The 494,318-nt window shown below is 40.6% G+C and overlaps 4 protein-coding genes, 2 long non-coding RNA genes and 1 other non-coding gene across 19 annotated transcripts; 2 read left to right on the top strand and 5 right to left on the bottom strand.

Moving 5' to 3' along the window:
- Positions 1–3,348: 3,348 nt before the first annotated feature.
- G6PC2 (glucose-6-phosphatase catalytic subunit 2) lies at positions 3,349–10,365 on the bottom strand. Of its 2 annotated transcripts, XM_036320686.1 has the most exons (5): positions 10,148–10,365; positions 9,444–9,553; positions 7,483–7,594; positions 5,208–5,323; positions 3,349–4,188 (listed from the first exon to the last, which is right to left on the bottom strand). In XM_036320686.1, exons 1-5 carry the CDS (start codon positions 10,363–10,365, stop codon positions 3,677–3,679), a joined length of 1,068 nt encoding a protein of 355 aa, XP_036176579.1. In that variant the 3' UTR covers positions 3,349–3,676. The 2 variants fall into 2 exon arrangements, with proteins under 2 accessions (XP_036176579.1, XP_036176580.1); XM_036320687.1 differs by lacking the exon at positions 5,208–5,323 and having other exon boundaries at positions 4,164–4,188.
- Positions 10,366–24,454: 14,089 nt separating this feature from the next.
- On the top strand, positions 24,455–33,217 carry SPC25 (SPC25 component of NDC80 kinetochore complex). Of its 5 annotated transcripts, none has more exons than XM_036320532.1 (7): positions 24,455–24,569; positions 25,373–25,525; positions 25,618–25,683; positions 26,288–26,434; positions 27,668–27,772; positions 28,750–28,848; positions 33,040–33,217. In XM_036320532.1, exons 2-7 carry the CDS (start codon positions 25,387–25,389, stop codon positions 33,045–33,047), a joined length of 564 nt encoding a protein of 187 aa, XP_036176425.1. In that variant the 5' UTR covers positions 24,455–24,569; positions 25,373–25,386; the 3' UTR covers positions 33,048–33,217. The 5 variants fall into 5 exon arrangements, with proteins under 5 accessions (XP_036176425.1, XP_036176422.1, XP_036176424.1 ...); XM_036320529.1 differs by lacking the exon at positions 33,040–33,217 and adding an exon at positions 31,797–31,997; XM_036320531.1 differs by lacking the exon at positions 33,040–33,217 and adding an exon at positions 30,569–30,648.
- Positions 33,218–36,788: 3,571 nt separating this feature from the next.
- NOSTRIN (nitric oxide synthase trafficking) lies at positions 36,789–89,876 on the bottom strand. Of its 5 annotated transcripts, none has more exons than XM_036320527.1 (17): positions 89,774–89,807; positions 82,150–82,235; positions 74,207–74,287; positions 70,942–71,025; positions 67,505–67,567; positions 67,240–67,321; positions 65,030–65,092; positions 62,372–62,470; positions 55,300–55,425; positions 51,058–51,156; positions 50,835–50,960; positions 46,845–46,953; positions 45,707–45,792; positions 42,779–42,904; positions 41,672–41,786; positions 39,888–39,977; positions 36,789–36,996 (listed from the first exon to the last, which is right to left on the bottom strand). In XM_036320527.1, exons 5-17 carry the CDS (start codon positions 67,528–67,530, stop codon positions 36,830–36,832), a joined length of 1,314 nt encoding a protein of 437 aa, XP_036176420.1. In that variant the 5' UTR covers positions 67,531–67,567; positions 70,942–71,025; positions 74,207–74,287; positions 82,150–82,235; positions 89,774–89,807; the 3' UTR covers positions 36,789–36,829. The 5 variants fall into 5 exon arrangements, with proteins under 5 accessions (XP_036176420.1, XP_036176418.1, XP_036176417.1 ...); XM_036320526.1 differs by lacking the exon at positions 74,207–74,287 and adding an exon at positions 38,763–38,823 and having other exon boundaries at positions 36,909–36,996; positions 89,774–89,876; XM_036320525.1 differs by lacking the exon at positions 74,207–74,287 and having other exon boundaries at positions 41,672–41,783; positions 89,774–89,876.
- A 21,764-nt stretch (positions 89,877–111,640) lies between these two features.
- Positions 111,641–373,796, bottom strand: CERS6 (ceramide synthase 6). Of its 3 annotated transcripts, XM_036319307.1 has the most exons (11): positions 373,448–373,795; positions 303,162–303,267; positions 292,418–292,548; positions 235,911–235,968; positions 187,580–187,630; positions 181,930–182,022; positions 162,779–162,907; positions 158,513–158,619; positions 120,591–120,747; positions 120,007–120,030; positions 111,641–117,224 (listed from the first exon to the last, which is right to left on the bottom strand). In XM_036319307.1, exons 1-11 carry the CDS (start codon positions 373,615–373,617, stop codon positions 117,069–117,071), a joined length of 1,182 nt encoding a protein of 393 aa, XP_036175200.1. In that variant the 5' UTR covers positions 373,618–373,795; the 3' UTR covers positions 111,641–117,068. The 3 variants fall into 3 exon arrangements, with proteins under 3 accessions (XP_036175200.1, XP_036175202.1, XP_036175201.1); XM_036319309.1 differs by lacking the exon at positions 181,930–182,022 and having other exon boundaries at positions 373,448–373,796; XM_036319308.1 differs by lacking the exon at positions 120,007–120,030 and having other exon boundaries at positions 373,448–373,794.
- On the bottom strand, positions 335,528–335,666 carry LOC118662388. Its single transcript, XR_004969745.1, has one exon. It is a non-coding gene; the product is annotated as a U4 spliceosomal RNA (small nuclear RNA).
- LOC118661340 lies at positions 350,315–351,959 on the bottom strand. Its single transcript, XR_004969294.1, has 2 exons — positions 351,765–351,959; positions 350,315–351,041 (listed from the first exon to the last, which is right to left on the bottom strand). It is a non-coding gene; the product is annotated as an uncharacterized LOC118661340 (long non-coding RNA).
- On the top strand, positions 372,769–437,957 carry LOC118661339. Of its 2 annotated transcripts, none has more exons than XR_004969292.1 (4): positions 372,769–373,307; positions 377,367–377,428; positions 411,070–411,174; positions 437,776–437,957. It is a non-coding gene; the product is annotated as an uncharacterized LOC118661339 (long non-coding RNA). The 2 variants fall into 2 exon arrangements; XR_004969293.1 differs by lacking the exon at positions 437,776–437,957 and adding an exon at positions 427,888–430,070.
- The last annotated feature ends 56,361 nt before the right edge of the window (positions 437,958–494,318 follow it).

The raw sequence follows: 494,318 nt of genomic DNA on the forward strand, positions 1-494,318 counted from the left end.
TACAACTTTGAGTTTCAAGGGCATCTTATAATAAATTTTTAATTGCCCATCTGTTATACTGAAATAGTTCCAAAGAAGGTACCAATTTAACCTTCTGAGACAGATGTCCTATTCCTATGTTGTCAACGGAAAGGGATCCAACACTCTTCTTGATAGCTAGTTTCAGCAAAAATAAACTCCTTTGCATTTCTTTGCAAATACATGTTTGATTGGACAGTTTCTCAACTCACTTGTCTAGATTTTCTTCTATCCTGAAAGCTCATTTTTCTCCTGAATATGTAGGTGTGCGGACATTTTGAATACATGGATATAGTAACAGCATGTCAAATGAACCCAAATCCCCTTACTTTAGGCAAATGAATTGGAAGAAGAGTCTTTTCCATTCCTATTAAAAGCAGATCTTTTCTCCAAAGCTGTGAAAAGCTATTCCTCTTGCTGCCTATGTAGTTTGAACTGCAAAAGCCATTTGTCACCATATGGATCCCTCCAGGAGATGTCAACTAGAGTAAAGAGGGAAACCTCACCACATGGAGACGCCAGAGCTTTATGGAGAGTAAGGTAGAGTACTTGGGGATTGATTCTAGAAAATGAGCCAAAACCTTGGCATATTTCCCTTCTGAGGATCATAGATCATCCAGCCCACAGCGCTCACTGTGGGTGGCTGAAGACAACTGAGAAGGGATTTATAATGGAGTCACATGTGACAGCAGAATCCTTTGACTCTTCATGCCCAGCTTCCTCAGACCTTGGTAAGAGCAGGCTGAAACCATATTGGGATGGAAGATTCTCCAATATTAACATTACTAATCTCAATGGAAACTGTCAGAAAGAGCTCTTACACAGGAATGAGATCTCTGACAAATGCAGAAGAATGTGAGGAGGCAAATGCATCATAAAGTGTGAAAGGTTTGAAGTAACTTTGTATGGTCACTCCAACTGGGAGGCTTGAATCAATGAACAAAGATCACACGTTAAGAATCATTCTTCCCTCTTTTACCTCAAATGTCTTCTCAACATGAGAAAAATTTCATTCTTAAGATAATGTTACTTCAGTACATTATAGGAAATATAGTTAATAATATTGCAATAACTATGTATGATGCAGGTGGGTACTAGAAATATTGGGTGAATACTTTGTAAAGTCTGACTACCATGCTGTATACCCAAAACTAATAATCCTATATAATAAAAGGCCAGCCACCATAAATGGAACAACCAGAACAACCAAAGACCAGAACCGCCATGGCCCCTCGCAGGGCTGGCCCTGCCCCCCAGCAAAGAAAGAGGGAGGCCCAGGCCACCCGCCAGCGATTGCCCCACAGAGGGAGGCCCAGGCCATCCAAGCCATCACATCCCACATCGGTCACCTGCAGAGGGAGGCCACTGGTGGCAGGGGAGGGGGAGACAGCGCTGCACAGAAGGCAAGCAGTGGCAGCAGCAGGGGTGGGGCCAGCTGCCTGCAGCCAGGGGAAGGAAAGCCCCGATAGACCCTGATCACAGGCCAGGCCTAGGGACCCTACCTGAGGGGTCCCAGATGGTGAGAGGATGCAGGCTGGGCTGAGGGACCTCCCCAAGTGCACAAATTTTTGTGCACCAGGCCTCTAGTGTATAATAATAAAAGCATAATATGCTAATTAGACCAGACAGTCGAACGACCTTCCAGATGTCATTCCAGACATCCTTCTGGATGAAACTGCCGCAGCGAGGGCCAAGGCAGAGGTGGTTATAGGCAATCAGGCAGGCAGGCAGGCAAGCAGTTAGGGGTGATTAGGCAGGCAGGCAGAGTGGTTAGGGGTGATCAGGCAGACAGGCAAGCAGTTAGGGGTGATTAGGCAGACAGCCAAGTGGTTAGGGGCAATGAGGCAGGCAGGCAGAGGTGGTTAGGGGCGATGAGGCAGGCAAGTGAGTCATTAGGGGCTATCAGGCAGTCAGATGAGTGGTTAGGGGCGATCAGGAGGACAGGCAGAGGCGGTTAGGGGCAATCAGGCAGGCAGACAGGTGAGCAGTTAGGAGCCAGCGGTCCCAGATTGCAAGAGGGTGCAGGCCAGGCTGAGGGGACCCCCCCCCTCCCACCTTGCAAGAATTTCATGCACCGGGCCTCTAGTACAAATAATATTGACTGTAAGCTATAATTGACAAAATAAAAAATAAATTAAAAATATTTGATTATATCTTAGCTTTTTGCTTAGAAATCATCCAATTACTGAAATCAAGTTCAGTTACCTTTTAAAAAGAAAGCTATAAGTGTGTTTTTTAAAAGCAACAAGCCGAAACCGGTTTGGCTCAGTGGATAGAGCGTCGGCCTGCGGACTGAAAGGTCCCAGGTTTGATTCCGGTCAAGGGCATGTACCTTGGTTGTGGGCACATCCTTAGTAGGAGATGTGCAGGAGGCAGCTGATCGATGTTTCTCTCTCATCGATGTTTCTAACTCTCTATCTCTCTCCCTTCCTCTCTGTAAAAAATCAATAAAATATATTTTAAAAAAAGCAACAACATATACTTATAAATACATATAATATATATACAACATACATTTATAAATACACCTAGAAATGGACCAATAATTACTTTGCGTTTTAGAGATTTTGTTATTCTCAACTAATATCTTGTAAATAGCACTGATTCAACTGTCATGTTTTCATAAATATTTATAGGTTATTTAATATGTCATCATCTAAAATAAATCATGTATTGATATCCTTGAAATGAGTTAGATGAAACACTATGGTAGATCACAGGTCACTAAGATATGTAGCAAAATCTGACTCAAAATGTACTTGATTGAAATAACAGAGGTATCAACTTAAAGTCCAGAATTACTAGGTCCAATAAGAAAAAACCTTACTGAGAAATTCTTAGTATGACATAATATTCCCTCAATAACAATTTTGTAAAGTAAACCCGTAGATTTTAATCATAGTTCAGTATATATAGAGGTTAACACAGCTAACGGATACTATAAGCATTTAATAGTTTTCCTGGTTGGAGCATGACCTTGAGGAAGGCACTTGATTTCCCCAGTCTTGAAAAATTGACCCTTAAAGAGAAAGTATAAGGATGTCATAGTAAAGAGATAAGCCTTTTGGAGGTAAATAATGTTCTAAGCAGAGAATCTTCAATAGCATTTATTGACATATTAGAAATCACTTTTGTAAAACAGAGACCAGGAGTTCTTCAGAAGTTCAAGTCCACAGTAACGGGGCCTGTTTCCTTTCACCTGCATACATATCCATATCCAGAACCATCGCTGACCCCTCACGACCCTGTATGCATGGTTTAAGTCAAACAAGATGTGGCATTTTAATGTTATTTTTTGAAAAACAGCTGATTTACATAGTAATTATCAGAGAATCGACATGAAATCTTACAAATTATTACCTCTTGAAAACGAACAAACAAAACGTAGTGTAATGGGAATATTTGCCTGAAGACTTGGGTTCTAATTCCCGTCCTTACAGCAGTGTGACAACAGTGAGTTATGTTAACTAAATGAGACTTCAATACCTTATCTGAAAACTGAGGGGGTTAGAGTTGACTGCCACTAAGATGCCCACAAGAGCCAGAGCATCTGAAGGTGATAAAGCGACCTGATACTGGGGCTCCTGTTGGGATGCTGAAGACTGAGAAGTGAATAGCGCCTGCCTCCTGGGACCACAGAGCACTAACTCTGCACACTCTAGTCAATCTTCTTTTCACTTGGTTTCATTAGCACATGAACACAGTAGGGAATCAGAGCAACCACAGTCAGTGGGATGGACGCACTTTTACAGAAAGACAGCACATAAAATAAATGCTCTGTGTGAGTGGGGATCTTGATGAAATGGTAAAGCTGTAGTGTGGTCAACGAGGCCACGACACAGAGCAGCCGGAAGCTCAGCTTGTAGCCGTTTTCCCCTCGGCAGCTCCTGAGGAACATCTCTGAGTTGATTGCAAAGCCCAAGCCAAAGAGGACCCCAAGGTTTCTCACGAGTCCGGCAAAAGGCGTGGTGTCAATGTGGATCCAGTCGGGGTTGGCACACCACTTCTTGGCTATGGGCACAGACCACAGCAGGTCAATGTCAAGCAGTCTGAGAAGCAGGTAAAAGCCAAGTGAAAACAGGAAGAGGAAAAGGTTGGTCTTCAGGTATGTGCTCAGGCTGGCCGTTTGGATGCCTGGAGTGTGTTCAAAGGCCTCTGCCACAAGCATGCCTGGGGATTAGAAAGAGACACTGAAGGCGACTATGTGCCCTTGAGCTCCTGAGGAATCATTCCTCCCCGCTTTGAAGAATTTAGCTGCTGCCCAGCTGGTGTGACTCAGTGGTTGGGCATCAACCTTTGAACTAGGAGGTCACAGTTCAATTCCCGGTCAGGGCACGTGCCCAGATTGAGGGCTCCATCCCGGGTGTGGGGCATGCAGGAGGCAGATGATCAATGACTCCCTCTCATTATTGATGTTTCTATCTCTCACACCCTCTCCCTTCCTCTCTGAAATCAATAAAAATATGTTAACAAAAAAAGAATTTAGCTGTAGTTTTCAATGTAAAGGGCTTTAGACACCTAGGTTCTATCCATTTTCCAAAGCCTTTCTTAAAGCAGTAACACACTTGCCCCATGGTCTTTTCGCCATCCATAGTGGGACAGGGGGATCTCTCAGGAATCCACGGCACTGAGTGACAACCCACTTTATAGGCAGAACACTGCTCTAGGTGCTTGCAATTAATATTTCAATTGCCATAGCCAATTAACTTAGCCTTTGAAAAGCATGTGGGGCTAAATGGCAGAAATTCAATCGTGGTGAATGCCGCTTCGAGAATACAAAGCAGTGGCTAAACGAAGTTTATAGCTATGTAATCATCATTTCAGCTGTTTTCAGAGAGAGAGTGGCATGGTGTGCAGGTTGGAAGCCCATTATTAAGTTCCCCAAACCAAGACACAAGCAGGCTGTCTGAAGTGGTGGTCTGGAAGGTGGACTTAACTCTAGTCACATTTCAGAGAAGCCCATCTCACTAAGAGGTTAACGTTTATACTGTTAGGTGAGACTCTGCCATTGCACAAGGAGGATTCTGAGGTGTGTTGAATCACTTAAGCTCCAGGGTAGCATTAAGCATCAGTTTCTTAACAGAATTACCTAGAATGGGGAGCTGATCACCAGGAAGAATCTGAGAACATAAAACAAATGACACTAAAGCTTTCAAATGACACAACCAGAGGTAAGGGATCATATTTACCACCAATTACTCCGAGGATAACTTGATGAGGAAAATGCGTTGCTATGAATACTCTGGAGATGCAGACACTGATTTGAATCAACCAAAAAATACTCCAAAAAAATGACCAGGTCAGTCTACGATGGAAGAATAGATACAAGAGTAAGAAGCAAAGAAATTCGATCGCTCATAAAATTAGGGGCTGTGTGACACCAGATGACCTTTCTCAGAAGAACCATCTGACATAACATCATGATTCTAGAGTCTTGTTTTTCCCAAAATGTTGTTTCCATGTGTTTCATAGGATTTGAAACGCTTTCACAGAGGTTTTTGCATTTATCAATGCATTTATAGTGCTATATTCTGAGATTTTAATAAATGTTATAAAAGGAAGCCAATTTGACATCCTAATAATTATTTTAATGGACTGGGATAATTAAAGTTAGGAGAATTGCTAATATCAGAATGATCAAGAATGAATTATAGATATATGTCTACTTATCATATGAGCTTCCTCTTTACTCTCTCTCAACCTTTCTTTGCTTGAAGAAAACTCACTGGAAAGACGTCTGCCACTCTGATGAAAAGCACATCAACATTTTATCAAGGGCAAGTTTTCAGTGGGTTTAATTTCAGACTCTCAAAGAAGTCCTGATTCCTTGGTTTTTGAGATACAGAAAATAAGAAACAAGGGAATTGACCTATAGGCTATATAGTCTGTGTTAGGAACAACAAGGTAGGCCCTGGCTGGGTAGTTCAGTTGGTTAGAGTGTCATCCCAATACTCCAAGATTGTGGTTCAATCCCTAGTCAGGGCACATACAAGAATCATAATGAATGCATACATAACTGAAACAACAAATCGGTGTTTCTCTCTCTCTCCCTCTCTCTCAAAAATCAATAAATATAAATAAAATGAAAAGAAACAAGGTACAAAAACTTATAAAATATTAAAATACAAGCAATGTTCATTATTTTAATAAAAAAAGAATTAGCAATATTGAATTCTAAGAATTTTGGGGCTTCTCAATGATTTGTTACTGATAATCAGACCAAATTTTGGTTATTGAAAGACTATGAATAGAGGGAAATGAGTCTTCCAAAGAGGAAGTAAGCAGGAGGTATCCATATGAAAGAAGAATAAATAAGGATTTGGTAATATTAAGGTAAGGAGTAGGCACTAAATAAATTTTGATGGATGAAGGAGTGTTGCAGTTATAAAAATTGAAAAAGAGTTATGGGAGTTAAAAAAAAACACAACACAAGCAAATATTTTCCAGGTTTGGAAACTGGAGGAAGAAATAAGCTGTAAGAAGGTGAGCCTTTTTTTAGATTCCTACTTTGAGAAATAGTCTATGGTTAGGAAATGCTAATTTCTTTAAATTAAACAACTCTCTACTGTTGTTTTGGCTAATGGATACATTAAGGCATGCAGGTCACAGTCTCATTAGAATAAACTTTAAATATGCTCAAATTACTTTAGCTATTTCTTTCTTATATTATCCAATACTACTCTAAAAAGTGGATGGTTCTTGGAAATTTTTTATTTTAAAAGAACTTTTATATATGGTATATGTTATCATATTTTAAAAACCAGTTAACAAACAAATTTTATCTCTGATAGCCTAAAAATTTATGATTAAAGTGGTGCTCCAAATTGTTATAATGATAAATTATTTCAGAAAAGAAGAGAAGAAAACAGCTCAATTCCTACAAAAATTTTGAGTAATCTTACATTAAAGTTCTAGGCCTTTTTAAACATTACAAATCTACTAACATGAAATCTACTAACATTCAAATTTAAGTTTGCCTCTAGAATGTTTTTAGTCACAAAGGTTGCAAAGTCTTTAAAGCTAGAATTTGTTATTGCTGTCAAAGAAAGAAGTATAATTATACTAAATTAATTGATGCATTCAAGGGGAATGATGATTCTCAAAATTTCTAGTTAATCTTAAAGCAAGAGAATGTACATGCAAAATTATTTCTTACATAATTTTAGATGATTTACTTATGAGCTACCAGAGTGATTATTATATTAGAGAAACCCAAAGCATATTTAGCAAATCATTAATCAATGAAATATTTCCAACCCTATTATGTGGCAAAGCTGTGAACTAATTAGGACATTATCTTAAAGCACAATATTAATTTTTCTATTCATTTGCTATTTTGGGTTATGATAAAATAGAAAAAGCACATTTCAACCACTAAAAGTATACTAAAATGAATTTTTAAGAAGACATTCCATATTCAAAACTGTTATATTCCCATGCTACAGAAACTGGAGCAAAGCTGACCTGTGCAGAGTGGTAGATGACTTATCCATCCAACTGACAGTGTTGCTCAGTGCAGCTGTTACCATGACGTACCAGACACACGATGAGCCCATTGCATGACCAGATGGACTTCCTGCAAAAGCAAAGTTGTTGGTCCATTTGAAAGGGAGTTAACAGAGTATCAGTGCCAGAAATGGATGGTAGAAGGGCATATTAGCCATGAACATTACAAATAACTCAGAAAGAATCCACAGGGCACAGGCTCTATGTAATATTTAAACATAGGTAGAAATAAAGAAAATTGAGCCAAATTGAGCCTCAAAATACTACTTCAAACATTTTTTCCAGATTTTTCAAGTTCATCAAATTCCAGAAATTAAAATGTTCAAGGCTAATTAAGAACTCAAGGTGCTGTACCAAAATCTGCCATATCTCTAGTCATTGTTCATATCTAATTGTTTTTCATTGATGATAAAAATAAAGTACCTGTATTGGATCTTAAATCAGTTTATGTTCCTTGGGTTGGAAAGTCAAGCATCTAAAGGATATCATTGCTATGTCTGATTTAGCAATTGACTGCTGTGCACTAGCAGCTATTTCTATGTCTATCCTGTGGCCAGCAGCTCCATGGAAGTCTTTGTTATGAAATGGAAGAGAAGCTGTAAAGAGAGCATCAATATTGGCAGAAGAAGCCTGAAGACTTTCTACTCCTATAATGTCTTTCCCATGAATCTTGATATTTTTTAAAACTCACTTTACTTTGATATTCTCCCTGAGTCTTAACCAGTGGAGATTCATTCAAGTTAAACACCAGTCTCTTCTTCAAAAAACACTGAATTAAACAAAGACCAATCTATTTCTTGTAGATCTATTTATTTCAAATCTATTTCTTATGCAGGAATTTTCAGAGCCTTTATATCCTTAGAGTTGTAGATCTCTAAGGAGTGACCACAGGATGCAATATATCTTTCTTTTTTCTCTCCACCCCCTCACCCCAGAAAATATCCCACATGCTGGGAAGTGCTGGGATAAAACAAAGTAGCATTTCAATTGTCTCAAAGGTTATCTATCCATCCATCTATCCATCCATCCATCCATCCCACACTGGTTTCACAAAGATAAAATACACACCATCCCCATTATGATTGAACACAGTCTACTGAGGGAGCCAGATATATAAAGAATTAATTATAGTAATATAACAGAACTTACACATTCACTATATTCAGGGTTGGTTTCAATGGATGTCAATATTAATTTTCTGATATATGCCAAACTATAGTGAGGTATAATATAACACAGTCTTATAAGTTAAACCAGTAACATGTAATTTCTTTTTATATATTTCAAAAAACCTTTTTATAGTCCTAAACTCAACTTCTCTGGTAAAGATTTTACACACATACAGAGTCTTATTTATAATAAAAAAAAGAAGTGGCCCAGAAAGTCTACTTACATACTAAATATACAAGAAAAAAAGAAATTTTAAAGAAATCATTCTAAGATCAGAGATATCTTAACTGGCAATAGTAATACTGGGAAGTCCTTACCTTTCTTACAGAAAACTTATCTATTCTTTCCTCATTCATGGGATTTTCAGTATACCTATACTAACTTTGAAAGTTACTCAGTAGTAGATAAATCAATATTTCTAGAATTTTAATATAGTTCTTTGGTAATTTGTTCTAGCTTTTTTGTTTGTTTTAGTATTATTCCATTCTTCCAAAAAATAAATTCCAAATATAAAATTATTTAAGGAGTATTCTCCAAACTTACCATTTTACAAATAACACAATGAAATTTGATTGTTCATAAAACTTCCTTTCTCATTAGCAATTTTTATGCTTATGAACTTTTAGCATCCTCCCTCATGATATTTTCTTTAATTCCCTATATGATATCATACACTTATTAGATGATCATCATACATAATGACTCTGTTGGAATATCTTTAGTAACTTGAGGTTGCTATAATTGCTTACCTGGACCTGTTTCACAGGTAGTGGGAAACTGTTCAAGGCATGGACTTGAGCGATTTGGGTAAATCTGAGTTTCTTGGATCCACCAGTAAGGCCGATGACCAAATAATATCCTGTATTTGAAGAAATATAAATATGAATATATTTAAATACACAACAAGTACTTAATTGGAAACATCCTATTTTCTCCTACAAAAATATTCAGTCAGAGGGTTGATGAGGAAAGCTCATGATTAAGAATCTTTGAAAGAACTTGGGTTCTGGTCTATCTACCATTATAGAGGAAGACACAGTCATATGCAGTTAGTTTTCAATATAAACAGGGACATTTTTTCCTTTCGGTGGAAGTCCTGCAGGTGCTTGGGGTACTTAGATTGGGAATATCAAAGGGGTCCCTGGAATCACCAGTCTGTTCAGTATGGGTGCTGCTCATTTAACTAACTTCTTGGCTAATCACAGCATATGTGTTACAGGGCTTTGGCATTTACTTATAAATCAGTATACATTCATATATAAATGTACATTTGTATGTACGTATACATTTCTATGGCTTTTGTAAGTTCTAGTTATGAATCTGTGTTTCAAGTTAACTGGTATTTTGAGAGTTTTCCAAGTAAAACTACACACATCTAAAATGTGACCATTAAGCCAAAGCTACAAAGTTAAGAATACACTTTAGGAAAAATGAAACAAAACAGAAGCCTTACCATTTAAAAATGAGATTGAACCAATCCCCAATGACTGCTACCCATATCATCTTAGTTCCAACTGTCTGATTAAGTTGAAACCAAAGTGGAAAATAAATAGAAAAGATATTCCGGGGATCTCCAACATTGGACATAAAATTTAGAAAATTGTAGTAAGCTCGGTAGTCCTTCTGCAAATGCTGAATAATGAGTACTCCATTCCTATGAAGGAAATCCATCTTGAAAGAGAGGCGATTCTAAACAGCAATTGGAGCTGCAGTGCTCTGAGTCCCACCATTTTTATACAGTACCCCAGTGGCGTGTCTAGCCATTACTGCAACATGTGACTGACCATCTGTGGAAAGGGCACGTCGGTCCTTGTCTGCTGAAAAGCTCATCCGTTTATAAGTTTAATTGGAGCCAAAGAGGTGAAGTACATGCTGATCTGTGACAAGTCAAGGGGAAATTTGGGTAGAGATACAATGAATTTCTTATGCAACCTCCCTTTTGTGTGAACAGTTGGATTGTGTTTGCTTGAAATTTTTTGCACAGTTCATTTCCTTCAAGGGCAGAGACATTAGCAATTTCTATGCTTGGCTAGAAGACTATGCAGATAATTACTGCATGTCAAATAGCCCTTAAAGCCATGCATTTTAATTTAAAATAGAATGTGGCTCTTTGACTATTTTATTGGGTCTTAGAGGAAAACAAATGAGTAAATATCTGGGCATGAAACATTTATGTGATATGACAGATTATTTTCTTATTGCAGACTTAAATGAAAATTTTTTTATTTTTCTTTATTAGCAAAGAGAGTGCTATGATATATAAATCCAACAGTGAAGGAAATACATGGAATGTATGAAATCTAGAAGGAAATGTGTTGCTTTTTAATTACAAGGCAAGAAAGCAGAGATGGAGCCCACTTTACTGAAAGAACTGTGTTAGGGTTGAGTCATTATTGACTAGAGAATACAATTGAGAACACTGGGGAGTGCTCGTGTGAGAGAAAGACAGAAATAGACTCAAAAGGCTTTGGACCAATCAGGAGAATGATTTGTTGAAAGCAGAATGTTCAGTACAGCTGCAGGGGACACACCAAAACAAACATGAAGATGGGGAATAAACAGAAGGACAGCTCAAAGAGAACTATGGGTCCCAGTCAGAAATGAGATGGTGCGTGTAGAGAGCTAAATACATCTGTGAAGGTGCCCGTGAAAGCCGTGAAGCCCCACCAGGAGGCAGAGGGAGGAGGCAGTAACCATACTGACCATTCAGGTTGTTGTCTTTGCTAATCACAGCCTCTTTCTCTAGGAACTCTTCACGTGCTATAAATATCACTTTGGACTTCTCCTGGAGTCGTGCCCCATCATTTTACACCCATTGTTAGAGGGATCCAGTGTCTCTCAGTACCTTCCCAGGCTCTGCTGCCTCTCCCAGAAGAAATGCTTTGACTACCATTAACCTCTTTTTTAAAGTTTATCTTTATTGCTGAAAAGTACTACAGATGTTCCCTTTTATTCCCCATTGACCCCTTCTAGCCTCGCCTGTCCTCTGCCACCGGCCTTCACCACACTGTTGTCTGTGTGCATGGGTTATGCATATATGCATATAGGTTCTTTGGTAAATCTCTCCCCACCCACCCACCCACTCTCCTTCCCTCTGAGATTCATCAGTCTATTCCATGCTTCTATGTCTCTGGATCTATTTTGTTCATTATTTTATTTTGTTCATTGGATTCCACATATGAATGAGATCATATCATTAAACTCTTCAGAGTGATTTTTTTAAAATGCCATACCTTTGTCTTACCCTAGACAAACTACATTTCTAGTGATGGGACTCAGTCACTGGTATTTTAAAAACACATTCCAAGTGATTCCAATGTGCAGTCAGGGTTAAGAATCAACATGATGAAGAAATTCATACTCTACCTGTTTTCCTTTCAGCTTAAGCCCCTCCCACTGCCAAAGGTCAACCTGAAAGAAGCTTCCATGACATTTAATATGTAAATTATTGGATATAACAGGATCTTCCTATTAAATTTTATTTTTTGGCATTAAATGATTTATCTTGTCAGAGAATCTACCTCAAGAATAAAAGAGGAACCTAAATATAATGAGAAATTAACCAGCTGGCGATAGTTTGTATAGAAATTTGGTAATGTGGGGCCAGAAGAGGAGACGCAGTGGTGACCACTGGAATGCACTCCTCTTAAAACATGGCATGGTGATGGCCACCTTCTCCCCTGAGTTTTCTGCAATGCTGACCTGGAAAAAGCTTAAGATACAGCCTGGTTTCTGTGGATGAAAAGTCTGGTTTGACAGTCACAAAGTGAGGTTGCAAATAGCACCATGTCATTTTTCAGAAAGTGACTTTATATGGCTGCCAGGAGATGAAGATTAATCTCCATCCACGATGAGAGCCTCACCAGTCTCCTTTATCATTCTTAGCATTTCAGCAGGAGGATAACCAGGAAGCAGTCAGCCAGCACTGGCTTTCCCCACATTTTGCTCCTCCCCAGGCAGCCCATGAGTTACACCCACTCTCGGTTCTCCCACTAGTGTGCTAATCTGATTTGAATGACGTATGTGTTGGGGTAAAATTAATTGTGCTGAAAACTTAGTTGTGCATTAGAATGTCTTGCACTCATGCTTTTCCAATTATTTAAAATACTCTACCTTAATATCCTTTAAAAATACTCTATCATATTATTTTATTTTAACTCCATAGTGGTTCAGTAATCTTCCTTTTAGTGATAAGGAAATGGACAAGTAATCTTCCCCAGGTCATTTCTTTAGTGCAGCCACCCCTGTTTGGAGACTAAATTTTATTTCCAGAGCAATGCTTCTTCCTAGTCTAGGCTGTATCCAGGTTACCTAAGGCCAACATTGGTGAGATTTAAACCAGCTGCAAAATGAATAATAGTTGATGCTATAATCCACTTGTTTCAAATGCTTTCAACAATCTAGACCTCCAATTCAACTCTATCATCATTTCAACTATAAGGCTTTTCTGTGTAGTCTTGTGAATCAGGTAATACATAGGCACATCTGGCCAGATCACTAGAACTTTGTAGCTATAATCACCACTTTGAACTTTGTTGGATGACTTATCCCATTGGACAGCAGGGACACAATTGTAATGGGAGTTCAGTGGTTACTGTTACCTTCCCAGTCTCTGACATCTTCCCTGGGGGAAATACCAAGTGGCACTAAGCTGGGCACCTCAAAGCTTGAGTGTGACTCTAATTCCCATCCTCTTCTGTTGACCCTGGGACCTAACAGACATTTTCTTCTCTGGAAACAGTCAACTATGGAAATAAAGGAAGGCCCCCCAAATGAGAACAAACAGAGGCTATTTATTTTGAGCTTGCTATAGTAAGATTTGGCCACTGTCATTTCCATTTGACAGACTCAGAAGCAGGCAGAGGAATAGGAAGGCTCCATAGTAAACACAAGGAAGGTCTCAGGTCTGCTTTGGTTATAGGTTATGGGCACAGGCAAGTAGGAGCTGATTAATTAGAAACAGAGCATCTTATGTGATTGGCTAGGATGCATATTTGGCTCTCTCTGGTTGGTCCTTAGTTGGAAGCAGGGACAAAAATATAGTGAAACTGGTAGTCTTGACCAAGTCCTGGCCATTCTGGATAGATTGCTTCAGATGCTGTGAATCAAAGTTCCAGTGTCATACTTGGTCTGACTCGTCCATTTGTATATTCAATCTCTCACAAGACAAATTGAGTAACCATATGTCAGAAGTAGTTTGTGTGACATCCCATTAAGAAACAAGGGGATCCCTTGTCTATCCCATGATTCTATAATTCTTATTATAATTCTTATTATAATTCTCAATTCCATTGAGTTAAAATGAGGGCATATAGTTGGCTTACCAAAGAAGAATCAATTTATTCAGGCATATCACTACTCTATCTGAGGTTTTAACCTTGACTAATCAGAGTCTATACTACTGCCTTTTGATTTGCCTATTCAGGTTCTATAATTTCCACAATCTCTTTGATGAGCCATAAGAAAGGACATTACTTCCCTTTATTCTTTTTCTATGAAGTATTTGAGCTACATATTTCATAAAATTCATTTTCTTCAGAAATGTCTTGTCCTCACATCAGGGTGTGAAGGATCTCAAATACCTTTTGTCTTACAATTAAAAATTCAACTTCATGCTCATTCAATACTTCAGAGTCTGTGGACTGTGATGAAGTTGGCTGCACATGAGCTTTTCATCTTAGATAGTTAATTTAGAAAGATTGTCTCCCAAGGACTGTTAGGTTCTGTAGGCTAACTATAATTGACCAAAGCAATAGCACCCTGATTTCTTTTGCCTTTTAACAGGATCTGCCATCTATTCATTCCCCATAGCTCATCATTTCTAGTCTTTTCACATCTTAGCTTATGTGCACTTCCTCAGAGATGCCTTCTCTGATCAGCATCCTCGCCAATCCTCTAACAGTGTTTTCTCTGAAACACATATTTTAGGGGGTTGTGTTAGTCTGCTAGGGTTGACATACAAAGTACCTTACTGGGTGGTTTAAACAATAGAAATATATTTTCTCACAATGCTGGAGGCTACATGTTTCAGAGCAAGGTGTCAGCAGAGTTGGTTTCTTCTGAGACCTCTCTGCTAGGCTCATAAATGACCGTCTTTTCTCTGTGTCTTCACGTGGTCCTCCTTTTGGATGGATGTGTCCTAGTCTCTTATAATGACACCCGTCTTATTAGGTTAAGGTCCACCCTAATGACTTCACTTTAACTTAGTTACCTCTTTAAAGGCCCTATCTCCAGTCATATTCTGAGATACTGAGGGTTAGGACTTCAAGATGTGATTTTTGAGGATGAAATTCAACTCTAACAAGAATTTAATTATAATTTGTAATTGTACTTTTTCTTTTTAATCTATGTGTTTAAGCTCTCTTTCCTGCACCACAGTACAAGCTCCATAAAATTAGGAATGATGTTTGCTTTGTGTCCCAGCTCCAGCACAATCCTTGGCACAGGTCCATGCAGGGGCTGGTTTCCTATGAAGCTAGTGAAATTTGAACAGGCCCCTGGCATGGCAGGCTATTGCTGGGATGTGCTGGGAGTTGTAGAGCATATTAATAATTTGATATTCCTTTTATTAACAATAAAGGAGCTTTATATTTCATAAAACCTGGGCCAAAGTAGGTATTCAATAAATGAACTAGTGGGAGAACCAAGATGGCAGCATAGGTTAACGCCGGAGTTTGCTGCCTTGAACAACTACTTCAAAAGTGAAACTGAAAAACAGAACGGACATCACCCAGAACCACAGGAACGCTGGCTGAGTGGAAGTCCTACAACTAGGAGGAAAGAGAAACGCATACGGACACTCAGAGGAGGCGCAGTGCTGAAGTCCAATTCTGAGGTGCGGAGGGCGCGGAGCGGGCTGGCGGCGGAGGGCGTGGTTGGCGTTTTCAATCGGGAGGGAGTCGCAGACTCTGAGCTCCAGATCCGGGCGAGCCTTTAGGGACCCAGACTCAAACGGGAGAAGCGGGACTGTCTGGCTTCGGTCAGAGCGAGTGCAGCTTTCTCTCCGAGCTTTGCAGCGGGTGCTGGGACTCAGAGAGGCAGAGCCCCTGGGGACAGGACTGAGAGCCGCCATAACTGCTCTCTCCGGCCCACCCTGTTGATCCTTTGCGACCCTCCCCACCCAAGCCCTGCACAGAGGCATTTGCCGGATAGCCTCAGGCAAAGGCTAGATTAGCACCTCCCTAGAGGACAGAAATTCTCTCACTGCAGACACAGCTGATTCTCATAGCCACTTGGCCTGGAGGTCAAACCCTCCCTGGTATTAGCTACAACAATCAAGGTTTAACTATAAGACTGCGCACAAAGACCACTAGGGGGTGCACCAAGGAAGCATAACAAAATGCGGAGACAAAGAAACAGGACAAAATTGTCAATGGAAGATATAGAGTTCAGAACCACACTTTTTTTTTTTTTTTTTAATTAAATCTTTATTGTTCAGATTATTACATTTGTTCCTCTTTTTTCCCCCCCATAACTCCCCTCCTCCCAGTTCCCGCCCCACCCTCCGCCCTCACTCCCCACCCACTGTCCTCATCCATAGGTGCACGAGTTTTGTCCAGTCTCTTCCCACATCTCCCACACCCCTTTCCCCCCCAAGAATAGTCAGTCCATTCCCTTTCTATGTCCCTGATTCTATTATAATCAACAGTTCATTCTGTTCATCAGATTATTTATTCACTTGATTCTTAGATTCACTTGTTGATAGATGCATATTTGTTGTTCATAATTTGTATCTTTACCTTTTTCTTCCTCTTCCTCTTCTTAAAGGATACCTTTCAGCATTTCATATAATCCTGGTTTGGTGGTGATGAACTCCTTTAGCTTTTCCTTATCTGTGAAGCTCTTTAACTGACCTTCAGTTCTGAATGATAGCTTTGCTGGATAAAGTAATCTTGGTTGTAGGTTCTTGGCATTCATCACTTTGAATATTTCTTGCCACTCCCTTCTGGCCTGCAAAGTTTCTGTTGAGAAATCAGCTGACAGTCGTATGGGTATTCCCTTGTAGGTAACTGAGTTTCTTTCTCTTGCTGTTTTTAAGATTCTCTCTTTGTCTTTTGCTCTTGGCATTTTAATTATGATGTGTCTTGGTGTGGTCCTCTTTGGATTCCTTTTGTTTGGGGTTCTCCGCGCTTCTTGGACCTGTAAGTCCATTTCTTTCACCAGGTGGGGGAAGTTTTCTGTCATTATTTCTTCAAATAGGTTTTCAATATCTTGCTCTCTCTCATCTTCTGGCACCCCTATAATTCTGATGTTGGTACGCTTGAAGCTGTCCCAGAGGCTCCTTACACTATCCTCGCATTTTTGGATTCTTTTTTCATTTTGCTTTTCCGGTTGGGTGTTTTTTGCTTCCTCGCATTTCAAATCATTGACTTGATTCTTGCGCTCCTCTGGTCTGCTGTCGGGAGTCTGTATAATATTCGTTATTTCAGTCCGTGTATGCTTAATTTCTAGTTGGTTCCCCAATATAACATCGAGGGTCTCATTAGTTTTCTTGTAGAGCTCATTAAGTTTATCGGCGGCTTCTAAACAGTTCTTGAGAGACCTTAAAAGTGTGGTTCTGAACTCTATATCTTCCATTGACAATTTTGTCCTGTTTCTTTGTCTCCGCATTTTGTTATGCTTCCTTGGTGCACCCCCTAGTGGTCTTTGTTCGTAGTCTTATAGTTAAACCTTGATTGTTGTAGCTAATACCAGGGAGGGTTTGACCTCCAAGCCAAGTGGCTATGAGAATCAGCTGTGTCAGCAGTGAGAGAACTTCTGTCCTCTAGGGAGGTGCTAATCTAGCCTTTGCCTGAGGCTATCCGGCAAATGCCTCTGTGCAGGGCTTGGGCAGGGCGAGTCGCACAGGATCAACAGGGTGGGCCAGAGAGAGCAGTTATGGCGGCTCTCAGTCCTGTCCCCAGGGGCTCTGCCTCTCTGAGTCCCAGCACCCGCTGCAAAGCTCAGAGAGAAAGCTGCACTCGCTCTGACCGAAGCCAGACAGTCCCGCTTCTCCCGTTTGAGTCTGGGTCCCTAGAGACTCGCCTGTATCTGGAGCTCAGAGTCTGCGACTCCCTCCCGATTGAAAACGCCAACCACGCCCTCCGCTGCCAGCCCGCTCCGCGCACTCCGCACCTCAGAATTTGACTTCAGCACTGCGCCTCCTCTGAGTGTCCCTATGCGTTTCTCTTTCCTCCTAGTTGTAGGACTTCCACTCAGCCAGCGTTCCTGTGGTTCTGGGTGATGTCCGTTCCGTCTTTTAGTTTCACTTTTGAAGTAGTTGTTCAGAGCAGCAAACTCCGGCGTTAACCTATGCCGCCATCTTGATTCTCCAGAACCACACTTTTAAGGTCTCTCAAGAACTGTTTAGAAGCCGCCGATAAACTTAATGAGATCTACAAGAAAACTAATGAGACCCTCGATGTTATATTGGGGAACCAACTAGAAATTAAGCATACACGGACTGAAATAACAAATATTATACAGACTCCCGACAGCAGACCAGAGGAGCGCAAGAATCAAGTCAATGATTTGAAATGCGAGGAAGCAAAAAACACCCAACCGGAAAAGCAAAATGAAAAAAGAATCCAAAAATGCGAGGATAGTGTAAGGAGCCTCTGGGACAGCTTCAAGCGTACCAACATCAGAATTATAGGGGTGCCAGAGGATGAGAGAGAGCAAGATATTGAAAACCTATTTGAAGAAATAATGACAGAAAACTTCCCCCACCTGGTGAAAGAAATGGACTTACAGGTCCAAGAAGCACGGAGAACCCCAAACAAAAGGAATCCAAAGAGGACCACACCAAGACACATCATAATTAAAATGCCAAGAGCAAAAGACAAAGAGAGAATCTTAAAAACAGCAAGAGAAAGAAACTCAGTTACCTACAAGGGAATACCCATACGACTGTCAGCTGATTTCTCAACAGAAACTTTGCAGGCCAGAAGGGAATGGCAAGAAATATTCAAAGTGATGAATACCAAGAACCTACAACCAAGATTACTTTATCCAGCAAAGCTATCATTCAGAATTGAAGGTCAGATAAAGAGCTTCACAGATAAGGAAAAGCTAAAGGAGTTCATCACCACCAAACCAGTATTATATGAAATGCTGAAAGGTATCCTTTAAGAAGAGGAAGAAGAAAAAAAAGGTAAAGATACAAATTATGAACAACAAATATGCATCTATCAACAAGTGAATCTAAGAATCAAGTGAATAAATAATCTGGTGATCATAATAGAATCAGGGACATAGAAAGGGAATGGACTGACTATTCTTGGGGGGAAAGGGGTGTGGGAGATGCGGGAAGAGACTGGACAAAAATCGTGCACCTATGGAAGAGGACAGTGGGTGGGGAGTGAGGGCGGAGGGTGGGGCGGGAGCTGGGAGGAGGGGAGTTATGGGGGGGAAAAAAAGAGGAACAAATGTAATAATCTGAACAATAAAGATTTAATTTAAAAAAAAAAAAAGTGATGAATACCAAGAACCTACAACCAAGATTACTTTATCCAGCAAAGCTATCATTCAGAATTGAAGATCAGATAAAGAGCTTCACAGATAAGGAAAAGCTAAAGGAGTTCATCACCACCAAACCAGGATTATATGAAATGCTGAAAGGTATCCTTTAAGAAGAGGAAGAAGAAGAAAAAGGTAAAGATACAAATTATGAACAACAAATATGCATCTATCAACAAGTGAATCTAAGAATCAAGTGAATAAATAATCTGATGAACAGAATGAACTGTTGATTATAATAGAATCAGGGACATAGAAAGGGAATGGACTGACCATTCTTGGGGGGGAAAGGGGTGTGGGAGATGCGGGAAGAGACTGGGCAAAAATCGTACACCTATGGATGAGGACAGTGGGTGGGGAGTGAGGGCAGAGGGTGGGGCGGGAACTGGGAGGAGGGGAGTTATGGGGGGGGGGAAGAGGAACAAATGTAATAATCTGAACAATAAAGATTTAATTAAAAAAAAATAAATGAACTAGTGATCAAAACTTGATGTGAGTGCTGTGTTATACAGAGTCTTTGTTTTTAAAAAACATGCTTGTTATTTAGTTAATCTAAACTCAGATGTGTTTTCCCACAGAGATAATGTTACGAAGTGGTCAAAAAGATTATTATTTTTTTTAAGTTCCCAACTTAATCATTTTTTCTTTATTTTATTTATTTTTCCCATCATTACTTATTCCCCCTTTACCCTCTTTCACCTCCACCTACCCCTTCCTCCCCAACCGCAATCACCACACTGTTGTTCATGACCATGAGTTCTTTCTCTTTTTTTTCTTTTTTGCTCAATCCCTTCACCCCCCAGAGCTGTCTGCCTGTTCTCTATCATAATTAAAATGGCAAGCAAAATAGAGGAAAAAGACTTTTTTAAGGTGAAGACAATTATATACAATATTTATATAAGAAATATATATATCCTATATAATAGAAGGATAATATGCAAATTGACCCTAACAGCAGAATGACTGGGAACAACCAGTCACTATGAAGTGCACTGACCACCATGGGGCAGACGCTCAATGCAGGAGCTGCCCTCTTGTGGTCATTGCGCTTCTGCTCAGCCAGAAGCTGGCTCATAGCTGGCCAGCGCAGCAGTGTTGGCGGGAGCCTCTCCCGCCTTTGCGGCATCACTAAGGATGTCTGACTAATGGCTTAGGCCCGCTCCCATGGTCGGACATCCCCCGAGGGCCCCCAGGCTACCAGAGGGATGTCTGACTGCCAGCTTAGGCCCGACCCCTCAGGGAGCGGGCCTAAGCTGGCAGGTTGACATCCCCCAAGGGGTCCCAGACTGTGAGAGGGTCAGGCCGGGCTGAGGGACCCCCCATACCCGAGTGCACGAATTTTTGTGCACCGGGCCTCATATATATATATACATATATATACGCTTATGTTTAAGGAGAATAGGAGAATACACATAAGCTAATTTTTTAAGGTTATTTATAAAGAAAAGAAGGGAATAGAGTAGAGGGCATGGGAAAAAGTAGGCTTCTTTAAATATACCTGTTTTCTTGATTTGACTTTGAAATCATGTAAATATTTTACAAAATTATGTATTAAATTTAAAAAGCAATTTATGCAAAATTTAAAAAGTGAGACAAATGATAAATCTAAAAATAATGCTTACTTGACCCACCATACTTGTGAACTATTCGCTTCCAGCTCTTCAGCACTTGTATGTGTTTTATGATTTTGTTCCTGTGGGAAATCTCTTTCTAAGTATTTCCTTATTCCTCCTGAGTTTGCAGTCTGTTACCAGAGTTGCTTGGGGTGGAAATGTTTACTCTATGAAGGCCATGGCAGGAGGAAGATGCAGGAGGTCGGTTCCTTTTGGTACTAACATAATCTTTCAGAAGAGTTTTTTCCTCTAATAACAGAATCTGTCTAACAAGCTGGATCATTCCAAAGTCAAGGTTGTTAGAATTCAAAGTCTCTCCCAAATCACTTCACCAAATGATGGAGCAAAGCCATGTCTAAGCTGCAAAGGTCAAGATTCAAATATGGGTGGATCTACCTCTATCCCCCTTTGAGGTTGGCTTTCTCAATGTGTGGTCTATGGACCACCTACATGCAGAACCCCAGGTCCACTCCAGATCACAGAGTCAGAGTCTGTGGGAAAATGGTCCAGAAATGTGCATTTTTAGTAAGCTTCCTACGTGGTTCTCATGCATATCAAATTTTAAAAGCTCCATTTTAATTCATCTCTCCCTTGATACAAGGTGTCATACTCCTGTGCACCCTGTTGACCCTTCCTTATACTACTTTATCGCTTTCTACCGTAAGGCATTTTTTCCATCAGTTACTTTTTTGGGCTCTGTGCTATCCACTCTTTCCCATGGCTGCTTGGTGTGTTCTTGTATTCCCCCTTTTAGAATCTCTTTTCCATTCTCTTATTTAATCTAAGATCCATAATAAACACAAAAAAACAGTATCTATAATTAACATTAGTTATTCTTATTTTGCCAAATAGCTTGTAAAAGTGAAGTTGATCTTCAACGGTGAGATCCCTGATCAGAATGGAAGTAGGGCAAAGTGATAAAATTTCAGTCTTATACACCATTCTTCTGTTAATTCTCCTTTTCTCTCTGACATCTCTGTTTCTTCCTCCCACTCTCCCTTTTCTCTCTTCTTCCTCTTTCCCTCTCTCCCGGCTCCTTCTCTCCATCCTAGCCTCCCTCTTTCTCACACGAAATACTTAATCTAAATATTTGAATTGCTCAAAAACTTCAACCTTCTCCTATAGCCCGAGAGCAAAGACAATTCCAAAAGAGCAGAACCAAATTGAATTGTTCATGGTTGTGTCTCAGAATCAAGCCAGATGCCCTCCACATAATGAGAGTCTTCAGAAAATTGCACAGCCAGCCACCATTTCCTTCAGGGTCAATACCTTTTCTTCCTGCTGTTGTAGAAGTCTGTATTTGATTCCTCCATGTTCTGTTCAATGACTAGAACTCTGCTGTGCCAGTAAAAGCACTTTTAAGTAAAAATCTTTAAAAGTATGTGCTTTGGGGTCTTGTATTAGCCAAATCTCTTCCAATCATTAGGCCAGGAGTCCATAACCTGAATCTGACTAATTTAGAAGTCATCGAACTTCCTAACTTCCATATGCAGAATGTTAGTACATGTGCAGATTTCTTGGAAGAAAGGCAGAGCTTTCACAAGATTCTCAGTGAAATCCTGATCTGAACAAGTTAAGTGTAGCATAAGGCATCCACTGTTCACAGTTCCTACATTCAGGATCCCTTCATTTCCTCAGTTTCTTTAGAATTATCTTCAGTGGTCTAATCCCCCCAGTATAATTTGCTTTTCTTGATAACTTAATTATACACATACACATACACAGACACACACACACACACACACACACACACACACACACACACACACACTGAGTGGCCAGATTATTATGTCCACCCCATCAGTACTTCGTTGGGCCACATTTGCCTTCAATACTGTGGCGATTCTTCTTGGCATTGACTCCACAAGATGTTGAAAGGTGATGCGAGGAATCTGACACCATGCCTGATGAATAGCACTGTCCAGTTCTGTGAGATTTCATGGTTTGTGGAACCAGCTGCCTGATGGCTTTTAACTTCGTCCCGCAAATGCTCAATTGGATTGAGATCTGGTGATTGTGGGGGCCACCTAAGCAAGGTAAAGTCTCCCTCATGTTCTTGAAACCACTCCTGCACAATACGAGGACCGGGGCATGGCGTGTTGTCTTGTTGGAAGATAATGCATGGCACATTATCTCCATTAGGATACGCCATCAACATGATAGGATGAAGTTGATCAGCAACGATACTTAGGTATGTTGTGCTATTCAGACGTTGTTCCACACAAATTAAAGGGCCCAAATCTTGCGAGGAAAACATGCCCCAAACCATAACACTGCCCCCAGCAGCTTGAAGGGTTGTACTTATGCATGTAGGGTGCATGCTTTCATGCTGTTTCCGCCAAATCCTCACTCTGCCATCTGCATGATGCAACTGGAAATGTGATTCATCGGACCACGTGACTTTTTTCCAATGCTCAACTGTCCAAACCTTGTGTCCTGTGCAAATTGGAGACGTTTTATCTTGGTAACTGCAGACAGCAAAGGTATTCGAATAGGCCTTTGGCTTCCATATCCCATACGATGCAGTGTACGGCTAATTTGCCTACAAACGTCAGGTGGTCATAATAATCTGGCCACTCAGTGTGTGGGGATCTAGCTCACAAGCCAGGCAGCTGCCTTGACTGGGAATCGAACTTCAACTTACTGATTCATAGGTCAATACTCAACCACTGAGCCACAGTGACTGGGCAATGACTTCCTTCTTTTCAATGACTTTAAAAAAAAAATTTTAATACTATAGCCAGTCCCCAAACTCTGTATGGTTGCAACAAATTTTCTATTTCTTTCCTAACTTAGACTTTGTTCTATTTAAAGTCTTATTTATATATGTTTTAATATGACAACCTATTGCATAGGAAGTAATAGGGGATAAATCATAGAAACAAGAAACCATTTTGAGTACTTATGTTATAGGGACCTATTCTAAGGCATTTGCATTTATTATCTCTTTTAGCTTCATATTGGGTATGTGCAGAAGATATTATTATTATTGTTGTTGTTATTATTACTACCTTCACTTTACAGATGAGGAAATAATAGAGGGTGGAATCATAGAGGGCGGGTACCAAGAAAAAGATTTGTGTCATTGTCTATTGTGGCAGAAACTACCTGTTCTGGGTACTGCCTTTTAAAGTTTCAGATTTAATTCACATAGTCAAATACAGAGAATCAGAAGATTCTGGAAGTGTTAATATTAGAAGCCAATTAACAGTAATATTCCAGCCACTTCCCAGGGAAGAGTTATTTAAAGATGAGACCAATTAAAATAGTATTTTTATTCGTTTAATTATTTTTAATTAACTTTATTTAAGCTATGGATAGTGCCAAAGAAGTGGGTATACACTTGGTAACAGAATACAATTAAAGTTCAATATTTATATTTGTTGCAGAAACCTTTATTTGAAAATGATGAACGGCCGGTCCTAGGGAGAGTCCCCCAGGAACTATTAACGCTTTCCTAAGCCAAGCTGAGAATGAGGCGACGGCTCAAAAAAGAACTACAAATCCCAGAATGCCCTTTCCCCATCTTTTCCGCGAGACTCGGAGGGGAGTGGCTACATTAACCAATCCCTTCATTGAAAAACCTATGCTACCAGCCAATCAGAAGGCGAGCAGGCGCTGGAAGTCGGGAGGCGGAGGGCGCGGTAGGTTTGAAATTGGGAAGTTGGCGCGGCAGAGGGAGGTGGGTCTGCAGCCTGGCGGTTAGCTGGGGTCGGTCCACGTCCTGTGCCGGGAGGGCGGCGGGGCCCAGGCCTCCCGGAGAAGGTGAGAGAGGTGCATTTGGGGCGGATGTGTGTTGGGGGAGGGGGTGCGGGGCCAGTGTCTGAACGCACGTCCTGTTGTTTGTGAATCTGGGCCCCGCGGGCGGGCAGCGGCGATGCTGAGCGAGACGCCTGTGGGTCCCTGGGGAGGTTTTAGGTCTTTGGGGCGGTGTTAGCGTTCCAGAGAACTGGTGGCACCGGGGTCTGGCAGGACAGGCTTTCCCAGTGGAGGACGCCGAGGCCGGAGAGTGTAGGTGGCTTGCTCAGGGCCTGGACTACACCCATTGACCCCCCCCCACCCCCCACCCCACCACCACCACCAACCCCGCCTCCAGTCTTCCGTTTGCTGCCGCCTGACCTGACCTGGGTGGGAGCAAGCGGGGGCGGGGAGGGTGGGGGGGGAGGTAGGTGCGTGGGGTCTTATCCTGCCAGAGGCGCCGGCCCCGGGACTTGGCGATTCAGGCTGGAAGTGAAAGTGTCCGAGTTGGGAGGTTCCTTAAGTGTCACCGATTTACTTGTGAGGAAATGTAGTGGGCGTCATTTTCCCAGGGTCATGGAGCGTGTGAGTGTCCCGTGCAGCTACATGCCGGCGACTTTCTAGGAGGTACAGGTGCCCTGCATCCTGCTGCACTTGAGCCCTTGTTAACCCCAGGCGACTGAGCTGCTCTGGGATATCTAGAGTTAAACGTTAAGTTGCTAACCTTTTCTAGCAAAGGTCAAACTGCCAAAATATCATTGACTGGAATATGTGCCTGATGTGATTCAAGGAACTTAAAAAATACAGTGTGTGTTCTACTTGTTTTGTAGCGTTGTCTAACAAAATGGTAGAGGATGAGCTGGCACTGTTGGATAAAAACATAAATGAGTTTTGGAATAAATTCAAAAGCAGTGTCAACGACACCTCCTGTCAGATGGTGGGACTAAGAGATACCTACAAGGACATCAGTAAAGCATTCACAGGTACCTAATGTTAGTTTGTGACATTATGTTGTTCTTTGCTTTTTAGTGTTATTTCAGCTAGATTGAAACATCAATTCCAATTTCTCTTTCAGAAAAGCTGTCTGTGAAATTGAAGGAAGAAGAGCGAATGGTTCAGATGTACCTAGAATATCAAAATCGTATGTGACAATCTGTAGATCTCAGAGTTATTTTTTATATTAAACATCTTTATGAAATCCCCGATACAAGTAAAACAATGTATGCTGTATGAATGTGTGTGTATGTATGTATATCAAAATAATAAACATTTGTATTCATATCCAGCTTAATAAATAGAACATCCCATGTTATACCTTCCTCTTTTCCCACCTTCCAGAATTAACCTATCAATATTTTGTTTCGTGTTGTGGTTTTGAATGTTATATAAAAGGTATTATTTTGTCCCCTTTTTTGATGGTCTTTGGTGGTGAGTTTTATTTCTGTATTTATTTGAAGGGGGAGAGCTGCAAGGGTCATGATCATCTGATTTTTCAATTCTTGGTTTTATTTGGTATTTTTTTAAAAAGCATTTTTATCTTTTTATTTCTATTTTCAAAGACAAATAGGAAAGAATAGATTAGGATTCTTTTCTTTTTGTTCTTTTAAAGATTTTTTTTATCATTAGGAAATATTAATTAAAACATACTGTATTAATCTTATGGAAGTCAATACTTTGGTCTATCTTAGGTACGTATTGGAAAACAAAGCATGTATATTCCAGCTAATACTGTGTGCTTTTTGCAGAGATCTGCAGGCAGAATAAGCTTATTCAAGAAAAAAAAGATAACTTGTTAAAGTTGATTGGTGAAGTAAATGGCAAAAAGCAGGATTTGGAAGTACTGACTACAAATATCCAGGATCTTAAGGAAGAATATGCTAGGAAGAAGGAAAGTAAGTTTTCAGTTGTAAACATGTTTAAACATCAATCTAAATTTCAAAGTGGTGATGGTTCACAACTCTATTTTGCCTTCTCTGCAGTTTATTGCCCAAAATAGATATTATGCCTGAGGCATAGCAAGGACTCAATCTCTGTAAGGCAGCGGTTCTCAACCTGTGGGTCGCGACCTCTTTTGGGGTCGAACGACCCTTTCACAGGGGTCGCCTAAGACCATCGGAAAACACATATATAATTACATATTATTTTTGTGGTTAATCACTATGCTTTAATTATGTTCAATTTGTAACAATGAAATTGGGGGTCACTACAACATGAGGAACTGTATTAAAGGGTCGCGGCATTAGGAAGGTTGAGAACCACTGATGTAAGGGGTCTCTGAAAGTAGCTGAGTGGGTTTTATTTTCTGTTTTACTTAAAGGTCCTTTGGATTTCTTATATAGCCAGAGTAAGAGTGAAGTTAATCAGTGAGTTTAATTAAGTGTAGTAGGAGATAGTTTCACAAAACAAGATTTGCTTGGGAGAAGCCATAGTATAATTTAGGTAACAAATTTATGGATCATGCATTCTCTGACAGAAACTATTAAGCAACCTCTTTATGCTGGAAAATTACTTTGTTTAAAAAACTTTTATATTCAAATGAGTGTTTCCTTTGGAGTCTTGTTTGCCCACAAAGTAATCAAATCTCAAATCTCTTGAAAATAGCGAAGTTTGTTTTGTTAATGCTTTTTCTTACAGAATTTGTTTGCTAGCCTACATTATTTTTCTTATCTGCTATTTATTACTTAGGACATAATGTGCTAACTTTAAGAATAATTCTAAACTAGCATGAAATAAAGCTGACTTCTTGTGAGAAATAATTATGTTTAAAAGAATAGAAATGTTTTTCCAATGAAGCAATTTCTTGGCTTACCAGAAAAAACAAAACAGTATAAAGGAAGTCTGTTTCTCTGCCAGCCATGCAAACCTTGGCCTGTTTATTCAATCTACTAAGTGATAAAATAGAATAAAACATTCCTCTCACTTGTGTATTTTCTCACAGTTTTTCCTTTCATCTTGAATGAACAGAAGCCCCTTTTGCTAATTGGTAGAGATAGAAACTGAATAAATTTAAGCAGATTCATTTGTCTGGCATCATTTTTATAGTTGTTTCCAAGCTTCTTTAATTAATTAAATGCGCACTGAGTATTATTTAAAATATTTGATAGTGTGTCTGTTTTCTTAATCAGCTATTTCCACTGCTAAGAAAACGAGTGAAGAGAGGTTGCAAAGGTTACAGAAGTCTGTAGACATATTTAAAGATCGACTTGGGCTAGAAATTCGAAAAATTTATGGTAAGTATATTAATGTCAATAAAACAGGAAATTAGGTGTGTCATTTTTTAAGTAGAGAATTAAAAACATTTTTTTTCAAAGCAAAAATATTTCATGTTTTCAAGTAAAATAATGACTATATTATTAACTTTTTACAAAGTAGGGGAAAAACTACAAAATTTTTATCACCATAACCTAAGTACTAATGCCTTGGTTATTTATTATCCAATATTTTAATAAATGTATTTCGGGCATGGTTTGACAACCATGCAAATAATTTTTGTTCTTTGCTCATACTGGTATTATATGATTAGCATTTCTCCAGTTGTTATATTGGTAAATTTTAAAATGGCATAATAATTCATTCCATTAACATATCATTAGCATGTGTATTGCCTCTAACTTTTGGGTTCTGCCTTTTTTTTAGTTTTAGAAGTACTACGGGGAATGTAGACTACTCCATTTCTTTTGTATAACTTCTGTGGAATTCCCAGAGAGGAGTTACTGGTTAAAGCATGTAAATATTCCAGTGGCCTTTACATGTATATATGCCAATTTACAGCACTGCTTATTGTGCTGGGAGACCCCAAGATTACCATCATGTTTGGTGATTTGCCAGAAAGATTTACTGGACTCGGCATATAGTCATAATTTTGATGAAGCACAATGTCTTTTTTTCTTTTGTTATTTGTGATTTTGGTCATATGTAAACTACAATACTTTTAAAAACTAATTTGCAGCATACATTTGGAGATATTGGTTAAGTGAATATAAAGGGTGGGACAAAAGTAGCTTTTGGAAAATAATACAATAATTAATACATAATAATACAAGAATAAACTCTATTTTGTATACTCACAACTACAAACCTATTTTTGCCTCACCCTATATATACTTAGTGTTTAGTGACTGATCAGAGACTAAGATAAGAAAGCACATCTTCATCAAAAGCTTTGGCACTAAAATATTCTCACATTAAATAACTTAATCTCTTTCAGGTGATAAATTGCAGTTTATATTCACTAATATTGACCCTAAGCATCCTGATAGCCCATATATGTTTTGCCTGCACCTAAACGAAGCAAGGGACTATGAAGGTATGCCCTCTTCTCTATAACTGGTATTTAAGTTTGCCACCCCAAAATGTTACTTGAATCAGAATATAAAGTAATAGGATGAAATAATATTCCCACAACTATTGTTTTCTTTTTCAGTCTTGCTTTTTGGGATATCTACACTAATAAAAGAGAAAAATGGTAATTGGTGTACGACGCTACCCTTTTCATTGGCTAATCAGGGCTATATGCAAATTAACTGCCAACTAAGATTGGCAGTTAACTGCCAACAAGATGGCGGTTAATTTGCATATGTAGGCACAATGCAGGGAGGCAAAAGGGAAAGCAGGAAGAAGCCCCCTGCCACTGACAGTGATCGGAAACCCAGGGGGGAGCTAAGAGCTGGGGCCGCCTTTGCCCTGCCCCCCAGCCATGATCGGAGAATCAGGCACCTTTGCCGCCCTGGCCAGTGATAGCAGGAAGTAGGGGTGGAGCCAGCGATGGGAGCTGGGCACGGTCGAAGCTGGCAGTCCCGGGAGCTAGGGGTCCTTTGCCTGGGCCTAAAGCGAAGCCCACGATCGCGGGGCCGCTGCAGCTGCGGGTCCCCGCTGCCCGAGCCGGACGCCTCAGCCAGAGGCGTTAGGCCTGGGCAGAGGCGGAGCCTGCAACCGCAGGGAGCTGGGGGTCCCCTGCCCAGGCCTGACACCTCTGCCGGAGGCCTCAGGCCTGGTCAAGGGGCCGATCCGGTGATTGGTGATTGGTGGGTGATGAGGGTCAACTCCTCTGGCCGAGGCATCAGGCCTGGGTGGGGGGCGGAGCCGGGGATTGGGGGGATATGATGGTCCCCTTGCCCAGGCCTGAAGCCTGGGTCAGAGGCATCAGGCGGGGGGTGGAGCAAGCGATCAGAGGGAGATGGGGGTCCCCTGCCCAGGCATGATTCCTGGGCCAGAGGCCTCAGGCCTGGGCGGGGGCCAGAGCCAGTGATCGGGGGGAGATGGGGGTCCCCTGTCCAAGCCTGACGCCTCTGGCAGAGGCGTCAGGCCTGGGCAAGGGGCCGATCCTGCGATTGGAGGGTGATGGGGGTCAACGCCTGAGGGCTCCCAGTATGTGAGAGGGGGCAGGCTGGGCTGAGGGACACTTCCCCTCCCCCACACACACACCCAGTGCACGAATTTCGTCTTATAAAAGCTGTGACTATAATAGACTTTTGATAGCACAGTGCCACAGTGGCAGAAAAGTCTAAAAGATAAAAGATCACTATATTATGAAATATGAGTTATCCTTTTAGAGAATTCAAAGCAAAGCTATAAAGGATATGACTCCTTAAATGTGAATACTATTATAATTTATCCAAATAGGTGATTTTAAAACCAAATGTAAAATCATTAGACTCTGGTAATTTTTGTCCCCCCCGAAATCAATTTTACAAAATTATTCCATCCTGAAAAATTCTACACATTGGTAATTTAGCTGAGTTACTGATTCTCTAGCAGGCCAGGTGGCTTTTGATTTATGGGGAATATATATGATTGGTAACAGTGTGAACAAGAAGAGAATGGAAGTATATTTATCTCTTTTTTATTCTTCTAATTCCCCTTTGAAAGTGATTCATTTATTGGAACTCAGGAAGTGGTTCTCAGCTTTTGGTGCCTGTGTTCACACTAAAGCATTGATAGGAGACACACACTCAGGTGAACTCTTTAGTTGGCTCTCCAATGTGCCCTTGAACCCAGTTCCTGTTCTAATGATATTTCCATTTTAGGACTCGAATTCATGTACAAATATTTGGCTTTTTTCTCTCTAGGTAAATATCTCCTAATCCAATGAGTGCTGAATTTTAAGAAGCAATCCCAGGAAACCTCTTACCTAGCTTTTAAATTTTCTCCAAATTGGATTCCTCTATTGCAGTGGTTCTCAACCCTCTGGCCCTTTAAAAACAGTTCCTCGTGTTGTGACCCAACCATAAAATTATTTTCGTTGCTACTTCGTAACTGTAATGTTGGTACTGTTACGAATCATAATGTAAATATCTGATATGTAGGATGGTCTTAGGCGACCCCTGTGAAAGGGTCGGTCGACCGCCCAAGGGGTCGCAACCCACAGGTTGAGAACCGCTGCTCTATTGCTTCATAGTGGCATAGTATTTGATAGTGTGTTAAAATAGATTCTGCAGTTTAATTTTGAACCAGCTGGTTTTTCTCTATTCTTTCTCTGCTTGGGCCTTGTTTCCTAAACAATTTCTACCAAAGAGCAGGATTGATGTGATCGAATTTCTTCCCCTTGAACAAAGTACAAGGTTGATGGTAGAGAATGCTGGATCGTCCCTTTTCTTTGACCTCTCTGGAGACTTGCTTGCTCCCATATGTACCATCTGGTTCAACGGCATATGAGATCCGTACTGTTATTTGTGATTTGAATATCATTTGTTTAGTAAGCCCTATAAATGCCACTTTTGGAATAGTGACATTTTCTAATGACCTCCCTCATTTGTGAGACTTCATACCCCTCCTCCCTATAATTGTAAGTAATTAAGGGTTGGAACTTTTTTGATTCAGTGGTAAGATACTAGAAGTCAGGCCAAATTTCTGTAGAGAAAACTGACAATAATTTAAACACATACACACACACAACCTTTTAAAAATAGTTTAATTAAAATGTATAGGAAAGATGATGAGAAATGGCATTCTGTTCATTATCACTAAGCTCTTCAATCCCTTGCCTACCATCTGTTTAAATTTAAATCAAGATTGTAGTACAGAGATTTGAATATTTAGTGATTAAGCAGAGGAAAGGTTCAAAAGATAGTTAAGATATGAAAATTAGGTGTATCTATCATCCTATGCTCAAATCAGTTCAATAAAATGGGAATAAAATTATGAATTTTAAAATTATGAAAATTAAAATTATGAATCAGATGAAAGCATCTAAATTGGAAAACTTCTCCTCCATAAAAAAATCTCATTCAAATTGTCTTTTTCTTCTTCTTCTAGTGTCAGATAGTGCTCCTCATCTTGAATGCCTAGCAGAATTTCAAGAGAACCTAAGGAAGACCAAAAATTTTTCAGCCTTTCTTGCCAATGTTCGGAAAGCTTTCAGTACTATGGTTTATAGTTAATGTATAAATAATACATAAAATAAAAGCTGTTTCTTTTTCTCCCCTATTTTGTATCTCTTAAAAAGAATTCTCATTATCAATAGTTTGCCTGTAATCCTTTTGGATTTTGTTTTTAACATTTCTGTGTTCTGTGTTTCTTTAAAGTATTTAATTAAAATCTTAGGAAACAAAATTTATAAAGTCAAATGTGTTCTTTTTAAAATGAAAGAATATATACATATACAGTTGACTCTTAAACAACATGGGTTTGAATTGCTCATGTCAACTTATATGTGGGTTTTTTTTTTCAATAAATATATAGTCATCCATCCATACCCCTGGGTTTCACATCTGCAGATTCAACGAAGCATGGCTAAACAGTATTTTCAATCTGTAGTTAGGAATCTGCACATACTGAAGGTTGACTTAAATTATCCATGGATTTTCAACTGCATGGGGATTGGAGCCCTTATCACTGCAGTTGTTCAAGGATCAATAATATATTTACATACATATTTTTAGATAGTTTTATTAATATATATTATATATCATACACATATGTAATAAGTATATATTTTTTGTATTATTAAAATATGTATGACATATATACCTCTGAAGGTATTGTGGTTGCTTTCCCTCCTTAAAAGATTAGACTCGGGGAGTATTGGTTGTGTTACTGGTAAGTCAGAAATGGAGAACAGTTTAAATTCTGGGTAAACACAGATGCTTTCTTCTTCCTTTCTCCTAAATTGCAGATAGCATGTTTCTTCACCTGACCAGCTGGGAAGCTGGGTCAGAGGTGAAAGACCCAGATGGGTAATGTGGAGCCTTACTGAGCAGGACTAGTTTGCCATGTATGAACACAATGGTCAGAGAGTGAAGAGGGGCTGAGAAGAAGGGAGAGATCGGGAAGATGGGAGGAAAAGGTCAGGGTAGGAGTGCAAAAGAATGGACTGAGAGGGCCAGTGGGGAACTGCTTGTTTCTCATTCCCTATTATCAAGATAGGCCCATCCCATACTTTCCTTTGCCAACATGATTACCTAGTAAGTGGCTGAGGAAGAGGAGGAAGATTTTTTTCTTTTTTTTTGTTTTGAGAGAGAGAGAATGTAATATAGGCCAAAATATTCCTTCTTCCCAGGGCAATGAAGAACCTAAAAGGAAAAGTTACCCTTAGCTATTGCGCTCTCTACAATGGGGAAAGACTTCTCCAGTGAGGTCCCCAGCACCACTCATCTTAAAAAACGTATTGGATCAGAAGGAGGGCATGTTCCTCTTTTACAGCCAGCTTCTTGAGTATGGTTTTTCTCTACTTTCTCCAACAGTGCTCCTTCCAGGTATGTCTGCTATAGTTTAGTCAATATTCTCAAGATTCGTGCAAGTAAGCCAGTGGTTCTCAAAGAGCAAACTTGCATCAGAATCACCTGGGGTCTCTGACTGAGTGTGAAGTGGGGGCTAATACTTTGCATTTCCAACATAGTACAGGCTTATACGGGCACTGCTGGTCCAGGTGAAAATTGGGCTCAGCCCTGACCAGTGTGACTCAGTTGTTTGGTGCACATTGTCCTGTGCACCAAGGGGTTGCCGGTTCAATTCCTGGTCAGAGCACATGCCTAGGTTTCAATCCCCAGTGCGGGGTGTGCAGGAGGCAGCTTATTGATGTTGTGTTCTCACATTGATGTTTCTCTGTTCCTCCCTGTTCTCTTTTTCTCTCTACCTCAAAATCAATTATATATATAATTTGGCTCTACTTGACAACCACTGGAGTAAGCACTTACCCCCAGTGTCCAGAAAACTCAATTTACAAGCCAGTTGAAACAGATCAGTAACACATTTGCCACCTCATATAACTGGCCACCTGGCCCCCATCCCTGCTATGCACTCCCTGGTGGGACTCCTTTGTTGTCCCCAGATCTCTATCATAAGACCTGAGCCTTTGGACCAAGGTCTTTCTTGACAGTTCAATTTGCTCCTCAGTTGGCTTCTCCTATCACATAGTTCCTTTGAGAAAGAGTTTTTCTCTCTAATTCTGTGAGTCTATTTACTCCCACCTCAGCTCAAAGCTCCTTTTCTCAACATTCCCGGGACTCCTGATCAGGTTCGTATCCACTTGGTTTGGCAGATTTCCCTGGCTGCAGGCACCTATATCACTTAGCTTTCCTGAGCTGAGCTCCCATCTGAATAAGCATGACCTGGGTTCTCTAGCTCGCTGATTTCTCACTCCTGTTCCTTGTTGCTGCTCAGCGAGAGGAAGGTGGGGGGACCCAGACCCTGACACCCCAACCCCTTTCAGGATCACAACATACAGGAAACTCTGACACTCCATCCAAATAGTTCTATCCCTGTAGCTGCATTCTCTACAAAAGGTTCCTGCTCTTCTCTGCTTGCCCCTACACCTTGGTTCAACCTTCTCATGCCATATGTCCCCAGGTCACTTTCCCAAGATTATACATTCTGTTCTTGCTATGTAAGTGACTATAGAGCATATTATTTTGATTCTAATGTGCTTCTCTTGCTCCAAATCAGGCTGATTACCCCCACAAAGCCATTTTGGGAAAGGAGGGCTTTTCTCTTGGAGGGGGGAAGAAAGCTAGACTATGCTCAAATAATTATCAGTTAAAGCCTTATAATACAATAAAATTTACTTTAGCCCAAATTGCATATTATATTACTTTCTGATGAATTAGAATGGATTATAATATTCATTATAAGTATTAGTATGGATAATTGAAAATGAAAAAAGTGAAATTAATAATCTTCTGGTTGATAGTGTGATGGATATGTTAGCCTTTACTAGAAAGGAGATAAATTAGAATAATGCTTTCGGTGAAAATCTGGCTCAGACCTCTCAACTCCCTATATTTCCAGTTGTCAATGTCGCTAAAAACTTCCTGACATATGAAACTGCTTAGAGGAGTATAATTATGAAAGCCTAATTAAGAGTTTAAAAATATTAAAAAAAATTTATTCTACATAGAAACCTTGGACACATAATTAATCTTCACAATATATACTTAATTTTTACCAGAATCGAAGGGTCCCATCCCCATCTGTCCAATCAGAAAATTCTTGCCTTCCAAAAAGATCTTAAAGATAAAAATTGTTATGCCCAACTATATTTGTATTTCATCTAGTTTAAGACTATAGCATTTCTTTGAAGTTTAATAACTACATATCACAGCTGCAAAAAGAATATGTGGTAACATTTCAAAACAGGAAAACCATTTATGTTTCTATAAAGTAAAACGGATTTATGAAGAGGAATCTCTTTCTTTGAAAAGTACTTTCAAAGAGTTTCAGGGTCCAACCACCATTATCATCACTTTCTCTATACAAACGATTTGGTGTAAGCTGCAGTCAATTGCTACATAATTTTTTATCCATCAAGGCTAATGGAAAGAAGTAAGATGAAAAGGAAATATAAGTTAAAAATCTCCGTTCATGGTCTAGTGGCCTATTATTCAGCCCACTTTCTACATGCAGAAAGCTATCATTAATACACCATTAAGGATGACATTAAAACTTCTGATCCGTTCTTCTAGGCTTTAAGTTCTGCCTCACATGACAAATTTTACTTGAGCTCCTTCAGGTCTGATATCTGTATCTATAAATATCTCTATGTATTAGTTATATCCTATAGGAGTGTAATATGCACAGTATAAAAATATACGTACCTTGCTTTGAAAAATTCCTTCTTGAAAATATAAAATCTGAATTTTAAAAAAAAGGTAGCGGGCAGGGGAGACATGGAATGGATTTTACTTACTCCTTCAAGGCAGACTGTATTTTGCACAAATGGAGACATACCCAGATGTTTCTATCAACACCATGACTTTCCATTGAATGGAGTGTGTGATCTCCAGGCTGACTTAGGCCATTTTCTGAAAGATGCTACTGTACCACTTCTCTCCATTCTAAATTGTTACCCTCGAGAAAAGTTGGGGTCTACCTCTCTTATTCCCAACCTTTTCCCATTATATAGTATTTAAGAAAGCAACATAAATCTTCTTTTCTCCAAATATTCCATTTGATAGTGAATGTTGATTTCTCAAACTTTCCATCCAAACTGGAGACTCATTAGCATTTAAAGTACCTTTCATTAGGAAGTTGCATAGGGTATTCCTTTCATAATGACCCCGCTGGGAAGTATAGAATTCCTGCTTTCTAAACTGGTATATGAAGTTTCCAAACAGACAAGGAGGCACAAGGTGTCAGGCAGTCTCCTTCCTAACCCTTTCCCATCCGCCTTGCTCTTGTCCTCAGATCCCATCCACCTCTGGCTCACGCTTGATCTCACTCTCAGAGCAGCTCTGGTTGTGGGAAGAAGGTATATAAGAAGCTGCTACCTCGGAACGCCCTTGGCTCAGGATGGAACTCCACCAAGGAGACCTCGTATCTACCGCCCCCACTTGTGATCCCTCAGACTCTTGACCTCAGTTTCTGACCCCTTATTCTAGTCTCCTAACTTGGGTCTATTTCTCTTGTGTCTTGTCTGCCCATCTTTTGCTGAGCTCTTCTTCTTGGGCTTATTCTGTTTTTCTCATCTCCCAGGCCCTGTTTGACCCCTTGTAGGCCTACTGTGGCCTGTTGCCACTCAAATCCAGACGAAACAGACATCTGAGTCCTAGGACCTGTTGTGCTCTCAGAAAACGATGTGACTTCATGTAAGCAGCTCAACCCGCCTTGGAGTCTGTCTGTCCGTGACACCAGGGGTTGCATTGGGTCATCTCCAGCGTCTCTAAGATTTCGAAAACTAGGAGCCATGGGCCTCTTCCCTGCCTCCCTTCACCCTCCCACCTTCTGACTTTGTTTCAAAAAATAACCAAGAGTACAAAGCACTGTGACCTGCAGGTAGGACTCCATCACCCAGTTAGAATGATACACTTGGGAAGATCACAGCATTTATCTTTATTTGCATTACAGTGTATAGTTTACAGTGTGTGTGAGGCAGTGTGCTGAGAATCTTGTTTCATGCCTGTGTACCCAGCATCTGAAGGGAGCTCCTGCACGTAAGCAGCGGGAAAGTGGCCTTTTTTCCCATTTAAAGATCCAAACCACCATCCTTCTTCTTGTTTCCTGTGAATAGTCACAATGTCACCTGTGAAAATGCACATTTAGTTAGACAAATGGGTCTTTGCAATTTGAGCACATACCTGAGCCCGATGGGTGAGACAGTTTTCGGGAGAGCCTGCTTTCAAGGAGATACCTGATAGCATTGGTTTCTGCAGGTGATTCAGATGAAGCAAACTTTATTAACCACCTCTGGATGAAGCAGGCATAACGCAGAGCATATTAAAAAGAGTAAGATAATGGACAGCTAATTTATGGCGTAATATATTTTGATTAAAAACAGAATGACGCCCTAGCCGGTATGGATCAGTGGATAGAGTGTGGGCCTGCGGACTGAAGGGTCCCAAGTTTGATTCCGGTCAAGGATACATGCCTGGGTTGCAAGCTTGATCCCCAGTAGGGGGCGTGCAGAAGGCAACCGATCAATGATTCTCTCTCATCATTGATGTTTCTATCTCTCCCTCTCCCTTCCTCTCTGAAAGCAATTACATATATATATATATATACAAAACAAAACAAAACAGAATCACGTTGGAACATGCATCTTCATGTTGGCTGGCTCACTTTGAATACAGCTGATGGGTGGTCACCAAACCCTTTCTTGGTGTCTGTGCTTTAAGGGTTTCTCATGTTGGTGTCTACAATTGTTTGGTATGTTGACTACTATGTCTTTGCTACCAGACTTTTCTTTAGATTAAGGCAGCCTCTCTCCATGAAATGTGACAGCTTCACAGTCCAATGTTTCACTTAATAGCTTTGCACAAAAATATAACTCCTCATTCCAAACTTAGGTAGCTTTAATAAAATATCAATTTGAAGACAACACTTTTTTAAAGCTATGATTCAAATAAATAGAATTCCTCAGAAACACATGGTTCTTCTCGAATTCTCTATTTTTAAAAATGCTATGCTGATATTAGTAACCCTGAAGTTTAACCTGATGCCCAAATCCTCTGGCTCTCCTTGCCTTTTGAGAGAGTCCCTTCTCTACAGCTGCCTCCTGCCCACTTCCTTCAGGATCCCAAAGCTACTTTAGCATGAGCATCATTTTATGGCAGCGGTTCTCAACCTGTGGGTCGCGACCCCTTTGGGGGTCGAATGACCTTTTCATAGGGGTCACCTAAGACCATCGGAAAACACATATATAATTACATATTGTTTTGTGATTAATCACTATGCTTTGTGTTCAATTTGTAACAATGAAAATACATCCTGCATATCAGATATTTACATTACTATTCATAACAGTAGCAAAATTACAGTTATGAAGTAGCAACGAAAATAATTTTATGGTTGGGGGCCACCACAACATCAGGAACTGTATCAAAGGGTCGCAGCATTAGAAAGGTTGAGAACCACTGTTCTAAGGTAATATGTTTAGTCTTTCTTTCATTCTGTTCCCCAGTCATTTTCTTCTTAAAACAAAGGAGACTGGTAACCCCTCTTCTGTCTCTCCTCAGTCATAAGTCACTATTCATTCTTATAGAAAATCATTTTCAGCCTAAGTTCTCAGGTCAGCAGATTGACAAAATCTATTAACAGAAATTTAAAGGGATAATTTAAAATCTTACTGCCACTTTCCCTGAGCTCCTCATTGTATTTTTAGATCTCACTTAGGATATGACATATAAGGATAGGCTTTGCAATCAAGGAAGAACTAAAGACAAGAAAGATGATCCATTTATTGTGTAACTACATAACTCAAACTCAGTACCCTGGGTTCTAGATGGCATCTGGGAAATGGTTTTTATGAATATGGAAAGTGGGAATAGAGCATTTCATTTACATACTTACTGCCATAGGTACCCTCAGGATGACATGGTGAATAATGAAGCGACTTCTATAACACTTAAAACTTTTAAATAAAGGCAACATTGACTTAAGAAGAATGGAAGAGAAGGTCTACTTTCTATTTCCTTTTTTGGGGGGTTTGTGTCTTTACTTATTTCAGCGGTAGAAGGAAGAGTAATTGCCTGGAGAAATCTGATTGGCAAAACGAAAAGGAAGCTCCCACTGATCACTAGCAAATGTGTGGCCTCCCTGTTGTTTGGCTGCAAATATCCATCCTGATTTTCCCAGGGTTCTGGGTGCCACGTCCTGCTCACGGATAAAAGCTTTTTCCTATGACACACTGACCTTTTCCTCACCAACTGTTTCTTTTCCAGGCCCCTGCTTTAGCTTTCACATCCCAATGTGGTCACTAACTGGACACGCCAAGAAAGCTGAGGCTGGCGACGTTTCCTTCTTTAACAATGTTGTGGTCGATATAAGCCATTAGGTAATATCTTTCCATGTGAAACAAAAATCTGTGACACAAAGAAGGGGCCTGCTTCCTGAGATTGGTCATAGAACACTTTCCTGAGAGATAAGTGGGAGAAATATGAAGCTGGGGGTCCTTTGCCGTGGGTTCTAGAACTTGCTCTGACACTCAGCCATGAGAGGAAGTCACTTCACATTCCTTCATGGTTAGCTTTTAGAAAAGGTGAGACCACCTCTCTAATGACTTTCCATGCCTGCCGTTCTACCCCCATGTGGCACTGTGAGTAAGCATGACTGAGTCTCTACATTCAAACCCTGCACTTCCACTGCCTGTGACTTTAGCCAAGTACTTACCCTTTCTATGCCTCCGTCTCTTCAACAATAAAATGGGAATAAATAACAATAACCACTTCAAGGGGTTTTATGAATATTAAGTTGGACAGGGGGCTTGCAATAATGTCTGGCACACAGTAAATACTGAACAGATGTTAGCTATTTCTTTTATGTGATTTATCTTTATCTTCTAGGAAAGGTGATTGTAAACCTGAACTGAGTTGACATGGTGGTAACCTCTATGGCTACTGTACTAAGTCAGAAGTTTTATTCAAATTAAGGATTTCAGCAGGGGAAGGCAATTAAACATTTGAGAATGATTCTTACCTACTTCCAAATCCAATTCATCATCTTGCCTGGCTTGAAAAGAATATAAGGCTTTGCAAAGAATGTTGCCGTGCTGGGCCACACCGGAGGCTGAAAGTTGGATCAAGTTATAATTACCAATGCTGTGTCAGTAAGCAAGAGGAAGAGGATAGGGAGCTCTGGTTATTTAGCAGTGTGGTGCAGAGCTTAAATAGATCGAAGTCTTCTCAAAAGAAAAGTTTATAATTTTATAAACTATTTATTCCTTGATTCAGTAACTGTTTATGCTATACCTACTATGTATATCAAGCATGTCAAACTTGCAGCCTGTGATGCGGCCCACAATGAATATTTTTGTGGCTCAGCCAATATAACAGTATGTAAGAAATGTTTTAATAAAAATTTCGTAACTTAATTTTTACAATATCCTGTTGTACATAATTATCAATAATGAACTACAACGTTCGCTAATCATTGATTAATCGTGTTGCACTCATTTCCCTTATGCCCCTTACGCACAGGCGCACCATTTCTCTCCACTAATACTAGCAGCAAATATTTTAGCAGCCGATTGCCGCATCATTAGTCTTGGGCTGACTTGTTTGGTGTGTGCAACAGGAAATATTTCGCTTTCGGAGAACAAGAAAAAAATAGGTTTATTTCCGTTATGCTTATTAATTTGTGCAGTTTTTCAGTGTCTGGTAAGTTAATGTTCAAGAAAATATATTAATTTTTATTAAAATGTTCTATTATTTTATATTAATGATTACTCATTTATTTCAGCCCTTTGTATTCAGCATGTCTCTATCGAAATAAACCTATGTTTCTATGAAAATTGAAGCTTTTGTTTTTTTTGTGGCCCACATGAACTTAAACCTTGTTTATTGGGCCCGTGTTAGCCTTTGAATTTGACATGCTTGCTGTACATGGATTGTATATGTTATATAATCAACAATTACATCATAATATAGAAAATAAGTCTGGAGAAAAGAATTATTTTAATTATAATCATAAAGATAATTTAAAATTATTTGCTTTCCACATGAACTTAACAGCAGTTGGCTGATATGTGTGGTATGCATGTTTTGCTGTATGCATGTATTGGAAGACATACACAAGTTTTGTCATTCAGGTATAGATAGGGGACACTTTGACTATATGCTTCTTATCATCATCCCTGTTTTTCAAACAATGCCACAGTGAGTCTCTAATATACATGTGGACCATAATGTCCTGGGTTTTATTGAAACTCTTTTTTTTTCCTTTTGACCAATTTCTAATCAAGAAACTAGAGAGTCAAGGTTATGGTGAGTATAGTTGAACTATGAAGGACAATAATGTGCACGCGTGTGTGTATATGCATTGAAAGGTAAACGCCAAAAGGCAGAAGGGTGTGGATGGACAAGTGACTCAAGTCAGGTAGCTGAATAAATGGGGGAAGCAGGCCCTGGGATCATGCTTCTCACATGGAGGTTTGGAGGAGGCTCTGGAGACGGTTCCCCGAGCTCCTCCCAATGGCTTAGGGGTGATCGTGTGCACTGTAAATTGCAGGCTGTCTGAATCACATGCAACCAGTCACCTCATAAAATTCTTTTCCCAACCCTACATTCTTCTTGGTTCCTTCACACTTTTTGGATTACATTTGCACAGAAAGCTACACATTCTAACAAATTAATCAGTCTTAATTTAAATGTAGATTTCTTTGAGCTGATATATATCATTGTGGCTATAAAAAAAATAAGTAAATATAGCAATGTGCTTTACTGATAGGATTTGGCCCAAAATTATTCCGGGCATGGGATTACCTGCACATGAAGAACTTGGATTGCTCTGCCCACCAGAAGATGCCCTTCTTACAACAGTCTGTAATCTCTTCATCAGAAAAGGCCGAGATATTCTTACATAACTATGGGTCTGCTGCTGTTCAAATAAATATTTTTGAAAACAGTTATTTTTAATAACTCAAGTATTCATGAAATATAATTCTTCTATAGCTGTTTTCCTTAGGAATTTGTTTTGTAATTTTTTTGGAGGAGGGTATAAATAAAGCATTAACTACATTCCTAAACTCTTACATAGAGCTTTCTTGTATCTAAAGCCTTAATATTTTCAGAATTAGACAATTAGCATATTGCAATTCTGACCTGTACATAGGCAAAATAATAAAATTCAACCTTAATTGGCTTTAATGCAAATGAATTACATGGCTCTGTCTAAATGATTGAGACCTTTTTCTTTTCCTTCCTTCCTTCCTTCCTTCCTTCCTTCCTTCCTTCCTTCCTTCCTTCCTTCCTTCCTTCCTTCCTTCCTTTTTTGACTGAGACCATTTTCCAGCTCAGAGTCTCTTAGAAAGAAATTCGTCCCTTTATAACAAGATGGTTATAGCACCCCTTCTGATAGACAATGGAAAACAGCTATAAGCAGTAGTTAATCCATGCATATTCACTATTCACCACCAATTCCTAAAGAGGGTAACACTGGGAAAATACATGTATGTGATTTTTAAAAATTGTGCTCATGCATTTTCTACATTATGTGGTATAATAAATGGATGAGACTAATGCATATCATAAACCTTATGATTCAGGTCTGTATGAATATGAAATTTCAATTTAATAAAAAGTTTACTATAAAAGCACAGGGGATAAAATTAAGGTATGAGTAGGAAGAAGAAAGAATCCAAAGGGTTTTTAACTCCCTGTGTTTAGTATACGAAGAATGTATTCAGCTGTGTTTAGCTCTTGTTACTCCTCTCAAAGGAATGAAACTAAATTTATTTTAAAATTCTGCAGTTGAGATTTAGGACATGTGGCATACATAATTCATTACAGCTTTTTTGCTCTGATGCTACTTATACCACTTCACCCAGTAAGCCTAGTTAAGAAATTATAACCAATCTCTTAAATTTTTACCTTTTCTTTCCGCTTGAAGATGGAGTTACTACAAGGATGGCTGGGCTGAGGTCTTTGTTCAAGTTCTGCTAACACTGATGACAGTTTATAGGCGTTTGCTTGCATCAGGTCTAGTTTCAAAATGGTCTGTGGATACATCATTTGGCCTTGTGAGTAAGTTTCTAGAAAATGAGGCACAACTGCATGGGTAAAAGTATATCAGGATAACTTTCAAAATGACAAAGAAATCTAAAAAATTACACATTCAACTCATATGCAGATATACACAGAAAATGCTGAGCAAAACAATGGACCCTTTTCCTAGAGCAGTGGTCGGCAAACTGCGGCTCACCAGCCACATGCAGCTCTTTGGCCTCTTGAGTGTGGCTCTTCCACAAAATACCACGTGTGGGCGCACATGTACAGTGCGATTGAAACTTCGTGGCCCATGCGCAGAGCAGCAGTTTGCTGACCACTGTTCTAGAGGAAAGCCTTAGTTGTTGAGTGTGTCTTATTCTGGACTCGTGTGAACAGAGTAAACCAGAAACCTTGATAGATTATTACTCAGTATTTTGTAGCAATGAATAGGCTTTACCCAATTTTCTGCTGAGGAATGAGAGAGGGAATAATAAGTGTTGACTGAGAAGGTAGGCTTTTGGGAGGCCTTGAGGAAAGGCAATTGAGGCATCGGCGCTCTACACTGCGAATAGGATTGAACTCATATCAGTAGAACCAAACCAAAATGATGGGAGGCAGGGCTTATTTATTATTTCAGTTGATGTTCATTGTTTTTCTTGAAGAGGGAGGCCTTATATTACACAGAAAGTTCACAGTAACACTTCTCAAAACTGGAAACAATATTTTAATTATAAAAATAAGGACTGAAGCTTAAGAGACACTCTTAGGCTCTTCCTGTTCTCTACTTGACTTTGAACTGTAAACTTTATAATGACTTCTTTGTCAGGCTGTGTCCAATCAGGGTAAATAAAAAAACAACAACAACAGAATCCAAGTATTAGAAGGGGCCTGCTTATCCAATCTCCTCCCCACCAGCACCTCTGCCTTCCCCATGTGTCCAGCATGGGGATCCCTAACCCTAGGATCCCTGCCAGACACCTCCAATTGATGAGAAAGGCCTCTAATGCTTGAAACAATCCACTGCATTGAAAACCCTTTGAGGTAGATACCAATATCCCCATTTTACAGATGCAAAAACTAAAGTTACCCCCCATACCTTCTACCATTAGGACTACTCTGCATCTGAGAGCATCACAGAGCAAATCTCCTTCCCACATCCAAAGTCAACACGAACAACAGTTTTTCAGAGAACATGCCTTACCAACATTTTTGCTTCAAATATGGCACTTCCAGGACAAAAAACAACAACAGTGAATTAGGAAGAATTTAAATGAAACCGAGTGTCCTCGTGCAAAAAAACTCCCCTAGGTAACGCAAAATCTACCAATATCACGAGTTTCCCTCCAGCAGATGCAGAGGTGTGCAATGACATAACAGGGGTATTTGGTACCCACTATTCGAAGGCTTGCATTTGTTCCTTCACTAGATCACAAACACTGTGAATCTAGGGGTCAGATTCCCTCCCTCCTCGCATCCTCCACTGTGTGAATCAGCCCAGTGAATACCTACCACAGTTTCTGATCCTAATACATGTTCTATGCTGGTAACAAGAATGACAAACATCTGTGCAGGAACAACCAAACAAATAAACTTATAATTAACGCCATCATAAAGTGCTCTCACTTGACTTTATTTTGGTAAATGTTATTTGCATTGAATTAGTTAACTAAATATGTTGTGTTATCACAGAAAATGTCCCAGTCTTTTATAATGTCATAAAAATCATAGCCATGTGTCATTGCGAATATGTTAGACCTCTGTTTGCAAATGAGTAGAATTCAGGCTTTTCTCTTCACAAGAAGTGTTAGGTTTGTTTCTGCAACAGCACCCAACTGAAGGAAACCTGTGCTAAGAAACAGATAAATTGTGCCTGTATACATCTATTTTCAGCAAAGAACTACTGAAATTGCCTGTTTGGACAGAATTTTTAGGTACCTACTCATAATTGAATTAGGCTATATTCGAGGTCAGGGAAGCATGTCCAGTTTCCCGTATCCTTCAAAACATTATTGCAACAGAGTTTTATCTCTTCCTGAATTTTTCTCAGAAAAGATAACCTACCAACATTCTCTCACTCTAATCACAGCAGAAAACCCATATCCTGCACACATGGGTACTAGCATCTGCTTGTTTTTATTCCTCTGTTAAAGTCACAGGTCTTTGCTAATTGCCTTTTTAATGTGAATTCCTCCGAAGTTGCCACCTTGTCCATCAATTCCTACATATTTCTTTCCTCCTGTTATTCTCAGAAGACCCGGATGTTAGTTGAGGAATGAATGAAAAACAGCATTTTAATCAATAATTAGTTTTTCAGCTTGCCTCTGCACATTGTGCTAGCATTTTCTAAATAACATTTAATCCTCACAAAAACCCTTTGAGGTAGGTTCCAATATCCCCATTTTACAGATGCAAAAACTAAAGTTATCCCAGATCCCTGTAAACAGCAGAGCTAGATAGATGCAACACGGGCCTTTCTGAATGTAGAACCTGTGTTTTTGGTCACGTTTCTTAACTGGGTTACAAGTACGCATGGTTTCCAGACCCTGAAGGAATCATTCTATTTTAGAGAACTCTATTTTAGGCACCTTTTTCCCCCCCTAGGAAGAAACTGAAGCAAATGTTTCTAAATAGTCGGATTTTTCCAGATCCCTCAAACTCCTTGCCAAGGACCTGACCCTACACGCCTCAGACTAGATTGTTCTGTCATGAGAAAGGAGAGGCAAACAGCGGCCAGATGGGCTGGCAAACGAGCGTTCTAAAAATAACTCTTTCATCCTTAAATCTAGGAAACTGTGCTCTGCCAATATTTACCTCCTCCATTAGGGCTGCTGTGCTTTTCTGGCTCTCTGGGTCTGAGAAGGAGTTGTTGGAGTAAGCTTTCAGCATTCGCCGGAGTCCTGAAAAGGAAATCATGTTCTCGGTCACAATCCTCCTGCTCTGGGGGGACACAGCTGAGCCCAGAAGGATTTCCGAAATGGCTGGAGCTGTTTCTGTAGGTAGTTGTTACTGAATGGGTGACCTTTACCTTCATTTAATGAAATGTGAGAAACGCTGGTTGGTGCTTAAAGAGTCTTAACTGATATTTTTCCAAGTTGAGCTCATGAATCCTCCTTGTTGACCCATTCCTGGTGGGTTCCTGACATTTACCACAGGGTTAACCTTTCCCTTGCTATGATATTTACATGTGGAAACACTTTTGCTTTCTTGGATTTCCTGTCAAGTGCTCCATTGCAATCAGTTGTTCTGGTTCACGTAAAATAAGCTGTACATGTCACGGTCACAAGTGGGGAGTCGCTTTTATTACCTGCATCCTTTTAGAGAGGTTTCCCATTCTAACAGGCCTCCCCTCTAAGAACAGGATTTAATCTGAATGATCTTTACACCATTTAGAGCGTTAGTTTAAAAGGAAACAGACAAGAAGACCCAAAGCCCTGTGCACAGTTTACTATGTTTTAAACCAAATGAATTGTCCCTCATTCCAGCAATGCCAGAAACATGGTAAAATGCTGCATTTCTGCCCAGCTGGCATGGCTCAGTGGTCGAGTGTTGACCTATGAACCAGGGGCTCACAGTGCAATTCCTGGTCAGGGCACAAACCTGGGTTGTGGGTTTGATCTCCAGTGCGGGGCGTGCAGGAGGCAACCGATTGAGGATTCTCTCTCACTCTCTCCCTCTCTGAAATCAACAAAAAAATATTTTTAAAAAATGCTGTCTTTCTGGAAAAGGTGGTATAGAACTTATATAGCTCTCACAGATAGACCAAAGTATTGTTTTTGGTTTTTTATTCTCTCCTTCCTTTTTTAAAAAATTTTCTTTATTCATACAAATTAGGTTTGACATGTGATTCTTTAAAGGAGATAATCCCTGTGTCAATCAGCAAAAGCAGTATTCCCCAAATCTCAATGAAAATACTTTCCCTTATCAGGCTGCTCACAGACATATTACACACCTTCCCGGTCGCTTGAGGCTTTTTCAATATCTCTTTGCAGTCTCAACAGTTTTGATTTTATTGAAGACTTTTGTCTCTCTTTATTCATTGCATTGTTAGGATCTTCTTCCTTGAGGGGAAGAAAAAGGATATTTAACAACTTAATAAAGAAAAAAAAAGTTTTCTCTCCAAGTTGCACTGAGACTGTCACTGACTATTTAATTTTAACTGAAAGAAAAAAGTAAAAAAAAAAAAAAAAAAGCCAGTAACTGAGATCTGCTTAATAAGAAATCATCTCCTTGTTCACAACTTGTAAGTACCTAGCTGAGCACTTTCTTTAGAACAAGTTATTCTTGAAGGATGAGCCTTACTGCAGCTATTTCATAGTTACTTGATAAGTAAATGTATTTGTTGTATACTCATTGCTCTCTATCTTTATTCAAGTTAGAGTCTTTTAACCGTCCCCATGCAGTATCACATAGATGCCTCGAGCTAGGATTGCTTAACAAGCTGAGCAAATGTTTGTGTTCTGTGTTGCTGGTACTGGGGATGCCTGAACAGAAACACAAATGCTCCTCCCAGAGTGGGTTTATAATTAGGCCTTGAAATGTAACATAAGAGACCTCGTAATTCAAGGCCACGCTCATTGATGAATGGAGCAGACAGGAATGTGTGGCCCACCAAGGCCAGGGCCCGGGCACAAAAGCTTTGAGGAGGCTATAAGACTAAACCAGGATTTTTCTGCCAAGGGGAAGGAGGACAAAGGGTGCCCCAGGCAGAAGAATTGGCTCAAGCAAAGGACAGAGGGAGGACTGTGAGAACTGTATCAGGAACAGTAAATAGACCAGTTGCTTAAGCAAACACCGTGAAAGAAAAAGTTGTCTGGGTAGGTTAGGCCAGATTTTGGGGCAGAAAGAAGTAGGGGTTTTATCACATAGGCTAGGAGAAGCCATTAACAAAATCTGAACTTCCACATACATATTTCAAGGGTTGAATATAAATGGGGGCTGTTAGGGTCAGATGGAAAGGTGGCTGTACACATAGCAGAGGGAGAGAAACCTGTGGAGAAAGAGAGGAAACTAATGGCTAAAGATGGAAGTGAAGGAGTCAGGGAGTCAGGACTTATCTGATAGGGAAAGTGACAAACTGGGATCCCAAATGTTGGCGGAAGGTTAGCTCTAGATAGATTTTCATGAAGAAAGGGGAGCTGAGGATTTACAGCAACATGAATAGCCTTTAAAAAATGTAATGTACAGGTAAAAATATTTTATTTACATATTGTGTATTACATAATTATAAAAAGTTTCTTTAGAGCCCAAGGTGACGTCACACCCCCAGGAGATCTGACTAAACCACAAGGATGCCTAACTCCAAACCTGCCCTTCCTTGCTGGAGGAGCACACATTATAATCTGGCTGCCAGACCAGTCCAAGACTTCACTTGGTCTGCTTGGGACACCTATTGCTCAAAAATGTATCTCTAAGGATAGATCACTACTGGCTCAGCTTGAGGATGGAGTTTACTACTATCCTTTAGCTTTCTGAAATTCCTCCTCTCTTCCAAATATGTGTTAGAGAGAAGATTAATATTGGAAGAGGCATATAAAACTATGGATACCATCTTTGAACATGGCCTTTACAGTGACCTTATAAATATTTTCACACTGGTCATCAGCCCTCCAATATTTGTACTTGGATTGTTCTCCTGCCTTACCTCTTGCCCACATAAATTTCATGGCACTACATAAAAGTCCCTCTACACTTACTGCCATGACTATAAAGTCAGACTTTGGAGGCATTTTGCCTTAAGGCTATTAAGAAAATCTTATTTTTCCATTTGAAGATACAGTCCATTCTCTTAAACAACAGACGTGTAGTCTTTAGTTCTGGTGCACTGAAATTTCATAGAAACCAAAAATTCCATGAGCACATCAATTAAAGATAATCTATCGTGGCTGCCTCCTTATATTTCAGCTAGAGGTCTGGTGCATGAAATTCATGCATGGGTAGGGTCCCTAGCCCTGACCAGTGATCAGGGCCAATCAGGTCCTTCCAGCTGCCAGCCAGGGCCTTCTTTCCCCAGCTGCTGGCTGGGGCCTTCCTTCATTCTGCGCCACCCCCTGGTGGTCAGTGCATGTCATAGCAAGCGATCAAACTCCAGGTCTCCCAGTGGAACTCCTGAGGGGACACTTTGCATATTAGCCTTTTATATATATAGATAGGAGCCTAGTCAAACTTTCAAGGAGAATGACCCTTATTTTATTGATAGGTTAGTCTATAGCAGTAGTTCTCAACCTTCTGGCCCTTTAAATACAGTTCCTCATGTTGTGACCCAACCATAAAATTATTTTCATTGCTACTTCATAACTGTAATGTTGCTACTGTTATGAATCGTAATGTAAATATCTGATATGCAGGATGGTCTTAGGCGACCCCTGTGAAAGAGTAGTTCGATCACCAAAGGGGTCGCGACCCACAGGTTGAGAACCGCTGGTCTATAGGGACATTTTTATTAGCCTTTTAATAAAGTAATAGATATACTCTATTGTATATTTTCTCAGCCCAGGGATCACCTACACTATTTGGAAGAAGAGAAAAAAAAAGAAAGCACTTTCCTATTATAATCCAATCTCCCTTTCTGCTCCGATCTCTACCTCTGCTTCTGCTTTGAAAAGACATTGCTATTGTTAATTTGCTTTGCCTTTGCCAAGGTAGGAAAAAAAAAAAAAAGGATTCATTTTAGAAATAGCTGTCACATGATGCTATTTGGAAGGTAGGGAAAGGAAAGGTTGGTCGGCTTCCCAGGTGCTGGGCTCACTGCTGTGCCCAGATCTAATTGCCTTTCTTTCTTCCCTCATCTCTTGTTCCCTGAGTGTGGATCCTGGGGTGTTGACTTTGGCTACTCTTTTAATCCTATAGGAGGACATGGCCAGTGGGTTGGTCCTATCTATGTGCAGAGAAATATAAGTTTCCCAATATGGCCCTTGAAGTCTGAATGAAATCTAGCAGAGGCCCAGGGAAGAGTTGTCAGGGATTCAGAAGACAAAGAATTTACTCCAAGATAGCTAAGAAACAAGATGCCTGGGCTCTGACCAGGGACACTGATCTGTTTTTAGCAAAGATGACATAGTAGAGTCATCCAAATACCCTCAAAATTAGCCTCTGTGATTTGGTCCAAGCATTTCAAAGAAAAGGACCATGAAGAATGTTAGCGCTTCCCACCTCCTAGGATGCATGCCTTTGTGTAATCCCCGCAGCTTGAGCTTGGGCTGCACTTACTGGCTTGCTTCTAACAGATAAAATATGATGAGATATCACTTCGGAGATTAGCTAATAAAAAACTATGCTTCTATCTTGAGTTTTCTGGCTTTGTCTCTCTTGGATCAAAATTCTGGGGGAAGCAGGCTGACATGTGTGCTGCCCTAAGGAGAGAACCACCTGGCAAGGAAATATTATCTCCTGCCAACAGTCAGCCAGAGGCCTGCTCCAGCCATGAGTAAGCTTAGAAGCGGTTCATTTCCCAGTGGAGCTTTGTGATGCCTGCAGTTCTGGCTGACACTTTGATTGCAGTCTTCTGAGGGACTCAGAGGCACCCAGCTAAGCCATACCTGGATTCCTGACCCACAGAAACTGTGAGATAATAAGTGCTTGCTGTAAGCCATTAAGTTTGGGAGTGATTTGTTATATAGCAATAACAACCAAGAAGAGACAGTGATTATTTACAGGTCATGAAACATGTGTGCCTGGCATTATTCTCATAGAAGACCAAGTATGAAGATTCAGTAGAAAACCCTTGACTTTCTTCCCTTCCAGACATGTTTCCTTTGTCTATTTATAAACCACACTGTTTTTAATTTATCTGAACCGTGGGGAAAAAAAATCAATATTTTCCATTAAAAACACACAAGATATTTCCTTTACAATTGTTCTCAAATTTTTTTTTTTTTTAAGGAATCCCTCAGTACCTGAATAAGGTTCCCCATTAATGGAACTTCCTTCCATCCATACTTACAAAGTAATCGGTTAATAGGAACTCAGATTTATTTTCTGTAGATGAAATGGCAGTTTCTTCCATGAGAGCCTGGATATCCTTTTCAACATCGATCTTGCTGATGGCCCCGTGAATGTGCATGTGGCACTGCAAAGCCAAGGGAAGCAGAAGAAGGTTGCTGAAGACATGCTTCCTGCTAGTTCTTACCATGCATCCCAGAAATGGAGACATCTTTACTACTCACTGTGGTCAGGGTTTGGCCAAAAACAGAAATATGTTGGGTGTACTGATTCAAGTTATTACATAAAAGTTTAATTCTTTCCTTTTCCAGCTCCAGGATGTTCTGAAAAGAATGGAAAATGAGGTGAGATCAGCCAGTTGGCATGGAAAACTGAAATCACCCATCTGAGCAAATTGTCCTGTTTGTGCCTCTTGATTATGTCATATCCAAACTGTGGTGGAGAGATTTTCAGGGCAGGAATGTGATTTGGCATCTCTCCTATTTATCTTCCATTAGAATTTATTTAAATTGCATGCTTTCCCCAGGATTTTTCAGCCCAAAGGCATAGAGGTGGATGCAGTGGGTTATCTGACATTCACAAAGAAAGGGTAGAAAAGAATCATTTGAAAAGCATTTTTGCCCTAACTGGTTTGGCTCAATGGATAGAGCGTTGGCCTGTGGACTCAAGGGTTCCAGGTTTGATTCTAGTCAAGGGCATGTACCTTGCTTGAGGGCACATACCCAGTAGGGAGTGTGCAAGAAGCAGCTGATCGATGTTTCTAACTCTCTATCCCTCTCCCTTCCTCTCTGTAAAAAAATCAATAAAATATATTTAAAAAAAAATAAAATATATATATCTTTTAAAAAAAAGAAAAGTATTTTTGAGTCCCAGAGAAAGAGAATGAAGCCCAGTAAAACCCATGTCTATATCTCCAAAATGTAGTCAGAAACGAGATATTTCTAGAATTGTTTACACTCATAGAAGGCATTCTGCTAATCTCTGCAGGGGCAAAGATGAGGCACAAATTCTCTGCTTCAGGAAACTATTTGACGAGCAGAACCCCAAAGTCTGATCAATTCATAATTCTGGCCTAAAATTAAACCTGGGGGTCAGAGACCACTGTTTAAAGGTGGGAACATACCCTCCCCGTTTTGAGTGAAATGACAAGAATTCCACTCTGGGAGTTTCATACCTTTTAGCTGGAAGGGTAAATAAGAAAGCGAGGGAGGTCACCTTACCTTGTTAGCCCTTAACACTTTGAAAAGTTAGCTATTGGATTCTTGCCACTCACTGCTAGCTGAGTTGCTGACTGATTGTTTTAAGGGAGTTCAAAGAAGTTCAGCAGCTAGGCATTGTGGGAGAAATCTGGGTCAGGTGGAGTATACAGGGGATTTCCCAGCCTGTGGGGGCAGCTTGGTATGTACCTAGAGGACTTCGGCTGGTGTCTAAGCTAACATGCTCCTCATCCTGTTTTTGTAAGGACAAGACCTGGGCATTCCTCCTTCATGCAGCGGATTGGTTTCTCCTGTAACTGCCACCCAGCAATAGTCTTTTATGAAGAAGGTTTTGGGCAAATTGGTGGGTAACATTACCATAGGAAGCAAGAAGGATGGACTACATCTCAAGATCTCTGATGGGGGGGAGGGGGGGGGCACGGATCACAAAGCTTATTGGCTTCTCCCATCCTGCCTCTGTGGCACACCTGCAGGGCCCACTGTCCTGATCCAGCATGCCGTTTCTTTATACTCCTGAGCAGACTGCATTCGCATTCTGTTATTTCATGTATAGTATATAGTATTTTAAAAAATTGTTAAATTTACTTGTTTTCTAATTATGAAAAATTTACATGACATAAAATTTACCATTGTAACCATTTTTAAATGTGTAGTGCAGTGTCATTAAGTACATTCACATTGTTGGACAATGATCACCCTCATCTATCTCCAGAACATTTTTCATCTTGCATCGCTGAAACTGTGTATTCATTAAACCATAACTCCCGATTCTCCCATCTTCAGCCCCTCTGGCAACCACCATTCTAGTTTCTGTCTTCTATGAATTTTACTACTCTAGTTAGCTCATATAATAGGAATCATACAGTATTTGTCCCTTTTTGTCTGGCTTATTTCATTTAGCAAAAAGTCTTATCCTGTGGCAAAAAGTCAAATCAAACAGGTGACCTCTTGGTGCATGAATTGACACTCAACCAACCCAGCCACAGTGGCCAGGCTAATTCACACTCTTTATTCATTTTTTTCAGTTCCTACTGCTGTCCTGGCCTTCCTTCCTGCTAAAGGCTGAATAATATTCCTTTGCGCTCAGGCAATAACTATGAATATCTTTGTCAATCGCATGCAAATTTTTATCCTGTGCCAAGTGTCCTGACATTTGAATCAGAAAGTCTGGAGCTCTGCTCCCCGTGGCCACCTACCTTCTTTGTGGAGTTAGAACCTGTACAATTTTTGTAAGTCAATGGGCACCAAATATTTGTCTTTGCTTCTGGTGTTGGTCCCCGGAGTCTTTCTCCAAAATTGCAGGCACCAGCCATTTGAATGTGGCCAGGTGCTCTTGCTCTCTCAGATACAGGATTAAAGACCGTGAAGAGCAGCCTACCGAACATATTGTTTCTTCAAAGGGCAGAAACCATATGCCTCCTAACAAATACACAACACAAATTCTGCTCAGTGGTTTGGACCTCAAGTGGGACAACTTCAAAAGCAAGAGACTTTACAGGACAGAAAAGGACATAGAAAGCAGCTGTTCTAGTTTAGCGCCATGATGAGCAAAGGACAGGAAAGAAAAGAAAAGCCAGGATTAGGAACACATTGCATCACCAGTGGGCAGATGTTTCTTTACTTTGGCTGTTTCTTTACTGAACCACTAGCATCAGTTTGAGACTAGAATAACCAGTGTCTCTTGATGGAGATGGTAATGTTTAACAGATTTTAATTACATCTCAGGGAAATCATTAAAATGATCTATGTTCGCTCATGAAAAGAGGCTGAGATTAATTCCACTGTGCAAAGGGAAAGTCCATATCTCACGTAATGAATTATTGCTTTCCATTATATTGCGTGTGTGGTTTTTTTTAAAATAAAATAGGCAGTAGAAAAGCAAGATACTCAAGAAGGACTTAAAATGGTCCTCTAGTGCGATGTAGCACTTAGGGAGAAAGTGCTGTCAGAGTTACCAAGAAACAGCAGATTTAGAACCTGTCTGAGGCCAAGACATCATAGTAATTCACACTCTTTTAAAAAAAAAATGTTCTTATTGAATTTAGAGAGAGAGGGGGAGAGGGAAAGATAGAAACATTCATCGGCTGCCTCCTCCTCACCCCGTACTGGGGATTGAGCCCAAAAGACAGACATGTGCCTGACAGGGAATCGAAAAGCTGACCTCTTTGGCCAGGATTCCAGTCCTAAGTTCTCAATGGACACAGTAATGCTCAGCTGATTTTGAAAAGTGCTGCCAAAGGAAAATGTAAATTCAGGATTGACACTCAATGTAAATGCATGGATTGACACTCAACCAATCCAGCCACAATGGCCAGGCTAATTCACACTCTATTCAGTTCCTACTGCTGTCCTGGCCTTCTAGTTTACATTACCTGAGGAGCTTGCCTTCAACAAACTGATGAAAGAAATATGCTCTTTATAGAGCAGGAACTCTCAAACTTTAGTATCCTAGCAATCACCTAGACCCTGTCCTAAAGCTATTCAGAAGTTCTGTGACCCACCTGGTCTAGGGAGGTGCTCAGGAATCTGAATCATAACAAGCACCCTAGGTATTTAGTTCTAAATTATCATATCATCACTTTAAAATGTTTACTAAATGTACTGTAACTGAAAAATACATTTTTTAAAAAAGAAAAAAATAATAAAGTAAATAAAATTTTTGCCAAATGGGTAAGCATCATTTCATATGTTAACTAGTAATTTGATTTTCCCTTCTATGATTTGCATGTTCATACCTTTTGAATTTTATTGGATGACTGAATTCTTCCTTTGTATATCTTCTTTGCTGCTAAATTGCACACATCCCCATAAAGTATTGAAATGGTACTTTATTCATTGCTATAGATATCCAGTGTCCAACACAATGTCTGACATGCAAAGAAATTCTCAAGTGTATACTGTATGAATCAGCTTCCAGGCCTAAAACTCATTTCTGAATACCTAATCATTTAGCCTGAATTTACATTTTCCTTTGGCAGCACTTTTCGAAATCGGCTGAGCATTACTGTGTCCATTGAGAACTTAGGACTGGAATCCTGGCCAATGATACTCAATAAATATTCACTGGTTATTTTACCCATGGAGGAATTACAACAATGAGAAGTAATGTCATTTGTGTAAAGTCACAATAGGACTGATGGCCACAACTAAGGGCAGAGATCATCAGGTTATATAACTACAGATCCGATCTCCATTTTCAAGGCCACACAAAGCTCCATGGAAGAAGAAAAAAGTGAATGCATAACTTACTTGGTAGCAGTTTTCTAGCGTGTTTTCCCATTTCAGTCTGGTAGAACAGCCGGCCATGTTTTTTTGGTAATAATTTTCATCTTCTTTTGTCAATTTCTCAGTCGATTTTTTCAATTTATTGAGGAGCTAAAGTAAAACATCAGAGTCACATATTCGAGAACACATTTATGAAAGCCCATTGTAATTCCATATAATGTCATTTATACCAATGATATGTTTCTCACCTCCCAGCTAAATTCATAAAGAGTAGCTATAGACAACAAAATCAAAGATCTTTCAGAAAAAAATGGATGTCAGAGCTGAAAGGAAACCAAAAGACCTTTCAGTGCAATTCTTTCAATTTTTCATATGACGGAATCGAGGTCCTTAAATATGATGTGATGTGCCCACATTCATCAAATCAGGAACCTCCAACTCAAGACTGTAATCTACTAACAATTTCTGTGGTCTTATTTGGTAAAACCTGTCATCCCTGGCATTTCTTACCAGGACAGGTAGGGAAATGTGCGGTCATATAACTTAGAACTAGGATGAGGCCTGGCTATCATCCAGTAAGGTCCAATAACCTTACTTTACTTTCACTCTATAAACTCTGCAGTATAGCTTCAAAATCAAATTTCAGGATTAGAGTCCTGCAGGTGAATTACTTAACCTTCATGAGCCAGTTTTCTTATCTGTGTGATAGGGATAGTGATACTCCTGTTTCACTGGGTTGCTTTGAAGATTCAAGCAGGTGATGTGGGTAAGGCAGGTGGCACACTGCCTGAGACCTGGGTTAGCACTCATAGTGAGCATTACTATTGCTAGTGAAGGGTCTGAGCGAGACACATGTCAATGTTCATGGCAAGTTGCGGACAGCTTGACAGATGCCTTCCTTGCATCCTACTCCCCAGTGATCTGCTCCTTCCCAAAGAGCCCCCTCTTGCCAGTCACCGAAATTGACCATTCTGGTTGTGAAATCTTCTGGAAAATCAAACTAATACAAAACTCTCTGGACCAGAGTGGCTGAAATCGATTCTCAAAATGCTCAGACAAGTAATTTAAAGTCTCTGAGAAAGGAAAAAGTTGTACTACATGAATGATTCTCAAACTTTAATATGCCTAGGAATCACGTAAGGTGCTTGTAAAACTTCAGATTTTTGGGGTCCCACAGTAGTCATACTGGCTCAGTACTTCTGTAGTGGGATCAGGAAATCTGAATTTTCACTACCTCCTCAGTTAATTTTGATGCAAATGGTCCTTAAACCAGAGTTTAAGGAGCACTCAGGACCCCTCTGACTTATACAGTTAGGAGTTTCAAGGACAGAGACAAAGGCTTTTAAGAATGACCCTCTTTATGTTTAAGGACACTTTGACTAATGTTTCAGTAATAAAGAACATTCATCCAATATTCTGAATATTAACACCACTCACTTTATTATTCCAATTGATATACTAGCCATTCAACTGTCCCTGGGCTCTGATGTATGACTTACACAGGACACACTGGGTTTTGTATATCAAGTGTAATGGATCACATTTACCTATAGAAACATGAACTTGTGAATTTTAATCTGATAACAATTTAGTGAAAGGGCTGAAAGTGCGCCATGACTATACTTTGTTAAATTATGTTCTTAGATTCTTACCGAGGATACTCAGACCTCCAGCAATGAGAACAAAGTTACTTTTGAAATGACCCCTCACATTCATCAGCCTACACTATATAGCTATTGACTAGAAGTTTCTGCTTAGCAAATTTATAGCAAATAACCCCAAATCAATAGAAAAGAAGAATGTCAACTCTTACATTCTTATTTCAGGAACTTTACAAACAAATTTTATTTACGGAACTTTTCAGAAAACTTCACTAAAATTTATCAAAGATTGCATACTTTTTTTCTTCTTTTCTTTCTCCTGGAACAAATATTTCATACACTCAACAAACATTTACTGGGTGCCACAGTGTGTCAGGTACTAGGCTCTGGAAGTAGAAAATGGAACTAGACAGGCTCCTTCTTTAGCCAAGACACACATTACTACCCTGTGGGATAGAGCCTAGGATGATATAAGTATTTACTTATATAAGCTAAACTAGCCTTGGAATTACAATGACATATAAGCTGAGACTTGGCACATAGTGGGCGCTCACAGAAATAATCCTTGTGTGAAAAAATGTAAAATTAAGTAGGAATTGGTGAGCATGGCATGATACCAAAACAAAAATTTGTGTGTGTGTGTGAGAGAGGTTAAAGCACAGTTTGAGAGGGAGAATAACAAAAGATGATGCTGAGAACCAGGCAAAGGTCAGGGAAGCTCTTAAGGACCACATAAAGGAGTTGGTATTTTATTCTGAGGTCACTGGAAAGACTTTGAAGGCTTTTAAAAGGAGAATAATATGCTCAGATTTGAGTTTCAGAAAAGTCAGTTTGACTTGTATATGGGAAATAGATAGAAAAAGGCAACACTGAAAGTCAAGAGACCAACTTGTCAGTTACATAACCTAAGAAATGATCATGACAGCCTGGGACAGAGAAGTGGCAGTGGGGACAAATACAAGTAGATAAATTTAAAAAGTATTTGGTTAAGGAGTTAGAATTGGGAGGATATGGAGAATGATGATATTCCAAGATCTAGAAAACACAAGAATAAATATTTTTATCAGAGGGAAGTGATGGTTCCAATTTTGGATGTTGGATTTGATATACCAGAATGCAGTTTAGAGACTGGTTTGGGCTGAAGATATAAATGTGGGTATTGTCAGCATAGATATGCCAGTTGAAACCATGAGAGTATATTTAATGAATACCAGTTACTTCTTGAGTACCTGATATTGAGAATATTGGGTTGGACACCAAAGATACCATGCAGAATAAGGCAGAATGAGGCCCCAGAGAGAAACCATGAGGAGCAGCAGTACATAAAAGCCAGGCAGAAGAAGGGAAGTCGGTAAAGAAGGTTAAGAAAATATTGCCAGATAAGAAAACCAAAAGAGTGAGAGGTTGCTGAAGTTAAAAGAAGAGACTGTTTCTGGATTGGGGAAGTCATCAATGCTTAATGCTTCCAAGTTAGCATAAGGTAAGAACTGGGAATACCCATTGGCTTTAGCAACAAGGATGACATTGTTTTCGGCAAAAGCACTTTCAGTAAAATGGTGAGGAAAGCTGACTGGGTGGTTTGAGGAAGTGAAGGCACAGCACAGACAACTCTTTCAATAAATCCTACTGTAAAAAGGAGAGATAATATCTGGAGAGGAATAGGGTCATGGAAAGGTGTCTCCCTGACTCTCCCAAGATGGGGGGAGTTGAGAAGGCTGATGGGAAGGAATTGTTGGAGAGGGGCATCTCCAAGATACAAGGGAGAAGGGAATAATCAAGAGACGTGTCTCAGAGAGGGGATGGGATGGGATGGGAAACAGAGCATGTGGAGAATCGGCCTGTCTCATTGCACACGTGACTTCAGCAGGCAGGTGGCTGTGCTGATTTCTATTTACTCCATGAGGTAGGAGGCAAGATAGTCTGCTGAGAGTGGGTGGTGAGGAAGGAGGTGCAAGGAGAATAGAGATTTAGATCAGCTTCTGGTGAGAACAAGGACTGCTGAGCAGGGGAACAGGAAGAATTGCTGAGCGGCATGGAGCAGCTCAGCTCAGGCTGGCAATCACAGGCACTTTGGCGTGAGATGAGAAAATGAATGCTGCCTTAGCTGTTCAGCTTCAGGACTAAAAAAATAAGCCAACAGATAAAGTGATGAAGACGGTGGGGGTCTGTGAGGTAATGACAACCAAAGTTTAGGGTCACAGGACTAGCTGAAGGAGGGCAAGAGAGGACTGTAGTTTTCAGTCTCACAAGGAAGCTTCTAATGAGGGAAGGAAGAGGAAATTCACCACTTAGCTGCCCGTGTTTTTATTGTTTTACTAGAGGCCCAGTGCACGAATTCATGCACCAGTGGGGTCCCTCGGCCTGGCCTGTGGGGTCGGGCGAAACTGGCTCTCTGCCATCCCCCAAGGGGTCCCAGATTGAGAGAGGGTGCAGGCCAGGCTGAGGGACCCCACCTGTGCATGATTGGGGCCAGGGAGGGACAGAGGAGGTTGGCCAGTCAGGGAGGAAATGCAGGAGAGCTCCAGGTTGTGTCCGGCCCATCTCGCTCAGTCCCAATTGGCCAGACCCCAGCAGTAAGCTAATGAACCAGTTGGAACATCTGCCCCCTGGTGCTCAGTGCACATCATAGTGACTGGTCGACTGGATGACTGTCTGCCCCCTGGTGGCCAGTCACAGCAAATGGTTGAGTGGCCTTAGCATATCATTAGCATATTATGCTTTGATTGATTGAACAGATGACTGGACACTTAGCATATTAGTCTTTTATTATATAGGACCAGAGGCCCAATGCACAAAATTCGTGCAAGGGCCTTGGACCTGGTCCCCGCCCACTGAGGGGGGCCTCTGCCACCTCTGTCTAGGCCCCTGCCCACTGGGGCTTTGTCCGGAAGGAAGGACATCCAGAAGGATGTCTGGTCTAATTAACATATTACACTTTTATTATGGAAATAAGCCAACAGATAAAGTGATGAAGACGGTGGGGGTCTGTGAGGTAATGACAACCAAAGTTTAGGGTCACAGGACTAGCTGAAGGAGGGCAAGAGAGGACTGTAGTTTTCAGTCTCACAAGGAAGCTTCTAATGAGGGAAGGAAGAGGAAATTCACCACTTAGCTGCCCGTGTTTTTATTGTTTTACTAGAGGCCCAGTGCACGAATTGTCTGTGTCATGTGGATTTATAGACTTACTATCTAGCTTTAATTAGGGTAATATACACTTTTATTATTATAGATTGCTTGACATCAATAAAGAACAGCTTCTAATCATAACTGGTTTGGCTCAGTGGATAGAGCGTCGGCCTGTGGACTCAAGGGTCCCGGGTTCGATTCTGATCAAGGGCATGTACCTGGGTTGCAGGCACATCCCCAGTAGGGGGTGTGCAGGAGGCGGCTGATTGGTGTTTCTCTCTCATCGATGTTTCTGACTCTCTATCCCTCTCCCTTTCTCTCTGTAAAAAATCAATAAAATATATAAAGAAAGAAAGAAAGAAGAAAGAAGAAAGAAAGAAAGAAAGAAAGAAAGAAAGAAAGAAAGAAAGAAAGAAAGAAAGAAAGAACAGCTTCTAGCCTGGCTGCAGTGGCTCAGTGATTGAGCATTGACCTATGAACCAGTGGGTCACGGTTCGATTCCTGGTCAGGGCACATGCCCAGGTTGCAGGCTTGATTCCCCAGTGGGGAGCATGCAGGAGGCAGCCAATCAATGATTCTCTCTCATCATTGATGTTTCTATCTCTCTTGCCCTCTCCCTCTCTCTCTGGAATCAATACAAATATATTTTTTTAAAAAGAAAAAGAAAAAAAAAGCCAGCTTCTACTGTAGGTTTCAAATGCCCACATTTGATCCTGGTGCCTAGCACTGAAACATACTGTGGTTTCCCCTCCTTGGAAGCTGTCTCATTTTTCAATACTTATGATTATTTCAAACTGTGAAGATTGATGTGTGAAGAAAGAACCTTGTAATATCTTGCTAATAATGAATTTAAGTTATTCAACTAATAGTTTTAATCTATTTTGGGCTTGTGTTCATTTTTGCCTAAAGCTTACTCTTATCTAAAATCTGAATTGACATTGATGTAACACATGGGCAGCTGTGGATTCTGAAGTGTCCTAGAGGCTGAGGGGGAATTTTACAACGTGAAAAGATGTCAACATCCTGGGACATGTGGTCATTGACAGGTGTCTGTGTCATGTGGATTTATAGACTTACTATCTAGCTTTAATTAGGGTAATATACACAAAATTCACAAATCTCTTAAAAATATTTCTGCCAAGAAGCTGCAGTTTGGTGCTAATATGAACAATAGCAGCATAATGAAGCCACAGGAACCGATGCTCTCTCCTGCTCCTGGTAATGAGTGCGTCCTCACCCACACGAAAAGGCGGAAACTGGGATGGGCTACTGAGATCTGACAAGAAGGTGGCCAAAACATTTAAAACAATCAAGAGGACTATCAGAAACATGAATTTATATTTACTATGGTTAAATCTGAACCTTTCCCCTAGTGTGTAATTTATGCCGGAGCTGTCACTTAATGATTATGTAAATATAGGATTAGTTAATCATTTAAAATATTATTTCATCTTTACCTCATCCTTCAAACATTTCTACTTTTTTTTTTATAATGTTCATAACATATTAGTATCCTATCTAATAAAGAGGGAATATGCTAATTTGACCCTCACACCATTGCAAAGATGGCAGCACCCAAAACCAATAAGGAGGGAATATGCTAATTGACTGCCACACCCTCAAAGATGGCAGCGCCCACAGCTACAAGATGGTGGCAACCAGTCCCTTCAGCCCCACCAGCGTGCCTGCCTCTGGAGTCCCCTAGTCACCTCAGGCCCCCAGCACTGAGGGCCAGCCCAAGGCGCAGGCAAACCTTGGTTGGCGGCTGCCCAGATGATGCCTGAGGCACAGGCAAGCCTTGGATGGTGGCTGCCCAGCTGCCCAGGGCCGCCTGAGGTGCAGGTAACCAGGGCCAGCTGAGGCTTGTGCTGCCAGTAGTGGCAGCAGCAGAGGTGTGATGGGGGCATCACCTTCCCCTGATCGCTGGGTCACCTCCCTCCCGTGAGGGCTCCCGGACTCTGAGAGGGAGCAGGTTGGGCTGAGGGACATGAATTTTCATGCACCAGGCCTCTAGTAATTTATAAAGTACTATTATTACAGATGACACAGATAAAGTACACTATACAATAAATATGAATATGTATATATATTTTTTACTTATTTGGAGTATGAGCTGAGAGATATTTAATAATAGCGTTCCCTATTGAAAAATGTGGACACCGCTGGTCTAATTTGTCATCTGTCAATACCTTTTACAAATATATGTGGACCAGGAATGATTTAGGATCCCTTCTAATACTCTGCCACACTAGGCTCTGCAGAGACCCCGCACAGAGGGGGAATTAGCCCGTGCTCTTGTATTCATAGCTAAGGGCCAGAAGCCCATCTGTCACCAAACCTCATGCATCCAGTAGGCCACGACACCTTACCTTCTGCTTCTCCTTGTCAGTCATGGTTTGCTTGGAGCTCTCTATAAGATGAAAAAGTGCTTCATGCTTCTTGGTACTCTCCATTAATTTCTTTTTGGCCTAGAGAAGGGAAAAAAAAAAAAAAAACATATAGAAAAGTAGGAAAAAAAGGAGCAAAAACGGGTATCAAGAGAAAAAATATTCTGTTCTGAAACAAGACAATGTTTATGTGCTAGCTTGAATGATTGTGTATATTTTAGTTCTTTATTTCTGCCCTCACCTCAAAATCTGCCTAAAATATTGCAATGGCTAATGTTTTACCCTGAGAACCACTGTATATATTTTCATTACAGTGGGTATACTCAAGAGGGTTAAACATTTTGCTAGATCACCAAAGGCCTGCAAGCCTCCAAAATGTTATTCTAGCTAACATGAAGGAAGGGAGGGCTCTACCACAAAGAAAGAGTAACACGACAAACATGGAAGACTGCCTGCGTCATTCTTTTAAATCAGCCTGGGCCACAATTGAGGTTGCTTTAAGATGCTTTCTTAAAACTTAAAGCATAGGGGGAATCATGCCACCTGATGACCAGGCTTGAGAGCTGGGCATTTGCCTGGCATCTTGTGACATGACCTGCATTTGTGGGAAGAGGGTCGGGGTGGGGAGCACTGGGAAGAAAGAAACATTCAAAGCCCCCCTATCCTGTTGATGCCTCAACCTCACAGTAGGTCATGATCCAGGTGACCGTTTTCTATTCCAACAGTTCCAATTTGGCAGGAGGTGATGCTCCAGAGATGAACTAAACAGAATTCAGTTTGAATTGGATTCAGACTGTTTTAGAAACCGGGTTGACTGAAAGACTGTGTAGTTTTCTCCACCTCAAGATTGCAAGAACCGTAAAACCAGATAATGAAGGGAAAGGCTCAGGTCTCTCCTTCCTTAGGGATCAGAGGCAAAGGCCTCTGAAAGTCTCTAAATCTATGAAGTCTCCACAAAAGGGAATTCAAGGAGCAAAAAACTCCTAGACCTTCTTCCTCTGCCTTCAGTCGGTCACATGTCCACAGATAAATGACAGTGTGAGGCAAGAGCTCTGGCCCTTTAAGGCTTTTCATCTGTGTCCCCAGAACAGACTGCACTTCATTACTGACACGCTGAATCCCTTGAATTGTAACTGGGGAGACAATTACTACAGCTCAAGAATTTTAATGTTCTCTAATTTCTCTGTCACTCTTCATAAAAAAATAAAATCTATTCTTATTTGGAAAAATTATTTGGTGAAAACTTGGAAAAACAAAAGATGCTTTCTGTTCTTGAAAGCTATTGCAGCTGCAGAGCATGGTTTCTCCCTTCTGGTCCATTTATATTGAATTTCCCACGAAAGCTGAATAATTAGAGAATGGATTTTTAAAAACAAATTCTGTTTAAGAAAGCTTATAAAATCAAGAGCAAAACTAAAAACAAATGACTGGATGCTGTTTATGAGACTGTGAAATATGCATTGTGGATGTGATCCTCATGAGCCTACTTTTAGCAGTACTTCTGTTGTGGGTATAGAAACTCATTTATCTCAAACATTTCTTAGGAATGTCTTTGATCTCCTGGAGCCTTTGATTTCAGCAGAAGCTTCAGGGGCAACACGGAGGGCTGACATGGGGCTGCCTGTTTCTGAGGGCGTCTCTGGTTATTTACATACATGGGTGGCTGTGTACCTGGGACTGTTCTCTTTGGGATCTGACACCTTGGAAATAAAAAAGGAGAATTTCAACTTTTGGAGCACGAGACCTTTCAAAGAGGGTCCTTGGGTTTTCTTGACAGATTCCCTCTCTAGTCCTTTCTACTCAAAATGAATTCCCCTTCAACTGGATTATTCCAGAATAATCTTCTGCACATACATATGGGTTCCATCTGTTATTATCTCTGCTTAAGAGCCTATAATGATATATTCTACATTCTCACATCAGAGCATAATTCCTTTCCTTAGAATTCATTCACTATTTCCTGCACATGTTGCCTATCAATGAATTTTAAAATTGCTTGGATGCAAGAACCACCTCTTAGTGCAGTGTGGTGCACAAGAAGTGGACCACAGACTTGTGGAATCAATACTTATATGCATTTCCCTTTATGTGTCACCACCCAGGCCTTGGCACTCTCACTAGTGAGACAAACGCCCTTCTACAGGATAAAACCAAAACTCAGATAGTATTTGCCACTTGCCCTAAGTTGCTAATTATGCAGAGAGGAGGTCAGTATAGTGAATGGTTAAGAGTTGTGACCCTGGAGCCCAATAACTTGTAACACTTTTTGGCTCAAGCATTAACCAGCCCTGTGACCTTGGGCAAATTATTTAGCTCTCTGTATCTCAGTTTCCTTGGCCATCTTTAAAATGGGACAATGCAAGGTCACATACCACAATGGGTTGCTGTGATAATATAGTATATAGCTCTTGGCACACAATAAATGCTATGTAAGTGTTGGCTATAAATTACCATTTTTAGAGCCCTGCTCTTCCATTGGTTGAGTTGAAAGATATATAATAACTCAGGCAAGGAAGCATTTTTCTCTTCAATTAGTGCTTAGAAATACTAACACTAAAACACATTAGCACATTTGTGCAAAAGCAAAATAACTTCAATCCTAAAAACTGAGTTCACACAGAAGATATTTGTGTTACTTGCCTTAATTTGTTGATTCCAGTTGCTAATGAAAAGATTTGCTGTCTTTTCAACTTCGTTATCAAGCTATGGGAGAGAAAAAAGGAAAATTTTTTTGCTGTCTTCTTGTTGAGTCATGGCGCTGGCTTATTAGTTGTAGTGCAATCACTATCACAATTCATAGAAATGCTGAAATCCTACAGTGGACATATTTCCTGAGAAAAGTAGCCATCTTTCCCCCTATCAAGAAGCTCTCGACAGAATTTAGCCTGAATGCATTTGGTAAAATAATTATTTCTAACACATAACCACATGAAAACAACGTAAATGTGCACAGTCTGTGTGGAGGAGGGTCTTGCATCGTTTGGTGTCACATCCAGTCCCATCATTTCCTCTTCAGCATCATTCCATGTGGCTCAACCTTTACCACCATGAGAACTGGCATCAGTCCTAACAGTGCTAATTTTACTAAGTGTCCCACTGCTTCTGAAGTGAATATTGGTTTAATTTCAAAGAGACTGAATTCTTAATCATAATTAACTCTCCCTGCCCCCCCCCCCCCCCCACTTTAAACAGCCAATGAGACAATAATAGTAGTGATGAAACTGGATCTAGGCAACCTGCCTGGAGGTGGAACTTAAGTTAGGGCAGAACCTTTGTTCCTGGACCACTGACCTTTTCCCAGACCCACAGATCAGACATCATTCAACCAGTTGGAGATCCAGCAATACTACACTTTGATTTTTCCCAGTTGATTAAATTTGGAATATATGCTTTATTGTAACAAATACAATGAAAATAACTTTATGCTTTATGTATGTGGCTGAAGTGCGGAATGAGTTCACTTTTTAAAAAAAATTCTAATCTTTTATCTTTTGTGTGAGAGTGGGAGGGATGGTGGGGTTGCTGGAGGGAGGGGCAAAGCTGAAAAGATTTCAAACTAAAACAGCAGCTTGAAGGATCATGACATTAATTACCTAAGGTCCTATGATAATGTTCATAGTACTGGGACTAATTTATGGTAAGTACTAAGGAAATGCTAGTAATGATCGTACTATAATGTGGTGTAAAATATTTATTGATAAATGAAATATAGATTTGTGTTTGGATTTTATTAAGTTGGTTTGCAACGGTAGATGATTATATTGCTTTCTAATAATTACTGCAAATTTCCCCCATCACCCTAGCCCTCAGTAGAACATCCATTCTGATAAAAACACAGGTATGGCCACACCAACATCAGTTCCATTTCCTGACTGAGTTTAATGAGTTTGAATAAATTTTTTAAAATCATTTTTCTGCCATCAAGGCTTTTACAAATCCCCTCATCCTACTGACCTACTTCCCTTCACAAGGGTCACCTGTCATTGCTTCAGAACTTCTGGCCTGCACCTGGTCTTGAAATAGTGCCCATGACCCACCCCTATCAGAGCTAAGCAACTTTTATGAAACACCCCTATGTTGCCTGAAAATATATTTGAAAGTGTTTAACAACTGTATGACACATCAGTAGAAGGTAAATGAGCTCAAATGAAACTGTAGCAGAAAAGCTACACAAATAGTGTAGAGAATACGCTATGCATGAGGACCATATGCCTCTGAAAGAATTGCTTAGTTATTTTTCTTCAATTGCAGGCTGTTTGAGGATTTATAACTATCATTGCCTTTACCTAATTCCAAGCTGATAAGCAGAGAACAGCATTTCTTTTTTTAAAATGTGTTTATAATTTTTTATTTATAAAAGGATTATCTATTCATTGAAAAACAGTGGAAATACAAAAAAGTAGAAAAAATGAAATAAGAATAACCTCTAATCCTACTGTCTAGAGATAATTTATATTAACAGTAGGGGGGGAGGGTATTTTTATTTGCATATATACACATATTTTACAAAATTGAGGTAATTTTGACATATTTTTAATCCTGCTTTTTAATTTTATACTATGTAGAAAAAAAAGTCCCCAAGTCATTAAATTCTTCTATAATAACACCTTTAATGGTTACATAGTATTCCATTGCTTGAATTTATCATAATTTAATTTTGGATGAAGAAGTTTCCAGCTTTTCACCATTAGAAAAGTGTTTTAACAAACATCTTCCTACATAACGTTTTGGGGTTTCTTTTTATTTTTATGACAGATTTCTGAAACCTAGTATCATTTTTAGATCACCTTTTATTTCCTGAGCCAAAGACAGACATCTTGCTTAAACGGGGGAGAAAGGTTTTGACTCACTGATTTTCTCTTCTTCTCATGTACACTCAGGACTTGATAAGTTGGTTTTACTGCTTCCAACTCAATTGCTTTGCCAAGTTTTCTGGAAATGGAACATGAGAGACACAAGTATAGTATTAGGATTTAGATCTACTTTCCAAATTATTTTCTGGGGAAATAAAATGGTGTGTTATGGCCAGATTGAAGTGGAGTATGGTTGCACACCGACATTAAATATTTACCACTCCCTTTGGGGTTGGAGCAAGGCTGGGGTGGGAGCACTCACTGATGCAGGTCTGCTGCAGACTTCATGCCCTCCGAGACCCAGGCCCAGGCACTGGCGACACAGCTGGAGGCAAAGACAAGGGGGCATCATTTTCCCAGAAAGTCAGATTCATTGCCTGCAGTAATTGCACTCATATCCCTAATCTTATCTCAGTTTCTCCATGGTGTTAAATGCTGCCAACAAGTTTGTTTGCACTGGACTCATTGCAGAAACTGCTAGTTTTCAGGCATCTGTCATCGTGATTTTCATTTCCTATTTCATGTCTGTGGAAAATTGGGGAAATAAAGTAGCGAAGGCTGAGAAGGCACGTAGAGCAGGAAGGGGACAGCGTGCTAGGGGCAGAAGGCCCTTACAATCTTCAGGCTCCTCATTTCACTGATAATAAACTGAGGCTCAGAGAAGTTACGTGACAGAGGACTTGAGAGCCCTGATCATGGCCTGTGTGCTGCTCTTGCCATTGGGGTTTCCATCCTGTTAGGACAACTACTCAGATATTTTATGGTCTTGTGAGCAATGTCTCAATTTAACAAAAGGACGGCACTGCCCGTCCTTAGCAGCACAGAGGGAGGATTAGGACGGGTGATACTATTTTCTCCTACGGAAGAGGCCTAGCTCACAGCAGACTTCAAAAGTCAGGATAATAAGCACAGTTGCATCAGTAACCTCAGGTACAGAGGCCTGTGTGGACTTTGATGGGGGGGGTCGGGGGGGGGGGAGTGGGGGAGAGACAGATGGATGCCCTTACTGAAATCGTGATGGTGCAGAGGTTTTGCCTCAAATGACTTAGGTTTAACCCTATAGTTATTTAATGGGAGAACTAGGTCAAAGGATGCCAGACTTTCTGCTTATCCAAGCCAGGCACAACAAAGGACTTACTGTATGCTTCCAATTAGAGAAAATTCCAGAAAAGACATATATATATGGCAGGAAACAGATCAGTGTCAGTGGTTGTTTGGGACTGGGTGGGGGAGGACTGCACACATGCATGAGGGATCTTTTGTGTGATGAAAATGTCTCCATGTTGATTTTGGTAGTAGCTGCATAGTATATACTAGTACATACATCAAAATCGACCAAAGCATCTGCTTAAAATAAGTGCTAATTATTGCAGGTAAATTAAACCTCAATTGAGTTGATTTTTTTAAAAAAGGAAGCCAGCTCTGGCCAGGTGGCTCAGTAGGTTGGAACATTGTTCTGTACACAAAAAGGTTACAGGTTCAACTCCTGGTCAGGGCACATACCTAGGTTTGATCCCCAGTCAGGGTGCATATGGGAGGCAACAGATCCATGTTTCTCTCTCATATCAATCTTCCTTTCTTTCCCTCTCTCTACACCTCCCTCTCTGTCTCCCTAATTAATAAAAAACATATCCTTGGCTTGGCCGGTGTGGCTCGGTGGTTGAACATCGACCTATGAACCAGGCGGTCACGGTTTGATTCCTGGTCAGGACACATGCCCAGGTTGTGGGCTCAATCCCCAGTAGGGGGCGTGAAGGAGGCAGCTGATCAGTGATTCTCTCTCATTAATGTTCCTACCTCTCTCCCTCTCTGAAATCAATAAAGATATATTTTAAGCCCTAACCAGTTTGGCTCAGTGGATAGAGCGTCCGCCTGTGGACTCAAGGGTCCCGGGTTCGATTCTGGTCAAGGGCATGTACCTTGGTTGTAGGCACATCCCCAGTGGGGAGTGTGCAGGAGGCAGCTGATTGATGTTTCTCTCCCATCAATGTTTCTAACTCTCTATCCCTCTCCCTTACTCTCTGTAAAAAATCAATAAAAACATATTTTACAAAATATGTATATATATTTTAAAAAACAAACAAACAAAAACATATCCTTGGGTGAAGATTTTTAAAAAAAAGGAACCAAAGCACACTTTTGGGAAGAGAGCCTGACATTTGCTCCTCAGAGGAGCTGGGCAACAGAGCAGGAAGCTGCGGGCTGGCCTCAGGGGAGTCTGTGTCTGAACTCACACACTCCCTTTTGTTTTCAGTGGGAACTTGGAGGGATGGATCACTTGATTTCTCTGATGTTCACTTAATTGGATTTTTAAAACATAAATAATTTGAGTCATTTATACAAGCACCTAATAGATTTGGGTATAGATAAAAGCTTAATTAAAGTTTATTATTAAATATTATTGTGCTAATCCTGATTAACCAAACGTTCTGGACATGCCAACTCTCTGGGAGTACCATGCTGGATGCTAGGGCTGCAACACAGTAAGGCACACCCACTATACCCCTACACTTCTCATTCTTTAGGAAGTAATTAAAATCAACATCATAATGAATACTTCTGGAACTTTGGCTCTGTCTCAGCTAGTAAGCATACTTCTTGTATTATCTCATTTAATCTTCACAGCAATTTATTTCCACTTTAAATAGACACTGAGAGGTAAGATAAATTTTCCTAATTCACCTACCTGGTAAGTGGTAGAGCTAGAATTTAAACCCGGGCAGTCTAAATAAAGTCTAGCTCTACTCCACCACTGTGCTATACTGACTCCTTGGTAAATCTACTAAAATACTATCCTAAAAGTCAAGCTAGAAGTTGGAGCAATTTTAAAGCCAATATTTGCTGTTACAGATGATGCCTGAGGAAGAATAAGAATATAAGCTCTTAAAGCCTTCCTTTTTTTTTTCTTTTCCTCTCATTCTCCATCAAAAGAAGCTTTTGCATTGGCATTGCCAGTTCAGGCTGACATCTGCAAGCATTAGTCAAGAATCTTTGTAGCAAATTATCACTAGTGGACCATTTTTAGAATACAAATATATTTCTCTTTCCCCCCCAAAGAAGGAATTGATTTCATTCTGAAATGTATTGAGGAAGATGTGAACCAACATATTTTCAGCAATAATATTCTAATGATACATTTTCTCATGTAATATGCACACCCTCCCACATACACACATGCATACACACAATGGAGAATATATTATTACTTCCTCTACTCGTGGAGGAAATTGAGGCACAGAGAAGCCAGGTTATTTGTTGAAGGTCAGAGAGTTGAAATAAATCAGGATTCATACTTTTTGACTCCAAGACATTCCAAATTAACAACACTGTTTTCTAAGTTAGCCATCATCAGCGAGACCTTTTACACATGTGGGCTTAAGACTCATAAAAACATGGGATGAATCCAGCTCTGGAACTCCTTATCTGTGCGTCTGGGGAAAGTGTCTTAAACTCTTCAAGACTCAAGACTTAGTGTGTAGTAGGGACAATAATAAGACTTCTCAAGGGTTTTGAAGGTTAAGTGAGAGTATTTATAAACTCACTTAACACACTGTATAGCGCACAGTAAGTGTTCAAGAACTGGAAGCCATGCTTGACATCATGTACCTGCCAAATTTATAACAGAAAACTGGAACTGAACAAATGTCACTGTTCATTATTTTTAAGAATTATTTTACTTTACCTCTTTCATATACTTACTTTTTCTTTGTGTTCTGTAATGCTTTGTTCAGCTTAATTGCCTGTTTCTGAAGTCCTTTGGCATAGTTAAACTCCAAGTTTGCCCTGTTAGCAAAGGGACAGAATGTGCCAAAAATCAAGCAACCCCTGCCTTCACCCCCTTACCCCCCAACACACACACAAAGGAGAGTGCCCAGACTGACAATGCAATGCCCACATAAAGAAGAGATGATTTGTTTACTATAAAGTTCCTCTTATCCTTAGACATAATCCTTAAGGCTATCCAAGAGGATCCTATAAAGGAAGAGAGTTTATTTATTTGACCTTCTTGTACACTAGTGTTATGGATGGAATTGTATCTCTCCCCAACCCTTGAAGATGTTGAAATCCTAAGCCCTAGAGCCTAAGAATGTGGCCTTATTTGGAAATAGGGTCTTTGCAGACCATCAAATTAAGTCGAGGTCATCAGGGTGGGTTCAAACCCAATATGACTGTGTCCTTACAGAAAGGGGTATGGAGACAGAAACACACACCCAGGGAAAACACATTATGAAAAGATGAAGGGTGATGTATCCACAAGCCAAGGAATGCTGAAGATTGTCAGTAAACTGCCCGAAGACAGGAGAGAGGCACTGAATAGATTCTCTCTGACAGACCTCACATGGAATCAACCTGGACAATATCATAATCTCAGACTTCAGAATTTCTGTTGTTTAAGCTACCCAGTTTGTGGTACCTTTTAATAGCAGTACTAGCAAGCTACTACAAGTAGTAGAGAACAGAAGACTTCCCTACTTATCCTGGGATATAAGTACTATTAGATTAGTTCTAGAATATAATGAGCTGGCAATAAAATGATAAATTATGATGGACTTAACCACACAGTAGCTTTCTAAATGGGAAGGTGCTAAGGTGGCTGACACCACATTTAGAAAACAAATTTCCATTACTTTCTATGCAGGACAAGACTCAGTGGGGAATCTGGGCATGTCCTTTAAAAGACAACTCCTTAGTTCTTTTGGATAGATTGAATCACTCTCACTTGAACTGATTTTACCATTTTTACTTGTAGGCCCATCTACAGACAAAATGAAGACATATTCTTGCTCATCTTACTTTTCACTGAAGATAATAAAAGTGGAGAAAATTAAATTTAATGTATATTGTTTTCCTTTTTAACATGGACCAAAGAGGTTTTTTGTTGCATATTTTTCAGTTTTGTTTACTTACACTTTTATCATAAGATAAAAGTTACTGGAATTATTTATGACTTCATTTCATGTGTGGTACAATCCCAGAACTCTCTAGTAACTAACTTCATACCTGAATCCCCTCCCCACCAGCTCCCCCCTCCCCCCACGCCACACACACACAAATTAGACTCAGTGCGATAAACTGAACAGGGAAAGAAAGCTCTTTTTTATAAAATGGAATGTAGATATAATGGGCTGTTGATCTATTGCTAAATTTCTATTTATTTTCCCCTGTTAGTACAGCTGTGCTCTCCGTTATACGTTAACACTTTTTGAAGGAACAAAGACCATCTCATTTGATGAACTTGGATGATCTTTAATCCCAAGAGACTTCTACCATTCAGTGGAGTGGCTTTAGGCAATATAAAGGGGAGTAATTAGTCCTATATCAGGGGTTTTATGATAATTAAATATAGTAATGACCCAAGCTGAGGGGGGACTCAAAGACTGGAATAATTACTATTGACTTGCATGATCTGACCCCTGGTTCCCTCTCTGGTTTCCTCTCTTACAAGGTGTCCCCTTGTTTACTGACTGCTGGTGGCCAGATGCCACCCTCCCTCAGGGCCCTTGCACTTGCTGTAGTCTCTGCTGGGTCTTCCTTCTGTTACATAATCATTACAGACTTTTCCTTCATGTCAACACCAACAGGACTTGCTCAAATCTCACCATCTCAGAGGCTACCCTATTCAAAGAGCATCCTTGTTACTCACCCCTTACAGCTTTATTCATGTCTTAGAACGTATCACTATCCTAAGTCACATGTTTTTCTTTTTCAGTGTACTTCTATGAACACCCCTAGAATGTAAGCTTCATGAGGGTCTAGATTTGTTTTGTGTATTGCTATATATCTAGGAATAGAACAATGTTTGGCGCATATAGGTGCTTGGTATGTGTGTAAAAATGAATGAATGAATGAATGAATGAATGAATGAATGAATGAATGAACTTTCCATCAGGTCTTTTTTTAAAATTCTAATTGCCCTGACCAGCAATCAACCCGCAACCCAGGTATGTGTCCTAACCAGGAATCGAGCCGGAGACCCTTCGGTGCATGGATGACACTCAGCTAACTGAACCACACTGGCCAGGGTTCCATCGGTCTTGTTAGAATTGTTAACTGGTTTCTGCTACAAGTCTGCTCTCACTTCACCATTTATGAACACAAAATTGCAGAACTACTTAGATGTATTCCTACAAGCTTGAGCTGTGCTCAGCCCTGATATCAGGGTACACAGCTTTCTAGCACCTGGAATAGCTGGACACAGTAACCCTTTCCTAGCCCAGTGCTAATCAGAGGGCTTTTAGGACGTTCCTTCCCAGCCTTCTTTCTTGGAAGCAGCACATAAACTATTAAATATGATGAAGCATTCGCAGTGCTCATCTCACAGCTGGGCACTAAACAAGTCCCTAATAGATATTAACTTTTTTTAAAAAATCTTTTTTTTAATATATTTTATTGATTTTTTACAGGGAGAAAGGGAGAGGGATAGAGAGTTAGAAACATCAATGAGAGAGAAACATCGATCAGCTGCCTCTTGCACATTCCCCACTGGGTATGTGCCCACAACCAAGGTGCATGCCCTTCACCGGAATCGAACCCGGGACCCTTGAGTCCGCAGGCCGACGCTCTATCCACTGAGCCAAACCGGCTAGGGCTATTAACTTTTCTAATATTGCTATTATGTACCCCAAAGGATCTCTAAACATTTAGAACACCCCAGATACACAGAGGGGGAGGGAGGTGTGGGAGATATAACCCACAGTTTGCCCACCTATCAGCTCCAGAACAATTTGAAATGCCTTCTAACTGGAAAGGCTAATGCTGTCAGGCACAGCCTCTTCCTATGAATTCAGTTTCACTTTTAGAATGTTCTTGCAGGCTGCACAACGTGTCCTAGAAGCTAAGCAGAAATAAAAAGAACAATGCCCAGAAGGAAGTGCTGCTTTCCTTTAAATCGCTAACTTAATCAGATCCTCCTGGGAGAAAACGGTGGGCTTGGGTGGCAAGCAAGGAAGAGGGCCCTGCTCACCCGGAAGCTCCTGCTCTTCTGTTTTGGGGCTGACCACCTTCACTCCTGAGCTCCAGCGTTTCGGCTGGTTTTCACTTGAGCCTGGTAGGAGAGATTCAGTTACCACCCAGCACGGCTTGCTTTGGCTTTCTCTTTACATACAAGTGTCGTCTGCATCAGGGCATATTCGTATATATTTTTTACAGGTTGGTATATAGCTTAAAAATTCCAGACCGTGCTCTCCTGACAAGTGCGTTGCCTGTGTTCTGCCTATACATACAGTAGTGACCTCCAACATGTATTTGGCACTTCCAACATGCCAGGCAGCAAGTGTTTCCTCATTCAATCCGTGATAACTCCCACTGGGTAGGCACTCTTCCTCTACCCATTGCATGGAGAGGAATAGCAAGGCACAGGCAGTTTAGTCAGCAACTTGCCAGAGGTCACCCATGAAGAAGGGACAGAGCTGGCATTCGAACCCGGGCAATCTGGCTCGAGAACCTGCCTACTTAGATACTCCAGTGCCCTCTGGAACTGTGGGGAAGGGGCTGGAGATGGAGACAAAGGTAAGGACTTTTAAAAGATTGATCCGCCTCTCACTTTGCCTTGAATTGCAGTGTTTCTGAATCACCATAGCTCCCGGTGGCTTAGCAGCCTTGGTGCAGACATACTGACTTTCCCTGGCTTCTTCCAACAGCATTGGTGCTGATGTAAGGTGTGCTCCCAAATGGGGAGGAGGAGGTGTTAAGGGTCTGGAAAATGGAAAGGGAGGGATCTGTGCTATCAACTGTCACCAGCATCGCCCTCTGTGGCGGGACTGAGTTGGACATCGCTTCTCTGAACATCACTATTGTATCCTTTGCCCACCTTGGATATAATAAAGGGTTTTAGAATTAGCATTCCAATCGACCAAGCAAAGCAAGCTGTAATAAGCTCCTCTTGCATTTTAAAGCCTAATGACCATCACACAATCCTCAGCAGATTACTCCGAAGGAGTAATCAGAAGGAAATGAAACGAACCAGGGCCTGGAAGATGGGTGCAGGTGCATGGGGAGTGGGGCACTGTGACTGGGCTCCCTTTCTGGCGAGTTTGCCTACAGATGAAAGGTTCCCAGGCCTCTGGCCTTGAATGGTCTTAATCTTAACAGAGGCGAATGGCTAAATTTCTCCCTGAAGAAAATGGTTCTAAGAAGTTATTGTTCCAACTGGGAAGCATGGAAAGAGCTGTCACATTTATAAGTCGGAATGTTTGTAAATTGAACAAATGCTGCCACGTGGCTTGTCTGTGCTCATGGTCTAATAAAACAGTATATCTATATGCCCTTTCAGAGTTACTGCTAAACAGAAATAAACTGTTTTCCCAAGGAAGAGGTGGCACTGCCCAGCCTCCTCCTCCGTGGACCCCTACCACACACACTCACAACTGCTCAGTCCTTTATCCTGGTTTCCAGCCTAAAAGTCATCACATGCAAAGGGAGTCAAGAGAGACAGAGTTGATCCCACTTCTAGGACTATATCCCAAGAAACCAGAAACACCAATCAGAATGGATATGTGCACCCATATGTTCATAGCAGCACAATTCACCATAGCTAAGATCTGGAAACAGCCTAAGTGCCCATCAGTAGATGAATGGATTAGAAAACTGTGGTACATCTTCACGATGGAATACTATGCTGCTGTAAAAAAGAAGGAACTCTTACCATTTGCAATGGCATGGATGGAACTGGAGAGCATTATGCTAAGTGAAATAAGCCAGTCAATGAAGGAAAAATACCACATGATCTCACTCATTCAGGCATAATAAAGACCATTATAAACTTATGAACAATAATACATACAGAGGCAGAGCTGCCTCAAACTGATTGTCAAACTGCAGCAGGAAGGCCAGGGAGGGTTGGGGAGCAGGAGGGAGGAGGGTAAGAGATCAACTGAAGGACTTGTATGCATGCATATAAGCATAACCAATGGACATAAGACACTGGGGGGTAGGGGAGGCCAGGGATTGTCAAGGGCGGGGGAAAAAGGGGACACATATGTAATACCCTTTGTAATACTTTAAACAATAAAACAATAAAAAAAATAATAGAGACAGAGTTAATCTCAGATTGAGTCCTAGAATTTTCATTCCCTTATTAAAATAATCAGAAACATGCTTGCAAAAACTTTGTGCTTAATGTCTTAGCCCTAAAGCTACCTAATAGGAGTTGAGAGTCCTAACTGCAAGCAGTTGTCTTGGTGCATGTGAAATTAATGATGTATATGTCTTTTGATGGACAACTCAATTGCAGAATATTCCAGAGAATTTTAAAGGTCCTGGACCAGAGAAATGGCATGCACTGGCTTTTAATCCATCTATGTTCTGATTTCCTCTCGGCATGTGGAGGCAGGTTAATAAATTCTCATTAGTAATAATAAAGACCAACCAATTAAGTCAAAGACCAACATTTGTCTTAGAATTTAAAATAAATTATATTTTGAAAGAAAAGAGAGATGGAAAATACAGGGTATCAGATTCAATATTTTAGGTAGAGCACAAATTAAACTGTATAAGTGACCATGTAATCAATGTTAGAGTGTCTTGCTCTAATAAAATTAAGATTTTAAAAAATGGTAAAAAATCACAAACTGTAGCTGGTCCCTGTGTCTAAAAGAAATTAATTAATAAATATATGCACCACTATGTTCATTGCAACATCATTTACAATAGTCAGGTTATGGAAGCAACCCAAGCGCCCATCAATAGATGAATGGGTAAAAATGTTGTGGAATGTGGAACATACATACAGTGGAATATTACTCGGCCGTAATAAAGAATAAAATCTTACCATTTGTTAAAGCATGAATGGACCTAGAAGGTATTATGCTAAGTGAAATAAGTCAGACAGAGAAAGACAAATACCGTATCATTTCACTTAAATGTGGAATCTAAAGAACAAAATAAACAGAAACAGATTCATACATACAGAAAACAAACTGACGGTTGCCAGAGGGGAGGAGGTTAGAGGCTGGGTGGGAAAGGTGAAGGGATTAAAAACTACAGATTGGTAGTTACAAAATAGTCATGTGATATAAAGTGCAGCCTTGGGAATATAGTCAATAATACTGTAATATCGATGTACAGTGCCAGGTAGGTACTTGAAATTTAGGGGGGGTCACTTTGAAAGTATATGATTGTCTAACCACTATGCTGTTCACCTGAACCTAATGTAAAAATGGTATTGAATGTCAATTGTAATTGAAAAATAAAATTTAAAAAATAAATAAAATAGAACTAAGGCTCTCTTAAGCTTGAAAATAGCAGGTGACAGAGCCCTCCCTTCATCATGAATTAAGAAGGAATTTTAGTAATCTGAAAATCTTTGTTTGAAATGTCACCCCCATCGCTGGCCTCCTAATTTCTACTCGCAGCAGCTTGTGGTTGGGGGCTTGGTATGCTGACATTTTCCACCCAAGCTTTATCAGTTTGTCTTTGCAAAGATAATCACAAGCTCATCTTACAAACAGGCAATATTTCAAAGCTAGTTATTAGCAATTTGAAAGACATTTTTACATGGAAGCTCTGTTATTTGAGCAGAGGGTTCTCTGGCTAGCCCACACACCCACTTCATCATTACCGATTGCCTCGATTCTGGTTCCTGAGGACAGTATAAAAAAGGTGAGTGGGACCAACAGGACACCCTTCTGGAGGGTCCAGTCTGAGAGTCTCACTGAGTCCCTGCCCACTTGTAGATCAAGGAATGGGCAGCTGTGGCAGTTCTAGATCTTCAGAACCTCCTGGTCTGCTAATTCCTGAATTGAGTGAGTTTATAAAAGGATTTGAGGGAAGTGCTATTGTGGGAAAGTCAGGTAAAATGGACAAAAAGGGTAGTTTACAAAGCTTTTTAGCTAAAAAACAAAATCTCATACAGAAACCACCATATTGTAGAAGTGGGAGCAGGAGGAGGGAGCTGAGCCCTACCAATTTAACTATCTCACTCCCTGACTTGTCCCCTGAGGGCTCCCCACAGACTGGTGTACAACCGGGCTGAATTTCATACTGAAGGTGACGGGAGTCTTTGAAGAGTTTTAAATGGCGTCATGGCCACAGAGCGTAAGATAAATTAGAGAGAGATAGACCCTAGCCTGCTCCCTAGTTGAGGCAACTTTGCTTGGATTAGAAAAAGAAGATCCTGTGAAGGATACAACTGAGCCAGGGTGCAAGACTTGAGGGTTGGGAGTGATTTCAATTCCTGCCTTTGCTTGGCCCCTCAGCCAGGTGCCTTTGTGCAGACAGAAGAACAGGTTAAGAGCTTTTTGCCAGAACAATGGCAGAAGCAATGAAATGAAAAGAAAGCTATAAGGTACTAGAGAGCAATATGATGACTCAATCATAAGCTGAGATAGAAGAAGGAATCATGGGTGGCTCCAAGGATCGTGGGCTTGATTGGGTGGCAGTGGTTACCATGGTAAAAAAAAAAATCCACGAGCACCAGCTTTGGGGAAAAGCTAATAGACTCTGTTTTGGAAAGGCTTCCTTTGTGGCTCCATGGGACACCCACATGGAAATGTCCAATAGACTGTTGGGTATACGGTTTGAAGTACAGATAAGACATACTGTCTAGTAATATACATGAGAGAGTCATCAATTTGCAAAAAGGAGCTGAAGTTGTGGGAGCTAAGATCCCCCAGGCTATGAGTAGAGTAGAAAAAGGAAAGATTTACCAAAGACTTTATTTAAATCTTTTATTCTTTTGTTGACAACATCTGCAATGAATCATGGATGAAACAATGGCCAATTATACTTTCTTCTTTGTCCTTTCCTTTCCTTTCCTTTCCTTTCCTTTCCTTTCCTTTCCTTTCCTTTCCTTTCCTTTCCTTTCCTTTCCTTTCTTTCCTTTTTTTTCTTTTCTTTCTTGTTTAATGTCCAGACCAGTGTTACTTGCCATTTGAAAACCTGATCCTAAACTTGCTTGCAGAGGAACAATTGATTTTCCCATCAAAACCTGTTTGAACATTAGCTGTGGAGGTGCAGGGAACCAAATACTCATAAGTAGTTTCTGGGAATGTGTCTTTGTCTTTTAAAATCTGATCTGTGATTGTGTTAAAGTGAAACCTAATGACTTTGGTGTGAGGCATCATAGGAGCTTCTGTGTGTCTCTGGATAAATCTGAGCTGCTACTATAAAAAAGGAAACTGAAGCAACTAATTGGATAAAAGAAGCTAAGCATGACCATGAATTGCAGAATTTCCAGGAAAAATGGTGTTTCAATAACAACTGCACTTTTCTAGCAGCACCAATTAGAACAAGTGCAAGAAGGCAACTGAGCTTGGAAATGAAAGTCTCTGAACTCGAAACTTGATTGTGATGCTGTCTTTTGTAGCCCCTGGCCAACACAGAGCTGCTCCATAGGGCCACATTCCAACAAGAGTAAAGACCTTGTTCTAATAATGTGGTTGTAATATAATAAAATAAACTCGTAACCATCTTTCATTTATTTATTCATTGAAGCTACAAATATTGATAGGATGTATTTCATGTAGCAGGTACCCTTCATTCAGCTGGCCGCTGGATGTGCCTTTATGATTTTCTACATCATAACCCTCAACAATTTCAAAAGAGACAGGTAAGAAAGCGCATTCTGACTCCATGTACAGCAGATACATCTGTGGCAGGTAGAGATGCAGAGCAACCTGGACAAGGCAGTTTTGGAGCAGTGAGTCCCCAAATTTATTCAGTTCATTGTTGAGTCTGTTTGCCAGGCATAATTTATCACCTGCCTTCTGTCTTCATAGCTCTCCTCCAGACACTAATTTTAAAGATGGGGACACCAACCAGGTTCAGATGACTGCAACCCAGATCATGTGCATGGCTAATAATGTGTACAGATTTTTCCTGATCTGTGGAGGGAGATGCTTTCTAACCCAGGCAAGGGGTTGAATTTGTAATAGTTAACTGGTCTTATTTTAAATAATTTCCTCTGAGACTGATAGCAATACTTTTAAGAAATTCTCTCCCAGATTGGTCCTTCTATTCCTCTCACAGAATCAAAGCAACTTGAGTATTAAGACAGAAGTAACTTCTTATATTAAAACTAGAGGTCCGGTGCACAAAATTCGTGCAGGGGGACGTGGAAAGGGGGGGAGTCCCTCAGTTCGGCCTGCACCCTCTCGCAATCTGGGACCCCTCGGGGGATGTCCGGCAGTCGCACATCCCTCTTGCAATCCAGGATCACTGGCTCCTAACCACTCGCCTGCCTGCCTGATCACCCCTAACTACCTCAACCTGCCTGCCTGATCACCCCTAATCACTCTGCCTGTCTAATCGCCCCTATCCACTCACCTGCCTGTGTAATCACCCCTAACCACTCGCCTGCCTGCCTGATCACCCCTAACTGCTCACCTGCCTGCCTGACCACCCCTAACCACCTCTGCCTCTGCCCCAACCCCTGTGGCTTTGTCCAGAAGGACGTCCATAATGACATCCAGAAGGATGTTTGGCTGTCTGGTCTAATTAGCATGTTACACTTCTATTATTATAGATTTTTTCTTTTCAACTTTGTTTGATAAACCTGGTTATTATCTTTATAGTAGACTTTTGGACCTCTCCAGTATCTTCCCTTGGTCCCAATAAGGCTAATGTTCTTCTTTGTTCTTGACCCATCAGTGAAGGATGCAGTTGGGCCCTTGTGTCTTTGTTCTCGTGACACACATGGAATCTTTTAAATCCAAAATGGGTTACCTTATAAAGAATAAACAATCTAGCCTGAAGATCTCTTTAGAGTTGTTTATTACAGAACTGTCTAGAGCAGTGATGGCGAACCTTTGAGCTCGGTGTGTCAGCATTTTGAAAAACCCTAACTTAACTCTGGTGCTGTGTCACATATAGAAATTTTTTGATATTTGCAACCATAGTAAAACAAAGACTTATATTTTTGATATTTATTTTATATATTTAAATGCCATTTAACAAAGAAAAATCAACCAAAAAAACGAGTTTGTGTCACCTCTGGCACGCGTGTCATAGGTTTGCCATCACTGCTCTAGATGTAGGAAAATGGTCTATGTCTTTATGGCCCAATTCATCCTTGGGATCTCTAATTTTAAGCAGAAATGTTTGTAACTTCTTGACTGAGTTAATTGTGCTTAGTTCAGCACAGTGAACAGCTTTAAACATGATCACATCTAGTATTAAAAGAAGATGATACTGCCCTGGCCAGTGTGGCTCAATGGGAGAGCATTGGTCCAAGCACTGAAGAGTCTCAGGTTTGATTCCTGGTCAAGGGCACATACCTGGGTTGTAGTACCTAGGTTGCAGGTTTGATCCCCAGCCCCAGTAAGGGTGTGTGGGAGGCAACCAATCAATGTGTCTCTCTCACATTGATGTTTCTCTCTCCCTCCCTCCCTTTCACTCTCTCTAAAAATCAATGGAAAAAATATCCTCAGGTGAGGATTAACAAAACAACAACAGCAACAAAAAGATGAGACTGAAAATGGTGACTTTTCTTTCATCCATTTGGATGGATGATTAGAATTAAATTCAGACATTTACTGAAAAAGTCAAAAGGCCAGGCTGTAACAGCTCAGCATACAAAGGTGAGTAGGACACAGCCCCCCACTCCCTCACCCTCCTCATAGGGGAGACATATGTCAATTAATAATTGCCACTGATGTGAAAACAACAATGGTGTATACATCAGGAAAAATGGTGGGCCCCGCAGGTGGTGATAAACTCAGTCTTAGGCATCAGAAGAGACTTGACTGGATCTTCCCAAGCAGAAGTACCTCCTGCTGTTTCCTGATTTTTTTTTGGTACCCAAGTGATAAATGTGCAATAGAGAAGAATCACTTTTGAAGCCAATCTCTCAAGTACCAAAATATAACACTGTGTTCCGGGAAGTGGGACAGCTTGTAATCACTCCTCCAGTTCCATCACTCCCAGCCACTAAAGAGGAAGAGCTGCTTATTGCAAATGCACATTTCGTACCTTTGCTGAAGAATGGATGTGACCTGCTTGCAGAAATTCTCTCCATTTTGAGAAAACTCCTTGAGGCTCTTGTACACTTGATTATACTGAAAAAGAAAAGATGCACAGAAAGGTTATGGACACTTCCAAAGACAGAACTCCTTTAAACTCTGAGTGCCGCTGTGACAATGACTGTCAGTGCAGGTGGCCGTGCAGCTGTGGGGTGCACACCTTTTGGATGAGTTCTTAAAATAAAGACTAAGTGTCTTCTGCCTGGATATAAAAGATCCTGGAGAACTTTTCAAAAAATAAAGCTATCTGCTTGTCTATCTGCTTCTCCCCTAGACCAAAGGCAAATAGTTCAGCAGTAGGGTGCCCTTGGAGTCTGGCTTCCTACTGCCCTGTTGTTCCCAGGAAGGTTAACGGTACCTTCTGAAACATGTTGAGTAGTCAATCATTTTGTGTCTCACAAATTCCAAAATAATATTTCTAGATCTCCTGACAAACCGTGAGCCATGAAAGTGAGTGTTTCTTGGCTGAGATATAAAAATGCAAATGAATAACTTGTTAATAAAAATGTTTCCTAATCCCCTCTACATCTCATTCAACTGCAGTAATAAGAATGTTAGAATAATGAGTTGAACATTTCAATTGAACCAAACCTTTATACAATTATTTATATCTCAATTTAGCCTTCAGACTCAAGAATTCTAATTGAAAGTTTTTGTCATTGGGTTTAGAGCTCTACAATGTCATTCTGAAAATAGTATTTGTAAAGGTTGACCTTGATGACAATAGATTTTAAGTGCCCAAATGGAGAGGGTAAGTGTCCGCCGATTCTGCTGCTTTCCTCACACAGAGTAGGTGAATTAGGAACAGAACAGTTTCCAAACACACTTTCTCACAGTTTCCATCTGGCAGATGCATTTTTAGTGAATTGCATTTTTCAAAATGAGATTTTACACAAGAGGATGCAAATTTTGTGTAGATCAAGCATCCTGCGGTGACTTGGCTCATACAGAGAGCCCAGCCTCTTCGGCACTCAAGGTCTCCAGCAGGCAGCTGGGCACTGTGTCGAGAAGGGCAAAGGGAAGCAAACTCACATTTACTGAGCACCTACTATATATATACATCATGCATGTTCACATACGTGAATACTCAGGGCGGGGCAATCTTTTTGGCAGCACAATAGCACCTGGCATATGGTGCAAACAGAGGACATAGGGCCACAGAGGAGGAAGAGACCTAAAATCTAGCACAGAAAGCCATGGCAGGACGTGGACACGCAGTAGTAGCAAACCAACTATCTGGGACACAAGGACAGTGGTCAGGGAGCACAGCCCTTGATTGCTAACTCCTAAAGCAAGGTTTGCACAATCTCGTGCCTGCAGGCACTGGTCAGGCACCTGGGTGAGCGAGGAGCAGGGTGGGGACCGTGAGCTTGCAGAGGCAGCTGCCACATTGCTCCGGCCCAGGATGGCCAGATCATCCAGTTGGTCCAAAAAAGCTGAAATAAGGATTGGAATCTGAAATGCGATTTTTTAAAATTGTAGCAAACACTTCACAGATTTTAAAACTCTGCAGAGTAAGCAAAGCATACCTGTGCTGAGGTCCAGGTGTAGGCTTTCTCACACACAAATGGTTCTCCTCTGAGAGTCAACAGAGTAAAATCACATTTGGCAACCAAGCTTCCTCATTGTTATTTTCCTAAAAATAATCTGACGTCGAAGAATGATATGCTCCCAAAAGGCTTCCTTCCTTCCCTTACATGTACAATGGGAAAATTTTATTGAGCATTTTAAAATTTTTCAGTTTTTTTTGTTTGTTTGTTTACTCCTCTATAAACTAAACATTTTCACTAAATTCCCCTAAGCCTTTCATTTTCTTCCCATAACACCAGAAAACATACCTAGGTCTCATGAGAAGAAAATAGATACATGTTTAACAGGGCACCTACCCCTAGAATAAGGTCATTTCTCAACCTCTGTCGCCCTTAGGTGTAGCCATGTGCCTGAACACTTCTTGAGGCAGGGGCAAAAGTTTTGCATGGGGTTTCAGTGAAGGTTCCTACCTTTCTTTGCTGACAACTGGACTTAGAAATGATGGCTGATGCCATAAGGTGGTCTTGAGGATTGATGCCATGTGCTAAGATCATACAGCAGAAAGAGAAAAAGAGCCTGCGTCCCTGATGGCCCTGGAAGCCACCACACGAGCCCTGAACTCTCTTCTTTGGAACTTTTTTTTATGTGGGAGAGAACAATGTTAGGGTTTTTTTTCAAACTCATTTTAAGTTTTTTAAATATGCAGTTGAACATATTTCTAACTCATATGCTGTCTTTTAACTTTTTATTTTAAATTATGATGCATTTTTATGTTCATAAAGTAAGGATACAGACAATAATAACGATACACATTTTGTACTCACTACCTAAGTTATAGAGATATTAGCAGTTTGCTTCTGCTCTCTCTTTAGACAACTATTTTTTTCCTTTTCACAATTTATTTGGCTAAACTTGGGCATTTATTCTTCCATACTGAAAGGAGTTTTTAGGGGTAAAATAGGCAGGTCTAGGGAGTTCTAGAAATAAAGGGGGCCCATGGGGGAGGGCTGCAAAGCTGGGGGCTGGGAGCTGCCAAAGGCATACATTCACAAAGAACCAAAGGTGCCACAGCCTAAAGGGAGAGGAAGACACTCATTCACAGGAGATAAGGGGAAAGCCACAGGGAGTAGCAAAAGAATAGGGAGAAGGAGAAAAACAGATTTTCACAGGGAATAGAGAATTCTACCACAGGAGGGGGAGAAAGAGAGGGGACCCACATGGGGTTTGAGCTCTGAAGCTGCTATAGTGACCAATCAGAGGGGCTATCAGGACACAAGGAATTGCATGCAGCCTTTATAAACCTTAGGAGAGAGGGACTTAGTGGAACCCCCTCCCCATGTGGGAGTCTGTGTTTGTTTCCCAATAAATTTCCAACTTTTCCTATACCACCTTTTGTCCATGACTTCATTCTTCTAATCCACCTGACAAAGACCCAGGAAAGAAACCACCTTTGCATCCTGCCCAAAGGTAAAGCACACATTTCAGTTTGATTTCCGTGTTTCAACATGAACATATCTAATTACAATTTTTTTTTAAAAAAATCCCTGTTGGGATCTTAATTGCAATTGCATATATATATATATATATATATATATATATATATATATATAATCTCATTTGGGGGAAATTGACTTTTTGATGGCAGACTTAAACATCCAAGGATATAGTAAAGTCTTTTCATTTGTTCAAATCTTACTTTATGTCCAATAAAATTTTATGATTTTTATAGGTCCTGTAACTTTCTTACCTGGTTTATTTAGAAATATTGCACAATATTAAGCTCTGTATTTTTTATGTGATATCCTATTTGTTCTGTCTCCAGCAATGCAGAAACAAAGATCCAAAAACACCAGGGGGGCACATGCAGGGGAGAAGGGTAGGGATGCAGAGTGAGGCTTTTTGCTCTCCAACACTTGCAAAGGCTAAGGCTGGGGCTGGGGCTGGGAGAAATCAAAGCAAAGAGATGGAGTGGATCATTTGGGAGCATTCACAGTGGAAGCAAGGACTAAACCCTCCCATCAGGAGAACTAAAGAGGAAGGAAGGAAGGGACTCTGAGATGAGCTGTCGCTATCACCTGAGGAGTGTATATTTTCCACGGTCCTGGGGTGAGAATAGGGGACCTCAGACACCATGCGTGAGGAAACCATGCTCCTAACCAAAGCTGTGAACAGAGCCAGTTGAGAATATTTCTATGTGCTGGGCTGCAGGGGCTGCTGCATGTCCCAAATGTATCAAGTCATCAAAACTCTCCAAGACACATTTGTAAAATACCATCTCCAGATGTCTAGTTCTAGGAGGCCAGACAGTCCTGAAAGTTTATAAATCAGTGATTTAACACTCCATGGCCTTTGGAGGAGAGGGGGAGCCTGTGACAAAGAGGAGATTCCTGTCTTTCCCAAAGATACTCAAACTCAACTTTTTAAAGGCAAAGGCTGCTCAAATAAAAGTGCATCTTATGGCTTGAATCAACTCTGAAGCTGATAGTTTTAGATTTTGAAATATGATTTCCTGTTATTTAATAGACTAGTACTTTCTAAATTTTTCACATCATGGCACACCTAGAAAATGATATTTGTACCAGACAGTGTACTAAAGGGACAAAGCTGTTCCGGGTAGAGACAACTAGTCCATGAGCTGCCTCTACCCGCTAAGACCCCAAACCCAGCCACACCCTGCCAATTCAAGGGCTGAGACACCTGTAACCCATTTCCCAATCTCAGTGTTCCCAGGCATACACAAGTCTGGAAGCTCTTCAATAGGTCACGTTTTTAATTTAGTGAATGAATAAGAGCAGAATGTTCTGCTTGTAGTAGCAATGGAGAGAGAATCTGTACTGGACACTCCTTGATAAGCTCTGATAAAGGCAGCATTAATAAAGGAGTTGCTAAAAAATATTTCCATTATTTTAGCATAACCCCTTATTTACAAACAACCATCTACTCAGAGTTGAAGACAAAAGCTGTGAAAAGCAGAACCCAGAGACCATCTTGCCCAGTGTGTGTATGTGTTTGTGTGTGTGTGTGTGTGTGTGATCAGAAAATATAGGAAAATCCCTTGACCTTGGCTCTAGCTCTCCCTCTCCTACCCCACCTCCCTCCCCACCCCACTCTCATCTACTGGCTCATGTGGGGCATGACCTAAAATAAGAGATTAAAACAATTTTTTGTATCATGAGCCCCTTTGGCATTCTGGTAAAGCCCATTTTACTCTGAATAATATTTTCAAATGTATAAAATCTATACTAATAAAAGCCTATGTAGTCATCATGCCCTCACACCGTGATGCCCTCACACCGTGATGTCCTCACGCCCTAACAATCCATCACCAGGAGGCTGTGTACGCAGTGGGCACACACAGGTGGGCAGGGACTTGACATTGTGTGCGCAGCATGGAGGCTGGTCCCGCAGCTCTGCGCCGCGAAGCCAGGGTGGGGAAGCGGGGGCAGGGGCAGGGGGGGCGGGGGGGGGGGTGCATCCTGTGGCTCCATGCAGCGTGGAAGTGGGTCCAGGTGGCTCCAAGTGGTGACGCTGGGGTCAGGACACCCAGCTCCAGCCTACCTCTTTGGGGCAATCCATGGAGGAGCTCCAGATGGGTGGGTGGGGCCTACCTCTTTGGGGAGATAGATTGCAGGGCTCCAGCACTGTGAGAGGGCACAGGTCAGGCTGGGGGACCACCACCCCCCTTCCCCCCCCTCCCCCCCCCACCCCGTGCATGAATTTTGTGCACCAGGCCTCTAGTAAAATAATAGGATTACAAAGAAAAGTAATTACACACACACACACACACACACACACACACATTTGAAAACATTTTAAAATTATGTGTGCTTTATAATTAAGAATTAACCAAACTTCTAAACCACATTGAGTGTGATCAATATTTCTAGATATCTGCTGAGAACTTTAATATTATATAAAATACATGTGATTTTTCTTGGTCACAAAGTCACAGACAGTTCAGTAATACTGGGTTACTGCTTATATTAAAAATTAGAGGAAATTCTTAATTTCAGTTATAAACTAGTGCAAATAAAAAGATCATGTTTTTCTCATTGAAGCTCATGCAGCGCACAGCTTCCACACATGGATCCGCCGGGGTAGGCAGGGTTAAGAACTGTAGCTAAGCTAAGGCTTTATGAATGAACTGTGTTCTGTACAACCCTAGGCATGCATGGAATGAGACATTTTGCAGGTAGTTACTAGTAAACCTTTGGGTTCTTTTATAAAAACTACCCAACTGTTTCATAAAGGATCTGTTTGCTTTATTTAATAAAACACATTAATATTAATAAAACTCATTCCCATGTTTCATTTTGTTCCCAAACTGCAGCCTCATCTTGATACAATATTGTTCCCCAAGCACAAGCTAGGACTGCACCAGGAAATCAAGTTGAACACTTGATGAAGATGAATCAAATAAATAAAGATTCCATGATCTCAGAGGATTTAGAAACACTGGCTGACAGGATATCCACTTCCTCTGACTCCCAGGTTACTTTTGGTGGCACTGGGCCCATAGAGATAATCTTCAAGGTTGTGGACAAGGTTCGGCATAAGGGGAAGAACTCTTCAGCATGTCAGGGAGGAAACATTAAACTGACACCAGATGTGGTGACGGGCTGTCTTGGGGCTGCTCGAAAGAAGATATTCCTCCCAGTTCCTGAGCTAAAGGCAGCCTTGGGAAAGGATGCTAGGCTCTCCATTCTTTTTTAACTCAGCGGGCCTCAGTTTCCCTCTATCTCACTCTTCCCTAGGTCTTAACTTCTGTCTTTGGTGACAGATTTTGCCTTGACTTATACAGTTGCTGTCCCACTCAACCACCCCTTTGCAAAAACATGATCACAGTGTCAATGGTGGGAAAGGAGTTAGCATTTTAGAGGGAAGCAAATGCGTGGAACAAAAAATAAACAGCAAATAAATAAACCATAAAAGACTTGTAAAAAGTTACCTGTGCAAAAGATTGGAGGAGATTAAAGGGGGAGATTTCCTTTCTTCAAACTTATATACAGCTATATTGCTGGATTTTTTTTTTTAATTAAACATTACTCTTGCATTTAAAAAGTAAAAGCAGACAGAGGCTGCGGCTACGTTGTCATTATTAATATTACTAGCCTTTATGACTGCACCTCATTTAGCTCATCTGATTCGTGAGCTCATTTTGTGGAGTAGCAGTTACAGGCCTATCAGCTCTAAGCCTGTGCTTTCCGCATCCACTGGACTCTTTCCATGGCTCTGTTTCAGTCCCCATTTCTGCTTTTCCACAATTCTTTTTTTTTTTTTTTTAAGATAAAATACTTGAAAGATCCCTTGTTTGTGTTGTTACCAATTTTTGCTTCTTGGCACCATTTATTTGGAAACACCCTGACATTCCTTGATTACTTTATTTCCAAAGTAAATATATCCTCCTCCTCTTTAGCTGCTCCTCACTTACTAAATTACATCTCTGCTGTTGCTGCGAATGCCCTCATAAATCTTTAAATTTTTGACCCATCTTCTAGTTTTGGTAGCCCTCCCAGGACTGAAAGAAACATATTGATAAACCTGTCTGAGAACCACCACGGGCTGGACAAAATGGGGAGCCTGTCCTCCCGCCTGTGGGACTTGGCAATTCTTGACTATCTCAGTGATATGGGAAAATACACAGAAACCTTCCACTCTAAATTCCTTCGCAGAAGCCAAAATTGGCTGCAGACATTCTGCGTCTTTGTGTATCCACTCAACGAATAATGTAAGCACTTGTGTATGTCTTCAGAATGTTTTCTACACAGCCACCACCTGCGTGCAAATATGATGCTATGCCCCCTCAAAGTTTTCCTAAGAATATGAGAATAGAAAATGACAATGACCTGCCCATTTGCTAGAAAGGGCAATTACTGGTAAATTGAACTAAAGAAAAACCACAGATTTTTGACTCACGGCCAGTATCTAAACATGTTTGGTTCCTGAGCATCTCAAACTTTTAAAGTTAAAATACATTCATGTATAAATCCACCCCTCAGCGCCTTCTTACACACAAAGACACAAACGAACCCCAAGCGACTCACCGAACAGTTTGTGAGCGGGTCCCTCATGCTGAAATGTGTTTGGCTTCTTTCCTTTTAAACTACGCTCCAGCGTTCAGCTTTCCACACTCAGGACACACTGCCCTCTGAAGGTTGGGTGTGTCCTAGACTTCCTGCATTCAAAGGGCCCAGAGTCCTGTCAAACGCCCGGAGGAGGAAGTCCCACCCTGGACTTTCCTCCATTTATTTACTGAAATAGCTAAGAACTGCTCAAGGTCAAGAGGGCTGGTGTGAGATAGTGGGAAACACTTCTGTAAATACTTGGAGAGCAGAATACTGAGTCCTTGAGAGAAAGCCCAGAAGCTATAAAGTATCCCCATAATCCGGCCGCTCCCTGGGCTGATGCATGTCAGACAGCTTTCTATATTAATCATGTTTTTTATTTTCTGCGTTGTCTGATGCTTGAACATGTTATGGCCTTTTGAACCTGGGAGAGCCTGCTCCTCCATGGGTCAGCCAATACCTAGAGAGAGGAAGCAACTTGCCCTTGAGCACATCTTTGATATGTAAAGCAACCAATCCAGGGCCCAGACCCTCTTCCTCCCTTCCTTATCTGAAGCTCACAAACTAAATCAATATCTCCCTTGCTCTAATCACCCCAGCTCAGGGTACCAAACAATTAGGACCAGACCTATATAACTGTGACTACTACAGTGGAAAAGGTCTAGAAAAGGCTGTCAGGGAGCAGGACATACATTAACCACCCCTGAGGGTTTAACTCAACCCAGCTCTCACTCCTAGCCCAACAGGACCAAGAGGCTGACTAAACTATCAAATTAAGAAAAAATTCTTATGCTTACCCTCATATGTTTGTAATCATTCAAAAGGATAAACAGAACTAGAAATCAGCCATCAGCAACTTATATTTTTATTGCTTTCTCTGCACCGGTGGTTCCATCTAATGGCCTGTTGCCTTGCTGTAATTGGGGGATCCCCCATCCAAAAGGAGCACCATCAGCAGAGCCCAGTGGAGCACTTCAGACCTGTCCAGGTGGGCCCACTTCATTCATCTGCTTTGGGTGTGCAGGCTCCATTCTAAGTCCCTGCAACCAGAGTAGAGATGTTAGCGGTGGTACGGCACCAGAATATCACCAGCAATGGACCTCAGTACAGCAACCTTGGTACTTGAGTCCTGGCTAAGAAAGAATTCAGAGCCAAGATTGGTCTCTGGCTCCCTTGTTCCTCCTCTAGGGGATCTACCACATGACTAGTGACATGCTAGGGAGGAAAGGTCAGGGAAGAGTCCGAATCACATGACCAGCGATATGAAAGGTCAGGGGGTACAAACTGCATGGCCAACAATGTGCTAGGGGAGAAAAGGTTGCCCTGCAATTGTCCGTTGCCCTGGTAACCTTTGTACCTGGCCCACTGTCCTTGCTCTGCTCATACCATGCCTGTTTAACTGCCTACTACAGAGAGGAAGCACCCTTAATTAGGGACCACCATGCACACACTTAATAATGTTCTCCCCTTAGCTTTTCCAAAGGAAATTTATCACTAGAAGTGACAACACTAAGTAGCAGCTATGAAAGGGCTAGAATTGGATAAGACTACCAGGAATGCTGAAAGCTGTGTGGAGACATTATAAACTGAGGTTAAGAACATGTCACTCAGATTCCCCTGCCCTCAGACAAACTGGGCTGGAGCCTTGGTTCTAGGGCCTGGGGCATCTCAGTGTCTTCCCCCTGATTCTTGCTGCATTTGGACTCAGTTCAAAATGGAGACATTGGCCTCCCTTGCCAGTCTCCACAACAAATGTCATCATCCTGAAAGGAGTTTTTAGGGGTAAAATAGGCAGGTTCAGGGAGTTTTAGGAATCAGGGGGCTCATGGGGGAGAACTGCAAAGCTGGGGGCTGGGAGCTGCCAAAAGGCATACACTCACAAAGAACTAAAGGCACCACTTAAAGGGAGAGGAAGACACCCTTCACAGAAGAAGGGGAAAGCCACAGGGAGTAGAAAAACAAAAGGGAGAAAAGGAAAACAGATTTTCACAGAGAATAGAGAATTCTACCACAGGAGGGAGAAATAGAGAGGGACCCCACTCGGAGTCTGAGCTCTGAAGCTGCTATAGTGACCAATCAGGGGCGAGATCAGGATACAAAGAACCACAACCTTTATAAACCTTAAGAAAGAGGGAGTTAGTGGGTCTCTCCCCCTCCCCACGTGGGAGTCTGTGCTTGTTTCCCAATAAATTTCCACCTTTTCCTATACCACCTTTTGGTCCATAGCTTCATTCTTCGAATCCACCTGGACCAGGACCCAGGAAGGAAGCCACCTTTGCATCCTGCCCAGAGGAAAATCATGTGTTTCAGTTTAATTTCCCTGTTTCAATACCACGCCTACCGTGGTGTTTGAGGCCCTCATGCAGATTGGTAGCACACTTACTCCTCAGCTGTCTCTCCCAGCAGGCTGACTAGCTTTCCCACAGGCCTCATGGCCATCTGCCCCGTGGAAATATCTCCCTCTTAATACAGTATCCCTCTCCTAGACTGTTGAAAGGGCAGCAGGGTGTCCTGGCTCAATCTAGACTGAGAATTAAAGTTTGGCTATTTATTAGTAGAGGAGTGGATAAAAAAGATGTGGTATATTTACACTATGAAATACCATGCAGCAGTAAAAAAGAAGGATCTCTTACCTTTTGAGATAACATAGAGGGACCTGGAGAGTATTATGCTAAGTGAAATAAGCCAGTCAGGCCCTAGCCGGTTTGGTTCAGTGGATATAGCATCTACCTGGGGACTTAAGGGTCCGGGGTTCAATTCTGGTCAAGGGCACATACCTGGGTTTCAGGCTCAGTCCCAAGTAGGGTGTGTGCAGGAGGCAGCCAATCAATGAGTTTCTCTCATCATTGATGTTTCTATCTCTCCCTCTCCCTTCCTCTCGGAAATCAATAAAAATATATTTTAAAAAAATAAGCGAGTCAGAGAAAGATAAGTATCACATAATCTCACTCATATGTGGAATCTAATGAACAAAATAAACCGATGAACAAAATAGATCCAGAGATATAGAAGCATGGAACAGACCGATGAATCTCAGAGGGAAGTGGGGATGGGGGTTGGGGGGGCGGTGTGGAAAGAGATTAACTGAAGAACTGATATGCATATATACATAATCCATGAACACAGACAATAGTATGATGAAGGCCTGGGGGATGGAGGGCGGGAGCTGGGTGGAGAGGATCAGTGGGGGGAATAGGGGAACATCTATAATAGACTCAACAATAAAGATAAATTTAAAAATAATAATAAAGTTTGGCTATTTGTTGAGTTTCTTAGAAGCATGTTTGAATGTGCAAAAAAAATTTCATTTTGGGGGTTGTATCACTTATTTCTTGTCACAATAATGCTATATATTAAACAGAAAACCCAGTGACTTCCAATAAATAAATGACATCAGCTTTATTTAATTCACAATTCAGGTTTAGCCGTCTGGTTCTTCTGTTCTTCCCTATCTCACTCCTGTGAGAAAGCAGGTCATCTATACAGCTCTGCTGATTTGGGCTGAGTTTGGCAGGGAGGGCAGTTCTTCTGGACTGGTTATGGGCTGAAGCATTTTTTTTTCATCAGCCAGCAGTCTAACCCAGGCTGTTTTGGGGGCATGGCAGAGGAGCCAAGAGAGTGAGTGGAACTCAGACTAAGAACAGACATACTCTCACTTCAGCCAGACCAAAGCCAGTCAAGTCACAGGCCCGCCCAGATTCACTGGGGTGGGGAGATTCCATTAATGGGAGGAGCTGAATGTCTCATTACAAAGGGCATAGAAAAGGGCAGAGAATTAGAATTAGTTTTACATCCAGTTTATTACAATGGTCAGTCAATACTTATTCTTGAGTGACTAGAGCAGTGGTTCTCAACCTTCCTAATGCTGCAACCCTTTAACACAGTTCCTCATGTTGTGGTGACCCCCCAACCATAAAATTATTTTCATTGCTACTTCATAACTGAAATTTTGCTACTGTTATGAATCGTAATGTAAATATCTGATATGCATGCCCTAACCGGTTTGGCTCAGTGGATAGAGCGTCGGCCTGCGGACTCAAGGGTCCCAGGTTTGACTCTAGTCAAGGGCACGTACCTTGGTTGTGGGCACATTCCCAGTAGGGAGTGTGCAGGAGGCATCTGAGCAATGTTTCTCTCTCATCAATGTTTCTAACTATCTATCCCTCTCCCTTCCTCTGTAAAAAATCAATAAAATATATTTTAAAAAAGATATCTGATATGCAGGATGTATTTTCATTGTTACAAATTGAACATAACTAAAGCATAATGATTAATCACAAAAACAATATGTAATTATATATGTGTTTTTCGATGGTCTTAGGCGACCCCTGTGAAAGGGTTGTTCGACCCCCAAAGGGGTCGCGACCCACAGGTTGAGAACCGCTGGACTAGAGAGCTATGGGCGAAAGGACACTGGAGGGGTTGGCTGATACCTGTCATCCTCTCTCTTTTCCCAGCTCAGCCTCAGGGCACACACTTGGAACTCTATCGAGATTGAGGTTAGGGAGAAAAATAAGAGGAGTTAAATTCACAGAGAGTCTAGAGATTTGGAGACAGGGTCGTTCTCCCCTCTGACCCCACATCCCATCCTACATGTGCTCTGCCAAACACAGCGAAGCACACCACCCCTTCCCCCCCCACCCCTCCCGGGGTAGAGACCAGGGGAGGTGGAAGCAACAGAGCAGGTCCCCCCCCCCCCCCGCCCCCGCCCCCCAAGGGTCTCCAGCACCAAGGCTGTGGCTGGCAAGGGCATCTTGGCAAGGAGGCTAGAGCAAGTCAACCTAAGTTAATTTGTCCTTGTCCATGTGAGAACCCTCTGAACCCCTCTGAACCCCTCTGACTCCCAGAAATGGTCCAGGGAGCCTGGGAGAAGGAAGCCGAGTCCCTGTATGAGCAAGGAGGAAAAGAACCTTGTAGTTTTGGACTTAATATTAACAATCACCTTATTTGTATCTACAGGTGGATGAGAACGATATCTAGGGAAGTGTCTCCAAGAAGGTATACTAGACCTGTTTTCTCAGGAATTTGGTGCCCAAGGCATCCTTTTGAGTCTCTGTCCTCAGTTTTTTCCTGGCCATATGTTTCTGGCCTGCACTTGTTTTCTGGCTTTTTTCCAGCCCAGGCCTCCAGCTTGAGTTACTGTTTGACCTCTCAGATCCCAATCTTCCTGCTTCCTTTCCCAGTTACGCTCAGCATTGGCCTTCCTGGCGTGGCCTCTCTGCAGAAAGAAAACCTGCAATGGACTCGGTGGGGTCTGGCCTGGAAGCCACTCCACTGCACCCCACCCGTCCTATTTTGGGCAGCCTCCAAGGGAGTCAACAACATGAGTACATATCTGTTAAGTGCTTCTAAGGGAGTGTTGAGTATCGGTATGTTAGTAATGAAGCAGGAATTTGGAGGGAACATAGGCAGGCTTAGGGATTTTTTTTGAATTGGGGTCCATGGAAAAGCACGGGGCTACAGGCTGGGAGAAGGTACATTTCCATAACACAAGCAAGCCAGGTGCAGTTATATCTCCTTAAGACAAAGGAGCAGCAACAGTTGCATTTACATAAGACAAGGGAATTGGAAGTAGCCAAGAAAGGTCTATATTTACAAAATAAAGAGAAGGAAGCCCTTCATTCAGATGGAAAAGATGAAAGCCCAGAGGGAATAGGGGAACAAAGGGGAAGGAGGGGGTCCCATGTGAGGTTCAACCTTTGAGCCCAGGAGTTACTATAGTAACCAACTCGAAGGGGAATATTGACCAATCAGAGGGGATATCAGGCACCAGGATCTGCAGCCTTTATAAGCCATAGGGAAAGGAACCCTGTGGGACCCTTTTCCCCCTCCCTACCTGGGAGTCCATTCTGTGGGACTCTTCCCTTTCCCCACGTGGGAGTCTGTACTTATTCTTCAATAAATCTCCACCTTTGCTATACCACTTTCTGTCTGTGGATTCATTCTTTGATTCTGGCGGACAAAGAAACCGGGTTCCAGTCCAAAAATTCAGAATCAGTAAGAAACAGGAGCCTAAATGTAATAGAGTCTAAGAGCAATTCAAAACTTGGCTTGGAAATTTCTTTAGTAGCCAAAGAATGCAAAGAATTGGAAACAGCACATGCATTAAATTAACGCTACTTATTAAATAGCTATGTATTAAATAGGAATCTGTTTAAATACCTTATGATAATATAGGCTCACCTATAGAGGACTTCTATCTGCTGGGTGCTATTCTAAGTGCGTTACAAATATTAGCTTATCTACACTAATAAAAGACAAACATGCAAATTGACCATACCTTCGCTATGCCTTAAGCCACGCCCACCAGCCAATCAGAGTGACTATATGCAAATTAACCCAACCAAGATGGCGGCCGGCAGCCACGAAGCTGGAGCAAGCAGGAGGCTTGGTTGCCCCAATGATGGAGGAAGCCAAGCTTCCCGCTTGCCGTGGTCAGCTCTGAGCTCCACTCAAAGCAACAAAGTTTCAATTATAGAAGGTAAATAAGTCCCAGAATAATAAAAAAAAAAGAAAGAAAAAAAGGAGAGGCTGGGAGCTTCCGTCGCCGGGGGGCTTGGCCAGCCTGAAAATGGCCCTCAGCCCCTCACCCAGACTGGCCAGGCACCCCAGTGGGGACCCCCCACCCTAAAGGGGGTGTGGCCAGCCTGAAAACAGCCATCAGCCCCTCACCCAGGCTGGCCAAACCTCCATGGGGTGAGGGTCCCCACTTGGGGGGCTAGACAAGTCTGCAAACAGCCATCAGCCCCTCACCCAGGCTGGCCAGGCACCCCAGCGGGACCCCCACCCTGATCTGAGACACCCTTCAGGGCAAACCAGCCGGCCCCCACCCATGTACCAGGCTTCTATCCTATATAATAAAAGGGTAATATGCAAACTGACCCTAACAGCAGAAAGGCTGGGAATGACACACACTGACCACCAAGGGGAAGACGTTCAATGCAGGAGCTGCCCCCTGGTGGTCAGTGCGCTCCCACAGGGGGAGCTCTGCTCAGCCACAAGCCAGGCTGACGGCTGCCAGTACAGCGGTGGTGGTGGGAGCCTCTCCCGCCTCCTCAGCAGGGCTAAGGATGTCCAACTGCAGCTTAGGCCTGCTCCCCACTGGCAAGTGGGCAACCCCTGAGGGCTCCCGGGCTGCCAGAGGGATGTCTGACTGCCAGCTTTGGCCCAATCCCCCAGGGAGCGGGCCTAAGCCAGCAGGTGGACATCCTCCGAGGGGTCTCAGACTGTAAGAGGGCATAGTCCCGTCTGAGGGACGACCCCCCCCCCCGCAAGTGCACAAATTTTTGTGCACTGGGCCTCTAGTTTAATCATAATAGCAATCATTTGAGGTACATATATATTATTTTGATCCTTATAATACACACTAGAGGCCTGGTGCACAAAAATTTTTGTGCACTGGTGGGGGAGGGGGGTTGGGGGGTTGTCCCTCAGCCCCACTTGTGCCCTCTCATAGTCTGGGACCCCTCGGGAGATAACCACCTGCAGGCTTAGGCCCACTCCCCAGGTAGCAGATAGCAGGCCTGATCCCTTGGTGCCTGCCCTGCCTCCCCAGGTCACGCACACGGCAGGGCCGATCCGGGGGTTGGGGTGCTGCCCTGAGTCGGGTCGCACACGGGACTCCCTGGGCGGGTCACACACGGGACACCTGGGCGGGCCGGCAGATCGCTGCTGCCCCTCCTGGACACCCCAGGTCGGGTCGCACATGGACGCCCGCTGCCCTGGGTCGCAGATAACAGGCCCGGATGGCTGCAGGGCAGGCAGGATGGTGCTGTCCCAACCCACCAACCCCCAGGTCACAAATAGCAGGCCCAAATGGCAGCGGGGCAGGCTGAATGGCGCTGTCCTGCCCTGCCTGCAGTATGCAAATCAGCTGCCATCTCTGTTGGCAGTTAATTTGCATATTGTGCTGATTAGCCAATGGGAAGCGTAGCGAAGGTATGGTCAATGACCATGATTGTCTGTTATTAGATAGGGTAGTGAAACTGAAGCATGAGATGGCAAGTGACTTAACCAAAGTCACATGGTTGGTACTGGCATGGCTGGTATTCATCTGACTCCAGTCTTCCAGCCAGCCAACCCAAACAATGAGGCACAAAACATCCAAGAAATGAGGACAGAATATAAAACTTTTAACTCTATTTACTGACTTAAAAGCAAGTTGCAAAGGAATATGATTCTGGTTGGGTTCACATATAAGAAAAACAGATATACTAGACAGACAATAGCTTATCTCTGAAGGTTGGGAGTATAGAGGACTCAGTTTCTAGGTCCTACACATTTCTGTGTAATTTTAATATTTGAAAAAAAAATTTATTGATTTAGAAAGCAAATAAGACAAACATTTAAAAAAGAATAACAGTTATGCTAACTTTAATTTTTAAAAAGGAAGAACTGATAAGTAAAATGCTGACAGCAGGCCTTATTCATATCTCCAGGACTTTGTATAATGCTGTGCCTTCTACCTGGAAGTCCTTCTGCCTTTATGTTGGCCTAGCTAACTTTTTTTTTTATCTCTAATGTCCAGTTTTTGTCATTTTCCCCAGACTCAGTAAGCACACTCTTGCCTTTGTCCTGCTATCTATTATGCACCCCTCTTTTGATTTATTTATCCCATTATGTTGAAATTACTTATTAAATGGTGTGCCTCCACACTACTCACAAAGTACCTGGAGCAAAGTAAGTGTTCAATAAATAATTGTTTTCATTAGATTGAATTCAATACTAATGAGAAATGACCCCATTAGCTAGTTCTCCATTGACAAGACAGGGAGCATTGTTTGTGGGTAGGCCTGTATCCTCCGTTCTCAGGAAGCAGAGTTCAAAACACTGAGAGGAAAGATAAGTGTGACCTACTGGGCAGGAACTCTAAAATGGGAAGTGGCTCAAATGCACTTGGGAGTCTCTGACTCTGATTAAAAATGGCCTTGACAAGCAGGAAGCTGAGAAGGAATCACAAGAATCCCATGAGACCACTTGGAAAACTTTCTTGGAGATTTGTTGGTTAAAAAGATATAAACAGAGGAGGCAAAAAGAGTCTTGGGACCAAGGATAAAATCAGAGAGTGACCTCATGCTAAGAACAAATTTCGGAAAGGCAGAGTCTAAAATGAGCCAGGTTCTGCAAAGTTTACCGAAAGCATCTAAGAGAATTTTCACAATATCCAAAGCACCAAGAATGTAAAGGGACAGCACCTGGGCTTGGGGCAGCTGGCCAGTGCTCAGATGACAGGGTGAGAGGGGTGGCTCTGCCAGGCTGCTGGGTCCCAGGGGTGAGAGGGTCAGGCAGAGCAGCTGGGAGCCAGTGCACCACACCTTCCAAGCACTTTTTTTCCAGGACAAACTTCGACGTGGAGGACACATCTTTCATATCTTCCCAAGGCCATCCCACTTCTGAGTCCTGGAAGAAATCTAGTCCTTGGCCTGTTTGATCTGACAGAGGACCAGTCCGGTCTCTGCTGCCATTTCAAGCACGTGAGAGCTGCAGGGAGTATGTACACGACATGACATCACCCCCACCAATCACCCTCAGGGGAAATGTAGAAGCAATCTCACTCCAGCCAAATTGCTTTTTATTTTTAGTCTCTGCAGTAATTAGTTTCCTTCATTTCCATCTCTCTTCAAAGCTGGAAGATACATTTCTAAAACTTCCCCTTAATGCACATGTACATTTTAAAATGTACCTTTGTCCAAAGCCTCAGGACAGAAAAAAAAAAATCTATCTAATTTAGAACCACTAATGGGTGTTTTAAACTGTAGTAGGAGCAGTGGGCGCACACACAGATAGTGTTATTCTTAACAGCCAGCCTAATTTGCAGCATCTAAAGTAACTTTTATGCTCTTCGCACGAATTATATTGTAGTTTTTTTAAATTGCACAAAATGAGCTTTTTACCACTTTCTGCTTCATAAAAATTACCTGATTTTTAAATCAAAGTCCAAATGGCTTTAATTAGCTTACTTTATATATACAAACCAGCCCTGTATTCAGTGGATTAGGGTTGAATTTTCATTGTGCATGTTCAAGTTTCATATACATTAATATAAAATCTCCAGGTGTTAATGGAGAATAAAAATGAAATCAAATAGATTAATTTGCATAAAACAAATTAGTATAAATTTACTTTTCCCTAATAAGCCCTAGGAAATGAAGACTAATGGACAACTAATTAACAATCAAATCATCCTACAAAAGTGATCTATGGCTTTACTTCCAAGAAAAGCATAAGAACAAGGATATTTTATAAATACAGATTCGTCTAAATTACATTATATCTTCATTTGCTCATCTATGTTAATATTCATGTGCCATTACTTAACATTTTCTAAGCTCATCTAAGACAAGTTTTAGGGATTTTAATTAAAATGCACACTGGGATGTGTAGTATAGAATCACTTTAGTCACCAGGCATTTTTGCATATGTAAATAAAGGGCCACCACAGGATTTATTTGCCTTTTCCACCTTGGTTTCACATCCATGTTATAAATCATCGGTTTATAGTTATTTACTATAAATCACTGCCAGGCTATGGAGATGGGATCTTAGAGAGAAAACAAAAGCACTCCAACTGGTTATTTATCCTAGTTTCTTCTGTGGCAGGAGCTGAGGGCCTGGGGGATGGGCATGGGGAGGAGCGGGAGCTTTCTCTTCACTCTATTTCCTATAGCATTTTTGCAATTTTATACGATATGCTTGTATCACTTATTCAAAAGTATAAACTAATGTATTTTTTAAAGCCACTGCATACCCCGGGGGCTGAAGGCACACAGTGTATAAAGCCTGTTTACTAGGAACTTAGTTTAGTCAACCAGCCCTCTGTGTACTTATTAAAAAAATTTCCGTCATGTCTGTTTACTCAAATTTTAACCCCTTACTCAGCTTTCCCCACAACTCTTTGTAAAGGTTTTTCTGGAAAAATCACTGTTTTATTTTGTTGTGCCTCTCTGTAACATTTTACACAATTGGTAATTCATCGACGTTTATGCATTCATTCTCTCACTATTCAATGAGGTCGTAGAGGCCATCATCTTTGATCTAGGCATTGTGAGGGATACAAAGATGAACCAGCTCCCTTCTTTCAAAGAGCTCAGTGTGATGAAGGAGGTTACATTACACTGTGATAGGTTATATAAAAGAGGCCTTTACAGAAATGTGAGGGGAGTTCCAAAGAGGCAGCCAGCTCAGCCTGCTTGGGGAAGGGGGGAATGGCAGAAAACGTTGGCAAGAGATGGTCACGCTTGCTGAGGCTTGAAGGGCATGTATTAATTTTCCGGCATAAGAAAGTGCGTGTTGGTATATTCAGAGGATTATAAATCTCTCAAGAGTGCCTTGAGCGTAAAGTTTGTCTGGGACCTTATAGTTAATGAGGCTGGAGAGACAGACAGAGGCCAGACACAGGAAGCCTTGGGTGCCATGTTTTTACTTTTACCCAAATGTAACTGGAGCCACATAGGGGTCTTTTTTCATGTAGGATTTTGAACACATTTGCAGTATTTACATGTGCATTTTAGACTGATCACTCAGAGTGGTATGAAGACTCTAAAGAGGGCTGAGATAAGAATCAGGAAGGGTGGGAGCCTGTTGCTAGGAACTGGGAGACAAATGGTGAGGCCTTTTGGGAGGGGTAGAGTTTTAAGATGGAACCAATAAGATTTGGTGATGGATTGGATTGGGAGTAAACAATGAAGGAAGTAAGAGGATCTAGAATGAAGCCCAGGTTTCTGGTACCCTCTTGTGATTCCCTTCTCTGTGGCCTCCATGGGTAACACTATAGGGCAAGAATTAATAGTCTAGGCTTCAAAGTGTAAAAATGTGTGTTCAAAAATTGGCTACATTATACATTAGTGTACCAATTTTGGGGGAAATTTCTTAATCCCTTTAAGGTTCAGTTTCCTAACGTGAAATGAAAGAAATAACAACACATACCTCATAACAGAGTATATGTAGTAAATATTCAGTAAAAACTAGCTGCTATTATTTCTGTTATCATTATCATTTAAATTATTTTTGCATAATAAATTAAAGCACTATTAAAGATAATTATATATTATACATATAAAATACTAAATGTCCAACTACTGTAGTTCAAAAACTTATAAAACCTAATATAATTATTCTACTCATCAAACAATTTAGAATTTGCAAGTTTCAGCTAACGCATTTTCTCCTTTCATAAATTTCCCTTTAATAGGCTGAGGTGTTTTGTATTACTTTATTGCTCTTAGAACTCAAAAATGGCATTCTCATTTACAAAATAGACCTTGTTGCATCTCTGGCAGGAATGTTATAGAAGTGATGCTACTTTCTTATTGTATCCAATCAAATGACTCATGATTTTATTTGTCCCATGACTGATGGTGTTTTCTTGATGAAGATGGTGTCTGTCAAGTTTCTTTGTTGTAAAATGACTACTTTTGCCTTTGCAGTTAATAAATGTTTTATTATCTTGAAGCTATGCTAGCACCTTGTTCCTCATCAAACTTTCAGTTTATTCATTTATTAATATGTATGAACTCACTGTTTTCCCATTTTATCTAGGGCTTTATAATTTGTTACATAATGTAATTTTGGTGCACAAAATATCTTACATTTGACCTGAGAGAGTCACTTCAACTTTGCTCTGTGTCCTTACACCATTTTCCCATCAATTTTGAGCCCTTTCTTGCTTTCTGTCCAACAAGATGTTCCATCCCAGCCTGTGCTTTCCTGCCTCAGCCCTGAATCAGCCACTTTCTCAAAGAGCCCTGGCTCATTTCAGTGGAAAATGGATTTAGAAACCAGGATCTGGGGCACTAGATGTTCTCATTAGGGAGTCATTGGTTGTAGGCCCTGAGATGCATAAAAACACTCACATATGCAGATAGACACTCACATCTATATTTTGATATCTATCTATATATTGAAAATCATAGTTTACATGGATACCTATAAGTTTAACTAAATATTTCTAAATTCATTCAGTTTTCTCTTCCTCCATATTTGTAACTCCCTTTTCTAACAGTGAGAAATTGGCTTTCAAATTTACATATTTAATCCATCCCCCTACATGTAAGCAGTTTTCCCTGCAGCCACTCTGATTTTCCATGCTCCAGCCTCCCTCGCCAGGCTGCTCCTCTGCAGAGATGCCCTCATCACCCAGCTCGGGCTCCATACCTCATGCTGGCCCCCTGGCATGGACATGCTCTTCGCCCCATCCTGATTCTCCATGCTGTGTTGTCCTCTGCAGATGCCTCCACAACCCCACTTGGCCTCCATTACCCCACTTTGGGCAACAAGGACTCCCTCACTTGGCACTGACATACGCCCTGCTCTGTCCCATTTAAAGGCTTTGGGATTGAAGAATTCAGCAAGAGAAAAGAAGGAAAGGAAGAGAGAAAGAGGCAGAAGGGAAGGTCATCATTATCACTAACATCATTATATTTCTTCCTATCTTTATCAGTGTGTTCTTTGCTGGTGTATCTTCATCCTTGTATCCCTCTAATGTGGGAATTTCCCAAGGTTTGCTTTAGTAGGAAACAGAGAAATGACTCAGAGCTCAGATTAAGTTATCTGCATAACTGCTTTCTGGCTCTGAGACCATAGCAAGGTTCTTATTCTCTTTGTGCACCTGTCTCCTTATCTGAAAAAGAAAGAAAGAAATGACAATGGTACCTAGTTTTAGTCCCATCTTTACAATTTTTGGTAGACATTTCTACATGAATGGACTCTCATTAGCTCAGTTTCAAAATGTAAAAATCAGCTCATTTTCCTCTTTCATATTCCTCAAAACTTATTCATCTTCTGGAAGCTCCTATTTCTCCTATTTATGTAAATAAAAACATTCATTCTGCAAGCATTTATTGAGTGCCTACTATGCAGCCAATGTGGTAGCTAACAATCCTCCTCTTATATAATAAAACCCGAGTATGCAAATCAACCAAATGGCAGAACAACCAGTCACTATGACATGCACTGACTACCAGGGGGCCAGACACTCAATGCAGGAGCTGCCCCCTAGTGGTCAGTATACTCCTACAGGGGGAGCGCCACTCAGCCAGAAACTGGGTTCATGGCTGGTGAGCACAGTGGCAATGGCGGGAGCCTCTCCCACCTCTGCTGCAGGTGGGCAGTAAGGAGCGAGGGGTCCTGGACTGCAAGAGCCCCAGACTGCGAGAGGGATGTCTGCCTAAGCTGGCAGGCGGACATCCCCCAAGTGGTCCCAGACTGTGAGAGGGTGCAGGCTGGGCTGAGGGGAACACCCTCCCCCCCCCCCCCAGTGCACAAATGTCGTGCACTGGGCCTCTAGTCCAGTTATAAAAAGGCAAGGACTTTGCCCTGAAGATGCTTGCAATCAAGTAGAGGAGGAGTGTGTTAAGTACTCTGATGGAGTGAACTGGATGTACCTTTTTTTCTCTAAGAAGAACACTACATTCTAAGAGACTGAAGCTTTCCAGGAGGAGGTGATTCTTATGTTAGTCTTGAAGGTCAAACAAGAATTAGCTAGATGGAGAAGAGGGAAGGCCTTGGGGGCAGAGTGAGCAGCGTGGATAGGTACTGGAGACATAGCACGGCCTGGTCCATTCTGAGACCGTAGACTTGAGAGCAGGATTGAGAAAGGCCACGGAGAGAGATGAGCATGGAGTGGGAGGTGATAGGGGTCAGGCCACCAGCAGCCAGGGACGCTGCTAAGGGGCTTACTCCCTGAGTCACACTAGGCCAGTGGTTCTGAACCTTCTGGCCCTTTAAATACAGTTCCTCATGTTGTGACCCAACCATAAAATTATTTTTGTTGCTACGTCATAACTGTAATGTTGCTACTGTTATGAATCGTCATGTAAATATCTGACATGCAGGATGGTCTTAGGCGACCCCTGTGAAAGGGTTGTTGGACAGCCAAAGGGGTCGCGACCCACAGGTTGAGAACCGCTGCACTATGCTCTTTCTCTGAAATGCCCTTTCTCTTCCCACTTGACTTGTCCAAATCCTAACCATTCTTCTTGACTTTCTCCTTGAAATCTTTTCTCACCTGATCCTCAAGTAATCTCTCTCTTTTCTGAACTTTTCTAGCAATCACTATCCTAACAATATATATGATGATAATAATAATGTCTTGTATTTGTGGAGTAATTACTGTTTTCAGAAACCTTTTACCTTTATCACTAAGTTTGATCTGCATAACAGAACAATCATATTTTCTTTTAGAGCTACCTTGACCCATTAAAATAACCACCGCTGTGCCCTGCCTCTCTAACTAGACTGAAAACCCATTTAATTCAGCAGCTTTGCCTTTCACTTATTTCTGTCTCTTACAGTGCCTAACATAATATCTCATAGAGAATTGGTGCTCAGTACATATCTTGACTTAATTTTGATGTACATTTTATTGAATTAATTATCATTGTGATTCTCAGTTTTTAGCTAGCATAGTATCAACTGTTTTATACATTCTTAGAAATGACTTGTAAGTGATATAACTAAGAAATGAAATTATATAAATGTTAGTATGGGCTCTTTTCTATGAACCATTTAGTTCCCTCAACTGAGAGAAGAAAACAGATACTAATTACTCTTAAAAACTCTAAAGATCCTTTTGAACTCATTTTTGGTGATATGGCTCCAAATGGCTTGGCATCCTATACATTACTAGCTTACTGAAGAATCCTTACTAGTTTCCTGGGTCAGCGAAACTAACAGGAGCAAAGAGCTTAATCCTGGTGAATGTAATTAATTGCTGTGACTCAAAAACTAGGGCTGGTAATTGCCATTTCCTTTCCTTTAACTTCCTCACTCCGTAGCATACCATCCCTTACCCACTCATAAGAAAATTTTCCTCTGAGATTTTCAGCCTATTCTTAAAACCCAAACCTCTCAATTACTAGTTCCACTACCCATATATCTTCCATCATTCTAGTCTGCAATATATTTAATTATTGAATTGATTCTTTTTAAACCTGTGTCCTTGCAAGCTCCCAGCGGGTTAGGTGGGGAATGATGTAGTGAACTTGGAAAACAGACTCAATCAGTGATGTATTAGATTTATTGAGGGTCTTCCCTATGAAGGGCAACTGATATGGCTTATAGCACTAAGCAATCTGATGTTGAAAAGAGGAAAAATAGGATAAAAACTACAGGAGTGAAAATATAAGATCTGGAGGAAAAGTTAAAGGAGGTAGATAAGGAAAGAAAACCATTGGAGAATTCAAATGCAGTGGAAATATGGGTAGACTAAATCTTCAAGTGCAAACATTGGAAGAAGCATAATATACCAGGAAGATATGTATAAGTTTTGAAATCACTCAGGTCTAGGGTCAAATTTCAACTCTATTGCTTGCTGGCTGGGTAAATTACTTCTTTGAGCCATAGTTTCTGTATCAATAGGTTATGGGTGACTGTGGTGTTCTGTTATATGTTTAGCAACTGGCTCTTTCAACAAACAAACAAAACCTTGATTTGCAGTTTTTGTCAATTTCCAAAAGTAAATACTCCCACCATGTCAGATTTCAAGCTACCTAGTGTAATGTCACTGAACAGAGTTGGGAAGAAATGCACAGTAGTCACCATTATATAGTATTCTCATCCCCGCAAATACAATAGGTATAAATACCTCAAAAGTACAGATAATGAAATGTGGGAAAATAATTAGGAAGAGATGTTTTTGAGTATTACATTTTTAAATATAATTTTAAATCGTAAGTATATAATGTTTAGTAATGGCCATTTAATAACATCTTGCAATATTTCAGGAAACTTAAGAATCAGCTCAATCAAGCTTTGTTCAGGCATGTGTTCTAGTGCTGTTGTCTGTGAGTTCAATGTTAATTCATTTACAATATATGTTAAATAAAGTGTCTTTAAACAAAAGCATATATAAACAAGGTTATGTATTGATTAGTAAATGAAAAAGTGTCCAAAGGCTCATGGGAACTTAACCCTGTATTTTTTCTTGGAGTGATGGTTCATGGTAACTTTACAGAACAACACTGCTGTCAATAAAGAGAGTAGAGTTGCATCACTCTTTTAGGGGATGGCTTGATTGAGACAATTCAGCACTTAGCACAGTGACTCGTACCTAGTAGTAAAGCCCTAAGGGTCCTTCTTTTCATTTCACCTTCCTCGTGCTGGGTAGTGCTATGCTAAACCAGGCAGGCTCACTCAGATGCAACCCGAAGTTATGCAACCTACAAAGCAAGTATTATTGTTGTTGGATGCTTGCCTCCTCCAGAGAGGTGCTTTGGAAATTGCAATCATCCATCAATTCACAGTCCTTGAGATAGATGCCTATGCGCTACACAGAAAGAGGTGCTAACAGTAACAATAAAATGAACTGTATTCAGCCAGGAAGTTTGCCTTTCTCGCTAAGGTTCTCCTCTGACTGATAATTGCCAATTTGTCATATTTTTTCAAGTTACTTTCCTTGAAGGAACTTAGAGGCTTGTCTTGCCCCTGGTCTCAGCATCATCACAGCAAAACCTGCTACTTCTCATTCTCTATTCTGACTTACATTGTTGTCTGTGGGTTGAATCCTCAGTAATACTTAGTCCTTTATTTCTTCCAATAGCCATGTACCCATCATCCTGCCTTGTCATGTGATAGCCTACCACCCCTGTGGTCACCGATGACCCACTCCAAGTTGGTTATTTTTTTCAGTCATAGCTAGGATGGACATTAGTTAGCCCATATTCTTTATCTTCTTTCTAAAGATGACAACCAATCAAATGATGCTATCCCCTGCTTAAATCCCTGACAGTTTTCCATTACTCATGCTCTAAAACTCACTGGTGGGATACAGGCCCTCTATGACCTGCCCCTCCCTACCTTTCGAATGTCATCACCTGCACTCTCCCATTGTTTACTTTCCTTCACCCACATTGGCCTCTGGCTGCTTCTTGAACTTCCAAGCAAGGAGCCTTAGTGTTTCACGTTCCCAGTGATCTGCAACCACCCAAGATCCTCCCCGAGCTGCTCTTGTCAGTTCTTAGTCCAAATCACCTGTCTGGGACGTGTCTGTGACCGTCCAGTCTGAAGCGTCCTAGCAGTTACCCTGCAACCACCTTGTTTCTTCATTAATTTTATCCTTTGTCACCATGTGAAATTACCTTGAATTGAGGGCTGAATTGTGTCCCCCAAATTCATGTTGAAGTCCTAACCTCTCGTTTCCCAGGAGGTGACTGTTATTTGAAGATAAGGCTCTTAAACAGATGATTAAGGGGGAGGTGGTAAAGTGTAAAAGGGGTCAAATATATGGTAACAGAATGAGATGCGACTTTGGGTGGTGAGCTAGCAATGCAATATACAGATGATGTATCATAGAAATGTACTTGAAACCTATATAATTTTACTAACCAATGTCATCCCAATAAATAAAACAATTTTAAAACAGGTGATTAAGGTACCTTTCCCATTTCTGAATTCTATGTGCAGACCCCTAAAAGACCCAGAAATAAATTGTACATATAAATTAGTGTTTATTGCAGAAAATGGAGAATTTTTGCTTTTTGCCAAATTATGATACCCTTGAAACTTTGTCTTGTCCCTTTTTTGGGAAACATTAATGTAATGAAAATTTTATCAGTGTTTAAAAATAAAAAGACATGATTAGGGTAAAATGAGGCCCTGAGGGTGGGCCCTAACCCAATAAGACTGCTGTCCTTAACAAAAGAGATTAGGACACAGACAGATATGCAGAGAAAAGATCATGTGAAGACATTTGAGAAGGCAAGTCAAGGAGACAGGACTCAAGAAACCAACCTGCCAACCGCTTAACCTTGGACTTGTGGTCTCTAGACCTGGAGTAAATACATTTCTGTTGTTTAAGTCACCCAGTCTGTGGTATGTTGTTATGGTGGCCCTAGAAAACTATTTCTCCTTGTTTCTTTGTTTTGTTCTTTCCTTCACTCAAGTGTAAGTTCCATGAAAGCAGGAACCATATGTCTTATTCACCCTTCTATCCTCAGTGCCTATAACAATCCTCAGCACCTAGTAGGCTCTTTATATTTTTAACTGATTGAATGGTACAGTCAGGGACCCAAACCTTTGTTGCTTAAGTTATTTTTGACTATGTAAATATTTTCATTGTTCATTAAGTTGAAAAAGAAAACTTCTTGCCTAAGAAACTGCTTCAAAACTTAGTCACAAGTGCTGGAGCTTAGACCTTCTTGCCCCATTTTTTACAATTCTGTTCATTAAGTCTCCAGATCATCAAGGCTTCTCCTCTCAGTTCCTCTTGGTTTATTTGTAGACACTTCTCTAGTCCCAGTCCTTCATCTTCCTCCCCTGATGCCCTTCATGCCCAGGTCTGGGAAGCTAGTAGGATAGGTGGTTTCCCTTACTGAGCCTGCCATGACACCCCTCAGCACCAGAGAGAAACTGGCACCCACGACAGGGAAATGCTGACCTCACAAAGAGTTAGAGATGAAGTGCATCCTCATGCTATCTTGCTTCTTAGCAGAAGGAACACTAATGGCTAAAAACAACTTCTACCAGCAACAAACATTTATTGCGATGCTCTGGTGAAGCTCCTGGAATACCATCCATCTTCTGCTGCTTATTCTGTTTGCTCCAGGCAGCTCTCTCTGCTCTGCACGTGGGCCTGACCCCTGACGCCTGGCAGCTTTCTCAGTTCAGCCAATGGTAGGCATGAGAAAGCAGAAAGAGATGTCAGGGTATTCCCCCCACCCAGGTGTATAGCGCCCACAGGGTGTCCTCTCCTCCATGCTGCCTTCTCTCCTAGCCTCTGGTTAGAGCAGCCGTGGGCAACCTACGGCCCGCGGGCCGGATCCGGCCCGTTTGAAATGAATAAAACTAAAAAAGAAAAAGACCGTACCCTTTTATGTAATGATGTTTACTTTGAATTTATATTAGTTCACACAAACACTCCATCCATGCTTTTGTTCCGGCCCTCCGGTCCAGTTTAAGAACCCATTGTTGCCCTCGAGTCAAAAAGTTTGCCCACCCCTGGGTTAGAGCCATGGGTGGCAATGGCTTCCCATGTTTGCTGGACTCTGGGTGCCTTACTTTCCTGTGTTTGATCTTATAACCCTACCCAGGCTTCATAAAGTAGTCCTTTTATTGAAGTTTTTTCAACTCAACCATCCGACAGTGCTTTCTGTTTCCTGCCCGGACTCTGACTGATAGAGGTTTTATATAATTTCTTGACTTCAATGTTTAGGAATGATACAACTTTTGTGTCCTTGTGCTACAGCAGCTTTGGGGATAATCAAAGGTGTGGTGCTCAGGCCGCAATCACTGTGGTGGTTTTGAGGGACCACATGTGTCCCAGTAGATCTGGTCCCTTCCCCCTACCCAGCATGGTTGTTCTGCCAGCTCTCACTATTGTTGCACTGTTGCCACTGCTCCTGGCGAAGCAAGTGCAGGGTTCGTGGGAGCAGAATTAAGGCAGAAATAACATGGGCCGACATTGGAGGTGGCCCAGCAGCAAGGAAGGGGGCCTAGAGAGAAGCGGAGCTGCACTGTGGCTGTCTGGGAAGATGCTTGTGGAGTTAGACTGTGCTGTGCTTACAGAAGCAGAAGAGTCCATGGCTTCCCAGAGTGGTGCATTTACTTAGTGTCTATCTTTTTATGCCTCAGAGAAATTTTGGCAGTTTATTAGAACAACTCATGCTTGGAATCAGATTGTTGCTGGGGTGGTTAAATATTTATAAGGCTTTCCATGGGGAGTCTGCTTTATTTTTCATAACACTGGTGGTGGTGGTGGTATGTCTGGTGGAATGTCAGTGCTATTTTCATGGCTTTTGAGATACTAGATGACATAAGATAGAGAAGGAGGAGGCAGCTGGGGAAGACAAAGTGACAGAGGAAAGATGAGGAGGGAGAGAAGGCCTAACAAAGTGGGGCAGGGGCCCAGAGAAGACATGTCAGCCAAGCTTGTATGGCGTGTGCTGGACATACACCAAGCGGGGCAATTGTGTGTGTTATCCTTTGAGTTGGTAGTCCTAAGTGCCTCTTTATAGTTTTGAAAATCAGCCGAGTCTGATATATCTGAACAGATTATCTCTAAAAATCATATTTTTCCAGAATGAAGTACTACATAATATTTAACATTGAGTTCTTATAGCTTAATTTTCAAAGAGATACTATATGTTATATATATATATATATATATATATATATATATATATATATATATGTAAATGTCATGATTTTGTTAAATGAACATTTGTTAAGTGGAGCACAGCGTGAACTGAAGTTCAACAACAGATCACAAAAGAAATTGCAATATAGAAGTTTATTATTCACTGGTCCTGGGGGAAGTACATGGCATGCCTCAAGAGGCCACATGGGAAGGAAAAGGCAGGTGCAGACAGAGTGAGACAGGACCAGGGGTCACAGACCTTTACTAGGGTCCGTGAGTGGAGTGCTTTGGGGTTCCTGGGCTAAGCCAGATTAGTCAATTCAAACTAGAGAGCAGGGTTTTGGTAAGCCCCGCAGGGGTCTCATCTAGGGTGCGTAGGCATACAGGTGCTGGGAGGCAGGGGAGACTGTTGATCACCAAGGGCTGTTGGAGAGGTCAATCAGGAACTTACATTTGCTTGTCACCCTAAGGGCTGCTATCCAGGGCATGCATGGGCATGAGGGTGTCAATTTCAGGTCCCTGCAGGCCACTTGGCCAAACAAAATAGATGCTAAGGTAGCCATACTGGGGAGTAGCTCAGCTAACCTCTCGACAACATAACATATATGTAACATATAACACTCTCGCTCAGTCATCATAGTGATTATTGTAATTTGAGGAGCCTGCGAGAAACCAGTAGGGTGATGTAAGCCCGGAAATAAGTCTTGCCCAGGAAGGTGAGGCATGCCACCAACTCAAGCTGGTGGTGCGTACAGAAAAGGGCACTTACACTGCACTCTTAATGCTTATCTTTATTATGAAAGTGTTTCCAAAGTAAAATGATCCTCATAATAACAATTGTGTCCAGAGAACAACAATGAATAATTATATTTCCATATAAAAATCAGCACAACAACAGTACATAAAGTAATTCTAATTGGCTAACAGTACACCATTTCACTTCTGACAGATGCTCAAGCACTGAATTGTCTTACAAAAAAAGTAAGGTTTTGTCACCCACCCTATTTCTCACTGCAAGTCAAAAAAAAAATCAAATCCAAAAACTAACCACCTCCCCCTTGCATGACAACAAATGGCTATTGAGGTCACTGATAATGTGGGCAAACAAAGAGCTGATGGGAGTCAAGAGCTAGCAGCATTATAAAACTTTTGGGAATCAAACTTGGACGGTGTGTTCCATGTTTAAATTAATGAAGCTTTAAGTTAAAGTTCCAGAATCATCACATTACTGTTGCTATTGTAGAGCTAATTTCTCTTTGGCAACTAATCTTGAAAAACTCCTCATTTTTAAAGGGCAGTTTTACAATGACAGTTTAAAACATTACTGTAGACTCCCCAAAATTATCTCTAGAAAATCTATTCTCCCCCCCGCACCCCCCACACTTAACATAGAAATCATACCAACAGCTGTTGCTGTTGGTATCCAGGCCATGCAGAATGCACCAACATAGAAAGCCAACCTTTCATGGACCTGTGTTCAGGGAAACAGGCTTATGTGGACACAACACTTTTTAAGAAAAATGGCATCAGGCAGAAAAGGAAGTGGGGTACAACTGATCCAAAGGCTATGGGAAATTGACAGCAGAAAAGTGACAATATTTTGGCGTCCTTTTATCAAGAGTCCCAGGAGGCTGAAAGGAATGTGAGTGAATGAGATAAACACAGATGTTAGGCTAATAGGTCCCCCCATCATTTCCTGCGCAATCTTGAGAATGCCTGCTTTTGTGGAGACACAATACAATATGCCATCTGGCTGCAGAGATTTTTTATTTCTTTGATCTGATGAGGTCTTAGTTTGTGGCCATTCAGTAATGTGTTCTTTTCAAAGGCTTCAGGTTGAACTCAAGTTCAAAATACCTGGAAAAACTCTTTTGGGAGTTTGTAGATCTTAACAACAGTTACTTATGATGTTTTATGTTCTTTAATATAATTTTCTTCATGAAAGCCAGCACCAGGAATGCGCCCTCTGAGTATATATTAGAAAAGTTCCAAAGGCAAGTGGACAGGCCTCCTCAGCATTTACTGGGCGCCCCCTAGGGGAGAGAAGGGGACCCTGCACACAAAGGCAAACCAGAGGACTCTCTTCTGGATTATGACTGAAGAACTAAAATGTGGCCACAGTGTGAACCGATGCTAATTGCTATTAGGTAATTTGAGAATGGCATAATTTCATTTTACCAAGAGAAACTTAAATTGACTCTGGGGCCAACAATATCTTCATTAAAAACATATCCTGCTGCATTTTGCATGACTTTAAGATCTCTTTATGATTATTGACAGTATTCTTCCATGGATAGAATGCTAGACAGCAAATGCAGTAACTAGAGCTAACTGCATTTTCTTCCTACACAAGTTACTTAGAGACTGAAAGTGCCGTGTCATCACTTTATCATTAGGCTGACTTTGATCTGATTTTTTCTTATTTGAATGTTAGAAACATTTCAGGGCCATTATTATTTATCAACAAAGCAGGAATCAGCCAGAAACAAAGAAAAAAAAAAGTAAGCTAATTGGAATCTTAAGAACTCAAATAGCACATGAAATGTAAACATATAACCTTTTTTTTTCCTTAACGGATTTCTTGAACCTCTCTGGACATAATGACATCATCACACATACTGATAAACAGAACCTTTTAACACCTTTGGATTTATTCTGTATACTTTTTATACTTCAAATTAAGAAAAATACTCAAATATTCAGGCAACTTTGGTATTAACATTTCCAAGAAAGGAATAAAAATAACTATCAACAAAAAGTCATGAATAGATTGGGAACAATCAAGACAGGTATCCATAACGTTCTTTTATGAAGAGCTCTTGCAAAGACTCAGGTATGTTGAAATAAAAATCTCATTTTTTACTTCTGTCTAAGGTGAAAGTATTTAATTTGCTCAAATTCAAGCTCTAATATATGGAAAGTTTGGCAATAGAACTGGACATTTAGAGGTTCAATCACCATTTGGCTAAAGATGATCTAATCTTATTTCACTAGTCATTTCTCTTACCCAACTGCTTGCTTTCTTTGGAGAATCAACCTTTCTTCCCAGTTTACCTTTGTCAGGTGTGTTTCATTATCTCATGGTACCTCAGAACACCATTATCTAGCAGCCTAGCAGGAGTTAGATTTTACTGTAATAAAATCCTGGGAAGAAGCAGCAATCATACACAGTCTTTTCTAACATAGTTTAATAACCCAAAATACTGATAGCTATACCCTTATTCTCAACACTCACAGGGCTCACTTTAGGAATGAGAACTGTACTTGGCATATCTGCTGACTGTAGGCCCTCTACGATCTAGAATCTGCAATATTTAGCTCTGAGGCCGAGAGACTGAAAAGATTCGATGACTCTCAGCTGTGTGTGTCGCATGAACAGGAAGAGGCAGGAAGTTTCTATTGTACATAGTGAATGGTTTTTATGAAAAGAATATGGATAAGGATGAATAAGTGATATTTTGGTTTTATCACATTTTTGAAGAAACATACATATACATACATAGATCACACATTGATATCATTTACTGACCCAAGGCCAAAATTCTACTCAATTTTCTACTTTTTCCCCCACTAAGAGATCTAGAAGAGCTATATAACATTAGAGAATAAAGTATATTTTTTTCTAGAGTCCTTCCTACATACCCTTAGTATCCTGGGAAAGTTTGAATGTGACCAGGAGGAAGGAGATATCAACATTGGCTAAGCTAATTAATGGAAACAACACTCTCACTAACCTACAGTTGAATTTACAAAATACACTTCCAGAACTATGGCCTGGCACAGGTAGAGGATATTTTTCTCTCTCAGCCTTATCAGGCCACCATGGGAGAACAGTAGAGAGAGATATATTGTTCTTCACCTCAAGAGGCCTACAAACAGCATTTTGATTAGTCAAAAAGAACTCTTTGCCCTAAAATGTAAAATGAAATGAAAATCTGTAGATCTATTAAGGACTTGGTTAAATTGATGCCATCAGTCAGAGAGGCTCTAAGTATTCCCAGTCCTCCTCCTAAGTGGCTTTTGGGAAAAACAAAAGATTGTTTAGGTTTGTCTTTGTTAAGGACAGACTCAACTTACTTCATTGTATGCAACTCTTCCTTAATAATGTATAAGCTGTCTTTTGAAATTGTTCTTTTGTGCTAAAGAGTGTCAGATAATCCCAATTTGAACACACTGTGGTTCTCTGGTTTATTTCACCCACGGAGAGGACTTGCTCTGCACACTAAAGCAAGCTACAATCCACTCTTCTCTGCCATATTTTAGTTTTTAAGAACATAGATTTTCACCTTCTCAAAAATTTTCAGCCCTAACATGCTTGCTGTTACTTTTTATTTATCTGCATCTTAGCAGCTGTTCAGAAGTACTTTTTGACATTTTATATTGGTCTTATAAAATCAAACCATCCCCAAATTACACTCCTAAGCATCTCCTTGTTTTGTGAACAATAAGGTTTTACATGAAGATCAGTTGCATGGTGTTTCGATAAACAGGCATATTTCCAAGCCTCTGCAGTTATTACTATGGAGCAAACAAGAAACATACTAGTTTGTAACAAGGTGGGGAAAGATTTAATATTACAGTGTGGTTTTTGTTTGTAAGCATTCTTTTAACTATAGATTATAAATTATGAGCACAAAGCTTTATTTGTCATATTTTCAAAAAATGGAACTGAATGTGAATGGCTCTGAGCAGCGCATGCACTTGCTAGTATTTTGCTGTTGTCCGCACTATGCCTGACTCACATATTTATGTCACTGCACTGTGCTTTTCAACTCTCGTTCTACATGATGGTCTTTTTTATTTATAAAACAGGTATTTATGATACCTTTTTATTCCCTTACTAAAAGTTGGAAGGAAGGAGATAAAATCTTTGGTTTGTGTGTATGGTTTTCTTATCTATACATAAATAACACTGCCATGTAGGAGACTACGGAAATTTATTTTTCAGCAGTCTTTCTCATTGCCAATATCATCATTGCCCAGTCGAATTTTTGTTTTTCTGGCAATACTTTCATTTGAGTAAAAATGCCTATAACGTGAACAAATCTTTAAAGAAGCAAATGAAAGTGCAATGCTCCTCAAGTAACAGGCAAGTCGTTCTGAGTTATGTTGGGAGGAAAGACGAAGGCTAAAGAGTCTTTCTCTCATTGGCTTTATTTTGCTCAGAAAAAAATAAAACTTCGAATTCAAATACTAGATACGGCACTTTCTTTGAAAGCAGATGCAATAAAGTGCTTTGCACCAGAGGTGACCCTTGCCAACTCTTGAAACTCTCTTTTTTCTGCTCCAAAATATGCTCAATTTCTCTTTTTCATGACATGACACAGGGGCAATGGTAGAATCTGGTTATGATCAGCTGCTCTCTCTATGCTATTCTCAGATCATGAGACTAATTCCAGAGACTGAGAGTGATTTCTCTGTGACTGTGACCTTCGGCCATGTCTTCCTCCAGAGCCAGGGCTCTGACCTCATAACAGAATAAAAAGATCTCTGTAACCTACAAGGTGAATCCCCAACTAGCTACCACACTCACCGAAGAAATCTTGGCTGTGCACACAAGAGATGAAGTCTATTCCAAAGCCATCTAATACAAAACAATTTTTAAAAAGCCCTCCAATGACGATGCTCTTTCATTTAAACTGCTAAATGACCAGGAAGAGTGACAATTACAAACCCTGTCCTGTTTACACTAAATGCTGGGGGAATGGTCGCTGAGACCAGGCACTGACACAAAGAAAGCAAACCTATGTGGAGGGCCGGCGAGTCTTGCACTGGGATTTGCTTGCCCTAAGACAAGTTAAGCAGGTGCTCCTAGCAAACGGGGCTGCAGCAGTAGAAAGGGGTCGAAGCAGATGGAGCATCTTCCTCATTGTCATGAGCCCAGGGAGTAAAAGGAAAGAGGAAACCTCCTTTAGTCCACAGATTTATAAACAAATACAAAAAATAAATAATATTCTAACACAATACAAATGCAAATACTGTTCCCTTGTGTCAATTACAAATACAGCATGCCTACATATAGAGAATGGTAATTCTTCTTCATTCACAGACGGGACAAATGGCAGTGCACTAGTCAAAATGCTTGGATAATCCTAATTTTTGTTTCTGGTGCTGAGATATTATGAAAGGAACTGCATTTGCAACTTATTAAATACTTCCAGGAACAAATAGTTCACTCTGTTCTGGACTTGTAGTTTTGAGTAATTAATCATCCACGGAGCAAGGGCCGGTCAGGAGATACCCATTGGTACCGCTGGTTCCATTGGTGGTCGTTGCTGTGTGGGGTTTCTTCCTTGGAGTTTCTTCTGAGCCCTCCTCATCTGAGCTAGATTCAATATCACTTCGATCATCCTTGGACACCTGTGGAATACAAGAAGGTGAGTGGGACCAGCTCCTCAGGAATCATTCAAGTATGGCATGCTCAGAAGCACATGCAGTCATTATACCCGAAGGACAACAGATCCAAATGTTAAAATATCAAAGGGGATAAAAACTTTGCCATAGTAATAAGCTCCCCTTACTGGAGATACACAATTTGAGTGACAAAGCCAGTTATCAAGGAATGTAGGTGGATTTCCCTATCACAGCGGGCTCTTTAAGGTACCTTTCTATTTTGAGAATGTACTAGACCAGTGATGGCGAATCTTTTGAGCTCAGCGTGTCAGCATTTTGAAAAACCCTAACTTAACTCTGGTGCCGTGTCACATATAGAAATTTTTTGATATTTGCAACCATAGTAAAACAAAAACTTATATTTTTGATATTCATTTTACATATTTAAATGCCATTTAACAAAGAAAAATCAACCAAAAAAATGAGTTCGCATGTCACCTCTGACACCCGTGTCATAGGTTCGCCATCACTGTACTAGACCTCGAGTCCCACTTTCACTGGCAAAGTGGCCTACTCCACCACTGGAATGGCAGTGTGGAAATTTGGTACAAATGAGTCAATTTCTACTTTGAATCCCATCACCCTTGGGAATCATTTAAAGTCAGCTCTCAATTAACTACACTAATGGAGCTATTTGCTAATTCAGATAATCAAATCATCATTCTTCTTTGGCTTTGCAATGCATTGTTTCATTATTTAATTTCTTTTCTGTCTGCTAGAATTAACAGAAATTTTGTGTTATATACTACATAATACATAATGGCAGTAGGAGGCATTTTGAGAACCTGGTGGGTGAGGTTTAGTTTTAAATATTTCCCAAAGAAAACTGACTGAGTGAATCAGTATGAATTGGTTCCCATTATTTCAGGGCTTTTCAATCCTCCATTCAGTCTCATTAGGTAATGAGGATGGTCATATAAAATATCAGATTTAAATCTATACATTACCGTAAAGAATGGAAAAAAAAATCAGACTGTCTAGCAAGGACTTAATTTAGGGAGAAATTAAGGAAATACTCTACTCCTTTTAATATTAAAATAGTTTGAACCTCCTACTCCGTAAGTCTAAATTATGGTAAGCATTTTACACCAAAGGCCTTTCTAAGTGGGGTGGCCATAGGGACCTGGTGGCCTGGCTTCATAGAAACTTCCCTAGTCTAGTCACCTGTAATTCTCTAGGAGCTGGACTGGGGAGGTTGGCTAGGTCTCCTGGGAAGTATATCAGAATTAACTGGGGGACTTTTCACGTCACGTCCTTTGTGCCACCATAACTCCCCAACTCGAGAACCCTGGATACACAATTGGGTGACAAAGTGAGTTAACAAGGAGTGTAGATGGGTTTCTGTGTCACAGTGGCCTCTTTAAGGTACCTTTCTCTTTTGAGAATGTACTAGACCACGAGTGCCCCTCCAAGTGGAGAGCCATTGGTACTGAGAGAACATCACCTCCGTTAGTGGGAGGGGATCAGAATGACTGAGTAAATAGCGTAAAAATGGACCGTATTCTAATGCCCCTTGAGATGAGGTTAAAAACTCACAAGGACCATCTCCAAGAAGATTAAGATACTGAAACATCAAAAACAACTAGATTATAAGGATACTTTAACTTAAAGAAACACGGGTCACAAAGACAGCACTATAGTAGGGCTCCACTACATTTAGAAATCCATTAGCCATAAATTAAGCTGCTAATCGGAAAGAAAACTCTAGTTTCAGAGAGTGACTAATCTACATTTGCATGATTAGTAAGATTATTTTTAATTGCATTTGGGGGAACAATCTATAGTTATGTTGCCATCAAAGAAAGGAACAATTTAGAATGTCTCAAAAGAAACCACAAATAAATGAGTCATTAACCTATAGCCATGACTCTTACTATCCTAGGTGAGCAGTAATGGCAATTAAAATATTATGAAGCCTGAGCTCTGGAATAAAATTGATGATTGTCTCTTCATAAAGGTGAAGGAATAAGCTGGAGAGAAGACAAAACGTCTGGTGGAAAGAGTAATGCAGTGAGGACATAAGTAATCTAGTCCACAGCATCCTTATATCTTCAGTTAATGTTATCCTACTGACAGTATTGTGTATGTGGAATTAATTCGTATCCAAATGAGAACAGAGCATTTTAAAAAAAACACAAATACATACTTACTTCAAAGACTAAGAGGTCACAGAGGGGGAGAAAAAAAACACCACTTTCACTTCTAAACAATGTATTGATCAAAATATTTTGGATTTCTATAATAAGAGCTGACACTGAGACCTGGCTTCATAGCACAAGACCAGGTGTCCTGAGCCCCTCTATGGAAGGGTCAGCTCTGTTTTCCTCACTGAGGACAAGATGGTTAGTTAAGTGCTCTGTGACCCAGGGCAGAGCAGGCAAAGGAGCTAATAATACTCACTACTCCAGGCTGGACCGTGTTTCCTCTCCCCAACATAGCTCTCTTTCTCCTACTTCACTTTTGGTCTATTTCTGCTTTTTAACCAACATGTTAATCACTGGTGAAAAAAATTCCTCTCCTTCTCTGTGGGATCATGCAAAGTTTAGCAGGATGCAAGCTCATACACAAGGGCATTAACCAAGCTGTTCCTAGTGTCCCTTTGCAGCTGGTGGGAGCCATACTCAGTTAGAGCCTCCAGCCAGTGCCAACAGCTTAGACAGAACAATATGCATGGAAACAAAAGCATCTGAGTGCCCCTCCAACAGGCCTGCTAATGTGGCACCCAGGACAAGGACAGAGAGAAACTTACATGTAAAGGGTTCCACTTCCCAGCCTTCCAGGGTGGCAGAAGGAAGAGAACAAACAACGAACATAAGAAAATGTCATAGAGAACATTCTAGAAAAGTCACTGCTCTACATAGAGGGGTTGGGGCTCAAGAAGCTTCATTCAAATCAGCCTCGTGAGTCCATTTTTTAACCAAAGAGATTCAACTAAGTTTTATTGGAAAAGGCATAAATGGGCATACTGCATCAAGCAACCTTTCTCAGAAAAGTAAAGAAGTTATTCAATTTCTGTTCAGCATAAGTACAACCAGAAAAGGACCAGGGAGACAGAGAGAGGGAGAGAAAAATACAACAAATAATATTATCATTAAATTTAAAATTATAAATGCAGAACACTGAGAATCATCTTCAGTACAGCAATGCTACAACTCAAAAAATGAACTAAACTGAAGACAATAAAAATTTGGTTTGTGTTTCTAGGAGGTTATGCTAAATTTTGGAAAAAAGAAATCAGTTTTGATGACATTTGAAATAAATGTTCTCATTGATTCAGAGCAACCAAGAAATGTAATTATCCGGAACATATTAGAAATGGTGAATTTTACTTACCTTGCCTCTTGAAATAGCTTTGCAAGCTATTTTTACGATCAAGTAAGACCAGAAGCAGTTCAAGCCTTGTATTAGCAACAGCAGTAGGTTAAAAACCCACCAGGAAGGATAAGGTCCAACAATCTCCCAACTTTCAAATAGCGTGGAATTTAACACCCTAAGGAAAAGGAGAAAGGTATCATTAAACACAACTTTCACTTTGCCTTCAAAGAAATTCTAATACCTGCACAAAAGCAGAAAGTCAACAATATCCACTAACCACTCCCTGTCTGCAAAGCTGACCAGGTATTTCAAAGAGTCATCACCTGAACTATTCCCCTGGTGGCAAACATTCATTTTGATTCTAGTATGAATGGTGTGCTTATGCTCCCTCTTTTACTTTTGTCATAATTTCTTCCATTAATTTCCATTAAGTTTTTAGTTGTAATTCTACCTTTGCTTGCTAAAAGGCTTTTGGAGTTGCTATTGGTCTTCAAATAAGTGAAGAATACTACTCAATGGCATTACACTGCAATAAACAAGAGTAAATTAATTCCAAAAACACTAGCTACGTTTAAAATGCATGCCTAGTACAGTGAGAGCTAGAATATACTTAAGATCTAAATCCTGTCCTCAAGTGGTTTATAGTCTAGTAGGGAACCCCCTGGAGGGTTCTTAATTTTGCAAGCTTTCCCCTGGAAAAGAACAGACAATTGAAATATATCATTTTGAAGTGATGCCTTGAGATGAGTATTGGAAGGATTTTCAAAGATTATTGGAATATAATGAATGTACTTAGTTTTAAAAGCATGTACTCAAAAATGGGGCAGCCACCTACGCAGGTGGATGAGAGCTGGTTTCAGGGTTTGGCTCTCATCCCTGCTGTGTCTGCTCCTAAGACTTTGGAAGTTGACTCCTGCCTTCTGGACTCAGAGAAGAACATAACCACCGAATTTTGGAATCCCTCTAACTTCCTCGCTTTCCTCCTTCGTTAACTGTAGCGCTGGTTTGGCAATCTAAAAGTGTTGATACGACTCATCTAAGTGCATTTCCCTACCTGCCATTGAGTGCTTTGCTGGGACCTTACAGGAGAGGTTAGGTGGACCACACTCAGTGGCTAAGGGGGAGGGATGAAAAACTTGAATATAAGACACAAACAACTCATACAAGAACTGAAGGTAGATATACAGAGAATTTCCATAAAAGAAAGAGTATAATGAGTGCTTTAAGAGAGGTTAAGAAAAGTACATTATGGATCCACAAAAGAAAAACCCCCTCTTATTGCAGTTGGGATAAGATGTAAAGAAAAAAGAAGAATGAATAATAGGCATAAATAGGTTCCCTGCCTCCAGTTTCAGCAACCCGCCTGTATAGGCCAGAATGAGAAGAACAGAGTGTATCTCTAAATAACCCTGCCACACCAGTTGTCTCTCAAGAACAATAAACATAGATATTAAAATCCTAAAATAACAATATGGAATTGACTTTGACAATTCATTGAAAGTTTATTACTTCATTCTATAGTAGTATTCATTCTTGTGGAGGGGGACAAACATTAGGAAATCTACTAATATAATGCATCATATATCCATAGACCAAATTAGTAGAGACATAATCATTTCAATAGCAGTGAAAGACATATGGTAATGTTCAATTCTACATTGTTGATATTTAAAACTTAGGACTCAAAGGACTTATTTAATACGACTTTTAAGCAACTCAAATCAGCAGTTGTCATCATATTTAAGAAACATCAAATTTTTTTTTGCCTTTATAATCAGGAACAAACCACAAATAGCCAACATCACCATTATTATGTAACATTATTCTGGAAGTTCTGGCCAGTGAGTATGGTAGAAAGTCAAAAACTTCATTTCAAATATGTAGACGTTAAATCTTTGTAACTATTTTAAAAACAGCAAACAATCAAAATTTCCAATACCAGGAAGCGGTAAAAAATTAGTTTTCATTCTTAATATAGAAATTATGAAATCATGTTAAGAGTTTCTAATTATAGAGACAAATACATATCATCTCAACTCTATGAAATACACATGCACATATACACACAAAAGAGGGAATAATACTTCCCTGAAAGGAATTAACCAAAACCATTATAGACTTTCTTTGATTAATTAGAGATTATGTATATTTTCCTCTTTACATTCTTCTATTTTCCAAATCCATGTCAAATAATTAGAAAAAAATACAAGTTATTTGTAAAAAGTAATGTCAGGATAATGCCTATATTCTTGCCTTGTTTATTGTAACAGTAATTGTACTTCAGAACTACCTCTGCTTTTTTTTTTTTAAATTAAATCTTTACTGCTCAGATTATTACAGTTGTTCCTCCGCCCCCCCCCCACAGCTCCCCTCCACCCAGTTCCCACCCCCCCTCTGCCCTTACCCCCCCATCACTGTCCTCATCCATAGGTGTACAATTTTTGTCCAGTCTCTTCCTGTACCCTCCACACCCCTTTCCCCCCGGGAATAGTCAGTCCACTCCCTTTCTATGCCCCTGATTCTATTATAATCACCAGTTTATTCTGTTCATCAGATTATTCACTTGATTTTTAGATTCATTTGTTGATAGATGTGTATTTGCTGTTCATAATTTGTATCTTTACCTTTTTCTTCTTCTTCCTCTTCTTAAAGGAAACCTTTCAGCATTTCATTTAATACTGGTTTGGTGGTGATGAACTCCTTTAGCTTTTTCTTATCTGTGAAGCTCTTTATCTGACCTTCAATTCTGAATGATAGCTTTGCTGGATAAAGTAACCTTGGTTGTAGGTTCTTGCTATTCATCACTTTGAATATCTCTTGCCACTCCCTCTGGCCTGCACAGTTTCTGTTGAGAAATCAGGGGACAGTCATATGGGTACTCCCTTGTAGGCTTGACTGTTTTTCTCTTGCTGCTTTTAAGATTCTCTCTTTGTCTTTTGCTCTTGGCATTTTAATTATGATGTGTCTTGGTGTAGTCCTCTTTGGATTCCTTTTGGTTGGGGTTCTCTGGGCTTCCTGGACTTGTAAGTCTATTTCTTTCACCGGTAGGGGAAGTTTTCCGACATTTTTTCTTCAAATAGGTTTTCAATATCTTGCTCTCTCTCTTCTTCTGGCACCCCTATAATTCGGATGTCAGTATGCTTGAAGCTGTCCCAGAGGCTCCTTAAACTATCTTCGTATTTTTGGATTCTTTTTTCTTTTTGTATTTCCGGTTGGTTGTTTTTTGCTTCTTCATATTTCAAATCTTTGACTTGATTCTTGCGATCCTCTAGTCTGCTGTTGGAACTCTGTATAATATCCTTTATTTCAGTCAGTGTATGCTTAATTTCTAGTTGGTCCTTTTTCATAACCTTGAGGGTCTCACTAGATTTCTTGAGGGTCTCACTAAATTTATCGGCGGTTTCTAGAAAATTCTTGAAAAACCTTAGAAGTGTGGTTTTTGAACTCTATATCCAGTAGTTTGCTTTCCTCCATTTCTGTCATTTGTGACCTGTTTCTTTGTCTCTGCATTTTTTTATGCTTCCCTGTGTTGACAGAGTGGCTTTCTGTGCTAGGTGTCCTATAGGGCCCAGTTGCTCAGCCTCCCCAATTACCTGAGGTGGACACTCTTCGTGCACCTCTTTGTGGGCTTTGTGCACAGTCTTTTTGTAGTTAAGCCTTGATTGTTGTAGGTATCACTGGGACGAATTGACCTCCAGGCCAATTGTCTGGGAGAATCAGCTGTGTCTGAGGTGGGAGAACTTCTGTGCTGGAGACACCCTTCTGGGGCAAGACTTGCTTCAGTGGGGCTTTGGTGCTCACTGAGTCTGCCCCCTGAGTGTGTCCCTTATGGATCTGAGAAGTTGTAATCTGGATGGTCCCACTCTGACCACTGGATACACTGGCTCTTGGATCTCTAAGGAGGTGCTAATTTAGCTTCTGCCTGAGGCTACCCAGCAGAAGCTAGGAAGAGATCTGCAGAATTCTCTTCCTTGTTTGAGGTTTGGAGGTGCCCAGATGAGGCCCAGCTGTGAAGCAATGCAAGCTGCTATTGGGCCTTGGGCCTTCTTTTGGAAGTTCCGGGTCTCTCTGACCCCGCTGCAGTTTGTTAGGTAATTTTCAGATTGCAAAGGGCCAAGCCTTTCATATGCAAAAGCCTCTGCGCACAGCTTGGGTGGGGCGGGGTCTCAGGGAATCAACAGGGTGGAGCAAACAGCTATGGCTGCTCCTCAGTCCCACCTTAAGAGTAGGACTCAGTGTCCCAGTAATCGTTGCAAGCACCTCTGGAAAGCCACCCTCGAGTTCCGACCAATGCCAGACAGTCCAGTTTCTCCCCGAGTGAGTCTGGGTCCCCAGAGACTCGCCCGGAACTGGAGTTCAGAGCAGTGGGGAGCTTGAGACTCCCCCCTGATTGAACAAGACAACCGTGTCCTCAGTTGCCAGTCCTTTCCACGTGCGCCTCCATACCTCTGCACTTTACTTCCGCACCTCCTCTGAGTTTCAGTGTGCTTTTCTCTTTCCTTCTAGTTGTAGAATTTCCACTCAGCCAGCCTTCCTGTGGTTCTGGATGATGTCTGTTTTGTCTTTTAGTTGTATTTTTGAAGTGGTTGTACGAGGCAGCAATTTCCAGTGTTTACCTATGCTGCCATCTTGGTTTCTCTCCCTACCTCTGCTTCTTGACATACTATTCATTTGGACATCAGAGAGAAATTAGTTTAATTTGAACAGAAAGAGGTCCTGGTGAAACAGCAACAATGTCTGCGTTATGCTATTCATTATGGATCACCCTTGCTGGATTACAGCTTGAGCACCTTCCTCACCATAATGATCTGCTTGGCTTAATTAGAACAGGGTGTCATGCAGTCACTGGTGTCACAAAACCACATTAATTTCTGCAATGCTGCATCAGTATGCAGGGGCTTTGCCATGACAATCTGTGGTGCCTCTGAGATGCAGCTCCAAAGTAATGGGATTTCTTTGAAAATTGAGTTGGCTGCCTGCAGAGACACTTGGGAAAATTTAATCAGTGCACTGATGGATATATCTCTTAGTGAGAAGCTTGGGGAGAAAAACAATGTATTAGGAATTGAGACTTGGAAAGAGAGATCATTATGTCACCTGGACTCTGAAATGAACCCAGGAAAGAGGGACTTTTTTAAAGCCACAGAATATTATGGATATAGCTGTACCTTTTTTTTTTTTTTTTTTGGCTAAATATTAAAATGGTGATTATAGAATTTGGTCCTTTCTCAGAGGTTAGGGTTAGGAGTACGTACCTTAATGATGCCATTGCAAAACAGAGTTCTGAATAGCAGTTATTCTGAGGGGGGATTTTGGGGAGGAGCCATGAGAGAGGCCATGGGATGCTGGAAACATCCTAGAGCTTGATCCACGTGGTGATTACATGGAGTATACAGATAAAACATTTAAAAAGGTAAAATGTAGCAGGCTGTACACGGAAGATTTGTTCACTACACCGTATATATGAATTAAGCCTCAATAAAATAAAATGCAAACAAGTGTTCTGTGGGTCAAACACTGCCAGTTTGCAATTTCTGGTTTGCATAATTACTCTATCAGTATCCTTCCCCCAAATACTCTGTGATCAACATGTGGCTCCTAAGAAAACAGACCTCACCAAATAATAGCCTATAGCATCAAACCTCCTATAGCTGCTCAAAGACCGTGGCGGAGACCTTAGAGGTATAGACACCAGAAAGGACCATTTTCCTTTTCCTGAACGTTGGGCTCACTTAACCACTAGATGGCACATCATGCATGTACAAGGAGTGTTCCACTAGGTCTGTTCTGCCTCTGCCACTGTGGGTCCCAGCACAGAAATCACTTTTACACCCTCCCTTCTAAGAACCCTAACAATGGAATGAAAGGCTCTAGTCTACACTTCTTTCTTCCCGCAGGATTCTAGAAAGAAATAGATGCCTGCAGGGCAAAGCTGAGCTCCCTGCAATTCATTGGTGACCTGCAGATGCCCTGGTTACCACCCCCAAGGGCTGAGCCTTGATGGGTTATTTTAATGGAGGTTTAATGAATCATAAGAATTTAATCTGATTATACCCTATAGTTATTTTCTCTCATGCTTACATTTTATGGATGCTTCCTCTTAAATTTGATGATCACAGAATTATTATACAGGCTATAAAGGCAGGGGGAGGGAGGAATGCATACATCCATGCAGAAAAGTTACAATCTTTTTTTAAGCAAAAAAACCCCACAGTCTCATTTTAAGATGACATTTAAGGCCTGACTCATTCACATTCTAAGCATCCATGTGACATCTGCTTTCCCCTTAAGCTTCAGGGTTCAGTGAGTCTCATACTATCATACAGCACAGTGCAAAAAGCTCTTCAATGGCGTCTGATTCCGAAAGCTACAACCAGTGCTTAATTTCTTCATCCTTATCATGACTGTCCACTCAAAGTTCAACCTGATTATCTTTACTATGTAAAGTTAGATGAACAGTCTCACTTTCAATGGATGTTTATAAGACCACGGCCCACAGCAAACACAAACTTTGCCTGTGCCCCTTCTCCCCTCTACCGCCATCGAAGACCTCACTCTGAGCCTTGGGTTGTGTATTTCTGGAATAATCTATATAAAAACCACAGCAGTAATGAGATTCATATCAAGTATCCAAAGAGAGTCAAGAGTTAGGGTCAGATGTCACCCTGAGGAGCACCGTGTAACACCAGGGAGGGTCCCTTAAAAAGAAAAATTTGCTTTGTGGTCAAACTAGGATGTTCTTTACCTCAGAGCTTTTGAGTGGTCTTTGCTTTTCAAACATTTGTTCTAAGGAAGTTATAAAAAGATTTAGCCACAAGGATATTCATGTGAATATTATTTATAATAGCAAATCATTGTAAACATCCTAAATAGTGTCCAAAAATAGGGCATTGATAAATAAAAGCCTTTTTCATAAGATAGTTAATGCTGTAGTCCCTATAATTATGTTGTAGATAACTATTTAATAAAATGAGAAAATGCTTACAGTATAATGTTAAATGAGAAAAGCAAAGCTATAAAACAATATGTACAGTCCGGCTGGTGTGTCTCAGTGGTTGAGCGTTGACCTATGAACCAGGAGGTCACAGTTCCATTCCTGATCAGGGCACATGACCAGATTGCAGGCTGGATCCCCAGGAGGGGGCGTGCGCGAGGCAGCAGATCAATGATCTCTCTCATCACTGATGTTTCTATCTCTCTTCCCCTCTCCCTTCCTCTCTGAAATCAATACAAATATTTAAAAAAACAACAAAACCAAACTAATATGTACAGAATGATATCATTTTGGTAAAGAAAAAGGTGTAATTTTAAGCATAAGAAATGTTAGAAACAAAGACAAACTATGAACAGAGGTAATCGCAGAACTATGGGGTTGGGATATCTTTTTTCTTCTTCGTTTTCCTTTGTTCTATAAAATTTCTATGATATTTATCTGTAATATGTATAGGATCACATAAATACATATTAGTTTATGTTAGAATTTGAGAAGACCACATGAGAATGATAATACATGGGCAAGAACTAAGAAAAGCCAAGAAAGGTCTTCACTGGGTCAAAGAGGACAGCCGGTTTTCGCTGAGGCAGATGGATTTCCCAAAAGCCACCTCCCCTGCGTCTCAGAGCCACAGAAGGGCAGCGTGACTTGGCCAGATGTGGTTCTCCTCAAAGTCCCAGCTTCCTGCTCTAATGTGGAGGCAGCAACTGGCTACACTTGTCTGGTCACAGCAGCTGCTGCCCTCTGCCCCCTGAGGGGAGTGGGAGAAGGTGTGGCTCCCTGGGCATTTTGAGGAGGGAGTGCTCAGGGAAATGAGGGGCCCACCAGTGGTAGTGACATCCTTGCCCGACTCACACTGCTCACTCCAAAAACAGATGCTCTGATTCCATGTGAACACAGGAAGCCACTCTTTCTGGGTGTGGGGATTCGGAGAGGACAGAGGGGGCCACTTAAACACTCATCAGAAGCACACTTGACCACTCTTGTCCCTGGAATGCCAGTTTGTTGGCATGTTTGGAACTGCTTTTGTCTGAGTTCCCAATATTTTGTGCTTAATAACTGGCCTAAGAACTGTGAAACTGGCCCGGCTTCTGCACTCTCCTTCTGTTATTTTCTTATTTTCTGATCTTGTGAAAGAAATGTATTTTGCAGGATACAAGACAGCTTGTGCAAACTATGATACAATCCCTACAATCTTGCCTTGAGGGGCAGGGGAAATAAACAAGAGAATGGAGAGAGGGAAGGAGATGGGAGGAAATGAAGGGAAGAATGGAAGGATGGGAAGAGGGCAGAGGGAGAGGAGAGGAGGGGGAAAGAGATGGGGGACCCTCTTCCCTAAGGCACTGGGCATGTGTGTCTCTTAAATCAAGGCCAGGCCCTGCACAAACTCAGTGGGGCATTTAATACCACCCATTTCTGGGACTAAATGTTACACTAATGAAAAGAAAGCCCCAAGACATACCCTAGCTGGTTTTGCTCAGTGGATAGAGCATTGGCCTGGGGACTGAAAGGTCCTGGGTTCGATTCCGGTCAAGGGCACATGCCTGGGCTACAGGCTTGGTCCCCAGTGGGGGGCATGCAGGAGGCAGCCTATCAGTGATTCTCTTTCATCATTGATGTTTCTCTCTCTCTCTCCCTCTCCCTCTCCTTTCTTCTCTGAAATCAATAAAAATGTGTTTGGTTTTTTTTTTTTTAAAAAAAGCCCCGAGACGAATAGCTGTGCTTAGGAACCTAGGAGAGGGAAGCCCCTGTGCCAAGCTCAGGGCCAGAACCTTGAAGGTTTTCTCCAGCTCCAGCTGCCAGGTTGGGAAACTGCCTGGTGGGATCCATTTGCTGGCAGACTCAGGGCAGGTGCATATTCAAACAATTCTCTGAGGAAGAAAGACATATGAACACCTTGCCGTGAGAGAGGGCAGGCAGTAATGCGGCACCGCCGGCTCGGGGAAGGCATGTGGATTCAGGAGCTGGGGGACAATGACTTCTTTTGCAGAAATCCCCATTGCAAACCCATCAAAGTACTGGCTCACGCTAAGGATGGCAGTTTTATTTGGTAAAACTCATCTTCGAATAGTCACAGACAGTCTACAGCAGGGGTGGGCAAACTTTTAGACTCGAGGGCCACAATGGGTTCTTAAACTGGACCGGAGGGCCAGAACAAAAGCATGGATGGAGAGTTTGTGTGAACTAATATAAATTCAAAGTAAACATCATTACATAAAAGGGTACGGTCTTTTTTTTTTTTTTTTTTTTTTTTTTTTAGTTTTATTCATTTCAAACGGGCCGGATCCAGCCTGCGGGCCGTAGTTTGCCCACGGATGGTCTACAGAGTGCCCTGGGGGTTTCATCTAAAAAGCAAAAAAAGTCCAGCTGGCATGGCTCAGTGGTTGAGTGTTGACCAATGAACCAGGAGGTCATGGCTCAATTCCCAGTCAGGGTACATGCCCGGGTTGTGGACTCCATCCCCAGTGGGAGTGTGCAGGAGGCAGCCGATCAATGATTCTTATCATTGAGGTTTCTGTCTCTCTTTCTCCCTTCCTCTCTTTGAAATCAATGAAAATATATTAAAAAAAAAAAATAAAAAGAAAAAGCAAAAAAATAATTTAACTAACAGGACAAGATGTTCTTTCAGCTTCTGCTAGTTGTAGTGTGTTCAGCTGTGCTTATCCATTTGACCTCAATTACTTCTCTCCAATAGTCCCTGATCATGAATAGGATGTTTACAGTCAACCAGCTGAATATAAGACTTCTCCTCGCACTGACAGAAACAGCAGTAGCCAAGGCCATACCTTACATCACAGAGGAAATTTCGTACACACCATTCAAGACCTGAGTGTACAGGTCTAGGGTCTTATCAGGAGGTTTAAGTGGTGTTCAGGGAGCATCAGATGCAGCTTCACGCAAACAGCATAGATGCCGGGGAAAACACTTCCTCAAGGGAAAACGGATAAAGGATATGAGTAGACATTTCCCAGAAGAAATATAAATGGCTCATGGAAACATGGATAAAATGTCCCACTGTGCTTATAACCCACCAAATACCAAATTAAAACATGAGACATGTGTGCTCAAGTTTTTGGGGCTGAAGTGTCATGACATCCACAGCCTCCTTTGAGGTGACTTGGCAAATGTGTGTAGGAGACAAGCAATGGACATTGCAGGTGCTGGCCACTGGTGAATGCAGGGGCGGAGGTTGTGAGTGTTCAGTGCATTTTTTCAAATTTTCTATGGGTCTGAACATGTTCAAATTAACCAATTAAAAGAGAACATTTAAACTATCAAATCATCAATTGTACATTCAAAAGATGATAAAATGCTGTTGTAAAAAATAGTGAGCTGGGCCAGTGTGGTTCAGTAGTTGAACCAAGAGGTCACTGGATAGATTCCTGGTCAGGACACGTGCCTGGGCTGCCGGCTCGTTCCCCAGTAGGGGTCGTGCAGGAGGCAGCCGACTGATGTTTCTCTCTCATCAATGTTTCTATCTCTCTATCACTCTCTTTTCCTCTCTCTCTAAAATCAGTAACAACATATTTATAAAATAAAGTGAAAGCAACACATATGTGGCTGGTCAGAGTGTAAATTAGTGAGTTCTTTTTAGGAAATTTGGCCAAACATGTAAAGAATATTTAAAAGTGATTCTCTGTCCTCATAAATTTACTTTTGAAGTTATCTACCTTTGTCTTTAAAGAAATGAACTGTAAAAAAATTTAAGTTCAAGAATGTTCATGCTCTACTGTTTTTAATCGCAAATACTTCCAAATGGTTCAAAAGACCTGTCGGTATGGTAGACTGCTGTTCATACATTAAAATCATGTCTTACAGCTCAATTTAACAAAAAGGGAAGAAAATCAGATTAAAAACTGTACCCAATATGAGCTCTAATTTTCAAATGTACAAACATTTTATCCACACACAGATAAAATGTAATGAAAAGAAAATATTCCACAATGTTAACACTGGTTACTCCTGATTCCAGGGATCAAAGTACTTACATGCATATATGCATAACCCATGGGTACAGACAGTAGTGCAGTGAAAGTCTGGGGAGGGGGCGGGAGTGAGGGGGATGGGGGGGTCATTGGGGAAAAAAGTGGGACATACTTTCAACAAGAAAGATAAATTTTTTTAAAATGACATTTCCTGTACTAGTTTCCAAATGCACTATTCTTGTAATTTGAAAAAATACTTAAAATATTTTTCGAGGGTGATTTAATAAGAAAAACTTTTACCCTTTCAAGTTAGTTCAAAACACCTATTTGTGTTCCCCTTTAGGGGGAAGAAGTGAAGCCGAGGGTCAGGGCCAGGGCTGAACACCGTCAGGAAGGCCGTGGTGGACACATGCAGTAGAACTCAGATCTGAGCCGCAGCTATTGGGTTTTAGGGTTTGCATTCCTATGCGCAAGTATCCTTAGCGTGGCACTTGAATGGTAGTAAAGAAACAGGTCTAAGAGGAAAAACTCAGGGGGCCAAAAGGGCCTCTCAGATTATTCTGCCCAAATCTCCCTTAGACTGAGGTCACACATGGACCATGATGGCAGAGATGGGCCTCCATTTGTGGTCTGGTCCGGGGGCTCCCGCTGTTAGGATGAAGAGTCTGGGGTGAAGCATATACTAGTAGCAGATGCTCCACAAACACCTTTTGGGGGGTGGGGTGGGTAAATATTTTTGGTTAACTTATAAACATGCCTGTGATTTTTGGAAATTATTAAAAATCAGCTTTTAATGGAAATGGTGTTTTTCACTGTAAAATGAATTTCCCTTAGTGTGTACAATTCAGAGACCTCATTTCTCCACTTCCCACCTTGTGCATGTGCTTCAATGAGCCTGTTCTGTAGGACGGACAGTTCCCAGCCTGGCTGCTCATTGGAATTCCCTAAAGAGACTATAATTTAAACAGATTGGGGTACAGCCTAGGTGGTGAAATCTTTAAAAGGTCCTGGATAATTTCAATGTGCAGACAAGTTTGGGATCTGCTTCTGTAGGCTTTTTTTCTTCTTTTGTTCTGTATTTCCTTCCTTCCTTTCTTTTTTAAAAATGACAGATAATTCTGAGCAACTTTTTTTTTTTTTTTTTAAAAATTGATTTCAGAGAGGAAGGGAGAGGGAGAGAAAGATAGAAACAGTAATGATGAGAGAGAATCATTGATCGGCTGCCTCCTGCACACCCCACACTGGGGATCAAGCCTACAACCCAGGCATGTGCCCTGACTGGGAATCGAACCATGACCTTCTGGTTCATAGGGGGATGCTCAACCACTGAGTCACACTGTCTTGGCTCTGAGTAACTTTTTGATCCATTCTTGCTCTCAGTAGACATGATGGTTAGAGTCTTTTATGCTGGTGTGTGCCTGCATGATATTTACGAGGCTACACATGGAATGTTTTAAATTCTGTCGCCCTCCCCTTCTCCCACTTTTTTCTTGAGCATCAGAATTCCTAATTTTTGAGGTTTCAAACTGCCCCAACTCAAGAGATACTTGAGGACCCTACTCTTCCCAGCTCTTTTTCACCCTCCTTTGAGCCACTCAAAGCTTATGTTTAACCTCCCAGAATTCTGCAGAAATCATCCTTTGAAGAGGGAGTCTGAAACATGAGTTTGTAAACACATTCAGACAATAGCAAAGCCCAAGGCAGAGGAGGGAGAGTGTCTGCAGCACCAGAGTTAGAAGCCCGAAGCCTTAAAGGAAAATGGTGCCCTTATCCTTGCCCAGATGTAATTCATATCAAAAATGATTCCTAACCAGGTAACAATGTGAACATATCCTTCCTTTGTGGCATGGAGAATCAAGTCAATTTTCGTTAAAATATAAACATATATCTATAATAATAAAAGCATAATATGCTAATTAGGCTGGAAAGGCACGGTGGAGGGGACCGAGCCCCTTGCATGAATTTTGTGCATCAGGCCTCTAGTATTTTTAAAATGTTATGGCCCACTTCGCTTCTGTCCTGAGCACAGACTTAGTTGCCATCCATTAGGTCCAGCATGGAGCATCAGCGAGTGTTTTCAATTCATCACCCTCCCTATGATGACTTGGGCCACTTAACATCCACGTTTGCTGAAGAGACAGCCGGGTTTGTTGTAGAATTCTACCTGAGAAAAATACTCCCCTTCAGATTCGATCAATACCATCAAGTTTCCTAAGATACATCACTGGGCTTATTATGTCATATTCAGGGAGGTCGTATTCAGGGAGATTGGCATGTTGACCTTTGCAAAGCAACTCTTACAAGGCCCTAGCTAGTAATGCACCATCCCTTCACCTTACATGGAGGCACTCCCTCAGGAAGGCAAATGCAAACACGGACACCAAGCTGCCATCTTCATTAGTCTGCTTCTCAAACTGGGGTGGGGGCGGTTAGATTGGTCTTAAGTATTTTGAAGCCCTGGGCAAATTATCCCTTCCTCACCTAAGATACTGACTCCAGTGAGAAATCAGTCCCCCTGGAAAGGCAACCAAAGTCCCGAATGAGCAACTATCCCAAGGAGACGGGTGCTGAGGGGAGCAGGGAGCCACCCTACTGCTATGTAGTAGAGTTGTTGAAAGGTTTCAGGGATAATCATAACCGTTAGAGTCACTCTCCTTCTTTAAGGAAAATGGTGCCCTTATCCTTGCCCAGTGAAATTAGAATGAAATTAGAATGAAATCACCCACTGAAATTAGAATGAAATCCCAAACACCTCTCAAGGCCCACAGAAGTCCCTAATTTTGGATCTCTCCAACCTTAATTCCTACCTTCTCCCTCTTGCTCATCACACTTCTTTCTTTTACTTTTTTAAATTTATTTTTATTGATTTCAGAGAGGAAGGGAGTGGGAGAGATAGAAATATCAATGAGAGAGAATCATTGATTGCCTGCCTCCTGCATGCCCTCTACTGGGAATCGAGCCCACAACCTGGGCATGTGCCCTTGACCGGGAATCAAACTGTGACCTCCTGGTTCATAGGTGAATGCTCAACCACCGAGCCACAATCGCTGGGCTCAAGCTTCTTTCTGTTCCAGGAATAGGCCAACACTGTTCCCACCTCAGGGTGATGGCACCAGCAGTTTCCTATGCCTGTCCTCTTCCTATGACTTGTCCTTTAACGTGTGTCTATTTCATTGTAGATACTTTTCCAGGATCTTATTGCCTCCCACTGTAAAGCATAAGCTCTGAGAGTAAATGACTGCATTTGACCTGCTTTGGATCTGTACAGGCACTATGAACTCCATAGTATACTGGGTGCTGATAAGATAACAGGGGCTACTGATCAACCCCCATTCCAAGAAAACTGGTGGTAGACATGGCTCTCACTTCAGTAGCCAGAATATCCCTCCTGGACACACTGATTTACAAGTACAGACAGAGAGGGCTGCGCCTCACACTCGCCTTGCAGTTATGTATACTCATAGGCATAATTTGTCAGTGTACTGTGCCACAATAATTGCTTTTGGCCTGCTTACTGCCAGGACTTCAGTTTCAGCAAAAGCATTAGACACGCAACAGAAAAAAGAATGAGAACATTAGCCCCTGCAAATAAAGTTATTAGAATGGGAGGCATCAAGGGGATGAAACCTCACATGCAGGCTAACACAAAGTGACTTTGGGAGCCTTTTCAAGTGAACTCCATCTCAGGCAGAACTGAAGTAAATTGCAATACCAACAAAATGCTAACACTATGCATTTTTATCATTATCCACCAGGAGTTGTTTTTCCTCTGCAAAGTAAGACAAATGGCAGTCGAGTCAAAGCTCAGATTTTTCTCTCTAAAGCTCTGATTGAAGTCGGGCCCTTGTTAACTGTGGAGCTGCCGAGAATGCGCTCATCCTTTGAAATAGGTATATGTTGAAATTGGTGTTTTCATATACCAATGGTACAACTCTGGGACTTCTATATTATTGGCATGCCCTTGGCACCAAGGAGCAAAGGCTTACAATACTATTATTGCTGCTTCTGAATGCAGCACGGGCACATTTATGGACTTAGAATGTGTGTAAGGACACATCTTTAAAGTGTGCCCACCTGAGCTAAGGGCCGTGGTCCTAAAATAACCATTTCCTTTATTTCTATGTGAACTTTTTTCTTAAATTTGGTTTTCCAGCTAAGTTTGTCTTATTTTGTTTTGTTTTAAATACTCCTACATACATACATAATACATATATGTGCATATATAAAATAAATATGTATATATAATTATATATAGCTATCTATCTATCTATCTATCTATCTATCTATCTATCTATCTATCTATAATTGCCTGCCTGGCACCTCCAAACCCACATCCCCCCAAAAGCTATTCTTATTGCAAATAACACCACTACCACCACTACAGCCATTCCCATTATTAAGCATTATAACTTCAGACATGTACTATTGTTTCCATCCCCAAATTTTGCAGAAGAGGTTACAGTGAGCAGGTAATTCACCCAGATTCATACAGGTAGAATGATAGAGCCAGGATTTGAACACATACAAGGTTATCCAGAACCCATTCCCTTAACTACCATCTCCTTCCTTAGTTAATGGCCTTAGGCCCCATTGAGTTACTTAAATTAAAATTGTGGTGTCAGCCTTTATACCTCCATCAACTTTACCCATCCCCTTTCTAACCAATCTCCTAAATACTTCTGGAATACATTGACTTCTGTCTACCACGGCTACTACATCTGTACTCTAAACTACTTATGCAGTTACTGTATTAGGTTTCTAATTAGTCTCCTAGTTAGATCTTGTTTCAAGGTATCATAAACAAAAAGACCATGAGAGCAATGAAATCATGTAGCAGTATCTGGTCAGGAAGTGATCGTCCAAATAGTTCACAAGAAGTGTATTTTTAAAAATCAGACTGTCACTGTGAACAATTTCAAAACACTTTCTCAAGTCCAGGGGAGATCCTTGAGCCCCCAGTGGCCACACTAACCCAAACTCATTCTTAAGATGACAGATTCCAAGTCATTCCTCGGGGAATTATTCTCTGACCCTCAGAATAGATTGGATTCTCACAGCAGTCAATACATCTTCATAATACTCACCACTGTAACTGGGAGAGTGATGTCTGCCTCCCTAATTGAAAGGGCAGGGACTGAAATGTTTGCCTTTTCATTAACGGTCTCATTACCTCCTAGAATGTTTGGCAAATTGTAAGTTTCAATTATTTGTAGGATAAATGGAATTTTTCCATAATTACAATGGCTTTAACATTTTCTGGTTCTGAAAGTAATATGTATCATGTAGAAATTTCAGACTATGTAGAAAAAGTTAAAGTAAATTCCTTTCAATTTTTTCTTCAAATTGTTCTTGATCCATATTTATTTTCACCTGTAGAGAACCAACTTTGTGTGAAGTGCTATTTAAACAACAATGTGTATGTAACTGAAAATCCATGGGATTTTTCCTACATCAGACACCAAATATGCTTAAATTCTGGAAAACGACACAACACTGATATTTCCCTCACTCTTTTCTGCCATATTGCACTTTTCTAATCAGATCCTAATTTTTTTGAAATATGTTTTTTACTGACTTTAAAGGAAGAAGGGAGAGGCAGAGAAACATTGATTGGCTGCCTCCTGCACGTCCCTTCCCCCACCCTTCCCCCTTACTGCAACTCAGGCCCTGACCAGGAATCTAACAGATGAGCTTGGTGCATGGGACAATGCTCAACCAACTGAGCCACACCAGCTGGGCTCAGATCCTAATTTGACCCAGAGAGTTTAAGGCATATCTCTCTAAATGTTGGCTCTTTCAAACTCATCTTCTCTCTTACATTCCTTCCCATCCTCTACATACCCTGCTAGACAATAGAACAGTTGCATTACATAGTGTAACACTGAGGATTCAACTATTTGTGCTTAGCAAAAATTAAATTAAAAAGGATAAAATAATGAGAACAAAAGAAAAATAAGTTAAATAATGTGGAAGAATCCAACAGCCATTTTCTTAACTCAAGTTAGGGGACATGCATCTTTTCTACCCTTGGACAATTCTCAGCTTTTACTTTACTTGCCTTTCATAGTGAGACCATTTTATTGCACATGGTCAATTTAGAGATATATATATACTCAATTTTTACATATGATCTAACCTTGCAACCAATCTTCTGAGTAAATTCCATTTCATATTGTGTTTTTCCCTCTTTGCTTTTGCGCATGGTGTTACTTTGGCATAGCTTGCCCTTCCTCCTATTTATTATGTATTAATTCTTCAAGGCCCAGCTCAAATATCACTTCCTCAGTGAAACTATCTTTTTGTTCCTGATCACAATCAATCAAAACTTCTATTGCGCCCCTACTATAAAACTGTACTTCTATTGGCTACTTCTGGTTGCCTTCTGTGGGTAGACTAGTTATCCAATGTCAGACAGAGGTGGATTGCAAGCTTCTTGGAGTAGAGGAATCATATGCATTTTTGTATCCTTGCTGATCAGCCCTGAGCCCGAGTAAGCCTTTGATAATTTATACTTGGTTTAAAAACAGAACCTCATGAAATTTTCTTTCATCCATAGCATATTAAAACATCTGTGATACAAATACTAAGTTATAATATTGTTCTATGCTTACTTCAAAGTCTCTCCCTCACTTGATTATTCGCTTAATATATTCAAGTTCTTATCTAAGGAACAATAGTGAATCTTAAGCTAGAGTTTAAAATGTTTTGAAGTTCTAAACTTCCATAGTCTTAGCAGAGCACACCTATCACAATGTTAAAATCTCAATTATATAAAAAAGGATAATTTAGATGCATCACCAGCAACAAAAGTATCTATTTTCTGTTTGGTTCCTGATAAACTGCCGCTGTTTATTGTTTAATAATCACCACCATCTGTCACATAAATTTTTCATACCATCTGTCACTACTGCATGGTAGAGCAAAATTGACTCATACCTCTTCCTGTTGGTCAGATATATTGAGCTCTGTGCAAATAACTGTTAGCAGAAAGCAATGTTTTGACTTCCATACCCAATTCTGTCACAGAAAGAATCCTATCTTAAGTCGAACAATTTGTAAAAAGTCTCTCATTCTGTATATATAAAATAGAACTAAATTTCATAATTTGTTTTTAACTTCTATTATTGAAGAATTTAGATATGTACAGGAAGGGAAAGAAAATAGTATAATGACCCCACTCACCGCCTTAATACACAGTCACCAGCAGCTTCAACAGTGATCAACTCATGGTCAATGCATTTTCATCTATATTTCCCTCCTCTGCCTACCTTGAATTATTTTGAAACTGATCCCTGAGACCATATTATTTAACCTATAAATACTTCAAAGTATTTTTAAAAAAATCCTAACCACAATGCCATTATCACACCCATTGAGACCATTTTAATCCTGCTGCTGAAATGAATCTTACTGAATATTTCCCTGTAAATAGATCAAAAGCCCTTTATAAATGGTACACAGGCTGTCAATTTTACAAGGCTACTTCTAGGACAAAGAAAAACAGCCTTTTCCCTGAATGCTGCTTAATACTGAATTCAATTTTTGGAACAGGGATTCATATGATATTCCTTTACACATATAAAAGGTAAAGAACAAAGTCACTGGCATCCACACTATCATATCAAGCTTGGTAGCCACTCCTCTTTTTCAGCTTTGCCTAAGGTAAAACCCAGATAATTTCATGCTGAATCTCAGCTGTACACCTTAACAATTGGTTTCAGACACTGCAACAGTTCATTTTATAATCTCACACCCCCCCCCCTAATAAATTTCCTATGAATATTGGCTTTAAAGAATCTTAAAGAGGCATTTCTACACTGGGGGATAGGGGAGGCTAGGGGACTGTCTAGGGCGGGGAGATAAAATGGACACATATGTAATACCCTTTGTAATACTTTAAGAAAAAAAAAAGAATCTTAAAGAGGCATTTCTTAAAAAAACCCACAAAAAACTAAATGCCATATTTTTCAAAAGGTCACTGCAGAATATTTTTCTTTATACAATAGAGAAAAAGGACATTTATGAGATGAAGTGTCATTATGTTAGCCCAATATTGAATTTTCTACTGTTGGTACTCAGTCTCTCCTGGGAGCCTCTTAATTGAACCGGTTTTCATTGTGTTTTTCCTCCGACCCTCTTATGGATTACAGACACATTCATAGTGAATACAGCTCTAATGGAAGATGCTGGCATCCCATTACTCAGTCTGGTCTCTGTCACAATTGCTCTTGCCTCTTAGGAGGCTGGCATGCTATCAGGTCAAGAAGAGGTCAATGTACAGACACAGGAAGCATTGCTCTTCACAGGGAACAGAAAAACAGGGGTAGAAAGAGATGGTACAGCCAACTACCAACTAATAACCTTCACATAAATTCTAAACTAATTTCTAGATCTTCATTCCCTAAATAATTTTGAGAACCACTGGTTTAGAACTATGGTTCTCAACTGGGGCCAATTTTACCCTCAGGATACATTTGGCAATATCTGAAGACATTTTTGGTTTTTATAACTAGTGTGTGTATGCGTTACTGGCAGCCAAGGATGCTGCTAAACATCCCATAATAAACAGGACAGTTCCACCACAAAGAATTGTTAACAGAACTAAATGTTAATAGTACTAAAGTGTAAAAGCTCTACTTCAGAGTTATGTTTATGAATAACACAAATACCCCTGATTGAACTAACACCCACAAGTGAATGTCTTGAAATGGTTCTGATGAAGGTTTTAATATCTACATCCAGATTTATTTTCAGAAAGCAATAGGAAAAAAAAATAAAGGATCCCATAGAATTTTAACATATATCCACCTCTCCAGTTTTAAAAAATTCCTAAGGTGCTCCATGTGTCTTTCCTTCAGAGCAAACACCTCCATGCTTACAAAGAATGTTTTCTCATCTCTGCTTGTGTTGCCACCTATGTGGGTTAGAGTAGGAGACAGGTCTGTGACCCTGGTCTGTATTCCAAATAGTCCCGTGGCACCATGTTGAGCATATTGTAGGGGTCAACACACTTACTGTGTTGTATGGTATACTATCAGTGGTAGGCTCTCAGTGGAAAACAAATTCATTTAACCTTCCTATATCTCCTTTCCTTTCCTTCTGAGCTATGACAGCCTAGAAAACTTATTTCTAAGTGCTACTGTTCTCACTGCCATTCTGTATTCTGCACTCAGAAACCATTTTGGTCCAAGGATTATACTCGTAGAGGCCTGAATGAAGCAGTCTGATTAGAAGTGTTTTCACAGTTCATCTAAATGGAAGAAACATATTAGGGATGTCATCCCCCATCCCTGATACACCTCAGGACAAATCATTCTTGCACAAACTTTTAGGAAGCAGAAATGACTTGTGGGTACAATAATTTATAGGCCAAATCTATCATAACCTCAATTGAATTAGTTATTGACTTTATATACATTTTGGAAGGTGGTAGAGAGGGAATAGGGGAGAAGTTTGCTATAAGCATTAGCTGACATTTAGTTGTATTAACACTGATAACTGTGAATGAGCCAGACACAGAGCTAAATAGTCCTATATTGACAAAATAATCAAAGTGCTGTACTGTTCAATTGAGGAGGGGTGAGATATTAAGATGACTCTTGTCTACCTAAAGAAGACATTTTCAGTAGAGAACTGATGGCTTTGAACACAACGGAAAGTGTTTATATGCTTTGATTTGTGGTCACTGATTTTTTTAACTCATAGGCCCAATTTTTAGTTTTTTAAAGATTGTTCTACTTTATGCTTAAGGAGATGAATTCTCCGCATCATTTGCCAGGACACTGATTATATATAAGTGGGAGAATTTTTTTTTATCAACAATAAATGTCTTGCACTGTGAAAATAGCAGCTTGACTCCCACATTCATTTAGCAACAGGAGGCATGAAATGGATTGGCCCTTTTGAATTATTCCTGAAATGTGTTGCAGATGCATATAGATACATCACTAAATATAAACCTAATTGCTTCTTTCTTTTGTTTTTGTCTCACTGCTAAGCAACTTTTAAAAGCAAACTATTTATACAGGATGAGTTCTTTATCATCACCATTCTTCAGAATAAAATTAAGTTGAAAGCAAAGCAATGTATGTTCCCAAAAATACAATCGTGTGAACCCTGTTAGCTACTGAAATTTGTAACTCATAGACTGCCAAATGCTGCCATTTTGAAGAGTATGAGTCTTAGTTTCTGAAGAATTTGTTCATTAGATGGTTCAGTATTAGCTTCCTATTTATAGTGGCATGAGTTATACCAAGGAGGTGTGCTGCTCAGGCCTCCCTTCAAGAAAGAACTCACCATTCAGCTATGAGGATTCAGTTAGCTGGTAGGCTCCAGAGGCAGTGCCTTCAGAATGTTGCCACAGTGTTTGAGATGAGGCTGGGTAGCTCTCAGCCATGACTGAACACGCCAGAATAATAGGGGCTGCCTATTTCTGCCCAACCCAGGACTCCTCTAACGAGCAATCACTCACTGCTCTGGAGCTCTCTGTTAGGCTGGCCAAGTTGGTCAGCTATCTCACTATCCAAAGCTCCGCCTGCCCCTCTCCAGCTTCTTTCCCTTCCCCTTTGAACAGTGAAACCACCTAATAAAGCTCTGACACTTCTAACTCCATTTCTAACAGCATGTGCTTCTCAGGGCACCTGAGTGATACACATCATTTAGATGTGGCTACCAAACTGGGAAGAGCAACATATTCTATGCTACACTTTGAGCCAATGGCCTTTGAGCTGCAAACACTTCCTTCCTGGGAACTCTGACCATCAATACTAACAACTCAGTTCATATATTGTGTTATGATTGTCCAAATTAGTATAGCTTCTCTGAGTGAGCAGTACCAACATCCTCTTGGTGTCTCTTGGGTCCCAAACCGGTAACCATCGCCATCTCCTGGGACCCTTAGGGTTAATAAAGTACACAGCTAGTGAGAATTTCAGAAGAGAATTAAGCTTTATTCTCTGTCAGACAATGTAGAAATTGATTAGAAAAACTGTTCATCTGAATAGCGGGATGGGCTGCCTTGAAAGATATTAATTGCTACTTCACCATGAGATTTTTGGGATTAAGCTGATCAAAGGAAAAGCACTAATATGAAAGTGAATCAATGAAACTCACTAATTTAAACCAATCGATTATTTCCCAATCATATTTTTCAGCTGTTCTGCTTCCCTGAACAGGCAAAGCGTGCATCTTTTGCATCTGGTAGAAGTATTTCCCACTCCAAGAATTCTCTGCCTGCTGAGGAAAGAACAGAATCTATTACACCCCTTCCAGTAGGAGGAGAATGAAAGGACCCTTGTTTCCTTCTGTGATAAAAAATGTGAAAAAACAAGGTAAACACAGAAAGAAAACTAAAAACCATGAAGAAAATATAAAACTTCTAAATACCGGATTCCTACCCTTGCTGATTTGGCTCAATGGCTAGAGTGTCAGCCTGTGGACTGAAGGGCCCGGAGCTTGATTCCAGTCAAAGGCACAAACCTTGGTTGCAGGCTCCTCCCATGTAATCCAATTTAGGTTATAATTCAAATTATGTTCTAATTCTTATAACAAACTTAAATGAATCAAGTGTTGATTGAGAGAGTTATATAACTGCCCTCAAAATTGAGTGGTATAGTACATGGCTTTTTAAAAGAAGATGCAAGAATATTTGAGGGCTTCCACATTTTCCCAAGGGTCCCTCACAAGTCTTTGAAATTCATAGATTTTTTTTGAAGTACTTATATGTCACCATCCTTGTTGATAGTCCATTCCTCAATTGTTAAGTGATCTGTCAACTCCTCCGTTGGCAATGGCCTTGGTATGTTGTAAGCACAGTTCCAGCATCACTTTCATCGACCTCATAAAATCTTGTATATCGTGCATCATTTACAATTTCACTTTGTAACTGACTTGTGTTGCTTTGACATTCTTTCATCTCACTAGACTGGTGAGAAAGGCACCAATGGCATCAGAAAAATATTTGAGAGGGTATTAATCTTTAAGTGGTTTGTTCATTAACATGTGATGTCTTGGAATGATGAACTTTTCTTCATTCTATAACCCCCTAATTGCTGGAAGCCAATTAATGAAATCCCAGGTAGCCAGAACCTTTGGTACTTAACTTCAATTGGTCCTTGAAGCTGCTATACAGTGGGGCCTTGACTTACGAGTTTAATTCATTCCGAGACCGAGCTCATTAAGGAGCTCGTCAACTCAAATTACTCTGTCAACTCAATGCAAAAAATCGGCCGAGAGACAGCTGGTATCTCAAAAAACTTGTTAGTTGGGACACTCGTAAGTCAAGGCCCCACTGTATATTCTTTAAGACCTAATACATTAAATTAGAAAATTTTTCCCTTAAGGAAATGAAGCCTAGAGATACTGAACCATCCCAAAGTCAGTGGCAGAGCCAAGGGTAAGGCCACAGTGAGCCTAGTTCATGGCTTTATTCTTCAGACTACATTGCCTTACTGAGTCCCTATACAGAATGAATTACAGCAGAGAACACTAGTAAAGAAAACAGAAGATATATTTCTATTCTTGACCATGATGAAAACTCACTGTGGCCCTGGGCCAGGCATCTAACTTTTCTGAGTTTCAGTTTTCTTTGAGGTTTCATACAATAGAAAATAGTTATGGTTATTGGTTTGGGGCCCCAAGGATAGCAGGAGAATTTTGCTACTACCCATTCAGAGAGCAGGTATTTCAATGTGGGCAGTCACAACACAATACATAAACTGAATCACTGCTATTAAATGGTCAAGGTCCATAGGAAGTAACTACAGTTCAATAACCATTGGCTCAAGGTGAGGTCCTATCATATCTCTCTGTTCTCACCCAAATCCAATGCAATTCCCACATCTTGCCAGGTATGACCGTGGTTTTCTTGTGAAGAAGACTATTGACCAGCGATGGCGAACCTTTTGAGCTCGGCGTGTCAGCATTTTGAGAAACCCTAACTTAACTCTGGTGCCGTGTCACATACAGAGATTTTCTGATATTTGCAACCATAGTAAAACAAAGACTTATATTTTTGATATTTATTTTATATATTTAAATGCCATTTAACAAAGAAAAATCAACCAAAAAAATGAGTTCGTGTGTCACCTCTGACACGCGTGTCATAGGTTCTCCATCACTGCTATAGACTATCAGATAGATCTAACTTTCTATCATGTGCATACCCCTTCCATTCCAGTCTTTCCTTCTATTTCTTTCCTTGCCTCATGCTTCAGAAGGACAAGTTTCCTACTTTCAGACCGTTCTCTTTCCACCTGGCTGTTAATCCTCTGGGATCCTGCTTGCTCAGTTTTTTCCTGTTTTTGTTGTTGTTGATTTTCATCATCATCAGTATCATCAATCTCTTCCTTTACACAGACCCAAGGAATCATGGGTGCCTGAGAAGTCATCTAACTGGACCAACACTGGATACTTGTCTTTCTCCTTCACATCTCTGAAAAGCAGGACTCACTTCTCTAATTCACTAACCTACAAGTATTCATCCTCCTCTGTTTCTAGGAAAAGCACAGATGTCCAGTATCCTGTAAAAATCTTCAATCAATACTGTAATCAATCTAATGATCATCTCATTTCTTTCTTTCTATGCACTACAACCTTTTTAAACAAGTCCTCTCTGTCCACTATCTCTTCTTGCCCACCATTCACTTGTCCCCACCCTCCATCCCCCACTCAGAAATCCCTTGCAGGGATACTCTACAAAAATTTCTTATTGGAAGGTCACCTACCATTTGTAATTGTAAAATCACAGAATCAAACCATTTTAGAGCTGGGAGATATCTTTGATATTTATTTCCATTCTCTCATTTTACAGATGAAGAAGGGCACATGCACAATTTCACATGACCAGTGGTCTCATTTGTCCTGATCTCCCTTGCAGCATTAGATATTGTAGATTTTTTTCCTTTTTTCTGAACATCGGTTAAAATATATAAACTGTCAGTGATTTCCCCCACTCATAGGTTCAAATAGGAGGCCCAAGAAACTTTCCTGAGGACAAGCTACGTTAGTCACGAGATAAGGTGACTATCATATGTGTTTGTTTCCATTCAGATTCTTGGGTGAGATCCCCATCACCCCAACCTACCCCTTCCCCATCACCATGTTTCCATTTACTTTCAAGCTCTTTTCATAATCATCAAAGGCCTTTGTTATTGCCGCAAGTCCATATAAATGTACTTAGTCTTCCTCATGTGCTGGAGCTCAGCTGTTTATACCTTAGAAAAAAATGACTTTATATATTGCTATTCAACTATTAGATAGTCACTTGGTTAAATGACAACTCAAGTAACTAACATACCTTACTGTCAAATATTTCTTCTCCTTCTCCAAAGGGACAGTGTATCATTTTACTGCCAAGAATTTTTTAGATGTAGAGACAGGAGTAGCAAATTGTCACTGCACACCGGGACAGGGCAGGGTGTTCATTTAAAGAAGAAAAACTAACCTCTTTTCCCTCTTTCCTTAGGAGATAACAGTTTGGATCTGTTTGGAAATCTACTGGCTATTTTTCAAGATGCTCAAGACACTGTCTCCGGGAAGCAAGTCCTGAGCATGGAGAGAAATTATGGTATGCACATTTGAGACCCGTTTGTAGTGTGAAGACTCTCCAGGTACAAAAAGTGTCAGCAAAATACAGTTTTAATAAAACTGTTAGGTTTTCATGTATGCAAGGGAATTGCCTTATCTGAAATCTCAAAGCCATTAAGGTCAGTTTATGTGGGAAATATGTCATTCAATTTTATTCCTTTTATTCCCTTTGCAGAAGGCAGCAATCAATAGTCTCAGCTGTTTAATTACTAAAAAGAAAGCCCATAAACTCATGGGAGCAGCTGGTGTGGTATTTATTTGATGTCAGTAAGAGTAAGCAAAGGTTTCACTAATGATGTATATAAATAAAATAAATATCAATAATATATATTTACTTAAGGTATAGATATTTATATCTATAAATATAATTATACATGATAAATAATATATATTTATGTAAAATAGTTATTGCCCTAGCTGGCTTGGCTCAGTGGATAGAGCGTCGGCCTGCGGATTGAAGGGTCCCAGGTTCGATTCCGGCCAAGGGCACATGCCCAGTGGGGGTGTGCAGGAGGCAGCCGATCAATGATTCTCTCTCATCACTGATGTTTCTCTCTCTCTCTCCTTCTCCCTTCCTCTCTGAAACCAATAAAGAAATATATTAAAAATGAAAAAATAAAATATATAGTTATTTAGATATAGATCAATAAGATATATGTTTATAATGGTAAATATATATAATATGCATATAAAATATCTATCCATTTATCATCTAGCTATCTCATATCTATACTAATAATAGAGGAATATGCAAATTGTCCAGGATGCCATCACAGTAACAGTAACGACCAAACAGCAGGCTGCTTGGGGCAACCAGGCCGGCAGAGGGGCAGTTGGGGATGACCAGGCCGGCAGGGGGGCAGTTAGGGGCAAACAGGCCAGCAGGGGAGGGTAGTTGGGTGCGACCAGGCTGGCAGGGGAGGGCAGTTGGGGGCTATCAGGCTGGCAGGGGAGCAGTTAGGCATCAATCAGGCTGGCAGGGGAGCGGTTAGGGGGGTGATCAGGCTGGCAGGCAGAAGCAGTTAGGGGCACTCAGGCAGGCAGGCAGGTGAGCGGTTAGGAGCCAGCAGTCCTAGATTGTTTGACTGCTGGTTTAGACCCGGGGGCACAGGCAGTCAAACCGGCAGTTGAACATCCCCCAAGGGTTCCCAGATTGGAGAGGCTGAGGGCTAAGGGACACCCCTCCACCCGTGCACAAATTTCTTGCACTGGGCCTCTAGTATATACAATAAAACACCACTTTATTTCATCTCTTTTAAGAAAAACAGGCCAGAAGATAAAAATAAGCAATGATCTTAGTTGTGTATGCAGTTATTTTCAGAATAAGGCAAGCTTTCATCACCTTCCTCATACCTTTGAAGAATGGGTAGAAATCAAGCTCAAAAAAAGAAAAAAGAAAGAATAATCACAAGTCAGTATGTCCGGTGTGAGCTACCCAACGTCCAGACCCCTGCACTGGGCCTGAAAGAAAGCTTGTTCCAAACACCAGCTTTAAAGGATAGCATGGGGTGGGCAAGTTATGGTAGGGGAATTAGTTACAATATGTGACTTAAAAGAAGAGGAAATTTAAATAAGCATGACTCTGGCATTCAGAATATTTCTCCCAGGTGTAGGGAGAAAGAAAATCAAAAGGATGATATTCTGTTACATTGAAATAAGTAAACAAACCACCTGCCTGGGGAGAATGCCTTTATGAAAGTGAATTCTGAATTAAAACCTACAGTAAGTCATAGAGATCTGTAAGGTAAATCAGCAAACTCACAGCGAGTCATAGTATCAGAATTGAAAGGGAGAATGAGACATGGTCCCAGACCTATAGCAACTCACTCTTGAGTACAGAAGGGTGAATAGGAACTGAATAATCATCAAACAATAGCACCAGAGCAGCACTTCAGGTAAATGCCCTGTGACTGCTACTGTGAGTAGGGGACTCGAACATCTAATTAAATTTTTGAATGGTATGAGGGGGATACAATTTGAAATAAATGCAATTATATGGCTAGGAAAAGGGGGGCAAGCACATGAATAATTCACTACTGAGAATTCACTACATCAAGCTGTCTCTTCAGTACTTCATCACAGCAGCTTTAACCTATTTTGTGAAGCACCTGACTTATTTCTGGAAGATATTGTAGCCTTAATGTGTAGGAAAGGGCTTTGACCCTTTTAAATAAAGTACTGACTTTGCAAATTATGCTCCTAACATAATGTAGTATTCTGGGAAAGGGAGGTAATTTAAGAGACTTCTACACAAAGAAAAATGTCTTCAGTGTTTCACATAAGCTCCTGAATTGACTGAGCAGAATGTGTTCATGTGGTGCTTTAATTAATCAACCTAAAATAGTCATTGCTTTATCAAGGTCTATGCCCTTCAGTAGAAGGCAAGAGAAGACATTCTTAGATATGTCCATGGGATAAGAACAAAAACAACTGTTGGACTATAATCTTGATTAATGGAAGTATCCTGATTAACATAATGATAATTAGAAAATTTTCCTTATTTTGTTTTGTTCATTTATTTTTTTTTTTATTTTTTTTTTAAAATATATTTTATTGATTTTTTTACAGAGAGGAAGGGAGAGAGACAGAGAGTTAGAAACATCGATGAGAGAGAAACATCGATCAGCCGCCTCCTGCACATCACCCACTGGGGATATGCCCGCAACCCAGGCACATGCCCCCGACCGGAATCGAACCCGGGACCCTTCAGTCCGCAGGCCGACGCTCTATCCACTGAGCCAAACCGGTTTCGGCTTGTTCATTTATTATTAATCAAAATCATAAAAAGTTACTGAAGGGGGGGGCAATGGAGGAAAAAGGAGACATATGGTCAAAGTTTAGACAAATTAAAAAAAGTTACTGAAATATATTCTACTATTATTTGATGGTTCATAATCTTGTACTATTTCAAGTTAACATTCTTCCCACCAACTGTGATTGCAGAGCAAAGCAGGTGAGAAAACAGGAGACTGTTTGGACGTTGGGCACCTAACCTGGCCCTGGTTGGAACAAAGGCAACCCAAGGCACTCCCCAGAGGCACTTTTGGGAAATAATCCAAAATATTTCCTTATCTGATTAGCATACCCATTGGGCAATAAAATTATCATTAATAGACTATTCCATTTCACTAAACACATTTTACTATATTTACATGTCAATTCAAAAGACAATCTAAAAATGTTATGGAACTAAAATAGTACTTCTTTACCTCTCAGAATTGAAAAACATTTGGAATTGTTTCAGGCTGGCCATTTCTATATGCCACTTAAAAAAATGGAATGTATTCAGAACCTTTTCTTCAAACAAGTTTTTATAAAAAATTTTTATTGATCTCAAAGAGGAAGGGAGAGGGAGAGAGAGTTAGGAACCTCAATGATGAGAAAGAATCATTGATTCGCTGCTTCCTGGACATTCCCCAAAGGGGATGGAGCCTGCAACCCCCTGCTCTGACTGGGAATTGAACCGTGACCTCCTGTTTCGTAGGTCAATGCTCAATCACTGAGCCATGCTGGTCAGGCCAAATAAGTTTTGGTAAATATTTCAATGAATGCTTCATACTACATTTCCTTATAATCACTAAATATATAACTGAAAGATCACAACACCATGTATTAGCAACCAACAAATCAAATTGTGTATTTTCTGACAGCACTATTTAAAGCACAACTTGGGATTGTCTGGGATACAAAGTAGTCTAAGACACAGTGCCTATGAAAATTTGGCATGGGGTTATATGCTGTCCATTAAAAAAGGGAGTTAAGACAGCTAAATTGGGTTGGTGCAAGTTGCTCTGAGAGATGCAGAGTTTGCTACGGATTGGACGTTGGGCACCTAACCTGGCCCTGATGTAAGCCCAGTGAGAAGTCCCTGATGGTGGTTGGGAACAACTGTCCAGGCCCTCAGACATTCTTGCTGTTGGGATGGGGTTCTCTTGCTCACTTTCTTGGGTTATCCCATGGATGGAGGAAAGATGCTCTGTATTTCCTTTTCTTGTTACTTCTTATCTTGGGCAGGTGCTCCCTTCCTATGCTGTCCTGGAACTTCTTGACAATTTCCTCCCTTTATGCCGTACTAATCAGGAGCCACCTGCCACATGTACTCGTCACTCCTTTGACCAGACTCCTAGTCACAATTTGCATTTTCAGCATATCCATTTGTTCTATGATTTTTAAAATACATACTAGTGGCCCGTTGCACGAAGATTCGCGCAACAGGCCTTCCTTCTCCTGGCTGCCGGCACTGATTTTCCTCTGGCACCTGGGACCCAGGCCTTTGGTCCAGCCGCAGCAGCAAGGCTTGTCTTCTCCGCTCCAGCTGCTCCCAGCCCCTCCTCCCTCCCCCCCACAGCTCCTCCAGCAGAGCCCAGGGTGGACTGGAAGCCTGGGTTGCCCCCGGCGACCCAGGCCCCCAGCTACTCCTTGAGCAGAGCCCAGGGCGGGCTGGAAGCTTGGCTTCCTTCGTCGCTGGGAGCAACTCAAGCCTCCTGCTCGCTCTAGCTCCCTGGCCGCAGCCATCTTAAGTTGTCTTCAGTCTTTGCTCTGCACCTCCATATGCAAATTAACCACCATCTTTGTTGGGTTAATTTTCATAGTCGCTCTGATTGGCTGGTGGGTGTAGCGGAGTGGCGGAGTGATAGTTAATTTTCATGTTTCTCTTTTATTAGTGTAGATATTTACTTCCTGTATTTCCAAATCGTTGACATTTAGCATTTTAAATTAAGTATTTCTGTGTTGTTATCTGAGGAGAAAGGCAGCATTTATGAAACAATTGCACAATTCTATTTCTATAAATTCTACCTGAGCAAAATGATTCAGTAGCTGGAATGCTCCTGCTTTTGAAAGCTACTGAGTCACGTCATCATTGGCCTATTCTATGGCATAAGGAAGGACACACGTGGGCTGCAATCTCAGCCGTGACTGTGCCAAAGTGCATGGGAGATTCTAAAATTTCATTCATTCATGTAACAAATATTTTTTGATGAAGTGCTGGATATTCCTGGGCTCATAACCTAATCAATATCTACATCCCTAACATCCACACTGTGCCTGACACATAGTAGACTCACAGTGAAGTGACTTAAGAGATCTATAAAGAATAAGCGGCTCAAAAAAAAAATGCGGCTCCTTGCCTCTGAGTAATTTGCAGACTGTTTGCTCCCTTGTCCTAAAGATATAAAAGGTTAAATAATAATACATGATAAGCTCTATCCCCATAAGGAACAGGGTGACTCCCAGGGTTGCTGGTGATGCTGAGGTTCTATCGCCTTGCCTATACTGCCATCCCAGAAATGGCATGGATGAAGCTCTGAGAATGAAAGGACACAGCCAGGTGCACACTGGGGTTCTGCAGGAAGGGTTTCTGGGATGGCTCGGGTTCTGATCCAGACTGGGAAGGCAGAAGGTGGGCCCAGGCTGAGCTCAGGACTGTTGAAAGGAGGCTTTGTATGGAGAGGCAAGTTCACACTCAGGGAGATGGGGATGAATGCTGGTATACAACTGTGCTTTATAAAGCATAAGCAAATGGAAGAGAGCTGACATGGGTTCTTCATCTGTTAGAGTATTTCCCATAAAGCATCACTTTCAAATAAGTGAGGCTCTTCATCAAATAAACAGTTTTCAAACCTCTGACCCTGGCATTAGACTTTATTACAATACTCAGATGTTTTTAAAACAGATCACTCCATGGATGACTCATCAAACTCATTTTTAATGGCCTAGCTCAGGAGTTGACAAACTTCTATAAAGACCCAGCTGGTGCCCTGAATGGGGGGCTCGGCTGATTGGAGCATCATCCCATACACCTAAAGGTTTTGGTTCTATCCCTACTAATCTTACCAGATGTTCAGAAAAGCATATAATAGCCACACTACTGTGACAAAATATATTTTGAAAAATAATCAGAGAAGAAGATGATATTCCCATATGCATCGATATGAATTTCAAATCTTATTATGGAGAATGGTAAAAAGCGATCAAGAACCCTCTATAATTTTTTTCATTTAATTGCAGAAACCTTGCAAATAAGCAAGTAATTCCCCTATTTTGCAGAACAGAGATCAACAGAAACATTCTAGGAAGTCTCATGCTTCTGTCTGAATGGCTGCATACCATTTAAGGTACATATCTGACTAACTTTCCTCTAGCTCAGGGGCTGGCACTGGTGGGACATGAATGGGGATATGAAAGTCATCATGGGGCCATGAGAAGAGGTTCTGACAACTGTGGTATGCCCACTCTTGGCTGCTAATAGCTTGTGAGTCTGTGACTTATAGCAAAGAACTAGCCTACCTGCATTTTATAAAACGCTATGAGAGTCTATGAGAGTACTGGTTATTTGTGGTGGCTCAGGATAGGTATGGTCACTTAGGAATTGAGGGAATAATGCAGCCTTGTGTATGCTCACTGAGGGCTAAGAACAGAAGTAACTAAAACAAAATTGTTTTGAGTCTCTTAATTGGAGAGATAATTTTATTTCAAAATACCTATGGTTATGGTTCATTAATCTAGAGTAATTGGAGGTTATAAAATATAATAAAAATTTTTGAATATATTACCACAATGGAGATTTCCATCTTTAACAACTTATTTTTAAGTGCTTAATATTTATAAGGTATTTATAGTTATAGATTATTGCTACAAACAATATTTCATTTGATCCTTAACATTTCCTGGTTGATAGGTGGAGCATTTGCTATTATTATTATTTTTCTGATTAGGACATGGATGCAGAAAAGTTATATACCTGGTCTTTAGACACACAGTGAAGGGGAGAACTATGGCTCAAAGCAAGCAGTCTTTCTATTGACTACACAATGCTCCTTTTCAAGATTTTTGTGGATTTGCCTTTTTTGTTACCAGATTCTAATGTATGGCCAAGAGAAAACAATGCTTACATCTTCATCTGGGGCAGAATAATAAGGACAATCATTTAAAAATGACCCTTTATGTAACAACTACTAAAAAATATATTTCATAGGTAACTTTGTGGCCTACCTCTTTCGTGTGTGTGTGTGGTGTGTGTGTGTGTGTGTGTGTGTGGCCTACCTCTTAATGAAAATAATATTATATTGTAGGAAGAACAACTGGAACTTAGTAAGTACTTTCTGAATTGAACCAATGGCAGGAGACCAGAGTCCAGAGAAACTAGGTAAATCATTGACTAAATGAATCAGTCTTCTCTGTTTAATAAGGGAGAAAATACACCTATTCACTTCACAATGACTTAAGGAGCTCAACTAAGAAAACAGATGTCAGACCACTTAGAATAAAAAGTACCTAATTCACTCAACAGGTATTATTGAGTGGCCATTGTGAGCAAGGCATTGTGACAGATGCTATAATGAGATTGAGTATAATCTACTCTATGCCAATAGAAACCAGTTTCATAAAATATGGAAAATTGTTAGGAACTTTAGGGCTTACACACAGAGGGAGTTGATGAAAGACATGCAGATCAATGAAAATGGTAACAGTTTACAATGATGGATAAGCTTACTGTCAAAAAGGACCAAATCACTGACTGTCCAACTACAATGTAAAGGCTAAAATGCCTTTGAATAGATGCAGTAAGTGAAACACATACCCAATTTTGAAGATTCATTATGTAATAAAAGAATACAAGTATCTCCATTTTAATATGGATTACATGTTAAAATGATATTACGTTGGATATACTGAGTTAAATGAAACACTTAAATGGATGTCACATTTTTATTTTTTAATGTGGCCGCTAGAAAATTTAAAATTACTATGAAATCTGAATTATATTCCTATTGGACAGTACCGTTCTAGAAGAATGTACTGTAACCAAAAGAGAGTCTGGGCAGTGCACGGTTCTGAAAAGGCCACTCACATGTATGTCTTTGTGAGGCAATAACACAAATGAACCAAAGATGCAACAGAGAATGAAACAAGTATCATTAAACCCATGAATTAACAAGGATTCTGATGGCTCACGTGGGAACACAAACACAGTCAGGAGGAATATGGAAGGTATTGCTGCTGATTCCAAAGTGAATGGACTGAAAATGGAAAGAAGTAGAAAGCACAGGGAATAATTTAGCTTCTTCTTCCAAAAGAAGCACAAATATCTGAAGGAGAAATTAGTCTATGAAATGCTTGTTAGAACTTAAGTCCAATCGACCTCCAGCACTTTCCCTCCGGTAGCCAGTGACTATTTCACACATACGTACTCTATCTATTATGCGTTATTAACTGGCAGAACTCCTTAGTATACCTTAACCAAACTACTGAATATTGCAATCCATTTATATTATTTATCTCCAGTAAATGGCCACAAAAAACGAATAATCTCTAGGTCCCCCAAATTATAAACTAGAATACTGAGGGGACCTGGAGGGATTCAGCTCCAAGTGCTCCAAGGGAAGCCCTATTGTCTGATTGAACTTTCAGCACCCAACCCAGTACTGGCTACACCATAAGTGCCCAATAAATTCACTAAGTGCATTAAAAAATGGTAGTAAATGGGAAGGTTCACAGTCCACACCTACACAACCTGGAAAATGCAAAGACTGGAAGTTTTAGACTGGCAAGCGCAGTGTTGCAGATGAATAATCAAACACATGAGGGTGAGTATCTATATATATAAAAAGCCAGCGACTGGAATGCCGGAACGCCCAGAATGACTGGTCGCTAAGATGCCCACTGCGGCTGGCCAACCAGCCTGGCTGGCCCTGCCCCTAATAATCCCCCACCCTGATCGGCCTGCAGCCCCTCCCTCTGGCCAGCCCTGCCCCCAATTGGCCTCCCCCATCCCAATTGGGGGGCAGGGCCGGCCTGCCAACTGCCTGTGGCCCCTCCCCTCATCTGGCCCGACCCTGATCGGCGCTCTTTGGGGCAGGCCGGCTGGAGCCCACCCACCCATACACCGGGCCTCTAGTTTCAAAATAAAGAGCCAGGAGCCAACAATGGTCCCCTAAAATTAAGTCATGCCAGATGGGCCCCCTATTCTTTTTCACCCTTCCTCTACATGTGCAGAGGATGTCTTAAACACAGAGCAAATCTTGACTTTTATAAGACCTTACTTTTGTAAGTCTTTTATAAAATATAGAGAGGGGAAGGGCAAGGGAGAGATAGAGAGAGAGAAAGATTGATGTGAAAATATAACATCAATCTGCTACCTCCTGCATGCCACCTACGGGGACTGAGCCGGCAACCTTTTGTTGTACAGGATGACGCCCAACCAACTGAGCCATACTGGCCAGGGCCATAAGTCTTTTATTATACCTTAGAAATGTGGAGAAATAACAGGCATAATGACAGCAGTTTTAAGATGTTAATAAGTAGAAAAATCATAAAGAAAGACTGGTGGTTGAGAAATTGAGGCCAGCCTAAAGAAATTCTTCAGGAGTGTATCAGGAGTTCATCTGAGGCAACTTTTTTCTTCAGTGAGTTGGGGGAAGCATGAAAGGCATACATGCAAGTAGCATAAAGGTGGAAGGAATAAATATAGCACTGGATATAGTTCAGAAGACCCTCATATTAGGGGTTCTAGGAATAGAGTATTGGAAAACAGCATGATGAAATCTAACAGGAAGAAATTAGTTTGTACAATTAAGTATACAAATAAATCATAATTAGAAATAAAAATACATAAAAATTAAATAAATTTAGGACAAGGAAGACCTAGTAAATTTAGGATGAGGCAGCTCTGATGTTTATCAGGTCATCGCTGGTACACCGTGAAAGCTGCTTATTAAAGCTGATGCAATGGCAAGCTGCACGGGAAGAAATGCAGTTATAAATAAAGCCTGGTTTATTATATTTTGAACCAGCCAGTTCACATTTGGAACATTATAATAAGAGGAATTCTGAGAAGCAAACCAAAGAGAATGACAAGCAGGGATAATAGAAGGAATTAAATATGCTTTCTAGTGAAGAGAAAGCTTACAGATGACATACTAGAAATCTTCACATTCTTAAAGAGTTTCCAGCTAGAAGTGGTAGGGTATACTTAGTCTGTTTTCTGAAAGGCACGTTTTTAAGGAGGGCAGGAGCCACAGATCTCTCTGAGAATCTGATAAAGCCATACCACTCCCCCAGGAAAAAAATCACACACACACACACACACACACACACACACACACACACACACACACGGTTTTCATACAATTTCAGGGAGTTCTAACCAAGAGTAAGAACCTCTAGCTTAGAAGTTATAAGGACCCAAGTTTCTGTTTCACATAAAAACTATTTCTCCCTTGGCCTCTAAAACAATACTTTTGATCAGGAAAATTGATAGAAAGATTCCTAACCTGGGAAGAGGGAGTGAGAGAAGAACATGGAGCCAGTAAACCATAGAGTCCATCCCAATTGTAAGATTCCCTAATCTGAAAGGAACTTTTGAATAATTTCACAATATTAACGAAAATATTTAAAACACTATATATTGTCATTCACGTTACAATCTTAAATACTAAAAGTACCCATTACACTTTAGTACAGTAATTGAAACAGGGTCAAAACAAAGGTCATTTAAGCACTAACATATTTACCAGAGTATCTGAAAAGAAGTTTATTCCCAGATGACAGCAGGTATATACATTATTTCTTATATCACAAACAATGAAATATTTCTCTTCTCAAGGTGCCTTTTGAAAATCTTGGCTGCAATAAGGGGGATGGTAGCAAATGCCCTATAGCATCTGCAATATAAGCTCTTATTCTGTGTTTGGTTACAAGGATTTTTCTAAGGAACTAGTTTATGTCATTATAACAGGACATTACCCAGGAGGCATCTTATTAGTAGTATTACTTCATTTCTATATTCTGGGGTCTATGCTCTAGGTAACTCATTACTGTCTAAACCTGAAGAGCTTTTTCGCACATTAACTCCTGGAAAGGAGAAGAGGTACATCGCAATTTTAATTCTACCCTTAAAGGAAAATAAATAAATCGAAGTGCTTGAGAGAGAAGCTTATTTTTTTAAAACTCAGGTTTCTCAGAAATACAAAGTAGGAAAAGCTTTCTAACATTCTTTGAGAAATAATTCCTGGATTTTGCTCGAATTTCTTCTACTAAAACTCTTACCACTAGTTCTGCTAGTAATCTTGAAAGATCCCTGATCCAGAAATAATTACCGACACATTATATTCAAAATTACTTGAATGTTTCCTTCTTACAACCATATAAAACTATAAATGCCTATTGGACTACACACTGCTGCTTGGAAATGATTTTCCTAACAAGCATGACCAAAAGGGCCACCAGCCTCAAGGAAAAACTGTGTGTGTGTGTGTGTGTGTGTGTGTGTGTGTGTGTGATGAATTTGTGTATGGAACCCCAGTGATAGATGTTACTCACTGAAAAGCCCCATTTATTTTTCTATTGAGGCTGAAAAGCAAGGTATCATTGCATGCCTTCATTTCTCAGCTTTCTCCCATTTCCATTGCTTTAATTTTCCATTCAAATCAATTTCTAAAAATGGAGAAAAAAAAATCTGCCACCAATGGTAGACTTTAAGTGATGTGGAAGTCTCATTGTTTTTCTAGTTTGAGTTAACAGCCTTCCAAAAAATGATTAATGATGGTAAATCTATTTTCTATAGGAAAGATTGTCAAATTCCATCAATTTCGGTCATATTGTTTTCTTAGCTCTTAACAAAACAAAACAAATCTAGCCATAGCGAGTTCTAGGGATTCGCTTTAGGTTACTCCTTCCATCTGCTTTTGCTATACACACAGCTGATGAGAGAATTATACAGGACAGTGGTTCTCAAACTTCAATGTGGAGCAGAATCAGCAGGAAGGCTTGTGAAGACACAGGTTGCCGGGCCCCACCCTCAGAGTCTGTGATTCAGTTGGTCGCAGGTTGGGGCCCAATAAGTTGCAATTCTAACAAGTTCCCCGGTGATGCTGTTGCTGTCAGTCCAGGGACACCCTTTGTGAATCCCTGATAAAGGAGAAGCCTTGATGGATAGCTGGTTGCCACACCACATTCCCTTTATTAAGTCCAACTTTCATGTTTAGGGTTTTTGAATCATATTCTAAACTGGACCCCAACATGATAGCTTCCAGTGGCTTCAGAACCTACGTAGCCACATCTTTTTCTCACTATCCTGTGGGAAATGTTAGTAGAGAGTGCAACCCTCTTCGGGAAGAAGAAACCAAGCTGTTTCTGGAGTTCCTCTCTCACTTTCCCCCCAAATAGTATTATTCATGTCCTTCTAATTTAAGTTTTTTTCAATTACAGTGGACATACAACATTATATTACTTTCATATGTACAACATCGTGATTAGACATTTATGTAACTTACGGAGTGATCCCCCCAATAAGTCTAATACCCAGATGACACCATACATAGTTATTATAATGTTACTCCTTACTAAGTATTTGGTGTAAATTCCCAAGGAAAATGATGCATAAAGCCTATCTGGAACGGTAGCTCTATTAGAAAGAAGACTGGCACACTCACCAGAGAGGAAATATACCCAGTCGCGTGGTGATGAAAACCATGGCGAACATAACAAACAGGATATCACACATTTTCTGAAATTTGGCATAATTTGCCATTTTAGCAGCCTATGGAAAGAAGAAATATGACATTAATTTAGTCAAATTGATAATAAAAAGCTTCTTTCAATATGCATGAGTCTCCTATAAGGTATAACTTATCAGATGCATGAAACTGCCTGCTGCTTTGCAACGTCATGCATCATGCATCAGTATTTATAAATTACCCATAAGTCAAGTGAAATGCAGCATTAGCTCTAAGTAGAACTACTGACTGTCACAGATTGAATCAAATATTCAGCAACCTGAAAAATTCAATTATATGGTTGATTTCAGAAAAATAGGAAAATAAGAAAATTCTTGCATTATAGATGATATTAGCAAGCCAAACACACCAGAACAAGAATTTTGCATAACAGGTCAAAATACAAAGTGTAATATAATTCTTTAAACCTTCAATGAGTCCCAAACACTGAGACAAAATTTATACAGTATATATGAAGCCTTCCTGTATATTTTCTCCTTTCTCATTAGAATTATAGGTTTTCTTTAAATAGGCATAAAGAGTATTCTGGGGAGATAGTTTCTTGGCTTATTCTAAAAAAATTTAGAAATGGAGAATGCGTCAAGATCATGTTTTTTCAATGAATCCATTTAGGTATAATTTTCAATGTTACATTAATGAGTCATCTTCTGGATGGAAGTCACTCATGTTGCACGTGTCTGTAAGAAGTACTCTAATATTTATGATAGTGATTTAAGTGATCACTTTTTATATTATAAATTAGTCTAGGGAAGAAATCATATCCCTTTCTCTACCATCTACTATTTACAGATGATTCTAAGTAAAAAACAGATGACACTGAAAATATAATTTTGCTTGATCACCTCTTTTTACATTTTCACCAAGAATTCATAAGCATGTTCCCCTACAGGGTTACAAATTGAAGTCTTCTGAATTATTTCCCACTTTTTGGAAAGTTAAATTAAATTAGCTGAGTCAAACTTGAAAAGATTGTTGACAGAAGCTATAATTTAATAGCTTTAAGTAAAACACAAAGCTATGAGAGAATTATATTCCTAAAGGTTAATGCCAATTAGCTGAGTGGAAGCTTTTAATTTCATGAATACTTTGGGTATGAGACCACAAATTATATTGAGAAAAGGCATCTTCTATCTCCTCTGGGTAGTTGTTCTTTTATATTCATACTAGAGGCCTGGTGCACAAAAATTTGTGCACTCGGGGGGGAGGGGGGGGTCCCTCAGCCCAGCCTGTGCCCTCTCACAGTCTGGGACCCCTCGGGAGATAACGACCTGCTGCCTTAGGCCTGCTCCCGGGTGGCAGAGGGCAGGCCCAATCCCTACGTGCAGCCCCTGGTTGGGCTCAGAGCAGGGCCGATTTGGGAGTTGGGGCACCGCCCCGTCATGCACAGAGCAGGGCCGATTGGGGAGTTGGGGCGCCGCCCCCTGTCATGCACAGAGCAGGGAGATTGGGAGGTTGTGATGCCACCCTCAGTCACACTCAGGGTAGGGCCAATTGGGGGGTTGGGGCACCGTCCCCTGTCACACTCAAGGCAGGGTCGATGGGGAGGTTGAGGCGCCACCCCATCACGCATAGAGCAGGGCCAATCAGGGGTTGGAGCGCTGCCCCCGTCACACACAGAGCAGGGCCCATCAGGGGGTTGGGGCACCGCCCTCTATCACCCACAGAGCAGGGCCGATCAGGGGGTTGGGGTGCCGCCACTCTCACACTCAGGGCAGGGCCGATGGGGAGGTTATGGCTCTACCCCATCACACACAGAGCAGGGCCCGGGGGGGGGGGGGTTGGGGAGCTCCCCCCTATCAGGCACAGAGCAGGGCTGCTCAGGGGGTTGGGGCCCCGCCCCCTGTCACACACAGAGCTGCAGGGTGATCAGGGGGTTTGGGCGCTGACCCCTGTCACACTGATCCCGGTGCCGGGAGGCATATTACCCTTTTACTATATAGGGTAGAGGCCTGGTGCATGGGTGGGGCCGGCTGGTTTGCCCTGAAGGGTGTCCTGGATCAGGGTGGGGGGTCCCCACTGGGGTGCCTGGCCAGTCTGGGTGAGGGGCTGAGGGCTGTTTTCAGGCTGGGAGTGACTGAAGTTCCCAACCGCTCCTTTTTTTCTTTTTTTTTCTTTTTTATTCTGGGCCAGCTTTACCTTGAGGCTTGGCTCCAGCTCTTAGGCCTCCATGGCTGAAAGTAGGTTTCTGGCCTTTGCTTACAATGTTGTGAATCTGCTGGCTGACGTCTGGCGGTATTTGTTACAATGTTTCTTAAACTGCCCGCTCAGAGGCCTGCAGCCACAGGCGGGGAACGCTGGTTTCCTCCAACGATCCTCCGTCCCTGAGGCAAGCAAGCCTTATGTTAGTTTCAAGCTGCCTGGCTGACAGCCGCCATCTTGGCTGACAGTTAATTTGCATATCTCGCTGATTAGCCAATGAAAAGGGTAGCGGTCGTACGCCAATTACCATGTTTCTCTTTTATTAGTGTAGATACCAGTATTCAATAAAAAAGCATTAAGTATCAATTTTTTGGACAAGTCTAGGCCATAGGTCCCACCTCAAAGAGTTGGCAGTCAACATATCTCATTATTTGGATATACTTGAACATTATTTTATAATATAAAAGCGGATCCAGGTGATGAAGAACATTGCTTTTACCCACATGGCTGGGATTTCTGGATTATTTTTCTTTTCTAGATTGAAGTGGTACAAGATGACTCAACCAACATTTTCTGAACCGGGGCTCTGCCAAGCATCATGCCAGCCATTTTCATAGAGATTAAAGTAGGCAGATTGTACAGGATTGATTTCAAAACTGTGCAGTGCTGCATAAATTTCTACTCTCAAGCATACTTAGGATTTAACCAAATAGTAACTGATTTTCAAGGGATTGTCTTTATACTAATTATATTTCTCTTTTAAGAAATATGTGGTATAGAGCCCAGCTAGAAGTGCTTAAAAATCTTACTGCCAAACTATCCTGTGACATATCCTAACCCATTAGGACCATTTTTCTATTTCATAAACTTATAGGGACCAAGTTTTTAATAAAATGCTATATATACTTCAAACCTTGATTGACTGCCTTTATAAATTCAATTTTATGGTGTGGGAAATTTCTGCTTATAATGCAATAACAAATCATTATTTGAGGGCACCTTTATTCTACATTCACAGTGATAGTAAATGCTTTAAAGGAGAACTTTGGGCCAAGAGGAATAAAAAATCAAAATACAGATTCCAAGACCAACTTCTACATGGAATTTGTACTCTGGTAGGTTATTTTTGACAAGTTACATAAATTTATTACTATAGAAAAAACTTGTATTTAATTATATAACATTACTGAGTATGTAATTAAGAGTAAATACTACATAAAAATTTTGCTGGAGATTTCTTATTTTGACATATGCTAGAAACATTTTTTTCTTTTGTTGCTACTTTAATAATTCTAAGTGATAATGGTTTAGAAAGTTAATCAAAGTGCAACCAATATATCTTCAGATACTTTTTATACTTATATGCACAAAAAACAATTTTTTTACATATTCTTTGCAATTTGTACACACTTTTTGCTGTAAAAAACAACTTCCATTAATAACCAAACTGAATTATATACACTTTCTGGATAAATTAGTGTGAAACTTATAACACAAGAAATAAAATTTATTCAAGTAATAATTTTTTTCCTTTTTAAAAAAATATATTTTTATTGATTTCAGAGAGGAAGGGAGAGGGAGAGAGAGACAGAAATATCAATGATGAGAGAGAATCATTGATTGGCTGCCTCCTGCACACCCCCTACTGGGGATCAGCTCACAACCCTGGCATGTGCCCTTGAGCAGAATCAACCCTAGAACCCTTCAGTCCTCAGGCTGACATTCTCCACTGAGCCAAACCAGCTAGGGCACAAGAAATAATTTTCTTAATGTAAAACATTCATTTCTTAAGTGTGGAATAGTGAAGGTGTTCATTATTTCATTAATAAAGAATGTCAACATGATAAAGATTTTTAATACAAAAATTTATAAGCTAATTTAAAGTCTCACATTTACCAATTTCACCTACAAAGCAATACCCCACAGATTCAACGCAGTCATATACTTTTGTCCCTAGCACCATCTAGCACAACACAGAAGTGATGATTTTAGGACTTCCTGAATTGTAGATTTTGTAATCTCAAAGATGAAATAAACTTTTACCTCCAGAAGAGCATCTGCTGAGTCATGAAGACAGAGAACCAGGGTCCCTATTCGGGCCATGTTGTTGACATATGAAAAGGTAATCAAGAAAATAGACACCAGGTGATGCAGGAACATAATGCCGAAGTCCTTGGGGAAGGAAAAACAAAACAAAGCCATGTTAGGATTTTAGGAAAATCTTTTGGGTAGCAGTGCAGGTCCAAATGGACCACTTCTCTGACTATTTCTGCATCCTTCTTCTGGGATATGCTCAGTGGGATATTAAAACGAGAATGATAACATATTGGCTTCTCTGATGGATCCTACACAAACAAACTCTGAATTTTTACCAGCATCTGTCTATAGTTATTAAAAATTTAACAAAAATAATGGAATAGTGGCCATCCTTATTTTGGTAAACTTCAAAGGAGCTACTTCTTGGCCCATGTGAAAAGATCATCTTTCTCGGATACTGATATAGCTCCTGACCGTCTGGACATGGTTTCTTGTGATAGGAAATTTCTGTTGCTTAGAAATACAGTCTCTCTAAGAAGGTAAAGGTAGAATAAATGGTGATGGAGGAAGACTTAACTTGGGCTGGACACAATACAATATACAGATGTTGTATTATAGAATTGTACACCTGAAACGTATATAATTTTATTAACCAATGTCATCCCAATAAATTCAATAAAAATTAAAAAATAGTCTCTTTTTCATTGGTATTTTTATTCTTACTTAATCTATATTTCTCCCAGAGTAAGCTTGAACTTCTCAGGGACTTAAGTGCCAGGATTGGCTCTAATGGTGATCTACTCGAAGCCTTGGAGAAAGAGGATTACTCCCCTCTAGACCATTCATGTAGAGACACATACAAAATTAGCCAAAATGGAAAGCATATTATGAAACATCCTCTATTCAGTAACTGTTGATGTCATACACTTTGGAGTTTGAAAGGCCCAATTTCTATGATTTTTAAATGGTTTTAAAACATTCAAACAACGGTCTTTGTTTAGATCACGAAAGTAAAATGATAATCCACAAGAAATAAAATATCGCTCCTACTAGGTTCTTCAACCATTTATTTCATTGTATAGTTCCCATATCAAAAAACATTTCCAATTATTTGATTTTAATTTAAATACCGTGAACCTACAAAGCTATGGGTATTTTTAATGTTTAAATTCCTATGATACAGAACTCTTAAAATGTCTCTTTATATTTATAATGTCAAACTTTAAATGAAACCGATAAATAAAATTAAATGTGTATGTTTTAGAAACTCCACAATGTTTAAATGGCTCTGTATATACTTTGGTGAACATGTCCAGAGGTTGCTTTTTTGCCAAACATTTATTGATAACCATACATTCTGACTTATTACTGGTAGAGTAAGCCCTCACTTACGGACATTTATAGGTTCTGTGACTTTAAGTGAAACAACATATAACAAAACCAATTTTACCACGGGCTAATTGATATACCGACAACATCTTACTGTTATAATGAAATGAATGAACCAAATGGTGTTATTTGAAGACTTTCCTAAATCAGGTCAGATAATTTTTTAAATGAAGCGCAACTATTTCTCTTGTTTTCAGCTAGCTTAGCCATATTGCACTGACGGTGAATACCACTGTTGGAAGAATCATCTGTCTTGCATCAGTTAATTCTATCTGCCTGCAGTAGAACTGCAGAACTGAGTCTTGCAAACTTCTGCCACCTACTGACCTATCACTATGCTCCTTCCTCCAGAACCACATTCACATGTAGTCCCCAGCTCATTGGCACAGAGAAATGATGACCATGCTCTGAGTTTAATGAGTGATCATGTGTCAACTTAACTTACCAGTCTTACCTACATCTGATTTTCTCTGTTTGGGTACTATCTAGGATTTTCCTAAATCATTAAACTTGGACAATACCCAAATGTCTTAGGCATACAATAAAAATTGCTCTCATAGTGTTTCCCACGTGTTCTCTCCAGACTGTTATCCAAAATGTATTAGGTTCCATGACCTACCAGACAATAGCTATTTCAAAAACAACGAATCAGTTAAAGTGGAGCTACCCTATCAACTGATAATTTAAACTGTTTCCTAAGCATAATTAAATGAAAACATACAGAGCTTAATTCAACAGTGCAGTGAGCTTATATTTGCCCATGCTTATTACACAGATTTTAAGTCTAACCAGCTGGGTACCTAACTGGAATAATACTTTCCAAATTTCCCATTGTTCAGCCCTGAATGACTGCTCTTGACTCACTAAAAGATGAATTTTTTCTATTTAATTTTAAAATGAATAAATATAAGTCGATTAAAATTTATATTTTAATCAATCCACTTATGGATGATTAGGATCATATTATAATTAAGTTTCCTGATTTATATCTAATATAAATGTCAATAAACAACACAAAGCCCTTGGCAATATATCAAGGACCCTCTCAAAACAAAAGCCTTGCTTTTCAAAGTTTGTTTTGTGAGGATGATTTCTGCATATAATTTCCCTGGTTCCAAAAGTCATTTATTACTGAGAGACTCAGAGTTATGCCCATAGCAGAAGACCAATTCTCATTATACAGTCATAGCTGTATGAATATGAATAAAGCATGAATAATGAATTTTGTCTTGCATTTCTGTTTCAAAAAAGCATTATATACAATGAAATATCTTTAATAAAAGCATTGGAATATGGAATCATTATTTTATGTGTTACACACATCTCACCCTGACACATTTTTTATGTAGACACAGTCTGGTCCAAATACCAGTCTTTAAACACAATTTGGACTTTATCAATGCAGGGTAGGGAACTCCCATCCTCATGTCTGTTATGGCTAAAAACGACTGGTGTATATGTAGACACACATATGGCTGCAGGAACCTTAGCATTTTAAGTTGATAATGTTTCACTGCATTTTTAGTAGCGAGATTGGGAATTTTTGTCGGCCTCAGACTGAAGACTGATTCCGAAAGCCTTTATTCAAAACAGACTGGCCCGGCGACCTATTTCTGTGGCTTCCTCAACCTCCTGCCATTCTGCCATACTGTTTTTTTGTTTTGTTTTGTTTTGTTTTTTAAAAAAATGTATTTTATTGACTTTTTTTACAGAGCGGAAGGGAGAGGGATAGAAAATTAGAAACATAGATGAGAGAGAAACATCGATCAGCTGCCCCCTGGACACTCCCTACTGGGGATGTGCCCGCAACCAAGGTACATGCCCTTGACCGAACTCGAACCTGGGAGCCTTGAGTCCGCAGGCTGATGCTCTATCCACTGAGCCAAACCGGTTAGGGCCATACTGTTTTTTGACATACTCAGAGCAATCATCAAGGGCTCCTTCTTTGTTTCCTGCCTAATATTTACTCGGATCTTAGCCTTCATTCCAGTGTTTTATATGTTAATTATCAGAGACAGATAAAAAAAATTAGGTGTGGTCTTGACTCAAACTCCATTAGAATAAATCTGAAATGAAAAAATTCAAGAAAGAGCCATCCATATTAATAGCAGAAGCTGGTAAGATAATACAGTGGGTTTTTTTTTCCCTTACTACACTTCCTAATGCTATTTAGGAAACCTAGGACAGAATCCCTCAGCCTGTTCTGTGTAGCTTTCACCTCAGAAACGCCTGGATGCAGGTAAAATTCCAGCTATTTGGGTTCTATTCCCAACTATCAGAATGAAAATCAGATTCCTTAACTCAGTTCTCTGGGGGGAGCGGGGGCGGGGCGGTTATGCACAATAAAATATTAGCCAGAGGGACCACCCTCTCATTAAGACATGCTCGTCTAGAAGAATGTGTCTGACGTTCAACATGATGAAGCCTCCTTTGCAATGATCAGGCTGCAAGAGAGTCTTTGAATTAATACTGTGTCTTCAGGAGGCACCAGAAATTCATCTTCATGTACATGTTTTTATATACACAAATGAACTCATTTCTCAACAAAACAGATAACACCACAAGAAACTTGTTCTTTAAGTTCTCATTTGCTTGATAAAGTACTAATAATTTTATGTAGTTTGTTTTGGGAATAATCTTTGCAACAAAGAAAAACATTGGGGAACCTTCTCAACAGGGAATAAGAAGATGAAGATTTGAAGTAATGGCTGATTTAGATGTGCATGGATGGCAAAGAATATGAAATACCTCTAAACTGCAAGGCTAAGGGAAGACTCGTTTCTCTCAGATACAAATGTCATGCATTAGCTTTTCTGAATTTAATTTAACAAAATTAATAAATGTAATTAATAAACTTTAACTCTAACTCATATAAATGGAGATCAGATCATTAGTACCAGGTTATTCATTGAACATATTTTCAAACTCTCTAAGAAATAGAAATTCGGCAGCATAACTTAAAGCTGATTTCATTTTATGAAAACTGCAGCAATAATAGAAATCACTCATTTCTATTTGTTTTTTCAAGAATAGTTTTCTTATTTAAGCCTTCAAAGTACATAGAAATGTATATGACTTTTAACAGAGTAACAAATAATATTCCTATCTCTTCACTTGGGATTGTGCAACTGGGGGTAAAACTCCCAGAACTTTGTGGAGGGGCGTGGCTGTGCAGGAAGTGGACTTCTGGAGGACAACTTGGCACCGTGAGCGGGGAGAGTGGCTGCTCAGGCTCCGGAACAAATATAGAGATGGAGATGGGAAGGATTTCAGATGAAGCTTACATATGCCAAGAATAATCACAGTTAAATACTTTTCCCACTAAGGGAATATGAGAGTACAGCAGATTCTTGACCTTGGGCTATGCATAACTAAAGATACATATGTATATATAACCTCTTAAAAAGAAAAGAAACAAGAGACTAAAAATCTATCTGGTCTTGAGACAATGTCAGAAATGAAAGTATACTCAGAGTGATTTATAAAAATCAATTGATTCTGATTTGTCCCATAGAAAGCAATTTGAGGAAAATTACACCTTTTTCTTACCAATGCCTGTCGTGAAAAGTTCTCATAACGTATATAAAGGTAAACCTTTGGGTATCCGCAATCTCCCACAATTTATTCAGTTATTATATTTTTAAGTGGCCTTGAATTTTGGCTCACTATAAAGAGAATTGGCTAAAGGTGCCATTTAAAGAAAGCTACTTCCAATAACAAGGCTCCTCAAAAACTGTAACTAAAATTCACTTTTATTAACATGCATAGCCTATGCATACTAGGGTAAATATTTAAGGGGAAATTGTAAAGGAATGAAAAAGTGTGATTTATTTGGGAAACCTTTTTTCAAATATAAGGTGGAGAAGCCTTGGCAGATATGATTCAATTAGCTCTTCTCTAAAATTCTGTCCATGCTTAGAACTTCACCCACATTAAATCTAGAGTCAAATTTATTTTCACATATTTTCCTAATAGACTGCATTTTTCCTCTTTTGGACTAAATATATAGGGAATTAGGTCCGCGAGGGAGGTAACTGTCACATACAAACATTCTAAAAACAGTAAGTGCCAAGAAATTACTTGGCGAAGGACTTTACATTTACTGTTGTTACTATCAAAATGTTTTTAAGAATATGTACTGATATGATGTAAATATCTCCACTAGCTTCTCAAATCTGACATCCTCACTGTTCAACAAATATGCATGTCCAGGTTACTTTACTTTAGAGCATCAAAAGGCGCACTATGGCCCCAGGCCAAATCTGGCCCTCCATTTGTTTTTGTCAAGAAAGATTTATTGAAACATTGCCACATCCACTTGTTTAGTTATTGCTTATGGCAGCATTCTTGTTACAGTGGCAGAGTTGAGTAGTTTCAATAGAAACTATAGCGCCCACAAGTTTAAAATAGTTACTATATGGTCCCTTATAGAAAGTTGGATGACCCTGAGCTTACAGCCACATTAAAGGGCATACTGTGGGAAACTTGGTCATGTTATCTGAGATGTGCCAACTGCATAGTCTCATGGCTAGCTTCATCACATTTTCTCCATATAAAGAATATGTAAGAAGAAACTAAGATGGCAGCATAGGGAAACACCAAAATTGCTGCCTCCTACAACAACTTCAAAACACAATAAAAAGACAAAACGGACATCATCCAGAACTTGCAGGAAGGCTGGCGGAGTGTAAATTCTACAACTAGAAGGAAAGAGAAAAGCACATTGAGGGTCAGGAGCTGCGGAAGTAAAGTGCAGAGATACGGAGGCTCGAGAGTGCGCGGAAAGGGGCCGGTACCTGAGGACGCGGCTGTCTTTTTGAATCGGGAGGGAGTCACAGGCTCCCGACTGCTCTGAACTCCGGTTCCGGGAAGTCTCTGGGGACCCAGGACTCATACGGGGAGAAACTGGACTGTCGGGCAGCGGGCAGAACTCGGAACTCAGGGCGGCTTTCCCTCAGAGGTGCTTGCAGCAATTAAATTATCAGGACACTGAGATGCGCGTGGCCCCTTAGGGCAGGGCTGAGAATCTGCCATAGTTCCTTGCTCCGCCCTTTGATTCCCTGAGACCCTGCCCCACCCAGGCTGCGGCAGAGGCTTTTGCATATGAATGCCCTGGCCCTTTGTAACCTGAAAATTACCTAACAAACTGCAGCTGGGCCACAGACCCAGCACTTCCAAGAGAAGGCCCAAGGCCCCAAAGCAGCTTGCATTGCTTCACAGCTGGGCCTCATCAGGGCACCTCCAAACTCCAAAAAAGTAAGGGGAATCTGCAGTTCTCTTCATAGCTCCTGCTGGGTAACCTCCAAAGGCCAGTGTACCCAGTGGTAAGAAGGGGACCATCCGGATTACAACTCCTCAGATCCATAAGGGACACACCCATGGGGCAGACTCAGTGAGCACCAAAGCCCCACTGAAGCAAGTCTTGCCCCAGAAGGGTGTCTTCAGCACAGAAGTTCTCCCATTGCAGACACAGCTGATTCTCACTGCCAATTGGCCTGGAGGTCAATTCCTCCCAGTGATACCTACAACAATCAAGGCTTAACTACAAAAAGACTGTGCACAAAGCCCACAAAGGGGTGCACGAAGAGTGTCCACCTCAGGTAATTGGGGAGGCTGAGCAACTGGGCCCTATAGGACACCTAGCACAGAAAGCCACTCTATCAATACAGGGAAGCATAAAAAAATGCGGAGACAAAGAAACAGGTCACAAATGACAGAAATGGAGGAAAGCAAACGACTGGATATAGAGTTCAAAACCACGTTTATAAGGTTTTTCAAGAATTTTATGGAAACCGCCGATAAATTTAGTGAGACCCTCAAGAATTCTAGTGAGACCCTCGAGGATATGAAAAAGGACCAACTAGAAATTAAGCATACACTGACTGAAATAAAGAATAATATACAGAGATCCAACAGCAGACAAGAGGATCCCAAGAATCAAGTCAAAGATTTGAAATACAAAGAAACAAAAAATACCCAACCGAAAAAGAAAAAAGAAAAAAGATTCCAAAAATATGAAGATAGTGTAAGGAACCTCTGGGACAACTTCAAGCGTACCAATATCAGAATTATAGGGATACCAGAAGAAGAGAGAGGGCAAGATATTGAAAACCTATTTGAAGAAATAATGACAGAAAACTTCCCCTACCTGGTGAAAGAAATAGACTTACAAGTCCAGGAAGTGCAGAGAACCCCAAACAAAAGGAATCCAAAGAGGACCACACCAAGACACATCATAATTAAAATGCCAAGAGCAAAAGATAAAGAGAGAATCTTAAAAGCAGCAAGAGAAAGAAACTCAGTTACCTACAAGGGAGTACCCATACGACTGTCAGCTGATTTCTCAACAGAAACCATGCAGGCCAGAAGAGAGTGGCAAGAAATATTCAAAGTGATGAATAGCAAGAACCTACAACCAAGATTACTTTATCCAGCAAAGCTATCATTCAGAATAGAAGGTCAGATAAAGAGTTTCACAGATAAGAAAAAGCTAAAGGAGTTCATTACCACCAAACCAGCATTATATGAAATGCTGAAAGGTATTCTTTAAGAAGAGAAAGAAGAAAAAGGAACTCTTACCATTTGCCACAGCATGGATGGAACTGGAGAGCGGATAAATACCACATGATCTCACTCATTTGTGGAATATAACGAACAACATAAACTGATGAACAAGGACTGATCCAGAGACGGAGAGGCATTGATTGGACTGTCGGGCCTTGGAGGGAAGGTAGGGGAGGGTGGGGGTAAGGGGGAAAGATCAACCAAAGGACTTATATGCAAGCATATAGGCCTAACCAATGGACACGGACAACGGGGGGGGGGGGGTGAGGGCATGAGCGGGGGGGGGGGGTAGGGGGTAACATGGGGATAAGGACACATATGTAATATCTTAATCAATAAAAAAAAATATTAAAAAAAAAAAGAATATGTAAGAGAGGCCCTGGCCAGTGTGGCTCAGCTGGTTGAACATCATCCCATGCATCAAAAAGGTCACCAGTTTGATTCCCACTCAGGGCACATGCTCAGGTTGCAGGTTCAATCCCCAGTAGGGGAAGTGCAGGAGGCAGCCGATCAATGTTTCTCTTTTACATAGATGTTTCCCTCTCTCCCTCTCCATGCCCCTCTCTAAAATCAATATAAACACATTTTAAAAAATAATATGTAAGAGATTTAATTTTCACAGCTATTTTGAAGTAACCCATAAAATGTGACTCTCAATTTCGGACACACTATTAAAAACAGAGTTTTGGCAGGTATCTCCATCACACTTCTCATGATAAATCGTAACTACAACTTCAAGATAATTTGAAAATCCTGATCAGCTTTTATAACAAGAGCTGTCTGGATGCAACAGCGCTTTCCTGCTGCCAGATGTGCCATTATTTTATAGCTTCTGGGAACTTGGATAAATGGAGTGAAGAACTGCTGTATAAGCAGTGTTTACCCAATCTTTCTCCTGTGTAACATTTATGGTACCATTTCAAAATCAAGAATTCATAATCTCTTTTCTACTATGAATTATTTAGTTAATATTAATCTTTAATTGATTTTATTACTGTGGCAGGGGATGTAATAAAATTTTATTTGTACAACAGAAAACAGTATGATAGTGCCAGCAATTCCCTTCCAGTGTGCCTGGCCAGAGCACAGAACTTAATTTGTAACTCCCTGGAGTCCTTCGTCCTTCATGCTTTCCTCTCCCTGTCAAAAGCACCCTTTCCAAATGCATTCTGCTTTCAATGTAGATGTTTTTCTTAATTATACATGCATGTCTTCGTTCTCATTGATCTTTGGATCTTCAGAAGTTCTCCATCACTACAAATCCTGCCAATTATAAGCGCAGAAGTTGGAGGTCTTTATATACACTTTATGGGCTCTGTTTAAATTACTCTTGGCCCAGCCATACTAATTTGTACAGCTTTTAATGCTAAAAGGATCACTTCTGAGACATTTTAAACACACTCAATAAAACAGTCTTCAGTGATGCACAAGTTAAGACCTTATTCCCTCCCTTCTTCCCCCTTTTTCTCCCCACCCTCTTCCCCCCTCCAATATCCCTGAGGACAAAGGCAACTCTTGCTGTCAAGTAAATCCATTCAGGTTGAAAACATCCAGAATGATCAGTAGGGGGCAGAGCGTGCTCAACTAAAATCAGAAATATCCCCAAAACTCAAAAGCCGTAATTCTCTTATTTACTTTAAATATGAGGCGCAAAATAACAATGGGCAATCAAGGACTCAGTTTTGTGCTTGAGATTGTAGATGGAAAAATTTTTCTTCTGGTCAACCAGGTAGGGATGATGCTGTAAGTTGTCAGGAGAAACTCAATTGTCATCATCAGCTTTATCTTTTCTAACTCCTTTTCCTTTAGCCGTCTGAGCTCTCCACCCACCTTTACAAACATACATGACACCTATAGAATTCACTCCTCAAGTTACTTCTTGTCTCCAAGCAGGCCTCTGGCCATGCAGTTTTTCTGTTTTTGTTTTTTCAAATTTTTTGTTTGTTTGTTTTGTTTTTCTGGCTGGAAGGCTTGTGCTTTCTCGTCTTTTCTCCACTTTGACGACCTGGTAAACTTCTATCTACCCTCCGATTTGCTTGCTCATTCTCAAGCTCCAAAGGTTCTGTTGAACACTGTGATTTATTCGGAACAACAGCCCCATAAAGCAAGTACTACTAGAACTCCATTTTATACAGAAACTGAGGCACAGAGATGCTATATGATTTTTCCAAAGTCACATAATAGAGACAGGCTAGAGCCAGATCTGAATGCAGTTCTGCGTGATCCCTGAGTGCAGGTTCCTAACCCAGCAGGCTGCTTTTCAGAAGCAAACACAGAGGGAAGACTGGGGAGGAGGCCATGGAGAGAGGATACTTCTGAAAACACATGTAAGTGAGAGACTAAGAACGAGGTCCACTTCTAGAAGAAAGGAAGAGAAGGGGGGTCCAGAGCAAAGGTGCAGAATCAGCCATGAGTATGAAAGGTGCTTCTTGTTTGGAAGCCGAAGGGGAGGACATGTGATGGACCTGTTTATATTTATGGGGATAGAAATGGAGGGAATGCACCAAGTCAGGGAGACAGCACTATAATAAGCCAAAGTGGGTGTTTTCCCAAGACCCCTAGGATGACTTGTGGGAAACTTCCCACAGGAAGCTGAGTGGAACCTAACCTACCAATAGCTCCTGAGAGAGGGTGGGACTCCTTAGATCTGCACTTGAGGACCCAGAGCCCAGAAGAAGTCCTGGGGTCTTTACACCTCAGGTCCCTGCCAATCACCCTCCCACACCCGGACAGCACTATGTGGATTCTAAAGGTGCTTAAGAGCCTCTCCCCTGGCAAGGAGCCTGGGAGTGTAATTGCCAGAGTAAGTTAAGATAGCCTTTGAATAAAATTTCCCCACAAAACCTATTTCTTTTCTAGACAATACTGTTTTATTGTCCTACCCACCTGCACACAGCACTGGGTTGAAATGCTTTGATCACAGGTGGTAACTTACTAAAATGAGCTGCCTCTTCTTCCCTTCTGACATCCTGAAGACACTGTAGTATGAAACAAACACACACACACACACACACACACACACACACACACACACACACACACACACCCAGAGGCCTGAGTCAGGAATACCTGCCATGGGAGAAAGCCAAGCTTTGAGTGCAGAATATCACCACTCCAATCACAAGTGGATACACAGATGAGCAACTCTGCAGCTCTGTGAAAGAGAGGTTAAGTGGCCTGCCTGTGTCTGTAAGTAGGAGCACTGAGGTTACACAGAGAGAATTCACATCTTCCTCCTTCCCTCTCAGGATGATCAGGTGTCATCTGGTGGGATTTCAGCTCCTCAAGGAAAGAAAGGCCATGCTGATACAATCTGAGGCACTCCCCAGCGTCATATTCTCAGGAAAGATTTAAAAATAAGATAGATGAGCAGTTCTCAAATGTTTTCATCTCAGGACTCTTCTATACTCTTAAAAATTATTGAGGATACCAAAGAGTTTGTTTATGTAGGTGATACCTATCAATATTTAACACATTAGACATTAAAACTGAGAAATTTTAAAAAGGTGTCAGAACACACTTAACTTATTTTTAAAGTCCATTATTTGTTAATTAACATAAATATTTTCTCTCAAATAACTACATTTTTCCAAAATTTAAAAGTAAATGGTAAGAGTGCACTGTTTACATGATTGCAAATCCCTTTGCTGTCTGGCTTAAGACAAGAAAGTTGAATTCTCATAACTGATGTCACTTTGATTGAAGTATATAAAGAAAATCCAGTACCATACAGTTCCAAAATGAAGTATCTTGCTAGGCTTTTCAGACAGTTATGGATAGTCTTCTTTGATTCTGTACCAAAACTTGAGAAGCAGGATATTCTTCAAGGTTAATTGCAATGGAATTTAAAACCAGATCAATAAACTTTTCATATTCTGTTACATAAAATCCTTTGCTCTGTCTTGACCTTTGACTAGATCTTAAACTCATGCATGGTTTTGTAGCATCATGCATTAGTCACTTGGAAAATATTGGCTCACTGAGCCAATGAAATATTTTGTTATTCAGTATTTTGCAAATCACATGAATTAATGTCCTTACCAATCTCACGGAAAAAGTTTTAAAGCACTGAGATGCTATCAAGCTCTTGCTGGTGAACACAAGCTTTCCGAAAATCATATTTTGCTTGAAAGCTTGGTTTTATTAGTGACAACAAATAATGGTAATTGTTCTTTTGATACAACTTGACAGGCTCATTCTGCATTTTCAAGAAAATATCTACCAAAAACACAAGTGGTAATAACCATACTTTGCCAGTCATTTGTTCAAGAAAAAGCAAGATTCCATGGGGGAAAAAGCGGTGAGTTCAGCTCACAATGCAAGGTGCTAACTGTACGTGGTTTTCTTGAGACACTATTTTATGTTGTTACGCAGCAGCAGTTCTTTATGCATATTTCCCATTTCTTCACACAAAATATTTTTAAATGTATACGCAAGAATGCAGGTTTAATAAAATTAACACTTTTTTACTGCTTCATTAAGGGCATTCTCGAGTGAAAATGACTTTTGTTCTTTCTGAAAGCATGTGGCAGTGAAGAATGACTTTTGATACAGTTTGGTGCCATTACCAGCAATTTTGCCCACTGTTACTTTTGCATTATCTGTGCAAATTTCAATGCAGTGAGAAAGGCAAATGACATCTTAGTATTATTCTGAAGACAGTTTTGACCTTGCAGGTCCCCTGAAAAGTCTTAGGGATCTTTAAGTGTCTGCAGACCACACTTTGAGAACTGCTATTTAGAAAAATTATTTAAATTTTTAAATAATTTAAAATGATTTAATAGGAAATGATTTAACTAGCCACATTATCAATAATAACTGCACTGGTCAGGATAAGCCAGATGATGTGACAATTATGACAAAGCCCTTGAAATCTCGGTTTAAAACAAAGGCTTATTTCTTACTCACTGCATGTTACCTTTTGGCTAAGGGTGGAGGTTCACGCTGTTCACCACAGTCACTCAGGGACCAGACTGAGGCAGCAGTCTCCATCTCAAATGTTACCAATCACTATACTTCGGGGGAGAAGAGAGTTTAGAGGGTCTGACACCAGCAATTAAATACTCTGGTACAAGAGTGACTCTCAGTTCTGTTCACAGCCTACCAGTCACAACCACAAGAGAGGACATGGCTCACCATGCCCATGTCAGGGTTAGTAAAGCTGGAAAAAGCCTGTTTAGAATAGAAGGTCTGAGGCATAGTTATGCATAGAAAGAAGGTTTTATACCAACAGTTACTGTTTTGTTTTAAATCCATGAAAAGGAATTAGCAAGGAAAGTCAGAAAATCTTAGAGCAGATCAGTATGTTTTTCTCCTTATGTAATTCCTCCGAAATGTGGCAATGCTAAATAAGTCATGGCAAACATCAGGCTTTGCATAGATACAATAAGACTGATTCCTAATAGTGGTTTTATTAACGGAAAACTTTGACTGGAGTATCATGTTTTAAAGAGCCCTGTCTGAACTCTAAAGACTTGAAGCCACTAAGAATGCCACGAAGAAAGCCTGGTATCCTGCTTGGGAGCCCTGAAGATGGCTGGCGCTGGAGCGTCAGGCCCATGCCCTACCATCACTGGCGGTTGGTAAGAGTAGAAGGGGAGCAGTAAAGATGCCTCTGCATCCCTGCAGAACCCCTACACACTCTGGGCCACAACAAGTAGGAGGGCTACTGAGATGGGCCTTAAAGCCTGGAGCGTGGGCTCAGGTGGAGTTGCTATAGGTGAGGGATTCACCTAACTCAGCAGATACTGCAGGCAGGCCTGATGGCAGCTGGATGGCTTGGCTTCCTGGCCCTACGGGGCACATTAAGGTTCAACCATGAAATTCCAGCAAAGGTAGTCAGTTACCATTCTTGTTGTGTTTATGCAAACATCAGGAATCTTGATTTGGCTTTTTGATAGTCATGGAGGAATTTTAAGAAGAAAAATCCTGTTTCAATAGAAGTTGTTCTTTCCCTTCCACCGGGCCATTTGTTAAGCTTATAGGGATAGTTCAGTTGATAGTTCTGTGTGCCCAGTATGGGCCTCTAGCAAAGGTGGAATAGAAATGCAGTCCGTCTCATGATTGAGCCGGAAGTTCCAAGACAAGGGGGGAATGAAAGGGCGAGGACTACGCCCTCCACCTTGCCCCAGGATAAGGGCTACGCCCTCCACCTTGCCCCAGGGTAAGGGCTATGCCCTCCATCTTAACTTGGCCATGTGCTCAGCAAGCTTCTTCCCGGAAGATAGTCAAGGGAAGTGCACGCCATCACTATGACCACATCCTGTGTAATGAGACACCGACTCGTGCCTGGCCAATCGGCAGGGCCCACAGTCTTTTCTCCTCCCCTTACCCCAACCCCCTATAAAAGCTCTCTCCACACAGAGTTTTCTCTCTCTCGGCCACTGGAGCTTACCGTTGCATCGGTGAGTGTGGCAGGGGAGCCAAACCTAGGTTTGAAATGAATGACTCTTTGCTTTTGCATCGGAAAAAAAAAAAAAAAAAAAAAAAAAGAGAGGACATGGCTGAAAAGTACTATCCTACATGTGCCTGAGGGTAGAGAGCTGGCACTATCTGATGAACCACATTAAAACCACAGCAATAGCTAACATTTGCTGAGCATTAATTATGTGCCAGGCATTGTTCTAACAGCAGGTAATACTTTATCCTGACAACACTCTGTTGAGGTAAGTTATATGAACTCCATTCTTTGGATCAGAAAACCTTTGGATCAGGCACAAAGAGGTAAAGTAACTTTCTCAAGGTCACACCAAGTTAGGAGTGGTGCCGGGCAGGTGGATGAACTCCAGAGTCCATGCCTTTAACCTCAAGGCCATACTGCCCATAGTTTCCCTCCCCCCTACCCCCTGCCCGCTCCAGAAAAAAATAAGAAAAGTAAGAATTTCCCCATATGGTTAATATAGAGGATTGTCCTTTATTACAAGGTGTCCTCTCTCCTTGAAAATGTTCAAACGTCCTTTCCTCCAAGAATTCATGGTTCTAAATGGAGGAAGTACTAGGGAAAAGGGTGGCTACCGTAAGTTCGTTCCTCTTCCTAATTAGTTTTGTTAATTTTAATGGACCAAAAGTACAAAAACTTGTGACTACTATGTTTTGGAGGTGTCTTTGTTTTTGGTTTTAGCACTTTGTTTTGATTCAACCAAATTCTGGTCGTTATGTGCCAAACAAAGGTACTATTCTAAGCTCTATTTGTCAAGCATTGTACTAGATGGCTTCATGGACATTATGCCATTTAATTCTATGCTATACAGCTTGCTTTATAAAAAGACTAAAGCATGCATTGTCTTCTATACCCTGAATCCAAATGAAGCAGGAAAGATCTGGAGCATGACAGGCCCCTCACAGGGGAGTAAAGCACTCATAGGAATGGACACCAGTTAGTCTCTGAAAATATAAGTCCATCAATGAGCTTCTTGCTCAATTTAATCACCATACATCTGTCAGGAATTTTTTTTACAAAATATAGTCTTTCTCTTAGGCTAAAGACCAGAAGAGCAACAGCTGATTTTACTAGCTGGGCTTTGGAACTTGGCCATGGATGATTTCCTGAGAAGGATTCCGAACATGAGCCTGGCTCATTGGCCCAGGGCCCAGACCTGAGTCCAACAGCTACTTAGTTGAAAGGGACATAGGGCTTAGACACAAGCAAGCTGTTCTGAGCTCCAGCAGCACAGTCATATTTATTGGTGTCCCTTAGAAAATTTAGATGTGGAGAAATACTCATTGTGAACAGGTGCTAAAAACAGAATTTCAACAAAAATGAAGCCTTGAGAAATAAATATTTTGAACAATGTTGAATGCCAAGAGTATGTAAGATACTGGAACAATTTCTGTTTACAAAAGAAGAAAGGAAGAAGAAACAGGGAAGGAGAAAAGAATGAAGGGAAGCAAGAAGAAAAAGAGAAGGAAAAAATCCTCAAAAAGGTTTACACATCTTGGTAGCTTATAATAGAATATTAGAATTACATGTCATTTGAATTATTAGTCCAAATGACTACATCTTGGCTAGTCCCTTCCCTCTGGGAAGATTAATAGTATAACTTATCACTGACCAATTAAGAACCAACCCTAGAAATGATCAAGAGAGAGGCAATGGGCTCTGTCACCAAAGGGATGAAAGGTTCTCCTCTCCTTTTTAGATCCAGATTCTACTTTGAAACAGAGCAATTTAAAAATAAAAAAGAGCAATATTAAGACACTTCTAGAAGGGAAGAGTTTGTGAGTTTGTAAATATAAAAGCCATTTTAGAAAGACTCATGAACCCATTAAGTCACAAAATGATTTCTAAATCTCATTTAGGGTACTGATTCTAACAGTCTGAGGTATGCATTTGGATCCAGTGTTTATAAACCGTGGTCCCTATTTGAGAAATGGCTGTTCAAGCTCACTGTCATTTAATTGGGAAGCTAAGTAACATGGGTGTAACCTTTCTATTAACAACCCTACAAATGGCCTTCAGAAGTTGATTTCTATGCTCTGTTGTCAATGGGTGCCTTTAAATATTTCTATTCCCTAATTAGGAAGCAGGCTCTTTTTTAGAGAACTTGGTAAATAGTTAAAAATCTGGAAGATGGGGAGTATATTTCGCAGCCTGAACATTCTATAAATCCTTGCTGCTGGTTGGAAGGGCAGAGCCTCCAAGGGGTAAGGTAATGAGGAAGGAATCACCAAGAACCTGCAGTGACAGCAAGATGCAAAGGAAAAAAGCAAGGGCTACAACTCACTAATGAGAGATGTCAACAGAGGAAAAGCCTTCCTTATTAAAACCTGTGCTGAGTAATAGTCTGGTAGTGGCCATATTCCCATTTTGCACATGAAATAAGAATTAGCCAGCTCTTGGCTCACTGAAAAGACGTGGTAAATGTGTGATGAGAAAGCTCAAGCAAGTGGAGACATATCTCACTAGGACTCAGCTCCTGGGAGCCAAGGACAGTCAGTCTTGCAATCTCTTTGATTTTAGATGGTACCCCTCATTCTCACTGAGCGAAAGAGGAGCCAATACAATGACAAAGAGCTCCAAATTACTACCTTTAATGTCAGGAGCATGGCAAGGCAAGACAATGCAAGAACTGTGTACCCGTCTAATCTAAGAGGGAATCACAGTACTTTGCTTGGTCAACTTGGGCTGTAATTCATCCCCAAACTGCACAACCTTGAAAAATGTACATACACTTACTGTGCACACATTTTCTTAACTACAAAATAGGAAGAATATTTAAACCTCCTTTGTTATACTCATGTTTTGTGTGACTCCCTGGAAAAAATGTTCCTCGAAAGAAAAGAAAATGCATATTATTTGGTCTTAAAAAGGAAGGAAATTCTGATGTGTGCTACAACATGGATGAACCTAAGGACATTAGGCTAAGTGAAATAGGCCCATCACAAAAGGACAAATATGGTCTAATTCCACTTTTTTGAGGTACCTAGAGCAGTCAAATTCATAGCAAAAGAAAGTAAAATGGTGGCTGCCAGGAGCCTGGGGGGAGGGAAGAATGGGAAATTGTTGTTTAATGGATATAGAGTTTCGGTTTTGCAAGCTGAAAAGAATGTTGAAAACTGGTTGCACAACAATGTGAATGTGTGTAACAGTAATGAACTGTACACATAAAATAGTTAAGATGGTAAATTTTATATTTTGTATTTTTACCACAACGAAAGATTTAAAAACTAAATAAGTAAAATATACAATGAGCCTGGCACATAGGAGATAATCAGACTACAAGTTCCGACAACATGAATTAAGAAGGCTCCACACGTAAGACCAGGATATCTAATTGGGATACTGTCCCTAGAGGGTCTTTAAACATTCCCAGAAACTGGCCCAGCAAGTTCGGTGCAAGGAGTAAGGGAACCACAAGTTATGGGTGTCAATGAGTTACCCGCTATACCTAAGCCTTAGCCCTTATAGCAGTGGTTCTCAACCTTGGCTGCACATTAGAATCACCTGGGAATCTTTTTAAAATCCTGATTTCTGGGCCTCATCCTCCGGAAATTCTGTTTCTTTGTTATGGGGTGAGGCCACGACATTAGTAACAAAGAAACAGAATTTTCGGAGGATGAGGCCCAGAAATCAGGATTTTAAAAAGATTCCCAGGTGATTCTAATGTGCAGCCAAGGTTGAGAACCAGACAACCTAAAATATATATTCCAATGCACACAACAAAAGAATAGCCCTGGCTAACTGCTGTGAGATTCCACGGCACAGGCACAGGGGAGGGAGGTGACAGAAACTGGAGGACAACATATGTCACTGAGGCCTCGTTCCCAGTTGGGCATTAATCAGATCTTTCTTTCAGGACACAGCCAAGGTGTGCCTTACAGGGACCACCCACTTCTGAGAATCAGAGGGCATACACCACATTAAGGCTGCTCAGCCACACAAAACACAAAGACCGCCTTTTGCCAGCTAAGTAAGCCACTGCTGCGGGTCAGTGAAAGGAGTATACTCTGGGGCAGTGGACGCCAACCGGTGGTCTGCGGACCATTGTGGTCCGTGAGGTCCGAAAGGTTGGTGACCGCTGCTCTGGAGCACACAAGTATGTGGAGCACGGGCACTGAGATGCAGGCCAGCAAACACAGCTTCGAAGGAACGATTCAAATATGAAAGTCCGGAGAACGTGGCATCATGAAAAATAAGCAGTGAAAAATCAAAAGTGCCACCTGTGTCCAGAGGCTGGTGCGATGAGAACTAGAATGAGCGGGTTTAACACTCAGGAGGTCAAGAGTGCCCTCCATGGACGCCGGCGGGCGGGGTGAAACCCAGATCACAGTTCATTTAGGAATGTGGTCTTTTCATGACATCTTTTCATGCCAGTTAGCCCTTAAATTGGAGAAAATTTCATTCTGTAGAGCTGGAACACGGAGATGTTACTCTCTCCCAGGAGCAACAAATAACATTTTTCTTTTTTATTTAATTTGGAGAAAAGAGAGACTTGTAAATCAGACTGAGAGAAATTACTGCTATCGGGACTCGTTGCTATATATTTTCATAGAGAAAAGAACGCTAGGGAAGAGTTAAGAGACAAGGGGAACAAAATCCAAAACAGCACAAACAAAAATAGAGAACTTTATGTATCCAAGCAGAAAGCAGGACTAACCTAGCGCTGCTGGGAAAACAGCGGGGAGTGCCTGTGGCTCTACACCCACCTGCCAGGGCCCATTAAAGACACCTGTCTGCAGGCACTTTACAACAGAACCCCACTTACCTTTCTTTTGATATCAGTGAACTGGGAAAACATTAAAGACCAATAAAATGACAGCTCCAGGATATAATAGTAGTGAAGGTCAGTTGTGAGTGGCTGAGGATCAAAGAAAAAAAAAAAAAAGAAGATTAATAGTTAATAGGAAACCCCATTTGTGTCCCAAACATCTCAAGCTCAGTGCTGAAAAGTGACATGGTCTTATGCCCCCACAAATTCTAGCCCCCTTCTCTTTGTGGATAAAGGGGGCTTTGAAGGATGCTTCTAATCCCTCTACTCCACAGCCTGATGGCATTAGTTTTATCTCCAACCAAAAAAGGGTCCGTCAGATGAACATTTGGTACCTGTTTCACTATTTACTTTAACAATAGCATGTATGGTTCTTTGACATGAGTGAGTATCTGCAAGATTCCTCAGACAACCTAAAATATATATTCCAATGCACACAACAAAAGAATAGCCCTGGCTAACTGCTGTGAGATTCCACGGCACAGGCACAGGGGAGGGAGGTGACAGAAACTGGAGGACAACATATGTCACTGAGGCCTCGTTCCCAGTTGGGCATTAATCAGATCTTTCTTTCAGGACACAGCAAATGTCAACAAAAGACAATTCAAAAACATTTCTTAAAAGATCAGAGGGACCAGGAAGCTGCCAAGAGATACTGGGCTAGGCACCCAGCCAGGAAATCCGAGGTCAAGTCCCACCTCCGCAGCTTCGTAGGCATAAAACTTGGGCCTTAGCTAATTTACTGTAAAATGAGGTGGCACCTGTTCTATCTGCCTCACAGGTCCAGGAAGGGGGAGAAGATCAGAGAGGCAGCAGAACGCAAGAATATTTATTCTGCACATAAATCCATAAAAACAAAACAAAACAGTGTTTTTTTAAAACAGAAAAAAACATTTTCAACAACCTGTTTTTGTTTATTGAATTGTAATGAAATGTCTTCCTTTACCGGAATGAATCAAAAACTTTGAAGCTCATCACACAAACATATCTACACACACAGTAATAGTATAGGTGGTAAATACAATGGAAACTTAAATGCTCTGTAAACCAACAGCAGCATAACAAATGACTTTTACGAGAAGCTGGTACTCACTTAACCACCAACTCTACTGACTTTACGCATAGGCATCAAGGAAAACAGTTGTCCTACTCACTGACCTTTGGCAACAGAGCACCAGAGAGGACAGGATACTCTCCCCACCAGCAATCCTAAGCTCTGAGCATCAGTGTGTTTATCAAGTTCAGCACCACCCTGGAGAGAATATATTTCCTAATGAAGTGGCCTTTTAAAATTGAAGGTATTTATGCCCGGCCAGTGTGGTTCAGTGGTTGAGCGTCGACCTAGGAACCAGGAGGTCATGGTTCGATTACTGGTCAGGGCACATGCCGGGGTTGCGGGCTCGATTCCCAGTGTGGGTTGTGCAGGAGGCAGCCAATCAATGTTTCTTCTCATCATTGATGCTTCTATCCCTCTCCCTTCCTCTCAGAAATAAAAAAAATATATATTTTTTAAAAACTGAAGTTATTCACAATGAGAGATGGGTACTTAGGTCAGACATACGGCAACAATAAAGTCTAAAAAATAGAGTGCTGGCTTTAAGACCCTTGGAGCCAAGATTAAATGTCAATTTTAATGAGAGTCACTTTCTTATTGCATCTCCACCTGGGAAAATGCCCCAGTGGGCTATAAGGACAAGTGAGAGCACTCTAGGAATTGCAGAGTTCATAAGAGAGCATCATATTAGAATAACTACTATAGTTGTGGAGTCCTTTGCAGTTGACAGAGCTTACCCATGCGATAATTTCCTTGACACTCTTAAAAGCCCTATAAAATTAATACTATCATTTTCTAAATTGTATAGTTACAGGAGATTGCTGCCAGTTAATTCAGGTGGGAGGCTGACCCAGGTCTCACAGTGAGGGAGGGCTTGTGATCGCCACTGGGGCTTCCATTCCCCACTTGTGCTCTTTATGATAGCTGTACAAGGGCCAACTGAGGGCAACGTTGCATTATTTTAAACTTAAAATACACACATGTATATAAAAACCATTATGTATGTAATAAATAATATACATACTCATGCATAAGGAGCAGTGAATCCTTGATAAAATTGAAACAGACCACTCCTCACCTAGAAATCTGTACAATTATTTATTTAACTAGAGGCCCGGTGCACAGATCTGTGCACTGGAGGGGTCCCTTGGCCTGGCCTGCGGGGATCGGGCCGAAACCAGCTCTCTGACATCCCCCAAAGGGCCCCAGATTACAAGAGGGCCCTGGCCGGGCCAAGGGACCCCACCGATGCATGATCAGGGCCGGAGAGAGACCATGGGAGGGCTCCAGGGCATGTCTGGACTGTCTTGCCCAGTCCTGATCTGCTGGACCCCAGCAGCAAGCTAACCTACATGTCAGAGCATCTTCCCCCTGGTGGTCAATGTACGTCATAGCAACTAGTCCAACAGTCGAACTAATAGTTGGACACTTAGCATATTAGGCTTTTATTATATAGGATATATGTGCTAAAGACAATAAATCTGTTTCACGAGCATGGCTCATTTTTAAAGGTGCTCTTAAGCAGGACCAGTATGGTTTAGGGGTTGAGCATTGACCTATGAACCAGGAGGTCATGGTTCAATTCCTGGTCAGGGCACATGCACAGGTTTCGGGTTCAATTTCTAGTGTTGGTGTGCAGGAGGCAGCTGATCAATGATTATTCTCATCATTGATTTTCTATCTCTGTCTCCCTCTCCTTTCCTCTTTGAAATCAATAAAAATATATACATTAAAAAAAGTGTTCTTAAGGCATGAGACTACCTCTGAACTACAACCTGCCGGGGTCCTGCCCCAGCAGGTCCAGGGGTCCCCAAAGGTGTGGACGGAGTCGGCGAAGAAGGAATGACATGGAGACAGTGTTCAGTTGATCAGCAGCCTAGCCAGGATCTCCAGCCAAGTTCTGGTCTGGATCTCCAGCGAAGTTCTGGTTAGGATCTCCAGCCAGGTTCTGTGTCCATGTTCTCTTGCTAGGTTCTCCAGCCAGGTTCTGTAGCCATGTTCTGTCTCTAGGTTCTTCAGCCAAGTTCTCTCGCTAGGTTCTGTCTCTAGGTTCTGTGGCCAGTTTTTGTCCAGGATCTTTTGCCATGTTCTCTCCAGCGAAGTTCTTCTGTCTCTAGGTTCTGTGTAGGTTCTGTGTCTAGGTTCTGTGTCCTGTTGTCTTGTTACATCTGTATTTATACCAGTTGATTCCAATCCTATCAATCTCTATTCCAAAGGTTAGGGCGTTTCTTATCTCCATTCCAGGGAGTAAAGATTATGTAGCTTAAGCATGATTGTTCATAGTTAAAGTGATTAATTACCAACCTGGCACTTAGTTAAGGGATTTTATTCCCTCCCTAACTTCAGGGGAAAATCCCTACCTGGGGAAACAACCTTTCTCAGAGACCTTGGTTAAAACACATAGTGCCAAGAAGGTGAGCAAACATATTAAGAACAGTATGCCATATATGCCAGGTCCCTTGAAACAGCAAGGATGGACTGGCTCCCGGCAACAACCTATATATTTATGAAAATATGCTTATCCACAAAGCACTATAATTACATGCGTAATAATTATATGCTGTTTAATGTTTTTTCCCCACAAACATAAAAAGAAAGCCATTCATTTTTTTATTAGTATAAGAAAAGTATCAAGAATGAACACTGGCCCTAGCTAGTTTGGCTCAGTGGGTAGAGTGTTGGCCTGTGGACTTAAGGGTCCCAGGTTCGATTCCAGTCAAGGGCACATGCCCGGGTTGCGGGCTCGATCTCCAGTGGGGGGTGTGCAGCAGGCAGCCAATCAATGATTCTCTCTCATCATTGATGTTTCTATCTCTCTCTCCCTCTCTCCCTTCCTCTCTGAAATCAATAAAAAGTATTGATTTTTTAAAAAGAATGACCACTGTTTTCATGAGAGATCATTAATGGGTCCTAGATTTTGGGAGTTAATTGCCGAATTATTCACTGATAAGCAATGATGTCTTAATAGTAGAAGACAATCTTAATCTGAATCCCCACATATGGTATCTTTCCTTCTATACTAAAGAAGCTTTTCATTTTATATAAACATAACTGTACATACCAGAGAGACCCTCACATTATCAGGTGGAATCTATAGTTCTATCTGTGAAACAGTCTGCAGCTACATTTTGAGCCACTGCTCTAGCAAGTCATTTTCTCAGAAATAAGCAATTGCTCAGCTCCAGCCATTAATGTGAAAGTTATTTCAGATCACATTATAGTTATGAAGAAGAGTGGGTATTACATTTCATCTGGCATTTGTCTCAATGCTGTTCGCGGGACGGAATTTACCTCATAAATGCAGTGCATTAGAGCAGCTGCCACACCAGCAGCCGAGTTAAGGTTCCTGGAAGGCTTTGATGTGTTTTTATAAATAGAATTCTAGATATAAAGGGATTTTTCCACTCAGTGTACCATTACAGGACACAAAGAGAGCTGTAAATGACAATATTCCAAGTATTTAAGATAGTAAAACAGCAGTTGGGCCTGGGAATTACAATTGTGTTCAACAGCGACTGGGTTTCAATGTTGCTTTAGTCTCTATGAAATGGTCCTGGAATACTCAGCTCTCTCGAACCATGTTATGCTTATTTACATTATTTTCTAATCTGAATAAACTACATGAAAGAGATGGAAATGCACTTCAACATGTCCCTACCCTTGAATTTGCCCAAGGAGTATCCAACACCAGTTCCCACCCCGTTTAGACACTGTGGGTGATAGAGAAGACACAGGGCACACCTCCTCCCCATTAACCTATGTTCACCAAAAAGACAGCCCTAACAAATCCCAAACTCAAATATCCAAGTTGCTTCTCATAATGTATGTCTCCTTATTGTATCACCAAAATATCTGGTTGCATTTGTTTCATATCCCAATTGATCTAGAAACTTTTCAGTAAGAAATTTCTAGAAAAGTCCCAACTTTGATATTCAAATAGTAACTGATCTAGGGACTAGCAGACACGCTAATATTTCTGAATTCATGGACAAAGGCAAAGGTACATCAGTGGGCAGGAATCTGAAATACTCCCTTTCTGGGATACGATTCTAATCTCATCTCATTTTCCATTATCTTTTTTTCTTTCGTGTGTGTGTGTGTGTGTGTAATGGTACACGCCCATTTTTTCTGTGCTCAAGGAAATGGTGCTTGATTCACATACTTAGAGGCTACTCCCTAAGTCACACCGTGAACTGGAGTCAGCAGGCCTGCTACAGCTCCACACGAGCTTTCCCGCCTCGGTACTGAGACAGGCCTGGGCTGTTGTCAGCCTTTCCTCAGTAATTAAAAGCAGATCAACTGTTAGAAACAGGAATCATGCACCTGCTGACCTGACTGTATCTCGCTCTCCAGCAAATGCACCTTTCCACACCTACTCCTTCTGCTAACGCAATTAAGCTCTGATTCTGAGCTTCACTCAGAACACAAACTACTTCCCTCACTAGGCTACATGCAGCCTCAAGCCACAGGTGTGGGGGCAGGGGACCAAAAAGCCAGGCAGCTGCCCAACCTAACGGACCTGCCTTAATCAGAAAACTCACCGAAGGAAGATACTGTATGTGTATAAAAACCCAGACAGCAATGGCTCCTTACCTGATAGGGGTAGTTGTACCAGCAGTGCCTTGTATTCCACAGCCAGGGTGCCTAAAAAATGACAAAGAAACATATTTTACATATTTTGGAAAAGAAGCAGGATGAGATACTTATGACAGGTTCTTCCGCCAATCTGCAATATTTGGGTATTTCAATAATCTACCTCTGTGAGAACTGAAGGACTTAAGAATAAGATATTAAAGCAATTAGTATCCCATCACATATTCTCTCTGGGTAATCTATACTTAACTGGTAGTATTTCAGGCTACTTCTGGGATAGAGTCCTAGCTGGTGTCTTAATATTTTGCTGGTCACAAAGAGACATTCCTGCTATGTAATGAGCCTCAGGGCCCTTCAGAGGTCTCACCTAAACCAGATGCAAATCATCGACCTCATTGTTATCAATGAACAATGTACCCTAAAATTCCTTCAATTCAATGTTTACAAAGCAACATTATTAATCAATTGTTCCATGCCTTAAACAAGGTTCAGTAACAGGCAGGCATACTTCTTGTTTCAGTAGGACACCTCAGACTAATTCCAGGCCTAAGGGAATTAGCTCTCAGGGCACACTCCACCCCCTGACTCATGGTCAAAGTCTTTTAAAGACAAAACAATCATTCTTGACTTGACAGCATTACTTGGTTTACAGCAAGCATGTCAAACTCTCGGGGGCATGCAGCCCACAACTTTGCGACCCAGCCAACATAACGGTATGTAAGAAACGTTTTAATAAAAATTTCGTAACTTAATTTTTACAATAATTATGTTATACATAATTATGAATAATGAACTACAATGTTCGCTAGTGGCTGATTACTATAATCATGCTGTATTCATTTCCCTTATGCACCTCATGCACAGGCGCACCATTTCTCTCCACTAATACTAGCAGCGCATATTTTAGCAGCCGATTGCCGCATCATTAGTCTTGTACTGACTGGTTTGGTGTGTGCAACAGGAAATATTTCACTTTTGGAGAACAAGAAAAATAGGTTTATTTGCATTACACTTATTAATTTGTGCAGTTATTCAGTGTTTGGTAAGTTTATGTTCAAAAAAATATTAATTTTTATTAAAATGTTCTATTATTTTATGTTAATGATTACTCATTTATTTCAGCCCTTTGTATTCAGCATGTCTCTATTGAAATAAACCTATGTTTCTATGAAAATTGACGCTTTTGCTTTTTTGTGGCCCACATTAACTTAAACCTTGTTTATTTGGCCCGTTTTAGCCTTTGAGTTTGACATGCTTGGTTTACAATATTGTATAATCAGGACATCTAATTGTACACACAGACTCAACACATTTGTAATGAACAGGGAGGAGTTAGTGAAGATTTAAACAGACTGCTGAATAATCCAATAATACCAACACAAACTTTCTCATATTTTTGTAGTAAGTTTGTAATTCTTTTGCACCTCTGATCTATAGCTATAGCACTTTGTGGTTCACATTCATATACATTTTGATATACATCTACATACATTTGTCCATTATTAAGGAACATAGTCACTAATCCAATCCATATGTGTTTATGCATCTCAAAATGTCACTGAAAGATTAGTGTCAGATGTATTTGTACTGACCTAACTTCCTTATTTTGTCCCAGATCCTGTAAGATCAGGGTTGCTGCCCTCTGTAGTGTGATAATGTAGCTGTCTCCCTGAAAGCAACACATATCCTTTCACCCTGTACCAGTGAGGATGAGGATGTGAATGAGAAAGGGGCTAATAAATCTGACAATTTCAGTGACTGAAATTAACCTCACAAAGTGATCTAATCCTAAATTCCCAACTGGGGAGGTCCAGATGGGCAGTCACACCCTAGGCCTATAAAAGGTTTACCTTTGCCTTAAGCAGCACTGCCCATTGTTCTTGGGCATCTAGGTTAACACTCCTTTGAAATGCCAGAGTAATCCTCTTTCTCAGACCCTTCAGAGGTGTAACCACCCTCAAGAGAGCACATAATCTTGTTAACTCTCCTGTAATCCAGTCATACAGATTTCCTCTCCTCACATATGAGGGCTGCAGTGAGAAGGTGGCATGTCAGGAGGAGAGCTTCCACCAGAAACTAAACTCTGCAGGATCTCCATCTGGAATTTCTAACTTCCAGAACCATCAGAAGTAAAGTTCTGTTCTTTCAGCCACCCAGTCTGTGGTATTTTGTTATGGCATTCTGAGCTGGCTCATCTGGCATCATGAGACAAGGCTTAATAAATGGTGCTTAATAGCTATTAAACTACACATCAACTAATTTCAATATAAGAAGACTTATAAAGCATCTGAGCAAGACTAAGACCATAACACAGTAGATTCAAAATGACTTCTAACATTCTCCACCAAAACCACAATGTATAATGGGATTTTTCATTATCTCATGCACATCTGCTCCCAAACACATCACTTGAGACACAACCTGGCAACAAGCATATTGATCAGTAATGGTGTCCTGTGGAAGTCTTCTGTGGCTCTTCTTACCCTGAGCAAACCCATCCCCACCACCAGGATGGAGGTCAGACACGCTGCTGGTGGTCACCCTGCCACCTTCCTTCGCATTTTGACCATATGCATAAGAGTTGAGTGCTATTTACTCCATGATTTTTTAAAGAAGAAAACTAAAGAAGCTTTTTTAAGTGTCAGTAAATCTGCTCCTTTATCTAGTTTCTTCTTTTTATCAGCAGTTCTGTAGAGGTTTCATAGTGAACAAAAAATAGATCAGATCTGAACATTTTACTTTACCATCTAGAGTTAGATAGGTTTGGGCTTACTTTTTTAAAGTTTCATTTGACATACTTCTGAAAAGTAACAGTTTTAAAAATCTGGCTTTCAGTTTCTATGCCATCTATCATAAAGAAGGATTGTCACCAAATTCAAGGCAGTGTTGTCCAAGCATAGGATGTGAGACACTAAGAGTGAACCCTAATATAAACTATGAACTTTGGGTGATAATGATGTATCAATGCAGGTACATCAACTTTTTCCTTTGGATTACATCAAGGATTTATTGTAAGAAATAAACATGAGAAAAATGCTTCCAGTCGGCAATGGGTTTATATTAGAAAGGTTAGCACTAAGCTACCCTACGTCAAATGGGTAAGTTCCATATAATATTTTTCCTTTTAAATGTAGTCCAAGGGGAAAAAAGTACTTCCCTTCTGTGAGTACTTATTATGCTTCCTCTTATCAAGTGAGAATTATGTTACCCTACTATCTTTTTACCTTGGTTTTGGAAGCTGAAATCTAATTCTATAGCTCAGTCATAGCAACTGTGATTGTTTTTAAAATCTTTGCTTATTTTTGCTTTTATGTGTAACTTTTATGTTAATATCTATATTAATAATGTTATTACATAAACATTGCAAATTCCTTTTAGAAACATTCAACTGTACATTTAAGTGAATTAATATAAATTAAATCCATTCAAAATATTTAATGCACATTGTAAAAGAACTCAGAATGCAAAGAAATATTTCATGCGTTGTGAGTTTAAAAATTGATAAATTGAAAAGAATGAAGCCTGAAGATGCTGCTGGTCAGTGGTGAACTGGCTAGAGTGCTCCCAGGATGCAAGAGTATCCTTTCCTCCTTTTCTGAGTCAGTAGAAATGTGACTATAAATCTACAATGCAGACCAGTGACTCCTTCCTGGAGGCCCCTGGCATCTCCCTGAGCTTTGAAAGCTCACCTGATGTGAAAATATAATTTGGACATGACCCTGAGGCATTATATAAAGATAGCAGCCTTTCCAATTGATCGGGCTTTTAAAAAGATGCTGGTCCTCTAGACCTGGTCAAGCATGTGCCTTCAGCATATTCAGCAATCAATTTAGAAAGTAATTTGCTGAGCTGCCAAGCATACATAAATAGGAGTTCCTTGGAGATGAGCCCTGAGGGCACAGGGTCTCTGTGGGTTTAATCATAGAAACAAAGAGAAGAGAAATGTGAGTCGCATTTCCATGCCTTCTAAGTCCTGCCAGCCAGTGATTCCCAATTTTTTCTGCCTCTGCTTAGCTGAGAGATTACACACACACACACACACACACACACACACACGCCCTCTAACTAACTGTGACTGTGATTATCAAGAGTCTGAGTAACAGGAAGCTTAAAAAACCCAACTCTCCCACTGATTCAGATGTGGACTCTCCTCCACATCCAGGGAGAATCACTGCAAAGCAGAATGGACTGATCAATCAATTTCATGTTTAGAACAGAAATTAGGGAGAAAGGAAACAGATGAAGGAAAGAGATGAGAAAAAAATGAGGTGAAAGGCCTAGAAGGAGGGGAAAGTGGTGAGAATGTCAACACAGGGAGAAAGAGAGAGAGAGAGAGAGCGAGAGAGAGAGAGAGCGCAAGAAATTTGGGAATGAAGCCAATGAGAGAGTCTATTAAGAAGCACAGAATTAGTCAAAAGATTATTTAAAGAAATTATAATATATTACAAAAGTTACTATTTCTAATATGCAAAGAGCCCACAAAAATTTATTAAAATATCAAAACACCCAATGAGAAAAATGGGGGAGAAGAATAATAAACAGGAAACACAATAGAGAAAAATATATGTGACCAAAAACATATGCAAAAATATCACAGATTTTTTTTTTACCCATGTCTGGAAAATATTTAAAGAATTTAGCACACAGAAGTCAGCAGTGTATAGAATCTACAAATTTAAATAACACTCTACAAATTTAATAACCTTTCTAGGAAGTAGTTTGGTCTTTAAATTCTGCATATCCTTTGACCCAACACTGATTGTAAAAAAACTAATTAGACCTATATATAAAGGCATTTGTGCATGGATTTACACTATTACTTTTTCTAGTAATACAAATTCAAACCTAGCTTCAATAATGGGAGGTTAGCATGTGCTTACATGGGATTCTATGAGAGCAGATCCTGAGATGAGGGTATGGATTCAGGTTGTTTATTTGAGAGGTGATCCCAGGAAACAGAACAGAGAAATGGAGAAAGTAAGGTAGATGAGGGAGATAATCCATTATGGTTTTCAGGACCAAGCTGATTACTGTTACAGGCATCTCAGTTCCACTTATAACTTTCCCAACACAGGACTGGGAATTGGGGTGGGGAGGCTGGGCATTTATCCTATAACCCTCCCCCATCCCCCACTGATTGAGGTTCAGTATTAATGAATGGCTCCATATTTCTAGGTTGTACCTTCCTGTGTTTAGGTGACCTTTGTGGCTTTGGGAAAAGCAGGAACAGAGATATAGCACAGCTTATATCTGAGGTGGAATACTGTCAGAGGTGCATGGAACTGTCCACCATATCAGATGGGCTAAAGAGATGCAACAGGCATATTCACATTTTAGGTTACAATTAGATTCCATGCAGAATAAACAGTGTACATTATTTAAAGTGGGCATATATTTAGACACACGCACCAAGTGTGTGCATGAAGAATGCCTGGCAATATTTACCAAAAGTTACTTAGTGATTATGTATAAGTAATGATTATCTCGGGTGATTTTTACTTTTTTTTCCTTAAATGTTTGTATGTCATTATTAGATTACACAAGTAATTATAACTATATTTTTTTTCTGCAATGAACAGGTCTTATTAAAATCATAAAAAGCCAAAGTTTATGTACTTTTAATAGAACTCATTTAAAAAACACACACATTTCCTTTCTGTTCACAAACAAGACTAATAGCATTAATAATATATTGCTACACTCAAATTATTCAAGAATTCTAATTAACTTTAAACTAAAAGCTAGTATATGAAATAGCTGCCTTCAGAGTATTTACATGTTGACAGTGACATTTGAAGTATAAACAAATCATTAACAATTTAATTCTAAATTCTCAATTAAGAGAAAGTGGTGTGAGACAATAAGATGAGCAGATAATCTAGAATAAACCTTGTATTCATTATGCGGTGAGCAACCATTTTGCCGCCCATCCACTTACTCTTATTTTGAAGGTCCCCTCTTCCTTACCACTTTTAAATCAACTAGGCCCTAATATCTTTGTGCTAATATTATTGCATCCTCCTCACCCACTCACTCTTTTGAGTATTTATTGAGTGGCTACCATGAATTAGGAATCCTGCTAAGCATGAAGATGCAGTAAGACAAGTTCTCCATTTTCGGAGAATTTGCTATCTCCTGGGTAATCCAAACAATTATATGATATAGCAAGGTATCGACAGGATGCAGAGAGGTCGTACACAAAAAGACACCCAGCCCAGTTGTGGAGGGTGAGGTGGGAGGGGAAGGCTTCGCCAGGAGGTGTCATCGTAGCTGAAGTCAGAAGGACACGCAAGCAGAAGGTGGGGAGGAACTGCCAGATAGAAGAACAAGGCTTCCCTATCTTTCAGAAGTCGTGTCTTATTTCCAGCACATCACTTTTCCTATTCATCATTTCCTTGCATTACTCTCTAGGATTAAAAAAAAGAGAGCCTCTTCCTCTTTCCCATCTGAGAAGGTAAAATGCTTCTGCCTCACTGTCCTTGCTCCTGGAGGACGGCTTGGTCCCTGGTGACCATGCAAGATTAAGTCCCCTCTTCCCAGGAAACATCCCCTGCTCTCTCTAGGCCAAGCGCCTTGCTGTGCGTGTCCACTGATTCCCACCTGTGTGCCTTAACTCATGGGTCTCCTTGTCTACGTGCCACCTGTCATCTCCACCCCTCTGCCTCGACACCTCCTGATCAATCTTCCAGGCACTAGTCTGTTGGCCTCCTGCTTCCTGAAATTGCTTTGTGCAGCCTTTTGTAGGTCTTCCTCTCCAATGAACTCCAGCTTCTTTGAAAAGAGTGCATGTAGTCCATAAATTAGTTCTCAATGTTCAAGATTAGTTCTCAATGTTCAAAAAGTGCCTATTATGTGTCACAGTGGTTTTACATTTTTTGGTATTAATTATTTTAACCAAATATCAATGTTTAAGGAGAGTTCTAAGCACACAAAAGGAAACAGAATACAGGCTATGGCTTGTGAATAAGAGCAATATGGATCAGCGGAAAGAGGCAAGTGATGAAGAAGTAAACATGTGGTAATTGGGCTCCGTCTTGCTGTCAGGCAAGCTAGACAGTTCTTGTCAGTTCTTGTCACCTGTCAGTTCTTGCTTTGCTGTGTGACGTGCTCACTGTAAACTTCACAAATGCTATAAGGAGAACAGACCATGGTGGCAGAGAATTCAAGCTTCTCTCAACCATGTAGTAGCTGTGTAAGTCATTAGTCCCTGCACAATATTTTCAAATCAAATAGCTGCTTTTCATGAATAGGACACAGTTTTGTCAAGCAGAAAGAAAGAGAGCCAAACTGGGACTGGAGCCAGATGAGAGAGAAGAAAGGGAGAATTCCATCAAAGGTCCCCAAACTTGCAGAGCTGGATACATAGAGAGGGTCTTCGTTTTTAATCCTATGAAAACAGGAGCTACTCCAAGGAGCTGGGCTGCGTACTGTTGCTCCAGTGAACAGCCAACCAAAAGGTCTATCGGAAGAGTTTTCTGTGTTCTTCACAAGGACTCATGTGGCTGCTGGAGCCACGCAGCCTCCCAGAAGGCACGAGCCCCACCAGGAATGGAGGGCTGGTAATAAAAGGGCCATTGCCACGTATGGAATGGTCTTCTCATTCCTATCGTTAACGTTTACTCAGGACAGAAAGAAGTGATACGAAAATAGAGAAAACATGAAAAAACAAAACAAAGAACTTAGAATAAAATGTGAGTAAACATTTGGCTTTTTTTTTTTTTAATCAGAAAGGCTTGTTATTCTGAATCGAGTATTTGTAGACATTTTCTTAAAAATGAACAAGTGAGATTGTTACTTCAAGAAAATATTTGTTGCTGATGATACAATTCAAGCTTTCAAGCAAATAGTATTCTAGAAAATACATACATGCTTAACAGTCTCCCATAATGTTTTCTGTGAAAACATTAAAAAATATGTTTTTGATATTTATAATGACATGTGTCAACATTTGAAAGACCTGTGTAACTCAGTGAACAAATAATTCCCAAATGACCAATTCCTGACATTAAATAATCATGCCTGGGCAAAGGGGAATGATAGATCAATGCATGCGAATATAACCAAGAACAAAAAGTTCACTAACATTAAAGAAATTGCTTCTTGTCAAGTTTTGGTGTAGTATTAACGAAGAATACCTATAGGATTCTAAAAAACACTAATAGAATATTTCTGCCATTTCCAACTCCATGTCTTTGTGACTTTCTTCATATACTTCAACCCCCACTCCTCCTTTCCCCCTCAAAACACCCCACATCACAATAGATTGGATGTAGAAGCAGGAATGAGAATCTAGCTCTCCTCCACTAAAACCAGATGTTAGAAAGGATTGCCAAAAAAACATTGCAAAAATCTCTACCTTTTGTTTTATTAAATATGTTTTTCTTAAAATGTTATTTATGTTACCATGTAATGATTTATTCTTGCTATTTGTAAATAAATAAATAAATGTTTTTAAAATTTATCAGTTTTAATTTCTAATACAATTATTACTGATAGACATGACTAATAAAAACAAAAGGTCTTTAAAATTCTATATAACTGTTACAAGTATAAAGGGTTCCTGAAACCAATGAGTTTGAGAACCACTCCACCGAGGATAGCAAATCCACAAAGTGAAATGAACCAAGTCTCCAAAGACCACGTGGAGCAGAGCTGCCCTACTGGCCTAGGCTACTCATATTTGGGCTATTCCATGAAGCAGAAATAAACTTTCTTTAAGCCACTGTGCTTCTGGGTCTCTGTGCTACATAACTCCAGGTTAGTGCTCATCCTGACCAATTCAAGGCTCCTATGGCAACAGATACACACAATGGGAAGAGCCTACGTTCTCAGGAAACGAGTTCCTTTAAATCTATTTACTGAATAAACAATATTCAGCACGTGCAAGGACACATCAACTATAGCTGCTACTCAATTTGATACATTCCCTCCTCTACCTTTTCCAGACTTTACCACACACCAAAATTAGTCCCAAGAATCCAAAACCATAGAATTGCATCAGGTCGAAGGTGGGAAGACTCTTTTTGCCAAGGTGGTGACACCCAATGTTTAATCAGATCATCCCCAATGATGGGAAGAGAATAAGGGTTGCCCTTTGAGACCATATAGCCTAAGAGACCTTCAGGATTTTTATAAGTTATCATTTCTTTAAATGAACTGACCTCAAACAAGGTTCTATCTACTTAAAAATCATTTTTTCTGAGAACACTTTAAAGGAATTACATAAGAAAATGGTGAAAAGCCATAGCTCACTCTCGTTTAAAAATCTTGGGAACTTTAGGTTTGATTTTTCTTATGTATGAAGCTTGACTTGCTTTTTAATATTATCTTGCCACCATATCTGTGTGTTATATCCAAAAACCTACAACAATATTATATGAATCATGAGTCCAAATATATTATGAATAAACAGTTTCATGTTTTCCAAGCTCCTAAATCTTTTATCTAGATGTGGCCATATAGGGCCATGGAAGATGCATTATTTCTATGAGTGAATATGTTCGAAGAAAAAAATTGTATTGTGCTATTTTTTATCTGAGAAAGTTGCAGGAAAATATAAAAATCAGAGACTTGTAAAGCAGCCGAATACCTGCAATGTTCAACTATATAAATAGAGAACACCACTTTTATGAAAGGCAGGAGAATCTAGAAGTAGAGAAACCAAAGTTCCGTAAATTCCCAATTCCTACAATTACTGAAAGAACACAAGATGGAGAAGAAGGAATCAGAATGGACACAAGAGCCTGCTGTCAGGCCTCAGTCTGCCACTAACCAGTGGGGTGACAGTGGGCAAGTCAGTTCATCCATCTGGTTGCTCATGTGTGAAATTAGGAGTTGGACTGAATAATTCCTATGATCACTTCAAGTCCTTCATTTCACCAACCTCTTTGCCTCCTTTTTTTTCTCCTTAAAGACAAGATCCTAGTTAAACCATGCTCTGATCAATTTGCAGATTCTGACACCCACAAATGGAAATCCAACAGCAGAGAGAGACCCCCTTTTTCCTCTTTTTGAAAGGATTTTAGCTTTCCACTGCAATTTAGATTTTTTGAATCACTGACATAATTAAGTCACTCTTATTCAATCCAATTACAGCATTATTAGTAATCAGTACAATAAAAAGCTAATTTTGCCCAATTTTATGATGTTTGAGTAAAAGTCACAAAGTGAGTAATTGCTTTCCAATGGGTCTTCTATCTGTGAGGTTCAAGTTTTATATTGTGCTTAGTATTAAATATTAAAATTTTCTAAATTAAACACTGATGAAAATTTGATGATATTTTACTTTAGGAAAATAATTACCCCTTTTCCATTACAGCCACTTTCATATATTAAAATTCAGAAGGGAACTCACAATTCAGTTTACCATTACTCAATACTAATAGCACAAATGATGAAACTGTACCCTTTAAGTGAGTGGTATATCTTTATATATTATTTATCTTCTAATTAGGATAGAGAAATTATCCTTTGAGTTATTTACAAAGAAGGAACTGATCTTTATGCAGTTAAGTTTTGATCAGCAGTTTCTGATTTTAATGAAGCCTGCCTTCATGCCTTCCCAGCTTCTGATCTCCCAAAAATGTGTAATCATTTTTTGGGGGAGGGGCTATAAGATGTAATTAGGTTAGATGAATGCAACCGAATTACATCAAAGGGCTGCACCAGCAATACAGAAGTAGTTTGCTGCATATAAGATAAAGCCTTCCTCTCCATGAAGAAAGAGCTCTTAAAATCAATGAGACAGAAAGATGGGGTGATTAATGAAATTGGCATGATATTGAAAACATAATCTAAAATTATCTATTTACCAGAAAGCAAAAACAAGACAGCCAAGTACAGCCAACCTTTCTATGCAAGTAGAACCAGGTTCCCTTTTTCTCCTGTTGTATTTTTTAAATGCTTCTTTGCTTTGTTTATCTCAACACCTAATGAATGTCTGAGTTCACTGATGTCCACACTATTAACCCATCAATGTTTATTCTCTTGTAGTTTGCTCTCATGGGCTTATGCTTATTACTTGCCAAATACCTAACTCTTCAGGTACATACACTGTCAATTACAGAACTTGCTGTGCAAACAAGTGAAAAACAAGGTTATTTATTGGCAGTGTTGAAAAGGCCATGACATTGAACCAACCTGAAGCCATCAGTCTCCAGACTAAGTTATACAAATGACTTCATAACTTCAGTTTACTCAGAAGATATGCACAAGGTAATCTTTAAATGAAAAGAGCCACAGAAAATGACATTTTACTTGCTCCAATACAAACAATGTTAGCATTTGAGCTGTTATCATTGGGAAGTATTATCTAGAAAATTCACATGGAGTTAAGGTGTAATTATCCTTTAAGCTAAATGACAGTCATATTTTTGTTCTTCAATTCGAGTTTCTAAGATACTTTAATTGAAGAGGCTTTGCCATTATAAATATATTTTAAACTCTATAGGGATGGCTCAGTTTGGAGTGCTTCAAAATGATCAGTCACCAATTCTATAAATACATGTTTTACAAAATAAACTAAGTAAGAATCCATCAATTTACCTTCTGATGCTAGAACATACATATGGATAGAATTGCCCCGTTTTCATATACCATTAGTTTTAAATTGAAATAACATACATTCTTACCTAACAGTATTGTAACAGAACTGTATTATAATGTAGTTACTGTTCCACTGAACAAAATTTAACCCAGGATTAAATTTATAACATCAAACTATTTTAAAATGGGACTGACTGTGATTATGTCCCTGGGAAAACTAAGAGGATATCCAAAGAGAAGAAAATTTACATTTAGTTCAAACAGGAAGTAATCAAAAACTGTCAAAATGTAGGGAAAACTGGCATTTGTAGTAAGCTCCAATAGTAACAAGACAGAACTAGAAGGTCAGCTGAACCAAGGATTTCCTTAGTTTAAAATTATACTTACTTAAATGGTACCACTTAAACAAGTGGCACAAAAATAAACTGAATGCTGGAACAATTAAGTTCCTAATATACACTTATGAAACATGCAATAAAATTCATTTATCCAGCACCTGCTGTGTGGCAAGCCATGTTCTAGGGATTGAGGAGTGAACAAAACAAACAGAAAATCACTGTGCCCACAGACTTATTTTCTAGTGGAGGAGACTGCCAATAAACAAGAAAAAGAAGCAAAAATAAACAGTATGTTACATGAGATGAAGGTTAAGGAGAGAAAATCCAGTAGGAAAAGGAATATGAAATGTCAGAAGCTGTAATGGGGAGACGACATTAATAAAGGTTGCCATGGAAGATGTCAGTCAAGTGATGATTTTTGAGCAAAAACCTGAAGGAAATCACCTGTCACTAGAAGTTTTACTTGTCTGACTTGACTACATTAGTTTCTACCTTTATTTATATGTAAACTAGAGGCCCGATGCATGAGATTCGTGCAAGAGTAGGCCTTCCTTTCCCTGGCTGCTGGCACTGGCTTCCCTCTGGCACCCGGGACCCGAGCTTCCCTCCGACCCTGGCTTCATCCGGAAGGATGGAAGGATGTCCGGAAGGAAGTCCGGTCTAAATAGCATATTACGCTTTTATTATTATAGATAAAGTAAACCAGCTACACAGAAGAGAAGACAGGAATAAGGGTAGAAGAGATAGACATTGTGATTTTAATTGGCAATAGCTTCACCTCTGCTTTCAAGAGGTAAAACACCTGTGTTTTGAACACCTGTGCATTCAAAATACCAGTTTATGTGTCATTTGTGAGTAATAAGTTGCATCCTTAGGTGTGGTCCATGCTAATTCCACTTATGACTTTCTTGGAAAGAGAACTGAGATGAGGGGTATTAAGACCTAGGAGAGGAGAGCTGGCAAGTGGAGAATGAAAAGGGAAAAACCAGTGTAGATAAATTTGCTGGTTTTAATGCATGGACCTGCTTCCACATTTAAACTGACATGCTGTCAAGTGAAAAAAATCGTGTGACTTTTTGTTTCAACTCTCTGCTCTAAAAAACCGCCATGATGATCACTGCACCAGGTTTTATGAAACTGAAGCTAAATAGAGGCAAGAATTTTAAAAGTATTAACATCATAGAAATGGAAGTCATTGAGTTTATTCCCTAGATTACCCTAATCACAACATCTATAATAATAAAAGGGTAATATGCTAATTAGACCGGACAGCTGAACGACCTTCTGGACATCCTTCCAGACAACCTTCTGGAGGAAGCCGGGGCTCTGAGGGCTGAGTGCCTTGCACGAATTTCGTGCATCGGGCCTCTAGTCTATATAATAAAAGCCTAAGCGATCATTATGGCAGAACGACTAATCTCTCTGATGCACACTGACCACCAGGGGACAGATGCTCAATGCAGGAGCTGCCCCCTGGTGGTCAGTGTTCTTCCACAAGGGGAGCGCTGCTCAGCCAGAAGCTGGCGAGTGGCAGGAGCCTCTCCCGCCTCTGTGGCAGCACTAAGGAGCAGCAAGCAGGCGGGTGATAAGGAGCGAGGGGTCCTGGACTGCGAGAGGGATGTCCGACTGCCAGCAGGTGGACATCCCCCAAGGGGTCCCAGACTGCGAGAGGACGCAGGCTGGGCTGAGGGGACCCCAGGGACCCCCCCCCTGTGCCCTATTTTGTGCACCGGGCCTCTAGTATTGTAATAACAGAAGACAACAAAATGAGCAACACAGAAATAAATTCATTGGAGACATCATACTCATTGTATAATCAGGACTCTGAAGCTGTGTTTTGTTTTGTTTTTTTTATCACAATATACTTCAAAATCAAATATATTGATGGATTCTTTTTTTTTTATTAATTAAATCTTTATTGTTCAGATTATTACATTTGTTCCTCTTTTTTCCCCCCATAACTCCCCTCCACCCAGTTCCCACCCCACCCTCCTCCCTCACTCCCCACCCACTGTCCTCATCCATAGGTGCACGATTTTTGTCCAGTCTCTTCCTGCATCCTCCTCACCCCTTTCCCCCCCAAGAATAGTCAGTACACTCCCTTTCTATGCCCCTGATTCTATTATAATCACCAGTTCATTCTGTTCATCAGATTATTCACTTGACTTTCAGATTCACTTGTTGATAGATGCGTATTTGTTGTTCATAATTTGTATCTTTACCTCCTCCTCCTCCTCCTTCTCCTTCTCCTTCTCCTCCTCCTCCTCCTCCTCCTCCTCCTTCTCCTTCTCCTTCTTCTTCAAGGATACCTTTCAGCATTATGATGTGTCTTGGTGTGGTCCTCTTTGGATTCCTTTTGTTTGGGGTTCTCTGTGCTTCCTGGACTTGGAAGTCTATTTCTTTCACCAGGTAGGGGAGGTTTTCTGTCATTATTTCTTCAAATAGGTTTTCAATATCTTGCTCTCTCTCTTCTTCTGGCACCCCTATAATTCAGATGTTGGTACGCTTGAAGCTGTCCCACAGGCTCCTTACACTATCTTCGTATTTTTGGATTCTTTTTTCATTTTGCTTTTCCGGTTGGGTGTTTTTTGCTTCTTCGTATTTCAAATTGTTGACTTGATTCTTGTGATCCTCTAGTCTGCTGTTGGGAGTCTGTATAATATTCTTTATTTCAGTCAGTGTATGCTTAATTTCTAGTTGGTCCTTTATCACAACCTTGAGGGTCTCATTAGATTTCTTGTAGGCCTCATTAAGTTTATCGGCAGTTTGTAGAAAATTCTTGAAAACTCTTAGAAGTGTGGTTTTGAACTCTATATCCAGTAGTTTGCTTTCCTCCATTTCTGTCATTTGTGTCCTTTTTCTTTGTCTCTGCATTTTTTATGCTTCCCTGTGTTGATAAAGTGGTTTAAGTGTCCTCTAGGGCCCAGTGGTTCAGCCTCCCCAATTACCTGAGGAGGACACTCTTGGTGCACCCTCTTGTGGTCTTTGTGCACAGTCTTGTTGTAGTTAAGCCTTGATTGCTGTAGGTATCACTGGGAGGAATTGACCTCCAGGCCAATTGGCTGTGAGAATCAGCTGTGTCTGCAGTAGGAGAACTTCTGTGCTGGAGACACCCCTCCGGGGCAAGTCTTGCTTCAATGGGGCTTTGGTGCTCCTGAAGCTGTGTTTTTACTTTGAAGACACCTGATGATGAATACTTAATTCTTCAATATGCTTGACCAGGATAAAAAATATGCTACAGAAAGTATTTTAATAAAAAGTACTTTCCAGCCACATAGCAACAGTATCTGAGACTTGAGAGAGACACCAATAGTACCAGTAATAATAGGCTTTTCTGCCCTTTCCGAAGAGAGTTTTATATATCCTGAACAGAGTTACTTGTCCTCCTCCCCCAGTTGCCAGTACCAACATTGTTGCCCCTTTCTTCCTTAGTGATAGAACCCCAGCTTTAAGTGGAGTACATTTTCTCCTGAAATAACAGAGAAGACATTGTTCAGCCTTCTTACAGCGAGGTGGGGCTCTGTGTCTCACTTCTGGCTTATGAAGTAAAAATGCTGTGGGGTGTCCATAAAGGCTACATAATGAGAGATGACTCAGCTGCTGAGCAGCTATCTTTCTGTCCACTATTCCTTCTTTGGGGGCATTGTTTCATTGATGTGATGGCTGGAGCTCCAGCAGCCATTTTGTTCCAGCAAATAATCTTGAAGATGGAAGCTATGCATGGTGATGGAAGCTGTAAAAGACAGAATGTCCCTGTATCCTTAATGACACAATGGAGCCATCAAATCAGATTCCAACTGCCTCCTTCCAGACTTATTTTATATGAGAAATAAACTTTATTCTTACTTAAGCCATTTATTATTATTATTATTATTATTATTATTATTATTATTGCTATATGCTCCAAACCTAGTCCTAATTAATATAATAGAGCGGAACATCAAAGGACATATGAAGTCAGGGAGAGATTTCAAATGTATATAGTAACAATCTTATGAATTTCTAATACACTGACTTTGCTTCTAATATCCTTAAAAAGCATGTTGCATATGCACAACTCCAAGCTTATTACAAAGATTTAATAAAATTTCAGCTTCATGTGCTAAAGCAATAATGCATAATAATTTGCCTTATCTCTTGAAGTAAAAAATAATTAGTGCAATTTAATGGCATTAACTCAGATAAAATATTAGAACTGAAAATGGAGATAAACTAGAGTCCCATGTCATAGAAAGAATCATTGGCATATGCTGTCTTGTTGATCATGGGGTGGGGGATAAAGAGGAAGTGATCTTCCCGAGATCTCTGGCTTGGTTAGTAACTGTAGATGGTGATGTTCATCAATAAGGTGGGGGGACTCCGAGGAGGAGTAGAGGGGGAGGGAAGATAATGAGTTTGGCTTTAACCCTGAATAACGTTTGAGATGCCTATGGAATACAAATGCAAAGTCCTGGAGAAAGTTAGAAAACAGTTTGGGAATCCAGACTCACTTGTTCTTCTGCATTAAAAACACACACCAAAACACTCAATGACTCCACACTGATTACCCAATACAGTCCGGGCTCCTTATGATTTCAAGGCAATTTTCAAACCTGATTTCAACCTAACTTTGGAACTGCCTTCTAACATCTCTGTGTCTTTGCCCACAAGGCCCAACCAAACACAACATAAACCTCATGCTCAAGTCACACATAACTGTTTACAGTTCCCCCCAAACAAGCTCATAGAAGCCCATGCATATTTTTTCATAACACGTATCCACTGCAAATATAACAATGCCTCCCACACTAGACAGAACTATTTGAGGGCTCTCTCTCTTATCTTGGCTCTAGCGCATCAAAGCAGATAAGTCCTCCAATACTTATGTAATTAACAGAGGCTCGCACACCAAGCTGCTGTGTTTTTGCTTCTTCTGTTTTCCTTATCTGGAGCCCAGGGAGAAATCAATGATGACTCGGAGTTGTCAGGGCTGGGTGAATAATAGCGTGGTGACTTTTATCTGCAGAAACAGGGTCAGAAAAGGATAGAAAAAGATTGCCAAATAGCTGGCACAAGTAGGATAATTTTAGACAAAGAAAAGAGGGAACAAATACACTCTCAAGTCTCTGATGCTTTTATTTCATGCAGCAAAATCCATCAGGAATGTTTAATCGATAGCTCACGTTTGGTAAAGAAAGGCAGGAGAAAAGCCTTGGATACTCAAGAGGCAGGGCTGGGCTGGATAAAGACGAGCACAATAGGAATCATCTCCAAACCACTGAACACAGCGGCCGCCTCACAAAACAGCCCGTCAGCAGAACAGAGATGGGCTGCACCACCTGTTCACCCTCAGCTGTGCCTCAGACCTGGACAAAGTGCAGTTAGATAAAGTCTGGGGGTTATCTGCTTGCAGGACAGCCTGGATGGTACATTTGTTAAACATCCTAATCCAGAAATATATTGCTTACCTTCTCCGATTTGTAATAAAAGGAAATAATGTCATGCCGTGGCATAGAAAACAGAGGTGCCGCACCCTGTTCTATGTGAACATTTTTGCCAGCTTTCTGTAACACATATTCTTATTTTTGCTGAAAATTAACAAAAAGAATTGAATGTGTGTAAGATGCCTTTCAATTAATGTGATATGGTATAATATTATGAAGTACTAACAGCATAAGAACTGAGTTGAGCCCTTGTGGAATAATTTATTCATATTTTATGTATGTGTTTCAGATCTCTTATATATAGCATCTTCTCTTTTCCACAGAAGAGTCTGAAGGAGGAAACGTACAGCATCACTCATTCCTCCTTCAAACTGCTTCTCAGTATTGGTTCTTAATGCAAGCTCATTATAAAGACACAAAATGAATATTATATGACCCTGCAATCACTCTCCTTGGTATTTACTCAAATAAATTAAAAACTTAAGTTCTCACAAGAACCAGTACACAAATGTCTAGAACAGCTTTATTTATAATTGTCAATATAGGGAAGAAACCAAGATTGCAATAGGTGAATGGATAAATAAACTGTGGTACATCCATATAATGGGAATACTGCACAGTGATTTTTTTAAAGTGAGCTATCAAGCCACAAAAAGATATAGGAGGAACCTCAAATTCATGTTGCTAAGTGAAAGAAACCATTTTGAGAAGACTACATACTGTATGTTTCCAACTATATGGCATTCTGGCAAAAACAAAACTATGGAGACAGTAAAAAAATCAGTAGTTGCCAGGAGTTAAGGGGTGAGAGATGAATACGAAGATCACAGAGGCCTTTTGGGGTAGTAAAAATAATATCTGTACAATATTATAATGGATCCATGTCACTATACATTTGTCAAACCCATAGAATATACAACACCAAGAATGAACGATAATGTAAACTATGGATCAACAAAAGTACCACACTAATGCAAAATGTTAGGAACAGGGAAGTTTGAGGGAAGGGGAGAAACGAGGGCATAAGGGGACTCTGTACTTTCTGCTCAATTTTCTCCAAACCTAAAACAGTGCTCAAAAAATAGAGTCTATTAATTTTTTTTTTTAAAAAGAGAACATTACCTTAAAACCTTCAAGTCATTTAATAACTAATTCAGAACAGCACTTTGTCAACAGTTAGAAGAAACAAGCAGCTTGAAAAATAATCTAGCATGACACATAATTCAGAATATAACAAGTGACACAATCTCTCTATTTCATTTTAGTGAGACTGTTGAGCAGCCACTGTATTGCTAGGATCACTGCTGTAGATACACAGCATACAGCAGGGCACACACAGAGATACCTGCCTCCCAGAGCTTATACTCTTCTCTGCAGAGACAGACAATAGACGAGAGCTCTCACACAGGTGTCACTCAAGGCACACTGCTGATCCCAACAGGAGGACATGTACCTTGCATTTCAAACAGAAAGTGATACTCCACCACCTCAGCAGGACGAAAAAGATTCCTTCCCACCCAGTAACAGCTCAGCCAATGGGAGACTGCCATAGCTCAGCCAATGAAAAGCCATTATACTTCCAACTTTCAGTCGCCTCCAATGGGCTCTTCCTTTACAAAAGCCCGTCACAAGCCCATAAAAGAGCATTCCCCTCTTTTTTTCCCTTGGGGCTTGCACATGGTTCACCATTAGACAGCATGTCCTGAATTCTTCTTTTTTGTTGTTAATCCTCACCTGGGGATATTTTTCCATTGATTTTTAGAGAGAGTGGGAGGGAGAGGGAGAGACAAAGAAAGAGAAACATCAGTGTGAGAGAGACACATGGATTGGTTGACACTGCATGCACCCGGACTGGGTCCCGGGATCAAGCCTGCAAGTGAGGTACCTGATCTTGACTGGAATCAAACCAGGGACCCTTTAGTCTGCAAGCCGACGCTCTATCCACTGAGCCAAACTGGCTAGGGCCTGAATTGTTATTCTTTGTTGTTCCCAAATAAACCCATTTTGCTGCAGAAATATCTGGCTGTCTATCCGCTTATGGTCAATAGTGTCAACATGTTTGGCAGGAGACTCTAAAGACTTTATAACATATTCCCTGCCCTGTGGGAGCCTGGGCTGGAGGACCCCAGCTCACAGAGTTTGGCCTTCTTTCCAGGGTTTCTGCTAGTGCAGCTGCTCCCTTCAGACACTTCAGGCCTTGTCGTCAGCCTTTCACCAGTGCTGCTCCTCCTTACAGCACACCCCCTCCTCTCCCACCGGTGCATTTGTTATTTAATGGTACTAGCCAAATGAAATAATTGTGTGAAATCCAGCCATCATCCAATCTATACTAATAAAAGGGTAATATGCTAATTAGACCAGATAGACCAGACGTCCTTCTGGACAAAGCTACGGTGGTGGGGGCTGAGGCAGAGGCAGTTAGGGGCGATCAGGCAGGCAGGCAGGCAGGTGAGCAGTTAGGAGCCAGCGGTCCCGGATTGCGAGAGGGATGTCTGAGGGGTCCCGGATTGGAGAGGGTGCAGGCCGGGCTGAGGGCCTCCCTTCCTGTGCATGAATTTCATGCACTGGGCCTCTAGTATAATATAAAAGGTAACAAAGTATATGAAATGTATTTGCTCCAAAATGATTTTCTAAAGCTAAGAAAAATAATATTCTAATTAGCAAAAATAAGAATAAAAGCCAGGTTTACAGGAACATGAGGAATTGAGTGCAGTAATTTTTAAAAATAGAGAGTATAGAATGGTACAGCAGGGCTCAAGGGTATCAGCTGAAAATAATTATTACTTGGAACTCAGTTATTGTAATAATCTGTCCTGATGCTTTGCCAGCTGTTATTACAAAACAGAATATGTAGTCTTAGTTAAAAGAAATAATGCTATACCTGAAAGCCAATCAATTTACATAATTTTTTTGGTAAAAGTAGTCTAAAAAACTATCCTTTGATCCTTAGCAATCTAATACAAAAAAAAAAATAGTCAGAAAAAAGGAGCCCAAATGCACACATGGCCCAGTGGGAAGCAAGCCTGCAGCATTAATACTTCTGTATCTTGTTACTTGGTGTACTTGGCTCTCCACAGGGATTCTGGTTTTCAAAGGTGCTGGTGATTCTTAGCTAAATACCCTGATAACTTTACCCTTAGCTAAATACCCTGAAAACACCAAAAAAGACAAAATCTAATTCTAAATCTGAGGAGTGAAAATGTCAGGATTAAATTTGCTCTATGGAAACAATAGCCCTCTGAACTCCTAATGAATAACTGGAGGAAATATAAGCAAGAGATAAGAAATGTAAAGTGCCTTCCCAAGCCTTCAATGAGGAAAAAGGCTTTGTCTGAGATGAAAAATGTGGACCACTGTGCTCCTTTCCCCTCATTGCCTCTAACTTGTAAATTACAGCCTGTCTGCAAATGGTACATTTGGTACTTGGGCAATTACTTATAATTAATTGACATCGTAATTCTCCAGATGATACTCTAGTAGGTAATCGTTCACGTTTAATTGAAATGATTTCTTTATCCTCATTTCATTTAAATATATAGTTAAGAACATCAATGAGTTAAGAACATCAAGTCTAAATAAGAATTTTTCTAGTGTATTCATTGTTATGACACAACTATACTTGGATTTAATTTGGTTTCTCCCTTTTCCCTTCTTTTCTTGAGTCACACCTGCATCCTACCAGGACACAGGTACCCAAGAACTGCTGATGCTAAGAAGCAACCCAGATAGTCCTGGCTGCAGATGACCCTCAGCCCCCAACTCCCACTCGAGATAGGAGCCTTTACAGATTTATTGTCTGCACTTACAATGCAACCTTCTTTGTTCTGTTACATGAAAATCAGGAGACGTTTCTAATGATCATGCCTCTATGTTTAAATGCCAAATTTCAAGGGATCCAAAGCATATACCTTAGGAGAGGTGGTCAATTTTGCAATTGCTCTATATTTTCACTCCATAGTGCAACAAACTTACCTATTTTAAAAAGAGAAAGAGATAAATTTTTCTTTCAAAAGGATTCAGAATCAAGCTAAAGCAGAAAGAAAATAATAGAAAAAGACAATTGGACAGTGACAGACAGTAAAATCTTTAGAGAAAATGGATAGCCAAAGATTAATGACAGCATTGCCATTGTTTTTTTCTCACAGAGAAGATATGCTATTTAAAGACATCCAATTCCCAGGCATATCTGAAAAGTCAGAGGCAATACAGTGGGCAAAATATATTATGGATAATTTTTTTCTTACCATATGTTTGTTTTATATTTCTTTCTTTTTTTTTTTGGTTGATCCTCACCCAAGGATATGTTTTTCATTGATTTTTAGAGAGGGGGAGGAAGGGAGAAAGGAAAGGAGAGAGGGAGGAGGAGAGGGGGAGAGAAAGAGAGAGAGAGAGAGAGAGAGAGAGAGAGAGAGAGAGAGAGAGAGAGAGAGAGATATGAATGGGTCACATCGAATGGCTGTCTCCCACATTCACCCTGACCCAGACCAGGGATTGAACCTGCAACCCAGGTACATGCCCTTGACCAGGAATTAAACCTGCGTGCGACCTTTCCGTGTACTGACTGATGCTCTAACCTCTGAGCACACAGGCCAGGGCTGTTTTATATTTCGTACTGAGGTTGGAACACAGTCTAAAAGCATTTAGACAAATGTTTTTAGATTGTGTTTCAATCCCACACCTCAGGAAAACAAGCTCCATGTGATAAGGCATTACTAGTTATAGGAGAAAGCATTACCAGGGAACTCATAAAAAGAAATTCTTAGAACATTGGGGAAAACACTTATGATAACTGCCCAGGCATGGTGTGGTAATATAGAGTTAGAAGGTTCTCTCAAATCTCCTTTATTTGGGGGAAACGAGGAGAAGGGTTAAGCTAGTTCTAGATTCTCTTTCTGAAGATGCCATAAAAGCAGAAACTATGACTTGATTGTAGCATCCTCAGACCCAAACCAGTGGCCCGCACATGGAGGCTGCTCAGTGGATGTGGTGAATGTTTTGCTGAGTGAATTTCCCAGCCAGCCATGTAAACATGTGCAGATTTTTCATTTATATTTCACAGACATGTAAGGACTTGTGCCCTTGCTGTTTTATTAGTAACGGAAAGCATATGTTCACCCAAGCAGACCACTTTCCCATCTTAATATTCTCCTCTATTAAATAGGGAAAAGCCTGTTTTCTTGACTTTGTGTCATAATGTAATATTCAGGTTCCTTTGTGGCTCTTTTATAGAACGTCCTCTACAAAGAGAATGGCATTCACTTCTTCATCTAGATGTTCTCTCGTTTGGGTGACTGCCTTAATTGTATATTAAATGCTCACTCTGTGCTGGTCATTGTGCCATTCATCAGCGACATTATAATCACCAAGCCACACTCTAGGCTTGCAAAGAGTTCACAGTTCATGTGATTAAAAAAAATAAAATAAAATGGTAAGATAGTATTACAGTTAAGATAAGGGACCGTGAGAAGTGTTAATATTGCATACTTGGAGAGATGGGAAATGGTGAGTAGGGGGTTAGTATTAACCTCTCTTGTTTACACATCTTATGATCATTTCTCTAGTTAGAATGAAAATCTCAAAAAAATGTGAGCAAGGTAACCTAGCATAATTTTATTATTTTAAATAATGCAGATACATGCTGTTTATGCATAAAATATCGTCCACATATTCAAGAAGCAATTTAAAACCCAGGGTGGGAATTGATGTGAGGGAGAGGGAAGGAGATTTTTCATTTTTATGGTCTTCTATACCATTTGAACTTTTTTTTATGTGCATGTATAATATGAATGTAAAAAATGACTTTGTCAACATGAAAGGAAATAAAAGGCAAAGCAAAGGTAGTGACAAATTGGTACCAGGTTGACAAAACCATAATGACAAAGCAAAGGTGGGCTGCAAATCTGACTGCTAGCGTTCTAGTGATCAGCTCAAAGGGGGAAGTTGACAACAGCCAGGAAATAAAAGCAGACTAATTTGCTCAGGGAGCTTACCAACTCTCTTTATGAAGAACTGAGAGAAATTTCTCCTAGGCGTCCTCACAAAGAAGACATTGTGCCACACAGAATTTTCTCATATTATCCTCATAACATGCACAATGACAGGCTTCATGTGCCTGCTTCTCACAATGACTCCCAGCAGAAGCTGAGGGCAACACACCAAACGTAACACACAAAAGCATTTCTGAAGAGGGCCAGTTCCCTCCAAAGGCGCAGGACTCCCTCCCATCTTAACAGCATGGCTCCACCATAAAGTTTGTTGTTACTGTAAGAACTTGGTCGAATTACTTGACTTTTCCGTGCCACAGTTTCCTTACCTGCTCCATAGGCGTTTGTGAGAAATAAGTGAATACGTGCACACATTTTAGCACAGCGCCAGGCAAAAAGGCAAACACACAATCCATGCAGCTATTTACACATTCACTTTTACATTTCCTCTCACCTAAGCTTTCACCAGGGCACTGAGCATGGCCAAACTGGGGACTGCGGTCCTTGCCAGTAGTGCAGACTCCAATGCCCCAGCAAAGAGTTCCCTCTTCTGAAGAAAGACAGGATCCTAGCACGGAGCAGGGGCCAGAGAGGATCACCTTCCACCCGACATAAGGGAGTAATCGGAAACAATGCCAGGTTGTTTCTTAGAAAATATGATGAGTATATTCCATCACACCAAGATGAAGGTAATAATAGAGGTCTCAGTTCTCCTACACGGAGCAGCTCAAATCTACTTCCCTGAAATCCATTCTAGGACCCTAAAAGAGATATCTTGTGGCACAGCTATTTATATTTTGTTTATATAAGTATTCATATTAAAAGTAAACTATGGATCAAGCTATGTTATTTTATTCTTAAAATACGATTCTTAAGTACACCTAATTATCATCTAATTTCACAGATAATGAAACTGAGGCACAGAGAAGTTAATAACCTGTAACATGTCACACATCTAGTAAATGATAGAACCAAGACTCCAACCCAGGGAGACAGGCTCGTAACTGCGGCATAGTTTTATAGCCCTTATTACACCCATCAGCTCGAAGTTACCAATCAGCCACTGCAAAATGATAAAGGCTTACTGTAGAAAAGCTTTGCTTTCTTGCAAGACTTAGGCTCTAAATAGTAACATTAATGACAGGTAAAGGAAAGCTTGTTCCATATCTTTGGGTTGCAGGGCTGGTAGTGATGGGCGTCAGGGGAGGGCTTATATTCAGTTACTAATTGCATCATGTCAAGATGCAGAGGCATCAGCAAATGGCCCCTAGAAATGTCTAATTGCCCTAAAAGGAGACCACGTCTACCAGCTCTGCCTCTTACTAGTATGACATGCTACGCAGGTCTATGTAAGAGCACACAACATGGTCTGTGTTTCTGTTCGTGCAGCCTGGCCCACAGCGGATCCCTGTACTCACCCTCCCACACTGTTCCTGCTGGATTTCTTTAAGAGGGATTTAAAAATCTAACAGGGGTCTGTCTGGGAGCACACAGGGTCAAAGTCCAGTGGCACTTTGTGTAGCTTGGTCTGAGTAATCCGCATTTGTAATTTGCCAGGCAAGCAGGTGCTGTAACATCTGGATGTAATAAACAATATGCAAAAAGGCAAAAATATATATATATATATAATTTGAAGGGAATAGCAATGATTTACAATGACCTTACAAATACATAACAAGCCAGATGAGCTGATCTGCCCTATCAGACTTCAAGTAAATTTCCAGGGGGCAGAGATGGTATTATTATTTTTTTTATCTCTATATACCTAATACCAGCAGTGTTTGGCACAGAGCAAGTCTTCAATAGCTGTTTATTAAGCCGAGGGGATTGCAGGCAACCTGATTTTTCTCTAGACTGAGGAGTAGATAGGGAAATCATATCCTCAACCCCATACTCCCTACGTTTTGACTTGAAAATAAACATTTTTACTTCCTAAACAAAGATGAAGTTGGCTACAAAATATTTTTAAAGATTATAAAGGCACTGTTATTTTAAAACATAATCTATACCAAAGGCAAGTTCCACACACATTATTTGGTTAGTTCTTCAACATAACTATTATTTGTTTAAAATTCTCCCTGAGGTAAAAAAAAAAAAAAAAAAAAAAAAAAAAAAGATAGGACAAAAACCAATGGGGAGTGCTTTTAATTGTGATAATTTATGTTATGGGTTCTTACAGCATACGAGAAACTCCCAGCTATGGCAGCATGGATTTCTTCCCTCTAAACTTGCACACCCCATCTGACAGATGGTCCTCCCAAAGACATCATCCACTGATGAGGCACTGCCTGAGAAGTACCTCACACAGCTACTTTTGAAAGAATGGTAGCCAACAATATACACGGTATCTCCCACATGCTTACTGACCGAGTTGGAAACCCCACTCATTGTGAAGGATACATTCCTTAAAGATAACACCATCTACTAAGAATCTACTAGAGTCTACTTACTTAAAAAAAAAGAAAAGCCAATTGTCCTAGGAAGAATAATACAAACTATTATCAGCCACCAACATATAAGGGTCACAGCCTTCCTTATATACAGCCAAAAACAAGGCCCTTAAAAAGTTATAATAGAAGATTTAGGGAAGAATAGGTGCCTAGTTGCAGAGATTACATATCTAAGGTTTTCTTAATAGATTTTTAAGTGATCAAAAATTCTGCCCTACTATTTTGTAAACTATCAAAATCCCAACAGACTGATATCAAAATTATACCTCCCAGAATAGAATTCCATTTGCTCTTAAAAAAAAAAAAAAAAAAAGAAAAGAAAAAAGAAAGAAAAGAAAAGAAAGCATAATCCTTTGCCCTGGCCAGGTTAGTTAGTCAGAGTGTCATCCCATACACCAAAAGGCTGCAGGTTCGATTCCTGGTCAGGGCAGATACCTAGGTTGTGGGTTTGATCCCTGGTCAGGGCACATATGAGTGGCAACCAATCTATGTTTCTCTTTCATATCATTGTTTCTCGCTCTCTCTCTCTCCCATTCTTCTCTCTTTAAAATTAATAATAACATATCCTTGGGTGAGGATTAAAAAAAAGAAACATAATTTTTTTTGTCAATTCACGTGTCCCTAATTTTGGTTAGAAAATAAAAAATGTTTTCCTGTTCCCAGGAAGCTAGGTATGAGGCTAATACCAATGAGAAAAAAATGAGGGTGAAAATAAGGGCGGTCAAATGACTCTGAAAGCAAATTGTTTATTTTCCTCTCATCAGCCCTGCTAACCATTCATGAAAACACTCAGAAGGCAATGCCCTTCTCCTCCAATTGTTCTTCCCCTTGTCCTCTATTTCACAATTACCAATTTGCTCTTTTTTGAATCACAATTACCACTCTGCTCTTTTTGAACATGTCAAACAAACCATAGCCTCTTGGAACTTTAATATTAGTTACTGAAGTGATGGAATGAGAAGGCACTTACTTAACAAAATTTCCATCTCCTCTAAGCATAAACAACGGTTTCTGATACAGCTTGTCCAGCATGGTTAGGCTCAGAATAGCTTCTCTAGGGAAATTAGCAACCTGTCCATGCCTCTGCCAATGTCCTGACATTGCCATTTGGAAAGTACATTCAATTACCATAAAGGACCAAGTGTAAACTGGGAAGTAGTGAAAATGGTATAATGAGAATAATTTCAAATTCTCCTTCAATATGTTAATGTATGAAATATAAAAGAGTACACTGATTTTTTCTAAAAGTTCACAATACTATGATAAACCATACAAGCATTTACAAGTAAGCACTGTCACCTGCCCTGCAACAGGTAAAATGGGAACAGGCGAAATAGCCATCATCTAGCTAGAAGGAACTCTTGGAATTTTGCCTCTTCAGTCTTACTTTCTGAACTTTGACTTTACGCACTTTTGATTTTTCTTTTGATTCTACATTTAATCAATTTTGAAAACATTTTTTTTTTGGTCCAGGTTGAGACAGGTTCTTCTTTTTTTTTATGTATGTATAATCATAGGTCCAGGTTTTTCACCTGCTGCAAAGGAAGGAGAAATCCAACACCAGAAGAAACAAGATGTATCATAAAAACCCATCTATGTAGGCATACCATCCAGAATCCTAACCCCATTCCAAACCCAGACACCTGAGAATGTTGGCAACTCCTGAATGTGCATTTATCACTTTAAAACTTTCACATATTTCTCATTTTGCACACAAGTCAATTCAGGATGCATGCCATCCCCAGGTTTGAATCAATGACTGCCCCTAAAAAGACATACTCTCTCTTCCTAACCTTCTGAGATCTCTTTGCAAAGGAAGATCTATCAACCTTAAGAAGATTAAAACTCAGTAAGAAGTCCACAAGCAAAGATGGTACTTTCCCCTTGGAGGCCAAAATGCACACTGTCTGTATTATTAAGCGTGTTTGCATGGCTGCGGTCTACAGCATATAACATCCAACTTTGGATAAACAGGCTTAGCTTCAAACCTTGGTTGTGCCCGGACTGTGTGAAGAAGAGGCTGTGATGGCATCAACCTCCTTGGCCTTCAGATCTTTCATTTACCACAGAATTCTTGAGATTATCAGTAAGAATGCGATGTTGGTACTCTGCAGAAGTTAATGTGTTCTATAAAAGCATGAGCTATGCACTGGGATCATCACTAATCTTCAAGAAACAGGACTTGAAATGTCCCGACACAAAATATACTTTTACATAAAATGCCAGCACTGATGGTCAGAGTGTGCTTGCTTAGAGCTGGTTTTGCATTGGTGTGGCCACCATGATTCAGCCACATGCTTCTATATGTCTTGCCTTTGAGTTACTGCATACATTTAAAAAACCGTATAGCCAGCTCACAGACCTTCATGACAGACAGGCACCTAGAACCTTGATTTTAGTAACACCTATGCCCATGACTACAAACAAAATCCAATCAAATCATTTTACATAATACTTTATGTGAGATTACTAAATCAACTTGTATTTTCTTTCTTTAGGCTCTGATGTCTTTTGGTTCCTGAGAGGCATGAAGAATCTGAGTTTAGAGTTTAAGTGCTTAGTAACTGAAAACCAAAGGTTTTCAAATTTAAAACTCATGAGAAAGAGATATTGAGAGAGGCCCATTACAGAATGGCTGATAATGGGAATCATCTCATCCCAGTATTTTTTCTTTCCAACATTAGCATGACAGCATTAGGGGCCATCTGACATCCATTTGCAAGCAGACAATTTTCTAACTATTTATTAAAGAGAGCTAGTTTCCATGTCCCAGGGCATATTGCTAAGACTGGGATTTGAAAGTTGCAATTGGCTTATGGTTTTTTTGGCGGAATTTTACTGTGGTTAGCTTTGCTGGCATCAAATATCATGTCTCTGCTGTAGCAGTCCACAGAAGAGTTGTCCTAGATTAGTGATAAAAATGAGGGGGGACCAAAATAACAGTGATAAAGATTTAAAAACAGTCACGAACTTGGTAAACCTAAGGACTTAAGAGATCATTGAAAACAATAACTCATAATGAGCTAATGTAATTAAACTAGTGTAGTATACCACAAAAGGTCTTCAGGACACATACTTTTAAGATAAGGTCTTAAAATATTCTCCTTCAAAGAAGAACTATAATTCTTCTTTGTATGACAGGAAAAATTCCACTTGCACATGAGTGTGCTTGTTTTTTTGAACAGTTCCATGGTGCAATCAAGATAGCCATTATTGGGGTCGGACTTATCTAGTAGAAAAATGTATCCCGTCAACAGAAGTGGAGCAACCATTGGAACAGTAGCTGTGGTGAGCCCACTGGGTGTATCCTGGGGTCCAAATCTCTTCCCTCCAGGGTCTTATTGGAAAAGCAGTCATTTACAAACAGAGCATTTAGTATATTCCATTATGCTTCCAAGGGACTTGCAAACCTTTAAATGATTTTCTTTAATTCTAGTGACAACATTGTTAAGAACATTCTTTCACAGTTGCCTTACTTCCAATAACCTGATTATGCTATTGTCCAGTTAACTTCAGAGAAGACAGACTTCATGTCCATATTATGCACTATATGTATCCAAATGTATAACATATACAAAGGTCATACGTTGTTGGACAAAGATGTCTATGGGTACGGTTATTATCAACTGGAAAAAGACAACAGTCACCTGGCCACGGAATTAAAGCACATGTTCTAGTTATCTTTCCAACATGACTTTTCATTTACTCTTAGAAGGAATAAAACTGAAAGAATGTGAAAGAGTGTGTGTCTGTGTTTTTGTGAGACAGAGCAGGCGGGAGAGCATGGTTCCTCTAAGACAGACACAAGAGGCTCCCTGGGTGCTCAGCGTGGGGAGAGTGAGAGAAGTCAGTTTCCCAGGATGTTTTTGTTGCTGCTTATGTAAAAATATTAGTTTTCTCTTACTTTGTTTTTGTAGTTTTATTAATCTGAAAATTTTTGCTCTTTGATACCAGTTCAACTCTGGATTTTTGCCTCCATTCAGGTGGATGATCAAAACATTGCCTCTAAAAATGGAAACCAGCTAATGACAGGAGCAAGTTTATGAATAACCCTAATGAATTTATTTTCAAAAGCCGATGGTTAATTTACTTACTAATTTATTGCTTGACCATAGAGGTTCGGTCATGTAGCCATTATCTGAGATCAGGGCCTTTATTTTTCAAAGGAAACTCAAGCACATTTAGTAAACTGCATAACTCATTAATGGTTTCTAAATCCTGAGTCCTTATCCCTGATAAACAGGTTGAGGTTAAAATAAAAGGAAAAAAAAATAATAAATTGTTAATTGTTATTTTTAACCATTCTTATATTAGTTATATTTCAAGTTTAAATAGACCCGAACATTTACAGATAGGTAAAAATACACACATAAACCCTGGTCAGATAGCACAGTTGGTTAGAGTGTCATCCCGATATGCCCAGGTTGCGGGTTTGATCCTCAGTCAGGCACATACAAGAATTAACCAATGAATGCATAAATAAATGGGTCTTTCTTTCTTTCTTTCTTTCTCTTTCTTTCTTTCTTTCTTTCTTTCTTTCTTTCTTTCTTTCTTTTCTTCCTTTCTTCCTTTCTTTCTGTCTCTCTGTCTCTCTCTCTTTCTCTCCCTTCTTCTCACTCTCTCTCTCTAAAAAAAGAATAACTGTAATACTTTTAACAAAAAAGATAAATAAAATTTTTTTAACTCAATCAATAAAAAAAAGATACATATTTGGAAACAGAACCAGATTAAAGTCACTTCAAAAACACTAAGTAAATTATTTTCTTCTTTCTTCTTCCCTTTAATTCACAGAACTAATTTATTATTGTTCCAAAGGCTAGGGAGGAGATAGCCAACATGAGTAGAATGACCACTCTGGAGGAGACACATATTGTTTGGACCTAACATCTTGTCCTTAAGAGGAGGAAGAGAAAGTGCTCTCTTCATAAGACATGAAAACCCAGGTAAAAATAGAGCCGAGACTGCTATCCATAGTGCACCACTGTAACAAGCATCGCTGTAAAATACCACAAGTCAAACTCCTCTTTAGTCATCTCAGTATTGCTATATATAAGGTAGTTAGCAAGTCTAATTCTCATCATTTATGAAAAATTACAACACAGATTAAACACTTGCCTTCCAAGAAGACTTCTTCATTCCATTACAAAGGGAAAATTTCTCTCCCCAGTGTCCCCACTCCCCTTTCTCTTATCACCCAATCCCCTTTCTCTTACCACTCAATCTCCTCATACTACTTACTCTTCATTCCAGTCTGCCCACCCAGCCCCTCTGCCTAATCCATAGTATTTCCATAATCTCGAGAGCAGAAGGAAACTTTGTACCCTATGTTGTTCAAGAAGAATGATAGTTGAGATATGTGGCAATGTGTAACTGTTGATGCTTTTGCAAAGATGACTATTTGGTAGCAGGATAAACAAAAACTGCATATTCAAAACTGAACAGAAATCCTATGGAAGAGATTTTCATGATAACTGAAGGACCATACTAATGCACCATGTAGCTGCCATCAGCATAGAACTACTAAGTACAATTCTGCAAGCCCTCATGCAAAAATCACTGGAAATCAGATGAAATAGATAAAAGTAACCAGATCCTGCCTCTGGGATGTAATAAATAGATAATGGGGGAGAAGTTACTTTAAATTGCCCCAAGATCTCTCTATGAATTAAACTGATGGTGAGTTAAGTGCTTCAGGAGTCAGGCTATTTCATTTAAGGAGGCACTGATATTTATTGGTAGGGCCAGAGAAACGCAAAGGAATTGACAACTGGTGGGCCATTCTCAGTGTTCAGAGCAGGAGAGAAGGCTGTAGGGATAAACTAACCTGCTGTCAATGATTTGATGGTACAGACGGACATGACAATAGAGTAGAGGGCACCTTTCCCTCTGGCTCTTTACTGGGCCTGCTGGACACTTCTTGGCATTGGGACCCCTGTCCCCTCCCTCCTCTCATGAGATACCAACTCCAATGTCTGCAGGATGGAAAATGGAAATTCGGGATGCATCTTACCCTACCCAAGTGGACAAATGTTTCTTTGGCTCTTACCATCTATTTTCCTAACATCAGAATTACACCTGGAGCAAGTAAGCAACTACAAACAAAATATTAGTATGTGGGGCAGCAGCTCCATTTTTACAAATTTAAAGAACGTTTACTTTCCTATTGCTTTTTCCCCTTCTCTAATTTGAATGGTCTCATTTCTTATTACACCTTATTAAACATGACTTAGCCATCAGTGTAACCTCATCTACCTCGTGGACAAATAGCAGATCTGGTTCTACAACTCTTCATGATTTATTTTTACGAACTGACCTAGAGGTGCTTAAAGTAAGGATGGGGAAGCACAGGGGTAACCCTGTGGTAAGTACAGCCATCAAACTCTACAGGGTCTACTATGGGGCCACGGGTATTGTGGTGTAGGAGAGGCAGAGACTTAGGATAGACATCCCAGAGGGAGGAGAGGAAGGGGAAGAGGAAGGGAACGGAAAGGGAGTTGAAGCTGGAACAAAGACTTACGCAACATGTAGGAGTTAGCCAGGTCAGGAAGGGGTGAGGTCACATATGTCCACCCCTGGCAGAGTTGTCATCCGAGGAGGAAAGTAGATCTTTCCCATTACAAATGTTCTACTTTTTAACACAGGAAGTTAAAAAACTTTTCTCCATTGAAAAATATAAAAATAGGATTTCTGAAAACCCAATGCATATCTAATTTATAACTAAAAATATTCTTGCATTTTATCACTTCTCTTCCAATCTTTCTTGCCATAAGAGATCCACATGAAGACATAACGTAGCATCAATGAATAGGTTTGCCTTTTGGGATCTGATGGATCATTGAGATGGAGTATTTTTACTAAGAGAGGTCATTTATGGTAACAGTGACAAATGTGGGCACAGAATCACACAACCTGGGTCTGAATGCCAGCTCTGCCACTCAGAGTTACTTAACCTCTATGAGACTGTTTCCTTTCTCTTAAGTAGGGTAATAGCACAGACCTCACAGGGAGAAGATCGATTAAATACCACAATGCACAGAGCAGCACAGGGCAGGAGGGTGAGGGGGCAGGAGGCTGAGGAAGCATGCGGCTGCCCTGGCTGCATGCCCTTCTCTCTCATTCCCTAAAAGTCAGCTGCCTCCTCACCTCTAAATACCACAGAACTAAAATATATTTTAAAATTATTTGTATTATGCACTAAGCATAACATTTTTTAAAAAAGCAGTTTTGTCTCCCCCCAAAAAAGTATTCACTATCTTCATTGAAACATGGATATCTTTTGATTTTTTTTCCCTTCCCTTCTGCTAAGTTAGTGACTCTAAATAAATGTTTTAAAAAGTGCTTTCTACCTCTGTGGGAAAAGATCATTACAGAAAGAGCCACACTGCCGTAGGCAGGCAGGTAAAAGAAGTCATTTTTTCTGGAAAATAAACAGAAGACATCTTTTTTAAAGTTTCACTTTTTCTTTTCCCCCTTTTTAGAAGTCACTTTTAAACACACTAAGAACATTCTGCCTGCCTCCTCTTTTCTTTTTTAAAATTCAACACTAACTCTTCGGTATTGGGTAAGCTTTCATAACAGGCAGGAAATGCTTTTATCGGTCTGCACTGACCTCCTGTCACCTTTCTTGGGCGTAGCCGACAGGAAAATCCACACTGACACGCCAGAGCCAGTTCTCACCACAAGTGGGCCAATCCGGCACAATGGTCTCTCTGCCTCCGGTTTTGGCTTCTAATTCATTCCTCACATTGCAAACAGCTGGCCTTTCTCCAGCTCCAGTTCAATCACCTGTCATCTCTTAATTCTCTCTTCCCTAAGTTTCCTGTTTAGAAGTTAAATGTTTGATCTGGCAATCACGGCCCATGCCCATCTGCCCCATTGCCTCTCACCAACATCATGCTTGCTGTCTCCCCTCTTCTATCCCTAAACACACAGCTCCCCTCAAGTTCTGACCTATTGTGTCTGTTCTTTCCAGACACTGTTCTTCCCTTTACCTCCTTTGTCACTACCATCAGCTGAAGCCTCCTGCATCTTTCAACCTCAATACCACATGTTAGTTCAGTCTTTTCAGAGCACCTTGTCAAGAATTCTCCCTCCTCCTTCTCTAATCTTAGGTTTGTGTGTACCACCATTACAGGACTTTTACCATGTGCTATCTGATGTCATATGTACTTGTGAGCAAGTTGTATCTTCCATTAGTGTGTAAGCTCTTTAAGGATGAGGGATATGTGATACTTTCATAGAAAACTCCAGATTTCATGCTATCCCAGTTCTTAATTAAAATCAAAATATTGCTATAGAAACTAATTATTTTCCCATGATTTTTAAGATAATAGAATAACATGAACATTTATTGCAGAAGCAGATGCGTTACCACTTGCAAATCATCTCCAGCTTCATATGAGAGGCGATGCAAAATGACTCAACTTTAAATGTGCCAAGTGGCACTTCTCTCTGGATATACTAGTGAATGTCTCCTGAGAGATCAGGAAAGATGAGTAGAAGATTTTCACAGTATTGTAGGCTAAATAATTAGCTCCGAAGATATTCAAGGCCTGATCCCTAACATTTGTGAATGTTACCTTATGTGGCAAAAGCAACTGGCAGATGTGATTAAGATAAGGGTGTTGAGATGGGGAAATGATTCTGCTTTATCCGGATGGGTCCTAACTATAATCACAGGTGTCCTTATAAGATGAATAGAGAGGGAGACTTGACTGCAGAAAAGGAGAAGGCATTCTGATGACAGAAGCAGAGATTAGACTGATGAACTCTGAAGATGAAAGAAGGGGCCACGAGCCAAGGAATACAGGCAGCCCCTGGGAATTGAAAAGCCCCAGAGCCTCCTGAAGGAACTAGCTCTACCTGTATCTTGACTTTAACCCAGTCACACTGATTTTTTGACTTCTGACCTTCACAATTGTCAGAGAATAAATCTGTGTTGTTTTAAGCCACTAAGTGTGTAGTAACTTGTTACAGGAGCCACAGAAAACTAATGCACACGGTTAGTGAGTATTTAGCATTTCTGGGCACCACACTATAACACAGTAGTTCTCAAAGTGAGGTCTCTGGATCAGCACTGCCATCATCACTACCTTCGTACTTGTTGGCAATGCAAATTCTAAGGCCTCATCCAGACCTACTGAATCAGAAGCTCTGGAGGAAAGCCCAGCCATCTCTGATTTAACAAGCCCTCAGGCACATTTGAGTTTGAGAACTAGTCCTGGAACATTTTCTTTTTGACCTTGGTAATCAACAGGATTTCATGCATTTTAAAAGGATAAAATATTTGCCCTAACTGGTTTGGCTCAGTGGATAGAGCCTCGGCCTGCGGACTGAAGGGTCCCAGGTTCGATTCCGGTCACGGGCATGTACCTTGGTTGCGGGCACATCCCCAGTAGGTGGTGTCCAGGAGGCAACTGATTGATGCTTCTTTCTCATCAATGTTTCTAACTCTCTATCCCTCTCCCTTCCTCTCTGTAAAAATCAATAAAATATATATTTTTAAAAAAGGATAAAATATCCTAATAGAGTATCACTTCTTTGAAACAAAGGCTATGAGAAAACAGCAAGGACTTTCCATATATACTCTAGCACACAAAAAATTTTTTAAGTCTTAAAATAACAAAAACAGAAGCTATTACCAATGGAAAAATCTATGTTATCTATGCTTAAAGGTTTGAACCTGCAACAGTCAAGTATGAGTACATTCAATGGCATTAACTACTACATAAAATACTTTTTCAGAGCATGCAAAATAGAGTTAAAGTGAAAAGAGCTATAAATTAGTACTTTTTCTCACAATGCCAATTTCTCTATTATTTAGAGGGAGTCCATTCTGTACTTCTATCAGTTTCTTGGCCTAGAATTGCCAAATTGAGCACATGAGAATAAAAACTCCAATGTTATAGTAATTGCAATAAGAACATTCAAATGTATGTCAGGAGGAACTTATAAAAAGCAGAGAATAGCCCTGGCCAGTGTTGCTCAGTTAGTTGGGCATCATCCCATGCACCAAACAGTTGCCGGTTCGATTTCCAGTCAGGGCACATGCCCAGGTTGTGGCTTGATCCCTGGTAGGGGGCCTGCAGAAGGCAGTGGACCAATGTTTCGCTCTCACATCAATGTTTCTCTCTCTCTCTCTCTCTCTCTCTCTCTCTCTCTCTCTCTCTCTCTCTCCACCCCTCTCCCTCTACCTCCCCCTCTCTCTAAATATCAATTAATAATTTTTTTAAGAAGGTAAGAGAATAGCATTTCCAATACGATACTTAAAAATGGCCATTAGGTACAACTTTTAAATAATATTACCATACAATACCTAATTTTTAAAAAAGCCAGTTTTCATAGCATGAACATCTATTTATTGAATGAATGAATGTCACTTCCTGATAAGGGATTATCATAATAATCAACCAGTATCAAAAACTAAACTATACTTTTAATTTCTACACTCTCATCTAGAGGGTTACATAAGTCACCTAAGTATCTATAGGACTGTATTTTTCTTTATATTAATCAGAATTTTATTATGTGGTAATCAGTTACTTGGTCATCAGAATTTTGCCTGCCTTTGTTGACCACACTCCATGCTTATCAACACTTCTTGCACTACTTAGAAGTCAATTAGAGGAGTCCATTCTCTGAGGTTAAAGGCCTGGTTAACAAGAAAAGTCAAGTGGGAAATCATTTTCCTGTCTAGGATCTTGTAAATTAGGTCAAGAGGACCCAAATCAAATTGTAGCCACAGTATTCTAACTTTGTTTTTACATGGCTCTTTTTTCATAATTCACATGAAGTCAAGATAATTGGCAAAGTACCACTTTATTAATTTCTTTACAGCTTCAACTGCTAGTTAAAGAAAAACAACTGAAGTGAGGATGAGAGGAGCCATGATTAAGAACAAGGTGAAAGAACTATTTCTTGATTCATGCTTCATATACCCATGATGTGTGTGTGTGCGTGTGTGGGCATGGATGCACACACACAGAGCATTGCAGTCTAGTTATTACTCACCCCTTTGTATTGAATAGCTGGAGCCAACTAATTTTTCTGCTTTTGATGAACACCATGTTCCTATTAAGAAACTCTGTTTTATGATATTTCCCTTTATATTTAACCCCCTAATGAAGGATCTGCTATGAAAAGGAACACACTATAATGTAAAGAAGAGGGGATAATACCTGACCTTTCAATTTGGGGACCTGAGAATCAGTTTGATGCTCTGATGACACTGCTAACACTGCAGTAATGGAATCCCTTACATATCCTGAAGCACCCTTCAGTCACCTCCTAGCAGTGAGACCCTAAGTATCAGTCACCGCAGCTTTACTAACCATACTGCATGCATGGGTAACGCACACACACATATGCTCCTTTAAACATAAGACAAAAAATATTGGAAACATCCAATCAACTACTCATTACTAATATTCTAAGAGTAGTTATGGTTGGATAGGCTAATCATATAAGAGGATGTACTAATCATATAATTGTATGTACTAATCACATAAAATGTACTAATCATTTAAGTTGGGTCAGAATTCAAACTATCGATTAGCTCAGGGAAAGCATTACATTTTTAATTTTTTTTTTTTAATTTTATTGATTTCAGAGAGGAAGGGAGAAAACGAGAGAGAGACAGAAACATCAATGATGAGAGAGAATCATTGATTGGCTCCCTCCTGCATGCTCTACACTGGGGATCGATCAAGCTGGCAACTCAGGCATATGCCCTGACCGGGAATCAAACCATGACCTCCTGGTTCATAGGTCTACGCTCAACTACTGAGCCAAGCTGGCTGGGCAAGAACCTTGTACTTTTACCACTTATAACAAAGTCTCATCTCATAAGTATTTATAGAGAAACTTTAAGTCCTCAGCCATATTATAATACCCTTAAAGGCAGAACCATGCCTTCCCTCTACTCTCTGCCACTATGTTTTGGCATAGTATATGTTTAATACATGTTAACTAAATTGAACTAAATTCCTATGTTACTGATTCCCAAGGAAGGGAAGAACAACGTTGGCTCAGAGATTCAGACTTCCTTGCTAACAGTTTTATCCCTGATACTTAGTATGGTCCCTGTCATAGGGCAGGTGCTCCAGATACCAAATGAAAGAATGAACAAATGAACAGAGTTCAATATCTCCCATCAGTAATAGACAGAAGCTCTTAGAAGAGATATGAATGGAATGCCCTTTAAATAATAGCTTTTGCTCCTCAAATGTCTTGTGCCCACATTTCCACTCAATAACATGCAGTGACTGCTTATATGGCAGCTACAGATTTGTCAGAAACCATTATCAGGTTTTATTATTTTTAACTGAAATATAACCTGCATACCATAAAGTGCACAAATCTAAGTGCACAGGATTATGATGCATGTCTACATTTGTAAATACCTACATTGCATGTCTACATATGAATACACTGTCACTAGCATCCAGATCAAGACCTAGAGTTCCAGCACTCTAGAAGGCTTTCTCCTGCCTACTCCCTCACCTTAGAGAACTACCTCTAGCACTATAAATTAATTTTGCCTGAAAAAATTATTTTATCCTTTTTGTTGTTCACTACCTTATGGAAGCCTGAATTCCTTGAGAACAAAAGAGCCATCTTCTCTCAGCGTTGGAACAGTCATTCCAAGGTGACTGTTATTACCAGGCTTTGCACACAAAAATTCTAAACAATGACAGCAATGGCCTCTAGCAGCAGGCCTATTCTCGTGTGCATTAATAAAGGAGACGGGGGCAAAACCAAAAAAGACAAAACCATTTGTCCCACCTTCCACCTGAGTATAGCTGACCCAGTATCCAAAAGCTCTCTGAACTAGTTTCTTGAAGCTACACGTGGAGCCATAATCAGCGCATGAGCTGGTTAGGTGGCAATGCCCACTGCTACACTCCACACCAAATAGGAGTCCTTTGTCCTCCCGTCCCACTCCAAAGACACACAGACAAGACTGGACCTTTCCTGAAGGGACACAACACCAATTTCAAAAGGAAAAGTAGAACATCTCACTAATTTTCTAAGAAAGCTGTTGTTTTTTAAGCAAAGATCATCTGGTTGGTTTCATTATTGTTGATAAGGAAAATGTTTGATGATGATGACCATTGTTTGTGAAAGTCATTAACTCACAGACTTTATTAAAACAAAACTTAATAAGAATAGTGCTTTCCTTGTTGAATTCAGAAAAGGAATTTTCTTCAGGTGTCAGATGATGATTCAGCTAATGCAGAGTGAATGTGCAGGTACATATTTTGATATATGGATCAATTATTTCATATCAAATTACCTGAACTCTTCTGAGAGTGACTAGATTCTATTCCCCATGGAAATGGGAGAAGAATACGAATGCAATTCAGTTCTCAGGCGCTGGCCTGAGCCAAAGGAAGCCTGTAGCACTAGCTTTGTTACAGCATATAAATGAGGAGCATGTTTTCATTGTCAAGTTCAGCTCTAAACTTTTGAGACATATACGTTTATGCCTTTAGGGGGCTGTCTAATAATGAATGTCATATTTAAATCAGTGTTATTTTAGTAGCCTATGAAATATACTTTTTTTTATTTCTAGAGTTTCTACAAAACTGATATTTTATTAAGTGAGTTGAAAAGATAAGACTCATGGTTTGACTAAGCATCAGATCCACAAACCCTTGTATAAATAATTACACAGAGCAAGTATCACTCAGTAAGGCAGCAGTTGTCACCTATACTCGGGAGTTGACACAAGTACCTTTCCTCCCACAAAAATCCATTTCAGCTTCATGAACTCCTGTAAATCCTAAAATCCTTCTACTTCACCATCTGGAGAAAGCCATTGGTGTGAATGTCATTCTTTCAAGCATGAACACAAAGCGAAGACAACCTGGGTAAAGGCTTCTCAGTGCTCTTTAGAGAACATTTTACACAACCAAAATTAAACTATTACATTTCATTAAATGAAACACTATAAGGTATAACCTCAGTTGATGGAAAGTTTTACCATCTGAACAAGTTTTCATTTATCCTAGACAATGAATAGTTTCACATAAAACACATTCCCTGAAATGTAGATAATACTGAGGTGTCCAAATCAGCTTCTTACTGTGCAGAGTATATTAATGGTTTGCTAGTCACACTGTAGGAAGTAAATATGTATATAGAAGAAGAAGAAAATTGTGTTGCATAATTACATTGGGTTGCATAAAAAGGGACATTTATACCCAGTCTGAAAATTAGCAGATAGTTTCTGATGAGATGCAAAAATACTGAGAATGCAGCAAGCCACAGATTCTTGGCTTGGTCAATGTGACTTCATTTGAAAGCAGATAAATAAGCAAGTTTGGTGTTTAATTTAGGCCTTTTGAATATCATCACTAAGTTTAACTCTGTAGTCTTAAAATAGATATAGTTATAAGATAGAGCCTTTGCTTTTTCTTGTTACCTAGTCAACCCTGATCAGTCCAGTAGATCTACTGAGTCAGTAATAAAGCCTCGATACAAGTAGGCCATTTGCTCAAAATATATGGATTGAAATCTCAGCCTCCCACTGACTAGTTCTATGACTTTGGGCAAATTACTGATCCTTTGTTCACCTTGGTTTCTTCATTAATAAGGAGTTACACTAAGCAGCCCATGAGAAATGAATACCAAGTGATCAACATAATGCCTGGCCTATAGTGAGTGCTCAATACCAGATAGCTATCACCATTATAATTATTATCAGTGTTTCAAAATTTCATCCCAGCTATGTCTTAAGCCAATCGTGTTTCCAAGTCATTATCTCAATCCCAAAGAGGTGGGACTCACTGAAGAAAAGTTTTTTAAATGCTATATGGAATAAAGAATTCCAAGTTATTATCTAACATAGGCCATATAAACTTGCTATGGAAATAGGGCTTGAATCTTACCAGAATCCCCACAGAGACTCAAAAAAGCTCCTTAGAAAGCATATGCTGTTCCAGGGCATTCTGAGCAATACTACGATCAGTAAAGGGAACCCCTGAGAGGAAATTCAGAGATTAGGGCAGTGAAAACCAGACTAACATGAACAGTAGGACTTAACTGACAAAACTTCTGTATCTCTTAGCCATTTACATGGAATTTTTTAAAATATATTTTTATTGATTTCAGAGAGGAAGGGAGAGGGAGAGAGAGATAGAAACATCAATGATGAGAGAGAATCATTGATTGGCTGCCTCCTGCACACCCCCACTGGGGATCGCAAGCCCACAACTCTGTCATGTGCCCTTGACTGGAATCGAACCTGGGACTCTTCAGTCTGCTGGCTGATGCTTTATCTACTAAGCCAAACCAGCTAGGGCCATTTACATGGAATTGAACTTAAATTTTTTTTTCTTCTTTTTAGAAGTTGCAACTGAAGCTCTTTCATAACCCAAGTATACTTAAATTTATGCATAGTCATTTCCATTCTAATTCCTACATCTTAGGGCTAATTACTTAATAGAAGAGAAAGTAGTAAAGACATTTTGAGCAAACAATTATCCACAGTTCTGCCTCTAAAAGGAATCTTTCAATATTTACCTACTACCTTCCATTTATCCAAATATCTGATTATCGCAGCAACATATACAAGAGTTTGTTGCTTATTTTCATGTAAAGTTATACTAAACATTTTATTAAGACTACAAATAATATAGTTACTTTATAGTTATTATTTTAAATGGCTGCATGCTATTCTGTCATTTTGATAGTAATAATTTAAATAATTCTACCAATATACATTAAGTGTTTTTGTTATAATCTGCATGCATATGTATATATATGTATGTATATATATATATACATATATATGTATATATACATACACACACACATATATATCTCCTATCTAATAAAGAGGGAATATGCTAATTGACCCTCACGCTGTCACAAAAGATGGCGGCGCCAACAGCCAATAAGGGGGGAATATGCTAATTGACTGCCCTGCCCTCAAAGATGGCGGCGCCCACAGCCACAAGATGGAGGCGCCCAGTCCCCTAAGCCCCGCCGGGGTGGCCTTGCCACGTGCCTGTCTCTGAAGTCCCTCAGTCTCCTAGCCACCCAGCCACTCAGGGCCGGCCCGAGGCACAGGCAAGCCTCAGATGGCAGCTGCCAAGCCACCCAGGGCTGCCAGAGGCTCAGGTAACCAGGGCCAGCAGAGGCTTGTGCTGCCAGCAGTGGCAGCAGCAGAGGTGGGATGGGGCATCGCCTTCCCCTGATTGCCAGGTCACCTCCCACCCCTAAGGGCTCCCGGACTGTGAGAGGGGGCAGGCCGGGCTGCAGGATCCCCCTCCCCCTCCAGTTCGGCTGGGGGCTGAGGGCGGGTCCAGCTGCCCCATGCGCCTGCTGCCCCCCCAGCTGGGCTGAAAGGACTGTGGGACTCCGGCGGCAGGAGCAAGGAGCGGCTGGACCTACCTGAGGGCAAGTCAGGCCACACTGCGGGCCTGCCACCCGCAGTGGGGCTGGAAGGACTGGGGGACTCCGGTGGAGCTGAGGGGACTAGGCGCCGCCATCTTGTGACTATGGGCACTGCCATCTTTGTGATGTGTGATAGTCAATTTGCATATTCCATCTTTATTAGATAGGATATGCCCATATATATACACTAGGGGCCCACTGCATGAAATTTGTGCACTCAGCCTGGTCTGTGCCCTCTTGCAGTCTGGGACCCCTTGGCGGACATCTCTCTTGCAGTCCGGGGCTCTTGCAGTCTGGGATCCCTCGATCCTTACTGCCCGCCTGCAGCTGGGCAGCTCCTATGCAATCAGTGCACATCATAGCAACTGGTCATTCCGCTGTCTGGTCAATTTGCATATTATGCTTTTATATATAGATAGATAGACATATTTAAGTTGTAATAAATAACTTTACAAATGTATTTTTCTCAGTTCGGTACAATTCTTTTCTTAGAATAAATTCATAGGAGTTGAACTGCTGAGTCACAGTATATGAACATACTTATGGTTATTATTCTAAAAAACCATGTTGCTTTCTGAATAGGTTGTGTCAGTTTACCATAATGATTAGCTATTCTTACTGAATTATGGAGTATGAATTTAGAAAATGTTATGTTAGTCCAGCATTGCTGATTTTGGAGATGCAGCAATGAAATCCCAGAGAGATTAAATGACTTGCTTAAGGGCATAAAACAGATTAACAGCTTGGTCTTCTGAGGCCGTCTTAAGGGCCCTCCATGGATCCTTTCTGTCCTGCTCCCTGTTCTTGTTCACTCCCCCTCCCTCAGCAATGCATCCTCATCCCACAGTGGCAGTTCATTCTACTGCAGTGTGTGGTTTTCCTCATTTCCAGAACCAGCCTCACTGTCTCACTGTGGTCCCTCACAGACTCCACCTGGTCAGCGTTCTCTCCTCAGAGGTCTTGTCTGGCTCCTTCAAGCTTCTAGGTTCTGACAACCCAACCTTCTCCCTACACGCCCTAGTCCTCAGAGTGGGAGCTTCTTTCTGACATTACATACTGCAGTAATATTTCAGTGTAGTACTAATCAAAGTGTCACGTACACACAATGCTAGTCCTTGAAACGTTAGCTACTGCTTCACCAGAATGTGAATTAACCTCCACTAAGCACACTGTGTCGTTCAGCTGACTTTTCTTCATAGGTAGACTTTCTTAAAAAAAGAAGCAGTGAGCTGATTTACATTCAGGTCAAGCTCCTTATCACAGACTGTTAGTGAACCTTCAGCAGATCAATTACTTAGACTGACACAGTCATGGTGGTTCCCCTATGGTTAATGATTCTGTATATTATAGTCACTCCTAAAAGAACTCCTGTGGTTTCTGTCTCCTGATGGAACACTGACTGATACAGAGGTTAGGTACATTTTGAGTAAATTCTATATTTTAATTACATACATGCATGTATACAAAATGGATTGTGATATAAAATGCACCATGTAGTCAAAAAAGTTGGAAATGCATTAGCCTAACATGTAGATTATAAGAAAAAACATTTACCTAAATCCCAGTTGTACATATTTCTGCAATGCTTTCCTGTGACACAATATTTAAGAAAATATATGTGTGTGTGTATATATATATGTATATATATATATACATATATACACACACACACACACACACACACACACACACACTCAAAGAAAACTATTTAACGAACTCCATCCAGCACAAACTTCCATTTACCAATGAGAAGGAAGGTAATAGTAAATGAGAGGTGGCTTTCTCTATTTTTAAAAGCTTGATCTGTGGTTTCTTTTAGGACCTAGGAAAATGTGTTCATTTGTATGAACACACTGTGTGGTAGGATTTCAGACCACTTGAAGCAATCATGGTTCTTTCTTTATAAAAGTACTTGTCTCTGCCAATCATATCAATAGGCAAATAATCACTTGTGTCCAGCAATTACGGGAACAGACTATTGAGCAAAGCTGATCTTCAATTATTTAAATATTTCCTACTAATGTTGCAATAACTTCACTTAACAGTTCACTAACATGTCTGTAAGATCAATGCCTTCTAGAATCTACTTTCTTGACCAAAGTTAGTGCTATCAACACAGGGAGCTCTAAGCTAAGAAACTAAGAAAGCAAAGACAACATATAACATGTGCACACCTGAGCAATATCACATCACTATAAATGAAGCTCATTCCTTTATGTGTCAGCATGAAACTACAAAAACATTTTGTTGACTTCATATAAATAAACATACATCCTCTAGAAGGTATCTGAAAATGTGGGGCAATTAACCCTAAGACAGCTTGTATGGTTACCCAACTCATGTGGGAAGTCAGCCTGTGTATTGCTCCAAAGGCACAGTTACACATCAACTAGAAGAACTATGAAGATGAAGTCCACCCATAAGTCAAATGAAACAATAAAAGTACGATAGATGAACAGTTCTCTATGCGTCTAGGCATCCTATATATGAAAACAGAATTTCTATTATATAGGGTCTTATTTCATGACATATCCTTCGGCTTTGCTCAGAATAGCTGGAATATTTTTTTTTAAATAAAGCATACATGGCAACCATGGATGTGCTCTTAGATCTTGGACGGCCCAGCTGCTATGCTATAAAATCCACAGCTACATTTGCATGAAGACCATGCCGGACAGGAATACTAAAGGCAAGCCCATTTTTGGAAGGCACAAGTCTCTTTTGATGGTCAGCTGTGGTTCCAGGGCTCCCCAATGGCCTTATTGAACTTTCCTCAGAAAGGCACAGCAGACCTACAGCTTCACTCAACCTTCTTCCTTTCCTTCCCTGTCTTTTGCACTCAGGGTCAGTCTCATATTGTAGTCAGAAAGCTCTTCTGATTAACCTCCCCCACTCCACATTTTGTCTCACCACATTCCCCCTAATCAAATTCTTACACATTTAATCTCTTCTTCATGTCTCCTTCTCAGAGGCCCAAGACTAAGACAGTACAAATGTTTACTTACATAACCCTACTTTATATGTATTAAAAAATTCTTAACTGCCTTATTCCTAAAAGCAAAAAAAAAATATTTTAAAACTAAGGGCACTTAAGTCAATTATATTTACATGTTGAAATTCTACTAAAAACCCAGAGAAATGTGTATATTCTTCCTATAGGATTAAGCCAATTCAAGTTGGAAAAGTTAACATCATTTGATAAAACTTTAGTGTTTATCCTGAATATATTTCAACATGAAAGAGAAAACTAAAGCTATTCTTACACTAGAGATTGATACCTCATACCCCATCTATAAAATAAGGTGTTTAGATCATATGTATAACTTTTATTTATTTTTTATTTTTTTTAAATTCTTTTTTTTAAAATATATTTTATTGATTTTTTACAGAGAGGAAGGGAGAGAGATAGAGAGTTAGAAACATCGATGAGAGAGAAACATCGATCAGCTGCCTCCTGCACATCTCCTACTGGGGATATGCCCGCAACCCAGGTACATGCCCTTGACCGGAATCAAACCTGGGACCTTTCAGTCCGCAGGCTGATGCTCTATCCACTGAGCTAAACCGGTTTCGGCCATATGTATAACTTTTATATTTACAGTCCTATGGTTTTCCAATTTTTATTTATTAATTTATTTGTTTGCTTTTACTTTTTAGGATTCTCTGTCCATTACTGTGGGATCATGGTGCTTTGCATTTGAGAAATATATTTTTAACTGAATCATAGAATTTCAGGGTAAAAAGGGTTCTTAAAGTTATTTAATCCACACTAGAAAATGATATGTATCAGGCTCATTTGACCTAAAGGCAGAAGAAAATTGCCTAAAGGCAGTGCAAGCTGCCCAGTCAGGTTTCTGACAGCCCATGTAATAATCCATATTTTTGATGCCAGAAGTAAGAAGCAGCTGTGGTCTCTCACCTCTTAATAATTGGTCCACTACCATGGTATTTTATTATTAAACATTTAGGGTATTGTGAAAATTTTCATTACCTTCTTTAGATTCTTTCTGCTGCTGCCTGCACAATAATTTTTCCCCTCTTAGGTTAGATGGACAAATATATTGTCCACTCCAAGAAAGTGAATAGAAATATATTTTCAATATCCATTAAAGTATTTAAAGTTCTATAATAGAAACAACGGACTACATTAGGTCAATTTTGCTAACTTAACCAAAGAAGAAAATCATTTGGAAATCATGCTGAGGTTAGGGCAGACTGGTGAAGGGGAAAAAATACTGGAATAAGAGAGAGCAGTATGTTTCATTTCAGTTTCATTTTAATAAATGAACTGTGTGACCTTTGGGAGGCCACCCATCCTCTCAGGTTTCTGCTTCACCAGCTGTGAAATAAGAGGGTTGGACAAGATGGCTTATGAAGTCCTCCACTGCCAGTTCAGTCACGTGGATTCTACGTGCACTTCTCCATGACTAAAGTAAACAATACAGTTCATCCACAACTGACTGCATCTTAAATAGTATTAAAGGGAGAAACCCAAAATACAAGTCATTCAACATGAAGAACAACATCTAGTTCCTTTTCTCATTTTTAAGCATTTTAGGGGCCATTTGAAAGGGAACTGTATAGTTAAGGAAAAACAATTTTCAAAACAATGTTCTATTGACAGGCCCTCCTCTTCCAGCCTTCTACAGAGCCACTGAGGACTTGGCGATTAAAAGTATTCTTGTCCCATTTAGTTCATTTAGGAACAGAGTGAAGTGTCAAAGTGTTTCCTGTCCTGATGACAAATGGTAGGCTGGCTATATGAGGGCTAGAATAGACCATGTCCTGCAGATCTGGGGGAAAGGGCAGAAGAAGGGCTCTTGGCTCTCAGTATTTTCCCTTGGTCTCCATCAAAGCCCTTCACCAACAGAACCCAACATGAATTCCAAACCTTGACCTCAGCTAGCAAGGCGGCGTTCTCATGAAGCCCAGCTCTGCCGTGTCAGCTAAAATTTCATGCAAAGCTACTTCCTCTCCAAAGGTAATAAACTTGGAAGCATAAAAGCTCTTCAGCCATTCTTTCCATTTTTTCACTAAATAAATAAGTTTGGGAACCAGAACAGTAGGGTTCCAAAATAAGCAGTTTCCACCATATTTATTTATCCAAGTTGAGAATTTCTTCATCCTCAGACAGCCTGCAAAATGAAGCTCATCCTTTTAAATCTATTCAAATGGCCTCTGGGGCATGTGATCTTATTAAGTGAAAAAATAAGTGTAGTTGCTAAAGGAAAAGACAACAAGTAAAAAGAATATTTCCTTTAGGAAAACATGATATTGAAAAACAGCCACTCTTTAGAATAGAATTTGCCATGGGCAGACAATATCTTACAACTTAGACTTTTAAAATAAAAATGTATTTGCAATTTCCACATCAATATTTACATGAAAATTTACTAGTAAGGCATACCACTTGGCACAATGCCCTATTTTGGAAAAAATATTTGAATTAAATAAAGATAACATTGATATAAATTTAAAAGTTAATAATATAAAATATTTTTTAAATAATTCCCCATTTTCTGCAAAAAATAATCACTATTGTTTATATGTGCATAACTATGAGAAGATAAGTCTTCACAAGTCTTGACTTTAATAAGCAGCCTAATTGTTCATAGTGACATTAAGTATCGAAATAACCAAGAAGACTATGGCAGCCTCAGGAACTTGCTTTCAAAGATGCAGGAATTGCGAAGCTTCAGGGGAAACACAATCTATGAAAGGAACTGAATTTTCCACCAGCAGTCGATGTTACCCTGTTAATAACTATAAAGATACTAAAATATAATTTCTTTTGGTGAAGACTACAATGATAACATACATTACAACTGATTTTTTTTTCCAAGTTGTGTGATGTGTGATGCAGAAACTAACTTCTTTAAAGCCACAGATGAATTTTATAAGGCTCTTAAGCCCACAAGTAATAAATAACCAACTAGAGTGTTAGAGGACTTAGCAATACCTTTTCACCAGAAAAACAAATTATTTACAAAAGTATGTTAGGAATCTGCCTAAAAATTACTTACTATAAAGAATAAACTGCAAATATTTTTGTAAGTCAAAGGAAAATGTACAAGCAATTCTTAGGAACCCTGTTATGACTGTTTAAAATATTGTAACTGTCATACAGAAAAAAATGAGATCTAGGCTTACAGTCACATAAGAATTATATAAAGTAACTTGGCAGATCGTACCTTTTTCAGGAACCGGACTCCATAGGTAAATACGTAAAGGTAAAATGAAAATCTCCACCTGTAGAAGGTTAAAAAAATTCTATGACATTCAGTTTTTATATTTCACAGCATATTCTGATATACATGAGTGAAAAAGTCCATTAAATTTGCTACCCCCCCATCTCCACCCCTGCCCCAAACTGAGATTAAACTTAATGAGCAATTTCAATGCTAGCTGAACACATACACTCATGTGCATAGCTTACTGCAAATGTTTTAAATATTAGTAATTATATTCACAACTTAAATTTCCTTTCACTTAGTTAATGTATTTGCCCATTTGCACATGTCTTTTTTCTCCCATGTGAATGTCCTCTTGTTAATCATCTATGAAGGGATATATTTCAGCAATATGAAGCTACGTAAGATATTTTTGAATTCTGATTCAGCTATTACTTGCCTTAACTGAAGTTCATATGAGACTACACTCTTACGCTACTACTCAATTCCCAATTTTATTTCGTATGTTTTCCGAGTGTGAATAGCTGGCTAGATTTCATTAAATAGCATTCCTTAGGCTATGTTATTAATGGTGTTAAAGGTACTTCGAGCTATAACTTGTAAATTAACTCAAAGGAGAAAGTGACTAGTCAACTTCAATTTGTCAGGAGGCAAATTGCTTTTTGTGTTTGCAAGCTGTGTAAAAATGCCTAATAAGGTGAAAAGGAAAAGGTTATTTTAGAAGATAATTCATGTTATAGACAAAATTTCCTGGAAGAAATGACAGCTGCTTTAAAGTAAGAGACAGGGTAAGACCCAACAGTAGACACAAGTGTCCCTCAGAGTTTTGTTCCTGGGTAAGTGACTCTCCAAACATTCTGAAATTAAAGTCAGAACTTACATTTAGAGAAGAGCTTAGAGCTTCGGGGTTGAAAATCTTCAAATAATTCATAAAACACGAATGCAGTAAGAAACAGTAAAAATGGATGGAAGCAGTAATTATCCAACAAAAACTTCCAAACAATGTAGAGAAGCAATGATTCTAAAACCTCATTTACAGCAGAATCAAAATCAAAGACTTAGTTTTGGCTTTATTTGAGGTGTTTTTTTTTTTTTTTTAAATTTAAGTAGAGTTAGTACACAATCTTATATTGGTTATATTAGTTCCAGGTGTACAATTGATAGGTGAATGGATAAAGATGATGTGATATTTTATAAAATGTACATTGACATATATACAACGGAATATTGGGCAACAGCACTGAATTCTTGCCATTTGCAGCAACATGAATGGACCTAGAGGGTATTATGCTAAGTGAAATAAGTCAGGCAGAAAAGGACTTAATTTTAACCCCATCTCTCTCCAGTGTTAGACTTTTGGTGGTTGTGGGGGGAGTGTGTGTTTCTTTCTGTTTGAGTGTACAAATTCTAGATCAGAAGCCAAGGCCAGGGATGGCTTCAAGGGCATGTAACGTGTACAAGCCACATAGGGTCCCAAGCTTGGTTTAATACTTTGTTGTTACTATCTTGAAAGTCTTAGTCACTGTTGAACAAGGGGTCCCATTTTATTTTGCATTGGGCCCTGCAAATTATGTAGCTGGTTCTGGGTAAGACACACAGAGTCTCCAAACTTTGCACACATCTATTAGTATCCCTTGGCTTCAGTTCTATCTCTATAATGGGAGAGAAGGTTTATATTATACTGCTTTTGATGTTATACTGGTGGCCCAAGGATTTGAGAGCAGAAGTAATCCCCACTTCCCTCTAGTCACTCTCCATCCCTGTTATATTAATCCAACCTATTTCATGAATTTGTAGGTCACTTTTCTGGCCCTTGAAGGCAACTGAATTTGCAACTCCTTGATAAAGTAATTTATAACAGCTGCTTCAGCTCTAAGACTTATTAATAGGCAGTGACAAGGCAGTTTTTATGTAAAATTAAAATTTTATGGAAATCATTGGAATTCCTACAATAACTTATGTATCTACATTTTTATTTCATTGCAAAAAATGACCCATTTTTCGTAAGACATAGTTTCTATTACAGAAACACAGATGCCTTCACCATTTGAATAACAACTTGTGATGAATATTTACAAGGAAGAGTTTATTTGCATAAAATGTCTGCAGAAAGCAAAAATTTCTAGCATTTTGCCACATGCAGAAAGTACTTTTTAAAAATTGTGTAGTTTCATACAAGTTAAAGTTTTAAATGGTGTCTAGCTACCCAGCCCCTGAAAGCCTCTCCCAACCTCCCACAAAAGTATCTAACCACAAAAAGGAGGGAATAACCTTCAACCGATTCCAAAAATCAGAGAAAAGAATTTACAGCAGAAAAAAGAATAAATTAGATTTTTAAAATGTAATAAAAGGCAACAAAAAACAAACTATGAATCTTGAAGGGAGGAGGAAAATCTTTCCTTTCGCCACTTTCTGCATCTTGTACAGAAATACAAAAATATGTATCATTCAGAAACCTAGTCAGCTCTCTGTCCTGAATGATGCTTTGTCAGAAAGCAGGAGACTCCCGCATCCCATCAAGTAGTGACTGCTACTTTCAAACAATGAGTGTGAAGAAAGTGAAGCACTTAGTATTCTGCAGAAAAGCAGATTTATGGACAAGATGATATGGTGGCATTGCATTCTGGGTATTAGATTCTTATATAACCCATACACAGAGTAACAGAGAACAAGGCATTGGAGATAGTTGCTTTAGATAAAACTCTTCTAGTCCATCGAGAATGTAGCAGAATCTATAACCTGCTACAGATCTAAAAAAGGGACTATGACCGGTGAAGAGAGGACAGAGAGTGAGGCCAAGAGCAACCCAGCACTCTTTCTGTGAGCAGGTCTAGGTGGATATTTCCAGATGCAGGAATAATGAAAATAACAGGTCAATATCAGCATAGGTCTACTAAGAAGTATTGTATAAGTAAGTATGGAAAGAAAAGAGCACACTAAAGATTCAAAGGAAGAACTGTCTCCTAAAAGTGACTTCTTAGACGAATCAAAGGTAAATTTAAAAAAGTATTTGGCATTGTTAATAGGATACAAGAAGATATGTCCCTGAAAAATGAAATTGGAAAACCATAAATCAATAAGGACTATTGGGTAAGATAAAACGAGATTACAGGTGAAATAAAGAAACTGAAAATGAAGTGACAGAATTTATACCCACTTGGGTGGGGGGAAGTAGATACATACTATTTAAAATTAAATCATTGATGTAGAAGATAAACACCCACATCAGGACAGAGAAAAGAACCAATAGGTGAAAGAACACCAATAGATGAAGGATCAGAAAAACCTGTCTAATTACAGTTGTTTCTGAGAAATCACAAGTGAAGAACTAAAACAGAAGTAATAATCAGAGACACAATTTTTAAAGACTAAACTGAAAAAAAGACTAAATTGTATTCCAAACAATATACAATTCAAAGCCACATTCTGACAAAAATTTTGAGTCCTATAATTAAAATTAAATAAAAATCCTTTAGTATTCAGGCATGAAAACAAAACAAGTCAACACACAAATCAAATTAAAATAAGTCATCATGAACAGAACAAATGTCCAGTTGCTCTTAAATTTCTCCTGTGTATTACTAAATTACAGAAAAAAAGAGAATTCTCACTCAAAGAAAGCTATTGCCGACCAAACTGTCTTTCACTTGTAAAGGAAAATGAAATATAGTCTTCCATATTTAAAGGCTCTGAAAATTCATTACCCATTAACCTTTCCTTAAAAAATTACTTAGGCCAATTCCAAGGCACTAAGATACAAATAAAAATTAAGAATTCCAAAAGTATAATTTTAGGATAAAAGGACTATGGACTACGGTTAGCAACATAAATAATTGCCCTATATTTCATTGTCAAATTAAATGCTATTGTTCTTAAGGGATAATTTAATATAAAATATGTAACAATAACAATGAAGAAATGAATCCTCAAATATTAATGAAAACAGGGAATGAAGAAAGGAACCATTAAATTTACTATTTTACAGGGACATTTTGAAAGACACTGTTGTTATGATAACAAGAAATATAGTTAAAGAATGTTCCTTTATCCATGGATTATGCATATATGCATACAAATTCTTTGGTTGCTCTCTTTCCATCCACCCACCCACCCACCTCCACCTTCTCTCTCAGATTCGACAGTTTGTTCTATGCTTCTATGTTCTGGATCTATTTTGTTCATCAGTTTATTAGATTCCACACAGGAGTGAGATCATGTGACATGTGTCTTTCTCTGACTGGCTTATTTCGCTTAGCATAATACTCTCCAGGTCCCTTCATGCTGTCTCAAAGGGTAAGTGATCATAGACCATAGGGTGGTGAAGGCCTGGGGTGGGGGGGCAGGGACGGGCTAGAAGGGGTTGAAAGGGGTAAAAAGGGGACATATGTAATACTTTCAATAATAAAGCTTTTTAAAAAAAGAATGTTCCTTTAAAAATGTAAAGATGACTCCTTGGTAAAGATGCAAATTGAATGCATGCATTTACCTCTGTGCCCCTATGAGTGCAGCACTAAGCAGGCAGAAGAGGGATTTTGTTAAGAAAGCATCCTATATAATAAAAGGGTAATATACAAATTGACCAAATGGCAGAACGACTGGTCGCTATGATGCACCCTGACCACCAGGGGGACAGACACTCAACGCAGGAGCTCCCCTCAGCCCACTGGCCCCAATAACCCCCATGGGGAATGGGGAGCCAGAGGTGGGTGGCAGCAGATGTGGGCAGCGCCATGTCAAGGCCCCCACCCTGCCAGTCACCCCACACACAGAGGGCAACTGGCGGGGGGGGATGGGGCCAGTGAGTGGGCGGGAACAGCCAACCTCGGTCCCTCCCTGCAGCTGGCAGGCTCTGATCGCCCAATGGTGAACAGGGGACTGGGGGTGGGTGGCAGCGGGGGGAGGGGCCGGCTGCCAGCAGCTGGGAAAGATGGTCTTGATCGCATGCCAGGCCTAGGGATCGTAACCATGCACAAATTTCGTGCACCGGGCCTCTAGTAAACTCATAAGGACACAGAAGACAGGAATGGGAACGACAACATTCTGGAGCCTGGGAAGCAGAAGATCCTTGTCAGCCTGGTTAGCAGAAGGAGCAGCTGGATCCTGAGCTGCTGGTGGAGGTTTATCGGTGTATTTTGTTCATTAGATCCCACATGAGTGAGAGAGCACCATGCAATCCCAGAAAGACTCCAGACGAGGAACAGACTCTGCAAGGGAGGATCCTCCACTGCAGCGATCTCCAACCTTTTTCATCTCATGGCACGCATAAACTAATTACTAAAAGTCTGTGGCACACACAAAAATGTATTTCTTGCCAATCTGACTGAAAAAATAGATATAATTTTGATTTATTCACACTGCACAGCTATTGTTATGTTGGCTGTGGTCATTTTTTAATTTGACAATCTAAGGGAAAAGGTCAGTGCCCCTAACTAAGCAGTCAGGTACTATATGATTTTAAAATTCCTGTGGCACAACAGCATGTGACCTACAGCACACCAGCTGAAAATCGCCGCTCCATTGGAAACAGAGGCCAAGGGGTTAATGCGCCTACGGCCACACTGTTGCTAGGTGGCAAAACCAGGACACAGCGTAGCATAGCACTGAATCTAATGCCTACTCTCAGATTCCACGGAAGTAAGGTGCACTTTTTGGCCTAGAGAAGTCAGTGTGTTCCACTGTATTTGTTTGGACATGGAAACCTTTCTATCCATCCAACCTGGGAAATTAAACGAAAGGTAGTAAAAACTCCCACTCACAGAATTTGGTTTATTGTCCTTATACAACAGGGCTGATACAGCTCTTTGTTTAAATCAAGACCAATAAAATGTGCCATAAAAAAAGCAGGACATCAGAGAGCTGAGGTCTTGTGTCTTGCTGCCAGATGTCACCCAAATTGTACAGGGACCCCCGATCTCTAAAGAAAGTGGCAGCAAGGGGAAAACATCCAGAGTGACCCCTGAACTCAACTCAGAAAACATTCTAGAGAGAGCAGGGCGAGCACAGGGGCCATTTTACTGACATTTCTGGAGTGTCTTCTGTGCTATTCTAAGCCCTACAAATAGGAAATCATTTAGTGAAACTGTTCCACACAACAAGGTCGGTACTATTGTCATTATCGCTCTTTTTGTTGTTGTTGTTCAGATGAGAGAGCAAATACAGAGCAGTTTACCAATTTGATAAATGTCACCTAGGTAGCAAGAGCGAGCAAGAGCAGGACTGGAAACTAGGCAGTTTGGTTCCAGTATCCTGGCTCTTCACCATGAGGCTATGTTGCCTCTTCCTCATTTGATACACCTGAAAATTAAAGACAATGCGCGCAGCTAAAATGGTGTTTCTAATAGAGGAAACATTTATGGGCACCACCTACTAATAGTCTCTGTCCTGTTGCATGGAAACAAGCTGCTTGCATGGAAAGAGGAAGGAGTGCACTAGTTCTTTCTTTCAATACCAGGGAAGTTGAAACAATATTGCGCTTGTCAACTAAAGTCAACAGTACTTACCCAGGGCCCTTCTCGGTCTTAACCACTCATCCTCTGTACCTCCTAAAACACTAATCCTCCCTCGGGATTTATGTCAAATGCTAGTTATTCCCTGAAGTCACCTTGTCTAAATGTTGCCACATGAAAATCATTGCAATTCTCTGATGATGTCTGTGTTCCTTACCTCTTTATCTCATATTTTAAAACTCTCATCTTTGATTACAGGCACAGACCTCTGACTTGGGTTGCAAACAGTTTTTGTGTGTGTAAGAAATAACTCCTAAATTGACATCTGAATTTTTACCGAAGGTATGAGCGCTCCCTTCATTTATTTAACTTTAATTTTAAGCAAAATAGTACATAAAATAATTTTACCAACTATTCCGTACAAACCATGCATAAGAAATGAAAAATTCTTTTAGAAACTCTGACATATAATCTAAATTCCCAGGATAGCTTTTAAATGTCCATTAGATTAGGAGTCCAGTGAAATACCCTAACTAGGGGAAAACGTGTTACTCATCCATGCACGGAATATACAGACTTGAATATCAGTCTCAAAGTAAACGTTTCCTAAACTATTTCTACCTCCATCAATAATTATCTCTGTGATTCCAAACAGTTTTCCTCATTTGCTGAAGGCTCAGGTGTTTCTCTGGTTGAGAAGCAACAGACATCAAAGCAAAGTTGCTGAGGTTGGAGCTAAGTCAAACCTGCTATGTCACATATGCATATAGATACATGTAGCATAAAAATAAAAAATGAAATATAACCCCCAAATTCAGGATAGAGATTACCTCTGGAAGATAGAGGAGACCGAGAAGGGGTATTCAGGAAGTTTCAACTGGTTTGGTAATATTTTAGTCAATTTAAAACAGGATAAGATAGAGCTGAGTAGGTCTTTGTTACATTAGTCCCTGCATTTAAAATTGTATTATAAAAGATAGTGTGAATAAAAAGTATGCCCACTAAAAACATATTAAGTGGCCATGTCTTTTCCTTCTCTCACATCTAGAAACCATGAATGACTTGTTCTTTATGCCATAGACCTAAAGGATCCCTTTCTAAGTATCATAATTAATTTTATTCTTTTCCTATCATTACATTCACACATCTAAAGGCTAAATTGCCTTTGGAAGTGTTTCAGATATCATATGCATTTTATACTTAGTTCTAATCTATTGTGCTCAGCTTCTTCAATTTAACTACTTCAAATTAACTACTTTAATTTGGATACGGGGTCTTTTTATGCTTTGTCCGTGTATTGATTCCTTCTTTAATTCTTTATTGGGATCCATCCTATTCCCTCCTTGTCAACCACCCAGCCAGGAAGAATTTAGCATCACCGGTATCTGTTCCTTCTCGTCAGTCTATCCAACACCAGCCCTAGTCTCCCGACAGTCTGCTCAAAATACATCTGCTCAAAAGCAAGGTCCAAAATTATACTTCTGTTAGGTCATTCTGCCTGTAAACTACCTCATTGCTTTTGGAAGTCCCCTGAATATAGACTAAACTTACGGTTGTGAGCTTAAAATCTATTTACACTCAAGTTGTGGAAATAAGAAAAAAAATAAGGGGGTCCTTTTTTCATTTAGGTAAGGGGAAAAGAAAAATAAAACCAAAATTTCTTCTATGTTGCCAAAAATAAATGTAGTGAATATGACTCTGGAGCCTGCATCTGCAGATGTCCCAATTCTTAAGTGTGTGGTTGAAGCAAAAGCAGCCAAATATTTATTATCATTTAGGTCAAAAGAATGTTATGTGTCCCCTCAACATCAAGTGCTTTCCTAGTCTCTATGTAATTTGTTTATTCTTATCTGAAAGCAGACTGAAGACAAAGAGTTATTTGTTCAGCATGAGGCTGTGATTGCATGGGAATCAAGAAACAAGGAACTCACGGTACGTACGTTTTCAAAATACATGTACTTTTGAGTTTAAGACAGAAATTAATCTTTCCCTTTCTGTTGTACTATTTGGTGTCAGTTTTCTGCCAGGGTTCCATTCTGTATCTCATAACTGGACATGAGATTGAGTAGCAGACCTTGTACAGAGATATGGATACAGACCTTCACTTTTCCCTAAATCCTGCCTATCTACAATAAAAACATAATATGCTAAATAGACTGGACAGCCAAACAACCTTCTGGACATCATTATGGACGTCCTTCCAGATGAAGCCATGGCGGCAGGGGCTGAGGCAGGGGCGGTTAGGGGTGATCAGGCAGGCAGGCGAGTGGTTAGGGTCAACAGGCAGGCAGGATGGTGAGCCAGAAGTCCCGGATTGCAAGAGGGATGTCTGACAACCAGCAATCAGACATCCCCTGAGGTGTCCCAGATTGCAAGAGGGTGTGGGCCAGGAATTTTGTGCACCGGGCCTCTAGTGACTAATATAAAATTTCTTGAGTTTTCTCATCTGAAAATGGGGACCAAGCATACCAGTCTCACAATGCAAACATTTAAAATCATGTCTCGCCTCCTGGGCTATTTTTTTCTAATCTTTTTTCCCAGCCACACCCACCCATCTCTCATCACACCCCAGCTCCTTCAGCCGGTTCGACACCATACTCTCCTCCTGGACTTTTCAGTTGTCTGTGTAGATGTAGATGTAAAAGTTTAGGTATGTGTATGTATGTATATATGTATGTACACACATATGTATACATATGTATATAAGTTAAATCCATAAATGTAAAGCATCTTCCAGTTGGAAACAAATATGGGTACATAGGTTTCTGATCTAATAGCTACTATTTGGGAAGATGATGTTCTTACTCCTTCCTCTTACAAAGAAAGAGACATAATCAGACTGACACTTGTCATCATTGAGGTTTCTCCCCAAAAAGTCAGACAACCCATACTTTTTCATAAGAGAATAACCATCTCATAAAATTGAATTCAGTTACAACACACACAATGCAATGCTTGACTGGTTGAAGGCATGTTGAGTTAATGCTGATTGACAGAGCAATGCGTTTCCTACATACCAGCTATATTCATATTGCAGTACCTACTGCTCATATTCTAAATAGCAAGGAGTACCCAATGAGACTGAGCTGCACGCTTAACTTTTAAATTTTTCATTATTTTTAAATTTTTTAATAAGAGTTTATTTGAGCCAAAATGATGACATATGCCAGGGAACAAGATCTCAACAGCACCTGAGCTGCCCACTTTATTTATTTATTTATTAAATATATTTTTATTGATTTCAGAGAGGAAGGGAGAGGGGGAGAGAGAGAGAGAGAGAGAGAGAGAGAGAGAGAGAGAGAGAGAGAGAAACATCAATGATGAGAAGGTCTTTGATCGGCTGCCTCCTGCAAGCCCCACACTGGGGACTGAGCCCGCAACCCAGGCATGTGCCCTGACTGTGAATCAAACCCTGACACCCTGGTTCATAGGTCGATACTCAACCACTGAGTCACACCAGCTGTGCTGAGATGCCCACTTTAAAGTAGCATCATGATGTCTCATACCAGCCACTATTACATACTAACTGCAAAGCTATACAGGAAGTCCTCACTTAACATTGTTGATAGGTTCTGCAACTTTAAGCAAAATGATGTATAATGAAACCAATTTACCATAGGCTAATTGATATAAATAAGAGCTAAGTTTCATAAATAAGAGCATGTCATCATTATAACAAAACAACGTTGAATGAAATGATGTTATTTGAGGACCTGCTGTACTTAGAAAACAACAAGCAGCAGGAAACAATGGGATAAGCACCGACTGCCAATTGGAAGCATTGTGATCATTGTCTGATGCTCTCAGGGTGATCTTGGGCGAGATCAAGTCTCTCTTCTGAGGAATCAATCAGACCTCGAAGGTCTCTTTAAACTCTTACACTTCCAGTCTAAGCCACACTTTCATCCTGTAATATTTGACAAGCTGGCCATTCTTTTTGCTTGAATCCCAGCTACTTTGCTCTTTCCCTCTTTTGTCTCTCCTGCCTCTTGCACAGACACCCTTGCTCTTCTCTGATGTCAGTGATGCCCAGGGATCCACCCTCAGCCCCCTCACTCCCCGTGCTCCCTCTAGGTGAACTCACCCACTCACTGCATGCTGTGTCTAACCTGCTTTCATAACCTTGGATACCCAAACGCAGGCGCTCTTCACCAACACAGGCACCTTGGACTGAAAATCCAAAGCCAAACATTTGTTACCTTTCTTCCAGAAACCCACTCTTCTTCTGCCTTCCACGTCCGTCAAAGACATTATTATCCACTCAGTTTCCTACCCTTGAGTCCTCCTCCTCCTTCAAACCCCTACCTCTAATCAGTCATCAAATCTCAGGTCCTACCTTGGGAATAGTCCTTTCATGTATTCCCTTTGCTCCATCCCATCAGCCTCTGCTCTAATCCAGCACATATAGTTTTTATCTTTCTCAAAGGGTGGGCTGGGCTTTGCTGAGCTCCATGGACAGACACTTAAGCCAGGATAACAACTGATTAACTTAGTCATAAGAAAGAGCACAGCAACTCAGTCCAGAATATTTTCTTTGGCATGAATGAGAGTTTCTATTCCTATAGGCAAATCTATACAGAAAGCCAGAGTATAATCAAGCGACTCATTGCAAAACAGAAACAGAAGAAGTGGTGATCTTGAGATGGGCCTAAGGCACTTTCATCAAAGAACAAGTCTTACCATTCTATAAGACAGCACTCCTTTCCCCCAGTACTCTAATACACTCAGCCACACTGTCTCTCAGAGGTCCTCTATGATGGGGAACCTGTAACACCTCTGTGCTCCCATCCTTTCCTTAACTGGGAAAAGCTAATCAAATGTTGCCCCAACCAAGCCTAGAACCACTGCTTTAAGGTGACTTGACAAATCTCATTCTTGATCCAACATATGTTGATTATATCTATATATCTATATCTATATCTATATCTATATCTATATCTATATCTATATCTATATCTATATCTATATCTATATCTATATTTTATTGATTTTTTACAGAGAGGAAGGAAGAGGGATAGAGAGTTAGAAACATGGATGAGAGAGAAACATGATCAGCTGCCTCCTACACACTCCCCACTGGGGATGTGCCCCCAACCAAAGTACATGCCCTTGACTGGAATTGAACCTGGGACCCTTGAGTCCGCAGGCCGGTGCTCTATCCACTGAGCCAAACTGGCTACGGCTGATTATATCTTTTCGTTTTAACCTTAAGTCTAAGTTTGGAAATAACGAATACCTAGTTGTCTCCATGTACTGCCTACAAATATTATCACCCAGGTGTCAGGGCTGCCTTCCATCTCCTGAATAAACCATTCATGTTTATGCCTCAGGACCTTTGCTCATACTTTTCTTTCCTCTTTAAGACTTTTTTCCTCTTTATCCAACTCAACTTATCACGATCTTTCTGAAGTCTCTGGTCTCCACCTCCAAAGGCAGAAATGTTTGTCCCCATTAATATACTGTTCTAATATGGAGATAATCTATATTATAGTTATCTTTTATGTGGCCAACATCCAGTTGGATTTTTGGCACTGTATGATAAATCTGCATCTTGGATCTACCCAGGACTAACACAGGGAGGCTGTGTTCACAGGGCCTGGGTGGGAACACTGTATCTACAGTTTCACTCCATCTGGGTGATTTGGGGCACTCCCTGTGCCTCTATCACCTCATCTATAAAATGAAGATAATAACACCTACTTCAAAGGGTTGGAGTGAAGATTAAGTGAAATGAAACTTATAACGTGTACACAATAGCATTTCAACCCATGACAGGTGTTCAATAACTCAACTATCACTATTATTTTTTAAATCCTCACCTGAGGGTATGTTTTTATTGATTTACAGAGAGAGAAGAAGGGAGAGAGAAAGATGGATGTGAGAGAGAAACATCAATGTAAGACAGAAACATCCATCAGATGCCTCCTGTATGCCCCTGGACCTGGAATCGGACCCACAACCTTTAGATCTACCCGGATTAACATAGGAAGGCTGTGTATAGGTGACACTCCAACCAACTGAGCCACCTGGCCAGGGCTATCATTACTACTTTTATCTAGCAGATATATGTCAGGCACTCAATACATGGTTTATGAACTAGGTTTTATAATTAACTGTATGGGCAGTGCCCATGGATGGAGAGACTATTAAACTACAGCATGACTTTAGGACAGATATTTCACGTTAGATTTGAAGAAGATGCAAGTGTGGAGAAGGCCTTCATCCTACTGAAGCGGTTAAGCAGTAGGTCATGTAAATGAGAGACTCTTTGTTGCTACTTATTAAATTGATGTGTCAGGCTTTGGCTGACTTGTGATTTTTCCCTTGTTTGAAGTTATTTAATATTTAATGTTACAAAGCCATTTGAAATTGCTACTACACTATATCTGCACATTGTACAAGGGGCTCTGAAAATGTCAAGAGTGAAATTTAGTAGAGCTGAGAAGTGAAAAGTACAGCCATGAATTTCCATGGCAATGTGTTTATAAATTAGGGATGCTACGTGAAGAAATTGACCACTAAGAACATACAGGTGAACAAAATGAGTTATGTTTATTCATGGGTTCTTAAACTCCTTTGCATTCAGGTATTGGATAGCCACAAAATTAAGTATCTAATCTTCAAGGTCATCATCTAAAACCTTTAAACCCAAAGACTCTAAACCACGAGCTGAAAACTTAAGTCCTGTGGGGAACAGGCAGGAGGGGCAGCCCAGGAGGCGGCCAGGCTTAGCTCTGAGTGCTGGATGGATGGCCACCGGCACTCAGCCTCCGGCTGGCACTGTGACAGGCGGTGCTGGGGGCTGCAGCCATTTCAATAACCCACTGAAATAAGGGCCAGTCAAATGTCAGGGAAGAATGCAAACTCAAGTGCTGCCAGGTTTTCCCCATTTTTCAAAGAAAGCTGGCAATTTGATATTTTACATGAAATCTGATTTTTAATAAATGTTGGCAATTAATTCAATTAAAAGTAAACCATCGTACGGGCCAAGCAAAATACTTCTTGCAGGCTGGGTTCAACTGGGAGCCACTAGTTCACAATCTTTGATTTGAGCTTTTTACTTTTGTATGTGGCAGAGATGGGTGGGAGGTTTTATTCCTAATCGTACTCTCTATGCTGCATAAACAAGCCAGGATGGAATTCTCTGCTTTCCCCAGGCATGGAATTTGCATGGGTAAAATTTCACCCTTATTTTCTAATGACCTAATGAACTCTTGCTCAGTTCTTGGAAACTGTCCACCCAACAAAAACGGATGGAAATCAAATCAAAGAAATTCTATTTGTAATTATGCGAGCAAACAGATGGCCATTCACTAAGGAAGATATATTGAGAATTTATTAAATGCCGAGACATATTACTAGATGCTGGGGATATAAATATGAGTAAGTCATGGTCCTTTCCTTAAGGAGCTGATCTATGAAGCTGTTTCTTGATGGGCTACAGCTGCGAACCTAAGGAAGCCTCATCGGTTCTAAGAAGTCATTCATATTCTCTTGTCCACACTCCCAGATTGTGACAATATCCGAACGGTGACCTCTTTGTCAAGGCCATCATGCCCGACTGTCACCAGGGAAAAGTGCCTGGAAAGCTCAGTCTCCTGACACCAGGTCTGGAGTTCTTGTTAAGGAGGAGATGGTGTCACACCCTGCCCCTTCCCTGGGTGAGCTGCAGTGAGGGAGTGGTGGGGTGGAGATGCAGGGGAGGATCAGGTGGATCACAAACCTAAGAGACATTTCCATTGGGTCCAGTAGTTTCCCCCATGTCCAAATCCTCTGAAGACTTTTGCAGTAAAATAGGGAAGAAGAAATGGACAGGGCATCAGTGGCTACAACACAAGGAAAAGGGACTATCATTAAGGGTCTGGAAATCGCTTCACTGTTAGTGGAATAGTGAAAGAAGAGCTCATGGGGATGGAAGCTGGGGGTGGCAGGGCCCATCCTGATACTTTTCTGAACCAGAAAATAACTTGGGGATAAAGAGTTCTTGACATAATCACTTATCAGAATGTTTGAATATGTCAAGAATATAAGAATAATTATATTCCTGCCCCAGCCAGGTGGCTCAGTTGGTTGGAGTATCGTCCTATACACTAAAGGTCACAGGTTCAATTCCCAGTCTCTCTCTCTCTCTCTCTCTCTCTCTCTCTCTCTCTCTCTCTCTCTTTTTTTCCTACTTCCCTCCCTCCCTCCCCCTCTCTCCCTAAAATCAATAAACATATCCTTGGGTGAGGATTAAAAAAAGAATAACTATATTCTTATATTTCCCTTTCCTTTACAAATAAAAATATTAGTAAAGGTATATCAATGTTCACACTTTGAGAAACAATATGAAATATTTATTACAAAGAATTTATCACATTGTCAAAGTCTTGATTATAGGCTTTTTAAGTTTGAAAATGTGTAAAGAAAGGAGGAAGGGCATGTGAAATGGGTGGTGGGAATGTGTGGAGGCAAAAAGTAAGAAATTCAGAATTAGAGGCACTGTAGCAAATCATTCACTCAAAGCATCTCATAAATGATGGCATCCTATCTAATAATAGACAAACATGGTAATTGACCATATCTTTGCTACACCTCCCATTGGCTAATCAGCATGATATGCAAATTAACCGCCAACAAAGATGGCGGCTAATTTGCATACTGCAGGCAGGGCAGAACAGTGCCATCCCACCTGCCTCACTGCCACCTGGGCCTGCTATTTGTGACCCGGGGCGGTGGGGCGGGACAGCACCATCCGGCCTGCCCTGCTGCCATCTGGGCCTGTTATCTGCGACCCAGGGCGGCGGGCATCCGTGTGCGACCCAACCCAGGGTGGACGGGTGGTGCAGCAGTGATCGGCCAGCCCGCCCGGGCATCCCATGTGCGACCAAACCCAGGGCAGCCGGGAGGGGCAGCAGCGATCGGCCGGCTGCCTGGATCCCGTGTACGACCTGCCTGGGACGTCCCATGTGCTACCCGCCCAGGGCGTCCCATGTGCAACCCGACCCGGGGTGGTGCCCCAACCCCCGGATCAGCCCCGCCGTGTGCGTGACCCAGGGAGGCGGGGCAGGCACCGAGGGATTGGGCCTGCCATCTGCCACCTGGGGAGTGGGCCTAAGCCAGCAGGTGGTTATCTCCCGAGGGGTCCCAGACTGTGAGAGGGCACAAGTGGGGTTGAGGGATATCCCCCTACCCCCCCCCTCCCCTGCCAGTGCACAAATTTTTGTGCACCGGGCCTCTAGAATGATAATAAGAAAACAATTCAAATTATAAAAATAGCATGTATTTACAATTTTCCTGGAATATCAATACTATGTAATACAGGAGTTGGGAAGCAAACTCAAGTTCTCATCCAGGATGTCTGACACTAAAGCTGTGCCTATCACTTAACAGTAACAACAAGAATAATAATTGCTAATGCTTACTGAGTCATTACCAACACATACACTTCTAAACACTTCACATGCTCTAATTCATGAATCCTCACAAGTAGATACTGTTATTACTACCATCTTAGAGATGTGGAAGGAACTATGGAAAGATCAAGGAGCTTGCTGAGCTCACAGATCTTGGAAGTGACAGAGTCCATGCTCTTAACCAACAGCAATACTCCCCATCCACTGGCTAATAGTGCTACCTAACTGCTTCCAGGGACTTTTATAGCTAGTTCTTATGTTCAATTTTCTCCTCTATATCCCCCCCCTTTTATTTTTACATCATAAAGGCTAGTCTTGAGAGGAAAACAGAAGTGTTAAAGGGATGAATGCTGAAGGAAGCAAAGAGAAATAAAAAAGGTGCAGTCCTATTCCTTGACCTGAAAGACTGAAACGTTTAGACTATCCTCAGGATGAAACCAACCATCCAAGATAACTTCTTCTACTTGAAGTCATCTTTGATAGCCCTACCTTAAATAGGAACTGTGAAGTCAACAAACACAGGCATTGGGTAAACATTAGGGCTGGCTAGAGCTCTAGCACTAGTGCTCTGTGTAAGCATATAAAATATTAAAACCTCCTAAAGGGGTGACACTATCACCAACCCAACCACTGATTTATTATTGTAGCAGCTTCCCAAGGTCCTACAAAACTCAGCTAGGGTAAAAAAATTAAATTGAAGAAAACTATTGGAAACTAATTCCATCTCAAGAATTCATAATTCATGTTTCAAGATTCATTCCTTCAAAAGACACCATTAAGAAAAGACACAAAGCGGATGTGAGGGCGATCTGGCTGCGACATCTGTCACCCCATTGATCGCCAGGGTTGATTCGGCTGATCTGGATGGCTAGGCGGGTGTCCCCCTCCTCCTTCACTGATCCATGTGCGTCCCTCCCGAAGCTGCGCGCTCGGTCGAAGAGGACGATCTCACCACCGCCCCCCCCCCCCCCCCCAGGAGAGGACTGGACTTTGATTAAGGGTATACGAGTAGCTGCGCTCCCCTGCGAGAACCTCTAAACAAGCTCTTAAGAAAAGACACAAAGCCACAGACTGGAAGAAAATGTTTGTAACTCATCTATCTGACAAAGAATTTGCACCCATAATATATAAAGAATTCCTAAGTCTCAATAATAGAAGACAAATCCATTAAAAATGGTCAAAAGCTCTGAACAGATATTTCACTAAAAATACATGAATGGCCAATCATCATATGAAAGATAATCTCATTATTCATAAGAGAAATAAAAATTAAAAACCACAATGAAATACCACTTTGTTCCTACTAGAATGGCTATAATAAAAAAGATAATACCAAGTGCTTTCCAAAATGTACAGAAATGAACCCTCATACATTGCTGGTGGAAATACAAAATGGTATAGCCACTTTGAAAAACAGTTTGATAGTTTCTTAGAAATTTAAACATAAATTTACCACATGGTCCAGCCATTCCTCTTTCAGTATGTATGCAACAGAAATGAAAACATAGTATTATAGGAAGTTGTTTTTCCTTAATGCTAACCTGTTAAGGTCTGAGAAGCTGGGGCTGGAAGTCACATATTGTCCAAGTCCCAAAAGGTGACAACCAAGGTCAAATCCCAAACTCTATTTCTCATTGCACATACAGATAACCAAAACCCTGAACTTCATTAGATCAGATTTTTCCTGTCCTTGATGTTAACTCATGAGATTAATGAATTCAAATTAATTCATATCCAATAACCACAATGCACGCATAGATAGTAATTACTTATTCTTCTCTGCTCCCTAGGAGAAAACAACATATCTGAATTCTTAAATTAAACTCTGAATAACAGCACTGCATAATTCTGGGTGGCCAAAAATGTCATCTGACTACATATTCCTCTGTAAAAAGTCTATTCACGTAGGCAGGTTGATCTCGGTGATTTTTATTTATTTATTAAAGCTATAAAGACTTGGATTTAAAGCTATTGCTTCTAGCAATGGATCAATATTATTTTAGCACTTATGCATTTTGTGAAGATACCAAAATTATAGGGCATAAAGTACCATAGCAGGCAGAAAATCCAAGTATCTTTTTCTTAGTTGCACTCAGAGACAAATTTATTAAATACCTCTACGGTCTTTACTTTTTGCTAAACTGATTTTTTTATATGTGAATTGATCTGAAATAGGTTGTGAAAATTGATTTCCTTATATTTTTTAAATCACATTTTTAAAAAAGAACCAACCAATGCTCACATAATGCAATACCCTTGGTATTTGTGACCACCATGTTCTTTAGTTTTACCATTACTATCAAAATATGTACATAGCATACTGACTTCGTCCCAGAACCCTGTCTAAATCAACTTGATTGGCTTGGCATTTCATTTATAGTATTTATGACTTTGTGGTTTAAAAGGGCAATAAATTTTATTTACTTGATCTGTGCTGCCTTTTCTAGAAGCCATTTAAAATATTCTACTTCTGCATTTTCAAGCTCAAACTTGCATGCAAACATAAGGCCTGTGAATTAAATTTTTTTTTAAAGGTACCATATTACGACTCAGAAATTAGTGTCTGCCTGAGAAGTTTCAATTTCCTCCCCTATAAAATGGGAGGGCTGGAGTATATGAACACTAGTACAGGAGACTGTTTAATGAGAATTCACCATTGGTCTTTGTCTTCTAAAAGCAGAGATCAACAAGCAACCAGCAAATGGACATGCAACACTGATAATAAATACACATTAACTTTAATTTAAAGCATGAGTTAACATCAAGGAAAAAGAGATGAGATGTACTGAGACTCACAGTGGTACTGGGGCTGGCTCAATACTGCTTCCCAGATCAGGCCGTGACCTTATGTGGGAGACTGTGCCAACATTTTTTGTGGAATTCTAGATGGTAAAGAAAGCCACCTGTTATGTCAGCTGACAGTGGATATTTTTATACACCTTTGTTAAGGAGTGTACAGCTAGCCAATCTGCCTGGCTGAATCATAGGGCGTAGGCTGGAGTGTAATAAGTACTGGGTGGCAGGGAGTGTGCAGAAACTGATAGAGAAGCCTCGGATTCCATGGTAATAATTCCACATTCGCTTTGGAGAGAAGAAGAAATCAATCCACGAGGTCTGTTGGGGTGGGATGTTTCTAGACACGTTGAAGGTGTTTTGTAGTATATTGGTAAACAGATGGGGTGGTGGTTAACTTTGCCTCATGCCATGGAAAAGTAAGAACTAGTCTTGGATACTGTTTATATGTGAGCATTACAAAGGCATCAGATTAATTTAATTCAACCCCAAGATTAATGAACACAGGGCACTGTATTAGGTAACAAAGGAAATGGCAAGATGCCTACAAGGAGTGTAAGTCTAGAACCTCCAGTCAAGAAGTGAGATGGAAGAAATATACAAATAAGCACAACTCAGAAAGACAGAGAGTATTTCTATCTCAGTACCATCAAGGTGCCTTTATGTTTCAAAGAAGGGGTGAGATGCCCAGTGGCTGAGCAGTAGAAACCCTTGGAAGCTGAGGGGACACATGAACAGGAGCAGCAATGCAGACTTGGAGGGTTTCCTGCTCAAAGAGAAGCACGGTCATTTCCTAATTGCAGGGTGAGAAGCTGGATACGTTTACCAGGACTCAGCAGACACCACTGTCATTTCTAAAGTTCATGCTGAGAAGGGAAAGCAGAAAGGGGAAGGGAAGCAAGGACGCATTAAAGCCTTTTACATGCACGTTACAATCAACCCAATGAGATAAGTAAGCATCACTAACTCACAAGACAAGGAGGTCTCAGAAAGCCTCATATGAGGGGAAGCCAGGTTTTTACACAAGTGACTCTGACTCCAAAGCCCATTCTGGTTCCAAATTCCCACATATATGTTGCCAGTATTTGAAAATTCTACTACTAGAGATAAAACTAAAACAAAACCCCTTGGATAAGGAATAATTGGCTATAAAGATGCAAATATCCCTGTGTTCAAACCACATATCAAATAAAGCATCATCAAGTATTAAAACTCTTGCTAAACTAATTCATAAGAAATGTGAAAGTATATCTTTAAAGGATAATAGAGGATTGGCTGGAGGAAACAGGCAAGAGCCAGACAGAGATTTCTGTGTCTCCCGCAGGCTGAATCCTTGGTAGCAAGAAGGTTCTGGAAAAAAGGAGAGTGGTCAAAACACAAAGACTCACCTCTTTGTCAAATTGAGTTTGATGTAGTAGAAGCAATGTACAGTAGTCAATGTAGGTAGTGTTTTGTTCACATAGCTTAAATATCTCTAAGTTCAAAACACAGCAAGCTTTCCTCCTTCTTTCCTTCTTTTAAAAATTTTTGAACGAAAAGAAATTTTCACCCTAATTCCCAAGAAAATCAAAATTCACCTAATGGTCACACATACATTCATTACCTTTGGAAAGTGCCGTGTTCACAATCACCTCTTCTATTTTCTTCCTGCCATTCTGAAGTCAGTCCTGGTTTCCCAAATATACTCTATACTTTCCCGCTTCCATGTCTTTGCTCTATTTTCTCTAATGGAAACTTCTATTTATCACCATGCTTCCTCCAGCGACCACCCCAAACTGTGAGGTTCATCCTGATATTCCAAACCTGACGCGCACACGCCCTCTGAACCCTCAAAGGGCTCCTTTCCATTTCTCCTTTGGCATTTATTTATCCACCTTTGCCCTGTAGTTATTTTTGTTTTTCTTATGCTTCATACCACTGTGTTAACTCCCTTAAAGGGAAAGAGCTTAACTCTATGTCACCAGCTCCACTTCGTGCTCATACTGATAATGCAATAAATATTTATGACATTTAATTCAATTCATCCAAGACTGTCAACCAGGTTGCACCTGTGAAGTTCGAGACAATGTTTTAATAAAGTGGGTACTTTATGGTCTAAAAGTTTTCATATGGACCTCAAACTATATAAAAATTTTCAAATACATATAAAACTACATGTCAAGATCTCGAAGAAATATTACACAGAACTCAAGTAAACGTCAGCAAATGATCTCTTTCCCAATATTATTTCTAGAGAAAAATGTTTTTTAACCTAAAAAATGTGGGGTGGGGGTAATTGCCAAACTACTGTACTTAAATTCAGAAGTCTTTCAGAATGAGTTAATAAACTCCGGCAGTTCACAGTTGGATTTACTCTGACAACGTTCATTTTAAAATACACTGATGTCTCCTTTGTTCTTAAGTGTACCTGCATTCTTATTACTGGCAAGAGTAAACAGGCAGAGAGGAAAATATAGAAAGGATGAGAATTTACTGCCCTTCTTCAGAAAGTAATGACCTGTGGGGAGCATTTCTATGATAATCACCTTTAAAGCACATTCCTAACTATGTTTCACGTGTCCCTAGAGGAGTAAGTGAGAAAATAGGATTTCAGGGGGTAGAAAAAAACACACACATAGTGCAATGGTATCTGTTTTTTTCCTATACCCAGAGAAGTGGCCTGTTTCCTGTTTCCCATCTTCTACATGGTGACCTGGTCAATTTACATAACCTCTCAGAGCCTCACTTTCCTTAAATGTTAAAAAGAAAACAGAGGACAGGGAAGAGGAGGGAAGCCCTCTAACTCCTTAATCTGTACCTCAGGTTGTTGTGACAATGGAATTAAATAACACTCACACAAGTTCCTTGAAAATTACAGAGCTATTCAAGTGTCAAGTTAACTGTTATCACAACCTGCCCACTTGCTCTCTCAGCATCTTCTGACACATGTTTCTCTTGCTAGAAGCCAAAACAGGTCTCAAGAGAGGAGAATTAATTGTGGTCATTTCCAGTAAGACTCTTGTCCTATCTAAGCCTCCTCTTCTCAATTTATCAGATTACCCTAAGAAAATGCTAAGATTTTCCGTTCATTTTCCTGTCATATCGCCATAATACTTGCTACCACTTTAAGTGGAAATTAAGATAGAAAAGGTCAAGAGCTAGATCTGCATTGGAGAAGTGGAGACTAATGAACATCTTGTAAGAGGTAATTAGTTTTTCTTTCTGTACTGGTTGGGGGATGGAGTCCTATTTTTCCATTAATTCTGTAGTTTTATATCCCATAATGGCATTTTATTCTTGGATTACAACTTACTAACTATTAAGGTTATACAAGCGCCATATGATAATCATTAGTCTACTTAAATTCCCTATTCTTCCATAAATCATACATCATTGCAACTACTTTTTTTCACCTTTAAAAAACGTACATGAATAGATAACAAAAAATAATCAATTTTGCTAGATGTGCAAAAAAGAGGAAAATCCTTTGTTAAGTAATATGCCACATACACTAAGAACTTCTTTTCTCTCCCTTCAAAAGAGAGAATTGCCATATATTCTCTTATATATTACAGCCTCTTAGTCATAGAATACTCTCTCAAGTAGTTTATTTTAAACAAAGAAGTATTCTTTGTATGAAGACAATCAAATCTTCAACAATCTAATGACAGTTCGGGATGCTTACAAAGGTCAGCTGGTGAAATCAGCTATTTTAAGGAAGCAATATAGGGTTGTGGCCTCATAATTATTATTCACTATAAACAAGCCTTTTAAAAATCTCTTTTAAAAACAGTTCAGAAAATGGATACATTTTGGAGATCTTTAACATACACCTATAGATAGAGAGCCCCAAATAAGTCTGAATTGTGTGCGAGGGCCTGAAATAAAATTTAGAAATAACTTCATAATGTGGATACCGAAAACATAAAAGTCCATGCAATTTAGATGGAAGAGATTTATATGCAATTTAGTGAAGAGATTATACTGTAGACACCACACTAGATGGTTTCAAAGTAACTCCAGTGAAGTTAAAGACAAGATGTCAAAGATGCAGGCTTTGAATAAATTGGTTCATGAGAGTGAGTAGGAAAAACATTATTTCTAAATAAACATACCAGTTATTAATATACCGTATATGCGATATTATTCCACATCCAAAAGTTTATATATTCCACTGGTCCCAAAACCAGTTTTTATTATTGGGAACTGGACCTGCCTTCTACCTTAGCCCATCTATGGTATCTGACAAATGAAAAAGTAAAATAAAAGCTAATTTTCCAGTAGTGTGAAAATGAGTCAGTGGTTAGTTAGACTACTGAATTCAATGCTCAGTTACTAGAGTTCAAGAAGTCGCAAAGAAAGGGGAAGAGAGCGTTTTATTTCAAAGGGACCAGGCAGACTGTCACTTTTGCTGTGAGGAAAAAGTTCTCACATTCAGACTTTCTAATTGAGCAAACAAACACTAAATAACCAAAAAAAGTTGTAGTAGCTCTAAAACATTTGCTATTAACTACAAGTTTTGTGTACTAACAGGGACAAAACCCCGAAGCAACAGTTGAGTGGATCAAGGCCAGATAAAAAGGCATTGGGCTGCACTGTGAATTTTTCCTTTCCCCTCCCATTTTCCACCCTCATTGTGATCCGTGGAAGCCATCCATCTGCATTTCCTTAAAGCATTCTGGAGGGAGGCTGGAAATGAGGTAAAAACTGGCCGAAGAACCCAAATTCCCCCCCCCCCCCACACACACATTATCTAGTCTGCAGCCTATTGAGGTATAATTTTGCATGACCCTGTGATCAGCAATTAAGCAAATGCCCTCAATTAAATCCAAATCCAAAGCCACTCATTTTACAACAAACTGAGTTTCTTTCCTTTGTGACTCATGAATGGAATCCAAGTCTATTAGCCAGCTGTGTGAAAACTTAGCAAATACTGAATTTTGGGGAAGCTCTCATAATAAATTTTTTTTAAATTTTTATTGATCTGAGAGGAAGGAAAGGGGGAGAGAGAGAAAGGGGGGGGGGAAGAGAGAGACATCAGTTTGTTATTCCACTTATTGATACATTCATAGGTTGTTTCTTGTATGTGCCCCAACCAGGTATCAAACCTGCAACCTTGATGTATCGGACAACACTCTAACTAACTGAGCTATCCAGCCAGCACTTCAGAATAATAATTTTAAAAGTTTTGCTATTTTAGGCACCTTTCCATTGTATCTGGAAGAAAATATGAGGCCCCTTAAATCTACTTAAGTTGAATAAGAAAGTCTGCCAAAAAGAAAAAACAATAAATTCTCTTTAATCTCCTCCAGGAATTTTAAATAACTATGCAAACAGCAGCACACTGTTTTGTCAATTGTAAGGCAACGGCCACGACTCAAACATTAGGAGATGTTATTTCATGTTTGTATAATGAAAAGGTGAAGATGACATCAATTCAAACCATTAAAATTCATATGCTGCAGTATATCTGGTAATTATGTTAAATGAGAGATATCCTTCATAAGTACCATCAGCCTCATATTAAATGTAAGTTAACATTTTAATGCTATGTCACTCAAATCAGTCAAAGTCGGTATTATAAATAATCCAATGCCTGGAGATACAGGAGTTAAGAAAAAGAGTAAAGAGAGAAATAAATTAATGCAATTACAGCATTTATACGTTTGTCTCTGGCTCATTGATCTGTAAGTGCCCAAAGTGCCTCAACATTTAATTTAACCTTGGTCCAAGAACACTCACGCAGAAGGCACATGAAAGGAAAATGCAGGCTAAAATCTCAGGCTAAACAATAATTCCTCTCTTCAGACTGAAAATGTTCCCCGGAACATCTCACCACCTGACTGTCAGGAGTTGGGAGTGAAATTATTCAGAAGCGCTGCATGTAAAAACATCTGCTCCTGATCCTCTTGTATTATGCTTCCCCTGCTGAGAGCCATAGAAACTGGACCCAGCAAACTTTCCTAAAGGCAACCATGAAATGACTTGGCTGTGCAGGCACTCATGCATGGGCGGCCTGGCCTCTCCGCATCCTGATTCCTGGCATCCGCCAGTCCTCACAACATCCCCTGGAGGGGCCGGGCCAACATTGAGAGTTTTCTGTCCTGTCCCAGAATCCTCATGTGAGAATGTTAACCTACCAGGATTCTCCACTGAAAGTCAGGGTCTCCCTCTGGTAACCAGAAAGTGTCAACCAGACAGCCCACAATTTATAGGATAGTCTATTTAAATTCCTCAACTTAAGATAGAGATGCCAACAATGTCAAATGAAGCCATACCCTTCTGAAAGAAAGATAGTCTTCATTGTTCTTTTTTCACGATGACCATGACCTCTTTCAGTTTCCCAGGGGAAAGAAATTTCACAGCAAAAAAGCTCTTGGTGATCTGGACAAATGCACAGGGTCACATATTTAGCTGATCTGTTGGACTCCCTGGAGCTGGAACCTCTCCCAGTCTGGGTTCCAGTCATCTGCTCAGTCTGGAGTTCAATCCCAGGGACTGTACTTGTTTAACACATTTCAGCCAGCCAAGGTCTTTCATCTGGCTAGGTCTTCTTTCAACTCATGTCTGTGTGAGTCAGCTTTTAACTCTAGGACCTAACATAAAATGATATACATTTTAACCCAGAAATTTCATTTTTGGGGGCTTATTCTGCAAAAACAAAATTAAACAAAAACCAAACTAAAAATATGAAATATACACATAAGAATGTTCCTTGAAGCCCAATGGTTATACCATTAAAGAAATGATTAACAAATTAAGTATCTGCCAAATGCAGCCAGTAGTCAGGATAGGTACATCTATATGTTCTGACCTGGAAAGATATCTTTAATAAATAAAGTTAGCAGAAGAAGTACCAGAACAAAGTGCAAAGCATGAACCTATTTATTTATTTATTCTTTTTAATCCACACCAGAGAATATATTTATTGATTTGAGACAGAGAAAGAGAAAAACACATCAATGTGAGGGTGAAACATAGATTGGTTGCCACCCTTACATGCCCAGGCCAGGGATTGAACCAAAACCCTAGATACGTGCCCTGACCAGGAATCAAACTCGCAACCTTTTGATGTATAGGATGATGCTCCAAACAACTGAGCAACCCTTTTAAAAATTATATTCATATATGTACATATATATATCCTATCTAATAAAAGAGAAACATGGTAATTAGCGTATGACCGCTACCCTTCCCATTGGCTAATCAGGGCGATATGCAAAGTAACTACCAGCCAAGATGGAGGCCGGCAGCCAGGCAGCTGATGCGAACAGGGAGGCTTGCTTGCTTCAGTGACGGAGGAAGCCAAACTTCCCCGCCTGCCTTGCCAGCCTCTCAGCTGCACTCTAAGCAACACTGTAACAAATATAGAAGCTAAACAAAACCCTGCGCTTCAGCCAGCAGGACCGCAACATTGTTTCAAATACAGAAGGTAAACAAAGGCCAGAAACCTGCTTTCAGCAGCGGAGGTCTCATAGCTGGAGCCGAGCCTCAGAGCTAAAGCTGACCCAGAATTTAAAAAAAAGGAAAAAAGGACAGGTTGGGAGCTTCAGTCACCCGCCAGCCTGAAAACGGCCCTCAGCCCCTCACCCAGGCTGGCCAGGCACCCCAGTGGGGACCCCCACCCTGAAGGTGGTGTGATCAGATGCAAACAGCCATCATCCCCTCACCCAGGCTGGCAAGGCACCCAAGCGGGACCCCCACTCTGATCCAGGACACCCTTCAGGGCAAACCAGCCAGCCCCCACTCATGCACCAGGCTTCTATCCTATATAGTAAAAGGGTAATATGCCTCCCAGCACCGGGATCAGCAGAGCAGCGAGGCCTCCCAGCACCGGGATCAGCGTGACGGGGCAGCGCCCAAAACCCCCTGATCGCCCTGCGGCTCTGTGTGTGAAAGGGGGCGGGGCCACAACCTCCCTATCCGCCCTGCTCTGTTTGTGACAGGGGGGAGCTCCCCAGCCCCGATGGGCCCTGCTCTGTGCATGACAGGGGGGAGCTCCTCAACCCCCTGATCGGCCCTGCTCTGTGTGTGACAGGGTATGGAGCCCCAACCCCCCTGATGGGCCCTGCTCTGTGCATGACAGGGGGGAGCTCCTCAACCCCCTGATCGGCCCTGCTCTGTGTGTGACAGGGTACGGAGCCCCAACCCCCCTGATGGGCCCTGCTCTGTGCGTGATAGGCGGCAGCGCCCCAACCCCATGATCGGCCCTGCTGTGTGACAGGGGTTGGCGCCACAACCTCCCTATCGACCCTGCCTTGAGTGTGACAGGGGGCGGTGCCCCAACCCCTCAATCGGCCCTACCCTGAGCATGACTAGGGGTGTCATCAGAACCTCCCGATCCACCCTGCTCTGTGCATGACAGGGGGCGGCGCCCCAACTCCCCAATCGGCCCTGCTCTGAGCCCGACCAGGGGCTGCACCTAGGGATTGGGCCTGCCCTCTGCCACCCGGAAGCAGGCCTAAGCCAGCAGGTCGTTATCTCCTGAGGGTTCCCAGACTGCGAGAGGGCACAGGCCGGGCTGAGAGACCCCCTCTCCCCCATCCCCCCCCGAGTGCACAAATTTTTGTGCACCGGGCCTCTAGTATACACACACACACACACACACACACACACACACACACACACACATATCCTATATAATAAAAGCCCAATATGCTAAGTGTCTGGAAGTCTGTTCAACCAATCAAAGCATAATATGCTAATGATATGCTAAGGCCACTCAACCACTTGCTATGACGTGCAGTGACCACCAGGGGGCAGACAGTCAACAGGTCAACCAATCACTATGACATGCACTGACCACCAGAGGGCAGACGCTCTGACCAGTATGTTAGCTTGCTGCTGGGGTCTGGCCGATCAGGACTGAGCAAGACAGACCAGACATGCCCTGGAGCCCTCCCATGGTCCCTCCCTGGCTGGCCAACCTCTTGCGTCCCTCCCCGGTCCCAATCGTGCACTGGTGGGGTACCCTGGCCTGGCCTGCACCCTCTCGCAATCCAGGATTCCTTAGGGGATGTCAGAGAGTTGGTTTTGGCCTGATCCCTCAGGCATAAAAGGCTAATATCCAAATAGACTGAATGGCGGAACGACCAGTAGCTATGACGCACACTGACCACTGGGGGCAGACGCTCAACGCAGGAGCAGTAGCTATGCTACTTAGAAGCCGGGCTCATGGCTGGCGAGTGCAGCGGCAGTGGTGGGAGCCTCTCTCACCTCCATGGCAGTGCTAAGGATGTCTGACTGATGGCTTAGGCCCGCTCCCCGGGGGAGCAGGAGGAGGTGGAGAAGCCGGGAGGAGCAGGCCTAAGCCACCAGTTGGACATCTCCTAAGGGTTCCAGGACTGCAAGAGGGCACAGGCTGGACTGAGGGACACCCCCCCAAGTGCACAAATTTTGTGTACTGGGCCTCTAGTCTATATAATAAAAACCTAGTGGTTGTAACGCCATAATGATCTGGTCACCAGGAGGCTGCGTGTGAGGCGAGGCGTGCACAGGTGGGCAGGGCTGCACGATCTTGGCGCTGGGCTTCTAGTATATATATAAAAGCCTAAGCGACCTTTATGACTGAACAACCAGAATGACCAGAACGACCGGTCGCTATGATGCACACTGACCACCAGGGGACAGACGCTCAATGCAGGAGCTGCCCCCTAGTGGTCAGTGTGCTCCCATAGCCAACCTCCCATGGTCCCTCCCCCTGGCCAGTCCCTCTCCCTGGCTAAGGCTCTGGGTACCGGAGAATCTGGATCCGGGAAGCTGTAGGAGGAGAGTGACCCTGATGCTAATCGAGACAGAGTAGCAGCTCAGAGGGGGCAGAAGTGGCAAGGCAGGAGCCTAACTGCAAAGACTTAAAGTAAGCACCACCGCCATCTTACCTCTGCCACCGCACTGCACCACTCGCCCTTCTGCCCCTGTCAGCCACTTCTAGCTCGGCCCCACGCCTTTCCAGGCTCCCAACCGCTCATTGGCTAGCGCTCCTACGGCAGTGTGCCACAATTGGCCGAAGTCAGCTACCTATCATGCTTGGGGGCTGAGCCCTGAGAAAATGTGCGGCTGAGGTAGGAGAGACAACCTGTCTGTCAGCAACTCTACCTCAGGGAGAGGGAGGCAGCCCAGCGCGGGCAGCGAAGTAGAGCTGTATTTCCACCTCAGAGCGTACTGTAGCTGGTGTTCGGGCCGTTTGGGGACACTCTATCTGCGGTCTTTATTGCTGCTACCTCAGCACATCTACACAACTAGACCGGGGCCTGCCAGCCAACGTCCCGTGGTCCCTCCCCCATCTCCTGTGCACGAATTCGTGCCCTGGGCCTCTAGTATAAATATATAAATACACCCATGTACACCCAAGTCTGGAAGGAAACACACCAAATTTATCAAAGATTAATTCTAAGACATGCATAGTACTGGAGGTAGGGGACAAGCTCAGCTGTTATCACAAACACTTTATTGTTTTAATTTGCTGCAACGACTGAATAATGAGAGAGGCTATGAAAGCAAGGTAGCAGGGGCTCAGGCCTCAAAACCAGATTGCCTGGGATCAAATCCCAGCTCCACTACTTACTAGTCACCACTTCTATTCCTGTTTCCTCTTCTTTCTAATTGAGATAATGATATGATCTCCCTCTAAGATGTTAACAAATGAAATATGTTAGCTAAATAAGTTGAAGTCCAGACAACCTTCTAAAACTTCCCTCAAGGTATCTAAGGAGAAAACCAATAGACCACACATCTTTTATATATTTGTTGAAAAATTTGATTTGCAATTATCCTCAATCTTTCTATTTCCACCGAAATAGAATGGCTTTTGTCAAATAAATAAATGAGGGATGCTTTAAACAAATGGTTTTTAAACGTGTTTTATAATGGGCAAAGGAAAGCAATGTTGCTTTTCTTGCATTGTAAGTCTTTGAATATCTAAAAGATAGCAGCATACTTGGTAAGCTTCTCTCTCTCCCTCTCCCTCTCCTTTTCCTTCTCCCTCTCTCTTTTAACTATCTTAATCTGCCACAAGCAAGCTATGCTACTGAGGATATATTGAAGGATCTAAATGCCATTTTGCAGCTTTTTCTTTGGGCTGAGTATGTAAGAGGATTACCCAATACCCATGTGTCTTCAACAAAGAGCTACTTGTTTCTCCCGATTTGGACTCCCTGGCCCAGCACAGCTGTGCTTAACATGGTGGAGGATCCAGAGTGAAGTGCACTGTGTGTTTCCCTTTCCAACCACCTAACATTTAAACCTAAAAAGAGCCAAATTAAAATAATGCTTGGAAGGGGAAGGAAGTTACACAGGGTGACATACAGTCCCCCATTTGCAAAGGTTGGGCCTTACTTCTTCCCTGGGGTGAAGAGGGGGGAGGGGGGTGTTTATGAGCCTCTGGTTGTTCCCTCTGGCATACTAACAGCCACTTTCTTCCAATTAATTTCAAACAGGTTTCCTTTTTCACAAATTTAGAAGCCAGAATATAGTCATAACAATGATCACACCACAGCAGAGATGGTTCGCATCCAGAGAACCTGGCTATGTCACAACCACTGTGAAAACCCCCTACCTGCATGACCTGCTGTGCACCCACATTGTAGATGGAGAAAGGGAGACTAACTGAAAGGGAGACTAACTGAGGCAAAAGTGGCTTGGCCAACGTCATGTACCTAGTAAGTAGAGTCCTTGAATCCGGGTCTGACTGGCTGCATAGTCTGGGCACTTAACCACAAGCCACACTTTTCAGAGGAGAGATGGTGATTGGAGAATGTAGAGCATGAACTCCTTGGGGGTTGACACTGTGTCTTGTCCACCACTGTCTCTCCTGCCCCTATTGTCCAGTGCACAACAGGTGCTTATGAATATTTATGGAATAAATGAAATAACACCATAATAAGGCGAGTGAGCAAGAATATTATCTCAATCTCACCGCCCGGACTCAGGCAGGTGCTGTTTGCTCAGCATCCTGTGAGCGTGTGTCTCACTGTTATTAATGGCTGGGCCCCAAAGAAGCAGTGAGTAGTGTGTTTCCTGAAATGGGTCAAAGAACACAGACCACTTGCAGGTTCACTACCATGAATCAACCACCCCTGTGAGCACAGCAGAGATGGATTTGCCTTTTGTTTTGTTATATTCTTAAGACAGGAGTTGAAATACTGGCAACTCTTTCTGCCAGTCTCTTCCATTTAGGGCGTTCCAAAGGCTGGTAATGAAAGCAGCCATTAATCTAGAGATTTACGTATGTACTTTGTACTTCCTCCAACCATTTCAAAGGAAAATAATCTAAGCCCTGCTCTTAACCACTTTCTTTTATGCCATAAAACAAAAAACAAACAAAAAAAACCCCACAAGAATTCTTGCAGCTGTTTTTGTTAATGTCTTGGGGGGAAAAAATTAGAAAAAAGGAAAAGCCTCGCCCAAATTCTCCATGGTGAATTGCCAATTAGCACCTCCCAACTTCAATGAAATGTCTTGAAGTATGTGATTAGATTTAAATTCAAATAGTGTTACTCAACCGCAAGTGACTAGTATCACACCATTATCTATTCTGAGAGAGTCATTGCAATAAACTGAAGAGTTGATAGGACCCACTGTTAGGGGAGAGTCCCAGTGAAAGTGGGACATTGTGTAAAAATGGGAAATGTGGCCAAATTTAATCTCAGTAACACCCACAGAAGGTGTGTGTGCTCCTACAATTTGGTCAGCGATATGTGGATATACTACCACTATGTCTGTCACTCTCACACACACCACACATGCAGGCTCACTATGAAGTTCTTCTGTGAACATATTACACACACACACACACACAAAAACAACTGAGAAGGACGTGGTATCTCTACCACAAACACCAAAAACATAGGAGCTGAAAGACCTATAGAAAACATTTTCCTTTTAAAGATACAATCTCATTGCAGCTCACTGTAGCTAATAGGGAGTAGCTAGGAGGTCTATGACTCCACAATCCTATATAATAAAAGCCTAATATGCTAAGTGTCTGACCATTAGTTCGACCATTCAACCAGTCACTAGACGTGCACTGACCACCAGGGGGCAGACACTCCGACCAGTAGGTTAGGTTGCTGCTGGGGTCCTGTGAATCTAGACTGGGCAAGACGAGCCGGACATGCCCTGGAGCCCTTTCAAGGTCCCTCCCTGCCCCATCAGCCCCTAAAGGGACTGGGTGAGATGGCTGGACACGCCCTGGAGCCAACCTCCAGCAGTCCCTCCCCGGCCTCTAAAATATTTCTTCTAATTAATCTCTATCAATGTGCATAAATTCATGCACCGGGCCTCTAGTAAAAGAATAATCAGCAATACCCACATTTTTAATTTTTTTTTAAATATATATTTTATTGATTTTTTACAGAGAGGACGGGAGAGAGATAAAGAGTTAGAAACATCGATGAGAGAGAAACATTGATCAGCTGCCTCCTGCACATCTCCCACTGGGGATGTGCCTGCAACCCAGGTACATGCCCTTGACCAGAATCGAACCTGGGACCTTTCAGTTCGCAGGCCGACGCTCTATCCACTAAGCCAAACCGGTTTTGGCAATACCCACATTTTTAGAGAAGGTCAACCCTTAAGGCAACTTTGGTGGAAATTACTTAGGAAGTAAACTTCATTAAAATTTATTTTTAAAGTTACAATCTCAATGGTTGTGAGGAAGAAGAAACATGGGTCACTCCTACACAGGTTCTGACTCCTGTTGCATATCCATATATATAAAAGGCTAATATGCAAATTGTCCCCTTGGGTGTTCGATTGCTTGCTATGATGTGTGCTGACCACCAGGAGTGGCACGGAACAAAGGAAGGCCCCAGTTGGCAACCGGAAGGCCCTGATCGGTCCTGATCACTGGCCAGACCTAGGGACCCTACCTGTACACGAATTTTGTGCACCGAGCCTCTAGTTTCATTATAAATAGAGCTAGTTCTCAATGTCATCAATAGTTTCTGTGACTTTGAGTGAAATTATATATAATGAAGACATTTAACCATAGGCCAATTGATATAAACAAGAGTTAAGTTCCTATGGTATCTCATCAATGTTATAACCAAATGATGTTATTAAAAGACCTGCTTATGTGCAAACTACTTGACTTTTCCGAAGTGAGTTAAAACTATTTACCCAATGGGAGTATTGTGAGGATTAAATAAGATGACATAAGTAGAGATCCTGACACATAATACGTATTTATTAAATGTTATATGCTATCATGATGGCAAAAAGTCAGACCAGGATGGCAAAGCCTGTTGAAGTAATTACCAAAGAGAGAATATTGACAATGCCTGGGAAAACCCCCAGCATAGAGTTTCCACTCGTTCTATTGAATGACAGGATGCATTCTATATCCATGCATGACAAACAACAATACATCAGTGTGAGACAGCAAGTAAAATTACATGAAGAAATTGATCTTGTAGCCTTTCAACTAACTACAAATTCTAAGCAATCCAGTCCTCTGATAGTCTTACTTCATGCTCATTATCCTTTTCCCAAGGTTAAAACAACCCTGACAATGTTAAGGTTTGGTATTTTTGAACTGTTCTCTGAAGGTCTATGATCCAGGGAGGCCACCCAAGTGGTCTCAAGTCATTGTCTTTGATTGAACCACAGCCCTTTCCTCGAGGTCAAAAGAGAAAGAAGAAAGACTAAACAGATTCTGTGGCTGGCCAAAGAACTGGCAGCAGTTGGGCTTTGCCCGCATCCAGACAGGGTTGGGGATGTTCCTTGAATGTCAGAACTAAAATGTTTTCGTTTCTCACGCCTTTCTCAGCAGGTTCATTTCTCAATCCTTTTCCTGGTGGAGTCAAAAGGGTGTGTTTGTCCATCCCCATACACTACTTATTCATACCTGTCTCGACTTTCCTCCACGTCTCAATCAGTCTACACGCCACACTGTCATTCTTGCACATTTCTAAGCTTCAAAACTGTACTCAAGACTCCTGTTCCCTAAGAGAGATTTTTTGCTAACACTGCTAATTTAATCAACATGTGCTGCATACTAGTATAACTAGCATTCTCCAAACTAGCTAACATTTGATTAAACTAACATTTATCTGTGTGTTGCTTTGTGAGTGCAAGCCTTGCCTACACTGTTCTCTGGTACACAGTGGACAAGTATCTTTTTGTCAAGCATTGCCTAGTGCACACCAAGAAACAATGTAGGCCAGCCTATATCGTTCATATCTCTGAAAGGCCATGCTCTTCGGGATCTCTCTAACACCGTAACAGTACACTGTGGTACTTAGCAAAGATGACTATTTCACTAGCTCATTAGGAAAGCTATTATATGCAGTTTTAAGAAATTGCTGCAGTTAAAATTGGGAGTCACACTGGATATAAGGCCAAACTGACCTTGTTTTACTTCCCATCATTAAAATGATGTATCATAAAATACAAGTTGATAAAAATACTAGCATTTAAAATACTTTACCTACCACATTCCAAACCTCTGTATGCATAGCCGACAATTTTTTTTCAGTAGATGATATATTAATATTCCCTTTTTCAGAAATAGCAGACTTGACTACTCAAACCAATAGCCAGACTTACTAAAAACAATTAAATTGCTCAGCTAAAAAAAAAAAATCCCTGAAAACATCAGAGGTGACATGATAGTGAGGAGCTATTAGGACTAAGGGAAACAGGGCATCTGCCACAGCCAGTATGTGGGTTTCTGTTCTGGCAGCTCCTAAAAGAAAGGGAAGAAAAAGTCAAGGCCCAGGGGCCCACCCAAAGTAGTGGATATTATAAGGGACACTGTCCACATTAAGCTGGGAGAACAGGATTACAACAATAGGATGGGTGTGAACCACATATAAACCCAATTTCTACCACTAACTTTGGGGAACTGCAGGGATGGTTGCCTTTGCCTTGGCACTAAAAAAAATCCTATATAATAAAGAGCTAATATGCTAATTAGACCAAACAGCAGAACGACCATCTGGACGACCTTCTGAACAACCTTCCTGATGAAGCCAGGTCTATGAGGGCCGGCAGAGGCTGTGAGGGCCAAGCCCCTTGCACAAATTTCGTGCATTGGGCCTCTACTAAGAGAAATAAAAGGAAATTTAAAAAACATCATGGAACTTGTAGTCAAAGACCCAAGGTAACTGTGACGGTAACCTAAATTCACTATGTCTTGTGGTCCTGGCAACCATGGACTTGGCTTAAGGTGATTCTGGAATGGTAGTATCTAAAAATGTTCAATGGACACATAAGCATAAACTCTCTGGAGAATGGCATCTTCTTCCTAGGCCTCAAGAATCACCCCCCAATTTTTTTTTTAAGAACAAAGAGTAGCACACAATTAAAGCACATGTGGAAAAAGGTCTCATGAATCAGAATCAGTAACATATCCACAAATATTGGAAATCTCAAATACAGATTACAAAACAGCTATGCTTACTCTATGTCTAGAAATGAAAGACCAGATAAAATGTACCTGCAGAGAATAAGAAACTATAAAAAGTAACCAAGCTGGTTTTAAAAAGATCACATACAACTTCTACAAATAAGAAATATAACCAAATAAGAAAGAAGGAAATACATTATAAAGGGTTAATAAAAGAAGTAGTGATTTGGAAGATAGGTCAGATGCTATATAATATACAGCCAGAGGGGGAAACAATGGAAGAGAAGTTAAGACACATTGAAGATGGAGTGAGATGGCCTAAAATACATTTAATTATAGTCACAGAAAAAGAAAATAGGGTAGGGAAGAGGCAATATTTGAAGAGGTAATGGCTGAGAATTTCCCAGAACTGATGAAAGATAGCAATCTATAGATTAGAGAGGCCCAGAAGCTCTTGAGAATTAAAAACAAACAAACAAAAAAAACAACTGTAGTTAAAGATAGCATACTGAAAATACAGGCAGACAAAGACTAACAAAAAATTTGAAGCATACAGAGAGGAAAACAGGCATTATCTTCAAAAGAATAACAGGCTTATTGCCAACTGCTCTATAGCAACAATATAAGCAATAAGACAGTGAAAAATATCTTCCATGTGCTGAAAGAAAATAACTGCCTATCTAGTATTCTCTACTTAGAGAAAAACTTTCAAGACTGAGGGGAAAATATATTCACTTTAAGAAAACAAAAATTAAAAGATTTCATCCCTACCAAGCCTCAAGGACCTTCAGACAAAACTTAAGTAATTCCAGACAGATGGGAGGTGTAAAAAAGAAAAGAACAAAGAAATGGTTAATGTGTCTGAAAATCTGAAAGAACATCGACTCTATGTTCTTTAAGGTTAACAAAGTCTTTAAGATTAAACAACAGAGGTAGAATAAAAGGCATGACAAAACAAGCATTAAGTCATCAGTGGGTATATGGAGGTAAATTATTCTAAACACCTCAGATTTTATGAGAGAAGGGTAAAAGAGGGACTAGCACTTGATTTTGATAACTTATGTATACCCACTAGAACTTCTAGAATAAAAACCAAAGTAATTAAAAATCGAGCCTATAATTTTAAAACCAGGAGGAAAAATGGGATCATGAAAACAATGCATTCAGAAGTCAAGAAAGGAGAGAAAAAATTTTAAAATAGAACAACAGAAAGCACAAACTAAGATGGATAAATAAAAGCATTTAACAGTAATGATATTAAATGTCTATGAGCTAAACTCCAGTAGAAAGAGAAAATTTTTTTCAGATTGAAATTAAAATGAAATCCAATCATGTTATCTATAGGAAACAAACACATCTACAATACAAGAATACAAAAGGATTAAATAAAAATTCAGAAAATGATATACTATCCCAATTACCAATAAAATAAAACTGGTGTTGCTATATTACTGAGACAAAACTGACATTAAGGTAGAAAGCATTATTTATTAAATATCATAAGAATCATTTCATATTAATACAACACTCAGTTCCAAGAAATCATTATAATTTTAAATGTGCATTAACCTAATTGTATAGCCTAAAATATTCATAATGCAATAATTGACAGAATTACAAAACATAAACAATTAAAAAACAGAAAAATCCATAATCATAGTGGGAGAGTTTAAAGATTTTTCTCAGTAACTGAAAGGAGATTTTAAAAATTCAATCAGAATATAGAATATTTGAGGATCATGATTAAATCCTCACCAAATAGAAATATGTACAACACTATAATCAATAACTAGAGAATGCCCAGTTTTTTAAGCATACAAAGACCCTTCATAAACACTGACCTTATACTGGACTTTAAAAAACTCAGCATATTTCTAAGGTGAAAAATCATACAGAGGGTGATCTTTTACCATGAGTAAGAAATCATTTAAACATAACGTTAAAATCTCCACATATCTGGAGATCAAAAACACATTTCTAAATAATTATTGAGTCAAAGGAAGAATATGCTGGAAAACAGAAAGTATTTTCTATAAAATAGTAGTAAAATACAAATATTAAAACTTGTGGTATGTAGCTAAAGCACAAGATAAGAAATAAGTTTATGTTTTGAAATAGATTAGAAAAAAAAGATTTAAACAGACACTTCACAATGCAGTCTCATTATCAATGAGAGATACAAATTAAAATCACAAGAAAGGTAAACAACATGAACTTAGAGAATTCGAAACAACAGAAACTCTCATACATGTCTAGTGGGGGTGTCAATCTGTATGGTATTGTTAGAAAACAGATTAACGCTATCTGTAAGTTTGAAGAAAAAATATTTTTAATACAGGACCACATATCTCATTTTTCCTGGGATAATCCCAGTGTACACCTAGTTCCCTTGTGTCCTGTCAAGTTTAGCATTTATCCTGCACAAAATTGTCCTAGTTGGAACATAAATTACGGTGACTCTATCTGCACCCAAATTCTCCAACTAGTTATACAGCAGAGAAACTCATGACAATTATGTACACAAGAATATTCATAGCATTATTTCTTATATCAGCCCCAACCTGGAAACAACCCAAATATCTAAAAATGGTAGAAGAGATAAATATATTGTGGTATATTTATACCGTGAAATAACACAAAGTGGTGAAAATGAAAGCACCACTGCCAAGTACAAAGTCTAGTACACACATCAGCAAGGATATACCTTAGAAGCTCACGGCTGAGCAAAGCAGCAATGCACAAAAGAAACGTACAGTAGGATTTTACTCATAATAAGTTAAAAAATAAAATAGGCAAAGCTAAATAAACTATGTTGTTTTGAATATGAATTCACTTATATTTGGAATCTAATGAACAAAATAAACACACTAAATAGAAACAGACTCATAGCCGTCAGAGAGTAGGGAAGAGGTGGGCTGGGTGGAAAAGGTGAAGGGATCAAACAAGAAAACCCACTCTCATCTACAGACAACAGTATGGTTATTACCAGAGGGAAATGGGGTGGGGAAGGCAGGAGAAGGGAAAGGCGGTATAAATGGGGTTGGAAAGAGACATGACTTGGGGTGGTGAATACACAATACAACATACAGCTGATGTATTATAAAATTGTAACCCTTAAACCTACATAATTTTATTAACCGATGTCACCCCAATAAATTCAATAAAAAAATAAAATAGGCAAAACTAAATTATGTTGTTTTGAAACACATGTTTAATGGTAAAACTGAAAGTAAAAGTAAGAAAATGACTATCACGAAAGTGGTATGGTGTTTATTTCTTGGAAAGAGAGGCACTGTTGTGGTCAGGAAGGATTTTACTCATATTGAGTCACCACTGTGGGACAGAACATTCCAGCAAGAGAAGACAGCAAGTGCAAGGGCCTGTCGGCAGGGATGAGCTTGGCACGCAGAGAACATATTGATGTCACTAGACCAGAGCGAGAGGAATGAAGTCAGAGAGGGAGACAGCCAAGAGCCAGATGATGCACAGCCCTGCAGGCCAGGATGACCCATTTAGATTTTACTCCAGAGCAGAGATAGGGAGCGAGGCAGTGCTCTTATGGAGGCTCCTTGTGGGTACACCTGTGCCAGGCAGGGGATGGGGTGATGAGAGGAAATCTCAGAGGATGGGAACGTGAGCTGAATTTCAATGACGCGAGGAAGAGTCAAAAGCAGAGAAAAAGAGGTTGTGGAAGGCCCCGGGACAGCAAGTGCAGAGAACTGGAAGCAGTTACCTCTAACATGCAAGAAGGGACTGAACAAGTACTGGTGAGCCCAGCCGGTGTGGCTCAGTGGTTGAGTGCTGACCTATGAACCAGGAGGTCACAGTTAGATTCCTGGTCAGGGCACATGTCCGGTTGTGGGCTCCATCCCCAGTGTGGAGGCTGCCGATCAATGATTCTCTCTCATCGTTGATGTTTTATCTCTCTCTCCCTCTCCCTTCCTCTCTGATAAGCCCTGTGAACTTGAGACCATGAGAACTAAGGGTCGGGGCCATGTCACAACCTTTGCCCTGGTCTCTAATTTGGAGGCTCCGTCCTAAAGCATACTAATCATATATATTAGCTTGTAACCCACATCCCCTATTAATGTTTTATCTGTTTCAAAAAAAGAAAGTCTTTAATTTTTATAACTTTCAGTTTAAGAAATATAAGGAGATGCCGAATATATATCTTTGGTGAGCCTGTATGATGGATACATAGAAATTCATTACACTACTCTTTCTTTTTTTGTAGCTATGTTTATATTTCCTTATTAAAAGTTAACATTAATTGAAAGAATTGTTACTTTGCAGCTATTAAAACTTTATTATATTTATATATAAATCTTTGCTTTGAATCAAGCCATTAAATTCTGTCTTGCAGACATTTAATTAAACATTTAATAATTGTAGGGATAAAAGGATTTTATTTGAGATCATTATCAGAGGCATAGGATTACTTTTTTAAATGTCAAAAAATTATACTAATGGGATTTTATAATAATACCTCCCTTACATTTTTTATTTACTTATTTGATTGTCTTCCTAATGAATTCCTAATTTTTAAAGGAAGGAACTCTTCCTAAAGCTAAAACACTTAATGAAGATACAGTGTGCAAAGTATAAAGAGAAAAAACTGGCAAAGAAAAAAAATGCTGCTTTCTTTTTTTTCCTCTTTCCTCTTATCTCATATTTATATGCAGATTTAGAAAACTGGCTGGCTGCAGGCATAGCTGGATGTGTTTCTTAAAATTAAAAGCATAAATTAAAAATACCTAATGCATCAAATCATTCAAAGCTTAAGAGAAATCCATGTGGCAGCTTAAAATCTTCAGCATGTGGCACAGAATTTCTTAGGAGAGAAGGGAGGATGGAATGGAACATCATCCAATTTAATAAGAATTTACTGCCTCAGCAGGTCACAGGATAATGAAGACAGAATAGTGCTTTATCAAGATGGAGGCATTTCCCTTAAAGGTGAGCATGCCAAATAGGCTCCCTGGGTCAGGTTTGTTCCCTGAGTGTCTGTAAAGTTACAGCCTGACTAAAGGGCAGACTGACTTGCCCTCCCTCCCCTAGGAAAGAGCTCCTATAAACAATGAATGGGGAACCGATAAAGTTAAAGAATGAGTAGTTCCCCGGTTGTCTTAGCTCAGGCTGCTATAATAAAATACTATAGACTGGGTGGCTTACTCAACAGACAATTATTTCTCACAGTTCTGGAGGCTGGAAAGTCTAAGATCAAAGTGTCAGCAGGTACAGATTTTGTTCAGGGCCCTTTTCCTGGCTTGTAGGCGGCCACCATCCAGCTGTGTGCTCACATGACTTCTTTGTGTGAGCAGAGAAGAGAGGACGCTCTGGTGCCTTTCTTCCTCTCCTTTTAAGGCTGCTGGTCCCATCATGGAGGACCCACCCCCACAACAACATCGAAATTTAATTACTGCCTAAAGGGCCCACCTCCAAATACCATCACATTGAGGGTTAGGAATTCAACACTGGAATTTTGGAAGGTCACAGTCATTCAACCCAGAACACTGGTTAATACCAGTTCCACAGTCTGGCCTGATAAATGCCTACCTTAAAGCTGTTCCAAGGGCTCTAACCTTCTCAAGTCTGCTTTCAACCTAATTTTCCATTCAAGTCGCCAGTCACTGCACTGTGAAGGCTTGCCCTAGCCCAGCAGACTTTTGGATTGGAAGAGGAGCACCTATAGAGGGCACACCCCTCTGACCCCAACACTCTTCATTCCTAAAAAAGGCCAACTACTGATGCCCCACCCCACACACAGGTAAACACACTCCACACAGAGAAATTAATAAAGACACTTCCAGACAACTATTTCATACTTTCTCCTGTCTCCTCAAACTTCCGATAATATCTCTGCCTTCCCCCTTAGTCTCTGCTGAAGACCCTGTTTCCTATTTCATTGAGATGATAGAGACAATCTCTTGACTTGCCCTGAGCTCTCGACATGACTCTACATGCCTGCACCCTTGTCCAGGTATGGCTTCCCTCCTGTTACCACCAATGAGCCGCTCATGCTCCTACCTCAGGCAGCTGGTACATGTGCACCACATCCCAGCTCCTCCTGACTAGATGAGGATATGGCTTTTATCATCTGTTCCCTCTCTCACATACTCAATTTCTCCCTCTCTGCTGGATCACTCTTATTAGCATACAAACATTTCATAATTTTCCCCTTGTTAAAAAAAATATTTAATCCCACATTCCTTCTCCGAGGACCACCCTCTTTCTCCAAACCACCCTTTTACAACAAACTTCTTGAGAGTTCCCCATATTATAATTTTTCTTCTCCTATTTTCTTTTGGGCTTCTTAGATAGAGCTGTCACCCTACCACTCCATTCAACCTGCTCTTGTCAAAGACACCAATGACTTTTGTGACACCAATGACCAAATTCAACAGTCACTTCTCAGTCCTCAACTTGCACAACCCATGAGTAATGTTTGACACAGTGGATCATTAACACCTTCTCTTGGCTTCCTCCTTCTCACTGGTCCCTCCTGCAATCTCCTTTATTAGTTCCTCTTCAGCTCTGCCATCTCTGACAGGAACATGCCTCAAGGCTCAGTCCTTGGATGTTTTCTGTATTTATCCTGACCTCACAGTCTCAGGGCTCTAAATACCATCTATTCACTGACAACTGCCATATTTATATCTGAAGCCTTGTCCATAGACTCCCTATTCATATACCCAGATGCTCCTCTGCTGAAGGAGTTTTCTCACCTCCTTCAGGCCTTGACTCAAATGTCACCTTCTCAGAAATGACTTCCTGACAACCTCTAAATGCTCATACCCACACACACTCCTGATCTTTCATTCAGCTTAATTTTCCTCCATGATATTCCATGCCAACTAGTATCCTATATATTTTCCTTATTTGCCTATTGTCTCCACCCCATTGAAATGTAAACTCTTATAGGACTGCCTGGCACTCAAAATATATTTGGGCAATACATGAAAAAAAAAACACAGAGACATGGCAAACAATCTCTAGAAGGTCATTAGCCATAAAATATGGGTTCACGCATCCTAAAATTGGGCATCTTCTATGCATAGACATAATCCAAGTGCTGGATATTCAGGGGTAATATAGACTCTTTGCCCTAAAGGAGTTTATAGACTATCTGGTAAAAAGAAACATAAGTAAGAGCAATGAACTATTATTGTTGTTGTTATTATTATTATTATTATTATTATTATTATGAAATAGGTACACAAAAACGGAAACTGTCAGTTCTACTTGGGGAAAGAGAGTAGGAGTATGATGCCTCCTTCAATGAGTACATGAGACCACACAGGTTATAACGATCAGTTTCCAGGTCTGCTCTCAACTAGACACTAAGCTCAGTACCTGGCATGAATTAGTCACTCAATAAATGTCCCCAGGTTGCCAAATGGAGGTGAACTGAGATCAGACATTTGGGAAATAAAACCTAGATAAAATGCATAATGGCAATGCAGTCCCCTAGGGTATTAAGAAAACTGGGAATAGTATTTGACTAGGTAGGGGAATTCAATTCATTTTGTCAGCCTCTAATACACAGAAATTCAAATCGATCAAAATTTTTCTTGAGTTCTTACTATATGTTTGTCATATTCCAGCTGCTTTATAGCAATTATTTTATTTCATTCTGTCATGTTTTTTAGATTATTAGCTCAATTTTATAGATAAGGAAATTAAGTTTTAGAGGGTGAAATAAAGAAATAGTGTCATTTATCCATCAAATAGAGTCCTATATTTCCATCTAGCATCTGATATAAAACCCAGCATGTAGTAAATGCTCAAAAAATGTTTACTAAACCACATAAGTTCTGGGGGAAACACAAAAATAAGAACATTGTGAGTCGTGTAGCAAGAGGAGCTTTAGATTCTAGTACTCCGGGGGTTAAGCTAGGTTTCATGTGAACACTTCATAACTCATTATAAAACAGTATTTTATTTGGAATGAATCAAATTGAAATTATGCCCACAGGTTCAAGTCCTATTTCAGAAAATCAATAACAACTGAAATCAGTTCAAATTGGACACATTTCTACCACTAAAATAAATAATGGGAGAGAAAATAGTAGATGAAAACTACAATCTTAATGAATAATGAAAAGAAAACAAAAACCAAGAGTTTCCAATGAAAAACACATATAAAGAACAACACTGAAGGAAATTCTGTACTTGGCTACTTCTTGAGATCTGCATGGGCATACCAACTCGTGCTGCAGGTACAGGTTTAAGCCTCTCAACCTTATCTCACAAAGCATGACACTGAGAATTTACTTTTCCTGAAAACAGTATCCCAACCTTCAGATCATTGGGTTGGACCTGATGTAAGCTGAAAAGCACTTCCACCTAATTCCTATAGCCCCTCACCTATTCCCACCCCATTCTTCTAACCACAGAAAAGGAAAAGAGACCTAAAAGGAAGATCAATAATGGCTCCGGGTGAAAGCTGGTTTCTACAGAGAAGGAGCACCAAATAAGGGCCATCACAAGTAAAGAATTTGCAGGCCTGGTGACTCTACTAGCACCCAGGACAGAAACGCACCCAGGACAGAAACACACACAGCGAGGCTTCATGGTGTATGCTTCCTTGTAGGAAGGTCTGGCACAAATCCCAGTACAACCTGGTCACTTGTTATTCCTTGGACAGCACCAGATTCACAATGTTCTTCTGAAGATAAAAATTCCACAAACAAAATTCAATATTTTATAAACTTCAAAATGAATTCTAGCCCCCACATCCATCATAAAAGTAATCTACAAGAAGCTCTCTACATTGACCAATTCTTAGATTTGTTTATCTGAAATTCAGTTTGCTAACCCACAAGAACTCATACGATGACTCAGCCTTGAGCTTTTTCTAAGTCACTGTGCCTTTCTCTCCTAAAAAAGAGCACCAGAGAACAGCAATTTTGTTCTTTTTACCTTTAAATCTCTCCGCACTTACCCCTGCGACATAAAGGTCCTCCATAACCATTTGGGAATTTGAAGTGAATTAAGTCCTGTGGGCGCATGACTTTTTTTCTGGATTTTCTGAGACAGTCTTTCCTGACTGTGTGCCCTGGTTTGTTTGTTTAAGGTTGGACCTTGATTGCAGAGGCCAAGGTAATGGCCTAATACCAGCATGGGTCTCACACCCTGATGTATTTTTCAATAAAATATGACACAGTTGGTGTAGCCAATAGTGAGGTGAGATAATTTAACTTAGATTTCTTTCTTTTTCCTTTGGATGTTTAATTTTTGCATGTTTGTGTGGGGGGTGGGGAATAAAGAGGAGGAGGGCATCGTGACAATTCAATGCACTGAATTATCCTTTTTAGTAGATATGGTAAAGTCTGAAAGGCAGACCACACAAGGAAGGTGCCTGCTCAGAATCATCTCTATTACGTGACAGATTTATGTTGAATGAGCAAGTGTTTTTTCTAACAAAAGAACGAAAGGGTTCAAATTTAGTCAGACACAGGTATGAGGCATTGATAATAAAACACAACTCCATTCTTAAATGAGCCAAGCAGTCGGTAAAGATGGAATTTTTGTGAAAGCAGGCAAAACATTTTACAGCAGAAGGTCAGATGGCCCTAAATATGTAGAGAGGAGTGGGTGGGAAGAAATGCCACCTTAGCTTGGCAACAGGTCCACACCCGCCTCTTGGCTTTCCCTCTCCCGGTTACCCTTCCTGCTAACTGGAGTTCCTCAAACCCACCATTCCCCCCAGGCAATTTCCACTCCCTGGAGAGCCTCTAGCAACCGCACTCTCTTTCTCTACCTGGCCAACGTAATCATCCCTAAAAACCAGCTGTGCCACCTCCTCCAGAAAGCCCTTCCTGCCTCTTTCCTCCCCACCTCAATCTTCCCTAGGACTATTTCAAATAAACTTGAGCTTCTTCTAATTAAATTCAGTCCTCTCGCCCCTAGAGGTTCAATCCAGTCCTTAATCCAAATAACTGATTCATTCAGGAGACATTTATTGGGGTTTACAGAGCACCAGCACTGTGCTGAGCCATGGGGAAGAGAAGATGAAGACGCAGTGGACAGCTTAATAGCAGAGAGAGATCCAAACAGTGAAAACAGCAAGTCTCTACGTGCACCAGGAGAGAATGACTCTGCAATTAGCATGTCAAGGAGAAAGCAATGACATTGAACCCTAGTCCCTCATAAACCGCAGGAAACAGAAAGGAGACCAGGATGTGCAATAAAACACCAAACAGCCCCCTTTCCATATTTGCTCTGAATGTGGGAATATACAATGTCCTCGAGCTTTCTCTAACACGGTGCTGTTGAAATAACACAAGCCTCCAGATTTAGGAAGGTTTGGGTACAAATTCCAGCTCGGTCGCTTACTAGCTGTGTGACATGGGTTGTTACTGCATCTCTCTTTGCTTCAGTTTCTTCATGGGTATGAAAGGTTTTAAATACCTAGCATAAAACAAACATTGGTTGTAAGGATCAACTACAAAGGTCCTATTACAGGATCGGGAATAAAACATAACCTCAGTAAACACTGTTTTCCCCTTCTTGCTTAGGATCTAATTCTCCTACCAGCATTACGTGTCCAGCACATCTGCAAGAAACCCTAATATTATGTAATCATATGTAAGATGAAAATACAAAATGCCACGATATCTGTGGCTAAATACAGGGGGGACAGATATTATCAGAACCCTGAAGAATTAAGTGATATGTCCAAGACTTGTGCACTAACCTTTAATGCCAATTCTGCTGCTAACCTCTATGGCACGGTGCTCCATCACCTCACTTGCAATGTATCCTCCGAAAAACAGTATCATTAACTTCCCACATCAGGAAGTTTCAACCTTTTCATCTCACAACACACATAAACTAATTACTAAAACTTCTGCCGCACATCAAAAATATATTTTTGCTGATTGGACAAAAAATAGGTATAATTTTGATTCATTCACACTGGACGGCTATTGTTGTGTTGCTGCTGTCAATTTTTTTGTTTTGACAACCTAAGGGAAAAGAGGTACTGCCTGACTATTTATTTTAAAAATTCTTGTGGTAACGCAGTTGAAAATCTCTATTCTATATAGCAACTACTATGAGATGGTATATAGGCCAAATAAAAAATACTGTCCACATTTAAAATCATTTTTAATATATTTTTATTGATTCTTTTGAACATTGACTTCCTGGTTCATAGGTCGATGCTCAAACACTGAGCCACGCTGGCTGGGCTTTAAAGTCATTTTTCTACAATACTTAAATTCTCTCAAGAAAAGACAGCCCAATGGACACTGCCAGCAGCCTGACTTGCATTTAACATGAAAGTAATTGGCCTTAATTGCATTTAGTTAAGTTTCCCATCTGATTATGTATTTAAATTTGGGGAGGCCTACAGAGAAACCCCAAAGATTTGCTTCCCCGATAGTCACTTGGAATCTGCTCAAATCTTCCCAAAAGGGAAATAGCTGGGCCTCCTGATACTTTGTCCACATGCCCACCCTCCACTACCACCACCTTATACACCAACATTCACTCCTCAAATGACTAGGTACGATATTCCAACATCAGGAGTCATGTGCATTGCACCAACTTTTAAGGCAATTACAGTCAAATTAGTAATGGTTGAGGATTCTCTTAGGGCTCCTGTCTGCCCCTTGCCAAGGGATGTGGCCACCATGAGCCAATCACAGGGGGGCAAAGAGCCAGAGGGAGCAGAAGCTCTGGCCCTGGAACAGCAGGAGGCGGAGTAAAGAGAAGGACAGAAAGAGAGAGCAAACCAGACCAGATTCCCAAGAGGAAGCAACAAAGTGTTTCCTTCTCAACAATCTAAAATTAATTCTCCTGATGGCACATTAAGATACAAGACCCAGAAAGCTCCATGGCGAGGGCAATAAGGAAAAGGCCCTAGAAATAAGTCACATCACTTAAGTATCACAGGTTATACAGCTCCCTATCCAACGTCTTGACCAGCTTTACTAATAAGGAGAATCAATTGCCCTTGTGAGTCCCACAAGGTCCGAAATGGTTGTTTGTTCAACTTTACAGCCGCAGGCATGGAGAGACGCACATTATATGTAACCCTCATTTGATTCCCAAATGACCTTGTGAGGAAGAATCATTTGTCCTTTACAGAAGAGGCCCCTGGGACCTAGCAAAGTTAAATTACTCGCTAAGGGTACCATAGCTTGAACCAAGACATGAACCGGGTACATTTGATTCCCAGCCTCAAATCTGTTCAAGGTCAATTGCCTCCTTAGCACATAGGAGGTAACCAGTAAATATTACATTTAACTCAAGCTCCCACACTGAGAGGCCACGCCGGCCCCTCCCACAGCTGATCAGACCGTCCTGGCTCTAGCACAGGTGGCTCTACTAAAGCCAGCCCTGCTGGGCTCCACGCTTTGCTCCCTCTCCCTCCTGGCAGAGTTGAGCTGTGTCCTCCTCAGAATCACCTGGCAAATTTAAACCACTGTGGCTCAAGGACATTCACTGTGTGTTCTGACATTCCTCATGTGGTGCTTCAAAAGCCCTGGCCTCTGCAGGCACAGTGGGCACGGGTCCCTGCTGAAGTAGGACACCCTTTCACATCCTCTTCTATCACACATCGCTGCACAGCAGCAAGCCCAGGGCTCTGGCCCTCTGAACCCAGACGGGTTTGGCATCTTTTTCTTGTGTGTAAGTAAAGCCCACATAACAGCCCTGTGAACTCACAAGGTCACGTGGTTCTGTCTCCTTGGGGTTCCACAGAACAAAAGAGCTTCATCCAAACTGAGAACCTGCTCTCCTTGGATCTCTCCTCCCACAATGACAAACACCAGAGCTGCCCGTGGTAGGTAGTGTGCCTATGGGGGCGGGGGCACACTGCCAAGGCACAGTTTTGACTAACAATTGGCTGTGTGATGGTGTTGACAGTACCTGACACTCACCACCCCTGTGTGTGCCACACACTTCTCTACACTGTATAGATGGTAACTCATTTATTGAGCCTTCACAGTGACCCTATGAGGCAGGCACTACCTGCCCATTTGACAAAGAAAGAAACTGAAACTGAGGGGGGCCAAACATCTGTCCCAAATACCCCAGAGGTTTTTCCTAGAGAGAAGACTGGAACTCGGACTGCCGGGCTCCAGAGCTCCCCCACCACACCACTACCCTGTCCCATTAGCCTCGCAGCAAAGCTTGTTGTGAAACCGTGAATGTCTTCCAGTGTTATGTGAGCATAACAAGGATTGCATAATTGCTTATATGTGATTTCATCTGCCAGAAGCTCTAGGTAACTGCAGAGAACTATACTGAGTTAACCTGAGCAGTGCAGGAATCCACAAAACACACACACCCCTCTCAAACATCTCCAAGCCACCTCAATTCACACGCGCTACGAGCTACACCCATCTGGTGCCACAACTTGCTCTCCGATTTTGGATCATCTTCCTTTCTCCGCTTCATAGAAATTATGAGCTGTAACCCTTGCAACACTGTTATAGACAGAATTGTGCCTCCTAACGTTCATACATGGAAAGCCCTGAAGTCCAATGTGACTGTATTTGAAAATGGGGCCTTTATGGAAGCAACTGAGGTTAAGTGAGATTCTAAGTTTGGGGTCTTAGTCCAATACGATTGGTGGCCTTATGAGAAAGAGCATCAAGGGTGAGCATGTACAGAGGAAAAACCATGTGAGGACACGGGGAGAAGGTGGCCAGTAAGAAAAGCCTCAAGAGAAACTAACCCTGTGACACATTGGTTTTGGACTTCCAGCCACTAGATTGTGAGAAACAAATTCCTGTTGTTTAAGCCACCCCGTCTGTGGGATTTTGTTATGGCAGCCCTAGCAAACTAATACCCAACAGCAACGTACAAGCAAACATTAGGTTTTTTTAAAAGGTAAACTATTTTTTAACCATTTAACATGTGTAACACTATACTCCTGTTTTTACTAGGTTCCTAACTCTTTTTTTAATGTCACTGACGAAGTTTTTGAGTGTTGTGTCCTGACTCATTTTTCTCATAAGCCATGTGTTGTTTTGTTTTGTTGTGCAATTTTGTGGAATGCATACATCATATTAGAGCACATTTGACTGTACTGCCACTCAGAGAATAGTGACTTATGGATCCAGAAGACAAATCATAAAACATAATGTTTCTATAGTCTTTTTCAGACACTCTGATGAGGTGGGTTCTATAAAAAAAGTCTCGAGAAGGGCAGGCACCAAAGTTAGATACAGAGCATGTATGTGTATTTGTGTGGGCACATATGTAGGCTACAGTCCTGTATAAGTAGAAAAAGTTAAAGTATTAATTTCTGCTTGGTAGGCTTTGGAGGATTTTTCTCTAAATTTTACAAACGTTTTATATATCTCCTATAATCAAAGTTGATTAGGATGATTTTCATAATTTTGTTCTAAATAGGAAAAAAAATAACTCTTAAAATAGATTAATTAAACAACAAAGAGAAATGATGTATAAATTCAAAATATGGCAGATGAGAATTAAATAAGAATATTAGGCTTTAATAAATTCAGTTATTCCTCAGTTTACTCTGTCCTCTTTTTTTTTTCATCTTCACCTGTGGATATGTTTATTGATTTTAGAGAGAGAAGAAGGAAGGGAGAGAGAGAAACATCGATGTGAGAGAGAAACTGCATCCCATACATGCCCCGACTGGGGATTGGACCTGCAACCTAGGTATGTGCCCTGATGAGAATTGAACCTACAACCTTTTGGTGTACAGGATGACATTCCAACCAACTGAGCCACTTGGACAGGTCAATACTCTGTCCTTTTCATCACTCTCCAACTCCATGTTGAACAAAATTATTGGAAAAATTATCTACAGAGCCTTAAGAAATTGAATATTTAAAGAGAACTGACCAACAATAGTGAGTATGTGGCCAGCTTGACCAAAGTACAGGCTCTTTGATATTTTTAGCAAAACTATGTTTTCCTTAATTAGCCAGTACACATGGATTAGAGGCCTAGCCATATGCCATCAAGGAATGTGAGAGGCTTGATTTAATTGGAAAACCGAGTTAACTTGCTACAGATGGTAGGTCTGGAGTGGAAGAGGGAGAAAGGTTTTAAGAGCTTATTCAAGGCAAAAGAATAGACTGCCTATAGTCAGGTTCATCAATCTTCATAATGTTTGTAGTGAAAGCGACACTGCCTAAGAATACTAATAAGTTCAAAGAGGGCTTGATTGAGCTAAATGAAACTGCATTAAGGCACCATGTCTCAGGAATATTAGAGACGGGGCACACTAATTACAGAGCTGTCATAATGCTTCTATTACATGGCAACACTCTGAACAATGGATTATTGTGCCTGGTGCTATAAGAACACATTCTCTTTCTTGAAACTCTGAAAAAAACTGTTAATAATACTGTAATCCTAAAGCACTTAGCAAACTATGGCTCACCAGCCAAATCCAGAAGGCCATCTGTTTTTGTACAGCCCATGAGTTAAGAATAGTTGTAAAATGTTTAAATTGCTGGGAGAAAAAATTAAGAATAATGCTTCATGACACTTGAAAATGATGACTTCAAACTTCAGTATCCATAAATAAAGTTTTATTGAAAACCAGCCATGCACATTTGCATTGTCTAGGGCTGTTTTTGTGGTATAACAGCAGAGTTATAATTGTCACCAGGCTTGTGTGGCCTAAAATATTTACTTTCTGGCCATTTACAGGAAAAGTTTGCTGACTCCTGTTCCAACGTCAAAACTGACCTGAATACAACCCACCGATTTAAAACCACTGGAAATAGTCAAGAATAGCCTTCAACACCAAGACATTCACTGTCTCAACCAAATTTGAACAATAATGAGGCCAGAGTAACTATGTACTTTGCATGATGGAAACTGTTCACCAACCTAGGGATGATTTTGTATTAATGAAAAAAAATCATCACTTTCACAGCAACAAAACAACTCAACCTTATACTATTTAAGACCTAAGTGGTTGTCCCCCAAATTTACAATTAATTTTTTTTTTCAGATTTATGATCAGCATTTGACACACTGCCAATCATGTATCTCAGTACTGATAAAATGAAGACATCACTTTTCTTATTCTCCTGTTCTGAAACCGCATAAATCTCCAGCATAACTTTGATGGCGAACTTTGTAAAAAATGCTCACGTCATGATCTAATGGAGAAAATCATCAAAACTGATTTTTTTTGGCAAATTTTGTCCATCCGTAGTGTGGAATATGGAAGATTCTAAAGCAGTTTACAAATATGCAGTTGATTTTTTTTTTCAAACAGGAGAGTGAGTTATAAAAACCAGACAATTTCCTGAGATCAAAGACTGATCTGAAATAAAGGAATATGAGACTCAACTTGTTGTTTCCTGTACAACCCCCATTTTCACCCCTCAATTATCAGGCTCCACTTCCGTACTGAAGTCACAGACAGCACTGCTGATCTGTCCAAATAAAACAGCTAACCAATAAAAGCAGTGACCGAGTTGGTGGCATGAAGGCAACTGGTTAAGCCACTCATTTCTCATGCTGAGTTATCCTTAGTTCAAAGGAATCACAAATTAAGAAGACCACAGTCCTTTGCAGAAATGAAGACACAATTTCAAAAGGTTCCCAGATTTTGGTCATTGTACTACCACTAACAGAAGGATACAGATACAGAAGCACTAGGGGATGATTTTAATCAGCATCAAGTCTAAAATGGAATTCCTAAACAAAAGACAATCTTGGATCCTCGTCTTACAGCAAGTCTCCATACGGATCAAACTTTAATCCAAAGAAATTACCACTAACCTGTGAAGCATGACTATTCCTTCTCCTACATTTCCAGGTTATCATGCGGGAGATTTATCTGTCCAGTCAAATAGACACTGCTGAAATGAAAGCCACACATAATATTTACTCCCAGATGTGTGCTATTAAACCTACTGCACAATATTAAAAAGTAATATGCATAGGTAAGGAGAGATTGAAAGGAAAGCCTTTTACTCCGAAAATTTATCTCTGCCCCTTCCTGTGTCACCCTGCAGATATTTTCATTTCAGATATTTACTTTTATGTTATCCAGATATTGTTAGAGGAGGAAGGTGAAGCCTCAAAGCCTGATCCCCCAGTTAAATAGCTCCCATTCAGAGCCAGTTTCTCCTAAAATGTCTCACATGACATCTCATTTTTATAAATTCTTTACTCCCTCCTAAAAATCTCTATTTCAGTTTCCAATAAAGATTGAAATGCTTCTGGAAGAAATATTCATCAAAACAAACACAGCTGTAAATGACTGACATCAGCATGAAGAAAAAAAAATACCACGTCAATGTTTCAACACATTACTTGCTGAAAAGCTTCTCCTACTCAGTCCTTCTGCATTAAATGGGTGTGCCCAAAATTGGACATGCCAGCAGATGGTTATAAGCACTGTTTGGCATGCATCTTGGTGCATTCTACACTGCTGACAGATGAAATACAATTCCCCTGGAGGGATGCTATGGTTTCTAAAGCAGTACTTACATAACAGAAAAACTACAGAATCTTTCCATCGGGGCCCTAGATCTATAAGCTCCAAAGTTGTGTTGTCTTGCTTGTTTAGTAGATTTGAACAGTAGTCATCTCTTCTCAGAGATTAGTGCGTCTTAACCAGAGATGTGTGTCATCAGTATTCGGGATATTTCTTCCAAGATATGTATGTCCAGACCCCACCCGAGTCCCCATACTTAATCAGACATGCTGGTGTGGGGCCTGGGCATGTGTACGTATTTTGGAAAGCTTACCAGGTGATTATGAAGTGCATCCCTGGTTAAGATGGCTTTCCCAGATTATTTTTTAAAGTGGTGAGTAAATAACTGTGACATACATGTGTGCATGCACAGAACAATATAATTCTGTTTTATTTTTCATGGTGCTATCTAAATATACTTCTTTGCTACCCCATTCTTTCCCCCTGGTTTCTGCTTCTGAAATTGGCTTGGAGCAGTCCATAGTTCAGTAATCTCTCCAGATAAATTTTAGGTAAAGTCTGTATATATTAGATACTCTTCATTGGGTGTGTGTGTGGGGGGGGGGGGGCGGGCATTATGCCAACTTAGATCAGCAAATTCTTCCAAAACTATGTCATCTGAACATAGAGTTATTCGACAAATATTGATTCAGCAGCGTCTACATGTTGTGGTAAAGGCAGAGAAGAATGCAAGAAAAACAAGATGTGGTTCTTGTGCTCTCAAGGAGCACATATGATATAGTTAGGGTGAGACTATATAGACAAGCTATGAAAAGATAAATAACCACAGAAGTAAACACGTGACTCGGTATTAAGTGACTAGCTCTTCCCAACAGTCACAACACATTTCCGAGAGGGCCTGGGGTTTGAAGACTGGATATGGGGTAAATGGGGGGGGGGGGGGGGGACGACAGAGGAATGTAGAGGTTCCCAATCAGGAGCATGGAACAAACCAAGGCAGGAAGGAACAAAGTATGGACAGTGGAAACATAGCCCTCTGAAGAAAGGGGTCATCTGGGTAACAAACAGATGAAGGCAGACTGTATCAGGCTAAGGAGCCTAATATTGATCCTATAGTTGTAGGAAAATCATTAAAGGTTTAAAGCAGCAGACCACGGAGATAACAGTATTTTAGGAAAATGTAAAAAAAATTTTGCAGCAAACACAATATCTATGAGTATCAGGATAAATAATGGGACTTATGAGACCCATCAGGACGGGACCATTGCAGTGGCTTTACAAAGAACTAATGGATCTCAGGGGCCGGCTGGTTTATTTCCAGCCTGTAACAGAATAGGAGCATACAAGAATAGGAGAAAAAGAGAATCAGGAGTAGAAGCACATCAGAGTTGCCAGTTGGAGGTGACTCAGAAGAAACATTTGCACTGCACACATGACTTTGGAAGAAGTTGTGAGAGAAAAGAACTCCTTTTACACAGAGGATGGAAGGTAGAAAGAGGGAAATAAGAGATTGAAGACTGAATCTGGAGAAGTGGCCCATTAAAGACCATAAGGAAAATAAAGAATAAATGATGCACACAAAAGTCCTCAGAAAGGCAGGAGAATCTATTGTCAACCTACAGGGCAAAGGGAGAACAGATTCAAAACAAAGTTCAACATTCTTCTGCAACAGGGTCAAAGGCCACTGGTAATGATTCAGTTCTAGTCCCAGCAACCCCTGTGTGTGCTCTAACCCACAATTGATCTTTATCCTTTAATCTTTAGTTACTGACTGTGCATACCAATTGTTTAGCACACATATCTGGTTATTTTTTAATACCTGTCTTGACTCTCACATATTCAGATATTACATTTTACACAACACTATTATAAGTAAGCTACCCAAGGGAAGAGATCATAATTGATACATTTATGCACTCCCAATCCCCACATTGTGCCTTCACATTGCCATGCCTCTAGCAGTCATTTAGAAATTTAGAAATTTTTTAAATTCCAGAACATTTAAAAAAATATGTTTTTATTGATTTTAAAGAGGGAGAGAGAGATAGAAACATTGATGAGAGACACATATCCATTGGCTGCCTCCTCCACACCCTGCATTAGGGATTGAGCCTGCAACTCCAGGCATGTGCCCTGACCAGGAATCGAACCAGGGACCTCTTGGTTCATAGGTCAATGCTCAACCACTGAGCCACACCAGTTGGGCTAATTCCAGAACATTTTTATCACCCCCAAAAGAAACCCCATCCTTGTCAGCTGTCGCTTTCCAACCCTCCATCCTTGACACTGGCAACCACTGATCTGATTTCTGTCTTAGGGATTTGAATGTTCTAGGCATTTTCTATAAATGGAATCACACAATATCTGGCCTTTTGTGACTGGTTTCTTTCCTGTAGCATAATGTTTTCTTTTTTTAATTTAAAACAGATACATTAAATTTTTTGATTTTTTTTACGATATACAAAATAAATCTATTACTAGACTGTAGATACAAAATAATTAGCCATTTACATGCAATAAACATCAATATTTCAAGAAGAACAATTTTAAATATAACAATATTTTTAACTAATTGAAATATTTTTAACTAATTGTAACAGTACTCATCCTGGTGACTGTGGTGTGCAGGTAAGAATCAGCTGAATTCAGGGGGAAGACACAGACATTGGTATAACGTTGAGCTTTGCCTGTCAAAGTGGTCCACGGACCAGCATCATGGCCTGGGAACTTGCAAACAATGCAATCTCAGCTGCCATCCCAGAACAACTGAATCGGAATCTGCACTTTAACAGGATCCAGGTGACTGCTTCCTACACACACGGATGTAGGACTCAGCACAGTATAGAAAGGGGTAGCACGGAGTTACCAAGTAAGTCAGTGGGAGCTGGAGCAGATGGCACCTGAGCTTCAGTGTGTGGGCATGTGCTGAGACCCCACTTCACCCCTACTCCGACCTGCAGCTCCAGGATGGAGCCCTGGCCCTTTGGGTATTGGCAGGACCAGGACAGGAAGCAATCCCAGCTTTTGAGCAGGAGCCCAGATGCATAAATCCTTCCTCCACAATCTGCCACTAACTTCAATTACAGGAAGGGCTTTGCAGATTGTATCTACGAGGCTGTTTTTCCATGTTTTATAAATATTCTGACCTCCTGAAGACCCTGTTTATGCACCCCATGTTTATCCAGCCCTAGGATTTATGACACTATTCTGCCTCTCACTCATTCTCCTAGAAGATAAGGTTTCCCTTTAAGCTTTAGATTACAATTGCTAAAATACTTTTTGGGCATAATTGAAAGCCAGATCTGAAAATGTAACTTTAACCCCAACTAGAAAGAGCCTGCAATGGAGGGAGCTACACTGACAGCACTTCTGTTAAATGACCAGTTGTCAGGACAAAGCTCCCAAAGAAAGGAAAGAACGGTTAGACACAGGTACCACGTATCCCAGAGGAGGAAAACCAACTAGAACAATGAGGCAGAATCCTCCTTTTGTGGGGGATTGCTCAATGCTTCAATATTCCTTTCTCTAACTTTCCTATAGATGCATGTATTGAGTGTCACTACTTCAAAGTATCACTGTGCTAGAAGAGTTCTCACTGGGTCTTCTATCATTTTAACAGCTTCCTTGAGATATAATTTACACACCATAAACTTCACATTTCAGAAATAGAAGAGACTTTCATTCCATGCCCCACCTTCAAGCAATGCTTCATTAAACTCACCCAAGAATATAATACAGCCATTTCTTAAATCTCCAGGAATATAGGTCATCAGTGTGACCCGCTGATAATATATCCTAGTTTCTCAGCTTTATCATTAAATTTTTTTATCAGTGGAAAGAACATCATGACAAAGTCTACTCTATGAAAATTCAAACTATACATGTAATGACTTTTAGTGCTATATTTCAAGTGGCTGACTGAAAATTCCATTGTAGGTTCTGTAATATGCCTACTTTGTAGGAACTCCATGCAGAAGCCAACTTCACTTATTGCATCCAAAGTGGAAACCACAAACTTGTATCAACTATTTTCCCCACCAGATGGCTTTTTAGGGGCCGCTGGAGCCTGGACCAAGCCTTTATTTTTCACCTCAGGGATGGTATGAGTTACTATGCAGGTGTTTCTTTCAAAAAGAAAAACAGCAACTTACATGCTCTCACAGAACCTCGTCAGTGTGCTTGGCTTCTCCTGGTTGCGTCTTTGTCTAAACCAGCGCTGAATGCTGCGAACATCCCAGTCCAGCTGCTTGGAGAGGCCTTCCAATCTCTTTTCATCAGGATGCTGTGAAACAAGGTACCAGGAAAATTATTTCCATCTTCACCAAAAAGAGATAGGCCCTTGTCTACAGTTGAGATTAAAAAAATATATATATACACACACACACACATATACACTATCTGCTACTGAGATTTCCATATTTACCACTGAGGATGTAGGCCTGCCATTAGCAGTGTGAACGTAACTAACCACTTAGGACAAGAGAAGTTATTCACTGTGAAACAGCATTGAAAAATATGAATCTTGCTCTAATGCTTGCACTTCTTATCAGCAATGAAGATGCAATGGGACAGCCACCTGGCTGAGTCAGGTCCATCAGTCTTCAAGGAAAGGAGTTTCAAAACAAAGTTCACTAACAAAGTCTTCCGCAGCAGAGAGGTAAAGGCCACCTTAGGTGAATTTGCAAAGAGGCATCATTTCAATATTTCCTTTTCTCGGTGGGGGGGTGGGGGGGGAGTTGGGGGGGTGGAGCTAGACCCAATTATCATATATCAGGATAACAAAAAGTTTGGAATAATCCCCAAATAGGTGGTTTTAGACTAAGGGACCAATTCCACTACAAAATACGTTTTTTCTTTCTTCTCTCTCCCCTCTCCTCTGTTCTTCACACATTCCTCTTCTATTCATTTTCCTGGTCATTCCTTTTTATCAGTCCCCATCAAAACTTTTACAAGGACTATGTACAACCTGAAGACACAAACGTGGTGAGGCAGAAAGAGATGCTATTTATGCTTGCCACAGGATGATAATTGTCTCACACATTTCTGGAACATTAGGAGATGACAGACATAGGTTCAATTCCTCCCTCCAAGGGCCTACCCCTCTGAGCCTCGGTTTACTTACCCATTTAATAAAAGTGTTATTTATTCACCTAAATGGGATGGTGGTGAGGACCAAATGTAAAAAAAATGTATGTAAACTCAGCACATGTGAGTTCTCCCCTTTGCTTCCTCTCTCTTCGGCATCTTAGAGAGCACCCTGCCAAAAATTATGGGAGAGTGACCTGCCACACAACACGACTAAACTAATTTAGTTTTATTCCTTATTTATTCTACTTTGCTTTTATAGTAAGGAGTCATTAATGATCAGAGGAAATAACCAAAAATGGGGAAGGCAGGCTGACCAGCTTTCTGCTCTCTAGTTATGAGGGTTGAATTTTCACATGACACCCTTTAAAGCATCTCAATCAATTCTAGGTGTCAGACACACAGGAAACACAGCCAGTGGCCTCAGTGTTATGATTGAAGTTATAAAATGTGCTGAGCTTGTGTCTGTAAAAGTTATTTGCGAACTTTCAGGAAGGCATGTACGCTGAGCTATTTTTATTGGTAGTCCTGACACCATCTCCACTCTCCCTTATGTCTTGCTTAATTTAAAAGTATGGGAGAGAAAAAATTTACAGCCTACAATATATCTTGGACCGACCATTTTCCTAGAAGAATTCATTTTTCATTTCAACTTACATTCTAAGTTTACTGACTAGGTAAAACACTCATATGGTTCACAAATTAAAATTATTCAAAGTTTCACCTTCTTACTTTGTTCCTCCTCTCTCAGTTCCTCCCCCCCTTCTTACCAGGTAACCAGTCATTAAATCAGGTTCTTTCCAGTGTTATTTTATGCAAATATAAGCAAATTTGAATATACATTCTTATAACCCCCTCCCCATACCCCCCACCCTCACCCCGCCAGTCACATAGATGGCTGCATGCTACACACATCATTCTGGACTTTGGGTTTTTCACTTTACACTGTGTCTTGGAATATGCCCATTATCCTATATAATAAAAGCCTAGGTGGTGTCCCGACATCGCCACAAGATGGCCGCATGCACAGCAGAGGTGGGGGCCCAGCGGCTGCTCCATGCAGTGAGGCCTGGGAGTCCTGTGGCTCTGCGCAGTGTGGAGGAGGCTGGCCCCGGCATCTCCGCCATCTTGCATGGAGGAGGCGGGTCCTGACGGAGGAGGCGGGTCACAGCAGGGGGGGGGCAGTTGTGGGCAATCAGGCTGGCAGGGGAGGGCAGTTGGGGGTGATCGGGCCAGCAGGGGAGCAGTTATGGAGTGATCAGGCTGGCAGGCAGAAGCGGTTAGGGGCAATCAGGCAGGCAGGCAGGCGAGCGGTTAGGAGCCAGAGGTCCCGGATTATAAGAGGGATGTCCGACTGCCGGTTTAGGCCCCATCCCTGCGGGTTCGGGCCTAAACCGGCAGTCGGACATCCCCCGAGGGGTCCCAGGTTGGAGAGGGTGCAGGCTGGGTTGAGGGACACATACCCCCACCCCTGTGCACAAATTTCGTGCACCAGGCCTCTAGTAAAAATATAAAGGCCACCCTCCTTCCTTTGTAGAACTAAGAATATGCCATAATTTACTTACACCCTCCCCTATGAATGGCCACATAGCTAGCTTCCAAACTTCCGCTACTATAAACAATGCTGCAATAAATAACCTTGTCCTGCGTCACTTTCTACAGGCCATTTCATATATAAGTATAAATTCTGGGAAGTGAATGTTGGCTATCAAAGGGTCTATGCATTTGCAATGTGTTTAGATATTGAAAAACCCCCTTCATTAATAATTTCACCAATACTCTCACGCAAGCAGGCATGCTCATTTCCCAAAGCCTCATCAATACAGTATATTATCAGACTCAATTATTTTCCAGTCTGATGTATAAAAAGTAGCAACTCAGTATATTTTAAAATTTGATTTCCTCTTTTTCTGAGAGAAGCATCTTTTCATGTGTTTTAAAAACCATCTGTATTTCATTTTTATGAACAGTCTTTTCATATTTATTGTCCATTTTTTCTTCATTTGTAGGTATTTTTTTTATTGATTTGTAGAATTTCTTCAATTATTCTTTAATTTCTTCCATTAAACCTTTGTGTGCACAGCTGGCTGCATACTTTGTTCCAATGTGTCACTTGTGCATTATAGTTAGCTTATGGTGTGGTTTTTGCTTGTATTTTTTACTTGCAGAAGTTTGTTTTTTGAATGTATCTGAATTTATCAATTGTTTCTGTTATAGTCTCTGAATTTGGGTCATAATTAGAAAAGACTTTTCTATTCTAAATGTCCAAGATATTCTCCCACATTGTTTTGATTCTAATACATCTATAGATTTGATTTTTACATTCAATCTTTAGCATATTTGGAATATGCATATCCTAGAATACAGTGGGAGGTGTGAATCTAACTCTCTTTCCAAATGGCCACCCAGATAGGCCAATACCATTGTTCACATTTTTCCCAGGAGAAATTGAATCTATTCTTCCATTTTTCTATTATGTTTATACAAGGATATGAAGTTAGGTTACTCAGAAATCTTTTTTTATTTTTCTATATGAACTTTAGAATTGGCTTGTTCAGTTTCAAAATATAAACAAATGGTCAAACAAGAAAACCGGTTGGTATTTTTAATGAGATTATACCAAGTTCTTAAATTAACATAGAGTGAATTGACATCTTTACACAATTTATCTTTTGTGTCCTTCAACAGTGTTTGAAATTTCCTCATGTACCTTGTAAATCCTTCTTACATTTATTAGTAGGGATGTTATCTTTTTGGGTTTCTATTATAAATAAGGAATTTTCTCAGATCTTCTGACTGCTTAATGTCTGCATGTATATATGATTACTAATTTTGTGCTAACATTTCATATTGTTTGTGGCTAATTTTCCTGGTATATGGTCATATAATAGCATATTACTAGAATGATACCTCTATAAACAAAGGACATTTTTAGTATCATTTTTTCACTAGTACCTAGAACAGAGGTGGGCAAACTTTTTGACTCGAGGGCCACAATGGTTCTTAAACTGGACCGGAGGGCCGGAACAAAAGCATGGATGGAGTGTTTGTGTGAACTAATATAAATTCAAAGTAAACAACATTACATAAAAGGGTACGGTCTTTTTTTTTTTTTAGTTTTATTCATTTCAAACGGGCCGAATCCGGCCCGCAGGCCGTAGTTTGCCCACGGCTGACCTAGAATATAGTAGGGCCTCAATACTTCTTGAATGAATGAATAAACCTTTTCATAGCAATAGTTTTATTGGCTCCTTTCTAATTTTTATGCCTTGATGTTCTTTCTTCTTATCTACTTGCTAATTAAATATAAAACTTAGCACAATGTAAAACAGTGGTTATAAACACCCCTATCTGTTCCAGACTTTAGTGGGAATACCCTTATGTTTCTCATTAAGCAAGAAGCCAGATCTGGGCCTGTGGGCCTGATATGCAGGTGTATTAAAGGAAACCACCTCGCCCTAGTTAGATAATTTTATTTTAATCAAAATGATGTTAGGTTTCAGGATCCATGGAGATGATTATGCATTTTTTTCTCCTTAGATCAATTAATATGATATATTATTTAAATAGATTTTTAATACTGAATTCAGGGAAGGAAGGCCTTGCACTCTCTAACAGTGGTTCTCAACTTGTGGGTCGCAACCCCTGAAAATACATCCTGCATATCAGATATTTACATTACGATTCATAACAGTAGCAAAATTACAGTTATGAAGTAGCAACGAAAATAATTTTATGGTTGGGGGTCACCACAACATGAGGAACTGTATTAAAGGGTCGCGGCATTAGGAAGGTTGAGAACCACTGCATAAACCCTACGGGACAATGATGAATTAATTCTTTTAATGTGAAGTTAAGTTTATCTGCTAATTTTTATTTTGAATTTTTCATCAATATTAATAAGTACAATGGTCTCTAGTCTTATTTTTTCATAAAATCTTTGTGAGACTTTGATATTAATGTTTCATTGCTACATAAAAAGAATTTGGATGATTTTCTTAATTTTCTATGCTTTGGGATAGTTTAAAATAGCATTGGAATTTTCTGCTCTTTGAGAGAGTGTTATAATTTTCTGAGAGTATCTGAGCCTGGTTCGGACCTAAACTGGCAGTCGGGCATCCCCCGAGGGGTCCCAGATTGGAGAGGGTGCAGGCTGGGTTGAGGGACACATATCCCCGCCCCCATGCACAAATTTCATGCACCAGGCCTCTAGTTGTTAAATATGTTTGTACTTCTGTTACTTGATTTGGCTGCTTAAACTAATATGCTTTGACTCCCAGCTACTAGAGATAAGGCATTTAGTGAATTTACTGTGCCTCCCATCCATCTCTCCCTTTCCTCTCCCTATTATCATTTCTACATTGTGAGAGAAAATAATGTTTATGCCCTGTCTTGCCTGTTCGGTCATCCGAATCCCCACATTTCTTTCTTAGTTCTAAAGTTTAAATGTATTGAAAACTCACTAACATTTCTAGTTACCTATTGGTCAGCTGAAATTAATGATTATGATAGCTTCTTCAAAAAGGACTTTTGGGAACAATTCCCCAAATTTTTGCATTTTTAAAATCTGTCTTGACCCTTTACACAGTAAAAACAATTTGCATTATTTATAAAATTCTTAGTTCACATTTTCCTTGAAAATACTGAAAATGCTGTTCTGTGGAATGTTGCTATAGAGAGGATTAAAGTAATGCTGATATTTTCCCCTAAATAAGTGATGTGATTTTTTGTTTGGCTGATCAAAGAATTATTCTTTTTTTTTTTTTTTTTTTGGCTTGTATGAATAGTATTGGCTTTATTTTTTAAATTTATCTTTATTTGTTGAAAGTATTACAGATGTCCCTTCCCCCCCCACCCCCCGCCACTGACCCTCTCCACCCTGCACCACCACCCCCCGCCCCAAATTATTATTTTATTTTTCAAGTCTAACAATTTTTTAATATATAAGTCTTGGTGCTAACCTTCCTGGGTTAATTTTTGTGAGATTTTCATTAACATATTAAAATAAATCTCCATTTATTTTTAGATAATTTTCTTGAATTACATCTTCCAATATTTATTCTACTTTGCTTTTTCCTTAAGGAATTTCAATTATGCAGATGCTATATCTGCTTGGTCTATGTATCTAATTATTTTTAGCTCTTTTTTGTTTTACTTAATTCAGTTTTATTATTTCTATCTCCCATGTTTCTTGTTGAGTTTTCTGCAGTGTCTAGCATTTCCTGTTTTCTTTCCCATTTTGTCTTCATTTCTGGGATAGTCTTAGTACTTTTTTCCTGAACCTACCAGCTCACACTGCATCTCTTTTGTTGACCAACCATTTTTTTTTTCTTTTGATGTTGTATTTCTTTTTTGTGTCTCCCTCCAAAGTTATTGCTTTTTTAATTATTATTATTAATGGTGAAATATTTGATCACAATGTTCATTTGCCCTGTGGCCTAATTTTTCTAATAACAATATTTATTCGTAAGTGTTACTATACATTCTTTTTCTTGTCTATGATGCTGTGAGTGTTCCTTCATTATTACTCATCATTGAGGGAGTTGGATTTTCACGACTAGCTCCTGACAGTATGGGAGCAAGGAGGGTGCTTTTGCAGTTTAGCTGCCATCAAGGTAGCCAGGCTCCTGAAAAAGTGCCTTCCATGTGGTCTTCTGTGTACTTCCTCTACCTCTCTGAATTAAACTGAGTCCAGGAGGGCATCTGCCAGCCTTGCTCACCAGTTCCTGTACCTTGTGTTGCAAACACTGGATAGAGCTTTTGTCTTACCTTCAAGAGCTGTCTTTCTTGCTGGCTTTCCTAAAATCAACCCCCGCTGGGCCCTCCATCTACGCTTCATGCTTTTCACTTCCTGCTACTTGGCTTCTGCTCAGCCCTAACTGTTGTTTGTTAGCTTTTATATATATTTTGAAATCTAAAGATATGTATCTCCTAGTTTGCCAAAAGTAAAGTGTGTGAGATTTTCCTTCTTTTTTTTGTGTATGTATATTTTTAGTGTTGTGTTTTTTTATTGTACTTCATAGTGGTTTTTTCCCCCTTTTTAAATATCTTCACAGAAAGAAATAAAAATTGCTGACTTATAGAAACATTTTTATACCAGAAATACCTAGGTTAATTTTAATAATCACAATCAGTACTGAGAGGGAAAAGTGAAGTAAAAAGGAAAGAATGTGGATAAGTATAATAGGCAAATGAGAGAGAATAAATTATAGGAAGTTTGCCTATCTATATATATATAAAACCCTAATATGCAAATAGACTGAACAGCGGAACAACCGAACCAAACAACTGGTTGCTATGACGTGCACTGACCACCAAGGGGTGCGCACGAAACATGACAGGCGTTGACAGTAGGTGGCAGAGCGCGGAACATGGAGGGCATTGGCCACAGCAGGCTGGTGGAGCAGGTGAGCCGGGGCGCCAGACCAAGGTGGAGTGCCGGTCGCTGTCATTGGGGTGAGCCTCTGATGGTTACTGAAAATTCTTTGCTCCCTCGCGCCTCGGTCTTGCCTGGCACTCGCACCCGCTGCTGGCACCCAGTGCCAACCCCGACCGCTTGGCGCCGTCAGTGGGTGTGAGTGGCGGCTGCCAGCCCTGATTGCCCTTGAGGGCTTCTCCACCTTCCCCTGCTTCTGAGGGGCGATCAGGGCAGCAGCCACCACTTGCACCCACTGACGGCACAGAACAATTGGGGCCGGCACCAGCAGCAGTTGTGAGCGGGGATGGCGCCGTCAGCATGTGGGAGCCGTGGCAGTGGGAGCGGGGCTGCCAGCAGACAGGGCACCAGGGGTCGCAGTAGGAAGGGCTGGGCGGGGGCTCAGAGGATGGGCTGAGACCCGCCCCTGTGCCCACCGCAGCCTCACGGCCCACAGTTCCTTTCAAGGTGCACGAATTCATGCACTGGGCCCCTAGTATATTTTAAAACAGCATAACATACCCAAAGTGTGTTGTAATATAATTTCTCTGGATCATTAAACCTGGTTTCATATTGGACATATATATTCTTCCCTCAATGGTTCAAGAATTGATTTGATTAGAAAAGTGAGGCTGCTGGAATACAGAAGGAGAATCCCCAAAAGATATATTTATATATACACACACTTTGAATAATTATATATTCCAACTAGAGGCCCGGTGCATGAAAATTAGTGCACTCAGGGTGGTCCCTCAGCCTGGCATGCACCCTCTCGCAGTCTGGGACCCCGAGGGGGATGTCCACCTGCCCGCTTATGCCCGCTCCCCGGGGTATCAGGCCTAAGCTAGCAGTCAGACATCCCTCTGGCAGCCCAGGAGCCCTTGGGGGATGTCCAACTGGTGGCTTAGCACTGCTGCAGAGGCAGGAGAGGCTCCTGCCACCACCGCTGCACTCGCAGCCATCAGCCCAGCTTGTGGCTGAGCGGAGCTCCCCCTGTGGGAGCACACTGACCACCAGGGGGCAGCTCCTGAGTGGAGTGTCTGTCCCCTAGTGGTCAGTGGGTGTCATAGCAACCAGTCATTCCCAGTAGTTCTGCCATTAGGGTCAATTTGCATATTACCCTTTTATTATATAGGAGGATGGGTTTAATCTGAAAAGAAAGAAACATCAATTGAGCTATCAGCTGTTAAAGTGTGTATACATTTTTCGGGACACCTTGTATATAGTATACTAGAAGCCTGGTGCACGAAATTCGTGCCCTCGGGCAGAGGGGTCCCTCAGCCTGGATTGTGAGAGGGTGCAGGTCAGGCCAAGGGAGCCCACTGGTGCATGATTGGGGCCAAGGAGGGGCACAGGAGGTTGGCCAGCCAGGGAGGAACCGCGGGAGGGCTCCAGGGCGTGTCCAGCCCATCTTGCTCTGTCCCAATCAGCTGGACCCCAGCAGCAAGCTAACCTACCAGTCAGAGCGTCTGCCCTCTGGTGGTCAGTGCACATCACAGCTAACGGTTGAGCGGCCTTAACATATCATTAGCATATTATGCTTTGATTGGTTGAATGACCAACCGGACAACCAGACACTTAGCATATTAGGCTTTTATTATATAGGATATCTTTGACCTGGAACCATGTTGTCAAGGGCAGAATGTTGGATGATCACTCAAACACATATACATATTCCAACTCTCCAAGTCCCGCTACTTCTATTCTGCTCAACCTATTCCTTCCTCACATCACAAATAACACTGGAGAACTACAAAGAATTCAAGGAAAAACAGTTACAACTTTTGCTGCATTTATATTTAAAACATGAGGCTTCTGCTTTAATCATGGAAAAACTTCCAAAAGAATCACCTTAGAAACTAAGAGAATATGATCATTAAAAGTAGCTACAAACAAATATTCTCCAGAGCAGTGAACCTGGCGGCAAACTCCTTTTGTTACCTTTACAGAGGAAATTTCCCCAGTAAACATAAACAACATAAGGCAAGGGAATAAAATGCCCACAGCAGGATTTCTAAAGGGGGGCATGCATTTAGGAAGAAAAGTCACTTTATTATGCATTTAGAGCAGTTCACAAGGAAAATAAAAATATCTTGTAATCACATTAAGAAGTGAACTTGATACCTTCCTGCATAACTGCATTTTTAGGAGCAAAAAGATATTTCACTGCAGTAAACTGATATGGTAAGTGAAAATGCAAGTGTTTTCTTAATATTTTCTTCCTTTAAAAACTGCATGATATGTGCCCTTTCAGGGTAAAACCTGGCAAGCTAAGACTACCAAACAACTTTTCCTAAAATTCCATTCATTCTTCTCTTTTTCCTAGCAGAGATGCAAAAACAACACCTGGTGCATCTTCTACTTTTCCAGGGAAAATACCATTTTTAAAAGGACAGAGGGAAAACCCTAGAGAATCTTGGCAGGAACAAAGACCATAAAATAAATAAAAATGTTTGAGTATTTGAATTAACAGTATTGAGACAAGACACAAATGATACAAATAGTCACCCACACAGTTACCAAAAAAAGGAATAAAATTTGCTTAACACTGTCAAATCACATCTTAAAAGCCTGAGTAAGTCTCCCAGGAAAATGAATGAGGGAACCATGTATTACACAAACACACAAATTAACCATTTTATGCAAACACACAATACTTCTCACAGAATGATATACTTCTGGCTTTTTCTATTTTTTGTCCATGTAAGAGTAAGATAAGAGAGATATGTAAGAGTAAGAACAAAATATTTTGATGCTGTGATTTGCTTAATTTCTCATGGCTTTAGATGGAGAGTTTTGCACTTCTTTCTCCTCCTTCTTTGCTCTTAGGGAGACAGCAGCTGGGGGAGGGGGAGGCAATCTTTCCCATCTCTTCTCCTTCTTGCTCTCCTCTTCCCGCTCCTACTTTGGACTTGAACTCTCAACAGAATGACTGTCTCTTCTATTTCTCCACAGTGAATCTATAACTTATAACCCATGTTCTCCCTTCATCCATGTCACAACTCTTCTGGCCTCCACTTATTGCTTGCCTACGGACCACGACTGCTAGAACATATGAACGATGCTATAAGCAACCGTGACACATACTGTTTCATGTCACGTGAGATTGAAAGAGACAGAGTTAGCCTAACCACTATCTAATCGACACTGTTCTTCCCAGACAAGCTTCTGAAGTCGACTTGAGAGTAAACAAACAGGTCTCAAACATGCCCACATTTACTTGGCGTCTACCCATTTCGGCCTCGTCACAGTGCCTGTGTGCCTTCTAAGAGCACCCCTTCCAGCATGAGGGCAGGCAACAGTCCGTTCTCAAACCCAGGAGAGAAGGGATTGGCTGATTTCAGCCTGAGAATTGCAGTCGTGACAATTCATATCCCAGGAAGGGAGAGCCATACCTTTGTGATTGCAGTGAAGACCTTCTCCAGAATGGCATTGGGCTGGGCAACTTGGGGTCCACTGGCCTGAATGTTGAGGGCTATCGCACACGGTTTGGCTACAAACCTAAAAAAAAAAAAAGAAGTCATAAGCCATTCTTTCTATAGCTGGCCTTAATGTCACGAGTTACACATTACTCCATTTGTCCCAAATAGCATTTTGTGAGTGGATATTGCCAACACTAATGTTGGTAACTACAAAACAGATTTAACTGTTTTTCTCTTCTTTTGTGCCCCCAGCAGTAACAGTAAAAAAAAAAGAGAGAGAAAAAAGAAATCCTTTAATTATTTTTTGTACTTTATTATATTTTAAAATTTATTTTTACTGTTGAAAGTGTTACAAATGTTCCCTTTTCCCCCACCAATGATCCCCTTCACCCCACTCCCACTGCCTCCCTAGGCCTTTGCCACACTATTGTCTGTGTCCATGGGTTACACATATAAGTTCTTTGGTTAATATCTTCCCTACCCCCACCTTTCCCTCTGAGATTTGCCAGTCTGTTCCATGCTTCAATGTCTCTGGATCTATTTTTTGGTCAGTTTATTTTGTTCATTAGATTCCACATATAAGTGAGATCACAAGATACTTGTCTTTCTCTGATACTTGTCTTATTTTGTTTAGCGTAATACTCTCCAGGTCCCTCTATGCTGTCTCAAAGGGTAAGAGATCCTTCTTTTTTATAGCTGCATAGTATTCTATTGTGTAAATGTACCATAAAACATTTAAGCCTCTTGATCCTTAAGTTCTAATGAGACTAAACAGATATAAAGATGGTCAAATGACAAACATAAGTGTATAAGTAAAATATATAAACAAAACAAACCATGATTTTGGAATGACATAATTTATAGCATTCTTACTAACACCTGACTAGCAATAGTCATATTTTCACTATGAGAAAGTGCTTGTCGAGCATCTGATTACACATGTAGAGAGTGTGCTTTTGATGGTCCTAGTCATAAAATTGTCCGGTTTTGTTTCTATAATCAAAGTGTTCTCTATTCAGCCTCAATTCCTTATGGCTTCTTAAAATTTTTCGCATTTTGGTTATTTGCTTCTTTCTCACAAGGAGTGATGCAGATGTCAAACAGCATGATATTCCAGACAAGCTGAAAAGTCTGAATGATTGCAAGCCTCAGCTGCACTGTTTTTATCCTAAGCAAATGCCTACGTCAGGAATGGGAAGAAGTGCTTCAGTTCTGGCCATGCTTGATGTGTGAGTGAAGTATTGAAGGAGTGCAGGCAGAGGGCACAGGGCCCCAGAGATATGGTGACTAGTGTCTAAAACATTTTTAAAAAGAAACAGCACGTACAACATTAAGAGTTGTTTGGTATTGAATATGTAAGAAATAAGGCTCTGTTAATGCTCCTGTTCAGTGTGGCATTTAACATTTTCTACTAATCTTACCTAATAATAGACAAACATGTAAACTGACCGTACCTTCGCTACGCTAACCAGCCAATCAGGAGAGTATGCAAATTAACCCAACAAATATGGCGGTTAATTTGCATACGTAGGCTCCAAGTGGTGGAGTGAAGCTGGGCGGCCCCGGGGCCGGAGCAGTGAAGCCAGATGGTCCCAGGGCCGGAGCAGCGAAGCCGGACAGCCCCGGGGCCGGCAGAGCAAAGCCTAACAGCTCTGGGGCCGGCTCCAGCCGGAGCCTGGCCAGAGCGAAGGCCTGGGTCCTGGGTGCCAGAGGCAAACCAGTGCCAGCATCCAAGGGAAGGGAAGGCCTATTGCATGAATCTCTTCGTGCAACAGGCCTCTAGTCTACATATATATAATAGAGAAATATGCTAATTAACAAGGACGCCATAACAGGTAGACTGGACAGAAGGAGGTTGCACATGCAGTGTCGGGGGCGGGGCACCAGGGGCCTCTGCTTGCCTGCGCTGGGGGAGGGCCTGATCAGCAGCGGCCACAGCTGCTTCAAGGGCCGGAGAGGGAGGCAGGGCTGGATTGGCAGCGGCCACGTGCTGCTGCAGGGCCTGGAGAGTGAGGCAGGGCTGGACCGGAGGGTGGGCGGTGCTGCGTGATTTCAAATCATGCTCTGGGCTCCTAGTATAAAATAATATCCTATATAATAAAAGCCTAATATGCTAAGTGTCCAGTTGTCCAGTCTTCCGTTCAACCAATCAAAGTGTAATATGCTAATAATATGCTAAGGCCCCTCAACTGCTTGCTATAATGTGCACTGACACGAGGGGGCAGTTGACCAGTTGCTATGACATGCACTGATCACCAAGGGGCAGACAGTTGACTGGTTGACCAGTCACTATGATGTGCACTGACCACCAGGAAGCAGACACTCCAACCAGTAGGTTAGCTTGTTGTTGGGGTCCGGCCAATTGGAACTGAGCGAGATGGGCTGGACACACCCTGGAGCCCTCCTGCGGTCCCTCCCCAGCTGGCCAACCTCCCGTGTTCCTCCCCAGGCCCGATCGTGCACCGGTGGGGTCCCTTGGCCTGGCCTGTGCCCTCTCGCAATCTGGGATCCCTCAGGGGGATGTCAGAGAGCCGGTTTTGGCCCGATGGCAGAATGACCAGTCGCTATGATGTGCACTGACCACCAGGGGGCAGATGCTCAATGCAGGAGCTGCCCCCTGGTGGTCAGTGTGCTCCCACAGGGGGAGCACCGCTCAGCCAGAAGCTGAGCTCATGGTTGGCAATTGCAGTGGCGGTGACGGGAGCCTCTCCTGCCTCCAGGGCAGTAGGACACCCCTTAAGGGCTCCCAGACTGGGAGAGGGCGCATGCCAGGCTGAGGGACCCCCTGCCTCTCAAGTGCATGAATTTTGTGCACTGGGCCTCTAGTAATAATATAATATGAAAGTATCACCTAGACTCATTTAATGTTGGCAAGTGGTAAATGTACAAAATAGATCATGAGTAAATCCTAGATGAAGCATCTTTTTAACAATGGTTGATGAGATTATAGAACAGTAAACAAAGAAATTTAAGTCAAGAAATTCACTCAACAGAATCTCTTCAAAAGCAACTTCCTCACCTTTGCTATCCTCTTCCAGCAACTTAAAAAGCATTCAAAAAGGTTCTTTCAGTATCTATTGCACAATACCATGTTATACACATCTCTCCTATCATTTCTAAGCTTCAAACTACTTTTTAAAAGCTTTTCTCTAAATTTTGAGAACGAATGCAGTAGCATCTTGAAGGCAGCACATTCCTTGATCACCAAACATTACATTTTGATAATCAAAGTTACTGAATAAATATCATGCTCAGTAAACAGATTTTTTAAGCAGTATCCAAAAGCTAAGTGGGAATCATCTCTGCTATTATCCAGCTGTGGAGCCCTCGCTGCAGAAATTAATCTCTCTGTGCCTTATAATCCTCACATGTAAAAAATTATGATAATTACTATGTATATAAATTGCACATGTATACAAACACATGTTTAAACATAATGTTAAACATGTAACATATGTTGAAACATAATGTCAGGCAGTGTCTTTGTCTAAAATCACTGCCGGTAGCCATGTGCGTGTTTTCATATCATAGCATTTACATAGCAGTGCTTTTCTGGGCCTCATTACCCACTCAGCTTCAGCTCAGCTATGCCAAGCCATGTGCATCCAACAAGTTCTAAAAGTACCAAGCAAAAAGAGAAGAGAACAGGAACCACGGCAGGCAACTGAAAATGACAAGGGGATCATGGAGAGTAACCACTTGTCTCAGTTTGCCCTCACAGTCTGCTTGTCCTTGCATCGTTAATAACGGCACCACCTTTACTGGCAAAAGCATCCCTGTTTGATATATTGCCACAATAATTTTTTTAAGTGTCTTCATGTGGACAATAAATGGTAGTGATGACCATCATCATGCTACCAGGGTCCTTGCTCATCTATACCTGGCCTCTCAGGACCCCAAACTCCCAGCTCCCCTATCCATCCCCATGGCTCTCTAGGGGTGCCCACCCTTAGCACCGGATAGTTGGTATGAGCATGTGTAGACCTCACCCGTGTGTGTGGCCTCCATGAAGGCATGAGGGCCTCCGTGAAAGTCCACATTTCCAGAGCCTAGGACACAAACGCATTTAATCCTCCCCTGGCCAGATGAGGCAGGATGATCATCACCCCCACTTTGCAGAGAGGGTTGGAGAGATCCTCTTCCTCAGGAAAAGGGGGGCAGAGGACGGCATATTTCTTTCTCGGGAAGGTCAATGTTATTACCAATTCCCTGGCTTGATTTACTAGCCGGGCTAAGTCCCTAAGTCTGAGGATTACCGGGGAGGGGTATGGTAAGAGAAATGAAAGACAAATTTAACAGGATCAATTTAAAGATTGAAGCACTTTACAGTTTAAATGGCTCATGGTAGGGATGTACAATACATCAAAACAAATGAATTCTTTGAAGGAAGTTACTATGTTATAGAATATTTTTATGTACATGCGGAGTAAACTGTGGGCACCCAATAAATATTTGATGGATGAGTGAATGACCAAATCAAGTAATTCAATGGTAGGTACCCTTACTATCTTTTCTGCAGAGGCTGTGCATTTTAATTCGCTAGTCATTTGGGACTAGAAGCCATTTCTAAAATTCCGATTGACTCTCTGAAGTCAAGGCTGCCTTGCGACAAGCACTTGTGTTATACCAACACCTCACCAGGCATTTTCTTTTCAACTTACCTAGGACAGACAGTCAAACACTTAATTTACAAGATTTAAAAAACTTTATAAGGTAGGCAGAAAACATTAATTTCAAATCCCATATGAGAGGAAAGAATGGATATAATTTTTATCTTCCTAATAGTACCCAGATTATAGGAAAAGACAGAAATTTTACTTGTGTTTATTCTCCAAACAATTTGTGAATCACTACTAGCACTTTCCTTTTCAAAAAGCATATCAGATACCAAAAAAAAACAAACAAAACCCAAGACACAACTACCTATTGTCATGGTCCATTAGAGAAAAGCTGGATATTTTCCCCCCCATGCTGGCTCGGACAGAAGTAAGTTCAGAACAGCTGTCTTTCACAAAGGCTGTCTTAAAAGACAGAGAGTGAGAAATTGGATGGTGGGGTAGAGTACCTACAAATACAATAGTTGAAAGAAAATATGTATTTTCAAGCTTTGAACATTACCTCTACCTGGAAATGCTCACCCAATTACTTTTTTATCAAAGGCAGCAACACCATCTTCAAAAGATCAAACATCTATAAAGTACTTTCATGTAGTATAACATACTATTTGAAAGTAAATACACTAAGGATGCAAGCTTTGAGGAATACTAGTCTCAATTTAAAGACAAAGAAAGCACCTAAAACATTCCTACTTTTAAGTTCTGTTGAACAGCATGGGTTTCTATTTTTAACCATGAATTGGGCATCTCCACACAGTGTTAAGGTAAGCTCTGGGCTGTGGTGTGGCTATAAGTATACAGAAAACAGGAAGTGATTCTTGCACTCAAACACATTTACAATATGGGAAAGGAGATTAATAAGAAAATTAATGTTCACAGGGTATCTGTCAGTTCTAATGATTTAATATTATGTAATAATCTTCAGTGGGGAGCTTGGTCAGAGATTTTTAGCCCTTTCTAACTCTAGCATGTCTTACATTTTTCAAAAATAATTGGAAGACTGTGGTATGGACACGCGAACATTTAAGAAAGAAGGAATAGAGAGAAGTGATTGATTCAGTTCATTGCCTGACTACCAGCACTTCCATAGACGCCAACATTCATCAGTGATAGGGGGCCATGGCCAGGGTCACAGTAAATATTAAAATTTTTAGACTTACAAGAAAAGTATAGATTGGATTTTGAAAGCTAATATGTGGGTGCATGTTTAGATACACATGTGTACATGTGCCTGAGTGAGTAGGCATGTGTGCATGGCTGTGTGTTCTACAGTCTTATCTAAGATTAAACTGTTTCAAGAAAACAAATAGTGGAAAGAAACCCAGATGGAGATAGCAAACCTGATACTTGTTAGTAGTTACTATTGTCAAGTGCTTTGCAGAACAAACTTTTTTTAAAGCCCAACAATTCTTTGAAGTAAATAGAAGTCCCATTTTACAGAAATATAAACTAAATTTCAAAGAAGTTAAGGGATCTGCTCAAGGCCTTAAAACTTAGAGTAAATAATTTACACAGGATGTAGACCCAGTCAATCCTAACACAACCTATTCATAAAAACTATAATTTCCCCTTTCCCTAAAATAACAAAAGATAAGTTGATGAAAGAAGTATTGTTAAAATATGTGCGATATGGTCATACACTTTCACTGAGTATTCCTACTTTTATGAATTTATTTAAGGAAACTTGTCAAAGAAAAAAAGCCATAAATGCAAAGATTTTCATGCACCGATATTCCTAATAGGGAAAAATGGTAGCTAGCTTAATGGTTCACTAACAAATGACACACTGAGCTCCTGTGATACCTCAGCCCTGCTCTAAGTGTTGGGATGCAGCAGTGACAAAATGCCTGCTTTTATGGAGCTCACACTTTAGCGGGAAGAAGATAAAAAATAAAGTGGTGTTATGCTGGAAGCTAGAGGGTATTTTGCTAAGCAAAATAAATCAGACAGAGAAGGACAAACACCACATAATGTCACTTAATGTGGCATCTAAACAACAAAATAAATGAGCAAGCAGAACATAAACAGACTCAGAGATGCAGAGAACAAACTGATGGCTGCCAGATGGGAGGGGAATGGGGGTCTTGGTGAAAAATGTCAAGGGATCATGAAATACCAATCGGCAGTTACAAAATAGTCACGGATATAAAGTACAGAACAAGGAATATAGTCCATAATATTGTAATAACTGTGTGTGGTGCCAGATGGACACTAGGATTATCGGGGGATCACTTCGTAAGTTACAAAAATGTCTAATCATTATGCTGTGCACCTGAAACTAATATAAAATAATATTGAGTGACAGCTGTAATTGAGAAAAAAATTTAACAAAAAATAAAATAAAATAAAGTGGTGTATGTTTTTCCAGATAATGAAAAATACTATAGAGAAAAATTAAGCCTGGTAAGAAGGATGGGGCTGCAGTTTTTAATATTTAACTGACTGGTCAGGGAAGGACACTGAGAAAGGGAGAAGACTCCTGAAGGAGGTAAGAAAATAAACTAGAAAGAAAATTGGGGAAAGAACATTCTGGAAAAAACAGCAGCCAAGGGTGAAGGCCCTGAGGAAGGGAATATGACTGAGATGTTGATGGTACATCCAGAAGGCCAATGATAAATTCCAATGCTGACAAGAGTAAGGAGAAACAGCTACTGTGGTAAATTGTTTCTGGGTCCCTAAACAGAGATAATCAGTCTTTGAAATGCAATTTACCAGTATTTAGCAGTGTTAAAATGCTTAAGCTCTTGTAGGCATTACTAGTTTTATATCCTACTAGAAACCCAGTGCACAAAAATTTGTGCACTCGGGGGTAGAGGGTCCCTCAGCCCGGCCTGTGCCCTCTCGCAGTCTGGGGCCCCTTGGGGGTGACCACTTGCTGGCTTAGGTCTGCTCCCCAGGGGATTGGGCCTAAGATGGCAATCAGACATCCCTCTGGCAGCCCAGCAGCCATCGGGGGATGTCTACTTGCCAGCGGGGAGCAGACCTAAGCTGCAGTCAGACATCCTTAGCGCTGCTGAGGAGGCAGGAGAGGCTCCTACCACCACTGCTGGACTGGCAGCCATCAGCCTGGCTGTGGCTGAGCAGAGCTCCCCCCTGTGAGAGCGCACTGACCACCAGAGGGCAGTTCCTGCATTGAGCATCTGCCCCCTGGTGATCAGTGTGTATCATAGTGACCAGTCATTCCCAGTCTTTCTGCTGTTAGGGTCAGTTTGCATATTACCCTTTTACTATATAGGATAGAGGCCTGGTGCACGGGTGGGGGCCGGGTGGTTTGCCCTGAAGGGTGTCCCGGATCAGGGTTGGGGTCCTGCTTGGGTACCTGGCCAGCCTGGATGACGGGCTGATGGCTATTTGCAACTGATCACACCCCCTTCAGGGTGGGAGTCCCCACTGGGGTGCCTGGCCAGTCTGGGTGAGGGGCTGAGGGCCGTTTTCAGGCTGGCAGGCGACTGAAGCTCCCAGTCTCTTTTTTGCTTTCTTTTTTTTTTATTCTGGGATTTATTTACCTTCTATGGCTGTCACTGGAGCTGAGAGCCGGCTCCAGCTCTGAGGCTGTGGCTGGCTGAAAGCAGGTATCTGGGTTTGTTTAGCTTCTATAATTGAAACTCTGTTGCCATCACTGGCGCTCTAAGCTCTGAGGCCCCGGCTGGCTGAAAGCAGGTATCTGGGGTTTGTTTAGCTTCTATAATTGCAACATTGTTGCTTTCGGAGCTCAGAGCTGGGCCGTGGCAGGCGGGAACCTTGGCTTCCTCCGTCACTGGAGCAAGCAAGTCTCATGTTCACTTCAGCTGTGTGGCTGCAGGCCGCCATCTTTGTTGGCAGTTAATTTGCATATCCTGCTGATTAGCCAATGGGAAGCATAGCAGAGGTATGGTCAATTACCATGTCTATTATTAGATAGGATTAGAAATATACCCTACAGATATACTGGGGCATTTAAAAAAAATAAAGTTTACTTGTTTTGCCTGAGATAACAAACAAAAAAAGAAAGGGAACAAATGTTTGTCAGAAGAATACATGTGAAATATGGTACTCCATACAATGGAATTCCATAAGGTTGTTAAAATTAGGTAAATTTGTTGTGCTTCAAGACACAACAATAAATATAAAATGCAAGATACAGAACAAGAGTAATACCCCATTTGTGTAGTTAGAAACACTTTTATTGGGAAGAGTAGCAAAAAATTGTTAATGGTGATAACCTTTTGGGGTTAAGTAAATATATTAATTTACATTTTATACCTTTCTGTGCTATTTTAAGTATGTATATTTGTATGCTTTATATTTATTTAAAGGTAAACATTTAAATACTTTCATTGCATATTTAATGACATGGAAAAATGCTCAGAAGCAAGAGGTAAAGCAATCTTTATATGATGATCACTTACACGTATATTTCTGACATATGAGGAATAGAATAAAGAAATAAAATGGAGTCACTCTAGTCAAGCTGCTAAATTACTAAAATTAAGTAGTTTGAGACGTGAGGAAATAATTCTATTCTTGTTTTAACTAGTCTGGGAACTTGAACTTTTGATCTTTCAAGTCCTACCTCAGTGCCTGGATGTACATGAAAGCCTCTGTGCCTGAAGGACTAAGGAGAGAAAGTTCATGTACCCAGACCACCTGCCATCCAGTTTGCAGACCACGAGTCTTTCAGGGGATCACCATCTCAGACCAATCCAGAGACGAAGAATGCGAAACTGATTCTTCTCAGGAATGAACATTTTGCTATGAGAACTCAGCTTTTCTGTCTTCTTTGGAATACTCTGGGTATTTCTTAGCTGTGTTTCTGGTTTGCAAACCCTAAGAATCTTGAGTAAGTCTTTATCATTTATTTCTAACCAAAACCTCCTGATTTCATTTACACACAGCTGATACATAAAAGTTAAGCATAAATACTAAAAGGCTAACCATGCCTATTGCCAAGTAATAGGGCTGTGGCTTACTTTAACATTCTTTTTTATGCTTTTCTGTATTTTTCAACATCTTAAAATGAGCCTGCAAACTCTTAATACCAAAAGTAAATATCTTTAGAAACAGAGATGAACAGGATGATCTCTATGCCAGGTAAAATTCAAAACCTCAAAAGTCACAAAAACCAAACACGAAAAGCTCCAAGACACCTGCATGTCATCTAATTCCATGGAGCAATTCCAGCAAAAGATCTCACTGTGACTGAGACAAGGGAGAGATTAGTAAAGGCAACAAAAACAAGATGCCATTTTAGTGCCATGTCAAGTAAAGAAAAGGATGAAGTTCAAGTCAATGGGAGCACCAACAGGTATGAAACAATGATGAAACTTCGTCAAGAAAAATGTAACCAACATTAAATAGATAGCTTGAGAATTTTTAAATGCTTCTGCCTGTGCCTGGAGAGACGCCACACAACTTCTCTATTTCCTTATCTGTAAAATGAAAATCATAATTACACTCTGTATTATGTTGGAAAATGTTTCTAAATCATTGGCCTCTTGAGACCCATTGAAAAGGGATAAAAACAGGGGAAGATGGTATGCAGACTGGTGTGCAGGCAGAAGAGAATACTCTTCCTAGGACAAAATATGAAAGTTTTCCAGGTAGAATCACATAGTAGAGAGAAAAACTCCTTTAGTGAATCTGCTCTGAGCTGGCAGTGTTGGAAAGCTACTGAATATTTCTGAACCCTAAGTTACTACAACAGAGACAGTAAAACCTACCTTGTAAATGTTGTGTGAGCACTGACAGAATGAATATAAACCTCACACCATGGTGCTCAACATCTGGAAAGTATTCCATAAGTACTGGCTACTCTTAAATTTTTATAACAAGAAGCATACATTTTACACATTAGGAGGACTTCTAGTCTGTGCTGGTCATAAACTCATAGAGGGAAGTGTGTTACGTGATAGGCAGTGAAACAGGGATAAGCAGAACAAGGACGATGGGCCGGGTACAGAAGGTCACTGGGTGGAAAGTCCCTAGGACCTCGCCCCCAGGGTAACCTTTCCTCCCCTAGCATATCACTGGCCATGCGGGCTAGACCCCCTGACCCTTCATGTCACTGGTCTGGAGATTCGGACCCTCCCCTCACCTTTCCTCGCCTAGTCCTTGGGTTAGACTCCCTTACAGGGGAACAAACAAGGGCACAGGAGAACAGCCTTTAAGCATTAAGCCCCCAGGACAATGAGGTTCTGACCCATCAAATACATCTAGGCCTTAGGTATGTTTCAGCTACAGGCCCAGGAAAGCAGCAAAACCAGACAAGCGACGACATGGCTGACATTAGGACCAGCTGCATTGACTAATGACCCCTTTGCCCAGTTGCCAACTAATTAGTAGAGAGCACAATCCTGAAAGGACACACCTGGAAAGCTAATGAATATTCGATTGGGATCCTCCCCTGAGACCTTCAGATAAAAACCTTCAAGAGGAGGACCCAGTGTGGCTCTCCTTATGGAGAACACTCTCGCTTTCCCACACCCCTTTCTTCCTTACCTCTCTCTCTCCCGCCTCTTTCCCTCTTCTTCTCCTTCTCCCAAGCTCCAATGGCCCTTCTTTTGCCTCTGTAACTTGTTCCCTGAGCTGGCTTACGTACTTTACAGCTCACTTCTACCTCTGTGACTTTCTAAAGAAACTTTCTCATAGAGTTTGAATCTAGGCTCTGAATTTTTTCTTAGCCAGAACTCAAGTACTGAGTTACTGAACCAAGGTTGGGTCTGACTCCACTGATCTAACAACGCAGTGCTGTTTCTCCACCAACACCTATGGGAAGAACATAAGATTGGCAAAAACGAATCAAAGAGCCAGAAACTCAAGAGCTTATTATGCCACTTGGGCCAGGCTCCTTCCTCCAAACCAGATTATTCTTTAGAGAAATCATTCAAAAATTTCCTCTGGGCATGAAACCTCCATGTACATTTCTTTGCAATTTCTTGGGAATCTATAATTATTTCAAAAAAGTAAAAAAACAAACAAACAAACAAAACACACACACACACACACACACACACACACACACACACACACAAAAACCACATCTTCCCCTGGAATCTTATTTTAGTTTTTTATCACACTTGAATCAAAATGTTCTTCCTGCATTATCCTTTCTTGCTGAAATGTAAACCCATTTCCTCTTTCCTCGGCCCTCTGGAGAGATGGTCCACTCGGTAACCTTCTCAAATATTGGAAAGCACTGATTACGTCATCCTGCACTCTTCTCTCTTCAAGAGTAAACAGCCTAGATCCTATAACCCTTTCTGCATCACCTTTTTCTGTTCTAACTAAATTTTTACTTTTTAGTATTTTAAGGAGCATTTTCTGAATCTAACTTTATTCTTTAAGGAAATGGAAGAGATTCTTAGACAATGGCTGCTTTGGTTAATAAATAATAATTGGCAGAAACTTTGTTGTGGTTTGTCTGTTGTTAAAAATTCACAAGCAGCTCTCTAATAATTACAGCTACACCATAAATAGCTGGTAAAGAGGCCTGCCAGTCTAGCCTACTTCAACCTTATCGGAGGGCCAGATCAGAGACCGGAAGCCACCAATACCATAACCAGGGAGCTAAGATCATTGGAAAGCACAGGCAGATCTGAGAAAGTCAACACTGTCTCCTTGCTATACATTTCCAGGATTCTGGGGGTTGGGGGGGAGGAAATAAACAAACTCCAGACTTGCGATATTTCACCATGGCTTTATTACACCTATTTGAGAAACAGAATCTAGTTGTTAAAGACAAAGCTCATGAAATTCTAAAAAAGTGTGTCTTTATTCTAACAATGAAAAATGTGCCCCCCCTGCATGTTGCATAAAATAAGATATAAAGGGCATTAAAGATATTTTTAAGAAGAGAAATTATAGCATGCGGTCAGGAAAGTCTTTAAGACAGTACCACTAGGAGTAAACAGACTTTTTTTCATTGCATTATGATGATAAAAGTGAGGTCTGGGAGATTTCAAGCCCTCCTGTAGCCCATTAATCGTTTAATTCCATCACATTTGCCAGCTGCCTTACAATTCACAAGCGCTTTCACACTTCATCTCAGTCAATCTTCAAAAAGTCCCCAAGGGATAAGCAAACAGACTTTATTATCACTGTTTTACAAAACAGGAAAATAGTTCATTCAATGTTTCAGTGACTTGAACTAAAAACGAAGGGATTCAGGTACATATTCATAACCCTGTTATTCTACTCCAAGAACTGCACTCTGCCAATAGTTCTGACTGTCTGCACACGCTCATGGACCTGTGGACATCTCAGTACCAGGAGAATCGTCCACTGGTGCCTCAAAACCACAAACAATACGTGATGACTTTATGGAATTTCAAGACAGCAATTCATAAAGGAGAGACTCATAAAGTTTTCATTTAAGCTTATGATCTGCCAAGATACTAAAAATTCCCCCCAGAAAAATTTGACAGCCTAGCACCAATTTTAACGCCAAACAAGACAGAATGAAACAGAATGAAGGAAGCGCCCTTCACACACTGACAGGAAAGAGCGTAATTAGGAAAGCTGACTCTCGGCATCAGCAGAACCAGTTTCTCGACTATAAAATGTAAAAGTTGGAGGAAGGCATATGCGATGCACTGAGCACAATGCCGGGACAGAGCAGGACCTCAGGGACTGGCCTCCATCACCCTTCACAGTCCCACCCCATTATCACTGAAACATTCCTCAGGTCTCAGCATAGACAAACTGCTTCACATAAAGGTTGTGTCTAATGAGACCATTATGATATTTATTTGACCACCATAACAGTTTAATTTAAGGCCTTATACTTTTTACAAGTACTCACTCTCTTAACTTCATTTGACTTAATAATGAGTATTAACTAACACGTAGAAAGGGAGGAAACAGGGGCCCAGAGAGAATATCATCCCCAAACCTAGAGGCAAAGCTGATTCCGAATACATAACTTCTCTCAGCTGGTTGCTGTTTCCTATTCTTCTCTCATATGTGACAAGCTATCCCAAGATTGACTTGTGTGGTGAAAATATGAACCTAACAAATTTGCAAAGGAATTCGTCTGCAAGTCCTTCAAGTTCTTGTACAACTTCTGCCCAACGAACTCCCTGTGTGAGTCTTGGGCAGCATGTGTTTTGGGCGCTGTGCTTTCACGGCAGCATGGCTGCGACGTTTTCTCTAAGACAGCGTGGATCCACAAGCACCTCGCCAGGAAAACGCACCAGGAATCATTTTTAACACAGGGAATTCAACAGAAGGACCTGGTTAAATTGGTATAGGAGTACTGAAAGACACAAAGGCAACCCTGAGATGTCACAGAGGAAGTCCTAGGTAGGGGTGAGAGAACAGAGAGTAGAAGTTGGGGGGGGGACCCCCAAAGAGCTGGACCCAGACCCGCAAGGAGGAGAGGCCAGGCTGGGGACAGTCAGAAACCAGAATCAACTGCTGAAAACAAACCATCTCTCCTGCTGAAGATCTGCCGTTAGAGGTGACCCTTTCAGGAAAGGAGGTACACACGAAGGGTCTGTCTGGTCTTCCTCCTCCAGCCTCCCTCCTCCAGCCATGCAGTCCCCCTGTAGGACCCCATATTGGCAAACACCATAGGGAAAGTGCTGGCATAGGAGCAATGTGGTTTTTAGGACCTGGGTCCCAATGCCACAAACAAAATTAGAAGGGGGCGTTTGTAGCTGAGCGCTGATGGCTCAATGATCGGCACAATACTCCTCCCATTCTCTAATTTTCACTCTGGGGATGATTCTTCCAACTGGGAGTCTACCTTCGTTTGGCTGCTGTAGTACAGCTGATAGTTTGTTGGTGGCTGCTGGATAAGAAGCTAAAGAGAGCCTGGCCTGCATGGCTCAGTGGTTGAGCATCAACCTATGAACCAAGAGGTCATGGCTCGAATCCCAGTCAGGGCATATGCCTGGGTTGTGGGCTCCATCCCCAGTAGGGGGCATGTGAGATATTACCTTCATTGCTTCACCACCCTGAGTCAGTTTTCCTGTGATGCAATTACACCACTGGGACCACATGGCTTTTGAGAATCGAATGAAACACTGATGTAAAGTCTCTGGCAGTAGGCAGGCAAATGCTGCTTTCCTTCCCTTTGTACGAGAAAAACAACAGATCAAAGGTTAAAGAACTATTAATAATCAGCTTCTCTCTCTTGAGATCTTCATCTTGCACTTCCAGTTGGTCTAAGAACTGCTCTTGATTCTATGAGACTATCCCCTAATGACAGAAAACCTAACCTAAAAAGTGATACAACCTCACGAGATTAGAATCAAAGCTCAAATAAGAGGTATAGAGACAACTCCGAAGGCAGCAAAAAAACCCAAAAAACACAGTTTAGTCATAGGGAGTAAATAGGAGAAAACAGAATAAAATATGCACTTGGCTCTTGATAGGAAACATGCATTTTTTTTTTTAATATATTTTATTGATTTTTTACAGAGAGGAAGGGAGAGAGATAGAGAGTTAGAAACATCGATGAGAGAGAAACATCGATCAGCTGCCTCCTGCACATCTCCTACTGGAGATGTGCCCGCAACCCAGGTACATGCCCTTGACCGGAATCGAACCTGGGACCTTTCAGTCCGCAGGCCGACGCTCTATCCACTGAGCCAAACCGGTTCCGGCGGAAACATGCATTTTTTAATGCAACTTTGAATTATCCAAGCAATAGATATAGAAAGAACCATTTTATTTTTAAAAAGATTAGTAATCTCTTGATTTACTGTATTCTTTCCATGGCCACAACCCCCAGTGGTATCACTGGAAAGCACAGTGTGTGGACATAATGGGATTAAACCCTCAAAATTCTTCAATGGAGCATTTATGAGAAATAACCAAATCTGCAAGTAAACATCAGAACTCAATTAAATAAAAGAACATATAGGTCATTTCCATTCAATGTTCTGTAGTGGATTCAGTGAGGCATTTCCCAGATGGGCAAAAGCTTTATAGAATGAGTTAAATGAGGTCTTCTTTAAAGGCCCGCAGAGAAGGGTAAGAAAAATGTTAGTAATTATGGAGTGGTCATTGTAAGACAAAGGTTTTTACTATGAAAAAGAATTTTTAAGCAAAAGTCAGCATTTTCTTTGTCACCTCTGGGGATTTACAAAATAAAATGATTTTTCAGGAGCTCAGCATTGCAACCTCTGGTCTAACTCCCCACTGGATGCTTACATTTCCTCAGGCCTCCCCACCCCTGATGGGTTCATTAGCCCTCTTACTCACACCAGGGACCAGGAGCGACCAGGAGCATCGGTGTCATCTGAGAGACGTCAAACATGCAGCCTCTCAGTCCTGAACCAACGGAATCATTTTTGTGCTTTAACAAAAATTCCCAAATGAGTCCTATGCACAAATGATTTCTAGTTTAATAAGCATGTTTTAGCTCAGTGCTTCTGAAATCGACCAGCAGCATCAGCAGCATCTGAGAAGTTGTTAGAAATGCAATTTCTCCAGCCCCATGCCAACATTACTAAATCAACAGTTCTGGGGGTGGGACATAGCAGTCTGGGTTTGAACAAGCCCTCCAGGCAATGCTGACTCCCCTAAAGCTCAGGAACCAGGGCCTTAGCCTAGACTTGAACAGCCTGGTCTCAAAGGAATGAACAAGGAATTCTCTTACACCCACAGCAGCCTACCGCACCTATGGGCAGCGCTTTCAGAAAATTATGTCTTAGAAAGAAGCCCAAGTGCTTCCCCATAACTCTACCAACTGGGCCTTCCCTACCAAGAGGAATAAAGATAACAAATCACAACCGTTCGTCCACATGACAGTCCTATGCCATTCAAAACAGCTAAGAAGTTCCGAATCCTCTTTTTTACAGATAATGTCTACATAGATAAAGACACAGACAGATACAGCATAGATGTAGTTTAGATACATAATATACATATAATAATACAGTAAAATATGTTAGTATTCTATGAAAACATATATTAATTCTGTAGGTTGCGATAAAGGCAATGGAACTATATTAAATTTATTTCACAGAGAAATGCAGAAAATATATATTATATATTATATACATGTTACACATACATAAAATCTCATTAAATCAGAAAAGAGTAAAATCATAAAATCATCATCTTTCCCACTCTAGAATCAAACGTCAACAATAAGGAGCTACATTAACACTAAGTTTTTGGCAGCCCCTTCATTCACTGGGCTTATTGTCAAGTGAATCCCTTGAGTATTAAAAAATAGTATTATTTTTAATATTTTTCTTACATAGACTGATGTATTTTCCTTCTGCTAATACGTCTTTGAAAGGCCACTTGGATCTCTCAGTTCCTTCTCTACCTGAGTCTCCAGTCTTGCCTCTGTTTGACCACAGTACGGAGCAGTGTTGGACAATTTGGATGGAGACAGCTTTCTTTCGCAAATACCACTTCATTTCATTAATTTCTTTCCATACAGACAAATTAGTTCACTGACTGCTCGAACGTGCCAAAAATAACTTGCTACGGTTTATTAAACAGCATTCAAAATGCAGGCAATGTAAACCAGCAGCATTAGAAGCCCACCACAGTTCATTCAACTGCACCATATTATCACATCACACGGAGAAAATTGGACCTGTGACTTGAGGTCCTTTAGCACTTTCTTTTACCTAAAAAATACTACCTGCACCCACATGTTACAAACAACAGATCTCAGAAACACACATGAGTTCAAAGTTCAATTTTAAATACAGTCCAGGGTGGCCCTTGAATGAGTTTCTGAGGACAGAAACGTTGAGTGTGGTCACCGATGAAGGTCATCTGTTTGGAGAAACAGCACTGCACTGCACTTGGCAACTGGGAGCACATTAAATCACACTTTCATTCATTTGCGGATGTCTAATGCAGTCATGCAGCACGCACCACGGCATACTGGGGCTTCAAACACTTTCCACTATTAACCACTGACTGCTCTCCTGGGACACATGTTACACAAACCCAAGGCTTTTGACTTTGCAGATGTCTAAAGGCCACTGTCAACACCTATCGAAAACTTCAGTGTCCGTCTCAAATGTTATCTTTCCTAATATTTTCTTGATCCTCTCCGCTTCTCTCTAAATCCTGATGTAACAGTATTGTACTCGCACCTCCGACACTGTCCGTACTCCACAGATCACTATGGCCATTTGATCACTTGTCTTCTCCCCACCACGAGGCAGTGAGATCCTGGATGGCCAGGGCTCACGCGCTCTCTTCTCCGAAAGCCTGGCGCGTGCTACCGTGGTACACAGTGTTGGTCTCCCGCCTACCCCTCCTTTCTTGCAAACAAAATACCTCACTTATTTGAAAAGGCAACTTATCAACTATAATTGATTTGGGACAATCATGAAAGTCAGATTCTTAGTCTCCAGACATCTGCTTTCTCTATGTCCCTAGGAGCTCCTGGGGGTGTGGAGGTGACTGAGAAAAAATGTCCTCCCTGATAAATGAACTGTTTATTTTTCACTCAGCCTCTTTCTTCCTCTTCCTTCCTTGTTGTAAAAAAGGACTGTTTGGAGCAGTAGCAGCCACCCTGGGATCAAGAGGTGCTGAGCTTAAAAACAAAGCCCAAGAATGGCACAGTGGAAAGGCAGCAACAGCGGGGGTCTCTCCTGTCCTTGTGAAGCTACTGCATCCAAATTACAGCCCCCTGACCTATGTTCCCTGTCAATCAGGTATTGTTCCTTATACCCGAAAGTATTACTAACATAGCTGCTATTATCCCTGGCATATTAAAAAAAAAAACTTGAATAGTTATTAAGATGTATGTAATTCATTCATTCAAGTAGTCAGAAAACACACAAAAGCTCTTGGTATCTCACTCCTACCAATTTCTCCCACTTTATTTAAAATTTCACCTACGTCACAGGGGAAACCACTTCCTAACTGCCACAGAATGCTAATATGTTCAGCATACTAATAAAGTTATTTTTTAAATAACAAGGAAATGTTTGTTCAGGAGAGATTAGACTCACAGTAACAAATAGGAAAACATTTTTAATGTGCAGTTCTAAACGTCTGCTTTACAACATACTTTATAAATGTCAGAAAGCCTTTGCCCTAAATGAAGTAGCTGGACTACTTTGGAAATCCCACCAAAGCCTGTTCCTGCACCCAGCTCTCTGCCACCTGTGCTCATTACACAGATCTCAAGATCTGAGGTCATTGCCACGCGTTTGTGGCTCCTTTGTAGTACTCAAGAGTTAGAACACAGAGTTGCAAAACTTTGAATTTGATGACAAGAATCCAAACCAGGGAATCTCACACACAAAATCATTGTTACAATAATTTCTCCAACTGTGTTCTCAAATTAGTCCCTGCCCAGCACAGTGACTTAGAGATGCACTTACCCAAATTGGCTTTTCCAGAAGGAGCTGGGAAGGCAGGAACAACTTCTATATGCCTCACTTTTTTACTTTTGAAAAATTGGTTCTAACAAATTATAAACTTCTATTTCCCCTCAAAGAAAACTACACTCAGCGAAGCTCCTTAGGTCCCAAGGTTCCGGAAGGCTATTCCATTTTTAATTGAGATGTTTCCATTGTTCCTGGCAGAGATGGGTGATCTCTTGGCTCCCAGCGCTTGGAAGCCTTCCTCGGGAAAGCTCCCAAGTTGCGAGCACAATTCTTTTCAAATCCTGGTCTCACTAATGTCATTTATTAGCTTAACATGACAACATCTCATCTCTCACCCCTGACTCAGTGAGAAGAACCCACGTCACGCTGTCTGGAAGTGCCTCATTTCCAGGGCACCTAAGAAGTCCCATTAGCAATTTTCTGGAACTGCCCCTTCAAGTTCTGTTACCATCATCCCCTCCTCCCCTTCCTCCTCCGCCTCCCCCCTCCTCTTCGACCAGCTGTTATTTGCCAGTCTTCAAAGCCACTACTGCACTCCTTATCTCTCTGGATCCTTTTGACAAATCTATCAGGACTATGAGATAGTCATTATCTCTCTCGGTTAGAGAAAAGTATGTCTCCATTTTGCACCAAATCAATGGGGATAAAATAAGGGTTTCAGTTTCCCTACTGCCCCGTACTGACGTTTAGATTGGCACATTTACTTATATGCTACCACTCTATCAGGCTGTATTAGCATCTAGGCCAGCCGTGGGCAAACTACGGCTCGCGGGCCGGATCCTGCCCGTTTGAAATGAATAAAACTAAAAAAAAAAAAAAAAAAGACCATACCCTTTTATGTAATGATGTTTACTTTGAATTTATATTAGTTCACACAAACACTCCATCCATGCTTTTGTTCCGGTCCAGTTTAAGAACCCATTGTTGCCCTCGAGTCAAAAAGTTTGCCCACCCCTGATCTAGGCTGTACCCTAATCCCAGCTTGGGGAACTATGAGGATCTCATCAGCTGCTTTCCAATGTTGGATAGCCTTGTTATTCTTAACTTTTGTTTACCAGATTGGATTTATTTCCTTGAAGAGTTAAGCTCCAACCAATTCTGTCCAACTTGATTTAGTAATCAAATGAAAATAGAAATCATATCTATAGGAAATAGTATTTTAATGCTCTCATGAACATGAGCAAACAAATTGTATTCATATAGCAGGAAGAAAAAGAGTTTGGAAATCTTCCCAAAATGTATCTACACAGTATATCACTTAAAAAGTGGATAATAAATGTCTATTTTTCATTAAAAAATTTTTAAGACCATATCCCATTTAAAAAGAAAACTTCTTCCCATTTTCAAATAGATTTTTCTCCATGTGGCAGGGTATTGCCAAGACTCTGTGATTTATGAGGTGTGGTCACTAAGACTATTTGAAAAATGCTACTAAGGCCAGCATTCCAGTAAATACCAACCATCACCAAAACCTTAACCCATGTTTATGATGTACACAGAATCACTGTTTAATCAGTTACCGAACATTTTCTGTAGTGATCCCAACACTGCATCCCATCACAACCCCCTGGAGCTTTTCACGACAGACTGATGACTCAGTGGCACTGGGGCTGGGCATCAGCTCCCTGGGGAATTCTAATATGCCACCAGAGTTGGAAACCGACTGGGGTGGGGAAGGCATGTGGAACAATGACATTTGAGAGGGAAGTCAGTCTCAGAAGAAGTCAGGCTCAGAAGACACTCCCTTCCACTGACCAAAAAAAGAAACTCAGAAAGACATCAGTTCTTCAGGGAGATAAACTGATCACTTTTTAACATGTCAGTGCTTAGCAACAGCTAGAACTGTGGGGCTACAAAGAGACAAGTGGTCAGGGGCCTTAGAGATGCAGGCATAGGCACATTGGTCAGAGGGGCATGGGGTAAAACCGGGGACTACATCACACAGCGTGGAGAGCTCTGGGTACCCAGATTTGCATCATGAAAGGGTAAGAGGCAGGAAGAAAAAGAGACACAAACATATTAGTTTCCAACAAAGTATGTAGTAAGTCATTTTAAGCATTCACTATGAAACAGAAATCCCACAGGTTTCAAGAATAATTTCTCACATGTAGGCAAAGCTGTTTCCATATCCTTGGAGGAAGTGTTTTAATAATGATCTTGCTCTAAAATTACTTCAATCGTAATTTCAAATGACATTGAGGCCTACACTGTTATTAAGAAAGGGAACCAAAGAAGTATTCCCCACCCTCCAGGAATTTATTGTACTGCAGCTCCAAACAACCAAAGATAACACAGTTAATTACGTGGTAGCACAGAGCAGCACAGGGCAGGACAAATACAGCTAAACTTTCCTATCTGGGCCCTAAACTAGATTCCCAATGGAGAATAAGTGAACGATGACAACATGAACAACAATGACTAAATTATGACACATCCTTTAATGTCCTTTAAACTGGTTATGTGATCTTAAAGCAAAAAAAATAATAATAATAATAATAATAATAATAATTAACTGCAGGATTATTCATAAGAATAATCTCTCAGCTGTATTGTCACAGCACACTACAGTGCTACCTCAGTTCGTTAAGGACATGCACCTTAATTCTCTCTTCAGACTAAAAGGCATTTATGCCCTAGCCGGTTTGGCTCAGTGGATAGAGCATCGGCCCGCAGACTGAAGAGTCCCGGGTTCGATTCCTATGCCCAGGTGGTGGGCTCGATCCCCAGTAGGCGGCGTGCAGGAGGCAACTGATCAATGATTCTCACCATTGATGTTACTATCTCTCTCTCCCTCTCCCTTCCTCTCTGAAATCAATAGAAAGATATATTTTTTACAAAGGCATTTATGCCTACACTGTTTGGTATATACCTGCCAAATAAAAAGTGGAAAGAACACTTTTCCCCAAAAATTTTAGAGGTTATCTTCCAGCAGATACTCAAGAAGGGAGTAACCTCTTACATTCCCACAATCTCTATGGATTTTTTAAATTAAACCCAATTCCAAGGAAAATTTTTGCAGGATCTTTAACAGCAAAAAAGATGCCTACGGCTGTTTCTTTCCATGGCATTTGAGACTACTTTTACCTCAAAAGCCAAAAACAATAGGTAGTAAAGGTCTCAACATCCTCCTTTAAACTGTAGCTAGAGCTTTCCTTGCACAAGCACCACTCCCATCCACTCGTGTTTGTAAGCATGCTCCCGACCTTGGCTAGCATCCTCCTGAGCTGGGTCTTTACTAGGAAAAGAGAGTGACTAAACAAGGATCCCAGTTCTCATTCATTAGGAGTTTCTTCCTTTTCTCCAAATCATAAGATTTCCAGAGTCCAAACAACCCCATCAAACATTAAAGCTCATTAGCCAACGGTAATGAGAGAGGCAGAAAAAGCCCAAGTTTGCACTTTTTCTTTTCCTCCTCTTTGAGGACAAATTACTGTATTTTGATAGACCTGATATCAAGAGTGCAAAGATAAAAGCAGCCAGAATTCAGTGAGAAGTGGCACTTGATCAAGATTTCCTCCAAAATGAAATGGGCTGTGATGACATGGGAGAAGGAGAATGCATAAGGTGAAGAACAGATATGGGCTTCGTAGGTGGGCAGAGTTGTCTTTGACCCCCAGCCCTTTCCAGTATAAGGTCACATATCAAATAACAACTTAAATCTGACTTTCTGTCTAAAATGGGAACAGATTTTGCAACACCTCTGGACTAGGCACTCCTAAGCTCTTTACACATACTAATTCATTCAATCCTTACAACAACCCCTAAAAGGTAGATATTCATTTTACCAATGAAGAAACTGAGACACAAAAGTATTAAATAACGCATGTGCCAAAGCACATGGCAAACAAATATGGAGCTGAGATTCATTTAGATCAGTGGTTCTCAACCTTCTGGCCTTTTAAATACAGTTCCTCATGTTGTGACCCAACCATAAAATTATTTTCGTTGCTACTTCATAACTGTAATGTTGCTACTATTATGAATCGTAATGTAAATATCTGATATGCAGGATGGTCTTGGGTGACCCCTGTGAAAGGGTCGTTCGACCGCCAGAGGGGTCGTGACCCACAAGTTGAGAACAGTTGATTTAGATGGTCTTGCTCCAGAGTCTGTGCCTTTAATTGCTATACAGTTGCTCTATAAGGCTATTAGGAGATTAAATGAAGTAATGTACACAGCACTTGAACTGACAGTTCATTATGACAGCACTTGCAGCTAATTATTATTGACATAAAAATAACAATATTGTTTACTATATTATATAGTCTCCAGGAGTCCTCAAACTATGGCCCGCGGGCCACATGCAAATACAAATATTGTATTTGTTCCCATTTTGTTTTTTTACTTCAAAATAAGATATGTGCAGTGTGCATAGGAATTTGTTCATAGTTTTTTTTTTAACTATAGTCCGGCCCTCCAACAGTCTGAGGGAAAGTGAACTGGCCCCATTTAAAAAGTTTGAGGACCCCTGGTAGATGAAACAACTATAAAAGACAAGTGTGGATGGGAGAGTTGGAAGGGGTCGACCTCAGCGAACGTACCTCAATCAGATTGAGGACGTTTTAGCAAAGGCCAGCTTAGGAGTACCTAATTAAGTTAATAACAATGTACCTACCTATATAGTTTAAGTTTAAAAATTTGGCTGTCAAAAGAAATTTCAATCGTTGTACTGTTGATATTTGGCTCTGTTGACTAATGAGTTTGCCGACCACTGGTCTATACAATCATATTATTTTTTAAATTCTTTATTGTTGAAAGTATTACATGTCTCCTTTTTCTGCCATTGACCTCTCCCCGTCTACTCCCGTACCCCAGCACATGCCCTCACCCCCCTATTGTCTGTGTCTATTGGTCATGCTCATATGCATGGATGCAAGTCCTTTGGTTGATCTCTTACCCCTTCTACTCTCCCCTACCTTCCCTCTGAGGTTTGACAATCTGTTCGATTATGATTATTCAGCTGCCTGACATGAGACACATTCGTGCAAAAGCTGGATGTCTCTCTCGAGTGTTCTCTAAAATTCTCTTCCATTCTATGACTTTATTCCTTGCCGGGTCAGTCTGGTTCAAAGAACTTTAGACCTACAGTCTTCCCATGGGCCAGGCCCCACAACCCCACTACCATCTGGCAAACATCTACCCAATGAAAATGTAGGTGGTTTTGAATATTCTGGAAACTACACCTACAAGAAGGAGACCAAACTATTGAAAACAGAAGACTTGACCCATTGTTTATAATTTCAAGATGCAGCTTACGCTGTCAATACAAAAATTTGCTGGATTCTGAAGTTCCAGCTCCACTTGGAGTCTGTCCAGGAAAGAGAGTTTGAGTTCTTTATTTCTTTTCTGTGGTTTTTATACTGCAAGAGACAGACATCTCTAGGAGTTGGTGTTCTCCAAAAAAGTCACCAGAGACAGGATCTCTGAAAGGTAAAGAGTAATGTTAGCTACGTTCAAATTTCTCCAACGAAATTGCCTCACTGCAGATTTTCTTCCTGGCACAACTTGTACTTTTAAAAATAGTAGCCCGCTTTCACCAGCAAGTTGGAACCTACTGATCCTGACTTCTAAAATCCTGCATTCCTCCTGTTGCGAGTAATGCTCAAAGTATGTCTCTTAAAGTTACTTGTCAAGCTGTCTTTTTAACAGGGCCAATTAGTACTTTCCTCCCAGACAAAGGCATGAGAACCAGCATCATGGAAAATGAATGAATCATTCTATTATTGAATGATTAGCAAGGAACTTAGAGGGGTCCCCACTTTTGTCATCAATTCTCCCTTCCTGTGGTAATTAGAATTCTAATGCTTTAAAAGATGTTAGTGCAAGACAATCTGTAATTTAAAAGTTTTTATTATAAAGCAGTGGTTTTCAACCTTCTGGCCCTTTAAATACAGTTCCTCATGTTGTGACCCAACCATAAAATTATTTTCGTTGCTACTTCATAACTGTCATGTTGCTACTGTTATGAATCGTAATGTAAATGTCTGATATGCAGGATGGTCTTAGGCGACCCCTGTGAAAGGGTCGTTCGACCGCCAAAGGGGTCGCGACCCACAGGTTGAGAACCGCTGTCATGAGTTCTCTTCCACAGTGACTGCATCGTTCAATTATCAAAAAATAACACTTAAGAAGAAAATCAAAAGTTAATCCATATCCTCAGCTTGGACAGGCATTATTAACATAAGCAATACAATTATGTTTCCGTGTGCTGAAAATATAAATGTCAAAAAAGATGTAATTGTTACTTCTCCATTATTAAATTGTGGAATTATGCTCCTGCAATGCTTACATATAGACAACTGAACTATTCAGTAAAATAATTAAATGAATTCATGTTATGGCAATAATAATTATAAAAGTTATTTTTTTAAATCTAAAATACTAAATTTCCATTTTATTCCTATTGTCCAGCTTCCAGTGTCAGAGATCAATTGGAAAGAGGTTTAAATTCTTTTTCCACCAACAGACAACTGTGAACAGACATACATGCATTACTGGTGTTCACTTATGGTGGTGGAGGGAGCTCAGATCTGGAACTCAGGGTCACTTAGGTCTAGATCTGCAAAGTAGGTCGTGGTATTTTAGCCAATCCATTTACCTCACTGTAACTCAATTCCTTCAACTATGAAACTACGGTACTAGATGATCTCAGAGGTCCCTTCTAGTTCTATAACCATTCTAGAAGTTCCTCTCATTCTTCTCATTAAGTAAAGAAATTGCTTTCTACTAAAAACAGACTTATTTTCACTTTCCACAACTTACTGTTTCTCTTTAACTGAGCTGTTTTCTTAATATATATATATATATTTACATATATGCGTGTGTGTGTATATATATATATATACACACACACTAACCCAAGAGGCACATTCTTCTCCTCTATTCTATAACACCTGTTTCAGTGCCTTTGAAGATCACATTAGCAAGCAATCAAGTCTTACTAAATAAATAAATAAATTTTTTTCCAAAGCCACTTCAATTTGTAACTGTATCTCATATTTTCAGGTAAAAACAAAAAAAAAAGAAAAAGAAAGAAAGAAAGAAAAATTATGTACTGTGTGCCTGTGTCTGTGTATGTGTATGTATCTATGTAGTCCCCAGGACTGAAGGGTATCTATCTGTCCTATGCCGTTTTCCTCTGCCCAACCCAGAATCTCATATAATCAATAAATGAGTTATTATAAATGGTTTGATCCAATTAAATCTAAAAAAATAAGCCATATCAGAGGTGAAGAGCATCTCATAACAGTTGGCAGTGATGGAAAAAGGAAAGCAGTCACCTCTTATGAGGAATCAGGTCTATCTTTCCAGGAGTTCTTGGATGACACATTTCTCTGGGAATTTTTTAAAGCCAAAGAGAGCAAATATTGGTTTTAAAAATTGGCCTAATACACTATGACTGTTAGTAACTGAAATGCCAAAAAGCTTTTAGAAAAACATTTTAATTTTGCCAAACTCCTCAAAAAACATGGTCTAACAACTAAAAATGACAACACTAAGTTGCTATCCTTTTCTGTTATTCTTAGAAATTGAGTTTGAGAATGACAAACGCAGCACAAAGCACAGACTGTCTTCCACCTGTGTTTCAGCACTTTGTAGAGGGCAGTGGGATGGGAGGAAGAGAAGGCAAAGCTGGGTATTGGTCCGGGATGATCTCTGATTGAACTGTTGCCTCTCTCACTCCGTAACCACTGGTGCCACTCATACCCAAGGTCCCAAGGAATCAAGAACAAAGAGAAAAGAGCTTTGTAACAGACCTAGAAAACCAATTAGTCTAGATTGGGACCGGAGGATGGAGGGAAGCAGGAAGAAGAAAGGAGAACTGAGAAATGAAGCAGGAAGAAGAAAGGAGAACTGAGAAATGTAATACTCTGAATCTGTGGAAAGAACAGCGAAGTTGTTCCCTATATAAAAGTGACCTACGTTTAAAGCCCTATCCCACCGCTTAGCACTTGTATGAACTTAGACAATTTACTTAGCTTATTCTATTCATCATTCTCCTCATCTGTAATAATTCTTGTATCATAGGTTGTTGTGATGATTAAATTAACCAATATATGTAAAACATTTAGAAATTATTTGGCACAGTAAGCCCTTAATAAAGGTTGACCATGCTATGGGTAGAAAAATTAAGCGATATAAATTTTAAAATCATAAAGTTCAGGAAAAAGAAAAAAGCTAAGCAAGAAAGGAGAAGTAATCATAGCTCTTGGTTTTATAGAACTAGTGGCCCAGTGCATGAATTCGTGCACATTGAAAGGAAATTAATTAGAAGAAATATTTTAATATTGCTATTTGCCCTTTCTCTATAATAGAAGTGTCAACCAATTCACCATCAACAATGACAGATCAAAACACACGCATGTAATTGGCAACAGCAAGAGCTTTATATGTATCGCGCATGCATGAGTCAATTTAGCCTTTTATATATGTAGAATAAACTTGCTTAATTAGACCTGCTTTCTGATTTAGCTAAACTTTTTCCAGCCACCCAGTGAAACACCCCAACTTCTCTTTCAGGTAATTCAGTAAAACAGCAGTAAATATCAACACGAAAAAGATTATTATTGTAGATCACGCAGGGAGAACAAAGGGTAAAATATTTAACTACAGCCGTGTTTGACTATATTCTGTGCAGTCTGAAAACCTGAAGTCATTTTCAAGGTCCACCATTTCTTACTTCTTTTCAGTTGGGTCAAGTTTCTAAGCTTTCTAAATCTCCATTTTCCAGCTAATGAAAAGAAAATAGGATTCTATCGAGTCTCCTAACTACCTACTCCAGGACTTCTGTGAGGATCAAATGAGATGAGGCACATGAAAACGCTTCACAGACATTTGGTTAATCTGTAAAATGTTTGCACCTGGCTATAAAGCAAGTCATGTTCCTGGGCTGAAGAAACTCCCTAGTTGCTAGGGAGAGGAAGCTGGGCATTGCTAAGTGACGTCATTACTCGGCACACACAGCCACCATTTCCAGGCTGTGTTGGGCTGTGGACCGCATTTTGCACCATGGGGTCTCAGCAGTGGTGGCTGTGATTTGGTGGGGTGTCGCTCAGGGTGGTGGTGGGGCCTGAGTCTCACTTCAGGGAAGCTGAGTGTTGGTTTGTCGGTGTCAGGTCCACGGTGCCAGCCAGTGCACATCATGGCAGCTCCTGCATTGAGCGTCTGCCCCCTGGTGGTCAGTGCACATCATAGTGACCGGTTGGACAGTCAGACACTTAGCATATTAGCCTTTTATATATACAGATACTTACATATTGATGTTAATCTAAACACTGATTATTGGTTTAACTACAAATAACAACAAAAACCACATAGGTAGGAAGGGCATAGCGAGAAATCATTAAAAAGTTAAATCTTCAGCTATCAAAATAGAATGTCAATATAGTAAATATCAACTGATTATTTAAGAAGTACTTGTATAAGCATATTATTTAGTGATTTGGAGGCAATTTGCCTAAGAAACAATTGAAAGAATTTAAAGTGGTTACTTTTACAACAACCAAAAGCATGTGGGAATTTTTACAGAATCCAGGTTTAAGAAAAAGGTTTTTTGGAGACAATTTGGGTAATTTTAATATGGACTGGTTATTAGATGATCACAGAGTTATTAATTTTTTTTAATTTTTTTAATATAATTTTATTGATTTTTTACAGAGAGGAAGGGAGAGAGAGGTAGAGAGTTAGAAACATCCATGAGAGAGAAACATTGATCAGCTGCCTCCTGCACATCTCCTACTGGGGATGTGCCCGCAACCCAGGTACATGCCCTTGACCAGAATCGAACCTGGGGCCCTTCAGTCTGCAGGCCAACGCTCTATCCACTGAGCCAAACCGGTTTCGGCAGAATTATTAATTTTATATGTTTTCTGGTATTGAGATTATGAAGGAGAATATTTTTATTCTTAGGTGATTTATGTTGAAGTATTCAGGAGTGAAATATGATATTTGAAAGCTATTTTCAAGATTAAGAAAACTTAAAAAATTCAAGAAAAACATATGAGCATGCATATGTGCATGCACATTTTTATATATATTTAAATAGATATTACATATCTAACATATATCACATATTATATATAATAAATATAAATGTTAGTTATGTATTAATTGTTGAATATATGTGAAAAAAATAGGTGTTTATTAGACTAGTTTTTCAATTTTCTATATATTTTTAAAATAAAAAACTAGAAAATATTGTTTTATATAATAAGCTCTTCTGTGCTATAATTGTTTAGCCATCACATGTTTTACTTTGAAAAAAGTAATATAAAAAGTATTTAAAAAATAACTTAAAGAAAAAAGTTCTTATTATTATTCCCCCAAAACTCTCAAGCTACTAAGAGACAGGCACTATTACGGTATCATTCATCTCTAGTTTTTAAATTTACATAATAGCTTAAGTTTCCATTTTTGTATTTTCTTCATGTTGTTTTGTCAGCAAATTATCCTCTAATGAGCTTTTGTGTCTGTTAATTAAAATATATAGCACTAAAACTGTTGTCTCAACCACTTAAGAATTTATTCATAAGAAGGGCTGAAAAGAATGCTGCTTTGAGTACACAGTATCAGACTCAAGGTTTATCTTGAGTGGGTCCATAGTGTACGAGTCCTAGACATTTTGAACAGAAAAAAATTCTAAATGCATTTGATAAACACTAAAATAGAGTAAATGTTCACATATATTACTTGAATCTGCTCAGGGATATATCTGCTGGTGAAACAATTACCTTTTTTTTTTCTATCTGCCATTACTCATAAAACATAATTCATGTTTCAAACTTTTCACTTACAGAAATAATTGCTGTGTTGTGTGGGGTTTTTTTTTTACCAATAATTACAAAATACCAAGTAGTGCACCTATGTTCATAAATTAAACCAAACATTCTTTTCTTAATTTTTCATGTGGTATTTTGGGAGCATGTTGCTATTGTTACTCTATTTTTGTACTTGAGGAAAAAAGAGATAAACAGTATGGAAATTAAAACAACACAAATCTCCTAACCACAGCTGTCCTCTGAAGGAAAGACTGGCCTCAAAACAGTCTTTACATTCAAGTGTATCAGTACAGCTGTGTACTCTACAAATGGAGGTTATTCATCTGTCATCATAGTCTCCTCCACCAGTTAGAATATAATTAGGCCTCAGAAGCTCCAAAAATGATTTCATCGGACATGGTATCTGAAGACCCTTCATCTACCATCCAATGTAAATGAAGACCCTGAAGCCCAGAACATAAGCTTCTGCCAGCACCAGAGCTCCTTAATGAGAGAGGCTGGGCCATCTGGTCAGTACTGTTCTCTCTAAATGTTACCTGGTTCATAGACCCATTATTTTCCAATATGGATACTGAAATATATGTGGGAGAATATAAGTGAAAAATAAGTGATATAAATACATGAATGTGTTTAAAAATGAAACTAGTTGACTTGGGATGGAATTACAAGTGATTTTTAGCTTAGGACATTTTACAATAAAAAGAGAAAATATGGGTTGTTGCTCTCCATGGTTTTGTTGTTGCTTTATAAAAAGTAACTTAAGAAATATCATTTGTGGTGAATCTGTTTAAAATGTTTGCATTTGTGTTCAATAAAAGTGTGAATTTGGTCAAGCCGGCACATACCCAACTGAGGTATGAAAAAGAAGAAAGACTACCAAGAGCGAGTTGGTCTAAATTCTTGTGGTCAGTATGTTCGCACACAATAATGGCAATAAAGAAAGTGAGATCACCACTTAACTGCCATCTGAAGCAAACTCTGACATCAACCCAAGATAGGCAAGAGATATATAAAGTCACCTGAAGAACAAAAATGGCCCCTAAGTCTAAAAACACTTGACAGAATCCTGGTTTGAGACAACCAGGTATCTAGAGAAAGAGTACATGGATGGAGCTTAAGGCAGGAGAGAAGCTAGAGTGTTTAAGGCACAGATATCAAAAACATCAAATTGGAAGCATCTAATGGTTATGAATCTGAAAGAACTATCCTAGAGAATAAAGGAAGAAAAGATGGGAGAGAGAGGGACAGGGGAACAGATAACAGAGACATCTTTCTTAAAGCAGAAAGCTAACTAATAAAGATAGAAAGAATAACGGAAAGAAGAAGCACCATTCGGCAACTGTCAGAGAGGTGGTTTACTCAGGCATGGTTGTCCGTGGATGTTGGTGGGTGGAATCTAGTGGAGAACAAGATGTCAGCAAAATTCTGAGAAACCTTTCAACAAAATAACTAGTCAATTTCAAAGAGAAAAAAGTAAATTTAATATGAATAACCTGGCATACAGCCACATGACCAGGTGATCAAGGTTAATATCACCAGTGGTGGACAGGTTGGCATCTTGTGCATCTGATGTGATGGGAGAAATGCAGAATCATTTCTGTGTCATTCCACCCAGAATGCATTAACTGAGCCCAGTCAGGGAGAAATGTCAGAAATTCCCACACCCTACATCATTAAAGACTTCCACTCTTTAAAACTGCCAAAGATAGGGAAAGACTGAGGAAATCTTTCAGACTGAAGGAATTTAAAGAGACATGAAAATTAAATGCAATAAATATTCCTGGACAAGATCTTGGACCAGAAAGGAAAAAGAGCCACTGTTGAGTTTATAATGTTGAAACTGTGTAATGAATGGTAGTGTTGTACCAACACTCGCTTCCTGACTTGGAGTGCTGCATACTGGTTATGTAGAAGAGCATCTCTGTTTGGAGGAAACACACACTGAAGTGCTTTGAGGGATGGGATATCATGTCAGCAGCTGGCTCTCGTAAGGCTAAGAAAAACACTAATGATCACACACCGGGCACACACAATGGAGCAAATACATTAAAATGTTAACAAATGGGGAATCTGGAGGTACAGGAGTCCTTTGTTCCATTTGATAACTTTTCTTTAAGTTTTAAATCATGTCGAAATTAATTATTTAAAAATTAATCCACTGGGGAAAACATATGTTATTATAACATAGAAGAGTAGGATGTTAATATGGAAATTAAACTTGACAATGGGGAACCTTCACGTTCTAATTGGCTCAAATCTGCTTTACATGAAACAAGTGCTTTATTCCTTATGAAGGTTACTATACTTTGGGCCTACCAGTCAGACCCTCTTTTTTTGAGGAGTTGGAACCAAGTTTTTAAAAAGTCAGTTGTTAATAGCATCAGAAGCAGCAAAATTGGGAGCAAATGATCCTAGAGTCCCTATGAAGGCTCTTCCACGAATCCGATGAATCTGACTCATCAGTTGGGTTCAGAGCTTTTCAAAAGCAGCAATTAGACCTGAAATGACTGGAATAATGGCTCCCTATCTCTAACATCCTGATGTGTCTCACTCAGTTGGCAGGAACCCTGTAAATAATGTGCGGCCAACAGCAACTTGCCAAAGCAGGCTATTCCTTATAGAGCCTCTACCACATGTTCAAACACATTCACTCCTCAATAAGTAAATATATACATATAACACTATGTTCACAAAACAGAATTACTGTACAGAAGTTAAATTTTCAATTAGCAATAATCGTGCCTTGGATAGAACTCATTGGCTATGACACTGCCACTGTGCAAAGCTTGTATAGCAATTAAAACAAATAACTTAGATCTACATCAAAGGGTGCCTCAGAAAAGCAGGTCTTACAATGAAAATTATGTCACTAGTGTACATTTTCTCCATCTGTGTGTCGTTAAGCTGGGGCATCGATCTTCTACCTTTGGACTCAAAGTCAGACTGGAACTTACACCATCATGGCTTCTGGGTCTCCAGCTTGCCAGCTACAGATCTTGGGACTTCTCAGCCTCCAAAATCACATGAGCCAATTCCTTACAATAAATCTACCTACCTACCTTCCTACACCTCCTATTGGTTCTGTTTCTCTGGAGATAAATTTAACAACACTTAGATAAATGTTTAAAATATTAATAAAATTATGCTGTGTTTAATTCATGGCTGTGTACCTAACTGTGCAAAAGTATAAGTAACAGACTAGAAAGAGAGGCACTAAGTTTATGATGTCGGCTGACTATGGAATGGGACAGGGGAATGAGACTGGAGATGAAGGACCAAGTGAATTTTGTCTGTGATATTCTATTTCTTTTATGAAAAAAGATGACCTAATTATGTTGATACAGAAGGGCTTGCTCAGGCCAACAACCCACTGAATCATTCGCCGGCCATATGATGTAACACAAAGTAATGGCATATACCTAGGGTCTATAGTTAGTCCTGGATGCATAGCTAGAAAGCGTGGACTGACATGAGCTAGCAAATGCCTCACATTGAGTAGAATTCAGTTCCTGCAGTGGTTGATATGAGACTTTTAAATGAAGGCACGTGTCTTAAATGCTTTAAAACTTTGCAAATCGTTGTTAATTTTTCTCAAAGTAACCCATAAAATTAAAATGAAGAATTTCTGATCCACTGCTTTTCTCTGAAGCTCTGATAATTGGATAAGTGCTTAATTGGCATGCTTTAGTTTCCATGATGGCAAGCTAATTAAAAAAATATTGTACAGAAAATAGAAAGCCCTTTAGATTCCAGCTTTTTAAATGTTAATTGGATACTCTAATGAAACACGCGTGATTTGTTACTTAATTTTATGACCTACATAAACTACCATAACATGCTCACCAACAAATATAGAATCAACCTATCTATTGATTTTTAGGATGGGGCCTGACCTGACAATAGTAGGATTTAAGAAAGATCAATATAATGTAATATCTTCGGGCTCTCCACATCACTGAGAGTAACATCAAAGTCCTTGCAGCGGCCTATATAATTTGGACACCTGTTCCCTTCTGGCCTCACTTTCTACTTCTTTCACCTTCCCGCCATTCAGTTACACTGGCCTCCTTACCCCACGTGGCAGCTGTGCTCCCACCTTAGGGCCCTTGCACAGGGAGTTCCCTCCACTCAAGACGTTCTCCCTCAGATAGTCTCCTGGCTCACTCCCTCACTTCCTTCAGGTCTTCACTCAGAAGTCATCTTCTTGGTAATGTAAAAAAGCACAGCCACTGTGAAAGGTAATGTGGCAGTTCCTCAAAAATTTAAATATACAATTGCCATATGATCCCGCAAGTCCACCTCTAATTATATGCCCAAAAGAACAGAAAGCAGGGTCTGAAAGAGAGATCTGTACACCCATGTTCACAGCAGCGTTAGTCACAAGAGCCCAAAGAGGAAATCTAAATGTCCATCCACAGAGAAATGGATAAACACAATGTGGCGTGTGCCATACAATGGAATATTATTTAGCCTTAAAACGAAATGAAATTGTGGCACACACTGCAGCACGGATGAACGCTAAAAACTAATGCTAAGTGAAATAAGCCAGGCACAGAGGAGCAAATATTGTATGATTCCACCGAGATGAGGAATTCAAAATAGTCCATTTTATATGGAAGAAAGTAGAACTGTGGTTACCAGGGGCTGGAGAGGAGGAGTGAATGGAGAGTTGTTTAATGGGACAGAGTTACGGTTTGGGATGATGAGAAAGTTCTGGAGACGGATTGTGGTGATAATTGCACAACAAAGTGAATGTACTCGATGCCACTGAATCATACACTCAAAAATGGTTGAAAGGGTGAAATTTGATGTTGAACACATTTTATCTCAATAAGAAGAAATATATTTTAAAAATCACTTTCTCTTGTTATCCCTACCTCATTTGAAACTGCAAGCCTCGTCCCAATCTGGCATCCCTTACCCTCTCCCCGGCCTTTTCCCCTCCTCTTAGCACCAACACCACCAAACATACATATTCCTCTGCTTACTTCGCTGTCTGCTCCCGCTCCTGGAACGTAAGCTGCTGAGGGCAAGACTGTTGCCTGTTTTACAGCCCCAGAGCCCACAGCAGTGCTGGGCACATGGGGAGCACTCAGTGAATACTTGCTGAATAAACTGTCACTGCTGTGCCTGAGGACAAGTGCGGAGGGCACTGGAGGCCAAATTCGCCACTCAGAGGCTGTGGCCAGAATCAAGAATCAGACAGTAAGGCTGGCGCTGTGGCATTTCTATTACGAGGGAAGAAAGTATAAACCTGAAAGACACTCCAAAAAAGAATCTGTAAGATCTGAAAACAGATTGGAACAGCAATGGAGCAGAACAAGGTGTCAGGACGGGCTCTATTTTGAGCCAAGAAGAATGGAAGCACACATGAGAGAAATGGGGACAGGAAGCTGGTTTTAAGAAAATATACCCAGCATGGAGCTGACATGTCAGAACTGGGGGTGAGAATCTGTGACCCCTGCCCAGGGATAGTTGAAACTAAAGAAAGAATGAATGCACCAAGGGAGCATGTACTACAAAAAGGAAGAACAACGGTGCAAGGGCATGGCTGGTGGACACACACACCACCAAGGGTCAGGAAGAAAAGAAAGAATGAAAACAGCATTCGGGTGGCATGAAAAGTGCAGAATCATGGCAGCCCGAGGAGGCGTTTTGAAGAGGAAAGCTGGAGGGGATTAGAAAGGGGAAATGCCACTAAATTTGACAAGGAGGTTATTAATCACCTTAGAAACAGGTTTTAAATGCTGGAAAATCTTTCAGCAATGTGGCTATTCTCAGAATTGTGATGTTTACAAAACTGAAGTCAACAAGTAAAAATCAAATTTTTTTTTTTTTTTTTGAGGTTTCTGCTGCCAGGGAAGTAAGGATAGCTTATTGGGAAGTCTGCAGAATCATGGCATGAGAAGCCTTCCATTTAAAATCAGTTGCAGTTTTCCATCGTTATTCACAAGGGCCTTCCTCACTGACCTTCTCCACTTACCCATGCATCCTTAGATTCTGGCATTTCAAAGCCACCATCCTCTCCCCTCTGGATTTCACCCGCATCTCCTAATGGGTTTCGCTGCATCAAGCTCCATTACGACAGCCAATCCTGTCACCCCTGCTCAAAACCTAGTAATGGTGTCCCATGTGCCTCAAAGCAAAAGCCAATGGCCCCCCTGGGATCTCCAAGGCCCAACATGGTCAGCCCCACAACCACACACACCCCTGCTCCCCACACAGGTCACCTGGGGGCAGCTAGCCTGACCCCCTCCTATGCATGGATCATCGCTTGCAGGTACTGCCTTAGGGACACTGCACTTGTTTTTAGCTCCCCACCTCCTTCAGGTCTCTGCTCAAAAGTCACCTTGTTAAAGAGTTCTTCTCTGATGACCTACATAAAAGCTCACCTGCAGCACTCCCATTCCTCTCATTATGTGTTTATGTACCTATCTTTCCTTATTTTCTTTCCTCCTCTCCTTCTTTCATTCTTTACTTCCTTATTCATTTATTTTTATGGTACTTATCAGCACCTGAAACATTTTCTTTGTTCACAGTTTACTAACTGCCTTATGGCACAAAAAAGTGGCTCAGTCAGTATTTGTTGAATTTTTAAATCCAAGTCAGTGGCTTCAACTACAACTAGACCAAGGTGTTTCTAACATCCTACTCAGTCCCCACCTTCAGACTTAGAATATCCTCTCTGCCCAGCATACTTTACTTCCTCTAGAGAAGTGTTCTAACCGGCTCTCTCCACAGGGAGCTTTCCCAGGCTTCCCATGAGCCCTTCAACCTGTGATTCACAGAAGTTGGCTTACACTTTAGATGCAATGATGAAGCATCCAGGCCTGATTTTTCTGTCTACACCGGATTAAAAATGAGATTGGATAGAAGAGGCAGGTGCATTGCTGGCACGAGTTAACAGCTCTCAACCGGAGAGGCAATAAGGAAACTACAAAGAGCAATAATAAGGTCAACATACACACACACACACACACACACACACACACACACATACACTCTTAGTACAGAAAAAAAAACACCTAATAGTTTAAAACGTTACTATTTAACACATTAATAATGTTAATAATGGTTGCAAATTGTCAGAAAAAAGTTAGATTGGGCCATCAAACTCCACTTAGTAGCCATGAAACTGAAAATTAAGTTTTCCTTTTAGTAATGGCTTCAGTGAAGACCTCAAGCTAATCTAGAAAATTGCTTTGCGAAATGTATGTTTTCTGATCATGCTGGATTCCTCTGAAATCTAGGGCTGCTACTAGAAACAAGATAAAAGCATGATATAACTAAATGCTATACAAATAACAATATCTTTATATTCAGTTTCCTGTTCTATCAATAAAATAATAGAATTGGCTTTGACTAAATAAAATTCAGAAACCTGAGACTCAAACTATAATAAGTATGTTTCTTGGTTAGCTTGTTCCAAATGAGGTTCAGCAGTGACTGAATGGAAGCAAAGGATGACAACATTCCAGGGAAGCAGCAGCTGCAAGTGCATCTTCCACCCAGCTCACTCGAGATGGTTGGAAAAGACTGCCCATCCTTCCATTTAACAGATACTGAGCAACTGTTACTTATTTTGTTTAACACGCATTTATAACATCAGACACATGTTCTAATTTAAGCATTAACTTATCTAATCCTTATAATAACCCAAAGAGATAAGCACCATTTCCCCCCTCATTTTACAGGTGAGGAAACAAGCACAGAGGAGGTAAGCAGTTAGCCCTGAGTCAAAGAACTAATTAATACGGGAGCTGAGGCTATCTGAGGCCAGAGTTCAGGCTCTTAACCACTGAGCTTTATAAAAGGAACAAAGAGAATCATGAGGCATCTACTGGGAAACAAGACTGACCTGTCTCTCTCTGCCCTCTGGGGAGTTCACCTTCTAGCCAGGAGGGATAGGTAAAAAGCAAACAATAGAAAACAATTTACTTACAGGCCCAAATACTACAATGGAGAAGTGATGGGATATCACAACAACATAGAGGGATAAAGAATGCTGGACATATTCCCTGAGCTGTCACTGACTCCTCACAAAACCCTGATAAATAACTAGTAAGATATGCGATCATTGTGGAGATGAGGCAGTTCTGGCTCAGAGGAGAGGTGAAGGCCAGGGGCAGCATTCATCCCTAGTCTGAGCATTCCTGACATCTCTCTGGTTTCTAATAACAAACTACTTTACTTTCTTCTAGATTCTTCCCACGTGTTGTAATCCTTTTGCATTACATCACTTTAATTCCCTCTGTACATGACACTATGAGTGGTTGAAGAATTTATCATGAGTGTCTTGTCAAATGCAGGAGACATGTTATTGCTTTGACAATGGTCATTTAATACAAAGGACTCTGCTCACCATAAATAAGACTGTGATGCATACTAGTTAATGGCGTTTACTAAAACTGATTCCTATCATTGTTGGTCTGCAGCGGCCCTGTCCTGGTAGCTGAGGAGTTGGTTAAAGAAATGGAGGCAGAAGAATAAACATATCTAATGACTTCATTCTAAGGACCAGGATAGGTTTTTTGACAAGCTAATTTATTTAAATAGCTAGAAGAGCTCAGATGTTTCAGATAAGACAGATCTGAGAGCCTGTTGGGACTGACTTAAAAACAACTTTCCCTCATTTTAAAAGCGTTGTAAGGAAAATGGAATGCAACCAAAACACACAATTTCAAGAGAACAGACATTTTGTAGTCATTAAGAATTATGTTTACCAAGACTTTAAACAAATGGATATTTATGTTCTAGCAATAGTTACACATTCAGAAAAAAAAGAGCATAAAAACTGATAAAGTATAAGTTCCCTATAATATACCTATTTTTAGACATAAAACATTTCTGGAAATACACAAAAAGGAGTAATATTACCAATGGCTCCCTAGGGGGTGAAAATGAGAAGATGGATAAGAGGAAATTTTAACCTTCACTGTACATCCTCCCTTAGTTTCCTATACCTGATTTTTAACAATTTAAACAAAATTGCCTTTAGGAAAAGTTTTTAAATGACGGGTAAAATGGTGAACGTTCTTTTAGGTTGTAAAGTTATCTTAAATGACAGGACAAAAGTTTTTAAATATAGAATAATTTCAACTGTGTCCCCCTCCCAATAAGAGAAACTAGAAAATTCCTGAAACACTATTAAGAATAGTTACCCCTAAAGGGTCAGTTTTCACTTTTTTACTCTGTAAACTTTCTTATATGTTTAAAATATTTACAATAAGCATTTAGCAAGTAGAGTAAAGGAAATGTGCTACTATAAGTGATAGGATGGATTACAGGAGTTGCTTTTGCCATATCCTAAAGTCAAATATTAAAAGGCCAAAATTGTCATTCGAAGATGAATAAATCCAAAGTAAAGACTAAAAGACCCTCTTCTTGTTGCCAAACATGGCCTTAAAGTCCTATTTCAAGGAAGGCAGAATCACGCCTTAATTTTAAATACTTTTGACCTAAGTTTCTTTTCCTACTCTAGTCTTCTTTGCTACAGATATTAATCATATTTTCTTTCAAAGAAGGTGATAGTGGCAATTAGCTGGTGCCAAGACACAGACTCCCACCTCAGTGTGAGAAGCAACTACCCTCAGACTAGAAGCCTCTTCCCTCACCTCTTGAGCACTGTTTGCTTCTATCCCTCCCAATTCCTTCTGCAGTTTAGTTTTCCTTCTCAGAAAATGTGACCTGCCTCCACCAAGTATTATTAACACAACTGCATCTTACACAACAGTGAAAGGAAGGAAATTACTGCTTTAAGTCACCCTGGTGCCCTTTATTAGCAAAATATGGATCTTCTTTGTAGCTCTGTGGGAAATATAGTGACATCCTGTTCACTGTCATCACGCATCCTCCCCTTTGAGGTGCAAGATCCTTTGTGAAGTAGAAACAAAGAAAAGCAGGGAGCTCCAGCTCCTCTGGATGGAGTGAGCACACTGCAGCCTCTCTTACTTTTCACAACTAAAATCTCTGGACACAACACAAAAAACAGCAACCCGAGGACTCTGAAAAGGGAACTAAAAAGGTGAATTGTAAAGGAGAGTCAAAAGGGACCTAGTTTTAAATTTTAATTTATTTTATTCTGGCAGCTTTGTCCTGGGGCAGGACCCCAGCAAAGAGTTCCACCGACAATAACAGAGCAGTGGTGCAGCAGCATGAACAGCTCAATCTCCAAATGACACCCTGTCCTTCTGGACAAACCTGAAAAAGGGCCCTTGTAGACCAGAGGATGGGGGGGATCATGAAGAGAAAGAAGACAGAGAGGGGAATCCCCTAATTCTATACAGAAACTGGACAATGCCCAGCCCCACTCTGAGCTGTGTGTTCATGGGACAGACTCGAAGCACCATATCAAAGAGCTTTGAGAACTGAAAGGACTGAACAGAGCACCCAAGTCTGACTAACCCTTGAGAGGCACCAGCATGGGGCAGACCCCAAGTAGCAGAACAAAGGCTTTGAACACTGATCTGAGATCAGAACCAGCACCCACAGAAGGTGAGAGAGAAATGCAGTGTGACTCCGACAGCAAAAACAAAAAACAACATTGTACAACCCCCAACCTACATAGCATAACATAAATAATACCCAGAACACAACCCAATAGAATTGAATATACAAAGAACTAGGAAAATATGACCAGTTCTCAAGAGAAAAAAAATCAGATTCTAACCCTGAGATAACCCAGATGATATGCATTATAATATCCTCCATGAGAATATAGAATGAATGGAAAGACAGAAATTCTCAGCAGAGAAATAGAAACTAGAAAAATAACCAGTGGAAATTGTAACTGGCTGGCTCAATAGAAAAATAGAGATGACAGTTTCAAAAGAGTGAGCTAGAAGAGTCAGTAAATTATCTAATCTGATAAAAGATTCTCAGAAAAAATAAGCAGAGCCCTGGCCAGGTAGCTCAGTTGGTTAGAGTGTCGTCCCAATACGCCAAGGTTGTGGTTTCAATCCTGGTCAGGGCACATACAAGAATCAGCCAATGAATGCATAAATAAGTGGAACAAGTCTCTCTGTCTTTCTGTCTCTCTCTCTCTCTCTCTCTCTCTCTCTCTCTCTCTCTCTCTCTCTTCCCCTCTCCATCCCCCTACCCTGCCTCCCTCCTCATCCCCATTCCTTTCTCCTCTCTCTAAAATCAATAAAAAAGCTAGTTTCTAGTATTCATGTCAATGTTGTTCAAGAATAAGAGGAGAAAAAGACTGGTAGAGAAACTATTTGAAGCAATAATGGCCAAAAACTTCCCAATTATTAAAAGATATAAATTTATAAATGCAAGAGCTTCATAAAGTTAAAATAGAATAAGCTAAAAAAAAATAATCACTCTTAGACACATCATAATCAACTGCTTAAAAGCAAAGTTAAAAATAAAAGTATTCCCAGCAGATAGAAAAGAATTACACATTGTAAACAGGAGAATAATAATTTTAATGACTGAAGATTTCTCATCAGAAATGAGAGAGGCCAGAAGACAATGGAAAAACATCTTCAAAGTGCTAAAAGAAAAAAAATTACTAACCTAGAAATGTATATCCATTGATAACATCTTTCAGGAAAGAAAGCTAAATAATGCCACTTTTAGACAAAGGAAAACTAAGAGAATCATTTTTAGCAGACCTGCTCTAAAAGAAATGCTAAAGGAAGTGCATCAGGCTGAAGGGAAATGATACCAGAAAGAAACTTGTATTTTCACCAATTAAAGAACATTTACAGAAATGGTAACTATCAGGGTAAATATAAAAGTTTATTTTCCCCAAGGTTTTGAAAATGTGTATAATTGTTGGAAGCAGGAATTATGCCACTGTTTGATAAATTTTCAATATAAGTAGATATAATACATATCACAAGTAAAACATAAAGGTGAATGGGAGAGAATAAAGGAACCTATATGGTGATAAGGTTTCTACATTTAAGTTGTATAATATAAACATTAAGTAGACTATGAAAGTTTAGATATGTATACTGTCACCCTTGAACATCCAACAGAAAAATTTTTCCCAAAGAGATAGAGCCAAAAAGCTAATAGGAAAATGAAAATAAAATACTAAAAAGTTAGGTTCAAATTACTGAAGAGAAGACAGGAACAAATAGCAGAGAGGATACACAGAAAACAAATAATACAATGGTCCTTCTAAATCCAATCATATCAATAATTATACTAAATGTAAATGATCTACCACAGCCATGTAAAGACATCAGAATTTTTCAAAATAACAAGAACTAACTAAATGCCACCTACCAGGAACCCATTTTAAAATATAAAAACCTAGATAGATTAAAAGTAAAGGATGAAAAAGTATGTCATATATACAATCATCAAAATAAAGCCAGAAAGGCTATCTTAATTTCAACCAATCTCTTTTTCTTGCCTGTCCTAATCTTTAATCCCTCTCGATTAACATGGGTACTTACAGAGCCTATTTCCTCATTCCTCATAATATCATTTCCAGAGTATTAATCTATATTTGCCGGTGATTTACAAAATATATCAGCATATCTCTCCTTGCTTTTTATGAACTTACCATCTAAGAGAGACAACATAAATGCAACAGTTTATTAATATACATTATATATAACATATCTAAAATATATGTTTGGAAAATATGTTAAGTTCCCTGTGTACAGAGATGATTTCATAGGCTTTAAGAATGGCATGGGATTCTCACTAAAATTACAGTGTAGGTGGTTTAGAGAATAGTGTTGGAGAAGAGCAAATTCATATGAGAAGCTTGAGAAAAAACGTATTTTCAGAAGCAACTAAATGTAGGTTTTGAGAAAGCATGCCTAAAGCAAGCATAAGGCTGAATAGTACATAGATAAACCTCTGAGAATTTTATTAGGCTTATAAAGACTCACAGCAGTATTAAACAGATCATGCCTCTCACTGCATCTTAACACTATAAGGATGAAGTAATGCTTTGGGGTTTACATATAATAGATGTCCTTTTAATCAATATTTTTTATCTAAACATTCTCACAAAGAAATTATAGCCTTACAGGCACCACCACCCCCTCTTCACCAGTCATTTTTTTAAGGTGACAGGGAAAGGAGAGAGAGAGACAGATAGACAGGGGGGAGGACAGGAGGGAGAGGGGGAGAAAGGCAAAGAGGAGGAGATAATTGTGCAATCGGGTGAAAACGTCCACAGTGGAAATTCAGCAATTGTCCAAAACACATGGATCAGGGTCTTCAATACAAAATTTTCAGTTATAATTAAAACCAGGGGGACAGATTGATTGTTTTAGGAGCAAGCATAAGATGACAACAGAGAAAAGTGAAGATCTGAACCCAGTGGTACATGTGGACGATCACTGCCCTCCTCCACCTCACGTGTTTTCACATATATTCTGTGATTTGCTTAAAGAAAAACAAACACTCCGCTCTGCCTAAGAGGAATATTATTTCTATTGTACAAATGAGGCAACAGATGAGACAAAAATGTCTTACCTATATAGGCATCCCTCACTTTTATGGCGCAATTCATTTCTGGAAACCACAATAAAAAAATCATTAAGTGGACTGTGTGGAATTTATTAAACTTCCAATATTCCTAGTTGCTCACCTGTTTATTGTCATAAAGAAAATGCATTCTATTCCACTGTGAGCAATCATGAAGCAGCATTTTAGCCCCCAAGGCTGTGCCTGTGGGAAACAGCCTCTTTCACAATCCCCTGAAGTTGAGGCCAGGACTTCCAACAACTCTCCACATGGCTGGAAATGCCAAATTATCAGGCCTTAAAGAGAGAAATTCTGAATGAAAAGATAGTAACTCTCCTTATCTGAAAACAAACACACACACACACACACACACACACACATACACACAAAATAGATACACATACCTTGAAAAATAGGTGAGCATACATTCTCTGCCAAAACATGATCAACAAGAAGTTAATTAAGCATTTTAGCTGTCAAGGAGGAGTGCTCAGTTCAGGAAAATTTAGGATTATGTGTCTGTAAAAGGACCTAGCCCCTTACTGGTGTGGTTAAAGTGGAGAGTTGTTCTCTCCTCTGCTTCTTTTACTAATTGATTTCAGAGAGGAAGAGAGAGGGAGAGAGAGAGAGAAGTATCAATAGTGAGAGAGAATCATTGATTGGCTGCCTCCTGCATGTCCCACACTGTGGATCAAGCCCACAACCTGGGCATGTGCCCTGACTGGAAATCGAACCATGACTTTCCAGTTCATAGGTCGATGCTCAACCACTGAGCCATACAGGCCTGGCTCTTCTCTGCGTAAGGTGTGTACAAAACCTAGTAAAACCACCAGCACTACTGCTGTGTTAAATGACATGTAGACTTTTCTCCTGATTGTGCTTTTCATACCTCTTTGCTTTGAATGTGGTGATACAATATTTTGAATAGAGATATTCTAGACCAGTGGTTCTCAAAGTGTGGCCACTGGAACCAGCAACATCAGCATTACCAGGGAACTTGTTAGAAACATAATTCTAATCCAGACCTACTAAATCAGAAATTTGGGGGGTGGGGGAGGGGGCGGTGGGAGGTCAATTTGTTCTCACAAGTCCTCCAGGTGACTCTGATGCCCCGTGAAATTTGAAAGCCCTAATTCTAGAAGTCTTTAAATATGGACACAAGTCTGACCTTCATTTTTCTCCAAGTTGTCTGGAAGCAATGATTTAGTTAATCCTGGCTCAGGGTGCTCCTCATACTCATAAAACTAGAATGGCTGCGTAAGAACCTCGTCTTTTGATCTCTGCCTCTCTGCCATGCAAGGATAGGACATTCATGTGTTCCTGAAGGCAGGAGGAAGACACACCCAGTGCCAACTCTCAACCAACATATGTAAAAGTCTGTCTTCTCAGTGAAAGAAAGTCAAGGTCTCTCTCTCTCTCCAAAGGGGTAGCCTTTCTTGATAATCACAATACTTCCAACTTATAGTGGGTTATTCAACATAATTTTCAGTTTACAAGACCCCTCCAGATATATATAATTTAGCTGCCACAATAACCCTATGAGGCAGATTCTGTATTCCCCCTAACACAGCGGTTCTCAACCTGTGGGTCGCGACCCCTTTGGGGGTAGAACGACCCTTTCACAGGGGTCACCTAAGACCATCAGAAAACACATATATAATTACATGTTGTTTTTGTGATTAATCACTATGCTTTAATTATGTTCAATTTGTAACAATGAAAATACATCCTGCATATCAGATATTTACATTACAATTCATAACAGTAGCAAAATTACAGTTATGAAGTAGCAACGAAAATAATTTTATGGTTGGGGGTCACCACAACATGAGGAACTGTATTAAAGTGTCGCGGCATTAGGAAGGTTGAGAACCACTGCCCTAACAGTTTGCAAAGAAGGCAGCTGGAGCTCAGAGAACGCCCAGTAACCAGCTACCAGCCTAAGATCAGCCAGCCCGTGAAGGTACAGAGCCTCCACTGTTCACACCAAGCACAATACTCAAGCGGTCTACATGAAAGAAACAGCTCTGTGGTCATGGGTGAACTGTTGAACCTGCATGTGCCTCGTTTCCGCATCCATAAAACAGAAGTAAAAGTAGTGCCTACCTCACAGAGTTTATGTGAGGATTAAATAAGATAATCCACATAAGGCTCAAAAAAACCCAGTGCGTGGCATGTAGCACGTTTACAATAAATATTAACCATAATGTATTGGCTGTAATTACTGATCCGACGCCACCACCACTCCAGCTATTAACAACAATGCAGCCACTACTACTGCTCCAGGGAACTGGGCATTTTTAAACTTATTACAGTTTTCCTCTTCTCCTGCCTTCAAACTTCTTACACTGTCCAGACCATCCTATGTTGAGTGTTTATGCAATAGCTATGATCCCATCATTTATTGGGTTATGATAGAATTTATTAAAAAAAAACAAACCTTCATATTTTTGTGAGCAGCTATTCCAAACATCAGACACTTTTATTCCTAATGCAATTTAAAGATCAGCTCTTACAAAGATAAACAAAATAATTATGTCAAATGTACACAGCCTTCATCCCTGTGAGCTTCTTGAGATGCAAAGGAAAACAAAAGGCTTCAATAAGGCTGGCAAATCGGAAAGCTGGTTTCGGCTCCTTGCCTCTAAATTGATCAAAGATAGTCTGAATTTCCAGTTGTGTAAATGAAAAACAGAAACTCTTCTCTGAGCACATCCTTCCAGATATGTATGCCTGATTGCAGCCCTTTGAAGTCGACACAGCTGAAATCAGACTTTTTTGCATGAATTATGCACCACAGCAGAACAGAGAGACCACTCGGAATATGACTCATCATACAAAAGCAAGCTGGAAGCTGAAGGCACTTGCACTGTGCATCTTCTGGGAAGCCAGCATTCCTGAATTAGGTGAGAGGCCCATGGTGAGGGGCTACTTCAAATAGGAAAGGTGCAGCCACAAAGCCTACTCAGCTTATTACTTCAACAATGGCACAGACTCACTCATTTGTGTTTTGGTGGCTTTAACCCACCGACTTCCAAGTCCACGGACCTAATCCACCATAACTAACTATTTAAATCCAGCGAGCAAATGAGAAATTAACATTCATTTTCATTCATTTCAACCAAGTCAACATAAAACCAGCAAAAGATTCAAGTCTAAACTTAAAACTTCATTTAATTTTGTACCTAAAGCACAATGATTCAAGTTTAAATGTTATAATTTATTTCAGCATTTATATTCTCCAACTTTGAATTATACAAATCCAAACTGTTCGTATTTATTGGAATTCGAAGGCCTGCATAACAGAATTTTTGAGTGCCTTTGATAGTGTTTTTAAGGATTCTTCTAAACTTATTCAAAAATTCTATCTAAACATATTATTTTCTATAGGGAAATAACTTCTACACTGAAACTACTTCTAAATCAAATGTATTCATCTTAGTACTATATCAAACTCACCAGGACCCAAGATAATAGATTTCATACTTACGTATGAATGGCTTATTAGCTCAATAAGTAAATCCATATTTTGGGGAAACTACTGGTTTTTCAGCTTGGCCATGATTCCAATGTTATTCCTACTTAATTTATGTAACAGATTAAGCATTTATTTCTCTACGTTAAGTTCAAAAGCAATTTTTGTGAAGGATTATGAAGCAAAGCAGTGCAAGTTGGAGAGCTGTCTGAAATTGTAAAGGTCAGCTTCGAACTTAGAGCTAACGTTGAAGGGTCAGGAATTACTCAGAAATTATTTTATTCAGCCCTAACCAGTTTGGCTCAGTGGATGGAGCATCGGCCTGTGGACTCAAAGGTCCCAGGTTCAATTTCGGTCAAGGGCATGTATCTTGGTTGCGGGCACATCCCCAGTAGGTGGTGTGCAGGAGGCAGCTGATCAATGTTTCTCTCTCATCGATGTTTCTAACTCTCTATCCCTCTCCCTTCCTTTCTGTAAAAAATCAATAAAATATATTTTTTAAAAAGACTGACAAAAATTTTTTTTAAAAAAGAAATTATTTTATTCAACATTTACAACTAGAAACCCCAACCAGCTATAGTTGATCCCACTTGACCAGGAAACAAAAAAAAACTTCTGAGCAAAGGCAAAAAATAGTTGGTCAGTGGCAAAGCTGGCTCCCTGTTGATGGCTTGTAACTGCCCCTCTTTCAAACCTCAAGCTCTCAAGGGCAGGGCCCCCACTGTAGGCACCTCTCAGAGTGGAGCTCAGGGGCTCAGCTTCTGTTGAAGTGATGTTTCATTCCTACATACTTTTTGCTTCCTGTGAAACTGGCCTTCTAACTGCTTGCTTTTGGCTCATGATATATATGTGGTCCTTTTTCTTGACTGTCTTTTGCCATGGAATCCATACCCTCTGCAAGAATTCTATAATAGTACAGGCATATATGTGCCTGAACAACTCTGGCTTATCTGAGGGTTCCGACTTTTCCTTTTATTCTGACTTAGATAGATGTATATCTACTCTATTAAGAATGACTCTCCCCAGTGTTAGCTTCTCACCCTAATTTTACTGGCCCGCACCCAACATCACGCAGCTAAAGCTGTGTTTTTGAGTCAGGAGAGTATCTGTCTCTGAAAAAGCTCAGAGAGAGCAAAAGCTCAAAGGTGTTTCAGTTCCTTCAAGCTCATGCATCCTCCATCTTGCACTTGGCTGAGTTCCCAGGTATCAGTTCTCAAGGCACATGGGTGGCTTTGGACATGTACCTAAGCAAATATACAGGGTGGGACAAAAGTGGGTTTACAGTTGGAAGTACACAAAACACAGTTTATTCTTGTATTGTTATTTATTAATTATTGTATTATTTTCCATAGGAACTACTGGAAACCTACTTTTGCCCCACCCTGTCATCTTGAAGAGGCAAATAAAGAACAGGGGACTAGGAGTTAACATATCTGTAACTCAGCTACTAAGTTCACAACCATGTGTGATCCTGGTGACTCATTATCCCTCTAAGATCTGTTTTCTCAACTGTAAAGTTAAAGAGGTTTTGTAATCTCAAAGTTTTCTCCCAGCTATGAAATTCTATTACTCTTTTTTGCAAAGGTAATTATTAAATGAATTCCCAAGCTTAAGATATTACCTACTGTTACTTTCTCATGTCATCTTGCCTCTCTATTAGTATGGACAATTGAAACTCAATTATGTACTATAGGGCAAAAACACTGGGGAAGATTCTCATATAAACTTCTACTCTAACAGCATGTCTGAGTAAGCAATTCAATGTTCCTGTTGATTAAAGCACACTGAAATACACATCTATATTAATGTGTAAAGAAGCAGTGTAAAGAAACAGAACCCATTGGCTGAGTACCTGCTATGGGGCAGGGATTTAGTTAAGCACTTCACTGCAATTAACTCTAATCTTCATTATCTGAAAAGTTAATATGATCTCCATCTCCCAGGATCTAGGAGATTTTTTAACTTACCCAGAGTCACAGCTCCAGTAAGTGGTGGTAGTTGAATTCAAATGCAAGAGCTGTGCTTTGGGCTGGCCTGCTGGTGAGGAACTGAGCAAGCATGTAATATCTGTCTTGGGTAGAGGTCATCATAACACACAGCTGCCTATCACACAATATTCATGCAGTAAAACCTCCTATTGCATTTAACAGGTTTCATTTATACTGTACCCTTCTTGAAAGATGGGAGGAAACTGATTTCCCTAGGGATGGCTTCAAATTCTATAAGAAAAAAAATACATATACATATATATATACATACACACACATATATATAGAAAAGGTATATCTACTTCATACAGTTAAAAAAATCTGTTATAAATAAAAACAGGTTGATGACCCTATCACTTTGAATAAGTAAATAAAAATGGAATGAATAAAAATGAAGTTTAAAATAAATGAAAAATAAAGAAATCATTAATTTTAACTCAAGAGTTTTAAAACTGACTTCTAAAAATGAAGAGGAGTTAGTACTACCAGATAATGAGAGATATTATAAAGTTGCAATAATAAAATAGCCAAATGTGAAGGAAATTCGGTATATGACAGAAGTAGTATTTCAAATTAGAGAGGAAAATACATAGATCATTTAATAAATCATGTTAATGGGGGAAGAAGAGGATAACTACAATTGAAGTTCTCATGTCTGACACCAAAATTAATTCAAGATAAATCAAAAATTCAAACATAAAAAAAAAACCATAAAATACTAGGAGAGAGTTAACGTGTTTACAGGCCCTCTTGAAACTCCAGTAAAATCCCTATGAAGAATAAAGGAGGTAAACTTCCAAAAGGACAAAAGACAATGACAACAGATAAGAGGTGTCACCCAACATCTTGGAAGATGGAAAGCAGAAGAGGGGGTGGGAAAACTGATCTAGTCAAGAGGAGTCACCGAAACCCAACTGCCTTCCAGTGGTGGAAGTCGGAGAAGTTTGCCCCACGCTTCTTCGTGTACAAGAGCCACCTGGCGGTCCTGAGCGTGTTGACACTGGTTCAGCAGTCTGGGGCGAGGACTGCGATGAAGACTGCAATGAAGACTGCGGTGAACACTGAATGCTGCATTTCTAACAAGTTCCCTGGTGATGTGGGCAGAGCCTATGGGTCTCTGGGGACTGACCACATGGTGAGCAGTGAGGCTTTGGAGTAGACAATGCCACAAATGTTCATGAACTGTCAGCATCAGATACATGTGGAGGTTGGGGAGCAGAAAGGCTGGTCCAAAGTCTGTATAAGGAACAGGCAGACCTCCTGATTCGGTGCTAGAAGCCAGGTGACTGCTTGCCCCAGTGCCAGCAGAGGAAGGGGGTTTAACTCCCGAAGAGACCAAGTTACACAGGGTCTGACCTTTGGGACATTGAGTACAGTGACCAAAACATGGGACTAAGTCAGCCATTTTCAACCTTTTCATCTCATGGCAAACATAAATGAATTACTAAAATTCTGCGGCACACCAAATATTATATTATACTAGAGGCTCGGTGCACAAAATTCATGCACAGTAGGGTCCCTAGGCCTGGCCGGTGATCAGGACTGATCGGGGCCTTCCTTCCTTCTGCGTCGCCCCCTGGTGGTCAGCGCACATCATAGCAAGTGGGTCGAACTCCCGAGGGGACACTTTGCATATTAGCCTTTTATATATATATAGATATTTTGATGATCTGACAAAAAAAAAGTAGTTACAATTTTTATTCATTCAACCCAGACTGCTATTGTGTTAGCTGTTGTCATTTTTTAATTTGACAATCTAAAAGAAAAGAGGTCAGTGCCCTAACTAAATAGTCAAGTATGGCATGTTTTGAAGATTCTTGTGGCACACTGATTGAAAACCACTGGACTGAGTGAAAATCTGCAAACCAAATAGGACTTTGAGCTCCATTTAGCAGCTCAGCTCACAGCCATTAGGGAACTAAGAGGAGGGTTGCTGTCTATGGAACTGACTAGCTCAGGGAATGCCCTCTGGAAGGGAAAACTGTGATTACCTAAACCACATATAGATTAAAATCTTCATCCCAGAAAAAAAATCGTAATTAAAGTTAAAAGACAAATTAAAAAAACATAAATATTTACAATATACATGAAAAGTAGCCATGTAATAGCAACTGGTTGTTCAGTTGTTCTGCCATTCAGTCTATTTGCATATTAGGGTTTTATATAGAGAGACTAGAGGCCCAGTGCACAAAAATTCGTGCACTCGGGGGGGTCCCTCAGCCCAGAATGCCCCCTCTCACAGTCCAGAAGCCCTCAGGGGATGTCCTACTGACGGTCTGGCCTCCTTCTGTGGGAGGCAACCAGGCCAATCAGGGAAAGGCACTGTTCCCATCACCCCGCCGCTACTGCTGCCTCTGGCCTCCCTCTGCGGGACACGACCTGGCCGATCAGGGGAAGGCGCTGCCCCCATCACCCTGCTGCTGGTAGCATGTTTTAAAGATTCTTGTGGCACACTGGTTGAAAACCACTGGACTGAGTGAAAATCTGCAAACCAAATAGGACCTTGAGCTCCACTTAGCAGCTCAGCTCACAGCCATTAGGGAAGTAGGAGGAGGGTTGCTGTCTATGGAACTGACTAGCTCAGGAAATGCACTCTAGAAGGGAAAACTGTGAATCTTTAAAACACCCACACTGCAGGCCACTGTGGCTGCCGGCCCTTGGCCCTCTTAGTGCTGGCCCTACCCCTGCCCACTGGTGGGTGGGGGCAATCTGGGGCCAGGCCGGCTGGGAGAGGGGCTGTGGGAGGTTGAGGCACAGCAGGTCACACCCTATCAAGCCTCTGCAGAGGTGTGGTGCCAGGACCGGGCCCGTGCTGCTGCCTCTGTGGTTGCCTCTGCAGAAGGGGCAGCACTGGGACTAGGACCGCGCAGCCCCCTCTCCCACTGCCTCTGTGAAAGGGGCCGTGGCACTGGACTGGCCCACGTCACCGCCTCTGCTGCGCCACGGGCTCTTGCAGCAGCTGTGGCTTTGTCCGGAAGGACGTTCAGAAGATGTCCAGTCTAATTAGCATATTACTCTTTTATTAGTATAGACTAGAGGCCCTGTGCACAAAATTCGTGCGGGGGGGGAGGGGGGGTCCCTTCAGCTTGGCCTGTACTCTCTCCAATCCGGGACCCCTTGGGGGATGTCCGGCTGCCGGATCGAGCCTAAACCTGCAGTTGGACATACCTCTTGCAATCTGGGACTGCTGGCTCCTAACTGCTCACCTGCCTGCCTGCCTGATTGTCCCTAACTGCCTCTGCCTGCCAACCTGATCTCCCCTAACTGCTCCCCTCCCAGCCTGATTGCCCCTAACTGCCCGCCCCTGCTGGCTTGGTCACCCCTAACTACCCTCCCCTGCCAGCCTTATCGCCCCTAACTGCCCTCCCCTGACAGCCTGATTACCCCTAACTGCCTCTGCCTGCCAGCCTGATCTTCCCCTAACTGTTCCCCTGCCGGCGTGGTCAACCCTAACTACCCTCCTCTGCCAGCCTGATCACCCCTAACCACCTCTGCCTGCCAGCCTGATATCCCCTAACTGCTCCCCTCCCAGCCTGATTGCCCCTAACTGCCCTCCCCTGCCAGCCTAATTACCCCTAACTGCCCCTGCCTGCCGGCCTGATCTCCTCTAACTGCTCCCCTCCCAGCCTGATTGCCCCTAACTGCCCTCCCCTGCTGGCCTGGTCACCCCTAACTACCCTCCCCTGCTGGCCTGGTTTCCCCTAACTGCCCTCCCCTGCCGGCCTGATCGCCCCTAACTGCCTCTGCCTTGGCCCCTGCCACCATGGCTTTGTCCAGAAGGATGTCCAGATGGATCTCTGGAAGACACCCAGTCTAATTAGCATATTACCCTTTTATTAGTATAGATGAGATTAAAGACATATAACACTAGGTAATGTTTTTAAATGATCTTAAAAATGGAAGAAGTGGTTGCATAATTTTAAATGTTCAATCTGTTTCGAATACTAGTTGTTTTGTAGCATTATGAATCCTGTAGACATCAAAACATTTAAAAATACACAAGTTAAAATTAATACATTAGAAATTAGCAAATGGTAACTGCTGAGACAATACTACACCAAGAGATTTGTTGTATGTTGTGTTACTACTTTAAAAAAAACTGGGGTAAAAACTTCAGCAGTATCACTTAAAACCAGTGTGAAAACCCCATTATCTCTAGCATGCTTATTTGGAAAAATGTTGTTATACTTCATCCCCTATAGCTGTCATAAGAGCTCTGAAAAATCTGTACCTCAACTGTAGTGTCATGGCCATTTGGCAGTAATAGAAAACTGAAGATTTTACCAATGAAACATGGTATATTTAAAGAAAACCATTCTCTTCTGCTATGAGAGTCCAAAAACAATAGATTTTAACAGACTTATTTTAAGGTACCCTCTTTATAGAAATAAGTAGAAAGTAATGCAGTATTTTGGGCCTAAAAGGCATGGGTAGTAACCCACAAAACCTATGCAAAAAATTGCAAAATCAGAAGAAGCAGAAAGCTAATGAGAAAGTGTCATCCACAGGAACACAGGAAGGCTTCAAACAAATTGCAGGCTACATGATCACTTTTCAAAAAAATGTTAAAGACCCACAAAAAAAGTTAAAGATGTGATACTAGGGTTCCAAAAATTGACTATAAAACTGAAAAAAAAATTGTAAGCAGAGATGGCAATAAAATGAAAAGGAAAGTTTTTTTAAAAAAACAGATCAAAGCTACATGAAGAGGAACAGAATAAATATGAGTGAACAGGACACCTAGCAGGTAGGCTTGAGGAAAATTAATAAAATCACTTGGAAAAAATATATCAAAATGATTATAGAGATGGTCATGGGTGAGAAAGGGAGACTATAGAGTTCTAACATATGTATAATTGGTATTCCTGAGGAAGAGAACAAGATATATCTAAAGGTGGAACAGGAGAAAACTTGTATTACAGAAGAATTAAAAGATTAGATTACATTAGATGAAAAGGTACATGTTTTAAGGTGAGTATAATTATAAAAATATAAAGCACAGCAAGTCTTAAAAATATTATTTTCAAAACAAATAGAGCATTTCTATATCGCAAACAAAACTTAGCGTTCAAAATACATGGCTTTTTCAAATTCCAAGTGTATGACAGCTCTGATTCCCTCGTCTCAAACTGCAAATCTTCTCATTCTACATTCAAGGAACAGGATACGTAGCATTTCAACAAAGTTACATACTTAATCCCCTGTTTAACATCCTTAATTTGTTTAAAAAAAAAAAAGACAGTAAAACACTGTATTTTTGGCCCTTTATTAATACCTATCTTTATAAAACATTTTCACTAATTAAAGTGGGGGAAAAAATGGGTGTTTTTTGACTATGGTTCTTTCTCTCACTCACTTTCTCATACCCCCTTTCCTTTATTAAATGTTATAGCCAAATACTAATCAGATGTTGTTTATCCAAGCATGTGCACAAATAGCACAACGAGGAGACTGTCCCATATGTGATGGCAGGTACCAGAGCTTGTGCTTTCCTCCAAAAGGAACCAAAGTCCGTAAGTGGGATAATCAGCTTTGCTGCATAGATTAGGAATTAAAGTTGCCTTTCGTCCACACATTTCAAATACGTTTTCCTTAATTTATAAAAATGGGTAAAACTGATAAGGAGGAAGCTTCCAGGCTACCAGCAATGTTTCTTGAGCTGGGTCCTAACTAGTGAATACATGGCTATATTCACTTTGTTGTGATAATTCAATGAGCTCTACATTGACGTGTTCTTTGCGTGTGTTTCTTTTTTTTTTTAATATATTTTATTGATTTTTTACAGAGAGGAAGGGGGGGTATAGAGAGTTAGAAACATCAATGAGAGAGAAACATCGATCAGCTGCCTCCTGCACACCTCCTACTGGGGATGTGCCCGCAACCAAGGTACATGCCCTTGACCGGAATTGAACCTGGGACCCTTCAGTCTGCAGGCCGACGCTCTATCCACTGAGCCAAACCGGTTACGGCCTTATGTATATTATACATACAGACTAAAAGTTTACATTAGAAAAGAGAAAGTACTATTCTAACTCCATAAGAATGTTTGTAAGCAAGTGATGGTTGCACATTTGAGTGCTGGGTTTACAGCAAATACCCATTAGAGTATTGGCTGACCTAGGGTCCACAAAGATGGAATTTTCCGCCAAAGTCAGGGTTTTCTGCTCCATTTTGCTGTACACACATGGCAGTCACTCTCTCCCCCACTCTCTTACCCTCGCTCTTATTCTCTCCACAAATGGAGACACTGGTTGCGTTTAGTTTCAGCTGCAAAGAGAAGTATAATCTGTGTCAACTTCCAAACTATGATCATCATACACCCTTTACCTTAACAGTTCCCATTCAGAGCAGCTACCTGACACTTGTAGGATGGCTTTCAAAACAGGGCACTAAGGTGTTTCTAGCAGCTAAGTGCATCCAATTCAGAAAAGCTTTAGACAATTCGAAAGGACTGATATTCCTTAGATTTGACCCCTGAGTAAAGACTGAGACATTGGCTGGGGAAATGGAATCAGGATTGATACAGAGAAAGAGTAGCCAGGTTTGGTTCTGCTTTGAATGGAAGACTTTTATCTCATCTTCAACTCTGAACAAGGGGAAACTGCTTGACAAACAATAAATCGTTGTTTTACACTTGTGGCACTTAGTAACCAATTCTATTTTTTCTTTCCAATCAGAAAAAAAGAAATCTAAAACCGTAAACTTATTTTTGACAACAGAAAGAACATGTATTATATATTATTTATTAGATATTTTCTAAACACTAAGAAAGCAGCCCAGCCAGCATGGCTCCATGGTTCAGCATCAACCTATGAACCAGGAGGTCACCGTTCGATTCCAGGTTAGGGCACATGCCCGGGTCACGAGCTCAATCCCTAGTGGGGGGGGGGAGGGGTGCAGGAGGCAGCTGATCAATGAATCTCTCTCATCACTGATATTTCTATCTCTCCCTCTCCTTTCTTCTCTGAAATCAATAAAAGTATTTTTTAAACACTAAGAAATTAAATTAGCTGTATGAGGTGATAGCTCTTATGAACCATCTTTCTAAGTGGATTTGTCCTAAACTCACTCCTGCCCCGGGAAATGGGAGGAATAACGGAACAGCTGGTTACCAGGGCTCGGGACTGAAAGGTAAGGGGGCGACCAATCAACAGATCCCGCTGGCCCAGCCTACCATGGATCTGAAGACACAGTCGGGTCTGAGCAAGAGGATGAGGAAAACAGAAGACGTGGGAGCACGAAGCAAAAAGGAGCCAACAGTTAAAAGGAGTGATAAGCCATGGTCCTATCTAGGTGCCCTCTACCTGATCTTACATGGCTTGACTTTGTGCCAAGGTATGGGCAGACGGGGGACAGAGGGCACAGCACAGGCACTAACACGGACTAGCTGGTCTGCCTGCTTCGAGACGCAGGGCTGCAAAGCCTGCCTCTGAGAGAGGCGAGATCAAAACTGGACTTGCCTAACATTTCCCCTGCTCAACTCCAAACACAGTTCACTGCAGCGTTTCGTCAGGAGCCCAGCACTCTCCAATGAACCACAGACACCTAACACGAGCAAAAGTCAGTTTTACAGACAGTGAAATCAGCAGAACCATGAACGATAAAAGAGCCTATACAGAAATCACCTGACTGCCTGAGCTCACTGTAGAAATAACGGCTGGTTAACAGCCACCACCTGCACTGCATCTATTTTTGTTTTCTTCCCCCATCCCTTCTGCGCGCAGCCGCTAAAGTATGGTGCACACATCACCACATCCCCTCATCCCTTTTGTCTCGATGTATGCTTCAGCAAGTTGATAAATGCAGCTCTTATTCTGCAGGTCTTCAGCCTTCTCTACTCTCTGTGACAACTTAAGAGACTAAAAGGGTATCATCTTTCTCAATATTTTGGTATTTGCTCTTTTTTTTTTAAGTTCTCCAACTTTGTGGGGTTTTTTTTAATGATGTAGGTAACATTTGTGAGTTCTACTCTTCCTCTAAAACTTTTAAATAAAATGTAATAACCGTTTTTAAAAAAATAAAGTGTGGGTGCTTAACACACCCCGGGATGAAAGTGGGAGGCAAACACAACCAGGGTGTGGTGTCAGCAAGGCCAGACAGCACGCCCAGGAGAACGGCACACCGACAGCGGCCCTGGGCACATGCACCATGAGTTACGCTCTCAGGAGGGCCAACTGACACTCACAGGGAGCCCTTCCACCCCCTTTTCTAAAAGCCATGGCACAGGGTGCACAGGCGGTGGGGCAGGAGCCGCAGCTCCATCACCAGGGAAGCTCCTCCCTCACTTACCTCAGGGAGAAGCAGAGGGGCCACTCTCTTTGTGAAAACAGCCCTGGCTGGGGACCAGACCAGCATGGGTTTAACCATCCGGTGGGGTGACCTGCTGCTGTAGTTGTTCTGAAGTGTTTCTAGGACAGTTCCAGACAAACCAGGAGCAGCTGGTCACTCTACAGTAGCACCATGGGGGTGCCCAGCAGCGGGGCTCTGCCAGGACCTGGGTGACTGGCACAGGGGAAGTCGGTTCATCTCTATAGGTTTCTGTGTCCTGATATGTAAAATGGGAGGTGGACATGTTTAGCTTTGCCAGTATTTCAGAACACTTGTGCCCTAAATCAGCATCTGGTAGTGTGGTGTTCCAAGGGGTGGGGAGAAAGGGGTGGTAGAAGTAGTGTGCCCTGGTGAGGAGGGGTATTTTTTTTTTTTAATAAAAACATATTTACATTTTCATTTATTTATATATTTTCTAAAATAAAAAATATTTATTTATCTAGGGCATATATTTTTTATTGATTTTTTAAAATGTATTTTTTATTGATTTCAGAGAGGAAGGAAGAGGGAGAGATAGAAATGAGAACCATTGATCGGCTGCCTCCTGCATGCCCCCTACTGGGGGATCAAGCCTGCAATCCAGGCATGTGCCCTTGGCTGGAATTGAAACTGGGACCCAAACCGACACTCTATCCACTGAGCCAAACCAGATAGGACTTTTTGTTGTTGTTGTTGTTGTTGTTAGATAAAGAGGAAGGGAATGGGAGAGATAGAAACATCAATTAGAGAGAACGTCGATTGGCTGCCTCCTGCACACCCCTTACCAGGGACTGAGCCCGCAACCCTGGCATGTGCCCTGACCAGGAATCGAACCGGGGACCTCTTGGTGCATAGGTCGACACTCAACCACTGAGCCACACTGGCTAGCTGAGACACACTGGCTGGGGGAGGAGGGATATTTTTTCACTCTATCAATTCCATATTTACTTTTTTATATGGATTTTAAAGGAAGGAGAGAGAGAGAGAGAGAGAGAGAGAGAGAGAGAGAGAGAGAGAGAGAGAGAGAGAGAGAACACACATCAATTTGCTCTACCACTTATTTATGCATTCACTGGTTGATCTTGTATGTGCCCTGAGCGGGGAGCAAACCTGCAACCTTGGTGTCTCGGAACAATGCTCTAACCAGCTGAGCCCCAGCTAGGCCCTAGCTGCAATTCTAGGGCAACAATTCTATGTTTAGAATTGGTTTCATGTGATGCTAATAAAAAGTAAGCCAACTTTTAGTCAATTTTATTTTTTTTTTAATCTACAGGTAATCCTCCCTTACTGCATGAGCCTTACCCGGGCTCACCACAGGTGTCTGACACATGATGGACTCATATATTTTTAAATGAATGAGTGTTCAACTTCCTAAGTAGAAAGTCTGAAACTGTTAAACTATTACTAAATTAAGTAGAGGCAGTTTTGGGTAATTTGTCATTCAACAGCATGTGGTTTCATCTTTGCCTTACTTCCTCCTTTAAAAGACAACCCACCACAAATGTCACATTTGATCATCTTCAGATGTCTTCTACCAATGCCTAAAAAATTTAACAGGCTCATTAAATTATTTACATGGCAAACTACTTACAAATTATACTGAAGCTGGGCAGAACTGGAAAAGTGCTCCTAGTGGGAAGCCAGGTCTGATCCCTTCTAAACTAGTTTGGTTAGGTCAGCCATATTCACACCAATGGGAGTTCAAATTTGGGGGCTGTAGATTAAGGTCCAGTTCTTCACTAAGCTAGGGTTATTTAATGCTGACTCAATTGGAAGAATCAGAATTTTCCTTGGGGGGGGAGGGGGTACGAGAAAGGGGAAGAGAAGGAAAGGGTGGGTGGAAGAGGGATAGGGGGAGAGAGAGAGAGGAGAAGGAGAGGAGAAAGGCAATAGGGAAAGTAAAACTCAATGGTTACTGACAAACCCCAAGAGGTGAAAGCAGGAGTGGGGTCCATCATATATGTTCATGACAGAAAGGAAAAGCCAGTGAAAGGTCTCGGAAATCTAATGGTATAAAGTCTCACTCCTGGAAATCGGGGTTCCAATAAACACTCAGAAAGCATTTGTGTGTGTGCCTTTAATAAACCTAAAGAGCAAGTAATGACTGCTTCCATGCCCTAAGCACTGCCCTAAACACAATGCAAGGGGCATTTCATTTAATCCTCACAATAGTTCTGTAAGTGCCAGATGGAACCTGGGCAGGGAGCAATTGGGTAATTTGCTCCTAGATCTGCAGCTAGTTGAGTGGCATGGCCAAATTCAGCCCAGGTCTTGGGTCAATATAAATGGCAAATCTGACGTTTGCCATTCCTGGTGGTTGAACACTCACCCAGTCAGTTTTCCCTTGAGACTACATGCAATAACACAGGACCATCAGGGCCAGATGGGCAGTGGGACAGACGGGGATATCTGCATGAGGTACTTCGCCACTGAAAGGGGGCTTACGGAGAAAACTCGCCCAGGGAAAAGCCCTCTTCCTGAGCCGTCTTCTCACCCAGAGAGAGCTTCAGGCTCTACGTGGTACACAGCTGCCCATCGCTTGTCTAAAATCCCACCTTTGGGAATAGTTTTCTGCCACAAAATAGAAGCAAGTCTCTGGCCTACAATCCACATCACTACTAACAGTTAAGAAAAGGCTAAGCAACATTTCCCTCCCTAAATAGGCACAGTGCTGAAGAGATTGGGGCTTCGGTGCCTGTCTAAAACTCTAAATATTTTCTCTTCAACAGAAGAAGCAAATCCTCTAGTTCCAGGATCAAATATATAAACAGGTTCTACTGCCTCCACAAGCTGCACCCTCTCCCCACCCCTCTACCCCCACACACACCCAACACATTCAATCACCACACAGAACATTGGTTCTCAAGCAGGTGCTAAATCGTGTTCTATGGTGCCAATTATTTTTACACAATGTGTGTTTTTAGGAACCAGTTTTACAGAGTCCCCTTTAAATACATTATTTTTTTGCAGATAATCCTCCAATATCACAAAGTAGGCATATTCCCCATTTTATAAGCGAGGAGACCAAATTTCAGAGAGTATGCTATGTACTATTGCATAGTTGATAAAGGACACTATTTTGGATTTAAACCCAAGTCCCATAGTCTTTCTGATATTCCATCCACTTTCCTTTTAACTCGTTAGGAATATACATTTCTAATTAATTCCAATAAATGTAGAAAACAGTAACACAATTTAAATGCAGTCACCCTGCAATCTACCCCCACACTCAAAGATACACTCACCCACTGACGCACAAAGCCCTGATATTCTCTTAATCTCCATAATGCCTAAGTGACTGATTACTTGGTTCTCAATTTTCCTCCACTCAAGCTATTGTGTCCAAAACTGCCACTCTGCTTAAAACACCAAGTCACTTTATTCTGCTTTGAAATGGTGATCTATTAAGACAAGATCTACAGAGCCACTTAGACTAGCTGGCAGCCTTTCCCCTGATACCTGCCAGACTGTGTCCCTGGACAAAATTTTAGATGGTTTTCTCTATCCCCTTCCCAACTCTTAACTCCGTGCTGCTGCTCTGCTCCCAAAATGCCCCTGTGTTTTTAAAGGATCTGCACCAATGATAATAAGAAGGAAGGAAGGGAGAGAAGGAGAAAAGATGGGAAGGGGCAAAGAGAGAAAGAGACAGGGTAGGGGGACAAAGAGAGAAAGAAAGGAAAGAGACAAACACAATCACAGCTTCAGGACAGCAACAGCAGCTTTGTAACCTGAAAACCTCAGAGATAAGATGTGACATTTATGTAGACACTGGCAAGTCACAAATTCCTAGGGCACTGTGTGAAAGGGGTTACCCAGTAAAGCAACACGGCCTCCCTGCAATGAAACGCCATTTGTGTTATCTCCACCCCAGCTCCTGCCAAAACAACCCCACAAACCAATTCTGAGGCAATAAAAGCAAAAGTAGGAACAGGAAGCAGGAGGGGTATGAGAGAAGTCCATTTGGAAGGCTAGTAGTGACGAAAAGAAAGTGCTCCTCAAAAAAAGAGAGAAAGAGAGAGAGGGAGGGAGGGAGGAAGAAAGAGAGGGAGGGAGGGAGGGAGGGAGGGAGGGAGGGAGGGAGGGAGGGAGGGAGGGAGGAAGAAAGAGAGGGAGGGAGGGAGGGAGGGAGGAAGAAAGAAACTAGCCCAAACATTATCACAGATGAATTACGGAAAGCAGAGTTTAGTACAATGAGCAAACATTAGTATAAAACTGAAAAACTATTTTTCAATAATAGGTACATGCCAATGCTTGCAATCAATTGCCTTATAGTAAGCAGCATTTAGTAAAATCACATTCAAATTTTCAAGTGTTTAAATCACTTGTGTATAAAGTGGGTGTGAAATTAAACTGAAAGACAGGAGGAGGGTGGGATCTGGCCTTCCGCAGCGGTTCTCAACCTGTGGGTCGCGACCCCTTTGGGGGTCGAATGACCCTTTCACAGGGGTCGCCTAAGACCATCGGAAAACACATATATAATTACATATTGTTTTTGTGATTAATCACTATGCTTTATGTTCAATTTGTAACAATGAAATTGGGGGTCACCATAACATGAGGAACTGTATTAAAGGGTCACAGCATTAGGAAGGTTGAGAACCACTGTTCCAGAGCAAGCTTCCATAGGCTCTGTGCCCGAGGCCACACTAGAACCTGATCCCATCAGCCTGGTTTGCTTTGAGTGGACTGGGAATGCACTAGGGTGCCTTTACTTTAATCCTAGGGAGTCTCTGAAACTGTACAGTGTGTTTTTCCAGAGACACATGGCTCTCCTTTGCTATACATGCTAATCGACTATTATTAAATTTTCATATTAACAAATGACGGAAGGACAGTGTTGAGTCAACGTGCCTGCCAAAAAGGCCCAGGGAGCTGCAGTGCTCTCGGGACTTCTACCTTCCTTCCATCACCCCTCACCTTCCACCCACCTATGCCAGATGATTCTGGAAAGAAAAGGGGCTCTCCTAGATCCCAAGGGCATTATCCATCTAAAAAAACAAAAAAAACAAACCAGTGCTTGGTGGAATCAAGAGGCTGGAATGTGTGTTCTTAGTGAGAAAACCGTCAAACCCAAAACATGAAACCACTTATTTCTAGTAAGTAACTTTGTCTTTACTTGGAAAATCTTCTTTCTTTTTTTTTTATTATTATCATTTTTAGTTGTGGTAAAATATACATAGCATACAATTTACCAACTTAACCATTTTTAACTGTACTGCTCAGGGACGCTAAGTACACTCACACTGGGCAGCTATCACCACCCTTTATCTCTACAACTCTTGCACCTCACAAATCTACACCCATGAAGCAACTCCCCATTTCTTTCTTTCTCCAGTCCCTGGCAACAACCATTCTACTTTGTCTCTATGAATTGACTATTCTAGGTACCTCATATAAGTACCATCACACAGTGTTTGTCTTTTTGTGACTGGCTTATTTTACTTAGCATAATGTCTTCAAGGTTCATGCATGTTATAATATGTTAGAGAGGGGTTTTGTTTTGTTTTTTCCTTTTTAAGGCTGAATACTATCCTGTTGTATGTGTAGACCACATTTTGTTTGTCCATTCATCTGTGGGACACGGGTTGCTTCCACCTTTTGGCTATTGTGAAATACTGCTATGAATGTAAGTGTACAAATGCACTTGATCAAGGGGGAGTTAGGGGCCCTGGCCCTCCTCAGCTCCCCCAGTCAAAAATCTTCAGATAACATTTAACTTTCCAAAAATTTATTCCACAGTTGTCTCTAGGTATCCGTGGTGGATTGGTTTCAAGACCCACGGTGGATTCAAGAATCCATGGATGCTCAAGTCCCTTATAGAAAACTAGAGGCCCAGTGCACAAAATTCGTGCATGGGAGGGAAGGGGTCCCCTCAGCCCAGCCTGCACCCTCTCCAATCTGGGACCCCTTGGGGGATGTCCGACTGCCAGTTTAGATCCGATCCTGGGGAATCGGGCCTAAACCGGCAGTTAGACATCCCTCTCACAATCCTAGACCGCTGGTCCTTATCACTCACCTGCTTGCCAGCCAGGTTGCCCCCAACTGCCCCCTCCCTGCTGGCCTGGTCGCCCCCAACTCCCCCCCCCTGCCAGCTTGGTTGCCCCTCACGCCCCCCCCACCGGCCTGGTCACCCCACGCAGCCTGCTGTTCAGTCGTTTGGCCGTCCCTCACTAACTCCCCTGCCAGCCTGATCGCCCCACGCAGCCTGCTGTTCAGTCGTTTGGCCGTCCCTCACTAACTCCCCTGCCAGCCTGATCGCCCCACGCAGCCTGCTGTTCAGTCGTTTGGTCGTCCCTCACTAACCCCCCTGCCGGCCTGATTGTAGGCAACCATCTTGTGAGAGCATGAGGGTTAATTTGCATATCACCTCTTTATTATGTAGGATGGTGGAGATCAATGCATAACTGCACTCCTCTGCATCCTCAAATTTCCAACTGTGGACTGAAAACAGTGCAGGTATTTACTAAGGCAAAGTCTGCATACAGTATAACTGGATCCACATAGTTCAAATCCATGTTGTACAAGGCTCAACTGTGTCTATTTGCGATAATGTTTCCAATTATTTGGGGCATATACTGCAAGTAGAATTATTGAATCACAGTAATTCTATTTTTAATTTTTTGAGGATCCTCCATACTGTTTTCTATAGGGGTTACAACAATTTGCAATCCTACCAACAGTGCACAAGGGTTCCCTTTTCTCCACATCCTCACCAACACTTGTGGTTTGTTAATGACAGCCATTCTTACTGGTGTGAGGTGATATCTCATTGTGGTTTTAATTTGCATTTCTGTGGCATTGAGCATCTTTTCATATGTCTATTGGCCATCTGTATGTCCTCTTTGGAGAAATGTCTATTCAGGTCCTCTACTCATTTTTTAATAGGATTGTTTGGGGGTTTTTTGTTGTTGAGTTGTATGAGCTCTTTCTAAAGTTTTAATATTAAATCCTTATTAGACTTATCATTGGTGAATATGTTCTCCCATTCAGTAGCTTGTCTTTTTTTGTTGTTGCTGATGGATTCCTTCATTGTGCAAAAACTTTTAGTTCGATGTAGTTTCATTTGTGTGTTTTTTTTTTCTTTTTTCTCCCAAGGAGACATATACAAAAAAATACTAAGAGTAATCTTTCTGGACACCAATTTGGAAACTTACATCAAGAACACTAAAATCTTATCCTTTTGGGCTTGAAAATGCCATTTCTAGGGGACATTACTTAGGAAATCATCAGGAATTGAAAGATTTATATACACAAACTGGAAACAACCTAAATGCCCAACAACAATACAGGGACTGGTTAAATGAACTATGGTATATCCATAGTGTAGAATAATGTACAGTTATTGAAAATATTTGTTAATAAATTATTACATGGAAAATGTTCAGGTTATGTCATTAAATGGCAAAAAGCTGCATATAAAACTATATATATAAATATATACACACACACACAGTATGAGATCATTTATATATACAGTATGATCTCATGATATTGGCTTTAAAATATGAGATCACCAAAATTATTAGGGGCTCAAGAAGCCTACTTCCAAATGCCTACCTCACTATTTTAAGCTGTGTAACATTAGTTCCATTTCCTAAACTCTCAATCCTCAGTGTCTTCTGTAAAATATTGGGAAATTTCACATCTACCTCACAGAGCTTGCTCAACAAAGTAACCCACAGAAAGTAATAAACTCATGTTAGGGGGAAAACAATACAATTTTGAGAATTATGGCTTTGTAAGAAATAGATGACCCATGGCTTTAGAAAATCTGGTAATGAGAGAAGAAGTGGTCGTGCACTGTTAGTGCACACGGAATAACATGAGCAACACGAACCTAGGTCGTAGTGCTCACCAACAAAGTATTACCAGGTAGTAAAACAGGTGAAGAAAGCCTGAGGCAGATGCAGTGATCCCTTCCGAAGCTACGCACTGTTGTGATGATGGAAGCTCACCTGGGACTCCATTTTCTTTCTACTGCCACCTGCCCTTTCCCATCACAAAAAAGAAACCACTTCTGAAATATCTTATAAACTGGAATCCAGAAGTAAAAAATCTAACCCTGTCCAGTGGGAAGTCAGATACTTCCAACAGAAGAGTCACAAGTGAACTCAGGGTGTTCATTTCATCACTCCTTGATGACATTAAATCATTTGTGGTCTTTTAAAGTTATCTCACCTGCCCTCCCCACCATTCTAAGACACTTCCCATTAAGAGTAACATTATACCTTTTATCCATAAATCAACCTATTATAAACAGCTCAATTTTTGCACCCTGAAAAGGCAAACCTTTTCTTTTGCAAGATGAGAAAGCTGTGCTAAAGTTCTAGAAAAAAAAATACTACCCTTTTTATTTTAGTTTGTTTTCCAACAAAACATCCATTGTAATTCAGTTTTCCATGTCAGAAATTATAGTAGGAGGTAACCTATGTGTCTAACCCCACCTCTTTCCTCTTTCCCCAGCCTGGCTAAGCAGGTATCCACGCTTTAATCTGAATCATGCCATCATTTAACACGTGAAAAGGTATATTTATAGAGTTAAATATCCAGAACTCACTGCATGAGAAAAACTGAATTTATATACAAATTATTCTCAAATACTGTGTTAGTCCATTCAAACTGCTATAACAAAATACCACAGGCTTAATAGCTTATAAATAACAGCAATTTATTTCTCACAGTTCTGGAGACGGGTAAGTCCAAGATTAAGGCACCAGCAGATCTCGTATCTGGTTCACAAAAAATCTTTTCACTGTGTCCTTCTGTGGTGAAATGGCCGAGGAAGCTTTCTGGGGCCTTTTTTCTTTTTTTAATACAAGGGCACTAATCCCATTCAGGAAGGTTCCAGCCTCATTACTTAATCATCTCAAAGTCCTCACCTCCTAATACCCTCACCTCCTAATACCCTCATCTCAAAGTCCTCACCTCCTAATACCCTCACCTCGGTGAAATGGCCGAGGAAGCTTTCTGGGGCCTTTTTTCTTTTTTTAATACAAGGGCACTAATCCCATTCAGGAAGGTTCCACCCTCATTACTTAATCATCTCAAAGTCCTCACCTCCTAATACCCTCACCTCCTAACACCCTCACCTAATACCCTAGGATTGCAACTGATGGATTTTGAGGAAAAATAAACTTTCAGTCCATTGCATAGTCTTTTAAAAGATATCTGATGATTGTCAGTCTCTTCATTACAAGGTATTTATAGAAACTTCAGTAATGAAACTCACCTGACCCCCCACTTTTCCTGGCAGGCATTCACTCCTATCTGTCCTCTCCCTTCTAACCATCAGGAATACATTCTCACTCTTCTCTCTCTTTGTCTCCTCTCCTCCAGGACTTCAGTCAAGGCTGATGGCGAGGCAAATATATTAAGCATACCCATAAGAAGAGCCCGCTGGCCAGGCAGTCCCTCTGACACAGCTAAGACACTGCTGTTTACTGTTTGAATGAGCCAAAGCAACACCGGTGGGCCTCCTCAAGAATGACAGTTCTCACAGAGCTTGCCACTCTGAGAGCCAAGGTGGCAGGAATGGGCTTCTCATTGCTTCTCCAGCCACCATATGGAGTGCTGGGTGTATGCTGGGTCCGTCTATAAGAGATACGAGGAAAGAGCAATTGCTTTTTCTGTAGAATCTTCTTTGTTAGTTATTCTGAAATACTTTTGGGAACACAAATGATAATAGCCCAAATGATTCTTTCAACTCAATCATAACTGAAAAATACAAGAAGCAAAACCATTGGCTAGAATATTTGTATGAAAAAATCTCTGTATTCTTAGATGACTTATATCTACCTATAGGAAAAAAAAATGACGTTTAGCCTGCTTCAAAGTTTGATGAGAAAACAATTAGTAAGCCACAGAAATCAGATAATTGGGAGGCCAAAAGCAACCTTGCCTTACCAACGCCAGCTGCTTCGCTTCACAGATGAGAAAATAAGACAGAGAGAAATCAGGTGCCTGCACTAGTTTGAGGTAAGTTTGACTAGAACTTGAATGTTCTGATTCTCAATTGATACTTTCTGCATCTCTCTCCTAAACCCGCAAGGAAGAAAATGCATCAACATTAGCTTTCATAACAATAGCTCAAATAATTTTTTATTCCCCAGCAGAAGTTCAGCAGAAGTGTAATCCCACATTTATGAATGCCATAGCAACACACATATAAAAAAAATTTGTAAGAAGCATTTAGTATACAGTAATTCCAGAGAATGGATTACTAAGCCTAAACAAGCACTGAATCAAAAAAATTCATCAAATAGATGATGCCACATTATTAAATAAGATTTTGCTCCCTGTCATCAAGCTAACAACATAATACAATAGTATACACTGCCTATTTTATTCTAGGAGAAAGCATTCAGTTTTCTTTTCACATCAGATATTTTACTGTCAATCAAGACATATCTATAGTGGCCCTTCCCATCCCTACCCAGAGCTAAGTATAGTATAAAGGCTATACTTAAAACCACCAAGCTTTGGGCTATTCACAGACTCGGCCGAAAGTCACTGAACTGAAGCTGCTCCGTTTTTAACCAACCATGTTGGGCATCCATATTATTGCCCATAAGGTACTATAATATGACATTGTTCTGGCCACCAATGCCTCCCCTGTCATCACCCCAACAGTGAGAGTGGATAGGAAAAGACAGAACTGTTCAGCTGGGCACAAGTCCCATTCAGTCAATTCTTCACAGAGAGAAATACACAAAACTGAGGAGAAGGTATTCAAATTCACAATTTTAGCTGCAACAAGGACATCACAGACCCCATTTAATGGAAATAAGGATCTTAGATAATCAGGTATTTCATAGGTATGTTCTCAGCTTTGAAATCAATGACAATAGAAGAAAAACAAATAGAATACCCGAGGGAATTATTTCTATTATAAAAGCATTTCATTTCGCAAGGGGATACACAACAGGCTCCTTTAAATCATGTTATACATTACAGAATATGGCAAAGGGGAAAAATGCATGCACAACATATTAGAAGGGCACTAAAAGTGAGTCATACCAGTGATAATATCGCCTGGTTCAGTTATGTTGATTCTGGCCCTTGATGGATACTGAGATGAAGGGCACAGGGTAAATGCCAGAATGTGTTGCTCAGGTTTGAGAAGAGGAGAAACGTGCCGAACTCGTAATTCTGGATACAACTATACACGCGGATTTTTTTAGAGAACTGAGGTGGTCTGAATGGTTAAAGGCAGAATTGTCACAGCTTTAACAAGAAACAAAATAGACACCCTTCCAAAAGTCAGTAGCATCTTGTGGTATGTGGGCCATACTGAAGTATTACTCTGAACATTAATCATAAACTTTCACTTTCCATACAAGCCATGAAATCCCTTATACTTGAATCAATGGCCTGAATGACCATTGATCAATGACCAACTCTCTCCATATCAATATGAGGACATTTGCTGGGGCTGACACTTGAAAGAAGCTGATCCCTTTGTGTAAACTCTTAAGTCACAGGATTGTGCAAAGGAAGAGAAAAATGTTCAGGAAGAGGAAATATGAACGTCCAGTTTTCAATTATTGCATTACTTTTATTTTTTTAAGGCAGAGAAAGTCTAAGTAGAAAGCTGTCTCCATTCTCTAATTTTCTTTTCCTCCGACCTAATGAACAGCCTGGAATCAGCTTTCTGCAAACAGGTCATCGGCTGGCATGCTTTTGTGCTTTTGTTGTCCAAAACATAAGACTCCACATCTCTTTCAAATGCATTCGCTAGCTAAAAGTGATCCCAGCCAGGATTTATCAATCAGAATCAATTAGATATAATTTGGCAACTGTGTGGAGCCCCTACTATGTGTCAATACAGAGCAATCTGTGGTTCCTGAGAGGCTTTTTTTTTTTGAGAGAGAGATAGCAAGGTTAAATATAAATTCCTATTTTCTGTAAGTAAACATTTGCTCTAGAAGCAACTTTAAACCTGCAGACACACCCACTTTTTCATAGCAAGTCTCAGTGCTAGACAGGATCAATGAGGTATCTGTGCTGGATTCCAATCATTTAAAAATAGGTCTTTAAATCTGTTCCCTTGTACACTCAATCTCTGCATGTGGACAGCTCACTTAGTTCTTAAGCAACAATACTGCCCTTTGAAAAATGTCCCTTTCGTAAACAAAATATACTTATTGTTCCCGTGAAGCTTTGTCTGTTGCCATTTCCAGTAACAAATTTAACACCCTCAATAGCGGTGTTAGACAAACAGAAACAGCAAACAAAAGAACAGAGCAAAAGCTGAAGAAACAACACCAAGGTGAGTTGGGCGCAGGGGAAGAGAGGCGGGGTGGAAGTGAGAACTGGTCTTTACTCTGTGATCTAAGAAATTCAGCCTTTCCTGATGACGGGGCTAAAGGAGAAGCGTAAGGGGTGGTTTTCAGTTGAGAAAAAGAAGTGTGCTGCTATCCCGGTCCCGTTTCAATAAGACCGGGAGAGCCGGGGCAGGCAAAATCCAGTTTAGTGACTAAAACTGATTCAGTGAAAGTAGCACAAGTTTGTTCATGACACAGTGCGGCTACCCAACCGAATCCGAGATTTATATAAGCAATAATATGTTCATTCTTTTTTTTAAAAAAAATGTTAAGTGCGTTCTGCTACCAAAATAAAAGTATGGTTATTCATAGGAAACATCTATCAATTTAATGTCACCCATTGCAGGTTGTGCGCCCATCCTGTCCTATCCTCTTGTACAGAAACAGCTAATGGCCTGGAGTGCTGGAAACCTACAAACTATTGTCGCCTATTTCCCAGGACTGTGGGCCTGATACTCAGTATCACCGGTGGAAATCAAATAGTGGCCAGAAGCCGAGGAGTCCCCGGCAAATCCGTGTGCCGATTGGGGTGAACCCATTGGAAGTCTGTGCGGTTCCTCCGCCCTCCCGGCTGCGTGTCCGGAACGTTCCCGGCTGTCAGGTGGGTGGCGGCGAGCCTGGGCGGGCAAGCCCTGCGGGGCAGCGTGGCGCGCTCGCGGGGTGGAGAGGGAAAGCCCCGCGGAGTGCGGCGCGTCCCACGGCCGGCCGCCGCTCACCTTTGTTGGCCTGTCCTCGCTGCCAGAGATCGGCCAAGGAGGAGTGCGGGGAGCGACCCCACAGCTCGCGGCCCTCTCCGGCGCCCGGAGGAACCCGGAGGCAAGCCAGGGACCCCCTCCGGATCCCTGAACGGCAGCCGGACCGAGGGATCAGCAACCCCTTCTTGAACACAAAGGTGGGGAGGCACGAGCGCGGGGGGCGCGGGGGCAGGAGCCACAGAGCACGCCGGGGTGCGTGTGCGCGCGAGGGTGTGCGAGTGTGTGTGTGCGCGCGTGTGTGTTAGGGGGAGGGGAGGGGCGCTCCAGCCCTTCTTACCTCTCGAAGAGGAGCCGCACCATGAAGATGCAGAAGGCCAGGGGGAAGGCGAGATAGAGGTCCTCAGCCTGCGGGAAGTTGGCTTCCTCCGTGTTCTTCAAGTCCGCCCAGGTGACATTGTGCGGAAGCCAAAACCTCTCGTTCCAGAACCAGGCTAAGATCCCTGCCATCTTGCTTTGTCCGCTCCTGTCCCGGCTCCCGCGGCCCGCGGAGCTCGCAGCGGTGCAGGGCGCCCGGGGATGCGCGCGCTGCAGGTCCGAGCCGGTGCCGCCGCCGCCTCCTCCGCGACCGCTGCTCTCGAAGGCTCGCGGCGAACGCCGATTCTCTCCTCCCTCTGGCCGACCTGGGGAAAGGAGCCGCCTCGCTGTCACATGGCAGCCCGGGCCGCCGCCCTGATTGGTTGGCCCTCGCGTCAAACAGCGAGGCACACGCGGCCGGCCGCCCACGCCCGGAGGACAGGGCGCAGACGCTGCGCCCCGGGCGCCCGGGCTCCGCTCCGGGGAGTGCCGCCCGGCCCTGCGCTCGCCCTAGCCTTGCTCTGCGTTTAGGACAGCGACTCGGGGCCGGCCTCCCTCCTTCGCCCCAGTCCCGAGTCTTGCTCGCACATGCTCAGAACGCCGGCCCCTGGCCCACTGGAGTTTCAAGGGTCTCGATCCGCCTCCCGTGCGCCCGCAGGCAGTGAAGAGGCAAGTAGAGGTCGGGCTATCTTCAGAACCACCACCGGACTGGGAGAAAATGGCAAAAGGAGAAGTAGGGGCCTCAAAGAGCTACGGAGGAAGAAGTAACCGGGAAGGAGTTATCCACTAGGGCTCTTGGAGAGGCCGGGTGAAAATCAGGAACTGGTGGCAAGAATGGTTTGGCATCTCCATCTACCCCATGCCCATCTTCCCTTCCTTCCCCTCCCTCTCCCCCCACCCCCCCATCTCTGACCTTCTGGCCTCCTGAAAGTACTGCTGGTTACCACAACCAGTTCCCCCAGGGAACAAGGCCCTCCTACTGTAATTTAGGAGGAGGTAGGAGAAATTAGGCACTTAATTGCTATTTGATGATGAAGGTGATGACAGTAACTGCAGGTTCCATAAACTGCCCCTCTAAAGGAACCTCTCAGAAAATGCCATCAGACCACATTTTAGCTTCACAGATTAGGAGAGAACTTTGCTATTTGGCAGGCTCCTTATGAATGCCTTTCATATCCGAAACCTTTAAGGCATTAAGCCTGACCCAGGCTCCCTCTCTCCCACAATATATTTCCTCATCGATTCAGGAACTATGTGTGGATTCGTTCAGTGGCCCATGCAGATATTTTGTTCCTTTTTCTCACAGTCACTCATTTTTCTGCCTGGTTCTGCCAGTAAGTTCCTCCGGACCTTTCCAAGAGGCATATAAACAGGCCCTCCATTCACACTTCTTTACTCCTTCTCTCCAGCAACCACCCTCCTTCCTTGCCTTCCCTTTAAAGTGACGCTCTAGAGAATTACTTACACTTATTGCTTTCAATTTCTCTTCCCTCCATTCTCATTTGAATTTCCTTTGGGGCATTTTTCCTCTTTATTACACAGAATTGCTCAAAGCCACCAGTGATGCCCATGCTGCTACACCCCAGGGTCAGTTCTCAGCATCTATACCAGTAGCATTTGGCCGAGTTCTTCAGTCCCCAACTCTTGAAACACTTTCTCATCTTGGCTTCCGGAAAACACGTTTCTGTTTTTCTCCTACCTCATGGCCACTTTTTACCAAGTCTCCTTGCTGGCTACTCCTGGCCTTTCTGACCCGTTAGAGTTGGAGTGGCTTAGGAGTCAGTCTTTTGTCCTCTTCACTTTTTGTCTACATTCATTCACTTTGTGATCTAATTCAGTACCATGGCTTTCAAGTTCATACGGATGGCTCCCAAATATATATCTCTAGCCACAAACTTTTCCTTGAACTTCACACTTCAAAATCCACTGATGATTTAACAATGCCATGTTGATGTCTAAGAGCCATTTCCTGTCTAAACTACTAATCTTCCCCCTAAAATTTTCCCTTCTGTTGTCTTGGCTCAGGCCAAACACTTGGAGTAATCTTCTTTGCTTTACTTTCTCAAATCTCCTTTCTAATCCATCACAAATCCTATCTGCTCCATCTTTAAACCAGAATCACACTGCCTCTCACCACCTCTTCTGCTACCACCTTGGTCAAAAAACAACAAACACTTCGTTACTTTTAATTCATTTTTTAAAATATATTTTTATTGATTTTAGAGAGGAAGGAAGAGGGAGAGAGAGATAGAAACATCAATGATGAGGGAGAATCATTGATCAGCTGCCTCCTGCACGCCCCCCCACTGGGGATCCGAGCTCACAACCTGAGCATGTGCCCCTGACTGGAATCGAACCCAGGACCTTCCAGTCCAAAGTCTAATGCCCTATCCACTGAGCCAGGCCAGCTAGGGCTCATTTTTATTGTTGACACTATTACAGGTGTCCCCATCCTCCCCCACTTTGCCCACCTCCACCCAGTCCTAATGTAAGTCAGATTTGTGCTGTGCTTTAAAGTCCTACTCGCCTCACCATCCATCCCCTAGTGGAAGCCAAAGTCATTTTCATCTTCTAAGATATTTGACTTCATATTAATTCTCTGACCACATCTACTCTCTTATTCTTCTTTGGTCACATTGGCTTCCTTGTCCTTCCTGCAAAACACCCAGCATGCCTTAGGGCCTTTGAACTTGTTTTCCTCTATCCCTGTAACTTTTTTCCCCTAACAGTCCATGTCTGCTCTTTCTAGAATGTCACTCACTCAGTGAAACCTTCCCTAGCCACCCTAGTTAATCTACAACCTTCACTCCCCACCCCACTCTTCCCATCTAACTCTCCTGCTTTGTTTTCCTTCAAAGCATGTATCACCATCTCACACAATATATTTTTTACTTATTTCTTTATTGGTCTCTCCACACACAAACTAAAATGTCAGCTTCAAAAAGTTAAAGATTTATATCTGTCACTACTCTGTTCTTAGCACTTAAAATTGTGCCCAGCCCATAGTAGGTACTCAATAAACTTTTTTTTCATGATAAAATGCTTTTTATTTATTTTCTCTGTTGTATGAATTATTTTGAATGTTTTTTTTTAATTCTTTATTGTTTAAAGTATTACATATGTCTCCTTTTATCCCCATTCTTCTCCCCGGCCGTTCCCACCCCCCAGCACATGCCCTCACCCCCCTACTGTCTGTGTCCATGGGTTATGCTTATATGCATGCATACAAGTTCTTTGGTCGCTCTCTTACCCCAACCCTCCCCTGCCTTCCCTCTGAGGTTGGACAGTCTGTTTGTTGCTTCTATGTCTCTGGGTCTATTTTTGTTCATCAGTTTATATTGTTCATTATTTTCCACAAATGAATGAGATCATGTGATATTTATCTTTCTCCGACTGGCTTATTTTGCTTAGCATAATGGTAAATGTTCCTTCTTTTTTACAGCAGCATAATATTCCATTGTGTAGATGTATCTCAATAAACTATTGACTCACTGAATCACCATTACTCCAACCTCACAGAAATCTTCTCTAGGAGAGGAAAAAAATCTGACTAAGTAATTGTGTTAAATGCGTATATACTTGTGTGAAGAATAGTGTGGGCATAAAGAAGGAATGGGCCAATTCTGAGGTGGAATAGGAGAAGTGTCACCACCCCCACTTTAGACCATGCAGCCAGCTGTTCAGTATTACTGATGACCCTCCAGGAAATTGCCTTGGCATCAACTACAGTCTTATAGCCATGGAAAGGAGGTTTGTTGAGGTCTCTTGCCACCTTTGTGGCAGGAGGTCATGTCATGATAGAGCCTGGCCTTCTGGGCCAGCCAGACTCTCTCCATGGCTACCTCCCGCTCCCTCATGTCACTCTCATGTATGACCTGACAATATCTTGCCTTCTACCCTAGGACCTCTCTGCTGTCCCGCAGGTCCTGCTGTGTCTTCCAAGCACGTGCAACAGGAAGTGTTGGTGAGTTAATGCCCTGGGGGCTGATCTTTGGTCAAGGGCAATGGAAGCCAGTGGGTAAATGTTTATCCCTTTCCCTCCCCTGCCCATTGGGCCACACACAGGGGCTTCAAACAGCCTCTCTGAAAAAATCATATGATAAAAATCAATCAGCTTATTCCAAAATTGTGGCCCCAGTAACTCACTCCCCTTATATTCCCTCTCTCTCTTTCTCTGCCTCACTCTCCTTTTCCCTCATCCCTGCTTCTCTGAAATTACACTTCCCTGGAATTGCTAATTTTTTTTTCTAGAGAAGACAAGTTAAAATAGTATTCCTTACCTGTTCATCGACTCTGAGAAGGTGGTGGGATTTCAGGAACATTTTGAGAGATGGGTTTTGTTGGAGAGTGGAATGATAATTTTCTACCCTTCTGTGGGATTTGCACAAGTCACTTAATTTCTAAGAGCGTTTTTATGACCTTCGATGTAAGTTGTGCACCAATAGTTCCTGTCTTGCCTATGTTTCTCAACATCATGAGGCTCTCACTGAGATAGCAGATATGGGAAGGGGTTGTAAACTCTTCACCTCTATACACATGTACATTGTAGCAAACTTCTACTCTTTGATCTGTCCAGCATATCTTCTCCAGGCAACAGCCCTTTCCTACCACCCTCCATCCAAATGATTGCCCCATAAATACAATGGAATAAGATATTCCATGTCTGACCACATTTTATTGGCTACAGGGTGGGCCCTTGGTCCGAGAGAGCAATTGAAGTTTGTCTGTAGGTATTGATTGGGGCATGGGTCAAGGCAATCTTTCTCTGTACACTTGGACTCTAGGATTTCAAACTCAGAAACTGTTAGCCCCAAATTTCATCATGTCGGTAGGAAAGGCAGAAGCTAATGTGCAACAAGGGAGAAGAATAAAGCAGACCTGTAGAATCAAGTAAAGGTAAGAGATACATTTCCACATGGTACCTGGGAGCCAACTGCTTTCTCATCCATGAAACAGTCCTGTATCCTCACACAAAAATTCCCCTTTTTAAATTGGGTTTCTGTTATTTCAACCCAAAGGAGTCCCAATATAAACAAGACATTACTCTTAGAGTCCACATCTTTAAGACCTCAGATCAGGACCCAGGGAGGGTTACTCACAAGAAAGACAGAGCACAGCACACTTCCCTAGGAGACCACTTTATACCTGCGCAGAAAAGACTTCTAGTTGTTGACCCGGGAGACCAAACTACAACTTATTCATCAGATGTGTTTGTAGCTCCATAAGAAGCCAATAACTGGCCTATGAATAGAAGATATAAGGAGAGTAAAAAGGTGAAAAAAGGGTTTTGTTGGGCGTGCGGGGTGATACTGCCTACACTGCATAAGAAGAAAGCATGTTTTGGGTCCTGCATATAAAACATTATACGAGAATACACCCTCTTTTTTCCTGGCAACAAAGCTGAGCATTACTTCTCATTCTTTTTTGTTGTTGTTTAATATATTTTTATTGATTTCAGAGAGGAAGGGAGAGGGAGAGATAGAAACATCAATGATAAAAGTTACTGATTGGCTGCCTCCTGCACACCCCCTACCGGGGATCGAGCCCACAACCCAGGCATGTGCCCTTGGCCAGTATCGAACCCGGGACCCTTCAGTCCGCAGGCTGACACTCTATCCACTGAGCCAACCCGGCTAGGGCACTTCTTATTCTTAAGGTGCATACCCAGTTCTTAGTCCTTCTACATATATTTGAGTCTACTTTTCAGATGCAAGAGAACAGCCAGACATTTAGTTGAACTTCCACTATGAATTGCATAACCCAAACATATTGTGCTTGTTTATAGAAAGAACACAAAATCTATTTGGGGAGTAGGATGTGCTCATGGGAAAAGCCAGATATCAATACACCAGCACCAGCCAAGACGGCACTGGACAATATATGATGAGTGCCCGACTATTACAGATAACAAGGGTTTCCTGCTCAAAGGAGGAGGAGACATTCTGTGTTGAAGAGGAACAAGCAGAAATGAAACCAGACCTTGAAGAATGAGTACATTTTGAAAAGGCATGAGCAAAGGAAAAATTGAGGGGCAGTAAACAAATGGTAAATGAGAAGCCAGATTACAAAGGGCTTTTACTATGAAGCAAAGGAATACTCCTACTTATTTTAGTGAGAATAGTATTTTATTTATGATAATAGCATATAAGTGATTCTATAGCACAATGTCTGGTACACAATACATGCTCAATTATTCTAGGTTTTTAAAAATATACAAATAAATGTAGTTACTGTGTTTCAAACAGTAACTACATTTATTTGTATATTCAAGTGAGCATTGAATTCAAACACTCAATTCCTTGATTTTAAAGGAACCTGGTTTTCACTGGGAATAATAGGGAAATATTGCCAACGTTATTTCTGCAGTCATTTCTTTCTCTTTTTTTAAACATATTTTATTAGTTTTTTACAGAGAGGAAGGGAGAGGGATAGAGAGTTAGAAACATCGATGAGAGAGAAACATCGATCAGCTGCCTCCTGCACACCCCCTAACTGGGGATGTGCCCACAACCAAGGTACATGCCCTTGACTGAAATCGAACCTGGGACCCTTGAGTCCGCAGGCCGACGCTCTATCCACTGAGCCAAACCGGTTAGGGCTGCAGTCATTTCTTATGAACTGTCTTACTGTGGTTGGCAAAACTATCTTAAATATTCTCTTGTTTTTCGATGTCCAGGTGGTCTCGGCTTTTCATTGATACAGGATGTAGGACGGGAGTAGAGCAAGAATTAGGCAAGTTTTATTAGCACAGTATGGAAACCACTCATAGCACCGCAGAAAACTCAGCATCTCCTGCCATCACAAGAAAAGGATATGAGTGTTTAACTTACGGCATTGAAGTTAAGCTAAGTCAAGTGTGTAATCTGGACAGGAATTGAATATACATTATTTGCTGGAAGTCCTCCATCAGGACTGCTCACTCTCATGCTCAGAGTCTTTCTTGCAACTATGCCAGGTATTAGAAGTCTAAAGATCTTTCTCTTCCCTCCTCTACCTTCACAGTTCCTCTCTCTGAAAAATCTTTTCTAGTACTGGCAACCATCAATTACTCTTGTATTCCCAGCTAAACCAAATTACTGGCTGGAGTTTCTGTCTTCTTTCAAATAATCAAAATCTAGTTAAATGTTAATTTCCCCCTTGCAATTTCCTTTAACATACTAGTGTTATGTCAGCATCCCACTAAAATTTTCAGCATCCAACTGTGTTGCGAAACTAACAAAGAAAAGTGAGAAGCAACCAGGTTATCTAACTGCGGACTGTCCAGTTAGGGATTACATTCACCTTAGTTACACATCTAAAAATTCATAGATATGTTCAATGGATATGGTCAACCATGATTGACTTTTAAATGTGTACATATAGATGAATAGCATTAGGGGGCAGGGCATCAGAATTATTAGTCAGAAAGCCTGAGTTCTACTTTGCACTATTTAAAGGTTTTTATAACCAAAAAGAAACAGAGAACTCAACTAATCCTCTGGCTAATTTTGTGGGAGGAGTGAGTAACCTAAAGTATTTCTTGAAATTATTGATTTTATATAGAAACAATATCAGGGCTGGAAGTGACCTCATATACCAATGAGTACAATTCATTCTCTGTGCCCACTGAAACTATTATTAAACATCTCTGATGACAAGTAGCTCACTACTTAACGAAATGGTCTGTTTCATTTGGGCCCACCTGTGACTATTAATGATGACATTATCTGAGAGGCCTAGCAAATTCTCCGTAGGCTTTACATTGTAAAATAGGGATAATATTTTTATGTTGACCAGGTGAACTTAGCACTCAAAGACAATATTCATGCCCAGTCACACCACCTTGAACAAAACACAGCACTGTGTATTTGACCAATCACATTTAAACATTTGACCAATAACGCTTAAATGGAGGCAGTTAATATTGTGATCTGTTATAACAAGGTATATAAAATTTCATTGTTTTAGGGAAGGAAGATTCTGACTATTGAGATAATTTACCTTTTAGGCAAGTTGAACCTTTCACAGCTGATAATGAGTAGGCCTTTAATCCTGGGATTAGTAGAATTAGCTTTCACTCAGCAGAGAAAGTGAGGATGATATGAGGAAGGTGGAGAGAGGAATGGATGAAGATGTCAGAAGCTCGTGCACCGTGCTGTGTGATTTCTCATGATTTTGCTGCTCAGCTGCCATAAACATATTAGTCACAAACTGCTTAAAACCAGTGACAGCCCTAACCAGCTGTCCAGTTGGTTGGAGTATCACCCCATGCACCAAAGGTTACAGGTTCGATTCACAGCCAGAGCATATACCTAGTTTGTGGGTTCCATCCCTGGTCAGGGAGCATACAAGAGGCAACTAGTCGATGTTTCTCTCTCTCTCTCTCTCTCTCTCTCTCTCTCTCTCTCTCTACCTCTCTACCTCTCTATCTCTATCTCTAGCTGTCCCTCTCTTCACTCCTTCCCTCCCTCCCTTCCTCTTTCTAAAGCGTATCCTAGGATGAAGATTAAATAATTAAATAAAACCAATGACATATTGTGGAAACTCATAAAGAGACTAGGTCTTGATACAAACAGCTTCCTATATAATAAAAGGCTAATATGCAAATCAACTGAACAGTGGAACCAGTCACTATGACATGCACTGACCACTAGGGGGCAGACGCTCAATGCAGGAGCTGCCCCCTGGTGGTCAGTGTACTCCCACAGGGGAGCACCACTCAGCCAGAAGCCGGGCTCATGGCTGATGAGAGCAGCGGTGGTGGTGGGAGCCTCTCCCGCCTCCACAGCAGCACTAAGGATATCCAACTGATGGCTTAGGCCCGCTCGGGAGCAGGCCTAAGCTGTCAATCAGACATCTCCCGAGGGCTCCCAGACTGCGAGAGGGCGCAGGCCAGGCTGAGGGATCCCCTCCCCCACTCCGAGTGCATGAATTTTGTGCACTGGACCTCTAGTATACAAATAAGAAAGCTGGAATATGGATGCTGAAGCAGATTTGAGAAAATATGGAAATGGACTTTAAATCTCAGGTGGTCAAGAAACTGGAATTTGAGTCAAGTGTAAAGCTGACCAATAAGGAATCAGCAGATCAATTAATTCAGTGAACTGCCTGTCATGGGAAGTGTTCAGGCAGAGGCCTGCCTGGTAAGAATGTCGGAAAAGGTATTCCTGTCTGCAACTGACTTGGAAGTTGATGTCCTCTAAGTTACCCTTAGTACTTCAGAGTTAACGCAACACACTATGGACAGAAGGGCAGGGATAGCTTCACGCCTAAATTTCTACTCTCCTAGAGGGTAGAGGAGAAAAGGAAGAAAGAGAAAAAATGAAGCAGGAAAAGCGGGAGGTTATTGTCAGAAAGAAGCATGTTCAAAGGTTAGAAAGAGAAATTTGAAATCCAAAGAAATCAATCACTTCTTGCTTCACTCTATAACATATACTGAAATGATCAAAGCGACATATTGGAATATATTGCTAGCTGCCTGCAGGGTCCTATCACAAAACAGAATCGAAGGATGTAGGCCACATGTTATGTTGGCAGTGCCTGTTAGTTACCAGCTTCCTCCCTGGCACTTTGAACATTTTCTGTGCTGCTTTTAATAGTGGAAAATTAGACATTAAAAATAACTCTATTATATTCTATTTGAGAATCAATATTACCTCAAATGATTATGTTTTTTCTTTCCCTCATTAATTGATAGAGTTTATGTTTATTGCCATACTAGAGGCCCAGCGCACAAGTAAATCATGTGTGTGTAGGGTCCCCTAGACCTAACCTGCCATCAGCTCGGCGGATGCTGCCAGCGGCCCGCTTTGCTCCTCAGACACTGCAGGCGCCCTGTGACACTCCAGAAGTCCCGCCCACCGTGGCTGCATGGACCCAGAAGTCCCGCCCACCGCAGCCCTGCGGGACCCATCAATGCACCTCCTGGTGGGTCTGGTAGTTGGTCGTGGTGCTGTGACAGCATCCCGACCACAGGCCTTTTATGATATAGATTCAAGAAGGAGGGTAGAATTTCAAAGGTAACATCCCCTTGCAATCGTTCATCATTTAGTTTTGCCTTCAGAAGTGCATCTAAGGTAGATGTTCATGTCCAAGTCTAAAATAATCATTACCGAGCCATCATTAACATCAATTAAATTCTACATGCTTATAGTTGGAAAGTACACATAATTTTAAAAGTCTTTCTCCTAAAATTAAAAAAATATGCAAATCTACATAATAACCATATGATCAGCCGTCTTTCATTGTTAAATTAAATGCAATGCAGCATAGGTGCCTAGATAGGAGAATCGTATCGTAAATATTCCAAGGAATTAATTGATCTCATTTGATTGCATTTGAGACCAATAAACAGTCATCCCTTCTACCGCTGAATTGCTTGTGATGTAAGCAGTCAGCTCCACGTGATGGATGTGTCTAGGCTGAGATGTTTCTATTTGTCTCGCACTTTTATTATCTCTAAATTAACTTTAAAATGCAATTAAAATACAACATAATCAGGATTTAGAAGAAAACAAACTTTCAAGAATCTGCACAGATGTATGTTATTGGAAGATGTAGGTACTGTGAATTTATTGGCTATATATTTTTTGGAAGGTCTCCCCTGTGGTTGCCACAGAATTATTAACAAAACCCAGGGCCCCTGGGGCTTCCTAAATGCTTACAAATGATTTGACTAAAAAGATTTTTGCAGTCCTCATTTACATTGTAAAAGGAAATGCAGCTAAGTTTAGGGAGAAGTTTTAGAAGCTTTGACGTGGCAAGTTGCCATGAGAATATTTTCCCTATGGAGAAAGGAAACTCAAATGTGCTAATTAAGGGTGCTTAATATCCCTCAAAATTAATTCTTTGTTACCTGCAGTGATTTAATTACTCCCTTATGGAAAGCTCAGAAAATCCTCGCATCTTTAAATAGCAGCGGGCCACTCACTGATAGAGTCAACTTTCACTTTAAAAGTAATTCTCCTACTCACTAGCTACCACAGTGGGCAAAGAGAGAGGACTCCAGATGTCACAATAAAATACCGGGACAAATTTCCACTGGTGGTTTGCAAAATCAGTGTCATTGATGTCATCATCCCTCACATTCAAAGAACCTTCCAGAAAAAAGTTATTAGAGTAAAAAAAAAAAAAAAAATGAAGGGGGAGAAAGGGTTGGAATAAACACCAGGCGATTCTAGCTGAAATCTGGACACCAGAAGCAGTCTTGAGCTCAGACACTTTCCCCACCAGCAGCCTGCTCTTTCCAGAAAAGTAATGATCAAATGTCCTCGGGGGATAGTGATTGAACTAGGAGATAATAACCATATAAGACTGTTTATCTTAAGCAATAGACTGGACTGCTGTCCAGGATCTTGGAATTCTTCTTGAATCAAATAGCTCAGAATAGTATGAAACACAACATAAAGCTCTAAACGTAGGTACATATCTTGAACTCAAATGTCACTTTCTCTGGCAGCCAACTCTGAGTTGCTGCCTGCTGTCACTCTACCGCATCGCTCAGGGCATTCTGCAGTCTTCTTGCAGGTTTATTTATTTCCTACTTTGTTACTGTCTTCCATCGCGAGCGTGTGGGCTCTGGGAGAGCAGAGCCCTGGCCGTCTTAGCCGCTGCTCTAGTCCCTGCCGTGAGCGGCTCTTGGCACATGGTGGCTGTTCAGTAAATCATTGTTGAAGGAGTAAAGTGCAGATTGCTTTACAAATGTCAAACTTACTTCTAACAATCAAAGAAAGGTTTATTCTAGAGCCGGTGCTAGGAAAGGAGCTGGGTGTTCTGTGTAAGCACCCAGAGTTCATTTAATGGTGGGGGGTCCAGAGGCCCTTGCACATGGCATTGACTGCTCATGTGAGTGATGAGAATCAGACAAAAGGGAGCCCAAGTTGAGCACTAGGGAACCTGTGGTGTTACTCTCCTGGGCTGGGATGTTCTCAGTTCAGTCCTCGCCTGTGCTGTCTACACCACATACATGCTCATTTTTGGCACATTTAACAGGTGCTCATAGATCAACCCTTCAATGCTGTGGAAACAAGGAAAGGCTGCAAAGTGCTTCAGGGAAAAGGGCAGCGCAGTGCTAACAATGAGACCCAAAACAGGCAGGCTGAGCGCTGACACACACCCACATTTGTGTGTACCAAGCCCTGCAGGTGTTTTCTTCTGTGGCTGGGAATGAGGAAACAGGTAGGGAAAGTCCTTAGCTTTTCCATGGGGGTGGCAGGGGCGGGAGGCGGGGGGTGTCAAGCCTCTGCTCAGTCTTTGAAACTCTCAATATAAATAACAATACTAAAATGGCTCTACATAATTTCAAAATTGTCATCTTAGACACTTTTCATATTAACATTATTAACATAAACACAATGCAATATAATTGTGCCATCATAAGATAATTATAAAATCTGTTTTTAAAAACCATGAATTCATGGAGCATAATAGGTGGTACAGTCCTGCAATACACTGACAGCCAACACGGAATATCTCCACCCTCTGGATCTGTCTGTGAAAATCTAGAACTCTACGTCTGACCCCAGGCATACATCTGATAAGGTCAGAGATCTCCATTTGTGGCACTTTATGGATTTAGGAAGTCTAGGCCTGAGGCCCTGAGCAGGCTCCCACCCCCTAGCCTAGCCCCTGTGTCCGCCTATGTTCTAGTGTACATCTGTCCTTCTGCTACTCCTCTCCCTTTAACTTTGCTTGGGCCACAGAACCAAGGGGTTTATCCTGCTGACTTGTTGAACAGTTTGCATAGGAGTGCATGTGTGTATTCTGTTCTCCATTCATCTTAACTTCGGTAAACACACGGATGTGGTTTTCCGTGGCTTCTATACCGCCCTCACTCAGTTTCCAGTTGTTGTGCCCAGATTTCAAGATTCCCAAGGGCCCACCAGGGAGCCAGCGAGTCCGATGCAAAAGCAAAGAGTCCTTCATTTCAAGCTAGCTTGAGCTCCCCGTCCACCACACTCACAGACACAACGGCAAGCCAAGTGGCCGAGAGAGAGAGGCCTGATGGGATTGTGGGTTTTATAGTAAGGGCAGGGGAGGGGACTGTGGGCCCTGCCGATTGGCCAGATTGGCCAGGCGTGAGTCGGGTCTTGTTACACAGGATGTGGTCATATTGATGGCGTGCACTTCCCTTGATTACCATTGGTTAGTCCAGAGAAATCCTGGGCATGGCCAGCAGAGGCCTGGGCCTCCGGGAAGAAGCCCCCACCGAGCACATGGCTCTGCCCAAAAATGGAGGACCCAGGGCAAGATGGAGGGCGCAGTCCTCGCCCCCCCAAGGGCGAGCTGAGCCCAGGCTCCAGGGGCCAGTCCGGTTGCCGGGGGTCCAGCAGATCGACCAGTCCCAGCCCAGACAGGAAGTCCACATCCTCTGTCTCATCCCCGGGGGTGCCGGCGATCGCCTCTTCCTCCATCTCCTCGGGCAAGGGCACACGCCCCACCCCGCCGCCGCAGCTGCCTCGTGGGTCCGGTCCGGGGGCGGCAGGCAGGTGGCCTGCGCCGGGCTCCCGCCGTGGTCAGGCTGTGCCTCATGGGGCCCGGCAGCCGGCCCACGTAGGCCCCGCGATGACTCGCCCTTTCACCAGTCAATGAATCACTCCTTAGGCCAGCGGTTCTCAACCTGTGGGTTGCAACCCCTTTGGCGGTGGAACGACCCTTTCACAGGGGTCGCCTAAGACCATTCTGCATATCAGATATTTACATGACGATTCATAACAGTAGCAACATTACAGTTATGAAGTAGCAACGAAAATAATTTTATGGTTGGGCCACAACATGAGGAACTGTATTTAAAGGGCCAGAAGGTTGAGAAGCACTGCCTTAGGCTGATGGTCTAACTTGGAAGCTACACGCCAGGGCAACTCAACGGGAAACAGCGAAGCTCATGTGAAGTTAGGTCATTTGTAAATTATCGAGAGTTTGAGAAAAGAAATTTCACTGAAGCAAAAAGCCTGCTTTATCTCCTCACAAGATCCGGTTTCACCTGTACTGACCTGGAAGAAAACACAGATAAAGTCCTTTGCTGAAGCTTTCCGAGGTTATCCAAGATAAAGAGATAATGTGGTCATTGCAGGCACTGATTTTCTGGACTCCAGACCTTTCTCAGAAATGCTAATTAATCAGGACTCAACTCTTCATAGCTCTCAGCAAAGAAGACCTTTTCTCCTCAGTATCAAAAATGAATAACCCATCATTTAGTAAAACTTTATATCCTGAGCTTCAAATAATAGGAATTGGGTTCAGTTCTTTAAGGCTAAAAATAAAACGATGAACAAATACTATTGAAAAGGTCCAGAGAAAGGTGAAGCAACACTTCCCCCATCACTCCTTTTTTCCCCACTCCCTAGGTCACCTTCAGGCAGGGGTGAATATGCTCTCCTCCCACAGACATTCTTTCCCCCAGCAAACCTTTGCCCCCTCTGGCAATGACTGTCACTGGTCAACATTTGGCCTCTGGCTGAGAATTTAAGCACAAAACCCAGACTTTCTTTTGCACCATTGGAAAATATCAGTAGCATGAGATCCCTTGTAAGACAAAACCACTCAAGGAAATGTAACTCAAGGAAATAAAATTGAACCCTGGCGATGAGAGACAAGGTTTCTATGGTGTTCTACCCAATGCACGTGACCTTCCTGTTGGGCAGCTCCAGCCAGCTTGGCAGCATGCCAGGTGGACCCAGCAGACTCACTCATCCATAGAGGATGAGCTCCTGTGGGAGCCACCTGCTATCTGAACCACTCATACAATTCGGCCACTCCTCCCTACAAAAGGCTCTGCATGGCTCTTCTTGTCTATAGGACAAATCCAGATGTCTTGGTGGGCAAGGAAACAAAAAACCACAGGAACTGTTAGATAATGGCCTGGAAGGCAGATGGGTTACTGGTGGACATCTCTAGGAGCCGTAGAAATAGTGGAAAAGAAAGGGTAACATTCCTCATAAAAGAATGAAGCCAAGGACTTGAATTATTAGAGGCTTGATAACTTGGACTTCTATAACTTGGACTTTAAATTTATTGTGACCTCATATTATCATCCCCTGCTCCAGATTTATGAAATACGTGGCACACTTTTTAAATAAATGTTTATGTATTTGAAATATATATTTAAAAATTTTTAACTTAGAGCTGGAAAGGATTTAGGGTGGGAGATAGAATAGCATAATGATTTTGGATACTGGAAACCATCAGATTTCTATCTCAGATTTCTATATTGCATTTCTTTTTCCTAGTTGTGTGATCACAAGCAATTTGCTTACTCTCTTTAAGCCTTTGTTTTTTCATCTATAAAATACAGCTGTGTGGCAGATTGTATTTTTCAAAAGCCCTCCAAAGATAGCTGCACTAATCCATATTCCACTCTACACTCTGTTCTCATGAAGTGACGTTCACATTCCTTCATCAACAGACGAGATCCTTGCTTGGAGGAGGTGAGCAGATAAGAAAACTAATCTCCCCTCCAGTCTTAGATCCCAGAGAGCCCTGGACTCAGAGATAGCATGTCTAACGAAGACCCACTTTGAAAAGTGGAACAAAAGGAGAGACATCAATTGAAGATTATTTTAAAGAAGACTTACCCTACTCCTCCCTCCAATCTTAACACTTTGTAACTTCCTTTCCATTCAGTTTAGGGAAGGATTTATGGATATTCAAGGTGTCCCAAAAAAATGCATACACACTATGTCTGTAGATTATATTACATTGTGAAAATGAAATGTATTTTAATAAACACTGCCTTTATAATTATTCAAAGTGTGTATACATTTTTTGGGATGCCCTGTATATACTCCAAGGGGGGAAATGGGCAGTTCTTCTCAAAATAAATAAAGGAAATATCTGGGGACTTCTAGTCCATCTATGTGGATGTCTGCGCTCAATAATAAAAGCCTTTCCGTTTCAGCGTTGCGAGTGAAGCAGGGGAGGGACCTTGTAAAGGGAGGCTCTCTGTCTGCGTATACTGAAGTACACTGAGCTCCAAGTGAGCTCTCCTACCAAAGAACATAAAATGGGGACAGCCAGCCAAATGAAGGATTAAACAAACTGGAAAACTAAACTCAACGGGGTCAGATATATCAAGTAACAAAAAGAAATTTAAAAAACAAAAACAAAATTCCCTTTAATTATTATTATCAGAGATATTTGAGAGCATATGACATGTATAAGAAAAGAATGGTTGGTATAAAAATTATACTTTAAAAAATAACAAAGAGCCCTGACTGGTTTGGCTCAGTGGATAGAGCGTCGGCCTGCGGACTGAAGGGTCCCAGGTTTGATTCCAGTCAAGGGCATGTACCTTGGTTGCGGGCCCATCCCCAGTAGGAGGTGTGCAGGAGGCAGCTGATCGATGTTTCTCTCTCATCGATGTTTCTAACTCTCTATCCCTCTCCCTTCCTCTCTGTAAAAAATCAATAAAATATATTTTTTTTAAAAAATAACAGAGCTCAAAATTATGAAATTCAATTCAGAAAAAAAATATAATGACACAAATATTTATATTTTGGACACTTATATCAAAGAAATGCTCTCAAAGGGAATAGAGATGGGAATATAAAATTAAAAGTATGTCTCCATTTTAAAAAGTCACAAACAAACAAAAATAGAATAAAGGTAAGAGAATCAATTCAGGATAGCAAACATCTTCAAATCAGAATTCCACAAAGAGAAATCATAGAAACTGCGAAGAGGAAATTAACAAAGAAATAAAAACAAGAATAACTGGAATAAAGAGAGATATAAGTATGTAAGTGAAAGGACTCATTGAATAATAAGCAGGTTGAAATAAGAAAGACCAATACCTAAGAAATAATGAGGACATTTTATTAATACCTGGGGGGAAATGAACCCAAAGAGGAAAACAGACAAGGTTGCAACCACAGGGGGGAAAATCAGCCTGGCATAAGACTTTTTATCACTGAAATAAATGCTAGAAGGCAGATCAAGCAAAGCCTTTATAATTTCTGAGGGAAATTCAATTTTGATCAAGAATTCTCTATTTAGTCAGTCATGTCATCTGTGGGATTTGGGGAGAAAACAATGATTCTACTTGTATAAGTACTTTTTTTTTTACTTCCAATGAACCTTTTCTGGGGCCATTTCTTGAGGATAAATTCCAGCAAAATAAGGATGAAAATGAAAAAGTAGGAAGGCATGGGACATAAGAAATGCTAATAATAATCCAAGACCCAAATAACAGAAATACCAATAATACACTGGAAAAGGAAATCAGTGCTTGTTAAGAAGTGTATCTTCAAGAGAAGATCATACAGTAGGGTAAACGATATTATAGATGGCTTATATTTTTCTCACCCAAAGAAATAGAGAAAGGCTATGAGTTATTTCAAGAACTATCAAACAAAATATATAAGAAAAATAATTGTCCCAAAATAAGGCAAATTTAAGCATTACATGATTTTAAACAATTGATGAAATATAATAAATGAGATTTAGTATTTAGTTTGAGTAGCAATAAGGTTAAAACATTGAGCCCATAGAGAAAGAGAAGTTATCATTGATCTCTACTTGGCTCTGCAACAAACAATACTCACATAGATATAATAATGTAAATACTGTTTATGGCCTTTCAGCTTTTATAATCAGTGTTCAGATAACCCTTAGATGATTTTATTGATATTACAGAACACAATATAAATATTACTATCAGATGCCTAAGTAGAAATTACTTTTCTAGTTAAAGAAAAACTAGAGAGATGGGATCTGTATTCCCTTCCCTTGAGTCTGGGCTGAACTTTGAAACTGCCTCTACCAAAAAATTGTGTCAGAAGCCATGTGGTTTCCGGCTAAGTCACAATAGTGCTAGGCTTCTGACTGGCACGTGCATTCTCTCGCTCTCTCTCTCTCTCTCTCTCACACACACACACACACACACACACACACTCACACACATCATAAGAGATGATAAATGACTATTGTTGTTTTAAGCCCCTAAATGTTGTGGTAATTTGTTATATAAGAGATAAATAAAATAAAGGGTGATGGTATGTATTCCATGGTGGTGTTACAAGAATTAAAAAAAAAGTACAATGCTTGACACAGCAGTGAGCGCTCAGTGATGTCCTGGGGGGAGGGGGAAACTTAAAATGTACAAAGAGCCCAGTTGAGAAGCAAGAGGTCTGTGAGATTTGAATTGAATCAAATCATGTGTAAACTTTGTTTATACTTGTCTTAACGTTCCTGGAGCCAGAACCTCAGGGTGGGAGAGGGAATGAATGTATTTGTCAGGAACACTGCTGTATCTGGGCCCTCACAGTTGTTGGCCCTCCATAGGAGAAGCCAGCTTCGGTGTGGACTTACAAGGACCTCTCCAGTCAGTCACCCTCGGAGGAGCCTGTCACGTGGTGATCTAATATCAGTTTCTCGGAATATTTTGGTAAGGTATCAAACTGTCAGAAGGCCCTTAAGGATGCTTTAATGGAAACTTGGGGATATGCCAAGTTTCTCCTGCATCACTAAGGTAATTGCAACGCCATTTGCTCTAGTTTCCATCCATAATTTTGATGAAGATAGATGTGGGCCATTGAATATTTTCTTAGGGCTTCCAGTGGCCAATGATATCACTAGGAATAAAAAGACAGTGGCCCATTTAAACTCCTAACCCCCCCCCCCCCAGGTCATAAAATATTATATAGTCAATAGTGGAATAATGAATGTGAAAATCAACAGGAAAATGTATTTTTTTTCTCTGTTTCTGAATATGTGTTGTATAGAATTTGGGATTCAATCCGATCATAAGCAATCTATAATAATAAAAGCATAATATGCTAATTAGACCGGATAGCCGAATAACCTTCCGGACAAAGCTGGGAATGCGAGGGCCAAGCCAAGCAGCCACGGCTTTGAGGGCCGAGCCCCTTGCACGAATTTTGTGCATTGGGCCTCTAGTTATTTTATAAGCAATGATTAAAGAAGAGTGGCAAGACTTTAATGGAGATATCTCTGGCATAGTAGCTGAGAAAATGGCTTTTAGGTTAAATGTTATTTTAACATCCTTTAAATCATCTTTCAACCCAGCTGATTGTCTACATTCTAGTAAATGTAGACACCATTTATTGAGTGCCTTTTCTTGGTTTAAGCACCATCGTAATCTCTTTGTATGCATTACTTCATTATCAGCCTCATCACAACCAAATCTTATTAATGACAGGCATCATCACTAGTCCCAATTTTTTTCATGGAAATGGAGAGTTAGGTCAAACAGCTTCGAAGAAGAGGCACGAAGATGTGAGCCGGAGTCCATGTCTGGCCCATCACAAGGCATTGCCTGTACTGTTTGTTGGCCGAGGGCCCGTCTCCACTCTGCATGTGTAGAGGCTACTTCAAGACACAACTCAAGTGTCACCTCCTCTTAGGCAGTTTCCTGCTCAGCATCTCCTCTTCTGTATGTTACTCCCAAATTCACAGGAAGTGCTGTCCCACTCCTCTCCGAATTTCCTTAGCAATACTGTCCAATAGAATTATTGTGAGCCACACGTACTTTTATTTTATTTTTTTAAAATATATTTTATTGATTTTTTACAGAGAGGAAGGGAGAGGGATAGAGAGTTAGAAACATCGATGAGAGAGAAACATCAATTCAGCTGCCTCCTGCACACTCCCCACTGGGGATGTGCCCGCAACCCAGGTACATGCCCTTGACCGGAATCGAACCTGGGACCCTTGAGTCCGCAGGCCGACGCTCTATCCACTGAGCCAAACCAGTTAAGGCGCCACACGTACTTTTAAAAGTTGTAGTAGCCACATGAAAACGTACAAACACGTGTGAAATGAACCATTGATTTTATTGGACCTAATATATCTAAAATATTATCATATCGACACGTAATTGATATCAAAAGTATTAATGAGAGGCTTTGTATTTTTTGTACTACATCTTGTGATGCCTTCTATGTATACTCACCAGTACATCCCAGTTTGAACCAGCCACATTTCAGATGCTCAATAATCAGTGACTATTTCCTTGGTTTGGGCCATTCTGTAGCATTTAGCACATGTTGTTTCCGTCTTATTTTGTGGAATGTAAGTTTCTTGAGGTCAGGAAATGAGGCAGACTCATCTATGTATTTCCCAACATCCCCAGAATATCGTGCATAAGAAATGTTTGAGTCAATGTGTGAGTCAAGAAAAGTTATCCTGCCTTTAAATTCCTAAAAGGGAAGTATCTGCCCCACATCCAGGCATCGTAGTTTTCACAAAGCAACAGTCATGTTAGCACCGCAGAGTCTCGGGAACTGCAGGGTGCTCAGAGAGCTGAGAAACAGCCTTGAAGTCAAAGTTATGAAATTGACAAGGAAGAAAAAGAAAGAGAATTAATACAGGGGCCATGAAAACAGGAAGACAGACAGAGCAGCAGGGCACTTTCTGGTTAGCATTTGAAAAAGGAAAACGAGATGAACAGATGATGATGACAGAGTACCAAGTGACTCAACCATCAGAAAATAACAGAGCAATTATTGGCACTTGAGTGTGGAAGGATTCTTTAAAGTTCTGCAGTGTGGCTTGCACACCGGAGACACAATCTGACCAAATATTTCCTGCGTCTAAAGGTGGCGTATTTGAAAAAAATAAGCCTGGGTATTTTTTGTTTTTTGGGGTGTGTGTGTGTTTTACCACTCAGGTTATATCTGATTGACTCAAAATTAAGCAAGTGAAATCCATTTTAAAAATCAGTTATTAATTACTGTCCTAAGAAAGTTCCCAGTTTTTTCAGTTTTTCCTTTTTTCAATGAGTAGCTGTTACAGTATGAGAATATAGCTTCACAGTATAATTATTATATCGTTTATGTATTTGTATTAAATGATTCTTTATTTCCTAGGTGGTTGTGATCATTAGTAGCATGTCCTAAAACACTTTTCATTTTTGTAGGACTTTATAGTTCACTTTCATATGTATTATCTCCTTTTGATTAAAAATCTCTAAGACATTTTGTGTCACTCCCTTGGACCTTCCTAAGCAATAAAATCTAAGTCCTAGGCTGTTGGTTTTGGACATCATGTTAATTCTACAGTTTCCATGTGATCAAACCTCAATCTTCCTTAAAACCATAGCTCCCCTCTTAAGCACACACAGATCTGCAGTACCTCCAGGTTGATGCTGCCTCTGCGGGCTGTGATGATCAGTCTTTGAAAAGGCATCTTACTGATGCCTTTTGGTTTCCAGCCAAAACAAGGAGGACTAAGATCATCACCAGTGCAGAGGCCCCTAGTAAAACAGGGTGAGACCCCGGTGGTTGGGGTGTTGTTGTTGTTGTTGTTTTAATGTCAAGAAACAGTTTCCCTGGAATATCATCCCGAGTTGTCATTCAGAAGGAGGCCTGAACCAGGTGAGACGCCTCTGGGCACTGCTGGCTGGAGCAGGGCTCCCTTTGAAATCCAGCTGGGAACACCTTGTCCTGAGGAGTCTCTCTGTGGCCTTGCCATGAGGTGACTAAGTAGCCCATTCTGTTCAGAAATTCACCAGGGGAATTTGATGGTTGGTAACACAAACATAAGACATAACGTAATTCTTTTCTCTTTTCAAGTCCCATGCTAATTTATATTCAAATTCTTTTAAGCATCCAGGGTTGAAGCGAAGGTTTGTTCCCTCATGTGGACATTGAGAGTAGAGTGTGGGTTGGGTCTCTATATGTCCTTTGTACCCAGTGAAGTTTCCACAGAGCTGAGTTCCTAGGAGCCTGCTCATTTTACAGCCCATCCCACCCCCTTGTATCAGCATTTGAAATGGACCACGAGATCTCCAGTCAGGATCAGCCCAAGCTGTATGGGTGTAGCTTAGCAAGAATAGAGCCATTTTTTAAAGGTGTTTATGTTTATAACAGGAAAAACAATATGTTTTTTAAAAAACTGAAAAGCATTCTAAATTCTCTACCAAGCAGGTGGGAGGGGATAGGCCAGAGATTGTGGGAAAATAAAAGAGGACTTTAGGGTCATGGCTTGCAACTCTATGACATCAAACGCCCCATTATAATGATAAGTAATTTAGACAGCCAACTTGACTGTCCTGAAATGAAATTCAATTAATCTTTTCTAAAAATTTAATACACTAGTACTTCCCTTACTGTGGGGTAAAAGAGAAATAAAAAGGAAATAATTTGTGAAATACACAAAAACATGTATTCCATATGCAGATGCTTGGCGTGAGGACACTAGAATGCATCATGAGGGAGTCAGATGCGGTGCCAATCACAGGCTCTGGCAAATGCAGCAGCAGTCGCTGCCTTCTGGACTTTTGTCTGTGGCACTGAGCACCGTTGTCTTCCCTAAGGGACGTCCCTACACAGTGAACTCCTCTTGGGGAAGTTCCGAACCTAATGCAATCTTTCCCTCAAAGAGCCCCAAATGTTTTGTCTTTATATATGAAACAGAGTCATATTTTAGGTGCAGATGACTATAAACAGGGTTTAATTTTACCCACATAAACGCCAGGGGACACTTGAAAGTGGCATGAGATGCCAGACAATTCTTCATTGGATGGGACTATTTTAGCATCTCTGCCCCCCTCCCAGATTTCAGCATTCCCCCCTAAACATTGCAATATCCAAAAATGTAATGTCAGATCCCTCTGTGGACAGAAACTAAGGAGAAAGAAGGCCTATGAACATGGCTCATGGCAAGATTTCTAAGAAGAATGACAAGCAGTGAGCAATTCTCAGAGAAGCCTTTCATTCCATTTTAAGCTATTTACTGTTTTATACTATGCTGAAATTTCCTCTCTTAGGCCTAAACCCCAACAAAGCTGGAAAGTCAGGCTTAGAGATGGTTAGCCATGAATAATGCCCTCAGTCATGCCATGGTGCTGGTTTGGTGAAGACCCCACCACTGCCACCACAGGGCACAGACACAAGGGTGGGTGCAGCTGCCACTACTGCTAGAATCGCTTCCACTGCTGACCTGGGAAACAGATTGAAGTTGGCTTCACAGGCATCACCCTCTCCTGCTTGAGGACTGCGTGGGAACCGCTTCTGCACTCCACTGGCTGCTACTTCAACGTGCAGCGAGTGCATCTGATTGGCTCAGCCTGTGTCACGTGTCCTTGTCTTAGCTGAAAGGGAGACTTGGAAAGACTATAAGCATCTTTAGTTCCTATAGTGGGAGGCGGGCCCTGTTTTCTCCAAACATAGGAAAAGGGTTCAGAGGCTGAGCTGCCTGCAAGAATGACAAATGCCTACTCTAGCTGCCAAATTAGTCCTACCTGGTATAGAAGGCAAGTACCATAGGATTGGGAGCAGAGAGTGATCCCTGAGGAGGTATGGTCATGGAAGGCTTTACACAGGAGAAGAGAGCCAATCGATTCTTGAAGGATGAAAACATTGGTAGGGTTGTGCATAGGGATGGAAGAAGGACATGTAGCGAGATGGCATGAGTGAGAAAGCAGAACTGGGAAAACAAGTGCAGGGCGAGTAAGCCAAGTTCACTGGAGCTGAGTTTGGTGGGAGTCATTAGAAAGGACAGGAATGGCATTGAAGAGTCCGGAGGATTTGTTGACAGTTGTTTTATGTAATCAAAGTGGTATTCAGTGTGTGGGGGGGGTGTTGCATATTTTTTTGTATTTACTTTCATTGGTTTGTCAGTTTGAATCCCATTCCTCATCTTTAGGAGAAAGACCCATTTTTATGAATTGTCAGGAACCTATAGGTTTTTTGTTTTGTTGAACAAACTCAGAGTCTGGAGATTTTGCTAGAAATAAATGTCAAAGATTTGCTTAAGGGTCTTAGAGTTTTCAAAGTGGAAACACGTCCAAATTAAAAACCCAGAAATGTTACAAAGAAGAAAGAAAAGTTAAGAGCTCTTATAATAAAAGGTACATCCTTGAGAATAATCAGTTCTGCCGTCTTAGCCCTGGGATTGGTTCAGGATGGTTATCAGTCAGATGCCAGGGGGTCTGGATGGTGGGTACCAGAAGCTCTGAATGACTTCCTGTTTTATACTATGCTTTATGCTATCACATTCATGTGGATCATGGACATTAGGTGGATGTATGGTGATCTGGATATGTAGTCCTTTCGTGGACAATCAGAGGATTAGCTGGAGGTTTGGTGTATGTCCAGGTATTGAAACAAAACTAATAGATGTATATCCAGGCATTGACACAGGACTGGAAAGTTTAAAAGTTTATGTTCTCTCTACTCCTGTTTTAAGGCTAGTTAAAATAAGAATAGAATCATTTCCTCATGCCTCAACCTACTTAATTTTAGTAATTTAGTAACTGACTGTAGTGACTCCATTTTATTTCTTCACTCTCTTCCTCAGTTTATTATTTGTGATTTTTGTTGTTGCTTCTGTTTATTTCTTTCTGATAAAGAGGCTAATTCCTTTCTACTTTGAATTTGTATTACATGATAACCACAGAGGAATGTCACAAGTATCTTTTAGATGATTCTAAGAGTGACCCCATCTTGAGCTTTTAAACAAACTAGGTATCATAATCCACTTTTCTAACACTAGTTGCACACCTAACATGTACCAAGCTTACTATTTAATGCTTTCATCCACATATTTAGTTTAATCTCCAAACTTCTCTTTTATTTATGAAGAAACAGGATCTGAGAGAATAAGTAGTTTGCCCAATAGCCAACCTGGTGCACCTTGCATGACAGATAAAGTTATACCTGAGAGCATCATGAACCAGAATTGTTTGATCCCCTAAACACAGGGCTTCAAGTTCTAGAGAGTAGTAAGAAAAACCCAAATCCATGCATTAGGGATTATGATGGAGAAGCATGGATAATGGAAGTCCAATGATAATCTAACAGCCTATTCTTATCCCCACCCATCCTCCACCCCCAACAAAGCTTGAGCAGAAATTTTAAGGTGTGATCTGTGACATTTGATTTCCTCTTTGGGAGAAAGACCAACAAGCATTAAAATGCCCACCCCCTACAAGAAAAATCAGGCAATGGGAGGAAAATGGAAAAGTCAGCGATGTGTGGTTTCAAGCTTGACTTTGCTGCTTTTAGTGAACTGGGCAGTGCAGTAGGTGTCATATTCACCACCCACCTCACAGCCTCACTCCCCAGACTCCCTCAAGCTGCAGCTCACTTTGTCTCATATTTGAGAAATAAAGAGACATCGGTCTGAAAGTCCTTCCTTTCCCCTTACCCTGCAAACCTTCCTCTGTTTAGAAAAGTGTGCCTCCTACTTTCAAAGCTAACTTTCCTCCTATCCTCCTAACCCCAGTCCCACCTACATTCTTCTGTGACTTGGTCAACTAGTGACCTTTACTTTCATTTCCCAAGTCTCTCAGCCTGCAAACATATTCAAGGGCACCATATCTTAAAGACAAACAAACACACAAAAGGTCCTTTCTCCCACATCCCACACACTGTCAGTTTACTTCTTGTCCCCTTTGCACAGACTTGTTGAAAGGGTAAGACTTCTATTGTCTGTACTCTCTCACCTCCCATTCACTTCTTGACCAGTGTGGTATCTGATGAAACTGCCTCCCCCAGACAAATAATGGGCCTAGGGTTTCTTTCATGAGATGTCTTTCTCACCCACATCCTAAAATTATCTATAAAAATAAAAGCATAATATGCTAATTAGACTGGACAGCTGAATGACCTTCTGGACATCCTTCAGGACAAAGCTGCGAGGGCCGAACCCCTTGCACGAATTTCGTGCATCAGGCCTCTAGTGGAAATATGGCAGATAATTCTTGATATCAAAGAGCCCTATCCTAAAGCCCTCCTGAAATCCCAGGGTTACAAAGGAAGTCATCAGCATGAATCCATTTCCCCTGAATTGTCTTACACACATTTTCCATGCACTACAATAGCATCCAGAGGTGAAATGGTGATGATTGGGGGGGGGGGGGGGGGAGGAAGGACTGTGCTAGAGATGCTTATTAGCTAGAAGAAAAGGAATTGGGCCCTGACCGGTTTGGGCTCAGTGGATAGAACATCGGTCTGCAGGTTGAAAGGTCCCAGGTTTGATTCCAGTCAAGGGCATGTACCTTGGTTGTGGGCACATCCCCAGTAGGAGGTGTGCAGGAGGCAGCTGATTGATGTTTCTCTCCCATCGATGTTTCTAACTCTCTATCTTTCTCCCTTCCTCTCTGTAAAAAATCAATAAAATATATTTTAAAAAAATAAAAATAAATAAAAAGGAGAGGAATTGGGTTGACTTATCCTCAAGCCTACGAAGCCTGAAGATGAGCGTAAAGTCAGGTGAGCCTAGACCTGAGTTCTAGCAGATCCAGGTTTAAATCCCAGCTCCATTGCTTACACTGGTCTTGGGCTCCTTAAATTATCTAAGCTTTGTTTTCTTTACCTAGAAAATGCAGATAATAAAAGCATCTACTGTAGAAAGTTCTTGTAAAAGTGAAATGAGCTGTAAGAGATTTAAAACGGTTAAGAGAACGTCTGTTACCAGTGAGTGCTCAATAAGCATAAATTGCTATCTCTACTATTTTTTTTCTAAATACACTTATAACTTCACTGGCTTGCCATGAGTTAGTCCATGACTGATGGTCATAAGGAAATCACATGTTAACTACTTTTTAAAATCATTTAAAAATCACTCTAAAATTGCCCATAAGGGAAAAAAATGTATTCCTTTTTTTTTTTTTTTAAAGAAAAGATAGATTTGAGCATTCAGTGACAATAGCTAAGCTTCCTAAGAGAATGTAGCAACTTGGTTACTAGGGAAATATTTTTTATTGAGGAAAAAACAATTATGTGTTAACATATTTTATATGTGTGCATGTTTCAGGATCCTGTTGTTCAAGGAAATAAAACAAGGGGGAGCAGCCCCTCATACAAAATAAGACAAAAGAGAAAGAGCATTGAACCTCTCTCAGAGAGAAACTGGAGGTTACAGTGGCAATTAACACTTTATATAAAACTGCAAAGTAGATAGGTGAATGCTATGTGGGTCTCAGCCATAGAATGCATGGAAATGTGAATGTTCTACCCAGAACATAACTTCAGCAGGATGATGATAAATGCAGTAAGGAGGATGATAATTGAGTAGAGAAGCATAATGCTGGGGCTTTAATTCAATGTCTATGGACCTGACCCTGGTGTTTTTCTCTATCCAGGCCATCATAGCACAGGTTAAAACAAGTTTCTTGAATATAATATCAGAGGACTAGACCTTACATCCCTATCCTACTGTTTAGGATAAGTTAGAGGCTTGACTTTCCTCCGCTGGATAGCGATAGTTGTGTGACCTTGGACAAATAACTTAATCTTTATGTCATCTGTAAAGTGTGGCGAATAAAACACCTACCATACTGACTTCAAGGAGCTATTGGAAACATTTTTTAAAAAGTAATTAATGTGGGGGGAAAAGTAATTAATGTGAGCACACCTTGTAAATGATAACGCAGGATATAAATGGTCTTGCGATTATGTAAAATCTAGTGGCTAATGAATGGCTGAACACTTCACATTCTCTTTTAAGGGTACATGTTGTATAGTGACAGCAGAATTGACTTCACCATAAATTTATTTAAAATAGTATATATAAACTGTGGGAACCAGCATTAGGCACCACCTGGTGGCAGTTTAGAGTAATGCAAGTACATTGCTGCGTGGCTCCTGTGTCAGAAAAATAAGCGAGGTGGAATGGACCTGAGAACCCCAAAGAAGGGTTTAGATTTAAGTGAGCTGGAAAGACACCTGGCATACTTAGGATTAAAGCTGGAAAGTGGCTCTAGGGTTTGCTGTGCTATGAGCTATAGCATCAAGCCACTGCTCGGCTCAGCTGGAGCTATGTAGGGGAAGAGTCAAACTCTTTCTTACTCATCCTTGACTTCCCGCTGACTAGCACAGTGGTACTCAACACGTTTATTAAACAAAAAAATGAAAATGAAAAAAAGTAAGGGAAGGAAAGGAAGAAAGAAAGGAGGGAGGGGAAATCTTAAACTCTATAAACTAGTTCATTCTGAGTGCTTTTGTCTTGTTAGTTGTTTGTTTTTCTAGTTGCCAATTCAAGTTTCTTTTGAGAAATTCCAACCCATGCTAAGTGAATTAAGCTAAAAGGGGCTGACTTGGGAGAGATGAAAGAAGCAATAGAACTTTCTAGGCCCTCTGTAATGAGACAAACCTGCCCTAACCAGAGTGCTAGAAAGAACCTAGGAAGTAGGACAAATAGGGCTGAAAAACTGGGACCATCTATGGAAGACAGCAAAATGCACAATTCATCGATTCCTTTCTGCCTGGATGATTTTCACACCAGCCCCCCCTCCCCCATGCTCCCCTCCCTAATCCTCACCACCCCCCTCCCCAACACTAGGGTAACTGCTCCAGCAACAATTAGTTGCTCCCTGCCTTTGATGCTAGCATCTCCCAGCAAAACCAAGGAAATGTCTCCTCCTAAAACCATAGCTTTTGTGGCCTTCTCCCTCTCTTCTTCTCCAGAAGGTCTCCACTAGGCTCCCCGCAGCAGCACACGCTCGGAACTTGACTTGCCCATGATTATTTTCTACAGCAAGGAAACGTGGGGAACAGATTTTTAGCTACATTATACCAGCCTCAGAATCAAGAACTTGGGCTTCAAATACAGAGCAAAGTGATAGAAATCGTCCAACCAGCTAGTCAACCTCAGCCTTTCACATACAAATTCACTTAACTTACATAATACTGTGAAGTGGGTACTATTGTGATCCTCACTTTGCAGCCTCTGACAATAAAGATTTTTCCTTCATAAAGACTCAGAAGATAATGCATACCTTCAAAAGTGATGTGATACTGAACTAGAAAAAAATCATGAAACATTTATTGGAATTCTAATAGGATACCCAAAGTCATGGCTCTTTTGACAAAGGAACAGAAATTCATAAAGGAAAGACAGAGATGCAAACTGAGGTGACTGACTTTTTTTTTCTTTGCAATGAACGCTAGGTTTTGGAAATGACTATATTTAAGACTTTGAGATATTTTGTTAAATTATATTTCAAAGCATGGCTATAATCTACAGTTCTACACAAGAGTCTTGAAAATACTTATTTCATTTCATAAGGCATTACACATTTTAGAGTCTTTGCTACTTTGATACACAAGTAAATAATATTTAAATGATTTTTCATTTCTTTGACTATTTTCTTACATATGTGCTAAGTATATTTCCTCTTCTATGTATTATTTATTATCTTTTTTATATTTATCAAAATTTAATATTTTAAATTATTTTATAAGTATATTAACCTTTAAACATAAAACAAATATAATAAAACAAATGCAAATTTTATTATTGACATTCTGCATTAGAAGCAATAAATACTATAGCATTCCAATCCATGAAGTGGGGGAGAGTCTTGATAACCCTGTAGGAGATGATATAAAAGATAAAAAGATGAGACAGACCCCAACAGGGTAGAAAATGAAAATCAATCCTAAGAAGTATAGGTATTCCCATGGCTGAATTAGGCCGTGGTGGTAGGATGGGAGGGGCAGATGAGATGACTTGAAATAGAAGAAATAAGCAAGGATGTATTTTGAGAAGGCTGAGTTGAATAAAGGCTGGAATAACATTTAATAAGTGATTCCATTGTGCAACCAGATTTGAGAGCACTGATCTAATTGATTTCTGCAGTCTCTTTCCGCTGGCATCCCCCTTGAATTTAAATTCCAGCAATGCATTAATATTTTATCACACCTACTTTCTTTCTGTCCATGGTCACGTTGGAGGGAGAGTGGAACAGAGAAGAGTTTCCACAAGAATTTTTGGAACTTAGTGCTTTCAAAATAACACGAGTTCTCAATGGCTTCATAGAAACAAATGTGTGAGTTGATAAAAGATTGGGTGAGCTTACAGACTTTTTTAAACAAAGCTCTTTGATGTAGTTTTCCTATTAAAAGAAACAATTATCTTAGTAAAAAAGGGTTAAGCCTTTTACTATCATTGGATTTTACTGGCTTTAGTTTTTTGTTTACGAGGTTGTTGTTGTTTTTTTAATTAGGAATGAATGCTTAATGAACAGAAATAGCCCCAATCCTCTTACACTGATTATTTGGAATGGAATTGGGGACGGACAATAACAACCCAAAATTATGACACGAGGGAGAAACTTCAGACTTCCAGGGGATTTTCTGTTAAACTTGCAACTAGCAACTGACAGTTGACTATAGAGCAACTTTCCCTGCAAAAGTTTGGGCTGCCATGTTTTTGAGGACTTTTTAGTCAAAGGTCAAGGGAGACCAACTTCTTACCAAGGCCTAAATTAAGTAGTTTTCTTTTATAATTTGTTTTGTGTTATCAAAGTTGCTCTATTCTTTTGTTAAATTGATATTAAATTATAATCAGGTCTAACCCACACTGGCTTCCCCTTTGAAGAGGAACTTCCTTCTAGATTCCTAGCCGGGCTTCCCCCTATTCTTTATCTCCTACTTTCCTCCTACAGCCCACCTCCTCAAGTTCGAGGGGGCTGACAAAAAGAGATTCATTATATTCAAACGTTGGCAACATAGCTCAGTCTCTCTTCTCTTCCTTGATGTTTGGGACCTCCCAACACAGTGGTGGCATCCAGTTGCAAATTTTCCTTTCTCATTCGGGGGCACTGTGAGGAGACTGTTCTCTACTTCCTAATAACAAAGTAGCAAGCATGCAACAATTCTCTTGACCTTGAAAAAGACCAAGACTGGAGAACATTTTATGCTCTCATTTTTCTTCTCTTTGTTATAAATTGTATGAATTATCTCTTGGGAATGGAATGCCCGAGGTCTTTCTCTTCTATTCTCTCTTGATAACAGAATGGCTCTCTGGGTTTCCAGATGAAGAAAATATTGCCAATGACAAATGGCCATGAATATGTTTTGACCAGATTTTCTAACCGTCTACTCATACACAGTCTCTGTACCTTCTGAAATTTTACAGTTTTATTAAATGTTTAGTAACACTTTATTTTCCAATGGGACACCTCTAAGAGGCCCGGTGATATATTTTCTGGTTTGAATGACTTCATAGAGATGTGTACCTTATGGAAATCCTTCACCTGCATGTGAGGCCTCACACACAGACCACCATTGGACTTGAGCTACAGGGATATGGGAAGCCTCATCTAGGCCTAGATCCTCATTCCATAATTCACAGAACCATTGCTCTGGCATCTTGCCTTTATTTGTCCCAAACTGCCAATTCCTTCCCTCTTTCCCTTCTGGGCCCTCTTGTATGAATCTGAGTACCTGATGCCTGTGGCTGCCATCCCCAGACCTTAAGATAGAAGCTTAGTTTGATGGTAGGGTATGTATTTTCAGGGGTGAGTCACAGGAGGAACCACCCCTGTCTTTGAGCACATTCCCCAAAAAGTGGCCCATTTTCAACACTTCCTCAAAGTAATGTGAACGTGACTATTGTTAAGACTTAGAAGGAAAGCCTTTGGAGAAGTGAAGTGTGAGAATAAAACATGGTCATCAGCCCATGAGTTGCACAGAGAAGCTGGTTTAAAGTTCAGCCCACCCATCCATATTTTACGCCACCATTCTTGCACAAAGCACAGGCTCTATGCACAGATGGTTAGACCAGGCACAAGTCTCTGCTCTGGGCATCACACCCGCGTGGGCTTAAAGCATCTTCTTGCCCCTCCCTGCTTTGCCATCCTTTCTGAACTCGACCTTTCCATCCAGTTGATTGCAGTGTATGTCATTCCTCCACTGGACTAGCCAAGACCCTACTCTTGTTCCCCTCATCCTCTCAATTTATAAAACAGTCATTCCTTTCAAGTAATCTGCAGCTTGGTTGGGGAGCCTCATGAGCAGAACTTAAAACAAGAGAAGAGGGAAAGGATGGCAAAAGAAGGCCCCTTGGACCTGATCCCTTTTTCAAAGAAAAAATCAACTGTAGACAGTTTGCCTTATTTTCTATTGCAGGGGTCCTCAAACTACGGCCCGTGGGCCACATGCGGCCCGCCGAAAACATTTATCCGGCCCGCCGGGTGTTTTTGCCGCCACTGTATGCATAGGAATTTGTTCATAGTTTTTTTTTAAACTATAGTCCGGCCCTCCAATGGTCTGAGGGACAGTGAACTGGCCCCCTGTTTAAAAAGTTTGAGGACCCCTGTTCTATTGCGATATTACCTACAGCCACAGATAAACTAACAGGATTAAAAGTCTAAGACATACATTATAAAGCTGTACTTTTTTGTCCCATTATTGGGACAGACTTCCATAATGCACTATGAGTTGATTTTTTTTGTGATTTGTTGCTGGGGCTGACTGGCAGACCCTGAACAACGGATGAATGATTACTCTGACATATGTTTCTGTGAAAGAGAAGCTAAGGGGCTAGTTGGCAGAAGGAGCCAAAAAAGCCCCAATTGCCTGCCTCATTAGGCTTTTATTGTCACAACAGCTTGAACTAAAGTTAACCTCTAGATACAATCAGTAGGGCAAGCATCCTTGAGAAAGCACCTGTGTCCTTTAAGCAAGGACGTTTTGAAGTCTAAACATAAAGATTCTAGTAAGGTAGGGGCTGCTGCCTTCGGCAAGATCCCCCAGAGGCCTCCGACCTTTCAGAGATTCCTCCTTACAGACCCTCCAACCACGTCCTATGCTTCCCCACAATTTGTAGTTGTGCCACTAGCATACTTACATTTTGTTATAATCTGTATTAAAAGCATTATTGTTAACTGTAAACACTTATATTATTATTTTAGTTTATTTTGTTGTTTCATCATTTTTTAATATGCTAGAGACTCAAAAAATAATAAGTGGCCAAAACTTCTCTTGGCCTCTGAGAGGCTTTATAAATCTATAATAAAATGTGATGGATGGCCCTGACTGGTTTGGCTGAGTGGCTAGAGCAGTGATGGCATACCTTTTGAGCTCGGCGTGTCAGCATTTTGAAAAACCCTAACTTAACTCTGGTGCCGTGTCACATATAGAAATTTTTTGATATTTGCAACCACAGTAAAACAAATATTTATATTTTTGATATTTATTTTATATATTTAAATGCCATTTAACAAAGAAAAATCAACCAAAAAAATGAGTTCATAGGTTCGCCATCACTGGGATAGAGCATCTGCCTGCAGACTGGGGAGTCCCAATTTCGATTCCAGTCAATGGCATGTACCTTGATTAAAAGAGGTTGTAAGGGTGGAGCCCTAGATAAATTTGATGGTTTTACAAGAAGAGGAAGATTTCTCTCTCCCTCCTTAGTTTGGCTCAGTGGATAGAGCATCAGCCTGCGGACTCAAGGGTCCCAAGTTTGATTCCAGTCAAGGGCATGTAACTTGGTTGCAGGCACATCCCCAGATATATATATATTTATATTTTTTAAAATGTGATGGATGCCAGGTGGAGTAGTGTACTATTGCTGCTTAGTGTTTGAAGTTGGCATGACTGGCATAGCACGAGAAGGCTTTCTGGAGGGGTGGAATTCAGTCTACCCCTCTTCCACCAGGCCTTACCAGAGCCTTTCACCTTCTTGGCATCTTACACAGAAAGAGTGCAATATTCGTTACCAATGACATCGTGCCTCAGCTTCGAGGGAACGGCACCTCTGCTTCACTTGTCATTTACTCTCTCTGCTCTCTCTGCAGAGCATCCTGTCTATGCTCTGCCAGATGGAGGTGCCTGTGGAGAGGGGGAGTGTATGGCAAAGTCTCTGGAGGTAACTCTCTCCTGCCCTCCCCTACTCCACTCCCCACCATGGGAATTAGGACTTTCTAAAAGAACTCAGGGACGTCCCACAATGAACTTGGCTTTTGGAGTTTCTCTTGTATTTTCCTTTCCATACCTAATAAGAAAAATGAAAGGATTAGTCTAACCTTTAGAAAATTCCAAAGATACTCAGGGCATTGAATCTGCATGTTTGCATTGTGTGAGAAGGAACTTATAAGTACATTTAAAAATTTTGTGCTTAATTTTGAGAGTCAAAGGAGAAAAATTACAAAGAATAATAAAGCAAATATTTTATTCAGCTCATCTAAATTAAGCATTGTTAATATTTTGTCTCATTGACTCTCATTCTTTCCTTTATTTTTGATTTAAGAAATAATACACCACAGATGTAGGTTAGCCTTCCTTTAACCCTATCTCCATGGTTATTCCCTCCCCATCCCAGACCCCCTCCCTTCCAGGGTGTTTGAAGACTGTTTTCTTCCAGTCTGTTCTCAGATAGATTTACATGTAGTTTTACATATCTCTACATATAGAAATATGTGTACATATTTTTGTGTGCACATATAATATGCCTGAGCATTTAAATGCTATTCACATGAAGAAGATAAACATGAAAATACGCCTATGGATTAGTTTTTTACATGGTGAATGCACATAACTAGCATCATATTATATGAATTAATCTCCATTTTGCTCTTCTTTTTCAGCATTACTTTCAGTACCTATTTATATTGATATTTATAAATTGAATTGCCTGGGTATAATAATTCTTAGTATATGTTAGATACTTAAAATTATTTGTGAAATGAATGAATGAATATATGAATAGCAGTTTCAAAGCTCCTTTTGTGTCAGAGTCTCTATTTAAAACTTGCGTAATGCTGATATAACAACTAATTTTTCATTACCAGGCTTCTTTTCCCCAAATATCTTCACCTGCTTGCACTGACATGCCGAAGTATTTCTTGAGGTCCCTCAGACTGCAAAATTTCATGTGATTCCCCTTACTCCTCATTCACTGCACTGGCACATCATAAAAATTTAGAGGTGTTTTCTAAAATAAAATGTTACTCCAATAAACATACTACCTAGTAGTCATTTTCTCCAGTTTTCATCCATGGGAAATCGTACACTCACAGGCTTTAATGCAGCGTTTCTCAACCTGTGGGTCGCGACCCCTTTGGGGGTCGAACGACCCTTTCACAGGGGTCGCCTAAGACCATCAGAAAACACATATATAATTACATATTGTTTTTGTGATTATCACTATGCTTTAATTATGTTCAGTTTGTAACAATGAAAATACATCCTGTATATCAGATATTTACATTACGATTCATAACAGTAGCAAAATTACAGTTATGAAGTAGCAACGAAAATAATTTTATGGTTGGGGGTCACCGCAAATGAGGAACTGTATTAAAGTGTCGCGGCATTAGGAAGGTTGAGAACCACTGCTTTAATGCATCCTGTCAGCCAAAGCACAATTAAGCAAGAGATTGTTACCCAAGAGTTGTCAAATATTGACTCTTCAAGACCAAAAATAAAGCGTCCTGAAGACCAGGTCTGGGTGGGGACCTCCAGATCCCAGACCCTTGGACAGTCCCAGCTGTTGTGTGAACAGGAGTAGACAGTTTCACTTTCTGTTCTCTGATCCTCTTTCCCACCAAAGGTTCCTAATTTTCAAAAACAATCGTGAAGTTTAGGCTTGTTCCAAACAGTGTTTGTTGACTGAAGGTCATCTCGTTCTTTGCTGTCAATTACATCTTGAAAAGGTTCTAGGGAATTGCCAAAGCATTTTTGTTCTGATTTCTTAATAGTACCTGCACTAACAAAAGACAAACATGCAAATTGACTGTACCTTCGCTATGCCTTAAGCCACGCCCACCAGCCAATCAGAGCGACTATATGCAAATTAACCCAACCAAGATGGCGACTGGCAGCCACGGAGCTGGAGCAAGCAGGAGGCTTGGTTGCCCCAATGATGGAGGAAGCTAAGCTTCCCACTGCCGCGGCAGCTCTGAGCTCCACTCAAAGCAACAAAGTTTCAATTATAGAAGGTAAATAAACCCTAGATACCTGCAGGTGTGGCCACGGAGCTGGAGCGAGCAGGAAACCAAGTTTCCCCCCTGCCACGGTGGCTCTGAGCTCCACTCAAAGCAACAAGGTTTCAATTATAGAAGGAAAATAAACCCCAGAATAAAAGAAAAAATGGAGAGGCTGGGAACTTCCATCACCAGGGGGGCTTGGCCAGCCTGAAAACGGCCCTCAGCCCCTCACCCAGGCTGGCCAGGCACCCTAGTGGGGATCCTCACCCTGAAGGGAGTGTGACCAGCCTGCAAACACGCATCAGCCCCTCACCCAGGCTGGCCAGGCACCCCAGCGGGACCCCCACCCTGATCCAGGACACCCTTCAGGGCAAACCAGCTGGCCCCCACCCATGCACCAGGCCTCTATCCTATATAATAAAAGGGTACTATGCAAACTGACCCTAACAGCAGAACAACTGGGAATGACTGGTCACTATGACACACACTGACCACCAGGGGGCAGACGCTCAATGCAGGAGCTGCCCCCTGGTGGTCAGTGCGCTCCCACAAGCCAGGCTGACAGCTGCCAGTACAGCGGTGGTGGTGGGAGCCTCTTCCGCCTCCTCAGCAGCACTAAGGATGTCCGACTGCAGTTTAGGCCTGCTCTCCGCTGGCAAGTTGACATCCTCCGAGGGCTGCCGGGCTGCCAGAGGGATGTCTGACTGCCAGTTTGGGCCCAATCCCCCAGGGAGTGGGCCTAAGCCAGCAGGTGGACATCCTCTGAGGGGTCCCAGACTGCAAGAGGGCATAGGCCGGGCTGAGGGACCCCCCCCCCACAAGTGAACAAATTTTTGTGCACCGGGCCTCTAGTACAAATCATAATTAAGAAAAGGAATAGTATCTTTGCCTTTAGTGTCATTTTAAAATTAATTAATTTTGCTTACTATATATCCAAAAATAATTGCAGGTAGTTGCAAATTTGTTTGCACCAATTATTAGGCTATCAGCAGTGGTTAAATTTATTAAATGCTCTGCTAAAATAACATCATATTCAAAGTCTGTCAATTTTACAATTATAGTTTGCAATGAAATCCTGAATGAGTTGTAATTCAAAGAATGATTGTTTTTAATGAACAAATTCATTTTGCTCCTAGGCAAAAATAGAATTTGTTCATTAAAATATTCATCCTTTGAATCACAACTTATTCAGGACTTATTCTGTGTTGAAAACTATTCTAGGTGTTGGACACAAAGCAAGTATGTTCTCTGCCATCATGGAACTTGGAGACTAGTAAGACAGTGGGTAGTTTTGTACTATGTCAGCTTAACCAAGCTGAAGCCATGACTCTTCGAGTCCCCTTTTGTGTGTGGTTCTGGTTTAGTGTTGGCCGTGAGGAACACTGTGATATTTGGAAGGGCCACGGAAAGGGAACCAGCGGCTCTGAAAGTTAGTGTAAGGCACCAGGTGTGCCGCACTCATACACATTGTCACTGGTCTGCTGCTCACCTGTTGGCAGCCAGCCTGCAACTTCTGCTTCTGCTGCTGATCTCCTTCAGCTTCTCAGTCCTGGATCAGACACAAGTGATCCCCATGGTGAAGGGCACCAGCTTCCTCAGCACATTTCACACCTCATCCAGGTTGGAGGTTGCTATAGGCTGAATGTGGGTCACACTCCAAATTCACATATCGAAACCTAAACCTTTGGAAGGTGATTAGTATAAAAGAGACCCCAGAGAATTTTCCTCATCCCTTCTACCATGTGCGGTTACAGAGAGAAGACGACATCTGTGAACCAGGAGGCAGGCTCTCACAAAACACTGAATCTGCCAGCACCTTCAGTATGGACTTCTCAACTTCCAGAACTGCGAGAAATAAATTTCTGTTGCTCTTAAGCCACTCAATCTATGGTGTTTTGTTACAGCAGCCTGACCAGACTAAGACAGAGGTGGTGTGAGATGGATGTGGGTTTCAATTTGTCCTCATGGGTTTTTGTTTGTCTCTGGTCTCCCCATTTCATGCCTAGAGTTTCTCCCTGACTGTGAGTCCTGCTGGCCCAGGAGACTTCAGGCCCATCACCAGAGGCAAGGCAGCCATCTTCCATAGACATCTTCATCAGCATCTACATTGCGTGAGTTCTCATACCCATAAGTAATCTTGCTTTTGATATTACTCACGGAGGTTCTATTTCTCTGATCAAATCTAACTAATAGAAGAACATAGACATTGATCAAAGAATCATATAATGTACAATAATAGATTCTTTTAAAGATTTGAAGGGAGAATACAAGCTACAATGAGACAATATACATATAGGGACTTAATTTAGATCAGGGAAAGAGATGTCAAGGTAGACCCCTTCGAAGAAGTGACATTTTAGCTGGGACTTGGAGTTGAAGTAGATGATTGCCACGTCAAGAGCTAGACAAGAGGAGGAGCAGTGTGGGAGAGCTCTGAGGTCTGCCCAGAGCAGGCACTGAAGGAAGACCAGGGTAGCCAGAGCAGAGGGAAGGAGGTGGCAGTGGTAGAGAGGGGCCAGGTCATCAGGACCTGTTTTCCAGTTCAAGGTCGTGATGTTTACTCGAAGGGGATGTAACAGGAGCTGAGTTCTGTTTTTAAAAGCTTACTCTGGCTGCTCTGTAAAGAAGGTGATCATCTATTTGATAATGATCATCTGATGGTTGAGAATTATTTTCTAGAATGGAATTTCAAGTTCAGCACTTGCTGCCTCTTGAAATAAAAATTACATATCCAAAAAGGAACAAAACACCTCATTACATGCAGGGAAATAAAGACCTGGCCCCATAGTACTCAAAGCTTGGCCATCAAATACTTGAAAGGTGGCTTGATTGTTATTATTGACAAATCATATTATAGTATCATGGATGCCTTTTGCCTCCAAACTGTTGGCAAACTCTTTGAGATTTTGAAATAAGTAAGGAAAACTCTACAATATCAGGATCATTACTGCAACAATGAATTAGAAAGATTATTTGAACCCAGGTTGAAACATATGCGGGCCTTACTCTAACCCTGAGGTCTCAAATATCCACTGAATCTGTCTCCTTCCATTTAATCTTGAGCTAGCTACATATTGATAATTGTTCTGCAAAAACATCTTGTTCTGTTGCACACCAAGGTCTTGTTATACATTTTTACTCCTTCTCGGGAAGGGAGTTTGAAGCCATACATCATCAGTATCAAATTTGAAAAGTAGATTTGCAAATCGACTTCTTGGTAGCTTAAATGGCCAAAATCTGAGTCACAGAGAGAAAAAAGTAACTGTGGTAATGATGATGATGATGATGATGATGATGATGATGATGATGATAATGATGGAACATAAGGGGGAGGTGGTAGGAGAAGACTGGATTAAGAACAAGTTTTAAAAAGGAAAAAGCTTCAAGAAAATATAGCTATGGTCTTAGATTGGTTGTTTTCCCTCAAGAAAGAAAACTGTAAAAATGAAGAAATCTGATAAATACTGAAAATAAAGAGATGGGAAACAGGAGGTTTATAATGGGTCTGATGAGTGAAAGGTTGTGCAGTGGAAACAAAAGGGGGAGCAGATGCAAGGATCTTCAAAGAAGTAAAGGCAACAAGACTTGGAGTCTGATGGGACATGAGCAGCACAGGAGAAATGGTGATTCGGTGATGATAAAGTTGAAATGGAGGGTCCTGAAGAACGGTAGAAACATTTTTTATTTTTTAAAAAAATTGAAAATTGTATTAATGAGAAAGGTGATCACTCCAGGCCTTTTCTGTAGGTCAGCAGAAAAGTTGCAAGTCCTTTTATTTGTTTATCCTCAACTGAGGATATTTTTTCCATTGATTTTTAGAGAGAGTGAAAGGGAGGAGAGCGGGGGAGAAAGAGAAAAATCGGCAAGAGAGACACATCAATTGGTTGTCTCCCGCATGCATCCTGACTGGGGCTAAGGATGGGACCTGCAACCCAGGTACGTGTCCTTGGCTCAAAATCTAACCTGCAACCCTTCGATGTGCAAGCTGACACTCCAACCACTGAGCCACACCAGCCAGGGCAAAAGTCCTTTTAAAATATGACAACATTTCCATATTCTTCAGGTATTCAAATGCAATCAAATTACTTCAGCCTACAGACTGTAAGCCCTCAGATAGCTGAGAAGGTAATGCTATATTTTTCAGGATAGCACAACACATGGATACAGTTTCTCAAGCCAGAATGGGTGTGGTCTTTATTTGCACTTGGCCTTTCTTTTTGTTAAATTTGTAGCCTTGGTTTAATGAATGCAGAGGGATAATGTTTCAGAATGGTAATGACATGATTGGTATCTTGATTGACTCTTTGTATTCCTGTGAACATGCCTATATTATAGCAGAGACAAATAGTATTATAAGCATGTGATCATGCACTCGAATATTCTCCTGTGCATGTTAAAGGCTGCCCTTGGTATTCACTGCGATATACTTCCCCTAAAAGCACACGTCCTGGGGAGGAGAGAGTGGGATTTGCTGCCAGCATCCACCTGGCACCTCCAGTCCCAGCTCCAGTGACCTCTCCTCTTGCACCTCCTGGGTTTCTCACTAACCTCCTCCCTGCCTGGCACTTTCTTTGCTCCTAGGTTTTATAAGCAGGAGAGAAGATTCCATTATTTATGTGGTTGGCAAGAGAAAAATAGCAATTCTTATCTGTGATGAAAAACTCCTCAGATGAGGGAGTTGTGAACACTGCATTACTTGGCTCAGAGTCATAGAAGGCTGAGAAGGTGGGGCTAGGCATCATGTTTTATTTATTTATTTATTTATTTATTTATTTATTTATTTATTTAATCCTCACCCGAGGATATTTTTTCCCATTGATTTTTAGAAACAGAGGGAAAGAGGGAAAAACAGGGAGAAATATTGATGTGAGAGAAACACATTGGTTGCCTCCTGCACTCTCCCTGACCAAGGCCCAGGCTGGGGAGGAGCCGGCAACCAAGGTACGTGCCCTGGTCCAGAATAGAACCCAGGACCCTTTGGTCCGCAGGCCAACGCTCTATCCACTGAGTCAAACTGGCCAGGGCTCGGCATCATGTTTACAATTGCAAAGCATAATCTGTTGTACTTGGTTTGCAGTCCATTACTAAGGGCCTGCAGCTCCCACTTCAGGACCCGAAGGGGAAGCCTCCGGAGGCAGGAGGGTGTGTTGTGTAGTAAGCTCTGCTTGTAGACAGCTCCTGAAAGGGAACGTTCTTGGCACTTCTCACGCTAGGCATTTTGATTCGCTTTTATATGTTTTTTCCAACATAAAAGCAGAATCAGTTCCAGCCTTAATTCTCTTTCAAGCCTACCATGGATGTTCAAAATCCACTAAATATTAAAACAGCCTCAAGTAGCTTCAAAGTTTCTACTTCCACCTTTCTCCCTTCAAATCACACACAATCGCTATGTTGTACATATCACTATGTTGCTTTAAAACCTTATATTCAGAAAGACTGGAGCTCCAGAAAATCTGGGAAATTATTAAGCAAAACTGTCCTAAGAGTTATTGTTTCATGGGTACAAGTTTCCCTGTGGGATGATGGGAAAGCTCTGGAAATGAATCGTGGTGATGATTATACAGCAATGTGAATATGCTGACCTCCACTGAATTGCCCACTTAAAAATGGTTAAAATGGTACATGTTATGTCAGGCATAGTTTTCCAAAGTTTTTTTAAAAAGTCAGGCCAGTGGTTGCCTGAAGAAGGAAGTATGGGCATGTGTTCAGAAGGGCCTGGCATTGTTCTACTTTTGCTCTAGTGATTACATGTCTATTCAGTAATTATTATACTTACCTTTGACTTATATTTCAGGGTATAATTGTGTTGTATTTCCCAATAAAAAGATTAATTAAAAAGTAAAAAACAAAACTATCGCCAGTGGTAAGAATTATGGGGCCTTGGGAAGTCCGTTCTCCTGCGCTGGGCCTCGTTTTTTATTTTTAATGTGAAAGGAATGACTTAGACTAAAAGATCTCGGAAGCCTTTCTGCTGCCAACATCCTGTAACTGTACACAGTAACTGCTTGTGAATGAAATAACTACAAGGACCGAAAGTCCTAGGCGTATCATTTATTTTGACTGGGTTTTCCTTCACAGAAATTGAAAAATCAAAGTGTGTGTGTGTGGGGGGGACCTTGGAGCAATAAAACCCACTGACTAAGATGAATAAACATAGGTGGTATAAAATACAGCCTGGGGGAAGTTGACTGCTCTGAGATACAAACATGAAGAGAAAGGATTGTTTGTCACTTACTCTAGGCTAGGAGGGGACAGAGAGCTCCACAAGAGGTGGGGTGGGCTAGAGAAATGTGAGCAGGCACACCTGAGTTGGAGAGATAGGAAAGGTCTTTTACCATCTTGAGGAGGAAGGGGCTGGCACCCATGTTTGCTCTCATCTCTGCCAAATACAGGCTCTTCAGTGGCAGCTCTGCTTCTACACAAACCATCTTCTTCCCCATAAATCTTTATTTTCCAGATCCACCCCCAAAGCCTCAATGGGCAACTATACCTAACTGATGCCTTCCTTGTGTGTTCCCATTTCCCAATAGCCTCCTCATCCTCAAGGCCCACCTCCTCCAGGCCTTAGTGAGTCACCCTGTCCCTTTCCTTGACATACTGTCTCCTGATTCTCTCCCTCCTTCTCTATCCCCTCCTCTTTACTTCTCCATTAACTCCACTTTTTGTCCCACATTTAAATGTCCTACAGTATCTAATATTCCAAAAGCTCAACAAAGGGGTTGGTAAACCATGGCCTGTAGCCCATCGTCAGTTTTTATAAATAAAGTTTTATTGAAACACAGCCACACTCATTCACTTATTCATTCTCTATGGCTGCTTTTGTGCTCCCACAGTAGAGTTGAGTAATTGCCACACAGACCAAATGACCCACAAAGCCTGTAATATTTACTGTCTGGCCCTTTACACAAAAATTTTGCCATCCCTTCCTCCAATGAATTAGGTTGTTGATATTTCTTTTGCATAATTGTCTTTGCTAAGTCTGTATTTTATTTCTCCAACTTGGGGACCAGGACTGTGTCTAATATGCTTTTGTGTTCTTCCAGAGCCCATCTCACTGCCTTGCACCTTATTAGAATCTCAGTAAATAATGATTAATTAATTAATGATTAATGAGTGAATCATTGAGATTGCAAAACTACCAGCATTTTCACTGTTGTTGAAATAAAATAGTATGAGGTAGAGCGATACTTTCTCCTAGATTTCCACTGGAGGCATGTCTGCCTCTCACCTTTCCATCTTCCCAAGGCATCAGGATAGTACAGTGGTTGGGCACTGATTCACAGGGCAGAGAACATGGGCTTTGCATCCTGTCCCTGTCTCCTTCCAGCCCTGTGACCTTAACACACACACAAACAATTTCAAAAGTGGACATACAGAAGGCCAAGGGACATGAAAACATGCTCAAGGTCACTAATCACCCAAAAAATACAAATCAAAATGACAATGAGGTACCATCTCACACTTGTTAGAATGGATATCATCAACAAATCAACCAACAAGTGCTGGAGAGAATGTGGAGAAAAAGGAACCCTCCTACACTGCTGGTGGGGATGCAGACTGGTGCAGCCACTGTGGAAAACAGAATGAAGTTTCCTCAAAAAATTAAAAATGGAACTCCCATTTGACCCAGTAATTTTACTTATAGGACTATATCTCAAGAAATCAGAAACCCCAATCAGAAAGAACATATGCACTCCTATGTACATAGCAGCACAATTTACAATAGCTAAGATTTGGAAACAGCCTTAGTGCCTATCAGCAGATGAATGGATTAAAAACTTTGGTACATCTACACAATGGAATACTATACTGCTGCAAAAAAGAAGGAATTCTTACCATTTGCAACAGCATGGATAGAACTGGAGAGCATTCTGCTAAGTGAAATAAGCCAGTCAATGAAAGAAAAATACCACATGATCTCACTCATTCATGGATAATAGAGACCATTATAAACTGATGAACAAAAATAGATACAGAGGCAGAGCAGCATCGAACAGACTGTCAAACTACAGCGGGAAGGCTGGGGAGGGTTGGGGGGCAGGAGAGAGGGGTAAGAGATAAACCGAAGGACTTGTATGCATGCATATAAGCATAACCAATGGACATAAGACACTGGGGGGTAGGGGAGGCCGGGGTAATGTCAAGGGCGGGGGCGAGGGGGGAGAGACATATGTAATACTCTTTGTAATACTTTAAGCAATAAAACAAAATTAAACAAACAAACAAACAAACAAAAAAACACCAAGGGCAAACCTGAAGGAAAATTAAGTCCCTAAAAGCCAATGGAATGGGAAAAGAGAGAGGCACAGTGTTTTACTCTGATGAAAGCATTATTTAACAAAGTCCACCACTGCCACCTGTATAGTGATCTACCAAGCACCTGCTCCATGGCTTTTTTTTTTCTATCATATTTACATTCTTTTATTTAACAAAATGTCTTGAAAGTATTGTTCAATATAATTATGGTTGTCATTGAATCAGTGCTTTCACTTTTTAAAACTAGTTATTGGGCTAATATTAATAAGTATATGCCAATAAAGGCCATTAACAATAAAATAAGTAACAAAAGGTGTTAACTTTTAAAGGATAACTTATGAAATGTTAATATTTACATCGAAAAAATATATAGCTGTTGATGCCTTTAAAACTTGGCCTAAATGTTAAATGATAATATAATAATTTCTAGTTCAAGTATGTCCTGTGTTTGAAATTCATGATGAATGTATTTTTGGTAAACTACCTATGAATGTTGATATCAGGAGAGAAATATTTCTTCCATTATAAAAGGTTCCTCAGTTTTTGCTGTTGCTGTTGTTATATCAAATAACTTCACATCTACATGTCCTGATTTATAGAATACAAGATGGAAATAATCTCACTGATGTAACCAGTATGTGATTAACAGGCCTGGGAATTAACCCAGCCACGGAAAGAAAAAAAAAAAGACTACATAGTTTTCATTTGTCAACCCCCTTAACAGCAAATGGCAGGGGCAATTACTTCTATTCTTTTACTAGCCCAACGTGAATTTACACTCATTAGAGGGTTGAGTGTGCAATGCCTCACAGGTGCTCTTTTGTAATGTGAGAATATTAATTAAGCCGTTGTACAATATCCAGTCACTAATTAGTATTTAGCTGCACTAGTTCATGTCACAGAGTCTTTATGTGTTGCTGTTTTTCCTGCTCAGCCAGCCTCCTTTGCTTGGCAGTGGTCTGCATTTGCCTTTGCCTCGTGTGTTTGTAACCATTTCTCTGGTGTAGATTATTCTCCGGCCTCACAGAACCTCAGCGGCACAGTGGGTATTATTTTGACTCCATTGAAATTCTGTTACAAAATTTTCTCTCCACCTCCTCACCGCCCACTATTTTCACATTGATCCCAATGAAATCTTGCCAACATTCTAGTTTCCTGGGAAACTTTATGAAGACTTTTCTTTTTCCTGAACTACATCATCTTGCAGAAATAATCATAATGTTAATAGATGGGTCTGTTATCATAGGGAAAATATACAGAGTGGTTTAATTCATAGGAAAGAATGTAATTGTACAACAGTGTTTTAACTAGAACATTTTACTTCCCATGGTAGAGTAGTTAGAGATCAGGCATATAAAGAAGTATAATTCCTTTAGGATTATTCCTTCATCGTGTAGGCTATCCCCATATGCTCTGGGCAACTGACCAATTGGAATGATTCCAGGCTCTGAAAAGCTACTAGGCCCCAAATACTTCTCTGACCCATGTGCAGAAGAACCACTCTTTAAGGATTTCCTAATAAAGATGTTGTTTTAGGATTAGTAGCTCATCTATTGTGACTAGTTAAACCTACTACCATTCACAGTTATCTAATAGAGAACAGAGACTAAAGGAATGAGAACTCCTAACAGGTTATTTTTCGATGGAAAGGACAAACTGGGAGAAATGATAGAGAAAAGTCAAGCAGACATTTGATGGTTCAAAGCTCATCAAAGGAAAGGAAAAGTAGAAAAGTGTTAGGGAATATTGCATAGTTTTCCATATAGATATATTTATTTATCATTATTTTACAAGGTTCTTAATTATCTAGTTACTTATGGTCCATTAAATCTTTTGGTGTCTGCTATGTAAAGCATTGGTTTTCCATATTTTTATTTTAGTCACCAACATCTTTTCAAAGAAAAGTTACACATATTCCCAGTCGGAAAACCAAATAAAAAGAGAGCTCTTCGGATTGAACAAGGGTTGGAGCATCAGAGGATTGCTCTTACCCACAGCACCTGGCTTCTCCTTTGTGCCCCACTGCCCCCAGCAATCCCTGAGGCAGCAGTGTGACTAAAGGCTGTTTGAGTACTCATCATCCTTTGAAACAAGAGATATTTATTCAGTAGATTCATGATTGGAACTGCCATTTAGGGAAGAATAATCACTCTTCATTAAAGTTGGCAAACTTGAGAAATTACTGATACCCTCATTTAATTAATTCATTCACTCATTTTTTTCCAACAAATATTATTGATAAACTAGAGGCCCGATGCATGAAAATTCGTGCAAGAGTAGACCTTCCTTCCCCCAGCTGCAGGCACCAGCTTCCCTCCGGCACCCGGAATCCGGGCTGGCTTCCCTCAGGCTGCCCGCAGGTACCCGGGACCTGGGCTGGCTTCCCTCCACCCCAGCTTGGTCAGGAAGGACATCCGGAAGACATCCAGTCTAATTAGCATATTACCCTTTTATTATTATAGATACCAAATAACCTACTATGTACCAGATACTGTGATAATTTCTGGACATATAAGTGTGACCAATAGCCTGGCCGGCATGGCTTAGTGTTTGAGCATCAATCTATGAACCAGAAAGTCCTGGTCAAGGCACATGCCTGGGTTGTGGGTTCAATTCCCAGTATGGGGCATGCAGGAGGCAGTTGATCAATGATTCTCTCTCTTCATTGATATTCCTCTCCCTCTCTTTCTCTCTCTTCCTCCCTTCCTCTCTGACATATAAATATGAAAGAAATATTTCTTTCTTTCTTTCTTTTTTTTTAAAGAGTGACCAATATAGGCATGGTCCGTGCCTCATGGAACTTACATTCTAATGAAGAGTCTGCGATGAGCTGCCACATGCACTCTTTGAACAAATCATTTCCCCAAGATGTTCTCCTTGTATCTAACCACACTTTGTTCAAAGCATATTTTTCCGTAGATAATAGTCTTAGACATGTCTTATGACAACTTCCTCAAACTATATATAAAGTTCAAAAGACTGTCTTGGTGAAGCTAATGCAGTGAACAATGGAGTAAAGTGAGGAATCAGTAGTCAGGTCAGACTAATGGTCTGGTTCTGGGGAGAGTTAGTTCTCAAAGAAAAAGGGCAACTCACTAGGTCAGACTCAGGAGGAAGAAATAGCACCAAGACTCAGACGCAGAGGCCAGAACAGGAAGTCCTCAAGCAGCAAGGAATTTTCTTGCATGTGTCATTTAAGTCCCTACCTGTGGCTGGCAATATCTCCTATATGCCCCTCATATACTAGTTAACCTCTGGGTGTCTCTCTACCTGCCAAGAAGAAAGTCCACATGGCAAAATGGAAAGATGTGTTGTGTGAAGATTTAAAGTCACAGCACGATGTGATGAAGTAGGAAGTATGCAATAACTATGACAGTTATGGGGATGGAAGTAATGGTTTTGAGTCTGGACTAGAGATAAAGTCTTGGGTATTACCTATAAAGTGGGATGCTGAAGTTTGTGGTCAACAATGAAAATTCAAAGAAAGTGCATCAAGAGGGAAAATCGTGTCAAGGATGAGCTCTGCTAATGCTCACGGACATCAGGATGGGAAAGGGAAATTGTGGAGGCAAATAGACAGTATCATCATTAACAAAGGAAATCTACTCATGAGCACAATAGTGAAAGTTCTTTATTTAAGAACTTGGAAGTTCACTCTGAATCATATAAGTTTTTGTCTTCAGAAATTCCAATAGTTTACTTGCTATGAGAGTGAATGCTTTGCTAGAATATTTGTCTGTAAAAAATATATAACTCTAAAAGACACCTCTGAAACTGTGCCCTGGCCACAAACAGTATTTTTAACTTGTTCCTCTGACCAGATACTTGTCTTATTTACATTATTCCTTTCAGTTATTTTTTATTCTTCAAGCTATTTTAAAACATCATGTTTCCTTTCTGACATATCTACGTATTTCTAAATCTAAAATCATAGTTATTCTGTCCTCTGCATTGCAATGTAATTTTGCTCTATGTAAGAGGAAAAATAAACTCTCCCTGAATCCTCAGTTAGGCTTTAGTTGATTATCCTATAAGAGCTATTTGCAGCTTATTCTTAGGAATATTGTACACAGTGATTTGTTTATATCATAGGATAAAACCTCTGAATCTTCAAAACTTCTCGTTCCCTCCTGCTTCTTTCAGGCCCAAATATTTAAGACAGCCTTCTGAAAAGCAGGCAAATCTCCGAGGTAAATCTTCAAATAATGCAAAAGTAATCTTTTGCCTTAAAGAAATAATGGGAAGCTGGTTCTTTGGCAGTTTTATAATGAAATTTTTTCATTGGCTTTCTCTTTAGCACTCTCTGAATGTCAATGCTATATTCGTCTTTGAGGGAGGGCAAGAAGGTAACACTGAATCCTAGTAAGCCCAGAGGCACAGATTAGGGCCGTAAACTCAAGTCTCAGAATCTATAAACTCATAAAATGTAAATCCATGACATATTGAGAAAAGAATAATAGTAAAGAAAGAGCCCAATTATTCTCAAGAAAATACACCTACAGGGAAGGGTCTTAAAAATTATTTAAGGCTTTATATGTGTCTACCTACTTATTCTGATTCACCTTGTATTTATTGACTATCGTGTTTCAGGCATTCTGACTAATGCTGGTAATATAAAGATAAATAAGTTCCATGCCATATAGATAATAGATATAATAAACATGACATTTTCATAGAGAAAAGTAAATATGACACTATTGGTGTTACAAAGTTCTAAAAGAATAGAACCATCAACTGGAATGGGGTATTGGAAGGGAAGTGTTTTTTTTTTTCTAACACAAAAAAGCATTTAATGGGAGAGATCAGTCAAGAAGGTATAAACCCTGTATGGAATTCAGAAGGGCACAGTGGCAAGGCTACATTTAGTAATAGAGGCCTGGAGAGGATGGTACTCCTTCTTGGTGTGCCAGTCTACCCAAAGAAGAGCATCTAAGAAATCCTTGGTTTAGCTTGTTGACAATTCTTCTATGTCAGTGTAGGGAACACAATAGGGAAGACTGCTACACTGGCTATACTTCTCGCCACCATGGAAGCCTGGTTAGGGGTATGGAAGTAGCAGGAGTCATGGAGGGAAGTGGCCCCATCACATAATGGTAACAAAAGGGGGGAAGTCACGAGTGGGTACGCATGGCCTTGGACTTTGAGAAAGCAGCTTGCAGAATGTCCAAAGGAAATGTACACATGGACCGTCATCTGAGACTCAGAAGGAATATGGCTAAAGAGACATGGGAGGTTCTGCAACCTGCTGACGAGGTCATGAGAAATCATCTCAAGGAGAACGGAAGTGGGGAGGCGGCGTGGGTGCACTGGTGCTTTGATGGACCAGCCAGGACTTCGGATTGTGAAAGGCTGTGTGAAAAGGATGGGAGCTGGAGACCAAGTGGAGGGTACCTAAAAATGGGACAAGACCCTCGTTTGACACATTAGCAGTGCCTTGTCCCCCAGAGAGTCCTTGTTACCTTCTGACCCGCCCCCATCAGCAAACTCGTTCTCTCAACGGAGAATTGTCTCAGCACAAAACCAGAAGAAAACTTAGTCCCCTTCTGGGGCCTGTTTTGTTGTTGAGCTTTGTCAAAATGAGGGATACCTTTAAATCCCATTTTGCCCCATGGCTATGCCAAGTTCAATTCTTTTTAAAATCAATTAAATCATTTCAGAAATCAAGGTTGCCCTTTTTTTTTTCTTGAATAAATAATTTTTCGACTATCCTCTTTTTCTCTCTAAGATAATGTTAACAGTAACAGATATGATTCATATTATTTTGAAACATTTTTACTACAAATGAATTTTTCATTGGAATGTGCATGCAATCCAGGAAACCACTTCCAACCCATTCCCAACAACAACCCTTTACACATACAAACACACGAGAACTCCATGGGCATGGTCCAGTGATTGCCACAAGGAAGGGAGGTGTTTAACCCTTTTATTAAGAGTCCTAGGGCAGAAAGGGTGAGCTGTGGCGACATCACCACCTATTGTCAACTTGTCTTAGACATCTTTAGTGGGCAGGCCTTTCACCACGATTTATTAGGTTAACTTCTAGACAAAAGAATTTTTCATAGAAATTTGGCAATCATTATATGGTGTCTTCCATTTTGCAACATATAGATTTTTATCTTCTGGAAAGGGGTTTAAAGACCTACTTTACAAGCATCATATATTGCTAATCCTGTTTGTTTCTTACAAGAAACAAAATTATAATTATATAAAATTGCATAATAGTTCTTCTAGAATCTAGAGCCAGGGGTGGGCAAACTTTTTGACTCGAGGGCCACAATGGGTTCTTAAACTGGACCGGAGGGCCGGAACAAAAGCATGGATGGAGTGTTTGTGTGAGCTAATATAAATTCAAAGTAAACATCATTACATAAAAGGGTACGGTCTTTTTTTTTTTTTTAGTTTTATTCATTTCAAACGGGCCGTAGTTTGCCCACGGCTGGTCTAGACTATTGGTCAAAGAATTAAATCTAATTGGCTTATAACATTGGTCCTACCTGATGTCTTTACGCACAAAACAAAGCTTATGCACAGTAATGGGGCATGGAGTGGATTTGTAATGGTTTGCATAATTATTATAAAAGAGAATTACTTTGTGGATAGATGGCAATGTGAAAAAAAGCTCCTAGTAGTATTTCAAAGGAATCTGTCCTATTAAAAAATTGCTTAACAATGAATGAAGACATGAAAAGCCTAAAGAACTGTAATAGGAAAAGCAAAATAAAGCTGGTGGGAATAAATAATATGCCAGATAGCAGAATCAAAATATTAAACTATCTCAATTGATTGCTAAAGTGGGTTGAAATAAATAACTGAGAATAGAAATGTAAATTCCCACATCAGAGCAGAAAACGGTCACTTTTTTCAAATCCAGATCATGAGAAAAACACCGTAAGAGCAGGTCTCATGAAAAAATTTGGGGTGTTTATATTGACCAGAATGTCAACATACCAGATTAAAGGACCAAAAGAAGCAGCCAACCAAATCAGGACCACAAGGCATAGTTCATGAATCCTGTCTCTAAATTTAACAATTATAGAGAAAATTTTATGCAGATTAAACATAAAAATATATCATGGCTAAAGTTACGTTATAAATAGCACAAAGAAATGAGGAAATATTCTAGCTCTCAGAAACTACAATCTCATTCAGCAAAAAAGTAAGTCTTTGCAAAAAGAGGGAAGTTCCCACATGTGTAATTATTTCACTTTCATCTTTCTTGCCCATATTAGTCAGCTCAGCTGCCATAACAAAATACCGTAGACTGAGTGTTTTAAACAGTGGACATTTATTTCTCAAAGTTATAGAGACTGAGAAGTCCAGATCAACATGCCAGCAAGCTAGGTTTTATCATGAATTCTCTTCTCTTGGTTTGTAGGCAGCCTTCATCTGGCCGTGTGCTCACATGGCCTCTGAGTGTGCCCACAGAAAAAGAAAGAGGCAGGAGGAAAGGGAGGGAGAGAGGAAGAGAAAGAGGGAGGGAGGGAGAGAGAAATCTTCTTGTAAAACCATCAAATTTATCTAGGGACCCACCCTTACAACCTCTTTTAACCTTAATTACTTCCATATGGACCTTATCTCCAGATATAGCCACATTGGGGGCTAGGGCCTTATCTTAGTCTGCCCAGGGCATTATAACAAAACTAGAGGCTCGTTGCATGAAATTCATGCATTCTGGGGAGTCCCTGAGCCCAGCCTGTGCCCTCTTGCAGTCTGGGAGACCTCAGGGGATGTCCGACTGATGGCTTAGGCCCCCCAAGTCAGACATTCTTAGTGCTGCCGTGGAGGCTGGAGAGGCTCCTGCCATCACTGCTGCACTTGCTAGCCATAAGCCTGGCTTCTGGCTAAGTGGTGCTTTCCCTGTGGGAGCTCACTGACCATCAGGGGGCAGCTCCTGCATCGAGCATCTGTCCCCTGGTGGTCAGTGCACATCATAGCGACCAGTCGTTCTGCTGTTCAGTTTATTTGCATATTAGCCTTTTATTATATAGGCCAGGATACCATAACAGGCATTTTTTTTCTCATGGTTCTAGAGATTAGAAGTCTGAGATCAGAGTGCCAGCATGATTGGGTTCAAATAAGAGCCTGACCTCCTCATTGTGTCTTCAAATAAGATCAAGGGGGGAAAGAGAGAAATGGAGGGAGAGAGAGAAAGAGAGAATTCTAGTTTCTTTATTTTCTTTGGGTGCATCACCTGAGAACCACATCTGCCAAGTCACCACAGCTCCGTAGCTCCTGTGTTGAGTTTCTGCCCCCTAGTGGTCAGTGTGTGTCATAACTACCAGTTGAAGCGTCTGCCCCCTGGTGGTCATTGCGCATCATAGCTACTGGTCAGACACTTAGGCTTTTATATCGAAATTCGTGCATGGGTAGGATCCCTAGGCCAGGCTGGCAATCAGGGCTGATCAGATTCTCCGCCTCCCAGCCTCCCCGCCCCCTCCTTCCCTCACTCCCTCAGCGCTCTGCTGCCACTGGTCACCTGCCATGTTTTGCACAGCCCCCTAGTGGTCAGTGCACGTCATAGCAAGCAATCAAACTCCCAGTAGAACTCCCGAGGGGACAATTTGCATATTAGCCTTTTATTGTATAGGATTAGTAGTAATAAGTTGTGCTACACATCCTTTCTATTAGCTTATGTGTGTACATGCATACATTTGTTTTCTTCAGAGACCCAGTTTGTTAAAAACATTTCCCAGCCCACCACTGGGCAGACAAGTAGAAATGAAAGACGGAGAAGAGCTGAAGGGACAGTATTTAAGCCCCTGGATCCAACTGTGTTTATAGCGGCTGGGTCGACCCTGTGTTTTCCAGTTAAACACATGGACCAGTAAAGTCCTTTCATTTGTGGTTGCCTAAAGCTAACTTGAATTGGTTTTCTGTCACTTTCCTCTAAGAGTCCTGACTCATACTACGTGTCATAGGCATGTTCAGGGAACTGAATTTTGGTTAAGCCCTGAGAAAGAAGTTCTGCAGATCCAAAGACACAGCCCTTCACTTTCAGGATCAAATCAGATTTTAAGTAGTGGAAGCAACGAGCTCTATTTGGAAGCTCTGTCTTTTTTTTTTTTTTAATTCTTTATTGTTTAAATGGAAGCTCCATCTTTTGCATTGTTAGCTTCCCCGCCTCTGCCCTCATGTGCCCTGTTAGTACCAGGATCTATTTCTGAGCCCAGTGCCCATTTTTCATCCAGTCCTGCAAGTAAGTCTCTTCTGGCTCTTGTATCTAATTCACTGCTCTGGTGTCAGTCCCTGTAGGACTGGCTCTGTCTTTTCCTTGGCAGATGCTCCGGGCCTGGCTGCTGGAGGACAGTGTCCTTGTGATGCTGGCCTACTGTGTGGCCTTGGGAAACCCTTCTCTTCCCAATTTCCCAGATCAGCGCTCCTGGCCCTTTCTGCTGTGAATTGCTGTTCTCAGAAGCCATCTCCAATCTGTAATGTGCCCTTGGGACCGTGTTCTGCCTGCCACACTACACCCATCCCAGAGCCTGCTGCTCACTGGAGCCCACCTCGCTGGCCCTGCTCAGCCGCCAGGACCTTCCTTGTAGAGCGGGCTGTCCCCAGGCCTCTGCTGCAGCCGATCAAGCCAGGCCCTGAGAAACCCCTTCTCAGAAAGGCAGTGCCGCCTGCCAACTTGTGGAGAAAAGAAAAACCACACCCTGCAGTTTGGATGACTGCTGTTCAATGTAGGCCTCGGTGTTCCCCTTGAATACCGAAGAAAAACACTGCTCTACCTGTGAGCATGAGGTGCTGAAGAGTCTGTAAATTTATCATTAAAAAAAAATTACTTCTAGGTGGTGGTAGGTTGACATGTACTTAGTGATTCTACAAAATAAGGCTGAAGATCGTCTCCACCTGCCCGTGTGTAACTTTTCCTTCACCTATTCCTGCACCTCCAGATGTTCTTTTGAAATGTCAAAGCCACTACAGCCAAGGGTGGGAGGGAAGCATTTTACTAAAAACTCAGACAACAACAAAAAGCTCAGTTCCCTAGTCCGCAAGACAAGAACCCTGTCCATCTCTCATCCTGGTTAGCGAATTCCTTTGCACAGTGGTACAGACACAGCCCAGCATCTTAACGGTGGGTCTCGTTCAATTGCATTTTACGTTTTGCTTGAGAGAAAAATTAATGTGAATGTTCACATTATGTTCAAGCAGTTATAATGTGTCAACATCAGAAAGCTGAGCTGATGAGTTCAAAAGACTGAAAATTGGGTAATTTAAGCTGTTCCACTTGAGAGGACATAAGAGATGAAGCAAAATGGGACTAGTGAACAACCTTAGCCTGTTTGGAATTTTTTCAGACACTACAGAAAGGAAAAAGGCTGTGAAAAACAGATGTTGGGTGACTGGCGTCCTCTTCCCCCCAGGCTTGGCATGGGAATGATTCCTGTCTGAGCAACACTGGCACTGCTGCTCTGAGGATGAGTGACAGTGTACTGAGTGCACGAAGTTTAATTTAACACCAAGCAAGAGGCACTGTGTTTGTTGTCGGGCCTCAAGGAAAGATTGGTGTTCAGATTGTTCTAAGTTAACCTATTCTCTCTCCACGTCTGATATCACTGCTGTAGGGGAAGAGAAGGAGCATGAAGGAATCGATGACCCTGATTGCCGAAGAACCAGCTCAGGTCCAGTTGTTACAACGTCAAGATGTATAGAAGGGAAGGAAACCCCAGACACTCTCATCCCTGCAACGCGGTGGAATGCTTGGATTTGGCACACAGGTCTGAAAGCCACGCGATCATAGCAAGCAAGAGGAGAACAGTCAGCTAACCTCTCAAAACAGAGAACAGTTCTAGAAAACATGGAAGATTGCTGGAATCTCTCGAAGCCATGTCCTCTATGTGAGAAAAGACCAAGAGACAGGGACATTATTCGTGGGAGGACAAGCCATCTTGCCACTTGTTTTCACTGTACCAGAAATTAAAGAAGGCTGGGGCTTCATGCCCTATTTGCAAGAAAGAGATTCAGTTGGTTATGAAGGCTTTAATGGTCTATCAGTGGTCGGCAAACTCATTAGGCAACAGAGCCAAATATCAACAGTACAACGATTGAAATTTCTTTTGAGAGCCAAATTTTTCAACTTAAACTATATTGGTAGGTACATTGTTATTAACTTAATTAGGGTACTCCTAAGGCTTAGGAAGAGCCACACTCAAGGGGCCAAAGAGCCGCATGTGGCTTGCGACCCGCAGTTTGCCAACCATGGGTCTAACTGAATCAGTGAATTAAGGAAATATTAGCAGGGTCAGATCATGTATCAAAACATCAGTATTGGGTATCTCTACCCAGTGCGAATCATTGTATCTGTTCTCTTATTCATATAAACATTTTTATTCCAGGATATTTTTGTTTCAAAACTCACATGGAAATTGAGAATGAATTCTTTAGAACTAGATGATTAATGTGGGGGCTCCATTAACACAAAGAGATACGTTAATCATTTTATTCTCCCTTCAAAGATGAGGATCTGGGAGGAAGCAACTACCAGTAAAAACAAAAATACAGTCATTCATTTATTTACCAAACTACTTGAAGATCAATCATTTCTTTAGTTAATTTTAGTCCTTACTCTTATTTTCTGTTGGGGATTTTTATATTGTTAATTAAATTGCAGTTGACATTCAATATTGTGTTGGTTTAGATGTGCAGCATAGCGGTTGGACATCAGTATGGCTTGTGGGGTGCGCCCCCCCCATTGGTCTAGTGCCCACCTGACACCAGGCAGGATGGGGAAGACAGAGAGAGAATGGATCTGAAGCAGCAAGTGGAGGATAACCCACACATAGATCTTTCTTCTGCACAGCCTTTTGCCATCCTTCTGCCCAACTCTTTATCACTCTGTAGAGTCATTCATTGACAGTGTGGGTGGACAGAGAGAATGGGTAAACTAAGTCTTTCTGGGTTTTGTTATGCTCCCCATTTTAATTGGGGCAAATTATTGTATTGAAGGAAAACCTCAGTCAAAACCAGGACAACGGAAGTTTCAAGAGGCAACCTGGACAGTCTGGATCCAAATTTGGTGCCTTGTTTCTAAAGCATAAATATGGTTTGGCGTTTAGTTTGTAATGGAGTTTGGTCTTTGTAGGCAAAAGGTAATTGAGGTCAACAAATTGTTCCTAATTCTTTCCACTTCGCTCGATTGCGTGGGGCCCCGCAATCTGCAGGACCCAGCGGGGAGATGTCCTCACAAGCAGGAGGGTTTGTTCATCAACCTGGAAGTGGCTTCAAGTTTTACTTCCTTTTAGAGAAGTTCAAAATGTCCGAGAACTCAGCTTGAAATGAACAAGCCCTGAGAGGTTTCACTTTCACATCAGAGTAACTATTTTATTCTGTTATCTAGGCAATTGATACAGAAACCGCACTTTGCTGCTCTGGAATAAGAGTTCCTACTTTTTTTAAGACTTGTAGCTCTACATGTTTTTTCCATGTTTTCTGAGGGGCCAGGTAAAAGGAGACTATATTGTTATCCTGACCTGGAAAGGCCTAACTAAAGGTTTGTTAAAGTTTATTATATCTCTAACACATTTTTAATAAGTTTATAAGATCCTGTTAAAAGTTAAAAGTGGTGCCCTGGCCAGTGTGGCCCAGTGGTTGAGTGTCAACCTAGGAACCAGGAGGTCATGGTTGGATTCCTGATCAGCGCACGTGCCTGAGTTGCATATTGATCCCCAGGGTGGAGCGTGCAGGAAGCGGACAGTCAATGATTCTCATCATTGCTGTTTCTAGATCTCTCTCTCTCTCCCCCCCTTTCTCTCTGAAATCCATAAAAATGTGTTTGTTTAAGTTGTGGTTAAAAAAAGTTCTATGTTCAAATATTGTTAGGAAATACTAACAATTTTTTTATTAAACAAAAATAAATGGGTTTTGTTACTATAGAAGTTCTCGTGCCCTTCATAGTCCAGTGTGAACAATGAATTTACACAAGGGGCTCATGGATTCCAATTTCCACACTTTCTTGACCACTGAACCCTTCTACCACACACATCTTGTAGACTAAAGTTTCATGGAATAACTTTTCAAAGCCCTGCCCTAACAGCAGATCACCAATCCCCTGTTTTTCTAGTGATAATCAGTCAGCCTGGCAAGAAGAGTGGTGAGACGTTAGGTTTTTAGGAATAACTATGGGCTGATGGGAGCTTCTCTAATTGTAGAGTTAGGAGGAATACATTTATTTTTTGTTTTACCACTTATGGGCTAAGTGATATTGAACAAATCAATATCTCTGATTCTCAATTTCCTCATCGGTAGGAGAGACTATTCTTACCTCTCTAGGTCATTGAGAAGTTTTTGAAAACAGCCTTGCAGTTGTTGCAAAGCATTAAATATATACCTACCACATGATGTAGCCATTCCCCTCCTAGGTATTTATTCAAAAGCAAGGGCGGCATATATCATACAGGAATTTTCATTGCAGCTTTATTTGTATTAACCAAAAAATGGAAACAATTTAAGTCCATTAACAGGCATTGGATAAATTCTGATGAATTCATAAATTGGAATACTACTCAGCATCGAAAAGGAGTAAACTATTCATACACACAACATAAATAAATCTCAAAAACTTATGCCCAGTGAAAAAAGTCAGACAAGAGCCATAGCCAGTTTGGCTCAGTGAGTAGAGTATCGGCCTGCGGACTGAAGGGTCCCAGGTTTGATTCCGGTCAAGGGCATGTACCTTGGTTGCAGGCACATCCCTAGTGGGAGGTGTGCAGGAGGCAGCTGATCGATGTTTCTCTCTCATCGATGTTTCTAACTCTCTATCTCTCTCCCTTCCTCTGTAAAAAATCAATTAAAAATATATATATTTTAAAAAGTCAGACAAGAAAAGCATACACACCACCTTGGATGGTGTGGCTCAGTTGGTTGGAGCATCATCCTGTGTACCAAAAGGTTGTGGGTTCAATCCCCAGTCAGGGAACATACTGAAGGCAATCGATATTCCTCTCTCTTTTTCTCTCTCTCTCTCTCTCTCTCTCTCTCTCTCTCCCAACCCCTCTCTCTAAAATCAATAAGCATATCCTCTGGTGAGGATTTTTTAAAAGCATATACACCATATGATTCCATTTATATAAAATTCAAGAAAATGTAAATTAATCTGTAGTGACAGAGAAAGGATTGTGGTTGCCTAGGGACCAAGGGGAAGAGAGTGGCAGGCTTGACAGGAGGGAGGATTTGTAGGAAGGGATGTGTAAACTCTTGGGGATGATAGCTGCATTCACCACATTGTGCTGCATATAAAATTTGAGGTTGACAGCTTTTGCTTTAGTACTTTAAACACGTCACTCCACTGCCTTCTTGATTGCCTTCCTCCACTGAGAAAATGGCTGTCGTCTTGGCCTTTCTCCTCAGTACGGAACATGCCTGTTTCTGTCCTCTCTGGCAGCTTTAACATTTTCCCCTTTATTACTGGTTTTGAGCAATTTCACTATGATGTGCCTTGGTGTCATTTTTTTTTCCTTTGGGATTAAGTTTCATGGAGCCTTTTCCTGTGCTTAAGATTTATGGTTTTTTTCAAATTTGGAAAAATTTTTAGCCATGATTTCTTCAAATATTTTATTTCCCAACCCTCTCTCCTCTCACCTTCAAGAACTTCACTTACACCTGTAACAGGCCACAGGGAATGATCCCACAGCTTGCTGGTCGTTTGTTTAAAAACGTCCCCTTTGTTTTATTTTGGGTAGTTTCTATTGCTATCACTTCAAGTTCAGTAATCTTTTCATCTGCACTATATCATCTGTGTTTAATATCATCCAGTGTATTTTCATTTTACCTCAGACATTGTAGTTTTTATGTGTAGCAGTCTGATTTGAGTCTTTTTAAGTATTATCTTCTCTGCCTCTACTTTACTCCTCCAACGTGAAGAATACAGTTATAAAACTGTTGTGATGTGCTCATCTGATAGTTCTGACATCTACATATGTCAGTGAGTCGGCTGTGATTGGTTGACTTTTCTCCTCATCATGAGTCATAGTCTCCTGCTTCTTTATATGCCTGCTTGATGGATCCAGACATCTTGAATTTTGCTTTGTTGAATATTGGATACTTTATATTGTCATAAATGTCCTTGAGCTATATTCTAAGACACAGTTGTTATTTGGAAACATTTTTATCTTTATTTTTGTTGAGTTTTTTTTTTTTTGCAATTTGTTAGGCAGGACAAGAGCAGTGTTTAGTCAGGGCAGGGGTTCTCAACCTTGGCTGCACATTAGAATCACCTGGGAATCTTTAAAATCCTGATTTCTGGGCCTCATCCTCCAGAAATTCTGTTTCTTTGTTACTAATGCTGTGGCCTCACCCCATAACAAAGAAACAGAATTTCCGGAGGATGAGACACAGAAATCAGGATTTTAAAAAGATTCCCAGGCGATTCTAATGTGCAGCCCAGGTTGAGAACCACTGGTCTAGGGGTAATTACTCTCTACTGCTGAGTCAATGCCCTTCCCAGTGCTCACTCCTCAACTCAGGGAATCTACCTACCAAGCTTCCCTTGGCTTCACCCTCCTTGCCCTGTGGCTGGGAATTCTCTCAAGGTCATCTCAAACAAAGCCTTTCTGTTTCCCATTTCTTAGGGGACACTGTTCTTTGTTGTCTGATGTACATCAACCTTTCACTTAATTGTTCTAGCAATCATTGATGTTCAGCTCCTAGAGCCATTACCTTATTAGGGGTAATAGAATAATGATATTTAAATCCTCTCATTTCTGCATTTGTTAGATGGAGTTATTTTACAAAGGTATTTCACACACTGTCTAGTTGTTACCTGACGGCCCAATTCATAAAGAAAAGGAAGAACAAACGCTCTCTTCCAGTGGTTTTCAGTTTTCAGAATAATTCGTCATTTCAGTAGCATCTTCTAAAGATACATAGTGAGTTTCTTTTAAAAATTATATTTAGGCTACCATTGTGAGGTTATGACATTTAATATATTTGATGTGTTTTTAATATATTTAATTTTTTTAATGTTCAAGTTGTTCCATCTTTGGCCAAAGGGTGCCCCTTCAAGTCGGTTTCTATGTCCTCTGATATTACTTTAGTAGCTTTTGATAGTTCTCTTGATTTCTGACAAAGCACAATCTCCTAGGTTCATCTTGTATATTTCCTGACCCAGACATGGAATGAATGGTTTGTCTAGGTGGCCCTCATTCTTTTTTTTTTTTTTTTTAAATATATTTTATTGATTTTTTACAGAGAGGAAGGGAGAGGGATAGAGAGTTAGAAACATCGATGAGAGAGAAGCATCGATCAGCTGCCTCCTGTACACCCCAACTGGGGATGTGCCCGCAACCAAGGTACATGCCCTTGACCGGCATCGAACCTGGGACCCTTCAGTCCGCAGGCCGACGCTCTATCCACTGAGCCAAACCGGCCAGGGAGGCCGTCATTCTCTTTTAGTGGGAAATGGTACTTAGAGAACACAGACTGGGTGTTCAGGCTGCTTGTTTTCCCTGGGTTGTCATTGCTTCTACTAGTGCTTTTAGTGGAGATCTTGGAGATGAGTGTTACTAGAAGGTCAAAAACAAATCATGAATTCATACTGATATTATAACTTAAATTTAAGATTATAGAATTTTACTTAACTTTTTGGTTTTTATTTGTATGTTTTTGCTTATGCTGAAAAAAGTTGGGGATTCTAATAACATTATTTGCTTTATCAAGTATACATTTAATATACATTATATTTATGTATATGTTTATGTGTATATGTACATCATATATACACATATGTGTGTAAGTAGTCTATTACAATAATAATCTATATATATAAAAGCCTACGTGACCGGCTGACCAGCCAACCGGTCAGTAGCTATGGCATGCACTGACCACCAGGGGGAAGACGCTCAACTCAGGAGCTGCAGAGTGACAGTAACTTTGCAGAGTGCCCTCTCGCACTCTGGGACCCCTTGGGGGATGTTGGACTGCTGGTTTCGGTCCAATCCCCACAGGCCAGGCTGAGGGACCCCACTGGTGCACGAATCCGTGCACCAGGCCTCCAGTAAGTAATAGGACTACTTAATGTAGATTAAGAATTATTTGCATTGTTTCTTCATTCAGGATATATTCCAGCAAACATTAACTGTGAAAATACTGTCATTTAAAGTTATTAGAAATAATTTTTCTTTGTATTGGTTTGGCAGCTATATAATATACATTTAAGAAATTTGTTTATTTCAGCTTTTTTTTAAAAAAATTACATTTACTTTTAAATTACGTGAAATATTAACCTAGTCCCAAAGCAGTAGTGTGCTAGTAAATATTTAACAAGCAGATCCCTAAAAATAAAAGCCCTAATTTTGCCAGTTTCTATGGTGTAAATATTACTACCATGATGGATTTCAAGCTACCAATGCTACATTACCGAATGTAGAATTTGGGGGCTGCATAGTAGCACTGCGTTGTATAGTATTTCTATCATATCGATATAACGATTTCAGTAATGCAGATAATAGTAAAATGTGACAAAATAATTAGGTATTGATGATTTTTAAGATTTATTATCTTAAAATATTTATTTAATACTAAGTTTGTATAATTTAATTTTTAATAATGACTTTAATAACTGGCTCACAACATTCTTGAAAACTTGACATTTGGCTCATATTAGCTGGTGTGACCCGGCTCCAGGACACATTCGGTTTCAAAGTCAGAACCGCAGCACAAAGCACTCAGCAGAGGATTGCCGTTATGCCTACTCTCTCCACCCACTCCTCTCCCTTGCTGTATGGATAACCATTTTTATTATTAGATTTTGTCTCATCCTTTCATGCTTATTTCTGAAAATACAAGCACATACTATTACGTATTTCCTTACACAAAAGGCAGCACACAATAAGCACTGTTTGGCTCCATGTTTAGCTTAGAATTTTGATTCCTATTAAATTGCAAATCCTTAAGGGAGGCAAAGAGGCGATGTTTAAACTATTACCAACATCACACTTTAGTAGAAATTACTTTTCTTGAGAGCTAAGAAGTGTCTGAATGGAACCAGAGAGTTTCATTAAGAATAGGGATAAAACCAGTAACATGAGCGCTTCGTAGACAAACTGCACAGTTTTAGGGGGTCGGGGCAGTGAGACCCAGGCCCTGGCGCATGCCGAGGCGGTGAGGTGGCAGCGGCGAGTGCTCAGTGCGGGCTGAGCTTCCACCATAGAAATCCAGCTACTTTCCTGGGTCATCCTCCCTCCCTCAATAAAGAGGGGGCGATTTTTATTTTAATGTTTTAGTTGGATTTTTCCAGCTTGTTAAATGTAATGGGCGATGTGTATCTTGTGACAGTCATTCCTATAATATTTACACTACTTCATGGCCTTTCATACGAGTCCTGGTAAAGCATCTGAAAATCCAAATACCATTTTTAGTAACTGTCACACTTTTGATTGTGTTTGCAGTGAACTCCAATTCCTAGGATTTTTATTTCTTTCAAATGTAATCACAGTTACTTTTCCTGAAGATGTTTTTATAGGAGAAGGTGACAAAGAAGAAGAAGGAGGAGGAAGACACGGGGAGAAAGGGAGCAGAGGGCCAGAAGCAAAGGCAAAGATCAGAGTGGTTGGGCACACTGGTAATGTCTTTTATTTACCAAACTTGTAGCCAAACAGACTTGGCAGGTGACAAGAAGCCACTTTGTTCACATAGCCAGGAATTGTGCCTGGTCTTAAAAAACATTTTGGTGCTTTTATTTATTCATTATATTCTTGAGGGTAATAGTAATATTGTATTTCTGACAGCCAACAGTCACCTCTCTGGAACCTCCTTTGTTTCTCAGGGAGCAATGTCTCTTTATGTTTGGGAAGCCTGCCCCCTTGTGGGTTAATAAAATATTACAGTCCACGTTTTCAAAGCACTCCAAAATTAGATCTCATTTGTGAAAATGTCTAAACTGCTACTCAGAATGTTGGGGAAAAATAAATAAGTACAGGTTTTTAAATACAATTTCCCTGATATTCTTGGATTATTTGTATAAAAATTTTGGTGGAGTTTATGGATCTTCAAATCATAATCTTCCCTCAACCTCAAAATAAATGATTTAAGGATCCAAAACTATAACAATAATGCTTATAAAATATTATGTTCATTGCTATCTAAGTGCCTGCATATAATAAAGACATGCCTCTTGCCACACTCATCAACATGCTAAGAGGCAGGTTCTACGCAGTATTAACCACGGCCCAATTTACAGAAAGACTTAAAGCAGTGGGGGCTCCTCCACCCCACTCTCACCCACCTGCCACAGGTGGGAGCCCCTGAAGCTCTTCTTGACCTACTGCAGTCCATCAACTGGCCATAGTCGATTGCACCAGATATAGCGGATCAGCTGGGTTACCCAGGTTCTTTCTCCTGGAAATTTGGAATTGGACTTCACAGAGAGCCCTCAGTCTAAGCTGGTTACTTGAACGGAGGTCATAGAAACTCAACAGCTCCTTGTGAAAAAGCACTGTCTGTCATGTGCATGGAGAAACAGAACAATGTGATCAGGAGGAAGAGAAAAGAATAAAGAGATTACTCAAAGTGACGCAAAGGACAACTTTCCGTTCTTGGTCCCTGTCCTTCATGAGGCCTCCTATGGTCAGTGATTGGGCTTATTGAAATAGGTCTTTTTCTCTATTTTTTTTAAAAATGTATCTAACCAAGTCATGCGAGCAATAATGTGTAAAAGTGAAACAAATCTAGTGTTATCATGAAATAAAATCTGAAGTTAATGTGCCACATTGAATGATGTGCATAATTTTTATTGTACTCCATGGCAATTAGGCTCAAATAGGGAGCAATTAATGAAAATGACTGTAATTATTGCCATATCAACAAAGCCAAACCAAGCGATTCCAAAGTCAGCTGCAGGGAAGAAAGTTTAGAGACAGCAGGAATTTGTTCTGCAGTTCCTCGGAGGGACCCCAGATTTGAAAACCAGAAGGTCAGGCCCTTCCCTTGCCCCTACTGCTCCAGCAACAATAGTTCCAGTGGCCCAAGAGGTCCCAGTGGACAAGTGTGAGAGCCCCTAGGAATCCCTGGCTCCTCTCCCTGCTTCTTCCCTCAGTGCCTCTCCAAGAGGAGAAAATTGACATGGACAGGCTATATGGAAAGGGCTGCATCTGCGTGTGCATCTCTCCTTTCCTCAGCATGAGATTGGTGAGCATGGAGAATTTGAAGCTGGTCTCTGGACGGAGACCAGCTTGCTTCCCACGGTGCACGGCTCCTCGGGTCTACGTCTGCCTTTCACACAAGGCATCATCAATGCCGTCTGGTCTAGTCCACCTGGGGTCTGGACTGACGATGGGGGTGGAATCCTCATGGCAATGAGAAGGGTGAAATTGTCTCACTTTGCTCTCCATGCAAATAGCTATCTTCCCTGGGCAGCTTGGGTAGGAGCATGTATGACACATGCTTGAGATGGGGCTGGATTTTGGCTGTTGAGAATGCTGGGTCCCAACCACATCTCACCTTCTCCATCTCTTTTCCAGGGAAGTAAGACAACAAAGACCATTCAGGACAGTTACCGAAGGCCAGAATCCTAGAGTCCTGGGACTGGTTTGCCTTAAACTAGCCAGTAATTACAGGGAGAAAAATTCAATGATGTGGAAATATTCCATTTTCTTCCTTCCACACAAGGCTACACGAATACCCCAGTCTGAACTTGAACCAATTAGAGGTACTTTCATGTTAATAAATATATCTCAGATGTTTTAGATGTATTACTTCCTTGAAGTTTTTTATTAATTTGAGAAAGAGACAGAGACAGACATCAATTTGTTGTTCCACTTATATATGCATTCATTGGTTGATTCTTGACCGGAGATTGAACCCACAACCTTGGCGTATCAGGATGATGCTCAAACCTATGGAGCTATCTGGGCAAGGCCAAAAATGTTTTTTTTTTTTCTGGGTGTTTTTTTTGGGGGGGGAGGGCGGTATATCATAATTAGCTATGATCCTGGCATGGGAACAATAGGAATATTACGGAAAGGACCAAGAAGGGTTTCCTTGGGACTCATTCAGTATACATCATTGAAGGACTACCATGTGTCAGGCATGGTGTTAGGCACTAGAGAAAAAGAATTACAAAATAATGTCTGTCTGTGCTCTTCAAGAGCTTAATGGATCAGCCACTCGCCATTACCCAGTGTGATGACTTAGAGGAGCATAAAAAACCCAGGCTATTCCTATCTGGAACATTTTAATAACCTTCAAACATTTTACACAGATAAAGTTGGATTAAAATAGACATTGAGAGGAATCTAGGAAAGAAAGGATGGAGGTGGGAGTGGGAAGAAAATTGTAGGAAAGGGGAGGGTTGTTGTCTCAGAGCTGGAGATGATGGGAACACATGCATCTGGGGGCTGTTTTTAAACACTGCCTCTGAGTCATCCCTCCAGCCTCCGCCCTCAACTTGCCACCCGCCAGCTCACCCTCTTCCTGAGCCACCCAGACCGCCACTTCTCACTCGGAAAGAATGCAATTTGTATAGAATCCCTGCACATTGCTAGAGTACCTTTATACAACGGACAGAAGCTCTGTGTAAAGATGGGGAAATCTTAGGGTGTATTCCTAGAAGCGGGATCGCTGGGTCAAACAACAGATATATATATTAGTAAATTCTATACTGTTTTCCATAGTGGCTGCATCAGTCTGCAGTCCCACCAGCAGTGCACTAGGGTTACCTTTTTTCCACATCCTCACCAGCACTTGTTTGTTGATTTATTGATGGTAGCCAATCTGGCAGGTATGAGCTGATATCTCCTTGTAACTTTAATTTGCACCTCTCTGATGATTAGTGACATTGAGCATTTTTTCAAATGTCTCTTGGCCATCTGTATGTCCTCTTTGGAGAGGTGCCTATTCAGATCCTGTGCCCATTTTTTAATTGGGTTATTTGTCTTCCTTTTGTTGAGCTGTATGAATTCTTTATATATTTTGGAAACTAACCCCTTATCAGATGTGTCATTGGCAAAAATGTTCTCCCATACAGTGGATTCCCTTTTTATTTTGCTAATGTATTTTTTTTGTTTTGTTTTTGAGGTGCAGAAGCTGTTTAGTTTGATATAGTCCCATTTGTTTATTTTCTCCTTTGTTTCTCTTGCCCTAGGAGATGTATCTGCAAACATATTGCTACAAGAAATGTCTGAAGTTTTCCTGCCTATTTTTCTTCTAGGATTTTTATGGTTTCATGACTTACATTTAAGTCTTTTATCCATTTTGAGTTTGATTCAGTGATCTCACTTCTAAGAATATATCCTAAAACCCGGAAACACCAATCAGAAAGAAGACATGCACCCCTATGTTCATGTCAACATTGTTTACAATAACTAAGATCTGGAAACAGCCCAGATGCCCATCAGCAGGTGAGTGGATAACGAATGAGTGCACATTTACACCATGGAATACATGCAGCTGCACAAAAGGAGGATTTCTTACCCTTTATGACGGCATGGATAGACACAGAGAGTACTGTGCTGAGTGAAATAAGCCAGTCAGAGAAAGACAAATATCACATGATCTCATGTATAAGTGAAATCTAATTAACATGCTAAACGGATGAACAAAATAGATGCAGAAGCATGGAGGCATGGAACAGACTGACATATCTCAGAAGGGAGGGGGACTTGATGGAAAGAGATTAACCAAAGGATTTATATACATGTATGCATAACTAATGGACATAGACAATAATGTAGTGAAGGCCTGGGGTGAGGCAGGGGCTAGGAGGAGGGGGGTAAAGGAGGGGAAAATTGGGGGACAGCTATAATACTGTCAACAATAAAAAAAAAACATTTTAAAAAGATGGGAAGTTGAGGTGCAAAGAGGTTGCATGACTTCTCCATATGACACAGGTTGTAAGAGACAATGCCATAATGCAAACTCACGCTTTAAAATTATAATTAAGACATAAGTGTTGCTTTTTTAAAAGTAAAAAAATTAGAAATGTGCAATATAAAAGATAAAAATCTTCCATTCTCTGCATTCCAAATTGTTTGCAATATATCCCTATAGACCTTTTCCTTGTATACACAAATGTATATCTACAAACATGACAGATAACCGTATTCTAGTATGTGAACATGTATAATTTTTACACACGTTGGCATTCTAGCTACATTGCTCTATAACTCACTTCCCCTAACAAGGGTATCATGGATAGCCTTCCTTGTCAGAACCTATACATTCATTTTACCTATATGATGCATATTCAGTTTAATGAACATATTCTAACTTATTTAAGCATTTCCTTATTGATGAGGATGCCCCTGTTTTGTTTTATTTTGAAACTCAGTATCAGTTTTTTCTCATGATTGTCTGCATGTGAGCGTTTACATTTAAGCCACACAGAGGAATTCTGAAATGAAAACTGAAGGCTCTTATTCTTTCACCCTCCATTCCGGATCCCACTCCCCAGTGTGTGGGGTTGCCCCTTTTGTTTTTTGTCCTTCTGGTCCTTAACATGATAACTGAATTCGATTCAGATAGTTAAAGCTTTTGATTCATCTGTTTTGGAAGATACTGTTGTCTTGCTTTGGTGAGAACTGAGAAGGTCAACATACGTTTGCTATCTCCGTATCCCTCTTTTAATTGTTAGCGGTAGTACCATTTTTAAGTTTCTCCGGCTGATTACATTTCTTCTCTCTAAGTCTGTCTTCTGTGCTTTGTTAAGGGTTTTAAAAAATGTAAAGCTCCATCTCAATAAAACTATAAAGTGTAAACATTATACACTGTAGTGCCAAGTAGGATCCATGGAGAAGGTGGTATTGTCTGGGACTTACCTGTGCTGGCAGCTCAAAGAAGGAGCTCTGAGGTCCCATAAATATCTTCCTGTTTATCTTTAGTTTCCTTCTGGGCCATACTGGGCTTCAACTGGTTTTTGTAGATCATGTCCAAGCTAATGGTCTAAGCCAGCGGTTTTCAACCTGTGGGTCGGGACCCCTTTGGGGGTCGAACGACCCTTTCACAGGGGTTGCCTAAGACCATCGGAAAACACATATATAATTACATATTGTTTTTTGTGATTAATCACTTTGCTTTAATTATGTTCAATTTGTAACAATGAAATTGGGGGTCACCACAACATGAGGAACTGTATTAAAGGGTCGCGGCATTAGGGAGGTTGAGAACCACTGGAAGCGAAAGGCTCCATATTCTCCAAAGCCTGTAAGAAGCATGAGCGGCTGGGGGAAGACAGAAGTTCCATTGTGTCCCCCTGAGGGGACATGGAAGTCCTAATAGGGCCACTGAACTGCCAGGGACCACGGATTGCGTTCAAGGGGCTGCCAACAACAGAGGCAGGCTAGCCCATCAACTTCAGCTCTGAAGTTGAGAGCATGACATTCATAAAGGCCCAACAGGACCAGACTCTCTGCAGGGGATCTAGATGCAAAGCAGGAATTCTGATTAGAACTACACGTGCTGATCTGAGGCCTCCTTCTTCCTGAGCCACAAGGTCACCTGTTCCCCAGCCCCAAACACCCAGACACCATGTCGGTGAGGAGCAGGAGAAGGGAGAAGAAATATAATATAAAAGGACTATTTGGACCAGAAGAGACTAATATGTTGATATTTGTCTAGCTTAATTATTTCTACCCACACACCCAATGAAAAAGAGACTTAGGAAGTACACTAGTTCATGAGACAGAGACTATTGTTCATTAAATCCATTTCCCAGCATTCTTTCAGTTAGGTAAAGCCATGTGAATGAGTTCTGGTAAAAAAAAAAAAAAAAAAATGTGGGTGGAAGTAATAAAACCCATTTCCCAGCCTGATTCATAAAGATCTTTCCTGTGTTATTATTCAACTCTTTCCTTTTTCACATTGACCTGGGAAACCATTATTGAAAATGGTGGCGCCACATATGGAAGGCAGCAGGGTCCTCGAAGACTTAAGAGAACTGCTTGCCGATCGGAAACACCCGTTTTTGGACTTTGAGGTTGTGTTTCAGTTATCTATTGTTACATAACAAACGACTCCAAAATTTAGTGGATTACAACAGCACTTTATTATCATCTGTATCATTTTTTAGGGCTCGATTGGATAGTTCTCACTTGGGGTGTCTCATGTGCTTGAAGTCAGGTGGGGGCATCTTTCTTCTGATCTTAACTCGCTCACTGCCTGGCTCCTTTACTGGCTCTCAGAAATCTGTGAAGAATTCAATTTCCCAGGCCCTGTTTCTGGTTCAGTTGGACTGGGAGAGAGTCTGGAGGTTTGCATTTTAACCAACATTGTTTCAAGAGCTTTTTTTTCCTCCTGTTAATGCTCCCCATTTCCTAAATCCCTAATTACCAAGAGAACACAGGTCAGCCCCTTAGTGGACCTAATAATAGACCTTCCTTCACCCAACTCTGTATTTCACCATCCACTTAGAAAACCTACCATTTTTTATCAATCACTCGGAATTGAAGTTGTTCTTTTAGTTCTGTCCTTCAAAGGGAATAAAAGAGACATTGCTTTATTCAGATGAGCAATGATCCTATTTCTAAAGACCATTAGGGAGGGAAATTGCGACAGAATAGGCTGCTCAATCATTAGTATTATCTTATGTTGTGAGTGGATTGACTGGTTGACCTACAGTTATGTTAAATCCAGAATCTAAATCCTAATCACAGAATAAGACCCATGACACGACCTTTTATTTTATTTTATTTTATTTTTTTAGTGCTTTGATCTTAGTTACTCCTTCTTCAAGTTACATTGGAGCTCAGCTCCCTTACTTAAAAGTCTCAGCTCAGGTAGCTACTCCGAAGAGGGGTTACTGGGTCATATGGTAGGCCATTGTATTATTAATATTTTTTAAGGAACTGCCATACTGTTTTCCATATCGGCTGTACCAGTTTACATTCCCACCAGCAGTGAATGGGAGTTCCTTTTTTTCACAACCTCTCCACCACTTGTTATTACCTGTCTTGGTGATAATAGCTATTCTAACAGGTGTGCGGTGGCATCTCATTCTAGTTTTGACTTGTGTTTCCCTAATAGCTAGTGAAGTTGAACGTGTTTTCATATATCTGTTGGCCATTTGTATGTCTTCTTGGAAGAATTGTCTGTTCAGGTCCTTTGCCCATGTTAAATTGGATTGTTTGTGTTTTGTTGTTGAGTTGTATGCTTTTAAGATATTTTGGATATTAAACCCATATCAGAGGTGTTGTTTGCAAATACTTCCCATTTGTTTGGTCGTCTTTTTGTTTTGTTGACAGTTTCTTTTGCCGTGCAGAAGCTTTTTAGTTTGATGTAGTCCTATCCATTTATTCATAAAGATATATGTACCTATTGTTTATTGTAGCATTATTAACGGTGGCCAAGACATAGAAACAACCAGTGTCCTTCGACAGATGATTGGATAAAGGAGATGTAGTACATATATACAATGGAACACTACTCAGCCCAAGAAAAGATGAATTACTGCCTTTTGCAACAACTGGGGTGGATCTTGAGACTATCAAGCTAAGCAAAATCAGATGGAAAAAGTCAAGCACCATGTGCTTTCACTCATATGTGGGATATAAAACTGAAAGCAACAAATGAAGAAACAAAAACAACAAAAACTCATAGACACAGAAAATAGTATGATGGCTACTAGAGAGAAAGGGGTTGGAGGAGGTAGAGGAGGGTTAAGGGGATCAAACATATGGTGATGAAAAGAGTTTTGACTTTTGGTGGTGAACACACAGTGCAATATACAGAGGATGTATTATAGAATTGTACACTTGGAACCTACACCATTTTATTAACCAAGGCTACCCCAATACATTTAATTACAAATTTTTAAAAAAGTAAAAAAATTCTCAGGTCATGTTTTCTGCAACTCCTCTGGGTTTTCCTGTTCCTTGCCTGGGATCTAGGTTCCCCCCCCCCCTCCCCCGCCACCCCCTGCTCCCGGCCATGCTGCATTATTATCCTCCGTCTGAAATAGCAAGGTGTACAGGGAGGAGCAGGGACTGAGGAGTGAGGTGGACTCTTCAAGGCCTGGCTTTGGCACTTCCTAACCATATTAATAGATACATGAAGACCAGTCACCTTACCTGTAAGATAGTCAGAGTTAATCCTACCCCACAGGGCTTGTGCTCCACACACCCTCTTTCTCTCAATTCTGGGAAGGAGCCACGCCCCCTCCTACCACTAGGCCTTTGCACAACAATTGTATCCACCTGGAACATGGTGCCCTTGCCCATTCCTTACCCTGGTAAGTGTCTCCCCTTTCTTCAGGTATCAGTGTAGTGGTCATGTCCTCAGGGACTAAGCCAACGTCCCTGTCATACCACCATGTACCTCTCCTTCAGGGCACTGGTCACTGCTCTAAATTTATATTGGTTTGTGGCATTATTTAATAACATCCATCTCCTAGGGTACACTGTAAGCTTCCTGAGAACAGACACATCTCTTTCTCTCAGCATCCAACACTCAATGAATATTTGTGGAATAAATGAATGAATAATAGTCATGAAAATAAAGGAGACCATGCATATTAATCACTTACCACTGTTTTGTTATTATCGATATTATCTTCTCCAAAGCAGGTTTTATAATGTCAACCATCAGGATCACAAAAACTGTCGGAGGTAAGGTATACAAAAGCTGTTGGTAAATTGTAAAGCGCTAGACAAATATTAGCATTTTGTGATCATTGACATCCCTTAGCTCTTTTTCCTGCGGACACCTCGGTAATCCCTGCACAGCATCTGGGGCCTGTGTACACACAGAGACACTGTGCTTCTGAAACCCGACACGTTCCTGGTTTGACTATTAAATCCTCAGAGACAAATCACAAGCCCAACAGCAATGTCACTTTTAGTGGAAGAAGTGATGCATTTTAAGGAAATGGATTCTTCAAACTCAGACACAGAGGCTCGCCCTTGTTATTATGAAGCGAGCTTTGTCACAGAGAGCGAGACAAGGGTAAAGGGGTTGAGACTGTGTGGGACCAGAACACTGAGTGGTTCAGGTGGCTGCTCTCAGCAAGGGCATTGGGGCAGCCCTAGCGCTGTGCCCTACAGGGGGCAGCAGCTCATGAGAAAGGGTCAGGCACCAGTCTCGGTTCACGATCAGTGATCAGTGATCCCTTGGATGCACCACGGACACAAACGGTCAAGCACATTCCAGTCAACCCCAGCGGGATGCTTACCTGTGGTTGGAGCCATAGGGACTTTGGGGGAAGGGATCATTGCAGATCAGAGATGTCCACAAAATCTTTGACAGTCTTGCCATTAAGTAGTGAAGTTAGTCTATGTTCTCTCCCCTCAAATCTGGTCACACCCTATGACTGCTTTGGCCAATAGAATTTGCCAGAAGTAATGCTGTGCCTATTTCTGAGCCTCGGTTTTAGGGCACTAACAGCTTTCAAATTCTGTAACCTGACACGTTCCTGGTTTTACTATGAAATCCTCAGAGACAAATCACAAGCCACTTGGAACACTCTCTCTGAGGAAGCCAGACGCCATGTAAGAAATTTACCTGCTCCGAAACCTCCATGAATGGGGCTAGGCCCTGACCTGAATCTGAATGGTGAGCCTAGGTGGAAAGAGAGGGTGAGAGAGAGAGAGAGAGAGAGAGAGAGAGAGAGAGAGAGAGAGATCACTGAGGCACCATGCCATGAAGAAGCCACAGTTATCTGAAACCACTGCATTTTGAGGAAGTTGATTATGCAGCAGTAGATAACTGAGAAGTGAACTACTGGCAAAGACAGATAAGGACTCCAAGCCCCATCAAGGCCGGGGACAATGTTCAGGGAAGTGGTGTCATCTCGCAGGGAGATTGAGCTACTAGGTAGCTCATCGGCTGAGTCCTACGGAGGAGAAGGTTGGGGAGATGGTTGAAGGCTACCTGACACTCAGCATGTCCCAGACACTGGGCGCAGTTAACACAAGCCTGCCAGAAATTGGGGCTAAGCCAGTTGCCCTGCTCCCTGGCCATGCAGGTGACTCACTGAGAAACTCCCGGAGACTGAGCTGAAGGTGGGACCACTCAGAAGGAGGAGGAGGAGAGAAAGGAACATGGGAAGTTGTAAAAAGATAAGATGAAACAATGCCAGTGTTGTTAAGAGCTGTGAGTTCCAGTAAGTTTATGACTTCCAGTAAGTGTATTAAAATAAATTATTCATCTTTATAAGACTTAGAGTGTTTATATTACTATCATTACTATGACGACGATGATCCTTTATTGAAGAAAATAACTTTCTGTTCTCTCTCTTTTTGAAAAAATTCCTTTTACAATGTAGAGTATATATTTTATTGGGGTTAATGTGATTTTGTTCCCAAAATCCAACTTTTTTTTTCTCACCTTCTTTGAGTACCTTCTGCTCCTGGAAATCATGGGAGTGAGACATGAAACAGAACTTCAGACTACTGAGATCCCAAGGGAGGTGGAATTCCCAGACCCATGCTATTTATGTGAAGAGTAGGCCTGAAGAAAGGCTGGTTTGGTTCACAGTATTAAACAGAACTAAGAAACAAACAAAAGAGATTTTTGTATAGCCTGGATTATTTTGCTTACTAATCTACTGCAGTCATGTTCATAAAAATAATTTTAATTAAGCAAGAAACAAGTTCAATAACACATTAAAATAATGCAGAATTTTCTCATTCAAGCTTCCAGATGCAGTATATGTTAGTTCTGTGGGGGTTTGTTGTATTTCTTTTCCTTGTTTTGTGACCAATCAAGATGAAAATACTGAAGGAATTTGCCGAGTTTAAACTATTAAAGCACCTTAAAAATGTTTCAAGGGCACAGCTGGTGTGGCTCAGCGATTGAGTATCGACCTATGAACCAGAAAGTCACAGTTCAATTTTCAGTCAGGACACATGCCCAGGTTGTGGGCTCAATCCCCGTTGTGCAGAAGCAGCTGATTGATGATTCTCATCATTGATGTTTCTCTTTCTCCCTCTCCCTTCCTCTCTTAAATCAATAAAAATATATATTTTTTAAATGAGATGAAATGTTTCAAGGGGTGGTGGCATATACCTTTCCTGATGATGGGAAGAATGTCAGAGAATTTGTGACTATTTAGAAACCACCACAATCATATATTTTACTTTTCCTACTTTACTAGAAACATTTACAGGCCTCATCTACCACCTGTATTAATTGGGGTTCTACATAGAAACAGACCAGTTGTATATATGTAATATTAATACGGAGAATGTGGTATAGGAGTGGCGTGATGGTTTGGGGCAAAAATAGGTTTACAGTTATGAGTAAATGAAAAGTTTATTCTAGTGTTATTATTTAGTAGTTATTTGTATTATAACTGTAAACCTACTTTTGCCCACCGCTGTGTATATAAAAGGAGATATAAGAAATTATCTCACACAATTATGAAGGCTAACAATTCCAACATCTGCAAGGTAGGCGGCGGACTAGAGAACCAAGAGAGCCAATATTGTAGTTCTAGTTCAAAGGCTGGCAGACTTGCTGTAGAACCAGGAAAAGCTGATGTTGCCGATGAAGTCCACATGCAATCTGTGGAACATTCTCTCCCGCTCAAGGGAGGCCCAGCTTTTTGTTATAGTCAAGCCTTTACCTGATTAGATGAGGCCCATCAAATTATAGAGGGCAATCTGCTTTACTGGAAATCCACTGATTTTAATATTAATGTCATCTAAAACATCCTCATAGAAACACCTAGGATAATGGTTGACCAAATATCTGGGCACCTGTGGCCTTGCCAAGTTGACATAAAATTAATGACACCACCCCTATACCACATTCTCAGTTTTAAAAATTCCTTGTTTTATTGCCATATAATTTCATACTAAGTATCTTATAATTTTAAAAATTGAACTACAGTTAACATATAATTTTATATTAGTTTCAGGTGTACAGTCTGGTGGTTAAATAACTTAGCAAGTTATTTAACTATGTTACCAAGTGACTCTCCCCCTGATAAGTCTAGTGTCTACCTGACATCATATATAGTTATTGCAACATTATTGACTACTAGAGGCCTGATGCATGAAATTCGTGCAAGAGTAGGCCTTCCTTCCCCTGGCTGCCAGCACTGGCTTCCCTCTGGCACCTGGGACCTGGGCTTCCCTCACAGCTCCGGCTTCATCCTGAAAAACGTCTGGTCTAATTAGCATATTATGCTTTTATTATTATAGATTTTATCCATGCTGTACTTTCAGGCATCATTTCTATAGTTTGTTACTAAGTATCTTTTAAAAGTTTGTTTTCTGCCTTTCTGGTTTTATCAGCACTTGGAGTCGTTCTCTCTAAATTACTGTTTGGAGGGACTGGAGAGTCCCATGTTTTTGGTCCTATAATTCTCAGTTCCTAAAGAGACCCACAGAAGTAAATCTGCATTATACTAGAACTATGTAATGTAACACACAAGTTCAGGCTGGAGGAATAACCTCTGTGGTCTCTCGGTTTAAATCATCAGAGAGCAGCTGAGGTAGTAACTCCATTTACGTCTTAATGCAGATCCCAGTTCACATTAGTTATCCTGTTTCCGTGTCCCTAACACTCATTATTTGCGTCCATATTCCATTCCGTTTCCTGCTGGACTGCTTCCTGCCTCACGCTAATTACTACTCATTGTAGAGAGCTCTCAGCCAGTCAATAATTATACAAAGTTCAAGCCATAAAATTCAGGCATCCTGATGCAGCTACACAGAGCACAGCATCTGCGTCTATTTCTGCTTCTAGTCATTATCACAGAAAACATGCCATGTAGGAATGGCAGAAGGGGCGACTCTCCCGTGTGGCTGCCTTCACAGGGGGAGCAGAGCTTGGGTGAGAGCTTCTATTTGGGTTTCTTGTGGTCAGAGAAATGTCATGGACATCTGAGGCCTTTGGCAGGAAAAATAATCTTCTGGTCTATGTGGTACCTGGGAAACTCTCCCATTAAGCAAATGGCCCCTCGCTCATGAAAGGCATTCCTTCGAAGAAGCTATTTTTCGCTAGAGCTGAGAGGCTGTTTGTTTCCAATACCTACTTTGAAATCCCCTGGGCTAGATGTTCAAGGGCAAATTTGGGGGCCTCTCAGAGACCAATTGAATCACAGTCTCTAGATGGAGGGCTTTTCTCAGGCATTTGATGTCTGTGTTGTGTGAGAATATATGTGTGCATATGTACATATGTACACACACACACACATATACATAACATAAAGGTTACCGTTTAATAATTCTTTAGTGTGCAATTAAGTGGCATTAAATATATTCTCATCGATATGAAACCATCACCATCGATCTCCAGAACTTTTCATCATCTCAAGCTAAAATTCCATATTCATTAAATAATAACTCCCCATTCCCCTATTTTTCAGCCCCTAGCAACCTCCATTCTACTTTCTGTCTCTATAAATTTGATGTGATGGTTCTGGGCACCTCACATAAATGGAATCATACAATACTATCCTTCGTGTCCAACTTATTTCACTTAGCATAATGTTTTCAAAGTTCATCCATGCTGTAGCATGTGTCAAAAGCCATCCCTTTTTAAGGTTGGATAATATTCCAGTATATGCATATAGCAAATTTTGATTATCCATTTATCTGTTGATAGACATTGGGCTACTTCCATCTTTTGACTATTGTGGATAATGCAGTTATGAACATGGGTGTACAAATATCTGCTAGTATCCATTTCAATTCTTTTGAGTATATAGCGAGAAGGCATTTGCATGTTGTTGTTTTATTACATATATATACATACGTGCATATACACACATACATATATACATATATACATGTATATGTATATATGTATATATGTATATATACATGTATGTATATATATATTGATTTCAGAGAAGAAGGGAGAGGGAGAGGGAGATAGAAACATCAATGATGAGAGAGAATCATTGATTGGCTGCCTCCTGCACGCCCCACACTGAGGCACCAGCCCACAACTCGGGCATGTGCCCTGACCCAGAATTGAATCATGACCTCCTGGTTCATAGGTCAACACTCAATCACTGAGCCAGCCAGCTGGGCGGCATTTGAATGATTAGCAAGCTTCTCTAGTGAGCCTCTTCCCATAAAATTTAATAGTCTCTAGCTTAAAGCCTTTACTAGAAAATTGTTTTGTCAACTCTTGTGCAAATGTATCTTGAAATTTAGTTTTGTTTAAAGGAGAATGAATGAATGGGTTTTCGCACCATCTCTTTTCTTTTGCTATTCCCTCTTGCACATCCATGTTAAGGTCCTAAAACCATGACATGAATCTTCAATGGTGAGCCCTTTTCTTTTCCAAGTTATCCTCAGCACAGTGGTCAGAGTACCCTTCCTAAAAAACCTCTGAATTTCTCAAACCCACACCAACTTCTTCCAAAACTTCTCAGCAGTTACCATGACGTAAACAATAAAACTCAAACCCCTTAGCCTGACTTTCACAGCCTGCACATTTAGGCTCCATTCATCTGTTCAGCTACATCTTTCCTTAGAAATTCTTGCCTAGGGGCCCTCAGAGCATCATCCCTGCACCACCAGCATCAGCATTACCTGGGAACTTGTTAGAAAGACACCTTCCCAGCCTGCCTCAGACCTATTCCATCGGGAAGGGTGGAGCTGTGGAACCCAGCAACTCCTGTTCTAAGCAACCCTGCAGGTGATTCTGAGTTTGACAACCACTGTTGGAGCCAACGGACTTTTGAGTCTTCCCGAAACACTTCTCATGCGGCCAGCTGAGTTGGTCCTCTGCTATCTCACCTGCCAGAGACTATCTCTCCGTCTGCTCCCAGTCATTGGCTACCTTCTTCACATGACATCCGCTGTGGGAAATCCCTCTCCCAGCCCTGCCCTGGGATGGACCATTTGGCAGCTCATGCTGACCGGCTGGTGTCCTCTGTCTTGCACATGTCAGGTAGTGACCCAATTTTACTCATTCCAGTAGATTTGCTTTATCTCTAGTGAATTTAAAAGGCAGCTGAGGAGCTTCTCAGATTAGTCCCTTCAGAACAGTTAGAGCGCATGTTGCCAGTCCCAGATTATTGATGAGGATAACCAGACCCTTCAGACAGAAGTCCAACCACAGCGTACAGGCCCTGAACTGAAGGTGGGTAGTGTGAACTGCAGTGAAAGCCAGTCAGGTGGCACCTGATAAACCTTTCTTTCAGGAAATGAGTGGGGCTCAGCTGGAGCAACAGATGGGGCATGGGGGAGGGGAACCAGATCCCTCCTGCATCCACTGGAGGGAAGGGCTGGACCAAAGCCCAGGTGCGATGCTTTTGTTCCCAGCCGGCTCCCTGTGGGTTTATGGAGATGTCTGAGAGCACTTCCCTTTTCTTCCAAGCTTTATGGCACACACAGTCTAAGGATGCTTAGCTTCCTTGCTGTTGCTCAAAAAGGAATAAATAGCGAATTTTGCATAGAAAATCTAGGAGTGTGTGCCAGGTTCAATTAAAACTTCTCCAAAGCCTGTGAGAGGAGCAGTGGGAAGGCGAGATTTAATTTCCCCCCAGATACCGAACAGTCTCCATACTCCATGGGGAATGCTGTTACGTGTTTGTAATGGGAGTATCTTTTTGTTCAACTGCTGCCTAATGCACTAGAAAATGAGGAGGAAAATGCTTTTCTACACACAATTTGATAAGAGGATTCATTAGAAATACTGTTGTAGAATTAATAAAATGTTGAATGATTTTTCCCATCATTTTTCTTCCTATAGTTGGTTAATGAGGATGAAAAGCAATTATTTTTATAATACATTTTCATGTAATTGGTGGCTAAGTGTACTGAATAGAGAAATAACGAATGTACTAGTTTGCAATGAATTTCTTGGAAAGGAATGAATAGAATTGGGAAGATTCTGGAGAATTTTGCCTTTTAGGCTGTAAGCATACATTCTCCCCATCAATCATGACCGTAAATGTACAATAGGTGGTGTTATTTCTTTAACAAGCCATCCTTCTTTGAGAGTTCTGCATTCCGAATGAGTTTGTTCTGTTGCTTTAAATTCACAAGCTGCATACAGCGACAGGAAAAGCATGTTTGTTTTTTTAAGTTGCACATTTTTAAGCTATCTAGGCTAAATAAAAAAAAAAACACCCATCATTTAAAATTATGCTACAATTTCTTGACATATGAAAGGAAGCCATTTTCACTAAATAAAATTCAAAAATACTTAGTACACATGGGGAAGAGGGGTTGTTGCTTAGTCTGTGTAGGAACATTTTTTTAAGTCCTCTGCCCCAGAAGCTCATGAAGGAAATAACCTCCTGATGTTTATAGATGGTGATCACAACAGCCAATAACCATTTAGAACCTTCTAGGAAACGGCTCTGGCCTGTGTCTGAAGACTCAGTAATTTCTGGGTTCAAGGGAAAGATCTCAAGTCTTCATGAGAATGTTTGGGGCACTTACTAGTTTCTATTTGTCTTTTCAATCTAACTATTTTCGCTTTTATATTTCACTTTGACATATATAGCTGCAGGGCCCTGCTCTGCCTTCCCTCACGCCCCACCCCCCACCCTCCCACACACTATGTCCCTGAAGCTCTTTCTGCTCTTGACCAGAGCGTTCTGCCCGGGGAGCTGTCTGATTCGGGCTTGGAGTTACACACAGGAGTGCCCATTTTATTCATGGTAGGAGATGATAGAACAGCGCTGCCATAGAGCTTCTATTCCTTCTAGAGGGGAAAACTCTCCCATGACGAGGAGAAAAATTGGGGTTGCTAGCTTGTCCTTTGGAGATATCATACCTTCTGAGGTCTCAGTTTTTATGTATTCTGCACAGTTTTGCGAAATGAACTTACATTTGTTAGCTCTGTGAATCAATTCTAATACGGCTACTTCAGTTGTCCTCATCTTCATATTTCAGAAATGCGTTTGGATTTCTCTTTCAAACTTATTTTCATACCCGGCTCTTGTCTGCTTCTCTCCCGAGACATGGCCATCTTCAATGACAAAGCGTCTACTGAAGCCGAAGTGGACCATCAGATGGGAGATCTCCAAAAGACTCCCTCCCACCAGGCCAGGTGTCAATTTGACGGGAGATTTCTCTGCTGCAGTCAGCAGCCTGAGAATCAAAATTTCAGCTTGTGGAGTAGAACTTGACGGGGCATTGTGAGATCTTGTATTACTAGCGACTGTATCCATGAGTCACTTGGTTCCACCTTGCATTCATACCCTCTGCTTTATTTATGTGAATACACTTTCCGTAACAATACGCTATTTCTTTCCTTCCTAAAAAGGCACCTGGTCCCGCCTGCCTGTCTCCACTTTTCAATCACTATAACTACCACCCTAATTCAGACCTCGTGTGTTTTCCCCTGGGTACATCCCCCACCTCCTCACACTGTTCCATCCTACATCCTCTCAGCAAATTAATCCTCCAAATCGAAGCTCTGTCATAGCATTTGCCCTGCTTGCAAACCTTCAGCTTTTCTCTGCCGCCTGCCGACTTTACACCGGCATCCAAGGCTCTGCATGCTAGATCTGTAACCCGCTTTTCCAGCCTGTCTCCCACTCTCTCCCCCAAAACTCGCATGCCCTTCAGCCAAAGGAGACACACGGTGGCCTCCCCCATCCACATCTTTGCTCGTGTGCCCACAGCAGGCTTTGGCACACTGTGCCTTCTGGGTTTTGTCTGCAGCCTGTTTTTGCACAGCCCATCAGCTAAGAATGGTTTTTACATGTTCCAAAGGTAGAGGGTAAGAATGTGCAACAGAGACAGGACGTGAACTGCAAACATTAAAATATATTTTATCTCACCTTTTAAAGAAAATATTTGCCAACCCCTGCCCTAGAGAACACCCTTCCCTCTCTTACTGCTGCCATTAAAATCACATTTTCACGGCAGCCCTGCGCCACTGCAGCCTTACCCCACCCCCTTTCTTCCCAGCTGCCCACATGTCTCCCTTCTTTGCACCCCTTAGGGCACTTTTGGACTCTCTCAGAGCTCTTGCTTGTCTGTTACACAGTAAGCATATGTGTACGTTGTTATTAAGCTGAAAGCATCTTGAGACTAGAAGCTGTTTTTTACTTTTTATTTTCTTTTTACAAATTCTCTCCAGCATTCCAGCATCTAGTGAAACAAGTTATAGACCAAATAAAGTTTTTAAATATTTGGAATTCAATCCAGTTAGGGTCAAGTAAATATAAGCCATGTCCTGGGTTCTTAAGCATGCATGAGAGTTTTCCTCTTTGCTTCAGGCTCAGTCTTTGCTGCTCCAAGGAGCAGTATTCACTGGAGTGCCACCCTCCCCCCGCCCCTGAGTGTGAGGTAAGAGTGAGCCTGGAATTGAGTGAACCCACAGGGGCTGTGTGAGAGTCTCTCTGGCCAAGTGAAGAACTAATGCAAGTGGCCAATGTGGACTGTAGCAACTCCTACAGTTGTCACTGCTTACTCCAAAATGCTCTAGTGTTCTCTACTTAATAGTTTTCTATTTAGATAATTTCCTATTTAATTACTGCTCTCAGTGTAATTTAGATCATTCCTTCTGTGAATTTATATGTTAGAATTTGAGAGTTTAAGTTCTGTGAGGATCAAAAATTTCCCAAACCAGGTCCTCTCTGTGAGCCACTAACGTTTGGTAGAAGTTATGGTATGGCATCATTTGATAATACTGCATACAAGGCAAAATAGAGAAGTGGTTATCTGGGATAACATGATTGATAAGTTGAACTGAAGAACAATGAGTGAGGTTGATCTTTCAAGCCAAGATAGCTGATCAATCATTCATTGGATTCAGTGCATATCAGTCATTTCCTCTCAACCAATAAGTTAAATATAGGAAGCATTCTTCAGAAAGGAAATAAACCTAGTGGGTGGTCCCAGGAGGGACATGAACTTTGTGTATGAAAGAAGAGCTGATATGTTTCAGATGGATTTCAGAGAAGGCAACATGGTCATCAATGTGATGATCACATCTCATATTCATGAGCAAGAGCACACACACACACACACACACACACACACACACACTGAACTAAGATGTAAAGTCCAAAGATGTATATTAGGAAACCCAAGTCATATAGCCAGAAGGAGGGCTCGAATTATAGTTGAGAAAGGAGCAAAATCTTGAAGCCAGAAAGAAAGTGTCCAATTTCAGGTGTAAGGGATGAAGCAAGGCCACCATTCAATAAGTACCCACATCAGGAGTTAGAAAGTGGACCCCAGCTCCAGAATCAGTGCTCGATCCTTTTTTGATTTTCTCAATTGTCTTTAAAATAATAAAAGGGGAATTCTTTATACATTTCTTATGGTGGCATATTTTCAAAGACTGTGCTAGAGCCTAATGTTTATTGATTTTATATTCCATCTGTGGGGGGTTGCAAATAGGTATTTTCAGAATCCTATGGTGACAGAAGCAGTAGCATGATGTCACATCACACTCCAGCAAGGACAGGAGCTGGGCCGAGGTAGTGTTAATAGAAATGCAAGGGAGAAACAGGGCCAGACTAACCCAGGGGGAGTAGGCAACTGCCTACGGAGGGAAGTTTCAGGGGAAGAAATATTCCTCTTCAAGTCTCCTCCTAAAACTCCTCCATCTATTCTGTTATCTCCTTCCTATTGCGTGGGTGGCGCAAGCACAGGCACGGAGCAACAGAGGCCCAAATCAGGATGCTCTGGTTGGTACTTCCCAGCCAAGTTTCTTTTCTCACCACCTGATCTGCCCTCCTGTCCTCTCTGTTCCAAGGCCTGGAAAGGAGCCCCTCCCTTATCTGCGGTTTCACTTTCCACGGTTTCAGTTACCCATGGTCGAACACAGGTTGAAAATATTAAATGGAAAGTTTCAGAAATAAACAATTCATAAGTTCTAAATTGCATGCCGTTCTGAGTAGCGTGATGAAATCTCACACCATCCCTCTTTGTCCCGCCCTGAACGTGAATCATCCCTTTGTCCAGTGTATCCACACTGTATTCCCTACCTACCCATTAGTCACTTAGCAGCTCTCTCAGTTATCAGAACTGCTGTCGAGGTATGCCAGTGCTTGTGTTCAAGTAGCCTTTATTTTACTTAAAAATGGTCCCCAGTCCAGCCGGTGAAGCGCAGTGGTTGACCATCAACCTATGAACCAGGAGGTCATGGTTTGATTCCTGGTCTGGGCACATGCATGGGTTGTGGGCTCGATTACAGTAGGGGGTGTGCAGGAGGCAGCCAATCAATGATTTTCTCTCATCATTGACATTTCTATCTCTCTCTCCCTCTCCCTTCCTCTATGAAATCAATAAAAATATTTTTTTAAACAGTCCCCAAATGTAAGAATGATTTAAACTTTTTCGTTTATATGTTTAGGAAAAACAGACTACATAGGGTTTGGAACTATCCACAGTTTCAAGCATCTATGGGGGGCTTGGACATATCCCCCTCAGATAATGGGTGTCTATTGTATTACCCATTTTCTTCTTGGCTCCCCTCTTGCTTCTCTTCATTCTACTTTGACATTCTGACCCCTCCTTATTCATCCTATATAGTTCTGTTTCCTCTGGCCTAATCCCAGGTACCCCTATATTTGGGACCTCCACCCATTGCGTCACTGTGCTTGCCTCCTATTCTTTAATAATTGCCCTTCTGGTCCCAGACTCCTACAGTAGAGAGATCCCAGCTTATCTCTGCTTTCACAACCTGGCCAACCTCTTGACTGCAACCTCATGAGAAAACGGGAGTGAAAACCACCCAGCTAAGCCACTCCTGAATTCCTGACCCACAGACACTGTGAGACAATAAGCTTTTGTCTTTTAAACTGCTAAATATATCATATTTTAATGTATAGCAATAGATAACTAACTTCCCCATTTCTTCCTACATTTATTCATTTAGTCCAACAAATAATTTTTGAGCCCTGTTCGCTTGATTACAAAGTCTGCGGCAGGTTACACAGTAGGTCCTCGGGTTATGTCGGGATCCGATCCTACGGCACGACATAACGCGATTTTCGCTCTAAGTCAGAATCCACCTACATAAGCACCTACGCCACTCACATGGAGCACATACACAGCAGTAATGAAATGAAACAGTAAAAAAAAAAAAAAATTAAAAGAAAGATAACAATTCCTGACCTTTACTTGTGGTAAATAAATAATACAAAACATAAAGCACATATGTACATACGTTGAAATGGCCGAACTTTTTTTTTATGTAAATAAATGGGAGATGGCGACATAACCACAAAACGGCATAGGTCGAGTCCGAGGTAACCCGAGGATGTCTGTACAAGCATCCATGGGTAGAAAGAAGCAGCTACATCCCAGACTGATCGCCACACATGGCCAACCCCCAGCCTTAGTTGCAGAACAGCCCCTATTTCCAAAGAAGCTGCATTTAAGGACACCTACCAGACAAAGGGGTCCCTTGTTTTTTGAAATATTGTAGGAAAGAAGACTATAGAAATTCTCCAGGGGTTGCTTTCATATCTCAATAGTTCATTCAGGAAAATTCTTTCCCCCCTTAGGCTAAGTTCTTGCTATGACTTGAGTCCCTTTATTCCTATCACTTCTTTGGTGAAGACAGGGAACATGCTCAGTATAATAAACCCTTCACTGACTCCAAATTACCCATCTCAGTGTCTAAGTAGTTAATTTTTAAAAGGCACAGATCCCACTGAGCTAAGTACAGCAGAAATAAATAATGTATGCCTCTGTGTTTCTCATGTGTTTGCCCTGAGCCATATTGTGTGCATGAGAGATTTAATCAATCCCAGTCCAGGCTCAGACTCCGAGCCAGTGATGCAGTGTTATTACCTTCCTTCAGAATGTAATTCTTTTTAATGATCAGGCCCACCGGACAGAACTTCTCAGGCATCAGCCTGCATTTTCCGGCCTTTGTGACCCACATATCCCCGTTGCTATGTTTCTGATGCACACTCTGATGTAGGACTCCTTGTGTAGCAGGTATTTTACTGAAGCCTAATTTTACATGATACTTGGATAGACTGTACAACAGCTTTGAATTCTGGAATAGAGTACCATTATAGTCATGGCACATCTCTCAGACCACTATGGTAGACAGTTGAGGGAAAAATAGATTCTTTAAATCAATTGTAATTTTTCATTCCAGTAAGAAATAAATTGTTGTGCAAACTAGTAACTAAATTTGAATAGGAATTCTATTCCAGCAGATTCTTCCAGAGTCAGTTTTTAAAGCATGTGTAGAAGACTCAGATATGCCAATTGCTTATTAAGAGACCTATTGACCACAAGTTGCATAAATTACACTTCCTAAGTGTATCTTTTCCAAGTGAATTCCTTAGTCTCTTTGTCACAGTAGCAAAAGTGAATCATTTATCTTTGCAGATTCACATATTGGTTACCCAAAAATGTGTAATATTTGAAAGTTGGAATTATTCCTGAGTGGTCAGACTTTTTTTTTTTTTAACATAATTTTAGAGACTGGGGACTCAGTGAGTGTGAGGGAAGATAAATGGATCTTTGGCAACCAACTTTAGCCCCTGTGGCAGAGGATACAATTGTCCAATATGAACATGCTTCTAAAAATAACTGTGGGCAAAACTGTGGCCTTGTGGTAAATTAAAATACCTCCTGCTGAAGACAATCAAGCTTCATATATATTTAGCTTTTCGGGTGGGACATAACCCCAAGTCTGTTGGCTGAAACTGTTAACCAAACTCAGGCCCATCTTAGTTGAAGGCAAGTTGTCAAAGAGATTATAAATCCAAAGAAACAACACAAGTTCACATTTATTTTTAATGTTCAGTCTCTCTACACAGTAGAGTCTTATTCTTAAGAGGCAAAAAAGCACATTTCATAAATGAGTCAATTCACAGAACCGCTCAGTGAGACAGGTATGTTGACAGAAAGATGGGTTGAGGAGGGGCGGTGAATGTCTCTGCTCTCGAAATTCAGTGTGTGTTAATTTTGGAGAGAAATTATTTATGTTACCACTGCAAATGTTTAACTTATAAGAGCCATGCTCTGGAAGAGGAAAAGGCTGGTGGGTAAGACTCATCCAGCAAAAATACCTGGTCCTAAAGTTTATAATAAGCTTTTGTTTTGATAAAAGAACAGAAATACATAGTCTCAGCATGTGTGTTGTTCCTGATGCCAGATGAAGTGTTTTGTTTAAAGAGGAGTCTATTTAAACTCAGAGTTGATGAAAACATTTTATTCTGGAAGTGAATTTTGATTAATTTCTTTTATAAGGAATAATTAAAGTAAATACTCTGAGCCCAATGCATTAGCTATTAGCCACGTGTGCTATTTAAGTTGAAATGATTTAAAATTAAATAAAATTAAAAGTTCAGTTTCTCAGTTGCATGCGCCACCTATCAAGTGCTCAGCGGCACTTGTGGCTCTTGGCGACCATATTAAGCAGCACAGGTATAGAACATATCACAGAAAGTTCTGGATAGCACTGTTCTATATCCCAGCTGGAGAACAGACAACAATGAGTCCCATCTAAAACGGATACCTAAATTTCAGTACCAAAGAGGAGATATAGTTTATTAAAAATGGTAGAAGTGTTTAAAAATAGAGAAGACCCTGAAGATTCTAGTATACCAAATGGTGTAAAAGTGGTGGGTGACATGCTGAATATTTAACTTCTGTTTTGGATTGTGTTGTTGGTAGTACTGGTAGTTACTTATTTGTTGCTTTAGGAAAATAGAGGCCAGATATTACCTTGGGTGATCTGAGCAGGAGAACTGATCAGGGAGCAGAGAAAGTATTTCCCATTAAATATTGGGTCATTCTCAAAGGCAGGGAGCTTTTTTTCTGATGAAGGGTGTGGAATGAGGACTCCGTGACTTGAGAGTTGGGGCCAAGCCCTCCCCAGCCTCCCTGAGTTTCTGAGACAGGAAAGAGGGCCAGTAGTTGTGTATTCTGTCATGGGATGACCCTCTAATCAGCTCAAGCACAGCACCTCTTGGCAGAAGAACTTAGCTGCATGGGCACTTAAGTGATGTCTTGGGAACCCAGAGAAGGCACCTGGGTCAAGGGAAGCCCCCCACAGATAGGGCCTCCTCTGGAAGCTTAGGGTGACCTGTGGCAGAAACTGGTTCAGGGTGACTTTCCTCTGGCTGTGGACAGTCAAGTGTTCACTCAAGAGGGACAGTGTTGTAGCAAGGATCAATGATCACAAGGCAAGAGCAGATCTTAAGACACAAAGCTCTTCCCCAGGTGGAAGTGAAAACAGATGGACCACTTTGTTGGATGAAAAGCCACCACAATTTTGGATGGGGGTTGGGAGAGCCCTGAGAGTGTATTATAGAATTACTTTCTGATCTGGCATGTAGGGGTTTAAGCAATTTTAATTTACCTGGGGAAAAGGAAAATAGGCTTGATGTTACTTATTTGATACTTATTTCATGAAGACATAGGCAACTGTAGTTGAACAGCTTACCCCTGATGTGTTTGTATAAAGGTCCTACATTTAGAAATATCCCAATTGGCAAGAGAACCAAATAACTGGTAAATAATTGGATATATTCACCTGCTGATAAAACTTAATTCAAGTATTAAAACAGTAAAGTTAATTTTAAAAGACTTTTGAAAAACTAAAAATTTAAAGATATTTAAATTCTAGTAAGTCATAATTTTTGTTAACAAATTTTTTTCTTTTTTTAAAAATATATTTTATTGATTTTTTACAGAGAGGAAGGGAGAGAGATAGAGAGCCAGAAACATCGATGAGAGAGAAACATCGATCAGCTGCCTCCTGCACATCTCCCACTGGGGATGTGCCCGCACCCCAGGTACATGCCCTTGACCGGAATCGAACCTGGGACCTTTCAGTCCGCAGGCCGACGCTCTATCCACTGAGCCAAATCGGTTTCGGCAACAAATTTTTTTCTTTATTGATTAAGGTATTACGTATGTGTCCTTATCTCCCCATTGCCCCCCCACACTCCCCCACTCATGCTCTCACCTCCCTGGTGTCTGTGTCCATTGGTTAGGTTTATATGCATGCATACAAGTCCTTTGGTTGATCTCTCCCCCTTATCCCCACCCTACCCTATCTTCCCTCTGAAGTTTGACAGTCTGATAGATGCTTCTCTGTCTCTGGATCTGTTTTCGTTCATCAGTTTATGTTGTTCTTTATATTCCACAAATGATTAGATCATGTGATATTTATCTTTCTCTGATTGGCTTATTTCACTTAGCATAATGCTCTCCAGGTCCATCCATGCTGTTGCAAATGGCAAGAATTCCTTCTTTTTTATAGCAGTGTAGTATTCCATTGTGTACATGTACCACAGTTTTCTAATCCACTCATCTGCTGATGGGCACTTAACTTTTATAAATTGTGGTGCTATGAACATAGGGGTGCATATATCCTTTCTGATTGGTGTTTCTAGTTTCTTGGGATATATTCCTAGAAATGGGATTACTGGGTCAAAAATGGAAGTTCCATTTTTAGTTTTTTGAGGAGACTCCATACTTTTCTCCACAGTGGCTGCACCAGCCTGCATTCCCACCAGCAGTGCACAAGGGTTCCTTTTTCTCCTCATCCTCACCAGCACTTGTCATTTGTGTTAACAATTTTTAAACCCATAATATCTCCACAAGTAGCATATTTGCACATATGTACCTTTTGTTTACTAAATTCTACATGAAGTTTTCAGTTCATTTAATCAGGTGTGATCTTCACTGCAACTGGTTTCTGTACATGGTTCTGTACAGAATAGACTTGGTATATGTGTTAAAATTCATGGTGAAATTGTCCTATTTTCAGATGAGTTAACCCATCTTCAAAATTGCAGTGGAGGTTTTTTAAATTGACTTAGAGTTTGGAAAAGAGTTCTGTTACTTTAAAATATGTCTATGGTTGTCATAAAATGACTTTTAAATGATAGTGATCTGAAATATTGGACTCATTTCAGACACATGCTTTTCTTAGAAATTTAACTCCTTTATTTTATAGTTATAAAATTATATTTACTTTTGTACATAGATTATTATTCTCACAAATTTATAAACATATCAGCTTGGCATTAATGTACATAATGTCTCAATGCTTTCTTGCTATGTTTTCTAGTTATTTGTAACCTATTTATTACCTGTAGCTCTTAAGTATTTCCCTACCCAGTACCATATAAAAGTTTTTAGTTGTTCAATTTCATTGTTTCCTAGGAGAAATGTTTACCAAAATATGTTTTTACATAGTGTTTGCTAGGCCTCACTCAGCCCACCTATCCCCAAAGTCTGCTGCTCCCACGTCTAAATCCTGGTTTCAGTTACAGGGTATTTATGATGTTAAAAGGCAAATGTGCGAAAGTAACTCTGGGCTTTTTTCTAAAAGTTTACAAAAGTAAGTATTATTGTCTTAGCTATAGCTACACAATCATACAAAAATTAAATTTTGTGTAGTTTTGAGAATGACTGGCAAGTAAGTTCAAAACTAAAATAAAGATGGATATGAACAAAAAACTGAGCTGGCTAGTGGGATATGCTGAATTACTGAATGGGCAGAATAAACATGCTTGTGCATCAAAAAGTGAGTGAGAAAGAGAATAAAAGTTAAGTTCAGCTTCAATTAATTTACCTAAAATATTGTTTTCTGAAAATCCTGGAAAATCTATTTTAATTTCTCTTTGATGTAAAATGTATGTATTCTGGCTTAATATTGTTTTACTTTTAGCCATATGTGTTGGGAAAGGGGCACCAGTGCTTTGTTTAATTTTGTTTTGTTTTGTTTCAATGCTCAGAGGCTATATGCAGAGGACATGTGTTTGTACCAAGTCAGGCCACACCAGTCAGGCAATAGTGCATTTCAGGTCAGATAACATCAATATGTCCTCAGCCACGCCAGCCACGTCTCAGGTGGGAGGAGATGTCAGAGGAAGTCGTGCTAACTACCCTACACAGGCCGTTGGGGCTCAGGGCCCTGTGGAGTAACTTTCAGTATCCACATAAATCCAGGTCTGTGGTGTCTCCATGTCACTGAAATCCATAGATCTATCTAAGCTACTACCATAACTCAGCTCTTGGAGATTTTACCTGCCAAAGTGGCACTTCTTTGGCATTAATGTACATAATGCCAGTTGGTTTGTCAGTGAAAACCAACATGCTCTGGTTGGGCCAGGGAGCTAGGAAATACTTCCTTCCTTGGAAAAGAAGGTAAATATCTCCAGGCCACCCCTTTCCTAACTTGAATTCCTACCTTCTCCAGGGGCACTTTCTTTTCCTCCTCTTTTAGCCACTACTTTCTACCTCCATCAGTAGATTCTCTACTAAATGAGATGAGCAATTCTCTGCTGGGGGCTTTTAACACAGAGCAGATTCTAGCATTAAGATTTTATGTGCTGAAAGAAAGATTTGTCTCCCACCTAAAGTTCAAAAAAATACATCTACTTACCAAGTCTCTCAATCTCCAACGATAAACTTCTGTTAATGAACTAACCCAGAATGTTTTCATTTAAACAGACGCAAACAATGTCTTAAATAAAACTATTGTGATGCTAGCAAAGCTTTTCACCCCAAGTAACACTGTTGATATGAATGAGCACATTTCTCCTGAATTCTGGCCTTAGTTACAAGATATCTATGATGATATGAGTCTTATACAATGAATGTAGGCAACACTCCAGTTGACTTAATCTGGCAAGATTTTCCTTAGGGATGAGTATGAGTTTGGGCCTTGAGCCAGCAATCAAAAGGGATTGTAAATTTAAACGATTACATCATCTAAAGAACTCTGCTTTTTGGCTGGGACAGAGGTACCTTCTCTGAAATTTATTCAGAATACATTTAAGTCATTATAGCTGTGTGACCTTGAAAAAATTACTTCATCTTTCTGTAGCTCTGTTTTCTTCATCTGTAGAGTGAATAAATTATAAAATTTGCCTCATGGGCTTACTAAACAAGTTAACATATGGGAAATACTAGGATTATCTGGTACATAATAAAATCTATGTAAGTATTAGCTATTTTTTTTACTATTATTATTAGATTGGTAGAGGGAAGTTGAAAAGGTTTACATTTATTCTAAACCCATGTAATTATCTAGTTAATACAGTTTCTACTTTGAGAACATTTTAAGACACATTTTGTATATTTAAACATTTTCCAAATAACTAAATATAAACTCCTTTGGAAAGTTTCTTTCTTTTTTTTTTTTTTTTGGAAAGTTTCTTTTTAAATAATAATTTTAAAAGGCTAATGAGTGGCTTATCTATGGAGGATGAAGGGAGAGATAAAAATGGGAGGGACATATACTGAAAAATCTTGACAGAAACTCATAATTACTACTTGGGTCTTAAAGTTTTATTTTTCATTAACCTACATAAATGCATAAAAGTAGCCACAGTTAAATATCTTGAAAATTTCTCCCATTTATTTTTTATTTACTTTAATATCCCTGTGGTGATTTAAAAATAATGTAAAATACTTTTTGAAGTTATAAGATACCCTTGGGGGGAAAACTTTCCAGTTTAAAAATGTAGTCTTGGAACTTAAGGTTTTTGCCACAATGGAGTATTGATTGGTCCTGGACTCTTTCTCCTAGGGTAAAACACTTAGAAAACTAGGCAAAATATTTGAAACGACTCTCTTCAGATACAGGGTTATAATCAATACAGGACTGTTATCCCTGAGAGAAGGAAAACAAGCAAGGTAGACCCTACAATTACCCCGACTTCCTGCATTGAGGCTCCTTCCAGGCCATGGGGTAGGAAGGGAGAACCAAAGCAAAACACAATAGTCTCATTGAGCAAAGATGACATCATCGGAGATTAGGGAAGCTGAGACAGCTAGAATTTGTGGCACAGAAACCAAGAGAAAAGGGAACTACACAGAACTCATAGGGATTCCTTGAATTGGCTGAAATTAAGCTGTAGATGCATAAGGTGATACTCAATGAGCCAGGCAAAGACAACCATGGAGCTCTATAAACTGAAGAATCACTAGTGTTTCCACAGAACTAGAAGACATTTAAGTTCTATACTTGAGCCTGAGTGGAGAGACATCCTTGAACAACTGGGCATTCAATAGTGGCCCAGAAAGGCTCTGTATTGAGAGTAAAGCTAAGTTACCACTACAGTATAGGTTGCCATAAATGAATCCATCACTTCCAAGAGAAAAAATATTTTAAAATGGTTAAAATTTTCTAGATTTAATTAAAAATATTAACCCAGAAATCTAAAGTGCTCAGCATACTCCAGGCAGGAAAACCAAGACAATGAGGCATCATGATCCAATTGTTGAAAAAATTTTATTATAAAGGAAAATTATTAGTATTAGTTAGAAAAAAAGATTAATTACATACAGGGGTGTGAAGGTAAGAATATCACTGACTTTCTAAAAGAAACCATGCAAGCCAAAAGATAATGGATGGCCATTTTTAAATGCCAAAAGAAAATGAAATCTGTTAAACTAAAAATCTATTCCCAGCAAAATTTCCCAAATACTTGGAAATGAAAACATATATACTAAATAATCATGAGTCAAAATATCATATAGGAAATTATAAACTATTTGTGCCAAGTGATAATGAAAACATGACATATCAAAAATTATGGGATTAGTAATGACTAGGAGAAAAGGTATAGTTTTAAATATATGAAAAGAAAAGAAAGTGCTGTTATTGCAAATCAAGATTTTACCTTAAGAAGCTATAAAAAGAGAGAAACCAAGATGGCGGCATAGGTTAACGCCGGAGATCGCTGCCTCAAACAACCACTTCAGAGATATAACTAAAGGACAGAACGTACATCACCCAGAACCACGGGAAGGCTGGCTGAGTGGAAATTCTACAACTAGGAGGAAAGAGAATATCATACCCAGACTCAGAGGAGGCGCAGTGCTGAAGTGAAATACTCAGATCCCCGGGGACCCGCCCCACCCAAGCCCTGCACAGCACCATTTGCCGGATAGCCTCAGGCAAACGCTAGATTAGCACCGCCCTAGAGATCCAGCACAGAAGCCCTCCCACTACAGACACAGCAGACTCTCATAGCCAGTTAGCCTGGAGGTCAAATCACCCCGGTATTGCCGACATCAATCAAGGCTTAAAGGCAACAAGACTGCGGACAAAGACCACTAGGGGGTGCACCAAGAAAGCATAAAAAATGCGGAGACAAAGAAACAGGACAAAACTGTCAATGGAGGATATTGAGTTCAGAACCACACTTTTAAGGTCTCTTAAGAACTGTCTAGAAGCTGCCGATAAACTTAGTAAGGCCCTCGAAAAGACTGGTGAGACCACTGATAAATGTAGTGAGATCCTCAAGAAATCTAATGAGACCCTCGATGTTGTGATAAAGAACCAACTAGAAATTAAGCATACACTGACTGAAATAAAGAATATTATACAGACTCCCAACAGCAGACCAGAGGAGAGCAAGAATCAAGTCAAAGATTCGAAATGCGAAGAAGCAAAAAACACCCAACTGGAAAAGCAAAATGAAAAAAGAATCCGAAAATATGAAGATAGTGTAAGGAGCCTCTGGGACAGCTTCAAGCGCACCAACATCAGAATTATAGGGGTGCCAGAGGATGAGAGAGAGCAAGATATTGAAAACCTATTTAAAGAAATAATGACAGAAAACTTCCCCCACCTGGTGAAAGAAATAGACCTACAGGTCCAGGAAGCGCAGAGAACCCCAAACAAAAGAAATCCAAAGAGGACCACACCAAGACACATCATAATTAAAATGCCAAGAGCAAAAGACAAAGAGAGAATCTTAAAAGCAGCAACAGAAAGAAACCCAGTTACCTACAAGGGAATACCCATACGACTGTCAGCTGATTTCTCAACAGAAACTTTGCAGGCCAGAAGGGAGTGGCAAGAAATATTCAAAGTGATGAATACCAAGAACCTACAACCAAGATTACTTTATCCAGCAAAGCTATCATTCAGAACGGAAGGTCAGATAAAGAGCTTCACAGATAAGGAAAAGCTAAAGGAGTTCATCACCACCAAACCAGCATTATATGAAATGCTGAAAGGTATCCTTTAAGAAGAGGAAGAAGAAAAAAAAGGTAAAGATACAAATTATGAACAACAAATATGCATCTATCAACAAGTGAATCTAAGAATCAAGTGAATAAATAATCTGGTGATCATAATAGAATCAGGGACATAGAAAGGGAATGGACTGACTATTCTTGGGGGGGAAAGGGGTGTGGGAGATGCGGGAAGAGACTGGACAAAAATCGTGCACCTATGGAAGAGGACAGTGGGTGGGGAGTGAGGGCGGAGGGTGGGGCGGGAGCTGGGAGGAGGGGAGTTATGGGGGGGAAAAAAAGAGGAACAAATGTAATAATCTGAACAATAAAGATTTAATTAAAAAAAAAAGAAGCTATAAAAATAAGAGCAAATTATGCTAAAAATAGAGAAAATAAATAAAGAGGAAATCTGTGAAATAGAAATAGGGCAAACTATAGAGAAAAATCAATTAAATTAAAAGATGGTTCATTGAAAAGGGAATGAGAATATTTGAACATGTTTATTAATTTTATATAAACAACAGATATGATTAAAGTAACCATTAAACACTGACAAAAATAAAAGGTTATATAAGATAAAAAGAGGACTAAAGGTATATGCAATAGAAAGAAAAAGAGAGATGGGCTTGTGTTTTTGTTCTAATATAGAGTATGTATGTGTGTGTCTGTGTATTACATATAATTATAGCCATGCTTATTATTTATATGTAATTATAGCCAGGTTTCTCATTGTTGGTCAAAAACCTCCTTGAGAAAATGGCTGATTTCAGGGCTTGGACAGGGAAATGGCAAGGGGAGCCTGGAACATTGTATCAGTTGGCCACTGCTGCGTAACAAACCATCACATACTTAGCAGCCTAAAGTACACCTATTTTTCCAGCTTATTATCTCACCATTTCTGTAGGTCCAAAGGCCAGGTTCAGCTCTAATGGATCTCTGCTCAGTGTCTCACTAGGTTGAAATCAGGGGCCTATCAGGGCTACTTTCTCATCTGGAGTTCGGAGTCCCCTTCCAAACTCGTGCAGGTGGTCAGAAGAATTCAGTTCTTATGGTTATAGGACTGGATCCCCATTTTCTTTCTGGCTGCCAGTGGGAGTTGCTCTCAGCTCCCAGAGGCCACCCTGAGGCTGGTCCTTTGCAACCTTTTGTAAAAAAATGAATTTACAAAACTAAGCAAAGCACAAATGGACTTAATAGAGGGAAGACAGACAATTTCTTGTCGTTTATAATGGTTTGATTTCAATAAGAACAATGGGCATGAAGAGAAAAGAAAAAGTAAGGGAAACAGGAGACTGGAAAACTGCATAGAAGAGCACAGTTCCTTACTCATCTATTGACAATGTTGGCAAGCAGTCATTTTTAACTGTCAAAAATGTCAGTGGAAGAGCTCTCTTAGGAAAAGGGAAGGCAATATTACTAAATCTAATCTGTCAATCAATACTTATTTGTAGAGAAATGTGGAGAGGAAAGGATTTTAAGTAAAAAAAAAATTATACTTGTGATAAAATTAAAAACCAGGAATTTGGGGATATTCTACTTCTATATTTTCTTTAGGACACTTCATTTAATAAGTTGGAATTATATTTTTGGCTTTAAAAGAAGATCTCATAGAAATATGAAGTTACTTCCCATTGAAGAAAACTCAAACATCAAATAGTGAGCTGTCTGCATCTTGTTTTCTTTTTCTTCTTATGAAAAAGAGAAAAGTAACACATTAAAAAGCTGATAGTACCATTTTATTGGGGGGGAAAAGCAAGCAATTTCAGGCCATATTACACAGATTTTTAGAATCCTTATTTTAGAAAAGATACCAGGAACTTATATATGAATTAGAGGCTCGGGTGGGGTCCAGGGCCAATCAGGCCAGGCAGGCCAGGGGGAGGGGCTGTGGGTGGTTGGCCAGCTGGCCCTGCCCCCTGGTCAAACTCCTGGTCGCACTCCCAGTAGATATATTTGTATATCTGTATATTAGCCTTTCCAGTCCTATATTTGTATATTAGCCTTTTATTATATAGGTTAACTGGAGAAGCAACAAAAATCTAAAATTAAAGCTGTACCTTCCAACCCCATAGTACTGTATGCTGGCAAGAGATTTGTATGTTCTTGAAGATCAGAAAAATTCTAGAGGTCAAAAGGAATCTACAGAGATAATGAGAATAATGTCCAGAACTATCTTAACATAGAACATATTTTTCCTCATCTTTCGAACTTCTTTACTCATTTCTCAAAGACTACCCATTTGTTCATTTTTTTCAATTGAAATATAACATTGAATTCACTGAAACATAATTTTTATTTGTTGAACTTGGCTTCTTAATGTGAAATGCAATACTTTCATAAATGCACATGTGAAACCCTCTAACATCATGCAACTAAAGCATAACAGGTTCCCTGAACACATGAATGCATAGAAGAAAAAGCCCAAAGATATTACATGTAATTTTTTGTTAATTAGAAAATTGAAAACAACACAGAGCACACAAAATTCACGTTTTAGTTAGGTATAATACTGAGGATTAAAACAATTCCATATATAACAATGCTATATAACTGTAGCATTAGGTTGATTAAAAATTATAGCTACATGCACTTTAATCCTGATTAAAAAGTAAATATGCCAATACTATAATTCTATTCTCCAAAAACAATAGTAAATCATACCGACAGAAGCTTATTAAAAAAAAAAGCTAATACCTATCACATTTTACATTTAGATTGAAACTATTTAGGATGAATGTGACTGATATTTCTTAGTAATGACAAAATATTTCACAGAATGTGTGAGATCAATCAAAGACCTGGCAAATAGAACAGAGATGTTGGACATTCCGTGGGCTCACAGAATGTCACTGTAAAATGTAGTTGGCCAGAGGAGCATACCAAGCCTGACTCAAAGAACGAAGCTTCTCTTACAATGTGATATATGAGTGTCTACCAAACATTACCATATTTTGTCCTGACTCCTTCCGAAATCAGTCAGCTTATTACCCTACATTCCATAATGAATAATGGAGGGACGGGAAGGCTTGTGATGTCTAGTTTTTCATGGACTGTAAGCATCTTTTCAGACATACTAACTCACGTTCCAACCATTTCAAACTCCCTAGGGCATCCTGATTTTACATGAAAACTTAACTATTAGAGGAGCCTCTCAGGTATTCTGCAAATCCTTCATTAGGACAAAGGACAGATTTTTAAGTTTCCTGCCTGTAAACATGGTTTTCTCAAATTCTGATTTAACACTAGGTCTGCAATAAGATTCTTCCCTAGCAATTATTGTTTAAGTAAGTTTAATTTATCTTAAGGGATTTCTTTTTAAGAGTGGGAAACATTTTTCTTAATATTCTCCCACCAACTGAGAGAAAGAGAGAGAGAGAGAGAGAGAGAGAGAGAGAGAGAGAGAGAGAGAGAGAGACCAATGAGAGAGAAACATCGATCGCCACCCCTCACATGTCCCCTACCAGAGATCCGCAACCCAGGCATGTGCCCTGGACCTGGAATCGAACCAGCAACCTCTCAGTGCATAGGACAACACTCAACCAACTAAGCCACATTGGCCAGGGTTAAGGGCTTTTAGCTTTTAATTCTGTACTCAGTGTCGAAAATCTGGATTCTAACAGTCTCTTTAGAAAAGCCCTGGCAAACGCTGACTGGCCCAGGACCGGAGAGGAACCCCTAAGAATCTCCCCGATTCCTGCCTGACTGGAGTTGATGGAGAGCCATCCCGAGGGCTTGTCCTTTCTGTGCTGCGACCTCCTGTTAGCAGTGCTCTCCGATCAGTTACAGTCTTCTCTGCTCACTGAAGTGAAGAGGACACCTAGAAAGAGAACTAGCTTCCTAGTACCAGATCGAGGAATTAGTATATAGAAATCCAATTTTGTTTAATACAAAGGGTTATGTCTCCTTATACTCAAAACCAAAATTTTAAAACACAAGATTTTATAATATTTATTTGAAAATCGTATCACTCTTCGGTCAATCTCTCTGTAGATCTTCACAGAATGAGATATACTCACAAATGCCTCATAAGTTTTCTTTATCATTTTGTTGTTTAATGAAAGTTAAGAAAAGTTTTTATCTGGGCACAGATAAAAGGAACAGATAAAAAGAACAGATAAAAGGTGGAGGTGTTCTCTAAACCCAACAAAAGGGGAGTTCAGAACCAAACAAGTTTGCCGGGAAACTCATAGACATCGGGGGAGGGCACCAGGCTTTTTAAAGTGCGTGGATGGGGAGAAGGAGCCTGCCAGCCTTGGACCCATTGCCCCAGATCCCAGCTCTCTGTGTGCAGAGGGAGGCTGGCTGTCAACTCGATGCCCCAGGCTCCTTGTGGCTGCTGTTGATAGCTGTGTTCAGCTGATAGGAGGTGTGAAGGAGGTTAGAGGATCGGAGGAGGGAGAGGCCAGGCTCTCTGTCTCCTTCACCCTCTGCCTTGGCATGTTTCTTCCAGCAGCTGCCCTGGGTGGCAACGGGGGGATTCCAGGCCGTCAGACCCAGTGTGAGTCCAGTTTCCCTCAGGTGACCTTGCATCCTGCCCTTGTGACACCACCCCCTCCAGCCTGCACATGGTAGAGGCTTCCTGCTGTTGCTAATCTCTGGGTTGCTCTCGGGTCCCCACTTTGGCTTCTCAGCTTTTTTATTTCTGTGGATAATGACTTCTCTGCATTCAAGACTCTAAATATTCAGATGGTTTCTGCTTCCAGGTTAGACCTTAGCTGGAACACTGTGTGGTTACAGACCAAAACAAACAAACAAAAATGCTAAGTGGTTTACATGGTTTGAGGAATTGCCACATAATAGACTGTAGGGCGACAGGGCTCTGCAGAGACACATCTGAGCCCAGCAGTTCCTCTCCAGACACAGAGAGCACTGGGGGCGATGACTCCACAGCGAGGCTTTCCCTAGCTGGGGCTGGAACAGAGTATGTGGAGCCCAGGGCTCTCCTGAAATGTTTTGTCCCATCACACTGAATTTCTGTTGTTCAGCATCTATTTATAGGTGATAAAACATCCCATGAATAAAAGACAGGAGGTGATAGCAGTAGTGAATCTCACTTTTCTCCTCCTAATCATTTGGTTCTTGTCAAGACTCACATATTTCAATCTGTAAAATAAAATACTGCAATTAACCCAATATCCTTCCTTGGAATGTAGGTCAGTAATCAACTAGTTATACACACACAAGTCCTTTGGAAGTTTCATCTCAAACCTTAAGTTCTGAAGGATAGCAGAATACGCCACGCCAAAATATGCCACTATGGCATAAGGATTATTTTGACCTAAAGGCAACTGAGGAGAAAGAAAAACTCTCTCCCCTCTTTCTATTTGCCTAAAATTGGGACATAAGTTTGTTAAGGTGTCCTCACTCCCCTCTCTACCAGGAACGATAAAAATTAATCAACAGACAATTCTAGACCCTTATCAGCCCAGAGACAATGACATCAGAAGAAACTGCGTAACAAACTTTAGTAACCAGCCCTCATCTTCCATTAGTTCTCCCATAAATTTGTCCTCCCATGGTTTGCAGCCCTAGACACCCAGTCTTTTTTCTTTGTTCTGTCACTTCTCTAAAAACATATTGTTCTTAAGATGCTACATAAGCCCAAGTTCTAACCACCTATTGGAGTTATTTATCACTCAGTGCTCCCATGTGTGTAAGCATGTTCATAAGCTTCTTTCTTTTTTTCTCTTATTAATGTCTCTTGTTAGTCTAGAGTTTACAGGGCTCCAGCCAGACAACCCAAGATGGGTAGAGGAAAACAAATGTGTTTCCTCCCCTACAATTTCTTAACAAAGCATCCCTTTCAAACACATACAATATTGTGCTTAAAAGGAGGTCTTGATATATGCATTTCCTCCATAGCATTGCATTTGCATGATGATTTGACCCCCGAGTGGGATTCCATTATTGATCCTGATTCTTCACCCCTTCCTGCAACTCCACCTTTGCCATGGCCTCAATGCCAGTGGACTTTTTCCTGCCTTTGACTTTGAACTCACTATATATGACTCGTTATGGCCAGTGGGCAGAAGTGACAGTGTGCTTGTTCTAAGCTTTAACCATAGGACACTGTGAATCTTTCTGCATTTCCTCTTGCATCTCCACCTTCACCCCACTGGCCCACCGGCCCAAAGGGAATAAGAAAGAAGCAGAGCAGAGTTGCTCCATCAGCTGATCCACAGACTTAAGAGCAAACCCAGCTAAGATTATTGGGATCATTAAACTCGTCCAGCAAAGATAAACCGATCCCCATCAGCCTGCAGACACATTAGTGAAAGAAAATAATTGTCATTTTTAGCCACTAAGTTTTGAGGTTGTTTGGTATGCACCAGAAACTGACCAATATACCCCTCCTATATGTTGGCAGCCCAAACACATGTCCAGCTGGTTCACTCATTAATCTGGCTTGGATGTGGGCTTCAGGTGGTCACAGGTCAGGAAAAGAGCAGGGATCTGACCTTAGCTTACTGATAATGAGGGCAACTGTGTGAGGCAACAAAATGGGATAGGGCCTCAGGAGGCTTCAGGCTGCTACAGGGGACATGGTATGCATCCATCCTGCTATAGTTTCTTTCGTATCACTATATTCCCACAGAATGCTGGACTTCTAAGCGGACTGGGAAACAAAACCACTGTAATATCACTTGTTCTGGGTCTGAGACTTTACAACAGGAACCTACAGAGAGAGATGAGCCACATAATTTGTTCCAATGCCTCAGAGATAGGACTTGTTTGGAGGGATTTTATAATTCAGTAAACATGTAGTAGTATTGCCCTTTTACGTAAGTCTCTAAAGGACCCGTGAAGGAAGTTACTTACTGTGTCTGGGATTGGCTAGATTCAGATCAAAGCAGAACTGCTCAGTTAATCAAGAAGCTAGAGCAGAGAGAAACCAAGATGGTGGCATAGGTAAACACCAGAGATTGCTGCCTCGCACAAGCACTTCAAAAATACAACTAAAAGACAGAACAGAAATCACCCAGAACCACAGGAAGGCTGGCTGAGGGGAAATTCTACAACTAGAAGGAAAGAGAAAAGCATACCGAGACTCAGAGGAGGCGTGGTGCGGAAGTAAAATACAAAGGTGCGGAGGTGCATGTGGAGTGGGCTGGCGGCTGAGGGCGCGGTTGTCTGTTTCAATCGGGAGGGAGTCTCAGGATCTGAGCTCCAGTTCTGGGTGAGTCTCTGGGAACCCAGACTCATACAGGAGAAGTGGGACTGTCTGGCATCTGTCGGAACTCGAGGGCAGCTTTCTCTCCGAGGTACTTGCAGCGGTTGCTGGGACACTGAGAGGCAGAGCCTCTGGGGACGGGACTGAGAGCAGCCATAACTGCTTGCTCGGCTGACCCTGTTGATCCCCTGGGACCCGCCCTGCCTAAGCATTGCACAGAGGCATTTGCTGGATAGCCTCAGGCAAAGGCTAGATTAGCACCTCCCTAGAGGACAGAAGTTCTCCCACTGCAGACACAGCTGATTCTCACAGCCAGTTGGCCTGGAGATCAAATCCCCCCCAGTGTTACCTACAACAATCAAGGCTTAACTACAACAAGACTGTGCACAAAGGCCACTAGGGGGTGCACCAAGAAAGCATAAAAAAAATGCAGAGACAAAGAAACAAGACACAAATGACAGAAATGGAGGAAAGCAAAATGCTGGATATAGAGTTCAAAACCACACTTTTAAGGTCTCTCAAGAACTGTCTAGAAGCTGCTGATAAATTTAGTAAGGCCCTCGAAAAGACTGGTGAGACCGCTGATAAATATAGTGAGATCCTCAAGAAATCTAATGAGACCCTCGATGTTGTGATAAAGGACCAACTAGAAATTAAGCATACACTGACTGAATAAAGAATATTATACAGACTCCCAACAGCAGACCAGAGGAGCGCAAGAATCAAGTCAAAGATTTGAAATGCGAAGAAGCAAAAAACACCCAACCGGAAAAGCAAAATGAAAAATGAATCCGAAAATACGAAGATAGTGTAAGGAGCCTCTGGGACAGCTTCAAGCGTACCAACATCCAAATTATAGGGGTGCCAGAAGATGAGAGAGAGCAAGATATTGAAAACCTATTTGAAGAAATAATGACAGAAAACTTCCCCCACTTGGTGAAAGAAATAGAATTAAAAGTCCAGGAAGCGCAGAGAACCCCAAACAAAAGGAATCCAAAGAGGATCACACCAAGACACGTCATAATTAAAATGCCAAGAACAAAAGACAAAGAGAGAATCTTAAAAGCAGCAAGAGAAAGAAACTCAGTTACCTACAAGGGAATACCCATACGATTGTCAGCTGATTTCTCAACAGAAACTTTGCAGGCCAGAAGGGAGTGGCAAGAAATATTCAAAGTGATGAATGCCAAGAACATACAACCAAGATTACTTTATCCAGCAAAGCTATCATTCAGAATTGAAGGTCAGATAAAGAGCTTCACAGATAAGGAAAAGCTAAAGGAGTTCACCACCACCAAACCAGTATTATATGAAATGCTGAAAGGTATCCTTTAAGAAGAGGAAGAAGTAGAAAAAGGTAAAGATACAAATTATGAACAACAAATACGCATCTATCAACAAGTGAATCTAAGAATCAAGTGAATAATAATCTGATGAACAGAATGAACTGGTGATTATAATAGAATCAGGGACATAGAAAGGGAATGGACTGACTATTCTTGGGGGGGAAAGGGGTGTGGGGAATGCGGGAAGAGACTGGACAAAAATCATGCACCTATGGATGAGGACAGTGGGTGGGGAGTGAGGTGGAGGGGAGTTATGGGGGGGAAAAAAAGAGGAACAAATGTAATAATCTGAACAATAAAGATTTAATTTAAAAAAAAGGATACAAAGGGCTGAAATAAATAAGTAATCACTAACATAAAATAAGAGAACATTTTAATAAAAATTAATATTTTTTCTTGAACATTAACTTACCAGACACTTAATAACTGCACGAATTAATAAGCGTAATGCAAATAAACCTATTTTTCTTGTTTTCTGAAAGCAAAATATTTCCTGTTGCGCACACCGAACAAGTCAGTACAAGACTAATGATGTGGTAATTGGCTGCTAACATATTCACTGCTAGTATTAGTGGAGAGAAATGGTGCGCCTTCACGTAAGGCGGGTAAGAGAAATGAATGCAACACGATTACAGTAATCAGTCATTAGTGAACTTTATAGTTCGTTATTAATAACTAGAGGCCCAGTGCACGGATTTGTGCATTGGTGGGGTCTCTCAGCATAGCCCACAGGAAACCGCTGTGGGAGCACACTGACCACCAGGGGGCAGCTCCTGCGTTGAGCATCTGCCCCCTGGTGGTTAGTGCACTTCATAGCAACTGGTCGACCGGTCATTCAGTTGTTCAGTCGCTTAGACTTTTATATATATAGATTATGTATAACAGAATATTGTAAAAATTAAGTTATAAAATTTTTATTAAAACATTTCTTACATACCATTATAGTGACTGGTCTGAAAAAATATTCGTTGTAGGCCACATGTGGCTCATGGGCCATAAGTTTGACATGCTTGGCTTACATGATTCAGAGACAATATATTAATGAAACTGTAACAAGTAACCATGAAAAAGAAATTCATTGAGAGTAGGAAAGTGCTCTTGGAAATGCAAATCCTAATTGCTGAGTTATAAAAAATAAGAATAAAATATGATATAATTATCTATATATATAAAAGCCTAAGCAACCAGAATGCTGGAATGACCAGAATGACCAGTCGCTATAATGTACACTGACCACCAGGGGAAAGACGCTCAATGCAAGAGCTACCCCCTGGTGGTCAGTGCACTCCCACAGCCAACCTTCCATTGCTGGACAACCTCCTGCGGTCCCTCCCCTCATCTGGCAGGCTCTGGTCGGCAGCTGGCAGCTGGCAGCCAGTATGAAGGCCCTGGCCAGCCCTAATTGCTGGCCAGGCCTAGGGACCCCACCCGTGCATGAATTTCATGCACCGGACCTCTAGTATGACATAAGTAAACAAATTAAATATGATAAAATATTGACTCAGGGAATTAGAAACATGCTTAAAAATTCTCAGAATTTAAAAGGAAGAAGAAAAAGAAATTTAAAATGATAGAAGAAAAGATTAGAGACAAAACTGAAAGACTCAATATCTGTTTAACAGGAATTCTAGAAAGAAAGAAGAAAGCAAGTAGAAGAAAAAAAAAATTAAAGAAGTAATAGAGAAAAATAGTTGTAACCTGGGGGGAAAAAGTGTAAGTCTTAACACAGAAAGGACTCAGCAAGTACCATTCAAAAATTATGGGTAGGGCTGGCTTTAGCTCAGCGGTTCCTTCGCATACAAAAATTATGGGCAAAAGATAAAACAAAGAAAGGAAAAGTGGCATCATTTGTATCAAAGTAGAACTCAAGATAAAAATCATTAAATGGAGCAAGTAATCATTTTATATTTATGAAAGGTAAAATCCACAACAAAAATATAGTATTTAATAAAATTTATATGCCAAATTATATACCTTTAAAATATATCGCCCTAACCAGTTTGGCTCAGTGGATAGAGCGTTGGCCTGCAGACTGAAAGGTCCCAGGTTTGATTCTGGTCAAGGGCATGTACCTTGGTTGCCGGCACAGACCTATTAGGGGGTGTGCAGGAGGCAGCTGATCGATGTTTCTCTCTAATCGATGTTTCTAACTCTCTATCCCTCTCCCTTCCTCTCTGTAAAAAAATCAATAAAATATAGTTAAAATATATATATATATAAATGATTGATAGATATAAAGTGAAACCACTAGTGAGGATATTTAATATACCTCCATCTGATCAATTAGACAAAAATTAATCAAGGAAATAGAGAAATTGAAAAAATCAAGTATAATTCTAAAGGTATACAGAAAAAAAATTTTTTAAATATATATTTTTATTGATTTCAGAAAGAAAGGGAGAGGGAGAGGCATAGATTCAACAATGATGAGAGAATCATTGATCAGCTGCCTCCAACTGGGGATCGAGCCAGCAACCCGGACATTTGCCCTGCCCAGGAATCGAACCTAGACTTCCTGGTTCATAGGTTGACATTCAACCACTGAACCACACTGACCGGTCCAGAAAATTTTTTGAATCAGTTCTGCCAGAAGTCCCAATTTTCTACATGAATAGGAGAGAGAGAATGAAAATGTTCAATGTCTAGTAAGAAAACAGCAGATAGAATGATGAATTAATTAACACAAGTCTGATAAGTTTATTTATAGCTAAGTGAGAAAATGCAATTTCTTACAACAAATACCTTAAGTGGTACGCTGGTAAATTTTTTATAACCAGCTATCCAGGGGAAGAAAAAGATTTGTAGTGTTTTCCCATTTCTGTGGTGTAAGAACTCCTATTATGGGTGATTTCACACTAACAGTGTGAAGTTACTAAAGGCAAAGTGGTAAGACATATATACCCAATTGACACTCACAAGCCAGTATGAGTTAGCTCTAGCATATGACTTATGACTTAGATACCAGACACATTTTCTTTAATAAACAAATTTAAGAAGTTTTCTGGTCATTCAAGCTTTTTTGGATAAACAGTGCATTCTTGGGAGATGTAGCTAAAACTTTATAGGTAAACAGTTGAATATCATAAAAATCCATTTACCCCTGTCATCACACATAAAAAAAAAATGGACCTGATAATAATGCTAACGAGAAACAGAGCATGTATAGATTTAAACTTACTGCTTCCCACCCCTAATTTCCAATGGTGTTTCTTGTTTATTGTATTATTGTGGCCACCAGAATACAAATACATCTAAAAAGAGTAATTTTAATTTAGCACATGAATACTTATATGCACAGATTATTTTATTTTCAAAGCTTCTTATCAGATAAAATTGTAACCTAAAGTTTATCTTTTTTTAAACTTATATATGCACATAAAGATTTACATCCTACCGAGTATACATTTCCTTTGAATATTAATTGTTGGTCAACATGCAATTTAACAACCACAAATGGTGAAAAATTTAGAGAGGACATGATGAGATTGAATTTATAATATATAGACGTATACCCATAATATTGCTTATTAGTTTTGTTGTGGAGTAGTATTGATTCAGGATATGAGGAGAGGGATGAAGGCAGACTACTTTAACAGGAAGAGATGAAATTTACATTCATGTGACAGATGGAAATGGTGGGTAATACTGATCAGAAGAAAAATGTGTTAGGTTAATGATAAGTACATAAATGTATTTGCTTACAGAGTTTATAAGCATATAATTATGCAATTATATATTTTTGTGCATATTATGAGTTATGTGGCAATAGAAACAGAATGTACAAAATTAGTGCATTTATGAGAACATGTCTTGGTCAATTAGATGTATGAAGACACTGGCAGGATAAAGGGAAGGCAACCACTTGTTTATAATCTTGTAACCACAGAAATGAGACACAGTTGGATTTCATCAAACTGGAACAAAGGGTACAGCTAGGACTTAACTATTCAGACACCATTTATTTTTTTAAATGTCAGTAATTCCTTTACTTAATATATTATGTTTTTCCAGGATATTTTTCTGATACACTTTGAGACGAGACATTGTGGGCTTATTAATTTCATGCCCATATTTCTTTATAATCAATCAATCAATTAATTAATCAATTAATTTTTATAGGTGGCAGTATTACAGATGTTCTCCCTTCTTTGCCTCCCTCCACCAAGTCCCTACCCCAACAATTTAGTTAAAGATTAGGTTCCACAGAAAACCCAAACTAATGGTTACTTCAGATTGAAATGAGTACTTCTTTCTTGTAGAGCTCCGGCAAGGTGATCCAGGGCAAGGCAGACATTCTTCCTTCCACTCTCTCTAAAAATCAATGGGGAAAAAATCCTTGGGTGAGGATTAGCCAAAAATAATCTACTTTTATAATTTATTCAAAATGGCAAGGTACATCCACAACTTGAAATTATTTTTAGATTTGGAAAACCTTAGTCATGAAAAGTTTGATAGGCCTGGTTCATTTTAGGAAAAAGGAGTGTGGGAAGTAAGTATGCGTTCAGAATCAGACCAAAATATCAAGCAGATTCCACTTCATTGTCAGTCTTTACCATTTGTATTGAATTTTTACCTAATCATTAGAAATTTTACCTAATCATGAGAAAATTTAATTGACTTGAGTTTAGATGCACAATACTTTCACACACATATGCACACACACACACTCATATACAAATTTTCTCCCTCTACAAAGTAAATCTACTTTATGTGGTTCTTTGAAAGTTTACATAGTGTTAGCAAAGAAGTGCTGTGGAATTTCTATCCAGTATCTTTTCTCAAGAAAGTCTTGAAAACTATGTGGATATATGCCAGTAGAAAATATGTTTGTATGTACAGACTTATACATGGTTAAAATAGTCAGAGTTTAAAAAAACAGAGTATATCCTGGAGATCACCTCCAATCTTAGTTTTATACAGATAACTAGGTCCAAAAAGTTAAGGAATTTAAAAAAATCTAATGCTGGTCATTTTTTAATTCAAGTAAGAATTTCACAAACCCTATGCAGTAGATATGATATGGTGGATTGATAGTTAATATCTATCCTATCTTCTTGTACAGTGAAGGATGGAAAACTAACTATACTTTCCAGAATTCCTTTCAGCTAGGGTTCTGGATGTGATTTTGCATCATCCATCCGATGCTCTTACCACTGTGAAACCTTGGCTGTGCTTCTGCTGCATTTTTTCCCCTCCACTGATGAAAGGAAACAATGATAGAGAAATTTTCTTTTTCTTTGGAAGTGTTAGCTAAAATCCCACTATTCAAAAATCACTCGCTGGCTTCTTATGACAAGGTGTGGACTGTTTGTATCAGCTCTGGCACAACTGTGGAGCCAATAGCAGTCATGACCCTTCTTGACCATGGCAGGTTCCCCCATCCTGTGTTTTCTTGATTGTGGTACTTTCCTGACCTTTTAGTCTTATTAACTAAGGAGGTAGAAATGTGGTTCTGGAACTGGGGAATCGCTGACTGCAAATGCTTCAGCAGCCCCCTTGGTGCCTGTATTAGTTTTCTAGGGCTGCCTTAACAAAGTACTGTGAAACGGTTCTTTTAAAACAACAAAAAATTATTTTTTCACAATTCTGGAAGCTAGAAGTCTGAAATCAAGGCATCCGTAGAGCCATGCTCTCTCTAAGGCTCTGGGGGCAATCATTCCTTGCCTCTTCTGTTTTCTGGTGGTTGTGGCAATTCTTGGAATTCCTTGGCTTGCAGATGCCTCACTCCAATCCTTGCCTCCAGCTTCCCATGTGCTGCTCTCATGTGTCTGTGTCACTCCTGTTTTCTTTTGAGGACACCAGCCATTGGATCAAAGCCGGCTCTCATCCACTTTAACCTCCGCTTAACTTGATTACATCTGCAAGATCCTATTTCCAAATAAGGTCACGTTTCAGGAAGACATGAATTTTGTGAGCGGGTACTATTCAACCCTGTATGGTGGCCCCATCCTGCAATATAGTTATTGGAATCTTTTCTGAAAGTGCAATCCAGACTCGGTCCCTTTATTCCTGCCCCCAAATCTGAGAAGCTTTTAATATCCTGTAATAAATACTTTTCTTTTTAGCTAGTTAGAATGTATTCTGACAATAGGTCCTTATACATTATTTTTCCTTAAGTGTTCAACTTAAGATTTTGCTTTGGATCATAGGCATTGGTAAAAGAAAATGCCTCCTAATTTGAAACCTAAATCTTTCATAACCAGTATTTTGAAATCTCAAGAGTTTTGTTTATAATTGCTACTTCTAGGTCTATCAATAAAGTCCTAATTAGATACAGATGGGAGGAAGAGAACCAGCATTTATTGAGAGACTACTATGTGCCAGATACTTTATTGGTTAATCCGGCAGTGCAATTTGTTATCTAAATTTAACTGAAAAGAAAACTGAAGCCCAGAAAAGAGAAACAATTTTAACCGTATTTTGCAGCTAAGAAGTGGGTGTCTAACTAATTAAACAATGATGTTTTTTCTATTACTCTATTGTTCCATGAAATAGTTTTTGGAGAGAGAGAGGGTAGTCAAAGGATTTTAAGTATTCCTGGCATAAATGATGTAATTATCCAGAAATGGAACCAATTTTAAAAAAGAAGTAAATCTAAGGGAATATTGTTCCCTTTATATAAGTCAAATTGGGAGCTATGTAAGGATTTCAATTATTGCCCCAGGTATTAAAAAAATCTCTATTGTTGAAAGTATTACATATGTCCCCCTGTTTCCCCCATTGACCCCTTCTAGCCTGCCTTCACCCCTTGCCCTAGGCCCTTATCACCCTATTGTCTGTGTCCATGGGTTATGCATATATGCATACAAGTTCTTTGGTTGATCTCTTCCCACCCACCCACCCTGCCTTCCCTCTGAGATTCTACAGTCTGTTCCATGCTTCTATGTCTCTGGATCTATTCACAAGTTACAATAGCTAAGATCTGGAAATAGCCCAAGTGCCCATCAGTAGATGAGTAGATAAAAAAAAAGCTGTGGTACATTTACACCATGGAATACTATGCAGCAATAAAAAAGAAGGATCTCTTACCCTTTGAGACAGCATGGAGGAATCTGGAGAGTATTATACTAAGTGAAATAAGCCAGTCTGAGAAAGACATGGCCTCAATCATATGTGGAATCTAATGCCTCAGGTATTTTTAATCTTTTCTGTTGGAATTGCCATTAGAACTGGAGTCACACTCGTTTGAATATCCTCAATGGTGAGTTTTCTTCTCCTTTATGGTTACTTTCTTCTTAGAGTAGCTCTGATTTTAAAGACCAGCTAAAAGTTGTTCAGAGCAAAGTGTAGTGAATAAAATGATCAAGCAATGATTTGTGAAGCACACGATCCCACAAATGTTTTAGAATTTCTGCATAATAAGCCTGACCAACTGTTTGACCTTGTAGATTAATTCAGCATGGACAATACCATTGATGTTGAAGAAACAAAATGGCATTGTCTTCATTTGTGATTCAGGCAGGCATACTTTCTTAGATCTTTGGTTTCTTGGAGTTTTCCACTTGAGATTTTGGCATCTTCTTTTTGGGTCATACTGGAAATATCAAGTTTCCTCAAGTTTCTATTGTCCATAAACAAAACAAAACAAAACACATTTCTCTGTCCAGCTTCTCTTGAAAGGTCAAAATAAATGTCAAGTCTTCTGTGTATCTGTTCATCCCTCCAAATGCATGACACAGTCTTCACAGTACCTTTGCTTTTGCTCAAATTTTCTCTTGGAATGAAGCTGTTTCAGGTCTTTTAAATATAGGAAGAGATGCTCAGCATCTCGCAAAATAAGAAAAACCAAATTAAGGCTAGAATTACGCTCTTTAAATCCACCTGATGAGCAAAGATCAAAAAGTTTAATAACCACGATATACTTCAAAAGGAGCCTTCAAAAATTGTTAGTAGGAATATAAATTAATACAACACCTATGGTAAATCATTTGTCAAAATCCTTCTAAATTAATAGTGATCCAGAAATCCTACTTCTAGGAATTTTACCATAGGTATATTTGAACACAAACAACATCATATGTATACATATTAACCGCAACTGTGTTTATAACAACAAAAGAATCCATCAATAGAAGTCCAGTTAAATCAATCATGGCACATCCAGTCAATGAACTACTTATTCGTTCTTAAGAAGAATAATTATTGAATATTCTATACCATGTGTTCAATTCTCAAAATGTATCAAATTGAATCTGTGCATCTTAGTAGATGCAATTTATACCTCTGAAAAAAAGAAAGAAGCATGGATAACATAAGACATAGGTTAATGAAAGAAAAAAAGTTAGGACTCCATGATATCCTTTCCAAGACATTTGTTAAGTGAAAAAAAGTGGGGTTAGGGATCAGTGTGTATATTATAATTGGTATAGAAGACAATATGTGAATATAGTTGTAAATGTGTAAGTATCTCTTGAAGGAGGCAAGAACAAGGTAATAGTAGTTGCTTCTAAGAAAGAGAACAACGGGTAGAAAATAAGGGCAGGAGGGAGATTTAGTTTTCACTCTATACCCTTTCTACCTTAAAATTTTATAACTTGTACATGTAATATGTATTCAAAAGGAAAAGAATTTATTTAAATGAAGCACTTTCATAATCTAAATTTTTCATCAGCCACTAGTCCCATGGTTCACTGCTTATTTGAAAAAACAAATCTCTAATTCTGTCAATAGATAAATGGACCCTTTGGGTTACGGGACTGCTACTTTCTATTTCACAATAAATGTTCTTGCTATCTTTTGTTAAAATGTTTGTGCCAATAAAAATTTTTGACATGATATCACCTCCGTAAGATCTTTCTTTTAGTATGGAGAGTAACTCACTGGATTAAATCCATACAATACCTATGGAAAATACAAAATTGGCCACACATTTTCATGAGAGAGGATGAGGTAATGTCCATTCTTTATGTACATAGTTAGTTAAGACAGTGTCCAACCTGCTTTGACAGCTTAGCCCCAGGAACACAAAATAATAAGCCTTCTATGATTCTCAATATTTAAATAATATATGAGTTAAATGACTTGAAAATAACAAGAAAACCATAATTTTTCTTTCTTCCAAAGTTTTCTGTTATGTTTTAATGTAATTTTTAAATGAATAAAATGAAAAAATTATTGGGTTATTTATTGAAATGTGTTTCAAAGTTCTTTAATATTACCTGGCTGTTTCTAGTCTCTTGAATTATTTATATTTACCACTATCCTTTGTATCTGATGAACAATTGATTTGAAGATTATTCACTATTGACTGAATTAACTGCTCCATTTAGTTGATGAACCACTGAAATACTGTTATGTAGCTTTCACTTGATTTGGAGACCAACCTAATAAATTATTTTTATTGATAATTCAAACTAAGAGTTATATTAGCATTTTAAGAACATATTAACAATGGCTGTTGTCCACAGAGTGTTGTTAAGGTACATAAACATAGTTTTGGAACTAATATTCATAATATTTGGGTGGAGGAATAGAAGTACATATGGAATATTTTTTTTCCTGTACTCTGTTCTTGGTGATTGTTTCCTGGCTATCTATACAGCCTTGCCTTCTGGTTTTATTGATTTTTAGAGAGAGAGAAGGAGAAAGAGAGAGAGAGAGAGAGAGACAGAGAGAAAGACAGAGAGAGAGAGAAACATAAATTGGCTGCTTCCTGTACGCCCCCTACCATGGATCCAGAACAAAATCAGGAATCTAATCGGTAACCTTCTGGTGCACAGGACAATGCTCAACCAACTGAGCCACATTGGCCAGGGATATCTTCTTGTTTTAAATGTCATTAAACTACATAGCACATCAGTAGTCAGTTTTAATTAAAATTAAATTGTAATGTAATTTAATATGATTTTGTTTAAAAGTTTTAATGTAATAATAGTAAATATGTCTTTGTCAAAAGATAGAGAAATGTAAGTGTCAGGTTTTGAGGTTGAACAGAGCAAATTTGAATCTCGGCTCTGCTACAGATAAGCTGTGATTAGGCTTTAGTTTAAGTTAGTTAACCATTGTGACCTTCCATTACTTCATCTATAAAAATGCACAAACTGTGATCTACATCAGGTTAGATAAAAATCATGGAGACTATGTATTGAAAATGCTCCCTACAGTGTCTTCATAACCTGTAGCTATGATTGTTGTAAAAGGAAATGCTCTTAATTGTAGACATTTCTAAAAATTATCCTAAAGCAATATATGATCCAACATTATTTTTGTTATTGAGGATTACAATTTCACTTACTCACTCACTAGAGGTCCAGTGTACAAATGCATGATGGGTGGGGTCTGGCCGGCCCACCCCAACGGGGGCCGATCAGGGCCAGGCCAGTGGGGGTTAAGGGGGGAGGCGCTGGAGGTTGGCTGGCCTCAATGGGCATCATAGCGACTGGTCGTTCTGGTGGTTCCAGCATTCTGGTCACTGGCTTTTTATATATATAGATGATTTGTTCACACGTGGGCCTCTGAAAGAGAAAGTTACACTGATGTCTCCTTGGTATCAAAGAATAAAATCTCTTCATATCAAGGAAAAAGTTTAATTTTGCGTATACACCTGATTGATTTATGGTAAGAGCATTCTTTCAAGACTTTTCATTTTTGAACCCTTCATATATTAATGACGTCTGAAGTTTTGATTGTTTTCAGTGGTCCTTCCTCTTCATCTGCTCTTCTCTCTGAGCCTCAGGGGTCTCCCTATCAAACCCAGGCCACTAGACACTGGTTAAAATAGGACCCTGTGGTCCAATAATTTGAATGTTCTAGTTTTGGAGTCTTTGAGGCAAAACTGTAATCTTACTCACATGACCAGTCTTTCTCCCTATCCTTGATGGACAAATTATTTTTCTACATATCTGTCCCCATTAGCTGTTAATCTCCTTTGAGAGTAGGGACGAGTCCCATTCATCTTTCCATCATTCCACAGTGCCATGCAGATAGCTTGCACATGGTAGACACACAGTTTGTTTCTTTAAAATAAAGCAATATATATTATTTTATTCTGTTTTGATGACAATATTTAAAAACAATAATTACTATTTCAACAGTTACTTCAATTTTCTTATTTCAAAAAGACTGAGTCACTTTTAATGGGTATTTTGCATTCCTTGTGATTTGACTAAAGCCAGTGACCACTGAGCCTTTGAAGGTTGTCACCTTGCTGGGAGCTCCCTGCCTCAGCTGCTTATCCAGCTGTGGCTTTCCTGTGTCACAATGATGTTCTCAGGACGATCACAGCTATTTTCCACACTGGCGGCACGTCAGAATGATCTAGATGCCCAGTTTCTACATGCAGGTTAAGGTTTAGTAGAATATAGGTGACACCCAGGCATGAGGAGATTTTTGTTGTAGTTGTAGTTGTTTTGGGGGCTTTTGTTTTGTTTTCATTTTTGTCCTCATCTGAGGATATAGTCTTTAGTTGATTTTTTTTTTTTTTTTTTTTTTTTTTAGGAATGGGGTGGGGGGTGGGGTGGGGTGGAGAGAAACATCAGTGTGAGAGAGAAATATCCTTGGGTTGTTTCCCATACATACCCAGACTGGGGTTCAAACCTGCAACCTGGGTATGTGCGTACCTGCCACTTTTTGGTGTACAGGACAATACTCCAGTCTACTGAGCCACCTGGCCAGGGCAGAGAGGAGGACGTTTAACAGGCTGCACAGGTGATTCTGATGCCCAACCAGGCTGAAAAACACTTGGATCACCTGTGCTTTACTTTGGGCATGACCAAAGTGCTGTTCTCCCTGGTCTAACCTGAGTGTGGGCAACGGCTGCAAAACGGTGTTCCATGGGCCTGATGTGGACTACCACGGTTTGGCTTGCGCCGTATCATTGCTTTATAATTGTGAAATATTTCTCACATACAGAGCAGTAGGAACAGTAGTGTAATAAAAACGTATGGACCTACCATCCAGTCTAACAAACTTATCATTTTACTATATTTATTCCAGATTTTTATTAAAGTAATAAAACATTACAGGCGCCACAGGAGCCCTGTGCATGCCTTTCCCCTGCCTCTCCTCTGCAGGGGTAACGACTACCCTGAATTTGGAGTTTATCATTCCTGCCCATGTTTTACTCAATATGTATTTATTCAAAGACTGTGTTTGGTGTTTTCTTGTTTTTAAACATTATGTATATGGCATCAGATTCTGTGCAGTATTTTTAAGGTTGGGCCAATATTTAAAAACTGAAACATTTCACATAACATCAGATTTGTTGGCTTCTCTTGAAAGAACCAGAAGATCTGGCAACACTAGGCTGGCTTTCTGGCACGACGGCGTGCCGTGCGGGGCCTGCGCTGCTCCGAGTGACACGGTCCCACTGCTCACACTGTGGAGACATATGTGCCTGCACCTGCACTGTGTCTCTGTGGAGGCAGGTTTGGCCCCTGATTCTGAACTTCTTTCCATTATGATTCTTTTCTTTCTTCAAGGCCATTTCTGCCGTGCTCTCCTAACTGCTTAATACCAAAGGCACCTTACCTCCCAATGCATCCCTCGCCGCCTCTAATATCCACCTCTCCTGCTCGGGACTCTCGTTTGCCTGGTGTTCATTTTAATTTTCTTGCCATTTCCTGCCATTTCTCTTGGGATTCTTGACTGCAGTACCAGAAGGGCAAGTGTTTTTTGTTTTAGACTTTGCCAGTCAATAGTAAAAGAAGTTAGTTATTTCGGTCAGCAAACGAACCTGTCATATTACATCTCTGTAACCTCTGGTTTTGGCAGCTCTCCCTGTCTTAAGTGTCATTCACATGTTTTGGTAACCTTTGGGGCGCTGGAAGACTGGACATTGAATAAAGTGGGGTGTATGCATTATACAGTGTTTAAGTACTGAAATAATTTTGTCTTTTATTTTCCTACAGCATTTGGCAAAGTGCCATGCAAATTAGAGTCCCTAAAATGTATTTACTGGATGAAAGAATATTAATATGTTCAATTATAAGTGTGTAACCCAAGATGTCTCTCCTGAGAAAGCTCTGGGCTCAGCAGGGAAGCCACAGAGGCTGAGAGGGAAGAGCAGTCAGGGTTGGTGGATCATTTTGGCGGGAGCATTTTTTAATAGAGAGGAAGAAAGAAGCTTTGAGATGGACATTCTTGATGTTTGGAAAGTGCTGAAGGTGAGAGGGCTGAACGAAATATTTTCAGAATGTGCCATTTTGTGTACTGAGTGGGCTTAGTATTTGTGGTTCTTTGATGGAGAGAGGACTAAAGAATTGACTTGCTTTTAATTACATTTTTATGACATTCTACCTGGGACAGGACTATCAGGTTTTAGGCAGATAACACTGTAAAAGAAATATGTGTGCTGAGCAGTTTTACTCTAGTGCCTTTGGATGTTTTAGCAAAAGACCAGCCTTGTTAAATACAGAGGCCTTCCCCTATGGGCAGAGAAAGTAGGGCTTCTAGAGAGAGACCTCTCTCACCAGGATTCAAATCCTGGTCAGAATCCTCTGAGATGAATGAAAAGGCATTAACTGCCACCAGAGCAATTCTGTCTGTAATATAAAATGCAATAGGAATTTAATTTCAAGAGCTGGTTGGGAGATAAATGAAAACATATGTCTGGAAGTTATCATTCATATAAGTTTAATTCCTTAAATCACACATGACCAATTTAAAACCGTGTCTTTGCAATAATTCAATTTAAAATAGATTTAAGCCTCTCTTTTCATTTATGGCTGGGAAACAGGGACTAATGACACCTAAACACTAAATCATGTGGTATCTAATAAAATCAAATCACACCAGCTCTGGACTTTGGAAAATTGGTGGCGGCATCAGCCATGTCACTAAAAAGCTCATGACATCTCTATCAGTCCACTGAGTGAATGCTGAACTGGTCTTCAGAGTTGGAAAGGTTCATATATTCTCGAATACATTTTTCAGATGGACATTTGCTATCTCTGCCAATAAGTCATGCACATATTTACTCTCCTGTGGTTTTTATAAAAATTTAAAATAACATTAAAAACAAGTTGCCCCGCTGGTATGGCTCAGTGGTTGAGCATCGATCTATGAACCAGGGGGTCACGGTTTGATTCCCAGTCAGGGCACATGCCCGGGTTGCAGGCTCAATTCCCAGTAGGGGGCGTGCAGGAGGCAGCCTATCACTGATTCTCTCTCATCATTGTTCGTTCTATCTCTCCCTCTCCCTTCCTCTCTGAAATCAATAAAAATATATTTTAAAAAATAACAACAAAAAAACCCCCCAACAAATTGTAGTATAAAGTCTGGAGCTTTAGTAGCGGGCGGCTCCAGAACAGTGGCTAATTTCTATTAGTGCTCATTGCTGAAGTTGGTCCAAATAAACTACCATTCGCTAAAGAACAAATTCTGTAATCCCACTGTATTAGCTCCCTGGGCTGCTGTAACAAAGTTCCACAAACTGGATGGTTTAGGCTCACAACAACAGAAACTTATTCTCTCACGGTCTGGAGGCTAGAAGTCCAAGATCAAGGTGTTGGCAGCGTTGGTGCCTCCTGGAGGCTCTGAGGGAGTCTGTTCCATGCCTCTCTCCTAGCATCTGGTCGCTGCCAGCAATCTTTGGCACTCCTTGACTTGTCGACATATCACTCCAATCTCTACCTCCCTTGCAGTCACATGGCATTCTCCCTGTGTGTTTGTGTCTCTGGGTCCAAATTTCTTATAAGGATACTAGTACTTGGAATAGAGTCCAGTCTAATCCAATATGACCCTAACTCAATTACACTTGCTAAGACCCTATTTGCAAATAAAATCACATTTACAAGTATCAGGGTTTAGGACTTCAATATATGTTTTGGGAGGACACAATTCAACCTAGGATACCCACCTTCCCCTGAGACCACCACCCCTGCATCCCTCCCAGCCATGAATTCTGCAGCCTCCACTGTACTAAAGGGTGGGCTGTGGGTCAGGTGTATTGCCCATACCAACTCGCTTCATCCTAATAGCAACCCAATCATCCTGGGATGACTGTCCCTGTTTTAAGATAACAGGATCCCAGAGAGTTTAAGCTGCCAGCTAGTAAGTACAGAACAAATATTTAAATCTAGCTATTACTGATTTAAACAGATTCCTTTTCTACCATGCCCAGCCATCACCCTAATTAAACAAAAAACATTGCGTCCTTGTCTTTGGAAGCAGTCATTCAAGTCAAATTCAACTCTTTAACAACCTTTCCCACCCCAAACATAGTTACTAAAACAGTCAGTAGGAAGAGCTGGAGATGGAAAACATCGTGATAGATTTTTCTTCACAACCAAGAACATCTGGTCTTCCCCACCATGTAATGGCAGTGACTATGTAGTAAATTACAGGTTAGCCATGGGAGAAAGACCACCTGCCAATCAAGAGAGCCTCCTATTCCTTCAAGAGATGAATTTCTAAAACATTTTATGAATTGTACTTGTGTAAATCTTTTTAATGCATTGGGGCAATTTGACTTTTAAAGGAATCTCATCTGTCATCAAGTTCCATTTCTCTGTTCCTTAAATAATTCTTAAATCTACCCCCTCATCATTACCTTCCGTATCATGGCTTTATTCACATACACATTTCTCTAACTTGGCTACTGCTTTGGCTTCTATATAGGTCTCTCCACCTCCACTTTCCTCCCAACTAAGCCACTCTTGACATTGCTGATTCATTAAAATGCTTAAAAGCATGTTTTTATACACATTTAAAAAGTGTTACATTTATTGAACAAATATTTACTGAGTATATTATGTGCCAGATGTTATTCTAGGAACTGGGATATACCAGTGAACCAAAGGAACAAAAATCCCTGTCTTCAGGCATCTTATATTCTGTACAGTTCATGATTGCCATTATTACATATCTTTCTCACACATCTTGAGAAAGATATATAATAATGTTATATATCTTGTTATAGTTTGTTACAAATCTTGGCAGATGAGAATAATGATGATGATGATTATGCCATCAATGAGGGTTTTTATTTTACTGAGCATTTACTGTATGTTCACACATAAATGATGTTCTAACAACTCATGTGTAAGTTATTATGATGCTGATTTTGTGAATGGGAAAATTGAGACTCAGAGTTTAAGTCCAAAGTCAGAGATAAGAAAATGTTGGAGGCATAATTTGAATATTGACACTTTCTTTCTTCAAGGCCTTGGTCCCTACACGACACATCTTCTCTTAGTTGTTCAAAGTGTTTTAGAGGATGGACACACTTTCCCTCTAACCTTTCAAATTTAATAACTAGGGTGGTTAGAATTGAGGGCCTATCTACCATTTTAAGAAAGGGGATGAATTGTGGAGAAGTGACTAGGCAAAGGAAAAAGGGATTTGGGCTCCTAGGCTGGATAAATTGTGGGAAGGTGACTAGGAAATATATGGGGAAACTAAGGGTAGATAAGGGTTGTTTATGCAGACTCATCTCAGTGCCAGCTCTGGCAATAAAAGTCATTCTCCTCTTCCTGGTATGGAAGGTGTGTGTGTGGGGGGGACCTTTAGAAATGGAAAATTCCTTTATAAATGGAAATTCCATTTATAAAAGTGAAATTTATACCCTACTTTTAGGCAGTAGGGTGAGGGCAGAGAGCTCTTCCTGTGTCTGTCCTCTCTTATTGCCTTTATCTCAAAATAATCCTTATGCCAAAATAGCATATTTGGGGGTGGCATAATCTGATCCCCTTCAGGATTTATGAATACATACCTGAACACTATTTAAGCTCCTTATAAAGCAAATAATCTGCAATAATCTGTTTATAAAATGACATTTTTGACAGTCATGACTGACAACAGGGGTGCTGCTGGCATCTAGTGAGTAGAGGCCAGGGGAACAGACCTCTACAGCAGAAAGTTATCTGGCACTAAATATCATGGTGCTGAAGCTGGGCAACCCGGACATATAATGTGGCAGTTATAAACACAACAAAATGTAGACACACTTTTTTCTACCTGTTAAAGTCTGACTGAATGTATTCTTTATGTATTGAAATAGATCTTGTTTATATTTTAAAGGTTTCCTCCCCTGCCATCTTTCAGTTTAAATTTAGTAATGGGTTTTCCCTGAATTCACTGCATATCAGTTGAATACTATTTATATACATGTATTTCTGCATTGTAAGTACCAATTCACCCAATTGCTTATGGAAACATTAACTGAAAATTCTAATCGAATGCCTTTATGTAACTTAAAAATATAATTCATGTTCTGTTCTTCATATATAAAAATGATGCCAAAGGCCACTGAGAGTAGCCATTCTTTAAACTGACCTACTGGTGGTGATGAGTCATCAGTTCTTGCAAGTCATCATCCTGGTAACCATTTGGGAATGATGAGCTGGGTACAAATATCTGGTATGTGGCTAAGGAACAGTTGCTTTTTTTTTTGTGGGAAACTAAATGATCTGTGTTTGATTCAAATCTGTGCTATTGATTTTTTTTAAAATATGATTTTTAATTGATTTTAGAGAGAGAGGAAAAGAGAGGGAGAGATAAAGATCTTATGAGAAACACTGATCAGCTGTCTCCCACACAACCCCTACTGGGGATCAAGCCAGCAACCTGGGCTTGTGTCCTCACCAGGGAATCTAACCTGTGACCTTTTGGTGCCTGGGAGGAGCTCAGCTGACTGAGCCACACTGGCCAGGGCTGTGCCATTGACCTTGAGAGCATAGTATTTTCCTATGAAGTTCCCAAGAACTTTCCTGGACTTCATAGTCCCATTTCATGGTCTGAAAGTGAAAAATTTAAGTTCATATCACAAAATGGAAGTCATATTCATTTAATCATTTTTCTTTTTCCTTAAAAATAGTTCTTAGGAATTCTTTGGGGGTGGGGATCAGCATTTGAAAAGGTGAGCAGGTATAGAAAGCTCCCCTGTTCCCCGTTCCTCTCCACTTAAAACATCAGAGGCCTAGAATTTATTGGTTATAAAGTCCATTTCTTGACAGACATTAAAATCAATATACATGAATACCCATGAATAAAAAATGTACAGTTAATACAGCATAAATTTCTGCTCATAGAACAGAGTATCATAGTTGTTTTATGCCAAGTGTACCATATTGCTAAGAGATTAAGCACACTCATTTTCAGTTTACATCAACGTTTTGATTAGACATAAGGTTTCTTCTAACGAATTTCTGGTTTCCTTTGAATTGTCTTTTTTTTTAAAGTAAGGTGATATTTATGCATGAATGCAGGAGACAAAGTTTCACAATTTAAAAAATTTAAATGTTCATTATTCTTATTTATTTAATAGTCGTCACCATGAAAAGTACATAAGATAATTTTGGACAAACGACCAATATGAACGTTGGTTTACTGCATCATTTCAGCTTAAGACAAGAATGGTATAATTTTGGCCATCTCAACGAAGGGAACACAGAGAACGTTCAGTGTTAAATACGACACCTATAATTAGGAAGACCTATGGTTATATCATAGCAATTTTAAGGATGAGGTAATTTGGGGAGAGTTGAAAAAGCAGCAATTAATTAAAAGTTTTCAATGCAGTTTATTTATGCTACAGTACATTCGTCGACACCCAGAATGCTCTGTAAAAAAAACGCCCGCTACCTGTTGTCCTCCCGGGTTAAGGTGGCATGCAATTAATGGTATAGAAATATACCATATCTTTCTTATTCCAACTTCACAGACCCCTTACATCCCTTCCCTGGGATCCAGGCGGCTGGGAACAAGCGAAAAAATTCTGTGCAACAGCCAGGGGCCCAGGGAATCAAGTTTCACTAAGAAAAAAATAGAAGGGCCGCGATTAG

This window comes from Myotis myotis, unplaced genomic scaffold, assembly GCF_014108235.1.
Source record: "Myotis myotis isolate mMyoMyo1 unplaced genomic scaffold, mMyoMyo1.p scaffold_m19_p_8, whole genome shotgun sequence".
Taxonomy (NCBI): Eukaryota; Metazoa; Chordata; class Mammalia; order Chiroptera; family Vespertilionidae; genus Myotis; species Myotis myotis.

Bases quoted from the DNA above. Each gene is read 5' to 3' on its own strand.
- G6PC2 (XM_036320686.1), bottom strand. From the start codon at position 10,365: ATGGATTTCCTTCATAGGAATGGAGTACTCATTATTCAGCATTTGCAG. The intron at 9,554-10,147 runs GTAAGGCTTCTG...CTTCAAATACAG, and splicing joins TTCAATCTCATTTTTAAATG to GATATTATTTGGTCATCGGC. The intron at 4,189-5,207 runs GTAAATATGATC...TCTAATCCCCAG, and splicing joins TATCCTCGGAGTAATTGGTG to GCATGCTTGTGGCAGAGGCC.
- SPC25 (XM_036320529.1), top strand. From the start codon at position 25,387: ATGGTAGAGGATGAGCTGGCACTGTTGGATAAAAACATAAATGAGTTT. The intron at 25,684-26,287 runs GTATGTGACAAT...TGCTTTTTGCAG, and splicing joins GTACCTAGAATATCAAAATC to AGATCTGCAGGCAGAATAAG. The intron at 26,435-27,667 runs GTAAGTTTTCAG...TTTCTTAATCAG, and splicing joins ATATGCTAGGAAGAAGGAAA to CTATTTCCACTGCTAAGAAA.
- NOSTRIN (XM_036320524.1), bottom strand. From the start codon at position 89,800: ATGAGGGACCCGCTCACAAACTGTTCG. The intron at 46,954-50,834 runs GTAAGTATGGAT...CTTCCCCTCAAG, and splicing joins TCCTATTAACCGATTACTTT to GAAGAAGATCCTAACAATGC. The intron at 39,978-41,671 runs GTAATCCCATGC...TCCAACTTTCAG, and splicing joins TCCAAGTTCTTCATGTGCAG to CCTCCGGTGTGGCCCAGCAC.
- CERS6 (XM_036319307.1), bottom strand. From the start codon at position 373,617: ATGGCAGGGATCTTAGCCTGGTTCTGGAACGAGAGGTTTTGGCTTCCG. The intron at 303,268-373,447 runs GTAAGAAGGGCT...TTTTTTTTTTAG, and splicing joins GTGCGGCTCCTCTTCGAGAG to GTTTGTAGCCAAACCGTGTG. The intron at 292,549-303,161 runs GTATGGCTCTCC...CTTGTTTCACAG, and splicing joins TCTTCACTGCAATCACAAAG to CATCCTGATGAAAAGAGATT.